The sequence below is a fragment of the Stegodyphus dumicola genome, chromosome 8, assembly GCF_044657685.1.
Source record: "Stegodyphus dumicola isolate Sdum_Otavi_A_Nest chromosome 8, ASM4465768v1".
NCBI lineage: Eukaryota > Metazoa > Arthropoda > Arachnida > Araneae > Eresidae > Stegodyphus > Stegodyphus dumicola.
The window spans coordinates 141,385,506-141,962,221 of NC_140775.1; the positions used below are offsets into that span (position 1 = coordinate 141,385,506).

At 33.0% G+C, this 576,716-nt stretch overlaps 1 protein-coding gene, 1 long non-coding RNA gene and 1 other non-coding gene across 4 annotated transcripts; 1 reads left to right on the forward strand and 2 right to left on the reverse strand.

Moving 5' to 3' along the window:
• Nucleotides 1-60,798: 60,798 nt before the first annotated feature.
• LOC146995987 (uncharacterized) lies at nucleotides 60,799-66,676 on the reverse strand. The gene is made up of 4 exons (XR_015042755.1): nucleotides 66,520-66,676; nucleotides 65,288-65,397; nucleotides 63,131-63,173; nucleotides 60,799-61,023 (listed from the first exon to the last, which is right to left on the reverse strand). It is a non-coding gene; the product is annotated as an uncharacterized LOC146995987 (long non-coding RNA).
• Nucleotides 66,677-87,263: 20,587 nt separating this feature from the next.
• On the reverse strand, nucleotides 87,264-399,222 carry LOC118198575 (protein PALS1-like). 2 transcript variants are annotated; one of them, XM_085822507.1, is made up of 17 exons: nucleotides 398,989-399,222; nucleotides 356,999-357,111; nucleotides 315,293-315,350; nucleotides 142,044-142,301; nucleotides 139,562-140,118; nucleotides 139,244-139,481; nucleotides 130,140-130,348; nucleotides 127,751-127,972; nucleotides 126,819-126,894; nucleotides 126,604-126,689; nucleotides 108,273-108,350; nucleotides 97,965-98,164; nucleotides 96,546-96,604; nucleotides 96,364-96,435; nucleotides 93,199-93,363; nucleotides 92,302-92,504; nucleotides 87,264-91,020 (listed from the first exon to the last, which is right to left on the reverse strand). In XM_085822507.1, the coding sequence occupies exons 1-17, from the start codon at nucleotides 399,059-399,061 to the stop codon at nucleotides 90,721-90,723; spliced, it is 2,967 nt and encodes a 988-aa protein (XP_085678633.1). In that variant the 5' UTR covers nucleotides 399,062-399,222; the 3' UTR covers nucleotides 87,264-90,720. The 2 variants fall into 2 exon arrangements, with proteins under 2 accessions (XP_085678633.1, XP_085678634.1); XM_085822508.1 differs by lacking the exons at nucleotides 315,293-315,350; nucleotides 356,999-357,111; nucleotides 398,989-399,222 and adding an exon at nucleotides 223,155-223,457.
• TRNAK-UUU (transfer RNA lysine (anticodon UUU)) lies at nucleotides 279,179-279,251 on the forward strand. Its single transcript has one exon. It is a non-coding gene; the product is annotated as a tRNA-Lys (tRNA).
• Nucleotides 399,223-576,716: the final 177,494 nt, after the last annotated feature.

Consider the following 576,716-nt stretch of genomic DNA (forward strand, 5'->3'; position numbering starts at 1 on the left):
AGATTCTCGTTGGATGAGTCGGAAAACCACTGTTTCAGCTCCTTTTAGTTCTTCGACTGAAATTCTTCCATGATTTCTTTCAGATGGTGGTGTTGTAGCATTTTTAATGAATCTGAAGATCCAAGATAAGACCTTTATGATCCTTCCAAATTTTGAAATATTGTCAAAAAGGTTAAATTTATCTGTATTCGTGTTATTGCTGGCTGAAACAGTTCGTTTTCTCTCTCCATTTACTATATCGAAGTCAGGATGTTCTCCATCTGCAATAGGCCACTCTTCTGGAGGTCGATAAATCCAATCTGGTCCTTTCCACCATTCGGATTTCCTCAATTCTTTTGCAGAGCAACCGCGTGATGGCAAATCCGAAGGATTAAACTTTCCGGGAATGTGATGCCAGTGATCTAGGTTACTCAATTTTCGAATCTCATTTACTCGATTGGCTACAAAAGTGGACCAATTTTCTTTCTGTTTTATCCAAAAGAGAGCATTTGTGGAATCCGTCCAGTAAAAAACTGGAACCTCTTTTAATTTCAAGTCTTCTCTTATTGTATGAGAGAGCCTGGCTCCAATAGTGCAAGCGAGTATCTCTAGTCGAGGTATGGTGAGTGCTTTTAGCGGAGCAACTCTTGCTTTAGATTGTATCAATTGACAGGTGACTCCACTCTCACCGCTGTGTCTAAGGAAAATGCAGGTCGCATAAGCGTCCTTGCTTGCGTCCGAAAATACATGCAGAGTGGTACTTTCGTCTATTTTGGGAAGCAATCTAGGAATTTTGATGTCTTTCAAATATTTTAACTGAGATGACCATGTGAAAAATTTCCTTGCTAGATCATTCGGCAAATTAGTATTCCAGTTAATTTTCTGTTTCCAGCACTCTTGCAGAATCAATTTAGGCATGATAGTAACTGGACTAGTAAACCCAATTGGGTCAAAGATTTTACTCAATTCGGAAAGAACAGATCTTTTGCTCAATACAGAGTTTTCTTCATATTTTACGTGACAAGACAAAGTATCGTCAAACAAGTCCCATTTCAATCCCAATACTGACACAACATCTTCATAATCTTTATCAGAAAGGTTTAGAATTGAAGTTTCATTTTTAAGTCTATTATGTTTCCAAACTCTTAGGTCAAATTTTGCAGTAGCCATTATTTCTCTAGATTCTTTGATAAATGAGTTTAATTCTTCAATTGATTCCACGCTCGCTACGCAGTTATCCACATACATGGCTTTCTTTAGCTTTGAAGCTATTTCCTGATGTTGTTTTGGTACATTTTCCAAATGGTAGTTAATCGTGGCAGCGAGTAAAAAGGGGCTGGCGTTTACGCCGAATACAACCCTTCGGTGCCGATATATAGTCAGTTTTTCAAGCTGTCCTTTCTCCCACCATAGGAACCGGAGAAAATCTCGATCCGCTGGGTTCACACCTATCTGAAGAAATGCTCTTTTTATATCCGAAATTACTCCATACTTCCCCTCTCGAAATTTTATCAAAATTTTGGGGATCAATTCAAGATAATTAGGACCCTTTTCCAGGCAGTCGTTCAGACATACCGAATTTTTCTCCTTTGCAGATGCGTCGAACACTGGTCGAATTTTGGTAGTCGAATTTTCCCGAAACACGGCTCTATGTGGCAGATAATGTCCTTTGATCTTTTCTGCCTCCGAAATATCGACAGGTTCAATTATTCCCTCTTCTACCCAATCCTTTAAAACAGTTTCGTAGGCTTCTAAGGAATTCTTAGTCTGAAGGGTTCTCACGCAAGACTTCAGACGCTTTTCTGCAAGGATTCTATTTTCTGGCAATTCAGGATGAATTTGAAGCCATGGAAGTGACACCTGATATCTTCCAGCGACATCTCTTTCTAAAGTACGGATAAAATAATTTTCTGTAGCCTTTTCTATTTCTTGTTTTGTTTGCGAAAGAGCTGGTTCAGTTATTCCGATAGAATCAAGAGACCACAAGTCACAAATTTTTCTGTCACTAATGTGTAGTGATAAAAGAACTGCATTAAAATTCTTTCCCTTTACCTTCGTTCTCCCTAATATAGTCCAACCAAGGTGTGTATTCATCGCTACTAAACTCTATGTTACGTGTTTTATTTCCCCTGTAAAGAGTTTTCCGGCATAATCTGCTCCTACAAGCATGTGTATTTCATGAGGGTGCTTTTCAAATAAACAAGAATTCTCATTAGTTACATCACTGGGAAAAATTTTGTAACCTCTAAGTTTCTTTAATCATTCCCTATCCTCCAATTTTGGAATATGTGAGCATATGGTTTTTTGGCTCAAAACTTCCATTTCACATGTGAATCCTGTTTCTGGATTACTTAACTTAATCAGATACTTGTTGCGATTTTCCCTTTTTTCTATCCCTCCAAAAAGCCCATGAGTCACACTTTCCTGACCTAAAGATTTTAGTTTTAATTTCTCCGCAAGAAATGTGCTGATATATGATCTGCTACTTCCGGTATCCAGAATTATTCGTATAAAATTGCTTTCACCATCTCCGTCAACATTGACAATTAAAGTTTGCAAGATTACACTTTCACAGGATGAATTATTCGTTAAGGCCTTATTTTCAATTTGTTCTTCCTTAATTTCTCCGTTTTGGTTTTTAAAACACATTATAGTGGCATGTCGTTGTTTACATAATTCACATCTTATTCTAGAAGTGCAATTAAAACTAAGATGCCGTGGGTGTAAACAGCGATAACATATTCCTTTCGCTTTGCATTTCTCCCTTTTTTTCTCAGTAGACCATAAAGATGCTTGTTTACACGTTATAGACTCGTGATCAGAAGAGTCGCAGAAAACGCATGGTGTTTGTCCCCCCCCCGCAAACTTGCGTTCGTCAACTCCGAAGCTGTGTGTTTCGCAATAGGTCTGGTTTCACTCAGATTGTTATGCTTTTGCGGCGCCGCCTTTGGCTGGATCGTCTGGAATGTACGTTCCCGCGCAACTAACTGTTCAGAAAGAAATTCCACTAGGTGATTCAAATCGTAATTTGATTTTCGAACTGTTTTATTATATTCCAAAACCAAATCTGCGGGCAATGTTTTAAGCAAAATATGTGTTAATAAAGCTCCATATGTTTCTGAGGTCATATTTAATGATTCAAGACATCGAATATGTTTCTGTATATAATTGAATAACTTACGGAAATTTTGAATGTCATTAGAATCTTTTAGAGGTCTTATTTTCAGTAATTTATCTATATGGGCGTTTATCAGTACATCTGTATTTCCAAATCTTTCTGGGAGGAGTTTAACTGAAGTTTCGTAATTTTCTTCGGTTAAATCGAAACCGTCAATGGTGTTATAAGCAGTACCTCCCAAAAAGGATTTCAAATAATTAAATTTGCTTATAGCGTCAAGCGTTTTATTTTGGTGTATGGCTGATGAAAAAGTGTTCCAAAATGTCAGCCATTCGCAGCTCTCGCCATAAAACTTCAGAATCGTAAGTTTAGGAAGCTTCACATTATGATTTTCGATTTTAACATTTTCTATAATACTTTCACTTAACTGTTCAGTGCTTCTTAACACACTCAATTTTTGTTGTTCTATATTAATTTCTTTCAATTTTTTGTTAGCTTTGTATTTAAATGTAGTTATTCTTTCACGATATTCGTCAACACCGTTTAATTCCTGGTCAAGTTCCTTTATGTCTATTAATTTTTCTATATCGGCGTCTATTTGTTTTAAGTCGTTAGATTTTTCATTTAAGAGTTCTAAGGAAATTTCTAGTTCCTCTGCATTCACTTCTGTTTTTGGTAATTCAGTTTCGATTCGGCCAATTAATTTTGTAACGGCAGCCCTTATGTGGCCGCGTTTCCTTTTCAATGTATCGAGGAATTCCGTCATTATTTAATATTCAATAATTCAACAACTATCAGCAATTCACTAATTATTTATGCTTATGTATCATCTATATAACTGATATCAATTTAGACAGTTTCAATAGTTAGGAAAACAGCAGTTACTGGCAGTCCCTGTTCGGGCGCCATGTTAAAAATTTTATCAACTTTGTACTATTAAAATTTTTTGATCAGTAAATAGATAAGTGAAAGTTCACTTACCTTCTAAATAGGGCTGCCCTGAACTGCTTGCCTTTCCTTCTTGTCGGTATCCGTCTCTATGATGAACTTCTATTCACTGCGAAACACAGCTATAAACCTTTTAAGAAATTTTAATTCATATGAAAGATATCTACAAAATATTTACAAGTTATAATGATTGCAAGCATAATTTATACGGAGACGGTCTATCGTTATACATCTGTTAGACGCGTCAGCCGTTCAACTGACTACTTTTAGTCTCTTTCGCCAGAGGGCGTCCGTGGAAGTAAAGTTCTAGTAAGCAAACGCGACACTGATGGTGTGGCCTGGTAGTAGTAGCTTGTAAGGCACCACTTGGCGGGCTAGTCCATGAGAGACGGAGATCTTGCCTGGGTGCAGAGGTTGTCTTGAGGTGAAAGGCACAGGGTCTCATTGTGACAACCAATAGTTGGTATGTTTGCAAATGTCTTACTGGACCCACTTTTCCGCACCCATTATCACTCGACCAAATGTGAGGTGCTGAAACAGTAACAATAAACAAGATACCACTGACTGATCTTTGTTGACTATCGACGATATATAAGGAGCACACCTAGTCCAGCTTTAACATTTTTTCTGTACGGTATACATGAAGTTTGAATGCTTCTTCGAAAATCGGGTATCACTTGGCAAGTTCAAAACATATTTCACTGCTGTCCTCCTGAATGCTGTTCAGAGCCTCGTTATCCAACACATTAGGTCGTTCATTGAAATATGTATCACAAAGGCTCAGATCTCTTGAAAGGAGCTTCTGAAACCAGAGCCTATTGATGGATTTGTTAATGGCGTCTTTCCTAAATGCCTGACGTATTCGACGACGTGATGAAACTGCTGACAGGCCCACCTTAAAGTTATACATCAAACAACTGCCAACGAGCTGCTTTGATACCTGCATTCTCTTCAGCAATGGACGAATTCTGATTCAGTAAAAGCTTAACATGCGCTTATTAGTGTAAATCAAGTTTACTCTCTACCGCGTTGCCGGCGAGTAAATCCATTTATTTCTTTTCCGTGAGCGCTTCATCAAATGAAACGCCAAAAATGACAAGACCGGCTTTTGGTTACTTTGTATTGATTAGCTGGAAAGTGGGGAAAGTAAAATATTGTAACGAAAACATCTGGTACTGAATCTGGTATAGTCTCCTGTTCGTAGTATCAAATGCTGGAAAAAAACTGTAAAACTATGTATCTGATTCTATTACTTCTAAAAATGGTCGGTACTCGGCATACCTTAAAAAATTCTATCTCAACGAACTGGACAATTAGTGTATAAATGGTTAAGGGCGAAAGGATCTAGAAGTAAGCTTATACCAGGATTTCCTTTTTGGAAATGCTTCTAGGGATCATAAACTTAAGTCTTTTGTTCTTGAAATATATAAAATACCTAGACTATTTAAGAGTATTGTTAATTTACCTAAAATTTATAAAGTTTAATCAAAGCTTAAATGACTTCAGAAGTGTTAGGAAAGTCATCTAATCCCTTTTATGCTAAGTATTAAATATAATTCTAAAACACTTGGCCATCTGCGTTTGGAGAATTGTAGAACATGTTTTAATGGTCTCTTAACTGGTTTCGGGATATATTACTACATCATATCTTCCATCAAATATGATAATAGTTTTGACGATTCAATGAACAACAGTTAGTAAGTGTTGTATTTTAGATGATATACATTTTGCATTTTACAATATTATTGCATATGATATAAAAGTTGTATATTGCTCATAGGTACCAAAAGTACAAACAAAAACATCACCTAGGTTCTTTAGTTTAAATTTGTAGACATTATATGAATTTTCAAGGCGTTCTTTTTCCTCCAAAAGAGGCATGGCTCAAAGTCTGTTTTCTAGAAGTTATGAGGCTTGTAATAAAATTAAGTGCTCTTAAATATGACTTATGTGATACTGTGTCATATAAAGCTCGAACATTAAGTCTACAGTTATTTCCAACTAATTTCATTAATTACAAAGGTAATCTATTTGATTTCAAATGATGTGTAATTTATACTTTAAGTTTACTTTCATTTTATTTATTTATTTTGTGTTTTTCCGCCACTAATAATTATTGTTAGTTTTGTTTCGAAGCGGCAACAAAACAAATTTTAAAATGAGCAAAACATATGACTATGTGTTAGTGGGCTTGTTAAAAAATTTTTGTTATTTACAAGAGAGATGTTTTATTTAAGATCCATACCTATTTTCAAACGTAAATGCAACGTTATAATATGTTTATTAGTCTCTACAGTCTATGATATATTGAGTGTAATAGTTTATTTTGGCGCACAAGTGAATATTTTCTGGTACCGCGAACGGAACAAAAAAAAGCCTTTCAATGAACAACAGTTATGCGGTATTCTAAAATATAGGAATGGATGGTAAAGAAGCTATTAAACTTGAAAATATTCATAGAGCTGCGTTTACGAAATCATTCAGCGTTTTAGAAGAAATTATAAAAACTTACTAATTCATATAACTCATGTTAAAAATAAAAAAGTGTTCGTTTTCGTCCATAACATACGCATATCAAGATATGCAAATATTCAATGGGGAAACTATTTGAGCTAAATAATTATAACTTAAAATTCAATGAAATCAATACTAAAAATAAATTTTAATATTTCGTTAAATGCCCATTGTTGTCTGTAAGAGCCTGTAGTGTTCTTGGCATTGATTCTACTAACGTTTGGATTAGATCTGACGATATATATTCCTATTTTTTCAAAAGAATATTTTTGAATTCCTTTTTATTTGAAAATTTATGTTTCCTATCTCCTTGATGCAAAAAATACCACAGTCTCTCGATCGGGTTGAGATCAGGTGATTGGGATAGAATGTTCAGTCGTTGGGGAACTTTATATAAAAGGAATTCTTTTGTAACCCTAGCTGTATGTTTAGAGTCATTGTATACCAGATGTCATCTTTAATACGAAATTTTGACACCCTTTGAAAAAACTATCTCGCAGTATCTCTACATATTTTCACACATTAAAAAATTTCTTCAATTATAGCCAAAGTACCAGTTCCATTTCAGTTCATTACTACCCCATACCATAACGCTCCCACCACCATGCTTTATAATTCGTCATACATTTTTAGGATTTAGAGTTGATTTATTTCTTCTCCAAACAGCTTTGCTGCGATCAGATACCAAAGCATACACTACCAAAGAATTTCATAGTTATCATGGGGAATATATAAGAACAAATCCTTCGACCATTTGGAATATCTTTTCAGATTATCTTAAAATTTGTAAACGCATCATTTCGTACAATAAAGCTCATAAGGCCATAAAATCAAAAATCTTTCTATTTCTGTCAGTGATATTTGAAAACTGCTTTGTTTTAAGAATTTTATAAGAAAATTATTTAATTTATTTCGTTTTTGATCTGTAAAAAAATTACTTCATAACACGAATCATTCATAAATTCTGAAGCCTTCTAGAATGTCGCCTTTAACATCAACATAGTGGATAGAATCTCACTCATTTTCAAAAGAGGAACAGCAAGCAGAGCAAACGTTTCCATTCATATCTAACTGATAAGAATGAATGGCATTTTTATCAGCTTAATTTATCGAACCTTTTCGATGGTTGTAACGACCTCTGGCGTCTTGCAGAAAAAAAGGATGTTATAATGAATCTTATTTTACAACGAAAATGGGTTCAATATACTGTTATCAGTTGGGGCTTTTGTACGAGTCATTCTGTTGGAAAAGTCGCTGTTAAGACTAGATATTATCCCAAACAACAATTGTAACAACGCCATTAGTATAATTAACAAAGATGCTTAGAATACCATATTGTATAGGTCTTGGCTATAGAATTCTTTTCCAAATTAAAGCCTAAAACAACAAAACAATTATGCAATGACATCTAGGCAGCAATCAAGAACAACTTTCTACGCTTTTCTAATTTCATTTAAAAAGAAGAGTTCCTTTTCCCTATTAGCTTATTTTCCAGCACAATTTGAAATATAGAACACGAAATCTTTACAATTCTTATTTCTTTTCCCTTACTCAATATTCAACATTCCATTGTTTAAGCAGTGAAATGACTCGCACATTAATTCACATTACAATTTGTCTAGTTTTCATATTAGAAAAACATAAGCGTGATAAAATCTAAACTTGAATATAGTTTTGTGAAGAATTGCTTAAAAATGTTATTCAGTGTTAAAAAGGGAAAACTGATGTAACGTAAAACTGAAAATTTATACCAGGCTAAATGCCAAGCCTTGTCATCGCGAATAAAGAGCATATTACAAGTTTGACATACGATACCCTTGAAAATTGGATTAATATTTCATTCTCATGCTAGGATAAAAATATGTTCTAGAATAGTTAATGAATTTCTTTTTTAACAAAGTAATAAAATATGACAAGCTAATAGATTACGAAAGATAATGTCTGTGCTGCCAAAATTATTTGAATAAATTGTAAATTTCAAAGGTTAGTTTAATTCAGATATAGAGAGCATTTCTAGTACCCTAACTTCAATAATTTAACAGTTTTGCTAAAATGGCTCTAACATAAAACTCCTGTCATATGTGATTGTCATTAGTTTACACTTCGCAAATATTTTGCTACTTTACAAATCTGAGATTTATGGAAATCTTAGCCAATCGTGCTATTTTGCATACCTTTTTATTTATGTCAATGTTGCTAAATATGTCATCTTGCCTTGCTTTGTTCCGCGCTGCTATTTATTAAAATATTTTAGACATGTTCTTATTCATATCATGCTAATAATATAATGGCTTTTAAATGGTATGTGCAATGCTATGTTACTCAATGATGTGTTACTGTGTGAGTATTATGTAATGACCAGAGGCTCTTATGAAGGCCACATTTGAGCACATTTATTGTTATTATTCAAAGAGGTGGTGTAAGCAATATCCTACAATACTATAAATATTTTCTTAATATACAACCCTTGTATTATTGTTTAAATTTTAAAAATACCTTTCTTTGATTTTTTCTGTTGTTAAACTTATACATTATATAAATTCTCTTATTTTTAAAGTATTTCTATTCATTTGACCCTTAACAGTCTTACAGATTCAACTGAAAGTCAAAACAGATTCAACTGAATCTGTAACAGTCTTACTGATTCAATTTAACAGCTCTCATTTTAAATAAAAAAATTAGAAATGATTAGTCTTACATGCAAAGAAAATTGAATGCTGTGAGAGAACCAAAACTAAGCCTTTTATGCCTTTATTTGAAATGTTAAAGGGATATTAAAAAGTTATTGAAGGCTTGTTGAGACGAGCATTCAAGACTGACTTTAAAGTTTTAAAACTAAGTCTTCTTTAGTTTAATATAGGGTGAAGGAACCTTACAATTTGTTTTGCGAAGATTCATACGCCAAAAACAACATTTGAATTAACAATTGGCCACTAATGATCTGCGATACTTTACCATAGCGAATGGCAGCATCTAGTATGTTTTGTCGTGATGAAGGAAGAAACCATATATACTACGTAAGAGTTTTGATTGAATTTTAAATTAAAGTTAGAAACCTTTGATAAAAAAACCTTGAAATGTTATGACATGCACATAATGGTGAAAACGTAGTCATGATTTAGTATTATAGCATAAAGACATTTCAAATAAGGTAATTGGCAGGTAATCTACAAGGAACATTCCACCAGACATATCCATATTGTTTACGGATGTGACATTGCAAACCCATGGACAGATCCAGAATGATGAGTATTATGCAATCTCCTGAAGAGTCATTTTAATTGGAGCCATGAAAACGAAAAATATTTTGCTTGCGCTGCAAAGTAATGTCTGGTATCAGGCTGCTGCTGTGGCATTGACAGCAACTCTGAAATGACGAGTCGGCACTAGGATATCATACAACCTAGGTTTCAGAGCCGTGCGATTTCTTGCTATTCTTAACATTGAAAACATAACTGTGTAAAACGTTTTCTTCAGATGAGGAAATGAAAAAGGTCACATCCGAATTGCTTAAAAAAAGGCCTGATAATACGGTTTATTTCCTGGTTTTAAATCGTTTACAAAACGTTGCAAAAAGTATAATTCAATGCGAAAGCTCTTCATTTAAAGGTAAGAGTATGAACAGCACGTAGAGTCATATGATTACAGTGTCTCACAAAAGTGATGGGACACTTGTGCTTTACGAAAGGAAACTGTAGTAAAATAAATTAAAAAAAACATGTAAAAATTTTTTGTGGGCGTGTTTCATACTTAAATTTAGTAACAATTATTACATAACATACATTTTCTCAAAATATTAAAATAGTAATTTAATAAAAATACAATTGTTTAGAACGGAACAAAAAATGGCTCACATAAGTGATGGGACACTTACATTTCAATCAAATATTTATCCAAAATTTTACTTCTTAAAATGTTTTAATATTTTGTTGGATTTCCTTTTACTTTTAAAATGTGATTTAATCTTCTTGGGATGGATTCGACTCATTTTTTTTTGTGATTTCTGGATTGATTTTACCCCATTCTTCTTGAAGCAATGATTTTAATTGTTGTTTTGAAGAAATGGTGCGTTTGCGAATTCTTGATTCCAATTCTTGCCAAATATTCTCTATGGGATTTAAGTCTGGAGATTGTGGTGGTGTTTTTATTATTTCAGGACAGTTATACAGCAGCCAGAGTCTAACGTTCAAAGCAATGTGCTTAGGGTCATTGTCCTGGTAGAATTTAAAATCATTATGAAGGATCAATTTTCGTGCTGAAGATTTCAAATTTTGATTTAAAATGTCAATATACTTATACTGATCTATTATACTGTCAATAAAAACAAGATTACCAACTCCAGTGGACGACATACACCCCCATACCATAACTCCTCCTCCGCCATGTTTTACTGTTGGCACCAAGTTCTGTTTGCGAAATTCTTTCCTGGGTTTTCTCTACACCAAGATTCTACCGTCAGAACAAAATATATTAAATTTACTCTCATCAGCAAATATAACTTCATTCCAGTAATCAGAGTTCTTATTTATGTTGGATTTTGCGAAAGCCAGTTTGAGTTTTCTATTCTTTTCACTTACGAAGATTTTTTTCCTGGCTGCTCTACCGTGATATCCAGCAGATCGAATTACTCTTAGTCTCAGGATTAACGATTACTCCATATAATGCTTGTAAATCAGCAGCAACTTTAGGAGCACTCATTCTTGGATTTTTTTAATATTTTGAACAATAATTCGCTTTATTCCATTGGATAGCTTTGATGGTCGGCCAGGTCTTCTTTTATCCTGAATCATGATTCTTTTTACATCGTTTAATTATATTGAAAACTGTTGAATGACTCATGTTAACTGTTTCAGCAGTTTCTCTAATAGATTTTCCACGTTCAATATGCAAATTAATAACTAATTTTCGAATTTCAGGCAAAGTTTCTTTTCGTTTAGCATTCATGGCTGCACAGAGCTAAAAAACACAAAAATTCCAAAACAAACTGGAGAGAAAGACTGCAGACGATTTTATAAATTATTGCCAATTGCTTTTGAATAAAAATAAAAACCCAAAAAAATATTTTTATTGTAGTGCGTAGTAGTATCTAATGGTGTCCCATCATTTATGTGAGCCATTTTTTGCTCCTTTCCAAACAATTGTATTTTTATTAAATTACTATTTTAATATTTTGAGAAAATGTATGTTATGTAATAATTGTTACTAAATTTAAGTATGAAACACATCCACAAAAAATTGTTACATGTTTTTTAATTTATTTTATTACAGTTTCTTTTTGTAAAGCACAAGTGTCCCATCACTTTTGTGAGACACTGTATATGATTATAAATAAAAAAATAATCTTAAATCTTTTAAATCCCCTTTACGTGTATCTAAATCAACTTTATTATTTTCTAAACTTTACTGTATGTAGTATGTGCATTTTTTATGTGTACCGAAAACAAAATCAAGTGATTCGTTTTATTATAGCATTCTTTTTAAAGTGGGGGGTCAGAAACAGATCTAGAAATACATCTAGAGTTATAAATGTTCTTGTCTTGTTCTACGTGCAGTCCTGCGTAAAACACTGCTGGTATTTTTCTTATCCTTTAAAAGCAACTTGTTAACTAAAAAGCAACATTTAAACGGCAAAACTCAAGATATGTATTAATGGCTAGATGAGAGTTGATCGGTTTAACACTAACTTTGTATTGAGAAGGGTAATTCCGACTTTAGCATCTCGTCACTATCGTCTACTTGGCCTCTCTCTCCTACTGTCTTTTAATTTTCGTGTATCTATCTGACGTATGCTTCACTTCACCATGTAAAACAACGTTTGCACATTTTACTGTATGTTGCATTATGAATAAGCATTTCCAACTGTAATCCCTTTTCAATATAAACTGTAAAAATTGTTATAAATTTATTATATATAAGAATGAATACTTTTATACGTGTGCTTCATTTATATCTTAGATAAAATTAAAAGAGAATTTATTTTAGTGCAAATTGCATCAGGCCTAAAATATAAATTACTATTTTACTTTATGAAGACTAAGAAATCCATATCGCAATAAGCATCTAAATTCAAGAAGAATGAAGAGTAATGGTTATCACCCGATTTCATGCTAAAATGATTTTACTGGATTGTTATTTCCAGAATACAATAAACACTAACCATTATTATCTGCTTTCCGAAATTCAAGATCCAATTAGGAAAGGATCTGGCTTGCAATAAATTGTAACAAGAGTCTACCGTTCTTGCCTGTTGGAGTCTTGTTACATATTAATGACCATTCTTAATAATTTCTGGCAGATACAAACTATCTGGTTGACTGGGCTCTAACCTTGCTCGTCACGTTGCGACCTCATTATTTGAAAAGCGGGAAAATCTTCTCCTCTAAATGTATTGAAAGGGGAAATCAGGCGAGAATAATTGGATCTTCTTTCTGAGGCGGGAAAATTTTTTGTTCGATCGTTTGCTATCAGTGGCTCTTTACTTCTGCTTATTTGTGATAGCATTAAGCCTCCTAAAAACACTTCGTTGTCGAATTTTCTGAGAATGAGAATATTCCTTTCGAACATGTATACAATTCATTTAACATGAAAGTAGATGATTTCGTGTACAACTCAAAGAAGTTCTTGTTATTAAAATTGAGATGAAATGAGTCGGAAATTTCATTTGTTGCAAAGCATTTCTGTATAACGATCTCAAAAAGTCTATAAAATGGCCTAAAAGAATTTTTTTTAATTTTTAAATAATCAAATATGAATTTTATGAGTTGGCTGCGATTAGTGGTAAAAATCTTTAAATGGGTAGATACTGAAAATGAAAACAAATGTGCAATAAAACATAAAAATATGTGCTTATCATATCGTGCAAATTTCAACTAAGAGAATTAATAAATGTTATTTTAAAGAAAGGCAGAATATATGGTAATACATTTTACGCAGCAGACTGCAGTTTAAAATAGCAATCAAATATTAATTATTAACTCTTATTTCACGTGTTTTACTCTCTAAATGTAAAATTTTTGAAAGCGTCGGATTCACCTTCCGTTTCATAATTGTATGGAAATTTTCACTTAATAATTCATGAACACAATTTGCTGTATTGTTTCCTTATTGTTAGCCTCAAGTCCACAATATCTTTTTTATCACCATTATATTATTTTCCAAAGGTTCATTAAGTCAGCTCTGATTATAAAAAAATTTGAAAGATATCTGAAATCTCATTTTACTTTATAGAGTCTCACTCTTTTTGGAAGCATGAATTGTCGACCCTAAAACGAAGTATGGCGAATACTCGTTATGTCTTCGAAGAATAGATACTGCAGAAGAAGGTTTTAAATAACCTTTTTAATTAAACTAAACAAAATTTAACACTCGGTGCTCACAATTTACCACCACTTGTGGCTAACTAAATTTAACAGAAAATAAAAATGTAAGAAATCACAATAAATTTGAATGGCTAACGAGTGGCTACTTTGCTTATCTAAACCGCTAAATCGGCTTCACATATTCAAGCCGAGTTTAGAATATTAGTATAAACTGAAGGTGTCTAACACCAACTAAAGAGAGCTAATTTCAAACACGTAGCATGAACTCGGAACTAGCTCCGCTACTACTCTCCCGAACTCTTGAAACGCAGCTTAAATACTGCTTCTGAAACACGTTTAGAGTTTACATACTACGTTATTAAAAATTTATATTCCAGCAGGAAACTGAAATCAAGAGGTACAGGAAAGTAGAACTAAAAATAATTGTTTAGAATAAAATAAGGTCTTTACAATTTCATCATATCTGCACGATCTGAAGATAAAAATGCGCGGAAAAGAGTTGTTTAAATTCCCTCTTCCTTCGTTGTTCTTATGAAGAGTATCAAATAGAAAGAAGACTCGAGAGTGGCTTTACTACTCCATCCGAGGATAATTTCATTTAAGCATATCAATAGCGTTCTTTTAAGTATTATAAACTTCTTATAGTGCTGAATGTCTGAAGCCTATTCACTGTTCATTTTAATTTAGTTTTCTTTATGTGAACACGTAATTTATTTTTTAAGTACAGTGAACATTCTCGTGACGACCTCTTTCCAGATACGACCATCCCTAAAAGCTATCAGTATTACTTAGAAAACAAATAAACATTGGTACTGAATAGCTATAATATTCTGCTATAAGAAACTCATTTCCTAATATGACAGAGATCCTCAAATACATATATATTAGAGGCCATCAAAAACACCTTATTTTGGTATCAACTTAAAATATTTACTCAAATTATACAAATTAAGAAATGTATCTCCTAAAGAAAAGTTATCTTGTATGGAAATCGTTTTTTACGCATTTTTGATATCAAGATAAATTTAATTTTTATCTCAGCACAATGTAATTTACACTTTGAAAAAAAGCACCATTAAAACGTGACTGTTTTTATTGAAACTAAATATAAGTAAAGCTCATACAAAGTAATGAAACAATTAAAAATTCAAGGCCATATGACCCATCAATAGCACATCGAATGCACGAAATCAATAACTGGTAAAACTCTCCCTGGCGGTGATGCATGCTTGTAAACTTTTATGTAAGAAATGATAAAAATTTCTGTTGTACCTTCTGTTAGGCCTTTTTCAATTGTCGCCCCTAATCTGTGACATTTTAGTAGTCCAGAATCAGCAGCCTTCCATATATCATGCATGTTCGATTGGCGAAACGTTTGGTAACGTTGCTGACCAAGGAAGAGTATTAACAGCTCGGAGACAATCCGAGATATGCCAGCCATATGGGATCTAACATTCTGCTATCGGAAAATAGCTCCAGGATGGTGTGCTATGAAAACACAAAATGGCGACAGGATTTCATCAACATATCGCTGAACTGTTATAGTTGCATGCAGCAGGAATAGGGTCGACCTGTTATCATAAGAGATAGCTATCCACACCATCACACCAGGGCTAAAAGCTACGTAACTCTCTAAAACAAAGGTTTACTCGGACCACTAGAAACGGCCCCTCCACACACGGACTTGATGGTCATCTGTTTTCACCTCTAAGATCGAAGCGGGGTTCATCTCTGAATACTGTACAATGCCATTAAGCTGGCAACCAAGATGATAGACTACGACACCACTCCAGATGACTCAGTCGATGTTGTGAGGTTAAAGGCAGACGCAGAAAGGCAGTGTGAGCGTAACCCCGCCTCAGCCAAGCGCAGAAATATGGTGGAAGATGGAAGTATGGAAGAAGTTGTATCATACTGGATAATGATGCTGTTCGGACAGTTCGGGCGGGGGGCACAATCATCCGATCTTGCCTCAAATTCGTGCAGCTTCGCCTTCCTCAGCCTTGATTCCGCCGATAAGTACCTTTTTCCAGCAACCATTGTTGCCAGCTCCTTTGCACAGTCGTGTTTTTATGGTTCAGGTGGCAGCCTATATCTCGGAATGACCAGTCCGCTTCCCACATTTCTAACAATACGATCACGTTCGATGTCGTCCAGTTGTCTATAAAGTCTTTGGCAACGTAGTAACAGCATTATCGTTTAAGTGTCCAGAGAACTGCAACGCCGATAAAGAGAAACGATAAACCATCCGCAATTGTTATATGATCTTGTTCTCGTGTAGAAAAGTGCGTTAGGAGCAAATTTAACATTTACTGACCTTGAAAACTTGAAAATTTGTAATTATTTACATGCTTAGTATGAAGAAATTTGCTTACAAAATTTCAGGATAGTCGGGTTATTTTTTAAAGAGTGCTACGGGATTTTTTTTTTTTTTTCCTTTTTTTTCAGCCCAAATGAGAGCTATCCCAGAAGAACTATTAGTCTTAATGACATTTTTTGTCAAATCACTTTAAATGACCGAATCACTTTTTAAATTGTTGCCACCAAATCCAACAAAGTTTAAATAAGAATCAATTAAAGCTATTTGCACATACATTTAGATACATAGATGATATTATAACTTTCAATAATAATTCTGCTTTTGAGCAATTCAAAATTTACCCAAATAGTTTAGCACTTAATAAAACGAATACGAATCCAGATACTATTGAATACCTAGACCTGCTAATTATTAAACACAGCAAAATTAAATTATATGATAAAAGAAGGAATTTCCATTTTCATACTATTAAGCTAATTAATTGGAACTCTAATATCTCTAGAAAAGTAATAGAAAACATGTTTCATAGCCAAATAATCAGAATAAAAAATATATGTACTGAAATAGAAGATTTAAAGGAAGAAATAATAAAGCTAATTAATGTTCAAGTTGATAACCAAGTACCACCAAAATTTATTAATTTATATATTAAAAAGGCAGGCATTAACTTTATAATTTTTTGGCTCTTTATGGTATGATAACATTACCTTAAACCTTAGCTGGAGGGTAATGGAGGATATAGAAGAGTAAAGGAATTATCTTGTAAATTTTTATTGTAAATAAATTTGTAAATATGTATATTTAATCAATACTGGATTCTTTCCTTTTACTAATAAAGGGCCAACTCTTTTCAAAAGTCTCAATTATAGCCCGAATTGAGTGAAGATTTTAATCTTCTTCTAATTTTCCATACTTTAGCCAGTATTTAGTAAAGTTTTGATATACCAGTTGGAATCAAGATTATTAAAACTTCAATTTTAGCTTTTAATAAACATTTTTTAAGGAATTTTTGGCAAATTTCTGGGAAATTTCTAGGAAATTTCTGAAAATTAAAAAACAATTTTTTTAAGGATTTCTTTTCAAAATTTAAATTTTACTTTAAAAAAATTTGGAGAATATTTTTAAGACTTTTTTTAATTTAAATTTAAAATTTACTTTAAAACTTTTTTAAAATGTTGAAACATTTCAGTTTTATTTAATAACTTTATAATTATTACTTTTTAATTTGCAATTTTCACAAAAATATAATTTTTTCACTTAACGTTATTATTTGCATTATTTACACAATTTTGCAACAGAACACACATTTAGCATTACAAACAAGTTTACATTTATTAATTCACAATAACCACTTGATTGGCTCAGCTACTAAACTCCCTACCATAAATAATTGGTCGGTTAAACTTGATTTACATACTTTTAGGATATTCTTTGATTTTTTCTAGATTTATATTATTTAACTATTTTAATATTAAAGATAGCAGCTTGGCACTCAACTTTACTTACATTAGCGCCATCTATATAAATTGCAGAACACACATCACTTAGGAAAAACTTTTGCAGACCCCAACGCTTATATGGTAGGTAAGTTAGTATTAAAACTAAGTATTAAAACTTACTATTTACTCGCTTTTAAGTATTTTTTAAGTATTTTTTATGTAGTATTTAAGTATTTTCTAGATATGTAATTATTTTAAAATAATTTGCTTTTTATAAATTATGAATTAATTATTTTTAGTTACTTATTGGTTTGTATTAATTTGTCTAGTTCCTTTTTAGTTTCTTTTTGATTCATATGCATATTCGTGTCGGGGAGGTTTCTGGTTAGGAGGCAACTTCCCCTTGATAGGTCTGTCTCCTGCTTGCTCAACAGTCATTCACTTATGCATTTTTAAAAAAATTTTTAGATTAATTTTAATTTGCTAAACTGGTGAATTTATTTTCATGTTTTGGTTTTGCACTTGATTTACTTATGCTTTCTGAATTTAAATGATATTGTAAATTAGTTCGAAAATTAATTCTTTTATATGTTTGCACATTATTTTAATTTTAAATTTGCTTTTTTACGTATATACATGTTCCTTAAAATTTAAATTTCATTCCTTGCAGCAATGGCGCAAGTAATTAATAAAATTCGTATTTATTCAATATATTCAATTTATTCTTTTGAAACAATCATCCTGTATTATATTTAAACAAATTAAATAATGAAGAATCTGCATGAATGTATGTATGTTCTCGCATTATGAAAAAACAACAATACCTAGAGCCATCAAATTCTGAATAACATAGTCCTCCATCCGAATATGGGCACCTGGAAACTCGAATCTTCAATTTCTAATTTGCCTTATTATCTATTTCATATTTTTTAAACTTTAACGAATTTTTGTTTAAGAAACTGAAGGATTTAAAAATGAGCGGTGGCAACACACTGCATGAAATGAAGTATGTTTTTCTCCAATGCGAGAGTCTCTCTATCGGAAATTCTAAAGATATGTTTCTAAATACTTTGAGACAAATTTGACGTTAGCCAAAATGCTCTCGAAACCTGTATGTGTCTGTAAATGAAAAAAAAATGCCCGATTGGGAGTAATATAAAATTTGAAAGCGTTTAGATTTTCTTTAAAGGATGTATAATATATGCTCGTTTTTAGCAAAATACATTTGAAATGATTCCTTGCATTCCTAAACGGTTTATACAGCTTTTCCTATTATGTATGCAGCTTAATACAACAGATTACTTACAATAGTTACCGTCATTAATAAAAGGTTGTAATACTAAAAATGTTTATAACAATGATGAGATGTGTCGTTGTTGTCTCTCAATTCATGCTAAGTCATTGATATTCGAAGTTCCAAACCCCCCTGGCACTAAAAACCTAAACTTAAAGATTACGGTTATGTAGCGGGCGTATCAGTGATTTAGATGGAAATAATTGTTAACAATAAATTCATTACAACCAATATATTTAAAAGATATTAGAATGTTTATGCTGAAAGTGTAATGGTATATGACGATAGATATTTAATCCTGAATGATGGGAATAATTTTTATGACCTCTAAATTCTGTTAAACGTTTTAAAATAATTAGATCATAATTTAAGGTAAACAGCACAATTAATTTAACGGTGGCCAGTAGGTAACATTATCGCATATATCTTTCTACCAAATTTATCTGCCGCATAATGTAATATTATTGGGCAAGATACAAAATATCTCTATCAATACATACATGAATGATGAGGGGATCTACATAGTGCCTGGAATCGTGTGGTCTTCCTTTTCTTCCAATAGTTTTATACCTTGCAATACTAATGGTAACTTCTTAGTTGAGAGGTTTGTGTCCAGTTTTCAGTTCATTTGATAACATTTCGATAAAGTTCCTCTGTTTTATCGCTAGCAGAAGATTCCCTGTCTGTTTTCCGAGCACTTTACACCATGCATTATTAGGCCGATGCCTCTAATTCTCCGCTTCTTTATCAGTTGAATCCTGAACAGCCTACTTTAGTATGTTATGCCGATTTACTTCACGATTATTTACAAAAATACTTTCGGCAGAAAATATTATGAAGAGAAAAAAATTCTTATTGTTCTAAATTCTTTCTTATGTGGATTCTAAAAACTGTTATTTTATTCCCAAAATATCAACATGTAATTTGTGATATGGCGACACATGAATTAATGAAATTTTACACAATTCAATATTCTAAGAACATTGCATTTAGAAATCCTCGTATTAGTAGTTAATTCTTCAGGAATTACATGGGTATTGTCATACAATATAAATCAATGCTGTTTTTAAATACCTGTGGAACTGCGTGCTAACTGAAAATGCTTCATATACTTTCCTTAGCGAAATAAAATAAGAAATGAAAAATATTGGTTTTCCACTGAAAAAGAATAGATTGATTTTCCGATGACCTTGAAAACTTCCTGTCAATTCAAACATACACAATGACATTCTCATTCTCTCTTAAAGCCTCTGTTTTAAATATACCTCTGTCTCATACCTCTGTTTTAAATAATTATTTTTTAAACTCTTCGTTTCGGAGATACTTTGCATTATCAACTAAAATGGCCTCCCTTAAATATAAATATTATATTCTACCATTTACTGCCATAGATTGGGCACAAATATATTATTATTCTTTCAATTAATATGCTAAGTGTTAGTAATACGTATGATATCTAAAGCATTTTGTATTTTGCATCATATAAGGCAAAATTTGGTTTTTTTTAGAAAACCAAGGCAAAATTTGGTTTGGATTTGTTGGAACTATAGCTTTTATTTTAGACATTAGACGATAAATACAGTACTGTACTGCAAATATACTCATTTTATTTTCTTCAAAATTTTCTTAATACTCTTTTCTTTATTTTTGTTTCACTGTAGGAAAAGAGAATTTAACATATAACACACAAAATGGGATTGGTAAATTTATTGACTTATTGAAGCAAAGCTATCCGCCTAAAAAAAGGGATGCTTTGGCGGAAAACTTCCTAAGGAAACCGGCAGTTTAGATCACAAGTGAGGAATCATGTTGTTTGCAAGGTTCAATTTCTTGTAAAGATGCATTTCTTACGATGTGCATATGAGGAATATCCCAGTAGCTGCCTTGTTGGCACTAAAATTCAAATTTAGGTCCAACTACTAGGCTTCTATACATTTATCCAAAGTCAGTAGACCAAAAAAAGGTTAGGCACTTCTCAATGCTGACGTCACTTATTTACAGAAGGGAGTAAGATGTTACTTGGAGCCGACTAGGAGTCAGGGGCATCATACAAGAGCCAACTTCGTAGTGTTGTAACCTTGGTCTTATCTATTTGACTATAAGCCTAAAAAAATACAGAGCAACATCATTTCACGATCGCCTCACTTCACAAGCAATTCGATTCATGAAAATATTATCTGAACAAAATGCTTCTCGGGTCACAAACGAGCTACGAACACTCAAATTGGCAATATATGAACTGCAAAGGTGTTTTGGGGTAATGTATGTTAAATAATTAACACTCAGGAACTTAGAGAAACATCACTTTAATATTTTCTACTGCTTTAATATCATTTATAAAGCCAGTCAGAAAGTGACTCACAGAATTATTAATTCGGTCTGAAGGAAAATATAGGCCAAGATAATGAGGAATTTGAAACTTAGGATATGTTTCAGTTATCTACGATATAGTGCTTGTAGGCAAAACTATGAACTAGAAAGTTAACATTGAAGGCTTGGAGAAGTTACTAAGGGACCATAAAATGAGCTGAAAAGAAAGAACTACAGCAATTTCAATAGCATCAGAAAAAGGTGATTGTGTAGAAATGTCTTCTTAAAAAGAGGAAGAAAAAATTATACTAGGTCTCTAATACGTGAAATTTGTGCAAAATGATGTAGGATGGAAAGTTTCCATGTAACGATATCATCCTTATAAGTACGTTATCAGAATTTATCAATGTGTATCGGAGTTACTATGGTATCGGAGGTTATCATAAGTATTTTAAATTACAATGTTATGTCTCCCCTTAGAAATATTTTAAAACGTAGGTAACATCACAATGCAAAACAAACCGAGAGAAGCAGAGATCCAGTGAGTTTCAAACAAAGTCGAGAGGCGTTTAGAGATTTAAAAAAAAACAGTTAAATGAAAACGCCTCCTAAAAGTAGCTACCTGATATTTTTATAGAAGGGAATGTTGCATCCAAACGAAAACATCTTCCTCATCATTTTTAGCTTATGCCGTCCATTCAAATTCGTACACATATTGTAAAATGAAATTGTCACCTATGTTATCTGTTTAATATTTCGCTTATCGTTTTAGCCGAAAGGGTCAATTTGCCAAAAGGCCCATTAATTTTGTTTTGGTATTTTGCGGTGGTTTACTGTAAACACCGTTTCACTTTTCAAATTGTTGCCACCAAGTATTAGAACCCTGTATCATATTTAACGAAATTAAATAATGAAGAATCTGCATGAATGTATGGATGTTTCTCGCTCTGTGAAAAAAAAACCACTGTACCTAGAGACACCAAATTTTTAATAATATAGCCCTCCACCTGTATATGGGTATTTGGAAGCCGAAATTCGGAATTTGTTTTATTATCTATTTCACATTTTGTAAAATTTTAACCAATTCTTGATTAACAAACTCGCCAATTTCAAAGCCAGCAATGTACAGGGAAAAAAAACTTTTCTTCAGCGCGCGAGACAGTGTGTCGGAAATTCTGAAGATATGCCCTTTTTAAATTATTTTGTGATATTGCTGTTGCATTGAACTTTTTGTTTCAAGTGCGAAGAAATGAAAGGTAACACACAAAACATTAAAAAAATCCTTTTTTTTTAACCCTTAAAGATTTCCATTGATTTTTTATTTATGGACTTGGGCATAAAGTACTGCTTTACAGCAGTAAATTTTAAAGTTTAAACACACCAGACCAGGTTTGTAGACTAGGAACAATTTGATCTATTTTGTATGAATTCCTATGCGGCAAAGTTTCGGTTGTCGAATGATTTTTAGGAAAGAATTAATTTTATAAGCCGAGCTTCAGTGCTGAATGATTGTTAATTAGAAGCTTTTCTGATAAGTAAAGCAATTTTTAACTGTTAATTCTTCATGTTTCGGGATATTCAATAGTTATATAACAGCGAGAGTTCTTGGCACTTTAACTCTTGAATGTTTATAGATCGTCTGCATTGGTTAGCTATTAGCAAAAATAAACAAAGATTTAGCGCGTAAACTATATTTCAAAAGCTTACCTCCTAATTTTATGATTGTAAATTTCAATACAATTTCTTATCCTCGTTTGCTATGCAGCTGACAAATGATAACTAAATATTAATTGGGGGTATTCATCCGTACAAACCTTCATACAGATGTGTCACTGCAAATTATTTTGGCTTAATTATATTGATATTTTGCAAAATAAGCGTATGGCAGGTCGCAGCTGGCCTTTTCAGTGATGAGATTAGATTTATAATATGTGTACACTGCAGTTGATAGATTGTCTATACTTAGTAGCAAGCAATTGGTCGCTTAATCGATCATTTTAGGACGCTTTCTGCCAAATTGTTGCGCAACTCCCTTCGCCTTCGCCAATGTCATAATTCCCTCTTTGAAAGCTTTCCTTTACTATGCAGTGCACTTTAAAGTCATCACATAAAACGTTCTGTACATTATTAATACAATCTAGCCTAAATTTTGGAAAAGGTTATTTGCTTCTTAACTTTGTCCCTTAAGTTCTCGTCAAAAGCTGAATAGTTTCTTAAAGGTATGTGACAACAAGAATCGCAATGTTGACTTCAGAATACACATAGATTTCCACCTTATTTTCCTTATTATTATGTCTTTCTTTTCTTATTTCTATTTGTACAACGACTCACAGCAATAAACTGCATTACTTCTGTCATCTTGCTAATTATATTAAGAGCCATTCATTTCGCATTCATTTACTGAATAGAAATCACAAATTTGTTCAATAAGTGAAACTAATTTTATTGTTGCAATTAAATATTAATACAAACCGTGACTCTTTAGAGGTACAGAGATAAGACGAAGTTTCTCTGAACAAGCAAGAAATATCGTATAACGTGAAAATTTCCTGCAAAGCGAAGTCTAAAGCTGTAATTAGCGAGCGAATGTTTTAAAACATCAAAATAAGCCACGAGTCTCGATTCAACTGACTAAAGACATGACTAAGTTTTATTTTTATAAAGTAACTCATTGGGAAAAGTAATCATTTCTAAAAATCATCTCAAGATCTTCAAAATCTTTCGTATTTCCTAAAAAACTCCAGAATTTGCCGAGCTACGGAGAAACAGCCAAATGTTTTCAAGACCCACTGGGAGAATATCTCCTTTCATCACTAATTTTATCTGATATATAAACGTTACAACGTTACAATTCAAATGTTAATAGACTCGGAATGAACAGATCTAAGACGCAATACATGAAAAAAGCAAAATACGTAACCTCGAATTTTAAATTCGTTAAATTACTCAATAAACAAACATAAAATTATGCCATAAAATTCATTAAATACGCATATAGAAAGAATATCCTCACATTACGGAAAACACGTAAAATCAGACTATATGCAAATAAATCCGAACATTTATAAAAAAAAATTACAGTTTCATTGGATTAGTTTTTCTAATGGCAAATCGTCATATTGGAATAGGAATTAAGAAACTAGCACAAACTCCTTAAATAGATTTATAACTCTATAATTTGTAAAACTGGCATATTAGAAATCATTTGAACTATATATTAGTTGATATCATTTTTGAAATTTTCATTGCAAATTTTAAATTCCTTCAGTAACTAATGGTGCTATTTTCCAAATAATTTATTAATATAAAACACTGCTCAGGTATTTATTTATAAAAGGAATGTAATGCATAAATCTGTAAAACTAAGCATGTCAACGATGATGATTTTGTGTTGCTAATATCCATTTTTAAGTGATGATTAGATAAAACGATAACAATTCGTCATTTTGCTTTAAAATTCTGAATATCCAAGCTAGATGCTGCAGCAATTTTAATATTCAAGAATATCCTGAGCCATCATTGAAAGTCGCTTCAAAATAAATGAATTTTTTAAAAGAGGAACGAAAGTCTTCTTGTATTTGTAACAAAAGTGTACGAGGGTCTAAAATGTTAAAATTTTCAAGTAAATGAAGTTTTTATAAAATATTTTTCAACGCAGTATGGAACTTTGTTTCATTTTATTAATGGATAAAATTAATAGCAATTTTTGACAAAATTTCTTTAATTCATGCATGAAGATTTTTAATCAGCATTTCAACACTTAATGTACAGTGAAAATGCATCTATGAAGATGTAAATATAAAAACTCAAACAGCTAAATATGAAACATGAAAAAGCTATTAAACATAAAAAGAATTTCGGCTCCCACTCAAAGTATAAAGGGCCATAAGAGAGTTTACGCTAATTCAATATCTATAACCTGCTTGACGAGGAAAATAGCTTAATTTCTATTGGTTATTATGTATGCACACTGGATGAGTGACAGGCAGCATTTTGGTAGTATAATATAAGTACTATGATAGATCTTAATTGCAGTACATTCAATATACACAGAATATAGTATAAAATAAAATACAGTATTTACTATACAAATTTATTTATATTATATTTACGCATGTAGATACGTTCAAACAAAATGCCTTTTTAGTTAATTTGCATTTTTTTACTTAATGCTGTTGTGAACTGATGTCACCAGGCGTTAGGTGGCGCTTCTGGAACATTGAGTTTTCTAAAGGTAATATTAATTATGTAAATAAAGTGTACATATATGTTCATGAATTTACATACGTGTTACGTCGGTTGCTTCTGAATTAAATTTGTTGTAAAAACTATAGTCTCAAAAAAGCCAGAATCGCCATTAGACATAACCAAGGTAAATTGAATAAAACATGTTAATGGCACGCCCTGTGTCAATCAATATACATCTTACACTGTATCATATATATTATACTTTCACCATACAATGTACATTTTAACCTTCAATAACTTTTTACAATATTATTAAATAACGCTTTCTATTCCTAAATACACTATTATATAAAGATGTGTGAGCTAAGGATCCACATTTACAAACTGATTAACGTTATTACCTTATGACATATTTAATATTATAAAACATATTGTACAATAAAAATTACACAGCAAATTAGCATTTTACGAATTACACATCTACAGTTATTTATCACACTTAACATATTATAATATGAAAAATAAAAATTCAGTTTTCGATGCATTTTGTAGCTAAAATGCTTTTAAATATAGCACTTAGGATTTAAACAAAGCATTCATATATTACGGAATTATTTTAGATAATGTATTAAATTATTTAAAACTGGTGTCCGCCGATAACATCGCGGCAAAAACATCGCGGACGAAAACGTCGCGGAGAAAACAACGTAAGGCGGAAACGTCGTGCTACAAAACATCGTGGGAGAAAACATCGCAAAGTGAAAACATCGCAGTTCTAAAACATCGTGGTACAAAACATCGTTGTCGAAAATAAAGCGCTTCAAAAACTTCGCAGTTTAAAAGCATCGCCGTCAAAAATATCGTGGTAGAAAATAAAGTATCTACAAATCATCGCATGACGATAACATCACAGACATACTTTTTTCAGGTTTTAATAACTGTAAATGGTTATTCCCATAATGATTTGTCAGCGCAAGATGTAAAGAAGCATAATTTTTACTTTCACATTTTTTTATTAACTAATAAATTTTTGCTGAAAAGGTAAGAAGGAAACTTAAGCATAGAAAATTAAATGAAACTTATAGATTACACTTTTCATGAAAAATTACCAGTAAAAACTTTATGAAAAATGATTTATTAATGGCCTTTGTTAGTTAACTATGTCAGTTTAAAGTTCTATTAAGTGCTATAAGTTGCATTAATTTTCTATGCTTAAGTTTCCTTCTTATTTTCTCAGCAAAAATTTATTAGTTAATAAAAAATATGAAAGTAAAAATTATCCTTCTTTCCATCTTGCGCTCACAAATCATTATGGGAATATGCATTTATAATTACTAAAAACCTGAAAAAATCATGTCTGCGATGTTATCGTCATGCGATGATTTGTAGATACTTTATTTTCTACCCCGATATTTTCGACGACGATGTTTTTAAACTGCGAAGTTATTGAACCGCTTTATTTTCGACGACGATGTTTTGTACTACGATGTTTTAGAACTGCGATGTTTTCTTTTTGCGATGTTTTCTCCCACGATGTTTTGTAGCACGACGTTTTCGCCTTGCGTTGTTTTCTCCGCGACGTTTTCGTCCGCGATGTTTTCGGTTGTAACCTTAAAACTTATTGCGTAATATTAATATTTTTGTTATATTTTCAGTATTTATTTAATTATTATTTCAGAGCAAATATCGCGAAATTAAAAAATAATTTTTTCAACTTTTGAAGCACTTAAGATTTCATCTCTCTTATTGAAGTCCTAAATATTCAGCACTCGTAGAAATATATACCTCCGGAATGAGTCGGCAAGCCAGCTTACACACCTGCGAAATGGCCGTAATCAAATTCACTGATACCGTTGCCTTGTTGTCTGTATGTGCCTTGTAATTACTTCAACAGTGAATAGAAATTTGCTGTAAGCGTAGTTATTAGAAATTTCAACTTGATGCATAATATGGTACGACACACATCTAGTTTGCATATTACTAGAAATGAATAAAGTAGATTTCATTCACTTAAGAGTGGCATGTATATGTATATATATATATATATATATATATATATATATATACACTCACTTCAAAACGTTAAGCACGGAGAGGAAAATGCTAATTTCCGGAAGAATTGAAGAGGATGCAATTCCCTGCAGAGGTAGACGGAAGTATGCAAATATGTTAGGTAACAGCCAATCGCGCTTTCATGTCAAGAAATATGCAAAAAAAGGCAGTCTTATAAGAAACCAGCTTTATGAAGGGTTGCAGAAGTTGAATGTAAGTGCTGATAGAAGATGTTTAAAACTTTCGTACAATTTGTTTTCAAGACATACGTGTTTCTATGATTTCCAGAAGACGAATGGAAGATTCTGAGTGCTGGCGTGCTGTGGGGTGCATTGAAGCAGGACAGTCGATCACATATGTTGCTCTTTTCTTCGGCGTTCATCATTCTGTAATTTCACGTTTATGGAACCAATTCCAAACCACACAGACAGTTGTCCGAAGACCCGTAGCCGGTCGCCCAAGGGTTACAGCCCCCGCGGAAGATCGATATATTGCTATTGTAGGCAAGCGACTGGGGCAATGTCATGTTTACTGATGAGTCAAGATTTGCTCTGACGCCAGATGACAAGCGTATAAGGATATGACGTGAACAACAAACACGCAGTCAGTCCCAAAACATCACCGAACATCACGCATTTCGAGACGGAAGCATTATAGTGTGGTCAGGGATTTCATTAGGATACCGCACCGACTTGCACATCTTTAAACGGTTCTTTGACGGCTGTCCGGTGTCGAGATGAAGTCCTAAAACCCAATGTGAGATTGTACGTTGCAGCAGTTGGTCCTACTTTTGTTTTAATGGACGATAACGCACGTCCCCATAGAGCTGACGTCGTCGATGACTACCTAGAGAGTGAAGGGATTGCACGTATGGCGTGGCCAGCATATTCGCCCGACCTTAATCCCATTGAAAATCTTTGGGATGCTCTCGGCCGTGCTGTATCTTCACATTTCCTACCTCCAGCCACTTTTATTGAGCTGGAAACTGCTCTACAAGAAGAATGGCCATTGCTTATTTCTGCGGTGGTTGACAATCTAATTGAACGCATGGTAACAAGGTGTAAATTTTGTATACAGATGAGGGGAGATCACATACCCTATTAATGTCCTTTTATGTCCTTTTTTTTCATTTTATGCTGTTTGTTTTCACTTTGTACATAATTCTGTTTAAGTATCCAGTATGTCATTATCTGATAACTTACAAAAATTTAATATTGTTTTCATTTCTGTATATAATTATTGATTTTGTTTTATGCACAAATTAATATGCTACTTTCCTGCCGAATTTTGTGTCAATCAAAGCAGTATTTTTTTATTTTTTTGCATTTTACATGTTCGTGCTTAACTTTCGGAAGTGAGTATACTACGGCGAATATCCTACAAAGGCGTTTCATTGCAATTCATCGAAGGCTTTAAATAACCACAAATATATTTTACAACAGATTCTCTAACCTATATGCCAGAGCCGAGACAAGGGTGAGGCAACTGAGGCACTTGCCTCAGGTGAATCACTAGAAGGAGCGCTAAATTGGTTATACGAAATCGAAAATTGCTTTAATTATGTTTTTAAATTTGTTAGTTATTATTAGGAGAAATAAGCTTTTGCAAACTTAAATTAATAAAACAATAGAAAGAACTGCAAGAAAACCTGGAAATAATTGCAATGTGCATATCGATGTTATTTCTTATTTATCAAAAAATAATTTTGTAACATTTTAATTTGAAAGTTATAAATAATTGACTATATTGTTTTTCTGAATATATAAAGCTACGATTCAAAAATACTTAAATAAGAATTATGGTATAATTATACTATAAGAATTATGATACTTTGATTTAACGCAGTTAATTTTGTTTAATACAACTATAGTTATTTTGATATATATATATAAAGAGAGATTTCAATTAATTTCAAAGTTCCTTTTCCCCCGATGAAGTGGCCTTGTCGTTGATTGAATTCCTCTTCTGTTTTTGTTCGTTTTTCTTTAAATTTCAAAAAAAGTTTCAAAGTGGGGTTTTGCTTGTTCGAAATGCTTTGGTTTTAACATATTTAAACTCTTCGTTGCATTTATATGATTTTTTGAAATTTATTAATTATAAATTTCAATTTCTGGTCTTTGTGAAATATTAGTTTTAAAATTCTTGCTTTATGTCTTTAATGATAATTTTTCTGCAGCTTAATGCGCGAAAGTACTAGACATGTTTGTGTATTGTTTTCAAAAGAATCATTTTGTAATTATATGTCTTTATTATATGAGGCTTAAGTGTATGTTTGCCGCCGATAGTTTATTATTTGCTTGCGTACTTTAGTATATGCGGCTTAAATGTCTCTTTGTCGCTCGCCGATATTTTATTGGTTGCTTGCTTAACTGTAATAGCCAATGGGGTTGCCATGGCATTCAACTAGTCCATATACACTGATACCATACATGCAGTTATCATTGTTTTAATTAAATTTGCATGGTATTTAAGAACATTTAAATATTTTTAATTCATACAATTGTTGCTTATTATGCATTTAACTATATTTATATATGAATTACCTAGAAACTTGCAAACGTTGAGAAATTAAAGGAGACTAAACCAACTAACGAGTTGTGCGTAGCACATGTCATCAGGTAGGTTTACCCAATCTCAAAAAACAAAACAAAACTAAATATCCTTTCGCGTAAAGAGTTTAAAATTTTTCCCGATTTTATTCCGACATTGTATTTTAAACTGAATTTTCAGCTGAATGCAAATTGAGCGTCTCAGGGGGAACGTGAACATTTGTTTGCATTAGCAATCATCTGTTTTTGAAATGGTTTATAACTGAACGCAAATTGAGCGTGTCAGGGGGAACGTGAAAATTTGTTTGCAATAGCAATTATCTGTTTTTGAAAGAGTCTACAACTGAACGCAAATTGAGCATGTCAGGGGGAAACGTGAACATTTGTTTGCATTAGCAATCATCTGTTTTTGAAACAATTTAAGGCTGAATGCAAATTGAGCGTGTCAGAGGGAAGGTGAATATTTGTTTGCATAGGCAACTATCTGTTTTATATAACTACGTCTTAACCTAATTTCTTTTAAGAATGCCTCCTAGAAAATACAGCACTGAAGAGAAGAGAAAAGAACCTGCACAAAAACGGCTCTCTCGACTAAAAGAAACCACTGAGCAGAGAAAGACAAGGCTTGCTTCAGTCGCAGAGCAAATGCGTCTTTCTCGGCAAAATGAGACTGATGAGCATAGAGAAGCAATGCTTGCCTCAGATGCAAGCAACAAAGCCTGGCTCGACAAAATGAGTCCCTTGAACAAAGGCAAGAGAGAAATGAAGAAAAAAAAACGACAGAATAATGCTGACCGAAACGCAAAAAGAATTAAAACAGTTCAGAAGAAGAAACTTTAATTTTTGAGCATTCCTGTGGTAATATGAATATTAAATGTGAACACTGTCAGTCCTTAAACTTCAAGTTAGAAACTAATCAATTTGACCGTGGCAAGAAAGGATTTTATCAATGTTACAAAAACGGAAACATTGTAGTTCCACTAACTGAGAATTATCCGCCATTCTTAAATAAATTATTTACTAATCAGCATCCAAATAGCAAACAGTACATGGATAGCATTCGATCCATTAATAGTTCGTTTGCTTTTGCGTCCATGGGAAACAAACCAATTGACTTGCCTGGACCAGGACATTATTGCTTTCGGGTTCATGGTCAAGTTTACCATCAAACTGGAACTTTGCATCCTTCTGACTGGAAAAGAAAGTTTGCTCAATCATATATACTTGATCCCTTAGAAGCCAGTTCGGCACTTTTAAAATGGAATAAAAGAGTTCCTGAGACCTTACTTAATGAAATGAGGGAATTATTTCAAGACATTAACCCATTTGCTTCTGCATATAAAATGATGCACTAAGTTGAAAACAAAATGGCCTCTAATGATATAGCAAGCAATGAGCCAGCAATCAGCATTGCCGTGGTCATTGTCTGAGATCGTAACTTAGATCAAAGGCGGTATAATGTCCAGCAAGCCAACGAAGTGGCTTTCATATTTGAAAACACTGATGGAGAGCCACCACATGAGCAAGATTTAATAATTTACTCAAAGGCTCAACCTGAAAACTGAATTAAAGTGAATCAGCACATGGGATCCAAATCTTGACCCAATGATATATCCTTTACTTTTTCCACGAGGAGAGCAAGGCTGAAAACTTAAACTTGGCTTAAAAAATCCTGGAAAAAATAGATCGCAAATTTCAGAAATGGAATTTTATAGATATATGTTGTCTGTTCGAGACAACTTTAATCCTCTTATAATGGCAGGAAAATTAACTCAGCAACTCTTTTGTGATTGGTATTGCCGAATGGAATCTGGGCGGCTTTACTACATTAGGACTCACCAAAAACGATCTTAGAACTGAAAAATACAATGTTCTCTCTGACTACTTAATTGGAGAAGACACTGAAGTTCCTGGGAAAATGATAGTTTTACCATCTTCCTTTGCAGGCAGTCCCAGGAACATGCGAAGATTTCAAGATGCAATCTCTATTGTTACAAACTTTGGTAAGCCAGACCTTTTTGTAACAATGACATGTAATCCAAATTGGGACATCAAGAATAATTTGAAGGATGGCTAAACAGCTACTAATAGACCTGATATTGTAGCCAAGTTTTTAACATTAAGTTAAAATCCCTATCAAAAGATTTAAATGACGGACTCTTTGGCAAAGTCCAAGCAATGGTATATGTCATTGAGTTTCAAAAAAAGGAACTGCCCCACTGTCACATTTTAATAATTTTAGACAGTGAATCAAAGCTAAAAAGTGATACTGACATTGACAAAATTGTCTGTGCAAAAATTCCAGACAATTCGCCAAGCCTTTTTGAAATTGTAGCAAAGCACATGATTCACGGTCTGTGTGGATTAATAAACCCAAACTGCGTCTGCATGGAAAATGGCAAATGTAAAAAGGAGTTTCTTAAAGCATTTGCTACCTTCACAAATAAAGATGTGAATGGATATCCAAAATACAGACGTAGAAGGACGGAGCCTACAATAATTGGCAATAAAATAATAGATAATTCGTGGATTGTGCCACATGATCCTTATTTACTTTTAAAATACAATTGCCATATAAACGTACAAGTTTGTGCTAATATTCAAAGTGTCAAATACCTTTGTAAATACATTTATAAAGGACATGACTGTGCACGAGTTGAACTGAAAAATCAAACTCAGGACGAGATTTGTAAATTTGTGGGCTCACGTTATGTTAGCGCTCCCGAAGCGGCATGGCGAATATTTGGTTTCAGTATGCACTATCAGAGTCATACAATTTACAGATTATAAGTGCATTTGCCTGATGAGCAGTATATGTTCTTCAATCCTGAAGATTTAGAAAGAGCTATTTAAAGAGCAGCAGATAAGTACACAAATTTGACTGCTTGGTTTGAACTTAATAAGCACAATGATGAAGCTAAGGAACATTACTATCATGATACCCTGAACATTTCGTATACAATGCAAAAGCACCAGGACATTGGTGCCGGCGCCAACGTGGCGGAGACAAATTAATCGGAAGAATGTTCATTGTCAATCCAGCTGATAAAGAGCGCTATTGTTTACGGCTTCTTCTTCTACACGTCAAGGGTGCCACTTAGAATCCGAAAGAGGTCTATGACCACCCCTTTTATTTCAGAATCTAAGGTCTCAGACAATACAAAGTAAATTTATTTTCCAAAAATTGATGTGATGGATCTGTTAAAATTACTAAATCATCTAATTAATCTATACTATTAAGATCTGTGCTCGTCTGTGAGTTTGTTTGTTTGTGGCATTATCTCCTCCAGAACGGCGGGAAGTTGAGTTTTGAAAGAGGTACCCCCGGGATTCCAAAAATTTGTGGAAAGCGATTTCGACATTCTCCTCTTCGTAAGAGTTTATTCAGTCGAGATACTAATTAAAAACTCTGAATTGCATGTGACGTCATTGTATGTCGAAACTGTTTCGTTAATGTCAGTATTTTAAATAAACAGCTGTTGTTGGCAACTTTTTGTTTCAGGTTAGGATAGTTGATACGATATGTTATTTCCACTGTGATAAGGTGGCATAAAGGTTCTTTGTCTAGGGCAAATGATTTCAGAGTGCAATAATTTTCATATCAGCGGTGAAATTCTGGGGCTTTGGTTATGATTCCAGTTGCAGCCTGGAAGGTCACTCCAGTGAACAAAGAGGTAAAAGAAGTCTTTTCATCAGGGTCACGAGAGGGACATTTTGTTATGTATAAGTGAAATAATCTTCTCCCCACCCACCTACCCGGAATTCAGCGCAAGTAAACACAGGGAGATATATAAGGTGGTTTCCTGAGAAGGAGGGGAACTTTTCTGTTTAGAGCTATGGGCATGATGGCCTGCTAAGAACGATCATTCCTCGTGTATAATGCGTTAGAGCATTTTTCCTGTAACAAAATTCTGAAATTACGGGACTAAATGTATCCAAGTCCCATATTGTCAAGGTATGCAACTGTTCAGGTTTTCATCTTATTAAAATTTATGTTATTGTTAAAACTTGAGTTTGAAGTTCATTTCAAGCCTGTGTCAGAACCAAGGATTTGCGTAGCGGTTTCAGCCACTACACCACACCACGTTCATTCTTTGATTGATATTGAGAGGTTACCTTAAATTTAAATCATGATGTCATAGGGTACACATATTAAACTGGTGTGTCAAACATTTTTGTTTCTCATCTTCCTACGACTTTAATTGGCCGAAATATTAATTAAAAGCTCTCAAAAAGGTAATTTTCGCCCTCATTTTCCCGAGTGGCAACCGTCCCCCACGCTAGAGATAAAAACCTGCCTCATTTTGAAAAATGTTGTCTTTGCTCGCTTTCAAATCTAAGAGTTTGTTAATAAAACGTTTTACAAAATATGAAACAAAAATAGCATTACCAAACATTAAATATATTATTATTACTATATATAAGGTCATATTCTGAAGTTGAAGAAAGCACAGAATTTCGTGTGACGTCATTGTATATCGAAAATGGCTACTGTTAGCAAATTTTTTGTTTCAGATTGAGATAACTGACACGGTATGTTATTGCCACATTAATTCTTTTACTGATATTGAGAAAAAATTTTTATATTACATTAAATTTAAATCATGACATCATACGTATATATATCTTCTTTATATATATAAGCGGCTAAAGTATGTGTCGCCGATAGTTTATTGTTGCCACGCAGAAGAATGAGCGCGGACATTAACGTTTCCGCAGTTTTTAATTAATATCTCGGCCGATTAAAGTCGTACGAAGAGGAGAACGGTATCGTTGGATGCGGAGAATGTTTTGAAATCCGAGGATACGCGTCTAGAATTTCAACTCGGCGCCGTTCCGTAGATATTCGAGAAAAAAGAGTTTGGCAAGTAGCCAAATCCCTCTAATAGAGAAAACCCAAGAAAGAAAGTGGAATCTGTAGGGGAAAATTAGTTTTTAATTAATATCTCGGCTAATTAAAGTCCCACGAAGACGCGAATGATCAAAATTCGATTTGGTTCGAATTCAAAATTCGGTCAATTGGGACGATTCCGCAGGTGCTACGGACTTCCGGAATCCAACGGTGTGCTTCGTTAAGCTCGGCAACCAGCTGTTTCGGATGAGATGATGTTATTTCATCCCATATATATGTATAAGGCTTAAGTGTCTGTTTGTCGCCGATAGTTTATCGGTTGCTTGCGTAACTGTTCTAGCCAATGGCACAAGTTGCCACGGCACAGGGTTGCTGTTTCAATTGAGACGTAAACAATTTCCTTTAAAACTTGCCTTTGCTATGACCATCAATAAGTCTCAGGGCCAAACGTTTAAGCGTGTTGGCATTTTTTTTACCTGAGCCTGCATTTGGACACGGTCAACTTTATATTGCCTGTTCAAGAGTTCGTGAAAGAACGGACGTAAAATAAAAAATAATGGATGGTCCTCTGCAAGGCGAGCTTAAAGATGATGGAAAGATCTACACAAGAAATGTGTACAAAGAGATCTTTGACATGTGAATTAACATTTTATTATTTAAATCACCTTATTAGCGGTGCTAGCTATTAGCGGTGCTTATTAACGGTGCTTATTAGCGGAGCTAGCGGTGGCTCTTAAGAAATATACCGCCAATGGTTTCCTTCATTGCACTTTACTTTAAGCAATTAAACAAGTGGAAGGGTGAAACCCCGTGGGGCAGTAAGTAAAGGGGCGTCCTCGCCGCCTGCCCTGGGTAATTCAGTTTGAATTAGCAGACACCTTCGCAAAAATCATTTATAATATCTAGAACATTACAATTACAATTTATAATATCTAGAACAGTGGTCATTTCGTATGACCGCCGGGTTTTCTAGTTATATATATAAGCGGCTAAAGTGTGTGTCGCCGATAGTTTATTGTTGCCACTCCGAAAAATGAGCACGGAAAGTAACGTTTCCGCAGTTTTGAATTAATATCGCAACCGATTAGAGTCTTACGAAGATGATAACGGTATCAATGGATTCGGAAAATTTTTAAAAATCCGAAGATACGCGTCTTGAATTTCAACTCGGCGCCGTTCCGTAGATATTCGTGAAAAAAGAATTTGGCACGTAGCCAAATCCCTCTAATAGGGAAAACACAAGAAAGAAAGTGGAAAATGTAGAGAAAACGTAAGGGGGAAAATTAGTTTTTAATTGATATGTCGGCTAATTAAAGTCACAAAAAGACACGAATGGTCAAAATGGCGTGCCACGGACCTCCGGAATCCAACGGTGTGTTTCGCTAAACCCGGGAGCCAGCCGTTTCTGAGGAGATGATGTTACTTCACCCCATATATATATGCGGCTTAAGTGTCTGTTTGCCGCCAATAGTTTATTGGTTGCTTGAGTAACTGTACTAGCTAATGGGGGAAGTTGCCACGGTGCAGGGTTGCCGTTTCAATTGAGACGTGTAGACAATTTCCTGTAAAACTTGCTTTTGCTATGACCATCCATAAGTCTCAGGGCTAAACGCTTAAGAGTGTTGACATTTTTTTACCCGAGCCTGTATCTCGACGCTCTCAACTTTACGTTGTCTGTTCAAGAGTTCGTGAAAGAACGGACGTAAAATTAAAAATAATGGATGGTCCTCTGCAAGGCGAGCTTAAAAATGATGGAAAGATCTACGCAAGAAATGTTGTGTACAAAGTGATCTTTGACATGTAAATTAACATTTCATTATTTAAATCACCTTTATTGATTGAGCTAGCGGTGGGCTCTTAAGAAATGTACCGCGAGTGGTTTCCTTCATTGTACTCTACTTTAAACAATTAAGCAAGTAAAAGGGGGAAACCCCGTGGTACCCCGTGGGGAAACCTTTGCAATAAGCAAAGGGGCATCTTCGCCGCCTGCCCAGGGTAATTCAGTTTAAATTAGCAGATAACTTTGCACAAATCATTTTAACTACAATTTATAATATCTAGAACAGCGGTAATTTCGTATGACCGCCGGGCTTTCTAATATGTATGTATAATAGAAAGCCCGGCGGTTATACGAAATGACGGCTGTTCTAGATATTATAAAGTGTAATTAAAATGATTGGCGTTCAGTTGTAAATCATTTCAAAATCAGATGATTGCTAATGCAAACAAATGTTCACATTCCCCCTGACACGCTCAGTTTGCGTTCAGTTGAAAATTCAGTTTAAAATACGTCGGAAAAAAATCGGGCAATATTTTAAACTCTTTACGCGAAAGGATATTTAGCATAGGAGTTTGGGTAAACCTACCTGATGCGATGTACTACGCACAACTTGTTAGTTAGTTTCGTCTCCTTTAATTTCTCAACGTTTGCAAGTTTCCAGGTAACTTATATGTAAATATAATTAAATGCATAATAAGCAACAATTGTATGAATTAAAAATATTTAAATGTTCTTAAATACCATGCTAATTTAATGAAAACAATGATAACTGCATGTATGGTATCAGTGTATATGGACTATTTGAATGCCGTGGCAACTTCACCCCATTGGCTAGTATAATTACGCAAGCAACCAATAAACTATCGGCGACAAACAGACACTTACGCCGCATGTAATAAAGATATATTAACCTGAAGTGTCAAAAGTTTTTGTTTCGTTGTTTGGCAATAAGAAAACTATTTACGAATTGATTGTTGGTTGGTAAGAATGAAATGACTTCATTCATATTGAAATGTTTTTATGCACTTTCTTTTCAGTTGTACACAAAACTCATAAATTTAACTATAATCGCTGCTAGCAACTTTGTATACAGTGCATTAAACTTGTAACGGAATACAATATTAAAATCTGTAACAGAGCTTCTTTTTATGTTACCCTGAAACACGGAATACCCAAGTGAATTTCATTTCAAACTTACTTTATAACTATGTAGATCTCATTATGAATAAAATTTTGATGCGGACACTATACGACTTCCTTGCACGACCTATTAAATAGTACACATTTTTTGCTGCATTTCATTTAAACTTATTTCCACGAATTTCATTAGAGATTCATTTCTCATTCATTTAATTCAGTATTTTTAAATACAGAAAATCACCAGACACAATTAAAAACAGTTCAATAAAACCTAATTTTTGCAATTAAATTTAGAGTTTTTACACACACACACACAAAAAAAAAAAAAAAAAAAAAAAAAGTCAGTCAGCGCACAGGAAGACAGACTTTTCGGTGCACAAAATTTTTGCGTAATGGGACCAAAAGTTTACGCAAAAAAGAGACTGAAGTTGCTGCACAAACTGATTGAATTCAATATTCTATTAAGAGTTTCAAATGTAGAGAAATGGCGGCTTCCTTAGCCGCCATTTCTCTACATTTGAATTTAAATTGTTGTTAATTCTACAACTATTGCACGCATATTAAGAACGACTTAATTCAATCACTTTTAAAGCAAAAAATGCACAATTTACCAACATATAAGAATAATAAATTGAGCCCACCGAGCAGATTATAGTAGAAATAAAATTCCAGACTGCGTTTTTAAAAGCATAAAATTGTAAAACACATAAATTTGTGCAATATACAGTGGCTCACAAAAGTGATCGGACACTTTGAATTTTTGTATTCTTTAGTGAACATTCTTTAGTGAACATTGAAACTAAAATAAATTTAAACAAAAAGAAAGGCTTTTATTTTAATTATATATAAATTCAATATTTTTTATAGTAATGCATTTTCGAAAAGATAAAAATTAAATTCAAAAATCAATATCGGTTGTTTAATGAGGAAAACTATTCTCACAAAAGTAATCGGACACTTTTAGTAACATCCAAAAACGCCAAAAACTTACATTGTTTTTGCTTCTGAATACCTTTAAAATCAGTACAAGTACCTTGGCATCTCAGTACCTTGACATATCAGTACAAGTACCCTGACATCTTGAAGCGAAATCTGGCATCGTCAGCACAAAAACTTAACATACAAAATAGTTTTAAATCCTACCAGGACAATGATCTAAAGCATAGTGCGCACAATGTTAGGCTCTGACTGCTATACAAGTGTCTAGAACTAATTGAGACACCACATTAATTGCCAGATCTTAATCCTATTGAACTTACTGGGTAACCCAAAAGTAGTTAACATTTGAAAATTCAATAATTCACTGAATTGAGAGGTAAAAACTGACACACATGCTTGAAATGTTAGAGGGTTTTATTGAAAAAAGTGCTTAAAACGGCCAACAGATGGCGCTTCATATGATAACAAAAGCAATAGTTAGCATAACAATTGATTTTTAGTAAAGACTATGTTCTTTATAACAAATTTTCAACATGTCGGCCGGCATTCATTAACAATGCCTGTAGTCGAGGGACAAAGTTGTCAACAGCATTGTGCAGCATATCTTTAGGTATGGTCAGAAATTGCCGTTAGATGTTGTCTTTTAATATCCCTAATGAGGTCAGACGATGGCGGTAGACTTGCTATTTCAGGTAACGTGACAACCAATAATCACACGGATTGAAATCTGGGGATTTGAGAGGCCAAGGATGACGAAAGTGGCGGCTCACGCAATCCAGACTTGCGCTTTCAGGTAACCTCACAACCAATAATCACATGGATTGACATCTGGGAACCCGAGAGGCCAAGCATGATGGAAGTGGCTGATCACGCGATCCTCACGCAACCATGTGTACAAGAGATCTTTCACACATGCATTAATATGGAGTGGAGCGCCATCCTGCATAAAAGTCATACTTTTCAACAGATGTTTATCAGTCAGACTAGGAAAAATGCGATCCTGTAATATATCTGCGTACCCTTACATCCGTCACAGTGACAGTTTGAATAGCAGAACCACGCATTTCCGCGACGAAAAAGGGTCCAATCATGACTGATGTGATAAATACACATCACACCATGACCAACACCCAGGAGGATAAAAAACTGACAAAGTCATGAAGGGACGGATACCCTTTATCATTTCATACACGATTCTCATGCGGCGACAGTTTGCTGCCAGCGAAAAAAAAAAAAAAAAAAGAGAGAGAGAGAGAGATTGAGAGAAGACAGTTTAAAGAGTTAATTGTAAAAAGTAAAAGTAATTTTTATTCTACGTAACATAAGTTTTGCTTCCGAAATTCTTCTTTGGCTTTTCTCCACACCATTGGATCATTGATCCAATTAATGTTGTTAATCCAAGTTGTTAAATTTGCTTTAAGCATCATTTAAATTCATCAGCAAACAACACTATTTTTCAGTAGTCGGATGTCTTTTGTTTCATAGATTTTGCGAAAGCGAGTGGAAGTTTTCGGTTTTTTTTTCTAACTGACATAAAAGTTTCTTATTGCTACTCGCCCATGATATCCTGCAAATCGCTTTGTTCTTCTTACAGTTTCTGGATTTACAATATTCCATATAATTATCTAAGTTCAGTAACAAGTTTAGAAGCAATTTGTCTTGGATTTTTTTAATATTCCTTCAAAGCATTTCATTCTATCAGATAACTTATAGATGATCTTCCAGGTCTTCATACGATTATATTTCTTATAATGCTTAATAATATCAAAAACTGTAAAATTACTTAAATTAAGTAAAAATAGGACAACGTTTCTGATAGGTTTCTCTTTCTTTTGATGTAAATCAATAACTAAACTGCGGATTTCTAACGGTGTTTCCTTTCGCGACCGAACCATTGCAAGAAAACACTAAAATAATAAGTATTTTGTAAAAGAAAACTCCAATTATAAAAGCAAACGATTATTAGATTTTTGCCTAGCTTCCTTATCCAAACTAATTCCATAAAATTTCGCTTTTTGTTTTTTGCAGATGATTAATTAGAAATTATGAAAATGTCTGATTAATTTTGCGGTATCATTTTTACCCTTTCAGCCTAAAACGATATTTTTAAATTCACTATTTTACTTTTTTCAAATATATTTAGTACAAAGCGAGAGCTAAGAAAATATGTATTCAAAGACAAAGCATACTTTATTATTTTATTTCAAAGTTTTGCCCCTATTACTTAAAAAATTTTAAAAAATTACAGTGGCCGATTATTTTTGTGAGACATAGTATATTTTTCATAAAAAATTATTTTTAATGGTCTTATGCATACCTTAAAGTTAATTTTATGGTAATTAAAATAATCCTTAGTAATAACATATATAATATCATCAGGCCCTTTTTTTCAAACCTCAGATCTTAAAATAAGTGATTGATGACAATGGTGTTTTCGGCAAGAAGTAAAGTAATTTGATTGATGGAAAAAAGTTTGGTATAAATTTTAAAAACGTTTTGATTAATGTTCAGCTTTGTGTGCCACTTTGTTTTCCCAAATACTTTTTTTAACATTATATTTTGTATAAAAAGTATTTGTTAATAAATTTGTTTGCCTTAAGGGACGTGGAGATTTCCACAATTATTTTTCTTTTCCCTTCAGTATGAAAATTAATGATGTACATATTCTATCAAATGCTAAATTGCCTTATCGCTTTTTATTTATTTTACTTAAAAACGAAGTTCTAAAGTTGTATTTTTTCCAAACTTTCTAATACTTTCCTCCTCTGAATTTTTTTTATCTTATTCTTCTCTATATTTTCTCTAGTTAACTATTATACGCAGACAATTCCCAAGAAACAAAACGCTTTTTGCGTTATCACAGCGTCTCTCTAGCAGTTCTGTGCCAACTTTAACTAAATGGCAGTGCATTACTATTCTTAAGGATTTAAGAACTCTCCATTAATGGTTGGGAAATGTCCGTTAACGGAGGTACAGCTGGATATGTTAATTAAAATGGCACATAAAACCTTTCCTTCTTTTATATAAATGAAACTGGCAAAAAAAATTAAACACGTGAGTTTTAAAGATCAGTACTTTAAAAATCTGAAATAAACTGCTTCAGATTCAGTGTTCGTTGAACAAAAGATACCTAACACTTGATATCAAATACTTACATGATATTTTTGTTAGATATAAATAATGGAAGCTTTTGTTCAATGAATTCAGTATCTAAAACTCAGGTGATCGAAAACCTCCGACACCTATTACGTACTCTGCACAACATGGTAAAGCGGGGATGCCCGCAGAGGACTTTTTAAGGAAACTGACTCGTATCTATGTTACATATTGAGGAAACCTCGAAAATGTCCATGCCGCCAGCCGGTTTGCTGGGACTCGAACTACGGACCGAACTATCAGTGTACAGCGGCTTTTACCGCTCTGCTGCTGGTGGGCCAAAGTCCGATATTTAAAAATCATTATTTTACTGGTAATTCAATAAAAGAACTAAATCATTATACTGAATTCAGTCTAGCAACTTCACACTCATGCAATTAAAGCCCTTTAATTATTTTTATTATTTTTATTACTTACTTTTTTATATTTTATTAATCGACATGACTCGATTAAGTGTCACGATTCCTGCCTTTGTTTCTCTTCTTCAGCATTTTAAGTCAGTAATCGATGCACTCACTTATTAACACAAAACTCTGCAAAGTATTTTGAAGTACCAGAGCATTACTCACTCAATTCATATGGTGTCATGTTCCTCTTTCTGTTCCTTTCATGCGATATAAATTTGGGATTATGGACACAGATGCATGTTCTTACAGCCAAGAAGGCATCGCGGACGATTTCTTCTTTAAATGTCCCAGTTCTCAGTAACGTCCTGCATGGACCTGCAATAACGTCGCAAATATAGGTATCCAAGCAAAGACTGTCGCTGTAATGTTACGATGTCTCGAAGACACTCATATCTCAGACTAAGAACGTTGACAGTGAATGACATTCTTGGACTCTTACCATTTAGGTCGCTTGTTCAGTGCATTGTATCAAGATTAATGTATTGTGTTGTAGAGACATTAGGTATTTTTTTGGAATCAAGATGAAAAATTAGCAACGCCTTCGCCGGGAATCGAACCTCCGACCTCTCAATTACGCGCTGAGCGTGCAGACCAGTACACCACGAAGGCTCGCTAAGAAGGCGGGAGAAATACCTCATCGCGTTGTAAAGTTAATATACTTACTGTACTGCATAGATTTGTATTGCAATGAAAGTTTCATGTGCTGTAATGCACAGCAAACGTAATGTTTTGTAAAGTAAATATACTGTAAAGCATACTTAACGTCCTATAATGAATGGACAATATATTCTATTGTATGGTTCATTTATCACATTACATGATTAATGTAATATAGTATATCTCTAATGTACAGTAAATTCTTGCTGAATGCAGGGTTACGTCTTTGACAGATAGTGGATACTGTAAAATCGAGCTCCGAAAAGTTACATTTCTGTGGAAAAAGTGTGTTATGTACAGTTCACATCAATAAAGTATGTATAATCTAAACAAATCTAAATATTGTTGTAATTTAAAAAAAAAATTTTTAATTTAAAGGATTTTTATGGCTGCTAATAAGTACGTGAAGCATTTTTTTTTTTTTTTTTTTTTTTTTTTTTTTAAGTTAGTGAATTTGCTTTAGGATAATGAAGATGCAACTCTTTAAAAGTTTTGATGTTACAAGAGCACTTTTTTCAATGCTTCTCATGAAGTACCTTTTTCTTTCTGCATTTGGATCACTCTCCATTGCAAAATCAGTTCCTCTGTCCTTTTTAAGAACTTCTTTAATTTCTTGAAAGGTAAAGGTGTTTTATCTATTCATTGCCGCTATTCCATTATCAGCTGGCAATCCAATTCTTCATTTTCAATTCTGGATTAATTCTTTCACTTCTCCATCTTCCATATCTTAAAATCCTTCGTCACCAATTGTTTTTTGTATTTTGCACGATTACTATGGCTTCACTTTCAATCGATGGAAACTCTTTAAAACTGTTGGTAACTTCTAGCCAGAGCTGCTACAGGCAAGTATTCAACGTTAACGAATGAACACTGAATTGCATATGAATGAAGATCTAGCGTTAGATAAATTATAATACAAATAGATGCGAATCGCGTTCCGCAAATCCGCGCTCGATGAGAGTTTTCTATATTGCATTGAAGGACTGGAGCTAGGTAACCTCAGCAACGGAATCATTTAGGTTGATATGTATCTATAATAGACCAGCTTGTAAGATCTAATCTTTTTGCTAACAAAGTTCACGTGATCTTACTAGAAAACCTTACGACTTACGGCACAGCCATAATAGTACCAGCGAGGACAAGAATAGTTGCGGAGAAGAATAGTTAACAGCTGGTTAGCTAACTCCCGCTGCGAATAAACTACTATCTTCGTCTGTTTATACCCTCTTCACTTAAACTGACTTTACTTTAAATTTGCATCCTGGCGAAGAAATGTGAGAGGAAAAGGAGAGGTTCAGGAAAGATACCAAACTTAAAATAATTACTGATGCAGACTAAGATAACCCTATAAGCTGTCCAGTAGAGGATTAAAACTGAAAAACATTATTCCGTGTGACTTTACTTATTTAATAGTGATATTATTAATAAAGAAGAATGTAACATAAGTAGCCACACTTGAATTGCCAAACCAAGTGAATATGAATCAGTTTCTTAGAAATTCCATTACAAAGCCATTCGTTCCCCGTACCCAAACAGCATTATTGTTCTTTCCCATAAGCAAGCAATCCATTTTAAGAAAAGATGTTGATTTCAGTCTTTTGTACCATTGATGCGGCCATCCGGAACAAAAAAAAAAATTAGTTTAAGGTTTGAATTTAGCAACTTTTCGATCAATCTGCGCCTTCAAAAACCGAGTCACTAATTTTGATTACACATCTTATACAGTAAGAAACGAATATTTAAGATTAATGAAACGTTTTAACCCTATACATTTATTAGGTTAGAAGATAATAAAAAAATTACCAAATCATTATCACGTGTAACAGAATCCAAATGCTCAGGATCTTATCCGAGAAGCCGAAAGGACATTTTAAATTATGAGTTGGAAAAAAGAAAAATTCAGGATACTAATTTTATAAAACAAACCAATGATGCATTTCGAGTAAAGTAAAAAAACGCTTAAATACTATAAAAATGTCATTAATACATCATAATAAAGTGCATAAAAGTACTTACAATTCTTATATGTTATTTTTAATTTTCAGTGAAATAAACTGCTCAGTAAATAAATGAATTTTAACAACTGTCAGATTTTGATAGAGCTTCTGCTAAGTTTTAGTGAAATGTTTCCATGCCTTTCAAGAAATAAATAAGACATTTTGTCTTCTTCAAAGGCAAATTATTTTGTTCAAATGTTTCGAGTGATTTGCAGGCTAAAATAGTTAGTTTTCAATAAACGTAGTGGGTACCTGCTTCTGTTCATAAAACATAATTAGTCTAGCAGTTTTTTAAGAGATTTAAAAATCCTATCCTTTTTACGAATTTCTGATAGTTTAGACATAAAGAAATTACTAATAGTTTAAACTATACGTTATAAGGTATTTTCTCCCTGCCTTCAGCATGCTTTCGTGGTATAAAGACATTCGGCGCGTATTCAAGTGCTCCAGGTTCGAGTCTCGGTGAGGGTTATTGCTCATTTCTCACGTCTGTAACATCAAAATAACTTTATGAATCAACAGTAACACCCGAACTAAAACAGATAGTGGGGGATTCTTCACCACCAGGATTTGGCGATTTGGTCTCCTAGTCCCCCTTCAAAAGGGGAAGTATACAAAGGATTTTCTTCATCTTTTCTGCATGCCTTCGTGGTGTAACGGTAGCCCACTCGGCGCGTATTGGAGAGGTTCAGATTCGAGTCCTAGGGAGGGTATTGCTCATTTTTCACGGTTCTTGCTTTAAGAAAATCTAATGACTCTACAGCATTACATCGATATACTTTTATATCGATATACTTTTACATCGATATACTTTTACATCGATATACTTTTATATCGCGTAATATTTTAATATCAGATATCTTCAAATTCACCTGATCTTTAAATACCGACTAAATTTCAAGTACTAAAATAAAGCTAGTAATATTAATTTTTATTTAATAAAATATTTTGAAATTCGAAATTCCTCAGATTCTATTTCTAATTTTTTTTTAATTTAATTCTTGAATTGCAGAATTTTTAAATATCTATGTTCAGCAGTTTTCGTTTTTTAAAAGTAACTCTTGATTTAATATTTGGTCTTGATTTTCAAAAGCATTTTCGAAAGATTGCATTTTTTGCTTAATTAATGTAAGTAGACTTTCTTTTCTGAAATCGTATTGGAAAAGCTACTTCTGAAACATTTGAAACATATTGAAAGATATGCATTCTGGATAATTGGTTCTATCCAAGTTAAGAATTTGTGTCTCATGTTTAAGGGGACTCGTACACCTTAAAATCCATAAGATGTTCGAACAGGTGACTGTTGCAAGAATTCGGATAACTTATTTATTTTAAAAGCAATTACTACCAAAGTTTTACAGATGACTACATAATATAGCTGCTTTCTGAAATAGTAATCAGAAAGTTTGTGTTGCCACAAATATTTTCATAATTTAATCCGCTTTGTGACAACATTTTTCGTCATGTTTCCAACTTGCGCGCACAGTTTAAAACATTCTGTTTCATAATTTAATTCCATATTTAATATATAGCTTTTATAACATCTGGAAGCTACTGTGAACCTAAAATTCTAAAAATTTCATATTAAATTTTTATTTTATTTCGAGATGAGTTTATAAAATGTATTTCATTAAAAAATTTGTAATGTTTTCGTCCATAAAATTTTTCAAAATTAAAATATTCATCAGATTGTTAGTTCAGTTAGAAAATAGTGCCCATATAAAGAATTCCAACCAATTTCAAGTATGTACCATTAGCCATTTTCAAAATATCATGCGCGCAAGGTGGAAATATGGTGAAATATTTTGCCTCAAAGAGGATTAAATTACAAAGCTATTTGTGACAACACAAACTTTCTGGTTACTAGTTTCCAAAGCAGCTATATCATGAAGTCAGCTGTAAAAAGTTGGAAGTAATTGCTTTTAAAATAAATAAAATATCCCAATTCTTGCAACAGTCACATATTCGAAGATCAAGAGGGGTTTAAGGTGTATGAGTCCCCTTAAAATGATGTGATATCAAGCGAAATTCTTTTCAAAACAAACCAAATATTACTCAACCAGACAAACTATTTCGATCGATCATTGTTTAAATTCTTATACCGTAAATTAAGTTTTGAAACAAGTATTTTAAACAATTCTTCTAAGCATTAAAGAAGTAGAATGTTAAAAAATTATTTAAATATCTTTAACTATTTATTTTTATTATATCATATACCTAACTGCTGAGTCAATAACGAACAATTTAGCATGAGAATGTTGCGTCAGAACCTACAAAATAGCATTTTTACGTTTGAAAATGTTGTAAATCGCAACCTAGAAATTTTAAAACAATTCTTACACCATAAAGAGAACAAATTAAATATGCCTACTAATAAATCATACCAAAAAAGGGATTTTGTTTCAGTTATCTCTGCAATGAAATGATGATATTAAATGATAGTTTTTCTTGGACATCTGCTAAAAATTTAATTTTCTTCCATTCCAGGGGAAAATTTTCAAGCGTTAGCTGCAGTTAAATTGTAATTCTTTCGCAAAAATCTAAAAGAATAGTCTGTTCATCTATTTTTCAAATAAAGTAGGTAAAAAACTTGCTTAATAAAATTTATAAAATTAGCGGTAAAAAAACTTTGTTGTCCCCCCCCCATTTTTTTTATTTCCTGTGTCTTGGGTTAACTGCCGCATTCTGGGCTAAAACCAGGGCATGGAGATTTTTGTGTTGCCCCCTTTCTTTCTCTTTCTAATGCTAATGGCCTTTTTATAGCACCCCTTTACTTGATGTCCTAAGCATTGGCTTGTATTCCTTACCGGTTAATCCATCTCTGATAACAGCAGTTTTTTGCTGCAGAATTTAGGAAAGTTTTATGGTTTTACATTACATTTGATGATATCAGTAAACATCGCTTTGTTGAATTAAAAATAAATCATAACGAAAATTTACATTGAACTCTTTCGCTTCGGCTACATTGCATTACTACGCTCCCCCCCCCCACACACATACACACTGAAAATGACCAGTACTTCTGAAAAAAAAGGCTCACCCGCAGTCCCTGGATGCTCTTAATTTGATTCGGGTTCAAATCCCGGCGAACGGTTAAGATGTTATCACTTTTAGCTATAGTACCGGCTAGACGAGACTTTTCTGAGAAACGAGATTCTGGAGGCTCTGATTTAAGTGGGAGGATTCCTAGAAAAAGAGAGCCCCGCCTAAAGCTAAGTCCCGCCTAGCTACGGGCTCCGCGGGAGTTTTCAAACCTCACCGAAAATGTCTCGGTTGGACCTCTGTCCCGGGTAGAGACAACCAATCAGACGAAAGTTCTGCTTCTGAAGCATCACGTGATCCCAATCAGAGCGATAATCGATTAGCGTTGCCGTTCAAGTCTTTGCAGTAAGTGAAAATGGTAACCTAGCTACGTGGGTCTCTTGGAATTGTGCGAGTTCTGAGAATTGTTTCTTTCAACGTCAAGTTCCGCGTAGCCGAAGCACAATGTGATTGGGATCAGGGGGGGCCCAAGAGCGATGCGCAGTGCAGGGAGAAAGTTATGCCACATACGCATGACGTCATGTGGGTGACAGCGTTAGTTCTTGGCGTTTGTTTACTTTCGTTGCATCAACAGTTTGATTTGATTTGTGTTGTTAATTTGCTATTATACCTAGGCGGAAGTGGCAAATTGTGCTATAGCGTTGTGTCAGAATTATACACGTTAATACGTTTTTTGGCGGAAAACACTCTTTACAACCAGATAAAATATTTATTTTTTTTAATGAATTTATGTAGTTTTCATACATAACTGTGATGTAATTTTACATTTATTTTTCATTTTACTGCTATTTTACATTTAAATTGAAAAATTTCTCATTTTAAATCATTTTTTATCATAATCTTCATTTTGTGTATGAGACTTACATCGTAGTGAGATATTTAAACTCAGTGTCATGTTTACCAATACTGAGTACCTGAATGATTAGTTAATAAATTCGCGTATCCAACTTCATTCACATGTTTTGGTTACTTTCTTTACATCCCAAACGTAATTCTATGTATTGAAGCAGCGTCTGGGTTAAGCTTTGCGAACTAAGTAAACTGATACATGCCTCACCGTGAGGAAAGAACAATTTCTCGACCACACTATGATGCAAACATCGAATGAGTGAGTGACATATTTCCTTCAGTGTTATTTAACTGATGCATACAGGTATGTGTGATGTAATTTAATTGATATAACTTACACATGCTTGAACCTGAAGGAAAAAAATCTGTGTATAATGCTAGAATACAAATAGCGAAAGAGTAAGTAAGATATTCTGTTCAGTGTTATTTAACTGCTGCATATGTTTTAATTTTGATTCCATATAACTTGTTTTTAATTATAAGAGAAAGAAAAATAATTCAATATTAAACACATATTTACAGTATAACAAAAGTATTTTAAGAAACAACCTGATAAAAATACATTAGTAATTAAAAATATTTAATTTGTGTACAGGCTGAATTGAAATTAAGATGTGGTGGTGTATTTAATTATGGCAAAGCACACTAGGGCTATCTGCGTAATAGGTGTGATGCCTTCGTGGAGGACTTTCTCAGGGAAACTGGCTCGTATACACGTTACGCATGAGGAAAACCACGAAAACACCCATGCAGCCAGCCCGTTCGCGGGATTCGAACCAAACTACCCAGTGTTCAGCGACTTTACCGCTCGGCCGCTGGTGGGCCGAAACTAAGATGTAAGGCAAGTTTATTATTATTGTGTGTATATGTGTAAGAAAATGTATTTTAATTGTTCCATTTTTAATGTATGAAAGGAAGAATAGGATGCCAATATCGAAGATTATTTACTATAGCAAATAATCACGTCAGGATAAATGTTATATAGAAATCTTAGGAGTGTAAGGGATTATAAGAGTAGTTTTAGATTATACTGAAAATATACGCACTTCTGCTAAAATCTGAAGTGAATCAGTATGAAGTGACTTTTCACTTTAAAAAGAATGTGATAAGTATACTATTTAAAAGTATAATGACGGATATTAAGAAATTTGTAGAATTTTATGGTATTTAAATATGAATTAAGTCAAATCTTTTTATATATAATTTTTTGCTTGAGATATGTAATTTAAACTGAAAATCACGATCATATATTTCTCATGGAATGTCAAAGTTCATTTTTATTAAAAAAAGTGCATGAGCAATGAAAGTAAATAGAATAATACTTTTTGATTATGTTTTTACCATGGTCTTAGCAGTTATGCCATCATGCGTTCTGTTCAACAAGATTTATTTAGTGCAAAAAATACTACGAAAAAATATTCAAAAATACCTTGTTTTACAATATTTATTTCCCTTAATTAACTTAAATATTGTTTTTCATTCTCTAATGCTTTCCTTTACGAAAAGAATTTAATGTTTACAATTATTTTCAGCATTCGTACGAATTCTATGCATAAAATAAACATTTTCTTTAACAAAATACTTAATCGGAAAGTATATACCCGGTATTTCCGGTGTATCTACCACATATAAAATGATCATTTTGCTTTAGTTTACATTTTTTCCATTACCAAAATCATGTAGCAGACGCGTCGGCCGATGCGTCTTGTCTCCCGGGTGACGTCACTACCAGCAACCAATGGCACGCTTTTTCCGTTCCTGGCCTAACCTTAGTATATTAAAGAACCTTGGATTGGGATATTAGGCTGCACGAGCATTTACTTGGTTTTTCTCATGTGTAGCATGGATACTTTCCAGTTTCGCATAGCAAATCCTCCATAAATGGTAACATTCACAAACTTTGCCAAAATAAAACAAAATGAACTGTTGAGAACATGTCAGCGCTGAAAATTCCCTTTCTAAGGCGACAAGTTCCAAAGAAGATTTAAATTTTTAGAGCTATGAGTAATCGTCGTATACAAAAGGCTTGTAGAGTCGATTACAATTTTTTAATGTCCAGAAACTGAAGAAATCCTCAGTTGCCCTCGTCGAAACTCGAACCTGGACCTCTCGAATAGGCGCCGAGTGTGCTATCGTTACACGACGAAGGCATGCTGGAAGGAGGGAAAATAAACCTTATATACACCCTCTTTTAAAGAACGACTGGGGATTAAGGGATCCAATCGCCAAATCCTGGTGGTGACGAACTATTGACCATCACCTTTTAGTTCGGGCGCCACTTTAGAATTATTAGGCTACTATGAAGCAGAAGATGTGAAAAATATGTGATGCCCTCGCCGGGACTCGAACCTTCAACCTCACGAATACGGGCCGAGTGCACTACCGTTAGGCGTGCTGGAGGGAGGGAGAAAATACAGGCTTACAGGCTCACTGCGTTTTTAACAGAGCAAGGGCTAATAATCTCCGAATAAGATTTTGCGTCGGTTCACTACGCGAATCACTTTTCAAACTGGTGCCACTAAATTAATTATTTTTAAAGAAATTAAATAATAAAGAATCTGCATGCATGTATTTATGTTCCTAGCACTGTGAAAAAACGACGGTACCTAGAACCAGCTTTGAATAATCCACCCGAACAAGGTGGAGGATAATACAATAATGCAATAATGTAGTCCTCCACCCCAATATTATTGTATTATGGACTAGGAAGCCTGAATTTTGAAGTTTAAATGTATTTTATGATTTTGCCTCTTGAATCAAATTTTATATGGCGTAAGTGCGAAGAACTTGATATTTAATAAAGTAAAATTAGCACATAAAAAGTTAATAATAAAAATACAAAGAAATTTTTTTGAAGGAAACTGAACATTAATGTGGTAGACTGACGAAACACTGAAAAAAGTATAAAATACATGCCAACACTTAACACTGCAATGGGACTTCCAAACATAAGCTGCTACACAGCCTTTAAAAATTTTGTGATTTTGCTGAACTATGTGTGACGCAAATGCGAAGAAAATTATGCTTAATAAATAAAGCTAAAAGGCAAAAAAGGGTTATCAAAAGTAAGTGTGAGAGCAGACTGGCAGCGGCTGTCAGTTCAGTGAGAGGACAGAAAACCATAACAAACCCTTCTAGGGGATCGTAAAAATCAGAAACCTTTCAGATTTTTTTAGCTCTAATTTTTTTATTACATATTGGTTCATAAACAAATATTCGTCAATTTTCCTTCAAATTCTCATAAAGCTTCAGAAAAAGGTAAATGAAATTCACAATGCAATATATTCATTTATAACCTGTAAATACTTACTGCAAAGACAATGTTGAACGAAACAACTCAAGCGTTATGCACCTTGGAATATGGGATATTCGCCTTTTATATTTCTAACTCCAAACCTGGAAACTAATCATAGGTTTCCAAATCTCTGAAGGAATACATTTTTCACTTCAAGCGTGAAAATACAATTCCGTTTGTTCTTGCGCTCGGTTATCATCGAAAGTGTTGAGAGAAAAGCCGAGAAGTATAAAAATAATCTATTTTTCCCTCGTGCGTGTTAGCAAATACTCTTTTCGAGATTGCTTGTGGTTTTTGTTATCTTACGAGCAAATCTTACATGTCAAGCGTTTCCATGAAGATTCTATAGCTTCGAAACAATTGCATCTGCAATCCACAGAAGAATAAAGTTAGAGCCAGCGAACAAAGTGTACTTCCAGGATATTATAATCGCAAGAGAAATATGTGATCATTTTTCGTGTATGGAAACAAGAAGACTTTGTAGTATTTATTATAAATTCTTAGTGAAAATCATTTTTAGAGTAAGATGGAAAATTACATACCGAATACGCTTCTGTTAGTGTCCGCACATTTTTCCTAAAATATCATTAGTTGTGAATATCACATAACTCACCAAACGTCTTAGTTAAATAATAGGTACTTATTCATCCACGGAAAGCTTCCTATAACTTTGCATTACTTTTACATTTGGGGGAAAAACTAATGACAAAACCATAATTAAATGTTTAATACCGCAAATTCACAATTCCTATATACATATCTATGCAACTCTAAGTTACTTTCATAAAAGTGACCAAAGAACTCGTGCATTCAGCGCAACTGCCTTTAATAATTATTTTTGAGCACATTATCTAAAATAGATTTTTAGCCTAAATGGATTATCTAAAACAGATTTTTAGCCGTTTATAGTCACTATAAACGGCTGTATCGCTTTTCAGTTTGTTACCACCGAATATTATCGCCCTGTATTATATTTAAAGAAACTAATTAAATAATGAAAAATCTACATAAACGTATGTATGTTTCTTGCATTGTAGAAAAACAACGGTACCTAGAGTCATAAAATTTTGAACAATATATTCCTCCACCCGAATATGAGCACTTCGAAGCCAGAATTTGGAATTTGTTTTATTACCTAAAACTTTAAGGAATTTTTGATTAAAAAACTGAACTATTTCAAAACGAGCAGTGGCAACATGGTACGGAATAAAACATTTTATCTCCAGTGTGCAGGGCTATCTATCGGAAATTCTAAAAATATGCTGTTAAATATTTTTAGTCCAATGTGGTGTTAGCCTAAATGCTCTCGTAACATACATATGTCTGCAAATTCTGGGCATAATATAAAATCTGAAAGCTTTCTTTTTTTTTTTTTTTTTTTTTTTTTTTTTTTGTACTATTTAAACAGCCACAGTGCAAACACACAAACTGTCTGCTGTGAGTACAATAGTGTTTTTTGATTTTTCGATCAATCGTCCTCCTATAACTATTGGTTTCACTATCTTTTTCACTATCGTGATCGAGGACTTTGTTTTCCATTCCCTTCCTGTAGCAAATCATCAATAAGTTCATCCAACGCAATTGATATGCTGATTATTTTCTTGAATGATGTCCTGAGATATATTTCTGCGGATTTTACCTAGTTTACGACGTGACAGAAGTCGATTCACCCTTTTCTTTGCTTATTCACTCTACCGAGTAAATAAGATCGTTCGTTTCGGGATCGAATCCCTTCAAGCAGACTACTTGCAGAGGTACTTTGCGTTTTCCTAGTTTTCAGCTTCAAATGCAAGCTAGTTTTACAAAATCCTCTATAAAAAGACATCCCCTCCTTCAGTCAAATTGCTTTGAGTGCTTTTGCTTTAATTAATGGGTCAATATACGATATCATAAAATCTCTATGTACTTATTCTCTGTCAAAAATACTTTATTACATGGGTGAGTTAGTTAAGTGAAGATTACATGGGTTAATATTTTTTCCTTGTAACCCATGCTTGTAATATTAAATAGCGCAATAAGCCAGAAATACTGGAAAATAGCACCAAATGTTATAATGAGCACCAAATGTAATAATGATATGTGTGTGTCAAATGTGATACCGCAATAACACTACACGTGGATACGTGCAGGATAAAATGTGTGATCTGAAAATAAATAGAATTAAAGTAACTTACCCCCAAAGGATGACACTTCAAATAATGTGAATTACGAGAAATTTATTATATCTTGACATTGTGAAAATTTAAATTAATATTAGTACAAATCAAGAAAACATAACCAGACATAAGACAATACACCACGTGCTACTGCAATAGTAAGATCAGTCCTACCATTTTGAGTCCTAGCCTTTCGTGCACAAATGCGTTAAGGATCCAATGTAATAAATCTCAGTTCATCTTCGTTACACAAAGTTACATGATAACAAAAATTCAATTTTTATAGCGAAGGACTTTTACTTAAATGATTATTTCAATATATTTTTGTGGAAACACGAGGCAAAAATCAAGATGCAACACGCGCACGGAAATTCCTCTCAAGTCGTAAAACACCATTCATTTTTCGCAGAAGCCAGCATCTAGATCAATTTAGTTGAATCTTCATCCGCTTGCTATTATTTTTGACAAAAATGCATTCTCTTGAAACTATATGGAGATGGTCGTCAGAAAAGCACGAAAAAGAACAAACTGCAGACACGCATCATCCCGGTGAGGACGGACAGAAGCCCGCCCTACACCTTCGGAGTCTAGCAGCAGAAGAGAGTAATCGTCAACCTCGCTCTGTCATTGAGCGGTCGCAGTGAAGAGACTTGAAGTTGAATAAATGTGGAGGCTTGCCTGCACAATGCTAGAATCCAGGGTACAGACATTATTAGAGTGTAGGCGTTATACGAGTACATATGGTATAGAGTTTGGTATGTACATTAAATATAATGTATTCTAGAACTCCATTTATTGGATCTAATTTTTCTCACAAATTTATTCTGTCCCACTGATTAAAAGTTTACTAGCATTAATACTCAAAACTTACATTAGATCATATTTACACATGTAATTTTACAAAACGTTAACATAACTTTTCAAATGAGCATCCTTTTTATTGTCCTTCTAGTGTTTACTTGTCCTACCATAGGCCGAGCACTGATACCACTGAACTCTTGTACTTCTATCCGAGTTAGAATCTCTGCGAATGGGCTATCTTCAGGAGAGATTTCGTGATTTCTAAATGTGTAGCATAATCACAAATTATATTCTCTTCAAAATCCTTTGCCTTAGGTCGACAGCTGTCGAATGCTTTGCAGTGACCTATCGTAAATGTCTAATTGCAATGTTTACTAGCAATTATGTAGAATAATCATTTACATAAGCAGTTAGCTGATACACATTCATCCTTGCAATGAGAAGTAAGGCACTCTGAAATAACAAAGCAGTTTTGTTATTACCTCCCGCCAACATATATACGTACGTAAGGGAATGTTTACAGTCCAAAAATTGGATACTGAGGTTTCAGCGAATAAGAACGAGTTAGGCTCCTCACAACGGATTTTTGCTATTTTTATAATGATATCTGTCTCTCCGTTTGTGTGTATGTGTGTGACGATTCCATGATAACTCTGCATTCTGATAAAGAGTTGATTAGATTTTGGGTAAAATTGGACGAAAGAAAGTGGTACTTTACTTGAAGTTCATAACAGCTAATAGATAACCGAAAGTGGAAATTACTTGAAACCCATAACAGGTTTGAAGCAATCAACGTAAGATATTGTTGCATGAATAAATCATAATATAATATATATATTGCTGCGGTTGAACGAACATTGTTTACCGATACCTAAATAACGTTGGAAATATACGTACAAATCCAAAATGAATTTAGATTTGTTAATACCGTAGAATCGACAAATAAAATAGAACTTATAAATGACACAAAAAATAAAATTATGATATTTGTTTCAAAGTAATTAATTTAAATACATTAAATGCAGTTAATTTTCTTTAATTGTAAATAAATTAAAATAATAAATAAATTAAATTTCAATTGCTCACTAAAATACAACCTTTAATAAAAAAAAATAATAAATAAAGAGGCAAACATTTGATTACGTTGGCGTAAATTTAGAAAATGGCAATTATACCTAATATAATCTAATATTTTGTATTATAGGCTTTTCGATTTATTGGAACAAAAATTATATTTTGTTTACAAACAATCAGTGGAAAGCGATGCTTTACTTAGAACTCGTTGTTATTTAAAACAGCAATCGTCACGGACCACTACATATGTAATTTTATATTTGGCGGATCACTAATATGAATTAAAAAAAGATAAATACATTTATTTATACAATAATAATCAGAAAACTGCACATATTCCGTCCACATACAGAACTTACAGAAAATCCACAACTTACAGAAGCTATATGTACGGGAAATCTACTATTTCACACCTAATGTTGTTCGAGCCCCAACCGTAAAATGGTTATTATTCACTAAATTTATTGCATTAGAAACCTATTTCCATTGAACGGTAAATTCTGTTATGCATTTTGTCATCCATTTCTTGATAAGTGTTTAATGAAACAAAATACAAATTCTACTACATTAGTTTCTTTATAAAATGGAGTTGTACTGATGATGTAGTTTAGAAGAATTAAAAAAAAAAAAAAAAAAAAAAACAGAACTAATGAAGTAAGTTTTTAATCTACTTTTACCTATATTACATCCGTAAGATACCGTATTTGACGGCGTATAAGACGCACCGGCAAATACTTAACGTACTCCCTTTTTTGTACACATTTTTGATTGATAAAACTGTATTACTGATATTATAATGAATTTACTGTATTTTAAATATAAAGTAATACAAATACAAAGTAATACTTTCTGCAAATACTCAATCATCTGGGAAAGAACACCTTTTAATCTGCGTCAAAACACAGATACACGTATCCAGAGAATGAATCACTTGAAACCTCTTTTAAATCAGCATCCGCGTCCCCATACAACAACTTGTCCTTTGTACCATCCAGTGCATTACTAATGCCACACTTCTTAAATGATTTAACCACTGTCTCTGTTTTCGAAGCATCCCATGAAGCTTTGACCCATTCACAAACGACGTATCGACGCAATAAGTATCGACGTATAAAACGCAGTATCGGCTTATAAGACGCACCCTGTTTTTCAGACCTATTTTCAAAGAAAAAAAGTGCATCTTATACGCCAGCAAATACTGTACATCAATAAATACTAGAAACAAAACATAGAGATATATAAGGCTAAAATTTGTTTATTCTTACCTTTTATTTGCCCAATAATTAAATTATCATGATAAATTAAAAATAAACGTACAAATTTAATTATTAAAGATGTAAACATTTAATAGATGGAAACTGAAGGTTAGAAAACCATACTGTTTAAACGACAATCCACTTAAAATGAGAGTTGTATAATGAAATGCTATTTGTGTTATGAACTTCTCAAAGCAGCCAACTAGAGATTCCTATATGGTAAGTTTTGCTTTGTATTGAAAGAGTTTTGTTTCCTAGATTACTTCTGTAATCGGGACATCTACTGATTATCCTCTAGAAAGGTGATTCATTTCTGCTAAATACTCCATTGTTGTTACAGTTTCAGCTTAGCAAATCTTGATAAATCTTGATGAAATATTTCTTTTTTTTTTTCTTTGATAAACTTAATAAATGTATTGAAAATAATGCTTCTGCAAAATTGGCAATTCTGACGGATCTTAGACTGTTACAAACACTACTGTTAGGCAATGAAGTTGTAGAGATATTAGGTATTTTTGGAAGGCAAAATGAAAAATTAGCAACGCCTTCGCCGGGAATCGAATCGCGGACCTTTCAATTATGCGCTGAGCGTGCAGACCACTACACAAAGAAGGCGGGAGAAATACCTTATATACTCCCCCTTTTAAAGGGCGTGGTGTATTTGGTGTATTTAATTACGGCAAAGCACACTAGGGCTATCCCAGGCAGCATGCATTCGTAAATTGCACGAGAAAAATACGTGCAATTTACGAATGGCCTTTCGTATAAAAAACGTTCAAGTTGAACGTAAAAATATCATAAAAAGTGTCCAGTGGCAATTACTATTTATTTACGTATATTTTTACGTTATACTATACGTAAATTTTACGTAAAATTTAGGTATATTTACACGAGAGACTGCTGTTCATTCGCAAATTTTACGTATAATATACGTAAATTTCAGGGATTTACGTATATTTTTAGTAAAAATTTACGTATATTTATCGCATATACGTAAATCTCAATTTTTTGTTTCACGTATGCGTATATATTTAGTAAAAATTTACGTAAATTTCCCCGATTTTTTACTGTATATAAACGTATATATTAGGTAAAAATTAAGGTAGATATTCCCCGTATTTTACGGTACAAAAACGTATATATTTGATAGAAATTAACGTATATATTTACTGTATTTTACGGTACAAAAACGTATATATTTGATAGAAATTAACGTATATATTTCCCGTATTTTACGGTACAAAAACGTATATATTTGATAGTAATTGACCTAAATCTTCCCTATGTTTTCTTTGCATATGCGAATGACTGGTAAAAATTTAATCCGATGTCTTCTCCACTCTACTGTGTATAAACACACATTTTTTGGTAAAAAATTTGCATAAATCTCCAGTTACCTTTTCCGTAAAATGTACTTATTTTAATCTCATATTTTTTATATAAATCTATGCAAAAACTTTCTGCCTGCTATGATTAAAAGGTAAAATGTCATTTTTATATCATATTCTTACATATCTGCCTTTTAGTTATGTACAGCAATATGGAATATATATAACTGGAAAATTTAAATGCACTAGTAAATGAAAAAAAAAAAAATTCTATTCAAAAATTACATAAGACTTAAAGGCTGAAAAACACTTTTAATATTTCATTTCAAAGCGACTACAAAACATGCAATAAGTTTCGTAAACATCAATTCTATGTTTTAAATCAATTAATGCTATCATTCATTAACATTTTTGTTTACTAAATTCATTTCATAAATTTAAATTTAGTAAACAACTGTAGCAAACAGTTCACTGACAACAGTAACTAAATTCATTATTACTAAATAACACTTTAAATAAATTATTTGCTTTTCCGAAGGACATTTTCTTAGGCCATTTAAATGAACAATAGCATTAATTGATTTAAAACATAGAACTCAGGTTTACAAAATTTATTGCGTATTTTGTAGTCACTTTGAAATGAAATATTAAAAGTGATTTTCAGCCTTTAAGTGTTATGTAATTTTTGAATAGAAATTAATTTTTTTGCATTTAAATTTTCCAGTTATATATATTCCATATTGCTGTACATACCTAAAAGGTGGATATGTAAAAATTTGATATCAAATTAACACTATCTTTTAATCATAATATGCAGAACATTTTTGCATAGATTTATATAAAAAGTATGAGATTATATTAAGCACATTTTAGGAAAAGAAAAATGCAGGAAATAGGTAATTGGAGATTTATGCAAATTTTTTACCAAAAATGTGCACTTATACACAGTAAAGAGAAGACATCGAACTAAATTTTTACCAAAGTCATTCGCATATGCAAAGAAAACATAGGAAAGATTTAGGTCAATTATTACCAAATATATAAGTTTTTGTACCGTAAAATACGGGGAATACCTACGTTAATTTCTATCTAAAGTACAATATAGTTAATTACCAAATTCAGTAAACATCATACATTTAGATTATTTGAATGAGTGTGCTGAATTTTAAAATTGTTAAATATAGACCAGGAAATTGTAGAAAACTTACCTTTTCCAATAGTTTACCAAGTTGACAAGTTATTTTCCTTGAAGATGAATCTTTAATGTCACAAATATTTCATTCATATCTTCAGATAATACACAAATCTATACATATTTATTTATTAAAATTCAGTTTATCCCAAACATGTTAAAGAAAATATTAATTTGCATGCAAGTTAATCGAGTAACTTCTGTTTTAATTACACACATAATTATGATATGTAAAAATTTTACATTTATCAGTCAATCTTGCAATGTATTGTAATCTATTATTGTTGTCTTTTTCAGTTTAAAATCTTATAAATATATTAGATCAGTACTAAAAGTTCACCTCTACAAAAGAAATGCTTTATTGAGATATTTTTAAAAAGTTCCCTTTTACAATGTAACTGTTAATTTCATAAAATTATGCGAATTCAAAATTACCTAAATATGTTCTTTATTTTATCTTATATACCAGATAAAATTTTAAAAAGTTAATTTGTTTAGGAATATTTAAGTTTTTAAATATTTATCTCATGTGACTTTTTCTATAACATCATTATAAATGTACATGTTGATGTGCACATACAAATTATTTTTTTTCATCAAATAGCTTTATGGTATTAAATGATTTAAAAAGAGGCAACTGGACAAAAGAAAGCAATTAGAAGTTGGCTAATTTTTTATTAATTTGTTGTCAAATGCTGTGCATTTTAGATTATGCTCATATGACGACAATGAGTTATTTAAATTATAAATTATTATGAACATATCCCACAGAAATTAACAAGTATAAAATTTCAAGTCGTTTGAAGTATTATGAACTGTAATACTTGCAAAAGAAATACACATGAAATTAATTTAAGAATTAGGTTTATTTTACAGGTATTCGAAAACTGCAATTACTGTTAAACAATAAAAACTAACATTAAATCTGAAGAGCATATTTTTTTCAATAATAAAATTCCACATAGACTTCATGCAGCTTCGCCATATTTGTTCTATAGTTCGCCGTCTTTAATATCCTGCTCGATTTTTGTAAAAGTGAATTCTTTGTCACCCAATGTTTTGAGAACAGCTCCTAAACAAGAAAAAGAAAAATTTGTAATAATTTCACACTTCAGATGTTTTCAGTTTTTAAATATAGTTGAAGTATTAAAAGATGCATATAAAATGCACTGAGTATTTCATATTTAAAAATTTACATTTCAGTAATTAAAAATTTAATTTCATACTATCACACAGTAAGCTTCAATTATATACCTTACACAATGCCTATAATTTCAAGTAAAAAATACTTAAGATTTGTTTAGAACTGCAAGGTTGAGAAAGTCTTTAGTATTTAAGTACATGAGAAAAAACTTAATTTTGTATTAATTATATTGCATTAGCCTTTTCATTTTACTCCTACATATAGTAAAGAATATTCGCTTTCTTACAGATAACTTTTTCTTAAATAAAGAGTAAGCAGAAAACTAATCACAACACTATACACATATAACAGAATACTTCATAAACATATACATGTCATTAACATACGTATATGCATTAACAGGCTATTTTACACATTTCAATAAACCAGAAACCAATACACAATCAAAAGTATTATCAGTAAATTCCTCCAAAATCAGAGCAAAAATCTTTAATTATGATAACAATGGCATCTCAGTTTGCAATATAAAATATTTCAAGTCTACATTCATGTGCATTCTAAGCAAACAGAAAGCTGAATAACAATAAAATTATAAATACCATAAAAAAGTTAAGAGCCACGTAGAATGATAGCAAGACTAAATGAAGTCTTCCTTCAAAAATCAATTTAAATTCAAAAATTTGCCTTCCTGTTTAACATCTCAAAATAGAGTTACTGCTTACACTAACTAAATTTCCTGTCTTGGCAAAATAAAAATTGTCACTTCTGTTGCAGGAAATATTTGCTGCAAACTTTGTATGCAAATAATCCAGTGAAAAAATTTTAATTGTGGCTTGAATATTTTCTTTATTAAATAAATGAAAAATTCCCACATAATATTAATTTATGATCCACATGAAGCTTTTTACCTCTACCATATCATGCAGCTATTTTAAAATATATACTCTCATATAAAAGCCACAGAATTTTTTTACCAATATTAATATAGTATAAATCATTAATAAATCTTCTAAAAACAGCCCCAAAATTTCTGAATTTGATACCCAAAACATAATTCTACGTAACTGTTAATGTATGCATTTGCTTGCACATACTTAAAATGAATTATACACACAAAAACTTAACATATTAACTTTAATAAATTTTTAATTAGCAGGATGACTCAATTAAGGCAAAATATGAAAGAAATCTACCTGATGGAATAGTTGTAAAAGATATATTTAAAAAAAGCTAATATTGTTTACCTTACACATGGCAGAAATTGAGTAAACTGTATGCAGCTGGATTATTTATTAGGAATAGAAGTTAGATCAAAGTACCAAAGTCACACTAGGGCTTTAACCATTTGGGTGCAAAGAAGCATCTCAATTTAAAAAAGCTAATAGAATTTTATAACTTTTACAATCTAGTACAAATATTAGACACATAAACAACACTAAATGTCATTATTTACTTGCATATTTTCCTTCTTTGTGTACTTTACTCCTTAATTTTTCAGGATATGATTTAGAAACAGAGTTATGGTAAAAATGTATACTGGTAAAAAAAATATTGCTGAAACTGATAAGTCCTTTGAATTATATACTATAGTGCAGAGGGATGGAATATGTGACTAAATATGATAAATCAGATTACAATAACATTAAACAAATAACATGAAAAACTGAAAAAAGAAATTTTATTTGAAATTATTTTTTAACTCATGGAAAGACAGACAGTATTTCCAACTTATTAAATTCAATTATATTTTACCTTCGTCAAACCAATATTGGTAAGAGAGTTGTATTTAAAATCGGTGCTAAGCTAAAGCTGCTTTCTTGCCTAATTTTATACTATTGAAAATACCGGTAATTGTCAAAGTTATTTGTACTCAATATGTGTAAGATTATTAATGAGCTGCCAAACCGCAGTTAACCATCTAATATACTACATTCAACGTTATTATTTTTCTTTTTGAATGTCAGGTTTTCATTATTTCTGCCAATATATCTGTAACAGGACATAAAGATTGAGTTAATGTAGATTAGAAAATTACCTTGCAAGTTAGCACCTTTACCTTAGTGGCAGTACTTCATTCTCTAGAAAAAACATTTTAAATTATTATACTTAAACAAAAAATTGATATTTGTTACAGCAAAACATCATTAACACAATAAACCAGAGTTGAATGCAAATCTAGTTTAACTCCATTCTTGAAAACTAGTTTATTACTTTCAATTTAATTTTAAAATAATAAAAAATAAGGTACGTATTATGATGACTACCTAGATATCTCGCCTAAACTGGCAATCCTTGTAGGTTATACAGGTTAACCCTAACATAGGTTATAGAGGGCACTAAGATAGAGAGTATTAATCCCACACTAGGGACTCTAACATTTGGTAGGAACAGTTTGAAAAGTGAAACAGATATTTATAGTGAACCAATGCAAAACAAAAACAATAGTTCTTTAGGGACAAAACCCCTTTGGACTAATAAATACGAGTAAATTAACAGCTTTTAGCTATTTTTTCTTCTTGTAAAAAATACACATACAGAATATTTTTAGAAAATAACAGTACTTTAAGCATGCATTTTCCACATATTTAACACAATAATTCATTCTAGCTCTGTTGCAATACTGGCAAAGGTACTCCTCTGTTATTAGGACGGGATTCAGAAATGTACAATGAAACCTCAAGATACGAGGAAAGTATGAGCAAAATACGAGCATTAATTCGAGTAACAAGCCAGGCTGTTGGTACGGGTGGCGCCATTTCCCTATCCGGCTCAACTCGGGGAATCCCCTCGACAGATCACTCAGTGTTCTTTTATATACGTGTTTGTGCACTTGTAAGTTAACTGTTTTGACATTTAACGTGAAAATAATTATTTCAAGATGCCTCGCAAGAAGATTGTTGCCTCAGATAGTGCTGCAAAGAAAAATAAGGAGGCCATGGCCGTCGATATCAAGAAAGAAATCATAGATAAACATAAGCATGGTGACGGAATTGGCGAAGACTTGCGGCCTTTCAACATCGAAAATCTATACTATTCTGAAGAAGCAGGAAGAAATTAAGAAACCTGATGTAGCCAAAGGAATTATCGTTTCTTCCAAGCACCATAAAAGTACTCCTAGATGTTGAGAAGCTGTTGTTGGTGTGGATTAATTAGAAGGAGTTAAAATGTTGGTAACAAAGTTAAACTATTGTTATATTATTTACCAGTGTTATTTATTAGGAAAAATTGACTTGATATTAAAATGTTGATATTTTTTGGGGTGTGGAACGGGTTAACTGAATTTCCATTATTTTCAATGGGGAAGCTTGTTTCTAAATACGAGAAATTCGCTATACCAGTTGAATGCTGGAATGAATTAAACTCGTATCTCGGGGTTCAACTGTAGATATGTAAGCATGTGTATATGCATGTATGCGCATATATGTGTAAAATATACACATACATACATAAAGAATATACACATGCACACATGAGCACCTACATTTAAAAATGCATGCATATAAACACACATTTCTGAATCTGGTCCTGATAACAGAAGAATACCTACATGAATCATAGGATTTACATTAATCAGTTTTATTAGAATTCTTAAATGCAGAGGATTTACATTAATCAGTTTTATTAGAATTTTTAAATGCAGAGGATTTACATTAATCAGTTTTATTAGAATTCTTAAATGAAATCTTCACTATCCGAAAATTCAGTTTCATTTCCAGCTGAAACTGTATCAGGACAATCTCATTTATATTATTTCCCTCTAACAACTGAACATTTTGAAAACCTTTTCTATTCCATGGAAAACTAATGCTAAATTAAACATACATTTTCTAAATCTGAAAATTTTAAGTTAGCTTAGAAACTGTAATCATTCTTAAAAAAGTTTGATTTATGCAGATGTTAGATCAATAAAATTACTTTCCTGTGAAAAAGTAATATGGCTTTGAACAACACAATTTTACACATCAAGATATACTGAGTGAAAATTCCTGAAATGTTTTATTTCTTGGTATCTCTGCAAGAATTGTATAAATAAGACTACCTCCCTTTTTTTAAAAAAATGTTTAGTAAATACTATGAAGAAAATTGGTTACATTATTTACAGTTCATAATTAATAGAAAATAAATCATTTCTTAGCTTATCAGAATTTATTTTTATCACATTCATAAACAGTACTAATTTAAACAAACATACCATTATGATTTCAATAACTATGAAATAGAAAATCCAAATCTGCATCTTTGATGGTCTAGTAGATTGGACGTCTCGTTTACTACAATTCAGCAGGGTGCTGACTCCCCAGACTGTAATATATATATAATTAATTTACAAGGGAAAAAGCAACAAAAATATAAACAATTTCTTGGTTTTATATAAGCATTTCTGCACATTTACAATTTTAATTTTTTTAACTATCTAGTTATATCAAAATACATGATTTAGTAAAATATAATTCAAATAATTTAAGGTATTTTAGATCAAATACTAATTTTTTCATGCAAGTCTAATAATCAACATAACTATCAAGTTTTGACTTCGAAAATTATGTTTAGAGAAACTTGAAGCTGCAGTAAATAGTAATAAACTTATTCAAAACTGAAAGTAAAGCATTCTTACTTTATTTTCTTTCTTTAACTATGGCAGATCTTTTAAAACAACAAAATCAAACAAACAAAAAAGAAATGCATTCTTAAGGAAGGAATTCTTTCATTATTAATGAAAGGACTTAGGACTTATTTATTATTCATGAAAGGATATATTTCAGTAATTACAAGTGCATAAAAATTCAGTATATATATAAAAAAAAATGAACACAGATTTGGAACAAAGTACCTGTGTTTCTATGGCATAAAATTTCCTTTTTTAATAGCACAATATCTTTGAGTTAAAGATTATATATTAAAGCAAATTTATAAAACTAAATTCAAAAATAAGAAATTAAATTATTTTTAGGGAAAACACTAAGCAAATAAAAAATTTGGAATTTCATAAATAAATGAAAGTTACATGTTTTATTTTTTGGCATAAGGTAGATAACATTTCCATAACAGATTTCTGAACAATTAGTCATGTTAATATTGCCTTTCTTTTTCCATTAAAAGCTATTTCCTGCTTAATTACAGTATGCTTTAAGATAAATATTAAAACGTTTGAGTAAAAATAATATAACTATAAAAAGGTGAGACACATACAAAAAGGAGTGACACAAACAGTAAGAAACTGACTAGTGCAAAATTTTTTCAATTTATTGATTTGGTATTCTATGTCATTAACAGTACCAAATCCTGAAAATGAATCATTAGGCTCGTACACAAAAGAACAACACATGGAAAATCCCATTTCCTACACAGACGCTATTTATAAAATTTTATATAGGTGAAGAAAGTACGAGTATTAAACACTGAAAATATAAAATATTCACTTACTTTCTTCAAATAATTAGTAACATCGATGGATTCAGTCACAAATGCCAATCCACGAACAAACTGTATTCTTTGCGAATTTACCATTCTTTTCGACCGCCATTGCTGACTTCTAGAGCTGGAGCAAACCACATGTATTCGTTACCGAGTAACGGGTACATCGGTTGACTCGAAGTACCGATTCGGTACTCACAAATTCATTTCGTTACTCGCATCTGTTCGTTACTCGCATCTGTCGTACGATGCGGTTTATTCGAGACGAATGATGCGGTTGCTATTCGAATACGTATGATGCGGTTGCTATGCGAATACGAATGATGCGGTTTCTATGCGAATACGAATGATGCGGTTGCTGTTCGAATACGAATGATACATTTGCTAACGATACCCGTATGCCACATTTTTCATTGATAATTTCGAATTTTTTCGGTGAACTCATCGGACAAACTCTTGTTTACATTATGTGTTTTAGTTGAAATATTGTTTAGTTGTTGATATTTAAAAAAATGATCAATTTTGATAGCGTAAAGCGTTATTTTGTATTTGCTTTTTACATTTAGATTTATAGCGCATATTATGTCTGTAATTTGAAAATTTAGATGATTATTGATTTTTTTCATGATCGTGCCATAGGGAGATTTTATTGATTTGAAATATATATATACTGCACTTAGGTATTGTTTAAATAAGAATATATAGGTTAATATAAGTTCTTTACTTCCTTGTATGAAATAAAAGTAAGTATTGTAATCGAGAAAAATTTTTGGGTATCATATTTCAGCGGAAATATCCATTTTTGACGATTACAGAATCCATGTGAATTATTTTTTGAGTGACGTCTGTACAAACAAACACATTTTTTTTTCCCCAGAAACGGATTGTTAAATGTAATCCCATTTACTCTAAGCTGATACTTCAAGTTGATACTTGAAAGGGATTTTTTCGTGATGTGTAAGTACGTTTATATGCATTTCGCATAACTCAAAAACGATTAGTTCTAGAACGTTGAAATTTTGTATATGAGCCCGTTATAACATCTAGATGTGCACCTTCCTTTTTATTGCAATCGGTAATACTACAAAACGTAAATATGTATATTTTAAATAAATTATAATTAAATGTAAAGTACATATATATATGTCATTATAATTAAATGTAAAGTACACACACACACACACATATATATATATATATATGTAAAATAAAAGCCAAGTAAGGCGAAAATAAAAGCCTTGGTTTTTATTTTATTTATTTATCACTAAGTAAGTTACTTGGATCTACCGGAGACAAGTTCTGGCACTGTTTAAATCTTAATGGTGGGCATAATCAAAACTTAACAGGGACTCTGCGGTTAGCAAAATGATGCAATAATAAACAGAGCTCATCCGCGCAGTATCACTTGGATTCCTCTTTAAACGAATTTATGTGGCACTAAATTTATAAAGAAGATGAATAATTTGTAAATGTTTTAATGTCACTAAAGATTTTTTAGCCACCAGAGAAGTATTAGCGTTAAGTTTAAATGAATAAGCGTTAACTTTTAACGAATTTTGTTTATTATATAATCTCATAACTTGAGTTCATATTCATTTAAGTTGCTTGTGCAGAACATTCGTGACATGCATCAGTTGATTGTCTAACTAAACTAATAGCGATCTGTGATTATTTAATTAAATGATCAGTAATCTGATCCTCCAATCTTTCTCTAGAATGATTAGTGGAAATCTAGATGGGATCTAGCCCACCGGCGGCCGAGAGGTAAAGTCGCTGAACACTGGTAGTTCGGTCCGAGGTTCGAATCCCGCGAACGGACTGGCTGCATGGGTGTTTTCGTGGTTTTCGCCATGTGTAACGTGTATACTAGCCATTTCCCTTAGAAAGTCCTCCACGAATGCATCCCTCCCTTTAGGCAGATAGCCCTAGTGTGCTTTGCCATAATTAAATACACCAACCCAGTTTCTTTATTTGTATTTTGGAAAGTTTTATTGTCATTATGAAAAGTGAAATTTGATATGGATACCGCATAACTTTTTAAATTATGCTTATTTTTGCTGCACTTCATTTAAATTTATTTCCTCGAATTATTCTAACTTAATTAAGCGATACCCGAAGGCAAGTTACAAATGGCATCAAACACTGGAAATTTTGAAATTAAATTTCCCTGTCAATCTCTGTCTACGGGACTCAAACTTCTTGTATTTTTATTTTTTCATAACGAGTATAAAACATTGCCAGCTATAAATATAGGAACCAGAAGACAACATTAAAAGTTAGATTTCATAATTTGTACAAAATTAATTCCTTTTAAAATTTGACATTGACAAAATATGAATATTTTCGTCATTTAAAATACTTCTGTATTTTTGTTGCACCGTATTTAAACTTGCTTCTTCGAGTTATTGACATTAAATTACATTAATTCCGTTATCTATTAGAAAATAATTATAGCAAATCATCTAATTACGACATCTCTAAGAGGTCACTTTCTAAGAAATCTGTATTTTTGAGAACATAAACAAACATTGGTAGTGAACATCACCTTTTTAAAACCATGACATGTAAAATACTCTAAAAAGCATGAATGGTTGCATTTAAAGAGACCCATTACTTTTAATAAAGAATGTAACATTAATGTTAATTATACATGTTTTTGGTGTGTGTGTGTGTGTGTGCCAAAATAGTGATACCGTGGTTCTGTTGCTTTAGAAATGTGTGAAATAAAAAAAAATGGATACTATATAACAAAAATGTTATTATATTCAGATACAACACCTTCTGAATAGGTCTGAAATTCATTCTTCTGCTCAGCATAATTCGTCTGCATAAAATAATAAATAGTATTTAGAAATCAAAAGCTAAGTCGAAGTAGAAACAGTCATCTCTTCTAAACCATTTTAATTGAAGTAAACAGACATTCGTCTTATCGTAAAGTAAACACCTATTTTTCAAATAGCGGATAAAACGGAAAAGAGGGAATTGGCGGGGGAAGGCAGTGAACGATATGACACTTTTTGGAGCTGGGATGAAATGAAAAAGGACGAAAAGGTACTAGGCCAATAAGACAAGGTCTGGTATTTTACTTTATAATTTAACTATTCATCACAAATATAAGAATTATTTTTATTTTTATTTGTCTTTACATTTTTGTTAAATTTCACTTATAAGAATTTTATATTTCAGTTGCTAATTATTATGTTACTTTAATTATTCATTATTTTAATCACTATTTTTTATTATTTTAATTATTAAGTTTTTTAATATTTTTTATTATTTTAATTACTAATTAATGTTATTTTTGTAATATTTATTTTATTTCGTTATTCATTTTTTATTTTATTTTTTCCTATTTCCGTAGGCGCTTCTGACTTCTGAGACACCACAAAAGGAGGTGAATTATTTGTATCCAAAAATACGACGCAAAACTTCCTATCGCATAGTTCCGTATACCGATAAAATAGGCTCAGGATACGAATACCGATCGATTTTACCGAAAGTAACGAGTAACGATACGATAGTAACGAGTACTGGTTCACAGAGTAACGAATACATACGGGTATACAATTTCTCGTTACTTCTACAGCACTACTGACTTCACAAATATCCCGCCACAACCGGAAGTAGAAAGTGTCTGCTTTGCCATTGGTCAGTGAACAAGAATTGCAACGCTTTTTTTTTTTTTTTTCCTTTCTTTCTTTCTTTCTTTCTTTATAATTAAACATAGTAAGAAAGCCTCTAAATTAGCATATGAAATAAACTTACTTTTGCATTATATAAATTTATATTCATAGCATCTCTGTATTAAGGTAATAATTAAATTTTTCTACGAAAAATAGAAATGTCTGTGTATGCGCATGCTCAGTGTATAATCGTAAATCCGGTTAATTTTTATAGTAAGTTAGCGTACAATTAACTATGTAAATTTTGAGTTCATTTAACTGGACCCTTGTACTTATTCTGTAGATCTCCATATTAAGAATGTCTTTAAATGTTTCAGGAAAAATATAAAATATAATATAATTATTTATTTACATTATTTATTTATTTTTTCCTCATATAAAAATTATTAAAATCGCTATATCATTTTCCCCGTACATTAAACAAAATTAAAAAATGTTAGCCTCATGTGATTTTTATAACAAAGATTAAAGGAACTGAAATATATGCAAAATATCAGGATTCAGCTTGCAATTTCGTAGAGTTATTATTATTATTATTAAATAAAAATATTAGTATATCTTTGATTATAATTAATGATCCTTTGGTCTACATTAAACTATTGTTCAAGAAGTTAAACATTTTCAAGCATCTTCTGCTCTATTTATTATTCTAATCCTCGAAATGAAAAATTTGCTAGTCTTATTCCAATTTAATTGCCCACATTTGCTTAATAAAATAAGGCGAGTATTGTACAAAACTCAGTAAGTACACAAATTTAATATACAGCTTAATCCAGTTAAATGGGTAATAGGATTTTCATAAAAGAAATTAAATTGTGTAAATTAATGTAAATGTTGATATGAATAAAAATAACAAATTTGATATAAGAAAATAAATAAGTTATTTTGAAGATCTTTAAATTAAGAAAATATAATTTTTTGCAAAAATGCACGTAAAGATTTAGCTCACATGTTAAAATTTATAGAAAAATTTTAGCCTCATATAAGAATGCCCCTTTTTTCATGTTCGTGGAAAAGGAAAACAAAGTGAAATGCCAAAAATGCACTAAATATTTTGACTTAATAAACTTCATTTTCAATCTTTTTAGACTTCGTATAATATCCGTAAAAGTGACGAATGAAATATACCATAAAGGCAGTAGTTTCTTTCAGAACATTCGGATTCGTATAATATGCGTAAAAGTGACGAATAAAATATACCATTATGGCGGTAGTTTTTTTAGTACATTCAGATTCGTATAATTTTCGTAAAAATAACGTGTGGAAAATAACGATAAAGAGTCAACAGTAACTTCAGCCTTTTTCATTCGTATAAATTTCGTAAAAGTAACGTGCAAAAAATACCATACCCTTATTTCACCAAAATTATACGTATATTTTTGGAGACGTGCTGCCTGGGATCTGCCTAAGGGCAGGGATGCCTTCGTGGAGGACTTCTAAGGGAAACTGGCTCGTATACACGTTACACATGGGGAAAACCACGAAAACACCCATGCAGCCAGCCCGTTCGCGGGATTCGAACCTCGGACCGAACTATCAGTGTTCAGCGACTTTACCGCTCGGCCGCTGGTGGGCCCTTTTAAAGGGCGATGGGGCTTTTAGGGACCCATTCGCCAAATTCTAGGTGAGGAGAATCATCATCCAACACCCTTTCTAGTTCGGACGCCACTGTAGAGTCATTAAGTATTTAGGCAGCAGGCAAGATGAAAAATTAGCAACGCCTTCGCCGGGAATCGAACCGCGGGCCTCTCAATTACTCGCTGAGCGTGCAGACCACTACATTACGAAGGCTCGCTAAGAAGTCGAGAGAAATACCTTATAAAGTGTTCAGCAGCTCTTTTCACGTTTTCATTCAACTTTTATTCTATTAATTTAGAAGTCAAACAACAAAAATCAGAGTTATATTTTTAAATTCAAATATAACGCTTATTTTTGTTGTTTGACCTTCTAAATTAATATTTGTTCGACGTGTTATTGTATCTTATTCTATTGTTTATAGAATATAAACCCAATATTTAAGTACCAGGTAATAAATATTCAGTTTAAAAATAGCTTTAAAAATTCTTTCTGTAACCAAGTTTGATTAGTGTATCTATTAATCTACAAAATATAAATTAAATAGTTGCAAGGAATGTAACAATTGCACCACAGTTTTGTTTATACATTTTCAGTCAGTTTTGATCAAAACACGTACTAAGCAACAAAGCTATTTTGAAGTGCCAAATATTTATCTTAAAATTGTTTTCTCCGAAACCTCTAATCTCAAAATGGCAGAATATCTTGGCAATAAAAAAGTGTATAAACATATTCATAATGGCTTATAGTTTACAAACAACTACAACTGCAGTAATTTTTGCTTTGAAATTCTTTTCAGAAAAATTCTGTTTAATTTTTTCTGTAATTCACAAGTTTCAAGGTTTACAACTACTTTTAAATATCCAAAATCGTTAATTACTGATATTTGATTTACAAGCAAATATATAAATTAATTTATGCTTTAAAAGCTTATCTATATCAAATGTTATCTTGAAATATATAAGCTATCAATGAACTTCAAAATAATCTAAAGTCTCATCAAGGATAGAGACATGTGTGACTGCGTTTAGCGCTGCCGTAATTTAAGTATGTCATGATGTGCAAACGCTATTCCCAATCTAATTATTAAGCTCATATCAAATATTGTTAGAAGAGCTGCTCACTCTATGATAATTATGACAACTATGGCATCCAATTATGATAACATCATGCTCATGTTATTAACAGGCACTCCTATGCTTCGTTCAAATTTGTGCCAGGTGAGAGAATACAAATATGATCTATATTAGACGAACCACATTTAATAAATAACAAACAAAATTGGTGTGATAACGATTTCAGAAATTAAGTGAAACTGTTTTCGAAAATAATATATACATATATATTTCGAAAATATATTCGATATAATGGGTATTATGTCTAACAATTTAGTTAACATACGTGGTACCTCTACAAAGTTTTAGGACAACGTTCGAGCCCAAAATTGAAAAATTCAAAAGGAAGCGAACAATATGTTTCTAACCCTTAATATAAAATTCTTCTAACTTCGTAGGCACATTCACATATAGCTGTTTGGCACATTCACATATAGCTGTTTGATTCCTTAGAAATCATATTCTCAATACTTGTCTCTAGTTACAGTGTTTTAAAATTTCTTTAACACTATTAGACTTTTGAAGTATAACGTCCCTTTGGGGGAAAGAAGCACTAACCCGACATGAAAAAATACAATCCTTCAATTTAATTTAAGCAAAAAATTACCAATATTTACATTCCTTTCTTTCCCTATAGATACATTGCTACATTTATGTGTGTAACTGTAACCCAAATGTTAAGTAGTAGAAAATTAAGATCGGATAAAATCTGTCAGGTTAGTCTCGCTAATCACTGACACACTATTCAAGAATTTCTCTGACTATACTAAAGTTTATCTTCCAATCTTTGCCGGAAATTCCTGTAACTGTTCCCTTAAGCTGTCTCCCGTGAATGTTTTTTGAAATAATTTTGGGTTGTTTAAGCTACTGACTTGCAGATTTAATATTACTTTTAAGAATGTCTTTACACTGTACTATGCTGTATACTATGTTGTACTGTTAATGCACGTAGTGTTTCTTATGTTACATAAAAGCTCCATGCTTTGCTTTGTGTGTAATTTTAATCGTTTGCGATATACAACTTCCACTTCTCTTGTCATCTGACAGTCATCTTTGAAGGATGTATATCGGTGGGAAAAAGTAAAACTGCTAAGCTTACATCGTGACTCACCGACATCATGCTTCTGCTTGCATGCCTTTGCTTACATGTTTGGTAATTTATAGTCATTAATTAACAACGAGTTATTTGCTGTTAATTAATGACTATAAATTACCAAACAGTTTTCCTTTATTTCTTGGGAAAGTTACAATACTCACCTTGAAGATCTTTATTTTTTAGGAGGTCTTAACTTGGTAGAATTTCCTCCGAGTTTAGGCTTCAGGTTTAGACTTACAAAATCCTTTTGGTTCTACTCAGAAAGGATACCTCCGCCGAGTTACAGCTTTCATGTGGAGATAAAATCTTCTAATTCTATCATGGCTCATCAGTTAGCAGTGATAATGGATTTTGAAGAAATAGGATTGAGTTTGGATTTAGGAGTGAATTTATTAAACACTACTGTAGCGAAAAATCAAAAGGAGCAAGAATTCTAACATGTGTTTAGCATTCTCTGCATAAAAGCATAAACTCCCGCAAACAGGATAATGAAGTGCTTAATCAAAACAGTCATGAAATTTTTCGTCACTTTGAATGCTTAATGAGAACTCGAATCAATTAATTAGCTAGACAAACGAACTTTCAACAGGATGGTTCTACAATGATATCTGATCTAATAACACAGCAGGCGAACAATATGATCATAAAAAGCAATAATGGTATTATAAGGCCGGAAAAACATATAAGAAATTTAACTAGTGATTCCTTTAATGAAGAATTTAGATATATAAATAAATTCGAACGGCTCCTAGACGAGTACAATATGGATAATAGCACTCTGTTGAATAAAGAAATGGGAAACGATAGTTTTATAAAATCGCGTAAAACCGGTAAAATGCCACTGGTAGTTCTATCGGGAATAAGGGACTAGAATGAACTGAAGAGTCGAATTGATATAGCAAGAACCACCAAGGTCAACAGAAACTAAATACTGTGAATCATATAATTAAAGTTACAGTCCAGTTTACTAGTCCAATTACCAAAACTGCACTGTTTAATGAAACAAGAGTCCTGTATAACTCCTTCCACCGGCAAATGATAAACCTATACGAGCTGTCATAAAGAAACGGCCAATTGCTACAAAACTCGCGGATTTCTTCAGTGGCTTTCAAAATGAAGGCATCATAGTTATAAACATCATACAAATAACAAAGAAGAGGGACAATAAAATTAAACCCTTATCTAGGAAGTCAAACGCAAAGAATACGGTAAAGAAATTTACAGACCAATTGGCATTCTCAATCTCACAATATTCGTGGAGCAATTCATATCAACCCCAGGACCTGACTAGAGCCACAACTGACAGCAATGTAGCCACAGCAAAAAGCACAGCCATCACAAAAAAAGGGTACCTGAATTGTACCGCAGGCCATCCAGTGGCAGAATGTGACAAGGATAAATCACTAAGAGGTACATGCGTCCCGTGTTGTAACCTTGCGTAAATGCGAAAAATATCTTAAAAATATCAAAAACATAACGAGAAGAAACTTGTGCTTCATCCTAAACTTCCAGAAGATTTTCCATCGCTTAAAAGCAGCAGTCAAGCTGCGAAAATAAGAATTAAAAAATGGATCAAGGTAAAATCAGGACCAACCAATGAGACGCCGGAGTCTCCGGCCAATGATAATGAGACGCCGGAGGCTCCGGCCAATGATAATGAGACCAACGACTTCATAACCTGGTTTAAATGCACCATAGGTTAAAAACAAAAGCTTTGTTTGTGAAATTTAAAAACTCAAAATGCCCAGTCCTATCTACAGAAAACCCAGATAAGATTTAAGGCCCTTGAATTAACAACTGAATGCGAATATGGATTGTAGAACCCTAAATAATCATATTCTTACAACACTGTAGGGTTCCACTTCCATCTGGAAACTAAAGTTAAACAAAAAACTAAACTTTACTGCAGACTCTATTAGAGACACAGCGAGTTCTCGCTACATCTTAAACAATCACAAACCACTGAAGAAGGCTTAAAATAACTGTTTTTATTTTAGTCTAAAGTAACCATGAAAGTATGACTTTTGCTATAGACAAATCCCCCACTTGTGTTTATTTAAATGAATAGACAATGAAATTCAATTGCTGATAACGTACTCTAAGACTACGCATTTAATAGAATGAGAAATAAGCTGGTTCAAAATATTTTACAAGTACGCAATTTAAAGCATCGGCAAACTAGAATACTAAAGGCGGAGATATCAGTTTTTAAACACAGCTGGGAAAATATCAGTTTAAGCAGAACAAACGTAACTGCCAGAAGTTCTATGAACTAATTTTCATTCTAGTGAGAAATACGAAAAGAAGTTATAGAAAAGATTAAAATCATAATAACTGGTTAGTTAACATAAGAAGGATACTTTACAACATAAATATTGCCTTTTACTACGCTAACGACATTAAAATCTAAAAACGAAGAGATTAGTAATTTACATTTCCAAGCATAGGATCGAGCTAATGATGGTTAATGAAACACAGCTACGCCGTCGCAAGTTCCGCGTTTAAGGATTAAAGACCCTTCGTTCAGATAGGCAACAAATTCACGCACTATGGTTTCCAGGGCAATAAAAATATCGAAATTACTGCTATCATAATTGTCAGTCGCTTTGGAGAGTCAATAGAATCCTAAAAATCCTTTGTCTCGATCAATGATTCCCCCTATTACTACATGTCATACTGCATTTTCGGAACAAGAAACGGCTGGAGTAATGGCAGAGGGCAACAAGAAGGCTTTATGTCGAATCCTAGCTTCGAAGAGGACCTTGAAGAGGAAGTAAGCAACTTCATTACAAACCAACCTCACGAGACAAGCACCATCATGACTTGGGAAGCATAAAATATAATAAAACAATTTGAATAATAGAAGTGCTTAGGATTTCGATTCCATATCAAATAGTTCTCACCAGCACCTCTTTCGCGCTACATTGTGTTTATAACAAATATCATCAATAGAGGTCTGGACATGATTATTAAACATTTTCCTGGAGCCGCCTATAAACGGCTTTTCGACACGAGCACAGCACTGTTGATCAGCTTCTGCACGTCCGTGGAGTATATTGTGAAAGTTTTTACCAAAATATCAGCGCGGTTGAGGCATGCTTCCTTGACTTTTAGAAGGTGTCCGACTACGTATGGCCCACTAGACTCACGTTCAAGCTAAATAATATTAACTACCACTTAATTTCATTAAAATCCTGATATCTTATCTCAAAAATAGAACACTTCAAATATGTATTGGGTGTGCTCTATCTAGACGCAAGATCATTAAAGCTGGAGACCCGCAAGGCTCAGGCGTAAGCCCAGTACTTTTTAATGTATATGACAATAATGTTCACGCTCTCTCGATATAAAAATTGGTAGTCATCATCATTGATACGCTGATGACTCGGTCATACTCGGTCGAAGTCACAAAAAATACAATTAGCTGACAAACTGCAGATAGAAGTTAACATAGTAAGCCCCTAATGTCAACAATGGAATATCAAGCTGAACCCTAACAAAAGTAACTCAGTTCTTTTACGAAAATATAAGATAAATCAGACAGTGAGCAAAGATACACTGGTGTGCAAAAATTAAGGACGAGACGGTTTTTTTCAATATAACTTTGTACAAAAGCTTTCCAAATCAACACATTTAATACCGTAAGATCCCCAATACGTAAGGACATGAGTAATGTAAGCAACACTTACTAAAATCAGAGGGATAAAAAGAAGCTTTATTGAAAAAGTAGCATAGAGCGCAATGCGACTGAAGGCCGAAACATCCCTGTGATGGGTGTCCAGCAAGAAACATCCTGTCTTTAATAGGGGATATGATCTTCCCTGACTGCTAGGCAGGTTTCACAGCGTCTGCCCATGCTGAGAATGAGGGTGTCAATGAGTTGTTGAGGCACTGCTGCCCATTCGTCTTGCAGCGCCAATCGAAGCTCCGGAATCGTTACTGGTGATAAGGTACAAGCTGCCAAGCGTCTGCCTAAAAATTCCCATACATGCTCGATGGGATTGAGATCCGGGGATCGTGCCGGCCAATCCATACGTTCAATATCCTCACTCTCTAAGAGCTGTTCGGCAGCTACTGTGCGATGACATGGTGCATTGTCGTCCATGAAAAGGAACTGCGGACCCATAGCGCCTCTAAAAAGACGCACATATGGAAGAAGAATCTTGTTACAATAATGGGTCCCGTTGACTGAACCTGCGTCGAAGATGTGAAGGTCTGTACGACTACCAAGCATGATGCCTTCCCAAACGAGAACACCGCCACCTCCATACCTTTCCCTTTTAATGATGTTCGAGGCATGATTGCGGCTTCCCCGCTCTCTCCAGATGAGTATGCGATGAGAATCGCTACTCAGACTGAATCTGCTCTCATCTGTAAAGAGTACTCGTCCCCATTCATTGTCTCTCCAATTCTGGTGTTCCCGGCATCACAGAGAACGCCTTCTCCGATGGGCAGGCGTTAGAGGTACACACCGTACAGGGCGTCGTGAAAACAGACCACCACCGTACAGTCTTCTGGCCACAGTAAAACGCGATATCGGTCGTCCAGTCGCCTGTGTCGTGTGTCCAGCGATTTCTCCCGCTGTCTGCCGCCTGTTTCTTCTGGCCTGTAAGGAATATACCGGTCATCTGCGGGTGTGGTTCCTCGTGGACGACCACTACTAAACCCCCGGATAGCTGTTCCTGTAGTTTGAAATTGTCTCTAAATTCGTGAAACGATGCTGTGAGCAATTCCGAACTCTGCAGCCACACTTGTCACACTGCGGCCTTCCTCCAACTTCCCAATGATTCGATCTCGGGTAAAAGCATCCAGATGTCGTCTAACAGATTGATTATTCGCCATTTCTCGCTGAGGCAGCAACTCGGTGTGATTTTAACTGCTATACGGCGTGCAATCTCTTTGCCAGAAATACTGATCTTACACCAACAACATGCTTTATACTACTCAGACACTCCCCCATTACGTCTAGCTGCATATCTGCGCATGTGCTACCGTACATCACCTTACTTAATCTCCTGATTGGTCTTTCTGTCCGCTCTGCCTCTTCGTTAAGCTGATATGCTAATTTTTCGACTTCGTCCTTAATTTTTGCACACCAGTGTATTTTCATCAATGACGAAGTTATTCTAACATGTGTGTGTGTGTGTGTGATTATGGCAAAGCCTCGAGGGCTATCTTCCTAAGGGGAGGAATGTCTTCGTGGAGGACTCTATAAGGGAAACTAGCTCCTATACACGTTACACATGGGGGAAACCACGAAAACGCCCATGCAGCCAGCCCGTTCGCGGGATTCGAACCTCGGACCGAACTACCGGTGTTCAGCGCCTTTACCGCTCGGCCACTGGTGGGCCTATTCCGACATGTAGTCACACCATATACCTCGGGTGACCTTAGTAAGTGAATAACTTCGTTTTAATGAGCACTCGTTCAAAACAGCAAATGCAGTGCTAATGATGATTTACCTGCTAACTGTTCTCAAAACTAATATCAACATCAGAATAAAGGGAAAACTTCACCTGGCATTATTCTTTCCTATGGAGTACGCGTCTGGGATGCTTCAACCAATAGGAACCGAAAAATGATTGGTATATTTCAGAACCAAGTGTTTCGATCCATTATTTGTGTACTCTGGTTTGTGAGAAACCGATAATTGCATCAAGAATTAAACACTGAATGCGCACACGACTTTATCGTAACAACGGAGCATTTCCCAAAATTGAAAAACCTATAATAACACATTACAACACTAAGTGGTAATAAGATCTCCAACTATGTATGCAAGACTCGCTGCTCAAACTCAGTCGCTGGAAAAACCGTCGTTTATTAAACTCATCTTCACCGCTTATATAACTAAAACTGGCATAAGAGTAATTCTTCAAATACAGAATAAGCTGCTTGTGATAAAATCGTGTCTGATAAAACCTGTTTGTATTTCATTCATTTTTGTCTTAGTTATGGAATGTTCAATAAAACGGGTTTAGCAGAAATTTTGGACAGTGCAGTTCGAATAATTAATCCTGGGTGTGTTGAGTACCCTTTTCTAGACATGGTCACATATGCTCTTTGCAAAGCTCTTTATACGGACTAAAGCTGAGAGAGACAAAATGCCTCTTTCTGCCTTATGATTAATAAAAAGCAGTTTTCTGAAGGCAACTGGAAACAAGTCCTTCGATTGTAAATAAGTCAGTAATTCCCAGAATTAAAGAAAAGGGTGATGTTTAAGTGAGCACTGGTTTCCTTTCTCAAATACCAGATTACAAGTGTTCTCATGGTTCATCGTGAAACGCTTCCTTCCATTATCATTATCATTGAATGGAAAAGGAGTGGTCGTTGTAGGCTGAAGAAAAAAGAAATAATGTATTGGTTACACCTCTCTAAACCATGAAGAGAGAAGTTAATTTGACATAGAGAGCGCAATCTTCCTACCAGCTAGAAATGGGACTTTTGAATTTGAAAAAATTACTGGTAGAAACTTTTTTTATTTGCTGTGCGCATGACTTGTAGCACATCGAAAATGGCTGCAATTCATCCTGAAAGAAAAGCATAAACTGCAGAAATATTAGCATATGTTTGCTAAGTGCAGGCAAAGAAAAGCATCATTTAAAATGGAAATTTCACAGTTAGCATTGTGCAATTTACTTAAACAAAGGAATAAAATTTATAAAAAAAACTGGTAAAAAGTGCAAACGGCTCAAGAAAGCGAAATGGAATGGAACAGAAGCCGTTGTCCTAGAACAGTTTCCAGCTATACAACTAAAAATGTTCTTATATCTAGCGCTCCTTTGACAATAAAAACTGCATGAATTGCTAAAATACCAGGAAAAAAATTTGTGCCAACGAATGGATAGCTTACAAGATGGAAAGAGAGAAATAACATTGTTTTTCGGAAACTACATGGTGAGAAGTAAGGGGCAGTTCATCATTCGGCTGAAAATTGGATAAAAAACATTTTACTCGAGCTTCTAAAAGAGTACGAGACACAAGAAATTTTTAACACAGATAAAATTGGTCTGTTTTACAGAGCATTACTGGAGCACACATTAGTGTTTAAAAGTGAAACAGCCTTTGGCTTTAGGAAATTAAACGAAAGAGTTACCATGTTATTAATATGCAATATGGATGCAACAATTAAGATAACGCCTTTGATTATTGGAAAAAGTAGAAAACTCCGATGTAGAAGTCGAAGATTTATCTTTAACTTAAAATAATAACAAGAATTCATGGATGATAAGCAGTATTTTTACTGATTTCCTTTTGAAATGGGACAGAGAACTGAAAAACGAAAAAAAAAAAAAAAAAAAAATAGCTTTATTGTTAGCTAAATGGGCAGGACACCCCTCTGATATCGTTCTGAAAAATATTAGTGTTTCTTCCTGCAAATAAGACTTCTATTATTCTGCCTTTAGACCAGAGCATTCTAAACGCTTTCATATGTCATTACAGAAAATAAGTCGTTCAAACAAAGGTACAGAAAACCGTGTCTTGTGAAAATTCATGCACTTCGAAAGGAGATAACAGCATCGATATCTTTATTGGAGGCCATGCGTATTATAGTCAATGCATAGAAAGCAGTCTCCTAAAACACATTTGAGGCCCACCAGCGGCCGAGCGGTAACGTCGCTGAACACTGGTAGTTCGGTCCGAGGTTCGAATCCCGCGAACGGGCTGGCTGCATGGGTGTTTTCGTGGTTTTCCCCATGTGTAACGTGTATACGAGCCCGTTTCCCTTAAAAAGTCCTCCACGAAGGCATCCCTCCCTTAAGGCAGATAGCTCTCGAAGGCTTTGCTGTAATCTAATAAACCAAACCAAACCAAACCTAAAACACATTTAGAAAATATGGTTTTTATTTAGAAGAAATCAGCAAATTATTTCTGATATTTCAGACATTGACTACGATATTATCAAAATTGTTAAAACAGCTGCAGAAACTGAAAATGAAAACGAAAATCATACGGAACAAAGTGACAAATCTAGAAAAGGTCTGCAGAATCTCAGAAGAATTTTTGAAATTTTAAAGTATGAGATCAGAAAATCTACCAACAGTTTTATGAACTTCAAAGGACACAACTGAAAGACAGCTGACGAGCAATACGAAATGAACACGGATAGAGTAGTTAGTTTGCAGGCAACACTTATTATTGGTTATAATAATAACAACTACTTCTACTAGATAATAACTACTACTTTCACTTCACCTTTAGTTTCAGTTTAGTTTCTAAGGTTGTCATGCCTGAAATCAGTAAGGAGTTAGTGAGGGCTACAAAGAATAATAAAGATGTTATATATAGAAAATATTGATTCTTGCTTTTTGATTTTTGCTATTTAAATTATTATAAAAAGAACTTAGCAAGCAACCACAAGTTTTTATCAAGCATATAATCTTTTAGTACAAAGGAGCTTTGTCCCTGAAGGACTATTGTTTTCGTTTTGCGATTTATCCTCGAATCACTCTGAATGTCCATTTTACTTTTCAAACTGTTCCGACCAAATATTATCGCCCTGGTATTATATTCGAAGAAATTAAATAATGAAAATCTCCATAAACGTATGTATGTTCCTCGCATTGTGATAAAACAATAGTACCTAGAGCCATCAAATTTTCAATGACGTAATCCTACTGCGAATATGGGCATCTGGAAGCCCAAATTTGAAATTTGGAATTTTTTTTATTATTTATTTCCTATTTTGTAAAACTTTAACGAATTTTTTATTTGATTTGAAGTCAAGAATTTCGAAGCGACCAATGGCAACGCTGTACGGAAAAAACATTTTTATCTCCAGCGCGCGAGACTGTATATTGGAAGTTCTAAGGATATGCTCAATTTAAAATTATTTTGCGATATTGCTCTTGAACTGAATTTTATGGTATAAGTGCGAAGAACAAGATATTTAATAAATAAAACCAACACAAAAATCGTTAAAAAAACGCCCCTTCGGTCGTAATTCAAAATCCGAAACCTTTCAGATTTTAAAGTTTTATTTATTTATTTTTTATAAAAAAAAGTATAAAATAATTTCGAAATTTTTTAGTTTTATTTTAGCATTAATTTACAATGAGGGATTAATTATTAAATTTATTGTTAGTTACTATCTTACTAAGTGAGTTCAAAGTTGATAACATAATTTGCAGTATCGAAATCGCCGTTTATTAAACTCAGTCGCTAACAAAACTAGAATGTGCCTGAAACAGAACTGATTTTAATAACCGGCGTACCATAAATACAATTTCTTTGGCCTTTGTATCATAGTAATTATGCTAATTTCAAGTATACAGTGTTCAGCTTTAAATGTGTATGTGTATTCAAATATTTGGCAAAAAAAGCATAGACTTTGTATCGAGCCTAGTAAAGCAGGCAAAAGACTTTGCATTTTCAAAGCTTAGCTTTTGCAATCTTTTACAGAATTATAAAATTAGTGAAATCTTGCATTCTGTACATCACTTCAAATGTTATATAAATTTGTTCTCAAAGCCTAGCATCATTATTTGATTAGTACAAGTTTTTTTTCTTTATATACTGAAATTTTTACCATACCGCGTGTTGCAAAATATCTTCGTATCAGTGCATTCTACTAGGGTTTATCCCCACATACGACTTTTTTCTTCATCTTGTGTCACTAGATGGCGGCACATGTTGAAATAACAGTTTTGACACGTGCTGCCTGTCGAATTAACAAGTTTGAACCTTAATGTATGTCATACTCAGGGCTTAATTTCTAAAATCAGAAGCGCCGGAGCCCTCTGGAAGGCCGTTAGGAAGAAGGGAATTAATAAATAAAATTAGTAATAATTAAATTTAAATTAAAATGCAATAAAAAATAGAAAAATTTGAAAGGTTTCAGATTTTAAATTACGTCTAAATGTTTTTTTTTTAAAAACATTTTGTCTGTTACCTTTATTTATTAAATAGCACGTTCTTCACACTTAAACCATAAAATTCAGTTCTAGAGAAATATCGCAAAATAGTTTTAAATTGAGCATATCTTTAGAATTTCCGATACACAGTCTCACAACGCGCTGGAGATAAAAGCGTTTCTTCTGTACAACGTTGCCATTGCTCGCTTTGAAATCCTTGAGTTTGTTAATCAAAAATTCGTTAAAGTTTTACAAAATATGAAATCGATAATAAAACAAATTCCAAATTTGGGCTTCCACATGCCCATATTCGTAGGAGGATTACGTCATTCAAAATTCGATGGCTCTATGTACCCTTGTTTTATCACAATGCGAGAAATATACATACATTTATGCAGATTTTTCATTAATTTCTTCAAATATAATGCAGGATTCTAACATTTGGTGGGAACTGTTTGAAAATTTAAACAGACATTTATAGTGAAACAATGCAAAATCGCAAAATGAAAACAATAGTCCTTCAGAGACAAAGCCCCTTTGGACTAATAAACATAAAGATATAAATTTATTATATTAATTATAAGTAGTTACAATTAATGTAATAAAAGAAATAAAATATCGGACTTCGTCTTATTTGGGGTTCCGACAGGACTTACAATCGCAAACAAAAAACTAAGAAATAGCTCAGACGGACTCCTGAATTTAGACTCTAAATATACAGTACAACGTGCGATTTCAGTGAGGGGAGGAGGGACTTTTCTTTACAGCACGCCAGGGTAAAAAAGTAAAACGATTAAAGCATCATTAATGAAAATTGAGAGAATGCTAGAAACATGCAAGTATGGAAAGAAATTTTGATTGTTCATTGTTAATACTTACGGGAACAAAACCATTTTGCCTACTTTCATAAATTTATTAACACTAACTGGAGAATGAGCCTTTGACATGTGTATATTTATTTTTGAAATAAAATTTATCTCCTGAAACTGTCTTTCGCTTACATAATAGTAGTAACGGAGCCTTTTTATTTAGAACTCCAGTAAAAGACGAAGCCTCTCGGTACAAAATCGAATTATAGGTTAATTTGAGCATATGCCAATTGCACCATCACCTTAATGGTCCACTTGTTCTTATGTTTCTCTGCATGCATGTTGTTGCTGCTGTGTTTGTATGTTTTAGATTTAGAAAAACGTTATTGAATAACCATTTTTTTTTATCATACTGCATCTCAATCATTTAATTTTCTCATAAATGCAAATTTTAAAATGTACTCTAGATGCTGTCATAGTCAAGTGAATCATTGTTGAAATCCAAATTTACATGCCAACTTCTCTTTCGCATGTTCTGAGAAAATTATATATCTTAAGTTCTAAGTAACATCTATACAATATTTTTAACATCTGCACGAAGTTCCAAGTCCAGCAAGAAAATAACACATTTGCTACAAATTCCAGGCAAGCAGTAACTACATTATATCCATCTTTCAGGGTTCTTGTTCTGAATGCTAATTCTTAAATAACATCAAGTATCTTTGCCACACAATAAAATAGAAAGCACACATTAAAAAATAATATCCACATTAAAAAAACAAAAGAAATAAACCACTGTCAACAGAAGTTCTCCTTCCCCAGGGTCTACTGGGAGCAATACCGGTATTTAGACTCAGTTTCTATATTAAGTACAGAAACCACCTTACTTCCACTCTGAAGATTTATTTTGTAATGCAGACTGTTTTTCAATAAAAGTGAAATTTATTTAAATTTTATCCTTGAATGTGGAGCATGGTAGGTTAACTTTTATGAATGAGTTGTGGAATAAAAAAACATGCTACAAGAAAATTGTCGGAAAATCGTCTTTCTCAACTGAAGTACTGCAAATAGTCTTAAGAGATACAGACTAATAAACGCGACCAATCATTTGCATATTCATCAATTACATACAAAATATTGGATTGCCTTACAACCAATAAAGGCTTATGATAAAAATGTTAATTTTAATAGAATGTTGTGATGAACCGATGATAGAATGTTGTGATGAACTTCGTGCAGATGTTAAAAATATTGAGTAGATGTTACTTAGAACTAAAGATACATCATTTTCTCAGAACATGCGAAACAGAAGTTGGCATGTAAATTTGGATTTCAACAATAAAAACCATTAAACAAAGCTCAAATAGTCTGAATGGGATAAAAAAGCTGCCTAAAATATGTGGAACTTAGGTAAAAAATCCAGAAAGCATTAACAAATGTGATAACGTACAATCATGCTGTTCATTATTGAAATCTAGTATTTGGAGAAAACCAATACAAATTTTATCTCCACAGCAATTCTGATTTAATAGAACATTTCAAAAACTGAACTTTAAAACTTTCATATAACTTCTACATACCATTGTCATTACTGTTAGCTAGTTATTATTGTATTAGTATAGTTATCTTCATTATGAAGTAATGATAGCAGTTCTAATATTCATCAATAGTAATTATTGTTAAGCAATTATATGTTATTGATTAATTTAAATTTAACTGATGAACTTGCAGCTTATTAGGGTCTGGATATTATAAATGTAATGATGTGCTTATAATTTTTTTCTAGTTTCTGGTCCTATTACCAAGACATTATTTTAATTTAAAAATGAATTTCTCAAAAGATGGATATTAGAAATTTAAGAGGAGATTTTTATATTTTAAATAATTATATGAACTATTGAATAAAAAGCTACTATAAGTAATTCATCAAATTTCAAAATACTAAATTTTTAAAGATAATAAATAGTACATGGTAATTGTAAAGATACACAATCATTTTAAGGAAATGTAGTAATTGATATATATATATATATATAAACTGCAAAATGGCCTCAAAAAAACCCTGCAAAATGGCAAAGTTCTGCTTATCCTTTACAAATACTTTACATTTTAAGCACTTGGTCATATGGCACACATCCAATCTGTAGTCAAACTCAGTTCACATATTTTACTGCAAGTCTTCTAGCTCCTCAGATCAAACATTTTCTTTTGGCATTCATGTCCATAGCAATGTTAGAGCCCAGGGAATGGAAATAATACTGGCATAGTACAGGGAACATGTCTGTGTTGCTAACGATGACTATTAATATGGGAATGGTATAAAAGATGAGTCAAATTTGACTACAACTTGGATGCATGTTGTGTAATTAATGCAAAATGTATGAACTATTAGTGGAGTGAAATGAAAAGTTGATGAGTTTCCAACTTTTTTATGTATCAGTTACAGTTGTGTGTATAAAATACGTATCTTGAAAATACAATGTTTTGAAACAAGAAAAAATCAATTTTACCAAGAGATAAATTACAAAATATAACAGAAATATGGAAAAAATTCTCATAAAACAATTATAATGCTAGGTTAAAACTACCTTTAATTAATAAATTACTCATTAAAATACAAATACAACTGTATCAAAAACAAATTTATTGCTCTTTCATAAGATGCATTAAAAGACTGGAAGCCCTGTAATATTACACGTAATATCAATATTACAGAAAAACTAAAATTTCAGTTTTGTGTATATAATAAAAACTTCACTTTGTGCTTATATCATCAGGCTTACATAAAACTCTATATTTTAAAGTTTCCATTTGACTATTTTTAATTCACAGTTTCAACTCTTTGTTTACAGAAACCTAATTAGTGCCAATACTAAGCAGGAAACCAAATTCTCTATAATATGCAAGCAAAATCAATGTTACTATTTTATGACATAAAAAAATATTTTGCATTTTTACATTAGAATTTACATGGTTATAAATATAAGAATAACCTCATTTGCTCATTTATATTGATATTACAAGTATTCTAGAGGAGTAGTGAACCCTCCTAAACTATATTTTAAATAAATTCATTTTTCATTGTTATTGCAAACAAATAACACAATTTACATTTTTTCATAAAATCAATACTTCTAGGAAGTATTTAATAAGTATAAATTTAAAGAATAAGCGTTTGGAACTTCTTGCAATTAAATTTCATTTTTAAAATATGTTATATTTTTATCCTCGTAATTTTAAATTCATTACTATTGCATATCAATTATTAAAATTAGTAAATGCATCTGCTAAACCGTACTAAGTTTTTACTTTCAACTTAATAAATATTCTGCAGATGAATATTAATTTTTAAACAACTTATGTATATATTTTCTTACAATTTCTGATTAATTGTCTGGTTTTTATGAATGGGATGCTTATGTGTATTAACCTTTAAATAAGATGAAAAATGCAATAAATCTGCAAAAGCTGTAATAAACAACATGAATTTTACTAAAGCTAAGCACAAATGCTTTGCTTCGCCCCCAATAGGATAACTTTTAATCCTTAAGTAAAATTGAGAAAAAATTACAAATAATATTTTACAAAAATAAACAGAAAAAACCATTAAAAAATTTCTATTTCATGTACTTTATTTGAAGCACTTCTTCCTCACTAGTAAATAATGTTTCTGGTGTCATTAAAATTGCAAAGATATTAATTATCACAATAAACAAATTGACTGCTAACAGAATCAAAATGTATAAATTTTCCAGACTGAAATATTCTAGAACATATAATTTGAAACTTAAGCATGATAAAAACTTTACCATAAATTACATTTCTGTATATCATTTAGAAAGAAAGAAACTTAATCAGGAAAGCTGAAGATGCCTAAAATTAAACTGTATAATTTAACATTTTATCTTTGGCAAGCTCTTTGTTCCCTCTAGAGAATCTAAAATTTAATTTAATTAATTTTATTAAATATGTGCAAAATTAGTTTTTAACACTTATTATACAAAATATCAAGAAGTGTGTTTTACAATTTATATTTGGATATCATTTTATACACAACTTACTAGCCACAACGTAGCCCTGCCCCTCTTCCCCATATTATTAGAATTTAAACCTAACAGAAATCTGCATTCTTAACAGAGCACCTGTTTAAAAATATTATTAAGCAGAAATTATTTTAAAAACTATAAAAGTGCTGAATATGCAGCTTTAAGCCTGATGATACAACCAAAAGCCTTCATACTAATTAACAACAGAAATGTTCTCAAGCAATGATTAAAAATATGTACATGCATAACATATTTTAAATTCAAAAATAAAATACGGCTAAATTGAAAAATATTACAGAAAAAACACAACATGAGTAGTTTTTCTTTTCTTTTTTTTTTTTTTTAACTGCTAAAATCTTTGACCATTTCAAATCCTTTATAGGTATCACAAACTGTATTGCTCATCTAAAATACAAGGTATAACAACTTTAAAGTGTCTGTTAGGATACATATTTAAGTACATAATAACATTTCAGAACTTTGAAAATAATGTGATTATTCTATAGATATCTATATACTGTAACCTTAAAAATTGCACTTTTGGAAAATACTGATTTATAAATAATACTAGTGCAGTATTGAAATTCGTTTCTGCTGCCTTAGCCAGAAGGAAAGACATGTTTGTAGAATGAGAACCTTCCATGCAATATAGAAAATGTTTATAACAATTAGTAAATGAAATATGTGGAAATAAAATGACAGCATAAAACTGCTTTGAATTAACTTCACTACACATAAATTTAGCTAAATAATAACAGTGCTTAGAACAATGTGCTGGTTAAATACATGCTATATTATATGCTGATAAGCAGAATACTAATGGGTTTATTCACAAGTTTGATACAAAAGTTAACTTTTAAACTCTACAAGTCAATGTATATTTTTTAATTCTTTAGGATGATAATGAATTATTTTACATTAAATAATATAGGCATTCTATATTGCTAAGATGTGCTATTTGTAAAGGCTATAAAATGCTGAAATGTGCTGACTGAAGATGTTGAGAATTTCTCGCAAATACATCCATTCATCTACTTCAATGCGTATCATCCATAGCACCTAAAACTTCCCTTTTTGACCACCTTTGAGCAATATTTTTTTGCATAGATAACATGGCAGTTAGGCAATACGTAGCCATATCTTATGGTTGAAAAGCTTATATTAAGAGTATTCTTAGCTTTCTTTAGGTATTAGTATACATAATTTCACTATTTATATGACAATCAAAAAATTAGGGGGGGAAAAAGAAACAAAATAGACAAATTAAATATATACACCACTTATAAAAATACACAACTTGCTCATTACAAATTGTAAGAAAATTAAGATACCTTTAGATCTAAAAAGAAAATGCATGCCAATATTAGGTTAATAGTCTGGGGAATCTTTATATCAGCACGAAGTTGAAAACATCAGATTAGAAAGCTGATCAACAGTTGATATATTATGCCCAAAAGAATGAAATACTTGCCAGGCATACCTCTTTTCAATCACAAAATTACATAAAAAGAATTTATACATACATACAATATACACAATATAAAAAAAGTAGTCAAACTGCATTACTGCAAAAATGAAATAGTAAGTGACTGACTGAGTAAACAAACTGGTCTTATGCAAGTAACATAAAATTCGTAACTTTAATAAAATAAAATTTCATTTAATGAGTCTAGCAGTAGTGCTCAGGTTCTCTGATTGTCTATTTGTATAGGAGTAATTAGAAGTGAATCACAATATCTGTGATAAATACTGTTATAAAACAGATTCAAAGTGTTGCTTATTAAAAATTTTCTAGATTTTATTTACATACATATTGCAACAACAGTAAAAAAGTCAATTATCTTTACATAGTTAAAAGTATTATCTGACACAGTCATTTCCTTTGAAGCTGTGAAGGTCAAGATAAACTGGATTTCTTCATTGAGAATTTTTACATTCACAATATAATTGATGAATGTGTGTCCAAAACTTAAGAAACTTTGCACAATTTTTTAGATTAAGGCAAATTCATTGGAACATGTATATGCAATTACTATGTTGCATCATCTTTAATCCAACTCGCTGGCACCCATTGAGGTTCTCGTTCAATGACACTGATCTCATGCAAAAGTTCACTATATGTCTTCTCCAAATCAACATTAATAAGCACCAAATCAAAGTAATGGCCATAAAATTCTTCCATTTCCCGAGCTTTTTCAATTATGTCTTTTAATTCTTCATCTTTTACAGTACTGTCCATTTTCAAGCAGTTCTGACGAAGCTTTTCCAGAGATGGAGGAGCAATAAATACAACATATGGCATAAGATCAGATTTTTTCAAGATCTTCAGAGACTAAAAAAAAAGTCTATCATTAATGAAAAACCACAAAAGTGACATTTAAAAACATAGAATGCAAATACTCAAGTGTTTTTTTTTTAAATTTATTGAATTTAAATAGTGAAAATTTTTGTTTTCTGTTTACAAACACTTTCTAAAGCATGCTGAAATAAACAATGACCGAAAGAAAAATGCTGAAGTAAAGTCTAGCGAATTTGTTTCTGTGAAATAAATACCTTAATATTTTAATTTTTTTTATCATTATGCATAGCTGCTTCACAAATTTGCAATCAAAATAAGAGCAAACTAATATTGAAAACAAGGAAAGGAAAAACATTTCTGTATACTTAACACATAGCTCTTGATTAATACAATCTTTCTTTTCATAAATTCATAAAATATAATCAACAAAATTAAATTCATGATGTATTACAGCTAAAAATTATTCAGTAATTACTGATTGTATACTGGTTTAAATATGCACTTTGAAAATATGACATATAAGACTAGTCGCAATAAGTTGTTATAGATCACTTTAATTTTCAAGAAATGTTTTTACAGAACTTTATAAATAATTTGATAAAAATTCGTAAGATGAAATCAGCAGCTCCAATAAAACATCCATGTATATCTTTATTTCTACCCAAAATCGTAAATGAAATATATATGCAAAACATAATTCAAATAGTTATTTATTTTCATAAAGCATAAATGTGAATGCATCACTTCTCCCTGAAATTTAGATGCTGATGATGAGAATGGAGAAAACTTTGATGAAAAAATACATGAATATGAGAGATTCTATATTCTTCACCAATTTAGAAAACTGTTATTATATTATTCTTAAAGGTGATAAATATTAACACCTATTTTACATGCACACTTCTCGGTCAATTTTATATTTACCTTTTAAATTTCTAGGATTTCATATATTCTATACATTTCCAATGGAAAAATATTAGCCAATCAGAATGGCTCAATATGATAAAAAAATTGGGAAAAAGATTACACTTATATTCCCTTAGCATTCCTTCAAATGTACAAACACATGCATACATACACAAAAGTTCACAAAAATAAATTAATGAACACTTTATCTATCGACCAAAAAAATTTAGGGAGTTCTTTCAAGTTCTACTTTAATAATTCAAACTTTCTAATACTTGTTTTTAAAGTTCTGCATATCACTTAAAACATCTACTGTAAACAGTATATTAGTTCCAGAATTTTTATTATTAACTTTGCAATATGAAAATAAAAACTAGCAGTTTAATCAAAATGATAAATTTAATATACCTGTGGATGCAGGTTTAAAACACATGTTTTGCCAGAGTCTATGACACTTCTAATGGCATCTAAGCTTGTTCCATAATAGCTTTTTTGATATTCTCCATGTTCAACAAAACGACCAGCTAAAATGTCAGCTTCAAACTGAGTCCTGCTGATGAAGAAATAATCCACCCCATTCACTTCTGAATCCTTCTTTGGTCGACTAGTATCTGAAATTTAATTAAATATTTGTGCTCAGCATTTTAATGGGTTTCCGCTAATTTTAATAGAAAATAAAACTTAACTTCAAAAGAAAATAGAAATAAAACGATAAAAATAGCTTTTATGAATAAATTTCTATAACACACATTTTAAGTATATAAACACATTAAAATCATTGTTTATGATAATCATAAGAAACTTCTAAATACATACAACAAACAGTCTGATACACAAACTGCTAAATCTGATAATGCTACTGCTAAATCTGATAATGGGAAATAAAAAAACGAGAAAATAAAAAATTGTATTTCAGAAAATTTTCAAATCATTTATAAATGTTCTTCATGTGCTTACTATATTAATGTAAATGGATTAAATTTGGAAATACACAATTCAAGTAGAAATGGAATAACTGAAATAGACTTATTTTTAGTGAGATTAATTAATCTTGAAACTCCAAAGATCTTTACATAGATTCTCGCTGATTATTATCTTCAACATTCATATTTTAATAATTAATAATGCAGATCTATAAATAATTCTTAAAAAAATTCCGAATTTTTTTTTTTTTTTTTTTTCAATAAACTAACTTTAAATCTGATTTTCCTCTAGAAAGTAAATCATAAGATATAAGTAGGATACATGGAAGCATAATAAAAATCAAAGGAAGTTAATTTAAAGGGAAAAAAAAAAATTACTTACGAGGTACAGCAGCAGCAAATCTATTTGTGTCTTCCATGAGTCTCTGTCGTAATTCATGCCTTCCCACTTTTTGTGGCCCAATTAAAACAAGTGGCCTTTTCTGGTGTGCACGAGGGTAATATAAGCGAACTTCCTCGTAAGTTAGGACTTGTTCAGAATCTGTGTCTGAAGAAATAAAAATTTATTAAGATAGAGTACCATTTTGAAAAATTTAATGATTGACACAAATTTATGGTAAATCAAATTATATTTTTACCTACTTAACACAATTTATGTGTAATTCACAAATGCTGCCTGACAGGCTGTTATAATACACTAGTAGTTTTGGTTCATGACCATGTAATGAGTTTATTTGCAACACTGGTTTTTCTTATTTTACTCATAAGCAAAGGAATCAAGAGCCAATTTCACCTTTAATGGTCTTCCAAATAGTTATCTATCTTATTGTTAGTTAGGCTTTAAGAGTTTACTGTACCTAACTGATGAATCAAGATGCTTACTGCATACATATACACTTAATAACTTTGCCAAAGCAGAAACTTACAGCAGCAGATACAATCAAGTGGAAAAGAAAATTCTTTAAAATTTGATAAAGCATTATAATAAAATTACATAAAAATGGCTTATGGCATCAATACAAAGTTTGGTTTTATCAACAAAGCCTTTTTGATAACTGGGAAAATACATCATTTATGTAACATTAACTTCAATTAAAGATGAACTCAGTTGTGGAAAAATATTTCTTTTTGAAGGAAAAAATCCATTACCCTTTAAACTGAAAATTATTGTTAAAACTAATGCCAGATAAACACTGAGAATGAAAACTCTACCAAATATCCACTGCATTCATTTTCCATCATAGTACTGACAGAAAAGGTAAACCGAATGATACCAGAGCTCTTCAAACATAGTGAGTAGATCCTGAAGGCTTTGATAATCTTAAAAAACTACAAACAATGCTGTCCAATAACATAAAAACACATAACGTCTGTTCAAATTACATAATTATCCGCACTATTTTAACAACTCAAAACAACATATCTTTTATCATATTGTTGCAAATGTTAGCCATATACCCATATGTATTAAGATAGCTGAAATCTTCAATAAAATTTAAGCACTACAGTTTATTTCTCTGTTCACAGTAACCAACATCACTATAACTTTTCACTAGATGAAACTTCCTACTGACAAAACAAATAAAAATTTTGTTATAAAGAAAATTTATCTGCTAGACATTAGACAATTTTTCACTTATAATTTTGCAAGATCTAAACATATAATACAATTATGAAATTCCATTTCCATAAAGAGATGCATTTTAACAAAATTCATTACAGTACAAAGTCTAAAATCAAAACTCATTAGAACTTTTGCAACTCCAAATTTGGGGTTTTTCTGGATATCATCAGTTTAAATCTAGTGAAATGACATGAAGAAATTATTAAATTAAAAATATGAAATGGTGATATATGAAATAATAAAGCATTTATGACATTAAGAGAATCAGAATTTACCAAAAAATGAATATTTATTTGTTTGCTTTACTAATTCAATATTAGTTTTTTAAGTTGCTTTGTTTTTTGTGATAATACTTTCTCTTTAAAAGTACACATTACTTCTTGTTCAGTTACAAAGCTCCCCTGTTCAAGTCCTATTATTGCCATGTTGATAATTCCCACTAAATTGTCAGTTCTATCTTTTTATTCCCAATGTCCTCTCTGTCACTTTCTTCACTATCGATAGCAATATTTTCTGGATTTAGAACCACACTACAGATTTTGCCATCCATTAATTGATTGATAATTGGGGTCTGGTTATCATAATGGAAAATCTTCCATTATATCATCTTCATTTATTACTACCTCTCAACATTTCTTTACAAATCATTAATCAGAAAATTTTGCTTTTTGTCTGTGATATCTGAAAAGCTGCAAGTTTGTGTGTATCATCATAAAGCTTAGCTAGCATACTAACTACTGTTAATGTATCATGAGATTGGTGACCAGAGACATATTTTTCTGTTACACTTGTCTTTCTTCTATCACACGCTGACAAAGTTAAGCCTGAAACAAATTACTATAGTTATTTATTTTATTAACACCTATTTCCCCACATATTTAAGTCCCGAAAATACATTCCCATATAAAGTTAAGGCTTATCCATGCACTAGACATTTTGCAGCCTGATGCAGTCTTTGCACATTCAAAATTCTGCTGAAAAGCCTCTAATTAAATTTGAAAATTTTTTTCGCCCCTATGTTTTGAATCTCAGTGTCTTCTTTTGTCATCCTTCAATTTTGTTGCACAGTGCTTTTCTAAATTCTAAAAACTCTGCTGCCAGAAGCGGCCGCACCTGTTCTGGCACCAGTCCTGGGCTAACGAACCAGTTACTCTCAGTTCAAACAACATTAAAATCTAATCTTTTTGGTCTATGAGTATCATTTTGATAAATCTTTTTTTTTTCTTCCTCTCTCTCCCAAATATGGAAAGAAATTTTGGTCAAATTTGTCCTGGTCAATACATTCAAGACTTCATAATAAAGTTAGCTGCTACCCATTGCTAAATATAATCATGATCCCTAAGCATAATGCCAACATATGGTTACCATGCTCTTTAGTATTCAGTTACTAATGTTTAAAAAAAAATGCTTAGACATTGCTAGGAGAGTCATTTCTCCAGCTACAGTGTATTGATAGTCATGGGATGATGAAAACAAAAAATACGATTCCCCTGCTTGGCTTCAGAGATCCAAATTATTCAGCAGGTGTAAAATTAAGGATGTTTTGGTTTTAGATGCATGCCAAGTAAAAAGGGGCTATGGAGTCAAATTATTGATCCGGCAGATTTTATGCTAATAAATGATCAAATATGGTGTATTTTATTTGGTACCAAAGTGAAATTAAAAATTGGGATGAAAAAATATCAAATGCGCAAACATAAAGTATTCTAAAATTAAGTTACTGGTGATCTGGAGGTTTGGATTTTACATCATTCCAGTTATTGGATGCCTGGATTTCAGACTTTGTACTGTATTATACACATATTAAATTTTAACCATTAAAAACACTGTGCATTCTAACAATTATAAAAAAATTAATAATTAAGTTTTAGAACTACCATGAAAAACTAATCAATATATTTTTAAATAAACTATTCTTCTTACCATCATTGTAATTTAAATTATATAATTTCTTCTTTTTTCTTCGATGATGTCTTCTAGCACATAAAAATTTTCCTGAGCAAGAAAAATATGACGTAGTCATGTTATTTATATTAAGAATGTAATTAAAGATAAGCCATAAATAAGATTAAGACAGATATTAACACATTACAATGACAGCACACCTTTTTTTGACTTTCTTTCCCTTGTATCACCAACTACAGCTCGTTTCATTATTTCCCGTCTATAAAATAAAAAGTTTCTTTAATAAAATTTCTCATTTTATACAAAACACATTTTTTAAATAGAGCAGTAATAATAAAATATTTTTTGGTTAAATGAGCATATCAACTTATCAAAAAAATGTTTTAAGTTTTTGAGGTTTGAGAGGCGTATATTGTAGACAGCCCACTTAATATTTGACAGAAATTAATTCTCTCAAGGGGCCAATAACCTATAAAATATTGATAAGTGTGGGTCTTACAATATTTAATTTAAAATATTAACTGACAATGAAATCATATTACACATACAAAGGAAAAAAAATTGTCAAAGCATTAATTTTTAACACTGTTCAGAAAACAGAACTTTTATTCTTCTTCCCCATCAGATGTCAGAATTAATTGCATAATGCCTATGTGCTTAAAACTCAACAATTTTTTAAAAATAAAATAAGTAATAAATTCTATTTAAGAAATAACATGACAAAAAATTAATTTCTTGTTTCCAAATAAAAACAACACATTATTACACAAATAAATTAATCACCCTTAATTCATTAAATAAGAACAATAAAACTAACCAGTCAACAAGTATAGTATTGATTAACTATGCAAAAAATTGTTAACATATAAATTATTTATGCTTAACAATATGAACGATTCGAAATGCTCTAGTAGAAACTGCATTTATCCAAATATGCAGATCCACATGCATATTCGGAAAAATATACACAATGCAGACCTGTTTTTCAAGCACATTTTTGGAAGCTCAGGAATTTTTATATCAAATTGTACAAAACGTTGATTCATTCATCTGGAAGATGTTCACACCTAGTATACACATCCTTTAAATACATACTCATAATAAATATGCAAAACTCAATATATATGCTAAAATATGCACATTATCTATGTTCATATAGTGAGTCCATAACCTTAATTTTAGCACTCATATTGAACTTTTAAACATGCAATATGAGTAGTAATTTATGCAATTTCCATATGAATCTTTAAAACATAAAATGTTTCATTTACTGTAAAATATACGTCTTACAAACAGAAAGAGAAAATAATAGTTAAGAAACATGCATGCTTTCAAACATGCAATATGAGAAGTAATATGAGTAGTAATTTATGCAATTTCCATACGAATCTTTAAAACAAAATGTTTCATTTACTGTAAAATATACAATGTCTTACAAACAGGAAGAGAAAAGAATAGTTAAGAATGTACATGAAACAATGAATAGTACATGAAACAATGTTTATAATATGTACTTAAACAAAAATTAAACTGAAAAGTAATGTATGAAAAAATACATTTCAGACATTCTTCTACAGAAAGAAAGACTAATCAGACAAAAAGAGATCTAAAATACTTACTGTTGTTGGAAGCTCTTACTAGGAATGAGGCCAGCGAGTAACTGATCTTCTTCACCTTCTCTGTATGCCTGCCACCAATTAGGATCTTCTTGACTTATAACATGCAGAACATCTCCCTTTTGAAAGGACATACCCAGTTCTCGACAAGGAATGTATAAGTCATCATCAGGTTCATAATCAAAATGAGCTTTCAGATGGATCTACATAAATATTATGAAAAATTTTAAACATTTAAGTAACTTTGGTTCTCTTAAATATTGCACCATCAGTAATATTTTCAAACATGCAAAGCAATTCATATAATCCCATAGCTGCCAACTTTGAAATATGAAAAACCGGAAGGTTCTTCAATGAAACTGAATTTCTGGGAAATTTTTAAGCATGGCTGAGACACTTTCAAAAGGACTTAAAATGGATTTAAATTAATTTTATAATGTATTCAGGTTACTGAACTATTTACAATTTGATTCCGATGCAAAATATCATAATACTTAATAGATAATCTAAATTTCATATTCTCTGGACAATTTCATCTTATAATTTTCTTACTTTTACACTAAAAAAATCCTGAATAAAGAAGAAAAGCTTTTCTTAACCAAAGAACTTTTTATTATGATGAAAAATAAAATTACTAATTAATGTACAAATTACTGTAAAACAAAGCATAAATGGAAAATCATTTGAGACTTATTTTATTAGTTGTTATGAAATGATGGCTATTATGAAGTGATCATTATAAAAAGCACATACTGCATAGACAACACATATTTTAAACAGGAACTTAAAAATGAATTGAATTAGATATGGATATTTTAAAAACCTAATGGATAATGATTAAAATAGGAAAAATTATATGCAGATAGCCGACAAAAACTCGAAAGCTTACAAACCTGAAACATTTTTGTTGTATATTTTGTAAAACATGTTCTTGGTATTGAGATGATAAAAGCTAAACACACACACATTGATAAGATATATATATATATATATTCTTATCAATACAAAGAAATTTATCATTAAATAATATAGTTCGTATATAGAGTAGAATTCAAGTAATTTGTACATCTCAGAACAAAAGATTGTGCAGAATGGCAAAATTTTTATATTACAGGTTATGTTATTCTTATACTTCAAGAATTATTTCATTAGGAGTTGTTGAATACAAAACTTAACTATTTAATTAAAGCTATTTTAATTACATTTGTGTACAAAGAAGTATTAGCAGATGAGAAAATATTATTTGGAGAAAAAGTGATAAATGAGAAGGAATTTTTTTGAGAAAGTGATAATTTTGAAAAACATATCAAAATATTTTGTAAAGAAATAGTATATCTGGCAGCAAAATAAAAAACTCAGCAATACATTTTTCTCTAAATCAAATCCTTACATAAACTTAATTATGTACTATTTATGATTAAAAAATAAATACAAAGGTTAACTGATTAAACATTGGTTGAATCTTCATAAAAAGTTCTACAAATGTGTACAGAAGATTACAGTAGTCCAGATTAAATTTAATTTAATAAGAAAAATTATGCTGATCTTCACTACTGATAAGGATGAGAGAATGGTATTGGCCAAACTTAAGTTTCATCAATTCAATAAATTTTATTTATTGTTGGGAAACATTTTCCTTAGTAAAAATTAAAGTTGGTACTATTATATTATATATATTTCTATTTCATAATATGCACAGATCTACTGTATAAACTGATTTTGAAAATCGCACAATTTTACTAAAGTAATACTTTATTCAAACATAGCTTCCTATTCAAAGCTGCAGTTCAACCTACCAGTAAAATGTTGGTTTAGTGATGCCAAAAAAAATAAACAACTAACAGTAAAACTACCAACAGCAAAACATACATGACTTAAATTATTAATACATGACTTAAATACATAAATGACTTAAATTATCACAACTGTATAATTTAAAAAGTTACACATTGATAAAAGACAGATAACATTTAGCTCACATTTAAATACATACTAAAAATACTTAAATATATACTGTATACTGGGTGTTCATGTAAAGATAAACTGAAAGTGGTAAGAGTAGACACTGAGAGGCACAATAATTGTCATGGAACATAATTATGACAAATTATATCTGCTTCATGTAAAATCACTAAATTACTTATGAAGTCTGATATCAAGTTGGAAATATAATACCATAATCATTAAAACCCAGACTTTTCTTCAAATTTATTTTCTTTGAAATCTCGAGCAACATTTCCTCTTTATTAAAACTGGCATTATCAATTCTTTGAACATCTAACAATTGCACATTCCCCAGGTTTTTGTTGCCTTGCAAACCAGTATGATAGAAGAAACTTTTACAGACACTCCACCCCCTATAATTGCATATATAGAATATTTATTTTGTCAATATTATTTTTATCTAGTGCAGAAATTATTTTTCTTAAAAGCAATTTTTTTTCTAACTGCCTTTGAAATTTATGATGTTCCTTTAGATTGAATACCAGACTTATCATTCGACAGCAAGCATTCCACTCTTATATTGTCACTGGTGTGAACAACCCAGTTAAAAACTATGACAATCATTTGTTTATCTAAATCATACAACCATTCATAAAAAAGTTTGCTCCACAATGGATATATTATTTTTGTGGATATCTAATAACATTTTAAGACCTTTGAAGCATCTCAGGCTTCTGGACTTAACCACAAATGGAAATTTTCAGTACCAGACTCACTGGCACACAGAAGAATTACTGTATTCACCCCTAGCCTTTTTAGCATAAGGTTCTGAAATTTTTTAAGCATTCACATAGAAATTACCCCAAATTTTTAAATGGATTCATTCGTCCAGTGATTGTTTTCGTATTACTAACTGATTTGCTCATGGAATTTGGGTCCATCGGCTTTCATCGATAAAGCAATAATAGCGATGAGCTTCAAGAAAATGAAAGTATCTAATGTTCCTGATGGTTCTGAAGATCATGGGAAAACAGACTAAACAGTGACAAAATGATGCTAGCAACAATTAATTGCAAGCTGTAGCAGATGATACACAGTCCTTCTAGCAGCATTAAATTAGCAGTGGACAACATCAAAAGCCAATCAAATTCAAGACAAGACACAGAGAAACAGAAATGAAGATAACTTATTATATAGTGTAATGTTCATATTACTCTGCATTCTTATCAAAATGCAAGTTTCTTTTAAATAAATAATGTTGTGATAACTACCCATAGTTTATCTAAGAATACTTTTCACTTGTTATGACTAATAGGAAGGACACTTTCATGGAGGACTTTCTGAGAGAAACTAGTCCATATTCACATTATACATGGAGAAAACCATGAAAATCAACTACACAGACAGCCTATTCACCTGGGATCGAACCCAAGCAAAGTCGAATTACCAGTATTCAGCAGCTTTAACCATTGAGCCATTGATAAAACATCCATCCTAAGAAACAGCCTGATAATACATAAATATCAGCCTTGAATAAATGTTCAAGGAAATTTTAAGTTCTTTGAAAAAAGAAAAGAGAAATCGGATATCGTATTAAAACAAATTATCATCGTGAGGCATAAACATGAGATGTAAAAATAACAAAGCATAAATGGAAGATCATTTGAGACTTATTTTATTAGTTGTAATGAAATGATGGCTATTATGAAGTGATCATTATAAAAAGCACATACTGCATAGACAACACATATTTTAAACAGGAACTTAAAAATGAATTGAATTAGATATGGATATTTTAAAAACCTAATGGATAATGATTAAAATAGGAAAAATTATATGCAGATAGCCGACAAAAACTCGAAAGCTTACAAACCTGAAACATTTTTGTTGTATATTTTGTAAAACATGTTCTTGGTATTGAGATGATAAAAGCTAAACACACACACATTGATAAGATATATATATATATATATTCTTATCAATACAAAGAAATTTATCATTAAATAATATAGTTCGTATATAGAGTAGAATTCAAGTAATTTGTACATCTCAGAACAAAAGATTGTGCAGAATGGCAAAATTTTTATATTACAGGTTATGTTATTCTTATACTTCAAGAATTATTTCATTAGGAGTTGTTGAATACAAAACTTAACTATTTAATTAAAGCTATTTTAATTACATTTGTGTACAAAGAAGTATTAGCAGATGAGAAAATATTATTTGGAGAAAAAGTGATAAATGAGAAGGAATTTTTTTGAGAAAGTGATAATTTTGAAAAACATATCAAAATATTTTGTAAAGAAATAGTATATCTGGCAGCAAAATAAAAAACTCAGCAATACATTTTTCTCTAAATCAAATCCTTACATAAACTTAATTATGTACTATTTATGATTAAAAAATAAATACAAAGGTTAACTGATTAAACATTGGTTGAATCTTCATAAAAAGTTCTACAAATGTGTACAGAAGATTACAGTAGTCCAGATTAAATTTAATTTAATAAGAAAAATTATGCTGATCTTCACTACTGATAAGGATGAGAGAATGGTATTGGCCAAACTTAAGTTTCATCAATTCAATAAATTTTATTTATTGTTGGGAAACATTTTCCTTAGTAAAAATTAAAGTTGGTACTATTATATTATATATATTTCTATTTCATAATATGCACAGATCTACTGTATAAACTGATTTTGAAAATCGCACAATTTTACTAAAGTAATACTTTATTCAAACATAGCTTCCTATTCAAAGCTGCAGTTCAACCTACCAGTAAAATGTTGGTTTAGTGATGCCAAAAAAAATAAACAACTAACAGTAAAACTACCAACAGCAAAACATACATGACTTAAATTATTAATACATGACTTAAATACATAAATGACTTAAATTATCACAACTGTATAATTTAAAAAGTTACACATTGATAAAAGACAGATAACATTTAGCTCACATTTAAATACATACTAAAAATACTTAAATATATACTGTATACTGGGTGTTCATGTAAAGATAAACTGAAAGTGGTAAGAGTAGACACTGAGAGGCACAATAATTGTCATGGAACATAATTATGACAAATTATATCTGCTTCATGTAAAATCACTAAATTACTTATGAAGTCTGATATCAAGTTGGAAATATAATACCATAATCATTAAAACCCAGACTTTTCTTCAAATTTATTTTCTTTGAAATCTCGAGCAACATTTCCTCTTTATTAAAACTGGCATTATCAATTCTTTGAACATCTAACAATTGCACATTCCCCAGGTTTTTGTTGCCTTGCAAACCAGTATGATAGAAGAAACTTTTACAGACACTCCACCCCCTATAATTGCATATATAGAATATTTATTTTGTCAATATTATTTTTATCTAGTGCAGAAATTATTTTTCTTAAAAGCAATTTTTTTTCTAACTGCCTTTGAAATTTATGATGTTCCTTTAGATTGAATACCAGACTTATCATTCGACAGCAAGCATTCCACTCTTATATTGTCACTGGTGTGAACAACCCAGTTAAAAACTATGACAATCATTTGTTTATCTAAATCATACAACCATTCATAAAAAAGTTTGCTCCACAATGGATATATTATTTTTGTGGATATCTAATAACATTTTAAGACCTTTGAAGCATCTCAGGCTTCTGGACTTAACCACAAATGGAAATTTTCAGTACCAGACTCACTGGCACACAGAAGAATTACTGTATTCACCCCTAGCCTTTTTAGCATAAGGTTCTGAAATTTTTTAAGCATTCACATAGAAATTACCCCAAATTTTTAAATGGATTCATTCGTCCAGTGATTGTTTTCGTATTACTAACTGATTTGCTCATGGAATTTGGGTCCATCGGCTTTCATCGATAAAGCAATAATAGCGATGAGCTTCAAGAAAATGAAAGTATCTAATGTTCCTGATGGTTCTGAAGATCATGGGAAAACAGACTAAACAGTGACAAAATGATGCTAGCAACAATTAATTGCAAGCTGTAGCAGATGATACACAGTCCTTCTAGCAGCATTAAATTAGCAGTGGACAACATCAAAAGCCAATCAAATTCAAGACAAGACACAGAGAAACAGAAATGAAGATAACTTATTATATAGTGTAATGTTCATATTACTCTGCATTCTTATCAAAATGCAAGTTTCTTTTAAATAAATAATGTTGTGATAACTACCCATAGTTTATCTAAGAATACTTTTCACTTGTTATGACTAATAGGAAGGACACTTTCATGGAGGACTTTCTGAGAGAAACTAGTCCATATTCACATTATACATGGAGAAAACCATGAAAATCAACTACACAGACAGCCTATTCACCTGGGATCGAACCCAAGCAAAGTCGAATTACCAGTATTCAGCAGCTTTAACCATTGAGCCATTGATAAAACATCCATCCTAAGAAACAGCCTGATAATACATAAATATCAGCCTTGAATAAATGTTCAAGGAAATTTTAAGTTCTTTGAAAAAAGAAAAGAGAAATCGGATATCGTATTAAAACAAATTATCATCGTGAGGCATAAACATGAGATGTAAAAATAACAAAGCATAAATGGAAGATCATTTGAGACTTATTTTATTAGTTGTAATGAAATGATGGCTATTATGAAGTGATCATTATAAAAAGCACATACTGCATAGACAACACATATTTTAAATAGGAACTTAAAAATGAAATGAATTAGATATGGATATTTTAGAAACCTAATGGATAATGATTAAAATAGGAAAGATTATATGCAGATAGCCGATAAAAACTCGAAAGCTTACAAACATGAAATATTTTTGTTGTGTATTTTGTAAAACATGTTCTTGGTATTGAGATGATAAAAGCTAAACACACACACACACACACACATATATATATATATATATATATACAAAAAAATTTATCATTAAATAATACAGTTCGTATATACAGTAGAATTCTAGTAATTTGTACATCTCAGAACAAAAGATTGTGCAGAATGGCAAAATTTTTATATTACAGGTTATGTTATTCTTATACTTCAAGAATTATTTTATTAGGAGTTGTTGAATACAAAACTTAACTATTTAATTAAAGCTATTTTAATTACATTTGTGTACAAAGAAGTATTAGCAGATGGGAAAATATTATTTGGAGAAAAAGTGATAAATGAGAAGGAATTTTTTTGAGAAAGTGATAATTTTGAAAAACATATCAAAATATTTTGTTAAGAAATAGTATATCTGGCAGCAAAATAAAAAACTCAGCAATACATTTTTCTCTAAATCAAATCCTTACATTAAAGCGACCATTACATTATGTGTATATATGCTGTTGGATCACTAGCAACTTACAAAATGTGCTAGCATAAAAAAGTTTGATTTATTTAAAAAAAAAAAAAAAATGTTTTTTAACTTCTACATTTGTTATCATGTTTTAACACCACATAAATCTTTATTTGCTATTTTTATGAGTCTACGTCTATTCCCTGGTGATGTAAATAAGTTTACTGTCTTTGTACAGAATATAAACCAACCAATTAAATTGCACATTTCAGTTGAAAATCAACATCTGAAATGATATGGTCATAAAAATTCTTTATACATATAAGTTGTTATATAAAATCAGTATTAAATGATAATGGAATATACACTTTATCTTAAAAAAAATCTGATGTGGACACCATACGAGTTCCTTGTATGGCCTATTAAGTTATACACACTTTTACTGCACTTTGGATATATTTCTCATTCAATTAACTCACTTCTCACTTTGCGGCAAGGCAAACAAATGTAAAAGCTCAAAATATCTTCATTAAAATTTGTAAACTACAGAAACAATAAAAATTAAAAAAACAATAAAATTTAATTCATTAAAATTTGTAAACTACACAAACAAACTACTAAAACACCAAATACAATCAAAAACATTGAAAAAAAATTTTTACAACTAAAATTCCAGTTTCTATGCCAAAACAAGCAATTTAGCCAATGCCTAGAAAGGCAAAATTTTCGATGTAAAAAATTTTAAGTTAACTTTTGGTCCCACTGTGTAAAAAGACACTAAATTTGATGCACCAAATGATTTAATTAACTATACTACTAATAGTTTCAAATGTAAATGAACAGTCACTACCGCATGCCTAGCCGACACTTACATTTTTAAATTGTTGATAGTTCTATAACCATTGCATGCATAAAAATCTTTACCGAAACATAAACAACATAACTGAATCACTTTTAAAGCAAAATATGCATAATTTACCAACATATATATATAAGGAACACAACTCACCAAGCTGGGAAAAGAGGGTGGGTACATTTGGTGCCGACAATTGCAACAAAAAAGGGAGATGCACAGCTACATGTTATAACAGTCCAGTCCCATACAGTGCTTAAATTGCACCGGAGCCCACCAGAGCCTGGCTCAATTTTTAAAATTGAATTTTAAAAATTGAGTTTTGAAATTACTACTTCTCAATTTTTAAGATAAATTACAATTTTAGCGGGAGTGCACCGGAGCCCTAAATAAGATGAGCTCCGGTACTTCTTTTTATAATACTGAACCGCAATTTAAAGGAAAAAAAATTTATAATTCCTAACGTTTTAGTTTAACAATAAGCAGACCTCGCAATACTCTATTTCCCTAGAAATACGAACTCATAAGAATATGAGACGTTCAAGTAAAGTCCCCTCACTCACATGCGGAAACCTTTCCCTTTAAAAAAAGCAATAAATTTGGGGAAGTTTGTTTAGGAATGTCTAAATTTCTCACCATGCCATTGTATCTAGTGTATTGTTATCGATGCTTACAGTTAGTTATCCTGGCAGGAAGGAAAAGGAAAATTTGTGTTCTTAAATGTGTGTTAAGTGACAGCGAGTACAATAAGAGTGAAATACTGAGAAAAACTGCTCAAGCACGTCCTATACATCGTCTTCCCACAGTATCCACTAATTTGGGGGGGAAGCGTAACCGCAATTTTACATTTAGGAGTCAACAAACTCATTTACCCCTGACACCCATCTGCTTGATAGCTATAATTATATCAACAGAGAGCCGCAGTCAAAGAGAAAGTTGTCTCTCATCAAGATACCCCTCTTTTTTTGTTTCCACAAACTCATACCTTCATTCTGTTTCGCCCTGGAATTTTCCTCAGCTATACTTTAAGAATATTTAATTTTTGTGATGATAAAAGAACTTCCCTCCGCCTATGATCAGAACTTAAATTGGGCCGGAACCCACCAGATCTCGGCTCCGGTGTTTCTTAGTTTTTGTAATAAATCGCAATTCTAGCCGGAACGCACCGGAGCCCTGAATAACAAAGCTGCGGCACTTCTTTTATGTAATTGAATAATAATTTCAGTAGAAATTTTTATCTCGAAAATTTTATTTTAAAAATAAAATTATATTAAAAATTGGTTTTAAAATTTCACTTTATCTCTTTACATTTTATTTAATTTTAATTATTTAATTATTTCATTCTTTAATTATTTCAATAAATAATAATTATCAATTAAATAATCATAAATTAATTATCTAATAATTATCGATTAAATAACAATTTATAAACATTAACTAAATAGCTATTAATTAATTTTATAATGATTAACTATTTAATTTTAAAATTATTAATTAATTCAATGGTCATTTTATTTATTTTACTCTTGTTCCTCTTTGCTGACAGGCTTCTATAGGGCTCTGGCACTTCTAATCTTAGAAATTAAGCCCTGGTCCCATATATAAAATTTCAACACTCCATAGTTAACTGTTTTTGAATTACATGAGATATGTACATACGTACAGATGTCATGGAAAAAAACTCTTCTGAATCCATTTTAAAATCTGTTTTGAATAAAATAGTCCTTTATTCTATCTGTACATGCAGATTTAAACAAAAATAAATTGTTAAAATCGATTTGAGAACAGTCAAAATGGATGTTTTCTTTGAAATATGATACCTGAAATTTTTCAGAATTGCAATACTTCCTTTACTTCGTACAAAGAAGCAAAAAATCGCAAATTAATGATCCATAATTACTATAAAAAGTTCAGAAAATGTTAAGTAATTTTAATAATAAAATAACTTTTTAAGTCAAAATATTATATGAATATTATATAATTTTGTTAAAAATTTATTCACTTACTGCTAGGAAAAACACTGCCATTAAATTTAGAACCCAGATTTCCTGAAAACTGAAGCTGGAACATTTATCAGAATTATACTGTATTACAAAGGCCTGCTTAACAGTTAATTGTGGTTTTTATAAACATTTGCTTTTCCACATCATATGGCTGGTCAAAGAATACCAACATTTTCTATCCTTAAAAAATAATAAAATATTTCTTTTTAATCATAAAACACAAAATTATACTTACAACACTTTCTCTTGTTTGTGGTTTCAAGTCATATTGACTCGGAACAATAAGGAAAGTTAAAGTTCCAGACATAGTTGCCTAAAAATAAGGAAAAACTTATAAATATTAAAATATCTTAAAGCTTATTATAATGCTATGGTTGAAAAAGATATCTACCATCTTAACTGAAATAAATGTACTTAAACAACAATTCTATTTCAGAAACACTTTGCACAAAAAAAGGGGGAAGACTTTTCTATGTTTCCTGTTTTACTGGGCCGATTGACGAAATTCAAACTGCTTTTATCATGTCTCGAAAGCGCGACTTAGGATATGCATTAGATTTATATATAGCATTGTTCAAATATAGGTACTTTGACACTAAATCGGACTTTTTCTGAAATAACATGCTAGTTTTCTTTCCATATTTCGATTCTATGACTCAAATTACGCCAAACTCCCAAGTTTTGTAAAAATCGCACGATTAGTTTTCAAAAAATGAGCTCTCAAAATTTTAGCTCCTCAATGTTAATTCAATTTGATATATATTTATTAATATCTATTTTTTTTAAGAAACTTATTTGATTCCTATTTATTTGACACAGTTTGACACTATTTATTTGACATGAAACTTATTTGACACAGTTCAAAATTTAGGTTCATTCTAAATAAAGTTCACCTATTTTTTTATGATTTATTTTTACTATTTGTATTTTTAAATAATTTTATAAATTTTTTGAAAAAATTTTGAAATGTAACCTGTAAACATTTTGCCGTCATCTTAAAGTAGATGTTTTTCTAAGCATACCTGCCAAAAATTACAGCTTTTTATTCAAAATTTCCAAAGATATACATGTATTTATATATTGGCACATTTTGAAATTTGGCATATTTGTTGAAAGTGATAATAATGAATATGTGGTTTAAACACTTTGTTAAAATTTTTTTAAAGTAGGAACAAATAGACTTTTTTTCTGCTCATCCACAATGTAAAAAAGTAGGAATGATGTGACTTTTTTCCCGTTCCTGCACAATGGAAGGGAAAGGAAAATAGGCTGTTGTATATTAAGAAATTCTCCAAGTGGCTCTTGGCTCAAACTGAAAAAAAATACGCCAAGTTAAAATTTTGAATTTTTTTCGTACATTTCGCACCAAATTTTACAAAATTTAATACAGTTAAAAGTCGTTAATCCGGACTCGTCGGGACTTCGGCGATTCCGGATTATCGATTTTTCCGGATTGTAGATCATCAGTTTAAATCCGGTAAGATGACATGCAGAACTTACAAAATTAAAAATATGAAACCATAATTTATGAAATAAAGAACAATTATGATCTAAAGGGTATCAAAATTTACAAAAAGAAAAAGCTTAATATTTATTTGTTTACTTTATTAAACATTTCTTTCAATGCAAGTTGTTTGAGTTGCTTCGTTTCATGTGATAATTACTTTCTCTTTAATTCTATTAAACAGACATAATTTCTTGTTTAGTTATAAAGTTCCGCTGTTCAAGTCCTATAATTGCTGTGTTGAGAATACCGACTAATTTGTCAATCGAAATTTGTTCATTTTCAATAACCTCTGTGTCACTTTCTTCACTATCGGAAGCGAATCATAATGACGAGGAACTTGATTTAAATCATATCAAAGACTGAGTACATCGAGATGAAATACTCCATTTAGTAAGGAATTATAAGCCAAATAAAAAAAAAAAACATCTGCCCTGAAGATAAGGATAGTGCTGACAGATCAACTTCCAATTCATTGTGCGCAGCGTCGTTTCCCTCCCCCCACAGAGCAGCATGAAATTGATAAACATATTTCGGAATGATTAGATAATCAAAGGATATGCCTTTATCCATTTTTTGCAGCAATTCCACTTTCTGTTTAATGGACTTCGAAACATACTTTCGCTTTGTAGATCCTTTACATATTATTATTATTATTATTATTATTATTATTTTATTTAAAGAAAAAGAAATCCTCGTGCACCACAAAGTATCACACGAGACTTACAAATTGTAAGTGAAAAAGGCAGAATAGTAAGTAATATCATCAGTTTTCAACAATACAATGAAATCATAACAAGGAGGGGGAAAAAAAAACCAAGTAACTACAAAAGTATAAAAATGTATAAAGAAATCATTAACAGTGTTTAAAATAAAAGTCAACAAAATCATTGAGAGCTCCATAGGCCAAAATCGAGGATACAAAATCATAATATTTCGGCGGCCAATGAATTCCAATGAATTTCAATCTACATTTCAAAAGATTTCTTGCTTTATCAAGCAGTGGGCAATCAAAAAGCAGGTGGAAAACACTTTGCTGAACGCTAAGACTGCAATTACACAAATTGGAAGATGTCAGCTTAAATCGTTCAAGATAAACATTAAACTTACCATGTCCAGACAAAAATTGCGTAACTTTAAAATTGAGCAACAAGTCCTTACTTTTCAGTCTTTCAAAAATAGTTGGGAAGAATGCTTTTGTAACAGATCCCTTATCAGAAGAGATATAATCCCAGTTCCACTGCTCAATCATTTTAGCTTTGAATGTTTTTTTAAATAAGATTTTGCAATATTTACATCAACGTTAATATCATTTTTAATTGCATTCTTAGCAAGCCAATCAGCTCTCTCGTTTCCATAATTACCCGAATGACCACGGACAAATGTAAAAAACACAAATACCCCTCTTCTCCAGATCTCCGAGAGACTGCTGTATTTGGTGGTCGTGTGTGCTTAATGCATGTTATAATTAAAGAAAATAAGAGTAGACAATCTCCTATAACAAAAGAATATATTAAGTACTAAATTACAATTTAAATTACATTGCAGAGATCAACACAGAGCTCGGAACACAGTTCGTGCTAGCGTCGCGTACACTTGTCCGACGAGAAGTCTGAGTGAGTAAAGATGTCGCTTTGCTGCTCCGATTAAGAACTGGATTTTACACGTGGCGCCATCTCATGAATAGAAGTTGAAGTATCTGTCGGAACGCTACAGTACTCCCCCCCAAGTACCATCGGTACGTTATAAGTACTTTGGGTTAAATTTAACCTTTCTTCCAGATCTGGTAGTTTTAGGTTGCTCTTTAATGGGATGTAAGCTTTCTTCCGGGAGTGATATTGATGAGGAAGTTGTTGGATCTTGCATTAGAAATGCTGGTTTGAGACAATCGATTCCAATCACTGATTGTTTGCCATTGCAGATGATGGTGAAATGTTTCGGTGTTCGTTTGACAACTTTGAATGGACCATCATATGAAGGTGTTAAAGTTGGCTTAATTGCATCGTTGCGCACGAATACGTGCGAAGATGTCTCAAGCGCAGGATGTACAAAATAGCTTGGCTGGTTATGCGAAGATGCTGGGGTTGGCGAGATATTGCTCATGGTCTCACGTAAACGTTGAAGGAATGTTGGAGGGTCGATAACTGGAGTAGATTCTGGGTGAAAGAATTCACCTGGCAGACGGAGGGTTGCACCATACAACATTTCAGCACAAGTGCTACCAATGTCTTCTTTGAATGCTGTGCGAAGACCAAGCAAGACTAGGGGTAAGGCTTCTGTCCAGTGTGTGCTACTGTGGCACTTCAGACCTTGTTTGAGAGATCGGTGAAAGCGTTCCACCATGCCATTTCCAGATGGATGGTATGGTGTTGTGCGAATATGGCGAATGCCAAGAAGAGAGGTGAGGGATGCGAACAAGTGACATTGAAATTGTCGGCCTTGGTCAGTAGTGATGGTGGTAGGCATGCCAAATCTTGAAAGCCACTGGGAGATGAATGCTCGAGCTACAGTTTCAGCGGATATATTTTCAATAGGAATGGCTTCAGGCCATCTTGTGTACCGATCAATACAAGTGAGGAGGTAAGTGTAACCATTTGAAGGAGGCAATGGGCCAACCAAGTCTAAGTGCACATGATCAAAGCGTCTTGCTGGAAGGTTAAATTGTTGAATGGGACTGTGAGTGTGACGGGATACTTTACACCGTTGACATCTAATACATGACCGAGTCCATTCTGTGATGTCTTGATTCATCGCTGGCCAGACAAATCTGTCTGCGATCAGCTTTTTGGTGGCACGGATTCCAGGATGTGCCAAATTGTGCAAGGCATTAAACACTTCACGTCTAAAATTGACAGGAATATAGGGACGTATTCTATTGTTCTCTATGTCACAGTAAATTTTAAGCGTTGGATCAATGTGCAGCGGTTGTAACTGAAGGGAGGTTTGTGGATTTGAGATTAGGTTCTTGAGTTCCTCATCATGCAATTGAGCTTTTGCAATTTCAGAGAAATCTGGGGTAGTGAGGTTGATATTGTTTACCCGAGACAAGGCATCAGCGACACAATTATCAGTACCAGAGACATATCTGATATCTGTACTAAACTGGGCGATGAAATCCAGATGTCGAAGTTGACGAGGAGAACATGAGTCAGAGTTTTTTCTAAAAGCGAAGGTTAATGGTCGATGATCGGTGAAAATGATGAAGTCGTGTCCTTCCAAGTTGTGCCGGAAGTATTTAACAGCACAGTACACAGCAAGTAGCTCTCTGTCATATGTGCTGTATTTCCTTTCTGCAGTAGTGAGTTTTCTGGAAAAGAATGCCATTGGGGAAAGTCCTTTAGTGGTATGGGCTTGAAGCACTGCTCCTATGGCCGTGTCAGATGCATCTACCATTATAGAGAGCTGATCACTAGGTGAGTGATAAGAAAGTGTGGCTGCATTTGCCAGATCGTGTTTGCATTGCACGAATGCTGCAGATGCAGATTCAGTCCAAGGGACAGCTCGTTGATCGTTTTTTTTGCTATTCTTCAGAAACTCATGTAGGCAGGCTTGTGTTTTTGCGGCATTTGGCAGAAAGCGTCGGTAGAAATTTAACATTGCTAGAAAACGCTTCAGTTCAGAGATGGTTTTGGGCTGGGGTAGGTCGTTAATTGCTTTAACTCTTTCCGGTAAAGGTTTGACTCCATTCTGGGTGATAAGACATCCAAGAAAGGAAACTGAGGGTTGACCAAGTACACATTTGGATGGATTTAGTTTTAATCCATGATCTTTAAGGCAAGTGAAAATCTGACACAGATGTTGAAAATGTTCTTCCGCATCTGTAGATGCAACCAGGATATCATCAAAATATGGAATGCAGAAATCGAGACCAGACAGTACTTGGTGTATGAAACGCTGAAATGTTTGGCCAGCATTCCGAAGGCCAAATGGCATATATAAGTACTCAAAGAGACCAAATGGTGTAGTCACTGCGGTCTCGGGCACATCTTCAGCATGCACTGGGATCTGATGATATGCTCTGGCAAGATCGAGGGTAGAAAATATGTTTGTTCCATGAAAAAGATGGGTACAGTCTTGGATATGTGGGACTGGATATCTGTCAGGGACTGTGACGGCATTAAGTCGACGATAATCTCCACACGGCCGCCAGTCACCATTAGACTTTTTAACCATGTGAAGTGGACTGGCCCATGGACTTTTAGATGGGCAAATGGTTCCCTGTGCTAGCATGAATTCAAATTCTTTGCGAGCAGCTTTTAGCATCTCTGGAGAAAGACGACGAGGCTTGGAAAATACAGGTGGGCCATGTGTTTCAATGTGATGATACACTTCTGGCTGATGAGTATGCTGCCCTGATTTGGATGGTTTAAAATGTCAGGGAATTCTGCTAATAGCCGATGGAACCGTGTGCTGCCCGATACAACACTTATGTTGGTAGGTACGTTCGATATGTGAGAAGCTTGGCCCTGTGATGTCAGCTGAGTTGTAGCATCAATTAAGCAATTATTCTTGACATCCACTAGAAGGTGGAAATGTGTCAAGAGGTCGACACCAATAATTGCTTGAGTTACATCCGCAATAATAAAAGGCCAGTTGAAAGTCCGGCGCAAGTTTAAATCAAGTGTCAATAGTTTGGTGCCATAGGTTGCAATTTGGGTACCATTGGCTGCATACAGTACAAGTTTATTAAGTTGGTGAGCATTTGTTTTAGTTCTCGGGAGCACTGATATGTCAGCTCCAGTATCTACTAGAAAACATAACTGAGTTGAACGATCAGCCAGTACTATTCTGTCGATGTGGCGGACATTCTGTTGGCCAGCAGATGACTGCCCATTTAGTTTCCCGCTTGTACAAAAGTGCATGGAGGGGCACACTTGCGAGCTTGAGAGCCGAAATTCATATGATAAAAACATATGCCACTTGTGTGTTCTTTGTACCGCGTTCGAGTATTATGACGAGATTGACTCCTGCTTCGGGCACGAAATTTATTACGTGGGCCCTGATTTGATCGATTGTATCTCCATGAAGCATGAAGACTTGTAGAGAGTTCAGATACTTTTTTGGTCAATTCAGCCACTTGTTGTTCGAGGGATGAACTGGAAGGTGCAGCATTAGCAGCACTGACATAAGCTGGAGTAACAAGTTCATTAATTTTGTCAGCCATTGCTGCTAAACGGGTTAGATCTTCATTGGAAGCAGCAAGAATTATTTGTATGTTATTAGGGAGACGCGAAAGCCATAGTGACTTCAACAAGTCGTCACTAAAATGGCTTCCTGCCAGATCACGCATTCGTGACAGCAAGTATGAAGGTCGCTGATCTCCAAGTTCAAGTCCTTGTAGTAAAGTACGTATTTTTGAAGATTCACTTTCTGAATAGATTTCAATGAGCCGCTGTTTCAGTTTGGAGTATTTATCACAATCAGGTGGTTTGAGAATTAAGTCATGCGCTGAATTCAGAATATCAGACTCAATTGCTGCAACTACGTGGTTGAATTTTGTAGAATCCTCACTAATGCGAGCGATAGAAAATTGTGCTTCGATCTGAGCGAACCATAATGAAGGATTATTTTTCCAGAAAGGCGGTGGCTTCACCGCAACGCGTGTGATTTGTGGCTCTGGTGGAATACCGTCGGGCATACTGATAGATAATTTTCACTTTAATTAATAAACACTTATCAGCATAAATATTGTAGCATGAGGATACACTATTGATATTTTACCATGATAACAATAAATATTTTAACCATGCAGAAAAAATTTACGTAACGATACACACACAAATAATACAGGGTCAGCAATTACACACACAAATAATATTTTACCGAAATGCATTTGAAAAGAAACCCTTATTTGAGAAAAAAAATGATGCGTTCATTCTGTATTGCGCACACACAAAATCACCACTTCACACTGCTAAGGCACTTTCGAAGGAAAAAGGAAATCACTCCTGTAGCACGTCGGAAAGAAATTCACTACTTTCGAACACTGAGGGAAGAATTTTGCCGTAGCACGTTGCAGAAAAATTACTGATGTAGCACATTTAGCGAAAATCACTATTGTATTACATTTGTCACAAAAGTTGAATGATCGAAGAATTATTGCACGACTGGCGAAGTCAGCGGAACGGAACAGATCACCTTGATGATTTGCTGAAGCTCCTTGCGATGATATGCACGACTTTGAAAAAACACAAGCAATATATATCAATACTTCTAGGAATAATTGAAGGGGTACGTTGTAGCATAAGTTTAATGTCCATATTCGTTGTTATTTTTAGTCAGTTCTTCAGAATGCCTTGGATGCACGTGGCTTAGGGTCGTTGAAAATCCATTCTCAGTAGCGTGCTCAGTCAAAAGGTCACCACTTTTGGTGGTCGTGTGTGCTTAATGCATGTTATAATTAAAGAAAATAAGAGTAGACAATCTCCTATAACAAAAGAATATATTAAGTACTAACATAACATAACAATAGGGCGCTTCCTTCTTATGAAAAGAAGGAAAGGAGTTTAGGCAAAATTGCCCATTACTCTTCCGCCATTTGATCATTTAAGTTAAGGGATTTAAATGGTAACTCCCGTAAAAGGTAAATAATAAATAGATAAGATCTCAAACTGACACCAAATCTATAGTATCAGCAAAAGATCCCATCTCTAAGTTCAAGGTGTCGGCTGGATCGTAAAAACTTCCCTATTGGATGGAAAACCGATTCAATCCCTCCCAAACCACCAAACGCAATTCTTGACCAAACAAGAGTGCGATGGAGAGTCAAATAAATAAATAAATAAGGAGGGCAGAGGTGCATTCTCAAGCCAAATGGCCAGGTAGTGTATAAAGATTTGATATCATTATATTCCAAAACACAGCTATGAGAGGGAAATCCCTGCATAGTTTCTTTTCAAAAAAAAAAAAAAAAAAAAAAAAAAAGAACTCACAGGGCATCTCAAAGCTTGTTTCTTTTGGTTCCATATTCACCTTACCTGTAGGTGTTTAGTATACATCAGAAACCCTATTATGCCAGAGAGCCCTTTGTATAAAAGGGCTTGATCAAAGGTAATATAGGGAAACCCAAGGAATTTGTTTATAGGGACAGAGAACACCGGACATCGTCCCAAAAAGTGAAAAGATGTTTCCTCTTCTTCTCCACAAGCTGGGCAGAGAGGAGATTCAACAAGACCACATTTGTGGAGATGCTTAGCTAGATAAGCATGTCCAGTAACAATTTGAATTACCTGGCGTAAGTTAGTTCTACTGAGGTGTATGAGTTTACCTGAAAAGTTAAGTGTACTGAGCACCAATTTAGAATGAGCACAGTCTGGAAGTTTAAACCATATATCATCATGTTTGTTCTTTATCCAGCTTCTTACTTCTTTTTTAACCGTTTGATATGAAACTGGGTAAAATGGTTCTGGGCCAGACATGGGGAGTTGCGAAGCATCTTTAGCTACTTTATCAGCTAGTTCATTTGCAGATATTAAGTACTAAATTACAATTTAAATTACATTGCAGAGATCAACACAGAGCTCGGAACACAGTTCGTGCTAGCGTCGCGTACACTTGTCCGACGAGAAGTCTGAGTGAGTAAAGATGTCGCTTTGCTGCTCCGATTAAGAACTGGATTTTACACGTGGCGCCATCTCATGAATAGAAGTTGAAGTATCTGTCGGAACGCTACATGTATATTGACAATAATATCATTACATAAAGAGGTATTTTTAAGAGATTCCAGGGAAGAGAGTGAATCCGTACAGATTAAGTAGCTGGAACCACTTCCATTCTGGCTAATTATCCACTTAATTGCAAAATTAATACACAGAAACTCAGAAATATATACAGTACATTCATTTCTAATGCGAAATTGGTGACACTCAATTTCAATATCATCTTCAAAAATAACATAAGCAAAACCAACTTTATCATCAATCCTACTACCATCCGTATACAGCACAAATGAGAATGAATTAACATCACTGTCCGTACTATCCAGAATCTGTACTGGTTGTCTGACAGAAGGATGTGGTAGAACAGACAAGGGCAATAAATGATCAAAGTGAGAATTGGAGTAATTTGCAAGACTATTCTTGTAATCTATAAAAATCAGAATAAACAAATTCAGTGGTGGAAATCCCGCAAGAGAGAAAACAGCATTGTAACTAATAGTTCGGTAACCGCTTATAACTCGCAGCAAAATTCGTCTTTGAACTCGAAGCAGGCGTTTAGAGTTAATTTTCTTTTTTAGAGACAATCCCCAAGCTCTACATCCATATGAAATAAGGGGTACAATGCCTTGTTTATAAATAATTGCGCTAACATTCGATTTAACACCAAAACTATTACAAGCAATTCGATTCAGCCCACGCTGAAGTCTCTCACATTTATTAGAAATGTAGGAAATATGCTTTTTCCAGTTAAATTTGCTGTCCAACAAAACACCTAGATATTTAATTTCATTCACCCTCTCAAAGGGATTGTCATTTAAAGCAATTGATATCCTTCATAAGTAGTATTTTTTCTATCAATAAACATGGTCTTGGATTTTGCATGGTTAAACTTTAACTTAAAATCTATTGACCAATGATAAATGAAATCTATAACATCTTGGGCAAGACGAAAAGCTTTTTGCAATTCTTTTCCTTGAATACAAATGAATAAATCATCTGCAAAGGCAATGACTTCACAACTGAAGAGATCAGAAAGTTTCTGTAAGAGATCATTCATAATAATAATCCAAAGCTTGGGACCGGAAACAGAACCTTGTGGACAACCTCTTTGAGGTCGACGAACACTTGAGGTGCCACCCAAAGAAAGCTCGACTGTCCTGTCTTTCAGCAAATCAGAAACAACATTAAACACATTTTGAGGTATCTTCATTTCTTTTAGTAAATTAAGAAAAGCAGGCCACCATGCATTATCAAAAGCTCCTTCAATATCAAGAAAAATTAAAATAGTGTACAAACCTCTCATCTTACCCCTCTGTAAAATATCGGAAAGAAACTTCCTCCAAGACTCTAATTTGGCCTCAATAAGCATTTCATTGTATTTTTTCCTTAAATCAAGGTATTTCCGCTTATACAAGTCCCTTATATCATTGCTAGTAGTCCTCTGGAACCTCCGTCTAGCTGCGTTGACTCTCTTTCTCATAATGGAAATTTCCAATGACCACCAAGGTACTTTTCGCCTACCAGTCCTTCTAGTAGGCATAGATTTAATACATGCCCGAAAAATAACTGAAGTCATAAAATCTACAATCACATTAACTGAATCAGTGCTTGAGCAAGAATCCAAACCATTAATGATCAAAGAAATATACTGTGAACAATATTTTTCAAAATATCCCCAATTTGCTTTTTTTTTTTTTTTTTTTTTTTGTATTAAACAAAATTCTACTGACAGCAATTAAAGAAGCATCAGAAATAGATAAGTCGAATTCAATCATTGCATGATCTGACAATGATTCACAGTCCGAGAGACACCAGTGGGTAACATTTGCTAGCAAATCAGCTCCCATAATTGTGACATCTATATAGCTTGATCCCTGTTCCGAACAAAAGGTAGGGCCACAGTCCTCATTGATCACATATAAGTTATAGGAGCTGACAAAATCTCCAAGCTTGTTTCCTCGAGCATCACCGTAGGGACTAAATCACAGTTCAGACTTACTATTGGAATCCATACCCCAAATAAGCTTTGCAAGATCCTTAGCCTGGAAGACACGACTTATTTTATGCAAATCAAATTCAATACATCGGGAGGGCTCAAAGTAGTATGAAAATAGAAAATATTTAGTATCTTTAAAAATAATATCAAGAGTCACCATATTATAATCCAAGAATCTCAAATTCAAAAAAGTAGGTAGAAATCCGGCTCGAACAATAATAGCAGCCTTTATGACCTCTGAGTTAAAATCATAATATAACCTAAAGGAACTCGGAAAGCCAGGCATAAGACCATGATAAGAGTAAGGTTCTTGAATAAAAGCAACAGAAACACTATTTACCTCCATATTCAAAACAAGTTGCTGAGTAGCAGCCTTACATCTATGTAAATTAATTTGAACAAATTTTAAAATAAAATTATGACTATTATCCATAATTTGTTCTTGCTATATTTTGACTTCTTATAAATTCATGACAAGAGCAACTTTCAGAAAAAGGTAAATGGCTTACATTTATTTTTTTTTTCTCATCTTTTATTTTTTGATTGCGTCTAATGCAATTGATACAGACTTTCAAATTCTTATGTGGGCAATTTTTACTTTCATGTTCACATGCACAGAAATAACAAGCGCGTAGATTTTTACAATGTTCAGCACGGTGATTATATCCTAAACAATTAAAACACCGATTAATCACGACAAAATCATCCACAGTACAGATGCTCCAAGAAATTTTTAGTCTACATTCCTGTAAAATACCTCTACGCATGTCTGGATGCACCTCAACAACTAAATGTCTCGTATTTTGAAATTTCCTTAACGTAAATTGAATTCGAGATTCACTCCATTTATTTTCAGAGGCGATAACATCTGGATTTTGATTTTTTAAAACATCAAGAACATCCTCATCCCTTATCTCATTAGGGACATTTTTTATTAAGATCGTAGGATTCCTTCGTTTGGAAGGAAAGGTAGTTAATTCCGGTGATTTTACTTGAATTTCAGTTTGTATCCTTCTTAAATCATTTTCAGAGGGGCATTCTATCAATACCTTGCCATTTCCAATATTTTTTAGATTGAGAATACCCACTTTTTTCTCGACAGGATTAATTTGTAATTTAAGAATCTTCTTAATATCCTCTGACGAATGATTTTCCGAAGAAATGACAAGACCACAACTTAAAGAATTTTGTTTTGCATTCTCCACAGGAGATGGCAGCAAAGCACTAGCATACGTTGGTTTTACGAAAATGTCTTTAAGACTTTCCCTACAAGCTTCACGGTAACCCAACGACTTAATACGTTCAAAATTCTTAGTAATCAAACACTTTAACTCGCACATTGCATACCTTGCCTCTTCACGAATATTCTGGTTCATATTACACTTTGACTCAACAGCCATTTCAAGTTTATCATAGCAACATTTAAGCGCACTAAAACACATCATCGTCTTCATCCATCTTGGCATTCTTTTTAATATTAGTAAATATACGTATACTTTACATATTAGTAAATATATATCGGAAATTCTATTTGACATAATCGAAAGTTCAAGCTTACTTTTACAAAATTGCTCTAAAAGTCTGCAAAAAATAATAAGCCTGATCCAACCCGAAGATTAAGGAACAATGCAATCTGCAACATTACGCAATCTTCAACATTAACTGAATTAGATAATTTTAGCTTAGCTTATACCGTCCATTATACATTAAACGCGCATTCGTAAACGTATTATGCGCATGCGCACACGCATATTCGCAGCCGTAAAGGTCTTAAGCGCACGCATAAACGCCTATGCGCATGCGTTGCGTTGATGCATGTGCAGAAAGTTTGTAGCTTTGAGGTCCGGATTATAGATCATTCCGGATTATGGGTGTCTGAATTAACGACTTTTGACTGTATTTAGGCATAATTTGAGTCATAGAATAGAAATATAGAAAAAAATTGGTATGCCATTTTAGTAAAAGTCCCATTTTGTCCCAATGCTCTTCATAACTCACAATCAGTTGCAGTTGTGGAATTATGGGTATTTTACAAAATTTTATAATGCTTTTGTAGAAGTACTGATAACGAATTGTTTCAAGTCCTGTTTCAGTTATGATAAGTTTTGTTTCAGTTAGCATAGTATCACTTCACTTACATGTTCAGTACCTTCATTTACGTGCTGAAATATATTTTCAATATAGATCTACACGAAAGTTTTCAGTTGGACTGTGCAGATTTTTCAGTAATAAATCTTTCTGTTCTTGATCTATAGTTGTGGTTGATTGCTTTCTTTATTTGAACACAGCAAAGTGTACAAGGACTATTTGCTTATATGGTGTTTGGTGTATTTAATTATGGCAAAGCACACTAGGGCTATCTGCCTAAGAGGAGGGATGCCTTCGTGGAGGACTTTCTAAGGGAAACTGGCTCATATACACGTTACACATGGGGAAAACCATGAAAACACCCATGCAGCCAGCCCGTTCACGGGATTCGAACCTCGGACCGAACTACCAGTGTTCAGCGACTTTACCACTCGGCCTATTTTTTTATATGAAGTGGCCTTATCCACTGAACTGGTTAAGTGTACCTAACTGTAATTTGTTGCAGAAACTGTTACGATTTAAATTTAACACCATTTTGATGACAAGTTAATGGCATCTTTTAACAAGATCTGAAGCAAAAGAGATAAGAGGTTACTTTGGCTGTGGATAAATTAATGGTTGAATTTCCAAATAATTTCAAATACTGCATATTTAGCTCTAAATAGTAACGCGACCAAAGGGAGCATGACAACATATTATACAGCTTCAAATCCTCAACCACTTAGATGATAGTTCAGATTAATGGTATCTCATAGAAATTAAACATACTAATAAGTCACCAGGAAATATACCTTTATTTAGTTGTTGCTTTCATCTTTATTACTACTATCTAAGCAAACAATTTATGGTACGATAGTAAAAAGGCTATTAACTGCAATAATTATGGCAAGATTCTAGAGAGGGTAACTTTACAGACTGACCTATGTTCTCCATAAGATTCTAGAGAGGGTAATTTTACAGACTGACCTATGTTCTCCATAACAGACATTACAGATTCAGGCTTTGGAAATACTAGGACCTAATTAATTTAGTTTATACTAATAAAACAGCTATCAGACTTGACAGTATCTAAATAGCATTCAGTGTATAGGAAACAGGAGGGAACAAAAGATTTTTCAGGTTTGTTTATTACAATGAAGTCCAACTGAAATTATTTTGTTGCTGTTGATATGAAGTGACTTTGATCAAAACAGATGCTTAAATAATATTTCTCATGCTGCATAAATGTAGCAGGTGTTGTGGCATAATTTTATTTTTTCAGTGCAGTGCTATTTGAAAGGAGAAACTAAAAGTTCATTTTTAACATGTTATGCTCTTTTATTTTAAAAAAGGGGGAAAAAGTAGTATGATACACAGAAAAAGTGCTGCTTTTGATGGCGTAGTTTAATGATAATTGAAATGCCCAATTTTGATGACCATCTTCGGCAAATAAGAACCTATAAGAGAGGGTATCTCTGAAAATCCATGTTATACAGTTCAAGAACTACCAGAAAGAATATCCCAAAACCTACAGTACAGTCAAAAGTCGTTAATCCGGACTCGTCGGGACTTCGGTGATTCCGGATTATCAATTTTTCCGGATTATAGATCATCAGTTTAAATCTGGTAAAATGGCATGCAGAAATTATAAAATTAAAAATATGAAAACGTAATTTACAAAATAAAGAACAATTATGATCTAAAGGGTATCAAAATTTACAAAAAAAAAGCTTAATATTTATTTGTTTACTTTATTAAACATTTCTTTCAATGTAAGTTGTTTAAGTTGCTTCGTTTTTTATGTGATAATACATTCTCTTTAATTTTATAAACAGGCAATTTCTTGTTCAGTTACAAAGTTCCACTGTTCAAGTCCTATAATTGCTGTGTCTAGAATACAGACTAATTTGTCAATTGAAATTTTTTCGTTTTCAATAACCTCTGTCACTTTCTTTGAGGAGGCATTTGATTTAAATCATATCAAAGACAGAGTACATCCAGATGAAATACTACATTGAGTAAGCAATTATAAGCCAAATAAAATAAAAACATCTGCCCTTAAGATAAGGATAGTGCTGACAGATCAACTTCCAATTCATTGCACGTTAAAGATAAACGTTAAAGTTTAGATAAACAAAGGATATGCCTTTATCCATTTTTTGCAGCAATTCCACTTTTTGTTTAATGGACTCCAAAAGATACTTTCGCTTTGTATATCCTTTACATATTAGTAAATATAAATCGGAAATTCTATTTGACATAATCGAAAGTTCAAGCTTACTTTTATAAAATTGCTCTAACAGTCTGCAAAAAATAATAATCCGGATCCAATTCGAAGATTAAGGAACAATGCAATCTGCAACATTAACTGAAATAGATAATTAGATAATTTTAGCTTAGCTTATCCCGTCCATTATACATTAAACGCGCATTCGTAAACGTATTTTGCGCACGCGCACACGCAAATTCGCAGCAGTAAAGGTCAACGCGACGCATGTGCAGAAAGTTTGTAGCTTTGAGGTCCGGATTATGGGTGTCCGAATTAACGACTTTTGACTGTATATGATTATTCAAAGAATATTGGGTGTGTAAACTGCTTTGATATATGGTTACCCCATACTTTAAGATAGCAGAATATGCTTGCTCGAGTTTTGGTATGGAAAAAAAAGTATACAGGCTCCTTTACTGAAGCAACTAAATTAATTACAGGAGATAAAAAGTATATGATATACAATAATATTACAGGAAAAAGATCTTGGAATAAACCTAAAATAACCTCCTTCAATAACACTGAGAAGAGGGTTGCATCTTAAAAAGGTAATATTTTGTGTATAGTAAAAATGCAAAGAAATTGTATACTATGAATTACTGTCACCAAATTGGAAAATAAATCTGGAAGAATATTATTCTTAAATGGCAGTTTTAAAAGCGTAAATTGAACCAAAGAGCAAAGAACCAAACAGTCACTGAGGTCTTGCCTTCAACATGACAATGTTCGGCTCCACGTTTCGATGAATGTCAAAAAAATGTTATTGACTATGGCTGTGATGTTTTACAGCCCCTCTCCCCATTCTCACTAGGATTTTCTTTCCTTCAGGTTACTTCAAAATTATCTGAATGGCCTGGAGTTTATTCCTTTAAAGACTACCAAACAGCATACAAATAACTTCTTTACAAATAAACCTAATGGCATTTTAAAAAAGGAATTTTCCAGCTGATGAATTTGAAATACACACTACTATGACAGTTCTGCATACAAACAACCAGCTATGTCAGTGAACGCTATACCTAGAGAAGTAACTCTAAAATGTATATTATATGTATAGAACTGAGAGGGAGATACAATCCAAATGTTATTTCTTCCTATTCCTAATGCTAACGTTTGCTGACATGACAATTGGTATACTAGATAGATGGAAAAGACATATACAGTCAAAAGTCGTTAATCCAGACTCGTCGGGACTTCGGCGATTCCGGATTATCGATTTTTCCAGATTGTAGATCATCAGTTTAAACTGGTAAGATGGCATGCAGAAATTATAAAATTAAAAATATGAAACCATAATTTATGAAATAAAGACCAATTATGATCTAAAGGGTATCAAAATTTACAAAAAAAAGCTTAATATTTATTTGTTTACTTTATTAAACATTTCTTTCAATGCAAGTTGTTTAAATTGCTTCGTTTTATGTGATAATACTTTCTCTTTAATTCCATAAACAGACATAATTTCTTGTTCAGTTACAAAGTTCCACTGTTCAAGTCCTATATTTGCTGTGTCGAGAATACCGTCTAATTTGTCAATCGAAATTTTTTTCGTTTTCAATAACCTCTGTGTCACTTTCTTCACTATCGGAAGTGAATTATAATTACGAGGAATTTGATTTAAATGATATCAGAGTACATCAAGATGAAATACTACATTTAGTAAGGAATTATAAGCCAAATAAAATAAAAAAACATCTGCCCAGAAAATAAGGATAAGTGCTGAGAGATCAACTTCCAATTCATTGTGCGCTGCTGCGTCCCCCCCCCCATAGAGCAGCGTGAAATTGATAAACAGATTTTGGAATGGTTAGAGAAACAAAGGATATGCCTTTATCCACTTTTTGCAGCAATTCCACTTTTTGTTTAATGGACTTCGAAACACACTTTCGCTTTGTAGATCCTTTACATATAAGTAAATATATATCAGAAATTTTATTTGACATAATCAAAAGTTCAAGCTTATTTTTATAAAATTGCTCTAACAGTCTGCTAAAAATAACAAGTCGGATCCTATTCGAAGATTAAGGAACAACGCAATCTGCAACATTAACTGAATTAGATAATTTTTGCTTAGCTTATACCATCCGTTATACATTAAACGCGCATGCGTATATTCACAGCATACGCATATTCACAGCCATAATGGTCTTACACGCATGTGTCGCGCATATTCGCAGCCGTAATGGTCTTACACGCATGCGTCAATGCGATGCATGCGCAGAAAGTTTGTGGCTTTGATACCCGGATTGTAGATCATTCCGGATTATGGGTGTCCGAATTAATGACTTTTGACTGTATATATAAATTTAATTTTAATTTTTGGTTTTGGGATATTTTGCCCCTCTATTTCCTTCCGTTTGCCACTGCCCCCCCTTTTTTTACCCATTTAGTTTATTCCGAATTGAATACAAGATGAATTTTCAACATATTTTTTATTTTAATTAATTTCATATAATTACCAAAACTTGTTGATGCTATCTACCAGACAACTGGATTATTTTTTAATTTTTCACTTTGTATTTGTTCATGCTTTTTAGTTTGGCCGTCAGTCTGTGTCTGTTGATTTAGCTGTGTACAAGAGGTTTTAGTCATGGCCAGAATAATGATAAATGCAGCAGATAGGTTGCATATTAGATCACTAGAACTTCGGAAAGCACAACTAGCTTGATAGCTATAACATCATCATTTTTGATGAATAATTTCTTGGACTTTTTTTGGAGGGGTTACACAACAATTTCATATATGCGTATCACTTCTTCGAATAATTGATGAAGGCAGCAAAGAGATTAATTATGTGCGTGTGAAGCTAAAAAGGCAGAAAAGTTATTGCATATTCACAGCTGGGATATTTATATATTTAGCTTCTTTGTTTGAGTTTCAAATGGTGCTTGACAAAAGTTCTACAACACTACGAACCACTGCAGATGAAACGATGTAAGTGGCACAGCACAACAGCACAGATTCCAGAACAATTATGCAACCGACACAGAATGAGGAAATAAAAGGGCTGCTGCAAATTAAATTATAAATTATATATATATATATATACATATATAAACCAATAACACATACCATAATATCACAAACATCATTTACAGATTTTCCTCTCAATTCCAAGCCATTTACTTCAAGAATCTCATCACCTTCATGAAGTAAACCTAAAATATGAGTTTCATATCAAAATTCAGCCTGTTCAGAGAAAGCAAATTCAATGTAAAATCTTAGCATTTCAATAAATCTATTTGCAGGCTAGAGCAAATGAAATCTAATAAAACCTTGAATCATACCACTTTTTTCTGCAACTCCACCTTTGACAATACGACCTACAACAACAGCTTCTCCATCATTCTTAACAGTAGCACCCTACAAAGAAACACAATTTCAGTCAAAATATTTGTTTAATTAATTTTCCCTCAGATTTATTATTTAAAAATAAGAGAGTATTGTTTATTTTCATAATCTATAAATCATAACAATAAATCTAGCTTGAAGTTGTTTTCTATGCTTGAAGTTGTTTTCTTGTAAAAACCAATAGCAGTTGAAAACAGAGCAGTTTTTTAAATGCATTTCAAGTAATTTTTATCTACCTCAAATTCTGTACTATTTCAGCTTAATAAATATTTAGCACTTCATTTCCTAAACACAAGTAATTAAGTCAAAATATTATAAATTCATTTGTTAATATAATTTCCACATGCTTTTCTTAGCAAATAGGCATTAATGTAGGAGCTAAACAAATTAATAAACATCAGAATGAAAACAATACAAATGAATTATCAATGTTTTTAACTAAGATGATATAGTTTATTGAAATTATTCAATAAATTAACCTCCTGCCAGTTAGTCTGAATACCTGCACCTTTGAAAGGAATGACAAATTATACAAAAATCTATCAATAAGAACAGACTTTACAGCACTCTGTGGTAGAACATCATAATTATTTAGAATTAAAGCTCATTTATTTTTTCATAAATACACTAATTACTTTCAAAGGTGGCCACTACTTAAAGATTTACTATATTTGGTTAATGTTTCACTTTCCTTAATAAATTTTACTTTTAACCCTTACTTGTAAAAATGAAAGTGCATAAACACATATGACATGCACAGAGAACATACATTACAGATGGCAGTCACAATTAATTTTAAAATTATCATTTTTATAAAATAAAAGAGATGAAAAAAATATATGCACATACATATACACATATGCATTACCAGTGGCTCAGTTGTTTTATCTATGCGGACAATTTTTATGCTTTCTTCTGTATACTGTGAAACCCTTGACAGCAATTCCTCCTCTTCTGATATTTCAGGTGTGATTTGACTTGCAGCAACTTTATCATGGCAAAACATAAAATTTTCAAATTGAGGTTTCCCAAGGATATGTAAGAGTTCTTTTGCATCTTTGGATGGAACATCCTGTAATGCTCTCACAACCTAAGAACAGCATTTATAATTTTATTTTGAATTCTGTGTTATATATCATTTAAGTAATTTAATGCAAATTTCTGTTTAAATGACAGTTTAATAATATTAAAAGTCTTGCATTTTTAATCAGAAATCTCAAAACTGCACTTAAGAAATAAAGAATCTTACAATTAAAACTCTTAATTCTATAAAATACAAGTTTCTCAAGAAATAAAATTATGTGTTTCAGTATTATCATTTTATTTCACAAAATGTAAAAGAAGGGGGGAATTAACCTCTAATTTAATGCTTACTGAATATTTATTTCATTTTATGCTAGAAAGTTAACCTTACTACAGAGAAACATTGAAGCTAATCAGGCTAATTCTTAAAACATACTACCATTAACATTTTATTTCAAAGCATGGTTTTATTTAATTTTTTCCAAAAAATAGTTTACATTTAAAGATTAATGGAAAATATCATCATATACAAAGAAAATAATTATTTTATCTCTTCATTACAAATTACACAACCTTTTTCACTGTGTTCGTCACTGCACATGGCATTTGAGCACGCTGCAGTCTATTGCCATTTAGAATAAGGACAGAATGCACAAAGTGTCCTCTTATTTGACTTCTCTTCTACTTGACAATGCCTTGGATCGTTCACATTAAAACTGCATATATCATTTTGTAGAGAGTGGCTCAAAGTTGGAATCATAAGTATAAGACATCTAGCCAAGATTTGATAAATTCAGTGCTTACACCTCTCGTAAATTTTTGTTGGTAAGAAATACTTTCTCTTTTCTTATAAGCATTGTGACAATAAATAATGTAGGAATTTCTGAAAGCTGTATTTAAAATTTAATAAAAATTACAAAGAGGCCATCTCCTTGTATTTTGGCTGCAAGACACAGCAGTAGATCTGATCAAAAGTATCCACACTATCTTTTGCAGAATTATAAAAGTCTTTAATATCCAATTTGTTACTTTCTGCATGTATGAATTTACCATTAGATATGTTGTTGAAGAAAGAACTACTTTATTTGGCCTGTGCTTTGTAAGACAGGAGAGTTATTTTGCCTTCTTTTATATCTTTTACACTCAGATGTTCATCTGGAATTTATCAGTTATTCTTTGGTGATGTTCTAACTATGATGAGTTTAAAAGGTGGTTTCAAAAGCTCAGTGGCTAATGATACAGATGTAAAGCAATTATCCATGGTTATATTATGATTTGATCCATGTATGAATTAAATTAACTTTTCAGAAATATTCAGCTTATGGAAGCCCTAGAATTTGTATGCTATTCAATGTAAGCTAATCATTCGTAAAATTTACAAACATGACTCGCTTTGTTACTGAATAAGTGGAAAGGTGTTTCAAGGTTAAATAAGGTTACACAAAAGGACAAACCATTTATCCACAGGGGAGTAGGAGAATTTATGAAACAAGGCAAGTGAAGTTGTAAAATTAAGGAAAGATTAGCTTTCTACGGCTACCACCAAAGGCTGCAGATAAAAACAAAAGCAAAATAATATGATGAGAGAGAAAATGAATATTACGAAATAAAAAGGAATAACTGTCTAGTTTTTCTATCCCTTTTCTCAATAACTATTTTACTTATAGTTTTGATCACTTCTGTGAGGCAATTCGTGCTTGAACTTGTTTTCTTGTGATAACCAATAGCAGTTGAAAACAGAGCAGTTTTTTAAATGCATTTCAAGTAATTTTTATCTACCTCAAATTCTGTACTATTTCAGCTTAATAAATATTTAGCACTTCATTTCCTAAACACAAGTAATTAAGTCAATATTATAAATTCATTTGTTAATATAATTTCCACATGCTTTTCTTAGCAAATAGGCATTAATGTAGGAGCTAAACAAATTAATAAACATCAGAATGAAAACAATACAAATGAATTATCAATATGTTTTTAACTAAGATGATATAGTTTATTGAAATTATTCAATAAATTAACCTCCTGCCAGTTAGTCTGAATACCTGCATCTTTGAAAGGAATGACAAATTATACAAAAATCTATCAATAAGAACAGACTTTACAGCACTCTGTGGTAGAACATCATAATTATTTAGAATTCACAAGTATGTATGTGTGTGTGTTCATTGAAATTTGATACTTGTAGACACATAAAAATTTTAAAAGGAGATGCATACTAATTTTACACTTACTTCTAATGATATAACCTGAGCATCTGTACAAACAGGAGAAGGCAGGCACTTGAAACAACACAAATCTTGAATTTTATTATGCAAGGTTAACAGGGATTGAAACTCCTGATTATGTAATAATTTCTCTAAATCCAGAAGGCTTTCATCAAAACCCGTTTTTGATAAGAGAGTTTCTACATTTTGAAGCATGTCCAGTAGTTCAGATGGTTCTACAGGAAGGGGGAAAAAATACATTTATAGACACATACTTTCATCAAATAATTCAGCTATGCTAATACATTGAGCATTTTAACAGGTTTAATTTAACTAATAAATTTATTTTAAAATTACACATAAATAAAAAGGGTTATAAAGAGAAACTATCAATCTTGGGAAAATCAGCTACGGCTGAATTAATCTTCACTTTCCTTTTCCTATAAGGAAAGATCTAAAAATTCAAAATGTAAAAGGATGTCAAGAACTTCATTTCAGGTATCAGTTATAGATAACTTTTATTTCTTGGCAATTAATACTATTTTGAATTTAATTTTCATTAAATCATTTCACAAATTTTTAATCTTCATTTGAATTATGGCTACTATGGCACCTCTCCATAACAGCTTGCATCTAAGCTAGAGAGACCTAACCTATTGTGCAAATGCTCACAAATGCATCAATTTGGAGCTGATGAGCCAGCAATGCAATAATGGGTACTTTTCCGTTTTGCCGGCGCAAGCGATAAAGTCGCCAATAATGGTACAACCGATGCCAAACGGAATATTCTCGCTGGTAACCTTTTAAGCCTCATTTTCAAAACAAGTCGCAGCTTTTTCTTATCAGATTGATTGTTTCTTTCAATACTGGCATATAATTACATAGAATTTTTATCAAATAGTTCAGTTTTATGTCTAAGGCCATTTTCGGTAATTAAGTCAATCAGGATGCAATCACAGCGCTTAACCCGAAGCCGAAAATACAGAAAAGGTAAAGTCAAGGGTTAAATTCATCAATTCTAACGAGAATGCATTAGCGAAGTAAAGCATTGCAGTTTTACATAATTTCTGAGTAAGCTATTCGTACGAATTGAAATATTTCTTGCATTTAAACTTGTGTTCCAAATTAAGATTTAACTTGAAATTAATGTAGATAATTACTGAGAGCATTAGATTTTTGTAGAGTAGTTTACGTGAGATGAGATCGCTTGGTGTCACGTGATATAAACACCGGCGAATCAGGATGTTGAACCATGAAAGCATAGTAAATTCTTAAATTAATGTCTTTTTACAAATTTATTGTCTTTATTTATTGGCTTTTTATAAAATTTTAAGCGATATTAAAATGTTTATGCCTTCAAAAAAGGAATTCTTAGAACTAACATTTTTTTAATATTTTTTATGTGTATACTGTATGTTGTCGCCAATAAAGTCTGCTTGGCGAGATTTGCGCCGGCGAAACGGAAAAGTACCCAATAATGTAATTTCATAATCCTTGCAAAAATAATTAACTTCGTTAGGTCGATAAAATGGGGCTGAATACTAATTTAAAACTAAAAATTACTCATTTAATACTTACAAATATATTCTAAATAATTTTTTCAGAAGTGTAGCTGCTAGAACCTCCAGATATATGACAAGACTTAAAATTTAGTCATAATTTTGCTTTGATTTAAGTGTTCATTTGTATAAGAGTACTTCCATTTTACATTTCGACTAAATTAATAGTCATTCAACTATCACTTCCTTATTTTATATTAGTTACAAAGTTCAGAACTTACTGAATTTTGACTGTGTGTTCAATTCCAGATGCATTTTACAGAATAATTCACCTTATTCTAACTGTTGGAATATAGTGAATTATAGCGCTAATTTCGCATATTTAAACAACTGGAATAAGCAGTTAATTATATAAACGTAGAATAACGTCATCGCTACAAAAAAACTACAAAAATTTTCATAATTAATGAAACTACTGTTTTATCCCATAAAACAAAAATACACGGCAAATATAAAATAAATATATGAAATTATGGTACGAATGAAGAAAAACGATTTTAGATAAGACCAAAATAAAGCGAAGTTATGATTAATAATGAACAGAGAGTTATACACAAATCAATTATCAATTTTGACAGCAAGCAATTATAATTTTAATTAAAAAAATTTATTTAAAAAATTAAATATATGACAATTAAAATCTTTTATGCTTAAAATGTACCAAATATACAATATTCCATGCTAAATAGCTGTAACCGAATCCATAAAAATGGCTTTTAAATTCCTCGTACGAAGTGAAGGAAGTACTGTAATCGCGAAAAATTTCTATCGTATTTCAACGGAAATATCCATTCTGACCCTTCCCGAATCAATTTTGACTATTTTTCTTGCATGGCGTCTGTCTGTACGGACAGAATAAAGACCTTTTTTTAAACGGATTGTAAAATAGATTTAAACTTTTTTTTTTCCTCCCGTGACGTCGGTAAGTATGTATGTATCTCGAATAACTGAAACAATTAGCCGAAGAGCGTTGAAATTTTGTATATGGGACTGCTATAACATCCAGTTGTACATCTTCCTTTTTTAGTGCAAACGGCAGTACCAAAACTTCCTTTATCAGGCTTAAGTCCTAACCTGGCCTTTATTTTCCAAATCGTTCGTCGTAACCACATACCTCCAGTTATAGAAGTGGTTAAAATGCCGAAAATATTCATGCTTTGGTAATGTCAAACTTAAAAGGAAATAATTTCGGACAAATAACGAAATCTAACTTTTAATGCGGTCTTCCGCTTCCCATACTTATATTTAGAAACGCTTACTTTATACTGCTTGTGAAAAAAAATTATGGGAAATTTGACTCACGGAACGACAAATATATTTTTACTGTGATATTTAATTCCAAAATTTGCAATTTCTGACGTCATTTTCAAGTTGCCTTGAGAATCGGTTATTTAAGCTAAGACTAATTTGAGGAAATAAGTTTAAATGAAGTATAGTAAAAAATGTGTGCGAGATTTTTTAAGATATTTTTACACAAATATTATTCTATCAATCCCTATTGAAGCTTAAACTTGGAAATCGGTAACTGAATTGCGCAAGTAAAATCAGCTATAAACTCAAATATTACCATGAGTGTTTCATTATGCGTATTTCTGCACAGATAAAAGGTTATAATTATTTTTCAATTCGGAGATAAGAGAAACAAATTATGTTTTCGTCACTTATAATCTTTACGAGTAAATCACGAATCAACTTTTACACGCTAAAATTTGATTTACTAACAGGAAAACAGTACGTATTTTTAAAAAAATTCTCGAACTTACAATTTAAGATGGAACCATATAGCGTTCTGATCACGAAGGGAATTAGAAATGCAATAAATTGGTTAATATAAAATAAAAATACGATAAAAGCATTACAATTTTTTATCCACCACTCAAATATTCTATTAAAGTCAAAAGAGTAGCTCTAAATTAATATGACCTATTTTAGATTCATACGAACCGAGTCAAAAAGTGAACATGTTAAAAAGTAATAATAATAAAAGTAGCGCTTTTGGTTAGACTTTTGAAGCAAAAGATCATTCACATTCAATAAAAATTTTAGGAGACAAAACTTTCCAATCTTAAATATTCTTCTTAAATGTGTCATTTTATCTTTCGTTGTAAACAAAAATAAAAATCTCAAAGTCCTAAAATAAATTTTAACAAAGAGAAGTTTGAAGCCACAATCATTCATCTAAAACTTACTTTTCGAAGTGAAAGTCTCATTTAAGGCGAAAATTTTATGCTTAATTTACATCCATAATTTAAATTATGTTTATTCATATATACCAACAATTTAATAAGAACTTTCTTTTCAACTATCAGATATAACTTTAAACACACACACACACACACACACACACACAAAAAAAAAAAAAAAAAAAAAAAAAAAATCGATGATTTATTGTAAGTGTTTTATGTTACAGCGAAATTTCGCCGTAATTAATCCAAATAAATTAAAAATTAAATTTATTCTACACCTTAAATAGAAATTAAAATTCTGAAATAACAGTTCATAAAGGAAATGCTTATGCTATTGAAGAACTGAATTTTCACACATTTCAGCGACGGAATAAAACGGTGGTAACAAATAAAACTTAAACATAACTTTAACAAGCACGATTCATTAACTATAGAAAACACACCATTTCCAACAGTAACAAGAGTTCGATAATAAAAAATTCCAAGCTATCACCAAAGCAATGACATAAAGGCAGAACATAAATTTGATTGCAAAAAAAATCTTAATATACAGATAACCGACAATAGTAACAACTTCTTTTAGAACATTATAACAACACTAAACTACGATTCTCGTATTTCTATCGTTGAAATTGCAAAACAGAAATATATATACATAAAGAAAACACCCATATATCATTCCTAGCTTAGAAAGTCAGCTCGGCAATTTCAATCCTATGGTACAGCCGGTTTTGGCATCGTATTACAAGACCGCGAAAGAACTTGCAGACACGCACAACTGCAGTCAATTTTAACTTGATACTTATAGGGCAGATCCCAGATGACCCTTTCACTTGAACTCTGAGGCCACCGAAGGGTTATCGGGTAACAAAGAAAAGTGAAGTGGTGGTCACGATGTTTTTGTTCAGTTCGAGGTATGAGAAAGTACTTTCTCAAACGATAGCACCGAAAAACGAAATGGCAACTTATTTTTCTACTTTGAGTAGTACATAATTTTAATTCACTGAGATAGCTGTTTAAACTATTTTAACAATTTGATAACGTTATTCTTCTGAAGGTAGGCGTAGCATGATACTTTGATGAAGTTTACCAAATATATCCAGAAAATTAGTCTATTTTCGAAACTTCTATTACCAATCAATATTTCAAAGTAAACATTTTTCTTTCTCGCTGAAGTAGATTAAAAACAAAAATAACGGCATCTGTCTACAAACAAAACATCGTCGAAATTTCTATTACCAATCAATATTTTGAAAAAGAAAAATTATTTCCGCTGAAGAAGATTAGAAACAAAAATAAAGGCATCTGTCTACAAACAAAACATCATGTATTAAATCTAACATAAACAACAGAATTATTTGTCATACAATAAACAATCTCCAAAAAAAATTTCCTTCTCTTATTCGAAATACATGTCGGAAGGGAGGGTGACTACAATTTGAAAACATTCGATAACAATTTAATACATCCCAAAACAGAAATTCACTATTAAGAATGTTTGAAAAAATTTTTAGAATACAAAAAAATGTAAATTAATCTTCGTATTCAAATTTCAGTTTAAAATCTGAAACATTTTTAAGCTAAGCAGTTTCAATATTTCTGTGGATTAAGAATTAATAAAAACGAACTATTCAGAACAGCCATTCAGTAACAGATGTGTATCTCAGACTGCACGCTTAATTAATAAAGAAAAGAATTATTCAAGACATAGCTGCAATATACGGAACACAGCTTAAGCACGACGCTTGCAAGTATATTTTCTTGCAAGCGCAGTAGCAACTATTCCTGTTTCGGAGAGCATGAAATTCGGTTAGAGAACATAACACATTTTACAATTTGTTAAAGAGAAACATTTAATTAGACAAAGCAACTCGAGAATATAGGCGATTTTATATCAGATTCAGTTTCTTAAGACACAGATGAGTTGCAGAAAATTTTCTTTCAATTTCTTTCCCACTCCCATCCAAGCATGTGTATCTACAGTTTACATTATGAATAAAAAACAATTTAATTTGAAATTTCGCCATGATAGTCATTCATTTCAGAATAATATCATAAGCTAATAACTGGAAAAGTGCACTATAGTGACTTACTTAAGGATATAATATGCAACACCCATTCCATTTTGATCAGCAGTATTTCAGGGATCACTTATTAACCCACTCTTGCGATGGCTTTCAGATCCATTTCACACCTCCAATTCATTCCGAGTGATTGAGAAATTACACAAATTTTACTGTCTTATTCAAAAGGCGAACCGCCACACAAAGACTGATAATCAGGTTCAATAATAACATACATGAGGCTCTGATGAACGTGAGGCGTATGCTCGTGTGCGTATGTTTGTAATAATTGTGCGTAATTTTTAAGTCATCCGGTTAACCTTTGATATGGGAAAAGGAACCACCTGAAAACAGAGACGAGTTTTGCTGAAATTTAGAATTTCGTTTTTTCGGGTCACTTCTGCATCTTGCCTAGTCTTTTTTTTTTTTTTTTTTTTTTTTTTGAACACTAAACTGTTGCAATTTCATTCACCTGGATCATCAATATCACCCTAAGGCGGAACTGAGTTAATTTTTTGGGGAGAACTTAGCATTCTAGGCTTAGTATTAGTATGTATTTATGTTAATTCTTAAAATAATTCTATCCCATCTGTATGTGCTGTAATTTTTTTTTAAAAATTGGGGGAATTGTTCAAAAAAAGGGGGGACCGAAATGTTACTCAACTATTTCGTCAAATTCTATTGAGAAATTGAACTTAGTGAAACGAAATTTTTAATTATGCTATGTACTTTATTTTCTAAAATTTAAACGTATCTTCTTAACATATAGCAGATTTATTTTTTATGTACTTTACTTTCTAAAATTTAAACGTATCTTCTTAACAAATAGCAGATTTATTTTTTATGTACTTTACTTTCTAAAATTTAAACGTTTCTTCTTAACAAATAGCAGATTTACTTTTTATGTACTTTACTTTCTAAAATTTAAACGTATCTTCTTAACAAATAGCAGATTTATTTTTTATGTACTTTATTTTCTAAAATTTAAACGTATCTTCTTAACAAATAGCAGATTTATTTTTTATGTACTTTATTTTCTAAAATTTAAACGTATCTTCTTAACAAATAGCAGATTTATTTTTTATGTACTTTATTTTCTAAAATTTAAACGTATCTTCTTAACAAATAGCAAATTTATTTTTTATGTATTTTATTTTCTAAAATTTAACTGTATCTTTTCAACAAATAGCAAATTTATTTTTTAAAACTTATCTTCCAGCAGCTGTGGGGAAGATCGTTCCCGGGAGTAACAATCACTTTCCCTTAAAAAGTTCTTTCCTAGGCTTTGCCATAATCCAGATACCTTAAGCTAAAATTTATTTTTCTTAAATGAATATTTAAATCTTTGCCTCAATTAAAAACTTGCAATATTATTTTTCTCTTATTATGTTTCTTCTTTTTAAAGGAGAAGAATTTAATCCTTTGAGATTTAGAACGATCTTTAACTTCCTCAGCTTTAAATCTCGGTCAAAATAAGGTAAGGAGTCGAAACCATTACGGAAAATATCACTATCTTCTTTTCCAATCTATTTTGAATTGCAAATTAGGTGAGATATCGCTTCTGCAGTTATTACGCTATAAATCTTCCACCTACTAAATTTCAATCACTAGCGGAGGCTGATTATCTGAGTTCAAGCATTGATATTTTGGCGCAGTCACTATTCTATAAATACAGACGATTTGTTTATCTATTTCTGGCTAACAGCTACACGCAGTTTTAATTTTCATCGATTTCAAAATTTTTAATGCTTAAAGTTTCCTTCTTCCTTTCCAGTAGTTAGTATTTATTTACTGATACAAAAACATGAAATAGAAGTAAAAATATTACTTGTTTCTTTTCCTGCTCACAAAACAATGCGCAGAAATCTGCTTAAAATATTTTTCGGTATGAAAAAGGATGTCTGATAAGCTCTATGATCATGTGATGATTTGTAAGAGCTTTATTTTTTACCACGAAATTTCAAACCTTCGAAGTTTTATTTCCAACAACAATGTTTCATCCCTGTTTCCTTTTCCTCCACTATGTTTTGCACGAAGACCATTCCCCCTTGCGTTGCTCAGCAAAGTTTTCGTGCGCAATGTTACACGTCTTAAAAGAAACCACTACGCAGTAGCGTATATGTGTAGCTTACACGAAATGATCAGTTCCATCATTAGCATTTTCAGTCTGATAATAATTCTGATGAGAATCAGCCAAAAAACACATTGCTCTTTTTTCCCGTTAAAAAGAAATTTCCATCGTTTCCAGAAGCTGAGAGTATACAGTCGTTTCATTTTCGAAAAGATCCTTTGCAGTGTAAGATACTGCAACTTCAATGACCAAAGAACTCATCTTGATCGATTACAGACGCATGTCTTTAATACAATCATTTCCTTCAAGTTTCGTTTTGAAAATCCTGCCATTCTATTTTTACTTCCTCGCACAAAGTAAAGGAAGTGTTGTAACTGCAAAAATTTTCGGGTGTTATATTTCAAAGAAAATATCCATTTTCACAACTATCGAATGCAATTTAGTTTTTGTGGGATATCTGTACGTAAGGACAGAATAAAGGCCTCTTTTTCCCAAAACGAGTTGCAAAAAGATTCAAAATGGATTCAAAAGAGATTTTTTGCGTGACGTCTGTACGTACGAGTACGTATATACGTATCGCATAACTCAAAAACGAGAAGCCTCAGAACGTTGCAATTTTGTATAAAGAACTGCTGTAACGTTGTTGTGCACCTCCATTAACGGTTGCAATCGGCAGCACCAAAATTATATATATATATACCCACTCTTGTTACTCGGCTCCGTGAACACAGTTTTTTAGTTGTTGATAAATTGTGCATTTTTTTGCTTTAAAAATGATTGAATTGCGTTGTTCTTATCTTCCGATTAAGGTTTTTATGCGTTTAGTTAATCTGCATGTAACAGTTGTAGAATTATCAACAATTTAAAAGTTGTTTAAGTGCAACTACGCCTAATTTTTTCCCCCATAGCAGCCATATGTGTTTACATTTGAAACTTGGCAGAATAGTGAATTAAATCAGTTTCTGCACCTTAAGTGTCTTTTTGCTGAGTGGGACCAAACGTAAACTTTCAGTTTTGTGCACTAAAAAGCCTGCCTTCTTGCCCGCTGGCCGAAGCATCAATATACTCAGTTCAATGACATCTTCATTTTGACAACGCATTATCAAGATCGAGATAGCAGAACATGTGACACCCATTCGCTAATTTCTTCAACAAGAATTTAGAAAGATAAATAAGTTTCGAGCAATAGAACAACATAGTAAATGGTATTTTGTTTATATAATTCAAATACGTTGAAATCAAAGATACTCACTATAAATTCTGGTAAGCTCTGTTGGTTCGCCATCAGGATTTTCGCTTACCAATCGACCATCAACTGCATGATTTCTAGCAGCTCCAGCATCTCCTTCTTCCAACTGAAAACCCGAGTTTTCCATACCACCCCTCTTCTCCAACGCTCTAAGTTTTTGTGAACTTCGAAGAGATGACCTCAAGAATTCCTCTTCACGTGCAAGACGATCTTCATCTTCTTTTCTCTTAGAAAGTTCTTCCTAAATTACAACAACAGATTACACATCTGCCTGAATACGACACTTATACAACATAATATGTCACAACGCACTTTACCAACCTGATATTTCCGTATTCTTTCCATGCGTTCCGAATCACTGTAATTAAACACAGTTTCGTTTTTAAATGCTGATCCGTTCAAATCTTCTTTCGATTTTGACGTTCGGACTAACTCAGATATTCTTGGCGTGGGAGGCGTCCTTTTCTCAGACGACGTATCTGGATTACCATCTTGAGCTGACACAGATCGAACGTGGTTGCTAGATTTTTCAGCAGAGTAGTCTGAGCTAAAACGATACTGGCCTTTCTTCTTGAGACTACAAGTTTCTGGTGTGCTGGGAGGCTTTTTTCGAGGCGGAGGATAACGCGGTGCTGTTTTAGTAACACCAACGAAAGAATCTGGTACATCTACAGCCATCTCCCGATGTCGAGTGGCCGTTTGCACCAAGGCCATCGAATTGTTATTATTATGGCTACTGTTGTTATTGTTAATAATCGCAACGCTGGAAGCAATCTTTGGATCTTTCATGGCATCTTTCGTGATGGCGTCTTCTATAACAGTGGGAATGAATGTCTCTGTTGCCGCTGGACTTACGATGATTTCTTTGATTTCAAAATCTGAAAAAAAGAAAAGATCAGGATATAAGTAACTGAGCACAAACGTAGCAGTAGCAAATTATTTTCCGGAATGTTTACCTAATTTAAAACTACTGCGATAACTTTATTTTCTAACAATCATAAAGAATTCCAAATCTCATCTATCCAGCGAATACTTTCAAAAATTAATTTTTTGACAAAAATCAGCTCATTGTAATACATACTAAAAGACCCACAATGAACCAGCCCGTTCCATTGGATAGCCGAGTCCCAGAAGAAAATGCTTAAGTTTCAGAGTGTGATCTACGCATTCTGATAATACAAGCTACATACAGAGGCGAATGGGATTGAAAGTCTAGGCACTGTGTTTCCCGTCTTTCGTCAAGACACAATGGTGCCATACAGCAAAAGTTCTGCCACCTTTTTCAAGTCGATAACCGCTCGTCAAGATACGTTTGGTTTATTTGAATATTTCAAAGGATTCGAGAGCAATCTACCTAAGGAAAATGATGCCTTCGTGGAGGACTTTTTAAGGGAACCTGACATGGACATTTTAAGGGAAACTGACATGACAGGGAAAGTTACACATGGCGAAAACCAAAAAAACGCCCATACAACCAAGCCCGTTTGCCGAGATTCGAACCGCGGACCGAACTATCAGTATTCGGCGACTTAACCACACGGCTGTTGATGGACCTGTAAGATACAACAGTACCCTGACATAACGCAGCATAAATATATCGCCACTTTTATTAAGTTCGGTATTATAAAGAAAGAAACCCTCAAAAAGGCTGTCGAGATAACCATCTTAATCTTGGCAAACAGTGGTCTAATCTTGGCAAACAGTGCATAAAAGTACTGGTGAAACCATCTGGGTGGCGATACATGAAACTTCCTTGCTTTTATGCAATAGAGTAAAAAAAATTACATCCAACAATTATATATTTAGCTAACGACGGCGGAGTCAAGACTTTAAGTATAATACCGTTGCCATTAGTTTATCTTCGATTTTATCAGTGTTATTATGTCGTTTATATGTTCTATAAATTTGTCTTCTCCCCCCTGCTGCATGTATAACTGCTTTTACAGTTAATCTTTCTTAAACTATCGATGTTAGGTAACAAAGCAGCGCCACAGACACCGGCCACTCGAGAATTTTCGAATGATATATTTAACAATATTCAAGTCTTTTTCATCTATATTTGTTTCAAAATGAGTCTTCTGAAACAAGGTAACTCTTTATTTTGGCAGTATCTTCATTAATGTCTCAATATTACTTAGTTTACCCAGCGTTTACTTAAGATTACATGAAATGGACTTGTATTACTTTCAAAATAAATAATTTAGCAATTTCGTATATAAAACATTTTTTAAATAAAAGCCTATGCACATTTTATAAAATGTCAGCTTCCTGTCAGTAAAAATTCACACAAAATTATATATTACATGAAATAGTGCCCAGGTTGTAACTAGACACCTCTTGTCTGAATTACATGAAATAGAAATAACCATTTGAACTGAAAACAGACACGGAGAAATGTAACGTGATGTTCAATAACTATGATAAATTTTGAAGTAAATTTTATGAATATTCAGTTACACTCCTCTCCAGTTCAGTATTAATATTCATTCCAAATTTGGCGAATTTCCCTCACACCGTTGAAATATAAATAAACCACAGTGCTTTTTCAGCTCTCTCAAATGGTTAAAAAGTAAAGCTAATAATCTCCGAAAATGGGAACTTAACAAGACAGACTCGTTCTCACCAAGGAGTGTAAAGATTAATCCTCAGAGAAGGACGTTAGACCTCCTATCGCAAATCAGTGACACATCTTCGGAGGGATCAATGAATCAATCCACTTCCTGAGCCACCCTCTCAATTTAGAGCGCAGTTACGTTACTGATATTTGAGAAGACGAAGATACTTATAGTGCATCACAGCTTACCCTCTTTCTCGGAAATGACTTTGCTACTGTTGTTATTCTTAAGGGGCGTCTTGGTGGGAGAATCGTCCTTCACAAGTGGGGTGCTCTCGATGGCGGCGCTCTCGGATGTAGGCGATCGGTTGTTGGTCTGTCTCTGGTCGATCGTCTGCGTTGGGGTGCAGGTGCCAGACAACTGGGTCATGTCCGACCCGTGGTCTTCGGGAGGCTGACCACTGCTCACAGAGATCAGGAAGGTGTCTCGGATACTTACATCGCCAACTGCAAGAGAAAACGAAATGTTTAATATACCGTGCAAGGATAACAGAAACCATATTTTATTGATGATTAATACATACATCTGAATATATAAACATCTAAGAACAGAATCCAGTTATAATCAGCATTTAGCAAATAACTTCTTTTCTTAACCAATGCGTCAATGTGATGATTAACATGTAGTAACATCTGTTAATACAGAGGTTCTTAAACTTTTTTCTGCACCCTCTTTGCTAGACGATCATTCCAACCACCTCGTTTTCCAAACTTGAAAAATAAGTGTACCTTTATTTAAATTTAACTTACTTTTTAGTGTGTTTTATAAATTAAACAAGAAAGTTTAGAAAATGTTGATAAATACCGAAACTTGAATTAAAGTAGTTCTTTATATTCATTAATTAAAAACCATAATACTTAAACACATAGTCTAGCTGAATACCCCCTTGAAACTATGAAATCCCCCCCCGGTTGAAAACTCCTGTGTTAATAAACGATCTAAAGCAATGAAAGATTTCTGTACAGTTCCATCGCTGATTGGTTGGTTTGGTTGGTTGGTTTTTTAAATGGCACAAAACCTCGAGGGTTATTATGCGCCAGACAAATGGTGAGTAAAATTCAAGATGCATAAACAAGTATCAAGTGAATTGATGAAATGAACGTGAAATACTGATGAAGGCATGCAGAAATGACTTTAAAATGTCCAGGCAGAAATGACAAGTTCCATCGCTGAATAAAATAAGTACAAAAACAATCCACATAATTGAATACGCATCTAAAAATTGTGATTTTAATTTTTTCCTGAATTAAGCAAGAATATATTTTAATGCTAGAATAAACAAAATAAAACTGTTTGTTATGAGAAAGAATACGATTTAGAATATTTACAAACTTCTTCCTCAGTACTTAAGTAACATTATATTTAAAAAAAAAAAAAAACTGTGTTTCAGATGTGTTCGTTACATATCTGTGTGTTATAAAAGATGCTGTATAACACACAGATATGTTCTCCAAGAAATTTTCAGTTTTGCCATTAATAAACAATATAGTCACTGTTTCCCTGTTTATTACAAAGTTTTTTTTTTTTTTTTTTTTTGCAGAGTTGGGCTCTAAAGCGAAGACTTAACATATCACTTTAAGATATAAAATAAATATTTAAAAACTTTTCGAAAATTGTAATTGGTCGTCTTATAATTCAATGGTTAAGACAGAATAATTCGCCCTTGGATTTATTTTCCACACTTGAACGGGAAGACTGCAAAAAGCTGCCGTGTTATTCCTTGCTTTATATATGCAAGTACGTACTCCATTTCTCCTCAGGGAGACAGAATGCCACCAGAATTCAATAATCCAATTTACTCCTAATAGAATAGTTTAAAGAACATAGAAAGAGGGTACAGAATAGTTTTTTAGTTTTTTACGTCAATAATGTGAGGAAGAGTAAAGCTTTTAAATTTCAATTAAATTAAGCAAAAGGTTTTTAATATGGGTATATGTGCAAAGTTAACGCTTTTAAAAAACTAAAGCTCTCAATATGCTTCTACAAATGTTGGTTACCGGGGGGGGGGGAAGAGATTTTAGAAATGTGAGATTAAAAAGTGACTAATTTGTTCTAACTCGAAAACAATTAACAAATCTTTTTCATTAGCAAATAATTTCAAAATCAATCCAATGATTCCAAAATCCAATTTCTACCATGATCCATAAGAAAAAATAAAAGGAAGGACAATTTCAAGAATAAAACTAAATTTGAAAGAACAGAGTCTTCGAAGTTTATCTGGTATTGTACGATCATACAATTTATTTTTTACATAATATCTTAAAAAAAAAAAAAAAAAAAAAAAAAAAGGCAACTTTCATCAAAACAAGTTGTTCTTCTAGAATCATTAGGTCAGGATATCCAAGATTACAAAAAGAAAGCAACGAAAACTTGCGCGGAAAGAAAAATTGCAACTGGGCCTCTAACGGAAAACGTACAGAAATTCTCTCTTTTCCTTCGTTCTAAGAGCAACACGTTTTCCACTTTTGCTCAAAATATTGGGTAGAAAAGAAGATCCAACATTTCCAGACAATTACTGAAGTAATTCATTTACCCTAATATCAGTAATTCCTTTCCTTGCATCATTAGGAAATATTAATGGCAACGTTCAATAGCATCACAACATAAAACAAGACAGACTATTGTACAAAACTGAGAAATAATACAAACAATTTCTAGAAAAATAACAAATCGTGAAAGTAGAATAAAAATATATTTGGTTCCATTATAGGGCGCTTAATTTTTTTCTTTTTCTATCAGACATACTTTAATCGCAGTTTTACTTGACTACATTATAAATTTTAATTTTCTTCCAGCAAACAGAATGTAAAATTTTTGCGCGGAGAGTTTCGATGCATTTTCGTTAACATTTCAAAACATTTTCTCCTCAGATTCCTATTTTCCCGATGGAATTTCATCTTCACACGAATGCATTCTGCACACCCTCCCTTCCCTCTCCAAAAAATATGTAAAACTATAATTATTTCACAAAAATGTAATGTATGCCAAATTTAAAAATTTCGCAATTTTTTCCCACGTCAAAATTGTGTTTTCGCATATACATGCCACAGAAAAAATTGTTATGCATCTACGAAAGAAAACTTTAAAAACGAACTTTTTCATGAATTTTAAGCGGTGAAAATAATAATGAAATAAATAAGTAAATTAAGTTCGGCACTCGTCAAAACAAATCAATCGCAAGCGATCACAAACCGTGCCAAATACGATAGCTATTAAGTCGTACAAGGAAATCGCAAATCAAGCGATACGCAAAAGTGGAAGTGAAAGTAACTCGCAGTGACAGATAGTCGAACGTGTTCTATCGACTGTGAAATAGGCGCTCTTCTTATCGCCAATGAAACGGAACGAGGGGTTCAGCTGACATTACGATTTTAGCATCCTAATCTTCGAATTTTTTTCACAAATTTATATTTATTCAAATCCATGTTAATATTTCCAAAATCATGTTGTGGCAATATGTACTTTCTAGGTTACAGATGAACTGTAAACAGAAATAAAAAAAACATCCAAGAAAACTGGATACTATATAGCGAAAGAAAACTGGATACTATAAATAGAAATTAACTCGTGTTGTTCAGACTTGATACGAAGACGTGGTATGTTGCAGGTCCTCTTCAATATTGTTGCGTTTTTCTTCTGACACCAGTTGTTACGTTATTTTCTTCCTTCACGTTCGTACAGGATTCGTAGATTTGGAGTGAATAACGACGACACGTGATGAAGTATCGAAACACACTTTTTTGGCCGGTATTAATCAGGACAGCTCCGAATTCTCGCTTACAGTCGTCGATGAACACACTGACACGATCAGCGACACAGCCTCCAGGTTATCAGGCTTTCACGGTGGAGACAGCTTCACTGCAAAGCACCAGAGTACAGCTCCCGACTTTGCTTGGTCGTTCTCGGAACTTAACATACTCTCGAGACTCTCCACGCTACAACTCGCGATGCACTCGACGACACACAGAGCACAGCTACCGACTCTTCGGTTCAGTCGTTCCCGGAGCTCAACACGCTCTCTCGACGATGCACTAACCGCGATACACTAAGAGACTCCTTCGGTGAACTCGACGACCCACTCGGCACTCGCTGCCTGGCTGTCAACTCTATCGACTCGAGAACATTCTGGGCTAAACCGGTAAGAATTCGGTCCAGAACGTTCTCCATCCGTCCATGGCATATCGCCAATTTTGTCACGAAATGTCGCCAAATGGACGATTTCTCGCCAAATGTTGCAACCCTGTCATTCCTTGCCGCAACCCTAAAACTGCTTTGCGGGAAAACTATCTTACCGCGTCTGTACATTTCGTAACAATATTTTTCTTTGGAATATAGTTTTCGGTATGACCACTGCTCAGATTTTCTTCAACAGTATTAACAGTTTCTTCAAGCTGTTCTTCGGTTTCAAAAGTAATAGCAATTTAAGAGTTGTTCTTCCGTTTCAATATTTGCGATTTGTTCGCCAGGTAAAAAAGACGATGCTATGCCTCTTCTTGGTTTAATGCCAAACATAGCTTCATAAGGAGTAATCAATCCCGGTGTGGAGAGATGTGTTTGAAAAATAAAAACAACTGTCTTCTCGTTTATTCACAATTAATGCATTTAAGTTTTCAAGGAAAAGTTCACGATTCACTGCAGTATCCATTCATCATAAATTAGGGTATTGGATATATATTTAAGAAACCGTTGCGCGTACCATCAAACCTAGCATAAGACCAGTACCATAACCTAGCATGAACAGTGTTCCAGAGTATAACAAATACATGCTACTTAACCTCAATCGCAGCAGAGCAAAGGATTTGGCGACAGACAATTGCCCCTCTGTTGAGCTCGACTTCTCTTTTCGACCTCAACCACAGTATATCTAAGATTGTCGACATACACCGGTGATAGTCCGAATGTACAAGAATATAACCAAATATTCGGTCTTTCACCGACGCATTTGGTATGTATTGACAATCACCGTGAATGTCTCCAATTTCATTCATTCAAATTTAACATTCTCCAATTTCGGTCCTCCATACATCTTCTATAATACAGTACTTTCTATAGTAAGTATTTATACTTATTATAGAAGTAGTAGAATTGAAGATATTTTTTTCAAAACACACAGTATTAACCATTTTGCTGCTCTCCTTAGATAGAGCACCCAAGAAATTTACAGCAGCAACTTGTTCAACCAAAGGTAATTCGCTTTGCTCAAAAAGCGCCACTAAAGAAGGAAATGGCTGGTGGAATATAAAACTGTTTACAATTTCTTTTAACAACAGCCATGAAGAATTCGAATACGTAAGATAGAAAATAAATGAATTACTTAACAATGGTAAAGCATATGCCAGGCTATCTGCTTTACATGATACAGCAACAAGAGTTTAACCCTTAACTCTCCGTTGGCTCCGCTATGGGCCCTTCCGGCATTTATTCCATAGCTAGGCTCTGCTGCGGCGCTATATGTTTTTAACATGGTTACGCTTAAGATGTAGCGATATCGTCGGCGTTTGCAATTATTATTTGTAGTTAAAACATGCTCAGTCTCTGTACTGTTACGATTAAACAATTTTTTGACCTTTTTTTATGGTTAGCAACATGGAGAAAAATAATTATTATAATGAAAATTCAGAGTTGGGTGGTACTGAAGACGTGTTCGATTTTGATTTTTAGGTGTTAAAGGATACTGCGAAAGACAATGTTGATTATAATTCTGACACTTCAGAAATTATACTGCCGAAGAGACAACAAATGAGAATTATCGAAAGTGAAGATGAAGATTCGCAGGAAGACTTCGAAGTGAAACTCGCCCAAGTAAACCCAGGATATACATGGGGGATTGTTTCCATCTTTCCAATCCGAGTGCACAATGTGGTCTTGTAGGTATGTCTTTTTTGTCTTTAAATGGGTCTATAATAATATTATGGAAATTAATGGAAAATAATATTATTATAATGGAAAATAATAATATTATTTTCCATTATTAGATGCTATTCAGTCATGTTTTTAACATGCGATATATAAATTCAAGACTAAAAGACTATGCAATTGCACGTACTTTTTCTTTAATTGCTTTTTAGTTCGTTATCCAGAATACATCGAGACTAATGAATAGCAGAATCACGTGACAGTATTCCAAGTAAAATACGACTAGTGAAATAATGCACATTTTGAAATGGGATCAGATTAAACAAACCAATGAAAGGGATTGAATAGCATAAGCCGAACCTGTCGTACCAGGAAATCCAGTACCACCCTAAAGATACTTTTAATATCAAAAGTCAAACATTTTTTCAACAAATAATTTCTATACCGAAGTCGTAATTCAAACAGTACTTTAATAGCATTCCATCGATAGCTGGCATCAAAAAGCTTCAAAATACTATTAAGATGTATATTATTAAATACTTCTTCAACAACTCTCAATTGTTAATTTAGAGATACATTTATCCGTTTCAGCAATTTACTTCTACTTGGATGAATTTACAAACAATTCAACTTTCTAGAAAAATGACAAGTTAAATTCAAGATTTATTACCATTTTAAAATATAATTACCAAGATGAGTGTAAAAGACACAAATAATTTGTTGTTCCATACAGATGTGCAATGCATGTAACAGTCGATTCCGCTTACTTCGAGCACATCGGATTAATCTATTTTTGCCCAATTAAGCGGCTGCCCCAATTAAATGAATTAATATAGTGAAAACAATAATTAAGTACCTATTTTAATGCTTTCTTAAACCAAAACTGATCGGCGTTATAAATATCACCTAAACAAAAATTCTCTACAAACGGGGAGATTTTAGTTCTTTGCCATTATTCAGGGCTTAACTTTCTGCAGCGCACTTTTTAAAATTTGGTATTATATCTCGCTTTCCATCAAGACAATCAACAATCAATTGCTTTTAAAATCGCAGTGGCACCGCTTAGAAATTTTTGACTTCGCCTTCAACATTGGGTTTCACGCCTCGCCCACTAATTACGGAAAACCACTGATCTAATGCTACTTCGACTTAAGATCATTTTCATCATGCTTTCATTTAGATGTTCCAGGAATGTCTTTCTGAAATCTCCATTCTTCACGCAATTCATTTTCTTGTTTTAGGAGATGCGCTATGGTAGGTATTAGTACAGCAATTATATCAGCAAAACTACGGCGGCTTGTATTCAATACTTGGCTTTTAATTTTAAGCAATTTTACTTGAATGTGTAAAATAACTTCGTGGCATCTTAACAAAAGTTTACAATTTTTAAACAGACACTTCACACTGTACAAATAACCACTGTTAAATACAATACGTAATAATAACGGTATACTCTTAAGCAGATGCGTATACTCGCCAGACGCATGACGATAGGTAACTGATTCGCATCAAGGCAAAGGATGGCCAAATAATTAGAGCCTGTAGTGTCGACATAGTTTCGAAAAATCCATAAAATATTTCAAAATCGCTAAATTCCTTTTCTGCAACTGTCCTAATTAAGCAAAAAGTTGTTCAAATTAAGTACTTTAATTGCGTATTAGTTCATCAATTTGATTTCCGTTCTTTGAAACGTGGTCCAAAAAAGCTGCCGTCCCTAACCAGTAGCCCAATTAAACGGAATCGACTGTATGTATATATTCTTCAAATGTCAACATTCTTGTCTTACGTAATTCCCTTTTTGCGATGCAAGGAATTGATTTATTTCTAAGGATAACCATTATTTTCCCTCAAGAAGTAGAATTAGAGATTTTAGCCCATGTGAACAGGTAATATGTTGTTATTACTCTGCTAAACTCCTGAAAAATCGCAGTTTTGGACAATGCGAAACCATCTCACAAGGAAACATCGCTAAAAAAAACCCATCTACCCAATTAGAAAACATGAATTTAGTTAACCATTTCCACCGCATTTTTGCAGCAACGTAATACATATACGATCCCCCCTACCTGGCCACTAAGATCGCACAGCGGCGCGTCCGAATTTGGAGGAAGTTGACATCTCCACTTTACATCAGTTTTCCGATGACAAGTCGATACATCCAATTGCGAGAATTATTTCTTTTTTACGGAGTCTGCACACTCTGCGTTTTCTTTTTCCTGTCCCGAGGGCAACGTTTCGAAGATTATATGAAAAAAAGGGAGCTGGAAATATTTCCATTTTGAGAAGCTGAAATGTTTAGTGGCATAGTATTCTGGAATTTTTTAAAATCAGAATGTTTATTTTACGTAAACACACATTCAGTTTAAATTCCAAGGTGATACTAAGGTTTCTGTAATATTATTTTATTAAAGTTCATAAAAAAATCAGACTATTCATTTGTGATTCAAAAATGAATTCTCGTTTATGCAACTGAAACATTGTATAAGCAAAACTAAGTTGAAATACTTCAATTACATAATCCAAGACTACATATTTAATTAAAAGTGCTATCAATTTTAATAATTTAATATAATTTAAGATAATTTTATAATTAAAAAATTAATGAATTAAAGTTTTTTTCACAGCCCATATCAGTCATTTTACAAATATATGACACTTTTTTTAAATTTTTATTCAAATACTTAAATAAAATAGAGATAATATACAATTAATTATTTAATAAAATATATTTCAATCAGAATTTATAGAAAATATCAATATTCTGACATTCATTTCAAACAGCATTCTGACATTCTGTCTGCAAATAACAATGAAATCAATAAAGCAAATATTTTGTTGTTGGTTTCATTTTCATCAAAAAGTATCAAAATACTTTATGCATTCTTCTTACTGACTCGCATTTTTACATGGCTAACTAATGCTGTATTTATGATTTTACACTTTTTTAAAACTTCTAAATTAACACAAATAGTGACACGGTAAAAATACTTTAAAAACATTTCATTTAAGTACATCTTCGTGTTATGAACCGTAAAAATTGACACAAAATTTTTATTACCCGCTAAACACATTCCAAAAGTCAAATAACGACTTTTTTATTTCTTACTTTTAGCATGTAAAAGGCAAATTACGTGTGAATGAGAAATCTCTAGTCGCCTTTCCAAGATACTGGATAAAATTAATCAAGTTATCACTAGAAATATTAGCAACTGAATTTAAATTACGTTTGCTTACGTCAGAACAGCGGTTCTCAAACTTTCCTGCCCCATGCTAATGCCTCCTGAATATGTACAGCCAAAGGACAAGTTGCAGAAAACAAGGCAATATTATTATATATTTAGGAGACAATGCCCATGCACCCCGTTCATTACCGTTAGACGATTCATCATCCTTCCCCAAACTCGGAAAAATATTTATATTTTCTTAAATTTAGATAATTTTTAATGAGTTTTATAAATTAAACAAGAAAACATGTAGAAAAGGTAATAAATGTTAAAACATCAGTAGTCAACCCAGCTGAAACTATGAAATCCCCTCCCAGGGGGAACTCTACCCTGGCTGAAAACTTCTCCGTTAGCACCTTAGCAGTTGAAAATAAATTAATTTATTATCCTCTAGAGCACGTTTCACGTTTCAACGTACTTCCCACTAAATTATTTAATTTTTTTAGTCCAAAAGGGACGTTAGTCCTGAATGGGATATTAGTCTCGAAACGGTATTTTGCGTTGATCACTATAAACGGCGTACAACTTTTCAAATTGTTGCCACCAAATATTATCACCCTGCATTATACTTAGAAATTAAATAATAAGAAATTAAATTATGATGAATCTGCATGAATGTATACATGTTTCTCGCATTCTCGCACTGTGGGAAAACAACGGTACCAAGAGCCGTCAAATTTTGAAACACTGTACGGGGGAAAAAAAAAAAAAAAAAAATCTGAAATGTTTCAGATTTTAAATTACGTCCAAAGGGGCGTTTTTTAACATTTTGTGTGTTACCTTTCTTTATTAAATATCATGTTCCTCGCACTTAAACCATAAGATCCAGTGCAACAGCAATATCGCAAAATAGTTTTAAAACGAGCATATCTTTAGAATTTCCGATACAGAGACTCACGCGCTGGAGATAAAAATGTTTTTTCTGCACAACGTTGCCATTGCTCGCTTTGAAATCCTTGAGTTTGTTAATCAAAAATTCGTCAAAGTTTTAAAAAATAGGAAATCGATCATAAAACAAATTTCAAATTTGGTCTTCCACATGCTCATATTCGTTGGAGGATTACGTTATTCAAAATTCGATGACTCTATGCACCGTTGTTTTATCACAATACGAGAAATATACATACATTTATGCAGATTTTTTATTATTTAATTTCTTCAAATATAATGCAGGACTCTAACATTTTGTGGCAACAGTTTGAAAAGTGAACCGATATTTATGAGTCCGACGCAAAATGCCAAAACGAAACTAATAGTCCTTCGGGATTCAAATCCCTTTGGACTAATAAAATAAATAAATAAATAAAAAGTTTTTATATCCAACAAACTAGACCATCTATCAGAAATTCTAAAAAACAATCTGGTTTTAAATATTTTGTGATTTTGCTCTTGAATCGAATTTTATGCGGCGTAAGCACCAAGAACGCGATATTTAATAAATAAACATATAAAGCATTAATAATAAAAAGACAAAACAAAGTTTTGTAACGCGATCTTAGTAAGAAAACTGAACATTGATATGATGAACTGAGAGAAAAGACTGAAAAATAGAAAAATGTCTGTCAACACTTGACGCTGAATTGGGAATTCTAAACGTATACTGCTATACTGCTTTTAAAATTTTCAGATTCCCCCCCCCAATACTGCTGTTTAGCTAAGTCAACAAACAATATGTATTTCTCAATACCATTTATAACTCAGTTTCTTCATTTTTAATGATGTTTATTCTTCTGTTATTAACAAGGGAAAAAACCTTTATTTAGAAGGATTCTGTATATTTCTTTCAATATTAAACAGCTTGAAAAAAAAAAAAAAATGCTTTAACTGATAACAGCATTTTTGGCTAACTTTTAATAAGAGTTATTCCTCTTTCTTGTGAAATTTAGCTGACCTCGGATAAACCGTGGTTTTGAACTAACCACGGATATTATTCCTAATATTCTTCCGGTTTATTTAGAATTCACAAGATTTTTACACTGCTTCTACCTGAGAGTTAATAAGCACACATACACAGCGCCAAATCTCCCAGTAATAGAGAATTTGCTAAAAAAACGAAAAATTACTAAAGAGAAACATTTCAAATACATTTTGAAAGACCAGGAATACGTAGTAATGAATTCCTTAGGCAATCTATGCATTCTTGCAATTGCTTTATTCTAACGATAGCCTACTCCTAAAGGATGAGATTGAATCTCGCTTATTACAGCCAGAAGAGTCGCAAACAAACAAAACACAGCGGAAACAATAAAAGCAAAAGTTCTTTTTCTTGCTGAAGAACAAAAGAAACTACATCACAACCAAACAAACAGAAACCGCAATGCGAGTTTTCAGCCTGTACCAGGTAAAACTTGTTTTATTGATCACCTTCCAAGGATGCTGCCAGGTCGTCTGAAAGGTTTCAGATAATATTCTGAGTATCCTTCAAAATAATAACAATAAAAAGGGCAATATTTTGACAAAAATTAGTTTCATGATTCTTAATGCAACTTCTTTCTTTTAAACATCAAGCTGAAAGCAAAATATTTTATGCATTTAAAAATATTAAGGAAATATTTTTTCCCTTTCCTAGCACTACTTCATTTTTCAATATTTATTAGCAACTTCAAAGTAATCAAAAAGAGTTTGCTAATATAAATGAAAATACGCACATATCAGCCTTTATGTAATTTATTCAGAGGCGGCTGGTCACACATTAGAAGAATATCATATCATAAAAAAAAAAAAATTTAAAAAAAAAAAAAAAAAACTGTCAAATATTTTTTTACAACGTTTTGACAACAACTGAAAACAAAGTACCTTAGAAATGTTTCAGAATTATATCACACTTACGCTAAGAATAAGAAACGTAATAGGAACTGGAATGTACAATATTACCTTTACACCACGAAGGCATGAAGAAAGGAGAGAGAAAATACCCCTTTCAAAGGGCGACTGGGGATAAGGGGGCCCAATTTGCCAAATCCTGGTGGTGAAGAATCAGCATTCACCACCTCTTAGTTCGGGCGCCACTGTAAGTTATTAGGTTATTTTAGAGCAAGAAACATGAAAAATGAGCAATGCACTCGCCGGGACTCGTACCTGGACCTCTCGAATACTCGCCGAGTGTGTTTGTTACCTTGACACTACGAAAGCATGCAGAAAGGCTTATGACAATATGTGCGTTGCTTTCACCTTCTTAAAAAACATTATTGACCAAGTGGATAAGGCTAGTGAATGCTAGTAATTCTTCACTATTGAATAAGAATCCTGACAAGACTAATGAATGCTAGTAATTATCAGAAGGAAAGGTTTGCTTGCATGGATATTTTCGTAATTTCCTCCCTGCGTAATCTGAATACGGCCCAGTTCCCTTTAGAAAATCCTCTACGAAAGCTTCCCTCCCTTTCGGAAGATATCTACCTTGAACTTTTCCATAATTCAGTCTCGGGCTAAATTTCATCTCGTATCACCGCATTTTTTAATGGAGTCGACTGATTAGTCATCACCACACTGCTATTTAACTGTACTAACGCCTAATACCTGAAGCTCAGTTATCCTTGACTTCCGCCTACTCGCTAAAAAAGGCACATATCACCCACAGCCATAAAACAAATGAGTTCAGCCCGCAGAAAGTGAAAACAACGGAAAGGTGAACGACGTGCGGAATAGTTTCGCAGAAAACCTTCAGTTCGAAGGACACGCACCTTCCGGTGAATGAGAAAGATCATGCCGTTGCCATTCGGAGAAGAAGCAATTTTTGCCATTAAAAGAAAAGAATGGTGACGCGTCTGACTTATCCAAGAAATGTCGTAAAAAACTAAAAAATAAATAAATAAAACTTTAAATGAAGAAAGCATTTCTTTCATCCTTTTCATTCGCTGGCCTGACCTTCAGAAAACATCTTGTTATTACGACTCAAGAAACTTTTTCATACGTCATATAAGGAAATACTTTTTTTTTCATAAATTTACCTGATGACACAATGATGTCAGCCTCAAAAGAAGTAAGTATACGCAATAATGTTCATGATTCTGTGCCAACTGAATTATTCAATAATGAATGTTACGTGAAGCGCATTCTATTACAAACAGTTCTCTAAATCTATCACTGATACGCTACACAGTTATCGACATAATGTCAAGGAAAGCGAAAAATGAAGCTAGATTATCAGAATTATCTCCATGAGAAGTGCCTTCAATTTAGAGACAGCGATTAAAGTTACTTATTTTTATTAAATTACTTAAAAAGACTTGAATATCTGCTTTCATGCTAAATTTAATGCCATTCTTTCCATTCCCATGTGTTACTGCGTAACTGATTACATTAAATAATATTCGAGTGATTTTTACAACTGTAATAGCCTTGCACTGAAAGTTTAATTTCCGTAAAACACATAAGGACTGATTGACTGGGATGAGAAGCATTAGGAAAAATTCTTTAAATAGTACTTATTTAAGGGATTACGTTTGCATAACACGACAAAAGGTGGAAAACCAATGGGGCAAGTACGGCGGCCACATAAAAATCGCACGAAATTATAAATATTCAATGATTTTATACAAACGACTACTATGATGGGTCAAAATTACTGCCAACGCTATAACCGATGCAACCGCTGTAGCAGAATTTAGAGGCGGCAAAATGTATAGAATTTAGGAATATACTGGGCGGTAGAATTTAAAGGAGAACACACATTGTACCAGGCATCAAAGGTCTAGCACCAGCTCTGGTTAATAGGCAAAATATGAAATTATCAACACAAATAATATAGTAAAGGTATAATATCCAAGGATGATGACACAGTACATAAATATACGTAATATTTTTGTTAGGCATAACTTGAGGAGAGAAGATACCAATTACTTTTTAGTCATCGCCGAGATGTTTCGAGATGCTGCTGACGTATAAATAGGATGTGTGATAGAAGAAGAAACTTGCACACATTGGTGTGCAGAATCATTATGTTTATTTGAAGCAGGAGACGTGAAAAATGTGCAATGCCCTTTCGGGACTCGAACCCTGCGCCTCTCGAATACGCATCGAGTATGTTTCCAAGAAGGCATGCGCAAAGATGAGAAAAAATAACTTCTAAACCCCCCCTTTTAAACAGCGAATGCGGATTAACGAATCCAATCGCCAAATTTCTGTGGTGACGAATTATCATTCACTACCTTCTAGTTTGAGAGCCCCTTGCAGAGTCTTTTAGAATTTTTCGAAGTCATGAAACTAAAGAAATCCGCAAAGCAATCGGCAGGATTCGAATTCGAATTTCAGAATACGCATCGAGCGTGTCTCTAGTTACACACGAAGGCATGCGGAAAACATGGAGAAAACACCTATTAGCCAATGCAAGTGCATCGAAAGCGAAAACCACTTTGAATTAAAGTTTCGTCTTCATTCGCAAATATAAAATCATTTCATTAATTAATTTCATTAATTAATTCTTAATTCGCATCATGAAAAAATAGAACTATGTACAATTCGGACAGTATTTTTTATTTCATTCCCATCTCATTTTCGATTTAGTCATGTTTTGTAACTTACAAAATATTTACTTTTTTACTCTTAACTATTTTATTCTTATTACTTTTTTAATGTCATTTGGATGCTGGGATAAACCATGGAAAAGAGGAAATGATTATTTTTTAATTGCGGTTTTGGAGTTCTTGCATGCATATAATTAATAATTTGCTATGTGGTAACCACCATTCATGAATCACTTCCGGAAATGACTTCCTCAGAACTTACAGATCAGAACTGAACATCACTTTGTAAGAAGACCAAATATTCCGAAACCATGGGTAGTCTTTAGGAGGTTTCACTAATTACATAACTTGAAGATATTCCAAGATAAAATTATATTAGCAGAGGCAGATTTTACAGAAAATATAATGTATATATAGAAATTTAGAACTAATATTTTACAAAGACCAAATATTGAAATTCAAATGAATAAATTTTAAAACAACACATAAATGTAGAATTAGATTTCTGAAATGTTAAAATAAACCAAGGAAAACCAAAAATAAATAATGTAAAAATGAACATTAAAGAAGAGGAATCCAATAAACTCCGACATAACGTCTTCAGGAGAAGGATACGCCGCAACCTCTTCTTTCATCTTCCTTTTTTACATTACCTATTTTTGATTTTTCTTTTATTGGTTTTATTTCTTCTTTTAACATTTTCAGAATTCTAATTCCACATTTATAGTTTCTTTTTTTTTTTTTTTTTTTTTTTTTATAATTTTTTTTTATTTGAATTTCAATTTCTGGTCTTTATGAAAAACTGGTTCTAAATTTCTTTCTTAATGTATTTACAGATAAATTTTCAGCGGCATAATGCGCGAAAATTCTTGAAATGATTTTATATTTTTCTTTATAATTTTTTATGTTTATAGATTACATATATATATATATATATATACATCTTTTAATCATCGCCATATGTGTAATAGTGATATTACATACACCTTTTAATCATCGCCTCGACGGCAACGTAGTAAAATCTTCCTAAGATTACCATCACGGTTTTCAGACGGAAACACTTCGGCAAAGTTGACCACCTTATATCTATTTAAGAAATACTGATTATATTTGGAAGGTAAACACCCCGACAGATTTCTCTGTATTCAATTAAAAACTATTTCCTTTCAATTAAAACCTTTCATCTATATTTCCTTCGTCATATACATGAAATTGCATTATCCACATAATACTTTTTACCTTGTTATAACTTTCTTTAGTCATCTTTTTCCCTATATCCATGAATGAATATTAGAACATTAGAAGACAGCAGAATGAAGTTCATTTTCGCATTTTAGATGTTATGAAAAGCTAGACACTATTTATTTAATTAAAAGTTTCCTTGCGCAGAATGGAATGAGATACCTTTTCCTTCAATTCAATAATAATTAAATACGTAAATTTTGCAGTTAACAACAAAATTTTTCAATGGGCTCAAGTCTTTTCTAATTCAGTTAGCATTAGTATATTATGCTAAAAATACTCTTGAAGTAAAAAGTTGAAAAACTATTCCTTAGAAGCTTAACTCTTTTCATCAAATCAATTTGCTTTTCCGCAGAAATCAATCCCTCAAGAAAGGTTTGTTCCCGCGAGTAATCAGCTGCGCTGTCTAACCCAAAAAACTGCCCTTAATTTAATTGTATATCCATAAAACAAGTTACTCTTCGTTAAAGAATTTTTTCCTTCTTCAGTTACATTGAAGGTAAGAGTGTCAGTAAAAATGAATACAAGTAGAGCATCAGCCCCACAAATACTTCTGATACCTAGTGGATTCTCTTTCTTTTTCCACTTTTATTTTTTTAAATGGCAAGCATTATTTCAAAGAGCTCAAACAGTAAATGTAAATTCAGTTTTAAGAAAGTTAATCAAATCAGACATACAGTTACGCTACTTAAGATAATAATAATAACACAAAGTTTAATTTAGATCTTTAGTGAACATCTACACATTTTATTACTTGCTCATAGATTTGTAGAAACGGTGTTGAGCACAATAAAAGGGAAAGGTATAATTGTGTCCCGACACAAAAATTTTGCAATGGTCGCATTGTTGTCCTAGCTGCAAAGCTCCGTCCCAATTTTGATACAGAATACCACTGGGGAAGGTCCTGGGTCTCCAACTCCTCTTCCTCTAACAACCACCACTCAAGAGAACTTTTCATCTGGCCATGTATTTTGTGTACCCCCATGCTGCATAGACATAATAAACTTACAAACATCTTTTGGTGGGGGGATTCGAGCCTGAGCCCAACAATACAACAGCCATGAGCACTAACCACTATACCGGAGACAGAAGGGCAGAAACAGAAAATGTTGAATATTTTTGGTCCTACATCCGATATCTACCACTACGGCAAAACACGATCTTAATACGCGATTTCCTGATTGTTTTAATTATGCCTAAACACACAAGGCTTATCTGCTGAAGGAGAAAGACGTCTTCGTGGAGAACGTTTTACGAGAAACTGGCTCTTACTCATGTTCCACATGGGCTGGCGCCGATTTCTGATTTCTTACTCGTAACATCTGCAGAGGGAAAGATGGTTACATTAGGGTATCTAAATAAGGCAAAACACACTAGGGCTATTTGCCTAAGACGAAGGATGTCTTCCTCCTGGAATATTTTCTAAGGGAAACTGACCGCGTATGCACAACTGCACATGGGAAAACCAATGAAAACCAACCATGTAGCTAGCCCGTTCACCTTGGGGTGAAACCTGAGTCAATCATTCGGCTAATGGGGCCCCATATCGTGTGTAGCGCATATAGAGTGACTCAGTATTTTTTATTTTGAATAAAACAGAATGAATAATTAACATTTTTTAAGCTGCTTTTGGCTAGGCCTATTTAGTGTGTATGTGTTTTACATTGACTCCGATGCTTTAGCTTGAAGCATTTTGGTGCCACGATTTAATTTTGTTAAACAAGTTAGAAAGGACTACCCCATCTACTTTTGGAGTGCATCGTTTCTTCAAGGCTTTGTCGCCGTCGGCTATTTTGTGGATTTTGGGTGATTGTACTCCTTTTTAGGAAGTCCTTTAAGGAGTTTTTAAGGCACAATAACAAGATCACTTATTCTCTGTTATCCTACTATTAAGTATTAGAGAGACTACAGCCCTAAAAGCAACTGTTTCTGTAGAAATTTTAGGCTACGCGCATTTTACACAACTTAGTCATCTTAAGATGCTTTCTTGATTAGTTTTCAACGTCTATTCTCCCATCCCACAGAAGCTCACGCAAAAGTTCTCTTAAACGCTATGTTTCGAGCACTGTTGCATCCGAATCACAAAGTCCAACAAAAGGCCCCTCATTAACAAGGCCACCGCACACCACCAATCACGCGTAGTGTGTTAGATCATATGGACAGGTGCGAATTTTAAAAAAGAAAAGAAATTTAATATTACATACGCTATGAAACTGCAGAGCTTCTTTAAAGATATCCGAGACTTAGCAGGAGAGCAGGAATTAGTTATAACTGCACAGAAAGCCTGCATTACGCAGACGAAGGAACTTGTTTTACAGCAAAGGAGTGAAGTGAAAATTACGCAACGCTCAGAGGTGTCTTCTCGTCCCAAACTATGAGTCCAAACTTCTCGTCCCCAACTAACTCGTATCCCTGATGCCAATCAAGAGGTCCAGGCTGAAACATACTTTCGTATACTGAAGTCGCAAAATATAATAATCAGCTGCCCATTCTAGTCTCGAAGCCCAAGCAGGGCCATATTCTGCTTCTTAAGCCTAAGGATAATGAAAGATCGCCATAGTAATTGGGACCCGCCAGCGGACGAGCGGTAAAGACGCTGAACACTGGTAGTTCGGTCAGAGGTTCGAATCCTGCGAACGGGCTGGCTGCATGGGCGTTTTCATGGTTTTCCCCATGAGTAACGTGTATACGAGACAGCTCCCTTAGAAAGTCCTCCACGAAAGGCATCACTCCCTTTAGGCAGATAGCCCTCATGTGCTTTGCCATAAGTGAATAATCCAATCCATAGCAATTGACAGCCCAGTCAACAATGAGTTTGAATCCAAATAAGCCAAGTTATTCTTCAACAGGCTCTGAAGGACACACCATCTTTTCATTTCTCTATACATCCAGCAAATTCCCGAACCTAAGAGGACCAGGCTGGTTGTCTTTAATGCCCTATCAATAGCAGAAGCAGAGGATCTGAAGGAAGCATTTACCGCTTTCACCAATGGCCAAAAATCGCACGTTTTCCAGCTAACATCAGAGACAGTCGAAAAGGACACAATTTAACTGGCTCCTAGATATAATCTTAGACAACCAGAGCAATCTAGAAGTTCCAGGCAGAATCCTAGTAGATTTTAGCTCATGCACCTGCCAGAAACATAACTAAACGCGCTCCTACATTACCCAAGGATTAATGCATCATAGCAGACAATACCACAAATTAGTCTGCTGCTCAATCCCTTCAAGTACACATTTCTTCAGAGACTACATTTCCAGCTATAAAAAATGTATGATCTGCATAAAGCACAATGCTCAGAAAGTAACCTACAGCAACGATCATGAAGCGAGCGAAGGAATCTTCCCAACATATACAGATTAACTAAAAGAACTGTTCAGGAAGAATCTTCAATAATAGAAGATCATCAGCGAGGTTCCTCGATAAAAGTTCTCCAAGTCAATCTCTCCAGAAGAACCACAAAAATGGTACGGCAATTAATGATACAAAAGGAAATTACAGTTGCTCTCAGACAATAAACTCATCTGTCCACGAGTACTCTTAACAGATCTCTCTATGGCCTGGAAAGCAGTCTTCTACGACAACCGCAAAGCTGGGATAATATGCTGAGCCACAAGATCCGCTTCTTCCCCCCTTTTCCTTATTCAGTAAGAATAGGTCTAGAAGCCCAAAATGCAACTGCAAAATTCAGATCCTTCTATTTTCCACGGACATGTGTTAAGGAAGAAGCATCTCTAGCCTTGCAGCATCCAAAAATAAGTGGAGGATATAATAGCAGAAGACACAAACGCCAAAAGCCTCTCTGGGAGACTCTGACTGAAGATATCAGAGATACTCAGAACTTCTCCAGTTCATTTCCGTCAGCAGAGTAGTTTTTCTCAATTCAAGTTACTCCTCACCAACGTTCATAACATTACGAGCAAATGGATGGCCAGATGTCATGACCTGGCAAATAATCGGAGCATTTGGGAAGTTCTCAATACAGATTCAGTAAGCGATTACAAATACATTTACTTAACAATCAGTCATATCACAGTTAAACCGTATTATACATGTAGATATAAGACTAAATACGGAGGGCCATTTCAAGCTTCACAAACACCCTAAGGAAGCAGAGAACAATCTCTACAGAGAGCTGCCAATTATACTCTAGTATCTCTTGATGAAGCCACAGAAGCTCTTATAGAAAGTACAGCAGGCTTCTAAGCAGCTTACAAACTGACAAAAATCCCAATTTAAAATCATCCCACCTGGTGGACATGAAAATCCAAAAGAAAAAGTTTAATGAATGTAGGAATTGCTATTAGGCCAGTCATGACGAAGGATTACGAGAGTACTAGTGATATTTTTCAAAAGCGAACGTGCCAGATTTAAGTTGGCAATACAAGATGCAAAGAAATAGGACTTAGCGGAACTTCTGCACTAATATTACAGTGAAATTTTGTTTAGCCTTCAAAATAGCAACTAACACAATCGACATAACCACAGCCTTTAGTGCAAGGAACTACTCGCTAGCCCTTAGCACCACCGCAACAGAGAGAATTAATCTTAAGAGTATGTGAGTATGTTTCCAAGATATATCATAGATATGTATATGCCTTGTCATACAGCCGTTAGCGACCAAACAAAAAATACTACACACGACCTAGATAACTTCAAATGCAAGTCGTTTTCTCACCTGGAAGTGGGCAATATAATAAAATAAGGCTCCAGGATTAGATGAACTGGACACCACCATCATAAACTTTAGAACTTTTTTAAACTTGTGATCTGCTTCTTTAGTCGTTGCTGAGATGATACCGGGGCACGGAATATTGTTTTTATTTCATGATGAGACTGTTTGGAGATGCAATACAGAAGCATATTAAATCGTATTTAGCTTTAATAAATTCAGTTTACATAAATAATACATACTCGCAGATTTTTTAGTCGTCGAAAGAATCAGCCGCTCAATGTTTCAAAAAAAAGTTTTAACATCACCGATGTTAGGGCAGAAAAGTAAGTGGCTTACCCTTTAAAAAGAGTAAATATCTACTGTTAAATAGCTCTCTCTCGATAAGTGAACATAGCGAAGGAAACTCAGCCGCAAGCAATAAAGAACGGTTCATAGGCTAAGCGAGGCACGGCATTACTCTTTAAAAAAAATTATCTTTAGACGTAAATTCCGACTCCGAATAAATTGAGAGGAAAGGGAATCAATCGTTCACAATAAATGGCAGTTCTACTCGTCGCTTCGGTTTTTCTAAAACGATTCTGGAGAAATTTAAAAAGCAAGTTCGCCAAGATCCTACTTTGTAACAAGAGTAAAACTTCCGAGATAAAAATTATTTTCTGTGCTGCAGACTTTCGGTCCGAAATCCAAGAAAAGAATAGGAATGAAGAAGAAATCCTTTCTTTTCATGTTAACTTAATGATCAACATAAGGTAACTTATGTTTGACTAGAAGAATCACTCCTTTATGAAACGAACATTATAACGATTACCAGGAAATCATAAGAACATGAGTACGAAGAAACATTTTGCCGACTACTTGAAAACACCACTCAAGTGACAGGAATTCCAACTTTAACGTTTGTTAAATGGTCAGAATTCATTAATTCAGGATCAGGACACTGGATGTTTGTACTACTGAACATTAGTACAAACATCCCACTCTGGAACCCACTCTGGAAAAGACTCCTTTATAAATATAATCTCCATCAGGTGCAGTTATAACTCGGGAAGTCATAGAAAAAATTGTAGGAGTAACAACTATATACATCAAAATACTTAGTGAAACTTACGAACGAAAGTTTTTTAAATTCCTAAACGAACGAAATAAAGAGAAGAGCCTTCTCCAACCATGTACGCTCACCAGTAAGTCTATGAAACGTTGATTCTTGATGGTTGTATGCACTGGATGTACGATATAGTCTACCTAATCAATGTAAATAGAAGTAAATTTTCTAAGGCAATTTTTTTGGAAAAGCACACATTCAAGAGATATTTTAAGAAAGGCGCCTTCTTATGATAACCTCGAATGCTTAGCCGTAATTAATTTACATTACTTTCATTCAGACCGGTGGTGGTGAAGGTACGGCCATGTTATTGTCAAACAACACCACAATTTAAATTATTAAATTATTAAAATTAGTAATTATTCATCGCAAAGAATGCAGGGCTACTGCTTTGGCTACGTTACAGGGAGAGTTTCTAAAGAAAAAACATTTATGTTGAACACGAAATATTTCTACAAGCAATGCAAATTATTAGATGCGCAGGGAACTAAAGCACGAACCACCCATCAGATGAACAGAAACAAAGTTTACGTGAGTATTTTTTAAAACATATTCAAGATTAGATGAAATAACCGTTCACGTAAAAAAATACCCGCAAATGTTTAAACATGGTATTTACACCAAAATATGCAAATAAACATTAACAGGTAAAATTAAACTCGTGAATCCAGCTCAGAGATTTATTTTAAAGCAGCCATAAACTTTGTTCACGAACTTAACGATATTCGCAATTATTTTTATCTTTTCAAAAAGCAATTTTTGATGCGGCATGAAGGAAAGTATTCGGGGCAATAAATTATTACAACCGCTTTTCGCAAAACGGAATGGCAACGATATTTCGAGCGAAAGTATTAAATTAGTCTGCTTCCCTGAAGACAGAAAGGCGCCATATTTAATTTAGCTCCTTTAGGCTCTTTAAAGGAGGATTCTAAATGACACCATCTTCCGCAAAATTATAATAAGTGGAGAGTCGTTTACATCATCAAGAGTTCTGTCCAGAATTTATGCAAGAAATTATGGCTCGTTAGACGCACTGCTCCGAGTTTAATTTAGCAAAAGGGAACGGAAATGCTGAAGCGTCTCATTTCAAATTGTGAGTGGACGCGCGTATAAATGCTATATAATAACAAGGACACACACAATTTCCCAGAGGGAAATTTTATAATTATTTAATTAAAAATATGTAGCTGCGTACAAACAAAATGGAAAAAGAACTTTCCTTTTAAATTCCCTAACCGCAGCATGAATATAAGTCAGTTTCCTTTAGATAGCCTTCCATGACAGCCTTCACCACAAAGAAGATAACGTTTGCGCTTCTTTCCGCAGTCAATTAAATAACACATTTTTACTTCCTATTTCGATATTTGCTAAAATTGGATATAATGTAGTTTATTCCTCTTTCACAGCATAGGATAGTTTTAGGACATTTTACATAAAATTTACATATTTAATTCGCAGATATTGTACAAGAAACGCAGTATTAAAGATTAATAAATGAATTTAATATGCAAGATAGTCCCTATTATACAAGATAGACTTATGGTTAATAACACACCTTAATTTATTCTATATTTATTATTAAAACTACTTAAAAGTTACTATAATATTCCAGTATGCTTAGAAAGGGCATGAAAATTTATGATCATTATAACATCTTTAATTGCATATTATGTTATTTTTCTAACCATTTCTATAATCTATTATTAAACTACATATACATATGTTTAACAATTAAACAGATTTGAAGTATTTAGAAACTTAGTTAACTATGCATAATGAACATAATTTAAAATATTTCTTTCTTAAAGTCAGTGATGCACTAATAAATGTACGATCCTTTTCTCGAGAAATTCGCAAAAATTAATACATTTTCAGAGATGCTTTTATGTTATTTCAAAGCAGAGTTCTGAACACTTAGCAGCAGTTTCTGAAAATATTTACAGATATTTATAATATATTCACATAAAAGTGTATACAATAGTTTCAATTTCAATATTATTTAACGAACGAACATGTTCATAAAGTGGAAAAATTTTGCAGTGCATTAATTAAATGTTAATTTAATGGGTACACATATTTAGTCTTTTGGAGCAGGCAAATCGGTAAATATGCCGCCCAGACGGTACAGTGTTTAGGGAAGAGATACCGAAGAGCGCGGGTTCGAATCCCAGAGAAGGCATGGATGTAAAATTGTCTGTCCCTTCATAGAAGGTAACGGTGGCCCATCTATTAGGTACTTTCACAATAAAGTGGCCACCACTTCCGGCCTTTGCAGTGGCTGCCAGTGGAAAATATAAATAAATAAATAAAATAAAACTTCAATTGGCTTCCCAATATGCCGGCCTCATCCTCTGCAGACTGTTTCTCTGGTGGCGGTACATTTGATGATTGCAGTAAAGATGTTCTAGAAGTAAATCTATCTGCCTCAAAATCTTTAAACCTTAAGTTCTCTACTGGCATGTGTAAAAATACAGTGCGATAAGCAAATTGGCAAATATTCCGCAGTAATTACCGTATAAACTTAAAAAAGAATAAAAGAAATTTAATACTGTTTTATTTATAAACAAAATCCATTCAAAAGTTCTTTTTAAATTAACTCAAGCAACTAATTGAAAATTCTGCGGGAAGCATACGACGCAAAAGGGTTAAGAAAGATTTTTGTATCGACCTTAAAAAAACATGGTGATGCATACCTAAGATTTTTAAATAATGAATAAGACCTCCTTCGGTATTATTCTAGAGAATATTGAATTTTATGATAAAATTAAAGTTATGACGACTTCTTTTAATTTTTAGCAAACAGCTACTACGAATTCTAGCACAAATTTATAACTTCCGAGTGGTTTAGAGAATAAGTCAATTGAAAATCTGATAATTTGTTTCGGGTTCGGATCCATTCACGGCTCAGCAGCGGTCGAGTGAGTTAGATCGCTGAACACTGGCAGTTCGACCTGGATCTCTGTGTATACCGTGAATATAAAATTTGATTAAAATCAATTACCCAACCAAATAAAAAAAAACTTAACGTTTACAATAATTTTGAATGACTGGAGCAATACATAATCTAATGGTTTCTTACCTGCGTAAGCATGGCGGTACGTAAGTCCAAGCAGGTTCATTTCAAATGTTTGGAAGGGAGAGGGGGGAAAGGATGCAAAAAATAGGTAAAATAAAAGAAAAAAAAATCCAGCAATACGAGTGTTCTAACAAAGCAAGGCAAACTCAAATGGAACAAAAGGCAACAAGGCGAAAATTCTAAGAATGGAATGTGGAACGGAGACTGCCATTGTTTGATGTCACCTTGTGCAATTTAAGTGTCCGATGTTAACACGCATATGCCAGTTCCTCTAAAGTGCGAATAAATAAATAAACGTCTGTCTCCGAGGAGCTGACCTCGCTTGAAACATGTGCAAACGACCGATATAACGAAGGTTTTTCAATGTTTGCAGAAATTGGATTAAAAAATGAACATTATAAAAGCATAATTTTCAGTGAACGGAGATACTCTATTCAAAGTTATTTTCCATTATGAGACATTCATACCACCTTTCAAAATGATGCTGTCCTTTCTTTTTCTTTTCTTTGTCTTCCCCCCATATGATCCACGAAAATTCAGATATAGTTCTGTACAGCAGCTACATGCAGTTTTATTCGTTGCTCCAAAAACATAGTTTTCAGAAGGAAAGCTTTTTTTAAATGCATACATTTCGGAATTCAAACAGCGTGTTTTAAAAGACGAAATATAATTTAGAAAACTACAGGATAACTCGGAAGATTCTAAAAAGCTACAACGTACTAAAGAATATCTGAAAAAATGGTCTTGGACATACATTTATCCAACAAAACGTTTTTTAAAATAAGGTTAAGTTAATTAAGGTAAACAATTCGAAGGCTATCTGCCTATGGGAAAGAATGCTTTTGTGATGAAATTTTGAAGGGAAATTGACTCGTATCCACGTTACGCATGAAATAAACAAGGTCAGTAGACAAACAAAATTAGGTTCTTCACAACCCTGATGTCATTTACTTATACAGGAAGAAGAAATGAAGATGTAAAGACAACAGTTGTTTTTGATCAGAGTCATTGACATCACATGTACAAACTTTGCACTACAGTAAACGTTGAATACAGTCAACTCGCTCGGGGAAATTTGAAACCGAAACGAACTACAATTCAGCGACTTCATTGTTGGAAAGAATTTAATGAAAACAATTTAGAATTATGAAAATGGGAAGATAGGGTATATACAAAATTCAACTTTTCTTCGTACAGCAGAAATTCAAAATAGTCAAATATTCATACGCTTAAATTAATTAATTCCATACTTTTAAATACAAAATTAGCGGCGATAGTCGACAACGAATTTATTGACTTACATCACTCGTCAATGCCTACTCACTAAAATTCAACATTTTTCAATTAGATTCAGAAAGCAAAGCTGCTCGTCTTGCCCGTTAATGGTTTCATAGCTGGTTTAAAAAATAAAACACCCGTTACTAACCCGATAGCTGGCCTTATAAAACTATAAATCACATTTGTATCTGGGAACTTTGCACGTAAAGTTAGGGAATTCTTTTTTGGGGGTGGGGGATGTCTAACTTATTAGCACGTAATCAGAATTTGTTCCCTGGAATTTTGGTTCTACAGCAGTCACACGGGTTCGTAATAGTTTGAATGCACACAGAACAGATGAATTTATTTTACCAAAAAAGGAACACTTTACCAGTTTTGGAACTTTTCATAAAAATACTCGTACAGCTCTAACCAATATCACAGAGCAAAATCAGTCGTTACGCATTAAACTATTAAAGAACGTTAAACACAACGAAGTGCAAACCGCAACAAAAGAGTGCAACTCACACGATGACATCTCAATAGTCTTGAGACTTGATGCGCTCTCCGTATAGTTCTTTCCGTCTCTGTTCGTACTAGTTTTTCCCGGCCGCCAGCTGTAGCAATCCTGTGTCGCCGCGCTCCAAGTATCATATAACGATCCTTATTCGTCGTTGTGGACCTTGTACAGGTCTTCTCGATATGGATCCAGTGTCCTGAAACTGTTTCCACAAACTGTACTCAACACTGGCGGTTACACCGAGCTAGCCACCTGCGCTTGTGATTGGCCTGCTTCCAATCTACCGACAATTCTCCATCTCATTCTGTCATCCATATGTTCACGGCTACTCATTTGACCTGATACTTTATAAAAATTACCCAACACATACGAGAAACACGGCGCATGTTGTGAAGGAGTAAGAACACACTTAACTCCAAAAATCCCTCGCGCGCTAATATCCCTCCTCCACAGTCACAGCTTCGCAGACTAAGCACGGAATCTGAACACTTGCATTATACTTCGTCGGCATAATTTGTATCAATTAGTTCAATGCTTTTTCGTAAAAGAAAACATAATTTGCAAATTCTCTTAATTTTATACAAGAGTACAGTTCAAGTATCTGCAGTGCAAGTGAAGTAATAGTTAACAGCATTTCCATGAAAAAGTTCCTCTACCTAAAAAATATAAAATAAGTAAATAAACCAGGCCTTTTAACGTGAGTATTTCCCAAGCCGCAATGTACGTGACATAATTATATACCAGCCTTTAACGATATAAGTAGCTGCTTCAAGATTACCCCCAGTTAAAAATGGTAGATTATTGCTTTAAAACACTTCCTCCAGCCATTCACAACAAACCAAGGACAAGTCCAATCCTCCAGGTCATAGAACAACAATGAGTCAATGGTTTTGTGAGCAAAGGTTTAATCAAAAAGGTAATTTTTAATGTATGACTCATTATTACGCAATTTCGCTTCTTAATAGCCTAACCACGTTCAAATAGAGACCTTGAGATATCGGAGAAATATTCAACAACTATTGATGGTAAAAAGATACCGACAACATGCATTATAATAACATACTTTGAATTCCTGCTGTTGGGGATGAACGGTTAACAAAAATCCACTTTTTTTTTTTTTTTTTTCCTTTTATACAATTTAATTTCGATGCAAGTATTTACTACGTTATAGGCGGTCTACAGTATAGTCTAGTCAACACTTCTCACTGTAATCCTAAAGCCTTCAGAGAAATGCTCCAACACACACATTTACAATTACAAAAAAACTATTGTGATTTCAGAATTATATTAATTTTTTCTCCTCGTAAATTATATAACACGGCGATTCGGACAAATTTCATATCTTTATCAGGAGAAAAGCAGAAATTGTGCTTTTTTTATTAATTATCCTTTAAAGTCTAAGTCAAGTGAGTTTCAAAACGTTTTTTGCATATCTTTATTTCGAAAACATTTAATGTTCCGACATGAAAACATTTATTGCACAGCTAAAACATAGCATTTACAGGTGCGGATTTTTGGCTTAACTGCAGTAAACTTTTTATCCGTAACTTCAAAAAAAGCTTTCTTCTGTCCGAAAATAGGAATCTTAAAGAGAAAATAAAATTAAGATTCTGTTCTAAAAACAAAATTTCACGATTCAGACCAAATCTATGCGCGCACGGGCTTTTAATTCCCAAAGAAAACATAAAAATGCAGATTGCTTATCTCGGTATCTTTCAGACTTTTCAACTTCATTTTAGCATCACACAGTAAGGGAAGATGTAGAAAAAACATTCTTTTGTGAGACGTCTGCAGAATTTACTTTTCCCAACTGAACATTTCTATTGTCTTCGCCCACATAAAGAAAAATCAAGCTCAAGCTGTACACTTTACTTCAGTAATTCAAACAAGTAAACAGATAAAAAAAATTTTTAAAAAGAAATTACAAAAACGCGGAATTTCTTCGCTCGAAGATGTGTGACAAGTTACTTAGATACGTGACTGGTTACGGCCTTGAACTGGTTTGGCCATGTGTGACTCTTCTTTTTCTTCTTTAATTTCGAAATTTCACGTATGAAGAAGCTGGCGACTGAATCACATGCAAGGGAATGTCCTACGCGTCGGACGCCGCAAAAGCCCTCGCGCCGAGTTTAGATGTTTCTCGGCTATCAGGAAAAATGAGAAATGATCAGAGAAGGTTGCTTAACCGTGGAGATATTTATGTACTGGCCGCCTTCGGGGTAAATACCGAAGGTACACAATATGGTTCAATAAGCTATTCCCATGGGAGGAAAGTGAGGAATACTCTTATTTGCCTACAGGCAACTTCTTTGTTCATCCAGTTTAATATTTTCCTTCATTAAGTCTTATCCATGAGATAGGATCCTTGACAGACTACCTTGACTAATGCTGCTAAGAAGTTTTAGGAAAAAAAAAAAAAAAGAGTAAAAATAATTAAGAACTTGATTCACATAAAGCATAAATCCGCTTATACCAATACCTGGAAAAATAACTCCACTATCTCAAGAACTCGCTAAATTATGTTATCATTTCTGCACGCGGCCAGTACACACTGCAGAACTTTATTACCACCAGCACATATTGCAGTCTACCCTTGTTAAGCTAATCCTTGCGACGTTTCTACGCATAGACGAAAAAAAAAACAATCCATTTGTCGAAAAAGAAGGGTTAGTCAGTTTTGACAAAATACATCGGTTTATTTCATGTTTTGCAAGATCATATTGCAGTTCTTATTATTACTACATGATTCAAAAGCAACCAATCTGCACAAAAAAAGATCGGAACATTTCCATTAAATAAAAGAAAGAACGTCAGTTTTCATCGGGGAAATTTTAAAGACTTTTTTTTCCCCCCCTAAAATGAGGATCGAATTTTCCTGCCACTCTCCCCACAAAAGCGGTAGCTTCGTTGGGTCAACTATTTAACGTAGAAGATAGTAAAGGAATCCCGCATCTTAAGTGGTTGCTGAATTCCTCAACTATGAGTTTACACAAAACTGCGTACATCCTAAAACCTAGCAAACAGTTCATGTATTTTGCATAAAAAACTACTTCCCTTCTCACCGTTTATTTTAAATAATGTCTAAAATCTTCTTATTCTTATAATTTAAATGATAGAACTTTCGAATCCTTTTGAAAATGATTCAAGATTCGAGAACAAGAATCGAGGTTTCCAACTATTCCAATATTTCAAATCCTAATTTTAATTTCCTAACAGGTTTGAATTCAAAATTCTGGAAAGCTTGGTTGGCTTTACTAAAGGTTAATCGAAATGTTCATTTAGAAAATATTTGATTGTTTGAATTTCAGAGGCAATGGATCACAAGTATTAAACCTTCTAGCTGCTCTTAGTGCCACATTACAAATTTGCCTCCCCCCTTTTTTTTTGGACTAAATTAAAAAAAAAATTTATCCCCCCCCCCGATTCTTTAGAGAGAATTTAGTTTCATGTTAGGTATTTTACCTACCTTAACTCTTAAAATAACACCTCCCCAACTTACTTTAATTAAAAAAAAAAAAAAAAGAGGAGGAGAAATCTTGAAATTGTAAAAAAATATGCTAAACATTTTTGCCAAATATTCTTTTAAAAATTAATTCCAAGATTCAATGATTTAATGATGCATTTCACCTACTATATTTCACTGGTATTTTTTTAATAAACATATGGGTATTTTTAAATTTCAATTTCATTAACCGAAGATTTCACATTTCTTTAATCTAGAAAAGCTATTTCCTTTCTTTTTCTTAGTATTCTTATTCGAAGACCGAATTTGTTTATTTAAATCAATTTCGGAAAAGAACCCGAAAACTATCTGTTGCACATCAAGATGATTGAGTATAATAATGTTTATCCTTCATTTCTGTGGCTTATCTTCTACATGGATTAGCCGTTTTCACATTAACGAAGAAAAAAGGACGAACATTCCAAGCAGCAAATTCATTCTCTGACCCAAATCAAAATGATTAATAAAGGTTTAATGATTCTGCATGTCACATCACGATTAATATTCGTTTTTCAGACGAATAAAATAAATTTACATCCATGTCATATGTTAGAAAGCAGCTTAAATTGTAACAAAAGTTTTAGTATGAAGTACCACTTGCATATTAATAATTTAATAACTTGATATACTTGAAAGATAGAGTTTATTAAATAAAAAAACTGAAGGCTTTCAGATCTTATATTATGCCCTGAGGGGCATTTTTTCCATTTGCATACACCTAAACGTTTCGAGAGCGTTTTGGGTAATGTTCCTTTGGTCTTCAAATACTTAAAAACAACCTATCTAAGGAATTTACGATAGACAGTCTTGTGCGCTGTAGAGAAAAAAAAAAAAAAAAAAAAAAAATTTCCCGTAAAGTGTTGCCACTGCTCGCTTTGAAATCGTTGAGTTTGTTAATAAAAAATTCATTTAAAGTTTTACAAAAATTGAAATACACAATAAATTGTTTAAAAACATCATATCTTTAGAATTTCCGACAGACAGTTTCGCGAGATGGTGCTAAAAAGGTGTTTTCCAGTACAGTGTTGCCACTGATCGCTTTGAAATCATTGAGTGCGTTAATCAAAAATTCGTTAGCATTTCACATACACAATAAAACAAATTCTAAATTCAAAATTCGGTCTTCCAGGTGCCCATATTCAGGTGCAGGACTACGTTATTCAAATTCTAATGGCTTTAGATACCGTTGTATTTTCACAGTGCGAAAAACATTCATACATTCAAGCAAATCTTTCATTATTTAATTTCTTTAAATATAATAAAGGGTGATAATATTTGGTTGCAAAAATTTGAATAGTGATTAAAACTTTTATAGTGATTCTATGCAAAATTCTGTTTTGAGACTAACAGCCCTTCTGGGTTAACGCTCTTTGGGGCTAAAAATAAACTCCACCTTCAAACAGAACAATACAGGTTCCAAGCACGTTTTATCTGATAATCGTTTCTGCTTACCTGGAGGATAAATAACATGGATATTACCGATCATGCCAGCATCATTCGTAATGTATCCGTAGAATCGATTATATTAGTTATGGAAAATTTTTTACTATAACAAAGATGCATTTTTAGAGATCTAGTTAAGCTGACTTTTAATGTAAATTAATAATTTCTCTTCCTTAATATAGTGGAAAACTACATAATCATACAAAGGAAAACATTTTAAAACTTATGTTTTCTAATACAATTAATAGCTTCGTTTATTCTGTTAGTTTCGCATTGTTCTTTTATTCATCATCCTAACTTTCAAATTCTATTTTGAAACACCCTCCCCTTTAAAAGATTAATAGAAGTAAATTAACAAAACTGGATTTTTACATCAGGATATAGCAACACTAGCAGTTAGTAATGTTACTATTAATAATTGCTTAATTGTATTAGTATTACTATTAATAATTGTTTATTATTAAGCAATTATTAATAATACTAGGGATAATTAGTACAGAATTTTTTAGAAAATCTGGCTCGGATGGGAAAAATTTTGAAAACTCCCAGCCTGTTCACTAAAATTTGAATACCATTAAATTAGCGGTCTTGCCGCTTGGCCGCTGGTGGGCGACAAATCAAGGAAAATATTTACTAAGAAATTAATACTATAAAATTAAGTCAATAATTAGGTATCAAGCTTAATCGTTGACTTGAATTTATGGTAGTAAATACACCGGAATAAAATTTGAAGTTTATTAAAAAATGTATCGTTCATTGTATTGTGATTAAGAAAACGGGCTTTTAAAACGCATTTTACATTTCATACATAATGCTCCAGACGAAATCCACCTCTCATCCCCACCCACAAAAAAGTAAAAGTAACTTAATTTACTCATATTTAGTTACTACAATTACATTTTAATATCTTCAAACTACTCAATTGTTACCAGATTTACTCCGAGTTATGTTGAAACTGATGCACATTTAAATCTTACACCGTTAACCATTATATTTTATATTATAAAAAGTGAACAGAAAAAAGATGAGTGGCGTGGACGCACTCAGCTTATCAATGTTTACTGAAAAAAGTTGAGTGGTGTGGACACACCCAGCTTATCAATGTTTACAAATATTAACAATATTTTCACTCGAAACATTGCGTACAGTCGTTTGGTGTATCTAATTACGGCAAAGCCTCGAGAGCTATCTGCCTAGGAGAAAGGAATGCCTTCGCGGAGGACTTTTAAGGGAAACTGGCTCGTATACACGCCACGTATGAGAAAAACCACGAAAACGTCCATGCAGCCATCCCGCACTGCGTACAGTGAAGTTTCTAATTAATTTCATAAGTTGATTTATTGTGTTAACTTTACTCCTTATTGTTGCACAAAGTTTGGGTTAAGTTGTAAAATAAAATAATAAAACATCTGATAAACCTTCATTTAATCTTTGTTTATTATTTAATTTCGTTTGAATCCTGACGCCGAGTCCCAAAATATGTTGATTTATTATCTACATCTTAAGTCTCCCATTTTCAATTCACATGCCATGCATTTGTTAAGTCGTAAATAACAACGAAAAATTCACGTTTGCAAAAACCTTCACTTCTAGCCATCTCCAAAGCAATATGGCACCAGATTTTTTCCAAAAGAATAATTTATTTTATACACTTTTTTATTATATTCCTCATGATATAGTACTAAGTTATTAAATTTTTCGTTCAAGATGACCCTATGTGCTTTGAAAAATACACGTCTGTACGGAATTATATGCATGAGGTAAACTATTCTAATTTAGCAAATGCATTAAGAAAAAATAGCAAGTTCTAGTCATTTACCAGAATACTTTCCCATTCTAAAAAATTAACATGGAACGATACTTAGTATAAATTTCCACACAAAAAATACAAAATGAAGTTGGGGGGAAAAAAAATCTTTTTTCATAAAAACGGAGGAATATGATTGTGCAGGCTAAATGATCTCGAAAATAAACAAGCTTAAAATTCTAAAGCTTCTCATGTACCCTTTCATCACTCCTTCAAAAGAGTATAAATGTGCAATGAAAGTAAGAAAAAATGTTAATGGAGGAAAAATTTCAGCGAAAATCGAGATAAATAACTATGAAATACAGCCATTACGAAGTAAGAAGTAAGGGAAAGGAGCCTGAACAATCAGCATCTGTGCATTATGCAGGCAAACAAGCAGATAAAGAGGACTCAACAGAAGTTAAGAACAGTTGATCGCGTCACGAAGTGTTTTTGTATGACCTTAATTGCTCCAAGGAGATAGCTGAATTTGATTTCTAGCCATTAACATAAAAGTTTCCTCCCCATACTCATTTGTTCAGAAACAACACTTAATATCTCTAATGCTTTCTTACTACACATCAGGAATTTCTGAATTTGTAATTACTGTTAATTAATTACCATAATCGATTCAGATTGTAGTACATTAAGGAATTTTGCATTTATCATGTCTTCCAAACGATGATATGGCAGTCATCAACTTCCGACGACATTTTTTCTTTGGCACAGATTTTCTAGATTGCTTTATCGCAACAGAGGGTAAAATTGGATAATATATACACATGCATCGAACACATAATGTGATTTCCTTCTATATCAGTTTTTGACGTTGCTTTAAGTACATGTCAGACATGTAGTCTGGTAAGAAGATAATAAATAATTGTGGTGACGATTCCTGAAACTGTTAAGTCATCTTTTTCAACATTTACATACACAGCTTCAACTCGGAAACAAAAACGAGAATACCATTCTCCTACGGAAATAGCGACATCAGTTGCATAGGTTCACATCTACAACTTGGTCAAGAATAACACAAAGAATCAAATTTTTGAGCCGCATGATCTTAGTATAGGTAATATCAGCCATCATTATAAAAGGTAACTGGAAAGAAGGACGAAAAATACCGTATTTACTCACGTATTTCCCACCCACCTTTTTATATAATTTTATCGTACGAAATCAAGAGTGAAAAATTATGCGAACAATTTAAGTTCGAAGGACACGATTACAGCTGGAAGATAGCAAATGAAAAGTATTCGAGAATATACCACCGGTAGCTATCAAAATATTATTTATTTAAAAGAAGTATAGTATTTAAAAGAAGTTAGTATGTATTCCAATAAGAATACATACTAACAATAAGATTACAATATTAATAAAAAAATCTGAAAGCTTTCCGATTTTATAGTACGTCCAAAGGGGTGTTCTTTTTAAACTTTTGTGTGTTACTTTTATTTATTAAATACCATGATCTTCGCACTTAAACTGAATTAAATAGCAATATTACAAAATAACATATAAGAGCATATCTTTAGAATTTCTGATACACAGTCTCGTGTGCTAGAGACAAATCCCTCCCCCCCCGTACAGTGTTGCCTTTGCTATCTTTGAGTTCGTTAATCGAAAATTCGTTAAGTTTTACAAAATATGAAATAGATAATGAAACAAATTCCAAATTTGGACTTTCAGATGCCCATATTCTTCGAGTGCAGGACTACATATTAAAACTTTGACGTCTCTCCGTACCGTTGTTTTTTCACAATGCGAGAGACATGCATACATTCATGCAGATTCTTCATTATTTAATTTCTTTAAATATAATGCAGAGCTCGTATATTTGGCGGCAACAATTTGAAAAGTGAAACGTCGTTTTACAGTGAACGACGCAAGATGCCAAAACGAAATTAACAATCAGAGCCTATGCGTTCGAATTCCACCAGGAAATTAATCAGTAAGAGGTTAACGACAATATGTGAACGAATCCATTATAAAACTTAGGGGAGCTCCTCTAATGAAGCTTTGAGGAAGGGAAAAATTGTGTGACTACTTAAAAATTTACAGAACTTTGTACTAAAGCCCCCAAGTAAAATATGAAAATAAACACAGTATAATATTGATTTGTGGAGGAATATACATTTTTTCAGTTACCTTAAGATGAGATCAACAGCTGTAAATATGATGGCAATAATATCGTTCGGTAGTGAAAAGTTGCTAAAAGAAAGACTATCTTAAAAAGCTAAAACAATTCTTCCAAAATTTGCGGATTGTCATACATTGCACCTAAAAAATTACTTTCTTTTATTTAAAATTTTAAAATATGCCAGAAATTCGTATCTTTCCTTTAACTGAATCTTTCAAAAGTAAAATTTTAGACAGCGTTGGTTCACGCTTCCACCACGTGAAAGCAGCGTAAGTTCTTACAGCACACACCAACTACCTTTAAAAAACAAACATTTATATCGTAGTTCTAAATTATAAAATTCTATCTGTATAAAACGAGTAAAAGTTGACAAGACGATCTGAAATATATAAATGGCAGTTTATTATGAACATTCAAGTCGTATTTACGCTTTTATTCTTTTTCTCTTGGGTAACAAATATAATGCAGCGAAAGTTCGACCAATTGTTTTTACAGTGGGATATGAGGAGGGGGGAGAGAGGGGGAATAATATACACGCGGGAAAGCCGAATTAAGTCAGGAAAACATTACGTATTGTAACTACGTAACATAAATATTTACCATTTATTAATTTCAAAATGAATACAAAATGCTAAAGAAACTACTTAACAAAAACGCTGTGTATTATCTACTGCTTCTTGACTGAATTTTGTCTTGCAGAAAATGTTTTCAGGTGCAAGGTCTTTTCCATTTGACGCTCGAAGCTCTACCTTCTCTTCTTCACTTTCAACTTCACCTTTTCTTTCATCATTCCTTGCAGACTATCAAAATATAAACTTGCAGCTGCCGAAAACTAATATAAATAATTTTACTAATAAAAGTTAGCATAATTTAATTTAGCTGCAACTTGCAACAAAATAATATTTGAAAGTGACGCTGAAAATGCCTTCGCGGAGGACTTGATTGGCTCGTAAACACGTTACCCATGAGGAAGTCAATGAAAACAGCCGTACAGCCAGCCCGTTCGCTTGGAATTTAACCCAAGTCGGAATTACCAGTTTTACCGCTCGGCCGCTGGTGAGCCTTATCTGAAGGGAAAAAAAGATTAAATGATACTTAATAAATACATAAATCTGAAAGCTAAACTAACGGTAAATGTATTCGTCATCTTAAACCCTGTCGTCGTTAGCTCGTCACAAACTCGTAACTGATGGATCTAATTCTTTACTTTATAGTATAGAAGTGGAGAATTTTCGTATCCCACCTCAACGATGATATTTCATAATGATGTCGGCATGTTATGCAAATCAGCAACTACTCACTTAGATCTTTACATAGGCGTCCCGCCATCTGTATAAAGTTGCATTCCTCATGGGAAGTACTGAGCTTCCTACGGGTAGCAACATTACTCAGTCTTGGTAACGATCTTCAGTTTCGGAGGATGCCGGCTTTTTTAGGCATTTTGGCAGGTATTTAAAAGTAACTGATTCAGTTTTCAATCAGACTGATTTAAATAAAAATGAATTTAATTCATGATATATGTCTAATTAAAAACATTAAATATTTTTATAGACCTATATTATATAGACTCTGACTGCCGCCCGGATTCGAATCCCGGAGAAGGTATTGATGTAAATTGCCTGTCCCTTCAAAAGAGGCTACGATGGCCCAAGGTCCGTAGAAGAAGACGGTGGCTTACCTATTAGGTGTCTCCATAATAGAGTTACCACGGCTTCCGGCCTTAAAAGTGGCCAACGCCTATAATGGTTAATGCCCGCCACTGAGGGGAGGGGAGTGAATTATATATTTTTCACTTAAAATATACAGAAGATATATAATGTTTACTGATAATCATATTACATTTTAAAAAAGACGTTTCGAGCTATTGTTGAAATCTAAACCCTCTCAATACTTTTTCTTTCTTTTCATCTCCTTTTTTTTGGGGGAGGGGGGGTTAAAATTAATTTCAGTCTAATTTTTTTTAGTTATTTATGTATTTTGAAAGGTTCATTCAAGCTGTGAATAAGCTCGCAGATGTAAAAATACAGACGCTAAATGAACGATTAACAAAAATACATAAACAAGAATTCCCTTGATAATTTACACATTTTCCTAAAAAATTGGTTTAAAGTTTGAATAACTTAAGAGAAGGAATCCAACATACAATAAGACTGCATTTTTCAAAAGATTTTGAGTAAAAAAAAGTACAAATATCAGACAATCGATCTGTTGATCACTTATCGGTGAATCATAAGGCAGTTTCAGGAAACGATATGAACATAATTTATGTATATGTATCAAGAGATAACATCTAATTGACGAGGGAAATTTTTCTAAATTAATAGAACACACTAGGTCTGAGTAAGCTACGAAGTAGAATGAAGATAGCAAATAATACTTGTGTTGTTGTTGTAGCGTTTGCTTTATTTTATCCTGCTTAAGGATAAAAAAAAAAAAAAAAAAAAAAAAAGAATTCATTTCTGTCTTTAACATAACCATACTAAAATTAGGGAGACTACATCAAGAACTATAAGAGATACAATTGCTGACTTCGCAATATCAATGATTTTCCAAAATAGTCAGTCATAAATAAAATACAGATTTGTTATGAAATTCTTCACTAATACTGCATTCAAAAAGGAGACCGAATTGTGTTTTTCTTTTTTTATGTCAAAATTAATTATTTTTACCTTTCAAAATAAAATGTACAGTTAATCATTCTTGAATGTTGCCTTTGTTTGCTCTTCATTACAGTGACACATTGCGCAATTATGACATGGCTTAAAAATACATTCCGAAACGTTTCTAAAATAATGACTTGTATATGTATATAGGTTTGTGCATCCGTGTTGATGATTTCGCATTTTTATGAGTGAACACATTTAGCACGCTTACGCAGATTATACTAATTTTTTTTGGGGGGGGGAGACAAAATATATTTAGTTTTCGTTCTAATACCACGAAGGAACAATACTCAGTTAATTTACAGATGCACAGAACATTTTCTCAACCACTGAGTTTTTCGTTTAATATGTACATAAGTAAATCAAAAAGTAAGTTACCAAAAGTAAGAAGATATCATCCGGGAAAAAATGCCTTAATAAATGTAAATAGCAACACTGTCTATAGCTTCCTTAAAATAACGATTTAGTAGTTGCTAGTTAAAAGATACCAGCTTTCAATGTCGCTTTCACCTGGAAGCGTCCAAATTGGAAGAAAGCTCCTTGACTCGTATTTCTATGATCAAAAAGGTGCACCCCCATTACGATTCATTGCCAACGGGTTTATGTGTATGGTTAAAACGCAATTTTTCGCCAAGCGATTGCGAAACGATGCGCATTGTTGGAGAATGGGAAAGTGTTACGAAGGACCTCTTGCAAAAGCTCCATTGGGAAGTACGGAAAGCAATTAAGGCGATATCTCAGGCCCTGCGATTTTCATGCATTCGAGGTTATAAAAGAACTTGTAAAAAGGCGATAACACGTCTATTAGGAAGTCAAAATTGTAACGCAAAAATCGTTATCCAAAACCGGAGAGGAATTCTTTGAACAAGGTACAAAGATAATCGCGTCACGTTATGATAAATATTTGAACAAACATAGTGATTATATACTAAAAGTAGTTTTGTTAGTACACATTAATGTAAATAAAAGAACTTGTATCTGAGTAATACGCTTTTCCTTTCTTTTCTTAGATAATAACAAGTAATACAGAAAATTCATAAAACAGAAGCTCTGGATCTAAACAACAAAAATAGCATTCGTAATTGCTGCATTTTACAAGACTGTCGCAGAGTGTCTTTTATAACAGTTTTAAAGAAACTACTATTAATTTACTTATAGTAACTTTTAGCTCGTAGCACCTCTTAACGTTAGTTTTTTTTTCCCCCCAAGAATTTATTTCATTATCATAATAAATTAAAAGTTACGTTCAATTCGATTATCGCAGCAGCAACAACAAATAATATGGAATGCAAGACTAACACGATATTTTCGGTTATTCCGAAATAGCAGCTTATACACGAAACTGGAATCAAAACAAACATCACGTATTTTGGTTAATTCAATAAATCACAAAAATGCGTCAATAACCCCATCCCCTCTCCCCCGGAAAAAAAAAAAAAAAAAAAAAAAAAAGGAAGTACGATTTCTCCAAGAAAAAGGTTTTGGGCTTATTGGATTGCGGCTCAACCAGTTTCGCATGATCCGTTTTTAAACATTCCACTGCCCGCAGAGACGCACGTAAGTAATTTGAATATGAACATCGGCAATATAGAAATCAAAAGTAATTCATTATTCTATATTATTATTATATATTGAATTTAGTTCATATACTAAATTCAAATTTCATTATCATTTCCACATAATCGGAATATTTCTTTTGTGTGTACTATTTCCAACCCTCATAATTTTAATAATCTCTCTCTATATTCGTTCGAAAATTCAATTAAGCTATTAAGCCAACCTGCAAGCTTTACACCCACAACAGAAATGCAAAGTATTATTATGCAAAGTTAAGTGTACATAAAAAAGGGGCTGAAAATATTTTAACTGGTTCAAATTTTAGTAAACACAATAAAATTTTTGTGCTCTAAATACAAAAACTTCTATAATATGTTACTTTAGAATAGGCACCCTAAGGTCATCCCCCCAACCATGCCTCCTGAATACGGTAGCGATTGCTGCGGTTAAAAAAAAAAAAAAAAAAAAAAAAAAAAAAAAAAAAAAAATTAAGCCCTCTAATTTGCTAAAAACCTTTAATTATGAAGACGACATACGTTATAATCGTAAATGATGGAGGGTGGCTACGACTTTGCATTGCCTATTTTGAAGTGACAAACTGCAATACCCAGTAGTTCTGGCATACCTACACCACAGTATATAAAGACTACCAATACAAGTGTGCTTGTTTAATTGTGAGCTAGCTACCTAACTATTTAATTGTACGTAGCAATTTGGGCTGCCTGCTAAAGGAGACGCATCCGAAGGTCATATTTTAACACCTCCATGCCGAAAAGACATTGTACACTTACAAACATCCATGCCTTCGTCGGGATTTGAAGCCGGGCACATAGCTATGGCAGTCGGATCTCTTATCACCATCCTAAAGGGGCGGCTAATAAATTCTTAATGAAGCAAAGTCTACAGCAAACAGCATTAATATTTCGGAGAACTTTTCAATGAATTAAGAGAAGGGGGTTAAGACAAACTAAGAAAAGCTTACATTTGTAATCACAATCAGCTCCAAGCCAGTTTAAAACTACTTTCTAACAGAATTATAATAACGTCACGCCCACCTCCTCCACCTTTTCAGAAAAGCCTAATCTTAAGCAACTTTTGTCAAACACTTCGAATTCTATCACTTAACATCAGATGCGGTTGCATAAAATTAGCTGTTTGTGTCCTCGGAAATTTTTCAGAGAAAGGACTGTAGAATATCAGTTACCTTGATATTAAGCAGGATCGACGAATTTCTTATAAAGGCACGTTTCTTCTTTATTTTCTGACAGAAATATAATGCTTTTTGTCGAATAAGCTCTGGGCTTATTGAAATAAAATATTGCTTAAGCATCTCAAAATCATAAAGTTCGAATGTCTCTACAACTTCTGAGATTACTTTTCCTTCTTTTTTACCCATAATTCTCAACTGGTTAAACAGAGATTCTTTAATATGACCAGCAATTCCTGTTTGTCCTTTGTAATTTTAGCAATCGAGCAAATGAGAAAGGAATGAAGCTGGCCCATCTTCATAAAATGTGAACGAAACTAACATTATATTTAAAATTCTCTTGAAATATGCTGGCTGTTTTATGATCACTGTGGTATATTTATATTATTTTTTAAATTAGTTCTAGTTTCTAGTTTTAATTGATAACTTCTACGTTTGGGTAGTCCACAGCACAGCACAGCACACAAATAGCTAAGGATTTATTCAGATGGTTCGGTTTATGGGTGATATTGTAAGTGCATTATTTATGATAGCTGTACATGTTTAAGCCTCCAATCCAATTAATTTGAAAGAAACCAGGTTCACCACATGGCTTGAGGAACTCTGAAAATGAACAGCATAATTGCACAAGCGATGTATAAGCAACATCTAGGATTACTTGATGCACAAGGAGATAAATTACGGCGGTTCTACGACAGGCATTTAATACAGACATTTCTACATAGCTTTATATCATTAAATAACGCCGCCGGTGGCGGTTATTACACATTGCGTTACGTTATTCATCGGATAATATTTGTAGACTTATTCACTCCGGATCAGCTGAGAGAGCTCATTTGATGATTACTATTTTTCATATCAACATCAGAGTCTGGAACTCGAAAATAATGATACTTCAATCAATCTTGGTCTGAAAGATTTTCAGCATTTCGAAAGACTTGCAGTATTACACAGAAGAAGCTTTAGTTTTTCACCATAGTAAGACTAAAAGTAAATTATAACCATTAGAATTTTGCTGCTGAAAAACTGTTTTAATTAAAATTTAGAATATTAAAAATATACATTTTCAAGAGAATTCCAAAGAAACAATTCTGATTTTTCTGGAATTTGTTATCATTAATGATGATAAACGAAAAAGGTGACTGTTACCATTTAAAGCATTTATTTGCCAAATTCACACCTACGTGGTCGACCTGATTTACAACCGGTGAAATTGGTAGCACGTACCGGTTCGAGACCCGACGAATGGTTCCCCTGATCTGTAACGTTAAAAGTCCTCCACGAAGGCATCCCTCCCCTTGGGCAGATAGCCTTCGAAGGCTCTGCCGTAATGACACAAACCAAACCCTTATGTGTGACGTAAGTACGAGCCAGCTTTCTCAAGAAAGTCCTCCACGATAACATCCTTCTTGTGTTCTGAGGTATTTAAATAAACAAATATACAACATTTAATCCAAAAATGCCTAAACTCCTAAAACTTTATTAGGCAAAACATAATACTGAATCAAAATGATCGGCTTCAGCAACTGTATTTATCTTTATATTATTTCCACTCCCGAAAACAATTCTTGTAGACATTTTTAGCAGAATGTCAATCAATTATTTTCCCAGTTTCTTTCTCCTTTATCAGTTGTCTGAAAATAGCTTCTCGTAACGATCTATTTACTTTTTTTGTTGGGGAAAAGGGGGAGCGAATAACGATGGACATAAAAAAACCAAGTAAGCATCGAAGCACGGAAATAGATTTTTCCCCCTCGACAAAAAGTGCTGATTAAGAAAGGAAAACGTAAAACGGCACTTTATAGTATTTTAAAATAACATCTATTTTTGGAATCTTGTATAGCAATTCTCAAGAATACGTTAAGCATTTTTAAATTAAAATGTTAACTTACTTAATATATGACCTATTACAAAATATATGCAAAAGATACGGCAGCTATAAGCCTAAGAAACTTCTGCCTTCATGAAACGGGTCTACGGAAAAGTGGCTTTTACTTATGCTACACATTTAGAACACTATGAAATTCCCCCGTGCAACCAGAAATTTCGCTGTATTTTTCCATCTGGATTTGTGAAATCTAGTTCTCATAATTACAGTTATTACTCATTAGGCATAATTTTCGAAAGTGTAATTAAACTCAGATTTTTGATTTCCCAGAATTTTCTCTGTTCTTTTCCATCTTCTGTCATCGAAGCTCGGACTATATGTATTTAATTCTAGTGACTGATTATTTTTTTAATAATATAAACCGTAATGAAAAAAAGCACATAACATAAACAAAAACTTGGAACAGAGATATGTATCACAGGGATCTGAAAAGAAGCGATGCTAAATTTTTGCTCTGCAAGCATTCTAAATAATAATAATTTTTAAAAAAGGGGGAAGTGCATAAAATGATGAATGGCATCAGAGTTGAGAAACAGGAGAACTTCTCGAATAGAAGCTGAAGGAAGCAAATCTGCCATGGAAGGTTCACCAAGAAATTAATTTTGCATTTCCATCCACTGCAATAAAAAACTGCAAAGTTTGCAGGGGAAATATAAGAAAAAGAATGAAACGAGTCAATCATCCAGGATATTGAACTTCTTTGGACATTCAAATAAAAGTTCTGAAGGTCTTTCGAACTAAAATGGGATAAAAGACTTCACAGGAAATACTACAGTAAATACGGTTCCTCACACCAAAAAGAATGAAAAGATCCAAGAAAGCTCAAGTAATTTTTAAATGCGATATTAAGACTTTTAACAATGGCAACACACTGATGCGTAAAAAGTATAAATAAATGTCAGACAGACAGTAAGAAAAAAATCATTCTTGCTGCTGAATGTGACATATGTATTATTCCACACTCAATCCATGTTCATTTATCAAATCTATTTTTCTGTTTGTTTTATCCGTATACTGTGCCAAGTGCTATTATTTTATTTCCTTGTTTTCAAATATTAAACTTGTTTTATAACTAATTGTTATTAGAAAAATTAATTTAATGTACAGTATGCTCATTACATAGTATTTTCTGATATAAAAATTATGAAATTTCTGACACACCAAAGTTTCGCAAAGGCCATTTTTTAGAATGCATAAATATAGGGATGAGACATTCAAATCTTCAAATACAGTGAAATAAAACTGACGCTTCGGAAACTCAAATTCTTGCTTAAAAAGCAGCTAAATAAATTAAATACTTTGGAAATATTAAATTTATTAGCCCCCAACAGAAGCGTAAACTTTGGGGGGATGCAAAATCTGCGATATCAGCGAGCTTGAATCACTAAAATCACTTTATGGCGGCCCAGAACACCACATTCGTTATTTTCTGAACATAATTACAATATTATACTTTATACAGTACGAAAAAATCACTATAGCTTGGACGTGGGAAAATGCTTCAACTCTGCATTCATTTCATTTAAATTTCACTTTGAATTAGAAAATGATCACATCATTATTTAAAATCACGAAGCTGCTTAAAATACACATCATGTACAGCAACTAAAAACCACCAGAATTCGGTAACTTACATTGGGAATTCCAATTATCTTTCCTGCAGACTTTTTTTTTAATCTCATTAGTTTGTTCAGGGAAATGCAAAAATAATAATAACATTTAAAAAGAAAATTTGGAAGCTTTCAGATTTTATATTATGCCCAAGCGGGCGTTCGTTTCAACGTTTTGTGTGTAACCTTTATTTATTAAATATCATATTCTTCACATTTAAACCTTCACACTTAAATCATTACATTCAATTCAACAGCAATATCGCAAAATAATTTTAAAAGGAGAATATCTTTAAAAATTACTCAGTCTCGAGTGATGGGGATAATTTTTTTGACAGTGTTGTCATTGCTCCCTTTGAGTTTGTTAATCCAAGATTCGTTAAAGTATTATAAAATATGAAATAGATAATATAACAAATTCTAAATTCGGGCTTCCAGACGCCCACATTCGAGCGGAGGACTACGTTATTCAAAATTTGATGCCTCTAGACATGGTTGTTTTTTCACACTGTGACAGACATATATACATTCATGCAGATTCTTCATTATTTAATTTCTTTAAATATAATGCAGAGCTCGAATATTTGGTGGCAACAATTTGAAAAGCGAGACGCCGTTTATAGTGAACCAACGCCAAAACAAAATTAATAATCCTTCGCGGCAAATTGTCCCTTTGGTAAAACAACGTATATCTTTCGAAATATTTCCGGTGTAATACTTTAACGCCTTCTCAAATATATTACTTAAAATTTTCGAAAAGTTCGATCAACAGAAAAGAGTCAAATAATGATTTCAAGATTTGACACAAACAAACCAAATTAAATGAAACAGTGTAAAAACAACACTTTTGCGCAGGTTGGAATCATTAGAAAAATGGCAATCTGTCCGAATCCTTTCACAGAACGTTTTGAATGAATGAATTTCTAATTTCGTTCATTTCAATTCATATATATATATATCACGACGATTTTATTGGACCAGAATTTTGTTATTGCTATTCACTATTGCTGCACCACTACTGCGGCACTGGCAGCAATTTTTCTAAATATTCTCCTGAAACTCAGTTACAGAATAATTCCACAAAGCACTAGAAACACATAAATTATTCTTTTAACATTTCAATAACTATAAGCCGGATGGAGTCACGATTCATTAGTTATGCGGTCTATCGCAAAGCAAATATCCACCGCAAACAAAATGCATATTTTTTTAGGGAATCTGCGTTCAATTATGTCTAACAAGGGAAAAAAAACCAGACCAAAATGAATCTTGCTGATTTAAAACTATTACAGTACAAAGTTCGAAAAGTCCATTGCATATGACAAGAAAAAAAGAAAAAGGAACTTTTTGAATTTTTTGTGGAAGCATCTTAAACAACTTACATTGAAGAAATGTTTCATAAAGTAAACAAGTAAATATTAAGCTTTCTTTTGTAAATTTTGATACCCTTTAGATCATAATTGTTCTTTATTTCATAAATTATGATTTCATATTTTTAATTGTATAATTTCTGCATGCCATCTTACCATATTTAAATTGAAGATCTATTATCCGGAAAAATCCCAAATCCAGAATCGCCGAAGTCCCGAACAGTCCGGATTTCGGACTTTGTACTGTATAACATGTTTAGATTTGCAATATCAAGCACTAATATATTAAGATAAAAGAAATCATTTTAGAGATAATTTTCAGAAGTTTTTTAAAAAGGTTTTAACTGGAACTTATCAGTATTTTTCCTAATTACTACTCCCTGTTTATGTGAACGATATTATGGAAAACCACTTCTTTTCAAAATTACGTGTTAAAAATACTTTTCCGAAATAAGAATTCGAAGGAGTATTTACTTGAACGTTACTTACCAAAGACGGTCCGAAGCTTCTAAAAATAGGTTTGCCGGTGTGAAATCGTCGAAAACTGGGCAGGAGATGTATTTTTATTTTTCAAACTGTTATTTTTTGTCAAAATGGAGAAGTGCTGAAAATTTCAAGATTAATTATAGATTAAAGAACACATATAAGGAGCTCCGAATAATCGACAAATTCCATTCTTCAAATTTGAAATAATGATTTCCAAAATCACTCAGGAAGTAAAATCTTTAAAAGACAAAATAAGACCCAAAGTGAAGCTGTAGAAGAATCATCACATGACTATGGTGCTAGAAGGCTAAAAAATATTTTACACGTTGACTGCCGCGCACATTTTACGTGGTTTGCTCATGGCGGCAACATGACATTTTTATTATACGATGCATATTATGTTGAAATATTATCTACAGAAGATAAGGTGAGTTATATAATCGTGTTTAATGCACTTTTCGTGGTGGAAGTCACCGGTTTCCCCCAAGGCGGTGTACACCACTTGTGCGATTTATTATTTAACTTTTTGCGATTTATTATTCTTCAAACTATTATAGTAACAATAGTATTAACTAAATAATTATGAATATCGATATTTACTCTATTTATTTTTACTATTGCTCGGGTCGCCGATCACCGGTTTCCCCCCCACGGCGCTGTAGCCGAGTGCCGGTCGCCGGTTACCCCCCCCCAACATTTTAACACGTTGATCCCCATGACAATCAACGTGTTAAAATGTAATTCATAAAGCCTTTTTTTTAAGAGTTTTATAATATTTAAGTGCATTTTTATGAAATTCTATCCATCAAATAAACCTGTTTTATAATGTTTGTTATTTATCTGAATGAATCATGTGAACCTATTATTTAAATTTCTCTCCAGAAATGGATTATTGAGGTAATTATTTCGTTTGAAAATATGCTACTGTTATGAGAATTCGAACTGTCTTAAAATAAAAAAAAATAAAAAATTCCAAAATTTTAAGTTCTGTATGTTACAATAAAAATGGGTTTCCTTAAGTTTCTGAATAAATGTGTTACTATAAATGCCAATTCGAAATGATTCTATCAATAAGTAAAACTTTCATTTATACCTAGGTGTGATCTCAAATCTATAATTTCAAGATTCCTACTCAAAAACATGGTGTTGGAAATTATTTTTACCTTAAAAATAATAATAAATGGTTTCTTTAAATAAAATATTTTGACTCTGCAACGAGTTTTACTACAAAAATATTCGAGTTATTAATAATGGAAATTTTCATCTTTTCCGCTCCCCTTAAAAGGCCTTACTCCCCTTAACATCTAATCAAAAGATGGGATTAATCCTAAATTTTCTTGAATTCTAAAAAGATTCTTGAATCTTTCATACCATAAGAATAAGAGAGACTGAAAGAGTAAAAAAAAAAAAAAAAAAAAAAAAAAAAGAAAAAAGAGAGAGAGAGAGAGAACATTTTTGAAGAAGAAAACAAACTTCACAATCGGAACAGAAACACACCCATTCCCCATTCAAAACTTAGAATTTCTTTAAAAAGCAACCTTACACTGGCGGAGAATTGAATAAAATAGTTCGGAAGTTAAACAGAGTTTTTGTTTAGATAATTATGGCAAAGCACACAAGGGCTATCTGCCTAAGAGGAGAGATGCCCTGGTATAAAAATCCACTATCAGACATCACCTGAAGTACAAAGATTTTAAAATACTACAGACATAAGTCTTTAACCGGCGAAACGAATAATGTAAAAGGGCAAAGTTTAATTCATTATAATAAAGCAAAAATCAAGTTTGTTCAATCGAAGAACGAGAAAGTCCACAAAAATTAACTTGACTCAAGAGAATGAACAGCTTCGTGGACAATTTATTCAGGGAAACTGGACTGGATTGTTTTGATTACGGTAAAGGATGCCTTCATAGACGACTTTCTGAAGGAAACAGTCTCATACAGAGGTTGAACATGGAAGAAAACCATGAAAGCACATTCGCCGGGATTTGAACAACTGTCGAAGTATATTATTCAGCTACCAGGGTCGAACTATCAGGAATTCAAACAGCTAACTGCTAACTTATTAGCATTCAAACAGCCAATCAAGTGATTACTGAAAGCAAATTTCAATTAGTATACGGATACATTTCTCAGTAGCGACCTTCCCTAAAATGTTTTTAGGGCAGTTCAATAGAATACTTCCTTCTTTTGAAAAGCAGTCTGAAAAGGATCGCATTCAGCTGTAGTCTACGTGATCAACGAACACGCTTAAAAGTATTTATACCATACAAAAGACAAGAAATTTCCAGACACCGTTTGAATTTCAAACAGTTGCTCCTACGCAGACATTCTGAGAGAGGGAAGTTTCAATCGAATTTTTGTCCGATGGATAAAATCTTAAAATGCATCTCACGTAGCTTCAATACCATGATCTAAATTACAACTCTTCCCACATTTTTAAAACAAGTAAAAAATAAGTTTCACAATATTATAGTATGTTATCCACACTATAATGCATCAAACACGCCTTAATCAAAATTGGAGAAGATATATAAGAACGCTTCCAAAAAAGTAGAACAAAAATAGTATGGGGTTCTAACCTAGCCCAACTGCTTTAGGGGAGAAGCTTTAAATATAATACTCGAACGTGACCACTGTTCCTAAGAAGACAAGTGTCCCATATCCAAGTGATACGACCTTTACTTTTCAGCTCAATAGATACTTACACAATCATATTATACTCTTTTATACTCCTCTTTGAAAACTTGTTCGTGTGCATAACGTAAGCACATCTTCTGATCAGATTCGGGCTTAAGCTTTATAAATTTATCCCAAGAAAACAAGAGAATCAGGCAAGCCCATAATGCGCTACTACGCAACTTCTACTTGCGCTACTACGCAACTTCTACTTGCGCTACTACGCAACATCTACACTCTTAGACAAAAAAAAAAAAAAAAAAAGAAGACGACGCACCACGACGCACCGATAAGATATAAAGCAAATTGGACACAAATTGATATGCACACAGGTTTCGACGGGAAATGCAAAATTTTACATTTTGGCTGCCAATGAATGAACGGTTATCGCTACAGCGCATCTGATCTGCACAACTTGCATGATATTTAAGAGGAGAAATTACGATTCCAGGTTATAAATTCTTCACGAATTTCATTCCGTGTACTCTGGTAGACAGTAACTATGCCTCGCATACAAGTGCGCGAACGATATGCGCAGATGTCAGAATTTGAGAGAGGTAGTGTAGTTGGGCTCAAAGAAGCCGGTTATCGTCTGAGCGGCACTCACAGCTCCAGATCCATCATTATCATCAATTGTACGTCAACTGGTGCTTCAGTGACCGCAAGGACCATTCATAGACGGCTCACAGAAAGGGGGCTGAGGTCACGGAGCGCCTTGCGCCGATTATCATTGACCTCTGTAAAACGTCAAGCCAGTTTGCAGTGGTGTCGGGTTCATTCGCACTGGAATGTCACTGATTGGAGTGATGAGTCCCGCTTTGAACTGAGCCCCAATGACCAGCGAATGCGAGTCTGGAGACGCCCCGGACAACGTGTGATACCAACCTGTCTTCCGGCAGACAGACCGACAACCAGGAGTGATGGTCTGGGGTGCCATTTCATTTCATAGTAAGACCCCTTTGGTTGTCATCCGTCGCAACCTTACAGCACAGCGGTACGTCGACGAAGTCCTAAGGCTCATTGTGTTGCCCTTCATGTCACGCCACCATGGGCTTACATTTCAGCAAGATAATGCCGGCCCCCCACACTGCACATGCTATTGCTTGCCTTAGTACTTGCCCAGCAAGTTCGTCGGATCTCTCTCCTACTAAGCACGTTTGGAGCATTATGGGCAGGGCCCTCCAACCAGCTCCGGATGTTGACGATCTATCGCGCCAGTTGGTCAGAATTTGGCACAATATCCCTCAGGAGGACATCCGCAACCTCTCTCTATCAATCGATGCCAAGCCGCGTAACTGCTTGCATAAGGGCCAAAGGTGGACAAACGCGTTACTGACTTTTTCGCTTCGTGAAGCTCTATCACTTCCATAAATCATCCAATTTTTCTCAAACTGTAATCATTTGTTTTTCTAAACATGTACACATCACTTCTACCGATTTTCATCCCATTCGGATAACTCCTTCTTGGTGCGTCTTTTTTTGTCTAAGAGTGTATTTAGTTGTGTTGCCTTGGTGCGTAAGACCTACTGAATAGACGTAATTTCGTGCTGGAAGTTATGAAGGCAAATGCACTTATGGATCTAATCTGATTCAGATCAGAGGGCTTAGTGATAAGAAGATAGTTTTACCTTACGAATTAAAAATAGCCTATCACATATTAATTAATATTTTTGTCTACTTACTGCAATAAACGTTTTTGAAACGCATTTGAAAAACACTTCATAGTTTCTTTGCACGCATCTCACATATCATGTTTATGGACATAACAACATATTATCCAAATTATTCATTCAATAACACACACGACGAGAACTCGTAAAATCTCTAAATTCGACCACAGTTCTTCAGCTGCCGAGTTAACCGCTGACTTTGCAGACAAGTTTTTTTTTTTTTTTTCAAAGGGAGGGGGGGGGGACTTGGTCTATTTACTGATGATTAACAACTTTCGAATTCAATGCTGTATTCTACGGCAGTTGTAAGCACTAAAAATTGGTTCGTAACATCGGGGAAATACAATGGAAATGAAAAGAAATAACTCATTCTCGAAAACAAAAGAATATTTCCCCTTTAGTGTTGCATTTCAAACATAGAAACTATGCATATTATGTTCCCTCCCTTTTTATCACGGTTAGAAACATCTTTAGCGAAGTCTTTCCAAAATTTTAGATTCCATGTTGCGTTACGCTACGTTATCATGGATAGATACATCCAATTGCCTTGAGAAAATTTGCCGCTGGTCAGAATATTAGGTACTTTTCTTATGCTGTCGCATACAATCACAGTTCTTTGAGTGCTGCCCCTCGTAAAAATATACGATGGATGCCTTTTAAATTTAACGTGCGAAACTGCTCGAACTAAGCGATTTTAAAACAATAAATGTATTTCTTAATAATATAAATCTTTTATGTTTAATTATACAACTAACTGATATAACTTAAAATTATTGTTTATAATTTTCAATCAATAATCCCGATGAATATTTGCAGCATTACTGTAATTAATAAAAGATTTATGACATATTATTTAATTTATACGTGCCTAATATAGAATAGCTTGATTCTTCCTCCCAATCTCTAGAATTTAATTAAACTAGAACTGCTTAAAAAAACTGTGCAGTTTAAAAGCAATAAACGGCATTTCTTAAAATATACTGCTCCTTTTCTTGATTTTAAAATAATACAATTAATCCTGTTCGTTGTCCTACAGGACAGCTTAGGTCAGGAGCGGTCTCGTCGAGTAGAGCTGTAATTAATAAAAGATATTTTGCCATATATTACCTACCTGGTCAGAATCGCCAAGGTGCTATCCTTTTAGTACATGATTAGTGTGTGTGTGTGTGTGATTATGGCAAAGCCTCGAGGGCTATCTGTTTAAGAGGAGGGATGCCTTCGTGGAGGACTTTCTAAGGGAAACTGGCTCGTATACACGTTACACATGGGGAAAACCACGAAAACGCCCATGCAGCCAGCCCGTTCGCGGGATTCGAACCTCGGACCGAACTACCAGTGTCCAGCGACTTTACCGCTCGGCCGCTGGTGGGCCTTTAGTACATGATTAGAAACACTGTTTGCACTAAGGCTGAAATTAAATTTCTTCTCGAGAAGAAATTGAACAAAACGTATATTGTTACGATTTGCTTTTATAAAAAATTGACTGAAAAACAAACAAATGCTGAAAGATATTCTCGCTTGATAATGGCATATCTGCATTAAGCCGATAAAATATTTTTATTTCGAAATAAAGTAGCAATACGCAAAATTTCATTTCCCGAGCTAATGATAAAAACTCGATAACGGTGTTACGTAAAATTTATCGCCCCTTCCTATCTCGGAATGCAGCTTTTTTTTTTTATTTATTTATTTTTAATTATTAGAAAAATAATCATAATTTCCTTTTCGATCACAATCTCGGCAAAAACGTCTTTTTTTTCTAAAAAAAATTTTTCTAAGTTATAAATTTCAGTTCGGAATTACAATTTTTGAAGAGCACCTTGTGCTTTAGCAACGTACAATTTCGATTTCGTTATTTAATAATTAATTTCAATGATGATGGCGTTAAGAAAGGATTTATAGTTTAAGATAACGTCACTGTCTTAAATATTATTCGCAGCCTAAATACTTTAGCGAAAAATTAAACCAAGTATTTTTCTCCTCACTTAATGGAAAAAATGTGGGCGTCGACTATAATTTACGCTATTTCACCTTGGGAGAATAAACGTCGCATGAATTCCACTTCAAAACGCAACAATGATTTTTAGAGTTTTCGTAAAAGAAAACACACACACACAAGATAATAATAATAAAGAAAGAATCGAGAAATTATACATTATGTAATAAGTATCGGAACAAGTGACAGAAATTTGCTTAACCCTTTGACTGCCATGAACGCATATAAGCATCCAGAAAAAACAATCGGTGTAGCAATGCACCCCAATGCGCGCTCGGAGAAGGCTTTCACTCTTTACTGGTGTCACATGTGTATGTTCGGAAATTATTTCTAACGTACGAGTATATGTCCAACATTCGCAGAAACCTCATACCTCGCTCGTTGTTTAGCAATGAGAAAAAATTAAATCTCGTTTATTTGGTCAGTCAGTGGGCGTCCGCTCAAGCGAAGCTCTTCAATTTAGAGCAGTTAGCAGTCAAAGGCTTAATATGACATATAAATTGCTAGACCTATTAACTAGGTGCGGACTAACGGGGTTTCCGATTAACCAGGTAACCAGCGCTAACTAAAATAAAATTCAATCAGCATAAAACAAAACTGCCCAAGGAAACTATAAAAAAGCGAAAATGAATGAATAACAGCAAAAGACTGTTTTTACAGCAATTTGAAATCACTGACATTATTCAAATTCTACTGTAAACGTTTTCTTTAATTACATCTACAATTTAGTTTCTTTTGTAGCAATAATATTTATTCTACCGTTATTTCTTCTTATAATCATTTACGTATTCCTCCCTAAGGCACTACACGGAAGGGATGGATACCTTCGTGAAGGAACTCTATGGGAAACTGGCTCATATTAACACGTCACACATGGGAAAAACCACGAAAACGACCCTGCAGCCAGCCCGTTCGCGGGATTCGAACCTCGAACCGAAATACCAGTGTTCAGGGACTTCACAGTTTGGCAGTTGGTAGGTATTTTACTGTTAATTACTGCGTGTTTTTTTTCTTCTCAGAATAATGATTTAATTGGCCGCCTAGACGGGAAAGTGGTTAGTGAGTCTGACTGCCGTACCAAAAAGGGCTCGGGTTCGAATCTCGGAGACGGCGTGGATGTAAGCTATCTGTCTCTTCATAGAAGGCAACAATAGCCCACCAATTAGATGCCTCCATAATAAAGTGATAACCGCTTCCGGTTTTAGTAGAAGCCAACGCCTTTAACGGCTACTGACCGCCACTAGAAATAATAATAATTATTATTTGATTCATATAAATAAATGAACTTATTTTTCAAATTAACGTGCCTTAAGATAACAAGTAAACTGTTAATAGTATTTTTCTGTTAATTTTAGTGCTTACCAACGGCCAAACGGTAAAATCGATTAACTCTGGTTTCGATTCCAAGCGGATAGGCTAGCCGCATTGATGTTTTCGTCGTTTTCCCCATATGTAACGTATATACGATCCCGTTTCCCTAAGAAAATCTTCCCTCCACTTAAGCAGATACCAACTGAGAGCCTTGCCATAGTTAAATGAACGAAATCTGTTAATTTTAATGTAGAGTATACTCTTGTGCCTTTTTAACTACTCTCGGATTATTCGTAATTATGAGTTAACAGTCTCAGGGATGATTAATTTAACTTCACTTAATAGGCATGCGAGGGTTGCATGATTGAACCAAACCAATAAATACAATACATACGAAAAATATCTCCGATAGCGCAAAAATGAAAAACAATAGCTGAATGATCTAACATTTTCCTCTGGCATAGCTGCGTCGGCTTTGAAATCTTAAAAACGGTTAGTCTTCCCCGCTGCGCAGCGACACCATTTCAAAGGAACTCCAAAATGACTTTAATTCGCTTTACAATGCATGCTTTAGGTTACCGAACCGCTTGTAATTCAGTTTCAGTGTAAAATACGAATATATTAGCATTTGACTGGATATTCTAAATTTTGTGTTCTTAAGATAATTCCATTTTTTAATTTTCTCACACTTTTATACTGAGAAAATACCCAGTAAAGGAGGAAAGGTTTCATTTTAGTCCACAGGGGTCATTTGCCCAAAAAGACTATTGATTTCGTTTTGAATTATGCCTCCATTCACGATAAGCGTTGTTTCACTTTTCAAATTGTTGCCACCAAATTATCGCCCTTTATTATATTTAAATAAATTAAATAATGAAGAATCTGTATGAATGTTTTTCGCACTGTGATAAAACAACGGTATCTAGAACCATTAAATTTTGAATAATGTAATCTTCCATAGAATATGGGCATAGTGGAAGACCGAATTTGAAATTTGTTTTATTATCGATTTCATATTTTGTAACACTTCAAATAATTTTTGATTAACAAACTGAACGATTTCAAAACGAGCAACGGCAACACTGAACGGGAAAAAAATATTTTTTATTACCAGCGCGAGAGGCTGTGAATCGAAATTCTAAAGATATGCTCATTTTATAATTATTTTGCGATATTGCTGTTGAACTGAATTTTATGGTTTAAGTGCGAAGAACATGATATTTAATAAATAAAGGTAATATATAAAATGTTAAAAAAAGAGGCCCCTTTAGACGTAATTTAAAATCTGAAATTTTTATTTTTATTTATTTATTTAATTATTAAGTAAAGACTAAAAACTTAAAACAGGGAGATTCGGTGATCTACAATGGAAAAAAGTAGAAGCCTTTCCGCAAGACCGGGAAATTTGGCAGCTATGCAGTGCAATAAAGGAGAAGATACAACGAATACAGAAAAATATATAAGCAGCGAAACTGTTACATACTAAAAATAAATAACCTTTATTACATTCAACTTTAGTGCGATAAAAAAAAAATTCACTCTTTAGCAAACAAGCAAAAAAATCTGAAATAGTAATTTTAACATTTATCAGTAGAGATTATCAACAGAGATGGGCTAGGTGGAATAGCGAAACATTTTGCAGCATATTAGATGAATATGCATTAAGACTAACATGAGAATGTTATGTACCTTCAGCATATTTAAAAACTGAAAAATAAGTAGTGTAATTCTATAAAAATATTTAAAGTTTTTAATTATATACATCATGAATTAAATGCATTTTTATTTAAATCAATCAGATTAAAAAATAAAAAAATAATATTCTTAGAAACTGCATCTGTTGCTTTTAAATAGCTTAGTTTGTAAAACTAACAGACAGATTAAATATTATGAAAGAAAAATAGCTTATGTTTTTCCGAATGACAAGACTGGAATAAAAACTAAAACAACGTATTAAAATGACACAACACAAAATCACGTTTCGAGACTGATAGCCTTTTCGGGCTAAAAATCGTAAACTGCTCAATATGGCCTTTTCAAAATATTTTTACCATACGCGTTTCTTCTACTGTGGACAGAGGAAAACAATTTTAACATTTTGTACATCTGAACAGTTGTCTTCTCCCTCCAAACTCACTAGCAAATAGAAAGTGAACGCCAATAGGTAATAAAACAATGCAAATTACCAAAAATAAACTTATACAACGAAGTAACACTTGGAACTGATGCCTTAGAAGCTACGCCGAGCCGAGTGCTATGTGCCAAACGCTTCTGCATTACTGGAGCTGCCAAATTTACAGTCCGAAGAGAAGGAATTTTTCGGTTAGCACTAAATAAGTACCTAATTCAGAAGTCAAACAACAAAAATCAGCGTTATATTTTCAAATAACTCTGGTTTTTGTTGTTTGACTTCTGAATTAGTATTTATTCGGCGTGTTATTGTATCTTAATTAAATAAATACCTCTTATGTTTTTTCTCAAAACAATCCAAGCAGAAAATGCTACTCAAAGAAAGGAATTTACAAATGATTAATGAGGTAAAACAACAGTCCGAGGAATGATAGATAAGAATAAATAGCGTTATTTGTATAAAAGTTCAACCACTGAGAATGCTTCCAATGCAGAAAAGAAATAATTCTCGATTTCGCTGGAGAGAAAATTAAAATTTTAAAAGACACCAAAAATTTTCATGACTTTCAAATATATTGTACCCCGATTACGTACGCTTAAACCTCTACAAAAATATCGTTAAAAAAATTAAAAGCGTTCAGATTTTAACGATAGCCCAAAAGGTTTTGTTAAAGTTCTTTACGCTCACGCTGAGCTCGCAGTCTACCAGTCTGCTGTTGCACTCATTCCTGCTAGCTTTATTACTAAGCATCATGTCCTTCGCTCTTACGCCATATACGTTTCAACAGCAAAACTACAAAAATTTAAAAGCAGGATAGCAGCATATGTTTAGAATTTCCGATGCAGTGTTAAGTGTCGGCATAAACATTTTTCCATTCCCCCCCCCTCAGTTCACCATATCAATGTTCTTGGTTCTCATATCATACCAATGTTCAGTTTTCTTAGTGAGATTGGCTTACAAAACTTTTGTGTGTGTGTGTGTGTGTGTGTGCGCGCGCGCGTTCTTCTCATTATTAACGTTTTGTGTGTTAACTTTATTTATTAGATATGACATTCTTCGCACTTGTCATAAACTTCGATTCAACAGTAAAATCATAAAATCACAAAATATTTAAAAACTGCGTATCTTTAGAATTTCTGACAGACAGTCTCGCGCGCTGAATATATAAAAATGTTTCTTTTTGCACAGTGTTTCAACTGCTCGCTTTCAAATCGTTGATTTTGTTAATAAAGTTTTAATCAGTTTTTTTTATTAAAGTTCATAATCAGTTTTTTTATTAAAGTTCATTAAAGTTTTACAATATATGAAACATAAAATTCTTCCAGATGCACATGTTCGGGTGCAGCACAAAGTTATTCAAAAATTTAATGGTTTCTAGGTACCGCCGTTTTTTCACAGTGCGAGGCACATACATCCACATTCTTCATTATTCAATTGCTTTAAAGATAATACAGTGCGACAATATTTGGTGGTGGCAATTTGAAAACTGATTCGCCGCATTTGGTGGGAACAATTTGAAACTAATTCACTTTCGGCTGACAATAAATAATAACGCCTCTTTCGGCTGACAATAATGAACAGACAACACGATAAAAAAATGAATGTTACTAGGCAAATCCTTTAATGTTTTACCAAAGTATGACAGAAAGTTAAATTCGGATTTGTCACAGATATAGCAAAATCTTAATCCGGTTATTGTTAAAGCGCGAAAAGAATTCAGCTCTATCTTCATCGACTAACCCACATTTCACACAACTACAGATGTTCAATACCGATTTAGCAAAAAATATCTTATGGTTCTATTTCGAATCCCAAAATCACAGTGAATTACAGGTGTTGCAGTATTATCTTCCACGTTTAAATACAGGCCAATATTTATCACGAAGACGTTCCTCTTTTAGCTGTTCAGATAGCTTTCTCACCTTTATTCTTATGATTCATCCGATGTTAACAATAGTTCATTTGATAACCTTCTACAAAAGGACTGTCTTTGTCGTCAACTTTCATAGTGAAACTGATTCATAAAGATGCAATATAACACCGAAAAAAACATAAAAGAATAAGGTAATATTGTTTCGTATTTATTGTTTGTTAAGTGGGAACTATCCCACTTAACAAACAATAAAGTAAGCAATAAGTGTTTCAGAATTTTACCACTCCAACAGTTAGACTTCAGAAAATAAAGTCTACTTACAAGTATACAAAATGTAGATACTTTATTTATTCCACGAATGTTGAGTTACTGTAATTATTCTTTTTCTTACCAGCATTTTAAACTGGATTCCATAAACATGCAGTAAGTTAAGAACATTTTAATTTAGAAAACTTTCGCTTACAGTAAGTATTTCACACGACTTAAATGATCCGGTACTTATCTGTTATCGGGACTGGATTCAGAAATGTATAAATGTCTGTATGTGCATATATATGTATATGTATACACACACACAAATGTGCTTACATGCCTACATGAACACATAGTACATCCATTCATGTATGCATACATTTCTGAATACTGTCCTGGTAATAGAACAGTACTAATGATTCTTTTCTTAAATTCTGGGTGAACTTTTTTCTCGCCTGCAATGCTCATTATATAATCTGTCAAAAATGCTCTAAGTTAATTGCATGGAATTAAGTTACTTTTTACTTTCGATTGTGAAGTAGCAACAAAACATTTATTGGGGGATATGAGTTGTTCTAGTCACGATTTAATCTTCCCAGTTTAAGACTTCTATGTTTGCTGAATCTGACAAAATACCACGCCAATACAAGAAATATTAACACTAAATCTATTAACGGATGACCTGCTACCAAACTAATTGCTGACGGATATTTGTGAACTGAAAATGAGTCCTAGTGCCAGAATTCTCTTACTTAACTTATGGGAAGGTATATGAAACAAAAACATTTCCTAATAAGACTGGGTTATCGGTTTAAAAAGATGGCTGTATTATTTTTCCACTGCAAAATTAACCAAGATTGGAAATATTTCTAAGATTTTCAAATTCCACAAAAGTGAGAGTCATCAGTTATTAATTGGAAAAATTAATTTTGTTGTCTTGAAAAGTCTCATCGTGCACTAGAACCTTAAAGTGCATCCGTGATAAATCTAAACCAGTTGCTCATTTTCCCACCCAATTGTTCATAAATCAGTTCGTGTAAGAACTGCAACCTCCAGGTAAGTGGAAATAGGACTGAGATAAAATAACTGATTCTCCCAAATATTTGAAGAAGTAGAAAAGCTTAAAGGTACATTGAATTCAAATCGTTATTTATTTTACACTAGTCGCAGTGTTCGCTTTCATTTACTTAATCGGAGTACATGCTTTACATTACTTTTCAGTATGTAAATTTGATTTTTCGTCAAAAAAGTTCATGTTCAAAATGGCTCAAGAAGTGATTGACTTACGGAGTTGATTAATGGAAAATGTGTTAAATTACCGTGAAATAGTAAGAATAAGAGGTAGCTTAAATATGCTACTTTCGTATTATCCGGTCGACAGTAAAACTGTCGCCAAGCAGCACGATTTAGCGCCAGTTATGAATAAACGTGGCGTAACAACACTCATAACCATTTGATATAACCCCGATTGATATTCGATACGCCACCTTTGTTTTTAAGAACAAGTATATAAATTAAAAAACCGTTACTGCTGTATATCCCCCACCCTCGCATTTCGGGGCGGGGATAATTAAAAATTGGGCTCTCCCTTCTACAGAAGAGCAAGGAGTAGATTATTTTCGAAGTTATGAGATTCTACCACCAAAAAAGGTATGTATTATGGTAATCTGGAAATAGCAGACAACACAGTAAAACGGAAACAATGACCTGTGCAAAGTTTTTTAACTAAGTGCAAAAACAAAGCCAGATTAATACTGATTATGTATAAAATAAAGAGGATTAATAGCTTCCGAATTCCGCAGGAGTAACTGGCGCAACTTTGCCGACACCTCGGGCAGCTCCTATGGTTGGATGGTAGCCAACTAACTGTCTTGGTCGATGGAATAATACGTAAGTACCTTCAATTATTCGCAAATCCATATCAAGGAATACTTGTATGATGAATACACTGAAACCTAATCATAGTAACCACCTCTCAACATACCTGGTATTTCTGAAAACACAAGCAATGGTTTGGAACGTCACCAATAAATAGGATTACCTTAGGAACGAAAAATCCAAGACCATACCCGCTTGCGGGAAAGAGCAGCACACGATCCTGCCGGAATTGAGTTAAGAAAATTATTTTTGTATTGATGTATGTAATGTATATGTAAAATACATGTGTTTTTGCATTGATGTAATGCATCATTATATAATCTACTTGTGAGCCCCTCCCTCAAATATTGTTTTTACAATTAAATGTAATTTTCCTGATATAATTGTTGTTTCCAATCCGAAAGATTTCATTTTACTTTAAGAATTGAGATGGTTATATATCAAAAGAATAGAATTAATAAATAATATATTACAAATTCAGAATTATTTAAAAATTAAAACAAACTAAAATTACTCTGTTTATAACTTACAAACAATTGAATTACATTTTATTTTTGTGCACTAAAGTCTACATTCGAACCCAGTAAAAAATTCAGCAATTAATAACTGGCAAATGTCAAAGCGGTGGTATGAATGGAGCTTTGTCAACATAATTATAAATATGAAAGCAAAAAATTCCTCACTTTCCTAACGACAATCGAATCCAATTGACCTATATGTACAATAACTCGTCAATCAAAAACCAAATAAAAAAAAACAAGCACCAACATAACAGCTTAATGAACTGCTGCATGTTATTGACGCTACTTCCGCATCTCCTGTATACCTTCTATGAATCCCTTTATAATTACGACAATCTTGAGATAGGAGAGTCGATAATAAAATGAGAAGGCATAGGTTCAGACTTCCGCAAAATTCTTGAGGAGTGTCAATATTTAAAATGGCGTCGCCTAACTGAACTGTATTATTCTGTGGTGAGTGAAGATTAGTCACGTTTTGGAATTCAACTGCAAATACTCAAAGATCAAAAACTTGATTACGACTTCCGTAGCATATATCACAGAAGTTAAGTTCAACGGCCAGAAGGATAAGTAAAATGGAGAATTCTGCACAAAAGGAATTTATTCGTTTCTGCAAAATTTATTTTCAGGAACTTGTAAGTTCGTCACTTTGTGTGTCCGAAATACCGAGCTTTTTAACAAATAAGATCAAACTTCAAAGAAACAACGCAGAGCAAAATGTTTCGAAATTTATGAAAAATACATTCAGTGCATTTTGGATATCCAATAGATTTCCAGTTGCTACCAGGGGATTCATAACACCTTCTTGGACATTCATTCCTTCGGATGCTTTTATAATTCCTATTTTCTTAATTTGTATACAGGAAAGGTGAGATTTATTAGGATACATGGTGATTTGGATCCCGCAAATGTGTGTAGGGGGGGGGGCTGCGCTCGATTCTTGTGAATCCAGTCAATAATCAAGTCCTACAGCTGTCTTAATCTGATCTGTACATGTTTTGAAGCAATATATACAGTGTATCAGAAATTTGAAAATCGTAATAAAATTTAGCAATATCAAACTAGACGAAACTTCATATTCGAAATTTTAATAAATTAGTTCTAACATTCAGTTTTAGATTCTACAGCTCTTCAGTTCATAATGCACATTTTGACAAAGTAGGCTAACGATAAGGACTAGTTAAACACAGTTATCGTTATTTTTATCGAGAAAAATTATCTATGTAAATAGATAAAACAAAAGTCTGAGATGCAGGCATTTTAATAGATTCTGGATCATACCTTTATTTTATATAAACGAAAGATACGAAAAAGATCAAGAGATACAAATTTAGTGTAAACGGAAAACAAAGATAGTCACTATATAAATTTCTCATTACATCAGAAAACAAGAACAGTTTATACATAACACACGACCTATAGAAGAATCATGCATTAAGAAACATAAAATTTAGCATATAATGTATTCAAATGCCATACAATTGGCACCCAGACGGTGTAGTAGTTAGGGGAGCCGACTGCGATACCAAAGGGCTCGGGTTCGAATCCCGGAGAAGGCGGTTGCAACTGTTCGTCCCTTCGTAGGAGGCAAAAGGTGGCTCACCTATTAGGTGTCTCCATAATAAAGTGACCACCGATTCTAGTCTTTAAGTAGTGGCCAAGCCGGAGTCGGCTGAAAGGCCCGCCACTGGTTTAAAAAAAAAATTCAATTTATTTAACTTTATTAACTAGCAAGAAAGAAGCAGCTTCTTCCTATTCGAAGGTGCACGCCGGCTGGCTTCGCTGATAATGTGTAAAGATATGCAAACTTGATTATCTAGACGCGCACGCAAAATAGCACCTCATGCATGAAAATGGGCCGTTACAACTCACTCAGTCGGCGGAAAAAAAGAAAAGAAATTAGGGTGAATTGTAGGTGAATTATCATTTCTGCAACCTCATTACATTAAAAAAAAGTACAACAAAAGATGCAAACTAGTCAATGTGTTAAACACTCAAGGTAAGGAAGTGGAGACATTTCAGCTAACACTGATCGAGAAATCTGTCGTTTTCAACGTGCTGAACACCGGATGTGTCAATATCGATGGTACCCAAAATTTTTAAGATGTCTTCTTAACGAAATTACGTATGCTTGCATTTATACACTAGTACTACAAAAGGAAGTACTAATAATGTTACTTTTGTGTTAATCTGCGTTTCTGCAAACTGCTATACACAGCAAGTGGATACTTTTTATTCTTAGAATAATTGATTAAGATTTAAAGCACGCCAAGGTTACCATGTCTAAAGGCAAGTATGCTTTCGTGGAGACCATTTAAAAGGAAAAACAGCTAAAAACCATGAAAACCCAGTTCGGCATGCCGTTCATCGATGGCAGAATCCAGAACAACTTACCTTTAAGCAATCAGTCAGTGAGGACAAAGTTATAGGAAAGATTTAATTTTTAAACACTGAAAAAAACTGAACACTGGTAGTTCGTTCGACCTGGGATTCAATCCCAGCAAACGAGGCTGGCCAAAGGGGATCCTTCTCCCCTCCTCACGCGCGGCATGAACATATAAGTTGAACACTGAGAATATAAAGTTACTTTGCACAAAAACTGTAAATATACAAGTAAGGCAAAACCGGTTACCAATGAAACATTTCTGCAAGTAATTTAAGCTAAACTTTACAGCCGTTTATCTTTTAAAAATAGTGTCGTACCTTAAAAATTCTAAAGTTACTGATTTATTTGACAGTGTATATTGTCTTATTATGAAGGATTTCTATGTTTCTGACGTTTTACATTATTCGATAAATACTGCATCATCTAAATGTCTTAGTTTTTCCTCAGAATCAAGTATTTCATCCAAATATCGCTGGAATAGATTTTTGGCAAAAAGATTTTAAATATAAACTTCTTTTTATTAATTCCTATTCTTAAAAAGCAATATTTATTTAAATTTTATAATTCGGACTGAAACTGGGACATAAGGCTCTCCATGAGTATTTAAGTGAATTAACACGCTCAGTTCTGAAGACAAAGAAAGTGAACCCCAAGATGATAACCTACATTTCCGAAAGATCTGCAGTAATCTTACGCCTAATATTCAATACCGATATTTGGTTATGTTCTCAGAAACATTCAGTAGCGTATAGTCAGTATCCAGTATTTAATAACGGCCAACTTAGGGAGGTGGTTGAAATAGAAAGATTTACCGTATTAATTCATTTAACCCGTTTATAAGAAGCGAATATTTATTTAATATATTTAACGCATGAATTAATATTAATTGAATGCTTAGAGGATAAAGGTTTTTTCAGATTTCATCAAAATCCTACGAAATCTCTTTTAATTTCCATGTTTTTAGCATGAATTTCACAGCCTGAATAATATGGTTAACTCTCTTCCTATCTGTATAAGACATCGAATGCGTATTTTAAAATCATCGTTTAACAATTCAATTTCGACTGATTACATTTTAATGAACCCCAACAAACTGAAGACCCGAACTCCGGGCTGCTGATCATATAAGGAGTAAATTCTGTTGCCTCCCCCCCCCCAAGATCGTTAAATGTTAATGTTCAACAATTCGAGAAGAAAATTTGACCATTATTACGCAAGTTTTTAACTAAAATCTTCCGATATATGATAATATATATATTATGCATGAATACTGTGGTACAGCCCGCTTATTTTCGTGGTACATATATCCTTATATTTTACATAATCAATATTCAAATCAACGTCACCAGCATGTTCAAGTTGCATTTGAATGTTAAAGACAGTCTTAATTTCCTCACAAACGCTCGCTTTCTTAAGAACATACTTCTAAAACAATGTATAAGAAAAATGAAAGAAGAAATAAAAAAATAATAATAAATATGGCGACGTAAAGCACCGAAATTTGGATAAAAAAATAGCCGGTATTGATATGGAGTTGTAATTATGAGTTTAAACAAGTGTGTGTGCTGGGGGGTTATGTTATAGAGAACCTATTTACACAGATTTATTTATAATAAAACAGCTTTATAATATTGATATCTGTAATAAAAAAAACATGAATACACATCTTAAATTCCTTAGCGTATGCACCCCTAAGGAATCTGAGCTAGATTTCTTTTAAGGAAAGAGGCGATTAAAAAAAAAGCACTGGAAGACCCGAGATCATTGATCAGTTTTTCTCCTTGAATTGCGAAGCGCAAAAAAGGTTAGCACCACTTTTCTAAAGGAATTGAAATACGAAAGCTTATATAAAAATAACTGAATTTAATACTTTAAATGCTTATTTATTTTGACTAGTATATTATGAAAAAAAAATTAAATTTAATAGTGTAACAATATCGTATTATAAATATCGAGTTGAAAATTTTGTAGCAAAAGTACATTATGTTTGGCATTGGATACATCTTTTTCTTGAGAAATAATGCTACATGTTTCAAGTAAATGTACTAAGTGACTGTACACTGTAGTGAAAAATAGTGAACAGTATAAATTTGAAACCTCATTTTCTCTTTTCATATAAGATTCATATTCCCAAGCTTATTGTTGAAAAGCAGCATTAAATTACAGTTGCAACATCAACATTTGCGTTAGCAGTCGCCTATACTACACGTGCTAGGTAACGCCCTGGCTAATAATAAATGATCAGCGCACATAATGACCACAAGATTGGATTTGCATTAAGGCAACACATACAAGTTATCTCACTGCGGTGAGGGATGCTTTCGGGTAGGATATTTTATGTGAGACTGATTCATATTCACACAGCACATTAAGAAAGCTAAGAAAACTCTCCCATGCAGTCAGTCCGTTCACAGGAATTTCAACCCAGGTTTCAATTACCAGCGTTTAGCAATCTTCCAAATGACTGGAAAGGCATGATTTTTCTGTCAAATGTGGTGAGTGAAGATTCTGGTTTGTTTCATTTGATTATGGCAAAACATTTGGGGTTTAAGTACCTAAGGGGAGTCTTCGTCTTGGCCTTTCTGAAGGGACTGAATCATATCTAAGTGAGACTTGGGCAAAACAACGATGACCCCACCCCGTCAAGCTGCTTAACAACGAGACATACCCAAAAAAAGTTTCTCTTTTTTTCCCCCCTAATAGGATCAGCAGTAGTGCTAATGCAAAATATCACGAACAAAAAACGTTCAAAACAGTGAGCAGTTTCAGGCATTAGTCATACCGTTGTTGTTGGTCATGGTTCTTCAGTTTGAAGACGACTTTTCTAGTGTCATTTCCCATACTACTGTGACCAAACAATCCAATTTTTACGTGTACCATATTTCTGATTCACCCGGTTGATTTCGATCTATGAGTAAATTATGTTTGTTTCACTTCTTTTGGTACACGTAAAAATATTTTATCGCTCAAAAAGTCCAACTTGGTATACATCTTTTAATTAAATTTTTTTAACAGTGAATTTTTGAAAATGAAAGTGGCAATGAAATGGAACGCTTGTGAGATAAACATGCCATGTCATTCGGGATTGCTAACATCTAATACCATAATGAGTTCTCAAGTCATTTTACGGCTACCTCTCAGTTATTTCGCCTTACACCTCCTTACGTATTCGTACCCCAACGGGGAGCTTTTAACACGAGCAGATGGTTGCATTCCTTTCACAGTTGGTACGTAAGAAGGTTATGAACTAAGGGGAAATATTAACTCCCCCTTCTTTTGAAAAAGCAGGAAGTAGGTAAAGACTTTATTAAACAGACCTCAGTGCTGATTTCCCAGATAATTAATGGTGGGCTGCGAAAATTCTGCTTGCATGTTATATAATTATAGATACATATTTCTACATGTTAGGCAATTGGCCCTGAACGACTATTATTTTCGTTTTGGCATTTTGCGTTGACAACTTTAAAAGGCTGTATCACTTTTCAAATTGTTGCCACCAAATATTATCGCACTGTATTATATTTAAAGAAATTAAATAATGAAGAATCTTCCTAAATATATGTATGTTTCTCGCATTGTGATAAAACAACTGTACCTAGAGCAATCCAATTTTGAATGACGTAATCCTACTTCGAATATGGGCTTCTGGAAGCCCAAATTTAAAATTTGGAATTTGTTTTACTATCGATTTCCTATTTCGTAAAACTTTAACGAATTTTTGATTAACAAACTCAAATTCTAAAGATATGCTCAATTTAAAAATTATTTAGCGATATTGCTCTTGAACTGAATTTTATGGCTTAAGTTCGAAGAACATAATATTTAATAAATAAAGGTAACACAAAATGTTAAAAAAAGCCCCCTTTTTGAAAATGCTAATAAAATAGTGTAATAAAAAGAAAATCTGAAACTTTTCAGATTTTCTTTCTTTTTATTACACTATTATATTAACATTTTCAAAAATTTTCGGTGACACGTCCAGTAAAATTAGCTTTCGACTCCTACTTTAAAATATTTTGAATGTCCAAGAATTTAATGTTTCGGTGAATCATTATCGGCTTAACTTTGAGATGCAAATCCGGGTTAACGCTCTTATTTCGTCCCACGTGGGTATCCATATTACAATTATCAATAACATTTTCTCATTTATAGTAACAACGTTAACATTGCATAAATTAGCAAATTTATTCGAGCAGAATTTCCACACAAGGTTTTAAAATTTTGTCTGGGTTAGCCACGTTATTTTGGCACAACAAAAGCCATCCTCAGTTGTAGCACCATTAACACGTTTCTTAACCTTTCCTAATTCACGTTACGTGTGCATGCAACACTGGAATTACTCTACTGAAATTACTGTATACACTACAGGCCACTTAAACTTTATCAGTATCACCATCGATATTATCATAACTATAATCAAGATCAACATTGCAAGAAGAATACATATTTTTAAAGTATGATATAATGAATTGATAGAATCATTTGAATTATTATGATCTTGCACGGGGTGGAGACTTTTCTGGCTCAGCTGTAACCTTGACAGTCCAATCTGAATTCCCATTTTTATTCTTTATGATGGGATTCTTTTTTTCACATTCAAGTACGTATCAACCCTGTCTCTAAGACCTAGAAGCATCACTAAATCCGAGGACTTATATAATTGTTTTTGAAGTGACTTCACATACACATCACCAAAATTATGAGCATGAGTCAAATCCGAAGATTGGTCACGATCCATAGAACCAAGAGGGGATAATAAGTGGCGACCGCTGCTATACTTCAACAAGAGCGGGTGTAACGAATCCTAGCTCATCACAATCAGAAACATTACACAGCAGCTCGAACAAACACGTCCAACTGTCCTTCAGCTACTTCAGAGATTGGCGATTCCATGAAAGTGGCCATGTAAATTATCTCACATTTATGTTACACATAGCGAAAAAAAAACCGAAAGTCCCATGCAGTGAGCTCTTTCATCGGGAATTAAACCCGGAATTAACCTCCACTATACAACAATTTTATTCACACAGTCACTACCAGACCCGATGGACATGACGCAGTTTAACTTCTAAAAGTCAGCTTCCAGAGAGGCATCACAGAAAGAAAAACAAAATGTTATTATTTCAATATTAAATACCACGTATTATTTCAAGGAATGGCAGAACAAGAATGCTTTCTCTTCAAAGCATTGTCCACGAGCGGTCCAAGTGGTAAAGTCGCTGAACACTGGTAGTTCGGTCGGAAGTTCGAATTCCGCGAACGTGCTGGCTGCATAGACGTTTTCGTGCATGGTTTTCTCCACGTGTAATGTGTATACGAGGCAGTTTCCCTTAGAAAGTCTTACACAAAGCTATCTCTCTCCTTAGGCAGATAGCCCTCGACGTTTTGCATAATCACATAAACCAAACCTTCAAAGCAATAAAATGTCAATCCGAGGAAAACTGAAATAAAACACAGAACCTTCTGTTTTGGCGTATTCGGTTAACTACTTTATTACGTAGCATCCTTTTCCTTGAAGGGCACACACAAATATCTATTCCACAGCTGTATCATAAAAGTACATTACACGAAGACACAGGCAGAAGTCCTTTACGAACATTTCGGAAATTTCTCCCTTCCCCTTAAAAGGAAAAAGAAGAAAATTTACTAGCTTTCTCTCCTTAAAGAACTGAAAGCGTTTTTTTACTTCCTTGTACGAAGTAAAAAGGAAGTATTGTAATCGCGAAAAGTTTCAGGCAGCATATTTCAACGAAAATATCCATTTTGACCGCTATCGAATGCAATTTAACGATGTTTTTGCGTGATATCTGTACGTACGGACAGAATAAAATAAGCTTTTCCTTCAAAAAAATTATAAAACTGCTTTAAAATTAATTCTGAAGAGAATTTTTCGTGGCGTCTGTACGAACGTATGTACGTACGTATCTCGCATAACTCAAAAACGAGTAGCCTCGGAACGTTGAAATTTTGCATATAGGATTGCTATAACATGTAGATGTGCACCTCTTATTTTGGTTGCAATCGGCGCACCAAACGTATATAAATATATTTATATATATATCCACTCTGTTACCCGGCTCAATGATCTCAGTTTCTTTACTCTTATATGTTTGTAAATTGTACATTTTTTGCTTTAAAAATGATTGAATTATGTTGGTCTTATCTTCCGTTTAAGGTTTTTATGCCTTTAGTAAATCTGTGTGCAATATTTTTAGAATTATCAGCAATTTTAAAGTTGTTTAATTGCCGCAAAGCCTGTTTGTAATGGCGGCCATTGATGTTTACATTTGAAACAGGAGACTAGTGGATTTGTTGCCAATCTAGAGAAACTTATCTTCACAACAACAAAGATAACGCATTCATTTATTATTGCCAATTAAATCATGCTTAATTCTTTCTGGAATTTTTTCGAGGAAATAAGCGTTTGAGATTTACTTCAAAATTTTTAATACAGATATTTTGAGTTTTTATGTATTTTTGCCTTCTCGCGAAGTGAGAACTGAATTAATTAAATGAGAAATACTCAATCGTCTGTGAAAAACTGGTTCTTTTTTGTTTTGTTTACTTAATTTCTTTTATACATAGTTCGAGCTTTAAGAACATGTGGGAACGATTAGATAATTCTTTAAATGATATACATTTTGTTTATTCTGAGTTATAATATGAATAAAATGTAATACTGTTAAGTAAACCTAGCGCCAGAGTGTCGCTATGGTAAACAGAGTGAATTTTAAATAATGCATTTATTCTATTGTGGTTTATGCGAAGTAGGTTTAATTCAGTCTAATAAGTTTAAATAAAATGCAAGAAAAATGCGTATAATTTAATTTTTCGCAAGGAAGTCATATGGTGTACACATCAGATTTTTTATTTTAAGTAATAGAGTCGCATCAAAGAGGTTTGGAAGATTACCTGCTACTGCTATTGAATAAATGTAAAAGGAAATTTTGATCCCTCATCCACTGGTTAACTTTTACTTACCTGATTTCGTCACATTCAACTGAACTATGATTAAGAAATCAGCCCTCTCTCTCTGTAACAAACATGACGGATGTCAAGTTTAAAATGAAATAACCTTCGCAATAAAACGATTACGTGCTTATTATTCTCCTTCGAATTTTCAGATTATAGATAAATCCTTTGACTGTCTTATTTACGACAAAGAAGTCCCCGTGCAATTATTATCGTTTAATACTTCGTATTAGCCCGAAATGTAAGAGGACTTAATATGGCTTACGAAAAACCATACCAGTGTGGTATCGCTTCGTAAGCCATCTTACATTTGTGGCTAACAAGCCAACATTTTAAATACGTATTAAGCTAATTTATCGCTTATCTCTTTAATTTTATGGTCGAAAGGTAACGTATTAGATTTACTTAAATAATAAGTATGTTTAAACCCTAAATTATATTTACTTGTTTAAAAAAAAACTTTCGCAAGGGAAGTTTACATATTTGAGCTTTATAAGCAAGCCCTTTAAAAATGGAATACCATCTTCAGACTGCCTTATATTCGAATCAAAAATGTAATGGGAAATTTAGTACAATCCGTTCATATGACATCAGCAAACTCCAGGACTGCTGTACCAAATAATATGTATTGTTCTTTCAAGACATTCTTTGGCTGTACTTTAAGTCAAAGCTACTACAAGATCAGGAATTCTATAGGCAGAAAGGTGTTTCCCTCAAAGTACTGAAATCTCCTCCAGGTGAAACCAGAACAAGATCAGGCCTTCTATAGAAATCAAGGTGAAACTAGAAAGTGGACATTTCGGTGTCATTTAAAGGTCAATCATTGTTGTTTCACCTTGTTTGACATCTTGGAATGTACAGTCGTCTTAAACCCTGAAGACACCCCCAGAGAACAAAAGATATTTCCCCAAGTTCAAATGCCCTGTTTCTTCAGTTCAACTCGCAACTCATGTCTAAAAAATTATTAAAATGAGGGACATTTATTGCTCAATAACCAGAAAATTTGCATGTATAATAATCATTGTCATTTCTGAAGACGCTACAATAAATCACAGCTAATAATTTAAACATTTAGCAGTGACATTTCGAAAGTAGAAAATCTGGTTCAAGTTCATTTTCATTGAAATACTCATCCTAAATTTCTTACTAAGATACCGGAAAATAGTTTTATTGAAAACTTCTGGAATGGTACTTCACCTATATCCCCTTTATGGTTATTTTCCTCAGATGTGTTAGAAATAGCAACAAACACGTCCTATATACTCTTCTCGGCAGATTTTCTGGTCGAATTTATAATTTCTATAATGACTCATGAATCCAGAGAACTCGTATATCTTCCTAATACAATTACCAGTCCTACTGGAAACAAAGTAGCGCAATTTTGTTGTGAACTACAGTGAAATTTCACCCACACAGTAACAAAACTGAATTCTCAGACTTTTATCGAGTATCAGATATCAAATTAAAATGGTGTGGCGAAAAGTAAAAAATGACTTAGTTAGCAGTCCTGTGTTCCATTACAAACTGATATTCTCAAGAGCTTCAAAAATTAACCTTTAACTAGTATGGTACACCTATCATAGAAAAAGTATGTTTACAGGGTGACATCTTTTATTCACCATGTGTCTGTGTATATCAGAACCTTTTAAATTTTCTGTGAAAATTCGTATGTATTTTATTTTGTATGTTTTTGTGTTTTAATTTAAAATAATGGTACTTACGTATTACCCGGTCTACTGTGAAAGATGGATACCACTGAACAATGACAATTAGCGGAGATCCTGCCAAAATTGCATTAATGGTTCCTGCGGAATTTTGAAGGAAATGGTTTGGTTTATTCGGCAAGGCACACTAGGACTATCTACCTATTTGAAGGAAATGATGCATCTTTATTTAATAAACAAATCAATATTCGACCTTTTTCGTTTCTGAACTTCGTCACCCCCCCCCCAAGATTTCTATTTTATTATTACTCCAATTTCACAGAAGCTCTATTTAACACGCTATAAATGCAAACTTCCACAAATTATTATTCCATTTTATTACTGCTTTGTCGACCATTATCATGTCAATTAACAAATACTTTTTTTTTTAATGGTAAGATCTCGCAACTTTTAAAATGATCCACCGCTTTCTGATCTGCAGAATGCATATCTATATCTTAATCATAAAAAAAATTATTACAGCAATAAAAATTAATTTATACCCTTGTTCATAAAAATCAAGGCTTATCGGGAATCAAATGGGTTTGCATCTAACGAAATCGCAGATGATTGAGTTTGTTATTATGTCATGCTTAGCCATAACGGGTACTAAATCGCGCTGCTTGAGGACAGTGTCACGGTAAATGGGATAATACGTAAATACCGAATGAATTTAACGAATAACTTATTACCATACATGCATGATTTTTTTAATAATTTTATCCGGCTATGTTGATTTGATTTGGTTTCCTTATTATGACAAAGCCCGCAAGGGCTATCTTCCTAGGAGGGGGAATGCCTTCGCGGAGGACTTTCTAAGAAAACAAAGCTCGTATCCATGTTAAACACAGAAAAGCCATGAAAACGCTTGTGCCCTAGGATTTGAAACGGCATCGAAAGATCAGTGTTAAGAGAATTTATTACTCGGCAGCTGATAAGCCTACGGTTACTCAACCATATGTTTTACTTAAACAGTTTACTCAAAATGTTTCAGCATGACTTCTCTAGGCTATAAGCCAAAAATTCACAGCTATTTTCTATTACACAGCATTTTTCAAACTTCCTGCACTATAGGATATCAGTTTTTCGATCACAAGGAAGTCCTGTATAAATACAATAATCATAGCTTACAACACTTTAATAAATCCTACAAACTCTCTTTTGAGTAAAAAAAAATATTTCTGACGCTTTCTTTTTCCTTTGGCTGGAAGGGGGAAGAGGGAGGCGTATTTATTCGTGAGAGGGAAACAATTTTATTATTTATTTTATGCATTTATTCCTTTTAGTACTATTCATTTCCAATGCATTTCTAAACATTGTATTTGTATTCATTTCAAAACGAGTAAGTTATGAATCCTAATCCCAAACTCAGCTCAAAAAATAAATAAATAAATAAATAAAAATAAATAAATACGTAAAAATTAAAATAACTAAATAAAAATTCAAATGTTGCGATAACTCGATTCGCCAAAAGTATCCAATCACTTTATTTTAGAATTTCAATGGGTCGTCTTCTCTCTCTCTTTTTTTTTTTTTTTTTTTGTTTTTTTGTTTTTTATCATTAATTTGGAACATAGTCAAAAATTTAAAAAAAAAAAAAAAAAAAAAGTTTATAAAAGTCAAACAGAAAACATCTGCGAAATCTCTAAAAAAGGTTCGCCGAATTTGAATCCAACATTACTAGAGAATAAATACAAATCGATGAAAAGTAGATTTTGATGCAAAAATTATTTTGCTTATTTTTGCTGTCATGTTTTATTTGCTCTACGGGAAAAAAAAAAAAAAAAAAAAAAAAAAAAACGCATACATCAGAGCTTTCGAACAACACTTCTCAGATTTCGTTCGTATACCAAATTATTAAACCAACAAAACTGTTTTCAAACTGGTTATGTCTTCAGCTCTTTATATTAAAATATCACGGGGAAATAGCATTTAAAAGTGATTCAAATATCGATAAAAAATCGCTTAAAAAATCGTCAATGTATCATAATGAATGGGTTATCTAAAAATAATTCTTTTCTAAGTAGAAAAAAACATCATACAGGAAAGAATGATAAACGCTTAAAAAAAAAAAAAAAAAAAAAATTTCGAAAGTAAAGTTTCGCACAGAAAAAAGTTTGAACCAAATGTGGCATGAACGTCATCGCAGATTACTAACTAATGAATAAAGCTTTTCAAATTATGTTTATTTTCACTCTAAGAATGTCATAGTAATGATAATCATGAAATTAAAATCAGTTTAATATCAGTTGAACTTCCATCGGTTTTCAGAAAATAACGATAAATATATTTTCGAAAGACAACTGTCAGCATCATTTAAAATTAAAATAGAAATGGAAACAGCTTGATTAAAAGTAAATAAACGCTTTGCACTCTAACTTTTCCTTGAATTAAAATAACACTTCGAATAACGATTATTGGAGGACAAGAATCAGCGTGATATCCATAAATTTGCAGGCCTAATTTCAAAGGTTTAAATATAGAATATTCGAAACTAGTCCTGCAGATTTATGAATATTATGCTTTAACTCCTCCAATAACTTTTCCTTATTAGGGACTACTCTGGCTTGACACATTTTTGCAGCGTGCGTTCCCAAAAATTGACGTTGAAAATAAAGACAATACTAATTTGTACTAAGATTACTCCAGAGCAATAATTTTTTAAATTCTGTGGACTAAAAAACTCATAAAACTGAATTTTTGTTCGTTGAGTATTTATCAGTCCCAGGGAAAAAAGTGGTAAGAAAGCACTGAACTTATATCAACACTGGCGTGAACGTTAACTGAAAAGCGACAGGAAAGTTATTATAATTTTACTTATAATAACATAACTATTTTATATTATTTTAAGTAACAATAACAGAATTTTTTACTGAATTATTTTAGATGTTTAATTTTATGGCGTTCAAAGATGTTAACTCACCATGTCATCTCCATAATAAAATGATCACCACCCACACTTCTGGACTTTGTAATAGCCACAATTAAAAAAAAAAAAAAAAATGTAATCCTTAGAGCAGTTGGAAATCTCGTACTAGCGCCGAATGTAGTTCGAAGTTAACAGCAACTCTGCAAATATATTGCAGAGTTGTCCACAAAGCATTCCTTTAGCATCGCAGAATTATAAGGCACTGCGACATGCCCTGCAACGAAGTGAAAAAATTTTAAAAAGAAATTAATGCTTAAATTTATTAAAAAGTACTATTTGAGATGATTTATAAAGGGACGAATTACCAACTTTTACTGAAAGAACCAATTTTCATTGCATAGAGCTGGAACATACGTGCCCGCTATCAACGCAATAAACTATGAAGATGTCATATGTAGTTACACTAATGTTACGAATATGTTATGTAGATGACATATTGTTTAATTAAATAGTAAATTTACCAGTTTCATAGAAGAATTTTCAGGGGGGAATCCGGATCTTTTTTGTTACAGTTAAGCAATCTTCAGCAAAATTACATATGCACCATCGCTGCCTACTGGCCACTGATAAACGAAATATGTTGTTCTCTAGGTGTTATCGTTTTCAAATTATGAGCTGTCATTAAAAAGTGTTTTTAATGTATTCAATAAACGTTCTCTATTTACTGAAATAACTCACCTGAGAGAGAGATTTTTTATGTTTCAAAATTTTTTACCGTGATCGAAATGAGCTCAAGCATGTTTTCTTGTTGGAAATTTCAAGGTGATGACACATATATCTGTGAAAAATTGTTTGGTACGTGTTGTTTAACGGAAAAGTTCTAAAAATCCTCTTACTGAAAGCAAAGTTTGCTCTGTTCATCTTTCAGACTATAAGCTGATGAACTGACTCATCCAGTCCTCAGATTTAGATCCCATTTACCTTATTTTTTAGTTAAAATACCTAGAAAAATATAATTATTATGACAAGGGCGACCGTTCCCCTTCCCCCCCATGATAAATAATTGATACAGTGGAGTTGGCAAATTGGATGGGTATGGGTTTTACGGAACAAAACGGGTGTATTATTATTTTTCCATTTAGCATGTAATTAAAATAAACTGTTTTTGAGTTTTTACGCAAAACTTTAAAAATAATTAATTTAAATATCATTATCTATAAATGTTTTCAATTCAAAACAAGGATAAATTAATGGTTAAATTTCTACCTCAGGAAAAAAAGAAGGCCAGATTCGGAAATTCACATGAAAATGTTACTAAAATTACCAAAAAACGCAACGTCACATATATTTAATTTTTTCTGATGGCTCATAAATATCAGTAGTCATATTTCATTTCCAGCAGCTGTTTCCACAAATATTCATAGTTGAAATGTTTCCGCAAACTTCGTCTAATGGTCACAGCTATTCAAAGAATTCTCTCTGGAAGACTCGTGACTTCTGGATTAAAATTATTACTCATTAGTGTTATTTATTCACTGCATAGGTATGAACATTACATATCTCAACAATATATTATATATTACATGCATTGTACTGTATATCTCCAATATTGCCATACATTTTATGGATTCTTTCCCTCTCGATTTACTTCCTTGTACGAAGTAAAGAGTTGTAAACGCGAAAAGTTTCGAGTATCATATTTGAACCGAAACAGATATTTTTTGATAGCTCTCGAACCAATCTGAACTTTTTATCGGGCATCAGTGCGTACGCACAGAATAAAGGGTTATTTTTACCGAAACGGGTTGTAAAATGGACTTAAATGGGATTCAGATCGGATTTTTTTTTTTTTTTTTTTTTTTTTTTTTTTTTTTTTTTTGTGGCGTACGTACGTATCTCGCATAATTAAAAAATGTTAAGCCGTAGAACACTGAAATTTTGTATGTGGGACTGCTATAACATCTAGTTCTGCACCTCCCTCTATCGTTGCTCTCGGCCGGGACAAACGTATACATATATACCCACCCTCTTAACAGGCTCGGTGAGCTTTTTTTATTCGTATATGTTGGCAAATTGTACATTTTTTGCTTTATAAGTGATAAAGTCACGTTGTTCTTGTACTTCGGTTAAGGTTTGTATGCCTTTAGTTAATCTGCATGCAAAAGTTATAGAATTATCAACAATTTAAAAATGTAAGTCATGCTAGGCCTAATGTGGCACTATTTGTTTACATTGGAACTCGCCGTAATACCAAGAATTCAGTCAGTGCACTAACTTCAGTGTCTTTTTGCACAGTGGAACCCAAACGTTAACTTCAAATTTTTGTGAGCCGAAAATTCTGTCTTTCTACCCGTTGGCAGAATTGCTTGTTTTGGTGTAGAAACTCTATTTTAATTGCAAAAATTGTTTCTTTGGTTGTATTTTGTGTTTAAGGTATTTCTGTATTTTACAATTTTTGATTAAAATGTTTTTATGTATTCTCTGCCTGAACCGAATTGATTGAATGAGAAATACATCTCTAAAGAAATTCGAGCAAAGTGCAGCAAAAAAAATGTGTATAATTTAATAGGCCGCACAATGAAGTCATGTGGTGTCAGCATCTGATTTTTTTAACAAAAGGGCTCCAGTCAAAAAAATTTTTGTTTCGTATATCTTGTTCCTTACGAGTCGTTTACAAGAACGTGACGTTATAAAACTTATTCTGGTTTCCTTTTCAAGCTCCAAACAGAATAAAAGTGATGATACTCCTAATGGATAATTTTTAGATCAGTATTCTTTTTAACGGTGCTTCAAACAAAACATGCGGTGGCTGAATTCTACTGCCAATTTATTTTCGCATTAAAAAACCCTAACTTAATAATGGTTCGGCCAGAAAATGCAGATTCACTTGACACGGCAAAAAAAAAAAAGGGGGGGATTTCATATTAATTCATGATAAACAGTATTTAGCTGTAAAATAGCTATTGCCTTCCGTACAGTTCCAAGAAAAATCGAAATTAAACATTTAAATAATGAAATACTGTTATAACACGCAAAATACTCTTAATTTTGGGAATTATAATTAGTACATGGTTTTTCGCAATACTAATGTAAAAAACACCTCTATTCCTTCCAAAATTTTTGGATCGTTACGCTTTGTTACCTATCATCCCACACAACTAGGAAAGTCTTTCCAATTAGCGAAAGATAGGCCTACCAGCGGTCAACCGGTAAACATCGCTGAACAGTTTAGTCCGAGGTTCGAGTCCCGCCAAGCGGGCTGGTTTCCAAGCTTTTTGCGGTTTTCTTTATGTGCAATTTCCCCTATAAAGTCCTCCACAAGGCATCCCTCTCTTTGGCGGATACTCAAATCCCAATAGACTGAAATGGTTTAACTGAGCCTTGTCTAAAAGAAATTTGTTGTGGAAAGATGAAGAAATTAGCATGTCTATGGAACTTTAAAGGGAAAGAAAACTTCATGGTATAATAGCAATGACAGCAGATGAAATTAAGTAATTGGGAGTTATTTTTTTAAATCTACAATATGTAATTTAATTCAATTTACAACAATACGCAACTTATAATTAATTTTTAATAATAAGCATTTTATAAACGCATTCTGACTATTTTTAAGCCATTTTGACCCATAAACATCGGATTTAAATTCTTTAAATATTAATCCTTACCGTCATTTATCAGTTGTTTTCCTCATATCTAATGATATTTATTCTTCTGTTATTTACAGCACGTTGTTCTTGTTTTAAGTAATGATTTAAGAGGCGTGACAAAATGAACTTTTAATCTCTGATTAAACTGCTTCAAAATGCAGGCAAGTTGTTAATACAATTTTTCTGTTAATCATAATATGAATTAATCTTCTGTCTCGTATTTTTCAATTATCCTCTGATTAACGATGATTCTGATTTACCCGCGGACGCCGTCCCCTATATTACTGCAGTAAATCGTGAGTAGACAGTATATTTAAATTTATATTATATCCAACTATAATTGGTAAAATGTTTTAAATGTCATACATTGCGTCTCTCGTAAAAGCGTTGTTTGGTTTTTATAGTAAGATCACTCATTTCTTCTTTATGCTTTCTAAAACCGAGTTCAAAACCCTACTACTTCTCACGCAATTCTTTATCTAACAGCAGTTAGGTTAATTATAGCAAATGCAGGGAATGCGACGTTTAGTCTCGTCTTCCTATTTTTATATATTTTATGGTAATATTTCTCAAAATTTCCTGAAGAGGCGAATTTATTAGCCAGCGAGCACTTTTCGCACGAGATGTAAAATTAATTATGCTTATCCTGCCTTCGCTTTCCAAACACATGAATAACCTACAAATGCCGCTGATATTTCCCTTACCTTAACAGTTCATTGCTTTCCAAGAAAAATAAGAAGCCTCGAACATGATATTGCTGGAAAATAAACTGTGATTCAACTAAGACGAAGGGCTTCGGAAGACAGCGCTTCCTTAATTAAAATCTGCTTGAATTATTTTATCAAATAACACCTTATATTTACACAAGAAATCAGTTTATTCAAACCAAACGTGGCGGAGTAGTTTCCGTAAACGGGCTTCTTTCCATAAAAAATCAAAATGGTTCATTTTTGTACATATTAGTTTTAACCAAAATGCTAGTTCGAATTAGATTCTGCGCAAAAATTAATTACGAAATAAGAACTTCAGAATTTCTTTTTTAAATCCTAGTTTCAATTTAAATATATAAAACGAACTGCATGCATCAGTAATTTGAAAATATAAGTTACTATTTTTAATCTAATAAATCAGTCTTCCAAAAGTGAAGTATTAAAATCGCATAATGAAACAAATTAAAAACGCAAGTATTTGTGGAAACACGCAACTCGTGTAACTCTTTAAATACAACGCAGATTTTAATAGATAAAAATTTATCAATTAATATAGATATACTTGAGTACTACGTTCTAATTGACAAAATCAATCCAGGTTCGCAAATACTTAACTGACAAAGTCCATCCATTATGTTTGTATCCCGAATATTGAGTTCGTTAGTTCACATTCTACAACATGCCATTATCTCTAAATAATGAGAAGGCTATTTTAACACAAAAATTGAAATTTATTAACTCAAATTCTCCCATCATTTAAATTAAGCAGAGTTCAAATCTTGAATTTTAAAAGAAAATAATGTGGATCAATACGGCAAAGCACGAAAGAACAATAAGCCGAGGAATGACTTCGTGGAAGACATTGCTCAGGAATTCGCATTATACATAGGAAAAACGAACTATGCAGCCACATTTCGATGGCCTATAATCAAACCCCGGTCAAACTTTCAGAGTTTAGAGGCCTCAACCTATTGGCCGTTGATGAAGTTCGATCGAATGTGGGATTAAACGTTAAGGATATAAAACTATTTCTGCAATTTAAATGATATATAAACATTTTTTAAGAAACTTTTCATAGCTTATTGAAGAATATATATATACTTTACCATTTACATTGCAGTTAAATAACCTAATATGTTTAAAACTAAAAAGTATTGTTACAAAAGTCACATTTGAATATGAATGGTCTGTCTTGCATCACAGTGTTAAAAATAAAATGATGAAAAGGTAACAAAAACAAATCATTTTGGAATACAAATCATAGTTTCACACTTTCAATTGTTACACGCTTTTTTAGGAAACGTTGCAACCTTGGATTTCTCGTTTTGTGTCGTTCTTTTTCCAACAGTTCATCACTTCTACGTTCCGTATCTTGCAATATCTCAACATCAAAATGGACGCAGATTGTCTTCCTTGTTCAAGACAAAAACATATTTCTGCAGTTTTTAAACCAAGCGTATGAAAAAACTTAAGATTTCCTATTCTTTTGGTACTAAGTGGGCGGCAAAATTATATCAGTGGCAACAAATATTGAGTACGTTTTGTAAGTTTGACTCCGAAAAATGCGAGTAATCAGGATATGACCGACTATCGTTCAAAATTTCTTTTCCAGGTATTTACTATGCAATGCAGCAATTGGTAGATGCTGTCACATATTTTGCTTCTATAGCCGACTCGATAAAAACCTAGTTACCAAAGAAAGCCGACTCGGTAAAAACCTAATTACCAAAGAAAAAAAAAAGTTCATTGAATAATATATCACCTACCCGATAGAACGCGTCATCGAAATATCTGTATGCAACAGTTTTAAAGCTATTGAATATGCATTTATTTAATGGGTACTGTGGAATATTTAAGCATTAATCTCTCGTACAATCATTCAGAACATCTTTTGCTTGAATTCTTTAATTACTTCTTTTGCTTGCATTTGTTTAAACGTTTAGTAACTAACACTTAAGATCCACACAGTCTTAGTAATTAAGGAAAATAAAACAATAATCGAGTCTTCCCGTGTACAGAAATCATACATGAAAACAAGTTATAATTACGTGTGCAAAATGCATTAATTGTGTTGTATTTACTGTCAACTGTACTACCGCCTTTAAATATCAAACGCATATTCGATAAATATCATATAATTTATGTATTAACTGCATCGTATTTCAGCTTTTATAAAGACATTTAACTAAATTTTTAGTAATTTCTAAATTTAACTCCAGTAATGTCGATTATCAACCGATGAATCCACACATTAGCGAAGCATGAAAATAAATAGGTTTAAGTATTATAATATACTGCGCCCGTATTATCCACATCCGTCTTCATGTTGCGTTATGCGTGTACTATAAATCCCCTGTTCATTTGTAAATAAAAGTCTGAACCTTTAGATTCACTGTTACCATAGCAACCAACGCTTCTCTTCTTTAAGCCAGGAACTAACCCATATCAAAACAAATATCAAAGGTCATTATACCTGAAGTTTATGAACTTCAAATTAGCCTTAAAATATGATTTACACCAAATCTATAATTATAAAATATTATTCTCGAAAATACAAACTAATAAAATACATGAAAAGTAAAAAATATCATATCCCAATCATGCTAGGGCACAAAATTTACAGGCACTTACCTGCTAGGTGATAATTTTTAAAGGCACACTTGTTAGAATTATCAAGGCCGCTCAGGTAACGCCCCGAAACGGTTATAACTTTTGATTATAATTGTAGAACACAAACAGTAATATTAGCTATTTTAAAATATCCAGAATAATGCTGCTGGCAAAAGTAGGAAGAACATATTCAAGGAGTCACACACTGTTGTCAGTTGTCAATAAATTATGCAGTTGAACACCATGTCTTCAAAAATTACGACCAACCAATTCCTTCGAAACATATTCGAAATGAAGTTGAGCGAGTTGTAAACGAGTACGAAGGTAAAGCGGAGTGACCGACACGCCGTAATAGGGTTGCTACAACTACCAAACTTCTGTATTTGGACGCCAAGCTGGAATTTTAACGCATCAACAGGTCGCCAAAAGCCGGAAACCGCAGGTACAGAGCGGGATTTTTTTAGCACCTGTGATGTTACTAGCGAAGGTCGCAGTGAGTAAACGTAGATCCTACGTTAAAAAACTAAAACTCTTTTTTTTTAATTTGAAATATCGAAACAAAACACAGGACTGCCAATACAATTTTATTTATGTTCAACGTTACAGAATCGAAAATTTGAATTTCCACGCTTTTTCGGCTTTCCCAAGATTCGAATGCCAAATCTAGCGTAAAGAATCACTTACGCATTTTAATTCAAAGCTTTGAAAAGATCATTTTTATTGGCGCCTAGTCGAAGTGTTCATTCAGCTCTATATTTAATGTTTATATATATGTTAGCTCTTAAAATCGTCCCTTCCTACTTCTTAACTTGCTTTAAAAAAAAAAAAAAAAAAAAACTGATCTGCTTATTAAATATTTTTCGAAAAAAGAACCTCCAGAATACCAGAATTTTAGTTCTATCGAACTGTGCTGAATTTCAATCGTATGCTTTTTACAAGTTTGCTCATTTTTAAAACTTTGTTCTTAAATTTATTCGCAAATAATAACAAGCCACAAAATGCTGTTTGCCCAATGTTTTGAGACTAAACAGCATTTTGGGGCGTTTTATTATAAATAGCGAATTACTTTCTAAATTATTGCCACCAATTATTATCGCCCTGTATCATATTTAAAGAAGTTAAATAATGGAGAGTCTGCATGAATATATGTAGGTTTCTCGCACTATGAAAAAACGACGATTCCTAGAGCCATCAAATTTTGAATAACGAAATCTTCCACCCCCTAACATGGGCACCTCGACTCCCGAAGTTTGAATTTCTAATTTTTTTGTCATCTGTTTCATATTTTGTAAAACTTTAACGAATTTTTGTTTAACAAACTCAATGATTTCAAAGCGAGCAATGACAACACCGTACGGGGAAAAAACAATTTTATCTCCCGTGTCCGAGCCTGCCTATCGGAAATTTTAAAGACGTGCTGTTTTTAAATAATTTTAGCCCAAAGGAACATTAGCCAAAATGCTCTCGAAATGTGTATGAATATATAAATGAAAAAAAAAAAAAAAAAAAAAAAAAACGCCCCTTTGGGCGTTATATAAAATCTGAAAGCTTTCAGACTTTTTAATTGTGTTTTTTTTATTTTTTTATATTTCTACTGTTATTATTAAATGCACTGGCCAAACTTTGCCTCATTTAAATATGTTTTAATATTAATTAATGTTAAATAAAAGTCACCCTTTTTTTCCTTCTACAAACGATTAACAGATATGAGAACTTTTTTTCTAAGATTTGAATTCAAGAAAAATTAGGATCTGACTAGCAGTAGTTTTCTGCGACAAAAGGACAGTGAATCTGTTTTTGAATTACACTTACTTTTCGTAAAAAGAATTATTACAAGCTTACAGTTCAATAAATGTGTTCTTGAATCGTTTTAACAAAACACATAACCGTATGTTTTAGAAGGAAAGGAGAGGGGAAACAAACTTTCATGTAATTTCTTAAACTGATTTAATTAAGAAATCGTTTAAGGATTTATTACATTTAATTTGGGTATTTATTTACATGCTTTAGCGTTACAGAATTAATTTTTATTTTTTAATCTTTAAATTTATTGAAAACAAACTGGAAATTTTAACAGAAATGAGCTTAAATAGTAGTTACGAGTAATAATTAATATTATTTTGTGACTAATATCATTCTTGGTGGGCTCACCAGGAGCGAGTGGTAAAGTCGCTGAACACTGGTAATTCGGTCTGAGGTTCGAATCTCGCATGTGTAACGTGTATATAGGCCAGTTTCTCTTAAAACGTCCTCCATGAAGGCATCCCTCCCTTAGACAAATGGTCCTAGAGGCTTTGCCGTAATCATCTAAACCAAACCATTCTTGGTGACTGAACGGGAGCCCTTATAATCAAAAACGTAAATCTGACTGATTGGATAGTCCTTAAAAATATCATAACTTTTATATGCATAAAGATGATTTTGGACACCAGCAGTATATATACGCCATTCACAAACGCCGAGAGCCAGGCGCACCGGTTTTCCCCATGTATGTTTCGTGGTTTTCCCCATGTATAACGTATATGCGAGCTAGTTTTCCTTAAAACGTCCACGAAGAAATCCCTCCCCTTAGGCAGATAGTCCTCGAGAGTTTTGCAATACTTAAATAAACCAAACTGATAGCCAGAACTCAGGTAAAATAAGATATCTTTTCAAATACATAAGAATTTTCTATAAAAGAATTTCGAAAATGAGTAATAACTAGTTAAAAAGTGAATAAATTGCAGGAAAAACTGTGCTGATTCGTTGATAAAATTCTAATGAAAAGATTACATTGTTGCTCTTATGTAACATCTTAAAAACCTCGTTATATATTAATTTATTAGATGTCCGTCATTACATAGAAAATTACATGATTATTGCTATATTTCAGCGTAATATATTGAAATCCTGAATAATGATCCGCAAAACCCTGAAATTCAGTGAATTGAAATTAAGGATTCTTGAAAAAATAAAAGCTTTAAAATTTGAAAATATTGCAGGAAGTTGTGCATCTGGCCGACGTGATAATATTTACAAGGCATGACAATAAAGTTCGGTGAATATGTTTGCAAACAATATGCTCTAATCTAAATCAGGAAAAAAATTGTTTCGAATTCTTTCGAGGTAACACCCGTTATTTGCAATGCACTTTTGACAACGACTGTGTAGTTCCTGAAAACTGCCCGCAAAGTCCTCTTTTCAGTATCTTATGGAGAACCGTCTTCACATAGCTTTGAATGCCTGGAATATCCAAAAATTGATCAATTTTTCTTGTTTCAGGTGCGTTAACAGAAAGAAGTCTGCTGGAGCGAGATTAGACGAGCACATCGGGGTAGAGCGCTTCAGCTCCTCTAGCCCACTGTACTCATCTAATCCTTACAGGCCATCTACATCTTTACAAGACTGGCCTACCAGCGGCTGAGGGGTAAATTCTCTGAACAGTACTCGACCTGGACATGATTGCGGGAGAACGCATTGGCAACACGAGCGTTTTGGTTTCTTTCTCATGTGTAACTTAAATACGAGCCATGTTGCCTCAGAAATTCCTCCTCGAAGACATCCCTCCCCTTAGGCAAATAGCCTTAGTGTGCTTTACCATAATCAAAATAAACTGAAATTAAAACTCTACAGGTGAAAGACTGCTTCACGACGAAGGGTAACTATAACGAATATTATCATTGAAAAGCAATCAAAAGCCAGCTTCGGCGTATTTTGAACGTCTGAATTATTTGCTATAAATTTGACAGAACATCCCTGCATGTGTTAGCATTCATCGGAGCTCCTTCTGGTTAACATTAAATTCACATTTTCAATGTTATTGTCACTAGAGGAAGTCCTAGGCCTACCACTTCGAGTACCACTTCGAGTGGACTATCTGTATGGCCATGTACAATTACGTAAAATTCTTCAATAAACTCCCGAGGTAGCCTCATGAGGCTCCTGGGAGTTGCTGCCACTGGATAGGGGAGGGCGCGGGACATATGCCTGTTTACCTCTGTTAAACATCAGGCGTCCCCGTCCTCCGTCACCTGTCATCTGTACAGCTATACTTTTGCACGCTAACGTGTTATTAACTGAAATCCATTATACCTGTTCATATGCCGTGCTTACACATGTTCAAACACATTACAGAATATATTTTAGCTGCGCCTGCATATCGCATGATGCCTCCATCAATTTCAAAGCCAGTTGTGGCAACACTATAGAGAATAAAACATTTTAATCTCCAGCGCGCGGAACTGCCTATGGGAAATTCTAAAGTTATGCTTTTTTAAATATTTTTAACCCAGATGCTCTCGAAACGTGTATGTGTCTATAAATGAAAAAAAAAAAAAACACACGTTTGAGCATTATATAAAATCTGAAAGCTTTCAGACTTTATTTATTTTATTTAATTAATTTATTTATTTGTTTCCGATTTTGGCATTATGTTTTTTCATTCTGGTATCAGGATTCAATTGCATGCTGCATTGTACGACTTATCTTTTTTCTGATATATATCACTGACTTTTATTTATTTATTTATTTCGTGAGGCATATCTTGGGGTATGCATCGTCTACGAATAATATGCAAAATCTTTCTACATATTAATATTGGCAAATTCTTCAGAGGCCATGGTTATAGGTTTTTTTTTTTTTTTTTTTTTTGGTAATTATTATGCTGCAGAGAGACGATTTTCAGTCTCATAGCTAGAAGTTTTACCCGCCGAGGCGGTTGTTGAAATTTCCGCCCCTTTTCATACCCAAACAACTAACTACAAAAAATGTAAAAATGACATATGGGGAAATAAATTAAAACTAAACGTTTATTTCTGAAGAGAAAATTTAATTCCAACATTTTAAAATTATATTATTATTTTACTTCCCTTTTTGTACCCAAAACCGTCTGTGACATCCTAAAGGTCTATTAATTTTTATGGTCGATATGTAGACAGTATGGAAAGATTTAATGAGTACAAAATATACATTTGTAATTCTTAAATATTTCCTAGATGATTTTTATTTAGAAAACGCTTCTCACAACATCAACACTTACAGCAATTAAGAATAGTATTTGTACTACTATTACAACAGGCCTACCAGCGGCTGAGCGGTAAAGTCGCTGAACACTGATGGTAGTTCGGTCCGAGGCTCGAATCCAGCGAACGGACTGGCTGCATGGGCGCTTTCATGGTTTTCCCCATGTGTAACGTGGATACGAGACAGTTTCCCTTAGAAAGGTCCTCCACGAAGGCAGCCCTCCTCTTAGGCAGATAGTCCTTGAGGGCTTTGCCATAAGTAAATAAGCCAAATCAAAACCATTATAATGTCTGGAACTCTATTTTGAAGATTGTATTTTAGAATAAATTGCCAAAATTTAGAACTGCCCTTTCACCTTCCTGTTCGATTTCCTCAGCAAAAGCGGAACTAAAACTCTCAAATAGTTATTTCTTATGGGGTAATTCTTATTAATATTCACCGTGATCATAATTTAGTTGATATTCGAAATTTGCATTCAAAAGTTTCGACGGAATAAAAAAGTTACAATAAAAATAAATAGCTTCTGAAATGATGTGGTGATTTTTCTGAATGTCCTGCTGAATACTTTATCCAAAGTAAAAATTCTTTTCCTCAATTTACTTCAGCGTGGCAATTTTTGAATCTAATTATTCTTCACTCGCCTTGACAATCTACCTGACTAACATTTATAAAATAGAGGTTTCACGCAGACCATAGCTACGCTACTAAAAGTATTATTAACATCTATTTCTGATAAGCTTGAGATCAGAATTTAGCTTTTGTTTTCCGTGCATGTTAGATGTCAAGGGGCAATCGAATATGAAATGCTTTAGCGTGCCTCTATTTTCATATAAAAACTGGCCGCCAAATGCCATTTTTTTTTTTAAGAAAAATACTTAGTGGAAAGACCGTGTCCTATGATATGAAGCCTGAGTAAAGTAATCACAGAAGATCCCCTTTGGATTGTCTGAGGGGTAAAGTGTCTGAGGGGTAAAGTTTCGTGGGAACCGCAATTTTTTGTGGAAAGCTTGTCTTGAGATTATTTCAGCTTAACCTAGAAGTGAATGTGAAGACCCAAAATATTTTTTACCGCATCCCACGCCCCATAATTCAGCTAATTAGAAGAACTGTAGAAGATTATGGAAATCATGCATGAGCAATAATGGATTTCAGTTTATATGCAGACTAAGCATCTTAATTAACGTACCAACTGTAAAAGGCAATCTAACTGAGTATACAGAGGTCTCGAAAACATTACATCAGTCTTCTCAATATTTTCATCAGTTTGTACGACTGAATCCTCTACTTTAAACTTTCAATATGGTAATGAAAAACTTTATATTATTAACTTTAAATTCTTCCTGAGTTTACGTAGTAATATGGGTTATATTGCTGAAAGACCAAATTTCATAATTAGTACTTAATAAAGAGTAAACTCTTTTCTTTCTCCACCTGAAAGATTAGTATGCAGGATGGATACAATGGGGGGCTGTACATTTGTGACGTCCTTCAACTGAAATATGTAACTTATTAAATTAAAGCATTTGACCTTGAACCAAAATATATTTTTTTCCGTAACGAAGTTATGTTAAAATATTCAAAGAGTTGCATTATGTTGTGCAAAACACAAAAGAATTTTCTCAATTTAATTTGGAAACTCTGTTGTAATCAGTTATACATTCTGCCATCTTTGATTAAAGTCCCGTACTTTTTTTTATATATATCGTAATAATATTCTAGTGGGTCGACTATGCATAATCACTATCGTTTTAGATAATTTATATCCTTTTACACTTTCAAGAGGTTAGATTAAGCTAGGTCACATGTATGAAGCAAAGCGCACGAGAGGTATCTCGCCTAGGAGAAGGAATGCATTCGTGGAGGACTTTCTATGGAAAACTTCTCAGAAAACTTGAATACAACACTTTACACATGGGCGAAAACATAAAAACTAACCATGCAGCCGACAGCTTTGTCTGGGATAGAACTCGGATCGAATCCCAGGTCGGGTCGAATATGGTATTCAATACTCGGCCCCTGATAGAGTTCTTTACACTTGTAAGATAGCGGAATATTTTCGAAAAATTAAGAGTGCCATTTCTTTAAACGAAGTGTTCTAAACTGTATAGTTGATTTTCTGCTGCTCCTCATTGCGCAATTAATCCTTGTTTTAATGGCAGCATATTTTCGCTGAAGTTATACAATTCCAAATCATAAACGCAAATATATGTGAGCGACTCCTGACTTAACCAAAATGTAATCATAAAATTACATGAAGAGATCCTGATGTATAACAAGCTAATATAAAAAAAAAAAAAAAAAAAAAAAAAAAATCCTGATCTGTTCCAAACTGAAAACGGAAAAATTTATTTGCATTCTCCATATTCCGTTAAACTGTATTTGTTAATCCCTTATTCGGAATTTTGTTTTTTTTATTAATACTGAAGGAAGTCGCAAATAGGATTGGATGGAAGCTAATCAATTAAGTGATATTGTTTTGCGATTTGGCATAATCACTGGTATCTTCACTCCGAAATATCACTTAACTAAATTAGAAATGTCTAATAACGGACAAATTGATTGATTTCTTTCTTTTTTTCTTTCTTTCTTTCTTTTTTTTTTTTTTTTTTTTTTTTTTTTTTTTTTTTTTTTTTTCAATACGTTTAAAGAGAGAAATTAGAGTTATCCGTTAAATAGCGATAGCAGAGAAAAATTATCTTCTGGAGTGGAAACGAGAATAGTTTCTTAAAAATAAAACGCATTGAATTTGATAAATATGTACAGATTAATCAATATTTATGAACTAAAATTATGATACATTATTAAATAACTGCAAATTATTATTATTATTGACAGTATAATTGTATTCCTTATAAAAATTTCTTTGCCGTGAGTGATATATACAAATATCTTAAAACTGTAAATTAAAATAAACAGGTATGTAAGTAGAATAGAATAGGTATACAGATACTTACATAAAGGATATCAGCTCTATCAAATTTTTCATATACTGCTATGCAATTATACTGTCAATTGCCCCCCCCCCACGGTATAATGGTTAGGGAAGCCTACTGTAGTACCGAAGGGCCTGGGTTCAAATTCCGAAGAATTCATTGACTTTTGTAAATGTGTAGTGTTCGTGCGACATAGGGGTGTGCACTCTAAATATGCGGCGAGTCGAAAGTTCTCTCGAGGGGTTGTGGTAGGGGAAGAGAGGTAGGAGCAGTGGCGTAGCTAGGGTGGGGCAAAGGGGGACATCTGTCCCCGGGCGCAGCATCCAGGCGGCGCCCTATTGATGCTAGGAAATTTTTTAATGAAATGTTTTCCATTCTTGGCACACAGAAAAGGGCGCAAATTCTTCAGTTGTCCCCGGGAGCTGGAATCCTAACTACGCCACTGGGTAGGAGACCGTCGGACTCGTCTTCCCCCCCCCGGGGGTGCTATTCATCAAAATTGGGGGAGCAGCGACTGAGCGAAGTCGTACCAACGAATCTATAGGGAATCTGTATCTAAGATCTAATCCCTTCAACTTCTTTGGTCGTACTGTCAACTGTATAAGGCGCTCAAGCAAGGCTCTTGCCAACGACAAGCGCAATCTTGCAGTCTTTGCCACGATGAATGTCGTGGTTCTAACGTTGCTGTCAGACAAATGAGATAAAGTCACAAGAACAACATACTGCCAATTATACAGAAATGAGCACAGCAGAGCTGGTGCAAGGTTGTTTGATGCTCTTAGGCAAAGAAAATTTAAGTGCCTCTATATACCGTGTTCGCAAAAGTGCGATTCCTTATGCCGTCTTTATTTTTTCAACTGTTGGTCGTAAGTATATACCTCCCATTGCAAAAGAATTTCAAATGACACAAATATTCATGTTTTGGAGATTTCAAATTAAAAAACTATTGGTTTTGGACAAATTACGACCTCCTATAACATTTTAGACGGTCCCTCTATCCCTATACTTGTTATGATTTAATTTCTAAAATGTGCGATTTTTAACATTATTTTTAACTTGCCTTGAGAAGTTGGTTAACAAATAAAATTAGAATAATTCGAAGTTTTTTTTTCCCTTTAAATGTGATTCATTTATATTCTTTTGTGATGTACTAAATGTGTAACAATCTTTAATTTATAATAAAACAATAGTAACAAAAAAATAGTAAACTAGAAATATTTTTAATTTATGCAAACATGACCAGGCAATAAGCTAATAATAAGGTCAAAATCTGGCAGTGTTTTCAAGGATACGAATTGTATAAGATTCTCCAAATAAAATCTACTTTTCGCAAAACATTACGTCGATCAATGCTTTTCGTAATAATCTGCGTAGAAGTGCACTTCATTTAATCTAAATATATAGATCATGAATTGCTTTCTAAACTGATATTTTATTTTTAGTTATACACAAATGGAAATATTACGCTCTTCAATTATCCCTGAATATGATTTCTAGCTTTGAACTGAAATACCTGGTCAATCTGATCGTTCTTGTATTTTTTGCTTCCTTATACTAAGGTAAGTATTGTAACCGAAAAATTTCGGTTACAATACTTACCTTAGTATAACGTTACCTTAGTACTAAGGTATACCTTAGTATACCTTAGTTTCGGTTACATTTCAATAGAAATATCCATTTTTACCATTTCTGAACTCATTCGGATGTCTTTTTTTTTTTTTTTTTTTTTTTTTCGTGACATAACAGTATGTACAGACAGGATAAAAGACTACTTTTTCCTAAACAGATTGTAAATTAGATTCAGAACGGATGACATGAAAATGAAAAAATGAATTCAGAAGTGATTTCGTGACGTCTGTACGTACGTACGTGTGTATCTCGCATAACTCAAAAACTATTAGTTGCAGAACTTTGAAATTTTGTATATGGGACTACTTATAACTTCTAGTTGTGGAACCTCGCTTTTTTACTGCAATCGGCAGACCAAACATATATATGTATGCCTAACCCCTTACCTTGCTAAAAGTACTTATCACTCCCCCTTTATTTTCGCAATCTTTGGTCGAAATGATCTACTGCCACTCTAGCATTTTAAATGACGAAACTGACCGGAGTATTTCATTTCAAACTTTGCGATTTTTTATGTCATTTTTAACTTGCCTTGAGAAATTGGTTAGTTAAATTAGAATAATTCGAGGAAACGAGTTTAAATGACGAAATTGGCCGGAATATTTAATTTCAAAATTTGCGATTTTTTATGTCATTTTTAACTTGTTTTGAGAAACTGGTTAGTTTAAAAGGGAGCCAAGTGGTGTCCACATCAGATTTTTTATTATGGCATTTTCTAAATAAAGTACAGGAACTGAGAGAAAGTATAAAAAGTTTGATTCTGTAATTTTTAAAGTTAAAAATGCCTCCCCTGCTAAAAATGCCCCGTAGAAACCCATAAAATTTTTTTACGGGGAATTGGCCTACGGGTACCCGTACAGCTCTTTGGGTACCCGTAGGCCAAATCCCCGTAAAAACCCACAAACAGAAACCCGTACAACTGTACGGGTACCCGTAGGCCAAATCCCCGTAAAAACCCATAGAAAGAAACCCATAGGGTTGTACGGGTAGCCGTAGGCCCAATCCCCGTAAAAACCCATAGAAAGAAACCCGTACGGTTGTACAAGTACCCGTAGGCCAAATACCCGTAAAAACCCATAAAAAGAAACCTGTACGTTTGTACGAGTACCCATAGGCCGAATACCCGTAAAAACCCATAGAAAGAAACCTGCACGGCTGTATAGGTACCTGTAGGCGAAATACCCGTAAAAAACCTGTAAACAGAAAACCGTACGACTGTACGGTTACGAGTAGGCCAAATCTTTGTAGAACTGTAAGCACTATAAACAAAATCCCAGTAAAAACCCATAGCCAAAAATCAAAACTTTATATGCATATCCATCCATTGGGCCAAATTTCCATTAAAAAAATGGATATTCCGTAGGTCTATGCCTTGTAAAAACCAGTAAACAAAAGCATGTACACCTATACAGGCACCCATACGCCAAATCCTGTAAAAACCTACACAAAAATCCACAGACCAATAAAGGTACCTCTTGGAAAAATCGCTGCACAAAACCCATAAACAGAACCAATAGCATTATACCATAGTGGAGTATCCATACATAGAATCGTACATAGAAGAGGGTATCCATATACAGAATCCCTATAAAAAACAATACACAGAAATAGAACTGTAAATCAAATTTCCATAAAAACATAAACCAGCAGAAGTACATAATTAGCACTGATGAAATGTACAAAACTAAATTGCGGAGAAAGCATGTAAAGTAATTTTAAATAAAACTCAATGCGAATAAATAAAAATTTAAAATATCTAGAAGCCTACGAGCCCGTCCTTCTTAATGCACGTCAATATCTATAAACATATTACAAAATATTTGTATAAATTCTCTTTACAAAATTTTAAACTACCTTTATATAATTCTGAAAATAAAATGAATAGAAAGATAATAACCAAAGTCATGATTCACAACCATCGAATGATATACGTACATATATATATGTAAGAAAAATAAGGAATATGCAAAAGATTAAATTAGCAGCGTAAAATTAATTTTCCTTCTCTATTCTAAAAACAGTAATCTTTCTGCACTGCATCATTTGGAGATTAATTCATGTCATATGACTCTTACATAATTTGATGTTGTAAAAGAAACTAAAACTCAAACAGCCAATAGTAATTTTACAGCAGTATTAACTATCAAAGACGAGTAAAAATGCATCGAGAACCAAAATTAACTCGGTCTGAATTAAGATTTCACCCTTAATGTAACGCATTTGCTTTTTACGCTTTGTATTAGCTGGATTGCAGTCTGTCTGCTCCTTGTTTCTTACTACACATTTATCAAAAATGTTAATTTTTGGAATAGGCATAAATAATGTGCCAACTTGTTTGTGGCTGCAACATATTTGCTGAAAGAAAAATTGAATTAAATCTACCTCAACTGCCAAATTTCTTATTCATTGTGGATTGGAGTTTCAACATCTCTAAGCCATCAAAATTCTTGCTGTTCATTACGGATTCAGCTGCTTGTATTCGACTACAGAATCTATTACATATATATATATATAATATCATTTCATTTGATGGTTGCGAATCATTACTTTGACTGTATATATATTATTGATTTCATTATAAATATATACATATAGTACTGTACCTCACTGCATATATTTGTATTTCAGTTCTTTAATTGGGAAATTAAACAATTGTATTTAATCACATCAGCTTGTTTAACAATTTGATACCTAATGAGAAATGTATTGCCAAAGGATGGTACTTTCTAGCATCTGCTTAAATTTTAAGTTACCTACAATGCACTAAACCAAATTAAAAAACAAAACTAGAAGAAACCCAAATTTTCAGGAAGAGAAACATTATTAACAAGCAAGCAAAAAGAATACGGGACTTGCAAATTAGAAACTTAACATAGAGTTCAAATTTAGCATACTTGCTATCCCCTTCAAGCTCGCTTACCAATGATAGTAACACCCTGCAGCTTATTATGACATGCATACACATAGATGTTTTGCGTGGAAGAAAGGATGAATTCAAGAATATAATGTAGTGAAGAAATAATAATATACAAACACTGTGTCGACCCCTTATTACAATACTTTGAATGTTACCTGTATCTCTCAAAAGATAAATGAAACATGAAGATAACATATAATAAACTTAATAGTACCCAAAATACAATAAATTATATTGTAACAAAATGAATTTAAAAAAATTTACAAGTTTCAACAAATACCAATTCTCAACGCACAGTTCGGGAATTAAGAAAATATCTCATAGCGTATAATGTTTTATTCCGTATCTCACTTTTAGTGCTATATAATCTTCCACAGATTTTATATAAATAAAATCTATAACATAATGGGTATTTATAGTATATGTAGTTCTTGATGTAAAAAAGATAAACTTTCGTACTGTAAAAATTCCATCTATGTGAATAAGTATGAATATACTCATATACACATAATTATACTAAATAACTAATTTAATGAAACTAAATTCCTATAGAAAAATGGGGAAAGTGTAGAATCGCCCACTACTTGGCGTGTTTTTAAGAATTGCACATACTGGGTATCCATGTACACATCGACCTATTTTCACTTAAAAAAACATCTCAGAATTGCACAAAATAGCCATTGTGCACTCCTTTGACTTTATTCATGTACACATCAACCTATTTTCACTTTAAAAGTCAAAAGAAAATTGACAAAAATCCAATTCCTTTTACTTTTGTACAAAGTGCCAAATAAATAATTGGGCGATTCTGCACTTTACCCGAAAAAATATATAAAAATACTATTTACCTATATATATTAATAATTTATTATTACACAAGGTTTTTCATATATCATCTCAAGGGAACATAAATTAAATTAAAGCGATGCATTATTGGAATAAATTTGAGTCAGTGTTTTAGGTGCAAGTTATTTAGATTTCTATTGTAGAAAGAATACTTGAAATAACGTATAGAAATATTATTTTGAACCATAAAAATTCTCAATAGTAAAATTTAAAGTACTGAAAAGGTAGCTATTGTTTTTGACAGTAGATTATATAATATAAAAATACCTCATGCTGAGCATTTTCTGAAATTACAATGCTAAATGAAATTGATATAGTGCAGTATTTAACAATAATAACTTTTTGTAAACAAATGTGGCTATATTCGCTTAATTGTAATATCAGTAATTTTAACTGCATTTGTATAAGTCTGTACAGAAGATTTATTTATATGAGTTTTCATCCGCAGAGAACAACCGGATTCCCTGTGGAAATGATTCCGAAAATAATGTTTAAATATTACTCTAACTATATTTGAAAGCAATGCTATAACAGTGCCCTTATAAGACTCATGATCCGAAAAGCTTTGGTTTTAAATGTCTCGTAAAAACTTTCAATTACTTCTGCAAAATTCATACCCACGTAAAAATTACTACACCGAAGTCAATTGATTATACAGCAAAACGTTCCTAAAACAATCAACTCCACAATTCGAGATAATGCGAGTTTCCTGTAGCCTGACAAAACTATGAATGATTTTTAAGTCCTGTTATTTAATTATTGTCCTGACAAATGTGCCATTATCAGAGGTGGTCATTTAAGAAAATAACCACTATATGAGGTTTCAACTAAATGTAATTTTTTTCAAATAAATAATTCACTTTTTATACTCCCAAGACTAGTACATTTAATATTACATAAATCTTATTCACAAATCTATTTCTATTTCAAAAGCAATTTATGAAAAACACATTTGAAATTTTCTTCATCAAACTAATAATAATGAAAATTAAAGTATGCATAAAAATGATTATATGTGTTTTAAAAAAATAGCACAAAATATTTAATGTAAAAATGTGGTTCTAGTCTCATACTTGTAAAGGAAAATAGACCAAAAAGAAAAAAACAATGTAAGCTACTATGATCATCTAAATTTTCACATAATTTTAGTAGTGGAAAAAAGATTCCTTAAGCTTGTATGTCTTGTCTACCCCATTCAATAAGTAACAAACACATTAAATACTTCAATGTTTATTTCATTAATAAAACTTACCTTTTTTGCTCGCGAAATATAATTAGTACATTTTTTAAAACATAAAAAAACATTCTTTTTGCTCGGCCACATCACATTAGTCGAAAAATTCAAAATTGAATCATGCAAGATCATTTTTAAGTAAGGTATGCTCAAATTTATTAGTACATAATATTCAAGTGATAAAGCATCTACATGAACAAGCTTTAAAAAAGTATTTCTAAACTGTAATCAAAAAAATAAATTTTCCAAAATACAGTTTCAGTAGAATGCAAAAACTACATTTCTGCATCTGCACACTGAAACAAATTATCAAGCCTGAAATTATCACTTTTCAGTCTTTAAGCACATTGTTTTTCAGGATAAAAGTAAAGATGGAAAATCAATTTCACGCTCAGAAACTCCATTTCACAACTAGTCAGTTATCAGCAACGTTCTCTCAAACATTAGACACGATTACACGTGCATGGCTTTAGTGGTATATTCATGGTCAGTGCTGGTATTTTATTATTTATTACTAATTTCTAAACAGTAAAACATAGTAAAATTTGTAATACAGTAAATCCTAGTAAATAATATATTGCATTACTACAACCACGAAGAAAATAACACCACCATCACACAACGATAACTAGAGCGGCGCCATATCCCTCAATACCAAAGGCGACCATTCACAAAGAAAATTCTGCAAGTGTGTCTGGTCGCCTTAGAGAGATTCATTCCGTAGATGCAATCTTCCTAAGACGACCACCTCTAAAAGATAAACGTATCTCTGAGAACGTGAGTATCTATGGTATTGAGCATCACCTCTCTAAGGCGACCACTTGCAAAGATGGATTTTTATTTGCGGCTGGTCGCCTTGGAGAGACCTCGTTGTGTGTGGTGTATATGATTACTGTTATTGTTTCCGAAAAAAAATTAAATAAAAAAAAATAGCATATTTAGTAAAAACCCTCTCTAAAACGACCACCTGCGTTTACAAGTTACTCTGGTGGTCTTAAAGAGATCATATTTTCATTCTGTTAATTTTATTGTTTACAAGAAGTATATTAACGTCAGATAAAAAATAGCACAAACCCATATAAACCAACAGAAGATTTATTATTATATTGATACCAGTAAGAATACCAGCAAAAGTCGATATAAACCTATACAAACCAGTACAAAGTTCTGCCATTGAATGTTGGTTGTATGGGTGTCAATTGATACCAGTAAGAAAAACCCACAGAGATCAATAGAAACCAGTAAAAGTCAATAGAGACCATCAAAAATTCTATAGGTACCAGTAGAAAGTTTTACTGGTTTCTATGGGTCATTTTGAAACCAGTAAAAAAAACCCACAGAGACCAACAGAAACCAGTAAAAGTCAATAAAAACCCATAAAATCTTATGGGTACCCATTAAAATTTTTACTGGTTTCTATGGAGCATTTTTAGTAGGGTCAATGGGAATATTTTCGTCATCTAAAACATTTTTAAAAGTGGAACTATATGGAACTATAACTGGAACGAGAATGAACGTTTGAGAAGATAAAAGCTGAGAAAGGGTTTTTAAGAACACGGTATAAATTGTGTACATAGTACTATATACAATGAAACATTCTTTAGACGACTACGTGTGGCTTCAGACGATGCTGATCTTCTATGAAGTTGGCTTCATAACGGAATATAACTATCGGTGATGTTCAGTATTGTTATTAGTCCAAAGGGATTTGTCCCTGAAGGACTCTTGTTTTCGTTTTGCAATTTTGCGTCGATTCACTACAAACGGCGAATCACTTTTCAAACTGTTGCCACAAAGTATTATCGCCCTGTGTTTTATTTAAAGAAATTAAATAATGAAAAATCTGCATAAATGTATGTATATTTCTCGCATAGTGATAAAACAACAGTACCTACAGCCATCGAATTTTGAATCGCGTAATCCTCCTCGAATATGGACATGGGAAAAACCAAATTTGAAATTTGGAATTTGTTTTATTATCGATTTCCTATTTTGTAAAACTTTAACGAATTTTTGATTAACAAACTCAAGGATTTCGAAGAGAGCCATGGCAACGTTGTACAGAAAAAATGTTTTTATCTCCAGCGCGTGAGTCTCTGTATCGAAAATTCTAAAGATATGCTCATTTTAAAACTATTTTGCGACATTGTTATTGAACTGAAATTTATGGTTTAAGTGCGAAGAACGTGATATTTAATAAATAAATGTAACACAAAAAATGTTATAAAAACGCCCCTTTAGACGTAATTTAAAATCTGAAACCTTTCAGATTTTCCTTTTTCTTTAAAATTATATTTTCAGAAATACTGGTTAATTCCAGAGATGGCCCTCTTAAATGACTTTCAGAGACATTCCTCTGAAAAGACTATCTCCAATAAAAGTTTCCTGCATATTTATTGATAATATTCAAATAACATTTGTTTGCCGCCCAACCGGGATAGTGGCTAGCGACGCTGACTGCCGTACCGAAGGGCCCGGGTTCGAATCCCGGAGAAAGCGTGAATGTTTGTAATTAAATAGTGTCTGTGCGGCAAGGAGGCACCCTAAATATGCGGCGAGCCAGAAGTCCTCTCCAGAGGCTTGTGCGGAAAGAAAGGGATGTGCCGTCAAGGGAAGAGGGTGGAAGACCCTCGGACACATCCCCTCCGGGAAGCTCTCCATCAAAATTGAGGGCAGAACTCAGCAAAGTCATACTGTCACCTGTTTGGTGCTGAAGACTCTTATCCACGATAGGCGCAATCTTGCACTTCTTGCCACGATGAATTTCAGGGGTTTGTTCTGATGTTACCGTCAGACAAGTGAAATAAGTCACAGCAGCGTTTATGTAATATTTATATTAAGGTGCATTTATACCGAATTAACCATATAAATATATTAAAACTATATATTAGCTATATATAACTAAATATATATTAAAACTATGCTCAACTAGATATTTGTAAATAGTTTAATCGAAGGAAATATTTCGATACTTCAAAGTATTTAGCTATCGTTTTTAATAGGTGGAATGATTCTGTAGGATGATATATATATAAATCAACTTAATTTGAGTATCGATTTTATTTTGTTTTATTACGTGCTCGCCATTAAGCGCGGAAAGAAAGGGATGTGCCGTCGAGTTTTTTTAAGGGTGGGCTATTAAAAATTTCATATCATTAAAAATTTCGTATCTATGTTACACATAGGGAAACCACGAAAACGCTCATGCAGAAGTGACTCGAACCCCAGACCGAATTACCAGTATTCAGCGGCTTTTGCTGCTCGGTCGCTCGTGGGCTAAGTACCTGTTTGAAGCTAGAATATAATTGCAATGTCACGAATTATCGCAAATCCAGCCATTTTTAGGGTGGAAAGTCATCTTGAAAGCAAATCAGAGTTAATCGAGTTAGCATAAGGTGGGGTTTTATTCCACTATACACTAACTTACAGACAACTCTATGGATTGGAGGGCCCCCAGCGACCGAGCGGTAAAGTAGCTGAACACTGGTAGTTCGGTACGAGGTTCGAATCTCACGAACAGGCTGGCTACATGGGCGTTTCCGTGGTTTTTCCCATGTGTAACGTGTATACGAGCCAGTTTCTTTTAGAAAATCCTCCACGAAGGCATCCATCCCCCTAGGAAAATAGCCTTCGAGATTTCGTCTTAATTATATATACCAAACAATCTATGAATTGGGCAATGGCATGATGTTAAAATACATCTGCATTAACTATGCAGATGCATCTGGTCGTTTCTAATTGACCCTAATACGACTTTTAAACAAATGAATATACCTAGTCGAACCGTGAACTCGGTTAGCGACGTCTCTGAGGATCCCGATCATATAGTATTTTGCAGTCTCGAAAAATGACATTGTTCCTTCTCAAAACTAGATTAAAGTTTGTTCTTACTAGCATAAGATGTACCAGTTGTACTGATGTAATGTAAAAGAGAGATTAGTCCCAAGTATTCAGAAACATTGGATAGGAAATAATCAGAAATATAAGATACCGTCCACTTAAGGAATGAGTCATAATGTTAATTCAACTTTAGGACAGCATCTAATTTATCCGATTGAATTGCGGCGGATCCACTTCGGATAGCACTTTTTATTCGAATAACAGATGATAAATATTTTTACTTATTCAAGTACTGGCATATATCTAGAAATATAGCAAGCAAAAGAAAGTAGTTACATTATATATCTAACGCTACATTTTTTTTTTTTTTTTTTTTCTGATGGCGGGCGCTTGTCTTATGCCGGCATTGGCCACTCCTAGGGACAGATATGGTGGTCTCTTTGTTATGGAGGTACCTGATAGGTGGGCCACCTTTGCCTTCTATGAAGGGACAGACAATTTACATCCATGCCTTCTCCGGGATTCGAACCCGGACCCTTAGGTATCGTAATCAGGCTTCTCTAACCACTATACCGAGTGGCACGCTACAAACATTTGCTTTCCTATTTGAATTAAAATAATGCCCGTTGTTTACTTGATTAAGGTAAAGCTCACAACGGTTATTCGCCTACGATAAGGGACGCCTTTGGGGAAGACTGCAAGGGGAACTAGCTCATATTTACACTAAGCATAGGATAAAATGCGAAAAATGCTCTCGCCTCCGACCTCTTCGGTGAGATTCAAAACCCGTGATGACCAGGTCTTCTAGTGTGACTGGGACTTCCAGTGATCTGTAAAGGTTCTCGCGCAGCTTACTTTCTGCAGCAAGACCCGAAGCAATCTGAAACAGCTAAGCAATTCATGAATACAAAACGAAAAGTCTTGTATTCACAGTATCATCAGAACATTTCCCATTCAGTATACGAAATTCGAATTAAGTTTCAGGAATTCTCTTTAAGTATATTGTGAACTAAGTGGCTGCCTATTCAAATATTTCCTCACTAATTGCTAAAATACTATTTGAAGCTTTCTGATTATTTAAAAATTTATTGTAAGTTTTTAACGTTTCTGATTTAGGTATTTCAATAAATTACAAATACCACTTGTAAGGATGTTAAGTTTTACTAACGTTTATTTTTATTTTAAATCTTTACTATCACTTCTTATTTTCTACTTCCGGCCAGAATTAAAAGCTTTAACTTATTTATGCAAATTTGTCTGGCGAACGCCAAGTACTTAAGTTGTGGCTTTTTGCCAAGCAAGAGAGAGGAAGGAGTTAGTCGAAGCAGGCCGCTTGCCTTAGCAGTTTTACTCGGTTGCTGGTTGCCTTCCAGGCCAGAGGTTTAATCCTCTTGATAATTTTAAACGTATTGTAGTGTTAACAGTTCTCTGTACTACATACGGCTTCCTGTTAATATACGGCCAATCTTCCACGTAGGCCCTTGTTTATTATTCCAAAGTTAAGTTAGAGTTTAGTTAATATTTTTATATTCTTACGTTCAGACCACAAGTAGTTGGTCTCTGTATTCCGAAGTACGGAAATTATTGTAAAGAGTGAAAAATAAAGTGTTTCGTATACCCTTCCTGTGTATATTGTCTACTTCCCACATTTATTGAACATAGCTTTAGTAAGCTCCCTGTTCCGAGTCAGGTCTCTGCATGTTCCCAAAGAAAGTAAGGCGGAACATAGAACCTGATAGTGGCGCCCAACGAAGAAGAATAACCATGGCCGAGTTTCAAGAAGAATCTGTCTGCGTGCAGAAGCCGCTCAGAATCCAGAAATGCCAGCTGCCGCCCTGGAAGGATTTGGTTACATCGTCCAGACCATGCGCGCAGCGATGAAACCAGAAGCAACGTTTAATGGAAACTCACCGGTAACCTGTTTTTTGGAAAAATTGGAGGACCACTTCATGATGTATCCCGTGCACGAGTTCCAGAAAGTGACCTTAGCTACCAGCGCTTTGAGGGGCCAAGCGCTTAACTGGTTCAAATGTATAGGCAGAAGTCTCTTGGGTCAAGCAGGAAGTCCCACCTATACTTACGAAAATTTCAAGACTGCCCTAGTAAAAGCCTTCCCTGTCGTAAGGGATCGTGCGAAATTAGAAACGGAACTTTTCAGCATATATCAGCAAAGAATCGAAAATCTCTCAAGCTTTATTTTAAGAAAAATTCACGTCTTCAAACTCTTGTATGGAAACCGTCCGGATCCTGAGATAATTCAAGTGATTTTGCCGAGGTTACTTCCCCAAGTACAAGACTTTATTGAATTAAGGAATTCGACTACACTGGAAAAGTTCCGACATACGGCTTCCTGTTAATATACGGCCAATCTTCCACGTAGGCCCTTGTTTATTATTCCAAAGTTAAGTTAGAGTTTAGTTAATATTTTTATATTCTTACGTTCAGACCACAAGTAGTTGGTCTCTGTATTCCGAAGTACGGAAATTATTGTAAAGAGTGAAAAATAAAGGGTTTCGTATACCCTTCCTGTGTATATTGTCTACTTCCCACATTTATTGAACATAGCTTTAGTAAGCTCCCTGTTCCGAGTCAGGTCTCTGCATGTTCCCAAAGAAAGTAAGGCGGAACATAGAACCTGATACACTCTTCCCAGAATGTGAATATAATCAATCAATGGACGATCAAACTAGAAGACATGTCGTGGAAAAGGTTTATTTCAAACTTGAGTATTTTTGTATGCAATGCACTATAATCACTTGTTTGTACTGATAAAAATATATATATATTTGTTTAACGATAAATAATGGAAAAAGTATTTACTGGAAATAATTATTTTCAGGAAACATAGATTCAGATTTTATTTTTAACGTTTCGTTAAGATGTATTGCAAATAAGCAACGTTCAGTTAGTTAAGCGGTGATTTACTGTGCATTAGTTTTTATTTAATCAAATCACGCTAATGTAAACTTTTAACAACTAAAATTAATCTCAAATATTAATTTTTCTATGAACTTAATGTATAATAATTAAATTGTAATTTAGTGTTATGCGAGGACGGACTACGCGTGCACATTGAAGCAGTTTACATAGCGTCGCTCTTCATTATATTACGATAAGACTTTATTTGCGTCAAAGCTGATTATCATCCAGTGATAAAAAGAGCTAGGTTAAAGATGATCTGATAATTAAGAGGTTTTGAATTACCTGGTTTATTAAAAATGGCAGTGGACATGAAAAACTGGCTGTCTTGTTACAGATCAAACCGACATTCCTCCGTCTCGGCTTTCTTTTTCTTTCCTTAAAAATCTGATAGTAAGAATTTAAATTCTCATTTTGTAATTCATTTAGAATTCTTATTTATATTTAAATTATCTCTGAATAAAGTCATTTAGTTCTCAGTCATTATAAGTTCTGCAAAATCAGAGAATTAAAAGGGTAAAGTATGGATATAGTTATTAAAAGCTGACTGGTATCGGTTTGCAGTTGCATTTTAGTTAGATGAATCCAATTTAAATTTTTTATTCGTATTTACGGGAAAAAAATCTAAGCACGCTTTCTTTTTAAATTTCAATTTCTAAACTGCGTATGTCTGAACGATTTACTGTGTTGGAAAGATTTTGAATTTTCGATCCCTGAAATTAATTTCGATCTTAGATTGGCTTGAATTTGGGAGAATTAGGTAGCATGTCGGTTTCCTTTAAGGAACAAAATTAATTTCTTCCTGTTCTTATCAAATAATTTTAAACAAAATATAATAAAACAGTAATAAAATAAAAATTGTGATCACAATGGATCATTTATAGATCAAAGAACATATAAAATGGCGCCAACTTTGGCGCTTTTTATTTGTATATTATTTTTATAAATGACCAAATTTTGATTGAAATCTGCAATATAATCTTTCTCCATAAAAAAAGAAAGAAAGAGAAGCCTGTTTTAAATTTAAGAAAAATGGGTTTAATTTTTTATTAAAAATAGCACGGAATCACAAAAAATAGCACAGAAATTTCTTACATCTGCCATTAAAAGAATCTGAAACACTCACCTTTTTTTGTTTGTTTGTTTACAGCAGTCACTAGATACTGCATATATCGGCAAAAGAACTTGCTTCGCGTGTTCTATATTTATCGCGAGCGTGAAATTTTCTGACAAAAATGCTTCGATCTCCGAGTGAAACCTCTACTATTAAGTTTCAGGATCCATTTTATACTTTTGACAACAACCTAATATTCATAAAATCCATGTGCTACACTGAATGCACGTTTGAGATCTCAATAAATAGCTACTTGAGTGCAGTCTATTGAAAAAGATTTAATTCAGGTAATTGAAATAGTTAAGTGTTTAGAGGATACATTCAGACTGAGTGTTCATGAAACTCAGGCACATGGTTACAAGTGGTAAATAAACAAACTAGTCGGTTTTGGTTAAATACCTTTTGAGATAATAAAAAAGAGAAGGAGGAAAAAAAAATATTCAATCAACGAAACGAATGTATTGCAAGGAAATAAAAACAGCAAGAAAGAGTATTAAATATCGAGCAAATAATGCATTAACTATACGATACTTGCTTTTTTATCTACAGTGAACCTTTCCTAAGTGCTGGCTCTTGCTGGTTCTGTTAATAAATGCAATTTTCCCTCATTGTTAGTAACCTATTCTGCCATTTTAGCATATCCTAATGTCAAGAAATGAAAAGAGATGCAGGTTATAAATTTTCAAGTGAATTATCGTGCGAGTCAGGGAATAAATAATTGCGAAATGCCAAATCATTAGCTGTATCAAAATCATTTGACATTGCAATTCTGTATTCTTGTAAAAATAATTAAATTTTCTCATATAAGAAGGATGAAAATTCAACTACGCCCTCGACGGGATCCAATCCACGAATTTCCCAAAGTTAACTAAATGTACTGACCATTTTCACAACAGTACTTACCAGAGAAAGCGATTATTATTACCTTCTTCCCTACTTCAAGAGAGGGATGCGGGAGAGACACTAGTTCCAATCGACGAAATCCAGGTAGTGGTGGATTATCGTTCACATTATAGGGCGCCTCTGTAGAAGTTCTCTTGAGTAACCAGTTTTATAGAAATTTTTTGAGAGCCAAGAAAAGTAAAATTCAGTTTTGCCGTTATCGGGATTCAAGCCACAAATCATTTAATGCTATACAATCTGTTATTTTAGGAAAAGCCCTTCAAGTCATTGCCCCTTCTCACAAACATAATAAGGATCGCTGCGGAAGACGCTACAGAATCCTACAATTTGTTAATGTCTCCTAATCCTTTTTGTGCGGTGATAAAGGGAGGGTCAGTATGGCCTTGAAATGCATATTTTAAAGTAGCATTTATAATTAGACGGGATCATTTACACCAGGGTTTCTTAAACGTTTTGGTGTGAGACCCCATAATATTTATGAAACTTTTGTGGGACCTCATAAGCATTGCGCAAACCCGACACATGCGTGATTGAAACAGTTAGTTTCTTCACTTGTACTGTAATATACTATTACAATTTTAGGTCATTAACTTTAATTTTTAAATCAAAATTAACGTTTCTATTATAAAAGAAAATGCGCCGAACTGTTTTCGTTTTTTCTTTGTCTGTATTGTATTAGCTTATTCTATTTTTAGATACATTATGTAAAAATATTTGGTAATTGTAAAATTATTATAATAAGTTAAAAGAAATATCAAAATTGATAAAATTTTTGGTGACGCCTTACCTGCAGGTCCAGCGACCCCAAGTGGGGTCGCGACTTACAGTTTAAGAAATTGATTTACACTAATAAATTTCACATAGGGGAAGTTATAATTCGTTATGCAATCATGCCAAGGGTATTACATATAATCTACGAGGCAATCACCAAAGCCACCGACGCGGACTTGCTGCAACATCTGCAAAAAGAACTCGATTGCCATCTGGATATTTGTCATGTGACAGGCCGTTCCCACATGGAAAATATGTGAATTTATGTTATGTTAAGTAAAATATTGATAATTATCCTTTTCATAAATATCTTAATTATTTTCCCACCACGAATCGTTGTTTTACAAAAGTGCAATGCAGTTTTGATAACTGGAGTTCCAAAGTTATTCTGGTGTCATCCAACATCTGATAGATTTCGAAAAGCCGGGTGAAGCACGGTTAAATAAAGCGAAGATTTAAATAGTACTTTAATAAACAAAAGCAAAAGATTTCTCATAACAATATCAGCTGCCATTTTTTAGTTTTTAAATACGTTGACCTGCTAAATAAAAATATATATATATATATATATATATATATATATATATATATACCGAGTTATTTTATTTTTCATTTTGCTGTTTTTAAGTTATTCACCTTTGTTTTCAGAAATTAAATAAATAATTATTACGATGCAATATGCAAAACATTTCCTACTCCCAGTTCCAATTCATAAAAATATATATAATTTGAATCTGTAAAAGTTTTGTCAGGGAATGACAGGACAATAAAAATCCATACCTTCTTTTTTTTTTTTTAATTAAAAGGCACTGCGTAAGAAATGAAACATTCATCTAAACTGCGCTGCATATTTGCAGCTGATGGTAAGACTGCTTCAGCCAAGATAATAAATATTGGATGCACTTGGATTCGGTAGAGTCATTTAGTAAGTCACGAAACTGAAGAAACCCGCAATGCCTTCGTCGGGATTCAAACTCCGGATCTTCCGAACGCGCGTCGAGCGTGCTTTCAATTACACCCCAAAGGCATACGAAACGGCGGAAGAAAATACTTCATAATTCTTGTATTTGTTCAGTTTTATTACTTACAAATTTTACATAGTTCATTATTTTTATTTCTTTTGGTTTTGTTCACTATCAGTCTTTTTCCTGGGGGAGGAAGAAGAGGCAAATTGCAGTTAATAAACTGCAGGTATTAAACTAGAAGACACGACAAAACTGCCCTATTTATTACACAGGGTAATATATATCTAGGCACCTTAAAGGTTGTAGAGACATTAGATATTTTTTGGAAGTAGGAGTCATGAAAATTGAGCAACGCCCTCGCCGGGAATCGAACCACGGACCTATGGAATACGCGGCCAGCGTGCTGACCACTACACTATGAAGGTATGCTAAGAAGGCAGGATAAATACCTTATAAAGTTATACATATTTTACATAAATGCATTATAAAAATTAAGCACTGACAACATTCCATATTTTTAATTACATAGGTACCACATTGCTAACTTTACGCACAATATTATTCTAAAATCTGCCAAAAGTTAAAGTCTTAAAAACTCTTTATCTCCATTCCCACCCTCTCTTTCCATGAGAATCAAGATCTTGAGGTTTAGTTGTATTCCATTTTTCAATAAAAAGGTCTGCATTAACTTCAGGTATTTAAGAACGTATACTCTAGAGAGCTAAAACACATCTATGCTATGACATTTCCATTAAAAAAGGTGAAGAGAAAGAGAAATTAGAGGCACTCAACAAAAATCCCTTAAGCAAATGAGAAGCACTTAAAATTGTTCCTGAAAAGAGCCATTACGTAAAAGTTTTATGAATGCTTACGAGAACAAAAGCTTGTTTCCAACAAGACGGATGAAAGCATTTTGCAATTTTCTTTCTTAATTATCCTTGTTTTTCTTCACATTCTTGCGCGCAAAAAAGATAGGGAAAAGCTGCTTTAAGGAAAGGACTATGATGATCAGCTGCTTCTCTCGCACTCGAAAATAATGTCGGAATTACCTTTAATGGAAAAAATGTAAACATCTCTCTAAAAAAACCGCATTTTATTGATGATTTACGCATAGGAACTTTTCTATTAACGACTGTAACATACATGTTTTTTAATGATAGTATTTTCAATAATAATTGCTTCAATAGGATTCTTAACAGTTCTCATTTCGGTTTAGTTTGATAAGCGTTTTTTTAAATTAACTGCAATCCCTAATTTGTCCCCATACTTTACTGCCATTATTATAAAAATGCTCATTTACTTTACAGAGTAACTCTACATGTACTTTACAGAGTAACAGGGTGAGTGTAGAAATTAATCTTCTTTTATCAAACGCAAATTTTTTTTTTTTTTTTTTTTAACAGAACAACAAAAAAAAAAAAAAAAAAAAAAAAAAAAAAAAAGTTCTTGAAACTTCTCTCTTATGCTGTGAAATTTAATTTTCGTTAAATAAAAATTTAGCTTTCTTGACTTTTAATTCAAGAATGTTTATTGCTATATTTGAATATACTATATATGTGCTGAACTGCTGTTTTGTAGTTCATTAATCATGCATCCTGCCAAGCTCACTCATGATTTTACTTCAACACATTCTTTTTTTGTAGTTCAACATATAACATACATCCTTTGGACTAGTAAGAAATAGCTTTTATCACATCATATACATCAAGATTTGTCCTTCAAAACAACATTTGCTTTACTTTTATTTCAATACAACTATCGTCATTTAGTTCTAAATCGTACCTGTAAGTTCTAAATCCTGCTACACAGCGTTTTTGTGCTGAATGTTCCAGATGTCATGCTATCACCGCAAAATGCCAGCTTATACCCTCTCAGATATGACATGTGTTTGTTTCATAACGGTTTAATGCAGCAGTTCAATAGTTTCTTCAGATGTTCCGAGACGCATATATAAATTGCGTCGTTATCTTCAGGTGATATAAATTTTCCCCGAGGGAAAGAAATCTGTTGAATATGGCATAAGCGTAGGACGTTCAATATTGGTTCACAGCCAAAAAAAGTTAAAGCAGCACGAATTAGGTACTTCTAGAGGATAATGGTTCCGATCATCATTCCGTCCGAGCATCGCTGAATCTTAGCGCTTGTGAAACATGGAACAGCAATTCTTCCTTATCTTCATACTTCGCAGATCTTGCTTCTATAAGAAGTCCGAAGGGTGCAGAATTCCTGAATCTTTGCAACAGTTGCCATCGGCTGCAATACCCGTAGAAATGCATTATGACCCATAGACATGGCTTCAGAAATAAATATGAATAAAAGGAACGGGGTGTCAGATATTTGCTCAAAAAATATCCGTCTCAGAATTTACAGACTGCCATAGTATTACAAAAATAGAAGTTTATTAAGTAAAAAAAAAGAAAGCAAATGGTTATATCATAACATCCATCGATATAGCCAGCATCTAAATTCGACTGCCCAACCGGGATAGTGGTTAGCGACGCTGACTACCGTACCGAAGGTCCCAGGTTCAAATTCCGGAGAAGATATGGATGTTTGTAAATGTAGAGTGTCTGTGCGGCATGGGAACACTCTAAATATGCGGTGAGCCGAATATCCTCTCGAGAGGTTGGTGGCAGGGAAAGAGGAATGGCTGACCCTCGGACCAACTCCCGGGGTACTCTCCAGCAAACTTGGGGGTGAAACTGAGCGAAGTCGCGCTGTCACATAAGTGGTGCTCAAGGCTCTTGCCAACGACGGGCGTAATCTTGCACTCCTTGCCAAAAAATTTCGCTGATGTTACTGTCAGATAAGTGAGGTAAGTCACAACAGCATCTAATTTCAGTTGGAACTCATCGGAGTACTTCTCAGTTTCTGAATGAAACTTTGGTTCTAGATCGCGCTTTAACTGAGATAAGTTTTGTCACTTTGTTGTTTAGTTGAATAACTATATTAGCAGAAAATTCTGTTCCTTAATGCGAAATAACCTCACTTTTCCTTGGAAAGAGCAGCGCCCACCAGCGGTTGAGCGGTAAAGTCGCTGAACACTGGTAGTTCGGTCCGAGGTTCGAATCTCGCGAACGGGCTAGCTGCATGTGCTTTTTTGTGGTTTTCCCCATATGTAACGTTTATACGAGCCAGTTCCCTTAGAAAGTCCTCCACGAAGGCATCCTTCTCCTTAGACAGATAGCCCTAGTGTGTTTTGCCATAATTAAATAAACCAAACCAAACCTTGAAAAGAGCAAACTATATTAGGCAACTTGAGTAGAAATCTTATTAAAAATATTACATGTCAAAAGTGAAACTGTGATGATGTGAAATATTTACAGGTTGTTTCCATGCGATCAAGACGATATTAAATACATTAAAAGACAAAATAAAAGTGCAGTTTTATTTATCGCAAAAAATATTCTTCAAAATACTCCGTGTTTACTTTTGTAATTTCTTCAGCCACAAGTCGCGCTGTTATTGATTTACTGACTTCAGTTTATTTCATAAATCCCTTTAATCATCAATTTATTTAACATAACTTTTTACTTATTCATTCTGATTTCGTTCATTTAACTTATTCATTAATGCGTTGTGTTGCTTTTTTATCTTTTTTGTAATTTTAATTACTTACTTGTAGTAGTAAAAGTATTTCCAAAACAACGAGCTCCACCATTGCCCGAGTGGTTAAAACCGCTAAATACTGGTAGTTCTCCCTGGCTTGGGTTCGATCGCAGGCAAACGGACTGTCTGCATGGTTGGTTTTCGTATTTTTCCCATGTGTAACGTGAACACGAGCCAGCTTCCCATAGAAAGTTCTCCGCGAAGGCATCCCTCCTCTTACGCAGATATCCCTCGTGGCTTTGTGATATTCAAATAACCTAACCTGACCTAACCCAGAAGGCCGAATATTTGTTCAAAACCATTCGTTCCGGAATTGCCAGATTCATCTGTCGTTTAACCGTCTCAGCACCAAGAACATTGCACAGGATGCACCACAAGCAAAGGCCCATATTATGTTTCCGAGAAAGAAAGAAATCTATACGCATACAACCAAGCGTTAACCAGAAATTAAACTCACACCTTAGGGTTCATGTTAATGGCTCTGAATAAGTGACGTCCAAGGCGGCAGTTACTATTAATTGTTTTGTCTAATATTTTAATCATACCTTAAATGCGAGTACATAAATCTGGAATCTCTTGAACTTTATCGATTAAGTCTTATTTTGTGTATAGTCTTCTAAACCTGTTAATAGTTTCCAGAAGAAAAAAATCTAATGGCGGCTAAGGACGCACAGACCTCTGCATAACTGTGCCTCGTAATGAAGATGGCGGCATCCTTATGCAGATCAGCCTTAAGTCGCCAAGACAGAAACCGTCACAAGGGTGCCCTCACCCGAATGAAGATTAACTTGAAGAAAGCAAGCTCCATAAAGGTGACTATACATTTATCTTGACATAGTACTTCTGTGCTAATAGGCTGTTAGTTTGTTACCTTGATTAATAATGAAAACGAAAATTTTACTTGCATATCGCCAGCATAAATGTACCTCTATGAAGATAGTATTAAGTTCTGGAAAGCGATAATTGCTTCCAACGAAGAGAGTAATTAAAAGAGTTTACATTCTAGAGATAGGAGACCTTAATCTTCAGATAAGGTTACACTTTTATACTATTAAAATCTGTGCGCGTCTTATCTGTTTGTTTGTATGCGGCATTATCTCCTCCGAAAAGGCGATGAGTTCAGTTTCCAAAGAGATACCCCCCCCCCCAGATTTCAAAAATTCGTGAGAAGCCATTTTGTCCATTCTCATCTTCGTACGACTTTAATCAACCGCAATATAAATTAAAAACTTTAAAAAAGCTTATTTTTCCGAGTGGCAACAACGCTCGAGATAAAAATCTGCTTTATTTCGAAAAGTGTTGCCACTGCTCGCTTTCAAATCGTAGAGTTTGTGAGTAAAAAATTTCTAAGTTTTACAAGGTAGGAAATAAAAATAGCACTGCCAAACATTAAACATATTATTATTATATAAGGTCACGTTCTGACGTTGAAGAAAACACGAGATTTCATGTGACGTCATTGTATGTCGAAAACTTTTCATTACTAGAAGCATTTAAAATAAATAGCTGCTGTTGGCAACACTCTTGTTAATTAAGATAATTGACACGTTAATTCTTTTATTGATATTGAGAAGGAGTTGTTATTAGCCCAAAAGGGCTATTAATTTCGTTTTAGCATTTTGAGTTGATTCACTATAAATGTAGGTTCACTTTTCATGTAGGTTCAATTATTTACGAATTGGTTGTTGCTTGGATAGAATGAACCGACTTCATTCATACTGAAATGCTTTTATGCACTTTCTTTTCAGCTGTAGATAGAACTCATAAATTTTGCTTTGATCGCAGCTAGTAACTTTGAGTCCAATATATTAAATTAATAGTTGATTTTATTTTCAGTTTTCAGTACACAGAATTTATACATTTTGCTTTGCTCGCAGACTATTATATGGCGTGACTATACGTTCGTAATTCTTCAAATAATCTCTTCGTTTCTAAGAAATATTTTATTCATTTTTATTTTACCTTATTTTTTGTACATACTTTGTAAGTTTTCTCGGATAAATTCGGAAGAAGTTACTTTGTTTTGCTTAAAACTATTCTTTCCTTTGAAGTCGTCGTCTGCTTAATACTTACTGAAAAAATAAATGAGAGTTCCGCATACAGTGTTTAAATATTTTTATCTGAACATTATTTATTCTTTATCATTCCAAATACGCATCAAAGAATAAATTTCGTACCTTTTGACACATCTAACAAACGAATGCTATTTGTTATGCAGATTGCAAAGAAACATAATGCAGATTTTTGTTAGTGGAAAAATATTTCATTGAAGCGCATGGAAGTTAATTCTTTTAGGCCTGCACAATTCCTTACCAGATAAAATGTTAAATGAAATTTACATATCCACGCTTAAATGCTAACGAATAAATCGGGGGAGGGGGAGAATTATTCTTTTTCAGAACTTTTTAGCTCATATGATGTTCTCATTTCTTTAATGATCTAGGTTTACCGTATGAGAAATTAACAGCTTTTGTTTAAAACGATAGACTATGTATAGTGTACTATTTGTTCAATCTTGAATTAATCAATTAAAAACAACGATAACTCTCTCTCTGGATTGAATTAAAACAATTTCTCTCTGAAAACAATTAAAAACTCTCTCTCTGGATTGAATTAAAACAATTTCTCTCTGAAAACAATTAAAAACTCTCTCTCTGGATTGAATTAAAACAATTTCTCTCTGAAAACAATTAAAAACTCTCTCTCTAGATTTTGTTTTGAGTTTGGAACTACTAATATTCCTTATCTTCTGTAAACCATAATTTGCGTTGTTGTGATTTAATAAACTCTGAATGTATAATAACTCTTTCATCTGCAAATACGCAGAATCGAAAGGTATTTTTAACTGAAATTTAACTGCCAGCAATATTTATTACTTTCAGCTAAAATAATAAATACGAGGTTCTTCTGATAGTTTTCGTTTTTAATCTAGACTTAATTTGATTGTGCCACTGTATAAAAATTTTGAATATTTAGCCCAAAAGGGAGTTAACCCAGAAGGGCTATTAGTCTGGAGACGGCATTTTGAATAGCACAGACCTCCTACCGAATATGGGCATCTGGAACCCCGAATTTGGAATTTTTGTTATTGCCTATTTCACATTTTGTAAAACTTTAACGAATTTTTGATTAACAAAATGATTTCAGATCTATCGGGAATTTTACAGATATGCTATTTTTAAATATTTTTAGCCCATATGCCAAATGCTTAGCCCAAATGCCCAAATGCATTAGCCCAAATGCTTTCGAAACATGTACGTGTGTGTAAATGAAAAAAGCCCCTTTGGGCATAATATAAAATCTGAAAGGTTTCGGTTTTTTTTAATAATATTCTTTTGGTTTATGTTTTTTTATATCCATTTCATAATTTTCCACAACTCTTTTCTGTTCAAGGACTGTTATGCATGCTAAGTATTAGTTGAAATATATTAGATTGCTATATTATATATAGACTGATAACAATAGCAGCAAGAAAAACTGAATCTTTTATGTTAGTAATACTAACAGTTCAGGGTAAGAATTCCAATTCCTGATTGTTTTGACAAAACCTATTACTTTGAATCTATCTTTCATTAGAATATAACAACAACAAAAAATGTTTAAAAAGTTTTTCACATTTTAATGCTCGCTCAGAAAGGCTTGTTAACTCTTTCGCATCGAGAGACTACCAAATCTGTTTTCAACAAACATCGAAAACGCCCGTGTTTACGAATTTGTCTTGGAATAGTTTTTCCTTTCCCCTTTTTTTGCGGTTTCATCCATTCATCCGTTGTGTGCAGGCCCACCAGCGGCCGAGCGGTAAAGACGCTGAACACTGGTAGTTCGGTCCGAGGTTCGAATCCCGCGAACGGGCTGGCTGCATGGGCGTTTTCGTGGTTTTCCCCATGTGTAACGTGTATACGAGCCAGTTTCCCTTAGAAAGTCCTCCACGAAAGGCATCCCTCCTCTTAGGAAGATAGCCCTAGTGTGCTTTGCCATAATTAAATACACCACACCATCCGTTGTGTGCAGTTTCACCTTAGGGCCGGATTGCACCTGCGAACGTCAATAGTATTTCTCCTTTATTTGCTTCAAAAGAATGATTGACATGTCTTTTAACAACTCGCGAAACCAATGAGCCATACACTAACGTGGAGGGGAAAGAACTAGGTAGAAAATAAACGAGGCGTTGGGGCGGTTTGCCGTTGCCTGAATGAACGGGCGCTACGGGCGATTTCGATGCCAAAGAGTTAAGGCCAAACTCTCCGTCTACCAGTCTGCTGTTGCTCTCACTCCTGTTAACCACTTAAAAAAAAAAAAAATCTTTTTAGCTTCATTATTAAGCATCGCTTTCTTCGCACTTACGTCATATGCAATTTAACAGCAAAATCCCAAAAGTTTCAACAGCAGCACAACAGCATACAAAAATTTTAAAAGCAACATAGCAGAATATGTTAAGAATTCCCGATGCAATGTTAAGTGTTAGCATACATTTTCCCTACTTCTTTCAGTCTTTTCTCAGTGCATGATACTCGTATCAATATTCAGTTTTCTTAGTAAGATGGCTTATATTTTTTTCCTTTTTATTGTTAACGCTTTGTGTGTTAAATTTATTTATTAAACATCCCATTCTTCGCACTTACGCTACAAAAAATTTAATTCAATTGCAAAATCATAAAACATTTAAAATCACCAGATCTTTAGAATTTCTGATAGTCTCGAGCGCTGGAGATAAAAGCGTTTCATTTTGTACTATATTGCAAATCCTCGCTTTCAAATCGTTGAGTTTGTTAATCAAAAATTCATTAAAGTTCTATGAAATATAAAATAAGTAACACAAAAGTACATAATGATATTCTGTGAAAATACTGAAAATTTTTCATTAGATCGATCGTAAATTAGATGCATTTTTATCACTTAAATCGATTCGATTGAAAAGTAAGAAACGAATCTTCTTAAAAAATGCATCTCTTGCTTTCAAATAGCTTAATTTGTTAATTCACAACAGAGGGATTCAATCTGAAAGATGTAGCAAAATTATAAGATGGTCCTACGTTTCTTTCACTAGCAGAAATGACACAGTACACGGATTTTCAAATTTTATTTGTAGACTGAGAACCCAATATAGAAATAACCGTACAAATAAGCCAACCGGCTGACTCAGGCGCCCAGATGGTATAATGGTTAGGGAGTAAACCGCTGAGTTGGCATCCGACCCAGGTATAGATATATCCATGCAAAATTGGTTACCAACTCAGCGGGAGTCAACCACTAGCTGTCAGGCCGCAGCCCTGGGCAGCACCGGCTGAGTAGAGTGCCCAGGGCTGTGGCCTGGCAGCTAGTGGTTGGCTCCTGCTGAGTTGGTAACCAATTCTACCGAAGGGCCCGGGTTCGAATCCCGGAGAAGACATGGATGTTTGTAAATGTATGATGTCTTTGCGGCATGGGGCCTTTCAGATATATGGCGATCCGAAAGTCCTCTCGTGTGGTTGGTGGTAGGACATCCTCGGACCACTCCTCTGGGTGCTCTTCCTCAAAGTTGGGATGGAAGTAGAAAATCCAACCTCCTTGAGGCTTTGACAACTATTCTTCCATGAAATTCATAGACAAGACAACAACAACAATCAGCTGAATGAGTTTCGAAAAGATAAAAGCGTTGAGTAATGATTGTTTTTCATGGCGTAAAATGATACGGTACATATAATGTTCTTGACTTCCTTCCGCTTAATTAGAATTCGTCGCCAAGACGAACTGATTGAAGCAAAACATATGAAAGCTACCTACATATCTAGCTAAGAAATTCTCATGAAAGATAGCTATCTATCTTTATAAAAAGTATGTGTCCTTAAATTATTTTATTAATCTTAAATTATAAAAGGCGCAGAAAAAAATGCATGCGGCCACTCAGTTGGCCAATGTTTACTTTTACCGAATGTTAAAAGTGTTGCCATATTTTTTTACATTCGCTATACTATTGTTACTTGGGATGCAAATCGATGAAGATCTCTGGAAGATGAAGATTTCCTGATTTGATTCGGATAACAGCTTGGGGAGCTTGTTACAATTTTGAGTAGTAAAAAAGGTTCAAAATTGTAGGTTAATTTGTTGGCTTTTCTGGCATGTTTATTCACAAAGTTCATTCAAACTGTTAAGACACAAAAATACTAACTCAGTATTTAAAAATACCAGAAAATATCAAAAAGTTAAATATAATTATTTTTTGTTTTGAAGTTGAGGATGGTAGCGCTTTGTAAAGCAATTTAAAATGGAGACCTATTTTAAAAAATTTTTAACGTCTGGTGTCGCCAGTCGGTATAGTAATTAGGGAAATGTACTGTGGTACTGAAGGGCACGGGTTTGAATACCGGAGTAGGCATGGATGTTTGTAAATGTATAGCGTCCGTGCGGCATGGGGGCACTCTAAATATGCGGCGAGCCGAAAATTAAGGATTCCGCTAACACCGAGGAAGAGGAGCGGAGACCCTCAGACCCGACCCGGAGTGCTCTTCATCAAAATTGGGGGCGAAACTGATCAAAATCGTACTATGGTGCTCAAGGCTCTTGCCAACGAGAGGCTCAATCTTGCAGTTGCTCAATCCTGGCCGAGTTGAATTTCGTGGTCTTTTTCTGATGTTACTGTCAGACAAGCGAGATAAGTCACAACACAAAACTTTTATTTTGGAAAACAGGTAAGGTGTTTATTTTTATACATTTTAAATTTTGAATCTTAAGTTTTTTATAATGCAGCAAATATAATGTTATAAGCCTTATTATTCCATTTCTTACTAAGCCGTATTATTATGATCTCGTTTTAGAACTCACACTCTGCGAACTGTTGTGACATTAGTTTTAAGTTATTATAAGATGAATGAATTTTAAAGCATGAGGTTTCTACTTTAGTTATTATCTTATTGTTATTTTAATTATCATTTCTAGCGTTAGCAATGACATCAACATCGTTTGATGATTCATTATATCAATCAATAAGGCGAAGAGAAAAAAAACGTATGCGACATGGATGCACTCATCTGATGAATGTTTATGTTTACTGAAAGGAGAATGATCAAAAGCAATCTGACAGAGGTCATTGAACAGTCAAAAATGTTTAGTTCTATCGGTGTACTCGACGAGTTAACATCAATACTGAGCAGTCAAAAGTGATTAATTCTCCCTCCGTGCGCCCGAGAGTTAATATCAGTATTAAAACATCTAAAAAATATTCAAGATAACTAATAGGGAATTGAAAACAAGGGTTAAACATTGCACAGGAGGACACCGGTTCATTGGTTGGTTATTTTAATTTAAAGCGTTATTCAATTCGTTAGACAATTGGGGGCTTACTACAACTAATAACAATCATGAAATATTTAGTTAAATTTTCTGTTGCAATAGAATAGTTTAAAAGAAATTATGGCAACGCATGCGCAACCCGTCGACGATCGCAACTGTTTCAGCTAGAAACCTCTCATTCAACCTAGTGCTGGAAAGAAAAGAGTTTTCTCGGAAAAATTAGATATGGCGCTGCACTCTGCTAGATTTGATAAGGCTTTTATACATGGCAGAAACCTTTAAAATTCTCAAGCAGCCGATCTGTTCGCTGGGATTTGAACCCAGGTCGAACTACCATATAATTACAAGTCAGCAATCTTATCCGCTCGGCTGCAGGGAGAAATTCGTATGTATGATTACTCAAATACAGGCTCACATGAGGGGGGCGGGATACTGTTAGTAATATCAACAAGTGTATTTCCCTAAATCAAATAAAATTTAATTGCTATTCTTTTTTTGACTAGCTAGTTTATTAAAAAAAGACATACAATTATTCAAATTATTTAATGCTTTGCGAATTATTTTTCTGTGAAACTGGGGAATAGTTTAACGAATTAGAGCAGTAATCTTCAAACCAGGGGTCGCAATTTTTTATTTATTTATTTATTTTGTGTGTGTGTGTGTATGTGTGTCCCAAAGTTGATGAAAAACTGTATGACAGGGGTCCAAACATATTCTAAAATACATATTACTGGGAGAATTTGGGATCACAATGCACCACAAAGGCACGCTAAGAAGGTGAAAGAAATACCTTATATAGTCCCCCTTTTAAAGGGCGACTGGGGATTAGGAGGACCCACTCGCCAAATCCTTGTTGTGGAGAATCATCATCCGCCATCTTTTTTTAGTTCGTTACCACTGTAAGAGCTGTAGAGACATTACGTTTTTTTTAAAGCAACAGTGATGAAAAATAAACAACACCTTCGCCTAGAATCGAAACACGGACCTCTGGAACACGCTCCCAGCTTGCAGACCACTGCACGACGAAGGCACGTTAAGAAGGCGGGAGAATTACCATACAAATTTACTCAGTAACAACTGTACTTAACCTTACAAAACTATTAGCTTCAGGAGCGTGTCAAAGGAATCCGCAGCGTGTCTGTCACTCGAGCCACTCGTTTCAGGGAGATTATAGGCAAATAATTTGATATCGTCTTCAACCGTAGCGAATCAGAGGATTTAAAATACAATAGAAAAATTAAGAGGGCGTGACTAATTCAATCAACAAAATGTAGCAGATAGAGCACTCTGGAACTCAGTAAAGAAATGTCAAGCACTTGGTACTACCAAGAACTTTTATATCTTCGGGTGGTGAAGACAAGTAAATTATAGTTACTTGTATCCACTGGTACATTGAGTCGCAAGTCCCCTGACTGACTGCTACTCCGATCTAAGATAAAACCAGTCTGTTAACGTTTGTAGTTGATATTATTAATAATAATTATAAACAATGATAAAAATAATCAATAATGAATTGTGAAAGAAATTTAATTTTTCAGCTTGACATAAAAGTTTGGCAGATTTGGGCAGCCTGCTCACATTTAGCCACCTCAAAACTAAAAATTAGAACTATATTTTTATGTTGCTTAAAAATTTTTTTTGCGAATAAAATATTAAAGAGATAATAAAGGGGGGGGGAACAGAGTTGATCTATTACGTTTAATCAACGCAGTTTTTCTGCTTTATAAATTTAATATATGGAAATTTATAAATTTAATATATGGAAATTTATAAAAATTACTCTAAAATTTTTAAGATGAGAATACCTCCTTTAATAAAATATTTAGCTTTAATCAATCCAAACAATAATGTGTTATTAAAAATTTCATGTTAATGATGCATAAGAAAAATTGCAATCATTGAGACCGGTTAACACTTCTTTTATTATTGGCATCATATTTTTAACGCTACCACAAGTAACTTGTACTTTTACTTTTTCGAAAATATCTGAAGAAAGAAGAAGGAAAGGGCAGTATGTTTACAAGCCAAAGAAGAAATACAAGAAATGCGTTCTTTTCCAAATGAATATTTGGTTAAGACTGATACAGTTATGGTTTTCACTGTCATGTGATAGGCTATTTATTTGAACTTCGGCTCGCAAAATTTAAGATTATTACTGATTGAAGGTTATGTAAATGCTTGCGTTATTAGCGTTAATAAGAATCATATGCGAAAGATTAATTTAAAAATGACGCAGTTTACAGAGATTTATTATGGGCAGTTATCATTCTTAGAATAAAAAGGAGGAACAATCGACTTAAAAAGAAGAGTTAACTTTTTTTTATAAGTTGGTTTAACTTAGCATTTTATCGTATCCGCTTTTTTTTTTTTACGTTACATATATAAATGAGATAAATTTTCATGTACTAAAATATTACATTGGAATATGCCTATTGGCTGAACTGATTCTTAATGACTAAATTGACTGTGAAAATTTGAATAGGCTACTACTCTTCGATTTCGTTTACAGAAATTTAAAAAATTGAAATGGGAAATTTAAAATATATTTCACAAAATCTTTGTAAAATGTTTTGAGAAAAAAAAATTAAAATATTCTTTCTAGAGGTGCGTACTTCGGCTTGTTTACTTTCGAACATAAACAAGTTTCTTCCGAACTTGGTATGAAAGAAAAAAAGGCGATAAATAGTCGCCACTGGTACTCACTACGTTGTGAATGCACTTGTTCTACCGCTTACCTTTCGCAACTGGAATGCGCTCGGAAGAGTCCACTTCGAAGCGGGTAATGTGGCTGTTACGTTATCAGAGAGGGGGTGGAGAGAATCCTTAGAATATGAGGAATTTCGAAGTGGAATACCAGGGGTGATAAAAGCAGCTGGGAAGCAGGAGATAAACAAGATTAGAGGTTCTCCAAATGGGAATCATATATTAAGTGACTGACAAACAGGCCTGTTTCGTCACGACGATATATTCATTTATCAGCGATTATATTTTAAGTATTGAAAAGGGCGCCAAAAATAACACCCTTGAATTAGATGCAACGCATACTTCGCAGCGCATGTTACTTTTAACTGTCAAGATAACAAATTTCTGAATTTGTATCAAGCCGTAATGAACCGTGCAAAAAATAGGTTACAGCTAACACTAATATCCTGAAATAGCTGACATAATGTATTAATTTAACACTTTATCTATTTATATAGATCTTTCAAAGCAAATAAAATTACATTTTTGTCTCTAACTGATTCATGAAAATTCAAAATAATACGTATTACCAAGATAAAAGAATAAAACATTTATCCTGTATTGAAACACGTAAATGATTGGCACAATCACTGGCACAATGTTCCCAAATATACGGTAACTCAATAATAATTATTTAAATAATATATTTATATTCATAACTATAAAAATTCAGTAATTATTTACAAAGATAGTAATCATATGATGTATTTTTACACGTAAGAAAATATTTGCTATGTTGTGACAATGTTTTTCTACAGTAATACATAGATTTTACATAAAAGTTTTAATTTTACAGCAAAGCTTTGTATTATTATGAACAAATTTGAACTCTATAAGAACATATTTGAATTTTGTAATATAAGAACTTTTCATTTTTAAATTTTTAAGAATAAAATGTTAAAATGAGAAATATTGCAATTAGTTCTATTACTTTGTAAGGATTATGTTAATTTTATTAACAGTTAAATTTTGAGTCAAACTTCCTTTCCTATCGCTTCTTAATTTCAACTTACCACTTCCTGCCAGAATGTAGTTTTAGAATCACGTCTGAATGCTAATGAAGAAGAGCGGTATTTAACCACGAAGTTCTACTATCTTAATGAAAGAGATACGAGATATTCTGACTGCACGCGTCCGCCTTTTTTAGGCTACTCTCTCGTAAGCTAGTATTATTACGCTCGGCCGTCCTTTAGGCCCTTGATAGCTTCGCAGTCTATTAGCGTTAAGGGTCAACTCCGTTAGAATCTTGATAGCTTCGGCTATATTTCTTTAGTTAAGATTAGTTTAGTTTAATTCTTAGTCTGTTAATTTGAAGCCCGAGTATCGGCTTTATTGTACAACTCCAAGAGGGAGTTTTGTTACACTTGGTTGGAATAATAAAGTATTACTTTACCCTTTATTATTGTGTTATTTTACCCTTTATAATTAATCTTGTTGTTTCCTGTCACACGAACTCATGCGATTATTCGCTTATCAGTTCTTAAGATTCTTCACTTTCAACGGTAACTTAGAATTACACAGTGGAGAATCTTACGACTTAACTATTATATAATCGCCTATTATAATAACAGTCCATAATTATACATATTAATACGTTTCATAAATTTAAGTACAAATTCAGTAATGATTACAAATTAAAAACTATATATATATAATTAGATTAAAATTCAGAGTTCAGATATTCTTGTACTACGTAAAACGAAAAGCATAAAAGACTTAAGTGTGGTTTTTATAATTCCTAGGAATTATAATAATATTAAATAATAATAATAATATAATAATATGTAATTAGTAATGATTAATCTTAGGAGCAAAATGTTTCAGTTGCGTAAAGCAGTGGACCGAAATGAGTAATATTAATATAATTCATTAACGATTCGTAAGCATTTCTTTTAAAAAAAATCTGAGGACTTCTTGTATGGAATACTAAATTATGCGCATTTTTTCCTGCATTTCATTTAAACTTATAGAACTGAGTTAAATTTACTTCGTCGATAGCGCATAAAAATACACTCTTTAAAATTCACTATATTTATTTACCATAACGACACTCTGGCGCTAGGTTCACTTAACAGCGTTATATCTCATTCATTTTATAACTCAGAATGCGCAAAAATTATATCATCTGAAGAATTTTCTTATCGTTGCCACATGTTCTCTTCAAATACTATAATAAATCTGAAGCGATGCATAAAAGAAATCAGCTAATAAAAAAGAGTTGTTGCGAAACTTAGTTTCTTTTGACTGGCAACAAATCCACTATTCTGGTAAGTTCCAAATGTAAATAAATATGGCTGCTATGGTAAAAAAATTCGGCCTGACCGCACTTAAACTACTTTTAAATTGTTGATAATTTTAAAAATATTGCATGTAGGTTAACTAAAGGCATAAAAAGCTTAATCGGAAGAAGCAAAAAAATGCACAATTTATTAACATATAAGAATAAAAAAACTGAGCTCTCGGAGCCGAGTAACAGAGTGGGTGTAGGCATATATATATATATGAAGCGCTGGCGCACGCGGGGTATACAGCGCGGAAGGGGAACGAGTTGCGCGAGAGTGAACTATAATTACATTTTGTCCTATAGCCATGGGTTGTACGTCAGTGTGTGTGGGCGGGGGAGCACAGTGGCCAGTGCTTGCCTGCAGTAAAGTCTTATGCGAGCGACATGAGTACCCACACGGCGCATTTAGCTACTTGTATTTTAACCAGTTGCAGACCTCACGGGCATTTTTAGCATCAAATTTCATAAGTTGTTAGAACTCTGTGTTATTGGGTTTATTGCTATAAAACGAAACATTTTAGGTTCCTCCTGTTTGACATAACTACAAAGCAGACGCAAAGAAAAACGGATGACGAAAACCGTAAATTTAAAGTTGAATGGAACGATTCCATTTACGTTTATACAAAACTCAAATGGCCTTATTAACTATTTTATTTTTCAAGAAAAATTGGCACGTAGCAAGAAAACAAATTCGAAAGGACACTTTACAATTAAACACGTGTCATTTCGCAGTAAATATCCCGCTGGTGATACAAGCAAATGAGGAATTTCAGAAGAATCAAGAAAATTCAAGTTCTGAATTTAATTATATTATTGCGTGTAGTCTTCCAACAATGTTAATATTGCAAGCTTTGTTGTTAGTCAAGAGATTGGAAAGAGAGCAAACCATACAGAGACGGTGAACATTAAAAAAAAAGTTGTTTTACAAATGCATCCGAAGAGCTATTCTGGTATTGTTAGAACAAGGTTGAAATTTTAAAGATCTTAATTTGGTTACATCTTAGTCAATAGTTGGGATCTTTGTGGTATAAATGACACACCGCAAGCTCCGCTTTTTTTTCGATTTATTTCGTCTACGGGTCCTAAAAAAGAAGTTTTAGGATTATAGCTACAGAAAAGGCACACACGTGCCGAGGATATTATGCGACATGCGACGTAGGACGTGGGCATCATCCCTCTGCCAGTTGGTTAATTGGTAGAGCGCCACGTCCACCTTTATCTAGAGTTTGGCCAGAATAATTAGTTGCAATACAGGGCCAAACAAGGGCATAATGATACATTTGGATGCACATTTTACAGAGTTTGCGAACACAGATTACATTGAAAATTTAAGCACATTTGGTTACATTTTACATACATTATATACAAATTTAAGATATTTATATCATATATACTACTTTCGTATGCATTTACTTATTAGGTTCATTAAAAGGTGCCATTTACATTTATATTGCATTTACCTTATGATACATTTACAGTACATTACCTTCACGTCTAAAAATAAACACTTATAGAGGGCACATGCTATGCACATTGTTTACTGATTGCCTATGTGCACCACCTTTACAGATTCATTGCCGAGGATATTATAAATGCTCTCGCTGAATGCATGGAGAAACATCATATTTCACTCGATAAAACTGTTTCAATTTCAACAGATGGGTCAAAAAGAATGTGAGAAAAGGTTTTGTTTCTAGTTTGAAGAAAACAATCATGAGATATTTGTTTAATGAGTACTTGTTCACGAGGTAACATAAACAGTTTATTTTTCTGTATGTCGAGAATAAGCCCGACGCTCTTTTTCCTAACTTAAAAACTTACAGACCTCCAACGTCGCAAACTTGCCGCCCAGACGGGAGACTGCCGTACGAAAGGACCGGGTTCGAATCCCAGAGAAGGCATGGATGTAAATTGTTTGTTCCTTCATAGGAGCCAACGGTGGCTTTCACCTGTTAGATGCCTCCATAATAAAGTGACCACCGCTTCCGGGCTTAGTAATGGCCAACGCCTATAATGGCTACTGCCCACCATTGGCAGGGGGGGTCGCAAATTTACATAGCGGGCCTAATTTTCTGAATTCAGTGAACTGCTAAACTCCCTAATTTGAGCGCAGCGAATTTCATTTTTAATGTCATCCTAAATTACATAACAGAAATGTTAAAAACTTAACTTTAGAAAGACATACTCTCAAACTCATCAACTTTTCGTAATCGCTCGCAAAACCTCGGGCCCAAAAAACCAGCAGCTCATATTCTGTAACCATGGTTACCGCCATCACGGCCTTGCTCATCCTCGCCAACACGTGACAGGAACAACAGTGAGATGAATTCTAAATTTTCTTTAAAAGGCATTCTAAAGGGTTATCAGATTTCTCATATAACAACAATAATACCAAGAGAAATAAATTTTATTTAACATAAAAAAATTTTTAATATGAAAAGGAAATTTAAACTCTGCTAATTAAAAAGAATAAAGAGTAAATTTTTAAAAAAATTAATATAACATTTTGACAGTCTTGGTTGAACGTTAATGAGATGGTCTGACAATCATTAACGAGCTCAGCTCGCATTCTAGTTACGCACCACAGTGGGCGCCAACGCACACTGCTCGCATTACAAATTCATGAGCGGCAGCTGTCGCACATATTTGAGATGATAGAATTGCTTAAACTAACAACCGGCGAAGAAACCCGGCTGCACGGCGTTTTCGTGGTTTTTCCCATGTGTAACGTGTACACGAGCCAGTTTTCCTTAAAAAGTCCTCTACGAAGGCAAACTTCTCCTTAGGCAGATAGCCTTTTTGAGTGCTTTGCCGCTATTAAATAAACCAAACCAAAAGAAATCGCGACCGCCGAAGGTTTAAGAAGATGCAAATGATATTTACCACACAAAGAATGAAATCAAAATACCTAAATTTTAGTACACTTCGTCAACATAATTCTGACAAAAAATATTTGCCTTGCAGTTTAAACTTTCTAGATTTGTCCAGGAACTTATTAGTGTAAAAAGGAAAGTGTTATTTCAAGAACTAAACTCTGTCAACACTAAAAGCAAAATCCTAAATTCTCTTCTAAAAATTTAAGGAAAAAAAGCTCCTCTCCTTGATTTTTGTTTCGAAATTCCATAAAATTCAGAGAAATCAAGACGCTCTTTTTCCCATTCTTTTTAGCCCAAACGGCCGTTAGCTCGAATGGGCTATTAGTCTCGAAACGGTATTTGGAGGCTTTTATTTTAATCACTTTTCAGATTGTTGCCACGAAATATTATGGCCCTGCGTTACTTTTAAAGAAATTGAATAATGAAGAATTTGCATGAATGTAGGTATATTTCTCGCACTGTGAAAAAATGACGGTACCTAAGCCATCAGATTTTGAATAACGTAGTCCTCCACCTGAATATGTACACCTGGAAGCCCGAATTCGGAATTTCGGATTCACCACTAACTAAGTAAAGGATGCAAAGGTAGAGAGCATTTGGTATTCAACTTACCAAAATAAAACAAATGGTTTACTAAATGAAATCCTTGTTTTATAAGGCCACATAAAAAGCTAACAATTCGTGTTTGCTAAACACTCCTCGCCTCAGCGTTGGAACTTTTTTCGTAGAAATATCTTACCATATTTTGAGAAACTTTTCATAAAAACTTTTGTAAATGGATGTGTCAATAATAAATATTTAAGGTAATAAAGTTTGTAGCCATCATTTTGGAATGTCCAGTATATTGGGAGTTAATGGAAGATAGCGACCAGCATCGGAAGAATTTTTTGAAGCATAACAGTAATTACTCTACAGTTGTTCGAATTCCGTGGCCATTTCGTCGCATAGTCGTCTAAAAAAAGTAATAATAAACTTCCATTTCCGCTCAGTTATAAAAGTTTCGTGTAACACATGAACAACCAACACCCGATAAAGCGAAACAACTGTCGAGCTTTTCTACGATTCCTCCCCCCCTCGGTTTCTTTCATTTATCTATTTATATTTTTTTGGATTATGTTTTTACCCTTTTTAATTTTCTGTTCCCATTCATCAGAGAAACTCAATTTTCCCTCTTTCTTTTTTTTTTCTTTTTTTTTTTTTAAGCTACTTTTTTACCTGTTTGTGGATTTGTATCCGTTAACTTTTCCACTTCTCCCTCCGCCTAACCAATGGGAGGTCAGCGAGTCTAGGGACTATCCGTAAAATTCATTTGGTACACAAACGCAAGGCATAAAATAACTTTCCTCACTTCCTGCCTCAAAACATTTTTCTTAACCTCTTTATATGCGAGGATCTCGATCAGGTCCCTGAATTTACCGTGGCCAAAAGGCAATAAACGCCTCTCGTTAGACAAAGCCTCGGCCCCATTATAGATGACAGTTTCCACTTTTGATGGCGGACACTTCGGGACATTAATAACCAAGAAATCTATTTACTTACATAAAAATACAGCTATTTTTTTAAAAACATTTAAGCCTATCTATTAAATCTTCATACACTGCATTTCAAATCTTTTTAACGTACAATTGATGCTCTATTCAGCTAGAGCTATCAAGAAAAATAACATAAAGTTAAAAAAATACTTTCATAACAATTTTTGTACTATGTTTCTATAGTTCTGAACTAAATGAGTGGACTGTATAAAAAAAGAACACTAACAACTTTATTTAATGACTACATTCAATGTTACTACATGTTGCCATAGCTGAAACCAGTAGCCGAGTGCCAGTTTCTTTCTCTCTGCAACAGCCGGCGCTATATTCTAACTTAAAATTACAGTGTTCTAGCTAAATTAAAGGTACTTGAATGCTAGAGCCTACTGGAACTATAAAGCGACGACTCCCTAAGTTGTACTGAGTCAGTAACAACAACAAAAGAATGGTTAAACTAACCCTTTATTTTAACTCAAACATATTCACAAACGGCCTCAGTTGGGCGAACAAATAGCCAGAACACATAGCTTTAACTTAACAAGTCGAAAACATAAAACTACACTAATTGTTAGTTGAACAATCAGCCGAAGTTGCACAGAGATATTTCACACATATTCGGCTCTTTGGCTAATATCACCGACGTAGATTAACAGTCAATTAATATGCACGGCCTCAAAATAGCAAGTTTTAACTAGTAGAAAGAACGTGCCTGAAAGGCAGAACACGTTGTGTTTGAAGTAGTTCAGGCCTCAGCGTAAATAGTAATTCCTACCCTACTTTGCATAAACTGTGAAACTGAAAACTCATTCTTGCAGGAAAGCGTGGGTACGAAAATGAAGGTGTAAATGAAAGGAAGCTTCCAAAATAAAAATTAACTGTTAGGAAAACAAAATAAAATCCCACAAAATTTTAATGATTTATAAACTATTAAATGAAACTGAATTTTATGGCAGTTTTAATGATTAACACAATTACCGTACTTTCTCCTGGTGTCCCCTTTTCTTTTGTTACTAACATTATCTCTTTAAAACGGGGAAGGAGAAAATGCTCAGTGAAGAGACTGCGTTTCTATAGAGACGGTTTAACTGATAAACATAGGGCATTAAAAAGCACACATAAAGACACGTTAATAATATTATTGTATTATGCATTTAAGAAAATTATCAGTTTTAATAACAGTTTTGCTTTACACTGAAAAAAAAAATTGTGGAGAAAATTAAACGTGGGGGAAAATATTAGAGTAACTATTGCGTTCAATGCAATTGCGCAAGAAAGAAATATTTCGAGAAATTAAATTAAACCTTCCACTGTATTTTACCACTATCTTATTGCAGTAATCGATAACTTTCCGAAATTTTCTGACTGCACGATTGAATATCTGTTAGTTTCTTTTAGTAACTGAATTGTTTAAGATATATTTTTCTCTACAGATTTTAGTACTATTTGGTGGTATGCATTAAATTTATATTCTTTTTAGTATCATATTCAATTAATAAATATTTTTTTCTTTTGCTGTGGAAATACATCGGGCACATTCTTGGTAAAAAATGCCAATAGAAATTGTAAAAGAGATAATTTCAGCCATAAAAATATATTTACAAGGTAATAAGAGGATATTTTCAGTTACTGAATGAATCAGTATTAAGATTATTATATTATTTTGTTTCTTAATAGTTCAAATTAAAATTTTATTTAAGTCATTATGTGATTTTACGCTTTACTACATATTTAAGATGCCGACGTACTTTTGAATCTATTTCGTAACTATTAAATGATCTAAAATTAAAATTAGGTATAAAATTTAGGAAATGTGATGTCATCCTAAGGATACCTTTGAGATACAACGAGTGGTATATCGTAAATTTTCCCAAAATTTTTTGCTGTTCCATAATGAATTATATGAGGAAATCTCGAAGACGTGCTTGGGATACCACAAGCAGAGCATCATAATTTCCCACTACATCTCTTACTGTAATGTGATAAGGAGATCCTGGGGATATCCGTGTGAGGCAATGCAAGCAAAACCTTGAAATACGCGATATTTTCTCGCGTTCTTGCGGGGTTCTGGAGCTCCGGAGCCCATCATAAGAAGTGACATTAAGCACTCAAAAGAATGTATTTAGGAAACTAAGATGTGTAGAGATTATGAGTAACATCTTCGGGATAACCTTAGGAAGTTTTATGGTGTGTATAACAACAAATAATGTTATTTCATTGAGACAAGGTTTTCTGTTGCCAACAGCTGTAGCAAGAGATTACGTAAAGTTATTATAGAAGTTCAGGAACAATAGAAAAGCTCTAACTGAATACTTTTCCATACATATTAAGAGAAAAGAAAAGCTATTAGGAAAATCTTTTACCAGTTCATAATCGTCAGGAAAAAAGAGAAGAAATAAACTATTATTCTCGAGGTTTAGAAGTCAAGGTTACTAACTTCAGAAATCCAAAGAATCAATCATTATTCTCTTTTTAAATTGGATTGCTTCATATTTTCTCTTAATTTCCTCAGTAACAGTCTCGTCTTATTTCTACTTCCTTTAATTTAAAATTGTTGCACGAAAATAAATAAATAAATAAATTACAACTTTTTAATAAACGTCTATCTTATGTTATATACACTGGGACGAGCGCACCCGGTCGGCAGATGGATACAGTCGGATTGAATAATTAAAGTCAAATTACGTGCGTCTTATGATAACGTAAAATTATCTAGAGTAGATGCAACAGGACAACCTCTCTGGATACGTGAACGTCTCCAACGATAGGTGAATATGGTAGCTAGGAAGGAATATGAAGGTCATGGAACGATAAGATCTGTGGAATGATAGGTCAATATGAAAGCAACTGTCAACAGACAACACGTTATAGGTTCGATGTAGAACTGGTATCTATTAAAATCCAATCAAAGAAGGACCTCTGGTGAAGTGGGTGTCGCAACCACTTCATTTTATCGAGACGTTTTCTGCATAAACAGAAGAGAGGAAACTACGAGAGGTATATCCCGTCCTGTGACGGATGGCTCGATAAGTGAAAGTTAAATTATTTGAATTTTCTGCTACTTTAAGCCCACCAGGGGCTGAATGGATAAGATCATTCAAAGTTAGCAGTTTGATCTATGTTAGAAGTCCAGTGAATAGGCTGGTTGCATAAGTATTTTCACCATGTGTAACAAGTCAGCTTCTTCAGAAAGTCATCTACGTGTTCTTTCCCAAAACTGAATAAATAAAATCATGGCTAGTTGAAGCTGCAATGATAGAGTGCCTATTCATGAGCATGAATTTCTGAGTTCGATTCCCAGCCGGTCTCAGTTTTTGTAACAACACTGACGATTTTAGACATCAATTTCTTATTTTAAAAAGCTGATGTTTTTATCAATTAAATTAACTTAATTTCCCTTACTTTGAGTAGCTTGTTACTTCTATCGGATTTGCAGTTGATACTTGTTTGTGTATTTAATATTCGTGTTGTATTTCGCTTTGTATTATTTTTTATTTACTTAAGACAGATGCTAATAGACTTTTATTATTGTTAATCAGACGCTAGAATGATCAGAAATCTTATTATAATCAACTTTTGAAGTCTGATGGCGATCAACTTTCGCTTTTGATACCATTTATATAAAACCAGCCGACTTAAGCTCCATTTAAAACATTTATATTTACTGATGTCATGATTATACCTTATACTGTCAATGATGATACTGATGTAAAATGCTAAATACAATCAAATCCTAATGCAGTTCTGTTATTAACAAATTGCACGAAAATCTATTAAAAATTCACTTGTATTTGAAAGTAGTTTAATGCAAAGAATGTACTCTTTTGGTTGTGTAAATTAAATGAAATAAAAGTAGCCAGCTGTACATCATTATAAATGAAGAAACGAAATCATAAATTGCATTAAAACAATATTTACAAGGAAGATGTAACTATTGCGGAATGTTAAAACTAAAATTAAAATATCAGTTAGAACTACCTGCTAATGTTTGTGTGTTTCAAATTGCGTTATTAAATTATATATGTAGATAATACTACGCCATCATCTGCTATCACTGCTGTTATCCCACGCATGTTTCTTCTGCTTTTTGTATTTTATATAGAAGTTTTGTTTTACGCTGCTGTTTTATAACTGTAATTTGGTGCTTACGTATTATCGCAAGTACGTAATAGAAATCACAAAAGTTTCAGATTACGCCAAGTTCTGGTAACCATGCTCATAACAATTAGTCAGGCAACTATTCGCATGACAAATATTCAATTTCCAACGCACTATTTTCGTATGCATTCTTTGTGCTGCATTCCAAGGGCTTGTATAGAAAACTTATGATTATTTTTTTTCTTAGACCCAATTTTAAACCTTTTGCTTGTAAGATTTGCTTATAACAGAAGCAAAAGAGGTAAAATTTCTGCAGAAATACAGTACCTCACTGCAGAGTCCCTAAAGGAACGTTGCTTCGAGTTCTTTCTCAGAGCGATCGCTATGAAATTTCTCCCATAACAAAAATAAAAATCCGTTTATAACTAGATTTACGGATTGCGTTTTGGAATAAATATACCGGGTGGCCATAATTAAACTGACAGTGCTCACATTGTTCTGTAGCGCGATCTATTTGCGAGAATGACGCCAGATTTTTATAGGAAGATTAAACAAGACAGGGGACAAAGGATTCCGCGAAAAAAAAAAAAAGTTCCAAAATTCACCGCTAGGGGAATATTTGGCGCTGTGTAATAGAAAATAGAGTGTTAGCAAATGCAAATTAATACGGAATAAAATTACCTTTTATTATGGATATGCCTTATGGAATATGGATATGCCTTACAGTACGGTATGGAAAATCTTACGAAAAATTATCAACTTCTATCCGTACAAGATCAGCCGTGTACAGGAGTTACTGTACCCATACCATGATAAGCGATTGACTTTTGATCTCACCTTTCTTGCCAGAATGGAGGTGGATGATGCTTGGCCGTGATGGATGATCTCATGGGGAGACGAGGCCCACTTTTACCTGAATGGAACTGTGAATACCCAGAACTGCCGAACTTGGGATGACAAATCACCACATGCAGTCACAGCAATTCCCTTACATTCACCAAAGGTAACTGTTTGGTGTGGGTTCACAGCGGAATTTATCGTAGGTGCATTCTTCTATTCATTACCCCGACAGGACCGGAAACCTGTTATGTTACCGGAGAGAAATATCGCCACATGTTGAACAGCTTTGTTATTCCGGCACTTCAGCAAAGACAGTGCCTGGGGAAATCATTTTCATGCAAGATGGAGCCCCTCCACGCGTTGCTCTACGGGTGCAACAGATGCTACGACAGAAATTCACAACAGAAAGAGTCATTAGCCGCTACTTTCCAGCTGCATGGCCACCTCGGTCGCCTGATCTTACCCCATGCGACTTCTGGCTATGGGGTTACCTCAAGTCCAAGGTCTATCGAGGAGTGGTCCAGGACCTGGCTACGTTGAAGGATAACATATCACGGACTGTACGGGAGATTCCTGCAGACATGTTACTTTCTGCTGTTGTGCATACTGTGCACAGAATGCAATATGTGGTCCACAACAACGACAGCCACATTGAACCTCATTTGAATGCAAAATAAAAGGTAATTTCCGTATTGATTTGCATTTGTTAACACTCTACTTTCTATTACACAGCGCCAAATATTCCCCTAGCGGTGACTTTTGGAACTAATTTTTTTTTTTTTTTTTTTCAAAAAGAATCCTTCGTCCCCCGTCTTGTTTAATCTTCCTACAAAATGTGGCGTCATTCTCGCAAATAGATCGCGCTACAGAACACTGTGAGCACTGTCAGTTTAATTACGGCCACCCGTTATATTTGAAACTTCAGATATATATGCAATAACATGCATGTACGTAATGTATTATTTTTTTCAATGAAAGTACTGTTCTTTTTCTCCCGTAAAATTCGCTAAATTGCGCCAAAGTGGTTGCGAGAATACGTAGGTACCTATAATTTTTCTAATTTCATGCAGTAAGCAAACTTATTTTTTTTTCCTGGTTAATCGAGAGATGACAGTTCTTCAAATCTATGAAAAGTTTTCGATTCCACATAAAATTTTGCTTTCATAAAGGACATTATTGCATTAATTTGGTGAATTATAATAACAATAAGTTCCTTAAAGGAAAAGGAGGACTTTATGAGGGTAAAGGACTTTTCATAAGGGATTTTTAACGGTAACCAGCTTGCTCAATGAAGCATGGTTTATAAACTTTTCAAGAGATTTCTCTAAAAGATACAATCAAAATGTTATATGTAGATTTTAACTTCAGAATTTTAACACTATTATAAAATTAGAAATTGAATTCTGTTATAAAATTGTTACTATAGTACCGCTATTATAAAATTTAATTTTATTATCCCGCGTTTTGTTTGTTAAAACCATATCCATATTTCCAGTACTATCTCGTATATCTTCTATCTATACTATCAAAACAATTCATTGTTAAAATCACAAGAGTTAAAACTACATTATTCGGGATAAAAATGAAAACATATCATAATTTTATTTTAATTGCTCGTTTTGAATAAATAATACATTTTTTCAGGAAATTCTTAACATAGATGTAGACTTTAATTTTTTCTTAAAGATTAAGAAACTTTTAAGTGTCATCTGATATGTCATTTAATTTTGAGCCTTAAGCAAAGTGCAAGAGGATAAAAGGTAACAGTTCAGTTAAAATATGCTTACGAAGCGACGCAGGTATGATGAGTTCCCCATCAGTATCTGCCTGGTCAGCAGACACCATTGCATATTTTAACCCTGCAGGCAATTCTTCTATCAACGAATTTAAATCCATCCTCTATCTAAGGTATCCCACCACGTTTTTTCTTACTTTTGTAACCCAATGTATAATTTCCAAATACTACCGAAGAAAGAAATGAATTCTAGAGAAAATCTTTGAGCTGGGAAAAGAAACGCTAATGTGAGAGAAAAAACAATGAATAACCAGAGTCATGTGTCATAATTAGTATTTATTATAGAAAATGCAATATTTTGTTATTAAAATGAATAATGAATGGAGGAGATAAAATGACGTATAAACGTAAAAGACGTTTAATTAAGAAACATTTAAACGTAGTTACACTGTGTAAGGTTATTTGGATTATAGCAGAGCGCACAAGACTTATATGTTAAATGGATGCTTCGCATAAGGTTTTTTAACGAAAACTTGCTCACATTCCTGTTACACATGAAAGAAAAGATTCCCATGCACCAGCTTATTCACCGGGATTTGAAACATGGTCAAACTAGTAGCGTTCAGCAATATTAACTACTTAACGAACAATGGGCGAGCTTAACGAGCAACACAATTATTAATACAATACGAACTAAGCTTTTATAGCATTGATTTCGTTGTTGTTTTCAAAGAAACTAGTAGGTGACAATCAGTTATTTTATGACATTTATATGAACATAGTTCATAGAAGATGTTTCTGACACCGCATATTATGTACCCAAATTACAGAATTTCTCTCAGTTTTCCATTTGTCAGGGAATTATTCGAATTTATTACATATAAATCATTTAAAATGATTGAATATTAATAATTCTAATTTGAGCATACAGATGCATGGTAAACATAATTTTAGAAATGCAAATCAGTTGACTTCTATTAGACTTCTAGATCGCCAATAGCTCTGGGCCAATGCAAATGAAAGGAATTAAAGCGGAATACTCATCCAAAACCTTCGCATAACTCAGGAAAGATTAGCCTTCATTTATTGTCTAGAGCATAAAAGGCAATCAAGGGAATAATTCAATCCAGATCGATGAAGATAAGCCTTCGAAAAATCGTGGTCATTGGTCATCAAAGGGGACTGAATTTTGTGAGAGCAATTATCTTAGAAAATATAGGATCACAGATGGATTTGTACAAAGAACGAGTTATGTCTTTTCTCTGCATGCTTGCAGTGACTGTGAATGAAATAAAAAGTATTTGTTAAGTTAAACTTCTCAAGAATTCTATATTATTGTATTACAAGGTTTGCTTCATCCGACGAGAAATCTTTGAGCATGTGATGTCACTGACTAATAAAATAATCAAAAGCAACTACTCCCTATACTCTTTTAGAGGTGATCTAGCTTGACTCATCAGAATGGCAAGGAATGGATCATCAGAATGGATCTAGCTTGACTCATCAGAATAAACTAAATTTATTAACTAATTATTCGCATACATAAAAGTTGCATGCTGGGGAATCATAACACCTCACCATCACATTCGTTCGCGCTCTCTTGTTTCTTGCGCTTCTGTTATGAGCCCTTTAATGGCGGCTTTCTTACAACGCCATCTGTCGGCGGATTACAACTCTTTGTGTCTTCGGTTTCATCCATTTCTATAAGTCAAGAGACGTCACTTAATTTGAGTGTCCGAAGGAGCATAGCCTTGTTTTTCTACTGAAACTGAGTCGCTGTTATTAATTAAAAGCCGTTATTAATTTCTGTATGACTATGCCTCCCTTCTTGGCAAAGAAATTAGCTCTTTCTTTAACATCGATTCCGCAATGAAACAGAACTAAACGGAAAGCCATTCTTTGCTGAAAGTTCTTTAAAAATTTTCGCATTCATTAATGCATAGATCTGAAAGAATGATAGAAACATACATAGAACAACTTCGATGCTTAACAACTGGTCGAAGTAATGCTTGGAGCACATAGGCTGAATTTGGAAATATTACTGCTTTTCCGAAAGCAGAATAATACGAAGTAAGTTATCGGAGAACTACAAATGTTACATTAAGTTCACCATAGAAACATGTGGCGTAATTGCCAATAGTAAAATCAGAGCTAAAGAGTTCGTAACAATGCGAGCTCCAATAAGTCCTATCCAATAAGCACCCGTCTGTGTAGACAGAAGGCATTCATTTTGAGGAAAATGATGATATATAGTTTTCACTGCAATGGTATCAATCTAATCTGGGAATGTATCTCTCTCACCATTTTTTCTTCTTTTTTTTTTTTGTTAACCCCAGGTTATGAGATCCAGGTTCGCAACAAAATACAAATAAACTAAGGTATTAAATATTCAACCTTAATAATAAGAATACATGATATAAAAGCGATGTCTATCACTGACTGGCTAAATCGTTTTTGTGATTTTAAATTTTGGAGAAAATTATAAACTCTCCAATCAGAATTATTTGTAAGGCAAACAAAATAGACTTCATCAAACCAATCACAAAAGTAAATACAAGAGTTCTTTTTGTTTTTCAATCTATATGTAGTTTTTTTCATTGCATCTGGAAATTTTTCTCGAAACTGATGATACAGTTGAAATTCCATTTGAAACAATTTTGGCGGTATAGCATAAGAATTGTATAGTTATTTTTCAGTACCTCTGATACTTTGATCGGGCTATATTGAAAAGCTTATGCTTATTAAATAGAGGTAAGACAAATTAAAATTTTTCAGACCTTCCTCTAAAATCTGAGATTTTCAAATTCTTTTAAAAAACATTTTGTTTAATATTAAATGTTTTCAAGTAAACCAACATTTGAAATCGATGTTTAATGAAATATAAATTTAAGACCACAATTTTTAAATTTGTACTTTTATTTATGAAGAAGGTATGAAGGAGGTATGTAATGAAATTTCTTGATGCTTGAAATTCATGCCTTCAAGATTTGACAGAAAAGTTTTGAGTAATAATTAATTTCAATTAGCTATTAAAAATCAATATCTGTAAAAGAATGGTTCAAGTGATAGAAGTCAGAACAGATGTCAGTCCAAAATTTTAGTTGGGCTGAAAGTTAAGTGGCGTTTCTATAGTCATGAAATAAATTACTAGAAACACGTAGGACATATTAATACTAGTTTCTTATCGAGATGGTTATAAGAGAGACGGTTTTGAGAAGACGCAGCTTACTGATTACTTGGAAATTCCCGCAGCGTTTCAAGTAATTTTCCAATTCCTGACAGAAGAAATCGGGCGAAATCCATCTGGCTTTATATAATTTTTTCGAGCTTTGAAAGTGGGAATATATTTGCGTTTTTCCATGGTTGAAAGACAAATACGATCTTTGAAATTAGAATTTGAAGCATCCCCCCTTGCACTCCATTCCACACATGTGCAAGCGCGCGCAAAAATCTATCTGCGTTTCCGTATAGCGAAGGTGAATATCCTGCTGGATTACGTGATAACGGTGACTTGAATAGCCAATCAACTACCTTTCAGTGGATTTAAAATAAAATTAGCATAAAAACTTATTATAGTTGTTGTTTTAACTTTTTTTATCAGTTATTTGAACAAAGTTTTCAGTAAAGACTATTAGACAATTAGAAAAAAATCACATTTTCTTTTTATTTTCAGCCAGCTATTAAAAAAAAAAAAGCCATCTATTAGTGAATTAGTTTTTGGATGCGTTTCACATCCATAGAAACTTTCTTTTCTAGTAATTGATTCCAATCTCATCTAATTCATCATCATAACTCTAAAGGTATCATCTTTTTACCATAATCGCTTCACGAATATTTTGATTAAGTTCTTTTCGTTTACGTTTTAGTCAAGATGGTGTTAGTAACATTGTTTGTCATTTAAATAAAATAATTTCGAATATTTCTTGCTTAAGCTAGAAATATTGTTGTTTTCACATAAGCACCTGTTTCTTTTCTTGCATTATCAGTCATAGCCCGGATAGCTCAGTCGGTAGAGCGTTAGGCTTTTAACCTAGCGGTCCAGGGTTCAAGTCCCTGTTCGGGCGGTTTCTGTTTGTTTTGTATATAATGGAACTACAAAGTCGCCTCATGGAAGGCTCCATTAGTTCCATTTTCCTGTTAATCCCTCAATGCACCAATAAAAATGCAGAAAATGGTCTCTTTTTCGGCCAATACTTTTTATTCTTTATTTTAATTCAATCTCTTTTAACCTCTTTTTTTTATTTGAACTCAAAACTATAGCGGATATATTCTGCTGTATTTATATTCGAGGGAGAAAAAATAAATTCTCGTGAAATTCGGGTGTGCGGAAGTAATTTCGTTTGGTGTACCCGAGTTAACTCAGTTGAGTGCATGAAGAGATTAAAATTTTCGATTATTTTTTAACTTGTTATCGCTTTACTACGCGTTACACTGGGATAGGGACAGGAACCCATCCATCATAATATCACCTAAGATTTCATTTTCACTTTCGAACTGAAAATGAAAGTTCTTTTTTTTTCTACTGGTAATTGGGTTTTAGTCAAAAGATAGCGACAGTATCATTATCTGCCATTTAACAAAATCTGAAATTTTTTTCTTTGTTGGTCCTGTAAGAACATGTTTCTTTTTTTTTTTTTTGTTTTTGTTTTTTTGCTTTGTTTGTTCTTAGATCCAAATAGCTCAGTTGGTGAATCTTTAGCTTTTAAATCAAACGGTTCGTGGTTCCGAGTCACCTATTCAGCGACTTTAATTTAAATCCTTTGTTAAGCCGTTCAGTTTTTCCCTAATTTACTATCGTTTTACTACGCATTATACTTGTATAGAGTTGTTTTGTCCTCCGCGATAATGCTATCATCTAAAACATCATTTTCATCCCCACAGCTGAAGAGAAAGATTCTGTTTAACCTTCGAAACTCTTATTTCTGCGAATTCACTCGTGCTATGCCGGTTCCTATACCTTATTATTTTCTTCTTCATCATTTTTTTACATTTTAAGTATTGTAAATGTTGTAAGTAAATTAATGTGAAATACATAATTTAATATCCATTATTAATGATAGAAATACTCGACCTGACTACAAAACATATGAAAAATCTCAGAATCGATCAAAAGTTCGAAACCGATATTACTTTTATCTTGTTTTTAAAAAAAATCAGGAAGAGGAGAATTCGCTTGGTCATAAAATACAAAATAAGTGATCGAAAAACAATTTAACATCCAATTCATTTTCGGCAATTTTAGGTACCTCATTATTATTGTTCATTGTATAAAAACATATTCAATTAAAACATCGCAGTGATGACTTGTTCCCAAAACAAGCAAATTATAAGAAACAGGAAGTGAAAATTTGTTGGTAAGTGGAAAATTTGAAAACGTACAAAGTATTTTTCTGTAGAAATTGCTTCCCTTTAATTAATGCTGCAATTGCATTGAATTATATAATTTTGGAATGAATAAATTAGTTTTTTACTTGATTATTAAATTAACTTAAATCTCTCTCTCTCTCTTTCTATATGTAAGATATAACAAAAATACGATAGCTGCTTTAAGAATAATTGGTGACTTTAAAATTAACGATTCTAGATTTGCTGCTCTTCCCCTAAATTCATCTGTTCTCCCAAATTAGTGATCTTTTAATGTTACGTAATGCTGCTTGAAAAAAGGTACCTGAAACTAAAAATAACCAATCACAGCTTCGAGTACTTTCTGCACACACTCGTTATAAATACCGCTCGCAAGTTAATTACGCCATTCCTTTGCCTAGCTTCCGCCTTCCAACATCTTCGCGCTGCTTTGCTTCTCAGACTAAGATGCTTACGTCTTACATTTAAGATCCATGCACATACAATTTATTGTTTTTAACTATGATTGAATAAATGTCTGTCAAACTAATTGGATATCTGTGAAAATAAAGCTTAGTGATTTGTCGAAATCCATTTTTGTTATTTGCTTTTATGCCTTAGCCATCAATGACGGATATCCAAAGCCGTTAAAAGTTACAGTGGCGTCTACGTAGATAAATTATTACATATTATGTATATATCAAATATTGAATGAACTGAAATTCATTGAAATCGAAAAAAATTTTTTTTTCTAATACTTGCGCAATAGCTGCAAAGTAAGATAATAATAATTTATTTCCTAAAGAACTATTGATTATATTATTTCCTAATATAAATTTAGAAGAACGTATCTAAATGAAGTAACCCAGAAGTGAATTTCTATTTTTCATGATATAAATTTAAGTACCTTTAAAAATGTTTTCGGAATTAAATTTCATACTTCTGGCTTACTTCATTTAGATACGTTCTACGAAATTTATATTAGGAGATAATACAATCAGTATTTCTTCAGGAAATAAATTATGTATATATATATAACTCATTACGTAAAAAAGGATTTTCAAATCAAAATATAGCAAAATCTAGCGCTAACGCTGCTGGGATTACAAATGAAGAGTGAAAATCTTCCGGAATTTTTATTAAGCTTTAATTTCTATAATTTAATCTCATTTCATAAGGAATTAACTCTTAGTAGTTTGCTATTCCAATAGTTTTTCCTCTTCATGTCTTATGATATAATCAGCGTTAATAATTTCAATACATACATACATATATATAACGCAAAATAAATTAAACTAAATAATACGTTCAAAACATATATTCAATTCGGAATAAACCATATGCAAAAACTAAAAACGAAAAGCACAGTGGCAAACTGTGCGAAAGGTTACAGCCCCTAAAACTGTTAAAAGAAATATTTCTTGGGAGCATTAATGTGTATCACAAATTTATTCCAAATTATGCAAAAATTAGAGCCTCTGTAATAAATTCACTTCAAAAATACCCCATTAAAATGGGTAACTCAATTTAAACTGTTAGAAAAAGTAAAATACCTTTGCTACTAAAATTTAATTAATTTTTGTTTTTAAATTATTCATAAAAATTTCTTTAACCTTAAAAGTATTTGTAACCCGGATATGATTTTTTAACCCGATGAAGACTATAAACCCGAATTCTGACAATTATTCCCGAATTTGACTTTTTCTCATTCTGGTTCCTTTCCTATCTTACCATTTCCTTCTTCCTAGAGTTTTTCCGTTTGAAATTTGCTATATACATCTTTCAAAGCCCGGAGATGAGGACAAGCAAAATTTTAAACCACATTTTCCTGTCTGGCCAGAATATCAGATTTTAGGAACTCGAAAGTTTATCTTGCTGTACTCCGACCCGACAAACACTATATGTATTACTAATTATTATTTGTACTACTAGTATTGTATTATTTGCACTAACTATTATTTATACTACTTTGTATTTGTACTAATTGTATTACTAATTTGTACTAATTTTCTCTTAGGGAGAATACCAAGCAGTAATAGCACACGCTCATCTTTCCCCTAGGTATTATACTCTTAATATTGAAATTAATTTTTAGGGATATGAACTATGACTATGAAGTGGCTTAGCGTTTCAACAGTCTCATTCCTCTAACCGTAGTTTTAACACAAAGTGCTACACATACATACACACTACACAAATTAATTTCTTTTTATATAATTATTATAGAACAATAATAAAATTATATTCACTAAATTAATAAGACTTAACGTAGTATACAAGCTATTAGCCTTGATTTGAATTTTATTTTTTGTGCATTTTTATTTATATTTCAATGAGGTAACACTGAAGAATATTTACGGCCATAGATCATAATTAATAACTTTTAAATATTTGTATATAATAAAATCTTGTTATCTTGCATAAGGAACTGAGGTTTTATTTGTTATTGTAAGTAAGCATTCCACAGCCATCAGCAAGTAATTACGCTGATTCGCTTGTAGAAGATTTGCTCATAAATTTTTTTTTGTCAAAGTTTATTTTGCTGTTGAATTATATTTTGTTACTTTTTTTGTTTATTAATATTTAAAATTCATTTTGCATTGCCTTACAACAAGAAAATGTAGATTGTTTTTAATGGGTAAACAAATATAACGAGTATATAAATTTATAATGAGTAAACTTGTATTTTTATAGAAAGCGAAGCTACGAAATTTTAAAAATCGGACTAGACATTTAGTTTAGACATTATGTAATTTTTTTGTGTAATATTTCCAAATTACATTTTTATGTATCGTTCTGCATATTAAGACATGAGAAAAATCATGAACCAAATGACAAGTCATAGTAAAACATAAAAGCTGTATCGTTCAAGAAAATACTTTTCTTTCTTATTGAAAAAAAAAAAAGCACATATTGTACATATAGTACAAAATTCATCTTCATTTCCTAATGCTTTAATGCTTTTTTCTAAAAAGGCTTCTCTATTACCAAGCCCTTTTTTTCTCTGAAGGAAGGAATGCGATATAAAGTATGAAAGAAAACTATTAACTTAAACAATAGTATTTTTAATTTCACATTTTAATCTGGCTCCATCCCCTTCCTACCTTAAAACTACTAGCATATGAATCTTAAGTGCGCCATCTGAAGAAAATTAATCCACATTACACCATTATTTAAGAGTAGCATTCCAGATAGTTTTTTTTTATCCAACCACAGTTCAAAATTTAAGCAAAGAAATCAGCTTTATAAATATCGCTTTGTCTCGCCAGCTTTTTGCTGTTCATTAAATAATTCATAAAATTTTCTTTCCTTAAATAATTTTAAATTATTTAAACTATTAATACAGATATGTTATAACAGATAAGTATTGAAACCCATCAGCCTAAGTTGTTTGCCCAGTTTTTTTGGACTGGTATGAATATTTCCAAAGAAAGATTAAAGAATACATTGATATGGTGAGGTACGAAGAGTAAAGTCTTAAGCTAAGGAGATAAAAGCTATACAGTTTTTTTTTATTTGTTACAACGCTTTATTAGTTACCAGTACAATAAACTGAAACATTTAAAAAGGGAATCCACTTCTCAATGTTATTTTGGTGTTAATTATATTAATATTATTACTTTAAAGCGAAATGATGAAACACATTTTCAGTGCTATGTACTTTACCTCCGCTCCGAAATTTCTGATTTATTTGTTTAGATTATTGTTAGCATGAAAAATAAATTTTCCTGATGAGAAGAAATCAACGAAATGGTTTGCAATACCACTATGCTTTTGCCTTTTAAATTTTTTTCTCTTAAATTCTAAATTGGGTTATATGCTTTTAAAATAACATTTTGGTATTTTTCCTTTCATTCCATTTTTTAAATTAGGGATCGATGATCAGAAACAAAACACAGAAATAAACGGTACAGCGTTTTGAGCATAGAATTTTTACTGATTAATATCGACGGAATGTCTAGCAACATCAATGAGTTCGTTTAGAAAGGACAGTTTGAATGGAACGAAAAGTCTCGGAAGGGGGAGAATAAGCTCAGGAATGCGCTAAATACATTTTTGGGGGGTCATGATGACTTCAACAGTTTTGTAATTGCTCTCTGAAACAACAATTCAACAGTTTTGTAATTGCTCTCTGCTGAAGAAACTTCAATGACGCTTTTTCTCTAATAAACTGCAACTACCGACATGATAGTTAATTTAACATGTCATCGATCGCATTCTGTACATTACTAACCTGCTAATCATCTCGAAACATTGTTACTTCCTTGCAGCGTGAAACAAGCATCTGTTATGTTTCACTCAGCAAGGTCAGAAGTTATGGCACTTAACAGGTGTAAAGCTGTAATCTGAAGGATCATTTTTACTGAACCTATACATTCAGTCTTCAGTCAGCTGATGTATTATTATATAAAGGGTGTGTTGTCTGTATCGAGCCAAAACAACTACTGTATAAGGGATCTTTCCACATTCCAGATGATTTTCAGAAAAAGTTTTCCTATAACTTTCTATATATCTGTGAAATTCCATAGCATCCGCTTGTTTGTTTTTATTTCATTCGTCTTTCTCGTCCCTTATCCTTGTAAGCTTCAAACTGAAAATTATATCCGCTACCCTTTAAAATTTACTGGCATAAACCAATAAAAAGTAATAAAAATTAATTAATTTCAACTTACAACAAAATAACATTCGAAAATGGCGTCAGTGTGGAACTGAGGGTCATATGTGAAACTCTATTGTATTACTAATGCTGCCAAATTTATGGTCCGAAAAGAAGTAAATGCAAACAATAATAAATACGTTATATGCTTCAAATCCCCTCCCCCAGGATTTATATAGGAATGCAGCCTAGTAACGGTTAATGTGATAAAATGCTAAGTTAGGGATCGATGATGCAGGAATACACTTTTATTCGAAACGAAAAAATGCAAGAAATCAAAGTAGGGGTGTCAACCAAACACGGTTACGTTAGGTTACTTCAATATGGAAAAGCTCACGACGGCTATATGCATAAAGTGAGGAATGTTTTCCTGGAGGACTTTCTAAGGGAAACAGGCTCGTACTCTCACTCATTTAGGGAAAACCACAAAAATCAATCATACAGCCAGCCCGTTCGCCTGGCCTCGATCCCAGATCGAACTACCATTATTCAACTTTCTTAACCACTTGGCAACGGTGGAGCCGTCGAACAAATATAGAGAAGTAGTACAAATAGTTAGTATGTACCTAAGTAACTAAATGCAAGTTTTTATTAAGTCATGGTGTTTGTGGCTACTGTCAAAAATTTTTCATTGATTTAAAAGTACTTCCTGATAAGCTATTAAGTTCAAAATTTGTACACCCGCTGTTTGTAGATGACAATACTCAATGAAATTTGTTTCAAATTTTTTCATTTTTTTTTTAAATTAAAAAAATCTTAAAAAACTTTAAAATTTTAAATTTTTTAAAGATTTGTTAAGGCGATATTTTGCCCAAATATTCTTTTAATGAACAATCTAAAGTTATCTAACTTTACTATTTGCGCCATTAGACATAGCAGGGGGAAAAATCTTTTAAATGAAATTTATATGAAAATTTTAATTTAATTTCTGAATTTTTGGTAAATTTTTACATATTATCACATACATTTTCAACATCAAAAATCTGAAAATGTTATTTAACTCGGATATGCTAAATAAATTCTCATCACCCAGACAGAGAGAGAGAATCCATCGGTTTCGGTATCTTTTTCCCATCTATACGCGATGACGTATCCAACATACAGTGCAGTTTTATCGGAAGCTGAAAGCCATAACGAAACCATTTCTACCATTTTATGTTTAGGCATCCCACTAAACACACGAACTTGCTATTACTCCAAGAACATTTTCGCGCTCCGCGAGACACCACTGTGCATTAAAATTCCGTGGGTGCCACTAACTTTCTTTCTGACAGGGTATGCGCATCATAATGGTCCACTAGACGACATAATGAACTACATGCCGTCTGTCTGTGCGTCATTTTTATTGGTCACTGCCGTCAGGTTATTCGCTGGTGATACCGTGTGGAACGGAGTGAACTGATGTCTGCTGGTGAAAGTGTTTTCCAGGACATTTTCAGGGCGTCTGTTTCCTCAAGTGAGGAAGATGGCACTGGTAAAAGCCTTTTCGAAAGGCTTATCGGTCTACTTTGCCAGTGATGGGACTCTCCTGACATCCTTAACGGGTCACAGGGATATTAGTAAATATGGTTGCGTTTAGAACCATAGGGTTTCTTTTTTATTTTCTTTATTAAGCTGCTTCAGCCGAAAATATAGAGAAAGTTGTTAAATAAAATCAATTTCGCCCCATTGTACTTTAGAAGTTTTAAGTTGAGTTTAACTGAAATGGAATCAGTAAATTAAACATCAGTAATTTCAGTTTCAGAATTTTACCTGGCAGACTTTCTAATTTAGAGAAAAATGCGTAGTAATTAAAATAATTTAAATAAGGGCTTTTAAGTAATAAATAAATAACTACTAAAATAAAATAAGTTATGAGAGATTTTACTTATATTAAATACTCAAAACCATACTTCAGGAAGAAAGAAAATATTAAATCTCCTATCGTTAAATCTTCTATTGTTAAATCTTCCGTCGTTTCCTTTTAAATTTAGTTCCTCTACAGTTACGCCCAAAATTTCTTCTGTTGTAATTTCCTCCAAACCTTCCTCATTCTTTAAATCTGATCAAGTTTCATTCATTTTAAATAATTCCACTTCTCTTTCCTGAAACTGTTCAAAAGGATCATAATATTTTACTTCTCCTTTTTTTTTTTTTTTTTTTTTCACAAAGGATGGCACTTATTTGCTTATTTTTAAAATTATTAGTATGCAGAAAGCTTCAAACATAATGGAAAACTTTACTAAATAAAGCTTCCAAAGTACTATCTATGGAAAGGGTTTAGAATCATTAGATTATTTTGAAGCAGGAGTACATGAAAAATGAGTAGTGCCCTCGCCGGGTGCCGAACCTGGACCTCTCGAATACGCTACTGTTACACCACAAAAGCATACTGCAAGGAGGGAGAAAATACCTTATATAAGCCCCCTTTTAAAAGACGACTGGGGATTAGAGGATCCAATCGCAAAATCCTGCTAGTGACGAGTTATTATTCAGTACTTTTAAGTTCGGGCGCCATTGTAGAGTCATTAGGTTATTCTGAAGGGGAAGTACATTAAAAATGAGCAATACCCTGGTCGGAACTAGAACCTGGACCTCTCGAATACGCGCCGAGTGGGCTACCGTAACTCTGTAATTTCTCTGGGAAGTACTATTTAAACAGTAGAGCTCCAGAATAATACTGCAGTATCGCAGTAAGCATATCGCAATCAATGGATTGGCGAACCTCATTTTAAAGTAAGATTATTTTCATCCTAAGAATTGCATAGATATTTTACTGCCAAAATCCAAATAAAATAAGCAAATAATAAAAACTGAGCAAATAATAAAAACAGTTTCGGGGGCTATTTTTATTTACTTTATATCATTCGTAATTCAGTTTTATTAGCATATGCCTGTCGATTCCATTTCAGAGATCTAAAATATTTATAAGCAAGCGGAAAATTGAAATTGAAATTTAGGCGAAATTCAAACTTATAATTTTTTTACAGAAAATTTCGAGAGCTTGGTTTTCTCTTTTTATCTAGAAGAGAGAACATGTTTACTCTCTGCAGAGAAGAAAATTTGTCGGCCTTGAAATGCGTATTTTCTTAAAATCGAAGACAGTATTATATCTGTAAAAATCCTTATTTAAGGGAAAAAAATATTTATTAGGGTTAACCATTGCATGTTAGGCATTACATGTTGTTTACGGATGCTTTGATACTCAGCACACCGAATATTTCGAAATTTTGAGTCAGTTTCTTTTTTATTAATTAAACTAGAATAACCTAAACCTATAAGAAACTATCGCATTCCCCTCTGCGTACTATCCTGGTGTAATTTATCGCTTGTCTGGCTAACTGAGCTATGTGACGGGTATGGTAAGTGAGACACCTGCCTCAGGTGAACATCTAGGTAAGGTGCCGAATTACCTATGAGATTTTTGAAATGCATTAAAAAAAATTCTGATTGTTTCTTTTCAGTTTTGGAAAGTATCGAGAAAGAGCGGTTTGAAATACCACAATCAAAGCAATAAAAGTGGCTTTGTATTCCTTACCACTTTTGCAGTCATATACTTTCATTTAATCAATTAACATAACCAAATCAGAAATTTAATTTATTGTTAACGATTAAACATAGACACAAGAATCATTATGACACATTTTCTAAAATTTTCAGCTCGTTATGAGCGCTTTATATTTGTACAAAGTTTAAATTTATATAAGGCATCAAATGATAAGTTATTTCAATGGATTGAAACCAAAATCCTCTTTAAGCTAATTAATTTCAAATTTTACATATTACTTTGTGGAATCTAATATTGTAAGAAAAAGGGAAAGATAAATAGAGCCTAGCAATCAAAAACTTAAAAAAAAAGTTAAAACAATTTGTAAAGTTTTTTTTAATATTAAAAACATAATATAAAAACAAATCTGAAATTTTCAGATTTTGTATTACGCCCAGACGGGTGTTTTTTTTTTTTTTTTTCATTTACAGACACATACACGTTTCGAAAGTACGTGAGCTAACACCACTTTGGGCTGAAAATATTTAAAAATAGCATATTCTTAGAATATCCGATAGACAGTCTCACGCGCTGGAGATAAAAATGTTTTATTCCCTACATTGTTGTCACTGCTTGCTTGGAAATCGTTGAGTTGTTTTAATCAAAAATTTGTTAAAGTTTTGCAAAATATGAAATAAGCAATAAAATAAATTTGAAATTTCAATTTCGGGTTTCTATGTGCTCATATTCGGGTGGAGCCCTACGTTATTCAGAATTTGATGGCTCTAAGTACCGTTATTTCTTCACAATGCGCGAAATATACATACGTTCATGCAGATTCTTTAATGTTTAATTTCCTTAAATATAATAATGGGCAATAATATTTGATGGCAACAACCTGAAAAGTGATTCAGGCTTTTATAGTGATTCTATGCAAAATGCCATTTTGAGACTAATAGCCCTTCTTGGCTAATCCCATTTAGGTTAAAACGCTATTATTCACGTTTAACAGAATTATATTAATTAATATAATATCGAATCCCGGATTATAGGTTGACTGCATGGATGTTTTTGTGGTTTTTATATAATGTGTAATGTAAATACTGGCCAGTTTACCTTAAGTGTTTCAAGAAGCATTCCTCGCTTTCGGTAAATAATCTTTGTATACTTTGCATATTGAATTACATAAACAAAATAGAAGGAATATCTCTTTCTTCACATAAAATGAGAGAAAATATTCTTGAAAAAATTGAAAATTTGACCTTAAAGGTGAATATATCAACAGAACGTGAAGGAAGTAAAAAAAAAAAAAGAGGTTAATAAATCAGATTGTCAAGAATCAATTGTGAAAAGAAATATTTTTGTATACTAGACATGAAAGATATTCTAATCTCACAACTAAGTTGGAGTATCTAAATTTAAAGGAGATAGCTTTCGATTTCCAGTTTCTAGCTGTGGAAAATTAATGTCATCGGATTTAAGTATTTCAAAATGGAAAAATTTTTAACTTAAACATCCAAAGGAAAAAATTTTTGGGTTACTCCGTCAGAAATAAATAGCGTAGTCATGTAAACTTCGTTATTTAAATTATTTTGGTTACTGCGGCAAAATCAGATATTTTAAAGATAATTAAGGAATCCACTTAAGTTCAATCATATTTGAATTTGAAAACTTAAAATATTTTTAACGCTGCCAGTCGCTGGCTGAAGTAAACATCAGAAAACTTAAAATTGAAAACACAAATCTGTAATATCTTTTCTGAACCCAAAAGAACTTTCAAATTTAATTGCATATTATATAAATTAAATAATCAGTAAATTTTCGAAAAATTACTTCCCATTTTATTTCAGTAAAAATAAATAAATACATAAAATAAAAATTAAATAAAAATAAAACAAAATCTGAAAGGTTTCAGATTTTAAATTATATCCAAAGGGGCGTTTTTTCAACGTTTTGTGTATTACTTTTATTTGTTAAATATCATGTTCTACATACTCAAACCATAAAATTCAGTTTAACAGAAATATCGCAAAATAATTTTAAAATGAGCCTATCTTTAGAATTTCTAATACGCAGTCTCGCGAGTTAGAGATAAAAATAAATTTTTTCCCCCCCGTACAGTGTTGCCGTTGCTCGCTTTGAAATCGTTTAGTTTTTCAATCAAAAATTCGTTGAAGTGGTTCAAAATATGAAATCGATAATAAAACAAATTTCAAATTCAAATTAGGACTTTCACATGCCCGTATTCTATGGAAGATTACGTTATTCAAATTTTGATGGCTCTAGGTACCGTTGTTTTATCACATGCGAGAAACATACATGCATTTATGCAGATTCTTCATTATTTAATTTCTTTAAATATAAGACAGGACGATTATATATGGTGACAACGATTGGAAAAGTGATACAGCCTTTTAGAGTTTTCGACGCAAAATGCCAAAACGAAATCAATAGTCCTTCAGGGCGAATTGACCCTTTGGACTAAAAAAAAAAAAAAAAAAAAAAAAAAGGAGGGAGGGTTATTTTTTTATAAAGAAAAAGTTATAAACTACTTTACCTTTATCAAAAAAGAAATTTATAATTTTTTTATTTAAATTTTCATTTAAAGTTTTTTAAAACTAAAATTAATACTCACATGTATTAATTTTCTGGATAAATAAAGCTATGATTAAAAATGTTATATGAATCATGGTATGATTTTGATCGTATATAGTGACGTGTGTTTACTTCCCTTGCCTCAGGTGAAATATTGTCCAGACACATTTCTGCTGGTTAGCAATCAAGAGATCTGTGGCTCGAATCCAAAGAATTTCGCACTCTTTTATTTTTATCTTTGGCTATTTCCAGTTATTCTGTTTCACGAAGAGAATATTCACACCTTTCTTATAGCCCTTTGGTAAACAACTGCGAAAACGAGTCTTCCCATCCAAATACATGCTTTGGAGTCATTCTCTTCTCTTTTATACTAAAAATCTGCATAGAAATTTATTCGGTGCTTCAACGTATAAATACAAATCAAACGCGCGTAAAACCTGTAGCTATGGAAGTGAATCGCTATTTAGGTTTCCGCTGTAAAACAACAACAGCATTCCAACATTGACATTGAACTTCGTGGAAATATATCCGCTTTGACAGGGGACCACCCTAAATATATGAAGGCAATAATGCACGGCCATTGTCAACGAATTACGTCATTTACCTGCCCTTTGTCCCATTGATAAGTTCATAGTACCTCTAGCACGTGGTAGGAAAACATGTCGTGGGGTCCCCCCCACGAATGAATGAAATGTTCGACGACGACGTCCATAATGCAGGAACTGTGCTATTTGCCACAAATGGTTGCAAAACTGTCACAGAACCATTCAGCGATTTGTAATTTGTGACCAAGATAATGGCAACGTCCATTGAAAATTGAATGGGCGGATTCCTCGGCTAATATTAATCCATTGTTTGGAAGTTGTTCGTGATAACAAATCAGCGGTCTTATATACTACTTAATGTTCATAATTCCATCGATCTTCGCTTCCTGCACTATCACTATAGATTCCTGATAGAGTAGTATCAAAAATAATCTGATTAAAAATAGTATTTTCGTATTTCTGACGAAATTATTCCGTTTAATAGGTTAAGATTATGAGATATTCTACACGGAGTTCGTTGCATTTATGGAATATCGTTTATGTCGAAAGGGGTGGGGTTCATGCATGTTTTACAGACAAACAAAGATTAGCAGTGACAAACACATGACAGACACTTGCAATAATATGAACGCTTATGAACATACAATCTCAAACTAAAATATGCATGGTTTTCATTATTTTTTAATCAGCTGAGTTTTAGTTTGTTTTTTTCTTTCGGTTTTCTTCCTATTACGTCACTCAGATTCGAATTCGGCCGAGCGAGCTGACTGCATGGGTATTTTTGCGGTTTTCCGCATATGTAACGTAAATAAAAGCATGTTTCCCTACGAAAGTCCTCTAGGTAGGCATATCTCCCTTAAGTCCCTAAGTGGCATGATCGCCTGTATCCGTTCATGGTGGTGTGGTGTATTTAATTATAGCAAAGCACACTAGGGCTATTTGCCTAAGGGGAGGGATACCTTCGTGGAGGACATTCTAAAGGAAACTGGCTCGTATACGCGTTACACATGGGGAAAACCACGAAAACACCCATGCAGCCAGCCCGTTCGGGGGATTCGAACCTCAGACCGAACTACCAATGTTCAGCGACTTTACCGCTCGGCCGCTGGTGGGCCGTATCCGTTCATGAGACTTTTTGTCAGTTGGTATATCTATATATATTTCTATATTATTTAAAATACTTTCCTTCTTATTTTCTTAAATGTTCCAAGTATTATCTAAATGACTGGAAATTTACGAAAACTGAGAATAAAATACATAATTGTACATACATTGTACATAATTGTACAATGGTCCAAAGTTTAACTTTGAGAGTTCATGTGTTTAATGAATTCTAGTTTAAATTATTATCTGCAGCTGATTTAATCTGAAGAGTTACTCTTGCAGTTAATATAATTTTATTTATTTTAACTACATTATACTAATTAACAACAGCCCAATGGATATTTTTGTGCAAAGTCAATTTAGATTTTATATTTGTTAATAGTTTTTCAGTTAACAAAAATCAGTTTCATCTTATACTAAGCCCACCAGCGGCCGAGCACTAATAATTCGGTCGGAGGTTCGAATTCCGCGAATGAGCTGGCCGCATAGGCCTATTCGTGGTTTTCATCATGTGTAACGTGTATACGAGGCAGTTTCCCTTTGAAAATCCTCCACGAAGGCATCCCTCCCGTTAGGCAGATACCCCTAGACGCTTCTCTGTAATCACATAAACTAAACTAAAACATCTTATACTAAACGTTTCTTAATTTGTATTATTTAGGTCCAACTTCTAATTCAGTTTATTCTGTGCTGCTGAGAAAAACAAGAGACGGTTTTATTTTGTTTCCTAATCCAATTGCTATTTAAATTTAATAATTATTAAGAGACAGTTTTGAGTTTAATTGTAATGAAATTTAAGCAAATTTCTAAAAATCAGTATCTTTATTACATTACTTAGAAATTAATTCAAATGCATCTAAGTTTTAATTAAAAATCAGTACGGTAGTGTGAAAAGCAGTGTGAATTGTAACTACTTTGACTGCAGGTGTACACACCGCATGTAATCTGCATAGCTGTCAAAATGGGCCGATAACTACCGCTTTGTGAAATGATTGATGGATCTACTTACCTGTTGTTGAATGGATACGATTCGTGAGCAAAGGATTTAAAATCTATTATTTAGGTAATACCTGATGAGATCTCGTTCAGTTAATCCAAGCGAATTATCGATGAATAATAACTGTCATTTAAATTTATAGGCATGAAGAAATCTCTAATGACATTTAAGCGTTGAATTACCTTTGTCCTATATATATATATTTGGCAAGATTACTTTAGCCATTTTACTTATCGTTATAATTTGATTGTATTGTTTAAATTGTCTGATATTTATTTATGCCAGTTTCCTATTCTTGCATTCTCCATTCAGTTGTACTTTTACACCTATATTTAACTGGTTTTATTTAACGGGGTTAAATACTGAAATTAATATTTGATCCCTTCTACACAATCGGTTTTGTTGAAACTTTTTACTCATACATATTTGCAATGACAAAAAAAAAAAAAAAAAAAAAAAAAAAAAAAAAATTCTCAGAAAATTTTGCATAATTCAACATAGATATCTTTTCAGTAATAAATTATTCTCGAAAGTTTAGTTCAACTAACTAATCATCGCCGAAATTTTTATCATTACATTACTGGATAGTTTTTCAACTGAGGATTTTTGGAATTTCTAATTTAAATTAACGAATTTTAGTGACTCTCTAAAGTTAGATGAAATTGTATCTGTCGTGCAATTGCTAACAATGACCGATGTTTAAATCGAAAGTTTAATCTTTTATTATTAGCAACCCTGTATTTCTAAATGATAATAAAAGATCGAATTTCTATTATAAATTCACTTAATGCAATCTTATACTATATAGAAGGAATACTATTTAACATTCAGATGCACTGTTTTTGTTTCTTTATTACTTTGCTGAAAAGTAATAAGGTCCAAGATTATAATGTGCAAAATAAAAATATGCCAAACCTTTCTCAAATTCATGATTTTAGTTTAATGCATTGCAAACCAAAAGAAAACAATGTTATTGTGACTTATCCCACTTGTCTGATAGTAACATCAGAAAAAGCCCACGAATCTCATCGTGGCAAGGCGTGCAAGATCGTGCCTGTCCTTGGCAAAAGCCTTGAGCACCATAGAGATGACAGTACGACTTCGCTAAATCCCGCCCCCAATTTTGATGGAAATGGGTCAGGGGGTATCTCGCCCCCTCTTTCCCTACCATCAACCTCTCGAGATGACTTTCGGATCGCCGAATTTTTAGAGTGCCCTCATGCTGCACAGATACTATAAACTTTTAAACATCCATACCTTCTCCAAGATTCAAACCCGAAACCTTCGGTACGGCAATCAGCGTCGCTAACCACTATCCCAGTTGGGTGGCAAAAAATTAGTTAATTTCGTTGTCATAAATGATATAAAATAAAATTGTGGGACTCGAGTAACATGAAATACTACATTAGATGTTAATTAAGACATCGAAATGACATGAAAATAATTTCAAGGAATGCTGGAAGTGATAATACAGAAATGACACATGCCAGAAAGACATTCAGTTTGCTAAAATTTCTCATCGATAATTTTTATTTTAATTCCGTCATTTTCAACGACTCTGGAATCGTTTGTTTTGTTTTATTTCGTTACATATGATTAAGATCATTATAACAGCTAATTTTTTTTTTTAACTTTTTACGTTCATAAAGTAAAATTATGCAACTTAAAAAAAGTTTCAAATATATTTTTCTAAATGAATCAGCTTTGATTTAAATCTCTGCCTGTCTTAATAATAACCTTCTAGTACTAAGCTGTATTTGATAATACTATTGATATTTGGATTCATAATCACCCTAAGTTAGGAATGGTTAGAATGTTGCATTAATTCTTTGCGACTGAGCTTATAAGGTATTTTCCCCCTCCTTTCCGTATGCCTTCCTGGTATAATTGGAAGCATTTTCGACTCGTATTCGAGAGATTTCGAGCTTAAGTCCCGGCGAGGGCACTGCACGTTTTGCACATCTCGGTTACAGCCGAAAACATCGCGGAGAAAACAACGCAAGGCGAAAACGTCGTGCTACAAAACATCGTGGGAGAAAACATCGCAAAGAGAAATCATCGCAGTTCTAAAACATCGTGGTACAAAACATCGTCGTCGAAACTAAAGCGGTTCAAAAACTTCGCAGTTTAAAAACATCGTCGTCGAAAATATCGTGGTAAAAAATAAAGTATCTACAAATCATCGCATGACGATAATATCGCAGACATGCTTTTTTGCAGGCTATAATAACTGTAAATGGATATTCCCATAATGATTTGTGAGCGCAAGATGTAAAGAAGGATAATTTTTATTAATTAATAAATTTTTGCTGAAAATGTAAGAAGGAAACTTAAGAATAGAAAATTAAATGCAACTTATAGATTATACTTTTCATGAAAAATTACTAGTAAAAACTTTATAAAAATGATTTATTAATGGCCTTTGTTAGTTAACTATGTCAGTTTAAAATTCTATTAAGTGCTATAAGTTGCAATAATTTTCTATGCTTAAGTTTCCTTTTTATTTTCTCAGCAAAAATTTGATTAGTTAATAAAAAAATGTGAAAGTAAAAATTATCCTTCTTTCCATCTTGCGCTCACAAATCATTATGGGAATATCCATTTACAGTTGCTAAAGCCTGAAAAAAGCATGTCTGCGATGCTATCGTCATGCGATGATTTGTAGATACTTTATTTTTTATCACGATACTTTCGACGACGATGTTTTTAAATTGCGAAGTTTTTGAGCCGCTTTATTTCCGACGACGATGTTTTGTACCATGATGTTTTAGAACCCCGATGTTTTGTCTTTGCGATGTTTTCTCCCACGATGTTTTGTAGCACGACGTTTTCGCCTTGCGTTGTTTTCTCCGCGACGTTTTCGTCCGAGATGTTTTTGCCGCGATGTTATCGGCGGACACCGCACATCTCCAGCATCAAAAACCCCAATGAGTGGCGCCCGAACTAAAAGATGGTGGACGGAAATTCTTCACCACCAAAGACTTTGGAGGCATTTTCTCCCTCATTACCGCATGCCTCCTTTGCTTAATTGGAAGCATACTCGATGTGTAATCGAGAGGTCCGTGGTTCGAGTCTCGGGGAAAACATTGCACATTTTTCACGTTATCAGCTTGAAAAATTCCTATGAGTGAACAAGATAAATATCAGTTTCTAAATTTTGTCCCTCAATTTTATTCATAGAAAACATTTATCTATTTACGGAATAATAATTTTTCAGAAGAAACATGTATTTAACAGTATATAATGAACTATGCGGAGTTTCTATTAACTTCCTTTCATCCTTCAAGTTTCATTTCCAGCTTTCAGGCAAGATAAACCCAATATTTTCTCAAGTGATCAGAAAGGAGAAAAAATAGCAAGAATAACAGATGACTAAATACTCGGATAGGTGAAGACCTTGTTCCACCCATTTCTTTGCTTTAAATAAAAGAAATTGTTTAAAAGACTTTGTGTCTCAGAAAATTCAGCTTTTTCTTTCCTTTTCTTTTCCTTTATTCTTCATCTTTTCTTTCAGACGAATCAAATAAAAAACCTTGTCTGTCATTTCTGTATTATTGAAAAGTGTCCATTAAGCATGTTTGAATTACTTCTTTATTCTCAAGTAACATTTTCAATATTCTTATTCTTTTATATTTTAAAGAATAAGTCAAATAGACTTTCCTAAGATTTTTATTACTGTTCTGCTCGCCTGTCATATTCCACCCCCCTCGATTCAAGATGAAATAATCGATAGCTGTATCAGTATTTTAGGATATTTACATTTTTATAAAATAGAGTCAGGAATCAAAAAGGGCTTTTATCGAAAATACGTTGTATTGAGGATTCATTTATCTGAATGTGTAGCCATCATTTCATTGACTTCCCTGAAATATTATATTTAACCAGTTTTCATTAATACTTAAGAAATCTAACTACGCAAAAATTTCATTTATGCTGAAATTAGATTAATTAGGAGTTAAAACCTTAGAAGTATTATATGCGTTTTGTTTTATACTAAGCTATTTAATTTATTACGGTAGGACTTTCTAAGGAAAACTGGCTTCATTCACACTCCCCGTGGAGAATACCGCGAAAAGTCCTCAAGCAACCATCTATTCACTGAAATTCAAAGGACTTACTCAATTTGCCGCAGATAAACAACGTTACATGCACATGAAGATCTTGAAAACTTCATGCAGCCAGTCCGCTCGCTCAGTAAGAACTGAATCAGGGAGGTTTAGTTTATTTGATTAAGGCCAAGCATTCGAGGACTATCTGCCTAAGGGAGGGACACCTTTGTTGAAGACTTTCTAAAGGAAACTGGTTCGTATACATGTTACACATGGGGATAAACACGAAAACGTTCATGCAACCAGACCGTTTGCCGAATTCGAACCTTGGACCGAAATAGCAGTGTTCAGCGACTTTACCGTTCGAAAGCTGTTGGGCTAAATGGGAAGGAACTGATGATATTTCAACAGTTTTACACTAACCCATTGAAACAGCACTAGTTCTTTCTCGATAAGCTGAATGTGTCTGTAGAGAATTTTCGTCTCCATTCAGAGTATGCCTTTGTGATGCAATTTTGGAACACGAAGAAAGCACATTTGGCTGGTATTTAGGAAATCCTGAGTTCAAATTCTGGTGAAAGCATCGCTAATTTTTTGTGTATCTTGGGTTCCTCAAATCCTAAATTGTCCAACATTGGCGTCTGACTAAAATATGGCGGGATCAATAATTCGCCACCAAATTTAGGTGAACGATAATTCATCGCTATCTGAATCTGGTGACTGGTCTGTTTCCTCTCCAGTCGCATTTTAATTAGGGGTAAATGTAAAGGATTTTTGCTTTTCTTATTGTGTGCTTTAATAGTGTAATTTGAATCCATCCGGATGGCATCGAAGCATCCGCAGTTCGATTCGTGGGAAGTTCATTGATGGTTTTTCTGTGTTTCGTGCTCCGATAAATAAGTAATTAATTAACTACTAGTTGTTTCATTTCTTTCAGTTTCCATTAAGATAGACCATATGAGAGTTTTTCTACTTTTTATGATTTGTAGAGTAAATACCAACTAATTCTTTAATTCTTTCAGTTAGCCTTTTACAAAACCAATTGACCTTGTATGATTTACTTAATAATTTTCCCACCCAAAATGCGTAATGATAATTTACAAAATTAGATTTTAGCTATCCTCTAAAATATTCCTCTAAAATTTTGCTATTATTTCAATAAGTTCTGACTGCTTCATGTGAGGCAGACATGCACAATTTAGTAAAGAAATATGCATTAATTATATTGCTTAGTTATAATTACGTTAATTTGAAACTTGTAAATACAAACATTCTGCACGAACAACACCTTATTAAGCAACATTAAAATTAAAAGTTGAATCATATCATTTGTTTTCGAAAGCTCCCTAAGCATTTTCATCTGAAGTTAATTCCTGTACAAATTAAATTTTACTATTTACTGAGAATCTTTCCTTGTATTTAAATAAATTCCTTAAAATAAAAAATTAATCAATTTTAATTGTGTTTTATATATAAATGAATATTATAGAAATATGCATTTCGTGTTTATATTGCCTATTAAACATGTTAATCATAAAATCTTAGAGTAGTTAATTATCTGCTAAGAAAGAAACAATTTATACATGTAATGATAATTTCTAGATCTGACCTTGAGGATGAACATGATACAGCTGGTTTGGTTTTACGTACTGAGATACAGTTATAAGTGGGACGGGACACCAGAAATTCATCATTGGTCGAACACGTGTAGTCCTGCAGCACTAGATGTTAGACTGTTGCCGTTTTGATAAAAGAACATCTGATAGGGGGTGACGGTCTCTTACCCCTCTTTCCCCGTCACCAAGCTTCAGGAAACGGCTTTTGGTTCACCCTGTGTTTTGAATGCCGCCCAGACATTATTCATGAACTCTCTGAACCCAAAGATTGCAGCAGCCAAGGTTCACCTAACTTCTATACCGATCAGGACGGCTTCATATGGAGGTAGGCCCACCCAGCCGGTATCGTGGTTAGTGACCTCGACTTCGTCATAACAATGGGTCCAGGTTCGAATCCCGGAGAAGGCATGGCTGTAACTGTCCATTCCTTCATAGGAGGCAACAGTGGCCATGTCTCAGTTTCGTTTTCAGAAATAAAATTAGTATTTCTCTTTCATTGAGGGACTCTTCCATACTTATGTCCTTACCATCCTAATTTAATCATAATTTATATTTTCCATTGAAAATCTTTGATGGAATAAAAAAAGGTGTGGTAAGAATGTAAGGCTGTTGAAGTCTGTTTGTAATTAGTATGAATATCATGTTTAGTGTAAAAACCATCTCTCTCGTTTAGTTTCGTATCATTTGGCATCTCGTGATTTTTCAACTCACCAATGACCCGAGTGTATAAGATGACTGAACACCGTAGTTGAGCCTGGGTTCAAATCCAAAACAACGGGTTGTCTGCCTTATGTAGTTCAAATTATGTGTAACGTAGGATATGAAATGTATTCGCGCATGCATGACATTTTTTACGCATTTTTTAAAGCTTTTCACAAAAATTTTAGTTCTTCACGCTTCTCTGAAGCTTAGAAAAGTATCTCGCTTCTCAGAAAATAACCATCATGAACTTTTGTATAATCATAATTATGCTCTAAAGATCCAAATGACTGATCACTATAATATGTTTCACAGAAAAAATGCCGCTTTTAAAAATGTGCCATTCGGAGAGGACCCCTTCCCCAGCAAGCTGTGCCACTGGCCGTTATGTAAGAATCATATGTGAGAGACAAGTTTTGAAATGAGGCACTACAAAAAGATTTATTATACAATATTATTCCTCTTTTTAGGACTGAAAGGAACAATAAATAAAATAAATAAAAGACTGAAAGAACTACCACAGAATAAAAAAACTAGTTTAGTTAGGATTCTTTTTTCTTTTTAGTGCTTCATTATTGATTTCATTCCACTAAAAATTTGGTCAGACAAGATGATGCCCTGATGATGCCTAAAAATTTGGTCAGACAAGACAAGATGATGTGCGAAATTTCTGTCAGGGAACTTTTGCCTGATGGAGCACAGCTGATACTAACAGCGCCGTTTCTAAAGATTATGGGCCCTCGGGCAAACTAGTGTGCTGGGACCCCTGCGACAACCACTCACAGAAATGAAACTTAAATGAAATATATACGGATTAGTATGCTCTTGAAGCCGCCGGGAAAGTGCCCATGAGTTAAGACGTCCCTGGATACTTAACAGTTATCAACGCAGTGGATGCTTGCTTTAACGACTTTGTGAATCTTATAGGAAATGGTCTTCTCGCAATGTTCTTCAGTGAACGAAATGGATGCTGAAGGTCGTTATAATAGAATACTCGTACTATGATTCAAAAGAGGGTTGGAACAAACCTTTCCAATAAAAACTTTAAAACTTAATAAATACACATTTTGTGCTTACAAATCAATTTCTCACAGAATTGAAGGTAATAGAAAATATCAAAATCAAATGTGTTCAAGGTCATTAACACTTGAAATTCACAAGCCAGATTCCTATCAAGCTTTGATTCAGGATTCTGAATGAGTAGCAAAGTACTAATGAGTAGCTAACATGAGTAGCAAAAGGCTAAAGCCGACCTAAGATTGTAAGAGATGGGTGAGAAATATTGCAGTTTAGAGTCGCCGCCCAAACTCTCTCTGACGTTAGGAGCTTCGTTCTTATAAAATAATAATCAACCAATTTGCATCTTGGTGGGAGTCGGCAGAATTAGATATGACAGTAACAAAAAATAATGGATTTGTTAACTTAGCATAAAAATCTTATAAATGGTGCAAAATATAATATAAGTTCTACTTAGAATTTGTAGAAATAATTTGGTTGTGTGCCAGAAGCTCATAACCTTCTCCCAGTTTTAATAATTGTAACGACAGCAATTTCAGAGAGAAAAAAATTAGCTGTAAATGTTATCACCTGCTAGGAAGTATTCAATCTGCTCGATAACCAGGTCTGTCGGGCGCAGATTTTTTACTGATAATATCTGAAGACTGCGTTTGTATAACCCACACGATCGGAAGCTCTTGAAAATTGATTTTACCCATTGTATAGAGAAACCAAGCTTATCTATGATCATTGTGTGAATTTTTTTTCGGCTGCATTAAGATAACTTCCACTACCTTTTGTTCCTCAATATTATGTGCTACCTTCGAACCATTTGTTATCACCGAACTAAGAAGTAATTCGCTTCCTTATTTATAAGTGAAAGCAGTTCAGGAACATAAGTAACTACAAAAATGATATTTTTAAATAACTATAAAACAAGTAGGTGAAATTTGCTCTTCCTAAACAATCATTTTGATATTCAGAAATATCATAGTATCATTAAATTAAAGCTGTTTATTAAAGAATATATGCAATTTAAAAGATACGCGAAAGAAGCGAAAGTGGTTGACAATATTTCTCTGATTCCTAGTGCTATGTTTTACACACTTTTTGAGTTTTTTCGTGACAAAAAACTATGATATGCGGATTTTGAGGTAAATGTTTTTATGCACATAATATTTCCAAAAATAAGAAGTGGACTTTAATTTAATGAAAAATTACTATTTCTGGGAGAACTAATATGTGTTTTACATTATCTAAAAAAGGAAAAAGAAAAGAATCATGTTCACTGGCATTCAATATATTATCTAAACATAACTTTTTCACAGTTGGATCAATGGACGTTCACAAGACCTCGAGATCTGAAACCCTTAGGGATATTTGACATTATAAGGACGATTTTATCTGAGGATTTGTCAAAGGCGCCATCTATGCGCTGCGTTTTGGACTTTATTTTAAGAGCTTCAGCAATGTATTCAATAATTGTTCCACGGCTAATGTGAAAGAAACTATAGCTTCCATGCATATCGACGTTAAACTCAATTTCGGTATTATATGAGAAGTCTATGCTTATGAAACTTCAGGCTTATTACAATTGCATACGTGAAATATATTGTTGCATTCTATGGGTTCGTGGATTTGGAGTGATTGATGGCAACACTTAATGAAAACTCAAAACATAATTTATTCGTCAGTATCATACAGGACAGTTACAAAGACACGTTATAGTAGTAAAAAATTCTGACAAACGCACTGAAACAATCAGCAACACAGCGTTCAGGCTATCAGGCTATAACGGTGAAAACAGCTTCAGGGAAAAGCATTAAAGTACAGCTTCCGACTTAATCGTTCGCTCTCGAGCTAATGTCTGATGTCAAAACACTACAACTGAACTCAACATACTATTCAAGATACTCTTACGATACCCTGCTACTCCGCGTACATAATATTCGAGAACATTCTTGGGAAAACCGGTAAGAATTCGTTCTGGAATATTCTCGCTCCATCTATGGTATATCACCAATTTTGTCGCCAAATTGGCGATTTCGAGCCAAATCTAGCAACTCTGCCTTTTCTTGCCACTTTTTGACAAACCTAACCTCGCTTTGCGGGAAAACTATCTTACCGCAGCTGGGCTTTTCGTGAGAATATTATAATATAACAAATTTTTCTTTTTTCTCTTCTCATGTGATATATAATACGGCTTTTTAATGCAAACAAAAACAATTTGGCAAACAAGTAATGTCTGCTTTCCCCTTTTTAAAGCAAAAACTAAAATTTCAAAAGGAGCAATTAGGAATTTTATTATCATCTTTTGAAAATCCACATTACGATTACTCCCTAATCAATGCTCTGATGAGCAAATTCATATGTACGTTTTCCATAGCACTCGTCAGCTTTCCCCGTATCCAAACAACCTAACTTTACCTAAGCAAAATTATTCGCAGTTCAAGATTGGCAGGCCTGCCTTGTGAACAGTACTTCCAGGACATGAAGGTCCTCAGCTCATTCTGTCAAGGTGACACAAACACTTTTGTTTTGTTCTTAACAACAATTACAATCTTACAAACTTATTTTTGTAGAATTTTATGTTAAATAACCAAATGTTATGCTTTAAATCTTTACTAGACCTTCTTCCTTCCCGTAGACCTCACCAAAATACAAATTAGTATAATTAATCTTACAAACTTATATTTGTAGAATTTTACGTTAAATAACCAAATGTTATGCTTTAATCTTTACTAGACCTTCTTCTTTCCCGTAGACCTCACCAAAATACAAATTAGTTGCACAGTATTTAAGCCGAGGGTTTGAATGTTTTAGAGTGAGAACTTCTAGCAGTCTTGTTTGCAGTATGTCTTGCAGTATCTGTGTATTCTCCAACTACATTATTAACTACTAAATTTGAATTTCAGTTTATGTTGTAACGCTGCATTATGTTAATCTAACAAGTTATTAGGATTTAGATCTTTAATGTCACTTCTTATTTCCCTTTCCCCGCCAGAATGCAAATCAGGTTAAGAATATTTAAGGTGAGCTTTTCGGATTGTAAGGCAGAGTGTGTTTCTGCCTCTCGAGGCCATGTAACTAGGTTAGTTAGCTCAGATAAGATTGTATTATTCGGCTCTGCATTATACATGAGGACATTTAAATTATTTCGCCGGTGAGAATTTTGAGCCAATTTCTCGTTAAATAAATTGTTTAATCTTCGACTATTAGATTAAGATTTAATTTGAATTTAACTGTTATTTTATGTTGTAGAATCATTAGGTTATTTTGAAGCAGAAGATATGAAAAATGAGCAATGCCCTCGCCGGTACTCGAACCTGGATCCCTCGAATACGCCCCGAATGTGCTACCGTTACACCCCAAAGGCATGCAGAAAGGAGGGAGAAAATACCTTATAATGTCAAGGGGGTGGCCTGTTATGACCTAAAAACCAACTTGTTTCGTTAGGTGGGTCGGGCTGCGTCAACTTCTGGTACCTTATAATGTCACTATAAGTGGTTGGCTGACTTTGCCAATCATAAGAATTTTATGTTCAGGGTTCTGATTAACACAAAAGGTTATTTTATAACATTCTCAATTATGTCGTTATGTTCAGACAAGCGGTAGCTCGCTTCACGTCTGGTAGAAGTTTGGATAACAGTTTACGCTACCAAAGAACACCAAACTGTATAATATTATTTTAAATACCCACAAGTGGCGAAGTTTTGTGTCGTAACACAAACGACGCTTTCTGTTAAATTTAAAGAGTAAATATTAGTCTTATTTTAACCTTTGTGAGACTTTGTTATTTGACCTCAGACGGAAGCGATACTCTCTTGCCAGGTTATTAGGGTCTGAAAAAACACTGAGCTAAGCATCTACTTAGAGCCCCCCCTTTGTTCTAATTAAAAGAAATGGACTGTTCCCTATAATTAGTTACGCATATATTCTCTGTAAAGTTTATCTTGTTGTGATTCTAAAATGCTCGATAATATGATTTGTTTTTCCATGTTGTATCGTTTTACCTTCAAATAAATGTCAGAACAGTTTTCTTTCCTTTTTCATTTGACACGTTTTTTTAAATATAGCTAATAACAACAAGAACAATACAATAAAGCACAAACGGTTGAACTAAAACGACAACAATAAGAACAATGATGTAAAACTAGCACGAGTGAACTAAAATACGTGAGCTGTTACAATGTACTGTTAGGATCAGACTATGAGACATCAGGACTTGTTGAAAGAACTGCCACTCACTCGGTAACAATGAGAATAATAATACATATCTTCAATGAAACGTACAATGCCGAAATAATAATAATAATAATAATGATAAAGACAACAACAACAACAACAACAACAATAATAATAATAATAAAAATTCCTGGTCAAAATATCGGTAAATGCAGTAGTAATACCTTTCCTCTGCTCAATATGTTAAACTATTATTATTGATTTTTTAATTATTATATTAAAATATTTTCAATTTTAATTATTAAATTAAAATATTATTATTGCATTATTTAGATAGCATTTAGATCATCTGCATGAGAAATAATATTTTTCGGGGTTTCCCCTGTGCTCGATCACATAGAAAATTTTTTATGAAATATACAAAAAGATATATACTATGCTTGCATGTTCAACATGTGTGGTGAGGAATCTAAGTCAATCCTGTTCTGTTGTATAACAACATATAAAATATGTAAAAAGCTTTCTAAGTTGGAAGTTTTTAGTTAAATCTACTAAATGATAAAAAATAATTTTTTAGCCATCGTAACAGTCTTGATCATATGAAGCAAAAATAAAATCTTATGAATTTAAAATCAAAAAATTTAAGCTAATTGAATGCAGTCATTCTTCTGTATATTCTTTCTATGTTTTATTCTAGTTGTCATACTTGAAATTTTGTTATTCTATAATATTAAATTTTGTGTGCATCTGTTTGTTTGTGGTATTATTTCCTGAGAATCGGCGGAGAGTTGAATTTTAAGAGAAGTATCCCCGGCTTCCAAAAATTCGTGGAAAGCCATTTCGGCCATTCTCATCTTCGAACGACTTTAATTAGCTGAGATACTTTAATTAGCAACTGCGAAAACTCTAATTTTCGCACTCGTTTTTTCCGTTTATTATTTGGCAACAAGCTGGCGAGTTGGAGATAAAAATCTGCTTAATTTCGAAAAGTGTTGCCACTGCTCGCTTTCGAATCATAGAGTTTGTTAATAAAAAATTGTAAGTTTCGCAAAATATGAAAATGTTAAGTATATTATTATTATATAAGGTCATATTCTGAGGTTGAAGAAAGTACGCGATTGCACGTGACGTCATTGTATGTCGAATATGTTTCGTCAATGTCAGCATTTTAAATAAGTAGCTGCTGTTGGCAATTTTTTTGTTTCCGGTTAGAAGAAATCACACGATACGTTACTGCCACGTCAATTCTTTTATTTCAATTGAGAAAACGTTGTTACGTTTAAATCATGACGTCATACGTATTAATCTAAAGCTCAACCGTTTTTGTCTCCTTTTTTGGCAACAACAACAAATATTTACGAAATTGGTTGTTGCTTAGAAAGAACGAACTGATTTCATTCATACTGAAATGTTTTTATCCATTTTCGTTTCAGGTATGCATAGAACTTATAAGTTTTGCTTTGGCCATCCCGCTCATCTGGCGGGCTTGCCGGCTAGTATCGTTATAAGATTTCTATATGGCCGCTCCATGATGTTATTTTCAGTAGCATACGATTAAAAGTAAGATGGTTGCAATATTGTTATTTTTAAACTTTAAATAAAATTAATTAACTGTAACTGAAAGACAGGTTTTTTTTTTTTTTTTTTTTTTTTTTTAAATTTGGTTTCGCACTTTAGTTTTTTACAAAGCGGAAGCATAATAAAAAGAACGCCATCGCCTTTGGACGCAAAACAATTATTCTTTCTAGAGTTGGATCAAAATACACGTGACGTCATCCTTTTATCCGGAAGGGACATTTCAATTTATGCGTTAGAGTAAATTTATATTCATTTCCTTTAAACTCCTATTTGCGTTAGAAATTAGATATCATCGTAAAATAGAAAAAAATATAGAGCCGCAAGCAACGAAGAAAAAAATTAATATTGTTAACAGCAGCATAATAATTAAAAAAAACAAATTATTTTTTTAAAAAATCACCAAAAGGCGGTAATTTATGCTCGAAATGTGATGCGATAAATTTAGGCATATGAAAAACTTATGCTATAGTATAAAAATTAAAATATACAATGATTGTCTTGTCCATTAAACAAGCAGACATAAGAAAAATCCAGTACTGAGTAAAAAAAAAGTTATTGGACGAGGGGGGGGGGAGAAACTCTTCTTGACTACTGTATTGTCATCGTAAATGGATATATGTGATAATTTTGAAAAAAAATCGGGTTCCTAGAAAAGTGTCAAATATTAATTACAGGAGCTGATTCAAACGAAGTTAAATGCAAACCATATAAAAAGTCAAGAATGTATGAACTTCCAACTCTACATTCTCAGATATTTTTAGTAGAGTTTCCGATATCTCAATATTTATTACAAGGACATCCCTGATATTCGCATACGTGTATCATTAAAATGTTGTAAATTATTAAAAATATAGAATATTCATCTACTACGCTTTAATTTCAAATTTTCATGCGGCTAATCTATTCTAATTTTTACAGCAATTAAAAAAAATAGATGTATGAAAAACGCTGTGTAAAGGAATGCCAATTAAAATACTATCAACTTCTGAACGAATTTAAAAAAATCGTGAAATATTGTACGCTAGCGCTTGGCAATGTATACAGACTTTAATTTTTAAATTTAGAAGCACCGCACCCTATGGAAGGCTCTCAGGACAGCGCACGAAAGGAAGTAAATAAAATGATAAATAAATAACAATTAAAATTTAAATAAACTAAACTAAAAAAATCAGAAAGCTTTTAAATTTTATATTACGCACAAAGAGGCGTTTTTACTTCTTTGCACGAAGTAAAAAGGAAGTACTGTTATCGCGTAAAATTTCGGGTATCATATTTCAACGAAAATATCATTTTGAACGCTATCGAATGCAATTTAACGATGTTTTTGCTTGATATCTGTACGTAAGGTCAGAATAAAGGACTATTTTCCCCCAAACATTAGAAAACCGATTTAAAATGAATTCTGAAGAGAATTGTTTCATGGCGTCTGTACGTGCGTTTGTAAGTATGCCTGTATCTCATATAACTCAAAAGCTCGTAGCCTCAGAATATTGAAATTTTATATGTAAGACTACTATAACATGTAAATGTGAACCTCCCATTTTCGTTGCAATCGGCCGACCCGAAAGCATATAAATATATGTTTATATATATCCATTCTGTTACTCGGCTCATTGAGCTCAGTTTCTTTATTCTTATATGCTTGTAAATTGCGCATTTTTTGCTTTAAAAATGATTGAATTATGTTGTTCTTATCTTCCGGTTGAGGTTTCGTTCTGCCTTTGGTTAACTGCATGTTATATCTAGTTGTAGAATTATCAAGAATTTAGTAGTTGTTTAAACGTGGCTAAATCTAATTTTTTACCATAGCAGCCATATTTATTTACATTTGAAACTTAGTAGAATAGTGGATTTGTTGTCAATCTAGAGAAACCAAGCTTCTCAACAACAAAATAACGTTTTCTTTTATTATTGCGAATTAAATTGTGCTTAATTCATTCTGGAATTGTCATGTAAGTTATTAAATTATCTCATATATTGACTCCACAGCATTCACAAAAAATTAAGGCACTTTCTACGCTTTCAGTGTCTTTTTACCGAGTGAGACCAAAAGTAAACGTTCAATTTTGTGCACCGAAAAATCTGCTTTCTTGCCCGCTGGCCGAATTGCTTGTTATTGCCTAGAAACTATAATTGTAATTCTAAAAATTGTTTTTTAATTGTTTTAACTGGCTTGGTGTTTTATGGTTTTCTAAAGCTTTCAGTTTTTAATGACCATATTTAGAGTTTTATGTATTTTTGCTTTGCTGCGAAGTGAGAACTGAATTAACTAGTAGCGCATGCGCATTAGGTAAGCGGCATTAAATCGTCTGTGGAAAAACTGTTTCTTTTTTATTTTTAAAATTTCTTTTATACATTGTTCTAAATTTATTATAGTATTCGAATAGAACATGTGGTAATCCTTCAGATGATAAATTTTTCTGCACTCTGAGTTATAAAATGAATGAGATGTAAGGCTGTTAAGTAAACCTAGCGCCGAAGTGTCACTATGGTAAATAAATATAGTGAACTTTAGTGAATACATTTATTCTATTGTGGTATGTGCACTACCAATGAAATAGATTTAATTTAAAATTCATTAACTGTAAATTCAATGTGTTTAAATGAAATGCAGGTAAATTGCGTATAATTTAATATTCCGTACAAGGAGTCATCTGGTGTACACAATAGATTTTTTTCATTTACATACACATATACATTTCGACAGCATATGGGCTAAAGTCCCTTTGGTGTAAAAATATTTCAAAACAGCATATCTTTAGAATTTCCGATACGCAGTCTTGGGCGCTGGAGATAAAATGTATTTTTAATGACAGTGCTGCCGTTGCTCGTTTTGATATCGTTGAGTCTGTTAATAAAAAATTCGTTAAAGTTTCAAAAAATATGAAATAGACAATAAAAAAATTCTAAATTCGGGTTTCCAGGTGCTCATATTCGGGTGGAGGACTACGTTATTCAAAAATTGATGGCTCTAGATACCGTCGTTTTTTCAAAATGCGAGAAACATGCATATATTCACGCAGATTCTTCAATCTTTAATTTCTTTAAATACTATAATAGAGAGCGATACTACACTCATGTCCATAAATTAAGGATAATTCGGAGGCACGCGGAAATCGAACTCTAAAATAAATATATCACCTGTAAAATCACTACACACATCTTCAAGAATCATATGCAGATTTCAGGAAGTAACCAGATGACACCGATGGTACGTCACAATGACGAGAGTGTAAGAGAGGGATATATAAGGAATACAGGCAAAGAAGTAAAATGGTTTTCAGGCGCTTTATAAGCATTTCAGTGCAATAACCGAATAGTTATGACACAAAGGACGCATTTGGATGATTTTTTACGTGGTAGAATTATCGGCCGTCTGTAATGTGGGCGTACCCAACTGGAAGTATCAGACGAACTTGTAATTTCCCAGAGTGTCATCTCCAGGCTCTAGCAACGATTCTAAGATGATGGTAATGTGAGTAGACGTTACAGCACAGGTCGCCCCAGAGTTACAACGCCGAATGAGGACCGGTATTTGGCAGTTACTGCCAAAAGAAACAAGCGGAGCACAGCCTCAGACCTGTCTCGTCAGCTCTCTTCAGCCACTGGTAAGACAATTTCAAGGCAGACCGTGTACAGACGCTTAGGGCAGATTGGTCTATATGCTCGTAGACCTGTCAGATGCGTTCCACTTACTGCAACTCACTGTCGCCTGCGGTTAGCCTGGAGTAGAGAGCATGCATTGTGGACACAGCAACAGTGGGCTTGTGTGATGTTTTCCGACGAGTCCAGGTTTAGCTTGCGGTCTGATTCTCGCCGGACTTTCATATGGAGAGCTCCAGGTACCCGTTACCACCAAGAAAACATCATTGAACGACACCGTTACGGTGGTGCAGGAGTGCTTGTTTGGGGTGGAATTATTCTGGGTTCCAGAACTGACCTGCATGTTCAAATTGGAACCATGACAAGCCAAATCTATCGGGACGTCATTCTGGAACAACATGTACGTTTGTTTCAGGAAGCCATGGGTGCACAATTTGTGTTTATAGATGACAACGCCCGTCCTCACCGTGCAAACATCGTAAGCGAATGCCTTCAATCGGAGGATATCACCCGTATGGACTGGCCAGCATTCTCACAGGACTTGAATCCAGTAGTACACGTGTAGAGCACGACAGTAGAGCACGTGTGGGATATGCTTGGCCGACGAGTTGCAGCCCTACAACCTCCTCCTACATGTCTACCGGAACTTCGGAGAGCATTGCTTTTTGAGTGATGTAATATCCCCCAAGATCAGATCGATAATTTGATACTCAGCATGCCTAGGCATTGTACGGACTGTATTGCATCGTCTGGGAGACATACAATGTGTTAACAATCATACCAACCATGTAATGTTGGTTTTTTGTAAATAGGGTTTTTTTGTAATTTACTCCAGGGAGAAAATTTTTTTTTAATAATATCAAACATATTGCATCTTTTTTTTGCTCTTTACCTTTTGTTTAATAAATAAGCTTTACAAATAAGTCAAATTTGTTTTGCTTCTAACTCTTCCTTTGCCTGATTTTGCATTATCCTTAATTTATAAACATGAGTGTATTTTGTGGCAGCAATTTTGAAATGTGATTCAACGCAAAATGCCGTTTCGAGACTAATGGCTGTTGTGGGCTAAAACACCTTTGGGCTAAAAATGTAAAGAGATAAATAAAAAAATCATAAATTACGTTAAATTAATGGCAATGGTATACCATATGGGATGATAATACCATATTGGATAATTTCATTCTAAAAGTGACCATTTAAACCCTTGATGCAGATAAATTTTCATATAATGAATGAATTATTTTGTCATGCCTGGTCTTACTCTTACTTCCTGATAAAGGCATTCAAAAATTAGTAGTTCACAAAGTTTCTTGAACTTAAATCTTATTTTATTATTATAGCACAAGCATGTAAATGCAAAGAAAGGAATACTTTTCTGAGGCATATGCATAATAGCATTCAAGAACAAGAAAAATTGAAGTATAATCCAACTATACCTGTTCTGCTTGTTCTGATTCACGAATTGAAAAAGACAGTTTGAATAAATGAAGCACAAAGGCGAACAACATGCTCTTTCACACACATTGTTTTCGATGGATAAATATTTATGAAGCCAAACATCGTGCCTTCTTACATTTCTTAAGCACCATTATTCAATTCTCTTATTTCGGTATGTTTGATTATAACACACACGCAATTTAAGCCCTCTAGACTACTTCAAGGATGTTTACACAAAATGTTTTTGAATATCTGACTGTTTGAGAAAGAATTTTAATGATGATAAATCGAAAAACGCTTGTAAAATTCCATGAAAGTAATTCATGATATTAAAACTTTCTTTAATAAATTAGAAGCGTGGGTGCTGGTTATAAATTTTAAGCATAGATGATGAATTCATTTCGGTATTCGCACATCTTTCTTTCATCTGATGTTATTAAACTGCGCGTGAAAAGAAATTAATTAGATGAATGGAAAATATAGCTGTGATAAAAACAGATGAATAAATGTATTGATGATGACTAAGAAAGATTTCAGTTAAAATTCTTTAACATAAATGCTTATTGAGCACACCTAAGGAAATTCATTTGTGGTGCTTATTCTTTTAAAGTGATAGATCCTCTATTCTGGTAAAATAAAAAGTATTGCAATTTGATCCAAATATTTGCTGCAAATCTCCTGCGCAAGCGATCTAGTGAAATAATGCACAATTATTCGAACATTTAAATCTTTTTCTTATTAAATAAAGGCACATGTGAGTTTCCATGGGCGACGAAATAATGACATACCACTATTTTTTTCCCTACAATGCCATTTTGAACAGATAATTTAAAATATAAGATTTTTATGCTCTATATCTTTAATTTCTTGGAGATTAAATTTAAAAAAGTAGGCTTATCATAGCTTAGTATAAAATTATATTTGGTGTTAAATTCACATTTGATACCAAAACCAAATTGAAATTCTTTTTTAATCTAATAATTTTTACTTTTTTTTTAATCCTTAAAAGTTTTTTAAACTTTAAAGGTAAAAAACACTTTGAGGTAAAACACACATATCATAATCAGATTTTTCAGATTATTATTATGTTTTTATTATTTACTTCATATTATAACATTAGAGATCACTGAAATGTTTTAAAAGACAAGTTTAGGGGGTTTGATTTAGTTTATTTTGATTATGGCAAAGCACTCGAAGGTTATCTGCTTAAGGGGAGGGATACCTTCGTAAAGAACTTTCTAGAGGATACTGTCTCGTATACCCGTGGCGCATGGGGAAAACCACGAAAGCGATAATGCAGCAGAACGCTCCCTGGGATTCGAACCCTGGTCCGAACTACCAGTATTCAGCGTCTATGCCGCTGGTGGGCCCAAGTTTGAGAGGGAAATATACTCACAACTGAGAAAGGAGCTAAAGAAGAAACAGCGTTTTACATTTCTACGCGGAGAAAACTAATTTTCGCTGACAAAGTAATAGTTAACTAAAATAAACTGCTTATTCTAATTACATAGCTTAGCGAAAGGAATTAAAAAGGTAATATGTGCAATTTATTAATATTCATAATCGAATGATTTTTTTGAAAGGCATTCTGAATTCTGTTATATACTAAACGCCTTGCTAAAATCGCTCCGTTCGGTCTGGAAGTGAAACCGCCATATCGTTAATTCGTCCAAAAAACATCATTAGTTTGAAATCTAGGCAAAGACATGGATGTTCACAAATCTATAGTATCTTTGAAGAATGAAAAAAAAAAAAAATCCGTGGAATCGAAAAACCTCTCAAAAGTTTGGCGATAGGAAAAGAGCAGTAAAAGACCATTGGATTAAATCACTAATGGTGGGCTTAATTAAGACTGCAATGGAGTTGAGCAAAGTCGTTATTCTGTCCTATATTTACCCAAGATCTTGGCCAGCGACAGGCTCTGCCACACGCTTCCTACTAACTCCTGCTTTTATAAGATAGGAGGAAATATTGCACTTTTCTCATTTAGATGATTTTGCGCAATATAAAATCAAGGGCTCTGCGACTGTGTTTTGTGGTTAGATCACAATCAGCGTCTGCTAAAGAACTCCTTTGCAATGACGTATGGCCAATCAGTCGAAGTATTTCTGATGCGTTTGATTTTACGTGAAAAGAATAAAAAGGTTGTCAGTTTAATCACAGAAATATACTACTGGTTAACTTGAAAATGGCAAAGAATATTTTGATGTAATGGCGGAAGAAAAGTATATGCGAGGGGTTAAACAAGACAGACAAGTTTTTGGAATGATAAGATTTAAAGCAGACGGTTATTTGAGGGGTTCAGAAAGGTCTACTTGTGCCTAATAATAAGAATGACCTTGCACAGCTGTTTGATATAACGACTGGGAATAGACAATGGAAAACACAAAATTGCGTCACTGGATTGAAAGCATTATCGAAGACTTAGATTTAGTAATTTATACTTCAGGGGGAAAAGTTATTTTAGGCAACCACACATTGCTATAGTCTGTTACTTTAGATTAGGCACTACAAGGCCATTCTATGACTCATAACTATGGCAACGAGTGTTGCGGAAAAAAGATCAGATCCTCTAATTTCCTAAAATTCCTCAGTTTTCTCTGCGTGGTGATGACGACACAGGTTACGATCGTAACTAGGAGAAGGGTCGCGATGAACTTGAATTGCCTATTTTAAAGTAACAGACTATAGTAGACTCAGTCACAGAGAAAATTGAAAGGTTGTATTTCATGCACTGCCAGTTCTACACCTATCATGTAGCTTTGCAGAATATCCTACAAAATATTGTCTAGAATACTAAACTGAAATCTATAAGGGATGAAAATGCTGGCACAAGCGGCCATCATATACCTCAATAAATTTGATTTACAGCGTCTTCTAACGTATCATCACAGTCAGAATTCTTTTCAAAAAAGAACTATGACTCTCTTCTCTTTCAAAGAATTACTATCAGTTATGTACATTTACATCAAAATAAATCCTGACTAACTAATATTGTATGCTACTAATCCTAATACTTCGAAATAGCACAGAATGCATTAAAAGTAAACTAATCATTATCTTTGCTACCGTTTTAATGTTCTGTAGTATACTAAAACTTCGAAGATAAGACTCAGTTCTTCTGAAAACAGTGGAAAGTGCAATCATTCAGTTTTAGACAACATATAATCAAATGTGACTTATGGTAGCTACTTTTTGTCATAGAAGTGGAAAAATATCTGAAAAAGGAACTTACCCTTTTCCTGAGATTTCTTCGGCTTTATTCGAAGGCATATTGTCTTTGAATGAATACACTGAAATTCGAAGAAGAATACCATTAATAACACGAAATAACATGTAATTTGTTTTTATAAAAATATTTCCTCTTAAGAAGTTCGTTTGTTAGAATTGTCTTAAACATTTACATCCTTCAAGGAAAATGAGTTTTTCGGTTAAATTAGCTTAAAATATAATTAATTAAATTATCCAATCAATTATTAATTAATTTATTAAAAATGTTTGCTTACATTTAATGTGATGTTAATTACCGTTATCTGAAAGCTTAATCATTTATTTCATGTGGAAAATTTACTGATCTGAGTTTTCTTTTTTAATTGTTCTTTTTTTCCCCCTTCAAATATTGTTTTCTCTTTGCCGTTATGTGCATATTCGTATTAAGAAAAACTATTATACAGCATTTCAAATTCTGATAATACGCTTCTTACAAATTGTTTAACTAAGGAAAGTTTTCTGGATGAATGTGAATAAAATTAATAAATACTGGATGCAAAATACGGGTCAGTTTAAATATATCTCTAATTTTTTACTTCTGGCTGCTGAAAAGACTTTACTTCTGGCTGCTGAAAGTTAAGAAAAAATCTGACACCACAAGACTTACTTGTATGGCCTATTAAGTTATACACATTTCTTTCTGCATTTCTTTTAAACTTATTTCATCGAATTTCATTACAGATGTATTTCTCATTCAATTAATTCAATCCTCACTTCACAGCAAAGCAAAAATACATAAAACTCTAAATATGTTCATTAAAAATTGTAAAATACTGAAAAACACAAAACTTAATACAGCTAAAACTATTAAAAAAACAATTTTCACAAATAAAATTAGAGTTTCTACGCAAAAACAAGCAATTAAGTCAGCTGGCAAAAAGATAGATTTTTCGGTGCACAAAACTGAAAGTTTACTTTTGGTTCCACTCGGCAAAAAGACATTGAAGGTGCAGAAAGTAATTTAATTCCCTATTGTAACCTATATTTAGGTTTAAAAAATTACCACACTCAAAACTGATTTATAAAGAAAGTATATTTTCTAGCCAGAAGCAATAAAATGGGCGCATATATCTTTTTATTTGTTTACGATTGAGTAAATCAGGCTTCCCGTTCTTTCACCGCCGCTTGGTTATTGCTTAAGCTAGTCTAATGGTAAAACTGACTCTTATATTGGTTAGATCCAGCCTTAGTTAAGTTTATGAATTTTGAAAATTTTGGCATGTTGCTTAGAACATAAAAGCGAAAAGGGTTATAAAGTGTTAGAAAACTCGATAAAGAGGAAGATTGAGAGAAAACTAATACCTCAGTTGTATAAGATACCAAGCTTTCATTATGAAAACGATATTTCTATAACAGCTGTTTGTCATCACCCTCCTGTCATCATCACAGACAATAACTCTTACCGAACCATCATTATGTACGTATTTCTTTCAGTTTTAACGTGATATAAACCTGCCTAATTTTGAATGGTTGAAACTGAAGTCGGGAAAACTTCATGAAATCCATGCATGAAGGAATTGTTTAACAATTATACCTCAAATCCATTTCGTCAGAAATAAAAGACTAAACTCCATTTCAAAATATGAATTGAGAATTTTGTTTTAAGGCGAGAGAAAAGTGGACTTCTTATTACGAACACGAAAGTGTGAATTTAAATAACTTACGAACAGCATGCTAAAATTGGGGAAAAAAAAACAGTAAAAGCATTTCCTTTTACTACAGTTTTAAAGGAAGAGAAATTTTGGATTTAGTTTCAATGTATAAAAGATTCACTTTTGCTGGGAAAAATGCAAGTGGAATATAATGCGTGTTTAGCAAGTTTCGCCAAGAGCTGCTTTTACACAGAGTTACAAACAGAGTTTTCAATAATAAGGAAACCAAAAGCTGAAAGTTTAACTAAAAAGTTCTATTTTTTAATCGGAAAAGTATACTAAACAGAGAAATAGATTTTAGATACATATTTGTCACGAATAAACAATGGTTATGAAATTTAATATATATATTTATTTATTTAATCTACTATTTTTAATCCACCAGTGCCCGAATGGAAACGATTGCAGAAAACTGGAAGTTTCATATCGGTTCGGTTTCTGGGCGAGGGGTTGATTATCCTGGGTTTTCGTGCTTTTTTTCCGTCTGTCACGTGAATATTTAAGTAGTTTATCTTCTAAATATCTTCATGAAACACATTTTTGAGGAAAAATTGTTTAGTTTCAACAAGATCAGAAATGAAGATTATACAGTACATGGCAAAGTATATGAAACCTCTCTGAAGGGAAAGGATGCTTTCTTGGAAGACTTTCCTAAAAAAGCAGGTCATATATGTAAGATTCAAACAGAAAGTTACCAAAGTTGAACTTTTTCTTCATACATGTCGTTAACCATTTATTTTAATATACATAACAATAAAAATATTGTTTGGGTAGTCTTTTTTATTTGAATGTACCATTCACACTAATCCCTCAAAAATTATATTATGCTGGGCCCTGGGGGAGGGGCAAATAACTCATTTCGTTGACCACCACTGAAGACTGATAATTCGTCCTATTGTAGTTCTATTTCCGATGACAAAAGCCAGCCCATACTTGAGATTTTTAACTAACTTTTATTAATATTCCAGTGACTGCTACGTATGTAACTGCATCCATTATTTCGAATAAATATTAATTCGTGTTGTGCTGAGTAAATATTTCTTATGTTTCAAAACATTTTACTGCATCCAATTGAGTTGATGATGAGAGTGTGTTTACTCGCTGGAAGTATCAAGTTTGCGCAGGTACGTTTTTCTAGGGAAAATTGTTTGGAGCGTGTTGTCACAGAAACGATTCCAACATTCAAATATTAATTAATGGCTTATGGAATAAGAACTCTAATTACTTTATAATTAAGGAAATACTGCATATCTAAATGTTCAAAATGTTACATGGGCAGTTTTGTTTTAAAAGGAAAAAAAATATTATCTAATCTCCTCTGAATAACATTCACCGAAACGTATATGCTTACTCCAGCTCTCCTTACATATCTGAAAGTTAAGCTAGAACAGTGAACACTGCCAATTTTGGCGTCTGTCCCCAAATTAGCCGCTGCTTCGGTTTAGATAGCTAGAATTTTCTGAAAACGTTGATCCCATATCTTAATAACAAAGTATCTTAATAACAAAGAATAGGGAAGTCAGAGAAAAGAAATCCAGACAAATAAGTTGGTATAGCAGGATTTACTTTCGATGAAAGAAAAGGTTTGTTTCATCGAAACAAATCTTCATCATTCTTATCAAAGGCTTGTTTCATCGAAATATTCTTTAATTCCGTTTACTTTACAACACGAACTATGTTGCCTTGGAGAAAATCATTTCATACATTTCTTTAATAGGAAATACATTAACGCTTTCTAAGATCCAAATTCCATTATTGCAAGTTTCAATCACGTCAGATGACTATTTTACAAATTGAACGAAGGTGCATAATAATATTACTTCCATGATGTATTATGGAATGTATTTCTTAGATACGTAATAATGCTGTAATAGATTATTGTTCTATAGATGAACAAATGTAACAATAATGATATATTGTGTCAGTCTTTACATTTTTTGAAAAAGAAACTTTTTATCGTCACTGCAATTTATGCTTGAGACTTCCAATTACTACCTGAGTACGCTGACCACTAAGCTACATAAGAACACTTTTTAAATTTCTTACTACAGTATAAACATAAATAATTTGAATCCCTGCGGCATAATATTAATATTAAATATTTTTATTAGCTATAGTGATTTTTTTTAAATCAGTTGAACTTTCTGTTATGATCATAACGCTAATTCTGAATTGCACGCAAATATTTTCAAACAAACTAAAACGATAAATATTTTTTTTAGACCTGAAAGGAATTAGATTTTTAAGGTCGCAATTAAAAACGATTTTAAAGTAGGGGGTTAAGGATTTTTACGCTGTCGCTGATCTCGTAGTCGACGAGTTTGCTTTCGGACTCACAGCTGTTAATCCAATTTTTTGTTGTCTTTTTAGCTTTATTATTATATATTACTTTCTTCGCACATACGCCTCTTAAAATTCAATAGCCAAACCACAAAATTTTAAAAATAGCGTATGTTAGAATTTTCAATAGAATGTTAAATGTTGTCATTAATTTTTTTCATTCTTTTCTAAGCTCATCATATTAACGTTTAGTCTTCTTTGGAAGGTGATTTACGCAACTTTTTTGTCTTTTTATTAAACTCTTTCTCACTTTATTTATTAACCATCACTTCCTTCGCACTTACGCAATTTAAAATTCAATGACAAAATCACAAAATAACTAATAATAGCAATTCAAAATTCCCAGTAGAACGTTGTGTTACCATATATTTAAAAAATATTATTCGCTATATTATTTCTTCAAAACTAATACATGGAGGTAACATTTGTATCCTTGTATCCTTGTATTTGTGTGCTCGTACATTTAAAAAAATCTTCCCTATATTACTTGGCTATAACATTAGGCGGCAACATATTTTTATTTGAAAAGTGATGGAGAATGAGTAAGTATCGGAACTAATAGCACCTCTAGTGCTAGCAAGCGAGTATGCTAAAAATAAAATAAAAAAAAAAGAATTAAAAAAGTAATTTTTAGACAAACATCAGCTTAAGAAATGACTTTTTTGCTATTCTCTGATGTTAAAATATAATTTTTTGAATACAATCTATACTGATTTAAACACATTCTAAACGCATATTTGAGACAACAAGTAGAAAGTGCAAATGCAAAGCATAATTCTCACACTAAAAACTGATGTTTCTATTTGTAATAGAATAATTACTGTGTCTCCAAATAAAGGTCTCCAAAGGATGAGTGTATTTCTCACTCTCATTGTAAAGATTAATGCGGTTTAGGACTCATTTATATTGTCGTGTTCCAAATTAATTAAGTTCAAGTTAGCAAAAATTACAGCATGCCATTAATTACACATGTGAAGAATACTAAAGCTATTTTGTCTCCACTCTACTAAGAAAATGAATTAGCTTTTATGTGCTAAAAGCAAAGCTATAATAATCTTTTATTTGGATTGCACTATCGAAATTAATTAGTACTTGTGTGGCAAATTAGTACTTTTGGCAGCAGAATTACAAATTATTACTTTCATTGCTGTAGTAATAGTTTACATTTTGAAAAGAAATGTTATTCAGTAAGCCGTTAATAAGAGTATTTTTGGATATTTATTTTATGGCCACCATTAATAGAAATTACTTTCGAAAATCTTTATACAGATTACAAAAGAATTACTCGTCTTAACAGAGCCGCAAGAAAATATCTGGCAATAAAAGGACTTTTAGATCATTTAAATAGCAATAGATGGAGTAAGTAAAATGGACGTTTAAATCAAATTAAAGGTTTCATCACTTTTTGTCAGACGATATGTGTTATTCTCACCGAAATATTTATTCGTTTTTCAAAATTAATGACGTGTTAAATGCATGTTAATATTTATTTTTTGTTATTGTGAATTTAATTATAAAATTTCCCAATAATTATTTATTATTTTTTCTATTCTTTTTATTATTTTGAATGAGTTGAAGTATGTGTAATCACTGCATAGTTATTGTTTGTATAATTATTTTATGTTTTAGTTTATAGAAGGCAGTGTTTAAAACTGTTGATAAAGTCCTTAATTTTTCTTTTAAATTCGAGGTTAAGAATCTCAATAGTACAGTTGGAAAAAAAGTCAGTCCAGGAATTTAGCTGTTTGATTGAGTCAATGCTTTCGATCCTGTTTTTTAATTCAGACTTTTTGTGCTATTCGTTTCATCCTTGATACTATTCTTGATTAACTTCCCGTTCTGTATCTTATTCATCAAGATTATTGTTAGTGATCAGTGAGATATAAGAAATAACTACTCAGTTCAGTGAATGAACGGTTCTGATATGATTCTATATGATTCTATAAAAGAGCGCTTTGCCCACCTCTATCCATCAGTGGCCAAATTGTTAAAGACCGTGAATACTGATAGTTCGACCTGGATTCAAACCGAGGCAAACGGAATGACCGTATGGTTGGTTTTTATGATTTTTCTCATATGTGACGTGAACAAAAGACAGTTATATTAGAAAGTTCTCCATGAAACGCTTTCCATAGGGATCGCAGGCAGATAGCTCTCGTGTGCTTTTACTTGTTCAAGTAACTTTATAAGTTATTTCTCCCGCCTTCTTAGCATGCCTTCGCAGTGTAGTGGTCAGCACGCTAGGCGCGTATTTCAGAGGTCCGTGGTTCGATTCCCGGCGAAGACGTTGCTCATTTTTCATCTTGCCTGCTTTAAAAATATACCTAATGTCTTTATAGTGGCGCCCGAACTAAAAGGGTGGTGGATGATGATTCTCCACACTCCAGGATTTGGGAATTGGTTCCCCTAAAACAGCAGTTGCCCTTTCAAAGAAGGAGTATATAACGTATTTCTCCCGCCTTCGTAGTATAGCGGTCAGCACGCTGGGCGCACATTCCAGAGGTCCGTGTTTCGATTCCCGGCGAAGGCATTGCTAATTTTTCATTTCTCCTGCTTTAAAAAATAACCTAATGTCTCTACAACCTCAATAGCAATATCTAGACTATCAGTGGATATGGGTCACCAGTATCATATTACTGGCGTCCTAAATGTCCCATTCTTAATTTTCTGAAGTCAATTTAGCATATATCTATATCATATTTTAAATAATCCTCTCCATATACATTAGTTTTTATTCATAAAAAGCTGAGAAAGTTTTAAAAATCTGGGCGATTACAGAAAGTTTGTTGTTAAATTACATCTTAAAATTAATTTGAAGATTTAAGAATTTTAATTGTGATCTTCTTTTGCAGCTTCTTAAAAAAAGAGACGTGTAATTTTAAAAACCATTTTATTAAATTTACGTTTTATTAAATGCAGGTTTGAAAGTTTGCTTTTATTTTTCTTCTTCCTTTTATTTTTATATGAAGGATTTGGGATTCGAAGGCTACGGGAGTTTCGAGAACATTTAGAAATTCGAATACGAGAAAATTTAGGATTAGTTCTAATTCTAATATTAGATCGAAATACTAGAAACTATTTGTCATTCTTTATATATGACAAAACTGAAAGCAGATTTCAGCTTGTGAAAAAACTAATTTTGACAAATACAGTTTAAATTTCCCAACATAATAAAAAATCTAAAATAAATAGTCTATCCGTCACTGTAATTTATCTAGGTTTCCTATGCAAATATAGCTCAGAATTTCGAATTTCTAAATAATACAAAAGTTTGTATTTATTGCACATTTGTAATTTTAAAGAAAAATGGAGTTCCTTCGTGTAGTCTCATACTGACAGAAAATCATAATTCTAGAAAACAGAAATATATTTCCATTGGGAATATGTTCAGATCTTTCGTTTTCCTAAATCTGAAAGGTATAATCTTGCCAGAAAGTGCTGTCAAACTTTTATGCAAAGACAGTACACTTTTATTACAACATTTGACACGAGAGGCTTTTTTTTTCTTTATATGTACAGAACTATTTTATGCGAAAAAGAATCTGCTAACGCTGTTAGCATAGACAGTAATTTATTTTTATGTTGTTTCTTAACGTAATTTTTCGATGTAATGAACGACAGCTAATTTTTCTTGGTGGTTTGAATATTTTAAAACGTTTTCATTACATCTATTGATATTACAAAAGAATAAAATAAATGAAAAATCTTAAAAAATAATAAAAGAATGGGGAAAAATCAATAGTACAATGAAATAAAATTATTATAAATATTACATGATTTCAAATGCTTTTTAAAATTAACTTCATTAACACTGGGTTTTTAGCATTTAAATACTAGTAACAGGTTACATTCACCAATTACTTCTCAGTTGCGGTTTTAACAAGAAAAGCCAATGTGATTCATGTAAACAAGTTTTCACGTGGTTTTATTTAACGTTTCAAGTTTCTTTGTTTGTGTGGTAACTCTTGACATTAATTTTAAGCATTTTTCTTTCAGCCTTAATTTAAAAATAAAATTATATATGTATATTTGCAACGACAATATAATATTAGAATGCAATTTTCAGAATTTCAAGTAGATATATTTTTATTTAGCGTTGAATGTTTCTCGTAAATCTTTGTTCGACAGTGAAACAAATAATCGCAGAATTCTGATCTTTACAGTAAGGAATAAACTGAAGAATAGTTTTTCAAATGAAGGTGTGCAGGAATTTCTAACTTAACCTGGTGAACTTTTCAAAATTTTTTCGAATTCTAATTATTATGCAGTAACTAACAATAATGGATTTTAAAATCAGAGGGTTTAATCTTACTTGTTAGTAGTCTCATGATTTTAAGTAAAGACAAGATCGGATTTCTAAATCAAACAGAAGTTTAAATGAATTAAATTTATTCTATCGCATATATCGAAAGACGTTGAGTGAAAAAAATAAGATGACCATGATTTCAAGCTTACTTCGTAGCTACTCGAAAAACCTGTGATTATTGTATCTTTATCTTTTCCCCGCATTTGATAAGCTAAAAAGTGAAAATTCAGATATATAAAAAAAGCTTTTTAGCTTTACTTGAATAAAATAAAAAGTACAAAATAATTTCATCATGGGGTGCTCATATAAAAGCAAATGTACTGGGATATTGATAAAACTTCATGGAACAACAGAAAACAATAGTATGGAAATGAGATCTACAGGGTGTATCAGTACAGCGGTGATAAACGTTCAGGAGAGATAGATAGACGATAGGAAATCACGTAGCAACTCACAGTCGGGAACGCTTTCCTGGCGCGGTAGTAATGACACAAAACGCAAAAAAGAGAAGATACAAACAGTGAGACAAAACGTGTTTTATTGTGTTTAGTACAGCAGAAACCTACAAATAAGGGGAAAAAAACGATCGTCATTAAAGAAGGTTTTCCAAATTACGATCCCGGACCATGATGCAGGCTTCACTTCTCTGGCGCATGGAAGATCTGGACCACGAATGGAAGACCGCATGGTTCCTGCATCGCGGTGCGAGTCGTAATTTCGAACACCTTCTTTGAGGATCATCTTTGCCTCTTTATGTTGTTTTTTCTTTGTTTTTGTTGTACTCCGAATGATAAGCATATTTTCTCACCCCGTTCGTGTCCTATCTTTCTCGAGTTTTGTGTCGTCAGTACCGCTCCAGGAAAGCGTTTCCGACCATGCATTCCTGTGTGATTTCCCATCGTCTCGGTGTATTCTATCTCTCCTGAAAGTTTGTCACAATTGTACTGATACACCCTGTATATAAGAATGAGGACATTGAATTACACCTCACTTTGCCAGTTTTTATTTAAGTCAGCCGTATTTAGCAGCCCATGATTTGATTACAAATGGCATTTTAGTTAAGAATTCTTGGAGACAGCTACCGACACAATCATGGTGTCGTAATATAATCATTTGGTGCCGTTCCAAAAAATAATAACGATAATAATAATAATAAATTAAGGTTGAGAACCTAAATACTTGAAATAATTAAATAATCATAATTTTTTTTTAATTCACGTTTTGAACTTAAGATGAAGTGTGTGATCTATTATTATTTGCTGCACATGTGATGTAAATTAATGAATTGTATTTAAATACATTTTAAGATATATGTAATATATTTAAATCAGAAGTAAATTTCAATAATCTAACATTGGATTGTGGTGTATTTGATAAGTATAGTGTGATGCTAAGTATCTAAATACAAATTAAAAAAATGTTTGATCTATCCATATGGCACTTGATGTCATACACGTGGTAAAATGTGTTGAAGCATATGATAATTGATTAAAAAATTATCAAAATTTGTTATCCTTACAGTGATAATTGCCAAAATTATGTATGTTACAAAATTTAGCATTACATATTTATAAAAAAAATATGCGTATCTTAATGTATTTGAAATTTAATGTTGTAAAAATATAAAAAAGATAAGTAACACTATAGTTCATCTATGCCAAAATCAAAATTTAAGCCAACTACCATAATGTCTACTTCCTTAGCATTTGCTCTGCCCACATTTAGTGGTAATGTTTCGGAAAATGTGAACTTCTTCTTAGATCAGATAAATAGTGTGGCAGAACTTGAAAAATGGCCCAATGAGAAAAGGTTGATATTTCTAACTGTCGGAATAAAGCTCTAGATTTCTTGGTCAATGACCCAAGGGCAGCTAAAAAAACAGTTTTGAAACTTTAGGGAAATTACTAAGAGAGAAATTTGCTCAAGTTGAAACTTTTCAGGTTATTCAACAAAAATTCTCAAATATTTCACAAAAAATGTAATCAGTCTGTCAGAGAATTAGCTGAAGAGATAAATACTGCAGTTACAAAGTACATTAATGAAGATTCGCTTCAAAATCCTAGCTTGCACAAGTTAAAAGAAAATATGAAACTCACAAAATTTCTTGAGGCTCTTAGAGCTGATATCAGGATTGAAGTTAAAAAGTTAGATCCATCTTCATTTGATAAGGCTGTAGAACTCGCTAGTAATATAGAAAATGCTTTGAATGACCAAAACATTTATCTTAACACTATTAATACTGAACAAAATTTAGAAATTAATACTCTGCTTAAAGAAAAATATGAAAAAAATAAAATTATTCAGGAGTTAAAAGATAAAATAAATAAATGAATTGTCGCAAAATATGCAGATGAATTCCTCACAATCAAAATTTAATCAGAGTGCTTCTACATCTCAAAATACGAACAGATTTAATAATATATCTTGTCATATATGTAGCAAAAGACACTTAACAACAGATTGTTGGTATTTTCCTAAGCAAAATAAACATAATTATCCTAGTAGAACTTTCAGAGGTCATAGATATTTTCGTAATAATTGGCGTAGGACTTATCCTTACAGAGGTTATCAGGTTCAATGTTCCGTCTTACTTTCTTTGGGAACATGCAGGGACCTGACTCGGAACAGGGATCTTACTAAAGCTATGTTCAATAACTGTGGGAAGTAGACAAGATACACAAGAAGGGTATACAAAACCCTTTATTTTTCTCTATTCACAATAACTTTCGTACTTCGGAATACAAAGACCCACTATTTGTGGTCTAAACGTAAAAATATAAAAATAAAACTAAACTCTAATTTAACTTTAAAATAATAAACGTGGAAGATTGGCCTTATATTAACAGGAAGCCGTATGTAGTACAGAGAACTGTGAACACTACAATACGTTTAAAGTTATCAAGAGGATTAAACCTCTGGCCTGGAAGGCAACCAGCAACTGAGTAAAACTTCTAAGGTAAGCGGCCTGCTTCGATTAACTCCTTCCTCTCTCTCGCTTGGCAAAAAGCCACAACTTAAGTACTTGGCGTTCGCCAGACAAATTTTGCATAAATAAGTTAACACTTTTAATTCTGGCCGGAAGTAGAAAATAAGAAGTGATAGTAAAGATTTAAAATAAAATAAACGTTAGTAAAACTTAAGATCCTTACATACTTCCCGCCAGAGTTAATTAGTTTGAAACTGAGGTCTAAAACGACCTTGTTGAAAACTTTTAGCTCTAGAATCTAACGCGAGGCCAATCTTTTACAAACATTTCTCACTAGAAACAAGAAATTAAAAAAAAAAATTGTTTTTACAATAGCAGCTCCATGGACACCCAATTTTTCATCTGTACTGCATCTAAACAGGAGCTTTTATTCAAATCTTATTCTGGAAGGAAAACTAGTTTAATGAAATGTTACACAATGAAATGGCAAGTAACATGTATATTTATATTTCTCTTAACATTCTTATTTCATTCATGATTATTTTAATTATCTCTCCCCGTGCTCTCTGACATATGTTGTAAAAGAACACCAAACACGAATGTGTTAATGTATACGTGTTCAACACTGCCTCCTACAATCAAAACACTAACGTGTTAAAATTCAACATGACAAGACCTCTTAACACACCCTATCTTCAACTCTAAACCCTGAAGTACTATTCTAAAAGTGGCTAACTCTGAAGTGTAGCGTCAGAGAGCCTAACTACAATCATTCAACATTTAACACATATTCACCATAATTTGGTCTTTTTTCAGTCACACGAATACGTTTTAAAATTTTTGGCATTACTTTCACTTTTACCATATCATAGTATTTCTTAACATTTAAAATAACAGTTCACATTGTATATAAGAACATATTAACATGCCGTTAATTTTACGCATTTTAAGACATACATTAGTAGTACATTGTTAACTTCTATTCTTTTCTAAGCAAGTGCCAGTTCTTCGACATTGAAATACTACATTTCAAAAAGTCTTTCAGACTAAAACTTCTTTCTTGCCAGAATGTTTTAATTAAAATTTATACAATAACTTTTACAATATTTAAGTATTTACACATTCCTATTATACATCAACTTTAGTTTTACGCGCGAGTAATTGAAAAACATAATACCAAAATCGGTAACAACTCATTTCTCGCCTTTTTGGCGATAAAGGTAGACCTCACATGAGGTACAACTTTTTGAAATCTGCCACTTGCTGTAAGAATGAAAGATTAACTTAAGTTTGCAAAGTAACATAAAATTTTACTTATCTTTGTGATATTCGGACATTCTTTTCTGAGCCCAGTCCTGGAAGGTAGCGCAGGTTCTGGTTTGATTTATCCTCCTTCTTGCGCGGGCTCGCCCTTCAGTGCCTTCCTCTAGAAGCTTTCTTTTTCCTCCAGTTCGGTCACCCTTGAATACCTTCTTTTTCGCCTCTGCCTGTGGTCTTGGCCGTTTGATGGCAGCTGGTCTTGGTGGAACCGGGACACTTCTTTCGCGTTCCTGCTTGGACCTCGTTGCTGGCCGTTCAAATTTTTCTTGTAACTTTTCCTCCGCCGCTGGTGGCCTTTCCGCAGTTCGGCGACATTTGCTGCGGAGAGTCCTGTCCGATGAGTTGATCTTCCGTTTGGGAGCCGGGTTATAGTTGCCGTTATTTCTCCTGGCTTTCTTTGGATTCGTCGTACTTCTCCCTTCTTCATTCTGGGGGTGTTCGTGAGCTCTCTTTTCTGGACGGTGGAACGGCTTCTTTTTCTTGTTACCTTCAATTTTCCAGCGGTGAAACTTTCGTTTTAATTGCTCCTGCCTCCTAATGGCTTGTCCTTGTGCTTGACGTTGTTCCACCTCTGGAGCTTGTGCCTGCCGTGTCTGCCGTGCCGGATCCTGCAAAAGATCTTTGAAAATTTGCATTTTATTACGATCATAGTAGGGTTTTATTTGATCAATGTTTGCGGAGCACGTTTCACCATTTTTGGCTTTTAACACCACTACAGAGTGAGTTATTTTTTCTATGACATATGGTGCTTCAAATCGTGGAAAAAATTTGGCAGTTTTATCTTCTGGTGCTGAAGAAAGTGAATGCTTAATTTTTAACACTTCATACCCTACTTTATAAGTTACTCCCCGTCGCTTCATGTCATAATAAAGCTTCTGTTTTCTCTGTGCTACTTCAGTATTCTTTTTTGGTTCTTTAATTAATTTTTCTATATCACCCATTTTAAATTCTGGGGCTCTTTGTTGCACATAAAATAATTTATCTAACGATGTTATAATCTTTCTGCCTAGAAATAACTCAGCAGGAGTTTTGCCCGTTATATCATGTTTTGCGGTCCTAAGGGCGAAAGCAAATTCATTGACATAGTTATCCCAGCTTTTATGAAAATTCTTAACATAACTACGGATAATTTTCACTATATTTCTATTGACCCGTTCCGCTATATTTGATTGCGGCCGATACGGGACCACTTTTAAATGACGTATGCCCAGTTTTTGGCACATGTCTTCAAATACATTACTTACAAATTGAGGACCATTATCCGATATAACTTTTAGGGGCGCCCCGTATTTTAAAATATATTTATTTAAAATAGAATCAGTAACTAACTTCGCGGAGGCTCGTTTTAAGGGAACAATTTCGGTCCACTTACTAAAATGATCAACCATAACAAGAAGATAGCGACTTTTTTTTAACTGACTTTTTGGGAAAGGGCCCAATAAATCGATGCCAATTATTTCATTTGGAAATTCGGATTTAATACTATTTAGAAACCCGGCCGGGCGGAAATTAATATAATTAACGGCTTGACATGTTGGGCAGGACTGGACATACGCCCTTGTTAACTTTTGCAGTTCAGGAAAGTAGACTGCCTCGCGTACGTGTTGAGTAGTTTTTCGAATACCAGCATGAGAAGCTAAAGGGCTGTCATGGAGCTCTTGCAGGATATTTAATCTAAGACTAGCTGGGATAACACGTCGAAATTCGTTGTTGGAATTCGTAGTTTTTGTATAAAATAATAGACCATCTATTAGTTCGTAATGGGCCGCCCTATTTCTTATCGCCACAATATCTTGGTGGCTAAAATTTTCAGGATCCTTTAAATACTCATAAATGCTTCCAAACTCAGGATCCTTACCCAGTTCGGTTATTACAGTTTCTCGGGAATTTATTGTACATGCTGTGAACATTGCCACCTTTACAGTATTACCTTCTTCATCTATTTTAATTCTGGATAGGGCATCTGCTACGATATTTTCCTTTCCGGGGGTATGCTTGATTACCAGATTATATTCTTGTAGCTTGAGTGCCCATCTTATTAACCTTGGGGATAAGTTTTCCCCTGAGTACAATCTAGTTACCGCCGCATGATCAGAGTACACTGTTATTGGCGCCTTTCCAAAATAGACTCGGAACTTTTGCACTGCTAACAGAACTGCAAGTGCCTCTCTCTCGGTCGCGGAATAGTTTCTTTGTGTTTGATTTAAAGTTCGGCTAAAAAATGCCACGGGCTGCTGATTTTGTGAAAGTACCGCTGCTACCGTATAATCCGAAGCATCCGCTGAAATTTCTAAATTCTCATCCTTTTCAGGAAATTTTAACACAGGGGCTTGCGTTAATGCTTGCTTTAATTTTTCGAACGCACTATTGGCTTCGGCCGTCCACGAGAATCTTGCCTTTTTCCTTTTTAATTTTAACAATGGTTCAGCAATAGCTGCAAAGTCTTTTATAAAGGACCTATAATATGAACAAAGTCCTAGAAAAGAAGAGAGCTTCTTTGCCGTGTTTGGAGTCGGATACTTTTGTACAGCGATTATTTTTGATTCATCTGTCTCGATTCCTTTTTGAGATATTTTGTAACCTAAATATTTTAATTCAGGGGCTGCAAATTTGCACTTTTCGACATTAACTTTTAGACCGGCCTCATTTAATAAAGAAAACACCTGTCTTAAATCCTGTACATGTTGGTCGAGATTATCACTAGTAATAATGATATCGTCTAAATAGATAAATGTGGACTTTCCAAGAACAGGTCTTAACACAATGTCAAGCTTGAGAGGTTTTCGATTCTTTGTTGATATATACTAAAAAGTTCCGTTTCTAATTTCGCACGATCCCTTACAACAGGGAAGGCTTTTAGTAGGGCAGTCTTGAAATTTTCGTAAGTATAGGTGGGACTTCCTGCTTGACCCAAGAGACTTCTGCCTATACATTTGAACCAGTTAAGCGCTTGGCCCCTCAAAGCGCTGGTAGCTAAGGTAACTTTTTGAAACTCGTGCACGGGGTAGAGCATGAAGTGGTCATCCAATTTTTCCAAAAAACTGGTTACCGGTGAGTTTCCATTAAATGTTGCTTCTGGTTTCATCGAAGCGCGCATGGTCTGGACGATGTAACCAAATCCTTCCAGGGCGGCAGCTGGCATTTCTGGATTCTGAGCCGCTTCTGCAGGCAGCACAGATTCTTCTTGAAACTCGGCCATGGTTATTCTTCTTCGTTGGGCGCCACTATCAGGTTCAAAGTTCCGTCTTACTTTCTTTGGGAACATGCAGGGACCTGACTCGGAACAGGGATCTTACTAAAGCTATGTTCAATAACTGTGGGAAGTAGACAAGATACACAAGAAGGGCATACAAAACCCTTTATTTTTCACTCTTTACAATAATTTCCGTACTTCGGAATACAGAGACCAACTACTTGTGGTCTGAACGTAAGAATATAAAACTATAACTAAACTCTAACTTAAATTTGGAATAATAAACGTGGAAGATTGGCCTTATATTAACAGGAAGCCGTATGTAGTACAGAGAACTGTTAACACTACAATACGTTTAAAATTATCAAGAGGATTAAACCTCTGGCCTGGAAGGCAACCAGCAACTGAGTAAAACTTCTAAGGTAAGCGGCCTGCTTCGATTAACTCCTTCCTCTCTCTCGCTTGGCAAAAAGCCACAACTTAAGTACTTGGCGTTCGCCAGACAAATTTTGCATAAATAAGTTAACGCTTTTAATTCTGGCCGGAAGTAGAAAATAAGAAGTGATAGTAAAGATTTAAAATAAAATAAACGTTAGTAAAACTTAAGATCCTTACAAGGTAACAATCAATACAAAAGAGGGCATAAAAATCATTTAAACTAATTAAGGGTTCTTGCCAGAGATATGACACTAGACACTAATTTTAGACCCCTTGCAAGGATCCGTAATGACTGGGAACATAAAAAATATTTCAACAGACAAAATATATATAAAAAAATGATTGAAAGGAATAGTAATCAATTCCAAAATAAATTAGTAGAAAATAAGAGAAATGAAAATAAAAATATTACCAAATTGTTAATGTCTCGTAGCTCTGAAAATTCTAATTATTTACCAATAATTAAAGTTAAAATTGGTTCTCAGACTTATGAAGCTCTTCTTGATACAGGTGCTAATTTGTCTTTGGTTCAGCCAGATGTTATTGAGGAAATTAAACAGTTCTCTAAGTTGAATTTGTTTCTCGTATGGTCAGAATAAAAACGATTGAAGATTCATCTATTCCTTACATGTCTGCAGTTATCTTAAAGTTCAAAATAAATGGTTCACTAATTTATTTTATGTTACTCAAAACAATTAGAATTCCACTTATCAGATGATTCTAGGATATGACTTTATTCAATGTCACCGAATTTTGTTAGATTCCGTAAATAAGAAACTCATAATTGATAACACTCATCTGGACTTTGAGGAAAATTCTCCTAATAAAATAGTAACTAATTCAGTTAACAATACAAAAAAGAAAAATTGCAGTTTAAATGCAGTAAGAATGGTTTCTAATATTACTGTCATGCCAGGTCAATCTCAGATCATTTCCTTAGCTGTACCTGAGGCCTTAAAACAATTTAAAGAAATTTTACTTTGTACAAGAACATCAAAAAATAGATTTCACATCAATGAATATTTGCATGCAGTTGGTCGTTACAACCATATTCAAACTATCACTGAAAATAATACCAATGAAAAGTTAGTTTTAAGAAAGAATTCTGTCATGGGAACTGCTGTACCATTCCATTTTGAGGATATTGTCAATCCAAAAATCATGAAACATTACAAATCAATACACTAAATCTTCAAGAGGTAATTAAGCTCAGAAAAGAAGAATTAAATGTATGAGATTTTAAACTAGATCATTTAAATGAAAAAGCAAAATGTGAAATGATAGAATTGTTAATGAATAACTATGCTGCATTTTCAAAGTCTTATAACACTTTAGGATCCACTGATAAAGTTGTGCCATAATTTAAACTTCTTCATAATTTTCCAATTCAGACAAGACCTTATCCTATTCCTAAAATTGCTAAACAGTATGAAGAGCAAAAAATTGCAAAATTATTAGAGGCAGGCGTAATAGAACCATCTTCTTCCAGTTATAGTTTTCCTGTTATATTTGTCAGAAAAAAGAATTTACCTGATGAGGATAAAAACACACAAAAATTTCGTATGGTTGTAGATTATCGTCTATTACACAGCATTACAGAATTATACAAAATATGTTTACCAAAAATTTCTGAAATTTTACACAACATTGCTGGTTGGAATTTATATTGTGCACTCGACTTGGAATCAGCTTTTTTCCAAATTAAGTTACAAGAGTCTGATAAAGAAAAGTTGGCATTTTGCACCGAACTTCATCCTTATAGACTTCCCTTTGGTTCACGCAATAGTACTTCTTATTTCCACACATTAATTTCAAAATGTTTAAATTACATCAAAGGTAGTAATGTTCAATTTTTATGGATGATATTATTGTTGCTGCTGATAGTGTATCTGAGTTGAAGGTAATTCTTCAGAAGGTTTTTGATAGGTTAAAAGCATTTAATTTGACTATGGATCCAGTTAAAGTGCAGTTATGCAAATCTGATATAACTTATTTAGGTTTTAACATTTCCAAAGCAGGTTTATCTCCTTCTGAAGATAATATAGCAAAGGTTTCAAAATTCCTTATTCCAAAAGATGTTAAACAAGTTCAAGCTTTTCTTGGAATGACGAATTATTTTAGGCATTTAATCTAGAATTTTGCTGAGATCACTCAGCCAATAGTACACTTGACTAAAAGAAATGTACCTTTTGTTTGGAATCAAGATTGTCAAAATGCTTTTGATCTATTACATTCAATAATATTAGAAAAGCCAACTAGTTATAGGTATTCATCTATTAGACTTGAGCTCTATGCTATATTTTCATCTGTGAAACATTCTCATGAACACTTGTATGCGAAAAAATTTACTATTTTAACTGACGCTAAACCTCTCACTTTTCATATGCAATTGGATAAGCAGCCTGATATTGTTGCCAGATGCTTATTGTATTTACAGGACTTTGATTATACTTTAAAGCACATACCTAGTTTTTTAAATCCCGTTGGTTTTCTTTCTAGAGTTCCTGAAGAATCTCATAATGTAAACAATATCAACGTATTTCAACCAAAAAATAATCAATGAAGCATTCAAAATATAGTTAATCACCAAAAAGATGATAAAATCATTAACGACATCATAAGCAAAATTAACAATAACAATTCTGAGATTTGTAGCAAATATTTTATTGATCAGAAAAATGGTGTAGTAATGATTAAGTTAAAGACCTAGAGCACATCATTTAAAGACAAGGCAGTTAGAAAACAAAATTCTATTTCCAAATTCTTTAGTGAAACCTTGTTTAGATATTGCTTATGCTCCACATTTTGGTACCAACTTATGACTTCATAAAAAAGAGATATTTCTGGAAGGGCATGTATTTAGATACAAAATAAGTTTGTAAAAATTGTCAACAATGTTTGGAAAACAAACTCAAATCTTCTAGACCAGTCTCAAGTAATATAAAGAAGTCTGATTTAGCCCCTGGAAAGATGTTAGCAATTGACATTATAGGTAAATTACCCAGGTCACACGATGGTAAATTTTTTATTTTAAAAATTATTGATCATTATTAGAGATATTTAGAGATTATTCCTTTAACCAATATTACTGCTGCACCAATCATAAGATGTATGAATCTGTATTTTTCAAAATTCGGTATTCCAAACATAATATTATCTGAAAACAGGTCAAATTTTGTTTGGCTGAATTTGAGAATTTTTTAAAAGATTTAAATATTGAACACAGGAAAAAGTCTATTTATTACCCACAATCTAATGGGATCATATAACGAGTTCACAGAACTAAGAAAGAAAGCATAGCTTCTTTATCTAATAAGATGTTTGAATGGTCAGATAGATTGGCATTTTTTAAACTGTATTACAATAATTCAAAACACATAGTAACAGGTTTCACTCCTGCTCAGTTATTTTTTGGGCGAGAACTCAATACACCTTTAGATATAAACAATGAACCAGTTGTAGTAGACAATCCTTCACAATACTTCTTGCGTCAAAAGGAACACATGCCACTAGAGAATTAGTGAAACAAAATGAAGAGAAGTATTTTCAGACTCAAGATAAAGTTGTGAAAGGCAATGAAAGTCCTAAATTTAACATTGGAGACGAAGTATTTTTAAAGGCTTTACAACCACCTCATGCTTCACAGCCAAAATACACTGGTCCTTTCAAAATTGTAAAAATTTTTCGAAATGAAAATTATTTAATTCAAAATATCACTGACAACAAAACTAAAAAAAATTCATTGTAGTAAATTATTTAAAAGAGTTACTCTGAGGTCAAATTTAACTAATTAATAGCATTGTTTTCATCGAGCTTGTTTTTTCTTGTTCACTAAGTAAGAAATAAGTAAAAAAAATAATTAAATAAATAAAGAAAGAAAGAATTCAAACATGTTTTGTGTTTGATTATGAATGTAGTTGATTTAGTTCCAATTAATTTTTTTTTGAGTTTCTTGGTTAGTATGGGGGTAGGTTGGCCACCTTCATTTATACGTTTGGTCAGTTGCAGGCTAGTCCGAGCTGACTAAGGTCATCGAATTAAAAAAAAAGAGAGAGAGAGAGAGAGAGAGAGTAAGAAAAAAATTCTAGAGCCCTTAATGGTTATTACAAGTATCCAGCTAGTAGTGAAAATTTTGCTATTTTAACCATTTGAGTAATCTGGAATAACCAAGTTGTAAAAGAAAATTGTAGAGTAATTTATCTCACACATTTTCAAAAACTATTACACAAGAAAAATTGATGGTATTTAAAAGAGTTGATAAAAATGATATGATTTGAAAATTGTTAAGTAAGAGATATTATAGTGATCAAGAGTTGTTAACAACAGTGAAAGATTGAATGAAATATGAGATGTATTCAGTTACAAATGTAATGCGTCTACAGATTGTAATGAATTTTATGCTATTGTATGCCAAACATGTATTGTATGTATTAGTTCTTAGTTTTGATTTTAATTTACTTCACATGTGTAGCAGCTTAGTCCCAAAATTTTTTGCCAGACAGATATATTCGATTAAGTAACATGTGCTCATTTCAATTGGATAACAGATCCTAAAGTTCTGATTTACGTAATTTCAAATATACCAAGTTTAATCTGCAAATTAGTGTTGTGCTTCATCAAGAGTTATGATATTGTGAACTGTGCTACGTTTCTTCTTCTTTGGCCGGAGGGAATGTGCAGGCAAGCCTCTACATTTATTCGACGACAAGTGTGTTAACTGCGACCATCGAATGAAAAGGCGAAATTGATTGCAACAACCGGTTTCTCTTCCTTCTGCTGCTGGGGTCCGAAGGTGTAGGACGGCTTGTCGCTGTCCTCACCCCGGTGATGCGTGTGCCTTTTTTTCTTCTTTTTTCTCCTCGTTTTTGACTGCCATCTCGGTTGCTGGATATAAAGATATGGTATTCCTGCTAGTAAAGAAATTGGAACTGAAGATACAACTAAATAGATCCATGTACCTAACAACTGCCGAAAATTAACGATGTTCTACAACCAAAAAAAAAAAAAAAAAAAAAAAAAAAAAAAAAAAAAAAAAAAACTTCGAGAAGTCTTTGTGTGCACGTGCTAGATCTTTCCGGATGATTTAATAATTCGCCTTGTTCTTCTTCAAAAATATATTGGTATAGCGAGCTAACTCAATTTCTACCGTTAAATGTTGGCTGTTTTTTCTTACCGAGACTTTGCTTTACGTTGATGGAATGAAATCCACTTTGATTGAAATACAACGCACAACTCGTACGAGAGGTTCAGATTCAAAATTGTAGGATTGATATTCGTCTGTCTGGTCAATAATTGCTTAATTTATGCTAGTACTGATTCAAAATTTAATGATGTGAAAGATAGAATAAATATTAATTGATTTGTATTATTTGAATTGTCATCCTTTAGGGTAAGTTATTTTAATTTTATATTTCTTTTAGATCACAGATTTCGATCTGCACGTTTGTAAGTATTTATGGGTTATTGTGCCACAACACGATCTACCAATCAAGCAATTTATTAGATTTTACATTTATTAATCTTTAATTTACACCACCCACTAACGCACTTTATTCTTACAACAGGTCCTGATACTGCTGTTGGTTTCAGAGGTGACCAAACAGCTCAGGCTCGGTTGACTTCAGGACATTCAAGGCCCTCAGATATTCCCGTGGTTCTAAAACTTTTCCCAATTGCGCCAAATGTAAAAACCATGAAGCTACTGCGCAACACTTACTCATTTGTGTTACCTTGGTGCTTGAAGATCTGGAAGTTATGAAAGTAAATGAACTTATGGATCTGATCTGATTCAGAACACAGGGATTAGTAAGAAGAAGAAGGAGGATTAGTGGTATTGTGCAGACAGTCATTAAAATTTGTGAAACAGAAGATGCGAAAAATGTACAATGCCCACACTAGCAGGGCTTAATTTCTAAAATTAGAAGTACCGGAGCCCTATGGAAGACCGTCAGCAAAGAGGCACAAAAGTAAATAAATAAATAAAATGACTATTAAAAATCATTAATAATTTAAAAATTAAATAGTTAATTATTATTTAATTAATTTTAATAATTATTATCTGTAAATTATTATCTAATTAACGATTATTGCGTAATTAAAAAATTAATTAATAGGGATTAGTAAGAAGAAGAAGGAGGATTAGTGGTATTGTGCAGACAGTCATTAAAATTTGTGAAACAGAAGATGCGAAAAATGTACAATGCCCTCACCAGCAGGGCTTAATTTCTAAAATTAGAAGTACCGGAGCCCTATGGAAGACCGTCAGCAAAGAGGCACAAAAGTAAATAAATAAATAAAATGACTATTAAAAATCATTAATAATTTAAAAATTAAATAGTTAATTATTATTTAATTAATTTTAATAATTATTATCTGTAAATTATTATCTAATTAACGATTATTGCGTAATTAAAAAATTAATTAATTGTTATTATTAAAATAGTTAAATAATTAAAAAATAAACGTAACTAAATAATTAAATTAAAATTAAATAAAATGTAAAGAGATAAATTACAATTTAATAAGCGATTTGTAATATAATTTTATTGCAAAAAATAAAATTTTCGAGATCAAATTTCCACTGAAATTGTTTTTGAGTTACAAAAAAGAAGCGCCACAGCCTTCTGATTTAGGGCTCCGGTGCGCTCCGGCTAGAATTATGATTTATCCTAAAAACTAAGAAGTACAGGAGCCGGGCTCCGGTGGGCTCCGGCGCAATTTAAGCTCTGCTCACCAGGATTCGAACTCCAGGCCTACTGACTGTCAGCCGGAGTTGCTTCCAATTACACCAACGAAGCACACGCCAGGGAGGGAGAAAATGCATTGCAACATATAACCAAAAGTAGAATAATAACTAACAATTATTTTTTAAATTTAACTGCATTAAAGTAAAACAGTGGAATTTAATGGATTTTGTATATTTAACAATATATCCAATAGATAATTGTGAATCTTTACAGCATTACCTTAATTAATAAAACACATTTCTGGCGCGATATATTAATTTTGAAGACGAATGGTTCAGTACAGAACCATTTTTCTTCAAAATGTACATTAATCTATGTATTGTATCTATTACTATAATTTTGTTTTAAAATTATGATTAAAATAATTTCGTTAGTTTATGAAATTAGAAAGGCACATAGATAAGGCTAACTTTGCATTATATACAAAAGCCTGCATACATGTTTTGTCCCTTAATGGGAGTATATTTAGCTACAGCCGTGGCTAACTGTATGAAACTTTTTAGCCTGTAATTAATGTTAAATATAACAAGTTTAAATTATTTGATTTATCATACAGCTAAGTGACAGTTTTAAACATTTATATTTCAATTTAAATAATTATTGAATGTTTCTGATGCTATACTTTACTTTGAAACAGAATATAAGCTTGCACCTTGCCAAAAGAGGAGATTTAAAAATAATGATTACAATTAAAATTCTTCATTGCTAATTTACAAGTAAGCAAATTGTTGGCCATAATTTCTGTCAACTATTCCAGTGTTAAGATGATTATATCCGGCGTTTTTTTAAGGTTCCAAGCTGGACCCAATGTTATTCAGTACTTATATCTATAAATGGTTTGGTTGCTTGGAAACGGCAAAGAACAAGACGACTATTTGCCTAAGGTAAATGATTCCTTCATGGAAGAGCTTTTTAAGGAAAAATGTTTCGTATTTCAAGGAAAGTCACTAGAAAACATCCACGTGGCCAACTTGTTCGCCTAGACTTGGACTGGAGTTTAACTAGCAATATTCAGCGGTCTTAATCATTTAACCACTGGCGAGGCTTTTATACAGATGACTCTTCAAGTGTAAACAGTGGCGTGATTGGTCACTACTCTAAAGGTATGGGCATTCTAAATACATCGTTAAAGGCTGTAGTTAAGAATCTTTTTGAAATGGATGATACAAAAAATAGATGTCAAAAGTATTCTGGTAATGTTTTGTAGGCACAAAGCTAGAAATCTGATTGGTGATATTGTTATTAATAGAGGTCTACCTTATTGTTCTTACTTTAAATATTTAGAAATTCTTCGAGAAGTCTCAAATTCGAAAAGCATATTACCTACTTCAAGGACAAAGGTCATAAAAATGTTTCATGAGTGTTTGTTTGCTAATAGGTTGCAGGTTGAGTCGGAAAATGAATACTATGAGGCAACTAAACATTAATCAAATTAATTTTGTTGTTCTCGCGTGGGCAGTTGTTACCAAAAATCACGGAAAACAACAACAGCAAATTTTGCAAATTAAAATTCTCAGAATTCTCACTTTAACTCTGTAATTTGTTTCTTTATTGCTCCTTCTTAATTTCCAAGGATTTAAAAGTTATTTTCATTAGTAATGACATTTTGAATTTAGTTTTAATATTTTATAATAACTGCAAAAAATCATCACTCTGATGTCATCAACGTCATCGAAAAAATATAATCCTAGTAACAGAGATCAAAGAATAGTCATTAAAAAAAAAAAAAAAAAAAACAGCAGAAAAGTTTCGTCCTTTTGGTAGTCCTTCTAGGGATCTCAATGGGATTCACAAGAAAACATGCAATGATCATATGCAACTTGTCCAGAATATTTGATTTGTACATTTTGTTTCGCTGTTAAAAAGTTGATGGACTTATTAGTAGAAATGTTTCTACAGTTTTTTGGCCATCTTTCGCACGAGAGATATTTCAGCATTTTTTCCTAGCGTGTCGAAAATATTCAGTGCGAAGATACTGAAAGGTGGAAAACCTTTTGTTTAATTTATACACATACAAATTTTAACTTTTATATAAAGATATGTGTTTGTAATTATTTACTCTTTAAGTTTATCAAATATGGCTAAGCTGAATTTCAAGCTAATCAAGGAGAATAAACCATGAAATATTCGTTCCAGCTATTATAAAATTAAAATGGCTAAACATTCGATGTTTTAAAATCATGTATTTTAAATTTATAAATATCTAATTACATCTGATTAATTATCCTTCCATTAAACAGATAGTATTTTACGTCTAGGGAATTTTTTAATTATGTGCCATTGGAGAATGTTTGTAGATGGTATCGTATATTTTTTAGGTTTAACCTTGTGGAAGAAATATTTCTATATAATGTCATTTCTTATTTCCAGATTTTCCTTATGACTAAAGCCACTTATTCCATGTGACTAAATTGTCTTGCAAAATTTTTTGATGTTCAAACATATTGAAAATTCACGGATGGTTTCCTTTAAAAGAAACTTATTCTAAGAGGTCACAAAAATTGCTCTTGACATTTCATTTTTCCTCATTGTTTCTTTCAGTTTTTCTTTTTCTAAAGGCATTCCTTTGTTTATGTTCAATGGTCTGGAACACACTAAAACAGGTGTGTTCCTTGTAAAATACATTTCATCTCTCCCCTTTGCTTATCATTTATGTTATTTGTTTAAGGTTCCTAATTTTCGAAAATGGATTCTGAGATGAATCGATAGACATATCGTCTACATTATCAACTAGTCAGATGGCATCATTTAGCGATGTAATTTATTCTTAAATAAAGGTTATGCTTGCTTCCCATTATATGTTTCCAGAACACAAGGAGTTACCTAGTGTTTTGAAATTTAGGTCAGTTTTCAAACCGGGTCTTCATTCTGCCCCGGTTTTTAAAAATTCCCTTTCAAATAATTAAAGATATTCCTGTTAGAAATAAGACTCGAAACTAATAGTTCAAATATTTTAATGTTATATTGTTAGTATTGTTACCTCAGTTAATATTGTTGCGTTCGTGGATTTGGAGTGATTGATGACAAAACTTGACGAAGAAACAAAACACAATTTATTTAACAGCATTACACAGTACAGTTCCAAAAACGTGCTACAGTCGTCGAAAAACTACGACAAACACGCTGAAACAATCAGCAACACAGCCTTCAGGCTAAAATAGTGAAGACAACTTCGGTCGATCACTCTCAGAGCTCAAGACGCTCAAGATACTCTTCACGATACATTTCACAATAAACTGCTACTCCACGTACAAGCAGGGTTTATATAGCTTTTCATCTGCCTTCGAGAACATTCTGGGGCAAACTGGTAAGAATTCATTCTAGGATGTTCTCGCTCTGTCTACTGCATATCGCAGTTTTGTCGCCAAATGGACAATTTTGCGCCAAATTTGGCAACCCCGCCTTTTCTTTCCATTGCCCGGCAACCCTAAACCCGCTTTGCGAAGACGCTCTTTTACCAAAGAATCTCCTTAGAGATTCTTTGATTTTACTGCGGCTGGACATTTTATGGTGTTGGTGTATTTAATTATGGCAAAGCACACGAGGGCTATCTGCCTAAGGGGAGGGATGCCTTCGTGGAGGAGTTTCTAAGGGAAACTGGCTCGTATACACGTAACACAAGGAGAAAACCACGAAATCCACCCATGCAGCCAGCCCGTTCGCCTGATTCGAACCTCGGAACGAACTACCAGTGTTCAGCGACTTTACCGCTCGGCCGCTGGTGGGCTGGACATTTTATAACAGTATGTTCGTTGACGGAGGATGGCTACCACTTTGTGGACTTGAAGAGCGAAAATCATAGATAAGACATGGACATCGCGACTGTAATGTATTTCCGAGAAGTGAAAACATTTAAAATTGAACGATCTGAAAATCATTTCGAGATTTAGGGAGTGGACGAACTCATATATGCCATACCACGAAATGTTCTCCGTTGCTTCATTGTTGGATTTCTGTAGAACAAGCATTGATATTAAATGTTCTCAAATCATTACTGTAATTTGCTAGACATCATGTACTATTGTAACTTAGTCTGGCATAATTTCTACATAGTTAAGAATCTTTTTCTTCTAAGCCAGTCTTCTGTTATATTCTGCACGGCCATCTGCTTTTAATACTATTTCCTGCTTATGATCTGGGAAATCTATAAGTGACTTCTGCGCATACGCAAGAAGATTAGTGAACCACGTTATATACATTGGCTTTTATATTTTTAAATCTGCAGCTTTTTTGTACATACAAAATTATTTTACAAAATTATTATTTTGTATTCTTTCTTCGCGTACGTCATAGTAATCCTATGTTATACATTTATATCTGGGTTTTACGTTTTCTAATTTTTGAGCCATTTCCCCATGTACATTTATTCTTGGATATGTTTTCTAGATTTTATAGCAGACTATATTTGAACTGGGTAATTCCATAAATAATGCGGTTATTTATGCTTTTAGTTTTCAAATTTTATATAAATGAAGTTCTTTTTTAATCTAAGATCTAGTCTCCGTCAAACAATCGTAATTATTAGTAGTTACGAGGTAATTGTTTCCTCCCAGGGTTTGCAGGATATCCTCGGCGAACTCTAGACATCTGCCAAGAATAGGAAAGTGTTTAGGCTGTAGTTGCTGACTTGGAATTTCTTGGATCACCACTGACAATGGCTTATGCGTATTATCCGAACCCCGTATATTATTGGCACGTTTTAGTATTCCTATTAATAATTATTTAGAAGAGCTCAGCAAGCAAGTACGCCGATTATGCTTCTTTGGCACTTAGCTTTGAAAAAATAACTATTAAAATCGATGTGCACTTTCAGAACTTGCACTAGGAATAACAACAAGATAAAATTACTACCTGCTTTTTATAGCAAGTTGATGCAGGTAATTTATTGCGCCTCCTCTGAGTTTTAGTTCAACTGAAAAAAAGTCACAATATTTATAGGATGACTCAATGGGGCATATTTTGTCTGTATAACAATGTTTATTCTGTATTCTGATCTCGCAGTTACTCATTTTGCTGCCCAGTCAGCCAAACTGTTGTACCATGAGTTATTTTAGTTCTTGTTCTTTTATTTTTTGCTTTAGGTCTATGATTCTCGTAACGTTTACTGTTCTGTATTAAAAGTACATTTATTAATTGCACTGCTAAAATGCTAATACTTCGCAAAAGCACTGAATTGTTTTCATTGTAGTTTTAATATATTGTGTTTTAAAACTTTTATTCTGTGGCGAAAGTGATAAGGTAGCGGAAAATGAAAGAAAGAAGGCCGCCAGGTTAAAACGACAACAGTAATTTTACTTTAACGAGCAGTAGTCGAAGAACTAGAAGACTAAAACAAGGCTGATAATTGTATGATCCAAGATACACACATTGTTATCGCTTGCAACGAAAATTTAGTGTAAATAAATAATACTTTTTAGTGCACACTTTATGAAGAATGTAAGGGAAGGAGATAGGGGTAACACGTTCGTGTTGAAATTTGTCTAAATTCTTTAAACAATGCACCCTTTAAACATACCTTTTTAATTTATTGAATGAAATTTTTGAAACAGGGCAGCCTCTCCGATGCAACTTTTCTATAAAATTAAAATGCAAGGTTTTGATGGTACAGCAGTTTAAAGCTTGAGAAGTACCATACGATGATTAAAAGTGGTGTCCGCCGATAACATTGCGGCAAAAACATCGCGGACGAAAACGTCGCGGAGAAAACAACGCAAGACGAAAACTTCGTGCTACAAAACATCGTGGGAAAAAACATCGCAAAGAGAAAACATCGCAGTTCTAAAACATCGTGGTACAAAACATCGTCGCCGAAAATAAAGCGGTTCAAAAACTTCGCAGTTTAAAAACATCGTCGTCGAAAATATCGCGGTAAAAAATCAAGTATCTACAAATCATCGCATGACGATAACGTCGCAAACATGCTTTTTTCAGGCTTTAATAACTGTAAATGGATATTCCCATAATGATTTGTGAGCGCAAGATGTAAAGAAGGATAATTTTTACTTTCATAGTTTTTATTAAATATTAAATTTTTGTTGAGAAAATAAGAAGGAAACTTAAGCATAGAAAATTAATGCAACTTATAGCACTTAATAGAATTTTAAACCGACATAGTTAACTAACAAAGACCATTAATAAATCATTTTTTATAAAGTTTTTACTGGTAATTTTTCATAAAAAGTATAATCTATTAAGTTGCATTTAATTTTCTATGCTTAAGTTTCCTTGTTATTTTTTCAGCAAAAATTTATTAGTTAATAAAAAAATGTGAAAGTAAAAATTATCCTTCCTTACATCTTGCGCTCACAAATCAATGGGAATATCCATTTACAGTTATTAAAGCCTGAAAAAAGCATGTCTGCGACGTTATCGTCATGCGATGATTTGTAGACACTTTATTTTTTACCACGATATTTTCGACGACGATGTTTTTAAACTGCGAAGTTTTTGAACCGCTTTATTTTCGACGACGATGTTTTTTACCACGATGTTTTCTCTTTGTGATGTTTTCTCCCACGATGTTTTCGCCTTGCGTTGTTTTCTCCGCAACGTTTTCGTCCGCGATGTTTTTGCTGCGATATTTTCGGCTGTAACCTTAAAAGTTGCAAGAACACGTGATGCGCGACTGAGAAATAATGCCAGCGAAACTATCCGCAAACAATCTATTCATTATTTTTCATTGGAAGCTGCCTTTGTATGATGTACTGAAAATCGATCTGCTAATTTTTCTAGGATACAAGAAATGTAAAAGCCGAATCAAGAAGATATAATATTATATATTATTCATCTTCATTATACCACACAGTCCTTCTGCAGATATAAACCTGCTATCTAAGACATGCCGGCGCTGAACGTTAATTAATTATATTATTCCTCCTCATACCATCATATCTGAACCTTCATATTGTACCTTTAGTCTCTGATATTGGTAAGAATATGCCATTTTCCTATCTCGTTCCGGATGTTAACGTGCCTAGAATCAGATGTTAAACAGATCTCTAATTGAAGAGAATATTGAGCCATTACTACTAACTCAGCCAAGATGTTCAAAGCTCGAATTTAGAAGGCAGTCATCTGAGGTGAATTAATGAAATTAAAATCGTTTCCCTTATAGCATAAATTTCTTTCTCATTAAACTTACTGTATACAATATATTATGACAGTGCAGTTCCAATGTTGATTAGCAGGAGAGTTACTGGCGCAACAGATACATGCGACAGAAGCCTATATTACAAAACAGTTGCTTTGTTTTTGATTCTGTCTAGACCTTTAGAAACAGTTTCAGAGTTTTTAAAACGCTCTCTGAGGAAAGAAATTGTCTTTCTGGAATTTAACCATTTTGACATTTGGGTAAATATCAATTCTGCTTCTAAACGGTTAACCACTCTGAAACTACACCATTTATCTAAATAGTAGTGCTTCGCCATAAAATATTGTTATTACTCGATAAACACTGGATAGAAACTTATTTGCAAATATTTAAGGAGAAACGTATTTTGCGCAAAAGTTGGCCGCATATTTCAATGAATTAATTTCTACTGTTTGAATTGTTTGCCTTATATTTATCCCATGAAGAAGTCAATTGGGTGGTTTTTTTTCATGAAATGTTATTATTTTTATTCACTTAAGGATAATTCTGGACACCAGTGTAGTTCTATGCATATGAGAATATCACTTTATTTAAAGTGCTGTTTTGTATGTTTAAAAGTTTAACATTGCTTGTTCACTGATAGAGCAACCTATCTGTCACAAGTTTTCAGTCCTGGTAACAAGAAATGCTAATTGTCTCATAATTGTGACTTTAGTTGAAGTTGAAATCAAACAAAAGATGGCTTATGCTTAATTATTTATTTTTTTTACACATTAGGATTAATAGTAAAGGAAATTTTCCAATTATTTTGAGCCATTGAGTTATATTTCCTATATTACGCTAGGGCATTTATAACCTACGCTGCTTAAAACGTTTTGCCATTCCGAGAAACATAATATCTTTGATTTAGCTTCCACGTAACCTGACCATAGCCATTTCTTATCCTGTCACTGCTTTAAATCGCGTAAGAGTTTTGGTTTATCTTTTCAAATTATACTGTAAATTATTTTTAAAAGAGACTGATTTAAAAGTAATAAACGTATTTCTTAGTGGTAAATAACTTTATTTTTCTTTAAAATACATCTTATTCTTTAAAATACATCTTATACATCTTATTATTATTATTATCTTTAAAATACATTTTATTTATTTTACTTTCATAATACTGTATCTAATTAATATGATTTTGTAGTACATTTAACTGGTAATATATCGAATTGATAACTTTTGTGTTTATTTGCGTTATTTTTACTAGACGATTGTTTTCAGTGATAGTTTATATGGTATTTTAAAGAAGCTCTAATTATCAAGAGACATAATAAGAGAAAAATTAGATTCGATTTTTCTTGGTAGACGGACTGACTGGACGTGATGATCCATTTCCTTGTTTGCTGCGGTCTTCTTGTGATGGAGCTTTCAACTTACCAAATGGAAATTTATAAACACTAAGTTCACAATAGAAAAGTTCAAGACATTCAGAATTTGCGTGACCGGAATTTAAATTGCCATTTCCTCTGCAACCCTGTCCATGTTACGAGCACGAGAATATCTGTCGACAGGAAATTATCCGTATCACAGAAGAATCACATATGCTGGAAGCACACGAACTCTTGGTAACAAATGTGGTCAGTTTTAAAGTCCCTTTTTAAATAACTGATTGCTTAAATTCAAAAGCATTTATTTAGTTTCTTGTAATAACACACTAAAATGGGATATTTATGGAATGATGTTTGTAATATAAAATTTTATTTCATTCCAATGAATAGTTTTAATATATAGAGACGTTGAAATAGTTTCAATTTACTGTCATTTTATATGTTGCAGTAGCTTTTACATACTTTAAGTTATTGATTTATATTATCTATAACATTGTCTCAAGTGCGTGGAAAATCAAAAGAAAATCTTACGTTCAGCGCAGGGATTATATTTGTTAAAGGATGGCTCTAGGCTAGGTTAGGTTATTTAATTACGGCAAAGCCTCGAGGGCTATCTACCTAAGGGGAGGGATGCTTTCGTGGAGGACTTTCTAAGAGATACTGGCTCGTTAACACGTTACACATGAGGAAAACCACGAAAACACCCAGGCAGCCTGGATGGTTCTAGATTCTTTACTTTCTTCTTATCCGTTAGATTTTAACACATTATCATGACTATAGACGTTTTTTAACAGGACATGAGTTTTTAGACGTTTACTGAAAGCAACACATTTCTTTCGAGGTGCGACGATTTGTTTCAATTCTAGTAAAGGGATTATTATAATTCATTTCAATTATAATAACCCCGTCTTAAGACACAATTTGTTGAAAGAAAACTCTCTGGAAGTTAGCAATGTAAACGTTTCTTATCTAATAACATCTGGATATCTGAAAGGGTTTACTGTAAACGTCAAATCAGGTACCACCAGCGGCCGAACAGCAAAATCACAAAACACTGGTAATTCGACCTTAATACAAATCCCAGGAAAGGATGCATGAGAGTTTTTTTTTATTTTCCTCATGTCTAATGGGTCTATGATCCAGTTTTCTTAAAATGTCCTCTACAAACGCACCCTTTCGCTTAGGCAAGTGGTACTCGTTTGCTTTTCCACAATCGAAAGAACCTAACCTAAATCAAATCAGATTTTCTTTTATTTATCTATTTACTCATTTATTTATTTATTGTAAAAATTTAAATAGGAGGAAATAATAACAAAATATTGCATTTCTGCTTTATGAGGTTTCATAAACTTACAATCCTTTATTGATTCTCATTTTTATTTAAGCATGGAATTTTCAATATCTAATTGTATTACGTACACTGAGATCCCTGAAATTAATTTTTCTATGCTAAAACTTCACATTAGGAACGCTATCCCTTCCTTCTCGAAAATGCATTCTAAAGTAAAATAGAATTTTTTAAGATAATTTTGCTACTTAAACAGCATTAAACTAATTTAAAAAATAATTAAAAACTTGTTTCTATATTTTCTGTGCACGGGTCATCTGCACATTAATTAAATATATGAGTGTTGATGCAATTATTTAAAACAGAGTAATATTTAAATGAAATAAACAAAAGTTGCCAATTTTCGTCTATAGTTCCCGTCAGGGCATCGAACTCCAAGATGACAGTCGTATATAGATTTATTACTGGGTTTTGAATTTCAGCCTTTTGTAACTCGAGTAGTCGTCGATGCTACTAGAAAGCTTGTCAAATAAAATTTTGATTTAAAGCTAAAATATCGTCATAAAAAGCCAGTAAAAGCCAAACAAATTTAAAGATATTCCTTATTCTGCCTCTTTTAAAAAGCTCCAGATGCAAATACTCAGCGTCAGTTTCGCTGATAAGAGTGAAATCTGTGGCAATAAATCACATGAGATCAAAGCTTTTTGCTATTATGGAAAGGTATAGAAATGGGCTTAGACAATCTGTTTAAGAACAGTAGTTCTCTTCAAATTATCGCAATACATGAAGACGAATCGCTGAATGAAACTTTAGTAGTGGCAATTCGTTCCGGGTTCGGTTTCTGGCGACGAGATTCGCTGCATAGGAGTTTTGTGGATTTCCGTATGTGTCATGTAAATAATAGCAGCCAATTTACGATCCAGTTATTTATCTTCAGGAGGTACATCCATGAAAGCAGCTCTCCAAAAGCTGATCATTCTCACGTACTTTGTTGTAATCAAATAATTCTAATTAAATCTTGTTGTTTGGTTAGTTAAAACTAAACAAGAAGGTTTAATTGGAATTCATTAAAAATATGCATATGTAGGATAAAAATTTAATGCCAATTTTAGAGCAATTATTTGCATCTTTAATAAAGAAAACCTCTTTTTTAGGTTCTATTTTTTATTATTTATCACAGTGAATTTTTAACATCTGATCATTAATAAGGCCTCTATGGAAAACATTTAGTTAGTTAACCCATTAACCGCCAAAACTAAAAGGAATGTTTCTTTTCTCATGAAAATTATAACAAATATTAAATTAAGCATTTATAATAAAAAAAATGCTCTTACCTGTGGAAAAAGCGAGTGTTGCGTTCGCACAACGTCATCGGAATAAGACTACGGATGTTTAGTGAATAGGATTGTACTCGTGTGACGTTTCTTTTCAGTGGAGCGCAGGATTACTTTTTAGCTGTATAACGTTTTATAAATCTAAAAATCACTTTACTTGTAATTAATTTAATATTAAAATATACATTGTATTTCTTTTACAAATGCAGATTATTTCATTTGAAAGATTCAAGCATGAAAAGCTTGATTACAATCATGATGTAAAGCTACATTACATACTTTACATCTGTAAACAGTCTGGCTATGGTACTCTTTACAACAAAGTCTTTTGTTATCAACGGACGTTACGATAAAATGTCTACCATCTCCATGCAATGGTTTTTGAATGCTGAATTTACTAGGCCTTCCTGTTGTTGATATATTTCTGGCTGATTCTACACTCTCAATAGGAGTTTACAAAAGAAATAATGCATTCTCGCGTCTGAAATCTAAAACAGACTTTATATTTCCAGTAATAAAAAGTGGTGATATTTAGTAAGTTTAAATACGGTCTCACCTCATATAATTTATCAGTATTGTCAATTTGACTATTGTCAAATGCAAATTCTGCTTCATATTCCTGTACTGCAAACGTGATATCAATTCTCATACAACAGGAACAGAAAAGTCCTTATCAAAAGACCAATACATTTTTTCTTGAGGAAAAGAATGATATCCTGTAAGCAATAATATTCCAATAAATTTTCTCATATAGGCTTCAGATGCAATAAATTCTGGGCATTTTTTTCCCTGAGCGTATATATTTGTCTGTTCAACGAGAAGAGAGTAAATGTCTAAACCAAAAAGAAAATCGAAAATCTGTGCACTAGTTTTAATTTGTGTTTTGTCTTTTATAATTTCTCTTCTATCTCTTTCTTCATGTTTTTCCTCCTTTTTATTATTCTGATATTTAAATTGAAGGAGACAGTACACCTTTAAAATGATCAAAAAATCTATTTTTTGAACTTTATTGTATTTGGTTTTTGTATTTTGTACTTTATTGTATTTTTGTTCTGAATAAATTGATACTATACTTTTACATCTCCTATAATTATTTGTCGAGTTATAAAGGAAAATATGAACCTCACTTCATGGTTTTTGATTTAAATGCTCTTAGTCAGCCGCCATGACAGTTTGTTTACATTTTGAAGTCACATCGCACTCATCCTAACTTTGGCACTGCATGCAAAGCATTATTTTTTTTAAAAGCTAATTAATTGTTGAAGAAGAGAACCATGTAAAACATGCACTACAACTCCTACTTTCTCTCTATTTGTTTGTGTTTTGCTACGTTAGTTATACTGCGATTTGGTTTTAATTCGATTTTTGTGTTGCTCGCAATTGTGATTGAATTTTCATCGAATATATATTATTTAACTGTGTTCTTTACAGTGTTTTGTGATAATTACTGGAATTAAGTTTTCTTATTCCTTGTTTTTATTTCTGCTTTTTGATGGATAAGTTAAAAAAACGTGCTTCAGGACAGCGTAAAAAAAAAAAAAAAAAAAAAAAAAAAACCTAAGTTTTATGGCAACAAATACACAAATGTCAATGAGACTAAAAGGCTGATCTTTAGAATATGGTAACTGGTAGTTTGGCGACATTTTGGAGGCGATAAAGGTTACTACCTGGGACTTTGGTAATAATGTGAGCAGTACTCAGTTCCGATTACGCATTATTTTGTGTGAGGGAAATGAGAGATCATGGGATATGTCATGTGATATTAATGGACGAATTACGGTTCTTTAATCGGAAAAGGATGAAATCGGGAAAAAATCGGGAAATTTTGTATTTGGCTTTATTCTGTGTTGTGTGAAACAGTGTTCGTTAATTTTTGGATCCCATGGCCCTAACTAAAGTGAATTCGAAATGGGTATTTAGTGGGATTGAAAGGGGTAGTAAATAAGTGTTTCTTTAAGGTTGTGCGAGATAGAAGTAAAGATGTTTTATTAAGTTATTTATTTTACCTGGTACGTCATAGTTCTTTGCCTTTTTCTTGGAAAATATATACCTTTATGTCGTCACTGGTGTAAAGTTATGATCATGTTCATAGATGAAAAATCGAAATCACAAAGATTTTCTTGGTTTTAAAAGTCGTCTGGCACCTGTGTCAGCCATCTTTGATTTACTTACATATTCAGAAATTAATGCTAATGAAGAGAAGGGGCAGCCTTGGATGGCTGTAGACAATTCAGTTCTGGCCACACTCTCTCAAGATCACGACGAAATAATAGAACGTGTACTGGAAAAGGAAGAAGGCGAGGATGAGGAGGGAGAGAGGTGAAGATGAAGCATATCAAGAATGTGATGCGATAAGGAAGCTGATGAAGAACTGCAGACTTTCATAAGACTTCGTGAGAAATTTTCTTTTATGTCTGTACATGATGTAATAAAGCTTCACTGAATATCCAGCGAATTTTTAAAATTGCGTCGAAGTCATATGCCATCATGCTGAGAAATTCATAATTTTCATGCGATAGTAAATATAGTAATTCTGAAACGCTGTTTAATCTTGTTTTCCTGAAATATAAAATCAAGTTAGCCATTTTAATTTTAAATAACCTGTAAAATGTTTTAAATTTTGGCCATTAGATAAAAAAAAAACCGATGGACTTCATATGCTGCGATTTCTACAGATAGCATCACAAAACATGACTGCATAAATTATAAAAATATATATTAAATTATCCGGAAAAACCTCTTATCCACAATCGGCGCTGTTCTAGAAATATACAGGGTTATCCAAATTAAACTTCCCGAACTCAGAGGCCTGTGCAGAGTGTTGTATGGGTCATAATGTGATGAAATTTTAAAAACAGACACTTCAGATCATGCGCTTGAGATTTATTTAAAAAAAAAAAAAAAAAAAAAAAAAAAAAAAAAAAAAAAAAAATTAGTACAATAGTTATCGATAGGTGGCGCTGCTGATCAACAAGACATTCTACAGATGTTCTATATGTGTGCCGTGGTTCTCCACAACTCTTTCCATTCGCAAAGCAGTGTGTTCCACAGCGGAACGCAGTAAGTCCACATTAATTCCACGAACATGTCGAATAACTGCGTCTTTCAGATGTGCCAAGGTTGCTGGGTGTTCTCGGTAGACCCGATCCTTTAAGAAGCCGCATAACCAAAAGTCGCATGGCGTGAGATCGGGCGAGCAGGGAGGACAAGCTGTAGGGAAACAGCGGCTGATCACACGTGCATGGGTAAAAGTTGCCCGTAACACCTGTTGAACGCCACGAAGAATATGGGGAGGTGCAAATATCGTGTGTATAAATATCGTGTCCTGGAGGCGGCCACGTTGTTGCAGTTCAGGGATGACAAACATTGTCAACATGTCCTGATACCGTTTTCCTGTGACAGAGCAGGTTTTGAACCCCGTTGGAGTCACCTCTTCAAAAAAATAAGGCCCAATGACGAATGTTGCAAAGAAACCGCACCATACAGTAACCTTTGGAGGGTTCAAGGGCACTTGATGGATTGTGCGCGGGTTTTCACTTGCCCAAATGCGTCAGTTGTGAGTATTCACTTGACCATTCAGGTGAAAATGGGCCTCATCCGTCCAAAGGATGTTCCACGGCCAAGCAGCATCGACTTCCATTCTGGCAAGGAATTGCAACGCAAATGTTTCCCGAACTACAGGATCCCCGTCGGACAGCTGATGACGACTATGGATTTTGTAAGGAAAAGAACCGAGGATTCGACGCATCACACGCCAGACGGTCGTATAGGGCATATCAACAACACGAGAAACAGTTGGCACACTGACAACACCATGTGGCGATTGGCTAGTGGGGTTCACGACCACCAAAGCAACGTCTTCTACGCATGCAGATTCCACAACCTGTCTTCCTCTACCTGGTAAAATTCCCAGCTGTCCCGTTCTTTCGAACTTCTTCATCATGTCTCGTAGAGCACGTGGTGTCATTGGTCCTCAGCGTAAGATCTTCAGCCGACGGAATGCTCTTATCGCAGCACAGGAGTTCTCGTCATTCTGGTAGAAAAGTTTCACTAACAGAGCTTTATCTTTCAAAGTCGCCATTGTGCATCAGCGAGCTGGAACCAACTGCCTGTACAAGGCCTGTCTTCCACTTTTGTAGGGCTCGTCTTTTGGATATGTTGCGCAGAAGCTTTATTTCTGCAAATCACGTTGCTGCAATATGCACATTACTAGTGTTACAGCGCCACCTATCGGAAACTTCTTGTACTAATTTTTTTTGTGTAATAAATCTTGAGCGCATGATCTGAAGTGTCTGTTTTTAAAATTTCATCACATCATGACCCATACAACACTCTGCACAGGCTTCTGAGTTGGGGAAGTTTAATTTGGATAACCCTGTATATTCAGTTATCCGGAATCGGCGCGTTCCTGTTGCTGCCGGTTAAAAGGGTTTATACTGAGTAATTTTGTAATCCGATCTGGTTTTAAATAAGAGAGGACTTAAAACTACCTGTATAATGTTACTCGTTATAAAGAAGTTCGGTATAAGCAATGAAATAAAATAGGAATATAATAAATGGCTAAGCAATGAGGAAACTTTTATCTTAAGAAATCCTTGACTTACTGGAATTCTGGCACATTACAAAGAATATGGGTATAGTTCATTAATGAAGTGACATAAGACAGTCCTCACTGCGCATAGTGTAATTGCGCTCTACGGTCATCGTGTCTTTTTCTAAATTACATTCACCACTGTTTGCTGTAATTATAGTTTTGACAAAAAATCGACAAACCTGTGCTAATTGTAATTTTATGCTAAAGGGCGTTGAATTAACATTATTTGGCACATATCTGTAGTGCTAATGTTGGCTATCGATTTTGGATTTTTATCTTCATATTAATATCGGCGCTGTTCAAAATCATATTAATATCGGCGTTACAAACGGCGGCTTTGACCGTCTGTTACAAAAATTAAACTGCAGATTTTATAAAAAATAATAATAATGCATTTAATAATGAAGCCAGTATGATTATAGATTCCAAAGGTTTATATACAGATCGAGTCAGAAATGCTGTTATGTTTCTTATCACATTATATCACAATATTGTAGTTAGAAATTAGATATGACCTTTGAAAAATCAAATCTACAGATTGAAGAACAACAAATAATACTATCAGCAGACATACTACAAGCTTTATTTTAATTTGCTCATTGTGTTTGTCCCTATACTTGAAATTTGTCAATGATTTTTAAACAATTTCCTGATAAACTATCTAACCCAACTTTTGCCCACGTTATATTGTCATTTGTCAATGACAATATAAAAATTGCTTCAGGACATTATATTGTCATTTGTCAATGAAAATATAATGTCCTGAAGCAATTTTTTCCAACTTCTATTTAGATTTTTTAAAATTTAATATTAAAACTATTTTTGCTCATACATTTGTTTAATGAAGAAGCTAAAAATCTCAGAAATTTACTGTTTGCAACATCGGGTAGATGGAAGATAGTTGTATATTTTAGACCATTTGATATAGCAGAACTATTGAAAGTAAAAGAGCGATCATTCATTGTTGAAAAACAATTTTTCAATTAAAGAAGTATGTTCATAATGTGTTATTGAGAATAAAAAGATAAAACTAAAAAATATTCATAATGCTTATGTAAGATAAACTTTTAATTAAAACTCATAAAGTAATTAATGAATTAAAAGGAAAGAAATAATTTGTCATACAATTTAACGAGAGCAACAGATTAAATAATTTATACGTAAAATTCATCTAAAATTTTATATCACGAATAATCGAAGCGTGGGTGTTTCTAAATAACGAAATCTGTTAATTTAGTAATATTTTCTAAAGTTTAAGCCATTATCATTATACATTTATTAAGGGTGCTCCGGATTTAGTTATTTGTGACTTAAAATTGTAGATGCATTTTGCAAAGAATTTATCAAAGCAATTACAGCAAAGCCTCCACTTTCTCTGATGGTCAAAGATGGTTGTCTTGCAGGGATTCAGCACTAGAAGCTTGATATTTTCCCCGTAACTTGTGCATTTGCTTAAGGCATCAATAATACAGCCTGATTTTATTCAAATAAATATCCATCATTCACGACAAAGTTTCTTCATGAGCACGTGAGACTGTGTATCGGAAATTCTAAAGATATGCTCAATTTAAAATTATTTTGCGATATTGCTCTTGAACTGAATTTTGTGTTTAAGTACGAAGAACATGGTATTTAATAAATAAAGGTAACACACAAAATTTTTTAAAAATGCCTCTTTTGGCATAATTTAAAATCTGAAACCTTTCAAATTTTCTTTTTATATTTTATTCTTCATATAGTTATTATTATTCTTTTATCACATACCTGCTGTAAATAACAAATGCCTGAGAAAAGTGATTTATTTTCTGTATGAGCAAGAATTTTAACCCTGCTATGAAATATTTCACAGAATATATTACATTAAACCCGCATGGTAGTGGGGGAGGGAAAAAGTATAAAATTAAAAAAATACTGTGAAGCAACCATTTAACAAAACTTTAAAGCTTGAACTCTATCTCGAAAGGTAAATGGTACTTTCTCTCACATTTGTCCCTTAGAAATGTAACATTTATATGTTTGGGGTATCACTTCTTTAGTGACTTTAGCCAGAAATGTTTAAAGAACCATACCATGTTCATACATTTCTGATTTTCAATCAGCTGATTCATTTTTCATATATCGTACATTTTCGAATATAAGCCGATTTATGAATAAATCGAGAGATAAGATTTTGCGGCAAAAATTCAGCCAAAATTGAGAACCCATATATAAAATGAATTTCAAATCGTCTTATAAAAGCTTAGACAAATGAAGGTAAGCACCAAATAATCTTAGTTTTTATTTAAAAACTTCATGGGGAAGGCATTGTAAAAAGGACGCTTTTGACGCCAGTAATTTCTGTTTATCAATTCTCTCAACATTTCGACATACACATCAATAGGTGCTTTGGCAATAGCGTGGCAATATTTTTTTTTACTTTGGTTTTTATCTGTAATAACTAATTCAAGCAGCTGGAAGATTTTCCCCCTGTCAGTTGAGCTCTTTCTTTTATGAGTAAAATACAGTTATTATTTATTTCTGCTATATAAGATGCATAGATAAGAAAGGAAAAGAAAAGACTGCATATTCTGCTGTTTTTTATCTAAACGTTATCACTTTTCTGAGCAATGCTATGGACATTAAGGACGATATCATCTACGAGGCGGACGACAGTAATGTTTATGATCAAATAAATGGAGGAAGATGCTTCAGAGACTTGTTAGAAAATTATAAATCGGGTATAAGTACTAAAAGATTTGATTAATGTACATTAGCATTAAATAAAATGAAAATAATATTTTTTGATTTTATTTAACATAACTATCGTTTTTGCTATCAAATTATTTGTAAACCATTTGAGCTTGCATGGTCGACTCCAAAACTTCAGTAGCAAAAGATCTGCTGAAAATTCTTGGTTTATACATGCAAATATACGATAACTTCTACTTCTAAATAATATGCTCAACTTTTATTTTTATTATATTTTCATTTTATTTAATAAAATGAATGACTGTTGATAGATAAGAAATGGAGATTACTGAAATTATCATACTGGTTCGTAGGTTTAAAGTTTATTTTTTGGAACTTACTCTCTGCACATAATCCGCAATTTCACTCAAGATCCAGTTGTCGAACGTCCTTCCATTGATCTCCGTGATCTCATCTGCTTCATCCAGGTCGTCACATCGACCAGCGGGACAACCTGAAAATAAATATATATTGATTCATTATCAGAGTTTTGTTTCTGCAAGGGGTTGCATATAACACACAGCCCAACTGTTGATGCTGCATAAAATATGAATTATTGGCCGGCTATTCAAATATTATGAGCAATAGGATCTGAAGTTTAAAAAATTGTCAATGTACCATGACATACTGCTAAAACGCGGTGTGACCGAAACAAATTGTCAGCCACTTTTACACGGAGAGCGCTATGAGTTCATTGTCTTCCTAGAAGAAAACAATAAAAAATACATCGACACAATCATTACTTTCTTACATTATTTTTATGATGGTACGTACGTTTTATGTTCTTGAAGATCATCCTTGGCATATGAATACCGAAATTTCCAGACTTGATTCTATCAGAAACGTTTTCATAAGTTTGCTTTAAAAGGCTAATAAGAGCCCCCAATCCTGGTACAAATGACAGTCAGTGAAAATGCCCAAACAAAAACTTGTAAATTAGCAACGGGAGTTATGCGTTTAGTCGTAGTTCTCTCTTAGCGTTTATTCGTGCAAAGGTTTTCAGTTTTATTCCCCTTTCCAATGCTGATTCCACTGTAAAATACAGATTGCATTTTGCATGGAGCACCCTGTATATACTTCATATTTCTATCTCGCATTGAATTGGACATTGAACTTCGAAAGCTTTTTAGCCCAAAGGTAGTTAGCTCAGAAGGGCTATTCATTTTATTTTGGCATTTTGCTTTGGATCACTATAAACGTCAGTTCACTTTTCGCATTATTGCCATCAAATATTAGAGACCTGTATTATATTTAAAGAAATTCAATAATGAAGAATATGCATAAATGTATGTATGTTTCTCGCACTGTGGTAAAACAACGGAACCTAAAGCCATCAAATTTTGAATAATGTACGTTTCACCTGAATATGGACATCTGGAAGCCCAAATTGGAATTTGAAATTGGTTTTATTATTAATTTCATATTTTGTACCACTCTAACGAATTTTTTATTAACAAACTCAACGATTTCAAAGCGAGCGATGGCAATACTCTACGAAAAAAAAAACATTTTTATCTCTGCTCGAGACTGTGTATCAGAAATTCTAAAGATATGCTCATGCGATATTGCTATTGAATTGAATTTTATGTTTAAGTGCGAAAAACATGATATTTAATAAGGTAGCACACAAAATTTAAATAAACGCCTCTTTGGGAGTAAGTTTTTTCTACATTGTTATTTATTTACGTTGTAGCCAGTTGTAATATTTAAGTTCACCTGATTTAAGTATCACTGACAGAAACTTGTCGCTTATCTCAAAATAAGAGACAGAACATGGCAAATAATATTTAGAAAGCGCGACACTCAAGGATCGGTGATGAGTAAGCTACTGTAATTGCTATGTCGCACATTGTTGAGACGATAGTTCCTTCATTTAATTGGGCAGGATTTTGCATATAATTCCTAAGAATTCCAATAATAAAAATTTATTTAACGGTATTTGACAATAATGCCAATATAATTTGGCCAATTTTGAATCCCGTGGAAGGCATTGGTATTTGTAAACGTATAAGGTATTTGAAACGTAGGGACATTTAAAATCCGCCTAACTGAAAATTATCTCAGGAAGCTGATGGCAGACAAGATGGGTAAGAGATCATTCGATCAAAATTGGGATGAACGTTGTAAAAGTCATACTGTCATCTAAAAGTCTTAAAGTCTATAAGGTATTTCTCCCCGCATTCTTGGATGCCTTTGTGGTGTGGTGGTCTGCTAGAAGGCGGTTGCTAATTTTTCATCTTGCCTGCTTTCAAAAATACCTAATGTCTCTAAAGTCTTTTCTGACGAAAGGCGCTCTACTCTTACTTGGTCATAAATTGCTGAATACTGATAGTTCAACTTGTCTGGGTTCGAACCCTGGAGAATGAGTTGGTTGCATGTTTGGGTTTTGTGGCTCTCCCCGTGTGTAACGTGAATACGAGCCATTTTTATTCAAAAGATCTTCCTCGAAGACATCCCTCCTCTTAGGCAGATAGCCTTGGTGGCATTCCATATTCAAATAATTTAACCTAACCTGCCCTTTATTGGTTATGATGATTTTGTGGATCTGATCCGATTGAAATCTTAAGGATAAGCGTCAACAAACATTGTGTAATAGTAACGACATTCAGAACTATATGCAAGTACTTTTAAATTATAAAATGGTCAAATGTTTATCTAAAATTGCAGTCTTCTTCTACAGTTTTTTCGAAACATATTAAATAAAACTGTGGTGTTTTAAGACTTCCAAACTGCAAGTTGGCAATAACTTCCAAACTGCTTCCTTAATATTTCTTCTTGCCTTTCGTTTGCTATTTTTCTCAAAATAATATTCTTTAATGAATATCCGCAAGATGAAATCACATTTCTCGGTCCGATGGACTGCATATCATATGTTTTTCGAACACACAAAAGTATACAACTTTATCATCTATCATATAAAGCTAAGGATAGTTGATTGAAAAAATAACTGGTTTAAGTTCGTTGAAACGTTCTGCGAATTCTGGATACTGACACTATAAAGATATCCACCCTTCCCCCCCCCAAAAAAAAGGGGGGGGATTCGCATCTTAAATTGTGCTAAAAAGTGAATCCGAATTAGTGAATCTAAGGCGAATCTTGATTTTCTCCTCGGGCTGCCCAGATAACTGTGGCCTTTCTAGATTTGAATTCCTGCGGTTTATAAGCTGTGAGGATACATAAAAGATCGTGTTTATTCGAGAAACGTACCATCTCTGCTTCAATTGCAACATAACGTATAACGTCGCTGATACTGTATCGGATTTGTTGGCTGATAATGTCGTATTACTTTTCCAGCATGTAATCGATTCAGGTGATTTTCACACACTGAATACGTGAGGAAAATCTAAAATAAAATTTTCATTCCTGACTCAGATTGCTGTTCTTGAAATGCCATATTTTTGCTTGGTGAGAAATCCTGGATTACAATTTTTTTCTGTCTTCCCATTCAGAAATCTCATCTATATGACTTCAATAATATATATGATGTTCCATCAATATATATTGATTACATCTGATCTCATCTTTATAAGGATATTTCACTTTCTATCAATAAAAGTTATTATTCTGTTATTTTGCTTTACGGTAATTATAATTACATATTTCTTCGATTCTAAGCTATGTAAGCTATGTATTTCTTCTATGCTATATATATAAAAAAAAAAAAAAAAAAAAAACGGTGTGTTTCAGAATCAATGGTGTTATAAGACTGGAAGATTTGATTCAAATTATAAATTATTCAGAAGTAATTAATTTTTTCAAATGATAATATTCTGCTTATTTATAAGTGTTTAAAAATACTTGTAGATAAATCTGAAGTTTTATTTTCTTCTTATTAGTTTCTTTCTATCTTTATTCCTGTCTTTCTTTCTCTCTCGTTTTCCTAAAGGTGGACATGATAATTAAAGAAATATGATATAAACTTCCGGTATAATAAAACATTCTATCACTCTTTTAAGTCTGTAAAGGATGGCGAACCAGAAACGGCGTGCGTATAACAGACACTTTTTTTTTTCCAATGGCGGGCGGAGGTCTATGCTGACATCGGACACTCCTAAAACAACATCTGGTGGTCTATTTATTATGAAGGCACCTAATAGGTGGACTACCTTTGCCTCCTATGAAGGGACAGACAAATACATCCATGCCTTCTACGGGATTCGAACCAAGGCCCTTCGGTATCGCAGTCAAACCAGCCAACGTATAACAGACATATGTTGGCTGGTTTCTATTTGCTTCGCTATTGCAACTATAGTAGACCAGCCTTTCTCAATCTGTGATCCTCGAAGCTTACGTATTTGGTCCTGGGAAATCAAAAAAAGAGAAAAGAAGATAAAATTCAAGTTACACCATATTATAGCTGAAAATTTTAGAGTTTGGAAATTACACATAGCAGTTTTCAATCACACTTTTTTGATTAAGTCTAATATTTTATAAAATTTATGACCTACGAATTTCCCACTATTAATCTTAGTAACAAGAGAGTCATTTAAACTACTGATTGTGGTGCTTTTTACCAGCATCCATCCAAATATAGAACTGTTACGCAAGAACCGGTAGGCTCATCCATTTCGCTAATTGTGAGTACCAACATTTATTAGCCCAAAGGGGGAATTTGCCCGGAAGGGCTATTAATTTCGTTGTGACATTTTGCGTCGTCTACTATAAAACGGCGTTTCACTTCTAAAATTGCTGTCACCAAATACTGCCCTCTTCTTTAAATATTGCTTAATATTTAAAGAAATTAAATAATGAAGAATCTGCATGAATGTATGTATTTTTCTCGCACTGTAAAAAAACAACGGTAGTTAGAGACATCAAATTTTGAATAACGTAGTCTTCCTGAATATGGGTATCTGGATACCCTAATTTGGAATTTGTTTTATTATCTATTTAATATTTTGCAAAACTTTAAAGAATTTTTGATTAACAAACTCAACTATTTCAAAGCGAGCAATATCAACACTGTGGGGGGGGGGAACATTTTTATCTCAAGCGCGCGAGATAGTGTATCGGAAATTCTAAAAATATGCTCTTTTTAAATACTTTGTGATATTATTGTTGAATTGAATTTTATGGTTTTAAGGGCGAAGAACACGATGTTTGATAAATAAAGGTAGCATACAATACGGTAAAAAACGCCCCTTTGGGGGTAATATAAAGTCTGAAAGCTTTCAGATGTTTTTAAATATATTTTTTTAAAATTCTCTTTAATAAAGTAACGAATATCAAGATCTAATAGCCTTGTATTATTAAAAGCAAATATGCACTTTCTTTTATTTACTTAACACCAATTTTAATGAATTTATACTGATTCTAATTTATACTTATTTATATTTTAAAAAATTATTTTCGAAAGGGACAAGAGTAAGGTGGTTCGCAGTAATTTTAATTCATGAAATTACTCTTCTCTCGAAAAAGAAATGAGAAACGCTGCTGTAGATGGCATTATCAGTACAAAAACCTATGAAGGTATAAAAACAACGTGAAAACGCTGAATGAGATTTATTCCCTTCAATAAGGAATCGTAAAAATGGATGGCTTGTAGCACGGAGTATCGCTAACAGGTGGGTTTGTAATGCCATATTATTTGCAAGAGTTGGAACAATAGTGTTTAGCGCTGGCAACAATGCTGTGTGTTTGCTATGAAACAGTACCGTTTTCGTTTATAACCCCACAATAAATGGGCTGTTTTGTCCTAGCTATATGCATACGTAGTGACGAGAAGAACACCATGTAAATTGCCGTCTGAATTTCTGTTCTCATGATGATTTCGAACAGGAATAACGGATGTTTTAAAACGATTAGCTGCTGAAACCCACTTCTAGTGCTATGAACAAGAAGGAAAAACTTTCTCACGTAGAAATAATTCAAATTACATGAGCCTGATCGTACACAAAAGCGAAACTGAAATGCCAGTTCAACAAGTGGCATCATTACGAGTCAGCAAGAATATCAGATATTCTGAGCCCTGCGTAAAATTTGTCGTGTTCTCCATGCACGACTGTGAAGGCATTATCCCATTGCATACCATATCTCAATGACAGACCATTAATGCACAGTATTACTGTTCACTTTTTGCAATATAACCTGCGTCTCAAAAGAAGCAGCAAAACTTTCTGCAGAATCCTCCCATAATTTTGCTGGCCAGCATACGCATGAAGGCATTTAGCGCAAACTGTGACTGATCTGTTCCTTCAATGGAGCTTTTTAGGGGCACAAACATCTACCATACCTAATTAAGACACAATAACACGCCGAACAAATACTAATTCAGAAGTCAAACAACAAAAATCAGCGTTATATTCACAAAATTTTCACAGGACTAGTTTCGATGGTTTTACCGAACCATTATCTTCAGCTGCAAAACCGCAAATGAACAAGATAGGAAATAATGATTAGATAAGATAAGGAAGCCTGGACAAGAATAAGCAAGTGGCGCCATCTGTTGGCGAAACCAGAACTAAAACATAATTTCTCTAAAAGCCGAAGGCAAATTTGGATTGGAATTAGGATCGTTAACTAGAACAGAAAGATTTTTATGAATGTGAAATGCCTCTAGAAAATCCAGTTCTCCAATGGAAGATGTTTTTTGAATAATTTTGGCAGCAGAAAAATTGAAAGTGTGATTTTCGGACCAACAATGTTGAGCAACAGAAGACTTCTGTGTTTCCTTTTTTCTAACATATGCCTCATGTTCTTTGACGCGAAATTTTAAGGCTCTCTTAGTTTGGCCAATGTAAATTAAACCACACTGGCAAGGAATCCTATAAATACCCCAGGAATTCATATCCGGAATGGGGTCCTTGAGTATAGAAGTTGGAATTTTATTGATGGGAGAATAAACAACTCGAAAGTTAAATTTCTGCAAAATATGTGCAACTTTATAGCTAATTGATGGAAAGAAGGGAATGACAACAGAATTTTTATAATCTCCTAAAATAAGAGTGTGGCTTTTAGTGAGTTGAGATGAGAATTTTTTAACTGCTTGATTAATAATGTTGGGTGAAAAGCCCCTGTCAATAGCTATTGCTTTTAAATAATTTAGTTCTTCGTCAAGGGCTAGTTTGGAGGAGCAAACTTGAAGAGCACGGAAAACATAGGAATAAAATGAAGCTAACTTTTGTTTAGTCGGATGACATGATTTAAAGTGTGGTGGAAGGCAAACCGATGAAGGTTTACGGTAAACTGTAGTACTGAAGTTGGATGTGTTACGTGTGACCAGAATGTCGAGAAACGGAAGAGAATTGCAAGTCTCGAGTTCAAAAGTGAACTGAATAGCAGGATCAATAGAATTCATTGTTGAAAGAACTTTATTTAAATCATCTTTATTACCTTCAAACAGGGTAAAAGTATCGTCTACGTAGCGCAACCATGCCGGGAAGTTTAAAGTTTCAAACAATTTTGATTCATAATAATGCATGTAGATATCAGCCAGGATGGGACTGAGGGGGCTTCCCATGGCTAATCCCTCAGTTTGCTTGTAATATTTATTTTGGAAAACAAAATTTTGACAGGGGCTTTTCACCCAACATTATTAATCAAGCAGTTAAAAAATTCTCATCTCAACTCACTAAAAGCCACACTCTTATTTTAGGAGATTATAAAAATTCTGTTGTCATTCCCTTCTTTCCATCAATTAGCTATAAAGTTGCACATATTTTGCAGAAATTTAACTTTCGAGTTGTTTATTCTCCCATCAATAAAATTCCAACTTCTATACTCAAGGACCCCATTCCGGATATGAATTCCTGGGGTATTTATAGGATTCCTTGCCAGTGTGGTTTAATTTACATTGGCCAAACTAAGAGAGCCTTAAAATTTCGCGTCAAAGAACATGAGGCATATGTTAGAAAAAAGGAAACACAGAAGTCTTCTGTTGCTCAACATTGTTGGTCCGAAAATCACACTTTCAATTTTTCTGCTGCCAAAATTATTCAAAAAACATCTTCCATTGGAGAACTGGATTTTCTAGAGGCATTTCACATTCATAAAAATCTTTCTGTTCTAGTTAACGATCCTAATTCCAATCCAAATTTGCCTTCGGCTTTTAGAGAAATTATGTTTTAGTTCTGGTTTCGCCAACAGATGGCGCCACTTGCTTATTCTTGTCCAGGCTTCCTTATCTTATCTAATCATTATTTCCTATCTTGTTCATTTGCGGTTTTGCAGCTGAAGATGATGGTTCGGTAAAATCATCGAAACTAGTCCTGTGAAAATTTTGTGAATATAACGCTGATTTTTGTTGTTTGACTTCTGAATTAGTATCTACCATACCCTTTGACCTTAAACTCCTGCGATTAGGATTGGAATCCTAAGATGAAGGAGTCATTCTATGGCATTCGTTTCCAAACTATTTCATAGATTCTTCAGACATCGGACCGTTCCTTTCAAAACATAACAAAACAAGTGTTGCTACAATTATACAGTGAATCCCACATAGTTGGCGACAAGGATATGTACAATGGTGCATCAAAATATAGTTAAAGTTACAGAAAGGTATCTATTTCAAGTGTATATTTTATGTGTAAAGATATCTATTATAGCTTCAAAGAAATAGTCGCGCTACAAAAATTTCAACCCTTAATAATATCATAGCTAGAGAAAGGAACAAAAAAAAAAACTTTCGGACATATATATAGAAAGAAGATCATTAAAATAAAATTTAAAACTAAGCAAAATTCAGACTGACTGTGATTATAATCTACATAGTCTTCACAAAAGTCCTTACGCGACTTTAATTTTCGCAACCATTGATCGTAAATGTAATTTAAATAGCGAAAATATTCATATTATGTTATTTTTAAATTTAAAAAGTAAAAAGTAAAACCTAAAAGCTTTTGACTCCCGTAAGATTAAAATTGACCCAGATATTTAATTTTAAAATTTGATATCATATCCAAGGGTTGTGTACAAATTCAAGGGGGAAATATTTAAATTTGTACGTAATTAAAAATGGAATATTAGTGTAGGAAACGGCTTTTGGTATTAATCGATTAATAGTTAATATGCAGATTGAGACGAAACGTTTTGAACGATACAAATTGTTTCAAAAAGACCTTATTTACATAAATCTTACACAATACGTGTTGTAGTAAGCAGTAACAGATTTCAAGTTTTGCCTCATAGCCAACTTACGACATTCTTTACATAACTTAAAAAGCAAAAGTATTTCTAGTCCATTTTATATGGCTATTAGATTATGACTGTAAAGTAAAGAAATTACATGCGAATGTTATTAACTTATTAACATATTTTTAAGATCTGAACATTTTTAAATTGCTTGATTCAAAATGCTCTCGCTATACCAAATGTAACAAAGTTAAAAATTAAAAGATGTTACACTGTAAAAAATCACAAAAGAATATCATCGAAGGACATTAAATGAAAAAAATCACCTTTAAATTATTTTGTATTTCTACTACTTTCTCAAGAAAGGCTGACACAAATGGCGGAAATTCCAAATTTCGAGATTGCAGATCTCGGCCAATTTTTGTCATATGGAAGTCAAACCTTTTGCACTTTTTTAATAATGAATATAAATGTTTTCTAAATACAGCCCGTAGAACTGTATAAACGGTTAGATATAGTAATTTTTACATTAATTTTTTTTAAAATCTAAATATGTTCACCCATGAAAATTTACATCATTTAAAACATTTTCTAGACTGGAAGTATATGCTTTGAACAAACGGTTGCGAAACTAAAGGCTTGCTTTGTTTAGCATGATTAAGGCAAATCACTCGAGGGCTATCTGCCTAAAGAGAGGGATGCCTTCGTGGAGGACTTTCTGGGCAAAACTGGCTCGTATACACGTTACACAAGAGGAAAACCATGAAAACGCCCATGCAGCTAGTCCGTTCGCAGGAACCTCGGACCGAACTTCCAGTGTTCAATGGCTTTACCACTCTGCTGTTGGTGGGCGGGAAAATAAAGACCGCACAAGGTTAGGTAATTCGAATATGGCAAAGCACTAGCGAATTATATGCTTAAAGGCAGGCCTTCGTGGAAGATTTTCCAATTAAAACCGGCCTTGTATTCGTATTACAAGGAGGAAAACCACGCAAACCAACCATACAGTTAGCCCGTTCACCTCGGTTCGAATCTAGGCCGTTATATTAGTGTTCAACGATTTTACCGCTCTGCCACTGCTAGACGCCATGCCTCAAGAGAACTTTCATGGATACTGTGTACAGTTTTCCTGTAATATGGCATTAATTAAATTTTCTGAGTGTTTTGATATAACATTATGCAATTTTAAAGAGGATTATATGACGTAACGAGGATGGTTGAAGATGAGATCTTTAAACATATGGAAGAGAAGCGTATCCATGTGGAAATTAATGTCGCTAAAATTCAGCTTAAGCGCCGAATAGAGAAATTTGTTATGCGTTTTGAGATTTACTTGGACGAGTTGCTATTCTTGAAGATTTCTTCCTTTTCATTGTTTTTTCCCCCTTCTGTTTTTATTATTTTCCCCTTTATCTTATTCTTTTATTTTTTGATTTCCTTGTTGCCATCAAATATTAGAGCCTTGTATTATATTTAAAGACATTAAATAATGAAGAATCTACATGTATGTTTATGGTATTGCGATGAGACAATGGTACCTAGAGACATCAAATTTTGAATAACGTTGTCCTCCATTGGAATATGGGCATCTGGAAGCCCAAAGTTGGAAATTGTTTTATTATCTACTTCATATTGTGTAAAACTTAACGAATGTTTGATTAACAAATTTAGCGATTTTAAAGCCTTCCATTAATATTAACATCGCCAGCATCTTCAAGCATGGTTTGGTTTTGTTGGTTTGGTTTATTAGATTACGGCATAGCACTCGAGGCCTACCTGCCTTAAGAGAAGGATGCCTTAATGGATGACTTTCTAAGGGAAACTGGCTCGTATACACGTTACACATGGGGAAAACCCCGAAAACGCCCATGCAGCCAGCCCGTTCGCGGGATTCGAACCTCGGACCGAACTACCAGTGTTCAGCGACGTTACCGATCGGCCGCTGGTGGGCCTCTTCAAGCATGGATACTTTATGCGCGAGGTTTCTGTACATTTCTTACTGGTATTATGTTGGTAGCGTAGCAATGCAAAGACGTTACTATGCCTAACTGTATTTTGCGTCCAATGGCTTTGAACACCAATATCACTTTCCAAATCCTGTTTTGAATCCCCCGTGAAATAAAACGTCCCTTTGGGCGTAACACAAAATCTGTAAGCTTTCAGATTTTATTTGTTTATTTATTTATTTAATTATTTTTAAGTTTTTTTTTTTTTTTTTTTTTTTTTGTAAAATCATTGTCAGTCTGAAGTTTAGTCGTTTAATTCTTTTGAGTACACATATTAGAGTTTTATTTCTCCTCGGCAATTTAAATACCAGAATATTCCAATGACATGGTTAAATGATAACTTTAATTACAGTTCTTATATCAATTACTAAAATAAGTTGATGAGTAGTTCTTTTCTGTTAAGATTACTTGCACAAGACGACGTCCTAAAGAATGAAGTTAACTTCAGTTCAAGATATAAGAGCAGAACTTACGAAGAAGTATTACTGAGTAATTACAAAATTACTTCCCGAGGATAGTTTTATAAGAAAACGAGTTTCATTTAACCAGAAAACCCAATCAATAACGTTTGAGGGTGCGCAATAGCATTTAATTAGAGGCAGGATGTACCTTAATTGCGGCCGTTAATTACATGAAGGAGGGAAATAAAATAATTCTTGTTAGTTTGTTTAGTTTTGAATTTAGTAATCTCGAGAATTTCCCCCGAGCTACAACTACAGTTTTAGTCCGAAATGCGCAAAGCAAAAATATGAATATTTCAGGAAATATTTTTATGACGTAAACTATAAATTTAACTATATATTTAATTTCTTTATTTTACTATTTTTCTTGTAAATATTAGTTACTCTATTTGTAGTATGTTTTCTTTTAAATACGTAGTTCATGCTCAAAGAAAATTCTTTTCCTGTAAGTTCATTTTTAATTTCTCTGAGAAGACATTATATTGTTTCTTAACTACAAAAGATTTTAGGATAGGAGTGAACGAGATACTAGACTTAAAGTGCTTTGTTATTAATAATTTTAAATCTCACTAATGGTTTATTCTTTAGGATGTACTTGATTGCACTGCAACACTGCAGTACGTTATAAATGTACCAAAAAGAATACGACGAAGAACTAAATACTAAAGAAATTAACAATAAGCAGTAAAAGTAAGCATAACTTAGTAAATTTGGATCAGTCTGGGATTGAACGTGGATCGAACTCCCAGCATTCAGCGGTTTCAACCACTCAAGCCGTTAAATGAAAGAGAATGATATCGCCGGTAACTATTGATTGAACAAAAAGGGCGAAGTAAAAGAAAGTAAGGTTTGGTTTATTAGATTACGGCAAAGCACTCGAAGGCTATCTGCCTTAAGGGAGGGATGCCTGCGTGGAGTACTCTTTAGGGGAAACTGGCTCGTATACTCGTTACACATAGGGAAATCCACGAAAACGCCCATGCAGCCACCCCGTTCGCGGGATTCGAACCTCGGACCCAACTACCAGTGTTCAGCGACGTTACCGCTCGGCCGCTGGTGGGCTAAAAGAAAGTAGGAAACGTATTCTTGAAAAGCTGAGGGTAAAGAGATATTAAAATTAGATTTATTAGGGATCATTAACCAGAATCGATAGACTTTTGTAGGCTTGAAACATCTGCAATAGGAGATCGAATTTTTTCGACTAAAGACCTTGCTTTGAATAATTTTGGTTCCAAAGAAAACAGATAATATGATATTTTGAGTAACAACGTGTAATGGAAGGTTTATGAGTTTCTATTCTTCGAACATCATTCAGCTATGGGAGTGCAAATAATGACGAGAAAAGTGTGCTTAAGCGAGGGAAAAAAAAAAAAAAAAAAAAAAAAAAAAAACTGTTGTTGCTGTCTGATGCTCATTTGTCTGACCTATAAGTCAGCCCAAGCCCACGAAATTCCTCGTGGGAAAGGGCGCAAGATTACGCCTGTCGTTGGCTAAAGACTTAAGCACCGTACAGGTGACAGTGCAACTTGGCTCGGCTTCGCCCCCCCCCAATTTTGATGGAGAGCACCCCGGGGGGGGGGACGAAACAGGTCCGACGGCTTCCCAACCCCTCTTCCCCTACCACAAGCTCTCGAGAGGACTTTCGGCTTGCCGCATATTTAGAGTGCCCCTTGCCGCATGGGCACTATACATTTACAAACATCCATGCCTTCTCCAGGATTCGAACCCGAACTCTTCGGTATTACCTGTACCGGTTGGGTAGCATAATATTTGTAGAAGGTTGTAATGCAAAGATAGAAAACGAAGCTAGTGGCGCCATCTACCGACTGAAAAATTAAAGATAATAAAATAGGCAACAATTCTTGAAAAGTGAATAATAATGATTGTTTAGTGTTACATCTATAAATATATTGTTCAGTCTATAAGGTATACTGGAGTTTCTTCACCGGAATGGGATTTCAGATCTTGCAGCTGCCAATTGGAGGTGTCAATCCGCTAAACGAGACGGGCTTGCTTGGTTAAACTGTTACGGCAAAACACACATCTCTATCTAAGAAGAGGGATGTTTGCTTTGATGGTCTAGACGGGATTCATGGATGTACTACTACTATGTTAGATACTACTACCTGTAAACTACCTCGTATTGACGTTAAAAACGAAAAAAAGTATGAATTCCCTCATGTAGTTCTTTTTGTACTAAAATTTGCTATAATATTACAGAGATATTAAAATGCTATTTACGCATTCAGAAATAATTTATAAGCAATATAAGAAACCTTTTTGATTCGTATAATATGAACACACTATAACCTGTAATCTAATTTTCATAAAAATTATTATGAAAGATTATCTTGCGACGCTTCTAATGGCATATAAATGTTCTTAATTTTCAGCTATTCATTTATCGATGAAGTTTAAAGTAAATACTAAACTTGCATTGCGATTTATATTGAAATCAGAAAATTATAAAATTCACAATGGAATCAAGAAAAAATAAATTTTCAATAATATATTGCACAGGAATTTTTTTTTTTTTAATGCTATTATTTCACTAAATACTGCAAAGCATATGACGTTTATCTGATTAAGAGCAGGGACGTTTGATGGTGGACTTTTGAAAGAAAACTGACTTATACATTACACATGGAGATAGTCATGAAAACACCGAACAATCCACAGACAGAAAAGTACATTTTGTTGTAAGAGCAGATGTTCATTTAAAGATCAGAATACTGTCAAGGGACCATTTGCAATTTCGCCTCTTTAAAAGAAGGGGAAAGTACTTCGGGAAACATAGATCTTGAATGAGCAATTGGCAATGTTAGGAATAGTTCGGTTTAAAAGCTGTTAAAATTATCGGCTGCAAGACCAGATATTGTTTCGAAATCCAAAATAGAATGACAGGTATACTGCTGATCCCAATACAGACAAGAAATTATTGTGAATAACGCAAAATTATTCGTCGCCTTTAAAGAAGTTTAGAGAATAAATTTGTGTGCGCAATCTGTACCAAGCATGACAGCATTATTCCTCTCGCTTTACCTTCAAATTACTTGCGGTATCGTGTGCAAACATGGACGACACGTATCTGCTTTGCAAAGCGGAAAATGCTCGTTATCCATTCAGAGCAGCGGACAATCAATTTTACTAAGCAATGCAAATCAATCCCTTTTAGGCATTCAAGTTCATTTACTGCAGAAACTATGTGAAGGAAATCAACAATGCAGTGAGTTTCATTATATCACAGTTTTCAAATAACGAAGGAAAGTAAGATAAATTCAAATCCTATGTGGAAGAAGGAAAGATTTAAGTGGGGCGCTTTCAAATGATTTGAAATGCAATATATTAAAGTTTATCAATTTAGAGTTGAATACCATGCACAAATTCTTCATTAACTAATTCTGACCATTTCTTTCTTCTTCTATTTTATAGCAATAAGAGTAAATACTGAAACAACAAATGTATACGTGTAATGTATATGCACACACACAACATACACATATCTACAGTGCCCGCCACTTATTAGACTTTAGTGGTTAATAAATTCAGCCGCTTATTGCGTTCAGTTTCAGGTACCAGAACGAATATATATTAATCAATAGAAAAACCGCCGTTTATTAAACTCATCTCCGCCGCATATAAAACTGAAACTGGCAAATGGCTGATTATTCAGATCTGGAATAAACTGTTTGTGGCAGATAAAAGGTGCTTGTGGTTTACTCATTTATCTTTTAGTCATGTAGTGTTTCAATAAAACGGGTTTAATAGAAATTTCGGCCAGTGTAGTTAGAACCAAGGCCCTCTGAAGTGTTGGATACCCTTCTCTAATTCCTGTCAGACACTAATTGCAAATATCTTTGTCCGCACTCAAGCTGAGAGCGACAGAATATCTTTGTTCTATAATTAAGAAAAGAAGTCCTCTAGATGTATTCAAGTTCATTTATAATCAAGTTCTTTGATTATAAATGAATGTTTCCCAGGATTAAAGCATAGATGATACTTAATTGAACATTGGTTCCCTTATTCGAGCACCACCAGATATGGGATGGCCTTTGATAGGAGGTGTTCTCAGAAAACATCAGGAAATGCTTCCTTGCATTATCATGCGTTATCAGTCTTGGGTTGGAAAAGAGAAGTAGTCATTGTAGGCTGAAAAAAAAAAAAAATAAAAGAAAGCATCGATTACACCTATAACAAGATGAAGTGACAGCTATGGAATGATCAGCTATCGAGTTAAAAGGAACGGTATTTTTTTAACTATTCATGGAGAGCTCTTGTTGGGAAGCGTGCCAATAAATTTGATTCCTCCTATGTAAACATTAACATTCTTTCTTTTACTATTTATCTGAAGCTCTCTGACATTTTTTTATGTGTGTACATGTGCGTGTGTTATGTATATGCGTGTGCTTTGGGTTTGCTTGTATTCCTTCTAGTATTTAAAAAACAAAATATTAAATAAACCGACTTGTCTCAGCAAAACTAACCATCCCTTTCTGCAGATGGATTGAGATTTTTTCCCTATCCGGCAGTGCGAGGATCTAATTAAAGCATGTTAGACTGACTATAGGTAATTAGTTTCTTCCGACTTCCAGCTCTCATCGCTCCGAGGCTCCTTCTCTAGCCGCAGATCTGGCTCCTTCCTGGTGTCTTGATTATTCTCTCTTTTCATTGCTCCTTCTCTAGCCGCAAATCTGGTTCCTGAGGAGTCGCGACTATCACTATCAGCTCTCGCTCTGCATCTGTTCAGCTTCGGCTCCTCGGTTTGGAGCTTTTCCTTTGAGCTTCGTTTTGTTTCTTCGAATGTTGTGTCATCGTATATGTATATTACGTATTATCCTTTTTATACAATATTATTATAAATTTTACGTAAAATAATAAATTATATATTTATTTTTTTTTAGTTATTTTATTAACGCTATCAGCTCTCGCTCTGCATCTGTTCAGCTTCGGCTCCTCGGTTTGGAGCTTTTCCTTTGAGCTTCGTTTTGTTTCTTCGAATGTTGTGTCATCGTATATGTATATTACGTATTATCCTTTTTATACAATATTATTATAAATTTTACGTAAAATAATAAATTATATATTTATTTTTTTTTAGTTATTTTATTAACGCCTTGCAGTCAAGATCTGTGAATTTCTCCTTAATCTTCTTTAGTTTATATTTAAAAACATAAATTTGTCCATTTAATGTATTTTTTCAAGGTTGCAGAACAAAATTTTGACCCTACCGCATAGACGAACCCCGAGCGATATTTGGTAACATTTTGCCAAATTAGGAAAAAAAAAAAAAAAAAAAAAAAAAAAAAAAAAAGGAAAATGCCGGTATTGTCAGCAGACAATTTCATGTTCTTCGGGATCTGCCTCCAATCTAAAAAGGCATTTAAAGAGAAAAAAAAACCCGAAAGGGCCGTTAAAAAGCCACCCAAGGCTGCCATCAATTGGCGATGGAACCGCAAGCAGAACTTAGGGAAATCCTTTCTCATCAATCTCAAATATTTCTTCGGACTTCTCCTTTAATGTCCAACTCAGCTGAAGACCTCCATCTAAGATTTGACCGTCGCTTTGAATTTGGATCTAGATCCAGCTTTCCTTTACTCCGACCTCTTTACAACAGTCTATAACTAAATTTATTAATAGAAGAAAGCTGATCACATTAAGTAGAAATAGATCCTTGGACTCCTTTAAAAACAAAATGAAAAAAAAAATATAATCCATTTTCTGTAGTTGAAGATGTGGCATTTAAAAAGCTCGTTCACATACTTAGCCCAAATTACAATTTCCCAAGTTGAAAATGTTTATGAACTTCGTTATTGTCGATGTCTTTATGATGAATTGTTACTTAAAAATGATTAGACCAATGCAAAAGCCGTTTGTTTGACTTGGGACCGGGTGGATAAATATTAATAACCTTAGTTTTTATGCACTTACGGCGTATTTTATAGACGAAAGTTCAAAATTAAAAATCATATCTGTTAGAATTCTCAAAATACGAAGATAGGCACACTGCGAAATTTTCTTACAGTGTGGTCAATACTATTACGAAATCGGCTGCTACTATTTTACAGTTTCCACACCCACCATGGCTTGCGCATTCATTGAACTTACTTTTGCAGCACATTGTTAGATTTTCGATACAGAAAATCGTTGACGTAGTTAAACAGTCGTGGTGTATTTTAAAACAAAGTTCATTCGCTTTAAGCTAACTTGCTGAAATGCAGGAGAATAAACTCAAATTGAAACGAGATGTATTACTAGGTGAAATTCAACCAATGGTATGTTAAAAAGATTTTTTTTAAACAAAGAACCAAAATTACTTCCCTCCTATATTAAGCGAAGAGTTATTTAATTTGTCAGATCAAGATAGGAATATTACGAAACAGGAAGTAGAGGTTTTAAAACTTATCCGCGATGTAACACAAGAAGTGTCATCAGAACTATCTCTTCCTAAAATGGGAATTTTAATAAGATTAATAGTACGTCAGATAAATGCTTACAAGGACAGAAATAAAAGCATGGAATTGTTGCAAGAAAAAGAGTTGCTCATTGATGATATAACGGTTGTCAGAACGGCTTAGGCTATCTCTAACAACGAGCTAGTTATCCAACGCTTTCCTGGACGCAACTTTCCTGGATTTCCGCTTCAGAAACGGGGTTTCGCTGATGAACTGAAATAACGAGAATGCTACAATAATGCTTTAGTAACAATGAAAACTTTAGGTGTGCAGTATCAGACGCCTCAAATACAGCAGTCAAATCCAACTATTACCTCTAGTGAGAAATTTTCCACATGGTAGAGTTCAATGAAATTATCAACAAACATCAAAGAGCACGGGACTCGGGATCTGCTGCAAAGTGGGATTAAATAAATATTTATCAGAGGATTATTTACCTAGAAGTAGTGACCCTTTATTTTAGTTGGAGTCCCAAAAGCTAATATAATAATAATAGTTGTATAAACTTATTCTAAAACAATTATGCATTCCGGTTAGTTCAGTGCCCATGCGAACGGATCTCTTCGAAGAAGGCCAGATATATACTGAGGAAAGAAACCACATTTCGTCGGAAAAGTTAACTTAAATTATGTTCATACATCAAAACCTAGTTTCTTATGGTAGATCAGTATATTTTATTAAATTTTTAGTGTTAAGTAATTTTTGTAGTGCTGGTAGTAGGTATTTTTACATTGTGTTTTGTAGCAGCAGTAAAATATCAATTATAGTAATAAAAGAATGTAGTCTTTCACAAAAGTGAGTTTATTTTTCATTAGTTCTCAACGTTTTGAGCATTTGGTTTGTTCCAGAATTTTATTGCTAATTTTGTGTAGAAAGGGGATTCAGGAATCTCGAAACTAAGTTGAAAGAATTCAACCCAGGGTTGAGTTGATTCCACAGATCCCACTCCTTACTCGTTTCTCTCTGCCTTTTTCCCATCTTTGCACATCACTCTTGATGCACTTCCGTTCCGAGTGTATTCATCGACGTCACTGTTAGTGAGAGATGAATCGTAAAAAAGAAATGATTCACTTCAGTGAGGGAACGGTTCCGATCTGATCCTTTAAATAGCGGTTTTGTCCATCTCTTAAGAGAAGCCGCTTCTAAAACGGGGATTTATTAAACAGCATGGCACAATTCACTTAAACAAAGAAATAAAATTGTTAAAGAAATAGTTCTCCCCGGACGGAACACTGGTTTGCGACACAGACTGCTGTTCCGAGGGACCAGAGTTTGTATTCTGTAGAACGTAGAATGTTTGTAAATGTATAGAATCTGTGCTATGGGGGGTACTCTAAATATGGCGAAAATCTTCTCGAGAGGTTGCTGCTAGGGGAAGAGGGGTCGGAGACCCTCGGATTGGATCTCCCGGGGTGCTTTCCATCAAAACTGGGGGCGGAACTGAGTAAAGTCGTATTGTCACCTGTATGATTTTCAAGGATCAACGATAGACGCAATCTTGCACCCCTTGCCACGATTTATGTTCCCTTGTATGTTGCCTTGTTCTCATGTTGTGGTCAGACAAGTGAGATAAGTCGCAACAACACAAGAAAAAGAACTAGTAAAAAATGCAAATGTTTCAAGGAAGCGTAAAAGTGATGGAAAATAGATAGACATTGAAGCCACTCTTCTAGAATGGTTTTCAAACTGTGAGAATAAGAAATGTTTCAATTTCTAGAGCTCTTTTGACCACAAAAGTTGTAGAATTCGTGAAATGCTAGGAGAAAATATTGAGCTAACTGATGGATGGCTCACAAGATGGAAAAAAAGAAATAACATTGTTTATCGGACATGGTGAAGCAAGGGGCAGATAATCATTCGGCCGAGAAATGGATAGGAGACGTTTTAACCAGGGTTTCCAAAATATACAACCCACATAAAATTTATAACACAGATGAAACTGGTCTCTTTTACAGAGCGCTACCGGAGCACACGTAAATGTTTAAATGGGAAACAGAGGCTGGTTTTAAGAAGTTAAAAGAACGAGTTACTATCTTATTAACGTGGAATATGGATGCAACAATTAAAAAGACGCCAATAGTTATTAAAAACAGTAATATTAAAGGAGTCAGGAAATTGTACCATAATAATAAAACTCCTGGATGGCAATCAATATTTTTACTAATTTTGAAACTAGATAGAGAACTGAAAAACCAAAAAATAGCTTTACTGTTAAATAATTGTGTTGTGTACGCCTCTGTCGTTTTGAAAAACATTAATTTTTTTTTTCTTTCTGCAAATACGACTTCTATCATTCAAGCCATTAGAGAAAGTTATTATAAAACCTTTCAAATGAAATTTCATAAAAGGTGTCGTTCAAAAAAAGGCAAATAAAATTTAATCTTGTGGAAATGTAAGCACTTCGAAGGAGATAACAAAGTCAATATCTTTGTTACAGACTATAGTCAGCGCATATGAAACATCATCTGAGATGCATATTATAGTCAGTCTTCCAAACAGTTAGAAACTGCTGTAGAAAATGTGGTTCTTATTTAGAAAAAATTACAGAGGAAACTACGAGTATTTCCAATATTTTGGACATCAGTGATTGAAATTATTGAAACTTCGTTTTTAGAATATTTTGCAATTGATGATCATATTGAGACAGCATGTGAAAACACTGACTATTAAGGTATTCAAAGAGCTATGTAGAAACTAAAATTGACAGTGACTGCATGCCAACCTCAGCTGAACAGAGAAAAGCACTGCAAATTTTAAGAACTCTTGAACTGAAAATTGGAGATAACAGAATAATACAGTAGAAAGAATTTTGACCAAGAATGCGAGAAAATACGAATATAGTAGTTCTTTATAAAAGTTTAATTTTTTTATTGAAAATTAAATTAAAAAATAAATTTCTATGTTTCGTGAATAGTTTAATTTTAGCATCAATTTTTAATTAATAATTTAGGTATTAATTATTAGTTACATTCTTATTGAGTTCAAAGTTGATAATAATTTGTAATATTGAAATCGCCGTTTGTTAAACTCAGCCACTTACTCAGCCACTCAAGCTAGAGTACCAACCGCTTGAGTTTATACTCTCTAAAGTTGCTCAAAGTGCATGTTTCTGAAAATATGTGCTTTGAATATTTGTGCCTATACACTGCGAATCTATCACACAAATTAGTGAATAAAGTTTGAGTTTGAAATTACAGTATTCTGCTGTATGCTCATTGAATTTACAGTAAAATTCCCTACATTTGTAGATTCATAACTCTAATACAATCAAAATATAAGATTTTTGGAACTATTAGCCCTCCAGTGGCGAGAATGAGTAATATTATTGGACACTGGTAGTTCGACCCGAATTGAAATCTCTTTAAATGGCTTCGCTGCGTTGGTATCTTCTTGACGTTCCTTATCTGTAAGTTAAATATAAGCTTTCCTTAGAGTTTTCTCCATGAAGGTATCCTTTTCTTTAGGTAAATAACTTCGTGTATTTTGTTGTAATCAAATGATCCAATAAGAATAATTATTCAGAATTCTCAAAATCTTATTTACCTGTTTTAATAAATAAAGTTAATGGAACCTCTAAAATATTTTTTCTAATTCTCAAATCTGTTTTTTTTCCTTTTGCTTTTCGTAGATGGATTCTTATAGCACTTTTTTCTTTCAATTTTTTTATCTGTGTTTCATTAGTTGAATTCAGTATCCTCAATGAAACATATTAATCTTTAGATTATAGTAATCTTCAGCTTTCCACACCTCTCTGCGAATTTATTTTATAAAATTCAACTTTTTTCAGTATCTTTAGCCAGTTTTAAGCTTTGGCAGCGACTGCTTCAAATGACAAATAAAAAGGAAATTCAACGCATTTATAGCAAAACGTTGGCAACAATGATACGATATTATGTTCCTCAAACGCATCGTGCCGGAAGCGAAGAAAAGTTTCCGGCTCTACGCATGGAGAAACTGATCGACCGGCCCCGTGTATTCGCATTGCATCCGGCTCCACCGGACGCAGTCGAAATTTCAAAAGCCTAAACTTCGGACTTCCTATATTAAAAATAACTATTTTTTCGCGTTTCAAGATAAAAGTGGCTAAGTTTGAATGAAATACAGCTGCTCAGTAGCAGCTAGTAGATTTAGGGTTGCTGTAATTCGACAAATGGTCCTTTAATAGGTTTCTATTTTCGATAAAGTTTTAAGGCTTTTGGTGGATCAGAATTTGGCGGTTTTTCTATCAAATGGCGCGTTTCTGTTACCTGTTAAAAAATACACTTCTTGCATATAAAAGTCTGAGGCACGCCAATTCATTTAAATGCGTAGCAGGCTATTGATCTGTATATAGGATTTCAATGCTACTGGCTCCGTCATACAAAAATTATAATTACTTGACTGGCTGTTTAATGGCCAATATATTTCCAACAGTCAACATATTGACGGAACATTTGGCTTGATATATTGTATTTCTCTCTTTTATTAGCCCAAACAGGCGTTAGCCCAGAAAGGCTATTGGTCTCGAAACGGCATTTTGCGTCGAATCACTAAAAGCGGTGAATAATTTTTCAAATTGTTGCCACCAAATATTATCTCCCTGTATTATATTTAAAGAAATTAAGTAATGAAGAATCTCCATGAGTGTATGCATGTTTCTGGCATTGTGAAAGAACAACGATACCTAGAGCCACCGAATTTTGAATAAGGTCCTCCGCCCGAACGTGGGCACCTGGAAACCCGGATTTGAAATTCATTTTATTATCTGTTTCATGTTTTGTAAATTTTTAAAGAATTTTTTTTATTAAGAAACTCAACGATTTTCAAGCGAGGAGTCGCAACTTATTGTATAGAATAAAATATTTCTGTCTCTAGCGCGTGAGACTGTCTATCAGAAATTCTAAAGATATGCTATTTTTAAATATTTTTAGCCCAAAGGCTCTGTAAACGTGTATGCATGTGTAAATAAAACAAAGTCTCTTTGAGTATAATATAAAATCTGAAAACTGTCAAATTTTTTTTAAAGGTGTTTTTAATTATTTTTTCATTTTGTTTCTAATTTTACTGTTCGAAAATCTAGAGAGGAAAATTATGTGAATAATTTAGTTTCCGTAAGACGCAGTTACAGTGAAAACACATCAAATGAAAAGTAGTCATGGGTAATTACAGGTAACTATCAGAAAATTATTTTTTAATAAAGGAAGGTTATATTCCAATAAGAATACATTAGTAATACAAACATTACTATATCTAATTATATATCTTCCATTCTGCTTTTTTCTAACTTGAGTTTTACCTGTTCTTATTGTTGATCTGCTTTCCTTAGGTCTCAAATTATTTAGAAATAATCACGGAAGGTAAATGTGCTGTTGACTCAACAAAATCCTAGACTAAATGTGAGTTCGCGTTCGCTTCACAGTGATTGGTCGTTTTAGCTAGCGTAAATTTCAACAGTTAGAAAGGAGAGGTTCGGCGTGATTTTTATAGGTAGTTGGCGAGAGCTTGTCTTTGTTAATAAGACAAAAACGATCACTACATGGTCATATCTTATTTTAAAATTTAGAGAAGTTCGTTGTTTGAACGAATTGAGAAAGGGAAAAATTACTCGAATATTTTACAAAAATTCAGAACCTGGCGCTGAAAAGCTAGGACTATATTATACGGGTACAGTATATCATCAGATGCGATAATTACCTCTGTTTTATGTATCTAATGCATTATTTGAAATCTTTCAATGCGTGCAGCCCGGGTTACATGACACGAATTCGCGCAGTAATTTCATTCAAAACTCGGTGTATCAAAACAACTCAAAACAAACTCGGTCAAAAATAACAATCAGTTTGAGTTCCAGTTTTTCAACGGCTATAGGTAAAACATTGCAGGCGAAAAAGTTGTGAGAAAATAATGCAAAAGGAAACATCGTGAAAGAGAAAAAAGACAGGGAGAAAATATAACAGTTCTAAAACATTGTGGTAGAAAAAGAAGTGGTTTTGAAACATCGTCATACAAAGCATTGCAGTAAAATTAATAAAGCACCAACAAATCATCGCAGACATGTGCTTCTAGATTCTAAAAGTTTTAAAAGCATATTCAGGTAATGACTTGTGAGAGCAAGGAGGAATGAAAAATTTTATCTTTGTATTTTATATTTTTGAATTAAATAATAACTTTTTCACGAAAAGCAAGTAGGATACTTAAGCATTCAAAATCTGAAAATATTTAGAATGTAATGCTACGTATAACAATTAATAGAATTTGAAACATATGTAGCTAATGATTAAAAGTCATTATTTAATTGTTTCATATAAATGTATTAATAGTTATAAAAATTCATTACTAATTATAAAAGTAAAAAATATGTCTCAGTTTTTCTTCTTGCGCTCGCAGATCTCTCCGTAAACATGCATTTAAAACTTTTAAAGTCTGAAATCACATGTCTGCGCTGTATAATCATAGGTGCTTTATTTTTAACGATGATGTTTTCTGCAACGTTATTTTAAAACTGCGAAGTTTTTAAAGGTTTTCTTTACGCCTATGATGTTTTCCTCTTGCATTGTTTTCTCTGCGACATTTACACTCGCTATGTTTTTGGCGCCATATTTTCGGCGGCCACGTTTTTTTTGAATGCTCAGAAATAAAGAGGAAGTTGATCAATCATTTGGTGAAAAATTACAAGAAATTGTAAGGATTATTTTAATATTATAACCCGGTATTTTATGTCAGTTTTCTTTTCTATTAAGTCCTGTTTCATTTCCCCGATAGAAGAAAACTTCCAGGCTGCGCGATATTCAAATTAAGTAGAACGAAGAAATTACTAAAGGAGGTTTCGGAGGATGAAATCGGAGCGTTTTCTGCCTGCTTGAAGGCCACGATGCTAATTTGATTCTGTAGCGATTAGAATTTTGAGGCGTTGAATTATTCTTGCCATTAAGCTTATTTACGCCGATTTCGGTCAGAGTCAGCTTACGCGCTAGTTAAACCGTAAGCTATACTTAAACTTCATCGAATTTCAATTTATCCATTATCTTTGATTTAAGCCAAACGTGTTGACTTCTGTAAGCACAAGTTGGTGTCGACTGTTAAACTTTATTCCAGTTAATAAAAATATCCTTTACACCCTTCCCTTGCCCCTGTGGTACTTACAAGACATAGGGATAATTCGTATATCGTCTTTTAGAGTTTTGGATCTAATTTATGTTACCAAAGAATACCAAACTCTATAAAGTGATGTTTGGGGAAAAATGGCCATAATTGTATTCTAATATATTTCTTCCAATAACTTCCTGCAATTGGTACAGTAAAAAGAGATCTAACGCGGGAAGTCAAGTAAAAATTACACATCTTTTGAACCGAGATGGCCTTTATGTGGGACACTATATGTTATTAATTAATAATCATTATGATTTGAATAAAGCTGGATACAATACTTTACTTTTAATTTTTACCCTGATATTCGTCAACAGTATAAGGTAAGTTTGGAACAAATTTATTATTCATAAAAATAATGCAAAATATTAATTGCAAATATGCAACTTTTCGAAGGGATCACGAAGTTAAAGGATAGCTTGAGAGAAAATTCACGTTATGAAATTTGAATATCTGAACAGCTGCGAAAACATGTTTGCATGCGGCATGTCACGTGTTGAAAAAATATTGCTTTGGATTGTAATGTCTGGCTGGTGAAAAACTGGATGAATTAAAACAATTTGCTGACAGAAATAAATTTTGGTATATTACACATTTGGCTTTACCATCGCTGTCAGTTTTCTTGAGTTTCACGTACAAGAAAAATCAAGACAGGTTGAAATGCTTATATTTTGAACAGACAGTAAGTGACATTATACATTTTCCACAGAAGTTCTGAAATTAAGGCATTCAGTTTCATGCTTTGCTTTTACAAATTTTATGTGTCATCATCATTAGATAAGTAACATATGAAAACTATTAATGAAAAAAATTAAACGCAAGAGAAATATAAATTACAAATAAAAATAAACAACTATTTTTTAGTACAGGACAGAGAAAATTTTAAAATTGAAAGCAAACCTTTAGAGGCTGCTAAAAAGTCAGATAAAAACTTTAAATTACATAGCAACAGTCTCTAATACTGACACAAAAATGACGCAAGCAAAAACTGTAAATATGTTGGTATGCTATCAAACACAAGAACTTAAAACGCTTATGAAGTGACTACATATTAGTCTACGATAACACTAAAAACAGAGAATTAATTTCCGGGAGAACAGAGTCATGGAAAGATAGGGAGACGAGTGACAGGAGAAGAACAGTTTTCTATAAGGGGATCCCAAAATGGCATACAGAACAATCTATCCACATCAGCAATAAACGCGGATTTACTCTGTCAAATAAAATCCTGTTGACGGAGTCAATTTATCTGCAAGATCTCAAACAGGATGCAGTTCGAGATGGCTTTATTAAGATGGCAAAGGTACTGCTAGTAACAATCCTTAGTAAAAGGAAATGATCTGCCGATAAGTGTAAGGTAAACGGAGAGCTCCAGATTCTATGGGTTCGAAAAGGTCAGTGTGTCTTTGAATTGAAGGATATATAGGAATTGAAGGATATATAGACAAAGGCCTATATATCCTTCAATTCCTCTTATTGACATAAGAAAAAGCGAATACCTTAATACTGACATCTGTTAGAAATTTCGAAGCTGTTAAAATACAGCGGAATTGCTTCATAAAAATTTAACTCTTAATGTAAATTTTTAGAAATGCAACTTTTAGAAAAAGAATTCTGAATCTGAAACTTTTCGCGAAGCAGATATGGGCCTTAAGGAAAAATATCTTAACACCAGAACACTACAGAATAAATGCTTTACATGAAATCGATTAGCGAATGAAGCATTTGGTAATCTATGTAGCTAAAACTATTGTTACGAAATGTCCAGCTGCGTTAAGATAGCTGCGATACTGCGATATACAGTTTTTATTATAGGGTTCTATCGTCTGAGCGATACTTCCCAGGTAAATGCATGAGTTCCTTGCGGAGCCTTACACTGAAAAATTTCCTTGACTTATCTACATGGAAGAATATAGATAATTCTGGAAAAAAATACTGGCACCATTGTCATGTGAATCCAGCGTTAGAAGCTGCATTCTTGTAATGACGGATAAAGCTGGAGGAGGCGGGGTCAGTCCAGAGAAGGAGCCAATCAACGTTGTGATAGATGATGCAAGGCATATCATGAAGTAGAAAATCAAGGATAATTCGTGAACTACTGTGAGGAATGTCGAATATTACCCCTTAAAATTTTCGTAAAAATATGATTAATTGTATAAGAATTGTTATTATACTGAAGTAGACAAACGTATGCAAAGTCAAAAAGTCGTTCTCTGATTTTAGTCTGATGGTTGGTGCTGATATGCGATTGGTCGACGTCATTCAGTGGGGGTGTGTCATACGAGACGGTAAGATAACTTCCACGTAAGGTGGGTTTATATAGGCAGAAAATGCCAAGGGAAGGCAGTGCCAGATTTGGCGCGAAACCGCGCGTTTGGCGACAAAATTGGCGATATGCCATAGACAGGTGGAAAACCTTCTAGAACTAATTCTTACCGGTTTGGCACAGAATGTTCTCGAAGGCAGGCCGAAAGCTATATAAACCCTGCTGGTTCGCGGGTAGTGTGTTTTCGGGCATTCTGTTACTCACCAAATTATCAACTTAATTGAATATATTGCGCAAGAGTTCCAGAAAAAGAACGGGGTTGCTGCATGCTATGTCGATTTCGAGAAAGCCTTTGATCGAGTGTGGCATGGAGGCCTCATTTACAAGCTTTCTAACTTTATTCTACCAAACAGTTTTCTTAAATTAATGATATCCTTCTTAAAGCGGAGAACCTTCCAACTAAGATATGGGGACTCTTTGTCAAGTAAAAAAGTGATGTATAAAGGCTTCTCGCAAGGCAGCGTCCTCTCACCATAATTATTTTCAATTTATATAAATGATATACCTCATCCGTTCTCAAGTAAGGCGCTAAAATATGCTGACGACACGATCATTCTCACAAATTCGTTAAACCATCAGAATGCGGTGGATAAACTCAAGTTTCAAATTAACCAAGTGAGGCATGGTGCAAACTGTGGAAAATCAAAGTTAATCCTTCCAAGTGCAATATAGTGCTCTACCAGAGATACAAGAAAAATCAACATCTAAATATTGATATCAAATTTCGCGGTATTCCTATTTCCATGGCAAATTTCTAATATCTCGCAGTGTATGTGGATAAGACTCTTTCGTTTTATGAGCATGTTATCTACACGATAAATAAAGCCAATGCAGCGTTTATGGCTATCTAATCCGCTAACTGGAAGGAACTCGAAATTAAATTTAAAGATAAAACACACACTTTATGTTACTCTTATCCGACCAATTTTACTTTACGCAGTACCAGTATTGGCCACTGCCATTAAAAAGGATAGACAGAAAATGAATGTTCTGCAAAATAAAATACTCAGGTCAGTTACAGATGCTCCGTGGTTTATCAGAAATTCCCAACTTTACGATGATTTAGAAATTAGACCCATTCATGAGGAAATACTAACTACTGCTCATAACGTTTTTACGAGCATGACAAATTCTCCCTATCCTGCCATCAGAAAGCTAACTGAACATGAACCTACACAGGAGAGTTTTGTCAAACGACCTTGTTCAATACACCACAACCCTAGGTGGTGGTGATGTATATTTTGTAAATATTGTCTTAATGTCTTATCCAAATTTTATTATTATTAAGTATTTAACCGTATTTACCCAAGTATCTATTCAAGTCAGTGTGTGTTCGTGTTTAGTGCTGTGATTTTTACCAATAATTGTGTTAGTGTTTCATTTAATTTTGGACTTTGTATGTAAGATGGACTGGATTTGGCAAAGCTAACTTATTTAATTGTGTAAATATTGAACAGGAATTTTACTCATTCTCGTGAAAACAAGAAACGCCTCTGTTAAATAACGCCTATTGGCTTTCAGGATCATGCGACTTTCCCACCTCTTGCAAGTTCAGCGATGAGTTCAAAAGTTAAAAGATTAATTTATGTTTAATTACATTTCAAGATATTAAGGGCAACATTGTACGATTTAATATGAGGACTGCTTACCCATTCACAATTTATTTAATGCAAAGTACTTAAATTGTGATTTTCATGAATAAATGTCAGCGGCAATAAGAATGCAACTCCACATCATGTGACTCTCACTTACTGCGCTAGTTTTCTCCGAAGTAGCTAAAATTTCATAAACTGTCAGCAGATATGCCGGGCACCTTAATGCATCTTAGTGATTTTTCATCAATTTAAGATGAAATTCGTTTCTATCCCCTTGACTTGCCACCATGTTTTAAAATTTATTCCCGTCCCTAGGACGCCGTGCAAATGTTTGTACTTTTAGTTAAATTTAAAAATAAAACTAGTGCCCAAGGGCTTAAAAATGACTGGTTTATACTCTGTGAAGTAGATACCAGAATCAGAAAGTAAGATTCCAGATTCCAGAGTAGTGTGTATCTCGTGGTCTATCACGTTGATCGTCATTCTAATGTCGAAGTGTCTCGCGAGTTGGTGCATTAAGGGGTGTGCATCATTGAGGCTATCGAGAGTATCGTCGAGTGCATAGCAAGTTGAAGCATAGAGAGTCTCGAAAGTACGTACAGTTCCAGAACGACTGAACCTAGTAGGAAGCTGTATTCTGGTGTTTTGCCATTATAGTTGCTATGCCGTTTGTCTTCGCCGTTTTAGCCTGATAGCCTGAAGCCTTTGTTGCTGATCGATTCAGCATGTTTGTCGTAGTTTTTCGACGACTGTAAACGTGTTTTTGGAGCTGTTCTTAGTAATACCGGCTAATAAATTGTGTTTCCATTCTTCATCAGGTGTTGTCGTTAATCATTCCAAATCCACGAACCCGTACGAACATAATACTATGTAACTCAAATCACGTTAAGTTGAATCGTTGGAAAGATATCCCTATATAAAAGTTATCCAACAGCCAGCAACAGACTATTGCATCTCAACGGAGACCAGCATCTTTATTGAATACTAAAAATGAGTTTAAGACCTACATAAGAATATTTACATTATGAATACCATTCCATAATTATATATGTAATAATTCAACAAGAAACTTTTAATGGTGTTTAATCCCTTTCAAAAAATGGTAAGCAATAAATATATTAAGCTCAGGAGCAGCTTATAGTCTATGCTTTATGACATATTTGATAATAACTTCCAAGCAGGAAGGTGAGACACATTCTGAAGAAAGTTGCGATAGGATGTCTACTTAAAAAGCGAAGAAAAAATTAGCTGTAGAAGTCACTTCCAGCTGTGAATAATTCAGACTTTTTTACTTATAGATAACTGATTGCACTGATATTAGTTGTTCATAAGTTAGGCTCTGAAACACTACTGGTTAGAACAAGCTGCATATGACTTAAACTATGTAATATTTGCAGAAGTGCGTTTTTACTGAGAAAATATATAAAAAGAAGAGTACATGACATGCACTCTTATTCCAGCATATTTCAGCTGGATTTGGACTGACAAATATTGACATTGGCACATACAGCACACGAGAAGCTTCCGCACATAAAATTTTGCTCTTTCTCCTATGCTTCCTCCTTCATCCCGCTGAGGATTTCTCTTCTTGGAGATATGAATCAAAAAGCAACACATTAACACCCAGAAAAGTGGTCAATATAATCCGCCTAATCAATGCAAAACTCTCGAGGCAAAAGCGCAGTTATTTTTAGGGTGTACCATTTCAGATAAAGGGGCAGGAGAATGCGCATAATCCGAAATATCTAGTTAGTTAATATCGAAGGAAAGGAATCGGTGACAGAGATCGTTAATGAGCATGGGGATTTTGACAGACCTCGAGCATGCCTTTCTTGACAAGAACTTCTGTTTGAATTGCGAGAAAGCAACTGCATTAAATATCCGTTAAAATAGTTAAAAAAAATTAGATTGTACTATTTTAATCAAATGCATTGAAAAGTAAACAAATATTTTTTTTAGCTGATGTAATAACCTTGGTTATATGTTAGTAAAATGAAGAGCTTGAGGTTCCCATATAGGAATTGCTTTAGGACATAAACAGAAATTAAAAGCATAGCCATTGAGGTAATATGGAAAAGAGATACGTACACAAGAATAATTAATTATATTCAATGAATTTAAATACCTATTTGACAGTTTAATTTAAAATCCACCGTTTTTAGCAACACCGGGGTTTTAATTTTAGTCATATATGCTCAAGAAACTATAATAGCTAAAAATTATTGTTAGTGCATTTGAATAAAACCTCATAATTAAAAATCTTTTAAATTTTATTGATAATTATTCTCCTCTCTCAATAAAGCCAAATCCAAAATGAGTTCGTTTCTTTCAATGAATTAAAAATGTATCCAAAATTGAATTTTACGTCTACTTAATCACAAACTAATAAAACAGACGTGAAAAAGCAGTCAACGGCTAGTTAATAACATTTTAATGAGCAAAAAGTATTCACATTTTATCGAGGTCATGACAAATGATTTATGGGGAATGAACGACAAGGTGTTATTTATGGCAAATAGTTCATTGGCCTTTCATTTTCTTGCTTTCATTTTGCGTTTAGACTGCGTATTTGCCTTGATTATTTATACCGTTTCTTTTGATAATTCGAATTCATTCAAAATTCTTATTGTCAAAAAAGGCTCATCATCAAAGTGTTAGTAACACTACCAATTCCGATATCTAGGATCCTCGCGACTTCGGCAATTCAGATTTAGGAAATTTCCGAATTTTAGACCATGTGCTTAAATACAGTAAGCTGAAATGTACAAATTATAAAAAAAGCGACGAAAAAAAGGATTATTTCTCCTGAATCATAATAGCGTGAAATTAAAATATAATTGGAAACCGAAATGGAGATACATTTTTTAGATTTAAAACAATACTTTCGATAGTCGCCGTTTCATTAATTGATTTGATGACTGAGGCTTTGTCATCGCAATGAAGGACTTCGGTTATTATCATCTTCTTTCAACATTTCTTCTGATATTCCGCTAGTCGGAAAATTTCGCTTTTCTCTTTCCATATCCCAAGACCTTCAAATTGAGCCTGTCATTGTCATCAGGAAATTTGGTTCCTGATCATTAATTATGAGAAGCATTTAAAGAAATACCTATAGACATGTTCTTTCGTGATCTTGCATTTCCCCACACATCGGACCTTTCATTAAATATTTTTAAAATTCTTGCATAATCTTACTTTAACATCGTTTTTTAAAAGGCTCCTTTGTATCTACATTTCAAATGTGAGCAAAATTCCGATATCCATTGGCTGATTGAAGGACGTACAGTTTTGGGGATAGAGTAAGACGGAGACGTTATCGTTTTTCAAAACTGTTATTTTGATAAGATAAATATAAATAAACACGATACATAGCTCTTGGGATTTTATTTATTGCTTAGGTCAAAAAGAAAAGGGCTAGCCCGCCCTCACAATAAAAGCGTAGTATGCTGCAGGCTGGTAAGAATCAAGGTAAAATAGAAATTTAAATATATCTTTGGATAACAAGATGCAATGCTCACAAACTCTTCTCTATGAAAAGGATTGAAATCAGTTGTCTAATTAAGGAATCTAGCTCAAACCTTTCTGAAAAATTGAAATTCGCTTTTTGCTTCCCATTTATTGTGTATTACTTGGTGGAATATTTTTGCTTGATGTTGTAGCGTTCTACGGGTTCATAGGTTTGGAGTGATTGATGACAACACTTGATGAAGAAAACAATTTATTAGTCAGTATTACACAGGACAATTCCAAAGACGCATTCACATAACATGAATGCAAAACTTAGAGTCTGAAATTAAATTAAAATTTACAGATAGCATCTGAATGTCTTTTAGAAATATAAAAGAACCATTCTTTGTAAAGTATTTTGTGTTTATTAATCAATTATTATGATTCAAATCTTTGCCATAATTTCTGCTTTTCCGTAGTCCTCATGAGAATGCAAATTTGTAAGTGTTTAAGTAGAGGGTTTGAATATTTTAGTGTTAGAGCTTTCGGGAAGCGTCGCCTGCCCAGCATTGCTAGTGAATATTACAGCTTTAGCCATTTCGATAGCCGATATTGAAAGGCGCCATTAAATTGTTGAGACAACTTAACCACTTTGTGCAGTGTCATCTACATTACCTTGAACATGAATCTTCAACTTACATTATTTTAAGTATCGCCAAGTATCAGTGCTTTGATTGTAAGCTGAAGTGATGCCTCATTTACAACCTTTTAAGACGGATCTTCAAAGCATTTCAGATGGACCTTCTTAACCTTCATAATTTTTCTGACGGACAGAAAAATCCCTTCCCAGTTTAATAGGATCTGAAAGACTTTATGATTTCTACATTTAATTTCTACATTCTAGGTCCATCTACATTCTAGGTACATTTTTAAAAACAAGAAAAACTTCATATTCTTCAGTTAAAGTTAAGCTTTCATTTGGTTGCAGGTTGAAGTATTTCTCGAACGACAAATCTCAGGATCAGAAGAATCAATCTGTTTGTTGCATTACAACAGAAACTATAAATCAAAATTCATAAGAGACAGCAAATTTCAGATGGCACAAGTATTGTGAAAAGTATCTGCCAATCTTCTAACAGCTCTCTTTACACATTGTGATCTAAGATAAGACTAGTAAAAAAAAGCGGGATATCAAATTTTTGTCAATTAATGCAGAATAATCATTTTGTATTAATACAAAAATGATTATTCTGCCGAAATATTATTTTACATCTTTACAACTGAGCATAGTGTTTTATACAAAACACATACTTTAACGAATTTATCTGCATGATATATATTATAATATACATAACATTTCGCGCGAAATAAAATTTGAGTAATACGATAAAACACAAATGCGGGTATTAAAGAGAAAATATACGCAAACATTTACTTAATTATCATCATTTTGCTTTATTATACTGAATAATTATGAGTATATTCGCTTTTTGCATGAATCATTCATTTAGTCCATTACATAATGTATCTCACATATTAAATTTAATTACTTTGCTCAGTGGCAATTTTTAATTATTACATTTTACATTGGAAGGAAATAGTCCTTCCAGAAATTTTATGAACATTTTAAATGCCTGGCTGTTATTGCAAAATAGTAATGATCGTTGAAGAACAAAGATTAACATTTTTCAAAATTACGCAAAATTCAATGGAAACACGCCACATTTGTGGCAGCTAATAGCATTCACTAAACTCTGTACCTTCACACATTTCAACGAGAAGATCTGATTCATAAACTGATTCGACATCTTTGGAGATAAATTTTGTATATTTCATGTAAAGTTTACATCGAAATGGAAGGAAGAACTAGGGAGATCACCAGATTAACTGTAAGTTATACTCAAAAATCAAGTTCTGATAGAAATACCATATATTATACAATATTAGACTGCTTCGTAAATTTTTACCCTTAAAAATCATATAAAATTAACAAATAGGGGAATCAAAGCGTAGTTAGTAGAAAACGACAAAGTTTTTAGAGGCGAGCATAAAAATACGGTTTAGTTCAATTTTATCGACAGATGGCGCTGTTACTATTAAACTATGAAAGTACAGCGAGAAAACTTTAAATTATACTACATTTAACGGCAGCTATTCGTTTTAATTGGGGAAACGCTATTAATAATTTAGCGTGAGCTTTTCATTGCACATAATCTTTTAATGTCCTTTTTTATGTCCCCCCTCTTCCCGAAAGGAAATCCTCATCTATGATTTTTGATGATGCATAATTTCATATGAGGTTTCGGTAAAAGTTTACTATTGGGCGCCCTTTGTTTTTTTGCCGATTCCTTTTTGATGCCAAGATCGGCGCTAGGAATCGGCGCTAGGATCGGCACTATTTCAAGATGGCCGCTGCACAAAAACAAAATAAGAAGTAAAATAATTTCACAAACTCGGTATCCATGTACACATCGATCTATTTTCACTTAAAAAATCAGAGAATTGCGCAAACTCGGCTTTGTGCACTGCCTTGACTTTGTCCGTGTACACATTGATCTATTTTCACTTAAAAATCAGGAAATTAAAACCAAGTTAAAACTATCATGGTAACCAGAAATGGGTTTTCATCACCAAAATTGAACAAAATTTGTCGCCAATTGAAGAGGCACCCAATTCTACACTAGAGCCGAGGTTTTAAAATGTGTTCAAATTTATCAGGCAACGTTCTAGGAAGCTACACATCGTTAATTTTTTTAGCTAGCAGTATCAGACCTTGTTATCAACGTAAACGCGCATGGTTTTCTTATGATTCGGATTACAATTTGGAATTCATACGCAATATCTAATCCTGAAATATTTATAAAATAAAAGATTTTAAATTAATATTTAATTTGTGATTTATACATTTATTAAAATTCAGTAAAATAATTAAAAAAGAATTTAAATTAAATAAATATCTAAAATTTTCTAAAATACGTTGAAACTTAATTTTTACGTAAGCAACATATGTGCTTTCCTAGAACAAAATAATGTTATGAAGCGTGTGGCTAATACTTCTAAAAATATATTTTTAACGAGTGCAAATGTTTATTATGCTGATGAGAAATGAATTTTGTTTTAGATCGTTATACATTAGAAGTGCCAAACACAGTTTAAGGACCATTGTTCTAAACTCATTTTCTTCTTGACTTTGATATTTCATTTTCTATCATTGTATGTTCTAACTACTTATAAAAGTTACTTTCAGAAGTGATTATTTGCAAGATGCTCCATGTAAATTTCCATGTAATTCCAGGCAATATCTCCATGTAAATATAATTGCATTGTGGCATTCAAGATTTAGCTGATTATTGCATTCGTTGTCTAAAACCCAACAGCGTTTTTAGTCATTCAAATCTTTCGAATCTTGACCTAAAATCCCGAAACGTTTAAAAAAAATCTGATGTGTACACGACATGACTTCCTTGTACGAAATATTAAATTATACGCATTTTTGTTTGCATTTCATTTAAACCTATTGGATTGAATTAAAACTACTTCTTCGATAGCGCATAAACCACAATAGAATAAATGCACTCTTTAAACTTCTGTATATTTGTTTACCATAGCGATACTCTGGCTCTAGGTTCACTTAACAGCGTTACATTTCATTCATTTTATAACTCAGAATGCACAAAATTTATATCATCTGAAGAATAATCTAATCGTTTCCACATGTTCTATTCGAATACTATAATAAATCTAAAATGATGTATAAAAGAAATTAAACAAACAAAAAAAGAAACAGTTTGTCCACAGACGATTCAGTATTTCTCATTTAATCAATTCATTTCTTACTCGCGACAAAGCGAAAATACATAAACACTCAAAATATCTATATTAAAAATTACGAAGTAAATCTTGAACACTTATTTCCTCGAATAAAACCCAGAATGGATTAAGCATGATTTAATTCGCAATAATAAAAAAAGGTGTTATCTTTGTTGTTGCTTAGCATAATTTTTCTAGATTGGCAGCAAATGTACTATTCTGCTAAGTTTCAAATGTAAACAAATATGGCCGCTATTTAAAAAATAATTAGGCTTAGCCACACTTAAAGAACTTTTAAATTGTCGATAATTCTATAAATATTGCATGCAGATTTACTAAAGGCATACAAACATTAACCGGAAGATCAGAACAACATAATCATTTTTAAAGCAAAAAATGCACAATTTACAAACATATAAGAATACAGAAACTGAGCTCACTAAAACGAGTAACGGAATGGATATATATATATATATAATGAAGCACAGGAGTTGAGACTTAAGTTTTAAGTAGGTTATTTTGTAGGTTCAATCGTCAAAAGTTATTTCGTGTTCAGTCCCATTTCTTCTGTTTTGACGAAACGCGATATGGAATTAGCTGGATTCGAAGATCATTGTGCTTTTCCCCTGAAGAGTCCGTAATGAGATTCGAATTAGGCTAATTTACTATTTACCGCTTCTTTGCATTTTTGCTTGTGTCTTAAATAACTTATGTTTAAATTAACTTATGGCTTAGCTTGTTTATGTTTAAATATTTTAGGATTTTTTAAAATTTAATCAACATTTTTTAACATTTAAATTTGATATGAGTTTTACATTCACTTTTTATTTGTCAGTTTTCTTGTTATAATTTTCTTTATCTTGTATTTTAACTTTTCATTGCAATTTATTTTAACTTAGTATTAAAAATTATTCGCGGGAACCATGGTATCACATTTGCTTTAAAGCAATTAGCATGAAGAATTTTCTTTTTTACCTTGGTTTCGAATTTTTAGCTCAATGAGCAAAATTCTTGACCACACAGGTCATTTTAGTTTGTTATCCTTTTCAAACTGCGGCCGATTGGCAACCAAAATAGCAGATGCACATCTAAATGTTATAGCAGTCCTATATACGAAATTTCAACGTTCTGAGGTTACTCGTTTTTGAGTTATGTAAGATACATACATACATACGTACTTACGTACGTATGTACGGACTTACGCAGAGACGCCACGAAAAACTCTCTTCAGAATTCATTTTAAATCAGTTTTATAATTTTTTTGGGGAAAAGAGTCCTGTATTCTGTCATTACGTACAGATGTGAAGCAAAAACATCGTTAAATTGCATTCGATAGCAGTGAAAATGGATATTTTCGTTGAAATATGATACCCGAAATTTTTGGCGATTACAATATATATATATCGCATTTCCTTTTTACTTCGTACAAGGAAGTAAAAATTAAAATATTTATTTTACTTGTGTGAAATAGAAACGTTTATTTAAAAAAAAAGTCATTAATACAATTATAGGGTACATACTTCATTTTCAAAATTTTATTTGCATCTCCGTATTTTTTAATAACTGTATTCTTATAGTTATTGTTCTTTTATATTCTTATAGTTATCTGTATTCTTATAGTTATTGTTCTTTTATATTCTTATAGTTATCTGTATTCTTATAGTTATTGTTCTTTTCTTCTTTATTGGACCACACCTTAAGTTTTAAAATCAACGTATTATATTGTTCTTATATATATATATATATATATATATATATATGCAGTTTCTAAAAGGGATGTGTTTACTTTATTTAGAACGTCAGCAGCCCACATACGAAGCTTCCGATTAATTTTCAAAGATAATTAAATGTATTGTGATATTTAATTAATAAATGCTGGTCAACTTCTGTGAGTGCTTTGCAATTTTTTTTTTCAAATTTTTATTTTAGTTTTGGAACTTTTTATTTTACTTTTGACTCGCGCAATACATGGTTTCCGCGGAACACAGTTTGAAGACCACTGCCTTAAATTGATTTCTTCTTTGTGTTGTGATTTCATTCTCCATCAGTGTATGTTCTAACTACTTATAATAGCCATTTTCGGAAGTGATTATCTGCGAAAGGTAATCACCATGTGAGTTTTATTGTATTATGCCATTCAAGATTCAGCTGAGTTTAGAAAAAAAAGAGACAAATATCGCTCGCTCACAATATTTCCAAGCTATACCCTACTCGAATTTATACTTTCTAAAACCTTGATTACATATGCACAGAAGCCAATATCCTAAATTGTTTCACAAGTAAAAAAGAGCCTTTAAATAACATGAGTTAAAAAGAGAATTTGCTTTTCATTAAAAGCAAAACTCAAAATCAATGAAGTAATAAATCACGAGTGAGCATGAATATCAAAAGCGTTTACAAAACGACTTCGGAGTTCAAGAGCGAAGTCAGCCTTATGGATTGTATTACGTAGCTGTATTCATGTTTTTCGTTACTTAGTTAAACTTTTGTATTCTCTGTTATAATTAACTAGAGTTCAAAATAAGAGAATGCTGATTAATTTCTGTTGCATGCCGGGTTTTATTAATGTATAGGTTTTAAGCAGAACCTGAAAACTAATGAATGATATTAGCGTAGAGGTTTGTTTCATCCTTTCCATCAAAATCAATACCTGTGACATCAACCGAAAATTAACTTTCCAGCTACGCAGGTGTGTTAAGTTTTTACTCTGGAAGAAGTGTCTAGATATAATATGATCGAAACAAGTTTCGTAGCTTTATACAATTAAAAAATAAATTAAAATGTTTGTAAATATTTTGTCTATCCTTAAAATTAGCTATTTAACTAAATATGCTAACGCGGAAATATATTAACCGTGTGATTTTCAGTTTAGATTAATTCGTTAGAATTTTTATTTGCTTGGAATAAAATGTGTGTTTATAGAGTTTTATGGTATGAAATACATATTAAATATTATATATTATGTTTAGGTGGAATTATAATCTGTTATAAAATGTAGGTATGGCTAGACATTTATGCCCATAACAATACCTCGCCGGTCAATCCTAGATTTTATATTAATTTCATTAATAAACGAAATTATTTCATAGATAGCAACGAGTTATAACGAAACGTGTCATGTGAAGTGCTTATGTCTGCTGATACTTTTACACACAGAACATTAAGGGGACTCATACACCTTAAAACCCATAAGATCTTCGAATATGTGACTGTTGCAAAAATTGGGATAACTTATTTATTTTAACGGCAATTACTTTCAACTTTTTACAGATGACTACATAATATGACTGCTCTCTAAAATAGTAATCAGAAAGTTTGTGTTGCCACAAATATTTTTATAATTTAATGCACTTTGTGACGAAAATTTTCGTCATGTTTCCACCTTGCGCGCACAGTTTCAAACATTCTGTTGCATAATTTAATTCCACATTTAATATATAGCTTTACTAACTTTTGATAACTATTCTGAACCAAAAACTCTAAGAATTTCATGTTAATTTTTTATTTTATTTGGAGTTGAGTTTATAAAATGTATTTTATTAAAAAAATCTGTAATATTTTCGTATCTAAAATTTTGTAATATTAAAATATTCATTAGATTTTTGGTTCAGTTAGAAAATAGTGCCCATATAAAAAATTCCATCAAATTTCAAGTATGTACCATTAGCCATTTTTAAAATATCATGCGCACAAAGTGGAAACATGATGAAATATTTTGTCACAAAGGGGATTAAATTACAAAAAAATTGTGGCAACACAAACTTTCTGGTTACTACTTCGCAAAGCAGCTATATTATGTAGTCATCTGTGAAAAGTTGGGAGTAATTGCTTTTAAAATAAATAAAATATCCCAATTCTTGCAACAGTCACATATTGGAAGAGCATAAGAGGTTTAAGGTGTATGAGCCCCCTTAAGAGTTTCACTGAAATTTATTGAAAATTTTGACTTTAGAAACCATTAAACCTTTTATTAACTTTGTTTAATATCTTTCTATGACTGAAAAACAGCATGCTTAAAAAACAGCATAGCTACAGTTTGCAGCCTTCTAGCTGAATTTGTACAAGTAGGAAATAATAACCATGCTTAACGAAATATAATTTTATAAAATTATGCTACATTCAATATATTTAGAAGTTAATTAAACAATTTTTCTCTTTCTGCATTTAATAGAAATAAATATCGAAAGCAATAATATTATATTTTATTGCAAAAATTATTGGCTATTATTGCAAGCGATTTAAATTTCATGAGACCTGACGAAATATTTTAAGTAATAACATTTTCTTTTATCCGACGATAAATGATAACACTGTAGAATTAGTTTACAGAAACTAAAGCATTATATTAAAAAAAGGGGATAGGAAAAAGAAAGCAAACAAAATAGCGACACAGTGTTAAGCACATGGATGTAAAACGGAATTGTTTAGATAAGAAAATAACTTCTGTTCAAAGAATAACATGAGCGCACGTAATATTCTCATTAAATACCTTGGAAGTTTTGTATGTTTCATATAAATGGATTATTCTTTTGTTGTTAATTAATAAGTTCCTACATTAATTGCTTCGAAAAAACCCGAAGTGTTTATTACTAAGCTAAAAAAAAAAGAATAATCCATATTCTTTGCTTGTCATGGAAATGAATCTCAGCTTTTGTGTTTTGAAGTTATCTTTATATTATGATCGAATGATCATATTTGTTAATTATATAAAATCGACGATTTTAAATTTGATGTACAGCTTTTGCACTTCTTGGTTTTGAATTTAATTTGCAGTATTAAACATTTTATAAAAATGTTTTCGTTAAGAAAGTAGTTTTTCTATTTTAAAAAGTCAAATCCTTTAAAGAAATCTGAAGTTTTTCAACGTGTTCTTTTTTAAATTAGAAAGCAGTTTTCCTTCATCAATTAATCATACCAAGCCGTTCGCTTAAAATATTCAACGTAAATATTTACTATAGTATGGAACAGAAATTGGAATAGAGTTTTGTAGTATGAAATACATATTAAATATTATATATTATGTTTAGGTGGAATTAGAATCTGTTATAAAATGTAGGTATGGCTAGACATTTATGCTCATAACAATACCTCGCCGGTCAATCCTAGATTTTACGGTTATATACTTATTAGGTATCTTATGAAAATTTATTTGTCGTCAGATAATAAGTTCTAATATGAAAAGTAGGAGTTTTATTAAAGTACCATAACAGCTTGATTGAGTTTTTATGTTATTGCGCATTACCGTTTCTAGTAAGCATACCTCAAGTTAAAAGTTGGGTAGGTTGATCATTGACGTACTTACTATTTCTGAAAAAGGTTTCAAGAATTTGAATTTTGACAAAACTAGAAGAGTTCAAATTTCAAGGCAAAAAGCTGCATTTTCAAGTGTCCGAAATGTTAACTTCTCTACACAGGTAAAATAAAGTTTTGCGAAAAGTTGCGCTTGGCTGCGTAAATACTACCGTTTAAATAACTAAATCCAGCTTTGTCGTTATTCTGCAACCTAAATTAGAAAAAATATTTAATAGCTTCGGATGAAAGAATAAAAACACTTATTCATTAATTAATCATGACTTGTGAACATTATTATTTACATATTCGAATATATTTTGTACATAATAAAGAATTATTATACTTTTTTAGCATCCAAGTTATATGATTGAATGAATGAGACACAATATTTCGCCAATTCCATATTAAACTAACAGATTACTAAGCTGTAAAGTGAATAACGTAACTTGTTTCCTCTCAATAAATTAAAGAATAAATTGTCAAGGATGTGTTTCTGTTTTAATTAAAAAATAGCCGATAAAAGTTTCCCTTTTCGCACATATACTTGTAGGAACAACAAAATCATGTGCATTTGAACCTTACTGCTTCAATTAAAGAAATTTGCTAGAATAATAAAAGATGCACATGTAATAAAATTTAAAGAAACGCAATATCAAAGATAATTTTTGAATCCCGAAGCAATTACGCTATGGGCACTTGCTCCATTAACGGTACTTAGTGTGTCACGATGTAAAACAACTTTACTCACCGTACAGCTTCAGCTTCCTCTCAGCTGTCTCGACCACCACGATGGCGTACCCACCCTTCTTGCTGCCAGACATGACTTAGATTTGACATAATAGCCACACCTGCGCCAGTATGAGATACGACACTTGATTGCATAGCACTACGCTTCCCAACTTAGCTCCTGGACGGAAGAGAGCGAGGGGTTTATTCCTGGATTGCTGCCTCTTGCTGTTCCCTGACCGCCGATCAGGAAGTCTGGAGAGCAAGTGATGCTAAGGAGCGGAAGGGAAGAAGCGTAGGGAATTTTAGGGATTTTTAAAGACAGGGGGATCTCAGTCATCATGCAGTTTCTTAGGGTATAAACGGAACTTTTACTATCGCACGTTTATTACAACGTGAGACAGCGGAAAGATTATGACTTGGATGCAGATACAGTGGAATACCAAGTGCCAATTATGCGTGTAAACAACCAATTAAAACGGAAGTTTCATTCGGAAGGGAGAAATTTAAAAAGTACCAAGTAGAAATTGGTGTTAACTAAATTAGTGCATCATTTATATTGAATAATTCAGTTTATTATATTTTTAGTTATTTATAGTAGTCTTCTTTTCTTTTTTCTTTTAACAGCATTCAAATAAAGCAATTTTTCCCCAATGGCGGACACTTGCCTATAACGGCATTGGCCACTACTAAGGCCAGAAGTGGAGGCCATTTTATTGTGAAGGCACTTAATTAGCCGCCACCATTTCCTCTTATGAAGGGACAGACAATTTTACATTTAATGCTTTCTCCGAGATTCGAACCCGGGCCCTTCAGTATCTCAGTCAGGTTCCTCTAACCACTATATCGTCTGAGCGGATGGTAAAGAAATCAAAAAAACATTATCTTCGTTCAGTTTAACAAATGAAATGGTCAGCTCAAGTTTTGAATTCTTTAGCAACGTCGATGGTGGATTGAAAATTTTATTTCTACAGATTTATGCTGTACCAGCCACAATATTATCTTATTTAGCTTTTACTTTTATTCGCCTAAATTCTTGTTTAAAACAGGGAACTCTCATATAATAGGTAGGCGGGAAAATAATTTAAGTACGGTTTTAAGTACGTTATAAGGCCGCACAATTACGCTATTCAGCGACAGGAGTCGAAGAATCTAATGAAAATACTGATCGTGAAAAGTTCTCTAGAAAAACACTGGCAGTGAAAAATAGTCTGTATATACAATATAACAAAGAATTATGCAATTACTGTACATTTATTAATGAAGTCAAAAATTAGTTTTGCTCATTTCAGTTAGTAATTTATGTAGATAAAAAGCAGTAACCAAATTATAACAAATTAAAACTAGTTCCTAGGTGGCAAAAACGATTATTCATAAACAATAGAAATTGCTTTTGTCAATTAAAATCATGGTAAAATTGTTCAAAAATTATCATTTGGACATATTATTAATTATACATATTGTACTCTGAATTAAATGATTTAAATAATTATTAATTAAATGTAATTATTTTATAATTTATATATTATATTTTTCTGTGAAATTAAGCTTTTGATGTTACATTTTGTTGCAGAATTTTAATTTCTATAGATTCATAGCGTTACTAGTAATCCGCATTCATATATTGAGATTCAGAATTTGAGATCACCTTTTTATATCTAAAAGTATCACTTACATAAGATTTAAGCAACACCAGTGTATTATTCGAAACCATGGTATACCGAACAGAGCTATAAGAGAGGTGTTATATTATATCAGTCCATTACGAGATTGTAAACTGAAAAAAAAAAAAAAAATGAGTGCATTTATTCTTCCTTGAAAGTCATTTTCAATTTACGTGTGTAGATATTTTAGTATTACCTCATGAAAACGTAACGTAAATTTGATGTACTCTAATGTTTGTGAAAACTGCAACACCATAAAAGAATTACGCAAGTTAAACCCAATTTACAGGAAATGTGAAGTGAGGTAAGACAGGCAAGTGGTTAAAATTACAAAGCGAAAGCGCGTGAGTGGAATGAAAAAAAGGCCGCTTGCTCCATGTATATAAAGGACTGTGAACTTGTGTTTAAATCTGTTTATCGTCCTCTGACTGCGGTGAACGTTTAATTAGGGGTCAGTATGCAACCAACAACTAACGAAGTTCGAGAGAGGCCGCATCTTTGGTATGTGAGAGGGTGGACTTTTGTATACAGCAATCGCAGTTCGCATGCAGCATATTGCCACAACAGTGATGCGTGTGTGGAAGAAGCAAAGAAACACTGATGCGTGTGTGGAAGAAGCAGAGCAGAACCAAAGAAGGCGAAATTCTGGCACACAGTAACCACAACAGCACGGAACGACAGATATCTCATCCGCATGGCTGTGACAAATTGTACAGTATACTCTCGTGTGTTAGCATAACGTTGGAGCACGGCTACAGGTGTTGTGTTGTCTAGCTCCAGGGTTCGTCGCCGTCTGCTGCAGCAAGAACTGCGTGCAAGGTTTCCTCTATATGCAGGATTCCCCTGTCGTTGAATGACAGATACCTCTGACTTCAATGGGCACGGCAAGAGAGTGCGTCAGGTGCCCTGTGGAAACAAGTTTTCTCCGATGAACCTCGCTACAGTGATGGAAAAATACGCGTCAGACGTTACAGAGGGGAACGTCGGCTCCCACAGTGTGTTATCCAACGTCGTACAGTACAAACGCCTAGCATCATGATGTGGGGAGCTATTTGGTATAATTGTCGATCCTGTTTGGGCAGATTGCGGCCAACCTCAACCGTAATCGCTACATAAGGAAAATTGGGAAGTCAGATGTCCTCCCCATTCTTCTACGCATTACGGGCGCTGTATTTCAGCAGGATAATGTGCGTGCATATACTTCTCAGACTGCACAAGTCATCTTTAGGGCACTACAGGTTTCACTTCTTCTATGGCCTGCTTATTACGCGGATATGTCACCCACTGAGCATGTTTACGATTTCATCGGTCGGCGACTCGTTCGCACAGCTGGTAGGGCACACACTAAGACTGAACTTTGGAATCAAGTAGAAGCCATATGGAATAGCATTCTCCAGGATTACGTTCAAAACCTGTATGATTCAATGCCACGATATGTGCAGGCTCTCATAGCTCAACGTGGCGGACATACAGAGTACTAATTTCCGACGTTAATTTTTTTTGTCTTGTAAATTTGATCATTTATTTGTACCATTATCAATAATACGTACGCTACTGGCCACCCAAATTGCAACAACAAGACAAGAGATATCACAACAAAATTTACTTAATAGATAACATGTTGACCAAGTATCAAATGACTAAATTTATAGACTTCTGTGAAGTGTGGTTCCTTCCAGAATCAGTAGCCAGAGTAGCCGCCCATTGCTGGAGATGCCACTGCCACACGCCTCGGCATTGATTCAAAGAGACTTTGAATACGTTCTTTGGGGTACAGCAGACCAAGCAGCTTCCAAACGTTGCCAAAGTTGATCTGGTGTGGCAGCTTGCGATGTAATCTGGGTTAATCGTTCAGCAACCATGGACCACATGTTTTCTATCGGCGAAAGATCCGGAGAGCGAGACGGCCAGGGAAGCAATTCAATCTGGGGAGTGACGAAGAACCCTTGGACAATACGTGCCAGGTGTGGTCGCGCATTATCCTATTGAAATATGGCTGTGGGCAAGCCCTGAAGGTAAGGAAGGACAACTGGCTCCAACACCTCGGAGATGTAGCGCTGGCTGTTTAAAGTTTTTCTCCACGGTGTCTCCAGACTCGAAACCGAAAATCGTGGTAGGAATAATTATCGATGAGTGCTTGACTTGGCTTACCCATCTAGATTATATAAAAACCAAGGTTTGCAAAATAATTAATAGATTAATGAAATTTCCTGGCTTATCTAAAGCGGTCATGAAATAACTTTATAAACGAGCAATCGAAAGGAATGCTTGTGCAGCCTGGTGGTTTCCACCAACAGTTAAAATTCGTAACAAAGCAAATACTATACAACGAGTGGCTTTATCAGCCATGACAAAATGTTATAAAACTGTTCCAACTTCGGCCTTGCAGATTCTAGCAGGCCTAATACCACTGGACATCAAATTGGACCAGGAAAGTGCAATTCAAAGGACTAAAAGAGGATGGTCAGACTTCTCTTTTGAAAATCTTAACTTTCCTCAAGAAGCTCTCGACTTCCCAGAACATAAATGGTATACTCACCCAGCACGGATAAAGACTTGCGAATGGAATGACCATCTACCAACTAATAAAAATTATGAAGTATTTACGGATGGATCAAAGAATGATGAAGGCACAGGAGCAGGATTCTGTGTCTACTGGAATGGCACTCTAGAAGCTGAATATTCATATAAATTGGATCAAAATTGTTCCGTATACCAAGCGGAAACACAAGCAATGAAATCAGCTCTTCAATGGCTAAAAGATCACAAGTATAAAGCCCACTTATATACGGACAGCCAAGCGGTATTAAAATCATTGGCAAAGTTTGACATCTTAAACTCAGAAATCATCGAAGTTAAAAAGCTCTCCTTCATTACTAAAGCAAAATTACATTGGATAAGAGGCCATCGCGGTAACAGTGGAAACGAGAAAGCAGATGAACTTGCTAGAAAAGGAATATCTTCTAGGGAGAGAATTAATTGCAAAGTCCCACTTAGTAGTATAGTGCGTAAAGCTAAAGAACAAGCTCTCATTCTGTGGCAACGCCGATGGCAAGAAGAAGAAACCGGTAGATCTACCTTCAAGATCCTTCCTAAAATTTCTGAGAGAAGACACTTCATTGATTTCTTCGTTAATCAGATACTCTCGAATCACGGAGCCTTTCCCTGTTACTTTAACAGATTCAAGATCAAAAATCCACCAAGTCGCTGTCCTTGCGGCTGAGATACAGCAGATGCACTCCATATGATTTTAGACTGCCCGAGTTTGGACAGTAAAAGACAAGAACTATTTCCTCAAACTCTAAATTTCGATCTTCTTTGTAAACTAATGTTATTGGAAAAAAGTCGAATTCAATTATCTAAACTTATGGAATATTTATATTCTAATGAAAACATAATCTATGTTTAATATTATAATGTAATGGCTTATAAATGTTTTATATAATTCCACAAATTGTATTATTTCAAAATGTATCGAATTGTAATATTTGTACTTCTGATTTTACAGTATTATTGAATCTGTATTCTCTTTGTATTACTATATAATTATTATCTCTTTCTTTGATGTATAAATTGATCATTGTAATTTTTGTATTTAAATTTCAATAAAGATGTTGGCGTCTTCTAGTTAGCGGACTTCAAAATTTATGCTAGGTTTAAATCTTTTAAAATTGTTAGTATAAAATCTTTAGCTATTGCTGGATTATTAAATCTTTTTTAGCTTATGGCTCCGGTGATACCTCAACACTGAGGTCAGGACTGAATATTTCATTCTTATGTTGTAGACAGAAGCGTGACTCGTCAGTAATTACAATTTCATTCCATTCTGCCGTCCACATCCTTCTTTCATCGCACCATTGGCGGCTGTGGTTCTGCGTCAAGGGTTAGACGAAGCAATGGACCTCTTGCGGACCGACCACTCTGCTGTAAACGACGTCGAATGGTACACGCAGACACTGGAGGATGCGTTACAGACTGAATGTGCTGTGCTATGGTTCGTGATGTGACTGAGCGATCTATCACTGCCATGCGCACAATGTGTCATCACGTGAAGTGGTGCACTGAGGTGGATGCGATCAAACACGTCGGTCCGTCGTACCCTCCTGCATCCAACGGTCACATATCCGCATTACAGTTGTTTGGTTTCGTCCAACACGACTACCGATTTTCCTGAAAGATAATCCACACTCTCGGTAGGCCACTATCCTTCCTCTGTCGAACTCGGATACTTGATCAAACGATGATCGCTGTTTACTACGAGGCATAATTGATTGTTTTTCTGAAAAAATCACAAGAGAAACACACAATTGCCAAACTTGAAATCATCGAAAACTCCAAGCCTTAAAATAGCGCTTTAATGTGGCCCACAGGCGCGCGTGATGTGAGTTTGCGCTGAAATTCTAATCATTTGCATATCTCACCTCCGCTAATGCATTTGTAAATTTCATGTTATTTGCATGCTTCCTTCAGGGTGTTGTATTTACGGTGGCCAGCAGTGTAGAGTAAATTTCATTCGTTTCCGACAATTTCTTCATGGTGCTGCATTTTTCACAAACATTAGTGCAAAATGTAAATAAAAAAAATCAGTAAACATTAAAAAAAGTTTTATTGTGGGAATTAACTTACAGCAACTCAAACTATCATACAGATGACATTTTTTAAAGATATTCTATCACGTAAATGTTTTTTTATTAAATTTAGGTCCTCAAGGAACACAGTATTTGGAATATTGAATAAACGTCTCTGATAATGCAATATCACTGTCAAAACTCAAAAGATATGTTAATCTGTTATCAAAAATTATTCCTTACTTTGAAAAATGGCAAGTATCAGGTTTAATGAATAGTCAAGTAGAATGAAGTATTACTTCACGTTGCTTCTCTCGTATTGATTAATATATCACTCCCTCTGTGAGAGTTCCCATTATGTTTCAAAACTTAAAAATACGGTGATTTTTTTATAATAGTATGTGAAGTTATGGTTGTACAAAGATCATTTAATATCACTGTCAGTGCAAAACCTAGGAGTGATTTTTCTAGCAAATTCTATAGTGTTTACTAATTTTTTAGGCAATGATATAAATACGAGGTTGCAGAATTCAGGCGAATCACTTAATTAATAATGAGAGCTTAATTAAATTCAGACATGGTCTCTTGCTTGCTTTTTGATATTACTAATATAGAAAATTCTGCATAAGCTCGTGTGTACTGACGATGTTCCTCGTTGCTGAGGAGAATTTTAGTTTCAGAGTTCTCCTTGAATTATTGACAGCTTTTTACTTTTAATGTAAGATTTTTTTATTTATCTTAAATTAGAATAAAATCTTCCTTTTCGTATGAAAGGAATTTAACCTTTCATTAAAGTTTATTTTAATACATAGCTGGTAACTGAGGAATTATGTCATATTGGCACGTAATCGCTTGCATTTATCCTAGCTGCTAGAAATGTTTGCTTTCCACGACGTTTTGGCGTGAAATACAGTTTCTCCAGCTAGAAGATCGGGAAAAAGGGGACAAAATGGAAAAAGAATGGTTAAACTCTTACGCAATGAATAGGAAGCGTTGATAAATTTCGTGATGTTGCTGTACAATAGACTTTCTCAAATGGGATAAAGTACAGTTCATAGAGGAAAGTACTCCAAACGTAACACCTTAGGAAAACATTTCACAAAAAGTAATAAAGTATTACGACAAAAATATAAAAAGTTACGAAAAAAAAACTTAAAAATTGCTAAAAAATATGCAGCTTGGTAAAACCAAGATTAGTAGCAGAATATCTTTGAAGCAATTAAAATTTTAGGAAAGGAAAGATATTCTAGGCAAAGATACGCTATAAGCTGTTATTTTTTTATCCTCCTGATCTGAGATAATCTCCTTCTAGTCCATAAAGTCATCATGATCAAGAGATAACAGGAGCCTGTCATTAACCGAGGCCTTGAATAAATTATAAGCGACAGTTCGACTTTCGACCAGCTCCGTAACAAATTTGACGAGAAATCCCTGTTGGGGGTTGCCTCCGAAGGACCTCTAACAGTCTTCCCCTATCACCAGCTTCTGAAGAGGACTTTTGCACGTCTCTGACTTATATGCAAGTTACAGAATTCTTTGTAGTTGCTATAAATCTCATTAAAAAATTTTTAAGTACAGATAATTTTTATATTGCGTTATAATATTTCCATAAGTGTAATTAAAATCGTGTTAAATTTTTTATAGATATTGTTAGCTTTTATAAGCGATTGTAATTTTGGAAACAATAAGGCTACTGTATGAAAGCTCTAAATGTGTGTCAGAGACATGGTTGCCACCAATCGTGATATGCAGAATAGCGAATCAGCAATTGTAACTGCTGATTCAACGTGATATCAAAATTGATGAATATTTTTTCTTCCAGGAATTCCGAATTCTTTACACAGGAGAAAAGCAATATGGGATTCATAAGGGTCAGTCATTTATGCAGTTGACATTTAAGTGTCTAAAGAATAGCTGTCTTACTTCACGAAGCAGTGACTTTGGAAATTACTGAATTCTTTTCTAGTCATTTTTGAATTAATATTATAAGTAACTATAAGTATTATTTACTGTATAGTGGTTTAACTGAACTAAAAAATATTATGTACTAGATATAAAAAAGAAGTTGTAAGCTTGGAAAGTTGAAAGCTTGGAAAGTATTTACTAAGCAACAAAGGTACTTTATCCCATGTGAGCAAAGAAGTGATAATAATAATAATAACCGTACTGACAGCCATTCCAAAAATGCAAGCAATAAAAAAATGTATAAATGTAATATAATATATATATGAAACAGTATATGTTTATGAAGAATAAGATAAATGCAAAGAAAAAAAAGAGTTATACTGTGGAAATTCGAATGACTGTCTAACCCCTCGTACTTTCTCTTAAAGTTTCAAGATGTTCAAAATATTTAAAAAATATAAAAATGAAAAGATTAAAACATAATTGCCATCCACTTTCGGAATGTAAATTTTAGTTTAACACCTGAAGCAATTTTAGGTCAGCCAGTTACGAAAGGTCTACTAATTCAAGAGTTAGTTCCTTATGTAATAAAAATGTAGGGCACAAAACACATACCTGAGTACTGATTTCGTTAAATATCTTATACAAGTTCTAAACGTAACTTCAGCATGGAATCGGCTGGGGTGGTCTGGCGCATCGGTCAGCAAGATCGCCAGATCTCACTCGCATTGACTACTTCCTCTGACGGTACGTCAAGGCATTGGTTATGAAACCCAAATTACAAATGCTGAGAAACTTGTTGCACTCATCGTGGTAGCTGCTGGGAAAGTCCGAGATATACCCCGGTATTTTCGATAACATCTTTTCTTCCACGTGCTGGGTAGGTGAGATATGCATTAGGATCCGGGGTTTTAATTTCAGACACCTTCTTTGATGACGATTGTTGTCTGTTTTTGTTCTTCTTTCTTGATTTCTGTTGCACTCAGCATAATAAATGTGTTCTCTCATCCTGTTCATGTTCTTCTTTTCTTGTATTTTGTGTTATCACTAACCGCTCCAGAAAGCCTTTTCAACCATGTATTGCTGTGTGATTTTCCATCGTCTAGGTGTTCTCTATCTCTCCTGAAAGTTTGTAACCGATTTGCTGCTGAAACACCCTGTATATATGTATAAGATAAAAAGTATGTAAATCAGCTTTATAATTTAATTTAGTGATAGTCTCTTAATTTCTCATTTTTAATTTGGGTATTTTTCCTCTGTATTCTAAAAATAGTAATAACTTCCTGACTGAGTCATTTCTAGATTAATCTATGCCACAGAGCTTGCGTATTTTGAGAACTGAAACATTTCTAATTTAACCCAAACCTTCCTCTCGGTGAGCTTCCATATCGGATAACTGCGCACTTTTAGTTTCACCCTCTGTGTTGCTTGGATGTAGTTTGGCTGTCCTATATTCCTATCGCAATAATATTCAAAAATTTAAATATTGTGGAAATAGGAACGATTAGAGTGGCCAGAGATGTCAATTCAAATAAAAATGGAATTAAATCTGCCTCGACTGCGAAGTTTGCATACACTGTGGATCGGTATTTCGATATGCTACGCAATCAGAAATCTTCCTCTTCAATAAGTCATCTCCGTGGTTGGCAGTCGGTATTTCCGCATCAGTGTTCATACAGGAGTACTACTAAATTTTGCTTTTATTACTGCCATACCTTCACCAATAATTTTTCCTCTATAATTTTCATCCACACTTGTCATCCTATTTGACTTTCACTCTTTTAGCAAGAAATGTAGGGGAGCAAACACAGTTTCTAATTTTATATTGACATTATTAATTGGTATTTATTCTTTTTCAAAATGTGCCAACAGCATAATTTTAAAGTTTTACGCTCAGAAACATGCCTAGCAGTCGTCGACTGAACGCCATGCGTTAATCACCCCCCTCCCAAAGAGAGAATTTATATTATGAAAGGATTTTTTTAGCAATATTTTACATTGTATTTTTTTAATTTATAAAAGTTTCTCACTTTTAAAATTTTTTTTTCAATTAACCAGATTTTTCTCATTTGTTTCGTATCCTTCATATCCTAAATGCCCGATCTACATTTGCAAGTTTGAAGCGACACACAATCTCTTGTAGTTTTGTCAGAAATCTTTTACCTTTGGAGTGTAATTTGTAAAGTACATCCAGTTAAGAGTCAGATTGTCCGAAATTCAAATCCCGGTGAGGACATCACTGATATTTATTATTTACTGCTTTGTAAAGTCTAATAGATGTCTAATAATAGTCTAATAATCTAACAGCCTACTGTCCGAACTACTTTATTTACATTGAGCCGTTTTAATTTTAATTAAAACTTATGCATGTATGTGCGCATATATTTTACTTATTTCTTCAGTTCCATCAAGAAGTCAAAATGCTCTTGCTTCTCTTCCGCGAAGTTTGAAGAGTTGACGAGAAACGAATATCTTGAATTTAAGCAAAAATTAATTAGTAAAAATAAATAAAACATGAGATTAAATTATTAAAGTAAATATTTTCGAAGACACACTGGTATTTAATTTGCTTTTTCCGGACATCAAATAAAGTTATTGACATTATTTTTAAATTTTGATATACAAAGCTGACTGAAATTAAAGAACAGTCAATTAAAAAAACTAATTTAATTGAAAATGACAACCATGAAAGCTTCGAATAATTATTATTTCATTTAGGAGAACAATTAAATGTAATACTATCATTCTTTTCCAAAACATTTTAAAATTCTACATTATTTATTATAAATTTGAAATCTGAGTTCGCTGACGAACATTTTAGAAACGCAGGGATCAATATCCACAGTAAAGGCGACAGAAAGACGGCACGGACTCAAATAAAAGAACTCGAAGGAAAATCCTGTTATCATTACTGCTACTCCAGACTTCAAAAGGCTGGGGTGGAGTGAGGGATTGTGCTCTTTCCTTCCCACACCATCCCAGGAATTTGGTAGTTGCAACCTCTTCTCAGGCTTATCTCTCATTCTCAAGAAGTCTTCGAATAAATCTGAAAAAAATGTAGGGAAAATAGGGAAAAACTAATCCATCAAATACAGCATCAGAGAAGTTACTTTGTACGTGTTCCTGGGCCAGAGCTCATATATTGTATATCAGCAAAGCAATTTACAAATCCATTTTTGGCAGTGAAAAGTCTGTTAGATGCAGTACGAAACTTTATAATAGCAACAAATTATAACGTTTTGTCTGAACTTTAATCTAACAATTTTCATACTTAATCCAAAATCTTTTTGTCACAAGAATACAGGCATTTATGGGTGCTAAAATATTTATTAAAGAAGCAGGAAAAAATGCAATTGTGGCTAATTCAAAACGCAACAAAGAGTTCATGGTGTCGTTTGACAATCTGAATGACAATTTTGGCTTGAGCATATGAATAAGTTCCCGACATTAGAATTGATGAGAATCATTGTTCTTCCATCTTTGTTCTTCCATTATTGCTGAGAATGTGCATTATGCTTCTTGCTAATCAAAAGAGGTCTGTTAACAGCACATTCTGCTTCCTTTAATACCAGAACAATCTAGTAACTTTGATTGAACGGAAAAAGACCTGTACATAGATCGTCGATTAGAGCGTCGAACAAGTATGTCGAAGGCACCATAGATTCCTAACAAATTAAGGTACTAACGGATTATGACATTAGTGCCGGCTTACTTCTATGCTTGAGTCGACCATTGTAGAAATGTTACTATAGTAGCTTTTGAAACTAAAATATAAGAAGCAACGAGTGGTCAAGTTAACAGGATTGGTTCTGTTGTGTAATTAGCCCAAAGTAACGAACCATCTGCCTTAGTAAGAATATCTTTAGTAAGCATTGGAGTGAATTATTTAACTAAGCATGGTAAGATTAATTGCTTAAGAGCAGGGATATATTGTACACGGCTTTCGGAGGAGTAACTAGGTAAATGTAATAAAGTTATGTCATTTCTTTTCCTGGTAATATTATAAGGTATTTCTACCCCTTCCCTAGCGTGCCTTCGTGGTGTAACGGTAGCACGTTGGGCCGGTATTCCAGATTCCGTGGTTCCATGTCCGTGGTTCGATTCCCGGCGAAGGGTGGTTGCTAATTTTTCATATCTCTGGCTTCCAAAAATTAACCTAATGACTCTACAATATAAGAAAACTATATATAGCAACACCTTCAGTTATTACGAACCGAATGCAGAATGTAGCCAAACAGATAAAGACAGTAGCAAGATAAAAATGCACTTTGACCCCTGGATGTGTATTTTTGTAGCATATGCTTTTATGAAATGCAAGTTCCCATTAAATGAGTTTTATTCGGTAAACGGTACAGAAAAAACGGTACATTGTTGTGTCATCTGTAACAAAAGGTGGAGGTGATATACATCAGGAGTGAGCAGATTGGTGTTAAAATATACATAATTTTGTAAAGAAAAGTATACCCAGATGGAATTTCAGTAGAAGTCTGATTTTATAAGTACGTAGAGTCATTAGGCTTTTGTTTATTGCAGGGGACGTGCAAAATGTCTAGTGTCTTCGCCGGGATTCGAACCCTGGACCTCATGCATACGGATCGAGTATGCTTTCAATTACACCACAAGGGCATGCCGAATGGAGGGAGAGAATACCTTATAAGCACATAAGCAATACGGATGTACTAATACACTGCGCTTTGATACATGTGAGTAGAATCTCACTACAAAAGGCGTTAAAACTGACCACTTGTCGCCTATAGGCATAGGCATTGGAAAATTCCTTTCAACATAGGTTGTAAATGTCTTTTAAGAGATTTATGTACACAGATTTTGGTTTGTAGCGCAACTTGAAATGCTATTTGAAATTCGCCTTAAAAAATTTGAAAAAGGGTATTTTTTGCATGCGACACTTCGCTAAAAACTGTTTTCTTCAATCCCAAAATTATCTTCATCTTTAGTACGTCTCATTCATAAACTTGATGTCAGATGACCCCTTCAAGAAACACGATCATTAACATAATTTCCTACATTGCTACTAGCCTAGAATTAACGACACACAGTGTCAAAATGCAGAGTGTTAAGAACTCAACACAAATCAAAGAACCATGCTTATCAGTTCGGTTTGGCTACACTTTTATCTGTAATATCCCTGCATCAGGAGAACACAATATTTGACATGTATATCAGGGGTTGTAAACATGTCACTTTGAGTCAGATATACAAAGCAAGGAATATGTAAAAGCTTCAAGTAGAAACGTTTTAAACGATATTTGTACCATTTTAAAAGCAGCAAAGTGGGTTTTAAATGAAAGAAGCATTTGAAGTAAATAACAAGGATCTTACAATTCTAGCTATTGCTTTATAGTCAAGAACATTCCTAAGAACAAACTACTAACATTCCTTATGAAACCAGCGAATATAATTTCATGGGTCTAGCTATTAATTAATAACAATTGAAATAAATCTGTGTTTGTTGCTTTTGCATAGTAGAATGATTCTATTTGATACAACAAATCATACTGCATTCTTAATGATACTACAAATAATAACAAACTGGCGCAAAGAAAATAAAAATGTTTTGTACACTACTGTGAAAACGCATTTCTTTTAAATCGCTGAGATCTTTTATTAAAATTGAAAGATAAATATCTTACCTTTTGCCGAGTGACAAGACATTTCTTTCATATCGTTGAGTTTTCTGATTAAATTTGAGACATAAATATCTGACGTTTTGCCGAGCGGCAACACAGTACTTTTATATCGGTGTGTTTTTAATCAGAAGTTCTTGAAATTGGCATAAAATATGAATTAACTAAATAATAAATTCAAAATTCAGGCTTCGATTTGCACACGTTTGGGGGAAGACTCACATGTGCACATGCGAGGGGGAGGTGTGCTCAATTTATTAAATAATTTATTAGGGGTACTTTGAAAACAAGAAAATTTAGTGATTTCTTTCTACCGTGATGAAAAAAGCTTTAAATTTGAGAAAAATAAGCAAGTAATTAAAAAATAGAAACAGCAATTTTTTTTAAACTTTTAACCAGTAAGCACTCTTAAGGAATGTTTGGCTTAAAGCACACTAGTGCTATCTGCCTAAGCGAAGGGATGCCTTAGAAGGATATCTGCCTAAGCGAAGGGCTTCCTAAGGAAAACTGGCTCGTATGAACGCTACACATGGGGAAAAGCCACAAAAACTCCCCATGCAGCCGGCCTGTCAAGGGAATTCGAACCTTGGACCGAACTACCACTGTTCAGCGACTTTACCACTCGGTCGCTGGTCAGCCCCTTGCGGAAAGAATAAAACATGACGAGATACAGCGCGATGCAAATAAACTTCAGTTCGACATCCTATTATTATAAATTTTGCACAAAAATGGTAGTTGCGATTTTAGCTCACTCACAGCTTTATAAGGGCAAACATATTAAGTCTTTTAACAATTAAATTAATTAAATAGTTATAGCCCTGATTCATTCATTTAATTCATTTGAGGCTAGCTCAAGCATGTAATAAATCTCACTCCCTACGTAAGTTGCTATGATACTTATTCATACTACCTCTTATTAAGATGTGCGATATATCTTTAATGCAGAGTACTTCAGGTTATATTGATCTTTTTTTAGATTTAAAGAGCTATTAGTCTCGAAACACAATTTTGCATTGTTTAGGTTTGATGCGTTGTTTCACATTTCATTCGAGTCTGTTAACATTGATCTTTCATATTTAATCCGTCTATTATTGATAAGCAAACTAAACTTTTAAAAACAATAGACGCAGTCTGACTTTTGAATCAGATTCAGTAAAGTAAAAATACATTTAATTAAATAGTTAGCTAATAAAACAGTAAATATTTTTATAGAATTAAGTCATATAGTTTTTCGCATTTGACATATACAGAAGATATAAAACAGGTAGCTCGTCCTGCGAGTCGCGTGTGGCTTTCGCGGGCGAGTGATGGGGCTCTTATGCAATTAAATTACATGTTTGAAATTTGGTAAACTAAAACTTTCAATGACTAAACGAAAGTAAGCCAAACTGTCATTGAATGATTGTTTAGAATCAGACGTTTCTTTCCATTTGAAACTTATTTCATTGTTTTAAAAATTATGTAAATATGCACTTGTTGCTTTTGGAAAACCTAATTACGGCTAAATTTTCCTAAATTCTAACATGCGGCTCTTAAGTTTGGCCTCCTCTGTATTTAACATTTCTATGTTCTTCTTGTATCCTATAAAATGTTTTGCTATTTTACCTGGGCCATCTCTATTGATAATCTCTGGTGGTAAACCATATTAAACATTAAAAGAGCTCTTTTGGGTGAACATTAAAATATGAACATTTTCAGGTTTTTTAAAATTATATTAAGCTATTGCTTTTTCAGATTTTTTAAAATTACATTTGCTATTTGAATGAAACTGATTTTAAAACAATTTTTCTAAAAAGTATTTGAGGTATTATTTCTTATAATTTGCTTTAAGGAAACTTTTAGAGGAACTTCTGGTTCTCCCCCAACCCAATAACCTCTACTTGCTCTTAATTAGTATTACCATACTAGTATAAAGCGAGAACTGGACTCATAGCCTTTTTACATAACTTTTATGATTTGAACCGGATAAGGTAGCATTACCGCCAGTGGTGTTTAAAGCCAACAGTAGAAAACAGCCTTGATGTAAGCTGATAACATTCTGGAAGCAAACGGTAAGAGCACCCACCTGATGTAAATATGATTATAACAAAAAGTTATAAACAGCACAGGCAGGGAATTAGTAATAATTAAATATAACCTGACGCAAACAACAAGCTGACTGCATTTATAGTGAAATTTTATTTTATTAAAAAAATGTCAGCTATTTTTTTGACTTATTAAACAAAATTATAAGTGGATATTTGACTACCAGAACGTTTAATGTGTTTAAAAGAATATTAAGAATATCTCAAATACGAAAGAATAACAACCGCAATCATTAAATATAAAATACCTTAAAAGAAAGCAAAAATGTGATAAAATATTCGACCAAAATATATTGTGACATTTGTGGATTATACTGCAAATTAAAAAATATTTTCTATAGGCTGCAGAATCATTATTACGAAGATGAAAGAAACATTTGTGGTAGTAATCGGAGACCACTGCAGTGCATGAAGATTCATCATTTACTTGGATTTGGCACAGTTTCAGAAAAGGAAATCGTTTGTTTTGGTTACGTTCTAAATTGAATTTAGAGTCAATTTATTTTGCGCATGTTCTGAAGAAAATTTAAATCGTTCGCCTTTCATGAATCTGTAAATCTTACAAATGTAAACTTTGTTTTAGGTGCATTTAATAGTGCATTTTAATAAGATCCTCAGTAAAAGTAACAACCGTATTTTCTTAATAAAATTTTAAATATTCCAGCACTTCAGATTGTACCTCAGTTTTATCAATCCTTTCCGTTTGCTTTATTAATTTTTTAAAATCCAACCAGCTTAGGTTTTAATTCCTTTAGAAATCTGTTTCTTTACATTTACTTTTATCTGCATATAGAGGCTTGCCAGTTAAACATTAATCATCAACAATACTAAGTCCTGAGATAAAAAGCTATTATTCTAATTTATTTGTAGAGACATTAGGTATTTTGGAAGCAGGAGGGATGAAAAATGATCAAACGCCTTCGCCGGGAATCGAGCCACGGACCTCTGGAATATCGGGCCAGTGTGCTGAACCACTACACCACGAACGCACGCTAGGAATCGCGTGAGAAATACCTTATATATTTATGATGTTAATCACATATATTTCCACACATAAAAGCAATACAAGTATTTATTGATTATTTTAGATGATTTTGTTAAATTAATTTACCGATAAGAAGTTATAAAACCTGTCATTGATAAATGTTTCAATCTTTCTTTTATCAAAAAGTGTCAGTCTTCAAGGAAATTTAAAGTTGATTGAAAAGTGGAAAGATTATATTTTAGTCTTATTCGTTTTCATAACTGGAAAATTTTTTTCAGTTGCTAGTGATGAATGAGGGAAACAAAATACAACTTTAATTAAAGGTTTTTAGGATCTTCATAGCTATTTTATTCAATAACATTAGATAAAATTATAAATCTAAAAAGAAAAATTTGATTTGTATGTTTTAAGATGCAGGACTGCTCTAAACGTTTTAACGCGAAAACTTCGAATTAAATCGTCACATGTTCCTTAACGGAATTTCATACCCCACCTTAGATTTATATTTTTTCTAACTTAAAATTGAATTTCTATCTAAAGAGGTGAGATTTATCTCTCCATTTAGAGTTACTTGTAACTTTTCAAGATTTCACAAAATACATCGTGATCATTTCCCCAAAGGGAAAGTTGGTCCGGAAGAGTTATTAATTTCGCTTTGACATTTTGCGTCGTTCACTATAAAACAGCGTTTTACTTTTCAAATTGTTGCCACCAAATATTAGAGCTTTGAATTATATTTAAAGAAATTAAACAATGAAGAATCTGCATTAATGTATGTATGTTTCTCGCACTGTGAAAAACAACAGTACCTAGAGACATCAAATTTTGAATAACGTAGTCTTTTACTCGAATATGAGCAGCTGGAAGCCCCAAATTTGAAATTTGTTTCATTATCTATTTCATATTTTGTAAAACTTTAACGAATTTTTGATTAACAAACTCAACGATTTCTAAGCGAGCAATAGTAACACTGTGCTAAAAGAAACATTTTTATCTCCAGCGCGCGAGACTGTATAAGAAATTCTAAAGATTTGTTCTTTTTAAATATTTTGTGATACTACCGTTGAATTGAATTTTATGGTTGAAGGGCGAAAAACATGATATTTAATAAATAAAGGTAATACACAAAACGTTAAAGAAAGGCCGCTTTGGGCGTAATATAAAATTTGAAAGCTTTCAAATGATTTACTTTTTTATTTTAAGAAGCTATTTTTTTCATTTTATTTTCCATTGATGAAATTAAATAACGATTGCAACATTAAAATGTCTCAGAAAACCAAATTTAGATTTATTGGTTTAGATAGAGTGAGTATTAAGAAGAAAGTGTGTCTTTTTAGAAGATTTCGTAGGGCAGATTAAAACTGATTTGGTTTATTACATACCATCTTCTTCTTCAGCTGAGGTATAAATTCCCATATTTAACTTTTATGCGAATTTTGTTGTTATATTACTTAAAGGAAAGAAGATGGTAAAAAAGATGCTAAAATACTAATATTCGATGTACTAGAATACTAAAATATTCAGTATACCAGAATACCTTCTAATAATAATTCTAGCCTATTACAATAATCTCTTATTCTAGCATACTAGAATTTTCAGTATACTTGAACACTAAGATTTTGTATGAAAGAACTAGATCTAGCACGAACGCAACAGCAATACTTACCCTGCTCGTACTTGCCTGACAAAGCGGAAGGGTTCGGAAACAATAGTCTATTTCATAAGTCTCTGGGAAAGGAATCCATAATGTGCTAATCATAATTCCGTGGCTTCATACATACGTAATTGGACAATCAACGAGTAATCAAGCCAGCTTTCATTCATAAGGGTAATTATTGACTACAATAGTTGATGAGCTTCCTCAATTCGTTGAGGTAAATTTCTCTACTCTGTTAGTAAAGAAATAATGACAAGTCTCTCGGAAAGGAATCTATAATGTGCTTAGAAAAAAAATAATAGTAGAAAAATATTAGTTATTTAATGGCATTCAATAAAGCTTCAGCAAACAAAATCGATCATTTTAGCTGCAAGGATTCATTTGGCTCGCTTTGTTTCTTCAAAGCATAGTAAATTAGTTGTGGAATTACACTGCAAAATAGATTTCGAGCCACAACAAGTACCTATATCACAAAAGCGGAAACTGATCACATCCATTTAGAAAAATGAGTTAAGTAATTCAGATTTGATGATGGATGTAATTTCATGATGTAATTAGTTCATGATGTACTTGCATAGAGTATCTGCCAACGGAAGTTTTGATGTTAAAAATGGTTAATTTTCAACCGATAGGAAATGATGAAAATATTTCTGGTAAATATTCAGTTTTAGATTTAGCTACATCTTTTATACAGTAAACGATATTTCTTTTGGGTAATGTCCTATTACGAGAATTTATTGAAACAAATCGATTGTTTATGTAATTATTTAAGTAATTTTATTTCGGCTAAAAAGCTTTGGAGAATATTCAGAATTTTAAATTATTATGCTTAAATTTAATGATAAATGAATGTGGGAAAAGTCATAACTTTTGTTTTTTAATATTTCTCAAACATTCGGTTTGTCTAGTGGTAAACATGTCTGCCATATCCATTTCGTGTCACACATTTGTCAGGGTAATCATCGACTAGATCAACAACAAATATCATCCTACTGGCAAAGAATATCGAGATTAGAGATGAGAGTATTTCGACAAGAAAATGTCGCATAGTGTTAACTCTGAAAACTGGGTTGGTCACAGCATGAACACATCGCCTTTCCTTTCGTCTTATGCATTTATTCCTTCTTTAAACAAATGTTGATTGATATGCTCTTGCAGATGGTTTCGATAGTTTTTCTGCGGCAGTAGACAGGATAACTGTTCTGTTGAAAAATGTAACCATTACTATTTTCATTAACCATTGACATCAATTAGATTATAATTATATCAAAGTAAATACAAAAGATAATACTAAACGTTTATGCAAACATGATGAAAAAAAATTTATATATATTTAATTTTCCAAAGGGTATAAAAACAGCCTCAAATGCGTGGTTTATTTGTTATGGAATCTTAAAAGTACTTAATGGAGATATGAGTGACACTGTACTTCTCAATGCATTAAGATAGTGTTAAAAATAAAGAATTAAAGCAAGTAAATTTTGGATTATAAATGAAGTAATGTTGTCTGCCCTTCATAGTAGGTAATGGTGGCTGCCTGTTAGGTGCCATCATAATAAAAAGACCACCGCTTTCGGCCTTTGTAGTGGCAAAAGCCTGAAAATGGATAGTGATCGACATAATATATGTATATATATATGTTACCGTCAAAGACCGAAATTGGAGAATGTCGACTTTCACCGGAGAATGTCAATATTCACCAAATGCGCTGGTGAAAGATCGAATATTGCATTACATTCTTGTACATTCGGACCCTCACCGGTGTATGTCGACAATCACAGATATGCTCTGGTGTAGGTCGAAAAGAGAGGAGTATACGTACGTGCTGTCATTGCAAAAGGAAGTGTTCCACAAATAAATGCAGTTGTAAAAGCAAGGACCTCTTGCGCAATTCAAAGTGTCCTAATAGTTTAAGTTGTTGCAGTAAATAAGATTTGAATCACAAAATTTAGTAAGTTTTTAACTTCTATTATTTTTCTTTCTCATTTTGAATGTACTGTGTGTTTTAAGTTCTTATATTCTTAAGTTCTCATTTTAAGTCTCAAGTGCGTTTTTTCGAGACTGAATTACGGAGAAGAAAATATAATATTCTTATATGTTCAACATTCACCATTAGCACATGGTGAATGTCGACATTTACCGGTGTAAGTCAGAAATAAGACTATTTGGAAAATATTTCGGACATGCACCAAGCGACTATGTGAATGTTGACATTCACCGGTGAAAGTCGACATTCTCCAGATTTCGGTGTTTCACCGTAACATATATATACAAGTGTGTGAAAATTATACATTATTTGAACCTTCAGTTAGTTTGGTTCATTCAATTATGACAAAGCATTGGAGAGCTAGCTGTCTACAGGTAGGGATGACTTCGTGAAGGACTTTCTGAAGGAAACTGGCTCGTGTACACGTTAAACGTGGGGAAAACCGCGGAAATACCTATGCAGCCAGCTTATTGGCAGGATTCGAACCTCGGACCGAACTTCCAGTGTTCAGCGATATTACCGCTCTGCAGCTGGTGGGCTCCAGACCTGCACGTGTATAGCCACGGCTTTTAATATTAATCACTTAAAAGTTACAGAGCGTATGTGGTAATGCACCGTTTAACCATGCTACAGTATTTCAATGGTAGCGATAAAGTAACATTACGTTAGTGGATGACGAATGACATTCTTGCAACTTACAAAATTAAAAGGATCGGAGCCTTGTGGAAGACCATCAGGGAAGAGGAACCAAAATAGATAAATAAAATAATGATTAAAATAGTGAAATAATGAACAATTAATAATAAAAATAATTAAATAATCAATATTAAAATTCAATAAAATGTAAAGGTATAAATAAATATAATAATTTATTAAATAACTGATAAATAGTTAAATAATAAAACAAAATACTAGACCTCGTCTTATTTGGGACTCCGGCTGGAATTACAATGTCATTCCAAACTAAAAAGCAGCTGAACCGGGCTCCGGCTGAATTTTAAGCCCTGAATATACAGTGTAATATTTAATTCAATAAACGATAGGAAAAAAAAAAGATTTAAAAATGTATTCAATATTTATTTTAGCACGGTATAATATATTTTACAGATGTAGCAGTAGCTAAAGTTGAGAAATATTCATTCCTAAGTATTTATGTTTGAAAACGAATAATTTATCTACTAAAATAGTACTTATTTTTCTAACTTAGTTTTTATTACCCAAGAGTTTCTAAGTAACATATTTATTTATCTCTCTTCTTTAGAATCCATCCTTTCATCTTTATAGTAGATATTTTTAAAATCGAGATATCTTTCAGTTATCTAAGGTTGTTTACTTGCTTTTATTGTCTGAGTAAATTCTTTTACTCTCAGCTTTATTTCTCTTTTCTCGCACATTATTTATAGGTTGGGAGCAACTTTTTATATCAACTGTTGCAGAGAGGCTAATTTCGGTAGAGTACAATACTTTTCTTTTGAGAAGGATTTTTTAGATCGTAAAAGTTTATCCCTGATTCAATAAATTCTCGAGTAAAAGCATTACGTCTTCAGATTATTATGTAGCAAGTATATTCTGAACAAACTTCGAAAATTTAAAAATAAGAATGATTTAATTCGATAAATATAATAATTAGTTTCGGTTATTAACTCCTAAATATGCTTGCCATTTAGAAATCACAATCTGACTAATGTTATTTTAATAATTATTTTATATCAAATCATAATGCCCCGCCCAACCGGGAGAGTGGTTAGCGACACTGATGGCCGTACCGAAGGGTCTGGGTTCGAATTCCGGAGAAGGCAGGGTTGTTTGTAAATTGTAAATGTATAGTGTCTTTGCGGCATGGGGGTACTCTAAACATGCGGCGAGCCGAAAGTTCTCTCGAGAGGTTGTGGTAGGGGAAGAGGAATGGGAGACCATCGGATCCGTCTTCCCTGGAGTGCTGCCCATCAAAATTGGGAGCGGAACTGAGCGAAGTCATATTGTCGCCTGTATGGTGCTCAGGAATCTTGTCAATGACACCACACGCAGTTTTGTAGTTCTTGCGACGATGAATTTCGTGAGCTTGTTCTGAAGTTACCATCGGACAACTGATATAAGTCACAACACAAGAAATCATAATGCAACAACAATCGAGATGAATATTCACAAGATGAATTTCACTAATGAAATATTCACAGATTCATTTGATGGATTTAACACACTTTCTTTGTTACATAGTATTTAGAGGATATAGAAAAATAATACGTTAGTAAGAAACGTACAGTTATACAAAACCCAATCTGAGACTGGCCTAAGTATTAAAGTCAAAGCAAATCTAAAGTTGTATTTCCTGCCTAATTTTACATATAAACTATTTTTAAAATTTAATAAATATCTCTAAACCGAACATAAATTATACCAAGGAAAGATCACTTTTAATCATATAACCATTGCTGTAAGTAATGTTTGCGTAGTTTTATACCATCTACTTTTTCGCCATTAAAAATTAATTTTCAACTCTGAACGTACGTATTTAAAGTAAAAGTTTAATGGGATATTTGGTTCTTCTGAAAAAAAAAAAAAAAAAAAAAAAAAAGACAAATTATCACTTCGGGGCATGAGGAAGAGACTTTAATGATTAGGAAATTATTAAAAAAATTAAAATATAACAGTTTCTATAATTCCCTACAGACAGAAATTACATTTCAAGCATAAAATCTACTAGATGATGCAAGTTTTATGAAAGTTAACGAATAATTAAATGACACTGGCTTTTATAATGAATTTAAAAAATAGGATTTTATATTTGATAATTAAATAACATTTCTTTATATTTAATATTACAGCAGAATTTTAAATATCCGGATTAAACGATATTACAAACCATTCGGATGTCATCGTTCGAGAAGTTACGCTCAAACAGTGTATTTTAAACCATCATGCTCATTTGCTAGTTTTAAAAGTCACTTTCTCCTGTTTCTCACATTCAAGACATCCCATTTTATTAAAAAATGCTAATTTGATAATGTTTCCTTTTCAAAACAATTCTTTTGAAGGTGCATACATACATACAATTGGCAAGATCATTGGTAATTGTATACATACAAATGGCAAGAATTAAAGATCATTGGCATACATACATACGGCTAAACTAGAATTGAAGAATGAATTGGCAAGACTGTATTGCTAGACTTTATAGATAGAATTATTTATAGATGGATATAATTGTCAGTTTTTCTGAATCCGGCCTCGATAACAGAAAGGTATCATTATTTCTACTATTGAATAATGAAGAAACTATATGTATATTGCATATATATATTTCTAGCATTATTGAATAAAGGCGGCACCTACAGCCAGTAAATTTTGAACACATATAGTTTCCGATTCGAACATGCGCATGCCGAAGCTCCAATTTAAAATTTAAAATTTAATTTATCTATCTATCTATCTATCTATCTATCTATTTATTTATTTACTCTTGTAAATTTAATGCAATAACGATTAATAAACTTGGAGATTTTAAAAAAATGCATTTTCATTCGACAAAACATAAAATATTTGTATTTGAAATTTGATGAGAAAACTCGGTGATTTAAAAGAAATGTGTTTGTTAACTTGGAAAAGCGTAAGATATTTATCTTTCTAATTTAATAAAAGATTCAGTGATTTTAAAGAAATATGTTGCCATTGGCTGAAATAACGTATTTTTGCCTTTCACGTATTAGTGGGCTGCCATTCGACAAAGCGAAAGCTATTTAGTTCTTCTGTTATTTATTTACAAACTAAGCGATTTAAAGCAATAAAGCAGTTCTTTATCTCTATATTTTGTAATTATTAGCCAGACTAATTACAACCATTCTACATTTTACGTTTCTTTTAGCCCAGAAGGGATATTTATTTCGTTTTGGCCTTTTGCGTAGGAAACTTTTAAAGTCTGAATCACTTTTCAAATTATTACTACCAAATAATATCGCCCTGTATACACTACATACACCCTATGATATTCTTCTTCTCACTTTCCTCTGATGACATTTGTTGCACCTCAGGCTCAACCGATTTCACTGGAGCACATGCGTCGTCACCTGGATTAACAAACTCCTCTAAACTAACAACAAGGTTCGCAACATTTTAATTAAGTATTGTTCAAGACTTAATCGTGCTAGCTAATTTTTAAAGAATAAAACAGCACATCTGAACACAGAAATGCATTTGTTAATTGAAGCTCATTGTTAAGGCAATGATCCCGATTATTGAGCAGTGTTACTCGTTCTGACTGTATTTTGTGAGGTTTTTAACTAAAAGTAACAGGACACTTCTGAACGCGGCCCCAGCAGAGAAACAACAGGAAAAAGATATAAATAATTTTGGAAGTTCGTGTTAAATGAAGAATTTCAATGACTCAACGGACTAGAAACAGTTCGTAATACGTGTTAACCGACGAAACTTCCTATAATATCACGTATATCCCTGTCAAGACAGAAATTTTGTTCATTTGCCGAACGTTCGCTTTAAGCGAGTTCGTGTTAAGGGGGGTTTACTGTATTACAATTTCTATTTTAATTTCTTCCTTTTGTTAATGACTTTAAACGAGACAATTACATCTGGCAACTTTCTTGAGTTGGGCAATATTTCAAATACATACTTTGATTTGAATTTTGCAGCGTTCAAAGTATGAATTTTTAGAAAAGACCTTAAAAAGGCAAGCTGGTAGCCAATTACCATCTGTTGTAAAATTTATTTTGTGAAGTGCATAATATATATATATACATTCTTATTTTTGAAGCGTGGAAATATTGTTGAGATCTCACGACAGCTGTGTAATATCCCAGAATAATATTAATATTTGTAATGATCGATCATCACCGTTGGCGTATTTCTGGGTTGCAGTAGTTAGAAGGCTTCTTGTTTGGACATATAAATCTTTTCCCATGACACTAAATCCAGCACAGACGATTTACACAGGGTGATAAATATCACTAGAAAAACTGTTTAACAGTCCCAGCATCGATGTGCCGAAGAACCTACTGGTCACAAATCCGCAGCATTTTTTACCTCCGGTGTTCTCTCTGTGAACACTTACCGTGTAGTAGCTGGCGCGATCTCGCCTGTCTCTAAACAACTTATGCTGAAAATTGTTGTTTAACTGCTTTGTAATCATCATCAATATAATTTTTACTGCATCATGAATATATAAAATGTGTGTGATCCGAATAACGCATTTTCGAAGTGAGGTGGATGGTTGTCATTGATGTGAGATTGACTATTATATGCTACGATTTATTTCAATTTATTCGCAGGACATCAGAATGGAGTCGAGGCATATATAATTTCGGAAAAGCTGAACATTACAGTGTAGAGACATTATGTATTTAAGAAGCAGGCAAAATGAAAAATTAGGAAAGCCTTCGCCGGGATTCGAATCGTGGACCTCTTAATTACACGCTGAGAGTGCAGACCACTATACCACGAAGGCTCGCTAAGAAGGCAGGAGAAATACGTTATAACAGAAGCGACAGATGTGAGAAGATAGTTCTAATATCCCGTGTCCAGTTTAATGTTCAGAAAAATTTGGCCGTTCAAGCATTTGGTTCATCATTAACCATGCCAAGCTAGTCATGGTTAAACAATATCTGATTACGAATGTAGCTACACTGAGAATATCTTTCCAACAACATAGCTGTCCATTGGTCCAGCTACAGGAGCTAAAAGTGACTCTTGGTATTTTAGTGACTCTGGCTGTAGGAATCAACAAAAAAATTTCATTTATAATATTGTGTGTGGCCCATTTAGATATATATAAGCGGAGGATGTTGCTAATTTTTCATCTTACCTGCTTCCAAAAATACCTAATGTCTCTACAGTAGCGCCCGAACTAAAACGGTGGTGGATGATGGTTCTCCACACCCAGAATTTGGCGATTAGACCACCTAACATCCCAGTCGCCCTTTAAAAGGGAGAGTTATTAGCCTTATTAGCGTGCCTTCGTGGTGCGGTGGTCTGCAAACTGGGAGCCTATACCAGAAGTCCGTGGTTCGATTCCCGGCGAAGGCGTAGCTAATTTATTTATTTATCCTGCTTAAAAAAAGACCCTAATGTCTCTAGAGATTCATTAGGTTTTTTGAAGCAGGAAACATGAAAAATGAGCAATGCCCTCTCCGGAACCGAACCTGGATCTCTCGAATAAGTGCCGAGTGTGCTAACCGTTACACCGCGAAGGCATGCAGAAAAGAGGGAGGAAATACCTTATACCGCCATCACAAATTCGTGCTCGAAACCGTTACCAAAGTTTGTTATAAATAAAACTTAACGATGTTATTTACCTCAGTGTATATACATCTACTTAAATTGCTAATGCTTTTAGTAATTAAATCAGTTTGCAAAGATTCAGTTAACATCAGTCTATTTGTGATACGACAAAAAGTATTTAGAAGAAGGATGATAATACATTAGAGTCATTATTTCTGTTAACATTTGTTTAAGACAAGCGTTCAAAGTTCTTTTCTTGTTAGTTTTTTAACACAAAGTAATACAGTTAGAGAAAAACGAAATATAAACACCAAGACAAATTTGAAATACTTAAAAATGCACAGATTATTATTTAAATTTCTTACAAAGTAGACACGATGTAACAAAGTGGATTTGAATGCATGACTGATTAAATATTCATAAAGATTGATTAAATATTCATAAAATTGTGTTACTAGCTTCACGAAACTAATTAATGTGAGCGAAAAAGAAATGTTTTGAAGAAAATAGTATGATTGCGTACTCTTCTTAAAATGATGTACGAGATTAATAATCCTTGTTAAATCATGTTTCTTATCTTTGTATACTCGAATAAAAAAGAAAGGTAAATGAAATTCCTGTTTTTTCGTTTTATGAAGTTTATAAAGCAGACAGAAAATTGCACACATGAAATTAAAAATAACTGGATTAGAGTAGCGTATATTTAAGGATGTAGCCTCTTCTATTCCTAAAATTTTAACTTCTCACGATGTAAACATGACTTGATGCAGTGTTGCCCTAGTCTTATTAAAGAAGGAAATTGGTAATTGGCATTAGGAACAGGGCAAAATACAAGAAGGCCATCTGACTGAGACGAGAAATGCCTTCTTGATGGATCTTAACTTTCGGCCATTGGCAGGGGCATAAGAAAATTTGGAACAAGGCGTGGTTTTGCACTAAAGCCTATATAAAATAATATTTTTGAATTGGAGTGAATCTCTCTTTGTCAGAAACAATATTTTAGCCTCGCTTAGCTAAAGGCTTAATGAAATTAGGCAACTTTTCGAGTAATACGGCGCTGGTAGGAACTTGCCGAACTAGAGCATCGCATAAAAAAGTTACCAATGAGATACTACATTTTACTGATGTTTCATGACTATCCTCAGTTCTAATTAAATGAATTGCCAGTTATTTTCTTTTCATGGCTTTAAATCTTGTTTTCTGTCGTAACAAATCGACCCATTCAGAAGCTTTATAAAAATCTCAATTGAGCGACAAGTAAGTTTAAATACTGCAGTTTCTTTGATTGCAAATTCTCCTTAGCCTAGTGAAATCTTTTCTGCTTCAGAAAGCGCTCGTCGTTTTGGAAGGTTGCTGCGATGTTTAATCTGTCAATCGCGAATGGATTCATTTAAATTTGTTTAAGAGTTTAATACTTGATCTAATTCTGTACATATTTCTTCCGTTGTAAAAAATAAAAACCGTAAAAAATTATGAAAATAGATAACAAAAGGACATTAAAAAAAAACCAGGTATAATTAAGGCTTACGAAAAATAACTTCATTGAATTATTTAGAAAATATTTATATTTCGTCAGATTTAAGAAAAAAACCTTTTCCTAAATATCAGGCATAGCAAAGATTTTATATATTATTCTTGCTGCCAAAACAAAGTCTTTAAATTCATTGCTAAATGGAGAGAGAAGAACAATTTGCATTTTAAATTTCGGTTAATCTTTTAGGCAAACACTTCGGAAATTATTACTGACTGTAATGCCTTCAAAATGACCTTGAACAAGAAAGTTTTAAATACACGAATAGCGCATTGGGCATTGATATTAGAAGATTTCGGCTACGAAATGGAAACTCGACTTACACATGTTGACGCACTGAGCAGTTTCCCCATTACAATTGCCACTCAACAATGATGACATTCGAGCTACCGAAGGAGTCTTAAGGGTTAAAACCCTATAATTTTATTAAAACCGACATGCTTTATAAATTTGTAGACGGTAACGAATAGGTTGTTGTTTCAGGATCAATGCAAACCGATATAATCAAGGAAGAACAGCTTCGTCAAAATTTTGCTTCTACATGAGCTGAAGAAATCACCAAATACGAATTTTATATACCTAAACGTAAAGACAAAATTGATAACTATATTGCAAATTAATTAATCGTAAATATGAAAAACAAGAAAATACGTGTATTCGATATCCAAAAAAGATATTATTCTTCCTACACATCACATTGATAATTTAAGACTACTCAAAAGTACCCATAAAATTATAAGTACAGTGTCTCACAAAAATGATGGGACACTTGTGCTTTACAAAAGGAAACTGTAATAAAATAAATTAAAAAAACATGTAAAAATTTTTTGTAGGTGTGTTTCATACTTAAATTTAGTAACAATTATTACATAACATACATTTTCTCAAAATATTAAAATATTAATTTAATAAAAATACAATTGTTTAGAACGGAGCAAAAAATGGCTCACATAAGTGATGGGAAACCATTAGATACTACTACGTACTACAATAAAAATATTTTTGGGGGTTTTTATTTTTACACAAAAGCAATTGGCAATAATTTGTAAAATCGTCTGCAGTATTTCTCTCCAGTTTGTTTTGGAAATTTTGTGTTTTTTAGCTCTGTGCAGCCATGAATGCTAAACGAAAAGAAACTTTGCCTGAAATTCGAAAATTACTTATTAATTTGCATATTGAACGTGAAAAATCTATTAGAGAAACTCCCGAAACAGTTAACTTGAGTCATTCAACAGTTTACAATATCATTAAACGATATAAAAGAATCATATGATTCAGGATAAAAGAAGACCTGGCCGACCATCAAAGCTATCCAATGGAATAAAGCGAATTATCGTTCGAAATATTAAAAAAAAATCCAAGAATGAGTGCTCCTAAAGTTGCTGCTGATTTACAAGCATTATATGGAGTAATTGTTAAACCTGAGACTATTAGAAGAGTAATTCGATCTGCTGAATATCACGGTAGAGCAGCCAGGAAAAAATTCTTCGTAAGTGAAAAGAATAGAAAACTCAGACTGGCTTTCGCAAAATCCAAAATAAATAAGAATTCTGATTACTGGAATGAAGTTATATCTGCTGATGAGAGTAAATTTAATATATTTGGTTCTGACGGTAGAATCTTGGTGTGGAGAAAACCCTGGGAAGAATTTCGAAAACAGAACTTGGTGCCAACAGTAAAACATGGTGGAGGAGGAGTTATTGTATGGGGGTGTATGTCGTCCGCTGGAGTTGGTACTCTTGTTTTTATTGACAGTATAATAGATCAGTACAAGTATATTGACATTTTAAATCAAAATTTGAAATCTTCAGCGCGAAAATTGAACTTCCATAACGATTTAAAATTCTACCAGGACAATGACCCCACGCACACTGCTTTGAACATTAGACTCTGGCTGCTGTATAATGTCCTGAAATAATAAAAACACCACCACGATCTCCAGACTTAAATCCCATACAGAATACTTGGCAAGAATTGGAATCAAGAATTCGCAAACACACCATTTCTTCAAAACAACAATTAAAATCGGTGCTTCAAGAAGAATGGGGTAAAATCACTCCAGAAATCACAAAAAATTTAGTCGAATCCATTGCAAGAAGATTGAATCATGTTTTAAAAGTAAAAGGAAATCCAAGAAAATATTAAAACCTTTTAAAAAGTAAAATTTTTGGATAAATATTTGATGGAAAAGTAAGTGTCCCATCACTTATGTGAGCCATTTTTTGCTCCGTTCTAAACAATTGTATTTTTATTAAATTAATATTTTAATATTTTGAGAAAATGTATGTTATGTAATAATTGTTAATAAATTTAAGTATGAAACACACCCACAAAAAATTTTTACATGTTTTTTTAATTTATTTTGTAGGGTTTATATTTATTTTAACTAACATTTATTTTAAGTTTAAACTATCTTTCCTGTCAAGCCTTACTTTCCCCTGGAACTGCCAATGCCAGAATATGTAAATTTGAGTAGAACGCGCAAGGATTCAAATTATCAGCGGAAGTATTACGATTTAAATAGGAAGGAAACGAGTTCGGTGTGTGATATTCTTACTTCACGAGCGCGGAGGTAGTTAGCGAGACATTGAAGAACCCCGCGTTTCGGCCTATGTGCTTGGCGGGAAGTAGTGTTAATCGTTCAAGCGAGCTTCAAGTCTGCTGAATTAGCAGCGGTGTTGTAAAACGCGGTGAGTTAGTTATTTTAGAGAGCCTCGTAGTTAGAGTCTTGTCTTTAAGTTCTTTTCAGGTTATTATTTTTATTTGACCGCCGAGTTGGCGCCGTCTGTAAGCGTCAAGAGCACGCAATTGTAATTTATTACGTTGAATAAAAAGGGACTTAAACCCTTCACAAGACTCGGTGTTTATCCAGTTTCCACAGTCACCTCTTGGTTGCGTGCAAGTTGGAGGCGCGCAACGTTACATTGGCGCCCGAACACTTATCGAACTGAAATGGCCGAAAACTGGATGGAAGCCGCTGGACAACACCAAGAAATGACAACTCAGTTAGAAGGATTTGGATACCTGGTCCAGACTTTGAGAGCGTCAATCAAGCCAAATGTCCATTTCGAAGGAAAAATTTCGGTGGCGGTATTTCTAGAAGGTCTAGAAAACCACTTTCAGCTCTACCCTGTCCCTGAGAGACAAAAAGTTGCCATCGCCACATCAGCACTAAGAGGACAGGCCGCGCTATGGTGGAAAAATATAGGCAAATTTTTATTAGGGGAATTTGGAAGCCAGACATATACATTTGAAAATTTCAAAAAATCGTTAGTAAAGGCCTTCCCCATAGTGAAAGATCGCGCACGGCTGGAAGCCGAACTAGTTTCTACCAACGGGATACAGCAGAATTGACGGACTTTATTCTACAAAAAATTAAGCTAACGGATATGCTGTATGGGAAGAAACCCGATGCGGAGATTATTGAAATAATATTACCAAGATTGTTACCCTCTGAAATTAGAAACCCAAGCACATTGCAGGAACTCTTCGAATTGGCGGTGAAGTTTCAAAATCGCAGAATAGCGGAAAAAGCGAGAGGGGAAACATATTCTCAAAGTACCCGAAGGAAATCTTCAAAGGAGGAAACCAGAAATGGAAATCGCTCTGATGGGGGAAAAAGCTATCAAGCTAACGCATCGAAACTCGAAGGTCAAGGCCCAAAAAGAAAATTTGAAAATAAGCATCCGCGTACCCAGAAGACACAGATTGAAAGGAAAGCTTTAAACGAGTAGAGGGGCCTGTGAAAGGGAGGGTCCAGACCCCGGAAGTTTTAAAAAAACCCTCAAATAGACATTTAAATACGGTCATCGTAAAAAACTCACAGCTACCAATTATACAAGTCCTGGTTGGCGATGTACCAGTAGAAGCCCTCATCGATACAGGAGCAGAAGGAAATTTTATGAGTGAAAATTTCTTCAAAAAGAATTTTTATAGGGTACGATTATTTAAAACCAAAAATACGGAAATTATAGCGGCGCAAGGAAAAACATGTCACTGCATCGGGAAATTATCATTAAACTTACAGGTAAAAGAGGAAAGTCTCAAAGTATTAATTTTTGTGGTGAAAAATCTGCAACATTCCCTTATTTTAGGTATGGACTTTTTAAGGGCCGCGAGGGCCAAATTAAATTTTCAAGATAGTTCCGTGGTGTTGGAGATGGACCAAAGGGTGGTGGAATCTGTGGAGACACCGCAATTGGACCTTAGCCATCTGAATGACCATGAAAGTAAAGCAATACAGCAAGTGGTGAGTAATTTTTCTCATTTGTTTTCAGAAAAACCAGGAAACTGCCAAATAGTAACGCATAAGATTCAATTAAATGCCGAAAAACTTTGTAGGACTAAACCTTATCGCTATGACAAACAAAAAGACGTAATCATCGAGGAACATATTCAGGAGATGTTAAAGAATAAAATAATAACTCCCATAAATAGTGAGTACGCGAGTCCAGTCGTACTATGTAGGAAAAAGAACGAGTTTCCTCCTTCGGATAAAAGGGCTTGGAGGTTTGCTATTGATTACAGAAAACTAAATAGTATTACCAAATTTCCAGTTTACCCTTTGCCGGTTATAGACGAGATCATTAGACAGATCAAATCGACAAGATATATGTCTACTTTGGACTTAACGTCTGGCTACTATCAAATAGCTATGAGACCCGAAGATATACATAAAACTGCGTTTATAACAAAATCGGGCACTTATGCATTTTTAGGCATGCCTTTTGGGTTGTGTGGGGCCCCATCAACATTCCAGAGAGCTATGGACATTGTTCTAAAGCCTGTCCTAGGAAAGACAACTTTAATTTATCTAGATGATATAATTATAACGAGTAGTACGTTGGAACAACATATTAATGATTTAGAACAAGTTTTTAAATTATTGAAAGAGGCCGGTCTTACAATTAACGCCTCAAAATGCAAGTTCGCGACTAAGGAACTTAAATATCTCGGTTATAAAATTTCGCAAAAGGGTATAGAAACGCAAGATTCAAAAATAAAAGCTATTAAGAATTTCCCACCGCCCAACACCGCCAAGAAACTTTCTTCCTTCCTTGGGTTATGTTCTTACTATCGATCTTTCATAAAAGATTTCGCTAATATTGTTGAACCACTCTTAGTAATCAAAACAAAAAGGGCTAAATTTACGTGGACAGCGGAAGCTAACACAGCTTTTGAAAGATTAAAAGAAGCGCTTATTAATGCCCCTGTTTTAAAATTCCCTGAGGGGGACGAAAACCTGGAAATTGCAGCAGATGCGTCAGACTATGCGGTGGGTGCGGTTCTTATGCAAAATAACCATCCGCTGGCATTTTTTAGTAAAACATTGAATCAAACACAAAGGAATTATACAGCTACAGAAAGAGAAACATTAGCCGTATTAATGGCTGTACACAAATTTCGAGTTTATTTCGGCAAATCGCCAGTAACAGTCTTTTCGGATCATGCGGCTGTTGGTAGACTTTACTCGGGGAAAAATCTAACGCCCAGGTTAATAAGATGGGCTTTAAAACTCCAAGAATATAATATCACAATAAAATATAAACCGGGTAAGGAAAACAATGTAGCTGACGCACTTTCTCGTATAAAACTGGACGATGAAGGAAATGAACTTAAATGCGCTGTGTTGACTTCAAAAATTTTAGATTCTAGAGATACGGTTATTACTGAACTGAAAGCTGATCCTGAATTTGGAAATATCTATGCTTATTTGAAAGACCCCGAAAGCTTTGAGCATACAGATATCGACGCGATAAGAAATAGAGCAAAAAACTATGAAATAATAGATAATTTATTATTTTATACGAAAACAACAAACGAAAATCTTGAGTATAAACCAGTCATCCCAGCCTCGCTTCGATTAAGCATTTTGAAGGAGTTGCACGAAGCAAAAACAGCGGGCCACCTAGGGGTCAGAAAGACTTTAAAAAGGGTACGCGAGGCGGTATATTTCCCGCAATTATACAAAATAGTAACGGCGTATGTCAGGTCCTGCAATCAATGTCAGTTAATAAATGATATTAATTACAGCCCGGCCGGGTACTTAAATAGCATTCGCGCTACATTTCCGAATGAAATTTTAGGCATAGATCTCCTTGGTCCCTTACCCCAGAGCGAGTTAAATAAAAATCGTTTTCTTTTAGTAATAGTAGATCATTTTTCAAAATGGACAGAAATTGTTCCACTTAAACGCGCGTCAGCCAAAACAGTCGCAGATGCATTCTTACACAGATACATTTTAAAATACGGTGCACCGATAAAAGTCATTAGCGATAACGGAAAACAATTCATTAGTCAAATATTTGAAAACATATGCAATGGACTTGGCATACGCCATATCAAAATGGTTCCGTATAGACCACAAGCTAACATAGCAGAAAGAGTTAATAAAAACATAGTAAAAATAATTCGCAGTTACGTTAGCACACATCACAAGCGCTGGGATGGCTACATAAATGAATTAGCTTATGCTTTAAGAACGGCACATCATGATACTACGGGAAAAACTCCAGCAGAATTATTCTTAGGCCGAAAATTAATTACGCCTTTGGATAAATTATTCTTTGTGCAACAAAGAGAGCAGGAGTTTAAACAAAAAGATGTGCAAAAGCTAATTGATCAGGCGCTTAAAACCTCGGATACGGCAAGAAATAGACAGAAAATATATTATGATAGAAAACGCCGTGAAACAGATTTTAAAGTTGGGGATAAAGTATTGAAGCGGAAATTTTCTTTATCAAGTGCCCCAGACAATTTTATGGCAAAGCTAGCTCCAAAGTTTGAAGGCCCCTATGTAATTCAGGAAATCAAAGGAGTAGTCTTATATCTTAAAAACGAGAGAGGGGAAATCTGTAAAGCAAGTCCCGACCAGGTGAAAATATACTATAATCCAAATGATTTTGAAATCCTTAAAAGTTTCTTGCAGGACTCAAGTCTAAACGAAATAGAAGGTCCAGAGACAACAACTATTCCACCACCCAAGAAACAGAGAACTGAAGAGAGACCTAGCACTTCTACAACCCGGACGTCGGTATCAAAAAGAAAAAATAATTTTCAAACTCCAGCGTTGAAGAAAAACAAAAATACAGATGCACCGGGTAAAGAAACCGTGGTAAAGATAAAAACACCACCTACAAAGGATTGCAGGAAAAATTATACATCAAGGAGAACGCGCACACGGCCACAGAATCAGGTGCCAGCAAGGCCGCCGTTCCGGAAACTGAAACGCCAACAGGAGGCACAAAAATACGAGGAACAGAGGAAATTCAAAAAGGACTCCAGACCGGAGGACGTCAAGACCAGCCGTCCCAGGGAAAACGGAAATGCCAACAACCAGACGCCAAGAGGCCAGCATGTAGATGACGCAAAAGAAAAAGTGTGGACGATACTCGGAGGGCAATAAGGAGAAGATTGACATCCATGAAACCTCTAACTTGGGAACAATTTTGCCAAAAACGAATGACGGAGTTTCAAGCATCGAAAACTCAAAGATAAGTTAAAACCTTCTATAAATTTTTTTCTCTTTTGTTCCGAAATGTTATGCATAAGTACGAAGTTCTATGTTTTGACGAAAGTCAATATGTCTCGGTTGAGACTTAGTTTTGTTTTACTTCATTTAGCTAAGGCAAAAGTATTTTCTTTAAGTGTAAAAGCTAAAAACAAGCATTTTCTGTTGGTCGAAAGACTAATTCTGTTATGTTAAAGCCAAAATTTGGCCGAAGATAAAAATAACTTCGTATTCTTGTATTAATAAGAATTTTAGTTTCAGTGCCGCCAGCTTGGCGAAGAATGAGTAAAGTAAAAATTTATTTTCTCTTATTCATTTTATGGTAAATTGTAAAAATCATATGTATTAAAATTTTGTAAATGTACGTAAATACTTGAATGTTATGTAAAAGTAGAATTTAGTCTAGAAGCATAAAATTGTAGATGCTAAAAGTGAATGCTTAAAAGCAATGAAGTCAAAATTTAAGTATTAAACTGTAAAGTCATGCTTTAGAGCGAAAGCCTGCATGTTTAAAGATGAATGAGGGGGAAGTTAGAATGAATGTGTTTTGTAGGGTTCTCCACCTACATTTGAATTTTTAAGAATATTAAAGTAGCTCATTGAGTTGTAGAATTTCGAGTAAGGTGTGTCTATTTGGTCGTTGAATTCTAACAAATCATGGTGGTTAGGGGAAGTGTTGTAAGACTAACACACGAATATTCCCGTTTGACACCACACACGGTGGAGAGCCAGGGTAAAGTTAAATTAATGCTTGAAAAATTGAATGAATGTGAAGTAAGCAATAACTAAGAAAAACGAATCGTTTAAAAACAAAAATTTATTGTGTCAAGAAAGTGTAAATTATAATGTATGTAGAAAGATACTGATACTTATTCCTTCCAGATGCTGGAAGGAAAGACCAAGATTGATTGATGAAGTCCAGGAAAAGTTGCTGTAAGAAGAGAGCTTTATAACGATCAACAGAATTTTAGTATACAAATTGTTACATAAGATTTTTTTGTGTAAACGAGGTTCTCGCCAGTTAGTTCAGAATTAGAGAAACTTACAACAGGTCGTTTGTAGGACCTGCTTCCAAGTTTTCGAAATTCTGGCAGCGGCAAATGTAGGGTTTATATTTATTTTAACTAACATTTATTTTAAGTTTAAACTATCTTTCCTGTCAAGCCTTACTTTCCCCGGAACTGCCAATGCCAGAATATGTAAATTTGAGTAGAACGCGCAAGGATTCAAATTATCAGCGGAAGTATTACGGTTTAAATAGGAAGGAAACGAGTTCGGTGTGTGATATTCTTACTTCACGAGCGCGGAGGTAGTTAGCGAGACATTGAAGAACCCCGCGTTTCGGCCTATGTGCTTGGCGGGAAGTAGTGTTAATCGTTCAAGCGAGCTTCAAGTCTGCTGAATTAGCAGCGGTGTTGTAAAACGCGGTGAGTTAGTTATTTTAGAGAGCCTCGTAGTTAGAGTCTTGTCTTTAAGTTCTTTTCAGGTTATTATTTTTATTTGACCGCCGAGTTGGCGCCGTCTGTAAGCGTCAAGAGCACGCAATTGTAATTTATTACGTTGAATAAAAAGGGACTTAAACCCTTCACAAGACTCGGTGTTTATCCAGTTTCCACAGTCACCTCTTGGTTGCGTGCAAGTTGGAGGCGCGCAACGTTACAATTTTACTACAGTTTCCTTTTGTAAAGCACAAGTGTCCCATCACTTTTGTGAGACACTGTATATATTTGCTTTTATTGACTCGTTTTATATGATTTTACTCAACAAAATCTACAGACAGCGCCGAAGTAATATTTAATTAAAAAATAAAATATTTATCTTTGCGAATCCTTCGCGTATTATTTTTGATAAAAGTTCAGCATTTACTTCAATAACAATATCTAGCATATTCAAATTACAACCGGCCTGCCTCATTCTTGCCAAAGGAAAAATTGAGAGATTAATTTTGTTATAATTTCTGTTCTCTCCCAAATTATCGATTCAGAATCCAACAAAATGGTATACACATTGTAATGAAGTTTTAAAGAACTCTCGCCATTCTTGAACGAACAACAAACTTTATTAGTCAAAACTTATAAAATAACTGGAAAAGCATTTTTAAGCGCGCGCATCGTCTGCGGATATTCTTTGCGGATAATCGTCTGCGGTGATTTACATTTCTTAGTGGAATTATGTTGGTAGCGTAGCAACACAAATACGTTACAACATGTTATTGAAGTTTACAAATTCAACATACCAACGGCATAGCAATATAACTCCATTTGAACTCATGTTTGGAGCTAAAATGAAATATCGTATTTATGTCAAAGTTACAGAGGTTTTAAATGCAGAGATACTGTGGATTTCGTTAACATTTGTGACAATCTTAGAAAGGAAGCTGAAAAATAGACTGAAAATCGCAAAACCTACAATTTTCAACGTAAACCGTCTCATAAATTCAAGCTTCATGATGTAGTGGTAATCGAGCGTACAATATGGACCTGGCCTTAAACTCAAACCTATATAAAATAATATTTTTGAAGTAGACGAAGTAGTCATAGTTGTAGGGTCGAATTTCTTCGACCCTACAAGATGGTGAAATTCAAGCCAAATGACATTTATGATACTGAAAAATGTGGTTTCTTTGACAGACTTGTGAAAACAAGCACTTGTACCGAGTTTATGAGACGCTGCGCTAGTTTATCAGAACATATTACCTGAACTTTAGTGTTTTTTATAGACATTTCCCCATACGAACTTATCAACACGTTTGGACTTTAACCCTATCAATCTTTTCTTTATAATGATTACTAACTTTTATTTACTTATTTCTTATTTTTCCAGTGCCTTTATTACAAGATTCTGATTCAATATTATTTTAATTTTTCTGTATTATCTTAAAAATTTTTGTCGTTTAATAATATTAATATTTTCAATTGTGTTTTACTGTTTTTGTCTGTGCATGTATTGTACGTGTATGCCAGTGAATATGTGAGTTTTTGTTTCCCATAAATTTGGCGGAATGATTTCTGTTAGAGTTTAGGTACAAAAATTAATACTTGTTAAAATTAAGCTATTAACTGCAGTGAACTACTACTTAGATACCATTTAATCTGCATGTCCCGTGTAATTTGATTTGTTGCACAGAAATTGAGTTTATCTTTGTTATTTATGAAAGAATCAAATCGATAAAACGCTAAGCCTAACCAAAACGACCGAGTCTGATGGAAGCTCATTATCTGAGTAAATAAATATTTATGAGGCTTTGAATCAAATAACTTCGAATGTGGAAAAATGTAGCATTTTGCATAGAAACGATATCAAACCAAAACGAAGGGAAGTTCTCCGTTCCTGAAGCTTTTATGTCAGATTGGAAAATTTTAAATCCACAGTTTCTTGACATGTACTTATTGAAAATCCATTTTAATGAAAGCTTTATATTTAAAAATAAATGTTTTTTCCATATAATCAAATAACTAATAAAAATTAAATATGAAGCAGCCTAACATTTTCTATTTCCATTTTGGGTACCTTATTTGTCTTTTCCTTTATTGAAACATTATTGTTTTAAATCAAATGACGTTTTTACAAATCCTGAAATTCTCTAGAATTTCGTCTGCTTACGGAAATTTCTAAGCAGTAAAGCGTTTGCTTTGAAAAAGTGAAGATCTGCCCTCAGGAATTCGAATACGGAACTAAAAATGTTAAAAAAATGTTTATTATAAAGAGGAACAAAATAGCAATGGAGACATCTGAAAGATTGTATAAAGAATATAGACAGCAAGCATTAATATAAACTATTTTTTTTTTTCAGTGATGAACTCAAAGGTACTGAATCTTATTTTGGTCTCTCTTCACAGTCTCGGACGGATAAGAACATAAAAAAACTGTTCCCTCTTGTCTTTCTGAATGATAGTTGAGGAGCTTAAAGTCAGTAATGCCACTGTTTAAAACATTACCGTGAAAGACCTTGGAAAAATTATTCTCATTTTTCTCTCTCATCCACTGATTGCAGAAGAGAACGAAGATCGAATTTCTACACATCATGTTTTGATCTAAACGGCCGATATTAATCCTGATTTTTTCAAACAGATTATGACTGGAGATGAAACTTGATGCTTTACTTATCATCACGAGGCAAAACTGCAATTATGTGCTTGCGCTGAAGAATGTTCACCAAAGCCACCGAGACTTCGGTTTCAAGAATATCAAGTAAAGAACATGCTGACGACCTTATTTTAATTGGGTAGATATATTTCAGGAGGAATATTTTTCTGAGAGGCAGACGGTTCCATAGTCTATAAAGATAGAATGGACAGACATCCGGAGAGAATTCAGGATGATAGTTTTGAAGCAGCTCAATGAATAACTGGTCTCTTGCTACACGACAATGAGTCATTCTCCCACTTCCATTCCTGTAAGCCGTTTCTAGCCAAAGAAAAGTGTCACAATTTTAAACTGCCCTTCCTTATTCATTATATTTTCCCCTCCAGACTATTCTTCCTTATGTAAAGTGCAAGCTCTCCTTAAAGTTCATTATTATTATTGGTATTGACAGTGCAGGTGGTAAGCATTTTGCCACCCGGTACAATCTTCACGGTTTCTAAATTCCCATATCCGATTCTTTCCTAAATTCTAAAAATTTTCCGCTTCTAAATTCTGCCACACAAGTCACACTGGCCTTGAATTCTAATATTTAGAAAACTGTAATTACAAACTTAAACAGGCTTCTAAAAGATGAGTTCCCTGCCATAATGAAGCAGTTGTACGAAGGCTGTATGTGCTGCATAGACTTACAATGAATATACACTGAAGGCTAAGAAATGACAATACGAGCATAGTTCTAAATCCTTTTAGACGCACTGAGTACATTCATAAGAGTAGCGCAATGCAAAATTGTTGCAATAGTAGAATCTGCCAGAGTAATTCAGTGATACAGGGTGGTTCAAAACTATATGTCAAAAATGTAAAGGCAGGTAGAGGGACCTAAAAAAGCAGATTTCATATAGGAATGTGTGTGCGATAATGCCGCGTTGAGCCGGTAGAGAGCGTAAAACGTGCGACGTATAAAAGAACTACGCTAGCTGGATTCTTCATTTCCGGCAGAGATCTCGAGCAGCATGCATAGTTACACCAATGCGAAGCTTGCCGAGATGCATTTTATGTATGGGGCTGCACAAGGAAATAGATTAGATGCTCAAAGAATGTAAAGGGAGGTCTTACATGAACTCATGGTTCGATGTTCCTCCAGCTGTTCGCAGACGAATGTGGTTCTAGCACGATGAAGCTCCAGCTCACTTCAGCCGGAATGTCAGAATCATCCGGAAGCTGTCTACGGCCTGCATTGTATAGTACAGGGCGGACCAGTTCCCTGGCCACCGAGTTCTCCTGATTTAACCTGCTTGGATTTCTTCTTTTGGTGTCATATTAAACGCTTCGTGAACGAGAATCCCGGCACATCTGCAGAAAATCTTGTTGCTCAATTGTTTGTTGCTGCTTGACATGAGCTCGACATACCTGTCGTCTTTTCTAATGTACGCCGATCCATGTGTCGCCACTGTGAAGCTTGTCTAGCTGTTGGTGGCTGCACTCTCGAGCACCAATTGTAAACTGTTAATATTTTTTTTCGTTTGTCTTTTGTTTTCTCAGTTTCCTATGATTCATACTGCTTTGCGTGCAAGAGCTTTAATACGGCATTATTGCATACACATTCCTATACGAAATCTGCTTATTCAGGTCCCCTCTACCTACCTTTACATTTTTGACATAGAGGTTTGAACTACCCTGTATAATGTTGCATGATATAAGGTTACGTAATATAATATTAATTCGTGTAATAACGTTATAAGCATAATAACGTTATACGTGTAACTATACTTCAAAAGTGTTGGGTAGATTCCGCTAGAGATGCTTTTAACTTTTTAAAAAAGTATTCAAATGTCTGAAAAGATTCCGATCTTGACATCGCACTAGGGAAGTTGTTAAGATTTTTTATGTTCTGCCTAAGCTAGCCGTTTAGTATTCTGCTGTTCATTCACTCCAGCTATCATGACGTATTTTTTTCTTTTTAACTTTATGATTAAACATTGCTTTCTTTGCACTTATGGCACATAAAATTCAACAGTAAAATCAAAACATCATATTTTTAGAATTCCTATTTGAATATTAAGTGTTCCCATGCATTTTCATATTTTTCTTTAGTGTTTTTAGCAGTTTCTCACATTAGTGTTCAGTTTTCTTAACAAGATGACTTACACAATTTTATCTGGCACTTACGTATTATCGCAATCTCTTTAGCAAAAATTGGCAAAGCTTCAGAGGGCACTGAGCTCTGAGTACCATGTGCATAGCAGTTCTTTTAGGCACAATACAATAGCTTTTTATGGACAAATCGTGATTATTTTTAATTTTAAAATTAATTTTAATATGTTGGTGATTTACCTACAGAAGAAGCAACTCGGTAAATAGAGTATATTGCGTAAATAGAGTACACTGTAAAAAAAAACCTCGAAGTTTACAGACAAAAGTCTTGTATAGTTATAGAAATGCGAACAATTACGAAGGAAATACCTGTAACGAACACAGAACCAAACGAAACTGTAAACTCTACAGGAGTTTTTCAAGAAGTTTTGCTTGGATTTTGTCCGTAGCGTGTGATCACGTGGCTTAAAACGGCTGAGAGAGAAGAACCAATCAGGAAGAAGGTGGAAAAACAGAGTCTTAGCGGGAGAGTTCAACGATAGTCGCCATGTTAGCCATTATTTTTGCTATGGTCGAGGTAAGTTCGAAATAGTGTTTGACGTGTATTTTACTAATTTTATGTAATGTATTTGTTATGTTCTTTACACTATCTATAATTAAATTCTTTTAATGTTTAGCTTATAATTCTAATGCTCCTAAATAAACCTGTGTTGAATTATTGTTAGAGTTCAAATCACAGAGCTTGTGTTCCATTTAGTAAAATAACAACTTTTATTCGTTACATCTGCAGGTGTCTGCAGTTAAACTGCTCATATTTATAAACAGAAACAAATTTGTTAATATGTTAGTTTAAAAACAAATAAGCTTAATATTAATGTTCTATCCATAGTCTAATAATTTCTCATGTTAAATATTTATGTATCTTTTAAAACATATCGCGTTAGAATATTCATATTTTTCATTTTGTTGACAGATGTAACATTATTATTCCATACATGTTATCATTAATCCCAGCATGAACTGCTTTAGAATATTTTTCAGAGCATTATTACACTATGTATGTTATTATTAATCTCAACGAAAAAGAAAAAATAAATGTAATATATTTAAAAAATTCGACAAAATAACTTAATATACATTAAAAATGGAATATCATTTCATTAATACATGCGATAAGTTCGCCTTAAAAGATTATATAGTCGGATAGCAATTACATATTTGTAAAAGTATTCAATGTATATTATTTTTTGTGTTAAAGATAGTTTTAATCCAGGACAGTCTTTACCAACTTATAAAGCATCTATTAAGTTACATTATAACCAACATTTACAAAAGGCAATAATCGAAATGCTATGACTTAGACATATTTTTAACTATGATGTAACATACTAGGAACATTAAAGAAAAAAAATTCTATTTTTTCCTTTATGCTTGTTGAAAAGTAAAATATTAATAAAATGGTACAACATTCATTCTAGTAATGTAATAATTCTAGTAATGTAATTCATTCAATGTAAATTTACATATAAATTTACTATAAATTTTGGTGCAAAGTTCATTATAAAATGCATTTGCTAATATTTAATAGTTATAGCATTCAATATCAAATCATGGAAATTTAAGTAATGATACGTCAGTTGCATATATTAATTTCAATACTCAGATCAATGCCAAATTTCTTCTATATCTGAGATAACATGTATTTTTTTGAGAATAATTCTTTTGTGTCATCTTTTCATTTAAAAATCTCTTTGAGATATATTTTAATGTGAATTATTTTCAAAATTATCCTCATTAGAATGAATGTTGTTCTCTTTATTATGTTTGAAACTGCCGTTACGCTAAAAAATATATTCAGAAAACTATTTATTGCTGAATGTTTAAAATAAGTTCTACTGCTCCTTTTTGACAAAGAGTATCCATTTGAATTGCAGTTGGTTTTAATTAATCGTTGGTTGTATTTTTAAGAACTACTTGATAAAATTCAACAAATTAGTTCAATCTATGAGTTCATCTGAAAAACCTAAAATTTTTATTCCAATTCTGTCATGTGTATATATTTCAAGAATGAAAAAGAATTACAAATTCACTATCCAACAATACTGAGTAATATGTTGTTGATATAGCCAAACTTAAAATGACCCATTTTAAAACCAGATTAAATAAATCATCGCGTATTTTCGGTCATCGAATTTCTTTGGCGTTAGAAGTGTCATAGATTTAGTAAATCCAAGGGTCAAGGTAAGCTCAAATATTTTTTTCATAGTTCATATTTGCTAAGTTATAAATTTTGCTGATGCAAAAGTTATGTAACTTATGCAAACATATGCTTAAAGTATTTGAACTAGTGTTGAAAAATCACTGGAATTTAAAATGTAATTGACAGTATGCCTTAAAGCTTGTTTTGGTAAAAGCATATTTATGGGTGCCCCTTGGCAAAATTTGGCGATTCTTGGCAGTACATGGATACCGAGTTTGTGCAATTCTTTGACCATGTTATTTTGGCTTGTGTAGCGACGATTTGTGTGCCCAAAACCGCCGCTACACGAAGACAGATTGCACATACTCGGTATCCATGTACACATCGACCTATTTTCACTTAAAAAAAATCTGTGAATTGTACAAACTTGGCATCGCGCACTCCCTTGACTTTATCCATGTACACATCGACCTATTTTCACTTAAGAAAACATCAGAGAATTGCACAAACTTGCGCTCCCTTGATAATACAGGGAGCACCCTTCAATATACTCTAATTGCTGTTTTTCATAAATTAAAACATTTTAGGCATTTAAGATATCTTCCTGTAAGTTACAACTAAATGAATGACTCTTAAGCATAAAAATTTCAAATTTTTATGCTTAAGAGTAGAAGGAGTTATACACTTTTTAAATAACAGTGTCAGAAAAATATACTTTTTAAAATATGTAAACCATTGTTTGAAGTATAGAAAAACCTTCCTTAGCAACTATACCTCTTTAAGTGATTATGTCAAGTATTCTGGTGATACAAACATTGATATTAATTATCACTGAGAATCATGCTTTGTGAAGTAACCACCTCCATTAAATATCAAAATTGTACAAAATTATGGAAAAGTTATAGAGTGGTTTTACTGTATACTTAAAGTATATCATATCACTGTTAGATATTGATGATGTAAAAGATATTATCTAATCATAAATATTTCAAGCATTAAATAGCTTAGTGTTAAGTCAATAAGTTTTCAGATTCTGACTTTGTACCCTGTCTTTCACTATGTAATATTTTTCTAGCAACTGTGTTAAGTACCAGTAAGTAAGTTTGTCTTAAATACCACTTAATGTAATCAGGTATCATCTGTTCTGTCTGTAAAACTTAATCGTAATAAGTGAACAAATGAATATCTGTAAAACTAAAGATGACACTCTATGTAAAAAATACAAGTATTAAAATGTCTATGAGAGGAACATTTAAAATATTAAATCCATGATCAATTTTTGCGACATCTAAGATAGAAAATACCCAAACTGACTAGTTAATTCAGAGGATGAATGCATGTAACATCATTGTTCATGTGTTTGTTAATTGTGTAAGTATTGAAGTTCATGCATTAATTGTTGATAACTATATTATTGGCCTTATATATATATACTTGCATTTCAAAATTTTGTATATTTTGCCAGTGAGCTAAGTATTAAATGCTGTTACGTATAAGTTCATATTATGTGGAAAAGTAGTTTTTGATCTAACACTTGCTGAGAATTTTTTAATGTTGATCATCAAGCTTAAAGCATATGGCTGAAATTACCAGTATTAACCATAATTTAATTATTCTCCTGTTTCAGCGTTTCTCAAACTTTTTTCAAATAGAGATTATGTGAATTATCATAATTTGTGAATCACCTTGCTGCTGTTCCCTTCGAAAGCAATTTTTTAGCATATATTACTACTAGTACACTTATATTTTAATATATAATTAAAATCCGTTATATTTCATAATTATGTCCATTGAAGAAAAGTTATATTTCTAATATTTCAAGATTATTAATGAGAAGGATGATTTGTAATTCTTGCATGGCTCTTCTATATTTGGATATATGATGGTAAGACCACAGTCTTAGTGGATATATGATAGTATATTTGGATATATGGTGGTAAGTACCACAGTTATAGTGATTTAAATCCATCTTTTACTGCTAAGACTGAGTGGGAAGTCTGTAAGTAGAGTAACCAATAATAAATTTCATAAAATGTCTATCTTACGAGAAAAGGTGATAGATGATTGTCATATGTAACTTTTTAAACTCTGAGATTTTTCAACTAAATTTTTTTGTCTCCTTTGGAAACTTCGGAGGACCATGAGGGCAAGCTGTATGATCCACAGATTGAGAAGTGCTACCTTAATACATTTCAATTTCTAGAGAAATTAATCTTAAAAAAATCTGATCATTATTAAAACTACTTTACAGATTTATTTTATATTACAAATAAATATAGTAAATATCTAATAAACTTCAAATTATTTTCTGCAATATTTCTGAATTATTTAAATTTGTACTGTTTTTGCTTCAAAAATGGATGATACATGCAATTTATGATTTCATGAAAGGACCAAAAGGAATCTTGTTTGCAATTTAATTATTTAATTTAAAAACAGATTTAAATCATTTGGAATATGTGCAAGTGCATGCAATTATTATGAAGAGATTCTAAATTAAAATGTCACATAACAAATTTAGAATATGTTATGTACTTCTAACGAATGTGATTTTTTCTTTATTTAGGAGCCATGCTTTGAATCCTAAGAAGAAGAGGACTGCACCTTCACAACTAGTTAATTAAAAATAACAATAATATAAATTTTACCTATTTTTTATTTTATTTTCCTTTTGGATAGTTTTCAAATAAAAATAAACCTATTTTTGTTTCTATATTCTGTGTATTGGAATAAAGAGTCGAAATCCATTACAATATCCAATATTTTCAAAATATGATATTTTTTGAAATAAAATATATGATTATGGAATATTACGTTAAAATGAAATGGTTCCTTATGTAACCTGTATGTTACACTAAAGGCTTCATCGAATACTTGTAAAGTAATGAGCAAATGCTAAGTTAATATCTTGTGTGAATAAATATTATCTTACAGAATTTTTTATTCCATAAAAATCTATCTAAAAATATAATTTTGTTGAATGAAGATTTAAACGTTTTCCCCGAAGATTTAAAAAGTCGTTTGAAATAATGATAACAAAAACATTAATCTGAACCATTTAATAAATGAATAGAAAATTTTGAGAACAATTAAATCATCCACAGGAATTTTGGAATAATCATTGTATTTTTGACATCAGTTAAAGAAAGAAAATCTGAGTCATTTTGATTATAGTGATAAATTAGTTCCATTAATAGTAGGATAGAAAATTAAAATTTTAAGGAGCCATTATGCATTATCAATTTTTCATTAAAAAATTTTTAGTTTATTACTACTATCATATCAATTATTAATGCTGAATTCTTTATCTTCAGTTTTTACATTTTTTTCTTAATTTTCTAGGCATAGCAGAGAAAAATATAATTATAGGATCAAGGCATTTCCAAATACATTATATTTTCTTCCTTAAATTTTTAAGATCATTCTATATTCATCATGTATTATAGACACAGTATCAGGGGATTCTGTTCAATTTTTCAGTTAGAATTTGGGACGAAGTTGTGAAGTCATACCTACATTAAATGCTTGAATTGATTATTTGAAATATGACAAAGCAAGAGAGAGCCATCTGTCCAAGGAAAGGAATATTTTAAGGAAAACTTCATGTTACACAAACATTTACACAGGCAGCCCATTCTCTAGGATTTAAATCTAGAGCCAAATGCTAGTGTTCAGCTTACTGTCTGGCTGCCTGTAGGCAATAAATGTTTTAGTAGAAGGAATACTTGAAAAATTAAATTTAGGACTAACTAATTCTTCAATTTTGTATTCAATGAGAAGAATGTAATTTTTTAATAAAGTTTTAAATCTGGGAAAATACCTGTACAACTGTCCGATTAATTAATCTATTATTTCAATTAATGGTCAGTAGCAGAAGAGATTAAAAAGCATTTATGCCTAAAAGAATTATATGTTGTAATTAAAATGAATAATGCAATTAAGCATGAAAATAATTTTGGATAACTTGTGATAACTGAATTTAAGTTCATTGTTGAGTTACATAAGTAATTTTTTTTAGAATTTGAAAAAATATTTAGAATTGTTTATTGAAACAATTTCATTAAAATATTTTTTTACTGTAATCATATCCAATTGCAGTCTCTTTAGATTACACTGTTGGGTATAAGGAGAATGATTTGGTTTAGTTTACTTAAGTATGGCAAAGCACACTAGGACTATCTGCCTAACTAGAGAAATGCCTTTGTGGAGGACTTGAAGGGAAACTGACTTATATACATGTTACACATGGAGAAAACCATGAAAATACCCATACAACCAGCCCATTCGCGGGATTTGAACCTCGGACCGAACTACCAGTGTTCAGCGGGGGAATTCTAGAACATTACTAATTTATTGCCAAAAAACCATTAAGTCTAATACACAAGTTTTTTTTTCCAGCTATTTCGTGATGCATATGTAACTTTGAGATGTCTTAAAATTCAATAAAGGAAAGTAATGCAGATGTAAGAAAAACATAAAATTTGAGCTTCTTTTTAACATTGGAAATATTTTGAAAGAAAATGTTGTATATCTTTTAGAAAATCTAAGGTATTTTTCCTTAAAAAAAAACTTAATATTTAAAGTTACATAACTTCCCTTTCCCCACAAATAAATAAATGCAGCATATTTTGTTACAAGCAGTAGCTGTAGACATTTCACATAAAACATATGTTCTACATGTGTAATTATTTATAGTAATATTACAATCAAAATATTTAATATTTAGGAATACATCATTTTTGTATTTTGTATAAGACAAATATGTTCTATATGCATAATTATTTGGAAGAACTTTTAAGTAAATTATCTGCAACTTTTACATATATATCCTTTAAAATTTCACATGAAAATACATGTTCTTACATAATCACTTGCAATAACCTTACAAGCAGAACACTAGTAATCTACAAATATTCCCTTTAGTAATTCACATTCAAAAATTACGATCTACTTACACTATTATTTCTTGTAATCTTTACAGATGTTTACATTGGTAAATCACATATGAAAAACATGTTATACTTACACGATAATTTCCTGTAACATTACAGATCTTTGATCTGTAACCTTTACAGGCATATGCTTCGGTAATCAACATACAAAAACTTTGTTATGCCTACAGAATAACTTCCTGTAACATTACATGTCAAACATCTGTAACCATTACAGGTATAATCTCTGTAAAGTTACTAAGAAAATTCCTGTTTTGATTACTCAAATAATCCATGGCATCCCAGTTTCCACGACTTTTCTTAGTAACTTTACAGATTTTTTTTACAGTGTATATTGTTACAAAATCATTTAAGAAATAATAATTCATTTCTCAAACCAATCGGCATCTAATTTCCACAACAACGAGAGAAACAAAAATGCGTTTCTAAGTGAGTGAATTGATTGTTTTGAAGAAAATGCTTAGTTAAAATTTATATATATGTAATAAATAATTTGTTTTACAAGAATAAGATCGTTACTCTGTTTCTTCCACAAAAGTCGTCAAATTGCGCCGAAGTGGTTGCTCTAATACATAAAGTACCCTTTTCGTTTTAACTTTATTACTAAATATAACTTTCTTCAAATTCATCCCACCTGAAATTCAACAGTAAAATGACGAAACTTTTAAAAACAGTATTATGTTTTCTCAATTTACCATATAAATATTCAAATTACTTAGTAAGTTGACTTATGCATCTTTTTTGTGTTTTTTTTTTTTTTTTTTTTTTTAACTGTTTCGTCTTTTTAACTTTATTTATTAAACATCACTTTCTTTGGACTTACGCGACATAAAATTCAGCAGCAAAATCACAAAATATTTTAAAGCAGCGTATCTGCATATCTTTAAAATTCCCGGATAGCGTGTGAAGTGTCGCCATACATTTTTTATTATCGCAATATTATTTCTTTAAAAAATAATTCATGGAGATAGCATTTAATGATAAATCTTTTTATTTCAAAAGAAATGCGGATATAAAAGTCATATGGACACACAAAGTGATGCGGATAAAAAAGTGAGATACTGCTAGTAGTGCACCAGAGAAAAAAAGGTTCTCGACAATTTTGATCTGAGATTTATTTCCCTACGAGAATCGTGACCATAATCGCTAGAAACCATTATTACATATTAATAGGTAGACCCTACTGTCAAGTTATTGTATTCCGTTGCTTGATTTAACGGTACTTCTTTGTTATAGCTGCCTGCAACCATGTAATGTAAACATAAAAAAATATGTAATAATAACAATAATAGTCACATGTCATTTCTTAAGAATATTATTATTATTTTATAGCATACAATTGTTCCAGCCAACTGTTGCACTTTCACACATTCTAAGCTGTTTGTTATACCATTTCATGGCCGTCAACTGCTGTGTCCAAGAATACATAAATCTAACAGCAGTGACGAAGGATATTCTGGAATCATTGTACCAAAGTTCATCGCAGAGGCCCTTCTTCTTTTTGTTATTGTTTACGTTGCAACTCCAAATAGTTTCGTCTTTAACATAAAGTTTCATGTTGTGGGCATTTTCGCATACTCGTTTACGGGTTAAAAGATTTCTTTCTTGAAAAGATTATATGGCATCCATCATATTTCTTGGTAAATTAAAGATTTTTAACGCCATTTTTACAAAAAAAAAAAAAAAAAAAGAAGACGAACAATTAATATCTTTTTAAATAAAACAATGCGAATTCGATAATCTCATCAAAATTGAATAATACAAGAACACAGTGAGAATAAAAATGCAACACGGGACTAATATATGATCACGTGGCGAGGTATAACAACATGCAGCCAGATTTTGGTGAGATATCACGGTTGATTGGCTAATCGATCTCGGGGGCGGCTATAACAGAGACGTACTGATTTAGCCAGTCGGTTACTGATTACCTTGGCATTTTTCAGCTATTAAAAATAATCCACTTCATACAGGAAAACTTGATTTTAGGCACTGAATTAGGTAATGATTTTGAAAGTGATTATTAGCGACTGAAGCATTCAAAATGCAAAAGTTTCGTTTATTCTATTAGGGTATGTCTATCTGAGATTTAACGTTTTGTTCGATGATCTACCTCATACTTTTTTCTTCAGTAATCAAGTAAAAGCTAAAAAGTAATAAAATATAAGTATAGAACTAGCTATTTTGTTGCGTACGCTTATGATACATGATCATAGAACTGATGATATTGAGAGATTTAAACACGCAAAACGCCTTTGTTTATAAAACTGTTGCTGGGAAGCGTTCCTCTTAATGTAAACATTAGCATTCTTTCCTTTAATATTCACCGGAAACGTCTCTGACCTATTTTTTATGTGTGTATGAATGTTATGTATATATATATGTGTGCTTTGAGTTTGCTTCTGTTCCATCTAGTATTTAAAAAATAAAACATTAAATAAACCCACGCATCTCAACCAAACTGAACAACCTCGTTTGCAAATGGATGGAGCTTTTTTTCCCCATCTGGCAATGTGAGAATCTGTTTAAAGTACGTAGATTATAGGAACTAGATTCTCAGCTGTCAGCGCTCCGGTGCTTCGGGACTAGTCGCAGATCTGGGTCCTTCGGAGTCTTGATTATTCGCTCTTTCATCGCTTCTGCTCTAGCCGCGGATCTGCTTACTGCGGGGTTTTGAATATTTGCTCTTTTCGCTTCTTTGGAGCTGTTCCTTTGAGTTTCATTTCAATTCTTTAAATGCTGTGTCATAGTATAGCTATGCATATTAAGTATTACATTTTTTATACAATATTACTATAATAGTTATGTAAAGTAATAAATTATATTTTTATTTATTTACTTATTTTATTAAAGTCTTGTAATCAAAAGCTGAGAGTTTCTCTTTAATATTTGTTAGATTTAGTATGTATTTATAAACATAAATTTTTTCACTAATGTATTTTTCAAGGTTGCAGAACAAGTTGTGGACCCTACAGAATAAACGAACCTAGAACGATAGATACTTGGTTTTATTTTGTCAAATTAGATTTTAAAAAAAAATTTGATGTGTACACCACATGACCTCCTTGTATTATTAAATTATACGCATTTTTTCTTGCATTTCATTTAACTTATTAGATTGAATTAAACCTACTTCGCCTTATAGCGCATAAACCACAATAGAATAAATGCATTCTTTAAAATTCTCTTTGTTTACCATAGCGACACTCTGACGCTAGGTTTACTTAACAGTATTATATTTTGTTCATATTATAACGAAATCGAAATCGAAATCGAGTCAGTGGCTAAGCGGCAATTAGTAGCCAACCGCTACTTTAACCGTCTCTGTTGGTAAATTGCCCTAAGGCGTTGGTACTTAAGTTTTTAATTAAAACGATTTACGCCGCGCCAACTAGGCGAAACTTGTCAAATTTTGTGAAATGTAGGTGGAGTGGAGGGAGATGATTGGCAGGAGCCTGTCACGTGGATGGTCACCCACCCAAGTTCAGACTCCGAGCAAAGCAGCTTACGCGTGCAATGAGAAATATTAGATATATTAATAATTATCAAGTTTTGAAACAGGTTATCCAGATTGGAATAATTAAACTAATATCGCTATCTAAATGAAGACAAATGGCACAACTAAGTGCAACAGATTAGCTAAACAAAATATTCAAATTCATCCTTGCTGTAAAACACAGATTGGACAGTGGTAGTCACGTGGCGGTCACCCTCCCGTGAACTGTCCACAGCCAATGCATCTTGAAATAGTAGATATCACAATTCAGTGAAGTCTTGGTCTGAGAAATTAAACACTAAAGTTCTTGTACAACACTGAGGCACATGAGTTACTGAAACTATACACTATGTACAAATAAGGACGGCGGTATTTGAGCGAAGTAGCAAATGGTGAAAAACATTTTACACTAGCAATAAATAATCAGAGCTTTGAAGATCCAGGTACACGGATCATGTCCATAAGTCCACAATATTACAAAGTCTCTGATATAACAATAAGAAGATTACGAAAATGACAAATATAAGATCAGTGCTTTGAAGATCCAGGTACACGGATCATGTCCATAAGTCTATACAGTTTCAAAGACACTGGTAAAATGACACAATGAAGATAAACTAAAGGTAATAGTACTATGTACAATATATACACATTTCACCATTTGCTGTTATGGAAGATGCCTCTTGGGCGCTTTGCTGCAATTTCTATAGTAGGACCATAATTTATCAGATCACGGATATGTTCGTATTGAGAAAGTTCTATTTTAGCATAGAAATTGTGGCTCGTGGTGAGAATTTGATCAGCTATGGGTCTTATTTTTAGTTCTTTATGTATCTGCAGGTTACGTACGAACCATGGGGAGTCAACAATTTGTCTGAGTATTTTGTTCTGAAAGACCTGTAGTTTGTGTCTATAAGTCTTGTACACAGTGGCCCAGATAGGCACTGCATAAAGTAGGGTGGGTCTTATTAAGCGGGTATAGATCTTCGTCTTGAGACTGATATTTAATTTGGCATTTCTTCTTATTAAAGGGTAAAGAGATATTTTAGCAGCGGTAGCTTTGCGCAAGGCATACTCCGTGTGTTCTTTGAATAACAGCTGTGACCCCACCTAAGATACTTGGTACTTAAAACAATTCATATTATAACTCAGAATGCACGAAATTTATATCATTTAAAGAATTATCTAATCGTTGCCACATGTTCTATTCAAATACTATAACAAAGCTAGAACGATGTATAAAAGAAATTAATCAAACAAAACGAAAAAGAAACATTTTTCACAGACGATTGAGTATTTCTCATTCAATTAATTCAGTTTTCACTTCGCGACAAGGCAAAAATACATAAAAACTCAAAATATCTGTATTAAAAATTACGAAGTAAATCTTAAATACTTATTTCCTCGAAAAAATTCCAGAAAGGATTAAGCATGATTTAATTCGCAATAATAAATAAAGGCGTTATTTTTATGTTGCGAAGCTTAGTCTCTCTAGATTGGCAACAAATCTACAATTCTGCTGTTTCAAATGTAAACAAATATGTCCGCCATGTTATTTAAAATTTAACCGCACTTAAACAGCTTTTAAATTGTTGATAATTGTACAAATATTGCTTCCAGAATTACGAAAGGCATAAAAACTTTAACCGGAAGATAAAAACAACATAATTCAATCATTTTTAAAGCAAAAAATGTACAATTTACAAATATATAAGAGTAAAGAAACTGAGATCACTGAGCCGGGTAACAGAGTGGATATATTTATAAATATATTTATGTACGTTTGGCGCGGCCGATTGAAACCAAAATACGAGGTGCACATCTACATGTTATAGCAGTCCTATATACAAAATTCCAACGTTCTGAGGCTACTCATTTTTGAGTTATGCGAGATACATACGTACGTACGTTCGTACAGACGCCACGAAAAATTCTCTTCAGAATTCATTTTTAAGCAGTTTTTTAGTTTTTTTGGAGGAAAAGAGTCTTTTATTCTGTCCTTACGTATAGATATCACTCAAAAACATCGCTAAATTGCATTCGAATTCGAAAGCGGTCAAAGTGGATATTTTAGTTGAAATATGCTGCCTGAAGCTTTTCGCGATTACAATACTTCCTTTTTACTTCGTACAAGGAAGTAAAAAAGAGAATGCCGGTATTGTCAGCAGACAATTTCCTATTCTTTGCGATTTGCCTCCAATCTAAAAATTACTTTGTACACTGTGTTTTGTAGTGGCAAAAAATATCAATTATAGTTATAAAGTATTTCACCCGCCTTCTTCTCATGTCTTCGCAGTGTAGTGGTCAGCACGCTGGGCGGGAATCCCAGAGGTTCGTGGTTCGATTACCGGCGAAGGAGTTGCTCATTTTTCATCTTCTGCTTTCAAAAAAATACCTAATGTCTCTACATAGTAATAAAATATTGTAGTATTTCACAAGAGTTTAGCGTTAATTATTTTTTGACTTTTAGCATTTTTTATTCCAGAATTTTATTGTTGTTCTGTGGAGAAAGGTTTGTTTTAGAGAATCTCAAAAGTACAGCTGAAAGACATCAGTGCATGGAATGAACGGTTCGGTTGAGTTGATTCCAGAGATCCCACTTTAGTTGAATTCATTCTGCTTTTCCCTCATCTTTTCACAGTGCTCTTGATCCACGATATTTCGGCTCGCATTCATCAAGGTCATTGTTAGCGAAGGCTAATTGTTCAAAAGAACTGATTCAAATGTGCGAACGGTTCCGATCTGATCCCTTTTGGAGCGGTTTTGGCCATCTCTACTTACTAAGCTTCAAATTCCTAGATCTTTCGATCCTAGGTCGATTCTTAGATCGTAAGTTCGAGATTTTTGAAGAGAACGTCGAGCATCGGAATTACATTGTCTGTTTTTAAAATTTTTTTGCGAAAAATATTTGTGTTATTTGATTGCATTTTGGACTTCATGCATTTTTATAATGCTACTAATTTAATGTTTTCTTTTTGTCGCTTATTTGGTGCAGTTTACGTATCGTACTTCTGTATTTTTCGAAGTATTAAAAATAAAAGAAACCTAAATCTATCGTATTTCGATGGAAATGTGTTGAATGTAAGAAAATAAGATACTATTATACATTGTGCTTATAATGTTTTCTCTAATTTCATATCTATCAATTTGAGCGTAGAAAATTATAAACTTTTTTTTATGAAGCTTTATAAGTTTCCATGAAGCTCGCCTTCTTCCTTTATATTCCTAATAGACCAAAACTGAAAACAAACAGAAATAAATCAACACAAACTTACAGAAACAAATCTATTGCAACTTGCAACGTAATGACATTTAGAAATAGCACCTATAAACGAAGGAAGAGATTAGGGCACCGTGCAAAGTGGCACAGATTTATTGTGTTAGACCCGACTTCTGAATTCTTTTGTCGATTCTATAGCATTACAGTGGTTACCAACTCATTGCAGAACAAATAGAAATGAGACTACAATTTCCTGGCAAAGGAAAAAAAACGATTGTCTTCAAGAAACCCAGAAATGTAATGACCTTTGGTTCTGCTAACAGACCGGTAAAATGGAACTTAGCAAGATTCATAACTCAAAGTTCTATTTAAAGCCTAACGCAAAACTTAGCTATGTCTCCTATTCCAGGTATATAACATCCGAGATTTTCCTCCTGCTACAACATCGCTTTATCTTTAATCTGGGAATGGTCTTGGTGTGCATATGCTTTACATTAGACACGAATTTCTCCAGTGTGTTCGTTTTGAGGACATCGCACTAACAGAGAACATTTAAACAATAAGACTAGAAGTATTGGGAAGAAGAGTGCCAACGGCTGATGGCGGGGATGATGTTTAACACAGGTAAGCAAGTGTATGTCCCACGCCCTCTTCAATCCACAGCAAACAGCTCCCACGGCGAATGGCTAAAATGCCAACAGTAAGATATTTGTAAACAACTAAATAAATTACTGTATTGCCAAATTACGCAAAACTTGGAGATGTCCCGTGGGTAAGGGATATAAAATCCCAGATTCCCATCGTGCTACAGCTGCAACATCGTTTTTTTTCTTTAAACTAGGCATGATTACCTTAGTGCTTATATAAGACTCAAATTTCTTCAGTGTGTTCCTTTTGTGACTGTGGACAATGCATTGACAGAGAACATATAAGCATTAAAGCTAGAATTATTGCGAAGAAGACGTCCATTGGCTAAAATGCCAACAGTAAGGTATTCGTAAACAAATAAATTTACTGTATTAAAATAAATAAATTGCTGTATTAACAAATTTAAAAATGATAGATGCAAAATTGGCTTCAAACATTTGTCAAATGATCCATGCAGAAAATACTGCGTTAGGACATAATTGACGAACGATTAATGCACTTAATTGATAGTTCGGGGAAAGATGGATGCTGGATTAAATAATGGTATATATATTCAAAATGCTTCGCTACCAAAAATTACGAAACTAGATAAACCGAAGCCGGAACGACAGATCGAGGTTTTACTGTAGTTGCATAGTAGTTTTGAACGAAGGCTTGGATCCTGGAAGAAGAATGTCGTAACTAACTTCCTGATAGAAAGCACATTAAAAGACATTTATTGATGGTAATTTTATTGATGAATAAACTCTCCGTCCAACAGAAGTTAATGACACGAACTCAAATAAAATACGAGGAAGATCTGATCTACTGTCTCATTTCCTTTGCTTAAAATATGTTCCATAACGAGAGTGTAGAATAGGCATTACTTTGGGAGGTAGCGGCTCGCAGGGAAAATTTCTGTCGATATAGGGATTTTTAACATTCCCTAGAGTTCCCACGGAAGATGATCTGAAACTTAGATTTCCAGAACTTGTTGGCTTTGGTCCAAAGTTATGCTTAACATTCCACAGCTTTGTTAACCCTTCGTGGGTGATTTTCTAGTTCTGTGGAATGAAGGGAAATTTTTTGTTCCCTTTCCTAGTATGAAAAACTTAAAACTATCAATCTTCAGTTATAGTTTCCTTCAAAATATTTCGAAATCAACATTTTCTTTTTCAAAGACATCTAGCAAATGGTTTCTCTTTCTCCAAAAAAGTTGTTTATTTGAAATCAGATAAATTTTCTTGATGAAATCTTTACATAAGCAGCTTAGATTTGATATAAAAGTACCACTATCAGTATTCTCTAGCAAAAGTAAAATCTATTAGACTGTGCAGGTCAGTAATGTGTAACTTTTTCCTTGAGCATTATCTCAAAGAAGATTTATTTTATTCTGGGAATCCCATGGCACCACGTAAGTAAAACAATGATTTATGATTTACAAATCATAATTAAATATACTGTTTTTAAATGGCACTATATCAAATTCGCTAGTAATAGTTATATTCAAAAACAACAACAAAAAATAGTTAAAGGCTCCATCCAACTGCAAATATTGGGTTTCACTGGAAAGTTACGAAGGGCTAAGACACAGAACTGTATACATGAACTGTAAGTAAAATCTATTAGACTGTGCAGGTCAGTAATGTGTAACTTTTTTCTTTTTTTCTTGAGCCCATTTTCAAGTAACTTTTTGATTTCCTTTTTGAAGAAATCCGCTTTCCCATAAAAAAGAAATACATTTATTACAGTTTTTAACACCAGTTTCCTGCGGAAAGTTTACCATAAAAATCATGATATGATCTGAAAGGTAATGACTTGGAGGGCAAAATTTAGATTCTTAGCCACATTAGGAAGGATTTCTCATTTAACGTTTATCAAGATATTTTAGTCCTCGTGAAGTTCAACAGTATCTAGAAGAAGAAACATCACGCTGTTTGTTAATTTGTGCAGCTCATTTTGTGATTAAAGCCGTTTCAAATTGTCCAACTGATGACAACAAACATCTGCGTCAATGGTTTGATTATTTTCTACTAGTTCAAAATAAATCACAATTTTCTTAAGTTCACAAATGTAGAACAAATCTTTAATTCTGAGTTTGCTATGAGTCTTGGTTACTCTTTTAGGTTAAACTACTATGTGTTTTCAAGTAACATAATACACGGAATTTAATTTCGCCTCCTGTCATATTAAACCTCAGGAATAAGAACTCCATTTAATTTTTGTGAATGGAGGAAAGCAAATCAAAATTCACCGCTGATTTTTCAAATGTGAGTTCATATGGAACCCAAACAGCAGCATCAGAAAACTATTTCTATTCGTTTCAAGTCATCTATTGCACTGTGCATAGTAAATCTCTTTCTTATATCCGTGCTAGTATTTGACTCAAAACAAATTTCCCTTTCACAACTTCTTTCGTCTGCGGGTTTTCAGACATGTCCTTAAACATAAAATTTCCATTTCAAAATTTATTAAATTATCTTTATAATTCATTGTAAAACATGGTTATAATGGTTATAATATGTTCTGAGTTGCCTCTGAAGCATTTCCTCGCGAGAGAAACTCATAAAGCATGTTATGAAGGAAATGAAACTGATACCATGATATTATTAACTATCAAGAAATGAAGGAAATATTAGTTCAGAGGAGTTAAAGTACATGCGTAAAAGTGTGCAGGGTATCAGTATTATATTAAAATCTGTAAAAATGTCGACTGCAGTTTGTTGTTTATTTCATGTACTTGAATTTTGGCAAGCTAAAATCCTACATTACTTTGTAATCGATACCGTATGAAGGAGAATGGGTTGAAATAACGAAGAAGTACTGTTAATTAGTAAAACATAAATGGCACTAAAATAACTAATATTCTTAAAATGCAATCTGGTCTTGAGAATCTTCAGAACATACCGTATTTACAAAGTTTAAAACTGAATAATTTCAGTCAGTTTGAGAGAAATGCCAAGTAATAAATACTGACAATAATAACTAACATGTCTCAGCTTTACTTCTTTGAAACATCGGTTCCTTGTAGAAAGAAGTTTAAAGAGAATATTTTATTTGTATTACGAAACAATGATCTGCTATTAAGGATTTAAAGCTCAAACGCAAAAAATAGTAACTCTAATTGAAGTGGTTTATACTAATTCTGAAGTTTTTAAATAGATCATTACCAATGACAAAAGCTGGTGTTTTGCTTATGACTCGGAGACAAACCGGCAACCATTTGACTTTGTAAGAACAAATATGTTTCGGCTAAAGAAACTTCACTTAACAGTACAGAACAAAGGTTATATTTTCACGGATATTTCACCTGGGTGGGAATATTTTACAAGGAAAATTTACTTAAAGGAGAAGAAGACCAGATACAATTTCTATAGAAAGGCAACTGATTCAGTTGTAGGGCTTACCTTAGTCTGAATAACCAGTTATTTTAATTTTTGTTATCTTTTCTGAACTCTTCAATTTCCTCTCGCATTTCCTCTCCAGCATGCAAATTAAGTTAAAGTGAAGTATTTAAACGGACGAAAGCAGAAAGTTAGTCAGAGTGTGATTTCGCTAGCCTAGCGCACGTTGCTGTTCTGTCCTTCCTGCCGTTACTCTGAGTTGCTGATACGCCTTCTGCTATTTAGTTAAAGTCTATCGCGCGTGTAGGTTGCCGAGTCAGCCTGTTAGTCTTAAGTAATCTAGCACCACTCTTTACCATTTAAATTTATTGTTAAATTATTAAGTTCTCACCGCAAGTAGTCGGTATTATTGTGAGTACAAAGTACGTACATTTTTGTTGAAACCTTTAATCTAATTAAAAGGGCAATTTAAGCCCTTTCCTCTGTGTGCTACTTCTTCACGCCTGTGCGACAAGTCGCCAGGTTTCTTAGTAAGATTGCACTAACTCTATAATAGCTAAGAAGGTTAGATCTTACACAGTTTCAGAAATGAATTCTTCATATTAGGCAAGAAAAGCTCGCTGACGTAATGGGTTCTTGGTGCCTCATTTCACAATGGTTTTGCGCTATATTAATCGCTAGATTTGTCATCTTGAAGACTAATTGTTCGCTAAACCAGCCAGAGAGGACTCTCTGACTGCCATACCGAAGAGCCGGGTTCAAATCCCGGAGAAGGCCATGAATGTAAATTGTCTCCCTCATAGGAGGTAACGGTGGCCCACTTATTAGGTGCTTCCATACTAAAGTGACCACCGGTTCCGTTCTTAGTAATGGCCAACAGCTATAATAGCTAACCCCGCCATTCGGAAGGGGGACAAAAACCATTTTTTGAATTCAATTTTTTGCGTAAATATTTAATATAGTTTTAATTAGACAAACTTCACTATGATTTCCATAACCACATAATGGTAATTAATATTGGCTTACGACCCCCCCCCCCCCAAATGGGTCACGACCTTGCTATATAGATAAAAATAATGCAGAATACTTTACAATAATTATAACAAATGCACGTTTCGTTCCTTTTGCTTGATCCGAAAGGAAAGGAAACATGCTAATGATTCTATACATAGAGTAGTTTAAAGGAATATAAATTAAATTCTCTTGTGAGGTGGAAGGATAAATGAATCAGTATTCTTGCAAAGAAATTTGAGAAAATCAAAATGGTATTTTAAAAACATTTACTAGATTCTCATAAAGCAAAATACACAATTTTGGTAAGATGATAAATTTATTGTTCATACACTTTAATGTTTTATACATTGGAAGAAAGATAACCTTCTTGTGATGGGGAAAATTGGTTAATTTTTAAATACCAAGTATGTTAGTGTGCAGAGCCAATTTTCTTAATTCATTTAATTATTCCTGCAGTCTCCGAGAAGTAGCTTAACTTACCGGGTATTATATGGGAAATCGCAAGACGAAACGAACATTTCCAGTTGAGAATCTTAGTCTTGTAATTTAAAGTATTCAGCTTTATTCTTTAATAGCTAAGCAGAAGTGAAAATCAGAATCTATCAACTTTACCTTCTTCACAAATTTTAATTTATTTTATCCGCACATACTTTCTGCTTTGATAACTCTGAATTCCTCGTATGGGTGATTAATGATTTCCTTATGCACATGTAGTGTATTCTAAAATGGCTAACTTGCCAAATACTTTTTCTGCGGTTAATCATAAAATCCATAGTTCGAGGTAAATAAAAAAATAAATAATATAGACTTCCGATATGATAATAATAATAGAAGTTTTCGATATTCTGTTATGATAATAATAATAATATAAGCTTTCGATATTTTTTATGGTAATTCTGGCCACGAGAGGTCTTTCGGCCAAAAAATATAAAAAAATTTCGAAATGTCCAAAGTTCTTTTATCCGAAATGCATGGGAAAATATTATTGACAGAAAGTGCTTTTTGTAGCTTAAAGAAAAAGCGAAACAAACAGAAGAAGAATCATTATTATGCAATCAATATATATAGTTTAATATGATTAAAATTCCTTTCGGAGACATATGCAAATATTTTTACAGACAGGCACGTTTAAATTTTAAAAGCAAATTTAAAAAACGATTCGTTAGTGAAAAATATAATATGGATTCATTGGTTTAAAATTTCTATTTGCAGAAGTACTAACTTTCGAAATTTTCTATTTGCTAAAATCAAATTTTGTAAAATAAAATATTTTCAATACAAATATTAGAAGTACAGAAAATTTGTTTATTGTACTTTTGATAACAGTCACATATCCAGAATCGGCATACTCTAAAATGCTAACTCGTTTGATTTTCATAAACTGGTGCCATTAGTCTATGAGAAATCTTTAAAGAAATATTTAGACATGCTTTGTTTTTATCATATTATAATTTTTTTCGACTCGGAAGCAACATTTTCGAAAGACGTTAATGTCTTGAGACGATAGATACACTTACGATGTGGCTTACGTGATTTTTAGAAATGAGGATGAAGTTTTTTTATCGGATGTGATCTCAACAAGAGGACATATAAATGAATTTTTTTCAATGCTGATTCAACACATATCCGTGTGTGATAATAGAGCTCTTTCTCTCTCTCTCTCTTTTTTTTTTAGTCCAAAGGGATTTGAATCCCGAAGGACTATTAGTTTCGTTTTGGCATTTTGCGTCGGACGGATAAATGTCGGTTCATTTTTCAAACTGTTGCCATAAAATGTTAGAGTCCTGCATTATATTTGAAGAAATTAAATAATGAAAATCTGCGTAAATGTATGTATATTTCTCACATTGTCATAAAATAACGGTACATAGAGTCATCGAATTTTGAATAACGTAATCCTCCAACGAATATGAGCATGTGGAAGACCAAATTTGAAATTTGAAATTTGTTTTATGATCGATTTCCTATTTTGTAAAACTTTAACGAACTCAAGGATTTCAAAGCGAGCAATGGCAACGTTGTACGGAAAAAAACATTTTTATCTCCAGCACGCGAGTCTCTGTATCGGAAATTCTAAAGATATGCTCATTTTAAAACTATTTTGCGATATTGCTGTTGAACTGAATTTTATGGTTAAAGTGCAAAAACATGATATGTAATGTAACACACAAAATGTTAAAAAAACGCCCCTTTGGACGTAATTTAAAATCTGAAACGTTTAAGATTTTCGTTTTTAATTATTATTATTATTATTATTATTATTATTATTATTTATTTATTTTTTTTTTTTTTTGTAGTTGTAATTTTTTGGTAGGTCCATAATTGCTTAGGTTAAATATTAGATCATGCTGGGATTTTTCTGCTGCCAGAAAGAAGTTATGTTTAGTTCTCAGGATGCAGAAGTCAAGCGATTCAAGTTCGAGATCATCATGAATCTGTTCATATATACTTATAAATAAGAAATAATTTGTTTAAAAATGTAAGTCTTAAGCCTTCTGTTACAAGGAATTTAAGTTGATATTTAGTAATATCATTGATATCTTCCTCGGCACGTAACTTCTATAAAGACCTATATTCAGTCTACCTTATTTAAAAGAATTATTAGGAGAAAACAAATTTCTGTAGGAAGACTAACTATGCCCTTAAGTTCTCAAAATCTCTCCAAATAAGTTTATTCAGAGCAGAAATTCTTTTTTGAAATTCTTTTCCCACTAGCGGCCGAGCGGCAAAGTCGCTGAACACTGGTAGTTCGGTCCGAGGTTCGAATACCGCGAACGGTCTGGCTGCATGGGCAGTTTCGGGGTTTTCACCATATGTAACGTGTATACGAGCCAGTTTCCCTTAGAAAGTCTTCCACGAAGGCCTCCCTCCTTTTAGGCAGATAGCCCTCGAGGCTTTGGCAAAAGTCACATAAACCAAACCGAAGTATTCGGCAAAAAGTATGGAAGACTAGTCTCCCGGCTTCAACGGAAACTACGCGTTGCTCCCGTTTTCTCGAAATAGAAGCCAAAGCTATGAGCTAAGAGGATACTTAAACTAGAACCGTTCTATCTAGATACCTGAATCACCACGCGTGATTAAATGTAGTATATAGTGATGTAATGAGGAGATTTAATTAATGGGAATGTAATGACACCATATCAGTGAATCCTCTCATTTTAGAAACCTCTCCGCACTTATTAAATATCTAGATTTTAGACAATATATAATTTATATAAAATAAAAATTTGCATCTGAATCATAACTTGTTATTAAAGGAGTTCACGTAATTTATAACGAACTTTTTAAAAAGTGTTTAGAAGTTATTACTTCTGCTATTTTGTTTAAAGGCCATCAAATCAGGTAGAAAGAAGGAAGGTTTTGGAGGGTGAAATCAGAGCGTGCTCTGCCTGCTTGAAAACCACGTTGCTAAACTGGATTCTCTACTGCGCTTTTGATTTATTCTTGCTATTTAGCCTAGTTTACACTGACTTGGATCAGAGCCAAATTGCGCGCTAGTTCAGCTATGAAGCCGTTAGGGTAGATATAAATTCCATTAACTTTAGTTCATCCATTATATTTCAGTTAAAGTCAAAAGTATTGGCTTCTGTAAACACGGGTTGGTGCCCTCTGTTAAACTTTATTTGGATTAATAAAAAGGTCGTCTCTGCGGTACTTAGAAGACATATCGATAATTTTCATATCGTCTTTTAGAGTTTTGGATTTAGTTTATGTTACAAAGAACACCAAATTCTATAAAGCCATTTAGAATTTTTTTATAACCAGGAATATTAAATAAAACATATTCTTTAATTTTAAGACTAAATTTTATTTTTCTTTATTTCTTAAAATCATTATAGCTAAGCAGCGGAAAGCTGATGATTCCTTCCGGCTTCTTCCGGTGATTTAAAATATTTTTGCAACATTTTTGTAACTTTAATTCATATATAATATAAATAGAACCTAGATTTTATTTGAAGTCAAACAAAAGCTGTATGCCTATAAGGAGGAATACCTTTTAGCATTTAAAATCTGCGAAATTTATTCTATGAACCACCTTCATTCATCCACTTGTTCCATGAGTTCAAGAATGACGATTACTTTTAACTGGTTGTGTCAAGTTTCCAGAATCTTGAAAGTAGATGTACATTCAGTTTATGGCCAGGTTTTCGTTAAATTCAGTTTTCTCCAAATACAGGTGACTGTTGAGAGTGGGTTCGGACATTTGAGGGGCTTACAATGACTATTCGGAATCCACAACTGTACAACCGAGAACTCCTTGGCGCCCCAGGAGCGAGGTCGTCGGGAATTTAATGGGGACTTCTGATTGTACACGGCCATAGAGGGACAATATATAAGACAATGGCTTCATACAAGATGATGTTACACTGATATTGTGCATTGATATGCTGATACTGTATACCAATATTTGAAAATTTTGCACTGATATTTAAGCATTTCACACTGATATTTAGGCATTAGATACTGATTTTACGAATCATGCTGCATTCTCCAGCGGTCGTTCTCATATAACCTGGAGTTTAAAACTGGAATATATTTTCAGTTAGCACGGACGCAGTAGCACTGACGTAGCCTGCGCAACCGGTGCTGGAGAATTTTTAAGTTGCAAAAGTTTTACAATTTAGAGAAGCACAGAGCAGGAAAATTTAGAGATGGCCAACATTTTATAATTTAAGGGAGGCACTAGGCAGCAGAATTTAAGTGCGAAAAAAGTTTTAGAATTTAGGTAGAAAATAAGCAGCAAAATTTGGAACCCGCAGAGATTGCACCCGGTAGCAAAATGCCTAACTCCCGGCCTGTACGTACGTCACATTTGTCACACATCCGTCATCTGAGTGGAAGCGAATCAGTGTTGCACATGGCACATTAAGCATGGTCTTCTTCATTGTGTGACATCATAAGCATATTTCTTTCCTACACCTGCCAAGGCTGTATTTGCAATACGTATAATGCAATACTTATAATGCTAAACGTATCCTGATGGGGAAAGTTTTAACGTTGTCATCAAATTTACATCTGACCGAACATAATATTATTCTGAGTATGCAATTAATTTGTAAAGTTAACATTAATTAACACTTTTTTTGTTAAAATTCGTTCTATAGCTTACTATTTCGCACATTCTGCCACAATATGTAAATGAGAGAAGTTCTAAACAGAAGAAAGAATCATAATATAGGGTAATAATAATTAGCAATTTTAGCCGGCTGTAGAGCTATGCTCTGGTTGTTTCCACTGTGAGCAATATTTTCGACTGGCTGGCAAGTTTTCCTTTTGTTTTTGAATATTTAGTAGCTCATGAATTTAACGGAGCCAAGTGCTAGGACAATTTAACATGCTGATTGTAAGTAATTTGAATTCCACGTTCTTTTTTATTCTCAGGGCGTTAATTGGTGTTAATTAATGTTAATTAATTAATTGGTTTTCTGTACTTCAAATGAACTCGATTATAAATGTCAGTTGTTTTATTTCTATTGCGTTCTTAAGTACTCTAATGTTGAAGTAAATGTAGAGAGCACGAAAGTTCATCTTGCAGGCAATAAGATTAAACTACTAGTTGTAGATTAAGGAAAAGTAAGTTTAACCTTATAAACTCACCATAATATTACTAATTAAGGTGTTACGACACAAAAATGCTTTACGTTTTTGATCAATGATCTTTTCATTACTCTAATTCTGCTGCTTTTATAGAACACAAGTAATATTTTTCATATTTTAAAATCAACATAGTGCAATGGCATTCATTTTGAAGCAATTTCAATAAATTTACTACTAAATTCCAGAAAGCCTTCATGCGTGGAAAAATGTAGGAAACTTGGTGCCGTGAATGTTCTAATCGCAATCAATATTTTCCTCAGAGACTCCGGCAAACATTTGTCTTTGCTCCCAGTTGTCGTCTTCCCGAAGACACTAGGGACACCCACAATCCTAAACCTGATATACGCCGAGAAGACCCATAAATTCTCTTCCTCTCCACTTCCCATACTTGAGTCAGATACCATTCTTGATCCTTTCTTCCTAGAAGGGATTTCCATTGATATGGGGACTTTTATACATTATGACGTCCTTTAAAAGAATATTTCTCGAAAAGGACTTATGTTATAAGTCTTAATTTTCAACGCAAAAAGAAATCGATATGTAGTGAATTCCATTCATATAATAGTTTACATATATAAATTTTCGCCTCTAAATTAAGGATAGGACATACGATTTATTGAATATTGCAAATCGTGATAAGATTTTGCCTTCTAAAACGAATTTTCGGGCCTTTTTCTCTTTCCAAATCTTTCTAGTACTAACATTAAAAACCGTTAAATGTTTTAATTCAAAGTTTTGAAAAGATTAATTTTGTTGACAAAAAATAGTTTATTGGTAATTGATATTTCACTGAAAAAGAATACCATTGTCGAGGTATCAGTAATACCTGGATCATAAATATTATCTATACCTATCTTGAGTTTCACACTGTTTGAGTACGCCATCTTGCACAATTCATAGAATTTTCAGTGCACTTCTTGAAAGTAACAATCATATCGTCTTGATAACTGTGCATTTAGATCACCAACTTACTGCTATAAAATTCTAGATGCATCTTCTGACTTATTTTAGAGTATACAGAAGTAGCATTATGCAAAGTGTTATTACAGGTATATTCTAAATGAACTATCCAGGGGTATTTATAGAACTGAAACCGTTATTTAAATATTTTTGGCAAATTATGTGGAGAAATGAACTTGTATACTCAAGAATTTTAATTATGTGCTTCATTTATTAACTTTCATTTGTATGTTCATAAGAAATAAAAATATATTTCTATAAACTGCATTTAAAATTTACTTTTCGTTAGATAGATTCAGATTTATTTGGCTTTATCGACAGTTTTTACTTCCTTGTACGAAGTAAAAAGGAAGTATTGGAAGCACGAAAAATTTTGAGTATAATATTTCAACGAAAATATCCATTTCGACCGCTATCGAATGATGCAAAATAACGATATTTTTGCGTGATATCTCTACGTAAGGCCAGAATAAAGAATTCTTTCCCGCCAAGCGAATTATAAAACTGATTTAAAATCGATTCAGAAGAAATTTTTTCGTGGCGTCATTATAAGTACGTACGTATGCATTTATCCCGCATAACTCAAAAACGAATACCCTCAAAACTTTGAAATTTTGTATGTTTGACTGCTATAACATGTAAATGTGCACCTCCCTTTTTGGTTGCAATCGGTGTACCAAAAGAAAACAAATATATGTGTATATAGCTTGTTTTTGCGTAGAAAATATATTTTTAACTGTAGAATTTAAAAAAAAAATTAACTGTATTTGGTGTTTTATGTTTTTCTATACGTTTAAATTTTCAATGAAGGCTTTTTGTGTTTTTATTATTTTTGCCTTGCCGCGAAGTGAGAATTGAATTAATTGAATGAGAAATACATCTCTAATGAAATTCGAGGAACTAAGTCTTCCATATTAGCAAAAAATACTGTCGCCAGTCTGTTTCGATTAGTGGAAAATGTTTATGAGTAGCGCATGCGCATTAAGTAAGCAGCGCTGAATGGTCTGTGAAAAACTGTTTATTTTGTATTTGTTTAATTTCTTTCATTATAGTATTTGAATTGAGCATGTGGCAACGATTAGATAATTCTTGAGATGATGTAATGATTTTGCATTCTGAGCTATAAAAATATGTGATGCTGTTAAGTGAACCTAGCACCTATAGTATCGCTATGGAAAATAAACATAGTGAATTTTAAAAAGCACATTTATTCTATTGTGGTTTACACGCTATTGACGAAGTAGTTTTAATTCAATTCAATAAGTTTAAATGAAATTCAGGGAAAAATGTGTATCATTTATATTCCGTACACAAAAGTCATGTTTTGTACACATCAGATTTTTAATTGCAAGTAGAAGTTGTTTTTTCTCTTGTTATTTTTATTCGAAAGATGTAAGAACTTTCAGAATACTTTAGGATTCGGATTTCATTTGTAAAAGAATTCGATTCACAGCTACTACACATTCATTAAGATTAAAGAATTCCGTGGATTAACATTATCGCGTGAACACGAAAGAAACGGGTTCGTGGCATCATATAGGGAAGCATGATCATACGTAGTAATGAAGTGTATAGCGCGTATCATGTGGGCATCCAGTTCGATGACAAGTGAGTCTGATGAATGTGCTGCTCAAAACTGATGTCGTGATTGCGAAATTCACTGTACCAACTAACAGTTAATACTGAACAAAAGCCAAATGAGATTCAAACTGAGAATAACCAATGTTTTCAAATTTGACAGATTAAGCATGCATACTACCAAATGCTTTTGCTACCAAATTTAGCAAACATTGGTTTTTTAAACTATTAGTTTTGAAGATCAAAACTATTAATTTTGAAGATCAATCTGGATGTAGTTATTTAATTCCAGGTTTATGAAAAATAATCTATGCAGTATCTTAATTAAATATGAGAAATACTACTTACTAAACCAGTGTCGTGGCAATTTGACGAGTTGGTGCTAAACTGGCGCCCAACAACTGAGTTTTTTATTTTTAAATTTAATTTGATTTAATTGGTAAGTAGTAAATTTTTATATTGCTGTTGTTGATGATGCTTACTTGTCAGACGCATAGTCAGCCGAAGCCCACGAAATTCCTTGTGGTAAGGAGCGCAAGATTTTGCCAACCGTTGGCAACAGCCATGAGCACCTTACAGGTGACAGTGCGATTTAGCTCAGTTCCGCCACCAATTTTGATGGAGAGCCCCCCCGGGGGGGAACGGGTCCGAGGATCTCCCACCCCTCTTTCCCTACCATCAATCTCTCGAGAGGACAGCTCGCCGCATATTTAGAGTGCCCTCCATGCCGACGGACACTAAATATTTACAAACATCGATGCCTTCTCCGGGATTCCTACCGTGGCCCTTTTAAAAGCAGGGTAGTCAGAGCCACTTTCAGTCTCTAGCCACTTTTCCATTTGCCCGGCTCGGTAGCATATTTAAAGCTCCGTTATTACTGATTTTCAGTGTCCTGTAACTCGTATGTTACGCGCTCCTGTTATATAATTCAGAAGACATCTTTTTGCTTATCTTTGATACTCACGGCGTTTGCTACTCTCGGCGTAGTTTGAAATTCATTTCTGCTTTGAAGAAATTTTATAATCTCTATTTTATTGGTTTTAACGACATTATAGGCGACAGTATGAATTTGTCCTGCTGGCTTTCCATTTTTGACAGAGAATACGGCAGGGTGAAATTTAGTGGTCTCCCACGCCTCTTACCCTACTCCTGCTGAGCTTTCGACTCGACGTTAATCCTTTCCCGCACGCTACTTTTTAAAGTTGGAATTTCGACAAAAAGGCAGGCAATCTAATCAGGCCTGGAAGAGTACACAGGTAAAATTTTGTGAAGATAGCACTTATCGTTTTAATTCTGTGGGTGTGCCCGAAGAGGGAACACGGAATGAATAGAGCTTCGAAAAGATTTCTGAAACGAGCATTGCTGGGAAGAGCGTAAAAGAGTAAGAGATTTTGCCTAAGATTAAAAACACTAGATTCTGAATACCGTAGCATATTTAGCATTGCCTAGGGTGTGTCACGGGGAGGCCTGCTACTCTACACTATAAAAAGCTCTTCTTGGTTATATTGTAGAAACATTAGGTATATTTTTGGAATCAAGAAAGATGAAAAATAGGAAACGCCTTCGCCGGGAATCGAACCACGGACCTCTGGAATACCGGCCCAGCGTGCAGAACCACTACACCACGAAGACACGCTAGGAAAGTGGGAGAAATACCTTATAATATGATGATTACATGCGTATAAATGAAAAAAAAGTAAAAAAAAGGTATATGACTGTTACATTATTTACATTTGATATTTACACTTTCGTGTATTTTTTCCATGGTGGTACTTTTCGAAGAAAGTGACACCACCTTTAAAAAAGCACAACCCAACATTGCATGTTTTGCACATGTACCGGCATCCGTATCAGGAAATCTACAGAGAAACAAAGATACAGTTGTTGGTCTGGTCCTACTCTCTCAGTGATCCCACTCTGGGCACACCTGATGTTTGCCATTTGATTTAAGGCAAGACTGCAAGGTAAAAATTTAAAACTAATATAGAATAAGGAGATTAGCATATAACCAAGAAAATAACATAGAAATTTCTTTTTGAACTATTCCTTTTATATCGTATAAACGTCTGGAAGATTTCTTTGAAAAATGAGGGTTTTTAAAAAACTATACATGGCTAAAGTATACGGACTGGTTTGTGTTGAACTGCCATCTAGTAAAGAAGATTCAGACTAACCTATAATAATCCTTTTTCATTTAATTTTTCTGTGCGTACAGAAGGACATTTTTAAATGTGCCCAAACCGGGCACACTGTGCCGCAAAGGAGTTATTTATGTGCCCTCATGCTGTAAAGACATTATGCATCTAGAAAGATTCAATGCTCCTCTGGATTTCAAACTTGGGCCCAACGCTATGTCAGCCGTCTTCCCTCCCACGAAATGGCAGTTTCAAAATATAAAATGATTACGACAAAATGAAAGTAATAGTCAGTCATAAGAATAGTTAATATTTTCGAACTTCATAAAATAACATTCCTAAAAACAATCCATCTTTCCTCTCAGTATTTTATAAAATATTTTTATGATTGAAAACGTTGGTAATTAAACTAGGTAGAAAGACTTCAGATATCCCCAAAGTAATTCATATCCTTATAGATTATAAATATGCACGCATTGCATACAGATTTCTTTACCTTTGTCCTAATGACAGAATGTGCCTTCATGTCTTTCTTAGAAGATTTCCTTTCGAACTAAGAATAGAACTGAGAAAATATAACAATAGCTAATCCAAATATATTCACAGAACACTTTTAAAAAGAGAAAGAAAGAAAACTGCTCCAGGGAAAAAGAAGAAAAAGTATTCTACATTAAAAAGTATAAGAAGAGTTTCCTTTTCCATCTACTTTATTTTTTATTTTACGTTGAAAGAATACTTTCAGCTCAAAGAGAATAAATTAAAATGTAACTTTTTCTTCCATTCCCTCAAAGTTCTGAAAAAATTATCTGTGTTATCTTTAAAATGTTTAGAAGAAATCGAAAAATGCTTATAAAAGAAACAGAAGACAGCTTACTACTACACTGAATGAATTTTTAATTGCACAAATTAATCTTAATGGAGAAAGGTGCTAATTATTGAAATATCGTCGTAAGTAACTCTAGAAATAATTGTATTATAAGTAATTGTATATATTTCAGCTTCTAGTTGGCCTCTCTAAAGGTGGAGGTTTATGATAACTCAAGTTTAGATGATAATTAAGTAATTCTTCTTATATATTGTTACGAAATGTCCAGGCGCGGTGAGATAGCTTCCACGCAAAGCAGTTTTAGGGTTGCCATAAAATGGCAAGATAAGACAGGGTTGCCACATTTGGTGAGACATAGTCCATTTGGTGGCACTGGCGACAAAATTGGCGATATGTCATGGACGTATGGAGAACCTTCTGGAACGAATTCTTACCGGCTTAGCCCAGAATGTTCTCGAACACCAGCCAAAAGCTATATAAACCCTGCTGGTACGAGCAGAATTAGTTAGCATCGAGTTGGTGTCTAGTCTAGCAAGTCAATCCCTGCGGTGTCGATTGAGTTGACAGCCGGGCAGCGAGTGCCGAGTGGGTCGTCGAGTGCAATGAAAGAGTCTTGTAGTGTATCGCGGTTAGTGCATCGTCGAGAGAGCGTGTTCAGCTCCGGGAACGACTGAACCGAAGAGTCGGGAGCTGTGCTCTGTGTGTCGTCGAGTGCATCGCGAGCTGTAGCGTGGAGTGCCGAGAGTACGTGGAGTTCCGAGAAAGATTAAGCAGAGTCGGGAGCTGTACTCTAGTGCTTTGCCGTGAGGCTGTCTCCACCGTGATAACCTGATAACCTGGAGGCTGTGTCACTGATCGTGTCAGCGTGTTTATAGTAGTTCATCGACGACTGTAAAAACGTGTTTTAAAGCTGTCCTGACAATACTGGCCAATAAAGTGTGTTTTGATATTCCATCAAGCGCTGTCGTCGTTATTCACTCCAAATCCACACGAACCCCGTACGAACATGAAGGAAGAAAATAACGTAACAACTAGTGTCAGAAGAAAAACGTAACAATATAATTTAAAAAATCCAGTTTTAATTCTATATACATTAGCCAAAATGATATTTACGTAATATCCCGTCGACTGTTGGCGGAAATTTCGGCAATTGTCATGAATCGTTATACGGAATTTTAAAAGACACTAACATCCATAAATGGCGCTACTTGGCCGGTCGGCGGTATTATACCGTCAAAATTAATAACAGTCAATATTTTTAAATACATTTAACGTATCAAAGTTTCGAATTTTTTTCAATTTAGTTTGATGTCACGATTACGTTTAGCTTCAACTATTGCATATGCATTTAGCATATACATTATTAATAAAAAATATGCTCGTTTCCATAAATTAAAGAAAATTCGGAAAAATCACATGAAAGCCAAAAAAAAAAAAAAAAAAAAAAAAAAACTACACAGCTTCTGAGTAGCCAGAAACAGAACAAATCTTAGTGTTTTAGTGTGAATCGATACTTCATGTTTTAAATGAGGGAAAACTAGCTTTAACTACCCATTTTGTAGGAATGACGTCTAGAATACTTTTGCAAAAATACCTAAAGTAAAGTGTCATTTACTGGATCAAAATTAGAAAGTATTGGCTCGGTAACTGAATTTAAGTTTTCCTGTATTCGATTAAGCAACGCAATTAACTTCTGAGCTGGTAGATCGTGCTTTGAATATTTATCCAAGGATGTCCTAGAATTACGTCCAATAGCGGCAGTTAAGCACTTGAAAGATGAGAAACTGTTCTGCCACTGAAATTGCAGTCAGCTATTGCAGCAGTTACTGGTAACAAAATAACAGTTTTCAGGACACAGTAAGTTTTAAGAAGGGGGTCTCTATCCAGAATGGTTCGGTTTATTTAATTATGACAAAGCACTCGAAAGCTATTTACCTAAAGAGAGGGATGGACGTTCTAAAGGAAACGGTCTCGTATATAAGTTACACATTTGTAAAACCACGGAAGCGCTCATGCAGCCAGCCCGTTCGTTGGGATTCGAACCCCGGACCAAACTACCCGTGTTCAACAACTTTACCACTCGGCAGCTGGTAGGCCTAGACTGGATGGCTAGTAACTCAAGCAACCCTTATCCATTTCACAAGAAAGGATCGGTTGAATTCATGAATCATTCATATTAGTAAAATTCGTATGAGCTGGACCGAAGATCTAAAATTTTTTACCGATGAGTTCAGATACAACTTACGAAATGATGAATAGCTCATCTGACTTAAAGAGAAACAAGCACTGTCTGTTATCCTAATTAACGACGGTAACTAAAATCTTTATGGAGAAGAGCTAATACGTTTGCCCACGTGAAGCTCGATTAGTATAAAAAAAAAATCTGATGTGTACACCACATGCATGACATCCTTGCACGGAATATTAAATTACACGCATTTTTCTTGCATTTCATTTAAACTTATTAAATTAAATCTACTTCGTTGATAGCGCATACGCCACAACATAATAAATGCACTCTTTAAAATTCACTATATTTATTTACCATAGCGACACTCTGGCGCTAGTTTCACTTAACAGCGTTACATCTCATTCATTTTATAACTCAGAATGCACAAAAATTATATGATCTGAAGAATTATCTAATCCTTGCGAAGTGTTCTATTCAAGTACTATAATAAATCTAAAACGATGTATAAAAGAAATTAAACAAATGAAAAATAAACTGTTTTTCACAGACAATTCAGTTCTGCTTACCTAATGCGCATGCGCTACATTCTTCACATCGTAAACATTCTTCTCTGTACGAGACAATTCGGCGACAATATTTGGTGTTAATACGAAACACTTATTCTCTCGAATTTCATTAGAGATATATTTCTCATTCAATTAATTCAGTTCTCACTTCGCGGCGAGGCAAAAATACATAAAAACGCAAAATACTTTCATTAAAAATTGTAAAGATATAGAAAAAAAAAACCCACGAAATGCAGTTAAAACAATTAACAGACAAACAAGTTTTAGAATTAAAATTACATTTTCTACGCAAAAACAACCAATTCGGCCAGGAGGCAAGAAAGCAGATTTTTTGGAGCACAAAACTAAAAGTTTCCTTTTGGTACCACACTGCAAAAAGACACTAAGGTTGCAGAAAGAATTAATTCACTATTCTGTTAAGTTTCAAATCTAAACAAATATGGCTACTGTGGTAAAAAACTTAAATTGTTTATAATTCTACAATTGTACCATGCCGATTAACTAACGGCATAAAAACCTAAATCGCAATATAAGAACAACATAATTCAATCATTTTTAAACCAAAAAATGCGGAATTTACCATCATATAAGAATTAAAAAAACTGAATTCACGGAGCTGAGTAACATAGTGGGTGTGTATATATATATACACACCTACTATGTTACTTGGCTTACCGATTGCAACGAAAAAGGGAGGTGCACAACTACAAACTTTCACTATTCTGAGGCTACTCGTTTTTGAGTTATGCGAGATACATACATATATACGTATGTACGTACAGACGCCACGAAAAAATCTCTTCTGAATCCATTTTAAATCAGTTTTATAATTCGTTTGGGAAAGGAAAGTCCTTTATTCTGTTCTTATGTACAGATGTCAAGGAGAAACATCGTTAAATTGCATTCGATAGCGGTCAAAATGGATATTTTCGTTGAAATATGGCACCCGAAAGTTTTTGCGATTACAATACTTCCTTTACTTCGTACAAGGAAGTAACTGGAAAGCATTATGAGAATGTTTAACAGCCTTGCATCATGGAATGGGTAGAAACAAATCTGGTGCAAACAATCTAGTACAGTATGCATTTGCCAATGGGAACAGTTAAAACTGTTCAACAGTTTCTGCATATCATTCGATGAGCTCTGCAATATCATTTTATTATAAAATGCTTGATTATATGTATTTCAATAGGAATAATTATGTTTTTTCCCGAAGTTTCTTTAAATTTTTAATAATCTTGATACTTTATCTTAAACTATACTCCAAAAGGGATACAGTCGTTCATGTTCTCCAAGCTGGTTTTAGTTTGGTTTAGTAGATTATGGCAAAGCATAGTAAGGCTATCTGCCTAAGGGGAGGGATGCCTTCATGGAGGACTTTCTAAGAGAAACTGGCTCGTATACTTATTACACATCGAGAAAAACCACAAAAATGCCCGTGCAACTTGCAATTGAATCCGTCCAGAACTACCAATTCTTTGAATTGGATAATATGCTTTACTCTGTGAATTAGATAATATTCATTACACAATTTTTTAAAAAATGAAAAATTGCAAAATTAAAAATTTTTTCCAAAGAACTCCGTTGGCAACGATAGTTCAATCTTGCGATTTGAATATGATTAAATACATTTAGGAATAAATCAGCTTTTGTTAACCCTCCCTAATATTCCATCTGATATCTGTAGATATTCTGTTAGAAATCAAGATGAATGATGATTATTTATTTTTTATGTATACTTGAGTCATAAGTGTTTGAAGAATAAATAAAAGTAAAAAGATTGAGAAATGGTCTTCTAAGGAAATGTATTAATAATATCAAAATGTTACAAATTTGCGAGCTACGGCCCTAAACCGGCGTTTTTTGTTTTTGTTCTATGTTGAAAAAGAATTTCTAGTTTCTTATTATTTCTTGGCAACATATGCACAGTAGCCATATGATGATGGGGAGTAGTATTTATACGAGGTGATGATAGAAGGAAGGCAAGAAATAAAAAATCTTCAGAGATACAAATGGCCAGGAATACGATTCTTATTAGATTAGTTAAATATAAACAAAAAATATTACTGCTAGATTCTAACATTAAGAAATCTCGAAATATGTGTGTCTTTCCTCATAAAGATATGAAGCTATAAGTTTCACCTTGCAATTCATTATGTTATGTGTGGAAAAGAATGAAGTGCTGTTTTGTTTGAAATTTCTATGTAAAAGCTAATTATTGCTTGATGAATTTCTTTTGTTATTGTTTTCTTTTACCTTTTTGTTATTGTTTCCCGACTCTGAAGTGACCTCAACGTATTTGTGTAACGCCATTAAGAAGCAGTTTCTGTTATAGGTTTTGGACGATAACATCTTTTCCCGTAGGTGTTCCCCTCTCATGCTTTACTATAATCTAAGTAATAATCGTATAACAGTTTTGATGTAATGCTATGTGACACAGCAACATTTTCACTAATTATCTGGTGAGTCATAATTTTAGCAGTGAAATTCGTCTTCCGTTCCTAGCTGCATTGCAAATATCAATTTCTATACATTTAACATTGATAATTCTCATTCTGCGGAGTGTAGGTCTTATCAAGAATTTCTAGAAAGTATTTTAATTTCTCATCTATAATCGAAATTTTCCAGTTAAGCTTGTGAACAAAAGTGGTTTTCGGTTCTGCATGTTTCTTGTTTGCGCTCTTGTTTTTGTTCAAATTCTTAATTTTATTAAGCGCAGAAGTTAAGTTCCCTAACAAATAAACTATTTTCATCGGTTTCCGAAAGAAAAGCTCCTGCACATTTAACATCAAGCTATCAGTGAAATCATTGGCAGTTGCGTCAAGTACTAGGAAAAAATTAAAATAAACGATGTTTATTTTATTCGATGTGCTAACGTCAAATAAACGACATCGTTTATTTGACGTTAGCACATCGAATGAATCAAACTTATGCACTTGTCAGGACTGCTATTCCTTCTAATTGACATTGGGAACATTAAGTAATCCTGAATGAGAGCAGGAAGCTTATTCAAACTATGCTCGTGTGTGTGTAGGACAAACAAGACCAATAAGAAGGGTTAAATTTACCCTTTATTTCTCACAGCGTACAGCCATTTCCGCACTGCACTTCGGGATACAGAGACCAACACTTTTGGTTTAAAACGTAGAAAATAAGAAATAAACTAACTTAACTAAATAAGAACTAAACTTAAAATGCTTCACAGAGACTATTAAAGCGAAGATTGGCCTTTTGACACTACATACGTCTCAGTACTACAATATACTACAATACGTCTCAGTATAACAACAAGAACTAAGTTCTGGCCTTAAAGGCAGGCATGAACTAACTGAAAAGCACACGCGCGGCAGGGAAGCACCAAGGCTCTCTCTTCTCTTGGCTAAAGGCCACTTCTTAAATACCTTTACAGTTTGCAACCTCATTAGCATAAACAATTCTTACTCGCGCTTATTCTGGCCAGAAACGGAAAATAAGCGAGGATAGCAAAGTTTTAAAATAAAATAAACGTTAGTAAAACTTAAAATCCTTACACACTGAAGCAGCGAAGACGCGTACAGCTGTCATGGATGCCATGAATAGTTAAAAACACTTAAGCACGTGTTGTTTAAAAATAACTTTTAACTTTTAAAGAATATTCTTTACCCCCACTCAGCTGATGTATAGCATCATAAATAAAATGGAATTGATTTTGAATCTGTAATGCTCTTAAGGACAATACACCTTTGAAGACACATTTTTGCTCGTACAAAATAATGTATACAGTGTAAATACTACCCTCTTTTCCTTAGAACGTTCTCCACAAAGGTATTCATCCCATAAGGCATATAGCAGTCACTTACTTTTCTGTATTCAAAGCCCCTACCTTCCGGCTCCAGCATTTAACATTTGCGTTTCAATCCGATTTACGCTGTTTTTATTGTGCTTCAAATTTCCTGATTTTCTTTTAATTTATGAAAACCAATAGATATTTCTTGTTATAGCTAACGAATGTCTCATATTGTATCTGAACAATACTAAAAATGTCGTCAGTTTTTTTAACTTTTTAGTTTCTTAGCTAAACTGGCTTGAACTTTTATACTCAGTTAATTCTTTCAAAAAATAATTTTTTCCCTAACTGAACTCATCTTTTGCAATCTTGAAGTAAAATAAAAAAGAAATCTGAAAAAAAATTTAATCGTCTTGTCAACTTTCAATCGCTTTTGACATCAAAAGACATTCTATTAGTTTCTAAAGAATCTAAGGCGTAAATTCGAGAAATAGTGTGTGAAAGAGGTTTTTCGTTGATATGCTTTATTTTTTTAATACTTTTTAAAACGAATTTATATTTCTTACTTCTGAAGAACAGAATATATGATGGATATTACGTATTATTATAAAATACTGGGCCTTCTACTTTTTTAAAAATTTTTATCGTGCGTTGAAATGCGGAGAACAAAACCCATAAAATGATACAGTAAGCAAGAATGTAATCTCTGGAAACATAGAAAATGTAAAAGTACTACTAAAATAATAATACTAAAGTGTACTATAAATAATAAAACTATGAAAATAGTCCTACTAAAAATAAAATAAATCGTGATAATAATAATACAGTAATATTAATAATAATAACAAAATAATACTTATACAAAAGAGATATGATACAACAACGATACATGAATAAATAACGCACTCATATATAGATAAAATGCAATAATAATACAGCTATACTTTTGAGACATACAGCTATACTTTGAAGGTAGTGTGTTACTGTATATTGTAGAGGGAATTGGTGACTGGAGCATAAAACTTCATTATTTTAATTTTGAATAAGAACTAGGTTTCTAATTTATATGATTAGTCAAGATAGTGCTGAATATCTGCATCTTCAGCAAGTTACATTAGCAAGTTACAGTTACAGCAGGAAAGAATGAATATAGGAATGGTAGCGAGGTCGTCAGATTGGGCAAAGCACACTAGGGCTATCGGCCTAAGGGGAATGATGCCTTTGTGGAGGACTTTCGAAGGGAAACTGGCTCGTATACACGTTACACATGGGGAAAACCAGGTCGTCAGATTGAAGATTTGTGTGCAACGTTATTGCCGTTGATGGTGGGAACGTGAAGAAAATATCCGAAAAAGGAAATGTCTTGAACATAAAAGCAACAAAATTCGTAAGATTTTTATTTTTGTTTTTAAAGAAAACAAACAAAAAGTTCCTCATGTTTCACAAAGTATGCCACGAGGCTTACAGAAGTAAATAAATAAATAAATACAAAAGAGATATAATACAACAATGATACATAATATCTAGATCTGCAGAGAAAAAGGGAAAAATCATAAAAATGTAAGAATACTACTAAAATAATAATACTAAAGTGTACTATAAATAATAAAACTATGAAAATGGTCCTACTAAAAATCAAATAAATCGTAATAATAATAATACAGTAATAATAATAACAAAATAATACTTATACAAAGGAGATATGATACAACAACGATACAATACATGAATGCATAACGCAATCATATATAGATAAAATGCAATAATAATACAGTGACACATAAAAAGACAATAATGCAATAAAATAAAAAGAGTTGCGCTAGACCACTCGTAGATAAAATGGTAAAAACTGTGACAATAATTAAAACGGAGAACAGCTTGAAACAATAATATGAGTCTGGTTGGAATTTTTCGGCACTATTTTTCAGTTTGAAGGCTTTCCTTTTCCAATGGAGATTTCGATCTATTTGATTATGACGAAGCACGCTAAAGCTATCTTCTAAGGTAAAGGTGCTTTCGTGGATAATTTTGCAATAGAAACTGACTTACATATATGTTACGCACAGGAACAACACGAAAATGACCATGCGGGCAGTCCGTTCGCTTGGAATCGAACTCAGGTCAAATTATCAGTGTTCAGTGAATTCATCGCTCAGCCGTTTGTGGGCCCATTTTCCACTAGCACCATATCAATTCCGTAGTCGTTGTGCTATTTCATGATGCAACACGATGTGATCAAGTTGTAGCAACGTTTCTTACTCACTTTACCTAGAGGCATTTCGAGAAAATTAATACACATACTTTACTTACATCCTATCACTGTTTGACCAAATACCTTTGGAGAAACTTTGCTATCTTAAAAGAAAATTGCAGCTGAAGTTTTGTGATGCGTCAAAAAATTACACAGCTATCTATTACATGATTTCTAGGTTTTTAGCTTTACATTCCCCCTCCTCCTCTTTGGTTTGTCTTTTTTGAATTTTTCTTTTCTTTTCCTTATTTTCCTTCTAACAACAATATTATTAGAGTTATTTAATATAGCTAGCTTGTTTATTGTTGATTGTTTAAGGCTTAAAATAATTTGGATGCATAAAATTATATTCGCTTATTAAGTTCTGCTTAATACAGATTTCAACAAAGCTAACTGTGAGCAACCCTTCTTCTAATTTTGGTATATGAAACGTTTCTAGAGTCTTTGATAACTTTCTTCTTGGACATTGTTTCTTTTTACTATGGTGGTGCATCACAGTTAATTAATAGACTGAAATACTACTGAATGTTTTAGGAATACTTGGTCAATAACACAATGCTGCTCCTTTGGCCTTGATGATAGCTGCCATACGACGAGTTATAGATTCAACAAGTCTATAGAAGTGTCCCTGGTGTAAAAGCCTGCCAGATGTCTTCTAAAATTTAGCATAAATCCGGTAAGGACGCTGGTGATGGATGATATTCTTGCGCACCTTTTTCCAGAGTATCCCAAAAGCTTCCCAATAGCATGTAAATTATAAATTTCTTGGTTACTCTTTCACGCGGAAGAATTCAACGGAAAGGTCCTGGAAGAAGATAGTAGTCAAATGAGATTTCTGACAGGAAATTGCTGGTGCACTCCATTTCTATCCGGGTAACGAAAACGCATGCAATCGAAGTAAATCGAAAGTAAATAACTGTCCAATAGATCTACGCAGTAGATGACTAAATGCAGTGAGGATGTTTAATACAAGGACCAAAGGTCCCACGGAGACATTGCCAACAGAAAATAATCAAGACTATTTCCGAACCTTCATGACCTAGCACAGCTTAATTCTGGTATGACGGATCTATAATTTCATGGCGTTGGTGTCATAATCTTAACCGGAATCAAAGCTTCTCACTTCATACTAGTTTCGAAATGTCGAGGGTCAGGCCACGATATTTAATGTTTCCTGTGAGACAATGAAAGCAATGGCATCAAGTGAAAAGTGATACTTCTGTGAGTTTTAGGTTTTTGAAATCCATACGGTGAAGCGAGAGCTGAGCAGCCGTCTACTGATGTCTAACTGATATTCATACATTTAGTTATGTGGCCACATAAAGTTTAAAGTCACTGACTACGTACCATGTGGTTGAATCTTAGAAGATCACTACACTGTCATTCAAGGTTGATCGTCCCTTGCAGTTAAACGTTTACTCTTTTTTTTTTTTTTTCTGTTCTAAGTACTCTGGCCATATTTTTACTGTAGGACAAGACAGTCTCAATAATATTTTAACTATTACTGAAACTGAATTGCCCATGCATCGAACACCTATTACTTGTCCTCTATCGAAAGCATCTCAGTCGCGAGTTTTGCCTATCATATTACTTTTAACAATTGCTTAGAGAGAGTTGCACTTTCAGGTTTATGTACGCATCCCATTAGAGTGTTCTTATATGCTCAGAAATAAGATTTCAGTACCGAGATATTTGCGTAATGCTGTCATCTCTAATTTAACAATACTTCAGACTAGTATCAGTCACTAGTATCGGTCACAGACTAGTATCAGTCACAGACTAGTATGGGGATTATCCTGTTAGAATAGCTTTGAAAAAATATCAATACTGATATTAGAAACCCAGAATATTATGAGTCAGGATTTAAATGTTAAAGAATAATTTAAATACCCATCCTGATTATTCTTAGGCATGTCAGGTGAGGTGGCAGAAAGAATTATATGTTTCAAAATGTTTAACTGAGCTTCTTCAGGTATTTTTGCTGGTAGATTGATTAATAACACATATGTTTTGGTTTAGAGAATTCAAAATACAAAAAAGATCTTTCCCTGATTTGCAGGTAAAGCCAAATCCTGAAATGAAATTTCAATAAAAATTTATAATGTTTTACGTTTGTAAGTTCAATTTTTACCAATTCGAGAGAATTGCTGAATAAGTAATAGTGGCAAATTCAGCAAGAAGTATCCAAAATGAAGCTGTTTCATATTTTCTGCGGATATATTGTACTTTCATATATCTAAATAACTTGAATAATCCCTAATTTAAAGTAAAAAAGCATAGTCACTGTTGCTATGGAGCCCAATTATGAATATACATTTTTTGCATAAGATCGATTGGATTTGCATAGGATTAATTCTACAGAATTTCTCAAAATAGCACTTTTATGTGCATGAATCCCAATCGTTTAACCCCAAGCTGCTGATAAGTCTAGATTCGGTTGACAGAATGAGTGAAGACAACGAAAGTCCTTTTCTTGCTTAAGACATTGTTTCAAATAAGCTTCATTAAAGCTCTGCTTCAAACGCAGGACAAAATAGTACACTGAAACTCTATTCTATTACCATGAACCATCTATCCACGGGCAGCAAAAGCAGGGTTCGGCATCCAGTACCAGGAATGTTACACGAAAGGCTCCAAAGTTGTTTCATACTCCAAATAATCAATGTTCGCACTTTTTTAAAATGAATTATCAACACATTCACTCCATCCTTGGGAGCTGGCTGAATTATGGCTCGAAATTCATCATTTTTTATTAGACAACCGAAGTAAAAAAACAGGAACATGAAAACACATGACAACATAGATTTTAAATCCGACAGCAAATCCGTCTCAAATCTTTAACCTCAGGAGATGCCCAAATAAGCTCCAACAGATTGTATCGCGAAATTATCATACCATGTCTTGTGTCCCACTGTTGTTTTGATAATTTAAAGTATAACATAGTATCGATTAATAAAAATGCAGTTTTATGCATACGTATTTTTTGGATGTATTCAACAAGGAATTATTGAAGACACTAGACTGATTTTAAGTTATGTTGATTTAAGATTTCTGTTGCTTTGAATGTGTTTCATATTGCCGTTTTCGAAGCTTTCATATTTTAATGGTTTCACTCTTTTCCTCTGCTATTTCATGCTCTTGGTATTTAACCCTCTTTTGCGTTTTTCTCATTTGTTTTAATATCTTATCAGGAAACAATGGGTTCTGTGGATGAGAGCATATGGATATTCTGAACTATCTACATTTTTTTCTAGAATGTAGAAGGTTAGAGAAACACTGATGAGAGTTTTAGCTAAAATGGTTATGGGAATGCTATTTCTACTTTTTCTCTTTTTATGTGCTGTGATAATTTTCGTTGTTCAACTATGATTTTAGTGTTCATCGCTAAACGTTTCGAAAAATATAAATACTATATCATATTTTACTAGAGATCTGCAATTTCTTATCTGAAAATCTGTGCAACTATAATCTTACCTTCTTACAGAAAAATTAGTAATTATAAAAAAGTAATCAATTAGACTATGAATAAATGATGAAAACTAGTTTAGTTTTCCAGCACAGAGAAATGCAGTTTCGTTCATATAAAATTTTAATCAGCGTAAAGGAATTCGAATAATGACATCTAGATTCACAGGTTTATTTGATATTTTGTACGATTATTTATTTAATTAAAAAATTCAAGCTCATATTAATTTGCCTTCTATCAGTTAGATTCTGCAATAAACCCAAAATTTCAAAGAAGCTTCGAATATCTTTTAAAACAGCATAAATAGCAAAAGATTGTTTGATGCGCTTTTTGGAAAGTTGCCATCTGGAACAATGTCAACCGTTCACGCTCGCTAGATAGTAATTTTTATAACCCATTCCTTAGCGGCATTTAGCCTTCTTTTACTTAATTAATGTTTCTATTATCTAAATTTTTTTCTCGTCGGTTTAAGATGATAAAATGTATCGCGAGGTAATTTATTATATTACAATTTCTATATCTGACAATGTAATTTCGACATTTCACGGTAATTAGTTTTACATCAAATATGTTGCTATGTTTTAATTACGTTAAGTATCCTTCAATATTTCATAGATTTCTAGTGAAATTTACCAAAAAAAAATTAAAATTATAATTGCATATTATGTTTTTTAATTGCAAGCTAACATTCTATAGCTTAGATAAAAGCCCCTCATAAAAGATTTCTTAGAAGTTTAGAACCCTAGGGACAACCTCCTTCTAAATTTCGAGGCAGCATTATATTTTTTCATACTTAAAATATATAACTTCTAACTAAAATTTTTAATCATTCTAAATACGAAAACTAAAATTTTCCATCTATGATTGAGGGTACAAAACTATTAAAGAATAAAGTTTAAGGGAAAATATTAACATTAATTTTCCATTATTTCCATAAATGCAAATATTTCAGATCAAGGATGAAGAAAATTTCGAACTTAAAAAGGGGACATTTTATTTTACCAAGGGCACAGCATGCAGTGTTCTCAAAATTTAGCCTATACAAAAATTACCTGAAAATAAAATAACAGTTAAATATTAAGTAGTAATTAAATATTCTGCATTGGAACTATACTGATATTTAACAAAGTAGTATTATATTTTTTTTATACAGAATAAAGTAAATATTTTTAACTACAGGTCATACCCCAAAGTATGATGCGCTTTTAAAAGTTAAAAAAAAAAATACTAATCATTAAAAAAATCTGAAGGGTTTCGGATTTTTAATTACGTCCAAAGGGGCGTTTTTTTAACGTTTTGTGTTTATTAAATATTTATTTATTAAATATAATGTTCTTTGCACTTAAACCATAAAATTCAGTTCAATAGCAATGTCGCAAAATAATTTTAAAATGAGCATATAGTTAGAATTTCCGATACACAGCTCCGCGCGCTGGAGATAAAAATGTTTTTTTTTTCTGTACAACGTTGTCATTGCTCGCTTTGAAATCCTCGAGTTTGTTAATCAAAAATTCGTTAAAGTTTTACAAAATATGAAATCGATAATAAAAAAAATTTCAAATTCGGTCTTCCACATGTCCTCCATATTCTATGGAAGATTACATTATTCAACATTTGATCGTTGTAGGTGCCGTTGTTTTATCACAGTGCGAAAAACATTACTACAGATTCTTCATTATTTAATTTATTTAAATATAATAAAGGGCGATAATTTGATGGCAACAATTTGAAAAGTGAAAAAACGCTTATCGTGAATCGACGCAAAATTCAAAACGAAAACAATAGTTCTTCAGGAACAAAGTCTCTTTGGACTAAAAAATGCATTGCTCACCTTACGGTAGGATAACTGAATGTTTCATACATTGATTCTTATCCTTTAGCGAGTGCATCACAACGCATATACATACGGCAATCAAATTTATATATAAAATTCAGAATATTGTATATGGTTAATGTTTTGCGGTGTATGCACTACACTTGTGATTACAAGTAAACATCGAAAAAGATATCGCATGATGTAAGATCTAATGAGTGAGTTAGGTAAGCGAGAGGATCGTTATTTCATCGCCAGGATCAAGGAAGTTTCAAGGAATTCTTTTTTTAAAGGTATTTCTCAAAATTTTCAAAACTTACATTTAAATACTGCATGAAAAGCATTGACTTTGGATGATGACGCATATTTTTGAAACGTGCATAAAAGTCATATTGCACTGTATTTACAGACTTGGATACTTCAAACTGAACACACAGAAAGCCTTCTCCTGTTTTAACGCCATTTTGAAAAATGGCCCACGGCCTCTCAATAAGCATGACAAGCGAACATTTACTAATGCATGAGAGATGCCGCTGATGACGGTTTTGATTGTACCAGAGTAATATAAGAAATAACCTTTTTATTAACTTCTGAATCTGCACCATTTGTTTTTAGGTGTTTTACAGTAAAACAATATCGCACAGTTTTGGCACCATATTGGTGCATTTTACGAGAACTTATTTGTTTTTCTGCTCCCTTTGGCTCGATGTTAGATGAAACGGAATGATTCAGAATAATAATAAAAGAAAACATTCTACAATTTCACAGCTAAATCCACTAACAACCCATTGTGTGTGAGGTGGTGGTGAAGAACGCAGCTTAAGTTCTTTCTTTATTTGTTTTGGGAATAAACTTTCATAAATTGTAACAATTTTGCAGCATCCATAGAATTTTAAAATTAAGGCAAGATAAGAAAGAACTATTATCTACTTCTCTCTTATAACTATTCCGATCAATTATTGTATCGTGATTCATCTGAAGTAAGCTTCGATTTGCGAAACTCAGTAGGTGTCAAATTTCACCATACTACGTAAATGAACTGTTAGAGCCAAAGGAATACGTAATCCAAACAAACCATGTTTGGATTTGCCACGTGCCAGGGAAATACACCAAAGCACAAAGGAGCGCCAAGTGGTAAGGCTTTAACCAATGTGTCAGTAGACAAACAAAATTAGACTATTTTCCAACGCTGGCATCATTTACCAACAGAAAAGGAAAAAGACGCAAACAGAGCTGGGAAGAAGTTGCGTTGCGATTCAGCAGAATAGAAGCATTAGGAGTCAGTAACATCATATAAAAGCAAACTTTGTCGCATAACGGAAACGTAACTAGGGTCAAGTGCTGCTGCTGACGGGGCGGATTGTGCCAGTTCAGTATAAAAAAATAATTTGTTGCTAACTTCTGAATCTGCATCATTCCTTTTTGCATGTACTGTGCACGCAGTTCATTCTGATAGTATTGGGCTAAGCGATTTTTTGTAGTTCATTTAAATGATAGCTGCCTTTTATAATATTTGTCCATCCAAATTCTAGCGTTTACAATCAGCTTTTATTCTAGAGAAGCTTTATGCTCATCCCATACGGACGGCATATAAGTGCTCTCGCTAACTGTAAATCTGTGTTTTGGCACAGAGTCATTGAATTAAAGGAGGTATCTATTAAGTGGTGGATAGTGTATATGATTATAGTCGGATGAGTTTGATTTAACGCGGTTGTAATAACATAAACATGATATTCATTTCGTGTAAAGTATGCACTACAGCTGTAATTTGACAAAATTTTTCTTAAGAAATTTCTTAAGAAAGTATTGGGCTAAGCGATTTTTTGTAGTTCATTTAAATGATAGCTGCCTTTTATAATATTTGTCCATCCAAATTCTAGCGTTTACAGTCAGCTTTTATTCTAGAGAAGCTTTATGCTCATCCCATACGGACGGCATATAAGTGCTCTCGCTAACTGTAAATCTGTGTTTTGGCACAGAGTCATTGAATTAAAGGAGGTATCTATTAAGTGGTGGATAGTGTATATGATTATAGTCGGATGAGTTTGATTTAACGCGGTTGTAATAACATAAACATGATATTCATTTCGTGTAAAGTATGCACTACAGCTGTAATTTGACAAAATTTTTCTTAAGAAATTTCTTAAGAAAGTATTGGGCTAAGCGATTTTTTGTAGTTCATTTAAATGATAGCTGCCTTTTATAATATTTGTCCATCCAAATTCTAGCGTTTACAGTCAGCTTTTATTCTAGAGAAGCTTTATGCTCATCCCATACGGACGGCATATAAGTGCTCTCGCTAACTGTAAATCTGTGTTTTGGCACAGAGTCATTGAATTAAAGGAGGTATCTATTAAGTGGTGGATAGTGTATATGATTATAGTCGGATGAGTTTGATTTAACGCGGTTGTAATAACATAAACATGATATTCATTTCGTGTAAAGTATGCACTACAGCTGTAATTTGACAAAATTTTTCTTAAGAAATACATAAGATGATTGACATAGATTTTGTTTTAACAGAAGCTTTCAACGATTGAAACAATCATATTCTCTAACTGCAGTTGAAAGAAGTACAAGCACCACAAACAGAAAAGCAGATTGACGAAATTTAAAGAACATACTAGAAACTGACCACATCATATTTTATAATGAAGAGAGAAATGAAAAAACAAAAGAAAAACAAAACTATTAGTGACATCTAGGAACGGTAATCAGAAATGATCTATTTATAGATGGTTGGGGAAAATGGGTCATAAACCGATCTAAAAAGATAATTATGGAGATAGGAAATCTAATTCTCCAAAGGAGGACGTTTTCGAATCATTTTGGCAGAACTAAATTGAATTTGAGGTATATTATTAAACTGTGCTGTATAATAGAACATTTATTTGTTTCCCTTTTTCAAACATAAGGCTCATGCTACCTTACACAGAGTTTTACTTGGCTATTCATTCTTTCTCATCTCATTTTTCTCAAAATGTTTCTAGCTGCATAAAGTCGTTGTATTCTTTACGCATAAAACAACCAAATCTATCATCCGATTTTGGCTGATTTCAGCTTTAGAATCAGATTCACTATCTGTAATATAATATGACTGCCTCTAGCACTTTGTTTAGTCATTTATATTGTGTGCAACCTTGACACCTCTAAAGATCGCTATCGAAATTAGTATTGTTAAAATTAATTTATTCCGCATTTATTGGGTACTTTACATATATATCTTTGGGATGAGTAGGAAAACCAGTTTTTCCTTTTAATCTGGAACAACTTTTCAAGAAAAAAATAAAAACATTTTCATCCGGGTATATATCACGGAATAAAAGACCAGCTTTGTATTTGAGTAAACAAAGAGAATATAATATATTATATGTATCCCAGCAGACAATACACCATCTCTAAGCTCCCATTTCTTGTACTACGTCAGGGATCTTGGGACTGAGTATAAGGAATAAAAGTTATGTTCCTTCCTCTTTTTTGAATGCTAAGACATTTCTTACAGTACCTATGCATATATGGCCTGCTCTTCTATTTTCTCAATTATTTTTCCCTTACTATTTTTCTTAAAACTACATTTATGCCCACAGACTCTCAAACTGTGGTCCACGGTTCCTTGGGGATCCAAGAGTTAATAACCACGAGTCCGCAAGAAATTTTGCAAACTTACATTTAAATCGTTTTTTGATTTCGTTAAAAAATATAATAAAAATAACGTGGCGGTTAATGATCAACTTTTCGGCGAAGTTCGCATGATATAAAAGGGGGTCATCGAACACATAAAGTTTAGTAACGGCTGCCTTATACGATCTTCATTTTCTAACTCTCTGTTCCAGTAACTCACAATCATCCCTAAAACCAGGTAATAAAATTAATCAACATAGAATTATGATTAAGCTTCTCTGTAGAGGAAGCATCCCAGCCTTAAAGCTAAACTTGGTAGTAATTTCAAGTTTGTATACTTCTTGGAATTTTAGTTTTGTTTGGGTATAACATTTACACCCTATTCACTTTTGGCGTTCTGAGTTTTTTTTATACTTTGCTCTAGATACACATATGCAAATATGTAGTAGTATGTTGAACAGTGCTTTTTAAGGTACATAGGCAATTTTTATTTACTGTTTTATTAAAAAGTATTATTACATTTGAGATTTTAAATTCATTTTTAAGTACTGTTTCACGTAATGCGCATTATAAAAGGGCTTATTTTTAGTATGCGATAAAACAGAAGCCATATGTGCAATTCTAAAACTCTGTAGTTTTCAGTGTTACTGACAGGATATGAATTCAAGATAACTACTTTGCATTAAGCTATTACATGATTAATTGCTGGAATGTTTTCAAAGACATCATCAATATTAGATATTAAAACTGTTTTAATTCATGCATTATGGAAATTAATGAAAACAAATTTGAATTCTGCGCATTAATTGAACTGTTCAAATTTGTATTTTTAAATTATTAGGCTAATTGTAATGCATACAGTATTAAAAACCTTTTCGTAATATTTCTTGTAAAATAAGTATACATTTATTTTTGCGTATTTATTTTACGTAATATAACATTACTATCTTATAATATTGAAGCTGTTTAATTTTTTTAAATAAATGGTAAAATAATGTTTAAATTGTAATTTGTCATTATGTTTCTTTCTTATTATTTTTTCAACTAAATAATTTTCGGAATTTTTACATCTATAGTTAGTTTATAATTACATTTATAGTAGTGAAGCAAAACTAGAATATTTTTGAGGATGGGGAAAGGAAGAATGGTGATTTTTAAGAATAAACAAAAGTACATTTCTCTGAGAGCAATCAATACAATGGTCTTAACATCTGAAGTTTGAAGTATGTAAATATAATCTTAAGAAGTACTTAAAAAAATTAATTAAAAAACTTTCTTTAAACTCTTCAAGAATGGTTTAGATTGGTTTATCAGATTACGGCAAAGCACTCGAGGGCTATCTGCCTTAAGGGAGGGATGCCTTCGTGGTGGACTTTCTAAGGGAAACTGGCTCGTATACACGTTACACATGGGGAAAACCACGAAAACGCCCATGCAGCCAGCCCGTAGGCAGGATTCGAACCTCGCACCGAACACCAGTGCTCAGCGACGCTACCGCTCAGCCGCTGGCGGGTCACTCTTCAAGAATGAATAAACATTTTAGAAAAGGAAAAAAGGAACTATGTAAGGCTATTAGATTCGTTTCAGAGCAGAAGACTTGAAAAATTAGCTATGCCTTCATCGGTATTCGAACCACCTGTCTTTCGATTGCTAGTATTATTTCTACCAAATATACCACGAGAGCGCGTACGGGATAATGCTATCATTCCCTTTCAGAACCAAAATTAAGTTTAAATTGGAATTTGTACAGCTATGGTTAGCTACTGACCTGGATTAATTGGATATTTATTTCTCCATTTAGAGCATGACATTCGCATTCCGCTACGTGAGATGCTAACGTTGTTTTGGTTTATCCATATATGTGAAATCTCATTAACAATGTATACTATGGATTCTCTAAGGTAATAAACCAGATATGGTATCTTTAAAAATCGAATAACGCATTTTATTGACAGGTGAGAAAATAGCCTGAAAGGTGAACTTCTGGAGCATCCGAACAAATTTGTAACCGATAGAAGGATGAAATGGACTGACGACAAGGCTATTATGATTATTTCTAATAGCGGAAAGTCTTTTATGATGACAGTATAAAAAGTGTTTAAAGACGTTGACAATGGTAGTGAAGTTTCTTAATGTTAACCGATTTCAAATCACTGAGTTCATAAGAAAGTAAAAATTATGAAGTACACACTTTAAGACTATGATGTATATCAAAGTAAAAAAAAAATGTACCCCTTTGTTTAGCAGAAAGACAAGATTTGGTATGGGGAGGCAAACAGACAAAAAATGGTTTACGGTAAATAGAGAGATGAATCATATCCATTTCAGATAATTAGAATATCAAAGAATGGAATTAAATTATTAGATTCAGTTTCAAAACTGAAATGGATAGCTGGATCAGTCGAAATGATAGTTAAAATTTTGGTTAAATCTTTATTATTATCAAAAAGCGGGAATGTGTCACCAACGCAGCGAATCCAGAACCAAAAAGAAAGTTTATCAAATAATTTAATGTCAAAATAGTGCATGTATATATCAGTAGGAACTAGACTGAGGGAAGCACTATAGATAATCCTTCAATTTAGTGATAGTAATTATTTCGGAAAACGTTTTTCAAAATGGCAGGTACTTTGAGACTATACACAGAGTTGTCTTTAGAAGCGCGCAGATTCCTCTTTATGAGAAAAACGTGAAAATATTAAAAATAATTTTATTCAGAAATGTTTTTTAGAGTAAAAACATAACTTTCTTCTTACATATATTTGTTGAGTTTAAAGAAGATGCTTACAAAATGGCTGTTAAATACAGAAACAAGGAAGCGAAATAAGTGCAAATCTAAAAAAATCAGCTTTGTATGTCATGAATAATCACTAATAAGATTTTAAATTTTGTTATTTATAAGAAACGGATATTGCGTTTTGCTAACTTTCAGATTTAGAATTAAATTTATATATACGCATATCTTCCTCATCGTATGTGAATTTTTCTAAAGATTCATTTCATTTTAGTATTGCCATTTTCATAGAACTTTCAAAATTGCAGTACAGTGCCTAGAATGCATTTCGATTACCTACTTTCAATTAAGAAACATTTATTTTTCCCATTGTAAGGGCTGTTTTGGATTTGAATATTTATTGGACAAGTATAAAAACTGATAAAAGCTCAGAAGTAATTTAACTTCTCTGAGCAAATTTCCGGCTACATTTACCTTCAGGCTCTTCATAACGCAGTCTAGATAAGTGATCTACTGAACTCAAAAGATGCAAAATTAATTCTGTAATGGGCAAAATACATGAATTTATGAAATTTTTAATTACGATTCTTTCTCAAATATTGGCATACTTATAGTAGTTCCTGAATTACGGATAACGATTCTGTAACAGTTATCTGAATCTTATAAATAATTACATGCCTTATAGTTAAAAGCACAGAATTCGCTTACCCGATTGTCGAGTAGCTGAAGACGCTGAACTGGTAGCTCGACTATGATTTGAACGACAGCAAAATGGCTGATTTAATGAGCGTTTTCGTGGTTTTCTCTACTTCGTAATCAGAACATGAAACAGCTTCCCTGTCAGAGTCTTCTACAAAGCTGTCTAGACAAATAGCCCATGTATCCTTTAGCATCAGATTAAAGAAATATGCAGAGAATTTAGTGAAAATACTTTACAGAAGTTATATGCGTAATGGGGAAAAGGAATTTGTCTTACGTGTCTCCAATTCTTAATGTTTTCTCTCATATTGCTGCAAAATATCTACATCTATTGCATTTGTAATATTAGAATTTATATATAAAAACTACGAATATGAAGATTATTTTAGACAAATTTATTTTATGGGCATTGGAGTATAACAGTAAGAAATAATAAATCAGGTAGCATGAGTATTAGATTTGGTGAAGCTTCAGGGTTTAAAACTTAGCAGTCGTTATTTGACTTTCTCAAAATGATAACATATAAGTGTGCAAAATAATCACAAGTTCGAAAAACAAATATGAAAGCAAATACATCACCAGGAGGCTGCTCATAAATCATTATTCTTCATCCAAGGTGTGTATTTAAAAATGTTTTTTAGCTACACTAATCGAATGAATTTATAAAAATTATTATTATGATGTATTATAAATTACATCAATTAGATGTATTGTTAAATTAAAATAACAGAAAACTTATTCAAAGTTTTGTACATTATTTTTAGATTACTGAATCTCTTTAAATCAATAAATAATGTACTACTATGATTTTGGAAATGAAGATATTATACAGCTGCCGTTGAGGATAGTTCTTTAATTTAGAAATCTACGAAACTCATTGTGATGGTAACGCACAAGTGGCGCGAAAATTGTGAGACTAGAAAACAGACATTTCAAATTTTAATACAGACAAATATTTAAAAATATATTATTAGGTGTTGATTTGCAAATTTAAATTTCCCAACTGACATCCTGTTTTATAGGCCAACATACAGCAAAATGTCGCAAAATAAGGGCATTAATTTAAATTCATTCTTCAAAAAATATGATAAAATTACCATGACAAAAGAATAATCATGCAATCTTGAAAAAGTAGTTTCGTTGAAGAAAATTTATGGAAAGGCGAAACCTTCAACTTTACCCATATTTTAATTAGTAGTTTGAAAGCAGTTATTATGAAATGAAATTTACACATAACAATCCTTTAAAGTTAGTGATAATCCTTCTGTAAAATCTTCAATCTACATAGCGTAATTTTCTTTGTGTTTCCTATCTAATGCTATCTGTTACTAACAGGAATCTGTTATATCCAAAAGTACTAAATCATGACATAGAAGCTCTAAAAATATAAAAAGGTATGAAGCACCATTTTGCTAACAGAGTTATTCAGATGAGAATAAACGCCATTAATTATAAAATTAGATTTTATAAATAGTGCATTGAAATAGGATAGTTACATTTACTCTGGAAAACCATTAAATTCTGGTAACTGGCAGCATTTCGTCTAAAAGATATGTTTGCGTGCATTCTTTCACTTAGAAAAACATGCTAAAACTAATTTACCGAGTAAAATTATGCAAATGTCGCAAAATGTTATCACGATAACAATAACGTACTCACGAACAATATACGAGTATTGGATATCGGAATTAATCCTATATTTAGAGATTGATGATAAAGCAATAAATTCGTTGAAGGTCATAAAACGTTCTGCAGTTGTACTTAGTGTTGGTGAATATGTCTTATGTTATTGAGGATGTGGGACTAAATATCGCTGGAATACAGTTATGCGACGATATATATCGATGAGAAATACACGATAAAGACTGCAAGTGCCAAGGCATATAAATATCTTGGCACTTTAGTGTTATATTATTGAGGATGTGGGACTGAATATCGCTGGAATACAGTTATGCGACGATATATATCGATGAGAAATACACGATAAAGACTGCAAGTGCCAAGGCATATAAATATCTTGGCACTTTAGTGTTATATTATGCGTATTCAAATGGATTAAGATCATCACCTTTGTATTTCGCAAATTTTTCTATTTGTAATATGTTATTATTGTGGTTAATTTCATCCGCCTGACGTAATCAGAACATGCTCACGAATTTTACCGTGGTAAGGAATACAAAACTGAATCTATCATTGGTATGAGCCTCGAGTACTGTAAATGTGACAGCACCACGCTGCATAATTCCGCCCCAATTTTGTAGGAGGGAGCATGCCGAAGAATGGATTCGCTCCTCCTCTCTCCTACTGAAATTGCATCAGTCTCAAATAAACCAACAATTGTTCGCGGACCATCGTCATATTCAAAACATATTGAAGAATGGGATGAAACAACTCGTGTGATTCATAAATTCGTATTCATCCGATATACTAACAGAAACAATAATAAACAGAAAAGCATTTTGAAAACACTCTACATAAATCAACAATATTTCGAATATTTATTTACTGCAATTTTATCCAAAATATCCTTTTATATTAAAATACGATTTCTCATGGCAAAGGAATATTGAAGAAATTAGCGTGTATGAAATGTCCTTGATTTGGAATTTCCTAAGGCAGATTAATAACAGCTCCTCTTAATGATTTCTGAACTGTAAAAGGTTCCAGCACTCTAATTATACTTATTTTGTTTGAAAATGCAAGAGATTTTGATCTGCTCTATAGATTCTCTGAAGTTTAGTTTTTAAATTTAATTTTCTTTTACGTATGACCCCTTATTGTCTATCTAGCTCAGGGTCATATTTTTACAACGCACCTCTAAAAAGAAAGCAACGAGATCAGAAAATTAAGTTATGTGATCTCGAGTGTTATCTTTACATATTATGAAATAGAAAACTTTTCCCTGGTAGTTTAATTTTGAGATGCATATTATTTCTGGGCTTTTCTGGCATAAGATGGCATATGTTTTTCATGTTCTCCTGTGAAAGTCTGAGACAATAAAATTTTCGTTCAAGCAAATTTTTATTAAATTTTCATTTTTTTTGCTAGTTTGTATTATTTACTTCAAAAAATATGATGTGTCACCACGTGACTTCATTGTACGGAATATTAAATTATACACATTTTTTCCTCGCATTTCATTTAAACTTATTGGATTGGATTAAATCTACTTCGTCTATTTCTATACGTATTTAAAATTTTATAAATTTACATGCTCAGTATAGAAAAAACTGATATGCTTTTGATAAGTACAGCTGGATGCAAATATATGTTAAGAGTTCAGTATGATTTTTTTTATTGTGAAATGAAATGTTAAGTGTCGTTTGCAAAGTTAAACATTTTGCACAATTTAGTAAGATAGTTGTATTTCATACTACGCATTACACAGGAGAAGTCAACAGTTACAAGCATTGAATGATTAGATTGCCAGAAGAGAATTTTTCAAAATGAAAGCTTACTGTGTTAGCATACAAATAAACGTTTGTTTATAAACCTATTTGACATTTTAGAAAAGGCAATATTCCAAAAAGCCATATATCATCCCGAAAATATATTTGATCTGTAGAAAATTTAAATAAGGCAGGAAGGGCCACATACAAATATATTTGAAAACTAAATAATTAACTTCAGATATCTAATAAAATATATAAAATAGCTTCTTTAATTTTGCGATTTCAGTTAAATACAAACAAATGAAGAAAACAATAATATTTTTAGCTATAATAATATTCTTCATTAGCTATCATATCTGATAAGAATAAAAATAATATATTGTGGGTACTAATAATAATGGCTTTCAAATCAACGTCGAAAAAAGACGTTTCAGCAATTAAATAGAACAATTCACATGGACGTAACTTCCTTTTTATAATTTTTATTTTTTTTGAAATTCTTTTAATATTCCGATACAGCTTTTATGGTTGCACCATAATATCGTTTTTAGTCGCAGATAACGGAGAATAGTTTAATAGCTAAAGAAATTATATATTACTTTTAAAAACATTTAACAAGACTGACAATTAAATAAATTCTGGATAATTCAATATGGCATAACATATTTGTATTACATTTTGAAAAAATTTGTGGAATACTGAATTATAAACAGAAATAAAGTATCATCACTAAAATATTTCAAGAAAATTGACCCTGCAGAACAAGGGAGTTGCGCTGCAGCGGCCGAGCTGTAAAGGTATTGGACCTGGCTTCGATTCCAGGCAATGCAAGCTGGCTGCTCGAGCATTTTCGTAGTATGCCCCATGTATAACATGAAAACTAGCCAGTTTCTCTTAGAAAATCCTTCACAAAGACATCTCTTTCTCTCACGTGCTTTGCCATAATCAAATAAACCATACTGTAGAACGGGATGGGAAAGGATTAGAAATACTGAGTCCAAATATGCGGGCCCACCAGCGGCCGAACGGTAAAGACGCTGAACACTGGTAGTTCGGTCCGAGGTTCGAATCCCGCGAACGGGCTGGCTGCATGGGCGTTTTCGTGGTTTTCCCCATGTGTAACGTGTATACGAGCCAGTTTCCCTTAGAAAGTCCTCCACGAAAGGCTATCCCTCCCCTCAGGCAGATAGCCCTAGCGTGCTTTGCCATAATTAAATACACCAACACCAAATATGCGGAAAAATTAAAGAACGGTGAAATAAAAACCCCTAAAAATTTAAGAAAGGGAAAGAAAACTTACTTTAAATTTTCAAAATATGAAGAAAGCGAGACTTTAGTGTGTATCGATATGTGAGAAGGAGGAATGTTTCAGTACATAAAAAGTAGTGGGTTCAAAATATTTGGACTAAACTAAATTTTCGCATATCTGCAACTTATATTTCATCAAAGTTTAGATCACAGAAAAGACCATTTCTTTAAAATAAAGCTCCTCAAAGGCCGAGCGAATTATAGATTGCTGAACACTGGTATTTCGACCTGGTGACAAATCCTGGCACACGGGCTAACTGCATTCAAGTTATCAATAGTTTCCCTCATATGTAACGTAAATAAATGCTATTTTCTTTAGGATTTCCTCCGTCAATACCTTATTAATCTTTGGCGGATTGCTATCGTTTCCTTTGCCTAAATCAATTGATATAATCTCTATATTTATTTAAAAAGTATTTCCTAATTAAACGTAAACGCTTTCATGAAATATTTATGTCACATTATGTCTACTAAAATGAGAATTACTGTGATTCCACGAATTCATGCAATAACATAAATTACTATACTTCTTGCGGGTATATTCGACTTATGGTGCAGATTTCATAGAAACGTTTTTCGTGTAACTATGCAAATCAGTTTTTTTTCATCGTCTTAGAAAACATATTATGATTAAAGCGAGAACTCTCTCTCCGGTGGTTAACCGTACTGCGTAACAAATTTAATCGTAGCTGCATATTCCCTTTTTGGGGATTTATGATCTTGTATGCGTAGCTCTTTATAAAAGTATGATGATAGATATTTAACTGAGTTATGAAAAGCTTCAGAGGCATAAATTTCTGCAAGATAAATGTGACGTATGGAAAAAAGGGAAAAACCTGCAGTGAGCGCGTGAAATATTTACGGACTTCTGAAAAGGCTTAATAAAATCATTTGGTTTAGCTTCTGATTCATGTTTCAACATATTTCAAGATAAGGTTTTATTTAATGCTCACGTATTACATAAATCTTATATAATCTTTCCGTTGACATCTACTCCATTCTTAGTGACATGAATATACTAAAATTGGAGTTAAGTCACATTGCGGTGAATGAAATTTGCATTAGATTACACCTGTATAGGAAAAATTTCTGGTACTGTGGTGTTATGTGTAAAAACACTATTTAACTAGATACTTACAAGTACCAAATCAAAGTTACATGGGCCCAATATTTAATGGCTTGAAAAAAATTATGTCGTACATTGCGTTGTAACCCTAAAATAGAGAATAATAAAATTACTTCACTTACCACAAACACACATGCATGAGACTTGCAGAGACACATTTCTTTTCTCAATCTCTCTTTATTCAATTATTCAAATATTATCTGGATTAAATATATCAATTTGATAACATAGCACACAAAAAAACACAAGAACATAAGAACGGAAGGACACGAGAACGGCGCCGTCTAGAGAACATCGAAAGCAAAATTTATATCTTATTTCATAGTTCACTTTTCGTACTGGACATACTTCCACGTCATGTAAACAGCTTGCAGATGTTGTTTTATACACGACTATATTATCCTTTTTTTCAGACACATTCTTCTGGTCAGCACAAGGTAAAATCCACGAGGCGATGACACTTGATGGGAAACACACATTAACAAATTATTTCCCGACTGTTTAATTTTTAGCATAATTATTTTATAGCTGGATTAATTTTGTACATAATCTTTCAGGCTAATTTGTGCAATTCTCATGCTGCTTCGCTCCTTCTCCATCAAAAAAACAAAACAGCATTGATTGAGTGTGAGATATGCAAGGGCCGCAGCCCCGCATACTCGTGCGAGTCGTAGTCAGAAAAGAGAGAGAAAAACCTGTTTGGCGGGTATTATATGCACGTGGCATTTCTGCAATTCTGATTAATGTTACGATAGTGTCCATGCTGATGAGCTGCGTGGTGTGAGAAATTTCCATTCTCACAGTTACCAATGCCATCATGAGAACACACCACCCTAAAACATGCGCAAAAGGATTTCATGAAAGGAACCGAAAAGATTCAAGACATTTATGGTATATTTTTGGTCAAAGAAGTTCGAAACCAGACAACAAATATTGAAGAATATTTCCTCTCAATTATATCTCCGAAACCTCAAGGAATTTAAGAGCTATACAACATTTATGTAACCATTGAAAGCACAAAATTTCTGGACAAACATACCCAACGATTATAGTAAAAGAACAATCATTCAGCGTAATGTTAGATGTAAAAGACACAGCCATCTGGCAACTGAATATAACTGCAGTTCAGGCAAACGATATACTGAAAAATGTATCAAGAACACAGCAGCAGGAAAAATGAATAACAACAATGTGATATCCATCCAGTTTAGCAGCAGCCAAAAGGTCACAAAACCAGCTTTATTTATATGTCCCAAAAGCGAACTACGCAGTAACGAGCTAAAAGAAAATTATTAAAGATAGCACCACTGAATAATATAGAAGCAAAAGTACACGCAGTACATCCTAAATAAAATGGCGGGTTAGCAATCGAGTGCAACATAAAAGATCTTAGAAATTGTCAATAAAAACACGGAAGCAGCAGCATAAATATTATAAATAGACACCCAAAGCAACATCATCGAAGATTTGAAATTTATTAAATTTCCTTAACCCTCCAGTCTCCCACGGAAAACATCCTGGCATCAGAGTACAACGTACAGAAGCTAAAGCTTTATTCGTCTAAATGAAAAAACAAATTATGATAAGAGGATCATCGAATGCCATCCAAGAGGCATTTCAAACTCTCATGAAAATTGCAGTCCAGAAGATTCTTTATTGGTAGCAGTCGCACAAACTTACAGAGCACTATGGGATCACACGCTGTTATTGTTGCCAGGAACGGGAGATCACACGCTGTTATTGTTGCACGATCAAAGAGAGTGCAAAAACAAACATTGCTCATACTGTGGCGGACTCCACAGCACACATGAATGCCAAACGTTCGTCTCTACTGTAATAACTGCTCAAATGGCAATTACGAAACTAGCCTTAACTCCATGCAGTGTATCCAGACTACTCAAGTATGCAGCATTCAAAAGAAACGTTGAACGTATACTCAACGTTTCACAAACTACTCTCAGTCATGATGAGCATTTCTCAACAACCCCACATTCACCGAAGGCACCAATATTGAACTCATACAATTTCTGAAAATTACTCATACTTCACCTCGACTCAATACAAACCCCGACCTCACCCCGACTCAATGCAAATATACCTCACCACGACTCAATACAAATATACCTCACCTTGACTCAATACAAATTCGATTTTAGTTTGACACTAGAACCATACCGCAGTCGTAAGCAATATACCAAACAGCCGCAATGTACAATTAGTTCAAGTACTGTTTCATTCATTTCATTCTGAAGGGATTTTTTAAACGAAAGGAAATATTTTTGATAAAATAAAATTACAAATTTTATTAACTAAATATTTATTGCATCATACATAAACATTAACAATAACGATATAATAGAAAATGTTCCATTCATATTTATTTTCTGTTTGAAATTTAAACATTAGTATCTGCAAGAAATTTCTGATGTTAGAGTTTATAATTCAAACGTACTGACAGCTAGATATTCAAGTTTGAGATTAATATTTTAAGTTGCCCCTGCCGCAAAGACACTGCACATTTACAAATATTCGGCCGTTCTCCGGGATTTGAGCTCAGTCCCCGCATAATGACAATTAGCTCCTCTATCACTTTGCCAAAGGGATAGACATTTCCTTATCGTTATGTTTAACAACCATAATTAATAAAATGTTTAAATAAGCGACTGTAGAAAGCAACGTAATCATAAACTGTCCAATGAGCAAAAATAAAATTTGAAAATCAACATTTCTAAGTCGATCATGGGTGTTGATAACTTAGAATTTTTAGGATATCTTATAACACCGGAAGTATCTCGTCCTCTACCAGAAAAAGTCGAAGCAATATTGAATTATAAATTACCAGAGACTATCCGTGATTTGCGAACTTTCTTAGGGATGCTTAATTTTTATCGACCGTTTCTGAAAGATGCTGCTAAGACAAAAGCAATACTTCATGAATACCTAAAAAATGCTAAGAAAAAAGATAGAAGAAAAATTAAATGGTCAGATGAAGCTATATTTAACTTTGAAACATGTAAACAGAATTCGGCAAACGTAGCTCTTTTAAGTTATCCCAATTCAGATTTGCCCTTGTCAATATGCACGGATGCATCTGATTGGGCTTTTGGTGCAGTTCTCCAACAGTTTGAAAATGGAACATGGAAACCTTTAGCGTTTTATTCAAAAAAATTAAACAGCACTCAGAAAAATTACAGTACTTATGACCGCGAGTTACTGGGAATATATCTTGCAATTAAACATTTTAAACATACGTTCGAAGGTACAATTTTTACGGATCATAAATCACTAGTTTATGCTTTCAGACAAAAGAGCGAAAAGGCATCACCAAGACAAATGCGCCAATTGCAATACATATCTCAATTTTCTATTAACATATGCCATATTAGTGGAAGTGAAAACATTGTCGCAGATCAGTTATCCAGAATAGCCGATGTCTCTATTTCACTCATTTATTATGATAAAATTGCTGACAAACAAGTTAATGATAAAGAATTACAAGATTTACAAGCTCAAAATAACATATTAAATTTCAAAAGTTATTTACTTCCAACTGGTAAAAATCTGTGGTGTGATACGTCTTCTTCTAACATTAGATCATTTATACCCAAGCAGTTTAGAATGGATATATTTCAACAAATCCATGGCCTCGCTCATCCAGGAATCAAGTCCACCGTTAAAGAAATGACGTCCAAATTTATTTAGCCAAATATCAAAAAGGATGTACAAACATGGAGTCGTGCCTGTATTGGTTGTCAAAAAAAATAACGTTTCACGTCATACAAAGTCTGAATTAAGAACTTATCAGCAGCCTGATGAACGTTTTACTATAGTTCACATGGACTTAATAGGTCCTTATTCACCATCTGATAATTTTGTGTATTGCTTGACTTGCATTGATCGCTATACTGGTTGGATGGAAGCCATTCCTTTGCGTGACATAACAGCAGAAACCGTTGCCAGAGCTTTTTATGAACATTGGATCACTCGTTTTGGAATTCCTTACCACGTTATTACGGATCGTGGAGCACAGTTTACTTCTGAACTATTTCGAACCTTGGCAATTATATGTGGAGTCAAAATTCAACACACAACTTCCTATAATCCGCAGTGTAACGGCATAATTGAGAGATTTCATCGAACTTTGAAAGCTGCTATCAAATGTCATAATTCCATTAAGTGGTTCGAATCCATTCCAACAAATGTTCTAGGTCTTAGGGCAGCTTTAAAAGAAGACTCTGGATATTCCATTGCACAAATGGTTTACGGGAAAACAATCAAACTTCCTGGAGAATTTTTCGATAAACCGACAGTTTCTACAACACCTCAAACATTTTAGCATAAATTGCAAAAACAAATGGAATTGTTCAAGCCCTCTGCAGTACAGCAAAAAATGATTCCTAAAGTTTTTGTCTATAAAGATCTGAATGTGTGTACTCATGTTTTCCTAAGAACTGATAGAGTTAAGAAACCATTAGAACCTAGTTATGAAGGACCTTTCAAAGTACTTAAAAAATGGAAAAATACATCTTGTTACAAATCAAAGGTAAGGAAGTAAGCATTTCGATTGACAGGCTGAAGCCAGCCTATTGTTTAACATCAGGTGAGCAAAGGCTGGAACCAGAAACTTCTGATACCCAGCCCAAGACTCAGACTCTGTTAAATTCTGAGAACCATGATGAACGACCTCGAGTCTCACGAACTGGACGACTAATAAAACGTCATTTATGTTTTAGTAACAATGTTGAATATATTTCCTAACCTCTATTACTGAATATGTTTAATTGTAATTGTATTTATTTATTTTATTTAGTATTTTTAATTCTAATGTTAGCTTACGCTACATTACTCCACTACCAGAATCTCTTAAATTGTAACACAGTTACTGGAGGGAGAGTAATGTAGTGGAACATAATTTAATGTTTCTGTATCATTATTAAGATTTCCTAAGTGGCAACATGATGTAATGTTTTGAATAGTTATTAAGATTCGCCGTGTGGCAACAACGAGTCGAGCTAAAAACGTCGTTACTTGGAATGTTCCTTGATAAGCGTTGCGTAAGCTTTATTTCTTAAAAGTTTGTTATATTTTTATGTAAAAAATAAGTAACATGTTAAAAATAAGAATGTAAATTATAAAAATAAATATACTGTTTCATTTAAGACAAAAATAAGCATTTATTTCACTTATGAAATGCTCTGGCTGATCAGTTTCGATTTCGCTTATTCATCAAATCCACATTTCCATAGGAAACGCTATATGATAAATATGAGAACTCGTTTTTAAGTAGTTAAGTCTGTAAGGATTATTTTGTATTGTTACTTTCAAAAGAGATGCGAAAGAATTACGTTATTTATGATAGATGTTAAGAAGCTTCTTTGCCGGTTACAGTGTTGTGCTCGGGAAAGTTCTCAGGTGTTACGATATTTTGGGAATCTAAAGGTAAGCTAGTAAGTAATATTCGCCTCTCGGATTGCGTGAGGGCACAGAAAAGGGCAAAAATCGGTGTCTGGAAGTGGGGAGAGAGAGCTTGTGTTGTGTTTTGCGTTTGAGAAGATTCTGTATTAAACCTAAAAGCGATCAATACTTCTCTGAAATGTATTTGTCTTCAAGCAGTCTAGTAATCTTTTCAGAAATAGAAAACTTAGAATTAGTACCAGGACCTATGGATGTGATTTACTTTGCAGATGATTATTTTTTCACTTGGGAAAATTAATATGTTGAAGAAGATAATGAAATATTTCTATTAAATTTGAGGCTCTAAATATTCTACTGGATAAAAATTAGAGAAATAATACGAGTCTGCTGAAATTATAAATTTGGTTGTTTTCGAAAACAGTATTAAAAATAATTTTTTGTGAACAATAGTTTTCAAGCTGAACCTTGTGTTAGGTGAGAGTGTCAATAATTTTAACATAATGTTTTCTCTGCATTTCGCGAATGAGTTGAATGGATTAATTCCACACTTAATCATAAGAAAATATAAATATTTCCAACATTTTCTCTTCTCTAAATTTCCTCAAAAGGTTGTAAACTTCTAATTAACTCAGTTTTTCTTACATTGCTTAAACTTATCCTCCTCAGGCGAATTATCCTCATCACAGAACAAAACTAAATATAAACACTGAATTTTAATGACATACAAAAAATAAAATTAAACAAAATATTTGTGTTGATATTCTAGACTACGTTTTCAACACAAATATATTATACACTACAACTAAATTTCACACTTAACGGAAATTATTGAGGCACTTGCATATTATAGCAAATAACTTTATACAATTTGGAAATTTTTTGCAGGGCAAAAAAGAATAAGGATATACAGTTGCAAATATTTTTACATACCATATTTTACATTTCAATTAGTTATCTATTGCAAATATATTCAATAAACCTATTTACAAACAGATTTTTCTTTCTTTTGCTCTGACAGAAATTTTGTGACACTCATTTTAAGAATAGATTCAGAATAATTGCTCCTTTTAGAGATTTTGTGGCAATATATAGTAATGATACTTGAATTTGTAATAAATGCTTAGCTATGTCTTGAATAATTACGTTTTCTCTGTACTAAATAAGCAGACAAATATTTCGCGGCGTTAATTTATGATGAAATAATATAACGAATATTTGCTTTTTACGTTCGGTTGTTCCATTTTGAACAGCTCATCTTAAATATAAGATTATGCTCTACATTTTTTATTTCTGAAGCGCTAAAACTTTAACTAATAGCTTGAAGATAGCAGTTTCTCTTGAATCATATGATTTTTATGTTTAGCAAATTTCTAAAACGATTTTTCACCTTTGCAAAATTTTAAACGGTTTTTTAAAGTTTTAAATTGCATATTTCCAATCTAGGTTTTGCTTACAGGTCGCACAAAGAGCAAAATATTTTTTCACAAGACGTTTCACACTCCCACTGTTGGAGCATGTTTCCATAAAATTTTGCAATTTATTTTAAGGAATTTTATGACTGGGAGTACAAGTTTTTGGCCAATATTTAAAAAAAAAATATTCACGTGATTAGTTTTCTTGGCATCCCTACAAATGCATAAATTAAATCCCAAATCTTCGATGCGAAGTAATTTAAAGCCTTTTTGTATTATTATAATGCTGACTCTGATAGAGAAATTGACAAATCAATAGACTAAAGAAGTAAGAATAAACTCAAGTCTCTCCAAGCCTTTCCTTGTAGTTTCTCATCTGCGTTTCCTGCCAAAATAAGAATTCCGGATTACGATTTGTGCAAATAAGGTAGAAATGAGTATTTAAGGATTGAGTTCCTACAGCAGGAGAGCGTGTTTTGCCTTTCGGCCACGTTCTTGCTATTAGTTTAAGCTTGCTACTCTACAGCCGTTCTTAATACGTGCCTACTAGCTACGCCGGTTGTCCTTAAATATAGGTCGCCTCCGTGAGTTTGATTCTATGCAGCTTCGGCTGGTTAAATTTATTTAGCATTAGATTAGTTTTATATTTTCTGTTTTGAGTTAAAACCCAAATGGAGGCTGCTTGTATGCCCGAGAGGGGCCATCTGTTAATTCATTTTCAGTTGGAGTAAAGGGTAATTTAACTCTTACATTACAAAAACTCAGCGAATAGTCTCTACATAGTTCTTCAGTATTCTAGCTTAAAGCAGCTCTGTTTTAGCTAGGATATCAAAAGGTGATTACTATGTTTACTTTATAAATGTCTCTTTAATGAACGCTGATATGTCAAAAAGAAATTCATCATTAGATTAGATTAGGTTAAGGCAAAGCACACGACAGTTAGCTACCGTGAAGCGGGATGCCTTTATGGAGGACAGACTAAGGAAAACTATCTCAATATTTACATTATGCATAAAGAAATCATGAAAACACCTATGCAGTCAGCCCGTTTTGCAGAATTTGAATCTAGGTTGAGCTACCAGGATTCGGCTGTCTTATCCATACGGGGAATGGAGGGCTAAGCATCATTAGAATGATAATTTCAGTGAGGGGGGATTAATTTGATTATTTTTGTGAATTTGAAGGTTTTTTTCTGAAATTTCACAAATATCGAATAAGCCCACAAATTTCAAGCTTTTCATGTTAGTTTTTAAATTTTTTATTATAACTGTTAGATTAATCATTCATATTACGACATTTAACTTTAATATTACTTCCATAAGTATTAGCTGATATTGGCAAGAAAATGTTATCCTTTCGCTCTTTTTTTTTTTTTTTTTTTTTGATAAATTAAACTAATTAACTAAACTAAACCTTTCATTAATCAGTCTTGACATTATTTTACTTCAGAAAAACTGATATTTATTTGAATGTGCTTAGGAAAAATTCTTTCAGTTTTGCAGTAATCTTAATTAAGTTTCAGTGTGCAACAAAGAAGAAAATAATTCACCCCTTTTTACTTCCTTGTACGAAGTAAAAAGGAAGTATTGTAATCGCGAAAAGTTTCCGGCAGCATATTTCATCGAAAATATCTATTTTGACCGCTATCGAATGCAATTTAACGATGTTTTTGCGTGATATCTGTACGTAAAGACAGAATAAAAGACTCGTTTCCTCCAAAAAATTATAAAACTGCTTTAAAATTAATTCTGAAGAGAATTTTTCGTGGCGTCTGTACGAACGTATGTACGTACGTATCTCGCATAATTCAAAAACGAGTAGCATCAGAACGTTCAAATTTTATATATAGGACTGCTATAACATGTAGATGTGCTACTCGTATTTTGGTTGCAATCGGCAGCACCAAACGTTTATAAATACTATATTTATATATATATCCACTCTGTTACTCGGCACAGTGATCTCAGTTTCTTTACTCTTATATGTTTGTAAATTGTACATTTTTTGCTTTAAAAATGATTGAATTATGTTGTTCTTATCTTCCGGTTAAGGTTTTTATGCCTTTCGTAATTCTGGAAGCAATATTTGTACAATTATCATCAATTTAAAAGCTGTTTAAGTGCGGTTACGTTTTAAATAACATGGCGGACATATTTGTTTACATTTGAAACAGCAGAATTGTAGATTTGTTGCCAATCTAGAGAGACTAAGCTTCGCAACAACAAAAATAACGCCTTCGTTTATTATTGCGAATTAAATCATGCTTAATCCTTTCTGGAATTTTTTCGAGGAAATAAGTGTTTAAGATTTACTTAATTTTTAATAATTAGTAATTTTTAATACAGATATTTTGAGCTTTTATGTATTTTTGTCTTGTCGCGAAGTGAAAACTGAATTAATTGAATTACTCAGTCGTCTGTAAAAAACTTTTTTTTTTTTTGTTTGCTTAATTTATTTTTTACATCGTTCTAGCTTTATTATAGTATTTGAAAAGAACATGTGGCAACGACTAGATAATTCTTTAAATGATATACTTTTTGTGCATTCTGAGTTATAATATGAATGAAATATAATACTGTTAAGTGAACTTAGTGCCAGAGGGTCGCTATGTTAAACAAATAGAGTGAATTTTAAAGAATGCCTTTATTCTATTGTGGTTTATGCGCTGTCGGCGAAATAGATTTAATTAAATCCAAAAAGTTTAAAAGAAATGCAAGAAACAAATGCTTATAATTTAATATTCCGTACAAGGAAGTCATGTGGTGTACACATCAGATTCTTTTTAATTTATCGATCCATTCGTCATACTTTACGTACATCTTTTAGTTAAAATAGTGTAGATCTGATTTGATCAATTGCGGCTGGTAATTTTTCTTTTTCAGAAATTAGTAAACTGAGCAGAACCGGTATTTAAAAATGTTTCTCCGCCGCTTTATCTGATGCAAATGTGAAGTTTAAAAGTAGTTACATTTATTTCCTTTTCTATTCTGTTGTTCTGTCTACCAACACTATCACTATGTTTTATTTTGCAATACGTTTAATTTTTTAGAACTATTTCAAAATTTTAAAAGTAATTTAAATATTAAAAGAACACCTTTATCTAAATTGTTTATATAGCAAATGTTACTTATTGTTTCAAAATATTAAAATTTTAAACTTTAGAAATGAAACTTACAAACAGAGCTCGTTGTTAACAAATAAAATTTGAAATAAAATAAGCCACAAAGGTGCAGTAACATAATTCAATTGTGTTATCTGTAATGAGAAGTAAAAAAAAAACAAAATCTCTCTCTAATCATATTTACATCACTCTTATTAGTCAAAATATCTAGATTAAACAATAAAACTAATTTCTAAAATTCTATTATAACACACAAATATAATTTCTGAGAAAGGTCAGGTACTCAAATCAGGAAAAAAAACCAAATCAAGTCAGAAATTTCGATTTTCAAACCATAGAAAGGAAGACCCATAAACCGATATAAGATCTAAAATGAACTTGTTTCTTTCAATCGAAACTTTGCGACTTTTTATTTTCATTCCACTAAAAGAATAAAATATCGGAGCATAAGATACTAAAAAATTCAATAAAATGTTCGTGATTTTGTTTGTATCCTCTCGCAAAAAGCTCGATTTATTCATAGAAAAGCTCTATTATGTTGGAATCTTGAATTTCTTGAAGGTTTTTCATTTTAGGTCATAAATATACTTTCTGACGAGTAGGTCTTATTCTAAGCAAATATGATGTTTGATCATTTGTAATAAAATCACAGATGACTTTTGTATGCACTTAAAACAAATACTTGGACACAGCTGAGCCTATGAAATAAACAAAAATTATAATTGGAAATAAATTATTGTTTTTAAGCTAACTTTAAAAAATAATTATCGTAGTACCCTATGCATGCTTTAGGAACGTAAATGGGTAACACGTACGCCTGGCAATTTGAAAATACAGAGTTTGAATCCTGGAGAAGACACAGCTAATATTTAAGTTTTTAACTTCAAAAACCAAATAGCATTCAAACTAAAATAAAGTGAACGGTAGTTCTGCCTATTTGAATTTCATTGACTGAATCTCGTTCCTCTTCCTAGTCATTCTTTAAATTGCCGGAGAATATAGGTTATTATCGCTTTTCCATGTGCGCGCTGTAAATGGTTCATACGTTCAGCTAATAGCTGGTAGATATGTGTGGTTCGAACATAGGAGAAGGCAAAGATGATTTTTCAAGCCTTCAACTTCGAAAAATATATTACGTTTTCCTAAGTTGGGCATAAAAGTATGGTATGCTATTTAAAGAATTCAGAAAGTAAAAATTATAGAAAACAAAAACACAGGGAAATAAAGAAAATATTATAAAACATAGGGAAATAGAAATGAAATAATAAGAAATAATTTTAAATGATCGCGTGAGTAAAATTAATAATAGAAATCAACCAAGAATACATATACAGATTTATTAAAATTTTTCTAAATAAAAAATTCTAATAATCATTTTGATATGCAGCAGCGAAATTCTGTATAATTTGTTTTAATATTGATCAATATTCTATCCAGTATTACCAAATGGCATATAGTCTATAATCAATTCACTATCATATACTCAATAAACCAGACTTTCAAAAATTTCTTGCCTTCCCATACGCTACCGTGGTTTGCGAGAGCTGACTGAACATGCATATGGACCAAAGTCAAAATCCCGAATAAGGCATGGAAATCCAAGCTCTTAAAATTTAAAAAATCGGTACTTACTTATTAATGCAACCACTTTGGCGCAATTTGGAGATTTTTTACAAATGAAAAGGTAAAAGTTACTTATCGGTTACAAGTTAGTGCTTTTCGCAATTTGCTTTAAAAATATTTACAGAATGTCGCTATTTATAGTAAATCGGTAAATATTATCAATATATGAGAAGAAAACATACTTTAGCAATTTAAAAACATAAATTTATTTATTAAATAAGGATAACGTAACACATAAAAAAATAAAACACTTATATTCTTCAAATCTTTTTGAAATTTTGTTTGCGCTATTCTTCTCACCAAATATAAACATAGATAATTGCGGAGACTCGACTTCGTATAATTCTCGGCAAGAGCGGCTGTTTGGGAAATGCAATGTCTCGTTGTTCCCTTTAAAAGGTTTTCAGTAAAATTCTGTATTCTTGCAAAAATATTATCGAAGTTTCTTCCATTGCTGGCAAATTCCCTAAACTCCTATTCTGAAATCACGATTTGTTCATAAAAACCGTTGGAACTTGGAATACAACAAATAGAACGCATACGAAAATGGCAGCTTTGTTTGACTGAAGGATTGTTATGAGTATGGTTGCCGGAAGAATGGTTATGCACATGTTTGCCAGAGTTTGGCGTAGTCTGAAAATTTGGCGACTTCTACTAAAGTGGTTGCATTAATACGTAAGTACGAAAAATTCTTTTTTTATCTAGTAAAAAAAAAAAAAAAAAAGAAAGAAAGCTACAAAACCGAGTGCTCTCAGCTTAAATCCGTCTGAAGCCAAGACATGCAGCGCTCGAATGACTAAAACAACATTTGATCAATGCCTATCCAAATCATACTAAACATGTACATGAAACGCCGAAGAAATTTTTTTTCTACAAATCCTTCAAGCATCAAGCTATTGTGTCCACTGTTACCAACTTGCAGGCCACTCTTGTGCCGAGGCTTAACACGTTGAGCGCCACGCGTATGTTTTAGGCAATCTCGTTCAAGCCACGCGCTTCGCTTAAAAGCGCTGGTATTCTAGGGCTAGTGATTCGTATCGCGGTAGAAGATAGCAACAAGCTGTGAAAAAGAAGACATTCCGTCGAACAAAAATGCAAGAATATCTAGAAAACGACAACATAAACTCCGAAGAAAATCGGGAAAAGCCTCTGAAGTACGAAAATATTGTAAATTATGTTATGATAAAAATACAACAGAAGCTGGTAGAGTAATGTCCAGAAGACTTAAAGAGTATCGTCACATTTTGTAATAGCTGTAATGGAAAACCGTTTTTATATTTATCGTGTTTCAATGAAATCCAATGAATCAAAATCAAATCATGAATCAAAAGTAAGTAAATTTTAAATAAATTTTGTGTAATTTCATAAAACAGTGTAAATTTTATAGTTATATATCATGTTACACGCTGTCAGCCAGCGACGGTCGACGCGGCCTAAACGAAAAGGACTAGTGTCAGCCACAAATGACTGACGCGACCTAGACGGAAAGTTTAGTGCAGCCACAGATGGCTGACGCGGCCTAAACGGAAAATCAGGTGTCAGTCAAGGATATCTGACGCGGCCTAAACGGAAAATCTAGTGTCAGCCACAGATGTCTGACGCGGCCTAAACGAAAATTCCAGTGTTAGCCACAGATGGCTCACGCGGCCTAAGCGGAAAATCTAGTGTCAGCCAAAGATGGCTGACGTGGAGCTCAACGTGTTAAGTGAGCAAGCTCATTTATGTAGCTCATGTAAGCTGCGCAAACATTAATTTGAAATTTTATCTCTTTCCCTTCATGCCTTTATCAAAATTCAAAGCTTTTTTGTGTTAAACTTCTAACAGTCCTGCGAGCGTTTTTACATCCATTCATTTAAAATTCTCGCGATTTTATCTGCTATTCGAATTTCCATAAATTTTTCTTTAAATTTTATGAATTTAAATTATGACATGTTCATTGATTTCTTCTTCAACGAGAAGGCATTAAGTATTATGAATTGTCTTCTGAGCAAATTTCTGAATATTATCATAATTTCTCTGAATTACTCGGCACTTGGAAGTTAGCTTTCTTCTTGCAGCAATTCTTCACGTAAAGTACTTAATCCCCCCAAAATAGCAATGACATAAAATGTAACACGTTTTGCTAGCCTTTTTTTTTCTTTTGTTAATTTATGCATCTTCTTAAGAGATTAGGACTGTAAAATTTAAAAAAAAAATACGTATTCTCCTTTTTTTAACAGCTCTTCGTTTTCGATTGCAGTCTTTTGCATACTTTCCACGCAAAAATTCACTACAGCTTCACCAAGAACCAACATAGATTCGAGTTTAGCAAGTTAAACTATTTAAGCTTATAGATAGAAGATACCATATTCCTTGCATTCAGAGTCTCATATCTTTCTTCGGTCTGTGTCATAAGGTTTTTTAGTTTCTTCTTTTATTTTTTTAACTCCATTTTACTTCTCTGTACAACAGCGGAACATATATTATCTCGTGTACAATGTTGATGAAGTTCTAACCAACATCCTATACGACTGTTCATTCATTAACTGGATCTCACAGTTTCGCAATGGAATTACTTTTAATTCCAAATATATAATTTAGTTTACAAACAGGCCGTTAGCTATTTGGAATCTAGATCCACCCCATTATGTCCCTTGTAATTATAATATTTATCTATTATCACTTAAACGTACTCCGAAACAAAGTTATAGATTTAAATTATTAAATAATTAAGCTATGAAAGTAACCACATAAATTGAAGAAGAGTTATAGTTTATTCACAAATTTTTACTATGATAAAAAACATTAATTATTCGCAAAATCATTTGAAAAATTCGAAGTCGCAGCCATACTACCAATACAAAACGTTTATTCAAATATGGTATGAGTAATTGATGAGAAACACGGCGAAAAAAATTTTAAATTAGGTAAAAGTGTAGCCTTAGGCTAGTGAAAATTTTTAATAAAACTCCATCGATTTCGTGGCATTTAGACATAGGTCCTCATCTTCAGCTGCAAACAAATGTGTACAAAGGTAGAAGGATAATAAATCATATTTATAGCGAAATTAGTGGTTAAAGCAAATATTAAATGGCTCACAAAAGGCTAATAAAATCGCTGAATGCTTGCAGTTTGATCCAAGTTCAAATCCCATCGAATTTATTGACTTCATGGAAGCTTTTATGAATTTCCCCATGTGTAACGATTATGAGCTTGGTTTTCTTAAGAAGAATCCCAATCAATGGCCGAGTGGTTAAAATTTGCTGAATGCTAGTAGTTTGCCCAGGGTGTTTGAAGCTAAGCGAACGGACTGACTGCGTAGTTGGTTTTCGTTGTTTCTTCAATAAGTGACCTGAATACGCGGCAGTTTCCCTTAGAATGGGCTCCATAAAAACAAATATACTTTCTCCTCGTTTGCTTTGACATGTTCAAATATTTAAACTAACCTAACCCAAATCTTAAAGAGCCCTATGCGAGGGCGTTTTCACTCTTAGGCTGCTAGATCTCATGCGAATGATTATAATTTAAATAATCCAAAGAATAAACGAGCATAGAGCTTCTGTTATCGATAACAAGGGAAAAGCTATGGTTTTTGAAAGCACTGGAAGTAATTCGGTTGGTAGTAATGTGTTTAATTAAAATAGGATTTTTTTGTAAATATGATGAAATCCACTTCGAGAACTGAAGAAACTTTCAAAGATAATTTTCAAAGAACAAAAGTCCAAATTGAAGTTAGGAGAGCAATTATGATTATCTATTGAAGATTTGTTTATGTGTCCTTTTCAAAAGCAAGATTTATGTTCTTTGGGACAAAATAGAGAATTTAAACCAAAAATTTATACCAAATTCTTTGGTATAAAATCTTTTGGCTCCAAAAGAAAGAAGAATTTACATCTGATCGCTTTCGAAAGAATTAGAGTTTTATTCAAAATCTAAATAAGTTACTTTTTGCCTAATTTTAAATAGCATAAATAATAAAATAATAAAACTATAAAATGCGCATGCGATTAAAATCATGATCAAATCTAAGTTCTGTGGAGAATTCTCTCAAAATTTAATTTTCAAGGAACAAAATCTGGTCACCGGATATCCTGATGCCTAGTAATTTGATTCCACTACATTTCTAGTGGTTTGTAAAGATTTCAATAATAAGCAATTTAGATTGTACTTAATTAATTAGTTGTGATTTTTAATATACACAGCTAATAAATTTTATAAATATTTACACCATTATATTAATTAATGAAATATGCAGTGTATCATACACTTTCATATAAAATAATCGTGTGTAGATCTTTAAGAGTGAGGTGACTCCCCCTCAGAAGGAAATATAATAAAATGGTGTAAATTTTTTAATTCTCCTTTTATTACCTTCCAATCAAATTGAGGACTGAGAAATAGCGTACTTTTTTTAAGAATTATTTTTATTTTATTTAATAATTTATTTAATTAATTTAATATTTTATTAAAAAATATAATTTTCTTTTGATATTAGATTTTGTTTCATTGCCGGATGAAACTTTTTCTCTAATGGCAGATTATGAGCAGTTACAGTTTTGTAACAGAGTCCATTAATCTATACTAAGGCCAGATGTGGTGGTCTCTTCATTATGGAGACGCCTAATAGGTGGGACATCATTGCCTCCTATGAAGGAACTGATAGTTACAACCATGCCTTCTCTGGGATTCGAAACCAGGCCCTTCCGCATCGCAGGTAGGCTGCCCTAACTACTATACTGACTGGGCGGCTGCCGGCTGAAACTTCACAAATAATTTTTGATTCAATAAGTACTATTTTAAAAAATCTGATGTGCACACCACGTGACTTCCTTGTACGGAATATTAAATTATACGCATTTTTTCTTGCATTTCATTTAAACTTATTGGACTAAATTAAATCTGCTTCGCCAACAGCGCATAAACCACAAGAGAATAAATACATTCTTTCAATTTCACTCTAGTATTTGTTTACCATAGCGACACTCTGGCGCTAGATTCACTTAACAGTATTATATTTCGGTCATATTATAAAATATTATGCACAAAATTTATATCATTTAAAGAATATAATTATCTAATCGTTGCCACATGTTCTATTCAAATACTATAATAAAGCTAGAATGATCTATAAAAGAAATTAAGCAAACAAAACAAAAAAGAAACAGTTTTTCACAGACATTTGAGTATTTCTCATTCAATTAACTCAGCTCTCACTTCGCGAGAAGGCAAAAATCCATAAAAACTCAAAATATCTATATTAAAAATTACGAAGTAAATTTTAATATAGATATTTATAAATTTTAATATAGATATTCCAGAAAGGATTAAGCATGATTTAATCGACAATAATAAATGAAGGTGTTATCTTTGTTGTTGAGAAGCTAAGTTACTCTAGATTGGCAACAAATCCACTAGTCTGCTGTTTCAAATGTAAACAAGCAATGGCCGCCATCAAAAAAATTATTAGTCTTAACGCCACTTAAACAACTTTAAAATTGTTGATATTTCTAAAAATATTGCACACAGATTTACTAAAGGCATAAAAACGTTAACCGGAAGATAGAAACAACATAATTCAATAATTTTTAAAGCAAAAAAATGTACAATTTACAAACATACAAGAGTAAAGAAACTGAGATCACTGAGCCGAGTAACAGAGTGGATATATACGTTTGGTTCGGCCGATTGCAACCAAAATACGAGGTGCACGTCTACATGTTATAGCTGTCCTATATACAAAATTTCAACTTTCTGAGGCTACTCGTTTTCGAGTTATGCGAGATACGTACGTACATACGTTCGTACGGACGCCACGAAAAATTCTCTTCAGAATTCATTTTAAAGATGTTTTATAATTTTTTGGAGCAAAAGAGTCCTTTATTCTGTCCTTACGTACAGATATCACGCAAAAACATCGTTAAATTGCATTCGATAGCGGTCAAAATGGATATTTTCGTTGAAATATGCTGCCTGAAACATTTCGCGATTACAATACTTCCTTTTTACTTCGTACAAGGAAGTAAAAAGAATAACAAAATTATTTTATCATTGATACTATCGCAAATTTTGGTGGAAAAGCTAGAAGAGGCATCAATAACGTTTTTACTAAACTTAACGAACGTTTGAACCAAAAAATTATTCGAGTAGGTTGTGCAGCGCACATTCTACACAACACTATTCAAACAGCATCTGACTTACTTCCAGTGTATGTTGAAAATATTGTTGCAAAAATTTATTCATATTTTTATATATATACTGTGCGTGTTGAAAGTTTGAATGATTTTTATGAAAGCACAGAAATCGAATATAAAAGAATTATTGGTTACAGCAAAACGCGATGGTTAGCTCCTTTACCAGCTGTATAAAATATTTTCAAAATATACGAACTATTAAAATCATACTTTTTATCAGAAGATAAATGTCCAAGAATATTGCAGCTTTTTTTTTTTCTTTTGAAAATGACACATCACAAATTTGTCTTTATCCACAACCAAGCTACATTATTTCACAATGTTGTGAAAATTATTAAAGGGGACAAAATTTCAATAACGGAAGTGTCAAATGAAATCAATAATTTAAAAACAAAATTACGAGAAAGAATTGATAACGATTACGTTCCTTTAGTTATTCGAACAGACACCGCTTAGTTGGAAGAACAAGGTCCCATATTAAACGACCTGATTTTTGGAAAGAAGTCAGAAAATTTTATAATAACTGCTTGGAATATCTTGAAGAACGGACAGTTCAATTATAGGATATTAAAATCTTTCATTCGGTGACATTAAAAATGGAGATTTTATGGGAATATGTGGAAAAATCTTTTTAATAAATTAGTAACTATTTCCCGAATAATAATATTTCCGAAAATGATCTTTTTGATGAGGTGTTATTGGTAAAAAGATACGTTACTGATGAAAAAATTAAATGCTGGTTGAAATGTGGAAATAGACAAAAAATGGCCGGAGTTATTTCTACATTTTAAACAGAATAATATTCCTTATGAAAATATTTTGAGAATTGTACGCTCTTACTTCCAGGAACAAATGCAGCAACAGAACTTGTTTTTTCGAGTATCAATAAAATATGGACAATTAACAAAAACGCAGTTGAACATTAAAACTTTAAAATATGTATTAAGCCTAAAATATAATTTGACCAATGCATGTGAGAAATTTCATGACATTTTGATAAATGATCCGAATCTGTCGCAAACTATTCACTCGGATAAAAAATATAACCGTGAAAGAAAATCATAATTTTTAAATAAAATATTAAATTAATTAAATCACATAATATTCAAATTATTGTTTTTTTACAAATATTTTTATAGTTACCAATAGTTAATAATAAATATATTTTTGTATATTTATAGACAAGTATATGTATGTATATAATAAAATATATTTTTTTGAATTATTGGTCTGCTTTCATAACTAAATTATAATTCTCATTTCATTCCATTTGTCCCACTTTGTCTCAATGAAAATGTGGTCACTTTATATTAATCTCGAAACGGCATTTTGCGTGGAATCATTAAAATCTTTGAATTACTTTTCAAATTGTTGCCACCAAATATTATCGCTCTGTATTACATTTAAAGAAATTAAAAAATGAAAAATGTGCATAAATGCATGTATGTTTCTCGCATTGTGAAAAAAACAATGATACCTACAGCCATAAAATTTTGAATAATGTAGTCCTACATCCAAATATGGGCACACGGAAGCCGGGATTTTAAATTTGTTTTATTATCTATTTCATATTATGTAGAACTTTAACGAATTTTTGATTAAAATACTCAACGGTTTCAAAGCGACCAATGAGAACACTCTGCAGAATAAAACATTTTTATCTCCATCGCGCGAGACTGACTATTGGAAATTCTAAAGATATATCGCTTTAAAATATTTTTAGCCCGAAGGGAAGTTAGCCCAAATGCTCTCGAAACGTGTGTGCATTTGTAAATGAAAAAAAGACGTCCCTTTAGACGTAATGTATTTTTAAGGGGGGGGGGGTTGGTGTTATGTAAAAGTTTTGAAGATTGCAGTTAATATGATGATATTTTAGGTTACCAGGATTGCAAACAAGCTGAAGTTTTTTTATTTTTATCTTTCCATTTTAATCAACCAGCTGTGCGATTTAAAAAAATGCGTAGCACTTTCTGAAATACATGTTTTCATCATTTCGTGTCAATTTTCTTTCAGTGTGAAACTTAATATTTTCATTATCATTATTGAAATAAACTTTTAGAACGGAAAAAATAACAATCTTTAATCTGAATTTTAATAATTCGCATTTGGTCTACGGAAAAGAACGCAAACGAGTTATGGGTTATTTCGAACACCCATGTGGGCTGTGATTCCAGTTAGCTTAGTCCTTATTGGATATTTGTTCTATTACACTGAATTTTCCTAAATGAAAGAATAAGGTTTCAGCAACGTTTAATAGCGTTTCAATAACCTTCTTCTTCCTTGCACAGATACTTCATAATTTAACACTTCTTCATATAAGATAATTTAAATATAATAACTTATTAAAAATCTTAGATGACTAACTTAATTAATGTTAAAATTGCTGCAACATGTACTACAACCAGGTTAAGGAAGTACCAAACACAAAACCGATCTAAATACTTTGAGAATAATTTAAGACGGAAAGCAAAATTCTTTCGATCAAAACAGACGAATTTAAGCACTTATCTATTCCTTCCCTGCAGGAAAAGCTATAAACCGTCTTTGTAGCACGTACCGAACACACAGAAGGAGGCAAAGGAGAGGAGTAGTAAAAGTCTCTCAGAAGATATCGATTGCAGCATTTATATTCCCCGAAATCGAGTACTGGGAAATAAAAATTCAGGGCTATTTACCCGAACTATGTATACAAAATACTTACGTGGGAGGGAAGAGAAGATGTAGTGGACATTCAATTCTTGTCTGCATATGCGATGTCTGTTTTATGACCAAAAACAAAATCGGAAAGAGAATATATTTTCGTTCATCTTATCTTATGATTTCATGTCGAACATCGTTTCGTAAATAAGGAAACACATGTTTGTTTCAATTAAAAATACAAGAAGAAAGGGAAAAGCTTTTAATTCTTCAGACTAATTTATACTTATTGGGTAAAGTCAAACTGAATGCTTACGTTTGACTTTTATCTAATTTTTAAACATCTCGAGGGAAACTTTTCCACGAGTTCATTATTCACGTAATTACAAAATTTTGCTAGGTTACAGATTAATGGAAATTACTGCGAATTAGCAGTTTTTGTAACAAAGATTATATGTTTAAGAAGGTATTTTATTGTAACTTAAAATTTTATCTACGACATTTCAACTACTGTAAAACCTTATGTTTTTTTTTTTTTTTTTTTGTTAAAACTGGATAAAACAAACTGGTGATTTTTAAAACCAAAAATAGTGTTGCAAAAGAAAAATAATTCATCTGTGAAACCTTGTGGATAGAAAATGTACCAGCGTATTACTATGCGAAGGTGTTTAAAGTTTAAAAAAAGCCAAATCGATGCTATTTACAACCTTTTAAGGATAACTTTAAGAATCCGTCCGAGATTAATTACAGGAAGTTCTTGATAAATACTCAGTTGCTACAGGATTTCAGAAATTAATATGTCTTATTTTTTCTATCAGTTAAATTGCAACATATTGTAAGCATTTGCTACGATTTAAGGCTAACCATTGCCATGCGGAGGTAAATCAACTAGCGACATCTTTCGAAAAATATTGTCGATTAAATATCCTGCCTTACATCAATTTAGTTTTTATAGTAATAAGACATATCTATATCTCTTTTCTGCTGAAGGAGAACAAACATTTATTAAGAAAATTTAGGTACAGGACAATGATGGGAATATGGTGCTATTTCGTTTAATTGATGAAAAAACATTGTCACATATAAAGCAAGGAGGAGATATTTAAAATTCAAAAGAAATGGTACTGAGGCAAATCAGTTTATGAGACAAGGGTATGTAGATGATTGCTAATCCCATTCACTATTATTCAAGTTGCATGCATGACTTGAAAATGGTACAGAAAAGGATGAAGTTATTCACTATCTCATGGCTTCTGTTTGTAATGAAGAACTCATTACAGAAGTCACAAAATGGTTCCAGGAAAGTCAATGTTTAACTGTAAGAATGATGGCAGACGAGTCTGGTATTAATCAAGAGAAGATGTTTCAATTATATCACCATCTTTAAATTAAATAAAAGTACCTTCCGAGTCTGTGCCACATTCCTTGTCTGACGATCGGATATGCTATCCGTTCATTACGCAAATGTTTCAAATTTCTCAGGAAAAACTTCTTAAAATCGACTTTTGCTAAGGATGATGCCTCTGACCAGAAGTCACCACCATCGCCTGAAAATAATTCGCTTTTACATTATTGGTTTATTTCTATGAACGTATATGAATTATTTCTACTGAATGGGCTTCTAAGAGACAAAAAGTTAGAGCAATATTTATATAAATATTTTTATTTATTTAGTGATGGTTATCTCATTTTTTCATGGGAATACAAGGTCCAGCAAGCAGTAGTTATACATAAATCCTTGGCTAAAAATAAAATTTCCATTCTACTTCTCAGCTATCTTATGATTATTATTTGTCCCACAAACTGAAGTTGTCATAGAAAATACGTTCCTCTGACATTTCTAGCATTATCTATGAAGGTTGGAACTTCGAGTTTGGGTCACTAAGGGCCACATTAAGATGGAGAAATTGTTTCGGGATTTGTCAGATAGTTCTACTTGATGTTTTATAAAGTATATCTCCCACCTTCTCGGTATGGTGAGCTGCACGCTGGGCTCGTATTCCAGAGGTCCATTGTTCGATTTCCGGCGAAGGCGTTGCATATTTTTCATCTTTCCTGCTTCCAATTAACTAATGTCTCTTTAGTTTCAATTGTAAAAAGATGTCCTCTCAATATAAAATATATAGGATACTGATATTTTATTTATTTTGTTTTACAAATTAATTTTTATTATTTAGTCCTCTGACATACGTTATATACTAAATCGCTCGTGAGTTTGTGACATGCTGTCCCCTGGACTTGGAGCACAAATGCGCCTAATCCAGAGATGATATGAATATTTTGGATAGTCTCTATATGTTCCTTTTTTAATAATACGAACCGCCTTTTTATATTTTGTCATATTATATGTTTAAAACGTAATATATTTCATCATTTATAAATGAATACGTGGAACAAATTTTTAGCAGCATTTTGAATAATGATATTCTCACTTTCCATCAAGTTATTTTATGATGAAGTCTTTTCTGTTTTCTTGACAGCATATTTTTCACGATCTTTATAATTTTTGACACCTTCTTCAGCTATATAAATAGCTTCGGTGGAAAGCAATTTTGGCTCTATTCTTAAGTGTCAAGAATAATTCCCAAACCTTTAAAACTCACTTTCCATTTGAAAAGCCCTCCTTATAAAAACGATGGATGAAGTGGTTTATCTCGATTCTGATTCAAGAAAATGGCGTGATATTTCCACTGATAAGAAAATAAAAAACTCGTAACCGTAGAAAAGATGCTTCGCCAAAACGAAGAAATTTATTTTCTGATGGTATAACAAGACTGAAAGTTTTGAGATATTGCAGTATTTAAAAAAGTATTTGGAGCTATGGATCTCAGTGTTATGACTGCGTAGATAAACAAGCCCCATTCATATATTTTAGATCCTATTATTTAAAGAATTTTCACAAGTAAAACATCAAGAAATTTTCAGGCAAATTTTTTTCTGTTATAATGAAATAAATTTGAAACCTGGAATACGTAAGTATATAAATGCCTTCTTCATTTTCATGCAAAAACGAAATAAAAAGTAATTTAATCTGCTATGCCTGAAGCTATGCCTATCTGCTATGCTAATCTGCTATGCCTGAAGTCTATAACGAGTTGTACGCGAAAATTGGAATTACTCTTAAAATGTCTTTAGAACGTATAAGCATTTCTAATATTTAAAAAAATTTGGCGAAATTAAAAATAATATAATTTCCTAGGATTTCCTCCTCAATACATACAGGGAAAGGGCACGCATCAATATAAAATCTAAAATTAGTCCAAAAAATAAGAGAGAAACAGCAGATCTGACGTAATTTTTAATATGGCCGACATATGTCCTTCTGCTTCAGAAACAAAATAATTTTATCTCAGATTTGTAAAACATTTTTGCTCCTGAAAAAAGTCGAGTTCTTAAATTCACCTCTGAAAGAGTTTTACATGGAACGTACACTAAATATTTTTTTCTTTGGGGAGGAGAAGCTAATTTTTTATTTCCTATCATTTTTCAATGCTCTAGCCTGTTCTAAAACGAATGCGTGCCTATGGTCACTCCCCCTTTTCTAATGCCACTTGTACATTAATTCCGATTTTTTACTGGTAATTATTTTTACGGTGTCATAAAAAAGCTCCCATTCGACGGCATTCAGTAGAATGATGGCATTTACACAAAATCACCGCTGACAGTTTTCCGCCGTCAAATACAGTTGAACTATCTTTCTTGAAGAATTCTTGTATGAACACTTCAGTTCGCTCGTGCGAGATGTGTTATTTTATGAGCCCTGGACCTAAAATTTTATTATTTTTTTATTTGCAATTCTTCAACGTCGGAACATCATTAAAGATCTCGTATTCATGATATCATAAATGGGAATTTACTAAAATGCCATTAATAGCGCATTCAAGTTTTGCACTGAAACTAGCATAATATAAAATATCATAGTATCTCAGGATACTGATGATTTTGATACGCGCATTATCCAACAGAAGATGGATACTATTACAGAGTTTATCAGAATATTTCCCTTTAATTACATATTTAGTATTTCATAATTCTTGTGTTATGAGGAAACAATTTGTGGTATGCCATTCTAATTAAAGAATAATTTAGTCTCTTTAAAAAATGTAATGATCATGAAGTAACATAAAAGAAGTATCTTTTTCATTTTGTTCTTACATAGGACCACTCAATAATAACTGATATTATTAGCTATCCTTCAATTTATTTTTATCGTTTAGTGTTTAAATACTTCCAGCTTTAAACTCAGTTGTGAGGCCAGCGAGTTTTCGCATCAAAGACAATTTTTAGATGCATTAATGTAATTTTATTAAAAATTAATTATTGGAATACATAATATTACGGTTAATCAAAAACAAAAGAACATTCCTGGAAATATTTTTATGTAATCTTAATTAGAACGATCCTACTCTACAGAATTTCATTTAGGTCCAACATGTTTTATTATGGGAACATCCATTCATCCGTTTTGAGTTACTCATGATATAGTTTATGACCAAGACAGAATTATGCATTGGTGGTAAGTTCCTAAGACGGTAACTGGAAATTAAACTGACGCACTTCTGTATTTAGATGCCAGCATACTTTCTCATGGGGACATCATTCATCAGCTTTACATTAGTCCTGACACAGCTAACGACCAAGACACAATGATCCATGGGTGATAAGATCCGGTGAAGATAACTCGGGATGAAGCCGACGTGCTTCTGTATTTAGTTGGCCTGAAGAATTCTTTCGAAGGCTTGGGCAGAGATATAATTCATTCTGAAGTCATTAGAGAAGATTATCTCTTGAAAACTTTTCTAATTATTTCAAAATGATTATATATGTCAGTTTGATTCTACCTTTTGCTCTTACGAAAGAGAAAAATACTGCCAACTTGACTCAGGAAGGAAAGGGGGTAGACTCTAAACAAACCATTGTTCGAATCCAGGGAGTAGAGAAATTTTCATCCGTTCTCTGCTTCGCAAGCTCTTTGCTTGCTGATCACTGCAGGAGTTTTCCAGTTCTCTTCTCCTGCTAGTCAGTCGCTGTTATTTTCGAATCTTTGGCGCAACTGGGGCATTGGGAAATTTCATATTATGATGGAAGTATTTATTCACCAATGGACCCGCCGGCATTCCCAAAAAAGAGGCATCGAGCCTATCCCGCAGCAAGGGAAATGTTTCTTTACTTTAAAAGACGAATAGCCCTTGTCTCGTGAAGCATTCAACACATGGAAATCGCACCTTCTATAACTCAAAAAAAGGTAAGCATTTAAAATCATTTCTTCTATTTCTTCCTGAATATTCTTTCATGCTATTTTGTTTACTTCCATAGAATCGTACCTTAGATTTGCAGTCTTGTTATTTAAACCCAAAGCGATTAATATAATTATTATTGGGGTTTACAAATTTATATAGTTAGCTGGAACCAGTTCTCTCAATTAAAAATTTAAATAAATAGGAAATTATAAATTACTCTTATAAATAATTTTCACTAAAAGCACATAACTCTTGGTTCATTTATGGTGATATCTGATTCCATGATGAACTGTGAGAGGCAAGACATGTGTTTTACCATAATCAAAATAACTTCACTCAGCCTATCAGATTACTTGAATGCTAGAAAAGATTAGCAATACTAACGATCTTATAGAAAACAGAAGAATATAGTAAACCAGACAATTGAAGAATACAGTGGCTAATGCTTTGTCATAACATAACTGTTTATTGAAGTTCTTGGAACAAAGTGGACACACATGGCATCGTAAACTCTGTATTTTTAAATCACAAACTTTATAAGTCTTTATCTTGCCTATAGAAATTAATGTGTACAGTGCCACAGTTCATCAGAGAAGTTTTTGCGCTCTACATTTACTTTTATTTTCACTATTTAAATGTTTTAGTGTAAAGTATAGAAACAAGTGGAAGTTAAAAGTTAAAAATAGTAAAGAAAGGTGAAATTATTTAATACAAAGGTTAATTTACAAATGAAAAGAGAAACTAGATACGGTTGTATCCTAAAATGTGTAACAAAGCTTGTAAGTTAAAATTAAATTAGGAGTTTTGAAAGCATAGGTGAAGTAAAAAGAATTTGGCTTTTTTATTTTAAGTATATAATATTCTACTTTTTAAGCCGTGAATATATCTGAGTTTTTGCTAGATATTTACAAAAGCAACTATTTGTTGAACTTAGTGACATATGTAGTAATAATAGCTTAGAATTCGCCAAACGCTTCACTGCTTATCAAAAGGTATACAAGCGCAACAATCTTCATTTAACTTCTTTTAATAAAGAAATCCAATACTGGAATTTTCATAAGTTATCAAAAAGACTTTTATAGCGTTCGAGAGAGATTTTTCTTCTTTCTTAAAGTAACAGTTGATATTTTCGACCTCATTTTCCCTTGAAATGAAAACTTGTATAAGAAAAATTACGCAAGGTAATTTTTTTTCCATTTTTATCATAAAATCAAAATGGCGTTTTTTGTTCTGAAATCGGAAAAAGTTAGACCAAATTAAGCCACTTTTAATCTTTAGTGTTCAGAAACAGTAAAAAGGTATTTAAAAGGCATAAATTAAATATCGCATTTTTCTACGTAAGTACGTTCAAGCTTAAAATTCCGAAAATATATTTTTTACAGATGATATTTTAGTAATTCCTTGATTTCTAATCCAGAATTTTAAAATTAATATCTCCATTTACTATTTTTCTTATAATTTTAAAAATAGATTCAAAGCCTCATAATCAACTGTTGTACGAAATTTCTTGCGCTTGAGCTCATCATATACTCTCTAAGACAAGATTATTTTATTATTAAGATCCACATACTCAGATTATTTTTATTTGCTGTGGAGGCGATGTTTTTGAAAAGATCATGCTCAATACCGATTCTTATGCTCTCAAAAGATTATGTTAGGCTATTTGATTTTGGCAAAATACACAAAAGCTATCTGCCGAAAACAATGCCTTCGTGGGAGGATTTCGTAAGGAAACTGGCTCATATTACACATCGGAAAAATCGTGAAACTACAATGCAAACAGCCCGTTTGTCGGGATTTGAGATCAAGAGTTGATATGGCGGCTGATGATTTCTAAGTTCGCAGAAGTAGCGATGGTTTTCAGGGGGTCTACAAGAGGTGACCACCACAAGAGAATTCATTGTATCTTGGAAGATGTATTTGAGTGTATTTGGAGGTGTATTCGATGTATTTATATAGTGTTATCTGTAATTTCGATTCGACTGAAGTTTATTTATTTAAAATACACATCAATATGGAATCTTAATTCTTGTTTTTATTAGTGCAACACGAATTTTAAAGTTTAGTACTAATCAAATTTGATCGCATAATAAATTGAAAATACCTTAAATTTCAAATAATTTTGAAAAGTATAAGAGTTTCCTCACGTTTTATGTCACGGATATGTGAATGTCTTCTTCAGCTGATATTATTATCTCAGTATATACCAAAGTGACATAAATTAAGGCTGCGAAAAGAGCGTTTTAAAAATCAACCACGTTATCACAATTTTTTAATAGATTTTTCTCCTCGCTGCGTTTTTCAATTCGATCAGCTAAGCTGTCAAAGATTATTCTTAGAAATCAATCTTATACTTTTGGCACTTTGTCACTCGTTCTATTGAAGAAAAGCAACAGAGAAGCCATGATCAAAAAGTATTAATTTTTTGTTCTGAAATTTATTACCTATTCGTCAAAATTTATTTTTACTTAGGTGAAAGTTCATTATTAGAGATTTTAGGTCGTTTAAGAAGAATTTGCTTACTACTTTTGAAAACTGATAGTAATAAATTTAAGTTATACTTTTAACTTTTTTTATAATTTGGGTTATACTTTTAATTTATAGAAACAGAAACTTTTATTTTATATTCTATTCTCTTTATTGTAAAGTCATCACTCATGAACATTTACTTTTGCTCATGAATATATTTTGTCTTGTTTCAATTATACAGACTATTCTGAATTAATATCTTTCTGCCAAATGCTATCTTTATTAACTTTTTTTTTTCATGTCTTCTATTTTTCTAAAGAAAGAGTGAGTACTAATAATTTAACATATATGTTTAATGTTATTGTTTGTGTCTATGGATTATTTCTGGGAAATTGTGAAAGCTTTATGCTATATTTTCTAGAAAAAGCATCTAATTTGGCTGATTTATTCTTATACGGAATAGGTTTTTTTTGTGATAGTACTACGGGTAAACCCTGTGAACGTATGAAGAATTCGCAACTATAATAAAAAATAAGGCTTTTACATAATGATTTTAAGTTTTAAGTAAATCATGTTACAGAAAAGTAGTGTAATAAGTGAAAAATTTAGTGATTTTTATTGTAACATCTCCTATATTTCTGTAATGCATGAAAAATTGAAAAACAACGGTGTAATTAACATGTAAGAATATAGAGGTATAGTGAAACATATAAGATTTTATGTAAAATTCTAATACATTTGAATTGGTCAATTGATTATTTTTTATTTCAACATTTTCCTAAAATAATTATGTGAAACAACCGAAAATCTGACTCATCATCTTAATCTCACTATTCTTTCAATTCAATGACTACGATAAATTCCCCTTAAAAACTAAAAGTTTAAAAGCATTTATACAATAGTTGTTATGCACTATGTAAGTAATACGTGAAAGGATTAAATAAAAATATTTCTTGTACAAATTGTACAATTAAACTTTTGAAAAAACTGAATCTTAACAGCATCGAGATAATTTTACACGAATAAATTTTTTTAGAAATATTTGATTCCGCATATACGAGTATTATTATATTATATTATGTTCCCGTTATTCTTGTATACTCTGTACAACCACAGCGTGCTACGCTTTACATCCGGAACCTGTGTTGTTACATAAACGTACTATTTCACGAATTTGTATTTCAAGTTGCAAGCAGAGTACGCATCAAATTTAGAAGATAATGGAAAGATACATGCAATATTGATTTTTCATTCGTTGGTACTAATACATTAATTTCATTTTTTTAATTATTATTGTGTAATTTATTCTTTTTAATTATTATTGTGTATCAACAGTTTATTTAAGTCGTACAACAGCAACGATTCACAATCTTCTTGCTTGGCTAGCAATATTTACGAACAATGTGCTATAACAACATTTATCGTAAACGTTTCCGTTTATGAAATGGCAAAAGAAATTGTTAAAGCATTACAACTTTTACAACCCACACAGATTAGCTCTACTTTTATTATTGTTATATATTTATCTTTATTCAACATTAGTTTTTATTATTGTTATAGCCCTCCCACAGTAACCGTCAAACTTCCGCATTTAAATGCCCTCCTAGTAAAAACGGATGCCGGCCCTTATAAAGTCATTAGGCTATTTTGAAACAGGAGATGTGAAAAATGTGACAGTACAGTCCTCCTCTGGACTATAACCTGGACCTCTCGAATACGCTCCGAGTGTGCTACTGTTACACCACGAAGGCATGCTGGAAAGACATAGAAAATGCCTTATGCCCCCACTCTGAAAAATATCTTGACAGATGTTGCAGTGCCCATTGGTTGTTTCAAAGTACAGAGACTCGAGTGTTCGTCATCTTGTCGTGGTAGAGCCGACATAAATGTTATGTTCGCAGGAGACTCGATAAACAGTTATAGTTTTTTAAAGTTTCATGTTCGATAATTTTTTTTTTTTTTTTTTTTTTTTTTTTTTTTACATTTTACTAGTGAAGAGCAGTGATCTAAAGTGAAAATACTTTTATGAATGAAACTGTTACAAAACAATGGAAAGAGGCACTGTACACAATATTATAGTGTTCAAAATTTGCCACCGGCTGTATACTTACCAAAACAAATCTACTTCTGAAAAATTCATGTCTTTTCAGGAGGTTGCATTATCACTTTTTTAAATATAATATAACATTATTGGAATTGGAGAACTAGTGGAAAATTTGGAACTAGTGGAAATAAAATTATATCCTTTTAAATGTGCAGTCCAAATTTAAACTAAAGACAAAAATTAATTTCCAGCTTAAGGCTGATCAAATCATTAATTATATCGTTGGAATTATCATAATTCTTGAATTTTATCTCGGTGTTTTAATCTATGCTATTAAAAATCTGTGTGAATCTGTTTATTTATTTTTAAAATCCCTTTCCCGGAACAGCGAGGAACAGTTTCAATAAAGTTATCCGAGAGGTAACCCTGGTTTCCAAAAATTCTTCTGAAACCTTTTCGACCATTCTCATCTTCGTACGTCTTTAATCAGCTGAGGTATTAATTAAAAACTCTGAAAACGCTAATTTTCGCACTCATGTTTTCAAGCTGGCAACAGTCTGGTGTGGTGTAGATAAAAATGCTTTATTTCGAAAAGTGTTGCCACTGCTCGCTTTCAAATCATAGAGTTTGCTAAGTAAGTTTTACAAAATACAGTCTTAGAAGGAGGGAAAAAAAAACGACGCACTACGAACGCACCTAGAAAATATTGTGTCAAAAGAAATTGGACACAAATTGATATGCATACAGGTTTCGACGGAAAATGCAAAATTTTACATATTGGCATCCAATGAATGAACGGTTATCGCTACAGTGCATCTGATCTGCGCAGCTGGCAGGATATTTAAGAGGAGAAATTACGATTCCAGGTCATAAATTTTTCACGAATTTCATTCCATGTACTCTGGTAACTCTAGTAACTATGCCTCGCATACAGGTGCGCGAACGATATGCGCAGATGTCAGAATTTGAGAGAGGTCGTGTGGTGGGCTCAAAGAAGCCGGTTGTTCTTATCGGCGACATTTGAGTAGGAGCGATCCACTATTAGACGATGTTGGCAGGAATGGGTTAACCATGGCCGCACACAGCGTCAAGAAGGAAGCGGTAGGCCTAGAGAAACGACATAACGTGAAGACCGAGCAATCGTCAGAGCGGCACTCACAGCCCCAGATGCATCATTATCATCGATTGTAAGTGCAACTAGTGCTTCAGTGAGCGCAAAGACCATTCATAGACGGCTCACAGAAAGGGGGCTGAGTTTTTGCACTCAGCCCCCTTTCTATGAGCGGCGCCCCTTGCGCAGACTACCATTGACCTCTGTACAACGTCAAGCCCGTTTGCAGTGGTGTCGGGCTCATTCGCATTGGAATGTCACTGATTCGAGTAGAATAGTCTTCAGTGATGAGTCCCGCTTTGGACTGAGCCCCGATGATCAGCGGTGTGATACCAACCTGACTGTCTTCTGGCAGATAGGCCGACAACCAGTTACATTTTCGAGGTAATCGAAAATAAAATGCAAAAACCATACAGCATTTCGAATGGAACACTACATAACAGCGCATTATATTATTCAAGAAAGTTTTAAAATTTATTTTAAAATATTTAGTTGTACATAAATCAGCTACATTTAAGAAATTTTTCAGAAAAATCTAATGACTAAAATTCTATAGTGTCCCCATAGGCTACGTTTGTGTTACATTCCGGTATTAGACAGAAATGATTAAACTGTTAGTATATGAGTTTACTTAATCCTCTTAAAAATCTTGATACCAGTCTTGAATTTGATCAAATTCAAATTTTAAAACATTTTATATACAGTAGAAATCCCAAATTCTAATTGGGATTTCTACTGTGTATAAAATGTTTTAAAATTTGTAATCACAATGTACAGCTTGTTCAAGGATTCTTTACAACAGGAAGGATGTCTTCCGGGAGGTCGTTTGAAGAAAATAATTTGTTATTCTAATTGCACTTGAAGAAAACTAAGAAACCGTCAGGCAAGCAGTTTGTTCAAGTATCGAAGACTGAAACAGCAATAAACTGCTATTGTTCATCAGTAGTGTTTTTACTCAGCCATTGATGTGCCTATATCTTTTTAACTACAGGCAGAAAAATTAAACTTTCTGTTAAAGTACTGTGCTTTGAATTTTTCTGTAATTGATTTATTAACTGATCTGTCAAAAAAAAACTTAAAATCAATAATAAAGTATAATTAGGCAAAGTTTTTTTACCTGAAAATTTATAATTAAAAAAGTATTTATTTCTCAGGTCCTTTGTAACGTAATTTCATTTACTTGTGTGACGAGGAAAAAACTTTTCAGCTGGTTTCCAGAGACTCGCCCTAATGAGATTCATTTAAGCTGTCAAAGGTAATTACAATGTAAAACATCCTGCAGCCGTTTTTAATTTAGAGAAACAATTTCTTCATTAGAGTTTTTGGCCGCTAAAGACGTCAAAACTCCTTTTACTCTCATTACGATGCATTCAATGAAAGCGCAGATAATTTTCCTATTTAATTTAAATTGCCCAGTAATTTACATTTTCTTTCCTTAAATAATTCCTTTCTCTCTCTCTTTCTACTTGTCTTTGTAGTGTTGAAAATGTGTATTCAGTTGGCTTAGTGGGATTTCTTTGTTCAGAAAATCTTACTAAAAAGCCCTTGCATTGATTTGAAAACATTTTTTAAATTTGTGTTTCTAATAGATTAAAATTCTGCTGGAAATTTGGTTGGTTTTTTAATCAAGACATACATTTTCAAGTAAGAAAATTTATAGTAATTACTAAAAAGTTGCTAAACAATTTAAAAGAGAAATTCCTTTACACTGTACTCGAGATTAAAATAAAATACCTTAAAGTATTTTATTTAAATTAATACTAAAATATTTATGTTATTTATCATACATTTTAAATACAATATCCATACTTAAATACTTTTGCGAAACTATAAATAAAACGAGCAGGCATGTGGGAGCTAATCAATTAAATTTCAATAAAAAATGCTAAAACACTAATATATTATTAAAAATTAAGGAGACTCGACCCAGATAATTGCTTCAGAAGAAAAACTCAGGATATTCGATACAGCACTGTTTTGGTAACAAGGTATTCTAGTCTGACAAATTTTCTCATACGAAAGAAGTTTCAGTTAGATTATTTATAATAATTTATATCATGTCGTAAAACATTGCAAACTAGCAGTAATCAGAGTTGTTGTAACCTTGAACACTGGTAAACTGTAAGTAACAATATGAACTAAACCTCTCTTAATAATATGCGATATCAGATGCTATATAACACCGTCCCTTAGTAAGAGAAAATTGCATGGTGTTTTAGAATTTTGTTCTAAATTCACTAGGATTAGGATAAAGGCTACCTTCCTAAGGAAAACAATATCTTTTTGCAATAATTTTTTTGAAGGAAACTAGCTCGTGCTTGTGTTACACATGGAGGAAAACTGCAAAATCTCCCATGCGCTCAGTTCGTTTGCCAGGATTGATCTTGAGTCGAATTATGTCTTCAGCAGTCTTTATCATTAAGCCATTGCTGTGCACATCATTCTTAAAAGCCTAGTGATCGCTCGGAAGAGATCGATATCAATTTCACTTAATAGCATAGAAAAAGCTAATCCTTTTAGGGAAAATAATACATGACTAGTTTTATTTTGAAGAACTACTGGTCGTTAAAGGATACTAGATTTGGAGAAATACTGAAACTGATACTGTGGCTGATACTACCCCCAATCTCAATTATTATAATGAGATGAATGTGTCTGAATATTCTTGGATGAGAATCTGGGAAACCAAGCACTCATTCGTGTAAGATATACTCATAACCTGTAAACAAAAAAGTAAAAGTTTGCTACTATCTCCATAATAGACACTGGTTAGGCAGCAATCATATCAGAGGAAATTCATTGTAAGGACTGAAGAGCTCTCGGTTAAAAAGCCTTCCTCTCCTATCTCCCTCATAGACACTGGCTCATCGATGATTAGGCAATAATCATATCAGAGAAAATTCATTGTAAGGACTGAAGAGCTCTCGGTTAAAATGCCTTCCTCGCCTACGTGCATTGTGAACCTATCCAAACAGGTCAAACGAATAGGATGATTTGAGCGATATATACTTTAAATCATTCAGCTTCAACGTATCTACAGAATAATCATATACATTTCATATCCATCTTAATATCACGGATATTCAGGTTACATCTCTTTTATCAATTGAATTCCATGGCAAAAGTTGGCCTCTTTGGGCAAAATAATGTTCCATATGACCCTGCGACGGAAGTTAAAAGAATAATTGTCAAAACATGACGAGAATTTTATTGATTATATCTTTCAGATTCTTTATCCATGAATCCATTCGAGCGTCTGTAATTAGACAGTAGTAGTCTGTAGTCTGTAGTTAGAAAGACAGCTACAAGTCGCAACACTCCAATTGCGTGACTTACCAGAATTGGTAATTCTTCTTTTAGAGACATTATAAGGTATTTCTCCCACTTCCCTAACGTGCCTTCGTGGTGTAACGGTAGCACGCTGAGCCGGTATTCCAGAGGTCCGTGGTTCGATTCCCGGCGAAGGCGGTTGCATATTTTTCACCTTTCATGCCTCTGAAAAAATACCTAATGACTTTACAACATGCAAGTAGTATTGAATGGCAAAAGATGTCTACTAACATTTCTTTGAATCTATATATCATAAAGGGCTAACTCTTTTGCCACCGAGATAAAGAAGATAGTTTTACCGTATTGGCAAATCAATATCTGAGGAAGGAGTCAAATGCTATAAACAAGGAATAGTTTTGGGTCCATCTGCTAATTCTGATCTTTTGCCTACTTCGTTTAAGTATAATATCCGTTTTCTATGTCATGTCATCATAGAAAATTCAATTCTTCTAAGACAAATTTAATACATTCCCTTTCTAATTCCCTCTCTTCTCCTTATATAATATTTTAATAGTCTAAAAGAATGCCATAAAATATAATAGTCCTATACTTATTTATATGCTATGTAGCTTAAAATAGAAGCTTTAGAAATTGTTGATCCTTATCAAAATTGTACTTATCTGACAGTATATTTTAAATGAAAATCTCCTATATAATGAATGGGATGTAGATACGATGTACAGAAACTGTAGCTTAAACAAATAAGCGACTGCTTTAAATATCTGAGAAGGCAATAAAATGCGTGTTTATATTAGAAAAAATAGTATATCGCTTTACAAGGGCACACATTTACGCAAACATATTCTTCAAAATGATTTTTCAAATGACTGTCTCCATTAGTCACAAATATTTAGTCTTCATGAAAGTTTGATAACTATATACATACTACAGTTAACATGCAATAGTAGAAACTAACTTTATTTATAATCGATAATGTCATCAACAAACTAATTTTGTTTTCCAAAATCACTGTTTTGTCAATAACTGAGGATCTCCAAAAGCAAAAACACGTTGTTATTGTTGTCCATGTATTTCATGGAAGAATAGTTGCCTCAAGAAGGCTGGACTTTACTTCCACCCCAATTTTTGAAGGGAAATAACCCTACCCATCCCTCTCCCTTTCCACCAAAACCACACGAGAGGACTTTCGGCTCGCCATATATTTAGAGTTTCCCATGTTGCAAAGACATTATGCATTTACAAACATCCATGCCTTCTCCGGTATTCAGACCCGGGTCCTTTGGTACTGCAGTAGGTTCTCATAACCACTGGAAGGCCATTCGGAAACTAATAGCCAAAAATATTAACACTAAATTTGACTCAGTGGGCACTTGCACTATTCCAATGAACTCGGCACTAAATTTTGAGAGTCGAAAGCAACTTACTTTATTACACATTGTATTAGCAAAGAAGAGATGTAGAGACATTATTAGATTCTAAGTCTCATAAAAACAGGATTCTGAAAATATGCTCTACCTTCAGGATGCATTGCGAGATCTTTCTTTTTCAAGATGCTATTTGATCTCGTAACCACTAGAAACTTCTTTAAATTAGCGACATTTTAGTAGATGTTCACCACTTTTTTCACGAGCTTTATTTAATTGTGAAACAATATATTTTCAATTTTATATTACAGTTGTACACTATACGATTACGTTTCTGGCACTCTTCTAAAAACATAACATATAAACATTTTGATATCATTTTTAATTTTCTTTTTCATAAACATTAAAGACAGACTATCAGTATGTCAAATAAATTATTATTATTTTATAAAAATCTTAATTAAGGAAAATGTTTCAAAAACACTATACGAAAACATTGAAACATATTTAAGAAACAAAACAGGTGAATATTTTCAACAAATAAAAGACAAAATAGTTTGATATAAAATTTCTTTTAGTGCACGCTCCAGAATGCAACATAATGATAAAGTACGCAGAGTTTGTAATATAATTTTATAATTATATTTTAAACTCTGCGAGCAATTATGTTAAAAACTCAGAATTTATAATATAATTTAAAAAAATTCTTCTTTAAATTAGTTTCTGGCAAATTTGCAGGCTTTTAAATGGCCCAGCCTGGGAGTTAAATGCACACTTCCGTTCCTCTCTACTTCATAAAATCTTTAATATTTTCTCTTCTAATTAACGCAAAGATGAAGTTTAATTTAGGTTATTTGAATACGGCAAAACATATGAAGGCTATCTACCTAAGAAGAAATCCTCCCTTCATGCAGAATTTTCTAAAACAGAGTTCTTAAACTATGGGTCGTGGGACTTGCAGTAGGGGGTCGTCAAAAATTTTAACAATTTTGATATTTCATTAACTTATTATTAATCAAAATTGCTTTGCAAAGCTAAAAATTTGTTATATCTTATAAAACGGAGAAATTAAAAGGGAACTTTTCACTAAAATTGGCCATTTCAACATATACGTACACCTTAAAAATTTATGTTTGATTTCAAAATAAGAAACAACAATCATAAATACATATACATACAATACAAAGATAGGCAAATACAGGTGCCGAATTTTAGTTTTAAAAGATGAGAAAATGGTTTTCAGTTGGGTACATCCATGTCAATATGCTCTCGGACGGTATCTTTCTTTTTGTGTTTTCGCTAATTACAAGTAAAAATTTATATTTTGATATTAAATAATGCAAGGACCTCGGAAAAACGATAATCACGTTTAACATCTTTCAAAAATAAGTGACCTAGTTTACAATCACATATTAGACAACAAAGGAATGGAATAAAAGTTGCAAACCCAGAAAGCGGATTTAGGAACATATGCGTTATCTTAATTGTCTCCATTTAATTTATCCATCAGAAGAATTTCATTCATACGCAGTATATAAAAAAATGGCTTCAGACATGGAAGAGGGAGAGGTCAACGAATTAATCGGCAATTATGATTTAGAATGACGAATGAAGAACTGTGAGACCTTATAACACTAGTGGACACAAAAACAGAGGTAGTGAAGTAGATAAAAGCAAATATGCCACCTTCGCTTTTTACCCATACAACATCCTTCAAAAAGAATGAAGCAAATGAATGAAACGGGACAAAGCCAGCTATGAAAAAACTGCAGTTCGACATGCAAAAACAGTTTTAAATTAACCTTATTCTTCTTTCTAATTTCTTCTTCTTAAACGAAAAAAAATGTACTTCAGTTTTTGTGCACAATTAAAGTGAGGCTCAACTCATAGATTAAACCTAAATCATTTAATTAATCTTTTAGATAAAAACTCGATCAGCAGCTACTTGTTACTTTTCTCAATGCTAGTTTCCACCATAGTATTCTTGTGCTGCTTGGTAGGAAAGATTCAAGGTGCGCATGGACGCAGCGTGTCCCATACATTTGTCTTTTCTGCTGCCCTGCTAGCTGCTGTTTTATTTCTAAAAATAATATCTTCATGGTAGCAAAACACAGAAACGAAATTACTTGCTTTTTGTTTCTCCGTCTGTTGATAAGCACACAGCAAGCAGTTCGAAATTGCATAAAATTATTAAATTTATAATAGAATTTAAAAAATAATAGGAAAAATGGGAAAACTAATGGGAAAAATATCATGAAATAAATAAATTTGTTATTAATCATATTAAAATATACTTAAAAAGACAAAACTACTAATTTTCACATTGCGAACTCTCACCAGCGGCCGAACGGTAAAATCGCTGAACCCTGGTAGTTCCGACTTGGGTTTGACTTAAGGCGAACGAGCTAGGTGCATACACATTTTCGTGCGTTTCTCTATGTATAACATATATACGAGCCAGTTCCCCTTAGAAAGTCCTCTAAGAAGATATCACTATCCTTAGGCAAACAATTCTAGACTGCTTTGCCGTAATTTACCAAACCTACTAAACCACCTTTACAACGCGAACCACATTTAAATGGCCAAAGAGCCACAGTTATGACATGCTACCATATAAGTTCACCGATTTACTGTCACTGAGCATAGTAATTCATTATAAGAAACTGATACACTTTTGTATCAAAAATCGAAAATCCAAAAAGGAAAAAAACAAAAACGTTAACTGTGATATCTAGTGGAAAATTTAAATTTGGTATATGAATATTAATGCGTCACTCTCCTTATATATAAAACTTTATTCTTTTCGAGGAAACATTTTGAATAACAAGTAAGTGGCACATTAAATTTATTCCACGTCGCATTTTGGTAATTCTAAACGCACAAATTTAAATACAGTTTAAATTCAATTCTGGGATACAAGAAATGAATTAAATAAAAGTTAAATTTTGGTAGAAATTTCTAACACTTTTCAAGACTCTGTTAAAAGAATACAGAAGTGGAAAGGAACAAAAATATCATGCTCTTAAGATTTCCAATCACGTTTTAAGCAGTCCGAAGTATTTTACTTTTTCCGTCTCCTTTTTCTCGCTTCTTTTTTTCCAGCTCTGAGCCCAACACTTGGTTAATGCAGAAAGCAAGATGAACGGAATTCTCTACCTTTTCTTTCGCAAGAATGAACAAACTGTCTGACAAATAATAGGCAAAAGGCTCCAACTGACTCAAAAAGTCGTGCCATGAATATCTTTAACAACACTGTTGGGTACGCCATGTTTGGTTTGCGTTTTATTCCACATCATTTAAGTTCTTCGCTCTTTTTACGAGCGAAGAGTCTCACAAATCCGTTTTTATTTGTTCTTTCTTATAATGTTGACAGTTTCCGAGTAAAACCCTACTTGATTTCGATTTAGAGAGCATTTTGCAATTTTTCAGTTCAATTTTCAGTAATTTTCCCCTCAATGACCAAAATTTTTGGTAAGTTTGTTAAAGATTCCAACACTTATTATAATTTTTAGAAAATTTGTAGCATATCTTTTGAGTCTGTTTCGATGTATAACGGCCAAAATAAAAGAATATGAAAAATTCTGTAACCAAGGAAAAGAATCCTACATTTATAAAAGATAAAAAACGATTTTCGAAAGCTAATTACGGTTCATCAATTGACCACAATTTTGAATTTTCTTTCGTAAAAATGTCCACATGGCTTCCTCAATTTGCAGATTTCCTTGAAACTTTACCCATTAACGAAATTTTAACTTTTTTAAGGTAATAAATAAAAGGTACAGGTAAAAATGAGCGGATCACCAGCATTTCACAGCTCATAGTACGGATGTAGATATGCCGCTCTAACTGTGAAGTTTTGTTCCAATTTTGAGGTAGAAAACCCTATGGTGATGGCCCGGAGTCTTGCATCCCTTTTTACCTACCACCAAGTTTTCTAGAGGACTTTAGGCTCATCATGTTGTTGGAGTGCCTTTTGCCGCACAGACACTATACGCTTCAAGCATCCATACCTTCTCCGGGATTCGAACCAGTGTCTATCGGAGCAGCAGGCATGTCCATTTTGTAGCTTATAGATAATAACCTTAATTTCTCCCCCTCATTTTTTCCAAACAGTTTCAAAATTCTAACATGGTAATTCTCAATTTTCATTATTATTATTCTCGACAGGTGGCGCTAGTTCATTTTCTCTTTGCTCTGGAACTGATTTTTCTCTGAGTACTATTGTTCCTCTTCTTGCATTTGTAACGTTGTCAATTGCACAGATTAACTGTTGTGACAATTTTGATTACAAAATGTATTAGTTATGAGTTTATTAGTTATTAGAAAGTTATTTAGTTATAATGGTATTCTGTTTGCAGCTTGCGATTTATTCACATTTATAATACTGCAAAGCATCCAATAGCTGCACTGTAATTATGTTCTGCTAGCTAGGTGACTTAAGTAATTAATTATGAATAGATAATTTACTGTTTGGAACAATTTAGCAATATGCATTATTTTTTTCATTAAGCTAATTTCTTATAAAATTTTAAATCTAGCTATGAAAATATTAAATATAATTTTAAAAAGTATTCCAGCTTTTTCACCATTTTGTAGACGAATATGCTTTGCTGTAAAAAAAACCCTGCTTACAAAAATATTTTTAAATGCTATATTTTTGAAAGTGTAAATTATCGTCTACTACTTGGCAATTTTGTTTTCGTGCAAAATGGCACTTTTAAAAGAGTAATGGACGAAAGGCTATGCTTGTACTCTTCTTGAAGAAAATTGTTCGTATTTAGTTATTTAAAAATGCTATGAAAGCCATCTATGTTTCAGTATCTAACGCAACGATTGACAGATAGTGTTGTCAGTAAGAAACGGGAAAATGTCAAAGTTTGGCTTCAAGAAGAAAAATTGTTCAAAATACATGTCCAAGTGAAAAACGGAGTATTTCGAATGTTGAAAAGGTAAGAAATTTAATGTTCAAAGAAAACCTGACAGTTTCATAATCATTAAAATGCTCAGTGTCAATTGTAAGTAAAGTGATTAATGCTGATTTGAATCTTAAAAAGGCGAAAAAATGTTATGTGCAACGTCTTTCTCCACGACATATCGCCGAAAGCAGAATGAGCTGCAGAATTCTTTAAGAGAATTATGCGGACAAAAATGAAAAAATGTTGTCACAGCAGATGAATCTTCAGTGTATTTAAATGGCCGCAATAAAAAGAGATTCATTTATTATCATCAAAAAGGAGAAGAAAAATTCTTAGAAAATTGTTCAAAGAATCTAGATCAAGTTTTTCAAAGGGATGTATGATTGTTGCCAGTTTTTGATATAATGGCAAATAAAAATTGAAGAGAATGAAGAAAACTGTCAAGGTCAACTCCACATATTATCAGGAACATATTTTATACCCAGTTTTCAAATACGAAATACTTTCTTTTTATCCACAGTGCCATCAATCAGTAGAACTGCATGAAGACCGAGCAAGCAACCACTCGTCAAAATCCACTGTTAATTTCATGGAAAAAAGGGAACAAAAATAAGTATCAAAGCTATAACCCTTGACTCATATCTCTATTAAATCTCCTGTATATTAATATTAAATCTCCTGTATATTAATATTAAATCTCCTGTATATTAATATTAAATCTCCTGTATATTAATATTAAATCTCCTGTATATTAATATTAAATCTCCTGTATATTAATATTAAATCTCCTGTATATTAATATTAAATCTCCTGTATATTAATATTAAATCTCCTGTATATTAATATTAAATCTCCTGTATATTAATATTAAATCTCCTGTATATTAATATTAAATCTCCTGTATATTAATATTAAATCTCCTGTATATTAATATTAAATCTCCTGTATCACACACGGGTTTTTGAGCTTTTGAACTTTTGAAAAGTGGATTGTCTAAACGTCAATCTACAACCCTCCTTGGACTTTGAAAAGCTGTTCGAGAAGAATGGGATAAAATACCTCTTCTGATACTATAAAAGGCTTTATTATCTTCAAAATTATGGTGTAGAAAGATAGTGAATAATAAGGGTTATCAAAGACAACGTTGAAAATAAAAAATTGTTGGCAAAATATTTCTGTAAATACAATGAAAAGAATAACATATATACAAAGCTTGTGTTCAAAATACATTTTTAATATCATCTCTTCATAATAAATTATTATCTTACCCTCTAAATGATACTTTGAATTAAAATATTGAAGAAACAACTAATTATTAACATCTTAATAATAATAAATTTAATCTCCATTTAAAGTTTTAAATCGTGTGAAAATTTTTTACCACTACATTTATATTTTCAGAAACTTTTTTTCTTACTTCTGAGCAACATGAAATTCAAAGGTTTAGTAAAGAGCCACATTTTAATACGCTAAAGGAAGGTAGTTGCAATCCGGTAGGTTATGAAAGCATTTTCTTAAAAATTAATTCCTACTGATAGATGACAAATTTGTTTGTAGTGAAACAAGAACAGGTCAAGAAGAACAGGTGATTCATTTTCTTCAGTCAAAATGGTTCAAGAGTCCATTTGAAATTTATTGTGCAGATATACATCATTGCAGATGTCAAATACCACATCATTGCAGAGTTCATTAAAAATTATTTGCTAGCTCAGCATAATATATTGCTATATATATATACATATAATGTGACCACTAACTAGTCATATTTAGTATTTTGAGTTCTAGAAAATAGTAAACAGTTGTAAATCAATTGCAGAAAAGCAATGACTGCTATATGTCTGGATAATAGATCCGACACCAGGGTTGGAACTGAGCGACGATTTTTTCTCATGTGTCTGTTTTTATGAGACTGGATTTACAAGATTTTGATTTTCAACTATTTAAATTGACAGTAATGAATCAGAGTAACAAACTGAACTGAATGGGTTCTTACCTATTAACGTAACCACCTTAGTGGAAGTTGCCAAACTTTCAGAATGAGCCAAACCATGGCAGCTACGTATAGCCATTTTTTTGGCAACCGTGCTCGTGACAATCCTTCAGTCAAGCAATGCCGCCATTTTCATGTTTTTTTTTTTTTTTTTTTTTTTTTTTTTTTTTTTGTTGCATTCCAAATTCCAATAAACAAATAAAATGTTTTTTTATAAATAAATTATGATATTTTTTGCCTTTTTTGTTCACGCCGGGGCCAATTTTTATGTTCTTCGCCGTGAGACGGCGCTCGAATTTTTCCCGCGTTTCATCTGGCGGCGCGCGATTATTACCTGTTCAAACCTGTATACGAGTTGTACGTTTGCTAATAGTTATTAATTATAATTGTTATTAAAAACGTTTTTATAATAAATAAACGTTAGTTTTTTATTAGTTAAATTTGCAGCGTCTAATAAAACAATCGAATGCGTACCAGCGGTGGTACGCGCCGCCCGATGAGACAGACTAGTGCGGGCCACCGGTGGCCCGCGCCGGCGTGAACGTGTTAAACTTACTTTCAGTGTATGAGTTTTGGAATTAGGCAACAGTGAAAGAAACTGCTGTAAAATGTCTGGAAGAATATAGAATTTTGCTGAACATTTTCTAAAGAGAACAACGAGAAAATGCGTTTTCTCGATATCCGTTCTTTCTGAGGATTACACGAAGCCGAGTCTCCGAAATTCTCTGATTTTTTTAAGTGAAAATAGATCGATGTGTACTTTGGGAGAAGAATAGCGAACAAAATTATAGGAAGATTTGACGAAGAATGTGTTTTGTTTTTTAATGTATTACGTAATCCTTATTTAATAATTCAAATTCGTATTTTAAACTGCTGAAGCATGTTTTCTTTCTATATATTGGTAATATTTATTAATTTACGATAAATATCGATTGTTTGGGAGTAAATCTAAAAAATCTGATATGTACACCACATGACTTCCTTGTACGGAATATTAAATTATACGCATTATTTCTTGCATTTCGTTTACACTTTTTGGATTGATTTAAATCTACTTCGCCGACAACGCATAAACCACAATAGAATAAATGCATTCTTTAAAATTCACTCTATTTGTTTACCATAGCGACACTCTCGCGCTAGGTTCACTTAACAGTATTATATTTCGTTCCTATTATAACTCAGAATGCATAAAATTGATAACATTTAAAGAATTATCTAATCGTTGCCACATGTTCTATTCAAATACTATAATAAAGCTAGAACGATGTATAAAAGAAATTAAACAAACAAAACAAAAAAGAAACAGTTTTTTACAGACGACTAAGTATTTCTCATTCAATTAATTTAGTTCTCACTTCGCGAGAAGGCAAAAATACATAAAAACTCAAAATATCTATATTAAAAATTACGAAGTAAATCTTAAACACTTATTTCCTCTAAAAAATAGCAGAAAGGATTAAGCATGATTTAATTGGCAATGATAAATGAAGGCGTTATCTTTGTTGTTGCGAAGCTAAGTTTCTCTAGATTGGCAACAAATCCACTAGTCTGCTGTTTCAAATGTAAACAATCAATGGCCGCCATAAAAAAAAGGCTTAGCGGCACTTAAACAACTATAAAATTGTTGATAAATCTAAAAGTATTGTATACAGATTTACTAAAGGCATAAAAACCTTAACCGGAAGATAAAAACAACATAATTCAATCATTTTTAAAGCAAAAAATTGTACAATTTACAAACATATACGAGTAAAGAAACTGAGATCACTGAACCGGGTAACAGAGTGGATATATATATAAATATATTAATATACGTTTTCAGCCGATTGCAACCAAAATACGAGGTGCACATCTACATGTTATAGCAGTCCTACATACAAAATTTCAACGTTCTGAGGCTACTGGTTTTTGAGTTATGCGAGATACGTACGTACTTACGTACATACGTTCGTACAGATGCCACGAAAAATTCTCTTCAGAATTCATTTTAAAGCAGTTTTTTAAATTTTTTTGGGAGGAAAAGAGTGTTTTATTCTGTCCTTACTTACAGATATCACGCAAAAACATCGTTAAATTGCATTCGAAAGTAGTCAAAATGGATATTTTCGTTGAAATATGATGCCTGAAGCTTTTCGCGATTACAATACTTCCTTTTTACTTCGTACAAGGAAGTAAAAAGGGCGCGAAAACTATCACCTTGTAGCCGATAAATAACTGTTGTATTTTCGCCTGTATGAAATTACTAAATTGCGTCAAGGTAGTTGCTTTAATACGTAAATAAGACTAAATGAAGAGATCTGAAAAAAGTGAAGATTTTAATCTGAAACTGCAACGAAATTTCATACTTTTGCAGACTATTTTCTCTTCTCTAAAGTGGAGTCTCTCTATAACGGTCATTAGTTTAATCGCATTGACGAGATTTAGAAACCGTATCCAGAGTCTTATGTAACATTAGAAAAAGATGAGTTCTACGACAGAATTAAGCAGCTGTAGGAACGTTTCAAACGTTCCAAGCATTCTAAAGACTTAACTGTATGTTGAAGGCTAAGAACTTAGCATTAAAACTGTAGAACGCAATGTATTCATTTCAGTGTGATTCATGACAAAATAATTTCTTGTGTAATTTAGAGCAAAGAAAATGATGCTGCGAAACATTCTATATTTTGAATTATCCTACAAACTTTCCGATGTAATGCAAAGTAATTCAAACCATTATATGTAAGAGATAATCTAATAGCTAAGACACATTAAAATAGCACAGTGAAATTTCAAGATTTAAATCACGTTAGTTTAAAAAATACTAAAAATAAATGTAGTTGTCTGATTTTTTTTTTAAATTTTGAAATTGCATTACATTCTCGAAACACGTTAGCAAGCTTAAAAAAAATCTGGCAGCTAAACAGGTAAAGTAAAAGGACTATATGATGAAACAAAATGAAAAGGCAATACTAGCGATTCTGCTCAAGACAGAATTCTGTTCTGATACTCGAAGCCATCTAAGTAGATATTTAGTTGTCAGGCTTCGTATTCGTGGATTAGCTATTGACATAAACTAATTACAATCTTTATCCTTTGGAGCGGAAGGACGCTATTGCAAAGACTTTGTTCCGACATATGAAAGACTATTTTAAATAAATAACTCTTGAGATAAGAATTCTGAGATAAGAACTGCTTCATTTTTTAGTTGTTTTCATGAGCGGAAATAAAGTGCTGTGTTATAAGCAATGGAATTTTCTTCTTTTATCGAGGCTGTGAAATATTACCAAAATAAAATGATTTCGTTGCAAAGTTATTCTGATACATTTGTCATTAATTTCATTTTTAATTTAATGAGTTTTAAAGATGCAGAGGCTTTTAACACATTGTAGAACAATTTCTGCGATTTTAATTAATGTTTAAAATCTAAATTATTATTATTTAATTATTCGAACTGACACCTTTTTCTTTGTACTGTAAATATGCATCGTGTTTTCTGTGATAGATGGGATTTTCGTTAAATTTACAAAGATACTGCATTCCGTTTCTGTTTAAATATTTTAATTGTGATAAGTTTGCTCTCAGAAAGAGCATTTTATAGCACATTAAAAGCACACCAGACCAGAGCTAAAATGTCAGCGAACTTTGTAGGAAAATATTGAAAATGTATCCATACAATGACTGTAATTAAATTGATTTTTCCAAGAAATGCAGTGGTAAATTTAAAATACGCCTGGTAGTCTTGTCTTGAAAAAAATTTTATTCTTTGAAAACTGCGGAACTAAAGAAAGAAATGGAATTTTTTCTGCTAATACCAGATGATTCCTATGGAAATTGAAGGAGTTGATTTTTTCAGCTCAAAAAGTTTAATAATAGTCTTGAAACACGATTCTTCGTTGTTTCACTTTAATGAGTTCTTTCCCTTTTCTTTCGAGTCTGTTGTCATTCGGAAAAGCGCAAGATGCTAATCTTTCATAATTAATCTGTCTATTATTAATTAACTCAACTAAACTATTTCAAAAAGCATTAGGTGCAGTTCTTAAACATTTTATTTTTTTTTTAACTTTTTGATCTGCTTGACTTCAATAAGAATGCAATTAATTCATGATATAGCTATTAAAAACTTTGAACTTTTTAAAAGAATTACATTAAAAAAATTTTCAGTTTTATAAATATACTGAAGAAATTTAACATTCGCATCTTGGTCTAAATGCACATTCAGCTAATGCCCTAAAAATGTTTTGTTATCCACCTGAGCCATAGCCATGTGCATTCTCTACTGGTAAACCATATTAAACTTTAAAAGAGCAATTTTGGGCGATCGTTAAAATGTGAACCCTTTCAGATTTGTTAACACTTTAGTCCACTTTCCTTATTTTTAATTTTAACGTTATAGGAGACACTCAAAGAACATGTATTGAAATTTCCTATTTTTTGTAGAACGGGAGATACAGAACTGTCCCTCTTTTTTTTATTCCGCAGTGTACATATCTGTCAAAACCAGATATGTACACTGCGGAAAAAAAAGAAAGAGGGACAGTTCTGTATCTCTCGTTCTACTGGGCCGATTGACGAAATTCAACTTGCATTTATCATGTCTCGAAAGCGCGACGTAGGATTTATATATAGCATTGTTCTAATATCAGTATTTTGACACAAAATCGGACTTTTTCTGAAATAACATACCAATTGTTTTCCATATTTCAATTCTGTGACTCAAATTACGCCAAACTACCAATTTTTGTAAAAAGTTCCCAATAAGAGTTTTTAAAAAATTACCTCTCAAAATTTTAGCTCTTGAGTTTGGTATATATTTATTACTTTCACCTTTTTTCCTTAAACTTATTTGATTCTTCCTTTCACGTTTCGAAATTCAGTTCATTCCAAATAAAATTCTCCCATGTTTTAGGATTTATTATTAAAATTTGTATTTTTAAATAATTTTTATAAATCTTTTCAAAAACATTTTTGAGTTATAATCTATGAAATTTTTACCATCAACTTAAAGTAGACGTATTTTTATGTACACCTGCAAAAAATTGCGGTTTTTTGTTCAAAATTTACGAAGATATATGTGAATTTATATATGAGTTTTGAAATTTGGCGTATTTGTTGAAAGCGATAAAACATCAAATGTGGTTTAAACACTTTGTTAAAATTATTTGAAAGTAGGAACGATGTGTCTTTTTTTCCGCTCAAGCACAATGTAAAAAGGTAGGAACGAGGTTGCTTTTTTCCCGCTCCGGCACAATGGAAAGAAAAGGAAAATTAGTTGCCATATATCAAAACGTTCGCCAAGTGAATTATTCTTGGCGCAAACTGAAAAACAATTGAGCCAAGATAAAATTTTGAATTTCTGCTTAAATGTCGCACCAAATTTTGCAGAATTTAATATCTAGTCATAATTTGAGCAGTAGAATCGAAATATGGAAAAAAATCGCTGTTTTTTTTTTCTGAAAAAGTCCAATTTTGTGTCAAAATACCTATGTTAGAACAATGCTACATATAAATTTAATATATATTCTAAGTCGCGCTTTCGAGACATGATAAACGCAATATAAATCATGTCAATCGGCCCAGTAGAATGGGAGATACAGAACTGTCCTTCTTTTTTTTTTTTTTTTTTCTTTTTTCTTTGAAGTGTACCTATCTTCGCCTTTTTGCTGATAAACAGACATTTATTTTGTTGCAATCATTTTAGAAGAGCTTATGTTTCATCAAGGATTAGAGTGTACTTTTTTATATCTTGCTAAATGGTGTTCATAACGGGGCTCTGCAACATTTTCCGCGTTCAACTACACATTTCGACAAAAGCCGAACGACATTCTGTTTTTCCTCTTTTTTAAACTGCAAATCTTCTTTATTGTTACTACATATGTGCTTAAAAGCTTCGAAATTGATTTCTGTGTCGCCAGATTTTCTGTTATTTCCAGGCACTCCAGAAACAATGGGAAGAGTTTCCTTTTCTGAGTATTGCTTTAGAGTCGTCTTTCTATGTAAAAGTAATGATTGATGGTTTTCTCTTTCTGATAAATAATTTTGCTTTTTTTTATACTTCGAAATATTAATATCATGTATTTCGTAACGTTTCTGAATTGCGAAGGAAGCCTATATCACTTCGGAAAAGCCAAAATGTAAGCCTTATATATTATTCTACATTCCACAATTTATTTACAAGAGACATTTTTTGAAAGAAGAAAATATTCCAAAGAAACAGACGATATTTTGCATTTCAAATCAAATGCTTTTGCCAGAGGTTTTTATTTCACAAGAATTACGTGTTTTTATTCTTTTATTGAAATTGTTCTAAAAATCTGTTAACATAACATATGCGATTTTAAAAACATATTGACATTTAAAATACACATTATATGAAACAAAAATGCAGTTTGTGTCTTGTACACATAAAAACCCATTATTACATTATAAAATATTATGTGATAAAAACCTTTTTAAGAGTTTTAATCAAATAGACTACAAAAGTAAAATTTCGTTGATAATCTATCATAGTGTTTTTCCTGTGTGACTAAAACTAAAATCGGATTTCTACCATATACTGTACAAACTGCATTATAATACTAAGATAAATTCAAGTAGTAATAAACCTGATAAATACAGGAAACATATTTTACGATGATAACATTTAGTTTACTTAAATGTTTCTTTCATAATGTCATTTAAAATTCTTCAGCATTACCTCAACAATTTTATTTTTTAGCCAGATCTTCAAATTAAGAATGCTTATTATAATAAAAAATTACTTTTTTTTACATTTCAATGCATTTCATTAAAACCGTATAATTTAGTAATAATACACTTGTTTCTAAAGTTAAGCAGCAAATTGTAAAGCCGCGATGAATCGGCTAAAAGTGCATGGAAATTCATGAAATTTGAGTACGGTTCAAATAAAAGCAAACTGCATCGAGTGACGTATTACAAAAGAGTGGCTAGGTCATCGCTTTACGTAAATGAGATTCAACTCAAAACCAGCTGCTTAGGAGAGAATCGGTATGCAATGAACGACTGCATAGTTAAAAAATTTCGAGACAGGTAAAAATGAGTTTTTGGCGACATTTGCCAGGAAAATTGCTTTATAGAATCATAGGTTTATCATAAGGTTTCCGTCTGTTGTTTAACTTTTGGAAACGAGAGTAATAATAATAAACACAGTCTCTGAATATAAGAAAATTTTTCTTTCTACTTTAGCGTATGATTGCATTCAATTTGTTTAAAGTTTTAGTTGATTAGAAATCCAGACTCTTACTTATCTCTGCTTAAATCTGGAGACTTGACAACAATGAAGGATTGAGTATATTGGATGAGATTATTAGCAGATGTGCGGCACCCAAGGAAAACGAGGGATTATATAGGATATAGGATATATCCTATATACTCCCTTTATAGGATTTTGAAAATACTTCTGTGAAGTCATCGCAAGTATGTAAGCGTGAAAACTTTCAAGAAATTTGGTATTGTAGAAAGTGATGAAAAACTAATTTTAAAATTAGATTAGAAGCAGGTTAAAGATAGTCTGGCGTTGCAAAAACGGCTAAATGTCGACCGTTTCGTAGTAAGCCGGTTGTGGAACCAATTTCCAACTACTGGTTCAGCCTTTCTAAGACCTACCGAAGGTAGGCCAAAAGATGGTTATTTGTGGCTTAGCGTACGTCGCAACAGGATTGCAACTCCATCTTAGCTTATATCTATGCTTTTTTGTAACACACGAAGGACAATATCAGCCACGACATTGTGCAAAAGGCTACATGAAAGAAGTCTGTGTACTAGGACATTGTCTTGTGCGTCCTGGTTGCGTTGCGCCACCAGAAGGTGGCGCGACGTAATTGGTGGCCTCTGTATTGGACACGTAGTCAGGTAAACAGGACTGAAAATCTGTGGAGGTCTGCTCTTTTCATTGATGAGTTCCACTTTGCGTGTGTGTGTGTGTGATTATGGCAAAGCCTCGAGGGCTATCTGCCTAAGATGAGGGATGCCTTCGTGGAGGACTTTCTAAGGGAAACTGGCCCGTATACACGTTACACATGGGGAAAACTACGAAAACGCCCATGCAGCCAGCCCGTTCGCGGGATTCGAACCTCGGACCGAACTACCAGTGTTCAGCGACTTTACCGCTCGGCCGCTGGTGGGCCAGGTTCCACTTTGCTTTACAGATTCTTGACAAGCTTACATGTGGAGAGAAGCAGACACTCGATATCTTCCGTCTAAAATATAGGAAAGGTATACCTATGCAGGAAAGAGTGTTCTTGTGTGGGGAGGAGTCACACAGACCTGTATCTGCGGCTATATGGAATTCTCAATGCTAAGAGCTACAGAGACGACATACTGGGTACTATTGCTCTTCCTTATGTTGCCGTAATTGGGATACCTTCATTTTGAAAGCAGGCAATGTCCGCCCTCCCATTGTTCGCCTCATGCACCAATTTCTTGAAGAGGAAACTATAGTCCGAATGAAATGGGCCGCACACTTTCCCAGCTTAAATTCCACTGAGCATGTGTAGAACGCTATTGGGAGGTGTACTGCTAATCTCCGATCCCTTTCCTAAATCTTAAGGGGGTTTATAACTGCTTTACGTGATAAAAGAGCATCGTTACCCATACAGCTCATTGACAAAATCAGAAACATCATGAGATATCGCTGTTAGGCCTATACTGCTGTTCGGGACAATCAAACTCACTATTGAGAAATTTCTTTTGTATTTAATTTGTATGTCTGAATTTAGGAGATTTTATGTTCCTGTTGATATCACGAAATCTAAATATTCTGTGTAACAATTTCTTGTGTTTTTTAGTAGAAAGTCTCATAACAAATATCATTACCAAGTTTCGTCCAATTTGCTTGTATACTTTTTTAATTATCATAAGGTTTCCGTCTGTTGTTTAACTTTTGGAAACGAGAGTAATAATAATAAACACAGTCTCTGAATATAAGAAAATTTTTCTTTCTACTTTAGCGTATGATTGCATTCAATTTGTTTAAAGTTTTAGTTGATTAGAAATCCAGACTCTTACTTATCTCTGCTTAAATCTGGAGACTTGACAACAATGAAGGATTGAGTATATTGGATGAGATTATTAGCAGATGTGCGGCACCCAAGGAAAACGAGGGATTATATAGGATATAGGATATATCCTATATACTCCCTTTATAGGATTTTGAAAATACTTCTGTGAAGTCATCGCAAGTATGTAAGCGTGAAAACTTTCAAGAAATTCGGTATTGTAGAAAGTGATGAAAAACTAATTTTAAAATTTGTCCCATGTAAATGGGGAAAATAAATTAAATAAAACTTTGTAAAATGAAAAAAAGTAAGATTAAAAATACTGTATGCTTAAAAAAAAATACACTAGTCATATTGGATTCAGTGTGTCGCTAACAATTGCACCATCATGAAAGAAAACTAATTTATTAAAATACTGAACCTGGTGTGCTTTTCTGTTTCAGACTTTAAAGTAATTTTTAAGAAATAGGAAACAATGTTTTAGTTTAACGCAAAAAATATTAAATCTGAGCAAGCTTTCAGATTTTATATTACGACCAAAGGGGTATTTTTTAACGTTTTGTGCGTTACATTTATTTATTAAATATCGTGTTCTTCGCACTTAATCTATAAAATTAAATTCAACAGCAATATCTCAAAATATTCCAAAAGAGACTCTAATCTTCTTTAGAATTTTCAATACACAGTCTCGTGCGCTGGAGATAAAAATGTTTTTTTTTTTTTTTTTTTTTTTTTTTTTTTTTCATACAGTGTTGCCATTGCTCGCTTTGAAATCGTCGAGTTTTTTAACCAAAAACTCATAAATGCTTTATAAAATATGAAAGAGATAATAAACTAAATTCCAAATATGGGCTTACAGATGCCCATATTCGGGTGGAGACGTACGTTATTCAAACTTTGACAGCTCTAGGTACAGTTGTTTATCACAGGGAGTAGGATTCAAAATTTGGCAGCTCTAGGTACCGTTGTTTATCACATAACATACATATATTTATGCAGATTTTTCATTATTTAATTTCTTTAAATACAGTATAGGGCGATAATATTTGATTACAAAAATCTGAAAAGTTAAACGCTGTTTATAGTGAAACGCCACAAAATGCCAAAACGAAATTAATAGCCTTTCTGGGCTAACGCCCTTTGAGTTAAAAAATCAGGCTAGGTATAAGTAAATAAATAGATGAAACTGTGATATTTTCAATGAGAATATAAATTTACTAAAGGTAGATATTATTATACTTTATTTCGTTACACAGATAATATTCATCTATTAAGGCGGTAAACAAATAAAAATAGAAGAGCATCTGTTTTGTTTATAGATGTGAAGTGGATAAAAAGGAAATGCAAGAGTTGAATTATAAAGTATCGATTGTAATATTCATAAATAACATATAAAAACGAAACTTACAATGCAAACAATAATTTTTTATTTAAAATAGTTATTAATTTTACATAAAATAACGGTTAGATTATAATAAGTTAATAATAAAAGTATATACACTCATACAGAATAAAAAGAAGCACAAAAAATAAAAATATAGAAAATGTTAAAATTTATTAAGAAAAGTGCAACTAATAAAATACTGGTGAATTGCAAACAATAAATTAAAATATTGCCAGAAACAAATCTGTTAAAGAACCTTCTTACAGTTAAAAAAGTCCTGTTATTATTTTTTCCTACAATTATAAGAATATATTTCGCGATTTTAATCAAAATTGATGAAATACTGAAAAAATGAATACGACTATATTTATAAAATAAATAACCACTTTCATGACGAATTATTTTTAAGAATTATTTAAAAACATTAAAAAGGGTATAAAATAAATGAAATCCATTTAATTAAAAAGACAGGGAAAATTTATTTTGATTCTTTTAAATAAGAATAAAGTAATAAAAGCGCACAATATGTCGATGTAATTTAATGTTTTCAGAAATATCTTCCTCAGATTCTGCAGGTATTGCAATAATTTGCCCGATAACAAGTATAATAGTATTAAATGAAGCAAAACATGTAAATATAAAAAAAACAAAAGGAACATTATATTAAATATTCTGATTCAATATTCAGTTATTGCGGCAAGTACTGAAAATACTGACGCAAAAAGTGTACAGACATTAAGGTTATTTTGAGCAGAAGATATGAAACATGTGTAACGCCCTCACCGGGACTCGAACATGGACTTCTCGAATACGCGCTGAGTGTGTTACCGTTACACCACGAAGACATGCAGAAAGAAGGGAGAAAATTCCTTGTATACTCCTCCTTTTAAAAAGCGACTAGGGATTAGGGGACACCAAATTTTAGTTCGGGCCTCACTGTAGAGACATTAGGTTATTTTGATGTTGGAGACGTGAAAAATTAGCAATGCCTTCGCTTGGACTCGAACCTGGACCTCTCGAATACACGTCGAGTGTGCTACCATTACACCACGAAGGCATGTAGAAAGGAGGGAGAAAATATCTTATAGAAGAAATGCGTAGTTAACAATTCAAAAAATGGTTTCATATTCACAAGGAATTTTTTCCTTTGAATAAATACTCGTATATCAGAAAAATATTTGGAGATATAAAGCTATTTGTAAAACAGTAGACAAATTACGCAGTCTGTATTTTCTATTATTCTTATATGTACACTGCGGAAAATAATTGGGACAATTCTATATCTTCCGTTCTACTGGGCCGATTGATAAAATTCAAATTTCGTTTTTCATGTCTCAAAAAGCGCGACTTAATGGGAAATGTTTGAAAACTTCATCAAAGTAAGACTAAAAGCAAATTCGCTTCATAATAGAGATGAGTATCTATCAGTACGTCTGTGCTGCCCACATGAAAAAATCAATAAAGTACGCACTTTTAGCTGATTTTTGACAAATACATAAAATATTCAAGACGTATTTATCGAGCTCTAATAGTAATATCTTTAGTCCTACGATTACAATGTGAATTTTACATTTCATTATTCAATCTTATCTTAATATCCCGACCTTCGTTGTGCAGTAGGCTAAAGAGTTAAATATTCTCTGAATATAAATTCAGATAAATTCAAAATCTTGCTTACTTTAAAATTTATTACACGATTCATGTGCAATCATATTCCGTTAGAAAAACTTCTATGAAAGCTTCACCATTGTGTAAAAGTTCTGTCTGATGTTCAAGAGCAAAATTAATTACACAGGCTTTCATTATTTCTTTACTTTTCTGAATATTACTTAGCCTAAGTTATCTTTAAATTGTTTTAGGATTTTTTAGGTTTAGCATTAGATAGTAAATAATTCATCAACATAACTGATCTTTTTAATGTTCTTTGTCTGGAATTCTACGTAATTATACATGTGTAAACCCTTTTCTAAAGCCATAATGAAAGAAATTTTGTGATGAGTTCTGTTTTCCCAGCGTAATAACAATATCTCATAATTGTGGCGTAAATAATTACAAGAAGATAATCCAGGAACAGCAATAAATTCAGGGCATACTTATGTCTAATGATTAGTTATCGACAAATTGTTTTTCCTTAAGACTCCTGTTTAGAGCCTAATCAAATAACCTTGATAATAAATAATTTCATATCTGGTGGATCATACATAAAGTAGCCAATTGATTTATTGCCGAAACTTTGTCTGCCTTCATATTTGGCTTATATGGGTATGATTTTTAGGCCTATTTAAGTAATTTAAAAAATATAAGAATTCTAGAGAAAAGTAATATAATTTCAGTTTCTGCTCAAAGTTCTGTTAGAACTGAAATACTCCCATAGAAAGCAAAAACGAGAAGAAAAATCAGCGTTTTTTATAGTGTAAAGCAAATCAATATAAGTAAAGGTATCGTTCAAGTAATTAATTTTGGATTTCTACGTGCGCAAATTATCTAAGGCCTCTAAAATACTAATATGAATACTTCAAGATTATTTTATTGCTGAAATTATCACTAAATATTTCTTCATCATAAAACGCGGATAATAGTTTACTGAAAAATTTGTAATCTATTCTTTTCTACATGTAATAGAATTTTAGAAGCAATTTTATGGAGAGCCTACGTAGCAACCATAAATACTCGATTTTATAAATAGCCTGATTTTTTGTTTTAATACGTTATGAATCGAATATTACACACTGAATTCCTGTGAGGTATTAAATATAAACATTAAACATAAAATAGGTTGAAGTAAGAAATACAAATAAATCAGAAAGTAAATAAGGAACGTAAAATTCAAGACTGCCATGCTTCAGGCTCTGACCACATTAAAATAAAATTTCATATCTACCAAAAATTTCCTTTCCTGACATCTTTCTACGTTATAAATTACTGAATCACTTTCTTTTCAGTTGGATATTTCCTCGGTATGGAATATTATGAGTTTTCTATCGACTTCACTGTACAATCACAAACTATCACGTCGCTTGGTGCTTTTAAGCTTAACGAACTACCCGAGCGGTAACTGTCCTTGCGGATACAGATGGAGAATCTCGGCTGACCGTGAAGATTCACTATTAATGCATTTCCAGCTTGACATGGAAAGCTGCCTGCTAACCCCCTAAGCTTATATCATGATAGCATATTCATAGTTGCACTTTCTGATTTGACATTATCTTATGATTTGTAATTCATAAGAGCTGGGATAGAAGTATCAGCTTTATTTGGAAATTGCCAGCAAAACAGCTTTAACTTGTTTTATGAAGTCTGACTTTTCATTACGTCTTATATATATTTATAAAACATAGAAGAAATTTTAAAAAAATATATTAATTCTTTGAACAATTGAGTTTGAAAACTTATAAGCAGGTATCGAAACATTACATCGGAGCTCGATAATGATTTATGTAGAAAAGAGCATAATAAAGCTGGATCAATATAATTAAAAGGAAGGGTAGAAAAATGTTCGAAAATACATTTTAAAATCAGGGAAATTCTTTAAGAAATAATATTAGCATATTATGCAATATTGGGACAATTAAAATTAAATGAGTTAATTAATTTATCACTTCTATTAATAGCTAAACTTTAAGATGCATACTCTTCATCCACATCTTTTCCTAGGTTTTACTCATTACTCATATCATCTTTTGTTTGCTTCTATGGCATTTTGTACAGACTAAAAATTTATGACAATTTAAGTTACACTAAACTAAACATTGCCAATCCTTAACTGAAACTCAGACTGCTGTTGAATTGCAAATGAGTTTGCCTGAATCGTGACGGAAGTGCTCAATATGTGTAAAGAAGACTGTTTGTGAACTACAGAAGTCAGTGTGTAGAGTTATCATGTCAGATCCTTAACCATATATTTTATGTTAATATCTATCTTTGCTATAGATATCATTTCTATTTTCCTGCCGGAATGTAAATTTCTAGCTCGCGCTATATTCAAATGAGGTAGAAAGTAGAGAGTATTTAAAGGAAGGTTTTAGATGAGGAATTCAGAGCGTGTTCTGCTTACTTGAAGGTCACTTTACAAAATTTTATTCTCTCGCGTTAAGTATTCTGCGGCGTTGAATTATTCTTGCCATTAGGGTTATTTACGCCGACTTGGATCAGAGCCAGTTTGCGCGTTATTGGAATTGTGAAGAAGGAAGGCTAAATTTAGTTTCATTAGTTTTAGTTCATCCATTGTCTTTAATTTAAGTCATAATTGTTTTCCTCTGTAAGCAAGAGTTCATTCCGATTGTTAAACTTTATTTGAATTAAAAAAGTCCTTTACACCCTTTCCATGTTCCTGTGGTACTTACAAGTCATAGTGATAAATCACAGATTGTCTTTTAGAGTTTTGGTCTAATTTTATGCTACCTAAGAACAGCAAAAAAGTGAATCCAGGAGTAAGTGATGTTAAAAAAGTAATTGCCAGTTAACATAGTTCAGATGTCTTACCAAGCATTGATTTCTGTACACTCTATAGATTGCAAGAGGATCACCTTTTTTATTTTGTATATTATCTTTGTTTCCAACTTTGAGTTGCTAAATTAATTAATTTTTGTTAATTAGCATTTAGTTAAGATGAAATAACACTCCGAACAAATATTAATTCAGAAGTCAAACAACAAAAATCAGCGTTATATTTTCAAATTTTCACAGGACTAGTTTCGATGGTTTAACCGAACCATCATCTTTAGCTGCAAAATTGCAATTGAACAAGATATATAGTGATTAGATAAGATAAGATAAGAAAGACTGAAGAGGACTGAACAGCGCTGAGGATGCAAAAGCGCTAAGGAAATCAATTAGCTATAAAGTTGCATATATTTTGCAGAAATTTAACTTTCGGGTCATTTATTCTCCCATCAATAAAATTACGACTTCCATACTCAAGAACCCTATTCCTGATATGAATTCCTGGGGTATTTATAGGATTCCTTCCCAGTGTGGCTTAATTTACATTGGCCAAACTAAGAGAGCCTTAAAATTTCTCGTTAAAGAACATGAGACATATGTTAGAAAAAAGGAAACACAGAAGTCTTCTGTTGCCCAACATTGTTGGTCTGAAAATCACACTTTCAATTTTTCTGCTGCCAAAATTATTCAGAAAACTTATTCCATTGGTGAACTGGATTTTCTAGAGGCATTTCACATTCAAAAAAAATCTTTCTGTTCTAGTTAACTACCCTTTCAATCCATCTTTGCCTTCAGCCTTTAAAGAAATTATGTTTTAGTTCTGGTTTGTGGCGCCAGTGGCTTATATCCTGTCCAGGCTTTCTTATCTTATCTAATCATTATCCCTTATCTCGTTCATTTGCGTTTTTGCAGCTGAAGATGCTGGTTCGGTTAAACCATCGAAACTAGTCCTGTGAAAATTTTGAAAATATAACGCTGATTTTTGTTGTTTGACTTCTGAATTAACATTTAGTTCTTTATATAAATTACCTAAATATAACTGAAATGCACGATTAAAATTAATCTGACTGAATCTATAAGTTGACTGAACTACCTGTCTCAAATTATTTTGAAAGTAAATGTGATACAGAAGAATATACTAAGCAAGTGGTTGAGCTGCTGACTAAAAATTAGGAAAAACAAGTTGAGGAATGAGCAGAATGGTGTAATGAGAGAATATTCTACTTTAGTTTGAAATATAAAATTTTAGTGGCAGCTGATTTAAACAATGTACAAAACTGGATTAGTGATTTTCATAACAAATTCTATGTCCAGTGTGGCTGCATACGATTTAATTTCGGAATCAACAAATGCTCCTTTTAAAATAATTGCGAAATTCTATTCTTATCTTAAACGAATAATTGTTGTTTGTTCTATCGATATTAAATTCATCGTTAAATCATTTATCTATTCGTTAATAAAATTAAAATATATTAAAATTATCGTTAAAATTAAAAATAATATAAAAATTTGCTACGCGATTTCTTCTCACTTCTATTTGGCAATGCAATTTGAGTCGGATCCCCATTCCATCAAAACAAAAAAGAATTCTTCGAAATAAAGGTGTTCCACATTTTATCGTTTTGTTGGCAACAATGCTATTTAAAACGTCGTTCTACATTTGCTATTATGTCTTGCGTTACTATGTCAATATTTTCGCATTAACCACGTGAACGTTACGGAATGTGTCTCTCTGTGTCTCAGCTCCTTTTCAAGAGAAAAGAATACTCCTGCTTGGCACTGAAAATGTTCCATCGGCCTGGCGAATCGATATTGAGAATAATCGATGGAAGCATGAGAAGAAAAGTCTGCCATTTAAGTAAGTTGTTTCCACTGCTTCTTTTAAAGAGCACAGAACACGTGATACGATATTATACCCTTATACCCCGAGAGCATCTGGTGGAGTTCCACGTGATTAAAGAACTTCGGGATAGTCGTAGTTGCGTCTGTCACCAGACGTTTTTCAATTTCTTATACTTTATCTTTTCTTTTCATTTAGCCAGTAACTCATCATCTTTCGAAAATCAGCTTGTACAAACTTTTGCTTCAATCTTCTCATAAACAGCAAAAAAAAAAAAAAAAAAAAAAACTTTCGTATAACTATAGTTTTGAATAAGTAATTTTTTTGGTCGCATTAACCATCTGATAATTAATAATTATCGGATAATTATTTAAATTCCATAAGTCTTTAATGATCAAATTAATTAATGAAAATTAGTCTTTAACGACTTGATAGAAAGCAAATCAGATTTTAGGATTTTTGTAAAAATATTCATCATTAAGCGGAAGACAGGTGCCCTGTATGTAATTAACAATAAAGATTCTAAAGAGTTAATGGCACATTTTTTAAGTGAATAATTAATGCACATGAATCTATGTACACCTTGCACACACACACACACAAAAAAAAAAAAGAAAAAAAAAAAAAAAAAAAAGAAAACAGCTCTTTATCTCTCGTTCTACTGGGCCGATTGACGAAATTTAACTTGCATTTTCTTTCTGTCGAAAGCGCGACTTAGCATATATATTAAGATTTTATATATAGCATTGTTCTAACATAGGTATTTGAACACAAAACCGATTTTTCTGAAATGACATAACTATTTTTTCCGTACTTCGATTCTACACCTCAAATTATGTCCAAATAATAAATTTTATAAAATTTGATAAGAAACTCAGCGAGGAACTTTAGAAGTCTTTGCGAACTTTTTTCAGTTTGCGCCAAGAATATTTCACTTGGCTAAATTCTTAATTTATAGTAATCGATTTTCCTTACCCTTTCACTGTGCACGAGCGGAATAAAAGGTGCATCATTCATTTTTTCAAATAATTTGAACAAAGATTGTAAACTATATTTGACGTTATTATCGCATATAACAAATATGCCAAATTTCAGAAAGAGCCAATATATAAATTTTAGTAAATCATGAAAACATTTGAATAAAAAATACAAATGTTTTGCAGGTATGTCTAAAACTACATCTACTTTAAGATGATAGCAAAACTGTTACAGGTTATAATTCAAACTGTTTCGAAAAATTTATAAAAATTACTAAAAAAATAAAAATTTTGGAAACAAATTAGAAAATAGCTGCAATTTTATTTGGATTGAATCTAAATTTCGAATTGTGAAAGAAGGAATCAAATAAATTTAATAAAAAGAGGTATTAATATATATATATATACCATATTCAATTAACATTAAGGAGCTAAAATTTTGAGAGCTAATTTTTTTAAAAACTGCTCTTGCGATTTTTACAAAACTTGGCAGTTTGTCATACGCTGAGTCGTAGAATCGACGTACGGAAAAAACTAGGTACGCCATTTCAACTAGTTACAAGTCCGATTTGAGGTCAAAATACCTATGTTAGAAAAATGCTATATATAAATCTAACATACAGCCTAAGTCGGGCTGAAAAGGCATGAAAAATGCAAGATAAATTTCATCAATCATCCCAGTAGTACGAGAGATATAGAACTGTCACATTTTTTGTGCAATGTGTACATATTAAAAGAAATACTAATTGAAGATATCGATTTGTATGCAATTATAATTTACAATTTTGGGCAACATTTTCTTTTGCTTAAAGCTTGTATTTGGCAGGTGTCTTCTGCATCTATAAAAACGTACGATTTTCTCAGTAAGCGCCTTTATAGCTAAAAAATTCTCTTTACATGAAGATATCACAAACCGCAAATGACCTTGGTCTCCCAATTCTAACCTCTGTAGAAGGAACAAATTCCTATCTTTTTCTAACTTGGAGAAGAGAAAACATTTAAGTGCAGCGCTCTTGCTAAATTTTAATCTGCGGACAGAAGTCGCTGCTTTATTAAGTAAATAAACCCATAGATAATACACTTTAAAAAAAAAAATATTTTTAAAAAGCATGGGGTTCAGACGAAAACTTTGAAAGCGACTAACGGCGGAAGCAATAAAGTAAGCATTATAATATTCTCCCTGAGGCATTTTATTATTCACAAGAGAGATCCATAAAACATAAAAGCATTCCTTTCACATATTGTCTTCATCCAAAAAGCATTTACTTTGTGGGGAGAAGAATTGTTTTCCTTCTCTTTAAGCCCTCCAACCAGACTACAGCGATAACATCGCTATCAATACGGATAAAACCACGGATGTATTTTGAAAACGTACAGTATATACCATAATAAATATTTTAAACCTTAATAACTTATTTAACTAATTTTAAAATTTTAAATTATGTCGATTTATCAACCAAAACGAAATTAAATGGCAGCATATTACTGTTTTGATAATTATTAAAGTTTTCGTGCGATTTTTCAAACAAAACATTTAAAAAGAAAGCTTTGACAAATTTAGCTGAATCTATATCGCTAGATGGAAAAATAATGAAGGTTGTTAGAAACTATGGGTATCATAAAATTTTGTAATTAACGTGTAATCCCTTAAATCTAGAAGTCAATATGATTACCACCAGAAATTAAATTCGTAGCACCTTTCTCAAATTTTTAGCGACAACATCGAAAAGCTTTTCCTTGGGTGTTTCCGCAACCAAGGAGCTGAAGTGTTTGGTGTTTCAAAAGGAGGGTTACTGCTGAAAAGCCACTTCTGACTCTAAAAAAAATTGCTGCGTGCGTAAGGTTTGTAATAGGTTGAATACACGCAGATCCGATGATAGGTTGATAAAATTTATTTGATCAAAAGAGACACTTCAGAATTTCGAACTTTTCACAGAAATACCAGAATCGAGATATGGAAAAAAAATAGGTATGTAGTTTCAGAAAAAGTCTGATATTGTGTCAAAATACCTACTTCTTAGACACTTCAGAGTAATAACTTTCCAAAAAAGACACAACTTTTCACAGAAATATTCGAATCGAGGAAAACAATAGGTATGTCGTTTCAGAAAAAGTTCGATTTTTGTGTCAAAATTCCTATGTTAAAAAAACGTTATACATAAATCTAATATATATCCTTTGTCGGGGTCTCGAAATATGAAAAATGCAAGATAAATTTCGTCAGTCGGGCAAGTAGAACAAGAAAAATAGCTTCACAGTATCTCAGAGTATAATTAGTAGTCACACTTCAGACTATTAAGAACGTTAAATACAACACAATGCAAAGTCCTGAGAGAGCTAACACCGAGCTATCTCAATTCTTCCAGTAATTTCGAGAAGCAGAAGGTACTAGAAAAATTTTGGCGGCCGGTTGAAAACTAGTATATGAGGTCGGAGAGAGCATCTGCTCTCAGTTGTTGTTATTGTTGAGAGTTGTTAGTTCAGCTTGAGATCCGAGTACTGAGATATCTCTGGGTTAGCTTCGCTCTTTAGATGCACTTTGCATTGCGTTGTGTTTAACGTTCTTAGTAGTTTGAATTGTAACTAATGATTGTACTCTGCGATACAGTGAACACCTGTACGAGTATTTCACTGGAAATTTTCATAACTCTGTACAGGTGTTCACAGTATCACAGAGCACAATTAAGTATTTACACATAAAATCTAAGACACTAACACAACACATTCTTTAAAGTACTAAGAACGTTAACAATGCAATGCAATCTTTGCAAAACTCGTGAGTAAAATTATGCTTAGTATCGAACAACTAAAGGCCTGTTCAGTTACATTACGATCTCTTAATGAGATTTGATTTCTATAAATCGTGAATAAATTTCTTGTATTTATTTAGAAAATTGGATTTCGTTAAGATTCTGTCAACCGGTATTTATATTTTGTTACTAAAATTTATTATTATTATATTTTATTATTATTATATTAATATTATATTTTGTTACTTAAAGAAAATAAAATTAGCCAGTTCCATACTAAAATGAAGAAATTTAACTTTGGTACCAGTAAGAATGAAATTTATTGCTTACTGCAGTTTTGTTCGCTTTGGATGGCAAAAACGGCTGCGACACGCCTCAGTATTGAAAGAGATTTTGGAGTGTTCTTGGAATATGTCATATATCATAATGTATCTAGACGTTGCCAAGTTCACCTAATGCATATGTATGTTGGATCATCATCATCATCATAAGAGCCTGATATCATCATCATAAGAGCCTGATCCTCCTAGCCGGCACAAGCCGGCCATATCACCATAAAGTGAGTCTGGCCAGCACAACAACAAACGAAGAGCCAGAGGTCCGGCCATGCTCGCTGGCTGTTCGTTTGTTGTTGGGGTATATGCGTTCGGACATTTGTTTGCCAATTTGGACCAAATTTGTTCGATTGGGGACATATTGATAGAACGAGTGGCTAAGACGGTAACGATCTGGTGTTAAAATAAAAAACTGTTGAGTGCTGCGTGCAGGGGCGGATGTACATTGTTCTCTTTAAATTTGGCAAGCTTTGAAAGTGATTTCGTAATTCAAATTTCATAACTGCAGACATGGAGCGATAGGATTTTATTATACCAGCATGTCGTATCAAACGAGTGCTGAAGGCTATTCCTAATCCTAATTATAGAAGATGGAGCGGTAGGGTTATGCAAGATGCTAGAGTTAGGTGCTTTGGTGATGCCATATTACTAAAGTACAACTATCGTGGTGTTGCAGGCAGAATCATGACTCGTTTGAAAAGGATCTGTGGTTCAATAAGTTTGTTTACATCCGGCGTTGAACGCACTATTGCAACCGCTTATGCCTGTCGTGTAAATTCAACCAAAGTTATTATTCTACAGCGTTTGCTCTTTCAAACCAGAAATCGTTGACATCTGACGTCATCGTCTGTTCTAAAGTTGTATTTTTGTTTCTCCTACTTCTGTAAAAAGTGACTTCACTGAACTCGAGCGCTAGGGAGAGCATAAGCTTCTCTGTATACTAATCTTGGTCTCAACGGTAATCACAATAATGGACGTCTTGCAAAAGTTTCCTTCCCTTGCAGAAAACATCGAAACTTATAAGCTGATACAACCCACTGCGTGTCAAATCCTAACTTTATTATATTAATTCCGATCTACGATTGTCATGCGAAAAATATGCTTCTGTTTTCGTTTGGTGGTGTGGCGAGAATAGGTGGAATGGTGTTTGTTTGTCTGTCCGTCACTTCACCTCACCGATACCGTATCAGCCTCACTGTGGCTTTATTTAATCTATAACGATCACCGACGTTTCAGAATAATAATCCGCATTCTCTATAAGATATATTTCTTCCTCTGTCCAGCTCAGAAACTTACTTCAATGGCTGTCGTACGGTTCAATAAGCATGCTGAAGCTTTCCGTGCAAAGAACAGTCGCGATACTTATAGCAAAGATTTCTAGTAATATGGAAACAAGCAATTCGAGTACTTAAAACAGTTTTCTCTTCTTTCTTGTTATGGTGTTTCTAAATATCGTTGCTGGGGCACTTAGATCTGCATATGTGCTGCAGTGCTGACCATTTTCAGTTCCTGTCGAGGCTTACACATGATGAATATTCCAAATCTATTGAATGCTTCTTTCCTAGGATTGCATTTTAGATTTTCAGCAGGGCAAAATGAACTTGTATGAGTAGCCGAGTAGAACAAAATCATTGAACTTTTGAAAATTAGCCCAGGATTCTATTCTTGGTGAATGAATGGGCTGGCAGCATAGTTTCTGATGTATAAACGTACTTATGGGTTAAATTTTCTAAGAAAGTCTTTCACGGAGGCAAGTAGTTCCACAGTGCTTTGCTATAAATAAAACAACCCCCGACTGTCTTTGTAGTTTAATTCTTGTCATTTACAACGGAACTCTAGTTACAATTTATTTTTGTATTTCCACATTTTATGGATCTTAATCCGGTTTTACTGTTTTGGTCCTTAATCTAATACCTCTGAGGGCAAAATATTATCAGCAACTGCACAGAAAGCCTAATAGTTTCCTATATTAGTGAGTTAAGAGCAAATTTGTAAAAGTAAGTATTTTATAACTAGGATAATCATTTCTTTGTTTCAATCATCTATATATTTATCAACGTTTGTGACTGCAATAAGAAAACACATAATTTCATTTAATATTCATGATGTAATTTAATAAAGCATTTAAACATTTATTATACATTTGGATACAGAAGAAATATTATACATTTGGCTTAAGAAAGTGTAATGCGGGAAGTCACTAATAAAAGTTTAATTTTTCTGTTACTTTAATGAATATATTTAGCAAAACTGAATTAAATAAAACAAAGAATATTGGTCAGAATTAGAATTTAAAAAAAAAATTATTTAAAATATGATGGAAGATGTGGTTTTAAAATATTTGCTATTTTGTTGTATCTTAGCTGTAATTAATATTCTATAAGAATTCAACGTTGTTGCTGCATCGTTAAGAAAAGTTTTCCGTTCATTTCCCCCCCCCCCCTGTCATATATTCTTCTCTCCTTTTCTTTAAACTATGTTCAAGTTCTTGGAATCTATAAACCCCATGTTTCAGAAAGATTGCTCGATCAAGTAATAGAACTGTGAATCGAGTTTACAAAATTGATCAGATTAGGTAAGCTTTCAGATTACAATTTTAACACGTGATACGTTTTAGTGTATGTAAGAAATTAAAAATTTTATAGTGGTTGTCTAAGATGTAAATTTCAAATAGTTATGCTCTTTCTTATTCCATCAAATCTATCAAATATCTTTCAGATAAAGCAGGAGAAGGTTACAATGTGAAAAACTAACTCTAAAAATGTCAAAATTATATGCATTAGACTAATTGGCTTAAGGAAATCAAATTACGTTTATCTGCGTGAGGTTTGATTTGATTTATTTGGCTACGGAAAAGTAAAAAAAGCTAGCTCAGAAAAAACAACGAAAGAAAACTGACTCAGAAAAAACAAGAATATACCCATGAGGCTAGCTTCCGTCCGTCAGGATTTTAATCTTGATTACACTACTAATGTTGAGGTTTTTTTTTTTGTTTTGTTTTTTTAACTCGACCAGTGATAGGCCTCAACTAATATGTTAGTTTACTTGCCTTTCACCGGAATGTAATCGAATGACGTTTTAGAATGGAAAATGATAACTTTAATTAATCAAAACTACTCCTATGTTGCATAAATCACGAGCTGTAAATATAGAATAGTTAATATATCCATATAAAAGGCACATAACAACACAATTCAATAACATGGTTCAATTAATAATAAATATTTAAGCAACTGTAGTCAGTTACATTCTAGCAACCAAATTCCATGCCGACGACGACGCCATACTCTGTTGCAAACGTAAGGAAATGAATAAACATAATTTAATTACTAGAAATCATCTGGTGTGAGAGGGAGCGAAGTTTGTTAGCTCAACTCTGATACAGCACATGAGAACTATCTGCTTAAAAGGAATGATACTTTTTGGGGAGGACTTTCTAAAGGAAAAGTCAAATATATGCAACCATTAATCATTCTTTTTAGTAAGAAGATCGATTTTAAGGGTAGCATAATATTGAAATCCACTAAGTATAAAATTTCTTCATGTTTTAAATTTATGTAATTGGTAATTGGAAAACCATGGCTCCTAATTAACAGTTTTCTAAATTACAAAGGAAATTAAAAAAGAAATTTGTAGTCAGCAAATTAAAATTTATAGCAGTCTTTAAACATATTTGGTTAAGGCCTTTAAAAATTTAATTAATGATATTTACATAGCTTTTAATCGTATCAGAGTTTGTTTTTAATATTCTTCTAGATAAGAAAAACTCATAGGTTTCAAAATTTTACATATTTCTAGTAAAAAGTGTTCGAAAAATCTTTTTAGGTGTTTCATTTAAAATTTTATAATAAATAATACTCTGTTGAGTCATAACTGTGGGTACATACGGTTTGAAGTAAATGTAGTGTGTTACTGTGAAGAGAAAGTGGTGAATGGCTAAATTTAAGTTTTTCATTTCAAATAGGAGCTCAAATGCTTAAGTGTAAATAATTTGTTATAATATAACAGCATTATAGTTGCAGCTTGACTGACTTCATACCAGAACGATCGGAGTATCGTAAGATTGAGTAGAACATGATTTTAATACAGCCTTATTTTTGAAATGGAGTAAAAGACTTTTAATATAGCGAAACGCTTGAGAATAAAGCCTTTCGAAACGAACTGTAATCACATTAGCAGGAATTAGCATAGCGTTCGAAATGGCGAACACTATATGACTATCAAAGTCAGTCTGATTGACTTTGTTGTACTTCAGTCTAAATATTGGATCTTCAGTAGGACTGCCTAATTTTTCCTGACTATCATCACATGATGCTAAGAAATTTGTAGCTATATTTTTGACTCGTGAAACATATTCTTTCACAGCCACAAATACCGATATAAAAAGTTTGTGTTTAATCATAGAAAATATTTCACAGAAAACAAAGTTTCTACACAGCTTGTTAATAAATAAACGGGTAACAGACAAAATCGAATTAAAAAAATTGTTTTATTCTATTCATGGTCTTGACGTAAAAATGTATTTTTTGTTAGTTGCTCAATACTTTCGGTTATAGTGAAAATTTCACTGGAAACAATTTTTGGACAGATTTTCCGATTGTTGAGAAGATAAAATTTTCTTATATTTCTCATCTCAAAATTTATCATTTGAATCCTTGGAGTATTAAAAAAATTTAAAAAGGAATAAAAAAGCAAATTCGCCGGTGACAAAGTGTAAAGTGTGTGCATTATAGAAAGGAAAAAAAATTATATAGAGGCTAAATAAAAATAAATAATTTAAATATTATATAAATAAAAATTATCTAATAAAAATCTTATAAAATATTTAAGGAATTTATGTTACATGCTTTTTTAAATTCTTTGTTTTATACATATTTTAATTTTTTTTATTTTTCTGTCTGCTTTATTAGTTTACGCATTCTTCTCGTGGGAAAGTATACATGAAACTTTGATACTTTTATAATTTTTCCCCGTAAATATGTTTCACTTTTCATTTTTGTGCATTTCAAATTAGATTTGCAAATTATGTTTTTCATCTTTCAAGAACTATGAAATATGCGAATAAAATGTTGCAACTGTATTTGAAAGATTATTTAAAATAATTCTTCAGTTTTTTATAACGAGATTTTATAGCTTTCTCCCCTTGCTTCATTTCGTAAAGTTTACGCTGCTTTAAATTTGTAACTGTAGATTTCATTTTCACGTTTCAGTACTTTCAGACGTATAGTCTTACAAATATTTTAATATTTTTTGGGTGTGATTATGAATAGGTGTTCAAACATTTTGAATTTTGCTTGACAGGAAATATTTAGCCACATTTATTTGCTCTGAAACTATGAAGTTTGTCAGAATTAAAGAATACTGAAGGTTAAAAATAAATTTATTTTGTCATGCCTGACATTATCTTCAAAATTATTCAGAATTGTATAAAATGTTAGATGAATTTAATTAAGAAAGCAGCACATGTAATATAAAGCGGGATAAGAAAAGGTTGGTGTTGCAGCTTTTCAGAAATATATAGAAAAATTAATAAGGTATGTAGTTAGTTACCTTTGACCGAAGTGTAAACTTTGCAAATACATATTTTGGATGACAACATATATTCTATGATAATATTTTATCCCACATCTCTTATATTTTATTTAATTGAAATTTCCTCATAAAATTTTGTTTAGTGCTCAAATGAATGATCACGGAACTTTGATCTTTACAGAATACCCAGATATATCGGGAAAAACTTCTAATTCAATATTCATTCATTTCTAACATAATTTCTTAAATCTTTGTGTTTTTTAAAAAAATTATGCGGCTGTTAAAAATGATGTATTTTTAAGACAAAATATTTATTCTTCGTTTTTAACAGCCACATGATTTCAAATGATAATAACATCACATTTCGAAATCAAACAGAAATTGCAGTTAGCTGAATGCAGTGTTATACAATCGGACAGATCGGACACGTTGAAAAAACGAAGGTGATGTCATAGCAACTTCGTTGCTGCAATGAACTAGAAGAAATAATTTTCCTGCTTTCAGGAGTGATGGTGAACACTTTTCCTTTATTATTTTTTTCTCATTTTATAGACAGAAAATTATAAAATAAAATGTATAAAAATTCCTTTTAACTTAAGCGTTTTTAATTAAATGCATTGAAATATCTAAAATAAGTTTTTAACTATCACAATATTCCTGGTCATATGCGACTAAAATTAAAACTACAAGATTTTTGACGTTCTAATAGTGCTGGATTTTATATTAACAGCGACAGAGAAAAAAATAAATGTCTGGTATTTTATCGTTCTTATTCATGTCGTTTCTGCTCTAACATTTATATTGTGTATTGTTCTTCGAAATTTGGAACTGTCCTCCTGCTTAAGTTAAATATGACTAAGGTTATAACAATAGCTAAAATATTATTTTTTCATTTTTAGTACATTTATCTAAAACCATAAAATTTAGAAACATTTAACTTTTAACTTACGAAGCAACTTGATTTTAATACATTGCAATAACTGTACAATTTAAAAACTCTTTTAATTTTTATTTCTAAGGTATTTATGCACTTTAAACTTAAGCATACCTTTTATTTGTATTTCCATGTATACATATCTTTAACAATCTTTCAACAAATATTTCACATTATACCCTTCAGTTTAGTTGTGATATATATACATATAAATATATAGGAAGTTTGGATTATTCTTCAAGACAATTGGAAATTTCGGAACAGGAAATGTGAAAAACTGCCAATTCATTCGTGAGGATTCGAACCGGTCAATTAACCTCTTAACATTAACTACCTTTGTCAGGACTAGTGTTTCTCTTGATTTGCTTTGGAAACATGAATGGTACTGAATAGGAGCAGGGAGCTTACTCAAGCTATGTTCAAGAATGTGTGAAGTAGACAACACAAGCAGGAAGGGTATACGAAAACCTTTATTTTCAATACTTTACAGGTATTTCCGAACTTCGGGATACAGAGACCAACCACTTGTGGTCTGAACGTAAGAATATAAAACTACTAACTAAAACTCTAACTAAAAGCTAACGTTGAATTAGTATACAAATGCCTAGCACTAAGACTGGCCTTTATTTAAAAGGGGTACGTATGTAGTACGTCGAGCTGCTGAAACTACAATACATTTGCAAATATCAAGAGGGCTAAACCTCTGGCCTTAAAGGCAACCAGCAACCGAGTGAAAACTCGTAAAACTGCAGTGGCAAGCGGCTTGCTTCCTAAATCTCTTTCTCTCTCTTGGCAAAAAACCACAACTTAAGTACTTGGGCGTTAGCAAGACAATTTGCATAAACAAGTTAAAGCATTTAATTCTGGCCGGAAGTAGAAAATAAGAAGTGATAGTACAGTTTTAAAATAAAATAAACGTTAGTAAAACTTAGGATCCTTACACCTTCAGGAAGGCATGCTTGGGGCAATAAAATAATTTTTATACACTTACGTATGCTCATTTTTATGATTGTTCCAATAATCTTTCCAACCAAGGTATCCTAATTAAAATTACTAAAACTTTTTAAAAAACTAAACAGAATATATTTACCTTGATATATAATACTTAGCAGTAAAAATATCTTTCACTAAACGTAATAATTATGCAATTGAACATAAATATTATTAATCGGAAATATTATAAAATAAGTGTACCTTCAATTACAGCAGTTAAATTACACCTGCATATTGTTATAAATAAAGATTTAAATTAGTAAGAAGTTTCGAGTTTTTCATTTAAATCCATCAATTTATTAAACAACTCACGGTGTAATTTCAAAACTAAATTAAAGAATTTATAAACATATCCAAAGGCAGAAAGCTGGATATTTTCCAGTCTGCCTGCAAGATAAATTAAAAATTCAATCTTTCGCTAGTAATGGCGACATTTTCTAAATCACATAGATGTTAAAAGGCATGGTAGCGTAATTCAACGTAATGATCGCAAATTTTGAAAGAATCAACAAAAGTTAAAGTTCCTACAATTTTAGGAGCTGTTTAAATTAACCACTGATGCATGGTATAGTATGCATGGTATAGGAAAATGCCAATAATTTAGTATAACTGTGTATGAATGAATAATACAATATCAGTCATAGCAACAATGATTTCATAAATGAGAAATTTTTTCAAAATTATTAACTGCAGCTGATAATGTCTGTTTATAAGTCGAAATAATTTAATTAATTTAAAATTAATTGGAAAACTTTTCAGTTGGTTATTGATAGTGACAAAATAATTCAACCGAAATGTTTTGATGCTTTATTTAAAGCATTTATGGGTAAGCGACATTATGAAACAGCTTTCTGCTTCAAAGAATTTCAAAAGACATATGGTTTTAATAATTTTCCATTACATAATTACATTATAATTAATGAAAGTTTTGCAATGATACGCTTGAAGTTTCACCTTCTAGAAATCATACTTAGGAAACTATAGACGGTAAATTAAAATAATGAAAGAACTGCCTATGTTGAAAACGCTTTTAGAAAAGTCTCCAAACTTTGGGGAGGGCACCAAGATCTGCGTTATGTTATACATTTATTACTTTATATGATAAGCATTGTTACTGTTGAAGACTTAGGATCTTTAATTTCCCTTCCATGCGTTTTTGCAAATAGTTATTTATCAAAATGTTGCTATTTGGTAAAACATAAGATCTCTAATTAATCTTTTAAATTTAATTAATCTGTTACTGATTAACAGACTGAATGATTTAAAAGCAACAAATGGATTTCTTAATCTTTATTAATTAATCTTTATTTTCTTAATTAATCTAATTAAACTTTTATTTTTTATAACATATCTAATTGATATAAATTAAAGCATAACAATACCTCGCATTATAAATGCAGTCCGTTCATCACAGGAATATTCCTTTTTTCCGGATGCTTTTCCTTATAGATTATTATAGAAATAAGTAAGATATGTAAAAAAGTATTCTACAGACTATTGAAAGCGCCAGTAATACTTGAAATACTAGGTATTTGTTAATTTATTAGTTATCATAATTTTTATTTAAATTATGAATGCAACCATTTTCGAAGGTTTTTCAATTTAATTTTATAAGCTGAATCTTTGATCGACTTGGCTGTCCATCCTTGCATTTGATTTCTTTTAAGATGGAAGTTTAAAGAAGTTTATCATAGTTGGATCATAGAAATTTATCATCCTGGAAGTTGCTTATTTCTCTCTTTCTTTCGGGATGGTACTAAATGGCAATGCATTTGAAAAGGTCTTCAGTCAAGCTGAAATCCCTCAGACTGGTTGGTACACCACTGCTTGCCTATGTAAAAAGGGAAGCTTTATCCTCTTTACATTTCTTCAGAAAATTGATCCCTTTTTACTCCCCTTTTACTCCCCACAAAAAATGTTCACTGGCCGTCCACATATTAATGAATTATCAACGCGTGTAAAAGAAGCCTTCTGGTGTTCAAGTAGAGGAGCTTTCAATTTTTAACGGTGAACTCATTTTTTTAACCACTTCACTGTTCATCCATTTCCACTAAACATTTCTCCTGCATTATTCATTGGTTCATCCTAGAAGTAAACAGCTCGCGGATGGACTGTAGTTTTTTATGAAACTTCAGACCGTTTCGTCGAAATTGGTGTAGTTGCTTCCCCAATGTATAATTTTTCCTTCCAGAATTTTCTAATTGTTATGTGACACAAAACCTTTTAAAATGCAAGGCATTTTCTGCAAGAATATTCTTGTATACTGTATCTTAAATCTGGCAGTCAACAGTCGGTTTATCAGCTGAAGCTGAGAATTGCATTGGCAGATAGGTATTGGATCTTTAGAAAGTAATATGTAAAGTTCTTCCTTCGAGATTTTGTGGTGGCCAAGAGGGATTGCCAAGTAATTGCAAACACTCAGTTGAAAATCTTTCTGCATGTACATTTTTATAGAAATTGCAAAGACTTTTTACTGCAGACTGTTTACTACTAGACTGTTTACTGTTTAGTAGTTGCAGCAGTAGTTAAGAATGTAGCCTTGAGTTAACACCATAAAGTTTCTCAAATTCTTTGAGATCCTTTGAGTGATAAACTAATAGATGTCTCAGGTTCAGATTTGTATTTGCATTAGTATGAAAGAAAATCATGAGCTTCTGCGAGGTAAAAGTTTTTCTTCTTTTATTACGTATATTCTATTGGCATTTTCTAGAAGAGAAATCTTGTTATATAATTTGTAATCCCAGATATTTCAAAGTAGATCTCCGCATTCATTATGTGGACGTTAATTCTAGGTGTTTGCTTTGCGAGGCAACACTCTATGTTATAATTTTAAATTATCGTATTGTAATAACAATTATGTATTAGTAACAATGTAATAATGGTACATTTCAAATATGGAATGTACTGTTATAATTTGAATTAACTTCTAGATGACAAAGCTTTTGGCTCCAGAATCCTAGAAGTTCCTTGTAGGCTATGAAAAAGACATATTTTCTTGATCATAATTTTCTGAATGACCCTACCATTTTGTGCCTAGATTCTTATTTTTTCGTCTTAACCTTTGGACTGGAATTAGAATTTCAGACAGCAGTAATCGGCATTAATTTTAGAATTTGCCGTACTATGTTCGAAAATTTCGCTATAGAATCTTCTTCATTTGCCGCAAGAATGATAATGTTTCACTCTTGCAGCTGAAGATAACAGTTTGCAAATTCTAAAATTTAACGCTGATTACTATTGTTTGAACTTCTAATAATTGTTATTCGATTTTTGGACAGTCACCTTTACATTTTTTGGACAGATCTCTAGATGTAAGTGTATGTACCCATTAAAACGACAAAGATATTTTGAAACCAGTACAGAACTTGAACGTGGCCACAAGGCAACAGCTATAGCAACAATTATCTGGGTGTTTGCTTTGATGTGTAGATGAATACTATTATCATAGCAGTATATCAGCAGTCTTCAAACTTTGCGGATTCACGCAACCCTAAGAATAATTAAATTTCTTCGGAGAAGCCATACTAACCGTAGAAAAATATATCTTAAAATAATATTTTAAGTAGATAAATATGCTATAGGTACTTTTTATAAAGATAGTTAAAGAAAAGTATCGTAAATTTTATTAAAAATTTAGCATAAAATGAGTGTAATTTACTCATTACCTCCTGCTCCAACTACTCTTGCTTTAATGTTTAGTGACAAGTGTTTGGAGGTTTTACGCAAACTGTCCATACCTAACTTTAATGATGGACCTTGGATCTCGGATCGTATCCTTATTTCTCGCCTTAACTACTAAGAGTTTTTACCAGTACACTGAAATTATAACCGTTTAGACATTTGCTTGGTTTAAATAATGAAAGATGTACACTTGTGCATCGTCGCACAATGCGAAAAATAATAATGAAAGTTCATGAATTTAATAAAGTTCAAACTTTAAAAACATATCTCGTCGATCGATACATTTGGGGTGGAGGCAGTCCGAGAAGAAGTCACGTGGTCTTGAGATTGCACCTGATTGGTCGAGGTCGATGTTAGCAGAAATCAGTTAAAGTTCGTAATTAAGCTAAAATTTTGCTTATAATGAAATTAATTTTTATATTTTTCATTATTCCATAGTCCAAAGCAATAAGGAAAATAGAGATTGCATTATTTACACACAATTATTAATGTTAAAAATAAATACTTGAACTTGTACGCATGGCTTGGGAGAACCAATGCGATGAGCGGTTAGTGTCCGAAGCACAATTACACGAAAATACACAAAGTTCGAAAAAGTGAGTAAAACTCGTAAGATATCTATTACTCTGAGATATCTATGCCGTAGACTTTTTTTGCCTTCGATGTTGCGTTTACATTCAACTTGAGACAGCTGCTGTATTGATGCTATTTGAAATAGCGTTATATATTCTGCATTTAATTTGTTTCTATATTTCGTTTTTGTTGCCACACACGTTGAGAAAACTTTCACTGAAAAATGTTGTTCCGAGTGGCATTAAAATGTTTATAGTTGTGTGAGAAAATTCTATGTATTTTTCGTGAAATTATAACCAAAAATTTAGGAACTGTTGTTGCTTAAATTTAATTTTTAGCGCCGAAACTGTTAATATGCCGATAAGTTGTTCCCTTTTCTGATTCATTGTTACCCGAACGTATTTTTTATTCAGTCATACTTAGTTTTTTATTCTGGAAAATATTCTGTTGTAGTTTTCTTCGTTTAAAAAAGGTGACCCATTGTATAATTTTTAACACTGACATATAAATACAATTAATTTTCCAATAGAATAATGTTCAGTTTCGCAAAACATTAGACGTCATTCTCTTTGTAATATGATGACCACATGTTAAGTTTGAAATCTAATCTGTAAGTATACGTATTTTTAGAATTTTTAGTTAATATATACTAAGCAATTAGTGTTAGTTTTTTATAATTTTATTTCTGAATCTTTATTTTGACTCGCGGAGCCTTGGAGTATAACTTGTGGAATCCTGATGTTCCATGGGACACATTTTGAAGACTATTGTAGTATATGATACGTAAAGGCAAATTTAGAAAAAGGAAAAGAAAGGACAGAAGAAGAAAAGGAAAAAAATAGTTAAGTAACTTTATAACGTAAAGAAATACTTTCTGAATCATGTAAAATATTAGTAAACCCACTTTCAAATATTATCATCGTAAGGTTTTACTTTACACCCTATAATGTTGTATATTGTTCACTCATTCTTGATTAATTCAATTTGAACTGCATTTTGTAGAAAACTGTACGTTTACAATATTTTATCTCAGTTTTAATCTTCTGAATTAACTTGTAGAGACATAAGAATTTTTTTGGAAGCAAGAGAAGTAAAAAATGAACAACGCCTTCACCGGAAATCGAACCATAGACATCTGAAATACGCGCCCAGGGTGCAGACCACCACATCACGAAGGCATGCCAAGAAGGTGGGAGAAATAACCTTATAAACTATCAAACGAATAGAAATTACTGAAACTTTCTCCTAAAGCGAATTTTTACTTATTCCAAGAAATTAATATATATTCCAGATCGTTCAGCTGTTTTCGGTTTGTTTATTTTTTCGTCTATCCCATGATGCAAAGCAATTAGAAATTCGATTGCGTAAATAAAGGACTGTATAAGCTATAGGAAAACTGGTTTTATTAGCATATTAGAAACATTCGTAACACAGTCTTCCTAATTCTTTACCTCATATTACATGATGTTAGGCTGCCACAGTTTCAATTAATGTCGACAGACGATCGATTTTGGTAGCTGTTGCCAGTCTTGCAGAAGATCTTTAATCCGCGGATTTGGAAAGCGTTAAATTTCAAAGCTACTGTTGATTTCGCGGAAGCTTTTTTTTTCCCCTAAATTGTAAAAGTTCATTGCAACACAGATATATACTAACATAAATGAATTAAACGGAGCTAGCAAAATGAGATATTGCAATTTGCGAAGTAACAATATTCAGAAATGACGGAAATAGTGCAAAAGGAACGCAGATGAAGTATGTGCGAAGCGTTACGAATTACTGTACTGCCAGAGTTTTGATAATTGAGAATGTAACACAAATAATTAATATCTGTATCGCTTCAATATTTTTCCTAAAACGATTCACGCGTAAAATTAGGCTCTGGAAACGGGGTTTATAAGCGAGTAATGCTGTAGAGCGATAGTTAGAAGAAGTATACTTGCTTGAATAAGTGATATTATTTGTGCAGAACTTCATCTGACCAACACCAAAAGAGGCAAATCACAAATGAGGAAAAGAATTTTTGTTGAAATCATAGATCAAAGTTCTACTTCCAAAAAATGATTCTTATGTCAAAGATTAATTTAAGTAACGAAAGAAATACCAAATTTTGCTTATTAAAATAGTTTCTTATAAAATCTATAATAATAAAAGCAAGTGTAATGTGTCTGTCTGTCTGTCTGACCGAGCTCTCCAGCCAAATCTATCGCACGCAGGGACCTGGAATTTTTTATACGGAAGCACAAAGGGGCTGGCCACCAGACCTCGAAGCCCGATTTTCGATTTTTGAATTAGAAAAATTTTAAAAAAATTATTTATAATTAATTAATCACGGTTTTTTTGACTCACTGATATTATTATTTGTTTTCAAATAACGTTCGATTGTAACAATTGATTTCTTTATTCTAGCGTTAGTTTGCTGTTTTGACGATACATTAAATCGATTAATTACAATTCATTTCTTTTTTGTAGCTTGTGGGGGGGGGAAGAGAGAGAGACAGTCTACATGTCCTACACTACTATTCCTGCATTTTCACACTTATCTGCATTTTCTAAATGCACGGGCAACGCCGGGCGGGCACAGCTAGTATTAAATAAACTAAAGTAGTAAATTTGCAATGCTTTCGGTTAAATCTTTCTCACTACTATCGATTTCTCTTTCGCTCTTCACTCGCTCGCTCCAAAATTATGTAAAGGACAGCTGCCGTGAAACAAAGTTGAAGAAGACAGGAAGTTATGCTGATGTAGTGATAACTTGTGTCGTCTAGACGAAAGTTAATTGAAGATTCGGTTGTCGGCTGACATTTTCTTAACTTAGTTAATAATATCCTGGCAAAGTTAAGCTAGATAGAAATATCCCTGTGTAAAGGTAAGTGGATAAATTTTTTTTTTGCTTTTGTTTCTATTAAAATGAAGTTCAGACGATTCCTCGAAGTGTTCAGTTAAATGTATATTTTGTACATTTACAGTATTAGGCTTTTTTGTTATTAGTTAAGTATAAAAACTACTGTTAAATTTGTGTAACTTGTTTATGAATTTCTGCAGTAACTGTTACGATGATTATAAAAATCCAAGTTCGGGTTATATTCTAATTTGTGATTTTATAGCTATGAAATATTTTTAAAATTTTTAGGAAAAGCAAAATTACTGATAATGATAATTCACTAAAAGGCACTGAAGTCTGACTGTAAGTTCCCTGAGAGTTACGTTAGAGCTAAAACTCTAAGCCTTATTAAACTGGCTTATTAAGCTTCGTAAAGTTTCAAACAAAAGGAAGTTTATGTAATAAAAAAACTGTAACTTTCGTGACAAAATTCTTCGCTTCATTTAAATGATGTTACACTTATCAGATATAGTTTTTTTTAAAAAATAATTTGATTTCTTTTTATAGTATTCGTTTTATTGTGCAATGCCAATAAAGATATCACTTATATCTAAAGAAATTTTTTGTCGCATATCCTCTGCAAGAAGTGTTCACGATTTTTTTGACTCTAGACTGAAAAAACTAAAAATTGCAGCAAAAGAGTCCTGGAAAAATTGCATAAGGAGTATTTGAAATCAATGAATCTGGACTGAAATATACGGTTGGCAAGTAAAACTGCTGTACCATGAAGGAAATCAGATGACAGAATCACAATGCATTTATTTCACAAATGCATTTTAAAGAAAAGATGAAATAGTTAAA

Bases quoted from the DNA above. Each gene is read 5' to 3' on its own strand.
- LOC118198575 (XM_085822507.1), bottom strand. From the start codon at position 399,061: ATGTCTGGCAGCAAGAAGGGTGGGTACGCCATCGTGGTGGTCGAGACA. The intron at 357,112-398,988 runs GTGAGTAAAGTT...ATTTATTTTCAG, and splicing joins GAGGAAGCTGAAGCTGTACG to GTTGTCCCGCTGGTCGATGT. The intron at 108,351-126,603 runs GTATGTGTTATT...CCTTATTTTTAG, and splicing joins ATGATGTTTGTGATATTATG to GCAACTATGTCTGGAACTTT.